Raw genomic sequence first — 576,716 nt, 5'->3', positions numbered from 1 at the left:
ATCCTGCAAGCCCCCTGCCATTACTGGCTGCCACACCCAGCATCAGATAAAAACCTGGGCGCCCTTGGATGGCAGACCCTGAGGTGGGGATGGCGAGTGCAGGAGCGGGCACTCCTGATCAACAAAGATCCTAGGAGGTCAAGTGTGAGTGCCTCCTTTGCGCACACAAAATGGCAGCTCCATAGTTGTGTGGGGGCTGCGGAGCTTGCCTGTGTCGGGCAGCCATTGCACAGCAGGATCAACTGTGGCACCCTCGATGGTACTTTCAGTGGGGAGGATTCTCTCCCCTGCATCCCAGTGATTGACCTGGTGGGGGGGCCTGGACCACTCCTTGCGACCCCCCCGACTCTACGAGTGGGACCCCATCTGCAGCTTTAATTTGGCGGTGGCCACCAGGAACATAGGAGAGCCACCACGCCATCTGGGCCGTGCAGCGCCCACCAGGCTGCAAAATGAGGAGTGTGGCAGTTGCTGTGGTGGCCTCCCTAGCCCAAGATTTCCTGGACTGCTGGATGAAGGGCTGGCGAGGGCCCTGGGGACATAGGTCTTCGAGTCTTGTGACTGATCTGCTCCCTCTTGCTGCTGGCTTCTGGGAGTCTGGGTGGGTAAACTTGGGGACCCCACTGCTGCACATGTCCCCCCAATGCTGTTGGTCCCTTGGAGAACCGATATCCCTTAAGAATACTATCCACTGCGAGGGGTACCCTGCAACCTGCCTTGCATTGACTGGTACTGCTTTGGACAGGCCTGGGTGTTGGTGGTCCATATCCTCCCACTGCTTTGGCCATTGAATGTTTCTGTCAGACCACCGCGACCCTTTCCTTGAGCATGCAGTGAGACCTTGCAGAGACGATATGTAACCACTCCACTGCCCCTTACCTCCTACTCGTAATAGATATACCTAGATCAGAAGGAAGGTTGGAAGGCGGGGAAGAAGGTCCTGTAATGTCAAAAGAAAGGGAACATCTGTCGTGATGTGCGGGAGATAACCTAGAGGGGGAAAAAAGACCAATATCAGTGACCTAGGATATCCACGTGACACTCCCACCCACCCACCCTAGGTATTGTTAAGTATCTGAGGTTGGTACCACAATAATAAAATGGGTATCCTCTATGTGAAGTGGTAAGAAAAAGAAGGCTGTACCCCTCTGTGTTACGCCTGCTAAAAATAGAGAGATAAAAAACAGGATCACCAGGAAATACTATTGAGTATGTAAATATTCACACGACATTCAACCCAATGATAGAATAGTTTGATAAGGGTATTAACCTTGCTGCTTGAGATGGGGTCTAGAAGGTCACTCACCAAACTCAGTTGACCTCACTGAGTAGTTTCCTCAACACTGGGAATGCAAAGGAACTTCCAGAAATGATGTGACTTCAGGAACCATCCAAACGAAATGAACTAGTGAGCACTGCAGTGCAAATAGATAAACAAATGTTCCATCAGTGCTCCAGCGCAGAAGAAAAGAAAATGCCAGCAAGTGCTCCAGCGCAAAAGAACAGAACATGCCCAGTAAGTGCTCCAGAGCAACAGAACAGAAAATACAGAGTAAGTGCTTCAGTGCAAAAGAACAGAAAGTACCCAGGAAGTGTTCCAGCATGTAATAAATAGAGCCCAAAGTGCACTCCAGCACAAAAGAACAGAAAATTCCCAGGAAGCGGCTTCCTGCATCAAGGACGCAAGACAAAGCAGCGCTGGGCTCTCCAATCTGGGTTCAAATACTTGATGTGGAAACCTGACCTGCCGTGCCTCTGCGTAATGCTGAAGACAGAATGATGAGACTGCTTGTCGTAGATGCAGTCAACTCTTTCCCAATCAGCTGTTCACTTAGAAATAGAAAGTTAGTAGAAGTTAAAACCCTTCTTCTACATTCGCACTACATACTTTCAGCACTTGCACTTAGATTTTATCAAATTAACAGCTTCACAAGGACGTCGGGGCTGGGGTCCATGACAGTTTCTGCTACACCCTGGTTGGAGCTGGGGGGGCCTAGTTGGCTGGGGATAGGCCTGGTTGCCCATGGAGGTCTTGTTGTGTGTAGATTTAGATTCCGTAAATAGGTTTCCCGATTTATGCCCTTATATAGGTACAGTTCATATTGCCCTTATTTAGGCATAGAAAGTCCAGCCCTTATTTAGGCATTGTCCATGCTAACCAAATACAGGCATGGTCTCCTACATCCGTCAATCCACATCACAACGAGTTCTTGGAAAACCAGACTCTTAAGCCTTTAAGGAATTTCCTTGCTTGGATATTGATTTCCCCAAGAACTCATTTATTATGCATGAACATCTATTCCTTAGGGGTTCATTCATGACGTTCCGATTCCCGACTTTTATGTCAATACAGGCATTCCTAAACACCTTCAAGGTATAAATATACCTACACTTGCCTTGGCAAACCACGGTTCCGGTACGGTTCAGTTCGACTGCCTACTTGCGGTTCGCCACGACAAGTTCGGAAGGAGATCGAGTTCCTGCCTGATGCACTGACCAGACGCTGTCATCCTCCTCGCAGAGACTCCAGCCCCAGTGTTTCTGACTCCCCTTGTGGGGTGTTAAATTTCGAGTCCCGGAAAGAGATTCCAACCTCACACATTCTAAGGTATGGAGCAGACTAGAACTTAGAGAAACTTTTGGCAACTCTTAGCAAAACTAAAACTATAGCTAGCTATACTTTAGAAAACAGCACCTACTTCTTACTTCGTACTACACTTAAGTTAGGTACACTGGGGTAGAACTATTTAGAAGCATCAGATGAGTTTTCACATTTTAGTCTGTGTTATTTATGTATGTATTTTTATGAATATATGTCATAGCTACAAACCATGCTATTGCAGCATTATTTTATCTTACTGCTAACCCTGTACGTATTGTACTTCGCATCCTGTCTTACGATTGTAGCAGTTCATATCTCTTGCATGAGAAATAAGACTGTTCAATGAACCCTTTTTATTGAAACGCCCATCTCTCTATTTCTGTGCAACTCTGTAGAAACTAAGCATGCACGATTGACTGAGTGAAACTGTTATCTATTGTTTCCACGGTTCTGAGAGTGTTCCGACTCAATAAGGGAAACAAAGTTGTCATGTTTATGCGGTTGTCAGAAACTAATCCCTTCTTGTATATTCGAGAAGTTTCTAGTGACCTCTGAGTTAGCTGGCACACACAAGTAATTAGGTTTAATGTACTCGATAGAGACATACTGACCTCAGTCCTATGTCAAAACTATAGTGTATATTATTCCAATGCGCAGAGCCTATCAGGGATATAGGAACTACACTACATGGTGCCCAACGGTTTTGTAAGGCACTAATTTAACGCTAGATACTGAAGTAACTCAGTCGTGCTTTTCTCAGAGACCCCTACTCCTAATACTCCATAAGACGTCTGGAGTGGGTAAGGATGATATCCACCATAGCTGAGTAGGACAAAAATCCTATGTATTAGCTATTTGGTTTTGTTCAACGTTGAAGGATACAATGTTCCAAAATATTGTGCACCTTATCTTTGTTCCCTTGAAACTTGCTCTGCAAATTTTCAAACAAATGTCCGACAACGAGGTTGTAGACAACGGTAGAGCCATGGCTGACCTTACAGGTTTAAATGAAACCGATGAGGGTGTTATACACATTCCACCAAATTTAAGAAGAGCCATCCCTCTAAAACTTATAAAACATGGCCTAACACCAAGAGGTGGTAGAGCAGTTTTTGTGATAGAGGCACATGAATCTCACCAGACAAAGGTATTCTATTCATGGATAGTATTCCCAGAATCAAATCCAGTAAGTAAAACGTTTCACTTCTACAAAGAAGATGAACCACCTGAGGAATATATTCCTTTCGAGGATATTGAAAATCCACTCACATACCAGGAGCATGATCTCTGGTTTAAAGGCGCCCTAAAACATCACAATCACATTACCAGGCTCGGTCCACTAGGTAGACCAGGAGCAACATGGCCGATTTTAGCCGGCTACACACCTCATCCTGACATTGAAGAAATGTCAAACGATAAATTGCTTTCTCAACTAAAAGAGTTAATACAAATCTACAGACAATTAGTTCAATATGTCATGTGGACTTTCACAGTCCAACCACCATTAACCATTCAAAATCCAACCCCTCATCAGAGGAATACACAAAAAATTACTCCACAGATGTTACACGCAGTCATGGGTAAAATGCCCACAAAATGTGAACAAATTCCATTCTGGATAGCGCAAAAAATGACTCAAATTAAAGCAGTTTTTCCTTATACTAGCCCTTATGAGAAACACAGAATTCTAACAATGTGTTTACCAATGGAGATCACACCACATCTGGAAGACTGCACCACTTGGGGAACAGTCTTTGCTGCAATCTACACAAAAACACATGGTGTTCAGTCTATGGCGTTAATACCTGATGTCCTGAAACAGATTCAAAACGAATACGGGGCAGAACCTGCTCTGAATTTAGATACGAAGTTACTTAAAAATTTCGACCAGGTCTCAACAATAATATTATCTAATATTAAAGGAGAAGCAGCATCAGTGGCAATCCGCCTGAAATTAAGGGAATTTGATGTAACAGAACAACCACAAGAACTAGCCAGAATAATTGAAAAATCCTACGAAGAATTAGGCCGAGACAGTTTGGGAGGGAAACCAGTTAAACCACAACTGTCTGAAAGTCCTGATAAGGTCTTTCCTTAAAAACACTCCTACCTCTTCTAAAAAGAAGTGGGAAAATAACAAACAACATTCAAAAGAGAAAGATTCTCAATCCCGAGGTAGGTCTCCTCAAAAGGAGCCATCTGAAAGGAGGTATAACCTCAGGAATAGGGATAATTTGAGAAAACCTGACAGGTATCAAGATACTGATACACGTTCCTCTCGTACCTTTCAGATATCGTCACAAACATCCGAAAGAAGAGGACGGTCAGATCAAAAACAAGAACATGTGAAGTCCAAAGACGATCAACACGTTCAGAAAAACAAACCCAAACCTCAATTCTCCAAAAAGAAAGTAGCAGTTCTGAAGATCAGACATGTCGAGGATTCTGAGAACACAACTCAAGAATGGAGAATGGGCTCAGACAATGGTGGACAGCGCAACAGAAGTTATAGTAGCTCGCCAGAACCTGAAGGGGCTTCTGGAGACAGTGGACTTGAATGAGGACATTCAAGTTGAAACTGCAGATACTAGGGTTAGTTCTCCGCATAGGTTATATGAAATAACACTCCGGATGGAGGGCGACATACCAAGAAAAGTGAAAGCACTCTTTTAGGAGCGACTTTCAAAGTGTTATGATATATTTCTAGCAGAACAAAACTGGCAAACAGAATTTGTCAGGGAGTGCCCACATGGCGAAGACATCATTATGCCAGCCTTCTCAAATGATGTTCCAGTACATTTCAAATATACTTATGCCAGGAAATGGGCAGTGGCCCTGGCCCCAGCATTATATAAGAATCATGTAGGATGGGATGCGTACTCACCTCACCACAAAATCCAGTTAAAAAATCAACCTACTGCACAAAGGCAGTATCCAATTAAGCAAGAAGCTAAAAAACAGGTCAGGGAGAACTTAGATTAACTTGAATACCATGGGGTGATTGAAACATGCACCTCATCAATGAACAATCCTTTGTTTCCTGTCTCCAAACCAGACAATACATATCGTCTAGTTTTGGATTACAGACACCTAAACTCTTGTTGTAAAACATTTGCAGTGCAAAATGCACACAGTACAGCATTAATGAATAACATTGTGCGTAAAAGGTACAAAACTACATTAGACATTTCAAATGGTTTCTTTTGTCAAAATATTGCACCTGAAAGTAGATATTTGACCGCTTTCTCAATAATAGGGACGCACAATCAATTTTATCGACTCCCACAGGGTTCATAAATAGCCCGGGGTTATTCTCAGCAAGAGTAACAGAGTTACTACAAATTTATGATGACAAGGCATTGTCATATGTCGATGATATATATCTGACCTGGACAAGCACTTGAACAGGGTGAACACCATTATATTGGGCTTCGCCTCTGAGGGTTACAAATTCAACTTTAAAAAGTCCAGAATTGCCCATTTCAACGTCCTTTTCCTAGGACAGGATATGAACTTTCAAGTGAAGGCAAAAGCCTGGCAGCCAACTTTTTAGAAAAGTGTGCGCTGCTCCAACCTCCAAAAAAGATGAAAAACCCTACAGTTGATTCTAGGTTTCCTGAATTTTGGAAGAACATACATACTAAACTACGTAGAGAGGGGTAAACCTCTCTACGAATTAATCAAACCTGATTTGAAAGCCACAACTTGGACACAAGAACTCACAGAAATTCTGCGTTCACTTCAAACAGACATGTCAGCAACTAAACACTTGCAAACACGCGTAAATATACGCAACTTAGTGATCCGAATCATTCCGGGTCAATGCGGATTCACCTACTTAACTTTTAACGAAGGTGAAAAAGTACCAATTGCATACAAATCACACTTGTATACACAAGCAGAAATGAAATTCACTTTTACAGAAAAGATTCTGACAGCAGTTCAAACCGCTGTAGCAAAAGAAAGAGCTCTAGCACAGGGGAAATGCATTATGGTCGTGACTCCTGTACTGGCCTTAGAGGCAGTTACAAAAGCGAGTATTCCGAATGCAAAAGCTTTACATCCAAGATGGATACAATGGGTTAATTCTCTTGCTGCAACTGATGTTGAATATGTTTTTGATCCTTATTTAAAAACACAAGCATTCCTGAAATACGAACACAAATGTCCTCTGCCTACTGAAATTCTCCCTCTTGATCAGTACGAATTTATAATTTATACTGACGGATCTGCAGAACCCGCCACGGGAAGTAAACAAGCTTACAGTGCAGCATGCGCGATCGTTAAAGGTCTTATGCGCGATGGCAAATTCAGACCAATGCACAAAAACGCAATCTCTAGGAGATTGTACAGCTCAGTGAGCTGAACTACAAGCATTCAAGATGGCACTTGAAAATACGGATCGCGAATTCCCCACACTCATAGTGTGCGATTCTTTTTACTGTGTTCAATCTTACAATGAATATTTACAGAATTGGCTTCAAAATGGTTTCAAAGATGCAAAAGGTGGCACAATCAAGCATAAAATGCTTTGGGAACAAGTAGTTCAGTTGAGAAACGGACTACAAAACACTCACGTGATACACACGCTGAGTCATCAACGTGATGGCGTTCACGTTGAAGGGAATTCATTGGCTGATGAAGCTGCGAAAGGGGATGTGCAAACGGCTTCCGTAGCTGCAATCACTCGTTCAAGAACAAAAATAGACAGTGAAATAATGCTGGCTGTCAATGCTTCAATCAAAGGCAGCGGTGCAGCGTTACCTAAAAAATTTCCACTCATATATAATTGATGCAAACAATGTTCCATTTGCTCGAATCCCTGGAGTGGGGGATAGGATGATACCAAACATGGAACATAGATTAGGACTAATCCTAGCAGCACATGAAGGGATCGCCTCTGCCCATTCAGGTGTTTTTGCCACAGTATTGTTATTAAAACAGAGATACTGGTGGCCAGGCATTAGGAAACAGACCAGGTTTTGGAATGTGAAATATGCCAGAAGATGAATGTCTCTACTGTGAAACGTCCTGCGCAGACGCCCCTGTTAATTTCACATAAGCCATCAGCATGTGTTTACCTGGACCACTGCGGTCCCTTACAAAGGGATGGTAACTATAAATATATCATGGTCTCAGTGGATTCGTGTTCTAGGTTCCTATGGATGTGGCCTCAGTGCTCGGCTGACGCTTGAACTGTTATAAAAGATTTGCGAGTCTTTATCGGCACATACGCAATTGGCACACTACATTCTGACCAGGGCCCTGCGTTTAGCTCTCGAGCTTACAAAGAAGCCATGGCCAGTTTGGGCATAGCATTGCGGTATTCTTCTCCATTTCCATCCTGAGGGAAATTCTGTTGTGGAAAGACAAAACCGGGACTTAAAGCAGTCTATAACAGCTAGGGTATTAGGTTCGGGTGATGGGTGGGTCAAACACCTTTATGGGGTCCAGCGCGCTCTTAACTTGACAAGAAGTTCTCTAGGGGGTGTCACTCCATATGAAGTTCTATTTGGAACTAGAATGTTGGTACCGGACTTTGATATGGAAGGCACAGTGATGGAAAATAAGAAATTTTATATCAAAGATCGTTTGGCTCTTTTACAGGACTTAAATGAACTAAGAACAAAACAAAGCAACGTGCTCCTGAAGCCAACCATCACTGGGGAAAAACCAGCCGTCCCAGCAAGGCCTGTCTGGATCCCAAAGCTTGGTGATCTAGTCAGAGAAAAGATCGTGGATAAGAAGGAATTTGGGCCTTTTTACAGACAACCAGTACCTGTCCTAGCAATCCACGGATCAAGAACAGTACTTTTGCCGCCCCTTGCTGATAAAAAGGAGAAAAGATTTGTGCCCATCGACCTGATCAAACCACACTATGTGGCCGATACTAAGCAGTAGGCCAAGTGGACTCCGACAATGTAGCAGAGGCACTCAGCTGGATACAATCCAAGAGGTTCAAACTGATAGACTCATCACCTTTGAAGATTCTGCAGTGAGAAATAAAGGACTAGGGGGCGTGGCCGAGCCGAGCCGCAAGATGGCCGCCGTTTAACGGGGCTCTGCCGGCCGAACACATTATCCGTCGGCCCATCCGAGTTTGCCTCATTGTCCGGGCAGACAGAGAGGTGGAAAGTGGTGTCGAAGACCCGGTGACCTGAGGGCAGTTTCCGTGGAGAAAATCGGTGGAGTATTGCAGGCGCGCTGGCCCTGCGCTGTGCTGCCGGATAACCCGCGAGCCGCGAGTCGGCTATCGCCGCTACGCGAGTCCCCGGCTGGGGCCCTTGCTCAGACACGTGGGGCGGCCCGGCGGAGAGGACCTGCGGCGCTGCTGGGATCGGGGCCCGTGGGGCCGGAACGCTGCATCGTGGACCTGTGGCGATAACGTGCGGACTACTCCTGGGAGAATTTCGCGACCCGAGGATACCACGGAGACTCCGGTGAGGCCTGAGCGCTGCGGAGCCGCCTGATAGTGCTGCCGCGGCTGGTGCTGCAGCCGCGGTGTGGACTGCGATCGGGGGAGCCTGAGAGGTCGGCGCTGGTCTGGCTGCTGGGGGCTGTCACCTGCCCTTCGCTCTAACGGCCCTGAGTGAGATTGAGGCTGTTGACTGCTGCTGCCGGAGGGACTACCGGGACAGGCCTGGTGGCGCCGCAGTCGGAGATCGGTGCACCACCAAGGGCGGCGATTCCTTGCACCTCACGCCCAATTGAAACTTGCTGACACTACTGGGCAGGGAACCTTGTATACTCGGCTGAAGACGCTGGGCGAGGGTGATGGGCCGCTCCCTCCATCTCATGCCTTGAGTCGCCACATCTGCATGTCCACGCAGCGGCCTGGAGCCGCGGTATCCGAGTGGAGAGGCTGACATAGCCCTTCTCTGTCAGCGCGGTGGGCTGGTCGACGCGGCAGCTGTGCTGGGAATTGCGTGGAGAGACTGGTGGCGGAGTTCCTAGGGCGCCCGTGGGACCTCCCGAGGGAGCGGTGCCTGACTGCGAGGAGCGCTTGGCGGTGATCACCCCCCACCTTGATCCCACTGGCAGGTCTCCCCTGCATGATCATGGGCAAGCCGGACAATAAACAGCTGCGGCTCCAGTTCGAACGGAAATCCGCCCGTAATGTGGAAGTGGGGCCGGCTTCGCAGACGGTGGTCCCTGAGACGCAGATGGAACCCTCACAAGACGAAGACATAAAGGGTATGTTTCGTGAACTAAAGGGTTGCCTGAGGGAGATTGACTCCAAGCTTGACACAATGGCACAGCGCATGGAGGGCCTGGCGCGCACAGTAGATCAACATGGGGAAAGGCTTGCGGCGGCTGAGGCGCGAATTGCGGACTGCGAGGAAGGCCTAGGGGACACCCGGGAACGATTACTGCGCATGGACAAAGTCTTGGATGTAATACGAGGGCGCAATGAGGATTTGGAAGCCCGCTCTCGCAGAAACAACGTGCGCATTATCGGAATTGCGGAGTCCACAAATATCGGCAACATGGAGCAATTTGTGGAAGACATGTTCCGCGATTTATTTGGGACAGAACTGTCGGCAATGTTCTTGATAGAGCGTGCACATCGAACGCTTGGACCTCGCCCGGTGCCTGGGGCACCACCGAGACCGATCCTGGCTCGCGTTCTCAATTACCGTGACCGGGACACCATACTACGGTTATCCCGGGAAAAGGGTGACCTCACTTTTCAGAACATGGCCATTTCCCTATATCCAGACTTCACACAGGCTGTGCAATCGGCGCGGCGCAAATTCATACCTGCCACAAAAATCTTTCAAAAAGTGGGGACCAGATATGCCATGTTGTACCCCGCAAAGTTAAAAATTCACCACAAAGGGAAGCCGCTGATATTCACGGAGGCGAAGGAGGCGCTGAAATTTGCCAGGAAAGCAGAGCGCACGAATGGGGAGCAGCGCGCAAGCCGTGCGGCCTCCCCGGTGGACAAGCTGAGTGATGTGGAATGATCTGACGGACGTTTCTGTGACCCCTGTTATACTTTTGTGCAGCATGGCGTCCTGTCACTCTGCGGATGAGTACCCATAACTTTCTTGAATGTTTATGTCTTGCTGCCTGTGGTGGGTGGGAGATGTAGAACAAGCTCACTGCATCTGGGATCCCACAGACTCCTGTTTGTACATGGTCTCTACGGGTGACACCGTTAATGCTGAGGGTGATGCATAAGTCGTTGCCTGTTGTGTATGTTCTGCTTGGGGCTTTGGTAGGCAGAATGTTCGGCCACCCTATTGTTCACCGATGGGGGAGTGTGCAGGTAATCCCACGCCCTCGAAGGGATGATTCCCGTGCAACTGACTTATTTTTGGGTTAAAATTGGGAGGGGTACAGCATCTCAACCTAATTGGGGGGTTGGAGTGGGAGGTTGGGAGGGGGGGACTGTTTTGTTTGATGTTATTGACCTGCAGAAATGTCATACACTTTTGAAAGACGACACGGTATTGCCTCTACACATCCACACTTTCATGCTAGGTGCTGGGGCTGTTACACTGGATATCTTGCTGCTCGCCCTGCCCCTAACCCCGCGGATTGGCACACTGCTGCGTAGGGCATATTACCCACTGCTTCATTGACCGAGTTACGCTGTCTGACTTGGAACATACGAGGTCTTAATGACCATCGCAAGATTAGGTTGACACACGCGCACTTGGCCAGACACCACATCGACATATGTCTTCTACAGGAGACCCACCTGTTACAGAAAGCGGGAGAACGATTGCGAAATGCTAGGTGGGGTGAGGTACACACGTCTGGATGCTCCAGCTACTCTCGGGGGGTGGCCATCTTAATACGCAAAGGATTACCCTGGCAAACATTTAAAGTAAATGCCGACTCGGAGGGCAGATATTTAATAATACTGGGGAAACTGTTCCATAAACAGATAATCCTAATTAACACTTACGGTCCCAGCGAGAGGGCACATGCTTCACCCCACACAGAAAGGCATGGTCTAGATTAGATTTTTGGCTAATAACCCCACATATTCAAGCCTGGACGTCGGAAGTGCAGCACAGAGCGCGCACTCTATCGGACCACTGTCCGGTTGAACTGGTGCTAAGGGTCCCCAAACCATACATCGTCCCATTCACGTGGCAGCTGCCTGCGCAGGCCCTGCTGGATCCGGTGTTCCGCGAGGAGGTACACCAACATATACTCGATTACTTTGAACTCAACACTAACTCAGTGGCGTCGGTGGGCACCCTCTGGGATGCATTCAAGGTGGTCATCCGGGGCCATTGCATTGCGGGACAGGCTAGAGTGCTGAAGAACATTAGAAATACACTCCAGAGACTGGAGGACCGCTTACATAATCTAGAGGTACAATATAGCTCAGACCCCTCAACGACCACTCTAGCGGAAACACGCGCCGCCCTAACGGAATACCAAGCAGAGGCAGACAGGGAGCTTAAATTTTTACATAAACACGCAACGGCGCGCAGATACGGCGAGGGGGATCGCCCGGGCAGAACACTGGCCCGGCTGCTGCGCTCACAGAGGGGCTCCTCTTACATTCCTTCTATAGAAACGACGCAGGGCGACACCGTGTACTCCCCTCCAGAGATACTGGATACGTTTAGGTCCTTCTATAAAAAGCTATACCGCTCCCGGGGTGGGCCTGCCGTGGCAGACGTTTCTGATTACCTAGACACGGTTCAGTTAATCTGGTTTAATGCGCACCAAAAAGGTTATTTCGATCGCCCCTTTGAAATTGACGATGTGAAGGAGGCGTTGGGGTCCTTGGCCCCTGGCAAGGAGCCTGGGCCGGACGGTCTCCCGGCACAGTTTTACAAGGAATACGCTGACATCCTCGCCCCCCGGCTGCTGACTGTATACGCTGAGGCGGTTGAATCTGGGGTACTCCCCGCGTCGATGAGAGAGGCCCTCATTATTGCTCTCTTAAAACCTGAGAAGGCTGCCCAGAGCTGTGACTCGTATCGACCGCTGTCCCTAATAAATACAGACGCAAAGATATTCGCGAAAATGCTCGCTTTGCGGTTACAACCGGTGTTGCCACTAATGATCCGCCCAGATCAATCGGGGTTCGTGCCGGGCCGCTCCACGACCCACAACTTACGGACCCTGTTTGGACTGCTACACTACTTGGCCCCTCACGTCAAGGCCGCAGTGGTGCTATTGGACGCCACGAAAGCGTTCGATTCCCTGGAATGGGCTTTTCTGTTCCCACTGCTGCAGCGAATGGGAGTAAGCGAAGCGTTTATCCGATATATTCGCCTGCTCTATACCAACATAACTGCCCGTGTGAGGGTGAACGGGCTTGTCTCCGAGCCCTTTGATATCGGAAGAGGCACGAGACAAGGTTGCCCCCTGTCACCCCTACTATTCGCGATTGCCACCGAGCCCTTGGCAGCCCGGATCAGGCAACATCATGCGAACAGGGGCATTGGATTTTCATCCCGTGCGTTGACCATTTCACTGTACGCGGATGATATTACCCTTTATGTGACTGACCCACAAGATAACCTCTCCCCTATGACGAGTGAACTGATACGGTATGGTCTGCTTTCAGGAGTGACTATTAATTGGGAGAAGTCGGTCCTTCTGCCTTTAACGGAGGCGACACCCCGCTTCACGCCTGATTGCCCGCTGAAGTGGGCGACCGGGCCGGTGCGATACCTGGGGGTATGGGTTAGCACAGACATGCAGGCATTGTGGACGGAGAATTACGGGAGGGCCGTGCAGTGGATAGAGGAAAGGGTAGGCCGGTGGAAACACCTGCCCCTGTCCCTGGCGGGCAAGATAGCTGTGATCAAAATGATCATACTGCCCATGCTCCTCTACCTCTTTGTTAATATCCCTCTCCCCTTGCCTAAACACTTCTTGAATAAGATACGATCGCTCATGATCGAACTGGCGTGGGGGGTAGACAGCCGAGGGTAGCCTGGGATACGCTCACTTTCCCACAAAGACAGGGAGGTATGGCGGCACCAGACTTTGCGCTATATGCGTATTGTGCGCAGGCGCAGTTCCTGCACTACTGGGTACACCCCACGCCTTATCAGCCGCATGTGGCGATAGAGGCGGACATGGTTAGCCCGCTACCGCTCCGCACTGCCCTATATGCGCCACACAAGAGCAGGCGGAATGAAATCGATACGGTGCGTGCGCTTAAGTGGGCCTGGGACGGACTGCGCCGCCGGGCCAAGCTGGATCTCCTTTATACGTCGGCAATCCCTCTGCGCAGGAACCCAATGTGGCCCCCGATACAGAGCATGAAAACGGGAGAACGCGCAGCGTCACGGGGTCTCCATACGGCGGGAGACGTCTTTCCTGATGGTGTCTTCATCACGTTGCCACAGATGTGCGCTGCGGAGACCCCGACGGCGCTTGACACCCTGCTTCATCACCAGCTTCGCCACACATGTCGGGCACTGTTTCCTACATTCCCGGAGCCGCCGCCGAGTCTGATGGCTCTGGAGAATGTCCTGAAGGTGGAATCGGGGCGCAAGCTAATTTCCCGTCTATATGGGCGCATGCAAAGCGATCATCCAGTGGTGACCCCGGTGGCGCGCGATTTGTGGAGCGCTGCATTGGGAATTGACATTATCGACGCCCACTGGGACCTATGCTGCAGAATGCTTGAGACACTATCCCCTAACTACAGACTCCGGCTTATCCATTTCAAGTACATACATATGATATATCGCACCCCACGCAGACTTCGTCGTATAGGCTTAAGAGACACGGACAATTGTTGGAAATGCACTGCACGTGGCGCTGACTTCCTGCATATGGCGTGGGAGTGTCCCATGATCGCCTCCTTTTGGGCAGAGGTGCTGCGTCTAGTGTGCATCATTACGGAGCTTCCGATCCCATGTACCCCTCAGGCTGCGCTGCTGGGGATCCTACATATGGTCAAGCCTAAACATCGCCGACTGCCGGCCATGCTCCTCCTACTTGCTAAGCGCCAGGTTGCGATACACTGGGGGGATACCACAACGCCTACTATTAGGGAGTGGCGTAAGAGTGTAGTATACTGTCAGACGCAGCTCACCCTATTCTGGGAGCTCCTGCCACCACGCACGCGCCCACGGGACATATGGGACCCTTTCTCACAGTGGTTAACTCACACACCGCTCAATCCGTTGTAGTGCACTGACCCTCATGCCGGATGACTGGGGGGAGACAGATGTTGAGATTGATGGTGGGTTGCAGTGGCTGACACTGAAGATGTGGGCGATGTTGGGGGTGTATTGGGGGCTGGGACGAGGGGAGACTCTGCTCTTGATTCTTGCTCTGGCACTATTGTGTGGATACCTATCGGCAATATGGACATCATTGTATATGGAGGTAACTGTCTCGTCTATACTGGATCCTATACATTCTGCAGTGTATTATGTTTGTACTGTTGTTGAAATGCAAATAAAAAGAAATTTAAAAAAAGAAATAAAGGACTAAGCAACAAAGCTATGGAACTTGCTCCTCTTGAGACCCCAATAACAGTTCGTCCTGATACACCTGACTACAGCGAAGTACCAAGTGATCAACTGGTTCCAGCTAATTCAACAACTCCTGATGCAATTCCAACCATTGACAGAACTGCCTCTGGCTATTTCATGAACTTTTATAACGTTTTCTGAGTTTCCCAGCGAACCTGAAACAACGCCAGCACAAAGAACTTTCAAAGAACAAGCAACAGACTTTTTTCATCTCCTGAAAAAGACTTATCTGGTTTCACCATGAATTGAAATATGGATTGTTTTGGGAATATTCTTCTTTCTACTTTGGTTAGATCTGGTAATGACTCTGGGTATGCTGATAAGTGGAAGATATATTCAAATGGACACAGCAAGTAAAAGAGTAAACTTACTTCTCCAGCCACACAAATCATCCCATCGTGAAGCAAGAGACTTGTCAGCAGTGAACATCACAGCCGTTCCTATACATGATGGTATAGTTTGGGACCAAACTGATTATGACATTTTTGGCCCGTCTGAGCTTTTGAAAATTCCACATTTATCTTAGATTTTGTTGAGCGACTTTATTACCTCTAGTACCTTTTCTGATGATTGGGACTTTGATACTGTTAATAACATGATGTCTGATCTAGAGATGTCTACAGTATTCACAAATCATAAATATTTAGAGGGTTCATCAGACTATGAACAAATGTATTGTTATAACCACTATGGTCATCATTTCTTGCATAAAACTGCATCACCTAGAAATGTATTTATGTATAACCAATGGGAACATTGTCCTACACCTCCAAAGGGTAGTTCAAAAACTTTTGCAATTAAATTTCCATATTTTTCAGGCTACAATTTGTCTAATGCAGAAACATTTTACTTTAAAAATGTGAACAAGACAGGAACAAAACATATGTTAACCAATACAAAACAGATTTATTCTACAGCTTTTATTGCCCAACTGTCTAGACAGGGTTTCGACTTTTGGAAAGACAACATTGAGACAAAATCTGTCTGAGGTACAAAAGGTTGGCAAGTGCAGGGGATAGGATCTTTGTTTAGAGCCTGTATCATCCCTGAGCAAATTATGTTTTTGAATGACACTGTCCAGCAATCGTCTTGCCTTGGGTTAGCCAAGATCAAAGACATGAACACACCGACCATACCTATACCTGCAAGAAGTAGCCCCACACGGGGGAAGGTTGACGTACATAATATTTTGCATCACAACAGATCAGAGCTGCTGTGGCATGTTGCCAGGTATTCCATATCTAGTTACGGTTACATCCAGGTTCACTTGCTGTATGCAAGTCTTGTTTCCACAAATCGACACAGTCAGGGAGTCTGCTTAATGGCCTTCACTGAACATCTCTTCTATACGAATTGATACTCTAAGCAGAATGAAAGCCATTCTTTTACAACAAACTGTGCCACTGACCTCGGCCAAAGAAACCTATGATCTACAAGTCGCAAGGACTACTGCCGAGATACATACCCTTTTGTATACAAACTGCCCTGTACATTTCTCAGAAATGTTAGGTCGTATCTTAAACATGCCTGATGCAAGCGGTATTATACAAGTATTTAAGAACGTATGTGCAGGACTGGTAGCACCTTTTCAAGCAGTCCTCGGTATATTTCCAAACTTCGTGCACTCTGTGTTTGGCGGACTGCCGCTCCTTTTAGCACTCGTTGCAGGGATCCTATTTTTGCTCATACTGCTACGATATGGCAAGGCAAATCACCAGCGACACCCAATTCACCATGGAGAGAGCTCTATTGAAGATGAAGTGTCGTGAGCGCATCGTCCAAATTTTGCTTTTACCTTGTCTACGAGAATTAAATACCACATGGTTTCTGTCATTCAGACCAATCTGGCAAGATTGCATCTTACCTGCTCTACCCTGCCTGCTCTGCGGTGAAGAATGCGTGCTAGACATCTGTCTAACGCTCCCATCAGTCATGCCTACGGATATCGATACTCTGCTGTACCCGGTAACGGCCCATGCTCTGTGATGTCCCCAGCGGCTACTAATCCTGATGACGGCATTCATTGAGATCTCACAGATGCAAATTGCTACTGCTGAGGTATGAGAAGAAACATCAGGCACGCGGGTAGCATTCGATTCAAACTTTGCTGATGCAACCAATGTTGAGGGCGATAGTTCACATCTATGTGCAGTTAATCTTCTAAACGAGGTATTCCAACTTTCACCTACAACGGAAGACGACTTTTTGTCTACGGGATTAAAAGATTTCATGTTTTTTTTGTTGTTTTTTTTAATTGGTATTTTATTCAGCGATAACAAACATTTCCAGGTTATATTTTCAGCACAATTACATACGTGTAGGCACAACAATATAACACATAGCAAGAGCTGATATGTACATCACATAGGCATCATATGTACTTGTGGCATTAGTCTCTGAAGCAGTTCGTCTTAAGGAACTAGAAAGTTCATCAGAGGGCCTGCTCCCAATCATGGTTTGCATCAATCAAGCGAAATGTTGCCCTACCCTGGAGAGAACATGAACAACAAAGCCATGGGAAACAGTCCAGTTGTATAATGGGTTGGCATACTATTAATCTCTAGAGCAGTAGAATTTATGTTACATGTGCTAGTACAGTTACCTTATGGAGGTGCTGATGCGGTGTCCACCTGTAACGCTGATGGGTGCTCCAGTAGGTACATAGTGAGTGGGGCCCATATATTTCGTGGTCTGGAGGACACGGGAATCAATTCAGCATATGTATTCAACTGTTCTTGCCACAGGATTAGGTCACCCAGCCAGTCCTTAAATTTGGGAGCCCTTACCCTACTCCATCAGCAGGCCACCCTGCGTCTGGCCAACGAAATGCTCAAATCAACGAACTTGCGTTGGGCAGTGGGGATCGACTGAGTATATCCCAGCAGAGCCAACACTGGGGACATCTGTAATTTCAGCAGAGTCATATGCGTCAGGGCTTCAAATATCTGCTGCCAGAACGATCGAGACCAGGCCAAATGCAGGAAAACCGCATTATCTGTGTTGCATCTATCACATCGTGCGTGGTCTCGTAGGCCATACCGGTGCTACCTAGCAGGAGTATAATATGTGCGATGCAGGTATTTATAATGTATGATGTGGAGAGATTTCATGTTTTCTCCAGGCCCACACACTGACTTTTGATTCAGGCACACAGTGTTCCGATGAGACTCTGAATTTGGCCTTCGTTCTTTTCAGACAAGGGACTAACTTTGGAACTTTTTTCCCATGATTAATTTGTTTTTTTCCAAATTTGTATTTCTTTCATTTTTTGGCACAGTAACCTGCTTATAATAGAACTATTCATAGAGAACAGAATTCTTTGAAAATCTTCCAGGGACATTATGCCACCTTGTCACATCAACAATTGATTTGTGTTAACCTGATAGGAAATGGTTTCGTCCCCTTTTCTTCTGTATTAACGAGCCATTTCATTATGTGTATATATTTCTGGTTCATTTTTTGTAGCATTTCCAATGCACACATATGCTTAGAATGAAATATTGCTTTTAATATGTACAGCACCTTATGCATAGCAATGGTTTTGTAATGCATTTTTTGACATATGTTTTATTATGTTTTAGCTAATCATGCGATACTCTTTTAGATATGTTTAGTATGTTTGGGATTTAGTAATGTCGTTCATACGAAACTGGAGTGGGTGGTGTGTGTAGATTTAGATTCCGTATATAGGTTTCCCGTTTTATGCCCTTATATAGGTGCAGTTCATATTGCCCTTATTTAGGCATAGAAAATCCAGCCCTTATTTAGGCATTGTCCATGCTAACCAAATACAGGCATGGTCTCCTACATCCGTCAATACACGTCACAACGAGTTCTTGGAAAACCATACTCTTAAGCCTTTAAGGAATTTCCCTTGCTTGGATATTGATTTCTCCAAGAACTCATTTATTATGCATGAACATCTATTCCTTAGGGGTTCATTCATGACGTTCCGATGCCTGACTTTTACGTGAATTCCTAAACACCTTCAAGGTATAAATATACCTACACTTGCCCTGGCAAACTACGGTTCCGGTACAATCCAGTTCGACTGCCTACTTGCGGTTCGCTTCAACAAGTGGATCGAGTTCCCGCCTGATGCACTGACCAGACGCTGTCATCCTCGTCGCAGAGAATCCAGCTCCAGTGTTTCTGACTCCCCTTGTGGGGTGTTAGATATCGAGTCCCGGAAAGAGATTCCAACCTCACACATTCTAAGGTATGGAGCAGACTAGAACTTAGAGAAACTTTTGGCAACTCTTGGCAAAACTAAAACTATAGCTAGCTATACTTTAGAAAACAGCACCTACTTCTTACCTCGCACTACACTTAGGTTAGGTACACTGGGGTAGAACTATTTAGAAGCATCATATGAGTATTCACATTTTAGCCTGTGTTATTTATGTATGTATTTTTATGAATATATGTCATAGCTACAAACCATGCTATTGCAGTATTATTTTATCTTACTGCTAACCCTGTACTTATTGTACTTCACATCCTGTCTTACGATTGTAGCAGTTCATATCTCTTGCATGAGAAATAAGACTGTTCAATAAACCCTCTTTATCGAAACGCCCGTCTCTCTATTTCTGTGCAACTCTGTAGAAACGAAGCGTGCACGATTGACTGAGTGAAACTGTTATCTATTGTTTCCACGGTTCGGAGATTGTTCCGACTCTAAGGGAATCAAAGTTGTCATGTTTATGCGGTTGTCAGAAGCTAATCCCTTCTTGTATTTTTGAGAAGTTTCTATTGACCTCTGAGTTAGCTAGCACACACAAGTAATTAAGTTTAATGTACTCGATAGAGACATACTGACCTCAGTCCTATGTCAAAACTATAGTGTATATTATTCCAATGCGCAGAGCCTATCAGGGATATAGGAACTACACTACAGTCTTTCATCACTGCCGTATCATTTGTGTAGTGGTGGGGCACTTGGTTTCCCCCCTATTTTCCTGCTGAGAGTGGCCTTGGTTCCTTCTGCCTGCATTGCACTCCCACAACGCTACCACCATGGTTATGGCAGAGTTGCGTACGCTGGCATTACTGCTGCTGACTTTGCATACTGAACTTGGGGGAGCCTCACTTTCCCATTACCTGCCATGGGCATGGGTCACACTCAGAGATCCAAGGATGATGCCTCAATGAGGGCCCCCAGGAGGGGATCAAGCAGGGTGCTGGTGGCGGGGACACCACCCACATGGACAACAAACACAATAAGCTACTGGCTGCGATCAATGCTACCAGGGAGCGCCTGCAGGGCAATATTGGCTCTATTGCGATTGAGCTAGGTCTCATTCGTGGGGACTCTAAGAATGAAGCGGGGAGGGTGTCTGCCCTGGAGGCGTCAGTATAAGCCTTAGTGCCCAAGGCCCAAACCACAGAATGCCAGCTCACGGAGTTAGAGGTGCATACTCAGCGACTAACTGCCAGGCTGGACGACAAGGAAGGAAGGGCCCACCATAACAACATCAGGGTTGTTGGGCTACTACCTGAGAGAGTGGAGGGCGACTCCATGCTTAGCGTTTTTGAGGACTCGCTCCAAGAAGTTGTGGCCTCGGAGGGTCTAAGTTCTATGCCCTGGACCAGGCGTACAGAGTTCCTGCTTTCCCTCTTAAGCCAGAGGCCCACCCGGTGGTATCTGGTCTCTTTCATTTCTGCAATAGGGACTTTCTCCTTCAGCAGGCCCACAACCATGGACCCTTCGCGGTCGAGAATGCTAAGGTCTCACTCTATCCTGACTTTGCCCTCCAGGTTCAAACTCAGCACACTTCGTTCATTGCAATTAAAAGGAGGCTTCATGTGTTGAGGTTGCCTTATTCCTTGCTTTAGCTAGCCCACCTGAGAGTGGAGGTGGAGAACAAGTCTCACTTTTCCTGGATTCTGCTGCGGGATGGGACTAGTTGGAAAGCTATGACAAGGAGATTTTGCACCAGAGTCTGCAGCTCCTCATCGGCCAGCAAGCAAGAGCCACAGTTGCTCTCGACGGCAGGGAGTTAATCAGCCTACCAAACAGCAGGTGGCCGATGAACGGACGAGGGCAGTGGAGACGGTGGCCTCCCTAAGATCTGGTGGGAGCTCACCACACCTGAGGACACATTCTCACAGGGGGCCCACTTTCAGTTCGGTGAGCTCCATGGTACCAGGACTCAGTAGCGGCCTGTCCCCTGGCAAAGTGGGGGGGGGTGGGCCGGGCTGGAGGAGGGAAGTTGAAGGTGGGGAGGATTCAGGGATTAAAAAAAAAAAACTTACCTTCACGCCACCGCCGTATTCCAGGTCAGCTCTTTCTGCTTCTGGCTCTGCCAGCCTGCCCTGCGGCAAATCCTGAAGCTGCTCTTGCCTAAGAACACCTTCAGGATTGGCCCGAGTGCCGGCAACGTGTGCTCCCAGGCAGACTGGGAGCCTGTGCCTGCTCTCTCCAGCCCCAGCAAAGCAGCTGGGGCTGGAGAGAGCTTCACTGCACATGAGGTGTTTGTCCGGCCTGAGACGGCCGGTCAAACACCTCATGCACAGTGAAGGGAGTGCCCACCAGCAGTATCATCTCGTGGACCCGCCCACAAGACTCGTGAGAGTCCTGGGGGCAGATCCAGGGGATTTAGATAGAGCAGGTTTAAAGCTTGTTTTATTTGCTGGTGGTGGCCGGGGGGGCTCCCCCGCCCTAATGGAGCGACCGCCACTACTAGGACTAGAGGAGAAACTATGGACACGGCCTGTCCTTGATCACTTTGTTGATCGATTTATAGCTGTGGATGAGTCTTTAGTCCTGTTCAAGGGCCGATTTGGTTTTAGGCAGTACATTCCAAGCAAGAGGGCATGTTATGGAATTAAGATGTAAATGCTTTCTGAGAGTAGGACTGAATTTGTCTATAATTTCCGGGTCTACACTCATAGGGATTCCAGCATTGACCCCCTCGTGGTCCGTCCACTTTCGGAGTTACAGAGAAAATTGTGTGGGAACTGCGTAGAGGACTTTTTAACAAAGGTTACCATTTATATGTAGATAACTTTTACACTGGTGTGACATTGTTCAAGGAATTGATCACTGTTGCTTGTGGCACAATCCTCTATAACTGTAAAGGTTACCCAAAAGAGCTGGTTTGTAAAAAAAACTTGTGAAGGGACAGTGCAGTGCCTTGCGTAGTGATGAGCTTCTCGCTCTGAAATTTCTGACAGGAGAGATGTCTATATGCTGCCATCTATGATGAAAGTACTTCACCTGTGACTGTTTGGGGTCAGGTTGCTGAAGCGCGCAAACCTGTGTGCATTTTAGACTACAATAAGCACATGGGTGGTGTAGATCAAGTAGATCTGAGGTTGGAACTTTACACTGCTGTTCGTAAGGTGTACATTTGGTATAAGAAGTTTGCTATCCATTTATTCCATTTAGCAAGCTACAATGCCTTTGTTGTATTTAAGGATTGCTCTCCAGAGTCAAAGATGGCATTTGCTCAGTTTCAGCAGTCTTTGATAGGAAGCCTTGTTTTAGTGGAACAGGCAAGAGTTCCTAGAGAAGCAATGGTGGAGGATGTGGCTAGATTGAAAGATCACCACTTTCCGGATCACCTTCCTCCCACAGCCAAAAAAGGCATTCCCGCAAAAAAATGTAGAGTCTGTGTCCATAGAGGTGTGCGGAAGGAGAGCCGTATGTACTGCCCCTATTTTCCTTTTAATCCTGGGCTGTGTGTGCCCACATGTTTTAAATTGTACTACACACACACCGTACTTTTTGGTTGCAACGTGAGCATAAAAGTAAACTGACTGGTCTGTATTGTTTTATATTTTTTGTTCGGATTTCATGGTTAACATAAGTGTGATGTATTTAGTTAGAGCTGCTGTGCTTGTAGTTATAGTTTTGTATCTATTGCCGATTGATTTGTGTTTATTTTGTTGCATAAAATATGTGATGGCGGACTGTGTGGACTGGCACTTGGCTGGTGGTGGCGTGTGGACTAGCGCTTCGCTGGCAGTGTGTGTGGACTGGAGCTTGGCTGGTGGTGTGCGTGGAGTGGTGTTTGGATGGCGCTGTGTGTGGACTAGCACTTGGCTGGTGGTGTGCGTGGACTGGCGCTTGGCTGGTGGTGTGCGTGGAGTGGTGTTTGGATGGCGCTGTGTGTGGACTGGTGCTTGGCTGGCGGTGTGCGTGGCCCTGCGCTTAGCTGGTGGTGTGGGTGGACTGGTGCTTGGCTAATGGTGTGCGTGGACTGGCACTTGGCTGGTGGTGTGTGTGGACTGGCTCTTGGCTGGTGGTGTGTGAGTAGTGACTTGCTGCTGGTCACTACACACACACACAGCTAGACAAACGCCAGTCCGTAAACTCCATCTGCCAGTGTGGTTGCTGTGTCAGGCATGTGGGCGTATGAAAGTGATGGGCCCTTGAATGTCGCTGCCTGAAGATGCGAGTGTTGTAATCTGCTGGGCCCTCTGGCATTGTAATCGGTCTTGTGTGTGTCACGAATGAAAGGTGTGTGAATGGCCTGTAAAGAGGTTGTTGCCTTGTCGTGGCTTTACAGCTCACAAGCTGTGAGGAATTGGTTCAGGTTTTTTAACGTTTTAACTATTAACAGTGCATTTCCTTTTTGTGAAATCTCTTCTTAATAAAATTTTACATACTGGACCATCACTCACCCTCATGCCAAATCCAACCAGTATGTGTGTGTACTTAATGAATAGTTGGTTGTGAAGTAGTAATTGCATTTTCTAGCTTTCTCTGCCAGGGTGTACATTGTCTCTACAATGTCTGTTGATGTGAGTGTTGTAATGTGCTGTGCCCGCAGCTGGCAGTGTGAATGGTCTTGTATGCATCACGTATGAAAGGTGTGTGAATGGACTTTAAAGAGGTTGGTGCCTTGCCGTAGCTTTACAGCTCACAAGCTGTGAGTCATTGGTTCAGGTTTTTAACCTTTAAACTATTAACAGTGTATTTCCTTTTTGTGAAATCTCTTGTTATTAAAATGTTATATACTGAACCATCACGCACCCTCGTACCAAATAAAACCAGTATGTGTGTGTACTTAATGAATAGTTGGTTCTGAAGTATTATTTGCATTTTTTGGCTTTCTCTGCCAGGGTATATATTGTTTCTAGGGAAAATCTACCAATTCTCAATATTTTCATTGTATTACTGTGTCATATTCTTCCAGAATCAGAAAGAATACCCAAATTTCCTACCGCCCAGCATTCCCCTAGGCCTCCTAATAAAAATGGCACCTCACTTGTGAGGGTGGGCCAAGTGTTCGCCACCGGGAAGGGCCCAAAACGTATTGTGGAGGCATAAAAAATGAGCAATGACAAAACGACCTCGGTTTGCAAGGGGGTCTACTGCGTTTTTGGAACGGGCTTGGCGGCCATAAAGGGAAAACTACCAAACCCAGGCATTTCTATAAACTAGACACCCAGGGGAGTCCAAGGATGTGTGGCTTGCGTGGATTACCCAATGTTTTCCTACCCAGAATCCCCAGTAAACCTCAAATTTGTCTATAAAAAAAAATGTTTCTCACATTTGTGTGTGGGAGAGTTGTGGAATCTTGGGGCCAGCACAACTTTCCTACCACCCAGCCTTCCCCAAAGTCTCCCGATAAAAATAGTACCTCACTTGTTTAGGTAGGCCTAGTGCCCGTGACAGGAAATGGCCCAAAATGTATTGTGGAGGTATCAAAAAAGATCAATCACAAAACGACCTGCTTTTGGAAGGTGGTCACCTCAAGTTATTGGCCCCGGGCTCGGCGGCCATGAAGGGAAACCTACCAAACTATGACATTACTGAAAAACAGACACCCGGGGGAGTCCAAGGATGTGTGGCTTGCGTGGATTCCCCAACGTTTTAATACCCAGAATAGCCAGCAAACCTCAAATTTGGCAAAACAAAAATCAAATTTTTCTCACATTTGTGTGTGGGAGAGTTGTGGAATCATCGGGTCAGCACAAATTTCCTACCACCCAGCATTCCCCCAAGTCTCCAGTTAAAAATGATACCTCACTTGTGTGGGTAGGCCTAGTGCCCATGACAGGAAATGGCCCAAAATTTACTGTGGAGGCATCAAAAATAATCAATCACAAAACGACCTGGTTTTTCAAGGGGGTCACCTGCATTTTTGGTCCCGGGCTCGGCGGCCATAAAGGTAAACCTACCAAGCCCAGACTCAGGCCCAAAGATTCAACAACACTCCCATACACAAATGTGAGAAAAATGTGATTTTGTAGCCAAATTTGTGGTCTACTGGAGGTTCTGGGGAGGAAAACATCGGGGAATCCATGCAAGCCACGCATCCTTGGACTCCCCTGGGAGTCTAGTTTTCAGAAATGTCTGCGTTTGGTAGGTTTCCCTTTATGGCCGCCGAGCCCGGGGCCAAAAACGCAGGTGACCCCTTTGCAAAACCACGCTGTTTTGCGACTGATCATTTACAATATGTTTTGGGTCATTTCCTGTCGCATGCATTAGGCGTACCCACACAAGTGAGGTCCGCTGCGTGACTGCGCAGCGGTCGCCATTAAGTAGGGGAGCTGGGAAGAAGGAGAGGCCGGGCGGCAGGAGCGGGGGAATTCCAGGGGGGGAATTCCCAGGGGGAGGGGCAGCAGTGGCAGTAGCGGCGGCGAAAGGAACAGGCAGGCACGAGAAAACAAAAACAGTGGTGGAATTAGAGAAAGACACAGATGGGCACAATAACAGTAGCACAACAGGGAAAAATTAAGACAAAAAAATAGCTGAGAAAGGTTACGGTGGTTGCAGGCAGTCTGGTCCCAGTTGGAGCGGGCAGCAGGAGCGGACAGCAGCCTCGAACCTCCCAAGGAGGAGGTTGGGCTCTGGAGGCAAGAGATGGCACAGCAGAGCTGCGAGGAGAGAGTGGACCTAGACCGAGGGTCGGAGGTCTTACTCTGCCACTTCTTTGAAGATGGCATGCAGCATACCAAACATTCACAGTGCCAAACTGTGTATACACACTTACAGACTGAAAAGCAATGCCTCCTTGTGAATCATCGGGCACAGTTGCACAGTCATCTCATGCAAGGATGAGGATGCATTCCATGTCACCTGATAGTCATCAGCAACCCCACTTACATGTTTCCTCTCCTATCAGTATCCTGTGCAATCCGCAGGCATGTGCTGTGGTGACAGTACCCATAGATCTAGGGGCATATTGACAAGGAAGTGGCGGTGACAGGCGTTAGCCACCTTGGCTTAACGCCTCTCACCGCGAATTTGGAAACGCAAGTCTGCACCATATTACCAAGGATGTGGTGCAGACTTGCGTTACCCCTGACGATGGTTGCAAGTCTCACAACTTAGCGGCTAGGCAGGCACACATGCACCAGAGTGCAAGGGTGTGTGTGTGTGCAGGGAAGGTATTTTTCCTGTACACGAAGGTGCCCCTTCATGGCTATAACCAATGCTAATATACCATGTTGTAACTTTCATGTGTGCCGAGTCGTGCAGCAGACAGGAAAGATACAATTTTGCTTATTGTAAAGTTTTTCTGTATGGACAGGAAGGGCCACTGTCCTGTACATATACGAACCATGTATTTTGCTAATTCAATGTGTGCTGCACAAGGCAGCTCACATGTAAAAAGAAAATATGATGCGAAAAAAAGATTCCTCTTCATTTAGCCAGATTATGACCAGGATGTCAGTGTTGTTAAATTGTGCGCCGCTATCTGTCAACGCTGCACTTGTACATATGTGGCAGTGTCCAATGCAATGGCTGTTGCTGTTAAACGCCAACCGCAACACCCACTGCACGCCACTTTCACGCTAAACACAGCGTGAAAGGGTGCCTTATTACAAATGAGCGTTAATACACGTGAAGTGGATTAACACTGGCCCGCTCATGATGCTAGGCCCCTATTGCATACTACAACGTTGGTCATTTGGCCCAGACATCCATGACACCACGCGCACTATGCCAATATATTTGGTCCCAACTCACCAGTGGCGTGTGGGCCCTTGAAGCTGTCAATGTCCCCCTGTGTGATTGGTGGCTGACCATCTGCGAGACAAGAAAAAATATATGTGTTGGTATCAGATGGTAAATCATATGTGTCATATTCCTCATAACAATCATCACCATAACAGAAAATGCTACGTAACTGTAGTGTTGCGTTTCATGTTGGATAAATGATATTGTCCACTTTGACTGCCATTCACAACAGAACAGTTAATACTGAATCGGGACAAACCAGACTGTAAGGCTATCTAACATGCACATGCTAGTGGTGTGAGACATCAACAAGGCAGCATTACTACATGCATCATGATGTTATACATGCTCTTTGTACAATTGCATTGCTGCCGATCGCACAAGGCACTTTCACAGAGCTTGTTGATGTATGACAATCTGGACATGTCCAATTTCCTTTGACCATTTGTCCCTATTAAATACATTATCAAACATCAACTATGTTCACAGGGTAGTGTAGGTAACATAACACAATTCATAAGGAAAGTATTTTAACACTACCTTTTGTCCAACACACTGCTCACATGATGAACAGTTCCTTGGATAGTGCATGTACAGTCACCCCTGCCGTACACAAGCAATATTCTGCATGCACGCAATTTTTGTGCAGGTGTGTCAGCTATGGCACAACAGTGCTAAGTGTTGCTCCTGCCCAGTGGTTAACACATACTAGCACCCTATGCTGGTCAATATGATGCAGCGCTGAGTCTCAGATGTGTCATTGTTATGCGTGAGTGCATTACATCAAGAACCCGAGGCACCCAGAGCCAATAACTGAGCTGAATCTTGCAATGGTTTTTTATTGTGTACCGGGTATATAGCAATTAATTTGGTAAAATATAAAGAGTGAAAATTAGGTACCAAGGAAACCTATATATTTCTGAAATGAGAACAAAATATACAGTTTAGAAACAGTGGTTATTTGCACATCTCCAAAATTGTGGGTACCCATACAAGCATGTGAATTCAAGGACATTTTTCAAAATTACTTCATTTTACAAATTGTCTTACATTTGGAAGGCAGACATGCAAAGAAAGTCAATTGGTAATAACACTTGTCCTACTATTCTGTGTTCCCCTAAAACTTACTTGTTTGGGTAGGCCTTGTGCCTGCGACAGGAAACAGCCCAACACGCAACGTGGACACATCACTTTTTTCCACTGAAAACTGACCCTTTTTTCGCAATGTGCCTAGCTGTGGATTTTGAACCCTAGCTCAACCGGCACCTAGGGAAACCTAGCAAACCTATACATTTTTGACAACTAGACACCCAGAGGAATCCAGGATGGGGTGATTTTTGTGGCTCTCACCAGGTTCTGTTACCCAGATCCCTTGCAAACCTCAAACTTTGTAAAACAAAACCACATAATTTTCCTCACATTTCTGTGATGGAAAGTTCTAGTATCTGCGGCGCAACCGGCGTGCCACAGGCAAACCCGTCTGTGCCCGTCTGCGACCCGACCGCGGCCAGCGCCATGAACGCTGGACCTCCCACAACCCATCATTACGACACCACCACCCTTCTCGCACTCAACCCTGGAAGACTTAGAGAATGCCAACAGGCCTCACAGAACACAACCCACGGCCAGTTCTCCTGCCACCACTGACGCCAGACCCTCACCGCCACCCCGACCTCCAACACCGCCGACGCCAGCACTGGCAACACCCTAAAATGCATCCTCCTCAACGTACGATCCATACACAAACACGCCATGGAAATCTGGAACCTACTCGACTCTCTATCGCCCAACATCGCCTTCTTCACAGAGACCTGGACCAACGTATCCTCCGCCCCCAACATCAGCACCGCCATCCCAGATGGATACAAGATCCAGAGGAAAGATTGCCCCAACCACCCAGGAGGGGGCCTCGCCATCACCCACAAGAGCACCCTCCACCTCACCACCTCCAGCAAAACCTACCCCTCCGCCGAACACCTGCACTTCCAGATCCAGACCACCCCTAAAGCCACACTCCAAGGAGCCCTCGTCTACAGACCCCCCCGGCCCAAAGACCCTTTGCCACCACCATCACCAACTTCATCGCACCCCACTGCCTCAACAAACTACATACTCATTGGAGACCTGAACTTCTACCTCGACAACCCTAGCGACCCCAACTCCACTATCCTTCGTGACAAACTCGCCAGCATCAGACTTAAACAACTCGTCAACACACCGACCCACAGAGCAGGACACACCTTCAACCCCATCTTCGCAGCAAGAAACAGAATCCACTTCAGCCACACAATGCAGCCACCATGGACCGACCACCACTGCGTACACTTCACCATCAACAAACCCAAGGCACCCAAACCAGCCCACGCCCACCACAAAGGAACTGGAGCAAGGTTACCGATGAGCAGCTTAACTCCACCCTCACCAGAGACAACCACACCTGGGCACCCGACGCAAACGACGCAGACAGAGAACTCCACACCTGGATCTCCAACTGCGCAGACGAGCTTGCCCCTGCTACGCAACCCCGACAGACAATGCCCCAGGAAAGCCGCCTGATTCACCACCGCTCTCTAGAAGCCAGACGCACCTGCAGAAGCCTGGAGAAGAACTGGAGAAACACCAAGACAACCGAAAACCACACCACCTACAAGGAAGTCATGACAGACTACCACAACCAGATCAGAGCCACCAAGAGGAACTTCATCCACAACAAAATCCTGGCCAACTCCAAGGAACTTTTCAGTGTCATTCAAGAATTCACCAACCCACGCAGCGAAGCCACAGACATCACTCCATCCCAAGACCTCTGCGACAAGCTTGGAACCTATTTCCACCTCAAGATCAAAAACCTCTATGACAACTTCATTGTGAATCCACCAGGCGCCACAGACGGCCCCCTGCCCCCCAGAAACACCAGCCAGCCCACCATCTCCAACTGGACACCAATCATGGCCAAAGACACATCCTTGACCATGAAAAGCATCCACTCAGGGGCCCCCACTGACCCCTGCCCCCCCTCACATCTACCACAGAGCCGCGGCTGCCATTGCACCCGAACTACAACGCACCATCAACACCACCTTCAAAACAGGCACCTTCCCAGATGACTGGAAGCACACAGAAGTCAGACCTCTACTCAAGAAGCCCACAGCTGACCCCACCGACCTCAAGAACTATCTGCCCATCTCGCTCCTCCCCTTCGCATCCAAAGTTGCAGAGAAAACAGTCAACAGGAAACTGACACGATTCATTCAAGAGAACGCCGTCCTCGACCCGTCCAAATCCGGATTCCGAAGCAACCACAGCACAGAGACCTCCCTACTCGCCGCAACAGAAGACATCCGTACCCTCCTGGACCAATGCCACTCCGCCGTCCTCATCCTACTCGACCTATCAGCTGCCTTCGACAATGTCTCCCACCGCACAATAGTCGCCAGACTACACGAAGCAGGCATACAAGGAACAGCCCTGGACTGGATCCGATCATTCCTCACCGGAAGAAGCCAAAGGATTAGACTCCCACCCTTCCTCTCCGACCCCACGAAAATCACCTGTGGAGTCCCACAGGGTTCATCCCTGAGCCCCACCTTCTTCAACATCTACATGGCCCTCCTCACAGCCATCGTGCGACAACAAGGCCTCAACATCGTATCCTGCGCCGACGACACCCAGCTCATCCTCTCCCTCACCAAAGACCCCACCACTGCCAAACTTAACTTCCAGAAAGGAACGCAAGACGTCGCAGTCTGGATGACCAACAGCTGCCTGAAGCTCAATGCCGAGAAGACAGAAGTCCTCGGCGCCACCCCCTTCTGCATGGGACAGCACCTGGTGGCCGACTGCCCTCGGAACCCCACCTACCCCCTCAGACCACGCCAAGAACCTTAGCATCGTACTCGACTCATCACTCACCATGAACCGACAGGTAAACGCCGTTACCTCCAGCTGCTTCAACACTCTCCGAATCCTCCGCAAGACCTTCAAGTGGATCACCCCTGAGTCAAGGAAGACAGTCACCCACGCACTCATCACCAGCAGACTGGAATATGGAAACGCACTCTATGCCGGCATCAACAAGTCCCTACTTTGCAAACTCCAGACAGTACAGAACACCGCCACCAGACTCGTCCTCGGCATCCCCCGACACAAACACATCAGTCAACACCTACGAAGTCTCCACTGGCTCCCCGTGGAGAAAAAAGTCACTTTCAAAACCCTCACTCACTTCAAATGCCTACACAACAACGGACCCAAATACCTCAACGACAGAATCAACTTCCACGTATGCAACAGAAACCTCCGATCTTCCCACCTCGCACTGGCCGAAACCCCGCGCATCCACAGAGCCAGAGCAGGTGGAAGATCCTTCTCTCACATTGCAGCCAAGACCTGGAATGAGCTACTAGCAGACATCAGACGCGCCCCCTCCCTGAACACCTTCAGGAAGACCCTCAAGACCTGGCTCTTCGGCTAAACAGATGTCCGGACCCTACCCCAGCGCCTTGAGACCCTCACGGGTGAGTAGCGTGCCTATAATTTCCTGATTGATTGAGTGTGTATCTTTGAGCCAAGCATATCAATGGCACATTCCCCACACACACAGCAAAAGTGGGCCGATGAATCTCATTGGCATGTTTGCCCCCTGCAATGGTGTCGACAAGCTGTCTCCTTGAGGCCATTCCCTGATTGACTCTGGACCAGGTGTGGGAACTCCTCTGTCCTAAGTGTTGTCATTACTGTGCATGCATTTCCCATGCATGGTTTGACTCTGACTCCATTGTTGTGCTATTTATTTTACAATGCAGGGCTTTCAAACCCTGTATGTGAGAAAGCATTACCCCTAATAACACTATGAGCATCATGACTGAAGGGTGCCGCTACAATGGGGAATGCATTGTGACTTTTTGTGTTGTAAAGGCATGCTTATATTGATTCACAACAGAGTGGGCTTAGCGGATTCAAGACATGCATGAGTTATTGAGAATTTGGAGGAAAAGATGTTTCCCCCTCTCTGCGGCAAAACTTCACATATTGTGTAGCAGTGTTGGAGAGCGGGACAGCGCATCATGTATAACTCAGCGTTCATCCATACAACGTGTTTACATGTGTGCTGCATGATGCAGCATAGTTGAACGTGTGAGTAGGACTGTCCCCGGATAGCTCCAGAGCAGGTTGGGTAAACTTCCTAAACATTTACCAGGTCCCCAGCACACAGACACCGATGCACTTTTATGCAAGCGTGCCTGTGTTGGCACTAACTAGATGAACTGCACACACTTGCTGGGGGACACACAAGCCTGCACATGGGCATTGCACATATCATGCAGCACTGTGTCACAGGAGAGGATGAGGGTGGTGCTACACACAGAGGGATAATGCCTCCCTCCTCCGATTGCTTGTACATGTCACCCTCAGTCCGGGTATGTCATGGCACCATTGTTTGACACCGTCAGTCCCATTTGGTTGTGACAGTACATGTACCATGCCATGCACGGTCATGCCAGTCTCCCCAGCAAGTAGTCACTCATCCATGCTTCCAAATTTCCTTGTCCAGGTCACTCTCTGACTTCACATAGTTACGCTGGAGTGTAGGCTGCCATGTTTAAGTGATTTTGTATTACAAATGTTATTGTAGAACTTTGACATAGTCTAAAAGACTCAAAATTTCCATTGTTGATATTTTACAGACGACATTATGCCAGCGGAACAACATGCCTTCCAGGTGAGGAAGGACCGCTTCAAGCACGTAAAGAAGGTGGCAAAGGGTTACCGCAACATGGCCAAGAGGCACCAGGAGGAACACAAGAAAGGGACATGGAAGGCGGTGCCTGAGCTGTCGACAACTGGCACACAGCCCATCCCAGGCCCCTCTGGTGTCAGTGGTGGGTCCCAGCCTGGACAGGTGTCACATCCCCCTACGGCCACACCCCCCCAAGGGACAGTCCCACCAGCACCTGGGGATCAGGTGGTGCCATTTACAGTTAGGGACAGAAGGGTGATTCATGACAACAATGTGTTCCTGCCAGAGATGCGGCAGGAAATGACTGATATGAACAGACATTTAACGGACCTTAAAAAACATTTTGGACTGCCATGATGCCTGGAGATGTTGGCCCCAATCCCCCTCTTCTCTCTTTCCCCATTGTTTCAAGATCTGTTATTAGGTAGTGTTAGGTTAGTTAATTGTTAGGTAGTGTAGTTTTAGCGTATGTTATAGTTAGTGTTAGCTTTTAAGGTAGATTTGAGATATTTATTATTATGCCTTATTTGGGGCTAAGTTTCCTTTTCCTTTGGGTGGGGTGTTAATGTATTTTTTGAAAAATAAAATACAAAAAAATACACATTTGTGTAGGTTACATGTGTAGTTAGTTTCTGTATAGCTTAGATGTCTTTGTCCTGTCTCGTGGTGTGCCTGAAGGGTGGGAGGGGGGTTGATGTCTAAGATATGTTGTTGTGTGTTTAGGATTAGTTAGGGTAGATAGTTTAGGTGAGTAAGATTTTTCTAGTTAGTTTAGATTATAGTAGTAGTTCTAGTGTTCAGTGTTAATTTAGGATCGTTCATTTTTTTTACTGTTCAAATGAAAGTGTAAACATTTGTATTTCTGCCTGCACTTCTGTCAGGGATGATGTTGGGGAGTGTGGCTTATTGGCTTGTATGCAACTCATACCATCACTGGACAATCCATGGAATGTGTAAGTCTGGTCATGACATGTTACTTAGCATGATGTGTTGTGTCAGGATACCTTTGATGTGAGCAAAGTGAACTTGCGTGGATGGCAGGGTGGCAAGTAGTATTTATGGCCTAGTCTAGGGACTGTTGTTTGTCACGTTCTACATCTTAAGTGTGACTCACATAGTTGTACAGCACATTGTTGCACATTTACAACACAACCTAGGGGCATGGCACTGAGAGCATATATATTTTGCTAATGTTATCCATCATTGAGATGGATGTATGCGCAGGGTAACACAGATTCCGTCACACACCTCCATATCAGATGCTCCTGGCGCTGTCCATTTACATTGCACTGACCTTTGCACACTTTCTGCGTATTGCCAGTGTGTCAGCTTCCTCTGAATTATATGTTCCTGTCCATGGACGCTCAAACTCAGGCACATGTATGATTTAGTAAATTTGTGTGTCCATTGTGTACGGCACATGGCACAATAGTCATCCTGATTCAGATAAGTTATCTGAGAGTAAGTAATGAGTTTACATTTTACGTTATTCACAAATGGCATTTATGAGAAGTACAGTTAGGTATACTGACTTCATTTCTCATCAATGCCTTTCGTGACTTACTTAATTTTTCAAAATGTGATTTTTTCACAGGTAACGTTTTGTTGCGTGCACACTGTTCTGCTGCACACAAGGGGGTAAATGTTGCATTGCTCCCTGTAGTGACAGTATCATGGCTACTTGTCCCAGCTGTTCCTCTGGCATCGTCTCATAGTGATAACCCCCTTGAAAAGTTGGCCTTGCATCTGACTATATGCAAAGTGCAGTGCACCACATATCCCTAGACACTTTGCCCAATACGCTCACAGTGATCACAGCATGAGAGGGGTAAAAGTTGCTGTGCATTGTTTGTCCACAGGAAGGGGCTGACTGACGCCTTGCACTTTCCTATTGGCAACTCAACTTCACTGAGGCAGACATTGTGGTTCCATATGTGTATGGTAGACATGTGCCCTTTTGTCTCTTCATCAATGTGAATATGGTGTGCACCATCTTGGGATGTGACATGCAATGCGCACCATCACAACATGCTTTCTCCACCACGTAGAGTATGAGTAGATATGCCAAGAGAAAATGGTTTGCAATTGTTAAGGGGGACACTACTTGTGGACTGCTACAAACTTTGACATTTTAGCACACATGCCAATTACCGTATTGGATGTGGGTATAGGTTGTGATATAGCTAGATTGTATATCTTTTGCAATGAGGGCACAGATAGTTGATACATACACGGGCATCTCACTGCCTATCTGTGTCAGGTAAAACATGTCCATTGCTCGTATTTCCCTTGGGGTACCTTCTGGTGGATTCATTGGCCATTTCACTTTTTACAGATGTCTATACTTGATTGGTCATAGACAACACACAACAGTGTGAGTTCTAGACTTTAATGTACATTAACAGAAAGAAGACTGAACCAGTGCTTGGCCATACAACCACACATTGCATGGATGCCTGTTAGAGGGCCAGACAGAGTCCTTTGTTGGTAACAGGTCCAAGGGAAGAGGCACAGATCAGTCCGCAGGCTGATTGCAGTGTGTGTCATTGGTAAGAAAAATATGATTTGGCAGTCCATGTGGAGGTCTAAGGTGAGTTTCGGGGGACAATGGAAGATGATCTTGCGTGGCATGATACTAAGCCCAGAACCAAGAAGAAACAGGCCTTATGGCGTCAGTGCATTTTTGCAAAGGAGAACGCGATAGCATACATTATCATCCTCATCTACGTCCTCTGAACTGTCATGTGCCTCACATGTGGGTGGTGGTATAGTGGGTGCAGCACTGTGAGGCACTGATACATCAGGGAGCGGAGCTGAGGATGTAGAAGCAGCAGCAGCATTAATTGACACCAGAGCTTGGGGCAGCAATGCTGTGATGAGCAGCTGCAGGGCATGATAGATTCCAGCAACATCTCGCTGGTGTTCAGCCCTGGCAGCCAATTGTTGTGCCTGCATCCGCTCCATGCTCTCCATTATCTTACGGATGTTGGACAAATCCTGGCTGAAATTGCTGGAGCCACTCTGACCAGACAGTTGATGTTGTCTCAGAATCAAGACTCCATCAATGTCAGCCATGGACCATCGGAGAGCATCGAGCGGACTGTGGGTGTCTGTGAGCTTCTGTATGTGGTCCCGGATGGGACTCAATCAATCAATCATAGGCATTTGTATAGCGCACTGCTCACCCGGAGGGTCTCAAGGCGCTGGGGGGGGGGGGGTGGAACGCTACTGCTAAAACAGCCAGGTCCTGAGTTGCTTCCTGAAGGCGAGATGGTCTTGCGTTGTCCGGAGGTGGATGGGGAGGGAGTTCCATGTCTTGGCTGCCAGGTAGGAGAAGGATCTTCCTCCGGTGGTGGCTCTGCGGATGCGGGGGACGGTGGCGAGAGCGAGGCTGGCGGAGCGGAGCTGGCGGGTGGGCTTGTGGAAGGTCAGGCGGCTGTTGAGGAACTTGGGGCCCAGGTCGTGGAGGGCCTTGTGTGCGTGGGTGAGGAGTCGGAACGTGATTCTTTTGTTGACGGGGAGCCAGTGCAGGTCTCTCAGGTGTGCGGAGATGTGGCTGTGTCGGGGGATGTCCAGGATGAGTCGTGCTGAGGCGTTCTGGATCCGTTGGAGTTTCTTCTGGAGTTTGGCGGCGGTGCCGACGTAGAGGGCGTTCCCGTAGTCCAGCCGACTGGTGACGAGGGCCTGGGTGACCGTCTTCCTGGTCTCGGTGGGGATCCACCGGAAGATCTTTCGAAGCATGCGCAGGGTGTTGAAGCATGAAGATGAGACGGCGTTGACTTGTCTGGTCATCGAGAGGGAGGAGTCCAGGATGAAGCCTAGGTTGCGTGCGTGGTCCATTGGCTTGGGGGTGGCTCCCAGGGCGGGGGGCCACCAGGAGTCGTCCCAGGCGGAGGGTGAGGATCCCAGGATGAGGACCTCCGTCTTGTCTGAGTTCAGTTTCAGGCGGCTGTTCTTCATCCATTCGGCGACGTCTTTCATCCCTTCGTGTAGGCTGGCGGCGTCCGGGTCGCTGGTGAGGGAGAGGATCAGCTGGGTGTCGTCGGCGTAGGTGATGATCTTGAGGTTGTGTTGACGTGCGATGGTTGCGAGGGGGCTCATGTAGACGTTGAAGAGGGTGGGGCTGAGCGATGACCCTTGTGGAACGCCGCAGATGACTTCGGTGGCCGCTGACCAGAACGGGGGGAGGCGGACTCTCTGGGTTCTTCCGGCGAGGAATGAGGTGATCCACTCCAGGGCCTTCTCCTGGATGCCGGTGTTGTTCAGGCGCTGTACCAGGGTGCGGTGGCAGACAGTGTCGAACCCTGCGGAGAGGTCCAGGAGGATGAGGGCCGTAGTTTCCCCGTTGTCCATTAGGGATCTGATGTCGTCTGTGGCTGCGATGAGGGCGGTCTCCGTGCTGTGGTTGGCTCGGAAGCTGGATTGCGAGTGGTCGAGGGATCCATTGGTCTCGAGGAAGGCGGTTAGCTGTCTGTTGACGGTCTTCTCGATGACTTTGTCAGGAAACGGGAGGAGCGAGATGGGGCGGTAGTTCTTGAGGTCGGAGGGGTCTGCAGTTGGTTTCTTCAGCAGGGCACTGATCTCGGCGTGTTTCCAGCACTCCGGGAAGGTGGCGGTGTTGAAGGAGGCGTTGATGATGTCGCGGAGGTGGGGTGCGATGATGTGGTCGGCCGTGTTGAAAAAGGGGTGTGGGCAGGGGTCCGTAGGGGATCCGGAGTGGATGGTGTTCATTGTGCGTGTTGTGTCTTCGGTGCTGACTGGGGTCCAGGTGCGGAGGGTGGCGGTGGGGGGCATCGGTTCGGTGGTGGGGTTCGTGGTTGGTGGGCCGAAGCTGTTGTGAATGTTGGCGATCTTGTCGTGGAAGAAGGCTGCGAGGGAGTCGCAGAGGTCTTGCAAGGGAGTGATGTCATTGTTTCCGGCGTCAGGGTTGGAGAGCTCTTTGACGATGTTGAAGAGTTCCTTGCTGTTGTGGGTGTTGTTGTCCAGTCGTTCCTTGAAGGCTGTCTTCTTTGTGGCACGGATCAGTTGGTGGTGTTTGCGGGTGGCGTGTTTGAGGGCCGTCATGTTGTCTGTGGTCTGGTTGGTGCGCCAGGTGTTCTCCAGGGAGCGGCAGTTCTTCTTGGAGGTGATGAGCTCGTCGGTGAACCAGGAGGCTTTCTTGCTGCCGCGTCTGCTGGGGGGGTTCTTCTTCAGTGGTGCGAGGGCGTCTGCGCAGTTGGTGATCCACTGTGTGAGGTTGTTGGCGGCTTCGTTGGGGTCCGTTGAGCTGGTGGGGGGGTTCTGGCTGAGGAAGGTGGTGAGCTGGTCGCCGGTGATCTTGTTCCAGCTCCTGCGGGGGGCTTGTTGAGGGTGGTGGTGGGTCGTCATTTTACTGAAGCTGAAGTGGACGCAGCTGTGGTCAGTCCACTGGAGATTGGTGGAGTGGCTGAAGGTGACGTATTTGCTGGATGAGAAGACTGGGTCAAGCGTGTGGCCGGCGTAGTGGGTGGGGGTGGTTACCAGTTGCTTGAGTCCGAGGTTGGCCAGGTTGTCCAGCAGAGCAGTGGTGTTGCGGTCCTTGTTGTCCTCCAGGTGGAAGTTGAGGTCCCCCAGGAGGATGTAGTCGGTGGAATTGATGGCGTGCGGGCTGACGAAGTCTGTGATGTCTTCGCTGAACTGTGTGCGTGGTCCCGGTGGTCTGTAGACGAGGGTGCCTCTGAGAGTGGTCTTGGGGTCGGTGTGTATCTGGAAGTGGAGGTGTTCGGCGGAGGTGAAGGTGTCATCGGAGTTGGTCGTGATGCGGATGGTGTTCTTGTGGATGATGGCGATGCCTCCTCCTGTCTGGTTGACGCGGTCCTTCCTGGTGATTTTGTAGCCTTCTGGGACGGCGAGGGCGACGTCGGGCGCTGAGGAGGCGTTCATCCAGGTTTCCGTCAGGAAGGCGATGTCTGGTGCTGTCGAGTCGAGGAGGTTCCAGAGTTAGACGGCATGCCTGTGAACGGAGCGGGTGTTGAGCAGGATGCACATCAGGTGTTTGTTGCTGGGGCTCGGTTTAGCAGGTGCGGTGTTGGGTCGGAGGCCGGTGAAGCGGCAGGTCAGGCAGGTGAAGGGTCCGTGGGTGCGTCTCGGGGTGGCTCGGTAGCAGGCGGTGTTTCGGCCGGCGTTGAGTGCATGGAGGGTTTTGGCGTCGTAGATGTGCAGGGTGTGCTGGTGAGGGCAAGGACCAGGGGGTCTGGCGCTGGGCGCGGTCCAGGCGCGGACGGGCGCAGACGGGCTTACCTTTGGCGCACCTTCGGCGCTCAATCGGCGCTCCCGCTGCGCCCGTCCGCTGCGCGGTCGCTCTGGGGGCATCATAAGTAAGGAGCCGGGAGGGAGGAGCAGCTGGGTGGCGGGAGCGGGGCGGCGAATGGAATCACAGGGGGGCGGGGCCGCAGGGAGGCAGCGGCGTGAAATTCCAAGAAGCAGCGGGCAGCGGGAAATTCCCAGGAGCAGCGGGAAATTCCCAGGAGCAGCGGGCAGCGAGCGAAGGAATCTGCAGGCAGGAGGCGGCAAAGGCAGGCAGGAGCGGCAGCAGTGAGTGGGGCGACCAAGCCCTGTGGAGGGCTGAGCGGTCACACTCTGTGGTCCCCTACAGTCCCCTTAAGTAAGGAGCCGGGAGGGAGGAGCAGTTGGGTGGCGGGAGCGGGGCGGCAAATGGAATCACAGGGGGGCGGGGCCGCAGGGAGGCAGCGGCGGGAAATTCCAAGAAGCAGCGGGCAGCGGGAAATTCCCAGGAGCAGCGGGAAATTCCCAGGAGCAGCGGGCAGCGAGCGAAGGAATCTGCAGGCAGGAGGCGGCAAAGGCAGGCAGGAGCGGCAGCAGTGAGTGGGGCGACCAAGCCCTGTGGAGGGCTGAGTGGTCACACTCTGTGGTCCCCTACGGTCCCCTTAAGTAAGGAGCCGGGAGGGAGGAGCAGCTGGGTGGCGGGAGCGGGGCGGCGAATGGAATCACAGGGGGGCGGGCCGCAGGGAGGCAGTGGCGGGAAATTCTAAGAAGCAGCGGGCAGCGGGAAATTCCCAGGAGCAGCGGGAAATTCCCAGGAGCAGTGGGCAGCGAGCGAAGGAATCTGCAGGCAGGAGGCGGCAAAGGCAGGCAGGAGCGGCAGCAGTGAGTGGGGCGACCACGCCCTGTGGAGGGCTGAGCGGTCACACTCTGTGGTCCCCTACAGTCCCCTTAAGTAAGGAGCCGGGAGGGAGGAGCAGCTGGGTGGCGGGAGCGGGGCGGCGAATGGAATCACAGGGGGCCGGGGCCGCAGGGAGGCAGCGGCGGGAAATTCCAAGAAGCAGCAGGCAGCGGGAAATTCCCAGGAGCAGCGGGAAATTCCCAGAAGCAGCGGGCAGCGAGCGAAGGAATCTGCAGGCAGGAGGCGGCAAAGGCAGGCAGGAGCGGCAGCAGTGAGTGGGGCGACCAAGCCCTGAGAAGGGCTGAGCGGTCACACTCTGTGGTCCCCTACGGTCCCCTTAAGTAATGAGCCGGGAGGGAGGAGCAGCTGGGTGGCGGGAGCGGGGCGGCGAATGGAATCACAGGGGGGCGGGCCGCAGGGAGGCAGCGGCGGGAAATTCTAAGAAGCAGCGGGCAGCGGGAAATTCCCAGGAGCAGCGGGAAATTCCCAGGAGCAGCGGGCAGCGAGCGAAGGAATCTGCAGGCAGGAGACGGCAAAGGCAGGCAGGAGCGGCAGCAGTGAGTGGGGCGACCAAGCCCTGTGGAGGGCTGCGTGGTCACACTCTGTGGTCCCCTACAGACCCCTTAAGTAAGGAGCCGGGAGGGAGGAGCAGCTGGGTGGCGGGAGCGGGGCGGTGAATGGAATCACAGGGGGGCGGGGCCGCAGGGAGGCAGCGGCGGGAAATTCCAAGAAGCAGCGGGAAATTCCCAGGAGCAGCGGGAAATTCCCAGGAGCAGCGGGCAGCGAGCGAAGGAATCTGCAGGCAGGAGGCGGCAAAGGCAGGCAGGAGCGGCAGCAGTAAGTGGGGCGACCAAGCCCTGTGGAGGGCTGAGCGGTCACACTCTGTGAACCCCTACGGTCCCCTTAAGTAAGGAGCCGGGAGGGAGGAGCAGCTGGGTGGCGGGAGCGGGGCGGCAAATGGAATCACAGGGGGGCGTGGCCGCAGGGAGGCAGCGGCGGGAAATTCCAAGAAGCAGCGGGCAGCGGGAAATTCCCAGGAGCTGCAGGAAATTCCCAGGAGCAGCGGGCAGCGAGCGAAGGAATCTGCAGGCAGGAGGCGGCAAAGGCAGGCAGGAGCGGCAGCAGTGAGTGGGGCGACCAAGCCCTGTGGAGGGCTGAGCGGTCACACTCTGTGGTCCCCTACGGTCCCCTTAAGTAAGGAGCCGGGAGGGAGGAGCAGCTGGGTGGCGGGAGCGGGGCGGCGAATGGAATCACAGGGGGGCGGGGCCGCAGGGAGGCAGCGGCAGGAAATTCCAAGAAGCAGCGGGCAGCGGGAAATTCCCAGGAGCAGCGGGAAATTCCCAGGAGCAGCGGGCAGCGAGCGAAGGAATCTGCAGGCAGGAGGCGGCAAAGGCAGGCAGGAGCGGCAGCAGTGAGTGGGGCGACCAAGCCCTGTGGAGGGCTGAGCGGTCACACTCTGTGGTCCCCTACGGTCCCCTTAAGTAAGGAGCCGGGAGGGAGGAGCAGCTGGGTGGCGGGAGCGGGGCGGCGAATGGAATCACAGGGGGGCAGGGCCGCAGGGAGGCAGCGGCGGGAAATTCCAAGAAGCAGCGGGCAGCGGGAAATTCCCAGGAGCAGCGGGAAATTCCCAGGAGCAGCGGGCAGCGAGCGAAGGAATCTGCAGGCAGGAGGCGGCAAAGGCAGGCAGGAGCGGCAGCAGTGAGTGGGGCGACCAAGCCCTGTGGAGGGCTGAGCGGTCACACTCTGTGGTCCCCTACGGTCCCCTTAAGTAAGGAGCCGGGAGGGAGGAGCAGCTGGGTGGCAGGAGCGGGGCGGCGAATGGAATCACAGGGGGGCGGGGCCGCAGGGAGGCAGCGGCGGGAAATTCCAAGAAGCAGCGGGCAGCGGGAAATTCCCAGGAGCAGCGGGAAATTCCCAGGAGCAGCGGGCAGCGAGCGAAGGAATCTGCAGGCAGGAGGCGGCAAAGGCAGGCAGGAGCGGCAGCAGTGAGTGGGGCGACCAAGCCCTGTGGAGGGCTGAGCGGTCACACTCTGTGGTCCCCTACGGTCCCCTTAAGTAAGGAGCTGGGAGGGAGGAGCAGCTGGGTGGCGGGAGCGGCGCGGCGAATGGAATCACAGGGGGGCGGGGCCGCAGGGAGGCAGCGGCAGAAAATTCCAAGAAGCAGCGGGCAGCGGGAAATTCCCAGGAGCAGCGGGAAATTCCCAGGAGCAGCGGGCAGTGAGCGAAGGAATCTGCAGGCAGGAGGCGGCAAAGGCAGTCAGGAGCGGCAGCAGTGAGTGGGGCGACCAAGCCCTGTGGAGGGCTGAGAGAGGGACTCAGACACCCATGTATGGCATCAAGTTTGGCCGCCTACATCTCAAACCCCACCCGCACCTGATCAACCATCTCCCGCTGGACCTCTACCACATGGCGTTGGAAGGCCAGATGTGGGTCCTCGAGGTCCTGGGGGCCAGATGTGGTGGGAGGTGCTTGCTGCTGGTTGGTTTGTGCATGGTGTGGGGTTGCCACAATGCGTCCGGGTTGCCCTGATCCTGGAGGTGGCTTGCTGAGTGAATTGAGCAGAATTTGCAGTTCATCCTGATTAATGGTGGTGTAATCGTCCTCGTCATCAGTGAAGGTTGGGCCAGTCTGCTGTCCGGGAGGTGGTGTCTCTCCCTCTGCAATGTGATAGGGGAGATAAATATTAAGTGTGTTTCATGTATGATCAGGCATTGTATGAGTATACAAGCAGGCTGCAGGACAGAGTACATTCTGACTGTTTATTGGGAGATGCCTATTTGTTGCTGGACAGTGAGTATTTTGAGGACATAACCGATGTGATGTTGTTGTTGTACATTGTCATCTCACAGTTTACAGCTATGACAAAGGATGCTTGTCGTATTTGTACGCACAAACGGCACATGTTGTGTCCTATATTCATTTGTGTGAGTGATGCAGTTTGTTCCACATATTAGTCAATGTTGATGAGCTAAGAGTTGTATGTGTGTGCACTACATTGTGTTATTGTGAGACCCGCAGCTTTAGTTTTACTGCCTGTTATACCTTTTCAGGCAGTGATCCTTTCACTTCTGTGCATTTACAATGCTGGGATGTCGCAAGCTGGGTGGAATATGACTTTTGCTCAGAGTTTGGAGACTTGTGCATTGTTTTTCATCAAATATATTGTTTACGTCAGGAGTTGTATTTACACAAGGATGTGCCAGAGTGTGACCTGCTCCTTTAAGGATGTGGTCCAGACTCAGCCACCTCAGTGAGGTGACTGGCACCATGTTAAGATGTTGTGTCTGCAGGCATGCTATTCATCATGTACTGTCACTTGCCTTGTCAGCGTGGCTCATGGACACGCAGCTTTGCAGGGTAATGCACATGTGCATGTGTTTTGTGCAAGATGAGTTATGTTTGAGGAGGGCCCCCTTTGTGCACATTAGCAATGAGACCCTACTTGGTGTTTCAATGTGTGCAGCACTATGTAGTACACATGTGCATCCAGGTAGCTTTGTCTATTGTCATTGTTCTTGTGTACATGTCGTCCATCATTTTTTATACTGCATGCATTGATTACTGCCCTCCTGTTGGCTTACCCGTTGTGAATATGGTCTATAGTGAGTTTCTATTGTTGTTGTTGCTTTCTAAACTGACAGTGTCAACACCCATTACCCTCAAAGGTTGACGCCACGTGTGGTGTGTAAGTGGTCTGTGATTTGATGTATGTGCATTTCATGATGCCTATTTATGGTGCTCAGGCCTGGTCACCGCCACCCTCAGAAGAGATGCAAATGGCAGGGTGATGTGTGTTTATGTATGTGCCACGCAGCTGCTGACATGGATGATACATGCTGTCATGGTTCTGGTTATCAATGGCTGGCTTAGCGTGTGGGTTATAACTACCTGACTGCAAAATAGTTCACTAACACAGTTGATTTACCAAACAGATAAGTTTAATTGCACAGGATAGTGTCATGGGCAACTCACATCAAGACTAATGTGGAATGCTGGTTTCTGTATGGCAGATGTGTAGACTTGGGGGGGAGGAGTGCAATTTGACCTAAGGGTTGAGGGTGACATTTCTGACTTTCTATTTAATTGTTGCGACTTTGCTATCCTTTCTTGTTGTCATACTTTAGTTGTCATACTGCTTTACAGGCACATTGAGGTTCTGTAAGTATGTCACACATACAAGGCATGCAGTACATAATTGTGTGACACATTCCTAATCTGCACTGTGGTGTTGTATGCATACCCCCCCTGCAAATTGTATTCCATCGCACTTTAAGTCAAGTCTGCTGTTTGTGTGCATTTTTTGGTGGGCATCTTTTAGCCAGCAGCCTACATTTGTCGCTTTGTTGTGACATTGCTTGTGTGTCTGGTATGCAGACTCAATAGATACTTCCCCACTTGGTGTACACAGGACTGCATCTCATGTACAGGCAATGTGCAGATGCGTGAGGATGTCATGATTTACCCCTTGCCTCATCAGCACACATATACCAATCGTCTGCAAAAGGACACAGCTCTCTCTGACGCCAAAATGATGATGCACTGTGCAGGTGACTGATCATGTGCACGAATATAAATGCCACCACCAATGTCAGCACATCTGCAACATTTTGCACGTGTGTCTGAGTTGTGTGCAAGGTTGTGTATGTCCAGTAAAGTCCACCTATTTGCACATGCACATTCCTGCACACAACTCAGACACACGTGCACAATGTTGTAGATGTGCTGACATTGGTGGTGGCATGCCTACTCGTGCACATGATCAGTCAAACTCACAGTGCATCATCAATTTTGCATCAGAGAGATGCATGCTTGTGCAGGCAATTTGTATATACGTGGTGAGGGGACCATTTTTCCACCCTTCTGCATCTCAAGTTAATGCGCCACTTTGCCATTTCTTGTGGCAATTATTTTGTGGTCTGAGGGTGATCTTGGACTATATTGTGCTTAGTTTTATGTGCACATTTCAAAGTCTGTGTGCCAGCCAATATGTTTATTGCAATGTATTGTTTGAGTAGGGTGATATGTGTCTGTGCCACCATGTCAAACGGTATCCAGGACATGATCCACAGTAATTATGTGTATACAATGCAAGATATTTAATTGTGCACGAGTGCCATTGGCCCCAAACGCCCCGTCCCCTCAAGTCCCTGGCTCTTACTCATCCTGTTGTTGTTCTGTTTGGTCACGGTCAGCAGTGTCCTGGCCCGCATCTCCAACTACCGTTTCCTCCCTGATGACTCGGGAAACGTGCTCCTCCAACTCATCCAGTTCCTCCTGTGGCGCTGGACTCCCACCTCCAGTCTGCATTGCTGCTTTCAGGTTGGCTGCTAGTTTCTCCTTGGTCTTGCACTTAGTATCATGCCATCGCTTCTTGCAGTCGTCCACTGTCATCCTTCTCTCTCTGACGGCATCCACCTTGCCCACAATGTCCTGCCAAATTATTTCTTGTCAATGTCACTGTGGAGGTGACAAACAGTTCTTGTAGGTGTTAGTCACCTCCGCAATCAGGACCTGGTTTTCCTGCGAGCTAAACTTGGGGTTCCTCTTGGCCTTCACATGGGGCTCTGGCTGGTCCTCCTGTGTATTTCGTGGGGTTGTTGGTGGCCTCTGCACTGGTCGCAGCTTCATCCCTCTGCTATTTTCCATTTTTTTTTTCCCTGCTCGGAGGGCCTTTTGTAGTGCATGTTCACGCCGAACGTGAGAAATGCAGGCCTGGTGCCAATTAGCGATCAGATTTCGTCGCTAATTGGCACATCAGCACTTTTTTTTACGTTAGCGTCAGGCTCATTATCGCCGTCACGCAAAATCTATCGCCGTCCACTTCTGCCGGAAAGGGAAGCTATTGCCTGTTAGCGCCGTGTTGCTAATACAGCGATAGATTCCGGTTTTTGACGGCGATAAAAAATATTGCACTAAACGCATTTAGCGATAAATATCACCATTTGTTGCTAATATCCCCCACTGTCTTCTGCAGCACATTGTTCCCATTTTTGCTCCCAATTTTTTTTTTGCTGTATTTTGACTAATTCCTCGGTGCACTCAAGGAGAATCCACAAAGCCTGGATACCTTTAGAATCCTCAAGATGTTGGAAGAAAAGGACACAGATTTGGTGAGGATAACTTATGTGGACAAAAAGTTATGGGGGCATAAGCCCGAACTACCCCAAATAGCCAAAAAAAGGCATGGCACGGGGGGACGGGAAGGCCTGGCAGCGAAGGGGTTAAAACACAAAGATAATTAACAAGCATTGGCCATGCTAATTGGTCTCGCCATATTGTTTTGTTATTTAAAAATAATACTAATAATACAGTATGGCTAGCGCGCAACCAAGATGGCCGCGTAGGCTTACGGCTCTCGAGGGCCTCCGCAACCTCCCATGTCTATCCTGACTAAATCCTGGTTAATTTGACGGGCTTTTGCTGATGAATTTGCGCTGAGGTGCCACCCGTTTTCCAAATTCAGATCGGACGCCGGGAACCCGAATGGTTGCCCTCCGAAGTTTGCGGCCTGCTATTGCCTTGGTCCCGATCTCGAGTTGGTGAGGTGCCCGGGTACGAAGTGAACAACAGCGGCATGCTGGGCTTGACCTGCCACGTACCCCGCACTTTCACTTTCGTTTTCAAGTTTGTTTTCTGAGACCGGCTGAGGGACCTTGGTGTTTCAGAGGAGAGTGTCTGGCCTGACTTTCGGACTATACACAGGCTTCCTGTCTGCGACTGCTGTGTTCCATTGAATTAGCTACCTGGTCCTTGTCCCTGGTGCTGGCGGGTGCCAACCTTGGTGGCCTCCGGACGATGGCGGCGAGACTAGACGGAGACAAGTCGAAACCCAAGTCAACCCGGAGGGGAGCCTATACTCAGGTCAACAACATGGATCGTTATGCGCAGACAAAGGGATCCCCTAGTGGCTCGCATAAATCGCCTGAGAGGTCCAAAGAGGTCTCGGGCCCATCGTCAGAATTGACCCTGCAGGACGTCATGGGCGCCATTGAGGAGATGAAGGCTACTGTGGGTCAGCGGTTTGATACCCTGGCTCATAAATTGGACGCGGTCCTGATCGATGTGAATTTGGTCAGGGCAGACCTGTCCAAAACCAACGAGCGGGTCGACTCCTTGACTCGAGCGGCGTCGAGCCTAACTGTGGATGTGGCCGCCCTGCAGACGGAGGTCCGTAGGTTGCGGCTAGCCAGTGACCTGACGGATCGTCGACTTGAGGACTCTGAAAGCAGGGCCAGACGGAACAATGTTCGTATCATTGGAGTGCCGGAAAGATCGGAGGAATCTGCTGCTGATCTTTTTGTGGAGGATCTGGTGATCAATCGTCTCGCGCCCAAGGGATTGAGCAAGTTCTTTGCGGTGGAGCGGGCCCACAGGATTCCGGGTGGTGCGCCCAAAGTGGGCGCTCCCCCGCGGCCTATAATCGCCCGACTCTTTAACTTTCGGGATAGGGATGCTATCCTTCAGGCGTCGAGGGTGGCCGGGCCGCTGAAGTTTGAGAACTCTAATGTCAGCTTTTACCCGGACTTCACGCAAGCGGTCCAAAAACAACGGCTGGGATTTTTGGGCGTCAAACGGCGCTTGAGGGACATGGAGCTGAAATACGCAATGTTATTCCCGGCTAAGCTGCGGGTTGAGATCCGGGGTCGCTCACACTTCTTCGACCGGCCGGAGGCGGTTGGAGACTGGTTGGATGCCCTGCCTCGGGGACAGGATCGAGACACTCGGATGGCGGAGAGCGTAGAGGATTTGGTGGAGCAGGACTAGAACTTGGTTCCTGGTGATGGACTAGACTGGTGACGTTTGGTACCTTGGCTCAACTGGACACTAGTTTGACACAATATGCCCTTCAAATGCCTGGAGGTTGTGAGGAGCTTATTGGGGCCCTTTCCTCCTTCTGGGGTTCTTTTTGTGGTATATGTTAGGGCGACAGGCACACTGCGAGTTGGGGGGGGGCTGTTTGGGCTCAAGCAGGGGTACAGGGAGGGGGGAGTTGTGGTTTGGGGATTGTGGGGGAGGGGGGTTGTTGGGGACTGTTTGTTTGTTTCGCAAGGCAATGTGAAGTTCTCTGCTGACTTGTCCGGGTTGTGCTTTCCGGGATGTGGGTATCATGCACGGGAGTGGGGTGGGGGGTAGGGGATTGAGAATCCTTTCGTAGAATGTGAATGGATTGGGGGACAGGATCAAGCGCGGGGTGGTGCTGCAGTTTTTGAAACGGATTTCGCCCGACATTGTTTTCCTGCAGGAGACACATTTGATTGGGAACTCCTTCCATGCCCTAAATAGGAGGGGCTATCGCCTCGCCGCTCACTCTGGTTTCACTTCTGGCTCAAGGGGAGTGGGCATTTTGGTTAGGGCCTCTCTCCCACTGGAGGTGGACGAGGTGCTTCACGATGATAGGGGGCGCTATGTGGCACTGGTGGGGAGGTGGGAGGGTAGGACTGTTTCGCTCGTTGCTGTTTATGTGCCTCCGGGGTTGCAGACGGCTACATTTGCTGATTTGAGGCGTCTGGTCCTGGGACTCCCTGGGGGGGTTCTGGTGTTGGGGGGTGACTTTAACGCTGTTGTATCCGGGTTGGAGGACCGTCGCCCCCCCGGGGATCTCCCGAGGGCCCAGGCCTGGTTGGGTGGCTTTCTGGACACTTTGGGGCTTGTAGATTGCTGGAGATTGATGCACCCGGGACAGGCGCAGTACACCTTTCACTCGGGGGCCCATGGGAGTCTTTCGAGACTCGATTACATGCTTATGCCGGCGATCCAAGCTGGGATGATTGGGGAGGTGCGTCATTTGGCCCGAGGTATTTCTGACCATTCCCCTATATGGTTGCAACTGAAGGTTGTCCCTGAGGCAGAGGGGAGAGTAGTGCCCATTAACCCCTGGTATTTACGTAACCCTAAGATCCGCGCGGAGATGGTCAAGTCCACCGATCACTACTTCAACGATAATGTGGGGTCGGTGTCGTCGGCTGTCTCCCTATGGGAGGGTTATAAAGTGGTGGTCAGGGGGCAGGCCTTGTCACTTATCTCCCATGTTAAGAGGTGCGGGAGAGCAGAGGTGGTTCGCCTGGAAACTGAAATAGCTGAAATGGAGGAGGACTTGGCGCGGGGGGTCACTGACGAGAAATTGCACGTTCTCAGCCTCAAACAATCAGATTATAGAGCGTTAGTCACTGAGGCCGCTAAAGGGATGAGTAGAGAGCAGCAAGGACGACTGTATGATGTGGGGGATAAGGCCGGAAAGTTGATTGCTTGGTTGGATAAGAAGGAGAGAGCGAGCAGGGTGGTGCCCGTGGTGGAGAGAATGGATGGAGTGCGTGTGACGGACCCTGTGGAGATTGTTGACTGCTTCGCGGATTATTTCCGCGGGGTATACTCTCCGGTTTCTGTGCGTTCGGAGGAGGATTCTCATCTGTTGCTTAGAGACATCGCACTGCCAACCCTATCGGAGGCTGATGCAAAACTGATGGAGGCGAAGTTGTCGTCAGATGAGATCGCTTTGGCCACTCGCTCGATCGCGTCTGGTAAGGCTGTGGGTCCTAATGGTCTTCCCATTGAACTGTATAAGTTGCGTCCCGATAAGATAGCGCCGTATCTTCGGGACATGTTATTCGTGGCACGTGCGGCGGGATTCCTTCCCCCTGACCAACGTCTCGCCACCATAGTTGTGATACACAAAGAGGGGAAGCCGCGAGATCGCTGCGCCTCCTATAGGCCCATTTCGCTGTTGAACGCAGAACCAAAAATCCTGGCTAAGGTATTGGCTAATCAGCTGGTTTCGGGTCGTGGGTGACCTGATTCATCAGGATCAGTCCGGTTTTATACCCCATCGGAATACTGCCCTGAATTTGAGGCGGTTGCACGGCGTGCTTGCTAGAGCGGAGTTTATACGTGAGCCGGCCATCTTGGCATCTTTAGATGCTACTATGGCGTTCAACACTTTGGAGTGGCCGTATATTTGGCGAAATTCGGGTTCGGCCCTGAGTTCATTGGTTGGGTAAAATTACTGTATGCTGACCCATTGGCTCAGGTTGTGGTGAATGGTAGGGTGTCGGCTCCCTTCGCACTGGGGAGAGGTACGCGGCAGGGTTGTCCGTTATCACCCCTTCTTTTTGCACTTTCTTTGGAGCCTCTCGCCGCTTGGTTGCGTTGGGAGCCGTCGCTGCGGGGTATTAGATGGACGCCGGAGTTCGAGGACCGTGTCTCCCTTTACGCGGATGACATCCTTCTGTATCTTACCTCTCCCCGACAGTCGCTAATTGTATTGGTGGATGTATTGAATTCCTTTGGTCGCAACTCTGGCCTGGTTATTAACTGGGCCAAGTCATGTGTTTACGTCCTCTCGGGCGAGGCCCCCCTCCTACCGCGGGATTGTCCTGTCCAGATTGCTACACTGGGGTTCAAATATTTGGGAATCTTTATCTCTCTGGATCCCGCGGTCCGCTATGAGCGAAACCTTCTCCCTCTCCTCCAGCGATTGAAGGCCGACGTCGCGAGGTGGCGACGACTTCCGCTCTCGCCGCTTGGACGGGCGGCATTGTTTAAAATGATGTCGCTACCTCGCTTCTTGTACGCTTTGCAAAACACTCTAGATGTCGTGCCAGCCCGTTATTTTCGTGAGGTGGAGGGTCTTCAGCGCCAACTGTTTTGGTGCGGGCGGCCGCGGATCGCTCTTGCCAAGTTGACGCTCCCTTGGTACGATGGGGGGGTCGCCCTCCCCGATATTAAAAGATACTATTGGGCGTCTCAATTGGCGGCGGTGAACCACGGGATATATGGTCCTGCCTTAAATCCGGCCTTCGAGATGGATAAATTACTGCTTCCGGGTGGGGATTATAACAGGGTGCTGTATTCGGTGACCCCAGATGCGCGGTTGACGGGACCCACGCGGGTCGCGGTACGTGTGTGGCATGCGGCGAGTGCTGCGATGGGGTGGAGGGATCGCTTGACTCGGGCGACGCCGTTGTATGCCTCCGGGCGGCTGGGTTGTTTGTGGAAAACGAAAGGCTTTGAGAAATGGGATATGATTGGTATATGTAAGGTGGGTGATCTTTGGGCAAAGGGGTCTTTCAAAACGTTTGAAATGCTTAAAACCGAATACAAATTAAATGATAGAGAGTACTTCCGGTATGCACAAGTCTACCATGCGCTGTGTTCCGTCTTCCCGGACGCTGCTGCTATCCCCGAATATTCCCCGCTGGAGGATAGAGTGTTGGATGGCTATGTGCCTGACAGCACTATCTCTCTGATCTACAAAAAAATTATTAATGATCGCGCGGACTTGCTGATCCGTCTCCGGGAGGCATGGACGGACGACGGCTTGGAACTGGACGATGAGGACTGGGTATCGGCGGTGGCCTCCCCGAAAGAGGTGGCGATCCCGGCCCGCTTACGATTTGTACAGCTGAAGATCCTCCATAGAGTGTATGTCACGGGGCCCGGTTTGCTACGTATGGGTTACTCGAAGGATGGAATGTGTAAGCGTGGATGTGGCCTGTCGGGCACCTTTCTTCATATCCTATGGGAATGTTCGGAGGTTGTGCGATTTTGGAACGGTATCCACGCCGTAATGGAGGAGGTCACGCATGTCGCTCTGTCGCCAGAGGCTAGGAGGTGTTTGTTGAATGTCTGGGAACCGAATGACTATAATGTGGCACAGACGCAGTGGGTGACTCTGGGGTACATGGTGGCTAAGCGTAACATAGCACAGCTGTGGGGTTTCCCGAGGCCGCCCACGATCGTGGTATGGAAGGAGAATATGGACTGGTGTATGTTTAGGGAAAAGACGGTGTATGTGGCGAGAGGCAAGCCTGGGAAGTGGACGAAGGTATGGGGTCCATGGAATTCATATTGTGGACATATCTGCACCCCGCCTCTGCCGTTAGAGGTCGATATTGCTTTGTCCCCCTAGCCACGCATTCTGCGGGATTGTGTGAAGTGCGTTCTATGTTTTGTCTTCCTGTTGCCCCCCGCTGCCACTTCCTGTCAAGAACTGCTTTGGATACTGTACGTTGTCCCCCGCCCTGGGAAGCGCACGCTGCTATTTCGGACTCTCATTGCCTTGAGTGTGTTTTGCATTTAATAGAAAATGAAACAGTTTTTTCCGATTGCTCTTGGCCTATGGCCACGGCCGGTTGCATGTGCTCACGAACTGCCGGGAGCTTCGCTTCTGGTTCATTTTAATGTGTGGCGTTGCATTGCGGGCCCTCGGGCTCTGTAGCGGCCGGCCTTGGTGGTTGTAGGCCCTTGTATGTATTTTATTGTGTAATAAAGGTTTCTTTATAAAAAATAAAAATAAAAATAATACAGTATGTTTTATATTTTTTGTAATAAATGACTGATATCGATTTTGTCTAGAAATGTTTTTTTCATTTTCACTGCAATTGTTTTTCAGTGGTTTGTAAAGTATTGAAACTTTTTTGTATTAAATTTTTTTCCAACAGTAATTTTGTACAAAATAGTAAATATTTCAAAATATGCAAAGATACTTAATGAAAGAAATGTTTTGCAACATTTGTAAACAGTGTTAGAGACAGGGAAGTTGTATTTTAACAAGGAGCATTGCAGTTAGGTAGTAATGTAAATAGTTAAGGCAATAAAAGCTGTAAACATTTCTCAATAAACAAATGAGTTATGAATATTTGTAAACAGTTTTTATGTTACAAAACATATGGAAAGAAGTAGCAATGCATTCTGCTAGTAATGTTTTACATTTAAACTTAATATGTTTTGTAGCATATAGTTGTTTGTACAGGCAGTATTTGCTAAATAGCTAAGGATAAAAAAATCTGTAAACATACTTGAATAAACAAATGCTGTTTCTAAACAGTTTTTTGCTTTTAAAACTTGTAATGCAACAAAGAGCATTGTTTTTTGGAAGTAATGTTTTACAGAAAAACGTAATATATTATGTAGCATACATTTGTTTTGTACAGGCAATATTTTCCAAATAGTTAAAGCTAAAAAATATGTAAACATACTTGAATTAACAGGTTTGCACTTTGTTTTGCAATATTACAATAGTAGTTGAATGCTGTTTAATCATTTGGTAGTTCTTTTAGTAGTTTTTTTAATAAAACCATTACTGTATATAACTTCACACGTTGCTGGCAAATGCTCCATCATTTCATCTGATAATTCTTCTGTCATTGGAGTAATGACGAACCAATCCATTAAGATGTCATTGTTAATATTCATTGATTGTAAATCCTCTGTATCTATTACTTATGCAGTTAATGTTGTTATTTCCTGTGTCATTTTTTCTATTCCATAAATTTTTAAAGTTATGGTTTCTGGTGGTGCTTCTGTAGGCTGTGAAAAAAAGTAGCAAAACATTAGTTTTATAGTAGTATTCTAGATTTTACATAAATACTGTTTTTGAACTATGCTTATATATTTTAGTGGTTTTGAATATGTACTTACTTTTAATATACTGTGTCTGGTGGTATTCAAAATCTTCTCATTATTGGATTCATGTACAGTGACATGTGTTATTTTGATATATTCGCCGATTGTAATTTTGAAATCAGTCGCCTCTCTCCATAAAGTAATTTTTACGATGCCAGTACTGTCCTTTATAGTGATCGATCTTAGTTTTGTTTCTTGTCCTGCGATAAATGTAATTTTGACTACTTCTCCCTGTAAAAGATAAATTTTGTTATTGTTTTAAAAAGAGACATTTAATAATAATATCATTTGTTTATTGCGGGCATTAAGGTTATTGCTGTTGTTTTTATTAGTGATGTATAAATTGTGTTTAACTTACTTCTATTACTGTTCCACAGACTGTCATCATTGTTTTTAGTTTAGCTTCCTTGACAGCTTTTATTGGTGAAGATGGTGGAGCTGGTGGTTGTAAGATATATTTAGCTTCTTGTTCTATTGTATCCAGTATTGTTAATCTTGGAATTTTAGTAATTTTGGTCTGTTTTGTGATTAGGATTGAATAATTCTTTACTAAAAAAGTCTGTATGATAATCCTGTTAGTTTCTTTCGTTCATTGAAAGTTGTCTTCATTATGGCAAGTAGCCTTTATGCTGCCAGTTGGATCTGCTAATGCCATGTGATAAAGTACTTTTCTTCATTGTTTGCTGTTTTATAATAAGTTTTGCTTGGGCAAGTAACGATATTTGCTTTGATAAATATTTGATATGTTTTTTTTTCTTCTGTTGATTTTCCTTTTATTTCTTGAATGGAAATCATCTGAAATGAGAATGGTTAAAAAAAGTTTTATTCATTGTTAAATTGCTATCCATAAAGCATTGTGATTACTGTGATAAGAATCTATTGTCCCATAACAACCAATCTTTTCATTTGTGTATATATGATTGAATATTGTTTGGTAATTAGTTGTATATGTTTGTATTAATTGTTTGCATTGGAAGTGTGTTAGTAAGTATTCTTGTAGTAATATAGTTTGGTGTTGTTTGTTGATATCTATGTTAAAATCTCCCATAATTATATATTTATAATTTGGGTAAAGTGTAAGTGTTTGTGTTAATGTTTGCAATAATCGTTCAATAGTAACATATGGTGGTTTGTATATTATTATTACAATTACATAATTTGTGTTGTGTTTATGTAGTGTGAAATATAATATATCTATTTGTTGCAGTATTTTATAAATAGGTTGGATTTGTATAGTGGTTTTATAATAAATTGCAATTCCATGGTTTGTTTGTTCATTGTGGTATTTATCAAATATTTTATGATGATATCCGGGTAATAATATAGCATTGTCAGTGATCTTGTGAGTTGTGTTTATTTCTGTTAAACAAATAATATTTGCATTCATCAAGTTGTTATCAATAGTGATTGATGTGAAATGTTTTTGAATAGAATGTATATTTTGTACAATGATATTACATTTTTGTGGGTAAATACTTAATTGTGGTACTGAAATCTCTAGTGGCATTTATGTTTGTAAGGGCTGCATTTCTTCTTTTACTTTTTCATGCACAATTATTTTTGTTTCCTCAAAGTTTTTAATGTATGTTTGCTAATGATTTTGCTCTGCTTAAGGCGACATAATGTAAATGATGTATTTTGCTATTGTTAAAATGTATATAAAGTGGTTCTATAGTTTTACCTTGTGTTCTATGTATTGTACGTGCTGATGCTTGTCATAATGGGAATTGTTTGCGTACAATAGTTATAAATTATTTTGTGAATTGGAATTGTCTTGAATGTTGAAGTATTGGTGTCTATTGTTGTAAAATGTGATGTTTATACAAATGTTTGTTTTCTGTTCTTGTGGTTTTACCTATTTTTTCATTATCAAAAGCTATCCAAACTATCATTGGTATGTTGTTTATATTTACAACTAATTGCACTATTCCAGTAGCTCCATTAGTTAATGCATCATTAACAGATATATTACAAGTTAGATCATAGCGTAGCTGTAATGCTATATGTAAAGTATGTGCTAAACCCATAGTTTTAGTTGGATCTGTTGGTAATTGTTTTAATATGGCATCTTTTACCTGATCTGTAATATCAGAACAAACTGTATCTTTAGCTGTAGCTATATAAACAGGGTATTGTTGCATATGTTGTATTAACACTTCATTATTTAAGCTATTTACTTCTTTGTTGACATAATATATGGTATGGTTTTTATAATGCTTTGATCTGGTTCTATTTCTCGCTGTTTAATATTTAAGATGTCTCTTTGTGTGTGATTTCCTTGTCTTAGTCTGTTCAATAGTTCTGCAAATGGCAAATCATCTAATTGCCTCATGATTTTTGTTATTTCATATAACTTAAAATGTATTGTCCATAAATTTGTACTTAATGGTCCATATTAGTGTTTTGAATTATCAAATATGTATGTGTCAAAGACTGGTTTTAATTGAAAAAAATCTCCTATTGCAAATATTGATATGCCTCCAAATGGCATATTAGATGCTTTTATTTCTTGTAGCCTATTATGTATAAAATTGAACATATTATTTCCAACCATTGAAATTTCATTAATTATTAACACTTTTATATGCATTAGTTGATTTTGGAGTATTGTTCTGTTTTCACGAGTTAAATGTTTGTGAGTAAAAGTTTGTGATACCGGTATTTTAAATGTACTATGTAGTGTTCTCCCATTGATATTATGTGCTGCTTTTCCGGTTGGAGCTGTAAGTAATACATAAGTATTATCTGGATTTTCGCTAGGCTTTGTATTATAATAGCTTATTATTGTTTGTTATAAAGCAGTTATTAAAAAACTTTTCCCAACTCCAGCACCACCAGTGCAAAATGTATAGCAAAGTTCCAGTTTAGTCTTAATCCAATTTAAATGATGGTAAATACAATTTAATTGCTCCTTTGTTAAATTATGCATTAGGTTATAATAATTTTCAACTGTTAACATACAATTAGTTATTCTTTCTTCTTCATTATTTCCTCTTATACCTTAATATAATGATAAGTCAAATTCAAATTTAAAATTCAAAATGAGCTTTATTTGATTTTAGTTATTTAAAATCACAAAAGTATACATATTCAAAAAAGTAGATAAAAAACATTTGGTAAAATACATTAATAATAATCCACATTTGTAAAGCGCAAACAATCACCCGTAAGGGTCTCTAGGCGCTGGGGGCCGTCGGGCAGATTAAGCAAGCTATTGCCCAGAGTCACATGTTGACCTGCCTCCGGTGCCAGGGATCGAATCGTGATCCCCAGATTCCGGAGTCAGTCGCCCTGGCCGCTAAGCCACACCTCTTCCCCAAACATTAGTTAAAATACATTATCTGTCATAAAGTGCAAAAAGTGCTTTCAAGTATAGGTGAGTTAACCTGCAAGGTAATGCATTCCAGGCTTTGATCATAGTAAACATTGTGCATTTACACTTTTTCTGGCTCTCAGTGTATTTTGCAGAAAACCAGACATGGCATATACAGTTAATACACTGTCTATAAATTGTAAATATAAAAATGCTGGTCTACATTGTCTCCAACCTGCCTATTTTAGCAAAGGGAGGATCCATCTTGTTCTTTCTCTTGCATAAAATTTGCAAAACAGTGTCACATGGATAGTAGATTGTGGTGACACGTTATCACAGGGGCAAGGAGAAAGTTCTCTGGACCAATCGTTTATTCCTGGATAACTAACCAGACGATGAAAAGTGTTAACCTTAAAACGAATTAAAAGATATCTATCATATCCCTCAGAGCAACAAACGAGATACGGTTGGATATCATGCGTAGTCAAAGTCATATGGTGTTGTACTACAGTCCCCTTGTTCATCTCCTGGGCGGTTCTGAGTGACTCTAAATGGAACAAACAGGATAATTTGAGCTCCTTCCTGGAGATAGAATTCATTTTCTCTGGGGTAAAATAATAATCTGGCTGCCCTATGTCACTCAATTTTTTTTTAATATAGTTCAGCCACGTGACCTTATTAGTGTGGTCCAGATTCAAAGAATCTTTGATTATCTCTCTCTTTAGACCTGTGCTGCTAGTGGTCCATGCGCGATGCCACAACAGGACAGGTTGCATTTTTATAATATCCGAGACAGAAGGGATACCTAGCTCGCTGTGGCAATTAAAAACCGGGGAACTTACTGGTACAGCTAAAATGAACCGTAAAAAGGTATTTTCTACACGTTGGATCATAGAAACATCATAAAAGCCCCACACTCCCGCCCCATATATCGCAATACTTATGCATTTGGCTTGAAAAATGTTAAGAAGAATGCCAGGGGGCATTTTTCCCATTTTCTTGGAGAAATTAATGAGAGCAGCAGTTGACTTCATAAATAGTAGACTCCTACTTCTCACCGCTGGGCCCCAGGAGCCTGTATTTGCAAATGAAACACCCAGATAAGTAAAAGTGTTAGTGGAGTCTACCCTTTTATCCCCAAGTGGAGGCTGTTACATTTATTTCTCCCTCTCCCACAGGTCATTATAAAAAACTTTTTAGCATTTAATTTCAGTCCTAGCTTATCCATAAAACATGAATATGTATTAAGTGCTTTCTGCAAACCTAGTTGCGTGCGGGCCATAAGTACTGTATCATCAACGTAGAGGATGGAAACTATTGGCCTTTCGTTGACATACGGGGGGTCCTGCACCGTTCCTTCAAGCTCATGCTCCAAAGCGTTAGTATATAGAGTAAAGAGGAACGGTGCAAGCACACAGCCTTGTCGCACCCTCCTATCCACCGTGAATGGCGCGGTACATTCTCCTTTAGAGCCATAGCGCACCTTGGCAGTAGCCCCGGAAAATAATTGTTTTAAAAACTGTATCAAAACCAGGTCGACCTTCAGATTAGATAATATACTCCACAATTTATTATGTTTCCTGCAATCGAATGCGGCAGTTAAATCTACAAACGCCACAGAGTTTCCCGCCCTTTGCCTGTGTGTCCTTTCCAATTAAAATGTTTAGGTTCAACACTTGCTCGTTTGTGCCCAGCCCTTGTCTAAAGCCATATTGCAAATCGCTTATTATGTTATTTTCATCAGCCCAAGATTGTAATTTATTCAAAACCACCCTTCCCATAACCTTCATTAATGAATCGAGAAGGGATATTGGGCGGTAACATGCGGGGTTTTCACGTTCTCCTTTTTCAAAAATTGGAACGATTACTGACTCCGACCATGTTTTCATGAAGCCCTTTGCGCAACTGGCTTGAAAAACCCTAGTTATCAAAGGTGACCAGATTAATGGGGTGGATTTAAATAAATCAATGGGAAGCCCATCAGGTCCAGGGGCCTTGCCACCTCTGCTCGCGTTTATTGCCTCAGTCACCTCATCAAGGGAAATTTGCAATTCAATGGGAATAAAAGTAGTGGGATTTTCGACCAAAGGGGCTAAAGAATCAGAAGTGATTTCCTCATGTCCTTGAATGCTATAGACCTTTGAGAAGAAATCTATCGATGTCTTTTCGTCTATTGCGACCGCAATTGTCGCAACATCCGTAGTTTTAAAAAATGGCGTATTTACTGCCCGCCAAAACAAGGAACAATCTTTACTCAAAGAAGCATCGTGAAGTGCCGTCCAAACTTGATTTTTTAATTCTTCCGAGTTTTTCGCGAGTTATAGGAGTTTCTACACTCCCTGATCTCGTCTTGGTCTCTCACTGTCCTGTGTAGGGCCTCTTTTAGATGGGAGTATGACTTTGTACAATTTGTATTAAACCACCCATTTTTACGATCTTGATTACTTTTATTTTTTTTAACTTTGAGCATATTTTGGACAATTGAAGTAATCTGTAAGAAAGCATTCAAGGTGGTGTCATGGGAGGAATCTTCCTGCAGGCAAGCTAAAATTAAATCATAGGCCTTAAGGATAATTTGCTTTACAGCTCTCCCAACGCAAAGTATATCCATTTTGGGTAGAGAGATGAACGCCCTGTGACCAGACCAATTTATTATTTAATCGCTGGGTTGATACATCTGGCAATACTAGATCAATGCTTAGGGGCAGGTGATCACTCATAACGTTTAAGTGTTTTTTAAAATTTGCTATTCAATTTACATAGCAATTTGGAACAATAATAAAATCTATTATAGATTGGCAGCCTCTACCTATAAAAGTGTAATCGAAATCCACTCTAGGGGTACACAATCGGTTTGCAAAACCGAAGTCATGGGAAAACAGAAGATCATTAAACTTTTCTCCCCGCTCCGTGTGTTCGAAATGTGTTATTGGATCATCCTCTTCAGTCGTTAAACCACAGGTGCCTGATCCTGATTTAGAGCATAAATTGACTCTCTTCCCCAGGCAGTGGATAGCCTTATTTCTCAATGTAATCCATGTTTCAGGTTCTCCTGGCTTAAGAACATGAACGTTAGCCAGGATTACTGAAAAGGGGGCTGCTGCCGGCGGCAGATCGAGGCTGTGTACCTGGCGTGAACTTTTGTGGGGTATAAGAGTGACTAAGCTTGATCTAGTTTGCAAATCGTTCGCTATTCTGCCCCCCTGTCGTCTCTCTAATGTTCTCTTCCCTGGTGTACGTAAATCTCCTGCATCTCTTGTAGCGCTATTATGGGTACCTACTGCGATTTTCTTTTGTACACCATCCCTATCCACTGGTTTACTGGCCTTTTCTGGGGGTTTGTTAGTCGGGTTTAGGCTTTGACAACCAGTTATAGTGGCTGACTTACTAGTGATGCCCAGTCTTTGCGGACTCTTGTTCAATGTAATTGAATTCTGATTTCCCTGATTTTCTCTAGGCCTTTTTCAATTCGATCTAATCTATCTTCCAGGGTACCTATGTATAATTTAACATAACTTGTTAGCTCTATAAGTACATTTTCCATTTTATTGCTATCAGTTAAAGGTTGTTTGCTACTTTATTTTTTGAGCGTAAAGTACAATCTTTTCCCTTTTGTTTCTGAAAGTTGCATTTTTTCCCCTGTTTTTTGGTCAAATTACTTTTGGGGAGGCCGTTGTCCGGGGTAACCTGATGGAGTTCTGCCTGGATATTGTCGGTAGCCTTTGGCAGCTTTGAATTACACTGCCTTTTTGAGGGGGGTAAAGTTTTGATGTCCTTGTCACTAACTGAAGCTTCAGCTATAACATTATTTACCGCTTGGATGCAACCATTTCTACTCAGCCCTATACTCGGGGTTTCTAATGGGCGTTTCTCCGCAGCCCCTTTACATGATGTACTTTTTTCCTGGATTTTTTCTTGGTTATTCCCTGTTAGCCCCTGCACTTCCACACTTAATGACTCCTCTACTGAGGAGATCTGCTTTTCTATAACACCCACTGCACCCGTAAGATAATTTAACAGGGTCATTTTCGCATCTTTAGGGTTGCTAGACTGTTTATCAGACTTGGTGCAGGATAATTTTCTTTTCCCCATTTTCGACATCCAGACTATACTTTACCACAAAGTTGTATTAAAATAATAACGCCTTCACTTATGGTATGTCCGTGTCTTCTGGGTGCAAGTAAAAACCTTGGTGTAATCATGAACAGTAACACAGTACCTTATATAGTTATAGTCAGTTACGCCACACAGTTCCAGGGATAGATGAAAGGGAGGTGGCCCAGCCGAGCCCAGCCGAGCCCAGCCTCTCCTGGTCTTGGAGGGGCGCAGACAGGCCCGCCCCTGGCCTGGGCTTTGCCCGGGCAGTGCCTGGGCACGCCCGCACATGTCCAATGCTGCGAGAGGGCCGCGCGTCCTGTGCTGCGGGAGGGCCGTGCTGTATTTACAGGGCCTACTGGCGCCCTATGATGACACCGTCAACAGGCGCCTCACAAGTCCTGCTGGGACCTGTTGTTCTGCCTTGGCTGTTCCCCTCACGGCGGTACCAGGGAAGCAGAATGGCGAGGAGGCAGATCGATGCGCCGTTTCCCTCCTGGCTATGGGCAGAAGAGGTGAGTAGTAACAGCCGTTCCCCTCACGGCGTAGCTGCTTGTGGTTTGCGAGTCATATATTAATTGTTGTTCCTGCTGGTTACATTTGTTAGCATTCAATGTTGTATTAAATGGTATTGTATCTATTGTAGACACGACATGTTCTATGAAGTTGTTTTCATTATCTATTTGTGTGACGATTTCTTTAATTTTATTATATCTTTTGTGATGTTCATTTATAGTGTCTTTTACTTCTAGATATCTTTCATAGTATGTTTTGCTATTTAACAGGATTTTATTTTCCTCTCTCCATGGATAATATAGCATTAATAATTCCCTATGTTAATTTTCTGAATAATTTTCTTCGTTAAATCTGCAGTATCTAATTATTTTTAGTTTTTTTCGTTGTTTCACTGAATAGTTTGTAGCTATATGTATATTGGCTTCTTCTACCTGTAAGTCATTTATGTCAATTTCTTCCTCATCTGAACTGTAAAAATTTGTTTCAGCTAGCAAATTTTCATTGTCATTTAGAGTTTGGGTTTGTTTTTTGGGGGGGTTATGATTATACATGGATGCATAATCTGCTTATGTACATTGTTCTAATGTTGGTGGTCGGTTGCTGTATTTTATTATTATAGTGTCAAATTGTAGGTTAGTTGATGTTTCTGGTAAGGAATTTATAGTCTCTATGTTTCTCATTAAATAGGTTCTTTTTTCTGGATTGTTTGTATTTATGTATACGAAAGAGCGAAAACTTTTGCGCAATGGCATTTGTAGTATTAGGTAAGCAGCTTCTTGTGCATTTATTTCTGTACAATTGAGGAGTTTGTTGCCTATATGTTTAAGTTGTTCTTTAATATTACTATTGTAATATACTTCTTTTGCTATAATTTTGCTCATTCCTCTTTGGGATTTACTTATATATGAAATTATGTAGACAGCACAAGCATAAGCATCTAATATAAATTGTATATCCATGTTTGCTCTCCAAGCTTGTAAAATAATTGGATTATAGTTGTTAATGAAGCATTCTGCCTGTGTCCTTTCTAAACAAATAGTATTTTTCTCAATTGATCGTATACATATAATATAATCTTCCTTTGTAAAATGCATTTTAGCTAAAAAAATTGTGAAATCTATTGTATAAAATTCTGTCATATTCATAGTTGCATGAATATTTTGTATTTGTTGTTGCAATATTTTGTCTGATTTATCATTGTTTACCGGTTGTACGATTACAGTTTCTTGCATTGGGTATTTTGGATACTGATATTTGCAAGTTCTTTTATTTTTTTGTCGACAATTTTTAGTGTGGGCATGTTTTTGTGGTTGTATCAAAGGTTGTATGTTTTCTTCCTGAGATTTTTTACATGAGAGATATTTATTAATAAATTCTGTTACTTCTTTTACGCCAGATTTTTCATATTGTGGAGCATTATGAATCCATAATAAAGCATGTATGTGTGGTGAACCTCTTTGCTGAAATTCTACTCTATAGAAATAGTCAACTAATTTTCCAATAGGATTACTTTCATGCATTATAATACAATTAAATAGTTTCCGCACTTGAAAGTCAAAATGTCGAGCACATGTAATGGGGTCTTGTATTAATTTGCATTTTGTTTCCCAAGGCATATTTTCAAATTCTTCTATTGTGCATTAATTATATTTTTGCACTCGTAATAATATAGCCATTTTTTCCTGCGGCAGATTGTGTTCTAAAAAAAGTGGGAACGCCAAGTTGTCTTATCATAGCAAAAATATCTTTTTTGCAATGTTTCTTATATGGGGGAGAACTACGAATAGTTTTTAATATTTTGTATCCTTCATTGTATTAAAATATACTTTCTAAATTACATTGTATATCTTTTGCTGTGATACATTTCCCATTGGTATAATATTTACGTAATGATATGTTAATTTTACCTTGAATTTGTTTGATATGCAACTTCTTCAATTTAAAGAAAATATTAGTGATGGGTTTTGCTACTCTTCTGTCACTCAATCAATCAGTGACACTTATAAAGCGCGCTACATACCCGTAGGGTCTCAAGGCGCTGGGGGGATGGGGGGGGGGGGGTGCCGCTACTGCTCGAACAGCCAGGTCTTCAGCTTCTTCCTGAAGGAGAGGTGGTCTTGGGTCAGGCGCAGGTCGGTCGGGAGGGAGTTCCAGGTCTTGGCGGCCATGTGGGAGAAGGACCTTCCTCCTGTAGTCGCTCTTCGGATGCGGGGGACGGCGGCGAGGGCGTCGTTGGCTGATCGGAGGTGGCGTTTGGGAGCGTAGAAGTTGACTCGGCTGTTGAGGTAGCTCGGGCCTTGGTCGTGTAGGGCCTTGTGTGCGTGGGTGAGGAGGCGGAAGGTGATTCTTTTGTTGACGGGGAGCCAGTGAAGGTCTCTCAGATGTCCGGAGATGTGGCTGGTTCGTGGGATGTCGAGGATGAGTCTGGCTGAGGCGTTCTGGATCCGCTGGAGTCTCTTCTGGAGCTTGGCGGTGGTACCGGCGTAGAGGGCGTTGCCGTAGTCCAGTCGGCTGGTGACGAGGGCCTGGGTGACGGTCTTCCTGGTCTCGGTGGGGATCCACCAGAAGATCTTCCGTAGCATGCGTAGGATGTTGAAGCACGCCGAGGAGACGTTATTGACTTGCCTGGTCATGGAGAGGGAGGAGTCCAGGATGAAGCCCAGGTTTCGTGCATGGTCTGTCGGTTTGGGTGCGGTGCCCAGGGCAGGAGGCCACCAGGAGTCGTCCCAGGCGGAGGGTGAGGAGCCCAGGATGAGGACCTCCGTCTTGTCCGAGTTCAGTTTCAGGCGGCTGGTTGTCATCCACTCGGCTACCTCTTTCATCCCTTCGTGCAGGTTGGCTCTGGCGGCGGCGGGGTCGTTGGTCAGGGAGAGGATCAGCTGGGTGTCGTCGGCGTAGGAGATTATGCTGAGGTTGTGTTTGCGTACGATGGACGCGAGGGGGCTCATGTAGACGTTGAAGAGGGTGGGGCTCAGAGATGATCCTTGGGGGACGCCGCAGATGACTTCGGAGGCCTCTGACTTGTACGGTGGAAGGCGGACTCTCTGTGTTCTTCCGTCGAGGAAGGAGATGATCCATTCCAGCGCCTTGTCCTGGATGCAGAGGTTGCTGAGGCGCCGTACTAGGGTGCGGTGGCAGACCGTGTCGAATGCCGCGGAGAGGTCTAGGAGGATGAGGGCCGCTGTTTCTCCCTTGTCCATCAGGGCTCGGATGTCATCTGTGGCGGCGATGAGGGCGGTCTCGGTGCTGTGGTTGGCTCGGAAGCCGGACTGTGAGGGGTCGAGGGATCCGTTTGTCTCGAGGAAGGCGGCCATCTGCTTGTTGACGGTCTTCTCGATGACTTTGGCATATTGTACTATAATGTACATTTACATGTCTCTCTTTATTAGTAGGTCTTCGTTCTCCACCAAATATTGTTGGAAATGCTTAAAATTCTGAATCTTTGTCCTCATATAATCCTCTAGGTGAGTTGTGTTCTGCTGGTGCTAAATTTAATATATTTAGTGTTTCAGTAGTAATAGTTTAATTAGTTAATAGAGTATCTAAATTACCTGCTTCTATGTTGTCTGTAGTATCTGATGAATTATTTGTTTCTGATGTTTCACTTGTATAGTTAATTTCTAGGGGTGTATATTTCCAATCAGAATTAACAGTTATCCCATATTCTCTAAACAAATTACTATTTATTGCTAAACATAAAGCTGTTTTTTTAACTTTATTTGGTCTAACATTTTCAAAATGTGTATATGATTTGTAAGCTAACTTTCTTTTTAATTTAATAGGAATTGTCATGTCATCACTAATTTGCCTTGGTATTATTGTACCTGTTGTCATTATATTTGCTTTTACATTAACAACAGCACCTGTTAATGACTTTTGAAAGCCACGTGGTAAGGTTTTAATTTGTAAGAAAGGTATTCTTGGAGAAACTAATCTTTCTTCTAAATTATGCAAATGCAATTCACTTGGTATATGTGGGAACTTCATTCCGTTAATAAATACACATGGTGGTATTTTATCATTAAAAATATGTTGATAACAGGTGTGGCATATATAATTAGTTGTGTTTTGACTTATATTACATTGACTAAATCTTGGTTTCATGCTTATATTGTTGGTATGTTTTAATGACTGCATGTGCCATAATTGATTACATATGGTACAAATGTATTCAGGGACATAAAGTTTTTTTTTTTTAAAGTCGCTAATCATAATATTAGTTATTTGTGTATTTGGTTGTATGTTAGAATTAAGAGTATATATTGCGGTTTCTTGTGTTGTGTATATGCTCTTTTGGCACTAGTTTGTTCCTGTACTATTATAGTGTTACTTCTTCTCTTAAGTAGTGCATTTGATGATGTATTAGTCGTTATGTATTTGCTTATGATTGATATATTAGTTTGAAAATTACTAATTGGTGTTAATGGGCAAGTTAAGCCTTGTTCCATTTCCCTGTTAATATTTTCATGTGTTAGTACTATATTTTGATTGTTAGCTATATTTGTCACACTAACTGATGTAGTTTCTGTTTTTGTTTGATGTATTTATAGTGTTTTTACCATATGAGTTAGTTTTTTTTTTTAATTATTACTAGTTATTGCAGCTTTTAGAGATTTTTTGAGATGATATTTATATCTATAGGAGTTAGTTCAAATGCTACGTGATTTTCATTTTGTGTTTTAATATTGGTAGCAAGGTTTAAAATATATTGTAATAATGTTTCAAATGTTTGAAACTGCAAAGTAATACATGTACCATTAGGATGAGGCACTCCTTTATTGTCTCTGCTATGAGAGTCAAATGCAAAATATGTAACTGTGTTTGTAAATATTACTATTACATATGCATTCATCCAAAGTAATATACCTGTATGTAAATGTATACTGTAATTTAATGCTGCTTTTATATCTGGATATAACGGATCAATACTAGTGAATACATTTCCAAAATATGGATTTACTAATTTAATGGAATAAATGTCTTTATTATGTTCCATATAATTTGGTAATTCATCTGGATGCATAAATGTTTGGCTATTTATAGAATTCATTTCTAGATATAAAGCATCACCTAAATCCATAATGTTATGTAAATCATCTGAGTTCCATGTATAGGCAGGCTTGTAATGTTGCAGTATAGCAAAAGTGCTATTTGGGAGGCATTGTTTACCTCTTGGTTTGCTATCAAATTTGTCATGCCCTTGATTATACGCTGCTTTCAATATTGTAGTCATGCTATTTATATGTATGTTTTCCTAAACTTGTAAAGTGTTTTTGGAACTATTTTGCTAAGGTAAATGTAGTGGTGTATTGTTTTGTATATAAATTCGTAAAATAGTCAATGTAGCTTACCTTTTTACATTTTGTAGTTGTTTACAATAAGGTAACCTGTGTGGGGAAAAAACATTGCATATTGTTTAGTAATTTAATGGTGAAAAACATATGTCATTTGTTTGTAAAACAATAGACTTTATAGCTATGCAAGTTCAAAATAAAGCTTGATTCAGGATGCTTAGTTGTGCAACATGTAATATTGAGACAAATATAATAGAATAATAAAAGTAACTTTAGTTACTTGGTTGCAAAATATTTGTAATTAAACAAACAATTGTAGTAACCAATTAAATAAGCAACTATTGTTATGGAAGCATATATGTATTTTTGTTTTTAAACAATATATTTGTGATATTTAAAACTGCTTTTTAAATATATCTCTTAATGCAGTTGCTTTTCTACTTTTAAACCTGTGCCCCTTCTCTTAAAAAATGCTACTAATTTGGCTCCTTTTAGAAGTTTTTTACAATTATACGATTATATTAGTAATGTTTGGATATGTATTGACTAATTTAAAGTGGAGCTATATTTGAACATGACAGTGAAATTGTTTTACTGTTTAAAAAAGGTAACTCAAAAAATAATTTTTAAACCTACTATTCAGGCTTTATTAATGTGGAAGCATACCTACAGTATTATTATTATTAATGGGGGTGTGGGTGTAGAGGAATATTTGGAGATTGTTCTTTAGTGACACCTTTTCTGAATAGTGCTTTACTATTATAATTTTTTTCTGTGCTTTAAAGCAAAGCATTGTTGTGAGCTTAATGCTTATTTTGGCTCCAGCTTGGCACTTTTTTGGGGGTTACTTAAGGCACCTTTAGGGACGCCTGTCCACTAGTTCTAAGACTTCTGCCCAAATGTATTTCTGCAAAGAAAACATCATTGATTTGTACATTTTGAATCGTAACACTGTAAATGATATACTTGTGTGTTATATACAGCCTTATATTATTTTTTTAATGTAGGAAAAGTTTAGGTTAATATTAAGAAAGCAATACTAACAGTTAATTTTACAGTTATTAAATTGTTTGCATGCATTTTGTATTAGTACGTACCTTAGATGTAAAAAAACTTTTTTTTTGTAATCCTGTAGATTAGATTTGCTTGTATAACTATTATGTAGAGTATTATTTCTTTTATCAATAGCTACTGTGCACAAGCAGTCCCTTTAAGAAAATAGAAAAAACAAATTGTTTAGTACGTACTTGGTGTTTGTAGGTTTGTAACATTTTTGCATTTTGTTGTTTTAAATACACAGTAAGCTAGGTATTATTAAATGAGAAAGTCCTATTTTTAAAATATTATGTATAGGTAAAAAAATATAAAGTAATGTAATGCATTTTATAAAACATATTAGTATTTATATATTTAGATACAACTCAAAATAGATTTAATTCTGTCATTATGTACATTTTTAGTATTGATATGCACCTTTGATTTCGAATCCACAATTGTTGTCGACACCTTCCTTTAAACTGCATGTATATTCAAAGGCTAAAGTGTTCTATATTGTTGATATAGCTTCTTTTTGATGCAGGATCTGCAAATTAAAATATAATAACACAATGCATTATTTTTTGGTTTAATGTTTAATTGTTTCTGAGTATAAAGATACATTTTATGTATTAATATGTTGTTTACATAAAGTAGTATATTTTTGCTACAAAATATGAAATAGACTGAATTGTTTGCATGCAGTTTGTACAAGTACGTACCTTAGATGTAAAATCCTTTTTATTTGTATCCAGTAGATTAGATTTGCTTGTATAGATATTATGTGTAGTCTTATTTCTTGTATGAAATGATACTGTGTAGAAGTAGTCACTTTAAGAAAGTAGAAAAAACAAATTGTTTAGTACATACATGGTGTTTTGTAGGATTGTAACATTTTAGCATTTAACTGTATTTAATAAACAGTTGGCTAGGTATTAGTAAATGAGAAAGTCCTATTTTTAAAATATTATGTATACGTAAAACAAATTCTAATGTTACGTAATGCATATTATAAAACTCATTGATATTTATATATCTGTAAAAGGCTAAAATACATATAATTATGTAATTATGTGCATTTTTAGTATTGTTATGTACCTTAGATTTTGAATCCACGATTCTTGTCGACACCTTTATTTAAACTGCATGTAATTGAAACGATAAATTGTTGTAATTTTTTTATATAGCTTCTTTGTGATGCAGGATCTGCAAAATACAATATAATAACACAATACATTATTGTTTGGTTAAATGTGTAATTGTCTCAGAGTATAAATATATTCTTTTTGTAATGTTATGTGAGCTGATAATGCAGCAATAATTAAAAAGTGTGCAATGCATTAACCTAAATGTAGCACTTGCTACTAATGGCGGTGCAGCTGTAAAGATTACTGCAGGTCCTGTCACTTAGTGTGTATGTTGTGTTCGGTTCAGCTGAAAACATAATAAGGCTAGTATAAGTACGAAAGTAAGTAAAGCAAGTAATTATGTACTACCAAAAATGTGTCAAACTCTATTTGTTAAACTTAACATTGCTTTGTAAAATATTTCACACCTCAAATTTGCAAACTGTATAAGCAGGACACTTCACAGTAACTACTAGTATAATAACTTTAGCATTATGATATTACTATTATGCTTTATCCCAAAACATTATAACATGCTATAAGGCATAAATTACATTATGCCCAAAGCTTATTAGCATAAACACATTATGCAGTAGTTTGTATCAGCATGAACCTAGTATATCTAAACATTCTAGACATAAACACATCTTTATAGGCATTACAAGCATAAGTCAAATTAGACATAACTCTCAATGCATATAGCATATTATAGATACACCATCAGCATAAATAACATGGTCAATATATCACATTAGGGCTTTGGGCCCTACCAATTATAAACTGCCCCATTGGCCAAGTGGCCTTTTCTTGGGCTTTTAATTTTATATGTATAGCAAACTTAAGGCTGAGCTGTTAATGGAGCAATAATGAAAAAGTGTGCAATGCACTAACCTAAATGTGGCACTTGCTACTAATGGTGGTGCAGCTATAAAGATCACTGCAGGTCCTGTCACTTTGTGTGCCTGATCTGTTCTGCTGAGCTGAAAACGGAATAAGGCTACTACGAGTACAAAAGTAAGTAAAGCAATTAATTATGTACGACTGCAAATTTGGCAAACTCTTTTAATTAAACTTAACATTGCTTTGTAAAATATTTCACACCCCAAATTTGCAAAATGTATAAGCATGACACTTCACTACTAACTACTAGTATAGTAATAACTTCAGCATTATGATATTAGTATTATGCTTTATTCTAAAACATTATAAACAGCTATAAGGCATAAATGACATTATGATCAAAGCTTATTAGCATAAACATTACGCAGTAGCTTGAATCAGCATGAACCCAGTATATCTAAACATCATAGACATAAATACATTATGTCATAGGCATTAGAAGCAGAAGTTAAATTAGACCTAACTCACAACGCATATAGCATATTATACATATACCATCAGCATAAATAACTTGGTCAATATATCATATTAGGGCTTTGGGCCCTACCAATTATAAACTGCCCTCTTGGCCAAGTGGTCTTTTCTTGGACTTTTAATTTTATATGTATAGCAAACTTAAGGTTGAGCTGTTAATGCAGCAATAATGAAAAAGTGTGCAATGCACTAACCTTAATTTAGCACTTGCTACTAATGGCGGTGCAGCTGTAAAGATCATTGCAGGTCCTATCACTTAGTGTGCCTGTTCTGTTCTGCTGAGCTGTAAACAGAATAAGGCTAATATGAGTACAAAAGTAAGTAAAGCAGTTAAGTATGTACTACTGAATATTTGGCAAACTCTTCTGTTAAACTTAACATTGCTTTGTAAAATATTTCACACCCCAAATTTGCAAAATGTATAAGCATGACACTTCAACAGTAACCAGTAGTATAGTAATAACTTTAGTATTATGATATTAGTATCAAGCTTTATCCTAAAACATTATAACATGCTATAAGGCATAAATTACATTATGCTCAAAGCTTATTAGCATAAACACATTATGCAGTATTTCGTATCAGCATGAACCCAGTATATCTAAACATTTTAGACATAAACACATTATGTCATAGGCATTACAAGCATAAGTCAAATTAGACATAACTCACAATGCATATAGCATATTATACATACGCCATCAGCATAAATAAAATGGTCAATATATCACATTAGGGCTTTGAGTCCTACTAATTATAAACTGCCCCCTTGGCTAAGTGGCCTTTTCTTGGGCTTTTAATTTTATATGAATAGCAAACTTAAGGCTGAGCTGTTAATGCAGCAATAATGAAAAAGGGTGCAATGCACTAACCTAAATGCAGCACTTGCTACTAATGGAGGTGCAGCTGTAAAGATTACTGCAGGTCCTGTCACTTAGTGTGCTTGTTCTGTTCTGCTGAGCTGAAAACAGAATAAGGCTAATATGGGTACAAAAGTAAGTAAAGCATAAATTACATTATGCCCAAAGCGTATTAGCATAAACAAATTATGCACTAGGTCGTATCAGCATGAAACCAGTATATTTAAACATTGTAGACATAAATAGATTACGCTATAGGCATTACAAGCATAAGTCCAATTAGACATAACTCACAATGCAAATAGCATATTATACATACACCATCAGCATAAATGAAACGGGCAATATATCACATTAGGGCTTTGGGTCCTACTAATTATAAACTGACCCCTTGGCCAAGTGCCCTTTTCTACGGCTTTATTTCATATGTATAGCAAACGTAATGCTGAGCTGTTATTGCAGCAATAATGAAAAAGTGTGCAATGCACTAACCTAAATGTAGCAGTTGCTACTAATGGCGGTGCAGCTGCTAATATTAATGCAGGCTCTGGAACTTTGTGTGCCTGTTCTGTTCTACTTAGCTGAAAACATAACAATGCTAATATGAGTATAAAAGCAAGTAAAGCAATAAATGATGTACTACCCAAAATTTGTGAAACTCTTTTTGTTCAATTTAACATTGCTTCGTAAAATAATTCACACTTAAAATTTGCGAAATGTATAAGTATGACACTTCACCAGTGACTTCTAGTGTAATAACTTTAGCATTAGGACATTAGCATTAGACTTTATTGTAAAACAATACAAAATGCTATAAGGTATAAATTACATTGTGCCCGAAGTGTATTAGCATAAACACATTATGAACTCAGTATATTTAAACATTCTAGACATAAACACATTATGGCATAGGCATTATAAGCATAAGTTAAATTAGACATAACTTACAGTGCATATAGCATATTATACATACACCAGCAGCATAAATAAAATGGGCAATATATCACATTAGGGCTTTGGGCCCTAATAATTAGAAACTGACCCCTTAGGCAAGTGGCCTTTTTTGGGACTTTTAATTTTAATATGTATAGCAAACTTAAGGCTGAGCTGTTAATGCAGCAATAATGAAAAAGTGCGCAATGTACTAACCTAAATGTAGCACTTGCTATTAATGGTGGTGCAACTGTAAAGATCACTGCAGTCCCTGGCACTTAGTATGCCTGTTTTGTTCTGCTAAGCTGAAAACATAATAAGGCTAATATGAGTACAAAAGTAAGTAAAACTTAAATTACATTATGCCTAAAGCGTATTAGCATAAACACATGAAGCACTATGGTGTATCAGCATGAAACCAGTATATTTAAACATTTTAGACATAAATAGATTATGTTACAGGCATTACAAGATTTAGTTAGTAATTAGACATAAGTTATAGTGTATATAGCATATTATACATAGATAGAGCAGCCCTGCGGCCCCGCCTGTAGATTTACCGTGATTTAAATTATAATGATTAGACTGCATATAAACCAGGTTGACTGACTTAGAAAGGATGATGAGACAGAGCAGCCATGCTTGCAGATGCTAACTGCGATTATGAGAATGGACAGGGGGTCTCTGAGGAATGACAGTATATCCTCCTTCTTCAGCCTCCTCCCACGCCTGGCCCAAGTGCAGAGAGCAGAGAGAGCCCTGCCTGGTAAAAATGTCACGCGGTGACTTGTGAAGATAAACTTACTACAGTGATGCCCTAAAATAAGACTGAGACAGGGCAGCCCTGCGACCCCGGCTGTATTTACTGTGATAAATTATAATGATTAGACTGCAGATAAACAAGGAGTCTGACTGGCTCAGGAAGGATGGTAAGACATAGCAGCCCTGCAGATGTTATTGTATGTGAAATTATATGGACAGAGCAGTTCTGCAGATGCTATAATGTATTAAATTATATTTTTCAGAGATGACTGATGTAGTAGTATAAAACATTTACTTGAACTAATACTAGACAAGTTCAGAGACTTTTCCTGGTCCGTGACTGTTTGGTGGCTGCGGGCCACACAGGGACCTGCTGCGGCTGCACAGCTGAGCTGCAGCACTGTGACTGCACTGCAAAATGCATTGGGCCCCAGTCTTGCGGGGGTAACTATTGCTGCGCTGCGCACCGCATACGTAGGCAGACGGTTATTAAAAGCTCAGCTATGTGGCATTTTATTAACATTACGCACTTGGCTGGAAAACAACATTGTTGTTTTTTCCTTCTCACATTAAAATATGCGTATGTATAAGACAAGAAAACAAATATTGTCCATATAAGCAACAGTGTGCGTGTTAGAATAGTTGTGGTATTTTGAGTGATAGCACTGCTATATTAATCCTTGCACATCACTTGTGGTATACTGTGTGCAGCAGCACAAATAGGGAAATGAGAGGCCCATAGATCATTTGCAGTAGCCGGCACTCTTGATTTTAAAATTAGATCTTAGATTGTGCATATGTAACCCTGACCTTAAGGATGAAAAGACAGAGCAGGCTTGCGACCACGGAGCAACAATTATGAGGCAGTGAGGAAGAAGGATAAAACACCGGCGACTGGCAGGGACAAGTACAGGCTCCATGGAACAATACGCATAGAAACCCGGAGGTGCTGCAGCAAAGTGTTCGTGAGCGGGGAAGCAGCGGCTTACACCAACAAGTTTTAAACAGTGCTTACTAGCTTTTACTTTTTAGGAATCCCGCAGTGTAACATTTCCAATAGCTTAATTGCGTTAGTTAGGTGGAGAATTGTGAAGGTAGGAACGACAAACACCCTGCGGCCATAGGTAAATCTGTTAGCGTGGAGCAGTGGTGAGAAGGTTAAGGACAAAGATAGAATGCTGGCAACTGGCATACACGAGTAGAGGTTTCAGGAGACAATAACAGTAGTAAACAGGAGCCGCTGCTGCAGTCTCCGTGAAGTGATCAGGGAGGATGCACACACAGCAGCCACTAGTAAATCTTTTACCACGGAGTAAGTCAGGTAAAAGGCTAAAATGTCGTCGACTGGCAGACACAAGTAGAAACAGGAGAAATGCTTTGCCATCAGAGACGAAAGAAAGCCTAGCGCTTTAGAAAACACATGCTACGGAAAATGCACTGCTATCGGAGACAAAACAAAGCCTTAAAAAAAAGTCCAACAACACTACCGTATCTCTTCAGACCACGAAGTCATACGTGTAAAAGGGCCAATAGCTGTAGGCGTACACAATCTCCAAAAGGAAGTACTTTAAGTACTTTAAGACTGCTTGCACCAACCACAACTCAAACAGAACTCGGGGGTTTAAGTGACAGACCAGCAAATGAATCAAAAGTCAGAAGAAAAAAGAGGCGGTTACCAACATCACATAGTGTAGACCGCATCTCTCGTCGAGACAGCGCATGCGCTGCCTAGGCGAGACCTAAGAAACGATATTATATGTGTATATTGACGAATAAAAACTATTTTTAAAAAAACAAAACGATATTATTGTAAATGATATTAACAACAATAATATTCTTTAAAACGATATTACCTACCTTAAAAAACAAATAAACAATATTTTTGTCAACAATATTCTGGTATTACTGTGACATGATATTAAAAATTCGAAATTAGTGTCACACAATATTTATGACTCAATTTTGTCTAAATACCACCCCCTCTCTATGCCTAACAGGGATTATAAAATCCTCAGCAAGATACTGGTGAACAGGATTTTCTCACATGTGGGCAATCTGATTCATTCTGATCAGACAGGTTTGATACCTGCCCGTAGTACCCTGCCTAATACTCGCCAGTTGATTGGCATGCAGGACACTGTCCCACCTGATGCCCTGGCATTGTCTGTTGATATTCGGAAAGCCTTTGATTCCCTATGTTGGGAGTTTTTTGTATGCTACCTTACTCTGTATGGGGTTTGGATTAGCATTTTTTAACTAGACTAGGCAATTGCATTCTCATCAAATGGCAAGAGTCAGGACTGGGTTGTGATATCAGAGGCATGCGCAGTGGAGCTGGGTTGCCCCTTGTTCACTCTGTTTTTTGCGCTGGCTTTAGAGTCATTTGCACTGTTGGTGTGGTAAGGTGAACAACACTATCGGGGTTGCAGGTAACAGCTGACTGTTTATATATCTCACTGTATGCAGATGACATGCTGCTGTACATGCAAAGTGGGCCTTCTGACCTGAAAGGAGCATTAGCAGCCTTGTCAGCCTTTGGCACCTGTCTGACCTGGAAGTTAACTGGCATAAGTCCGGAGCCTACTCACTATGACTTGGCTTCGAGGAGTCGGCGTTGAGCTGGGAACGTGCCTCCATTCATTACCTGGAAGTTAATATTTATAGATCTCTGGGGTTGCTCTTTGAGGGTGACTTTGCCTGGGCCATCTGCTCTCTGGTGGCCAGTTGTGTTTTGGAGTAACCTGCCTTTATCAGTCAGTGGTCGGATAGCCATTTCTAAGATGGTAATTCTTCTGTGGCTCCTTTATTTATTTGCAGCTTTGCCGGTCGATCTCCTGAGGGCATATTTTTAGAAATTGTATAGCATCCCTATAATGTTATATTGGGTGTCTACGTGATGCAGGGTGGCCCTGCAGAAATTTTGTTTGCCGGTGGACGAAGGTGGAATGGCTGCCCTGGATTTTGAGCTTTACTACTTAGCTGCTCTGTTGCAGTGGGTGGCCTAATGTCAGTCGTTACTTTGGGACACTGTGGGTCACTGGGAGCATTGGACACCTTCCAGAGCTTTTTTGAATTGGAAACTTGTTCGGCCTACCCCTGCCTCAATGGTGCATGGTGAGAATGTCCTACTTTGAATGGCCCAACGTGTGTAGGCATGAGCATTACAGAGAACACGTACTAGGGTCCCTTATACCTGCAAGCTCCCCTAATTATATCTTGGTATTGGCAGCACCCAGGAGAATGGGCAGGTCAGTGCCTGTGGCCCGAAGCAGGCTCACCATACTGGGTGACCTATTTATGGGGGGGGTGAAGCTCGCCCTTTCCTGGACTTGAGGGAGACATATGACATTCTGGCGGGGCATTTCCAGTTACATGGTACTGATGAGTAGGATCTGTGTGTAGTGGAGGGTGGGTTCTGCAGAGCCTCTGAAGCATGAGTGCCTCCTTTGCCTGTCCCTCATCATGGTGACATCAAGAGTGGTCACGCTGCTCTACAGGGCCCTGTTGAAAGGGGCTCAGATGGACCTGTCACAACTGCACCAACATTGATCGATGGACATAGGAACAGCACACAGTGACTCTGCTTAGAAGAAAATCCTCGCGTCCACCCACAAGGTGTCCCGAAATGCTAGATTTAAATGTATTCCATTTTACTTCTTGCACTGGGCATACCTCACCACTCAACATCTCTACGCCATGTTTCCTGGGGCTTCATCGGCGCTTTCTTGTGTTGTGTATATGCTCTTTTGGCACTAGTTTGTTCCTGTACTATTATAGTGTTACTTCTTCTCTTAAGTAGTGCATTTGATGATGTATTAGTCGTTATGTATTTGCTTATGATTGATATATTAGTTTGAAAATTACTAATTGGTGTTAATGGGCAAGTTAAGCCTTGTTCCATTTCCCTGTTAATATTTTCATGTGTTAGTACTATATTTTGATTGTTAGCTATATTTGTCACACTAACTGATGTAGTTTCTGTTTTTGTTTGATGTCACACAACTGAGGTGGTGTTCTAAAATATGGTATATACTTGCCCGGTGTTGCTTTCATACTGGGCTACCATACTACAAGTTATTTGTCAGGACACAAATAGACACTTTGACTGCTCCCTGCAGCAATATTTTATTGGGCCCCCATACTCGAAGTACAGCCTAGAAGGCGGCAGACAGGTTTACAGATTTGGTACTTGTGCTTGCCTGACGGCAAGTGACGATGAACTAGAAATCTGCCAATGGTCCTGGCCTGGGTGGATGGGGAAAGGAGTTGCCTAGATGGGTGGATTGTGAGAGGGAGACGCTTTGGACGGAGGAAGCCTGGGGAGTATGTAGGGTTCCGATTCTACCGGCTTGGGATGGTAATACTAGTAGCATGCCCCAGGCTAGATGCCATGGGGCAGATTTTGCTGGATGAGGAGGTCTCGGTGATGCCATCTCCAGAATCAGGTGTAATGACGCTATCCTCTACCTCTGCTGCTGATGTTCAAATTGGTGAGGCCCCAGCTGAGTGAGTGGTGGTTGCCCATTTTCTGGATGTCTGTGCTTTGGGTGTGGTGGGGGACTGCAATGTCCCTACCCGAGGCCATGACACCAGTAAGACGTCTCCATTGTGAGCTGCTGCGTCAGCCTTAACCATATGTTTTGACTTTGTACTTCCTGAATCCATTTTGGCATGGTTTTTCACCTATATCTGTCAATTAAGTCAGCAATTATTATCCTGACCTCACACATCTGCTTTTTTCTTGTTTGTTTAGGTTGCACTGTTTACTTGAAGCTGTAATAAAAAAAATATTTTTTAAACTAAGTTGTAACACAGGAGAAAACAAGATTTTTACTATTTACCACTTCTTCTGCAATTTAGGCCATGGCGCTGCAAAAAACGATTTATAGGTCCCTTTCAATGCTATGAAGATGCATTTAATGTTTATAAAAATGACATTGTATTGCCTGAATATCAGATATACATAGAAATGATCAATGAAGAAATAGCAGAAGAAAACAATATTAATGCAGAAATTCAATGTAATACTCAATTTACTAATAATACTTCTACTTCCAGGACTGCTGACCTACATGAGGAACCAGTTATTGATACTTAAGCTGTAGTTGCCATGGACAATGCTCAAAATACAGTGGGCCAAATCAAAAAGGGCATACATAATGTAGATAACTTAGTATCTGAATTAAATAGCTACTAGAAATTTACAAATAGATAAAATAAATCAGTAGATAATTGTAGTAACCAAGTCCACACAGGTTGATGAAGTTCAAGATGAGTTATTGAAGATATGTAGATAAGATAGATAGGTCCAGTATAGGTCCTGAACTAGCCCCACCAGGAGCAGCCAGCATGCTGCTCAGCCCATTCTCAACTGTGGCTTTTCTTCACAGACTACCAACATTCCGTAATACATCATCATTCTGACATTCCACTGGCTGAGCATGTGGTGGAAAATGGCATACATAAACATGAACAGGAAACTAGGATACTACATATTCCCCTTTCTTATATAACAAAAATAAATAAGATAGAAACCAGAAAGGGAGACCCATAAATGAGAAAAGACAGAGACTTAGAGAAACATAAAACGAAAGAACTACAAGGAAAGAACAGAAAGATAATGGGGAGTAGGAGAAAACGACAGTAGAAAAAACAGAAAAATATAACCCATCCTACCTTCTGTATAAAAAAAACAGAAAAGAAAAGAAAGACACAGTGAAATAAGACAAAGAGAAAAAGAATAGATGTGCGAGCACCAATCACTACCCCCAAACATTTGGTAATATATCATCACTGTGACATTCCACTGGCTGAGCATGTGGTGGAAAATGACATACATAAACATGAACAGGAAACTAGGATACTACAATCATGTACTTCATGGTAATGAAAAATGTGAACGTACAACTTATGAACCTATAATACAATATGCAAGTGGACAAACTTCCTTATTAAAGTAATTACTGCATATGTGCATTAAGTTACTAGGTCTAATTTATCTTGTGTAGTTTCTGCTCCTACATGTTTGGCTTAGCACATAACATCAAAGGAATTACCTTACATCGTTCACTCTTACTACCTGTGGAGCATGATATCAAAGTGGAATACTTGGAATTAAATACAGATACATGCCAAGAACTTGGTAGAGTCCTTAAAAAATTAAAAGTTAAAGATGACTACTACTATATGATCATCTTGAACTGCAAATGTTTTAAATGATGACATAATAGTGTAACTGAAATGAAATGATAGTCGTAGCTGGAAGAAGGCCACCAAAGAACACTTCACCACCTTCCTCAGCACTACCACACAGCAGACATCAACAGACGCCAACACCTCAGCACGAACCTTCACGGATGAATCTCCAACTGTGCGGACACTCTGGCACCCCTCAAGAAGGCACCAGCTGGTTCACTCCTTCCCTTCATGAGTCCAGAAGCACCTGCAAATGACTTGAGACAAGATGGAGGAACAACAAAACCCTAGAAACCCACGCAACCTTCCAAACCGCTGTCAATGCACACCCCCTCCTCCTCAAAACCACAAAGAAAACAGCCCTCCAAGACAGAATCAACACCAACGCATACAACAGCAAAGAACTCTTTGCCATTGTCAAGGAGTTTACCAGGCCCAACAGCGAGACCACAGATGTCCCACCCTCCAAAGACCTCTACAACAAACTCGGCAGCTTCTTCCACCACAAGAGAAGGCAAATCTACAGCAGCTCAGACACTCAAGACGCTGCCACAACCAATGTTCCCTCTAATTTTTTTCTTCTGTGTGCGGCAGTGTAGGGTCTCTGTGCGCTGCAGCCATGGCTATGTGCGCCAGGAACCAGACCGCGCTTGTGCGGAGCGCCAAATATCACTCTAAACTTTTGCTTAAAAAAACTGAAAAGGGTCGTGGCCAACTAACATGGCCGATCGGATGTGAATCCGATCGGCTCCCTCCCAGGCCCAACGAAATTGAAAGTAACGAGGCACCTTACTGACTTGGTGGGGGACGCTCCGAGATGCCGGAGTAGTGCTGCACCAGGAGGCATAGCCTGCGACGTCCGGGGACATGGAGGGCGTTTGATTGTAGCCCAAGAAGAGGCAGGCAGCACACAAGCGACGGTGAAAATGGCGGCCGCCCGAACGCGAAGGCGGTACTCTGCTCCCGAAAAGCCTTACCGCAAGTGCTAGGGAGGGGATCGCTTTTGCGGTCCTTGGACTCCTGGGAGCCCCCAGTGAGCATATACAGAGGGGCGGACCTGCCCCGGACCTGCCACGGAGCAGTGCACAAAATGGCGGACAGCGCCGACCCACAAAGCGTATTTGCCATGTTATGGCGCCTGCAGTTGCTGCCGCCCTGTCCCCAACAGTGAAGCACATCCTGCACCATCGGCTCCAGACTGCCGGACAGAGCTGAGGCCTGCTGCCGTGCCCGACGCACCACGTACTGCGTGAGTTATTTAACCCCTGGGGTGATTGGGGGTGAATGGTGGTGCCCCAGGGGTGCTCTTCAAGCAGCTGCAAGCTCCTATCTAACTGGAGCTGCATCTCCACTGGGCTAGAGTGAGTCAAGGATGCTCTATGAGGGGGACAGATGTTCCCAGTGGGGGATGCACATGAGTGGAGGGCCTGAACCCGATGTGGCGGACGGAAGGTCCTCTCTCGCTGAAGTGTGATTTCTGGTTGGTGCAAGGCGGCGACAAGGAAAATCGTCTAGGTGGCAGGGCTGACGGAGCATGCAGATGTGGTGACTGGGTGCTTTACACGCTTGAGCATTCTGTCTCTTGTGAGATGCTGAGAGGGGCGCTGTGAAGACGGACTCTTCTTGGCCCTGAAGGGGTGGAGCAGTGAGCCTCCGAGAGCGGCGAGGGAATCCCTACTAGAGATTATTGGGAAGGTGCAGTTTCTACTTACCTGAGAGGCGGCCGAGAGCTGACCGAGTGGAGGGCCCCTTATGCCACCCAAGAAGAACCCCAATAATAAGGTCACCAACTACTTCACTTTGGTTGGAAGGGGGTCAATAGAAGAGGGAGCTACCATGGCGTTGACACATGAAGACCTCCTGGCCTCCCTACGCGACTTTAAACAAGAACTACGCACCGAGTTAGGGGCAGATATCAAAGCAGACATGGAAGCCTCCTTCGAAACCTTCCACGCGGAGTTGCGCGAGAAATTAGTGACTGTCCAAGCAGATATAAATTCCCTGGGCACTCGCACGCCCGACTTGGAAGCGCAACATCAGGAAGTGGTGGGCAAGATCTCAACCCTGGAAGAAAGCACGGACGACCTCCACACGTAACTTCGCGACTCCTTACTCAAGTGCGAAGATTTGGAAAATCGCTCTTGTCACGATAACATAAGAGTCCGGGGCCTGGAGGAGGGTTGCGAAGGATCAGATAAAGAGGCGTTCATGGTGGGCCTCTTCTCCTCTACCCTCGGAGAGGATGGTCCGGAGGTTCGACTGGAGAGGGTCCATAGAGTAGGCCCACGCCTTTCGGGGGAGAACTGCTGCCCAAGAGATGTTCTGACCAAGTTCAGCTCTTTTAAGATAAAAGAACTAGTCCTACAAAAGGCTAGGGCCTCTGAGTCCTTCTCTTTTCAGAACACAACGTGCACCCGCTATCAAGATGTAGCCCAAGCCACTCTCCAGCATCGACAGCAGTTCCGACCGGTCACGGAGCACCTAAGGGAAAAGAACGTCAGGTACCGCTGGACATATCCTTTTGGGATAGCCTTCCTATGGCAAAATAAACAGCAACACTGTGTGGATCTTTCGGAGGGGGTAACCTTGCTGGGTTTGGAGCTTTCCAATACCTTGTCGGTGCAGGAAGGAGGTGGCCGATCGGATCGTCGTAATGGCGGGCAATGGCGCAGAGTGGGAAGAAGAAACGCAAAAGCTCCAGAATGAGTCCAATGATTGAGAGAGCAGAGTGATCCCCAGTTCCTTGTATGGCTGGTCTGATGACTGAATGGGCACCCTTTTGAAGGGAATCCTGGCCATCTTGAGACGGTTGTACCCACTCACCTCTTTCCTGCCCCCACAGAAGGGGTCAGGCGGGGAATCCTGGGGACTTGGATGGAGCGGGGGACTTGCATCTTCCGTATGTGGCCGGGTTCTGAGTGCCCCGAGGGCGCCGGGGTCCTTACTTCTGATGCCTGACATGGTCAATACGGGAGCACAATGACATGTTGAAGTCAGGTCAGAAGATGACTTCTATACACAAGGAGGGGTGGTCTCGAGGGGAAGGATCTAGGGTACCGGGACCTGCTCAAATCGTGAGATGGAGCTGTTCTCTAGAGACAGTGTTGTGTTTATTCACTGCTCAGTTAAAAATGTCTTAGTACAAGAGTACTCAGTTTGGGAGGGGGGGCTTGTTTCACTATGCAGGATTGCCTTGTTTTTTTTGCTTTGATAAGGGTTGGGGGACGGGAATTGGTAATGTCCCTAGAGTGTAGTTTAGGTTTGGGATTTCCCTCTAGGAGGAGGTCACCACACACTCATTTTACAAGTTTGTTGCAATTTTTAAATTTTAGATGTCTTGGTGCTTTTTAAATAAATTTGCTTAGGGGGGGAGGGGGGTCCACATGGGGTTGAGGTGGGGGGAGATACCGTTTCTAGGGCAACTGTCTTCCTCATGTCCTCATGGCAGTTAGAGTAGTTTCATGGAACGCTAGGGGGAAAAATTCCCCAAACATGCGCCAGCGATTCTGGAAATACATGCTTGATCACGATGTTCAAATTATAGCTCTTCAAGAAACACACCTAAAACAATATGAAGATCAGAGATTGCGCCATTAGGCTTACCCCCACATATTTAGGTCCTCGCACTCTTCGAAACAAAACGGGGTGGCACTGGTGTTTCATGGTGGGGTTCCTTTTCGGGCTCAGGACACTAAAACGGGCAGACAAGAGAGAAACATCATGGTTAGGGGAGATCTTCGAGGTCGCCCATGTACCTTTGCAGCGCTCTATACACCTAACACGGGTCAACAAGATTTTATTCTTTCCTTCCTTATGACTCTAGAAACCTTTGCCCGGGGGGATATACTGCTCTTGGGGGACTTCAATTTAGTCTGGGATTTGGACAGAGATACATCACATTCACACAGGGCTCCAGGGGGGGCATTTGGATCGGCGCTGTGCTCACAACTTCAACGCTTGGGGTTTGGTAGATGTTTGGAGGGATGTCAATCCCACGACGAGAGACTTCTCTTTCTTTTCGCATTCCCACAGAACGTACTCCCGTATTGATTACATCTTCCTGAGCCAGTCCCTGCTACCATCTGTTTTACAATCACAATTTCACCCAATTTGCCTCTCGGACCATGCCCCCTTAGAGATGACGATCACATGGCCAAACCCACGCCCTAAGCATGCCCGATGGTACTTTCCCAACTTTTTATGCAGAGACAGACTCCTCAGAGATGAACTTAGGAAGACTATTAAGGAGTACCTCCAGATAAACGACCCTGAGGACACCTCTCACTCTAACACTTGGGATGCACTTAAGGCAGTAATTCGGGGCAAGTGCATTGAAATGGCCACTAGCTTGCGCTCCCAACAATGTGAAAACTTAAGTCCGCTGAACAGGTACATAAGACCCAACCCTTAAGTCTGACTCTTCAGAAGGTTACCTCGATAAAGGGGGAAACTACAGGCCATTAACACTAATAGAGCCAAAAAATCTATTTTACGGTTGCAAGCCAGGGATTATGAGAGTGGGAATAAGGTGGGCACCTTATTGGCGCGCCAATTACGGGCACAACAGGAATGTGAGTACATCAAACACATAATAGATGGCGATGGCATCTCTCACAGATCGGAGGAGGGTAAGGCTGGAGCCTTTGAAGATTTTTATAGAGCCCTGTATACCTCGGAGGCCTCTGGGTCGAATGACCCCTCGGGCTACTTAGATGCACTAGACCTCCCTCAGGTAGGGGTGCGAACCAATGAAGAGCTGTTGCAGCCTATCTCTGTTGAAGAAGTGCAAAAGGCGATAGATTCCCTTAAACTCCAAAAAGCTCTAGGACCGGGTGGTTTTTCAACCCACTTCTATCGTACCTTCGCACCGGAGCTTGTCCCCTTCCTAACTACTCTATTTAATTCCATCGCTTCTACTCACAAGGTTACTCCTTCCATGGGTGAGGCGACAGTGGTTGTAATTCCTAAACCTGGTAAAGATCCAGCACACTGCTCCTCCTATCGGCCGATCGCTTTGTTGAACTTTGATGCCAAAATGTATTCCAAAATCCTGGCTACACGTTTGGATTCTACCTTACCTGCGCTCGTGGATCCGGATCAATCTGGATTTATTAAGGGGAGGCAAACTTGAGGCGCATTATTCATATCATCGAAAAGGCCAACAAGAAAAATATTCCCGCAGCGCTTCTCTCGCTAAATGCAGAGAAAGCTTTCAACCGCGTGGAATGGCCCTTCTTATTTAATGTACTTCAGCGCTTTGGCTTCAGCGACACCTTCATTGGGATGATTCGCGCTAACTGTCACTCTCCTCATTCTCGGGTCCTTGTCAACGGAGTTGCGTCCTACCCATTCCCCCTGACACGTGGGACGAGGCAGGGATGTCCCCTTCCCCCCGCCTCTTTACCTTGAGCATTAAACCTCTGGTGAATAGGATCAGGGGTAATGAGGAGATTCGAGGGTTGACTTTTGGCGCATATGCCCATAAGATATCGTTATTTGCCGACGACGTGCTCCTTCCGTTGACGGATCCCCAGGTTTCTCTCCCGGCCCTCCAATCTGAGCTGAAAGCGTTTGAAGAGGTGGCAGGCTTTAAGGTTAACCTAACAAAATCCTTTCTACTGAACCTAACAATTCCCAAGGATGAATGGCGGTGGATCGAAGGGTTGTCACCTTTTCGCTGTACCTCGAAGGAAATTACCGCAAGGAGGGCGGCCTCGCGCTACCGGACTTTCAATCAAATTACAGAGCAGCACAAATGCGGGTAGTCACGTAGTGGTCTTTGAGGGAATCGGAGAAGCACTGGCTTCACATAGATCGACAGATAACTGCGCACACTATCTGGGATCTCCTCTGAAAACCTAAACAAGATAGGCCACTCAATGCTTATATTAGCACTCCTACCTCCCACACACTGAAGGTTTGGGACACTCTCACCTCTACACTTCAACTGACGACCTTTCCATCCCTCCACATGCCTATACATTTTAATGCTGCGTTCCTCCCTGCTCTTAAGGATGGCCCCTTTGACGCGTGGCGGGAGGGGGGATGCCTCAAGATCTCCCACTTGTTTGATAAGGGGGGGAACTCCTCACGTTCCAGGAATGCAAGGCACAGTTCGCATTAACTAACAAGGAAGAATACCATTACTTGTAGCTGAAACATTGGGTGCAACAACCCCTGGTGCGGCAGGCCGCAACCAGGGAGTTGCTCCCTATTGAGAGGTTTGCGCAGTCTGGGTCCTCTTCCATGGGGTGTATCTCCTTCTTGTATGCTCTTATCCAAGCGCTGAGCCACAGAGCAACGCCACGCTTCAAACAGTTTTGGAATGATATGTTAGAGGCCCCTATGGAAGACAAGCAGTGGGAACACTTGGGTTGGGATATAGTGAAATTCAATCGTTCCATGTATCTCAGGGAGGCACACTACAAAATCATGTATGATTGGTACCTGTACCCTCAAAAGCTACATACGATATTTCCGGGAACCTCTGATAGGTGTTGGAGGGGGTGTGGACTCTTAGGCAATTTCAGACACATTTGGTGGGACTGCCCTGTCATCAAGCCTTTTTGGAAGGAGATCCTGTCACAAAAATAAAACTTATCTTGGGCTACCCCATTCCCGACTCTGTGGAACATGTCTTACTGGGGGCTCGAGATTCACTTCTGAAAAGACAGAAACAGAGTGACAAATTCGTCCTATGGCTCTGCTTGGGGGCCGCGAAAATGGTAGTAGCTGCGGCTTGGAAGAAGCCGGAGGCCCCGTCCCTAACCCAGTGGCATGCACGACTGTGGCGGGCTCTGGCTCTGGAGCGAATGACTGATATTGTTGAGGACGCCAGAAAGGGTTTTGATTACATTTGGTCTCCACTGGTCAGATACCTCTCAGAGGGGCTCCCGTTGACAGCTTGCAACCCACGGCTTCGAGCTCTCCATCTATTCCTAATCTAGATACCCACCATCACAAAGCGCCAGGTCTGATGCGCTGATCATCGGGGCATGAACTTCGCATCCATCTCTTTTTTTCTTTTCATTGGCACCAAGACATCTTAGTTCTTAGGTATACTTAAGTTTCCTTTTCATGTTACTCTCAAGGTCAAATCTATTCAAGTCAAATAATCTTTATTCGGATAAAAATATCCATAAAAGCACAGTTCATCACTACCAATGGCAAATACAATACAAATTTTGAAACATATAAATATACAATATCATCCAATACGAATGCAAAATTACAGTAATAAAATCACAATAAAAAGGTTGGACGAACCTGCAAAATCTGGCAGCATTAATGACAAAGTATGAGGTATAGACCAATGTGCAAAGTCGGCAGTATGTTACAAATAAAGTGCGATAACGTGCAATAGGTCAGACAATGATAGGCATCAAGGCACAGATATAATTTAACTAAAACCCCATTTCCAATTCTACCAATACTAGCAGCATTATCAAAATATTTAGTTACGGGCAATATAAATGACCATTATAAGAGCAACGGTAAAAGGTGGATTTCACTAGGCAGTGTTACAAAATTTGTGGCACATTAGAATTCGTTCATGGAAGCACGTGAGCGTACCGCAGCTTGTAAGAACGTGCTTACTCGGAAAATCAAATCATCACTTCCTAGCCGTAAAATTTCAAAATGTGCTAATTTAAAATCAAAAATAGCCCATGCCTTAAAATAGGGAGTTAAATACTGTTTTGTATATCTAGCATAAATTTTACATAAAAGTAAAAAATTTAACAATGTTTGTTTACTACCAATACCGCATGGGCAGCACAACTGCTCAAGGTTGCTATTAAATCCTATCGGGAAGCAGAGTGAATATTTTATACTACCATCCCTAAGGCGGAAAATTAAGCTCCTTTTCCATCTCGCTATATTCTTCCTGAGATATTTCTGTGGCATATGATGTTGAATGCTCGGTACCTCCAGAAGGGGCATATACCTAACAATCGATGATTTATGGTGCTCGATGTTCTGTCTTTCTTTATGATACAAGTCGTACAGCGCCCCCCTGAGTGATTTTGTACTTATGCCTTCCAGTGCTAGTGGACATAAAAAAATGTGCTCCAACTTCACACTGGCTAAACTGTTTTTAACTGCAGCAAGCCAGGGTATACTACCACCCTTATTGCACTTAAGGCAATCTATAATTATCTCTCTTGTTAAAATCGCAGCGGGGTTCTGCCATATTTTTAGCCAGAATATAGCTGGACAAGACCTGATAAAGTCCTCCACATAATATAGGTTCAATTCCTTATGGCATATGTAAGTTGGAGATGAAATTTGAGCCCAAGAAGTTTTCTACAAAATCTATTCTCTTCAATTTGGATCCCGCTACAATTTGCATACTTCAGCACCATAGGTGGCCGTTGATACACATTGCGATTTATATATCTGGATTAAAGGTAACACCACCTCTGCTTGTTTTGGCTGCCGAAGGCTAATTATACTCAAGGGAGGGTAGATAGTTATAAGCTTATACTATCGGGTTTGCGACTTGTCCTGATGAAACTGTGTCATATATTAAACTTCATCCATTTAGAAGTAAGGGGTAAACTCTAGCTCTTATGTTTATTTGTATACCTGGGCGGATGATGCTTTTGAAATTGGGCGCATTTGTAATGCTTTTTAGATGAACTCCCTGAGTAAAATATTTTGAAATAAAAAAACTGAAAAGACTGTGCATTTCCGCACATACAACCTACTTTAAGGGGCATAAGGCAGATTTTCAATTTGAATATACACAACATGAATTGGTTACACAGGCACACACGCTCCCAAGTTATTAATCCATAGGATTCAGAAAACAAAAGGGCACCTTCAAATTCTAAAATACTCATTAAAAAAATCCAAAAGGAGTAATTGGAATAGCAAATGGCCAAACGGAGTTTCGAACGAACAATCAGAACTTGAAATCGGTAACTGAAATTCTAAGTGATCATTGATTGGTGTAAATGATTTATCAGCCTTTTGAATGCCCAATCAGAATTCTGCATGTGGAGCTGGAATTCCAAAATTAGAATTACTGATTATATAGACAATTACGAATTCAATCCATTTGAATTTCAACAATTGGAATTTACCAAGGCCGTATAAAAATAAAGGGTGCAAGTCCACATTTCCCAGTGAAAATACGTTGGAAATTATGTTTTATGAAAACATTTGAAAGTGAGGGTAACTGTATCTTTGTGTGTGCCACGATGCATGTATGTGCATGTGTTTCATAGCAGTTGCCTGATCTTACTGCACAACCTGCACTGATTTTAAACTGACAGGTAAGACAAAGTATGTCGTACTCGTGAACTGCTTTCCTTAATTCACAGAAATTAGACCACTCCCTTAATTGGCCAAATCCACTCAATAGGGAGCGTAAAAGAGGAGTTGCTCTGATTACTTTCTGGTCAGTTAATTAGTCTCACAGCCAGGAAATCTCTTAAAATATCAAACTATCAAGTGCCTTATTTTTTAATTGGGCAGGCCAGCTGTCAACCGGTTGGGGCAGCGAGAGCGCCCTCTGCCGGTTCAGCGGCAGTCAGCCCATGTGATCCAGAGCTCCCTGTCTGGATGGGTGGGGGTATATTTGACTGATGATTTTACAGACATGGTGGGAGAAAGTTTGCAAAAATAAGATGAATGACTAGCCTGCTAATGCTACGGTGGTACGGCGGAACAATCAGCAATTATGTTTTTCATAGACAACCCCCCTCTGCCATTCTCCCCCTTCCCCCCAAACACACACACAACTGCCCCAGAGCGGCAGGTTGTCTTTGGAAAACAAAAATGTAATATCCCTGAAACGCTGGAAATTTTCCTCCAGCCTATGGGGGACTTTTGTGACCATGTGGTAGAAGAAAACATTGCTACCAATGACGTCAGGCAAGGTTACACAATAGTAAACATAGCGGCTGCCCCTCCTCTAAACAAGACAAGGAAACCAAAGGCTGGGCGGCTGGGGCTTTTGCTGATTTTTGGTAAATACCTTGTCACACCCAATACTAAATGAAGCCTCCCGTCCCCCCGAGCCCACACTTTTATTGCCCCTGCTCCATTAGAATTGTTTTACATGCAAGATAGACAGCAATTGTGGGCTTTTGCAAGTATTCATGTTAATCACATCCCCTTCACGAGCTGTGATTAACAGGAATACTTAAACAAAAACCCACAATTACTCTCGCAGCCACGCTTTACTAACAAAAGAGTAGAGCAAGTTCATAGCTGCCAAGGTTTCAGATTGCTAAGTGTGACATTTTAATGCATTAATTGTAATTATGAGTGACATTTCAACGACTATTAGTGACACTCACGAGCAAAATCAAGCAATGAAGATCAGTTTACCTTGACTGAATAAATGCTATAGATAAATAACGAATGGTTAACTGTATACAATCCCGGTGTGGAGCTCATTCCCATACAATAATCTCTCCCTCTGCGTTAGCTTCTACTGTGCACAACATGAAAATAGCCTTGCGTTTAGAGTTTGTGTCTCTGCCTCATGCCTGCACTCAGCAATTCTAAAAAGTGTGCTGTGTATGAGGCTGTGTGTGTGTCTGCACGCAGCACAGGGCATGAATAGTGAAGTAAAGGTCGCAGTGTGCACGTCTGGCTATCCTAGGTAAGTAATAAGGCACATAGTGTAAATGTCTGTGCTCTCTTCCTCCTCCCTGGCAACCAATCAAGTATCATCAGTCTACTCCAGTGCTTTTCTGTCCCACGTGCACCCGGGCCGAGATTCCTAAGGTGTGAAAGGCCCAATCTTGTCAGCTGCTTAGAAATGAAAAAATCAACAAGACTCAGCTGACTCAAGTCGCCAGAGTCCCCGCAGACTGGCATTTGGCATGTCTCAAGACAGGGAGGTTGAAGCACGGTACATGTATAGTTAGCTCGAAACAAAATTAAATAGAAAGAGTGGTGGGACTGGTTCTCATTGTGCGTTATCATTTTGAGTAATAAAAGCTGCACGTGGCTTTGCAGAAACAGTGAATGCGCTGGCTCTGTTTGTTATACACTGCTACCTCACACCAGGGCTCCTAATCCTTAATCTTCAATAATTCATGCGCCTAAATAATAGGCACTGCTGGCAGGCAGAGGCTCTAAATTATGGCAAGCATAATATTTGGAACTGTAAATGAATGAGCTACTTCGAACGAATTATTAAATGCGTCCTAGGCTTGCCTTGCACACACTTACTTTATGCAGCGTTTAAAAACCCAGTGTGTACCTTCTGAGAGTACACGCTATCTTTTTAAACTTGCTCTACTCTCTTGTTAGTAAAGCACGGTTAGGGGCAGATTGTGGGCTTCTGTTTAAGTATTCCTGTTAATCACAGCTCGTAAAGGGGCTGTGATTAACATGAATACTTAAACAAAAGCCCACAGTCTTCCCCGCACCGCGCTTTACTAACAAAAGAGTAGAGCAAGTTTTAAAACACAGCGCTGTGTATTTATACTTGCTCTACTCTTTTGTTAGTAAAGCGCGGTGCGGCGAAGACTGTGGGCTTTTGTATAAGTATTCATGTTAATCACAGCCCCTTTACGAGCTGTGATTAACAGGAATACTTAAACAGAAGCCCACAATCTTCCCCGCGCTGTGCAAAAAAAACACAGCAAGTGCCCCAAGTCCCACTTACCTGCACTCCTGAGTCACGCACGCAAAACTGCATCAAGGAAGTGCCTGTTTTTCACGCCGCCGCGTTAAAAAGCGAGCGGTGCTAACTCTCTCGTGGGATGTCCTGTATGTGCGCGCTCCACACACGGGAGTGCGCGCACACGGGAAGAGAGGTGCACGCACACCTTATTGGGAACAGTGGCCACAACCCCTGTCACCATCGTGTGCAACCACGCCGCATCCCAACAGATCTTGCTCAACTGGACTCCACTTATGACACACAACACACTCAAGACTATGAAGAGCATCCGCTCCGGAGCTCCATAGGATCCTTTGCAAGTATAACATCTTCCATAGAGCAGCCACTTCCATCGCCCCAGAACTTTGCTGCACCATCAACTGCTCTATCAAAGAGCACAACCTTCACATTTGAAGATATTAGTCTGAATAGGGATAAGGGATATACTCTTCCTGTCAATGGAAAGTTGTTTTACAAAGTCAAAAGTACAGTGGTACTATCTTGATACGATTGCGGTACATGTATAGTTTACAAACGCAACCTACACTTACAATGCTAACAACACATATACCATTAAAACACAAAACTAGCCATCAATTAAAATATGAATCTTTGGTGTAAATATAATTTCAACATTTCAAGGAGGTTCTGCAGTACTACCATGGAAATGCTATTGAAAGCAAACCGAGCACAAAAATGACTGATGTTCAAAATGAACTTTAACCTATCTCAAAAGTACTGCAGTACCAAAAGAAAAATCTAAACTAAATGATAGCATAATACACAACATTATATGATTAGAAACAAATTTAAAAAGATACAAATTCAATGAAAAAAACATAGGTTTAAGATTATTTATAGTTAGGAAAACTTAATGTATTATTTCTATACAAAACCAACTTAGATTACACAAACCTTAGGACAGACTCAATTAACTAACTCACACCTTCCCATACACTGCTTCTACCCCTTCATATTACATCACTTAAAGGATGTTAAATCATACCATTCATAAAAACACTCATGGCATATCAAATGACGTAATTTATGAGAAGACTGTACATGGTAGAGGGCCGAGTTACAGTTAATAAGTCTATCTAGCAAGTTCACAACACTGTGTACGGAGGTGTGCGAGTTACAGTAAGTTGTGGATGAGGAGCAAATTATAACTTTGTTATAACTATAACTTTTGAATTTCTAAATTTGTGTAGTTTAGGTTGGTTTTGTATAGAAATAATAAATTAATTGCTGCCCCTACTCCTCCCTCTTGCCCTTCATCGTCCATTCCGCTGCCCTTGCCCCTCCCACCTACCCTATGTGGTTGGCTTGCTGCCCCTCTCTCTGCTTCCTTATGCTGTCCCTGCACTTTCCACCAGCTCTGTGCTCAGCTTGCTGCCCCTCCCTTCTGTCCCCTGTTGCCTATCGTGCTTTCCAAACCCCTCCCATCAGTAGATAGTTTCATGCTCCTGCCTTCTGCCCTTAGTGCTCTTCCTGATGCCCGTGCTTCTCCCACCTGCCCTCTGTAGCCCAGTGTGCTGCCCTGACTTCCGCCCTTAGCTGTCCCCTGCTCCTGCCCCCCTCACCAGCCCTCTGTGGTCATCTTGCTGCCCCTGCCTCTCCTTCATACCCCCAATGGCCATTTCTGCTGCCACTCCCCTTAATTCTCCATCTACCCACCATGGTCCACTTGCGCCTGCCTCCTGCCGTCCGTTCGGCTGCCTTTGCCCCTCCCTACTAAACACAGTAGTCTGTTGTGCTCCCCTTGACCAACATTTTCAGCATGCTGTCCCTCCCCTTCCCGCCTGCCCTCAATAGGCAACTTGCTACCCCTGCCCTCTGTTCATTGTGCTGCCTCTGCATCTCCCATCTGCCCTCCGTGGTCTGCTTTTTGCCCCTCTCACCTGCCCTCTGTGGTCTGTTGTGCTGCCCCTGCCGCTCCCATCCACCCTCATTGGTCATCTTGCTGCCCCCTTATGCCCTCTGTGTTCCACTGTATTGCCCCTCCCTCCAGCCCTCCATGGTCAGCTTCCTGCCTCTGTCTCTACCCCTCCCTTCTGCCCGCTGTTCCGCTACCTCTTCCAACTGCCCTCTGTGATCTGCTTGCTGCCCTTGCTTCTACATGCTAACCTGCCCTCCATTTTGCTGCCTCTGCACCTCCCGCATGCCCTCTGTGATCGGTTACTGCTCCTGCTCCTCTCGCCTGCCCTCTGATGTAAGCTTGCTGCCCCACTTTTCTGCCCTCTCATGAGCTGCCCCTACACGTCTCACCTGCACTCCATGGTCAGCTTGCTGCCCCTGCTCCTCCCTCCTGCCCCACATTGTCTGGTGTGTGGCTTCTCCTGCCTGCCCTCTGTGGTGGGCTTGCTTCCCCTCCCTCTTGCCCTCTGTGGGCCATTGTGCTACTACTGCCCTTCCCACCTGTCCACCATGACCAGCGTGCTGCCCTGCCCTTCCCTACTGTCCTCCCTGGTCTGCTGTGCTACTCCTGCCCCTCCTCTCCACTGTCCATAGGCTGCCCCTCCAATTTGTCATCAGTGGTCCATTTGCTGCTTCTGCGCCACTTTCTGCCCCTCTCATCTGCCCTTTGCCAGCTTGTTGCCCCTGCCGCTCCCTTCTGTCCTCTGTGTGGCAATATACTGTCCCTCCCCCCACCCTCCATTTTCCATTAGCTGCCCTGACCCTCCCACATGCCCTCCTTTGCGAACTAACAGCCTCTGCCCTCCGTCTTGCCTTCGTGGTCCATTCAGCTGAGCTTGGTACCCATACCTGCCTTACTCCTGCTCTCTGTGGTCTGATGAACTGCGTCCATGGTCCACTTGCTGCTCCTCCATTCTGCCTTTTGTGGTTTGTTCTGCTGCTCCTGACTCCCCCGCCTGTCCTCCTTAGTCAGGTTGCTGCCCTTGCTTCCTGCCCTCCATAGTCTGTAGTGCTGCCCTGCCCCTCCTGCCTGACCCCTGTGGTCAGCTTGCTGCCCCGACCCCTCCCTCCTGCCCTCTGTGGTCCATTGTGCTGCACCTTCTCTCCCTGCCTGCCCTGTGGTCCATTTTGCTGCCCCAGACTCTCTATCCTTCCCTCTGTTGTTTGTTGTGCTGCCCCTGCTCCTCCTGCCTGCTCTCCATTGTCAGCTGCCCCTATCCATCCCATCTGGCCTTCATCCTCAGCTTCTGCCACTGCCCCTCCTACCTTTCCTCTGTGGTATGTTCTGCCCTCTGCCGTCCATGGTGCTGCCCCTGCCTCAGTGGTCATCTTGCTGCTCCTAATCTGTCCTCCGTGGTCTATTGTGTGCCCCTCCCCCGCCTCCTGCCTTCCATGGTCTATTGTGGTGCCTCTGCTCCTCCCACTTGTCTTCTGTGGTCAGCTTGCTCCATAGCCAGCGTGCTGCTGTGGCCCCCTTTTGCCGGTCTTGCATTGTTCACATGCTCCTCCACATCTCGCCAGTGCAGTTAAGTTTTAATGATTTCTTTGGTAGGGTGGTACTGGGAAAAAAAAATCTTTATTGATTTTGTCTGTACTACAGTACTAAAATAAATCATCAAATGAAGTACAGTGCTCGGTACCTCTGTGCAATTGCCCTGATTTTTCTTTCTTTTAAACTAAGGGTTGATCCATTTAGAGCCGATCAATATCCTCTCCTGCCATGTTTCTTGTTCACCTACAGAGAAATTCGATTGAAGTGAGAAAGGTTTTGTCTTTCACATGTTTGGGCACCCAGTATGTGGCCCACTCACCTTAAAGATAGATAGGAAAAAGCTTCTGAGTCACCTTAATACGATGTAATGGACTATGAGATAGGCCTCAGGAAGTTGATGGTACAATACGATTCACTGGAAGAAAATCCTTCAGACAAGAAAAGAGCTGATGAAGGAATTTTATGATCAAAGAGCAGTGCCAACTGGATACCAAGAGGGTCAGGAAGTGTTGGTGCTGAAGTCCAGTTGCCCAAGAGCTTTGGTGGACAAGTGGTGTGGGCCATCCAAGTTATTGCAGAAGATTTCCAAAGTTAACCACTTTGTTAACACAGGTGCCACAAGGGAGCTCAAGAGGGTGATCCCTGTGAATTCGCTTGCTATCATACCTTCGGAGAGACTATACAGTAAACATCATAGCTCTGGCAGAGGAGGCTGAGGAAGACAATGAGTCTTTTACTGACCTACTCGATACATGACGGAACCCCGCATACATTCCCATGCATGCCTTCACTCTGGAGTCACTACCCCGACTGCGACATTACCATGCGTTCCTTTACTACACAAAGTCGTAGGGGAGCGGCACTGGACTTTGGAATAGTATAAATTACTATTCCAACTCAGTCAGTGTGAGAAAGTGGCTCTGTATATAATGTTCCTTAATAGGTACAGGGTGTACAGAGTCCACAGTCCCCAAGGGTTTGGCAGAGGCTAAAGTTAGATATAACCTTACTCTCTAAAGTGGTAGCTTGGTCGAGCAGTAAGGCAACATCAGAGGACAGTGTAAAGCATTTGTTGTACACACTCAGTCAGCAAATAGTCTCACACACTTGATAACTGACCTCTAGGCCAAAGATGTATATATAAAAAATATATGCTTGTTTTATTTTAGAACCAACAATAGGTATTAAAATATACTTTCTCAGAATGAGATGCTGTGTATAAATACTTTTGCAATAGGCAATTGACTTTTGTAAACAGTTACATGTGGTTGCAATAGGCAACACTATTTTAAACACAATAATGCATTGAATTCAATGGAAGTTTCAAATTATTTGCAACAGATTACTTTTAGGATTACTTTTGGAATTCCAGGACTGGATCCTAGATTCAGTCCTGGGTCAGTACTTAGAATCAAGTGATGAAAGTCGACTTAATTGCTGTGATGATTTTTAAACAATATTTAGCTATTTTAAAAGTTGACACTTTCAGAGAAAACAGTCAATAATTCCCTATGGAAGAAATTCAAGTTGCAGGTACAGTATGTTCTCGTTACTTTTGTAATCCAGTACTGGGTACCTAGACTCAGTACTGGGACCTTTATCCAAAACAGGTAAGTAATTACGTTTTCAGATATTATACGATTTTTAAGGAATATTTAAAGATTGCCGAAATTGACACTTAGGTGAAATTTCACAGAAAACAGTCAATGGATTCCTATGGGAGAAAATTAGGTTACTGGTAAGTACAGTTGTAAGTATTTTTCAGAGTCAGCACTGGGCACCAAGATCCAGCACTGGGAGCTCACCTAAGAGCAGGTGAGTATTTTCGTTTTCGTTACTCGGCTGATTTTTGGTGAATATTTTAAGATTTGAAAAGTCCACACTTAGAAGAAATTTCAGGAAAAAGCCAGTCAATGTTACCCTACGACGAAAATAGAGTTATCGGTTTAAAGGTAAGTACTCGACTGGCAGAGTTGAGGTTCTGGGCATAGACTCAGGGGTCCCCCAGGGTCAGGTAGGTACAGTTAGTTCACTCTCAGCGACACTAGGGCGGCCGGGTGCAGAGGGAGTTAGGCCCAATGTTATCCTATGAGGGATGGGGGTGCCTTGGTTGGTGGCTGCTGACTAGCAAGCCACGCGGCTGTGGGAGCTGGGCTCCTGGTCACTTACTCAGGGCAAGTGGGGAAGTAGATAGGTGTAGAGGTTGCACTGCCAGGGCCACTCGGGCGGCTGGGTGCAGGGTGCTTTTGAGCCTTCGGGCTCTCAATTGATTTCAATGGGAAATCTCCGGTTTAGAAAAATACTGCAAGCTCGGGGACGAGGATTCTTCAGGTGCCACCACCACTTCGAGAGGTAAGTTGGGTAGTTGGAGGATAGGTAGGTACCCCGGGAGTGGGCACAGGGGGCCGCGGGGCACTACGTGCAGGGGTGCCTTTTGGTGTCGGGAAATCTTACCCTCTGTTGATCGCGGTAGGGGGGGCACCTTGTTCTGAGGCTGCAAGCTTCTTCAGGAGGGTCGAGGGAGGTCCTTGGGTGCCGGACTCGGGGTCACAGTCGCCGTGGGGTCGTCCTCGTGGTCTTTGTTCACTCCGGCACTGGCCAGGCTTGGCTGGTGCAGAGTGTGCTGGGTTCGCGGTTCCGGGCTGCTGCCAGGGATTAGAAATAGGTTTTGAGTAGAGCCTCTACTCATGGGAGTCCCAGGGGTTTCCGGCCAAAGCTTCCCACCAGAGTGGGGGGTTGCAGGGGCCTGAGGAAGCTCACAGAGGCGGCATGCCTTTGAAGCTTCCCCCTGCCCATCCTGGGGGTGGAGATTTAGCACCTCGCCCAGGATGTGTATTGTTGCAGGCCCAGGAGAGCAGGGGCTCTCCTACCCAGGGGTCCAGCAACATGTCTGATGGGTGGCAGCCTAGGCAGCCTCAGAGCAGACGTGGATTGTAGGTTAGGTTTAAGGGGGCATTTCTAAGATGCCCTCTGGGGTCCTTGGTACATTAAATCCCACACTGGCATCAGTGTGGGTTTAATGTGCTGAGAAGTTTGATACCAAACTTCTCAGTCTTCAGTGTTGCCATTATGGTGCTGTGGAGCTCGTGTTTGATGAGCTCTCCGCACCATGTACTCTTAAATGGCAGCACTGCACTTACAGTGCTCAGGAATGGACCTGGGTACTGTGGGGACACAGGGCTCCTGCTCCTGTGCCCACACCATTGGCATAAGGCATCCAGCTAGAGGGGTGGCTGATGTATACCATGGCAGTGTAGGTGATGGGCATGGCACACAGGGCTGTGTGTCATGTCGACTTTGTTTTTGTCTTGCACCCAAACACTCAGCCTGCAAAGGCAGTGTGTGTGTGTAAGGGTACAGGGCCTCTAAGGGTGGCACAATGAGTGCTGCAGCCCTTAGAGGCCTTCCCTGGTCACAAGGCCCTCGGTACCTAGGGTACCATTTACCAGGGGCTGACATGTGGCCAGGGTTTGCCAATTTGGGTTTTGTTTGTTTTAGGGAAGGAACATAGGCCCTGGGCACCTGATTGGCAGGAGTCCAGGGCACACTCAGTCAAAGTACATTCAGCAATTCAGCAAAAAGTGGGGGCATACAATGCAAGAAAGATGGCACTTTCTCACACAACCCCCCCCCCCCCCCCAACGAAAGGTGATGAGACTAACCTTGCCCTATGGAGTCTTCATTTTCTAAGTGGAAGAACCTGGAAAGTCCATCTGCATTGGCATGGGCAGTCCCTGGTCTGTGTTCCACTTCAAAGTCCATTCCCTGTAGGGGGATGGACCACCTTAGTAGTTTTGGATTTTACACTTTCATCTGCATTAGCCATCTGAGAGGTCTGTGGTCAGTTTGAACCAGGAAGTGAGTACCAAACAAGTATGGCCTCAACTTCTTCAGGGACCAAACCACAGCAGAGGCCTCCCTCTCAATGGCACTCCAACACTGCTCTCTGGGGAGTAGCCTCCTGCTTATAAAAGCAACAGGTTGGTTTTGGCCTTCATCATTGGTCTGGGATAGAACCGCTCCTATCCCTAGCTCAGAGGCATCAGTCTGCACTATGAACTGCTTGGCATAATCTGGAGCTTTTAGAATTGGTGCTGAGCAAATTGCTTCTTTTAGGGTGTCAAAAGCCTTTTGGCAACTAACTGTCCAGTTAACCTTCTTGGGCATTTTCTTGGAGGTGAGTTCTGTGAGGGGGTCACAATGGACCCATATCCCTTCACAAACCTCCTGTAGTACCCAGTCAAGCCAAGGAATGCCCTGACTTGGGTCTGGGTTGTTGGAGCTATCCAGTCCATGATGGCCTGGATCTTGGGTTGTAAGGGTTGTACCTGGCCTCCACCTACAAGGTGGCCCAAGTACACCACCGTGCCCTGCCCTATCTGGCATTTGGATGCTTTGATAGTGAGACCTGCATTTTGCAGAGCCTCTAAAACTTTCCCAAGGTGGATCAGGTGATCCTGCCAGGTGGAGCTAAAGACAGCAATATCATCTAGATAAGCTGCACTAAAGGACTCAAGCCCAGCCAGGACATGGTTCACCAACCCCTGGAAAGTGGCAGGGGCATTCTTTAACCCAAAGGGCATCACAGTAAACTGATAATGCCCATCAGGGGTGGAGAATGCTGTCTTTTCTTTTGCTCCTGGGGCCATGCCAATCTGCCAGTACCCTGCAGTTAAGTCAAAGGTACTGAGGAATTTGGCAACCCCTAACTTATCTATCAGCTCATCTGCTCTTGGGAAAGGGTGAGCATCTGTCTTGGTGACAGAGTTGAGCCCTCTATAGTCCACACAGAACCTCATCTCTCTCTTTTCACCTTGTTGATGAGGTTTGGGGACCAGAACCACTGGGCTAGCCCAGGGGCTCTCAGAGGGTTCAATGACCCCTAACTCCAGCATCTTGCTGACCTCAGCTTTGATGCTTTCCTTAACTTGGTCTGACTGTCGATAGATTTTGTTTTTGACAGGGGCACTGTCACCAGTGTCCACATCATGGGTACACCAGTTTGTCAGACCAGGGGTCAGGGAAAAGAGGCTTGCATACTGTTGCAAGACTTGCTTGCAATCAGTCTGCTGTTGGGCAGAGAGGGTATCTGAGAAGATCACACCATCTACTGACCCATCTTGTGGGCTGTAGGAGAGGAGGTCAGGGAGAGGTTCACTCTCTGCTTCCTGTTCCTCATCAGTCACCATCAACATGGTGATGTCAGCCCTGTCATTGTAGAGCTTACGGCGGTTCACATGGATGACCCTTTTGGGTGTCCTGCTAGTGCCCAGGTCAACTAAATAGGTGACCTCACTCTTTCTTTCTAGGATAGGGTAAGGGCCACTCCATTTATCTTGGAGAACCCTTAGTGCCACTGGCTCCAAAACCCACACCTGTTGCCCAGGTTGAAATTCAACCAGTGCAGCTTTTTGGTCATACCAGTGCTTCTGGAGCTCCTGGCTGGCCTCAAGGTTCTTGGATGCTTTTTCCATGTACTCAGCCATTCTGGACCTTAGGCCAAACACATAGTCCACTATGTTTTGTTTGGGCTCTTGAAGAGGCCTCTCCCAGCCCTCTTTTACAAGACAAAGTGGTCCCCTTACAGGATGACCAAACAGAAGTTCAAAGGGTGAGAAACCAACTCCCTTCTGTGGTACTTCCCTGCAAGCGAAAAGCAGGCATGGTAACAGGACATCCCATCTCCTTTTGAGTTTTTCAGGGAGACCCATGACCATACCTTTCAATGTCTTGTTGAATCTCTCAACAAGGCCATTGGTTTGTGGGTGGTAGGGTGTAGTAAACTTGTACTGCACCCCACACTCCTTCCACATGTGTGTTAGGTAAGCAGACATGAAGTTAGAACCTCTGTCTGAAACCACCTCCTTAGGAAACCCTACCCTGGTGAAGACACCTAGGAGGGCCTTGGCTACTGCAGGAGCTGTAGTAGTACTAAGTGGAATTGCTTCAGGGTACCTAGTAGCATGATCCACTACTACTAGAATAAATTTGTTCCCTGAGGCTGTGGGAGGTTCAAGTGGACCCACAATGTCCACTCCTACCCTTTCAAAGGGGACCCCCACCACTGGTAGTGGGATGAGGGGGGCCTTTGGGTGGCCACCTATCTTGCCACTGGCTTGACAGGTAACACAGGAGCTGACAAACTCCTTCACCTTTTGGTGCATCTGGGGCCAGTAAAAGTGACTCATTAGCCTTTCCCAAGTTTTGGATTGCCCCAGAAGTCCAGCTAGGGGGATGTCATGAGCCAAAGTTAGGAGGAACTCCCTGTACTTCGGTGGCACTACCACCCTCCTGGTGGCTCCAAGAGTGGGGTTTCTTGCCTCAGCATACAGTAATCCCTCTTCCCAATAAGCTCTGTGGGTACCACTGACATCTCCCCTTGCTTCTGAAACAGCTTGCTGCCTCAGGCTTTCAAGAGTGGGACAGTCTTGCTGACCCTGGCATAGCTCTTCCCTAGAGGGTCCCCCTGGGCCCAAGAGTTCAACCTGGTAAGGGTCAATCTCCATGGGCTCAGTTCCCTCAGGGGTGTCCAAATCCTCTCCCTGGGGAGAGGGGTCCTGAATGTGTTGCTGTGTAGAAGCTGGTTCCCCAGTCTTCTTACCTTTTCTCTTGGTTGGTTGGGCCATTATTTCAGGCTCCAGACCTACATTTTCACCCTTCCTCTTGCTCTGTGCTCTGGTTTGCACACACACCAATTCAGGGATGCCCAGCATGGCTGCGTGGGCCTTTAGCTCACAACCGCAGACCAGGCTGAGGTTTCCAGATCATTTCCAAGCAGGCAGGCAGCTGGCAACTTTGGAGAGACCACTACCTGTTACAGGCCAGTAACCCCCCCCCCCCCAGCCTAATGTCACCATGGCCATGGGATGACTAGTGGTGACACTGTCAGCGTTGGTGACTGGGTAAGACTTCCCAATCAAGTATTGCTCAGGGGAAACCAGTGTGTCTTTCACTATAGTGACACTGGCACCTGTATCCCTCAGAGCTTCTACCCTAGTTCCATTCACCCAGGGGTACTGTAAGTATTTCTTTAAGTTGCGGGGCCACACAGCTACAGTGGCAAACTCCACTTCTCCCAGGGAGACTAGACTTGCTTCAGTGTGTTCCCAGATTTGCTCAGGGTACACCTCTGATCCCATTTGTATACTTGCTGCCCCAGGAGTAGCTGTACTGGGTGCCTTAGTGTCACGACACCACCGACTAGTCGAAAATTACAATGCAGAAGGTGTTAAAAGACGGTGCCTTTCGAAGTACCCGCGTTGGCGAAGATTAACCCCAACTTGGAAGATGTCTTTGAGATCCATTCTATGTGGATTGAGAGTTTCTTCCACTCTCCAATAGACTCAGTAGTACACTTCCTGGAAGAGTTCTCGGTCTAGTTGTTATAGACACGAGACTCGGCTCAAGACTTAATGCGCATGCGCAAGGTTTGCGCGGCGCACTTCAACTGTTTTCTGTCACGAAAACGGTCGCTTTTTCCACAGAGCGTCCGTTTATTCTGGAGTCTATTTTTTGAGAAAGTCAATTAGTGGGGGCCCAATACCACATTCTTAGGGAAGTATTCTTGATACTTCCAAGTATTTTGTGAGGAGATTTTCTGACGTGTTTTGATTTTTGCAGTGGCTTCTCAGACAGTAAAAACCTTCTTGACTAGAAACTTTCTGTGGAAATCCTGTGGGTGAGACAGCGGATGCAGTCACTTCGGAGAAGTTGTTCAGTGAAGAGAACACTTCTCCATTTCCAAGTAAGAGTACTCATTTCTTCATTTATGGATCTACAAGCAGAATTTAGAGAATAGCAAGGCAACGGAGGCATTCTTGTTCAGCTGAATTATCGAGCATTTTGAGTTCAGGAGATAAGGCATCTGATATTACCAGAACTGTGAGAATTATCGAAAGACTGAGTTTTTGGCAACTTCATGTACTGAATGTCAGCGCCGAGGCAATAAACAAAAACTGAGCAACAATCCAAAGACTGATCAAATAAAACAATAGTCAAACAAATATAGAGGGAGGCAATGATCTCTGGTATCATAGGTAATAGATAGGTTAAATAAAGAAATCCATATCAGCCAGTACTAAAGGCAGGAAAGATTTAATAAGTGTGCTTGTGTTTACAGGTTCCTTCACAACAAAGAAAAAAGCTGAAGAAGAACCAAGGTCCAGAGGCAGTCTCTCTTTTGTTTGTCTTCCACTTCCCCTTTCCCCCTTGACTAAATACAGAGGCAGTTGTTCTTCACCTGTCACTGGCTTTGGTGAGAGGGATTTGAGGACCTGTTCATCTGCTCCTGGGGAGATCGTATCCTTGATCTGACAGATTGAAGTGCCACCCTCTTATTGAGGAGTTAGATCCCCCCTGAGCAGAATGGCGGAAGGAATAGATTTAAAAACCCTAACTTCAATTTTAGATGGTATGCAGAAGCAACTAAACTGTGCCTTAGATGAGAATAAGTCTTTGAGAGAGGAAGTTAGGAGATCGAGTCAGGAGTCAATTCAGACAAGGCAAAAATTAGACGAGTTAGTGGCATCAGGTTCTGGTTTTAAGGGTTCACAAGGTTTACCTGGCAATTTATCTCCCTCTGATATTTCTACTCAAGTGATTCATGCCGTTTCACCAATTATTCCATTGGCACCCCCTGAAAGATTTGGTTGGGATCCTCAAAGAGCGCAAATATTTTTAACACAGTGTTCTTTGCATTTTCTGTGTCGCCCAGTCATTTTTGCTGAGGATCAATCAAAGGTGGCTTTCATACTGTCGTATTTGAATGGTGATGCCGCAGCCTGGTCGATGTCGCTGGTCACACAGAATGATCCTATGTTATACAACTTTGACAACTTCAAGATAGAATTTCTACGAATTTTTGATCGACGATCAGCCTCACAAGCCACAGACAACGAGTTATTGGAGCTTAAACAGGGTAATCGGGATTTAGTGGCTTATCTTGCCCAATATAACAAGTTGATTGTCGAATCAAAGTGGCCTGAAGCCAAGAGAGCAGCAATTTTTTACAGAGGGTTAAGAGAAGATTTAAAGGATGCTTTGGCACAGATTCCAAGGAGACCCACTGAAATATCCGAATTAATCGATCTAGTTTTGCAGATAGATCATCGCTTGAGTGAGCGTCGAAATGAAAAAAGGAGAGATGTACGCCCACTCCCACCTCGTTTTGATCGAATGAAGACAGAAGGTCACAAGCCTTTAGAAAATTCCTCTTCAGAAGAACCCATGCAGATAGGATCTATACGAGGGCCTCTGTCCAAAGAAGAAAAGGAAAGACGAAGATCTGGTCACCTGTGTCTTTATTGTGGTCTCTCTGGCCATTTCGTAAAAGATTGCCCAAAAAAGCCAAAATCATCGCTGCCGGGAAAAGAGCGGCTTCACCTGTAGAGAGAGTTGCACAGGTGGAAGCGAATTCAAAGTCAACTCCTAATTTGCAGCAAGTTGTAAATACCTTACAATCCTCTGCACCTCATGTGGTGGTCTCCTTTACAGCACGGTTCCGAGAACTGGAAATCAGCGAAGTTTCTGTGATGATAGATTCAGGGGCAACTGGCAACTTTTGTGACATCAAATATGCCCGTCGAATGGGAATAAAATTTGTTGAGAAGCAGGTTTTGGAAGCTGTCAGAGCAGTAGATGGAACAAACTTATCATCTGGACCGATCACTCATGAAACTGAAAAAATTCAATTAACCGGATTGAATGGTCATTCGGAATTGTTGACATTCAACTTGATCGATGCCCCTCAATTTCAATTGATTCTGGGTCTTCCCTGGTTAACTGAACACAATCCACACATTGACTGGGAGAAGAGAACAATCACCATGAATTCCACCTTTTGCAAGGAAAATTGTTTTGGAGAACAGCCCAAGTTATTTGAAGAGTCTCCAGCCCGGAAGTTAGCGGGTCATCCTGCTTTAATTTGTTCTTTAGAAACCAAAGAAATTCCTGAAGAATACAAGGATTTGTCATCTGTGTTTGATATAAGAGAGGCGGAGAGACTTCCCCCCCATCGTCCCTACGACTGCAAGATTGACATCGAACCAGGGGCAGTTTTGCCTTGCAGTAGAATATATGCATTAACGGAAACTGAAAATCAATATCTTAAAGACTATTTGGATAAACATCTGGAAATGGGGTTTATACGTCCTTCAAAATCGCCAGTCTCATCTCCCTTATTTTTCATTCCGAAGAAAGATGGAGATCTTCGAACTTGCATTGACTATAGAGCCCTGAATCAAGTGACGATTAAGAATCGATACCCGCTCCCGCTAATTTCAGTCTTGCTGGATCAAGTGAAGAACGCTAAGGTCTACACTAAATTGGATTTACGCGGAGCTTACCATCTGATTCGCATTGCTTCTGGAGACGAGTGGAAAACAGCCTTTCGAACCCGTCATGGTCTATTTGAATACTTGGTGATGCCATACGGGTTATGCAACGCTCCAGCGGCGTTTCAACACTTTGTGAATGACGTCCTCAGAGAGTTCTTATATAGAATCGCCGTCGTTTATATTGACGACATTTTGATTTTCTCTGACACTATGGAAGAGCATGTCTCACATGTTAGGTTGATTTTAACTAGATTGCTTGAAAATCATCTATATGTGAAATTGGAGAAGTGTGCCTTTCATGTGGAAAAAGTGGAATTTCTTGGGTTTGTGTTATCCCCAGATGGAGTAAGCATGGATAAGACCAAGGTGAAGGCAGTACAAGACTGGCCATCTCCCAAGTGTGTGAAAGAGATCCAAAGTTTCATTGGTTTTTCAAATTTTTACAGGAGATTCATTTCAAATTTTTCTCACAAGGTCAGCCCCATCACGCGACTGTTAAGGAAAGGAGTAAAATTCGTCTGGGATGATGAAGCCGAAGAAGCTTTTCAATTTCTGAAGAAATCTTTTACTCAAGCCCCCATCCTGTTGCATCCAAGAACTGAAGAACCATTCTATGTTGAAGCTGACGCCTCGGATGTAGCCATTGGAGGAATTCTGTCACAGCGTCACAAGGATACTGGCCAATTGCATCCAGTGGCCTACTACTCCCGAAAGTTAACTCCTCCGGAATGCAATTATTCGATTGCAGACAAAGAATTGTTGGCGGTCAAGAGTGCCTTTTTGGAATGGAGACATTATTTGTTAGGGGCTGTGCATAAGGTCACCGTGTACTCTGATCATCGCAATCTCCAATTCCTCAAGTCAGCCCGGACACTAACAGCCAGACAACTGCGTTGGTCGCTATTTTTTGCAGACTATAATTTTGTAATTACCTTCAGGCCAGGTACAAGTAATGTAAAAGCAGATGCTCTCTCTAGAATACATTCTGATCATTCAGAAATTGATCAAAAGAAACAGAATATAATTCCGGAAGAGAAAATCATCGTAGCCACACTCAATACAGACTTTTCTAATGAAATTCGAAAGGCAATGCCTTATGAAGAAATGACTCATTGGGCAAAGGAGGAATGGGAGAGAGAAATCAGGGATGGACTTCCATATGTAAAAAATTGTCTCTATCTTCCGACTAAGAGGCTGCAAGAGAGAGCGTTGAAACAATGTCATGATGATCCACTTGCTGGTCATAAAGGAGTTCAAAAGACTTTAGAATTGGCAGAAAGAAATTTTTGGTGGCCTAGGATGAAACCACAAATACGGCAGTATGTTTCCACCTGCGAGAGATGTTTGCAGGGAAAACCTGATCGAAGAGCTCCTCATGGGCTTTTAATGCCGATGCCAACCCCACCTCATCCTTGGCATACGGTATCGATGGATCTGATTGTAGATCTCCCTCCTAGTCAGGGTTTTAACACAATTTTGGTTATGGTGGACACATTTACTAAGATGGCACATTTTGTCCCTTTGAAAGAGATTCCTAGGGCACCTCAATTGGCACAATTGTTTACTCAACATATAGTAAGATTGCATGGGATTCCAAAAGTTCTAATTTCTGACCGAGGTTCACAATTTGTTTCCCACTTTTGGAAGGCCTTTACTAAGAAGCTAGGCATTGATGCTCGCTATTCCACCAGTTTCCATCCCGAAACTGATGGTCAAACTGAAAGAGTCAATCAAGAGTTAGAACAGTAACTCAGGTTATATTTGATGGATCAGAAAGTTGGGTGGGCAGATTTAGTGTGGTCAGCTGAGTTTGCCTATAACAATGCTAAACATTCTTCGACAGGTTACACTCCCTTCTATTTAAATTATGGCAGGCACCCAAGTGTAATTCTTGAAAAAGATGAAGGATCAGTACCAGCAGTGGAAGATTTTATAGATAAGGTCCAAAGGTCATTAATTCAGGCAGGAGAGAATATTGAAAAGGCCAAAGGTTCATATAAATTGCAGGCAGACAAGAAAAGAAGAGGGAATCCAGTTTTTAAACCAGGAGACAAGATTTGGTTGTCCACCAAAAATCTAAAACTAAAAGAAAATCGTAAGTTCCAACCAAGATTCATAGGCCCGTTTAGGGTTAACAAGATGATAAATCCAGTGGCGGTTAAGATTAAGTTGCCATCCTACCTCAAAATACACCCAGTGTTCCATGTTTCATTGCTAAAGAAAAGTCCCCCAAATCTAAGATTCCGTACTCCCCCAAAACCTACAGTGATAGATTCAGTGGAAGAGTTTGAGGTACATAAGATTCTAGATTCAACCTATAGAAGAGGTAAATTGTATTATTTGATCAGTTGGAAGGGTTTCGGTCCAGAAGAGAGATTCTGGGAGCCGCACTCTAACGTCCACGCTCCAAAGTTCATTCAAGACTTTCACCAAAAACATCCAACCAAGCCAAGATTGAAGGGACGCTTTTTGGTGGGGGGTACTGTCACGACACCACCGACTAGTCTAAATTACAATGCAGAAGGTGTTAAAAGACGGTGCCTTTCGAAGTACCCGCGTTGGCGAAGATTAACCCCAACTTGGAAGATGTCTTTGAGATCCATTCTATGTGGATTGAGAGTTTCTTCCACTCTCCAATAGACTCAGTAGTACACTTCCTGGAAGAGTTCTCGGTCTAGTTGTTATAGACACGAGACTCGTCTCAAGACTTAATGCGCATGCGCAAGGTTTGCGCGGCGCACTTCAACTGTTTTCTGTCACGAAAACGGTCGCTTTTTCCACAGAGCGTCCGTTTATTCTGGAGTCTATTTTTTGAGAAAGTCAATTAGTGGGGGCCCAATACCACATTCTTAGGGAAGTATTCTTGATACTTCCAAGTATTTTGTGAGGAGATTTTCTGACGTGTTTTGATTTTTGCAGTGGCTTCTCAGACAGTAAAAACCTTCTTGACTAGAAACTTTCTGTGAAAATCCTGTGGGTGAGACAGCGGATGCAGTCACTTCGGAGAAGTTGTTCAGTGAAGAGAACACTTCTCCATTTCCAAGTAAGAGTACTCATTTCTTCATTTATGGATCTACAAGCAGAATTTAGAGAATAGCAAGGCAACGGAGGCATTCTTGTTCAGCTGAATTATCGAGCATTTTGAGTTCAGGAGATAAGGCATCTGATATTACCAGAACTGTGAGAATTATCGAAAGACTGAGTTTTTGGCAACTTCATGTACTGAATGTCAGCGCCGAGGCAATAAACAAAAACTGAGCAACAATCCAAAGACTGATCAAATAAAACAATAGTGAAACAAATATAGAGGGAGGCAATGATCTCTGGTATCATAGGTAATAGATAGGTTAAATAAAGAAATCCATATCAGCCAGTACTAGAGGCAGGAAAGATTTAATAAGTGTGCTTGTGTTTACAGGTTCCTTCACAAGAAAGAAAAAAGCTGAAGAAGATCCAAGGTCCAGAGGCAGTCTCTCTTTTGTTTGTCTTCCACTTCCCCTTTCCCCCTTGACTAAATACAGAGGCAGTTGTTCTTCACCTGTCACTGGCTTTGGTGAGAGGGATTTGAGGACCTGTTCATCTGCTCCTGGGGAGATCGTATCCTTGATCTGACACTTAGGGGGCTTTGTTGTGAGGGCAAAATACAGTTAGGTGTCCTGACTTCTTACAGTTATTACACCAGGCCTTTAAGGGTTCATAGTTCTTCCCCCTATAGGGTTGAGGCACATAGGGAGTAGTTTGGGTCCCACCCAACTGAACAGGTTTTTGGGGCCCTTTGGAAGACTCAGACTTTTTATCTTGGGGATTCTCACCACCTTTCCCCTGGGGAGGTTTTGTGACCACTTTCTTTTGGTCACCCCCAGTGGCTGTCCTTGTCACCCTAGTCTTGACCCAGTGGTCTGCCTTCTTTCCCAATTTTTGGGGAGAATTTAGACCTAGATCTACCAAATGCTGATGCAACTTTTTATTTGTGCAGTTACTTAATATATGTTCCTTCATGAATAAATTGTACAATCCAGTAAAATCCTGCACACCATGTCCAGCTAACCAACCATCCAGTGTCTTCACTGAGAAGTCTACAAAATCAATCCAGGACTGGGTCTGGGTTTTGTGAGCCCCCCTGAATCTAATTCGATACTCCTCAGTGGTGAATCTAAATCCCTCAATCAGAGCTTTCTTCATGAGGTCATAGGATCCTGCTTCTGGCCCAGAAAGAGTCAGAAGCCTGTCTCTGCAGTTACCAGAGAACAGTTCCCACAGGAGTGCCCCCCAGAGAGGTTTCTTTACTTTTCTGATATCACAAGCCCTCTCAAAGGCTGTGAACCATTTGGTGATATCATCACCTTCCTCAAATTTAGGGACAATCCCTTTGGGTATTTTAAGGTCAGAAGTTTCCTCCCTATCCTTGTTTTTTATTATTGCTGCCACCATTGATGGGTGCTAAACCCATCTCTCTCCTTTCTTTTTCTAGAGCCAGGAGCCTGGACTCTAGCTCTAGTCTTCTGGCCAGCCTCACAAGGCTGTCCTCTTCACTGGTGGGTCCCCAAGTGTTCTCTCTGGTACCAGAGTCACCTGTGTGATCTCTAGGTGCCCAGATGCTAATTCTTGGGTTTGAGGGTATGGCTGCCCTCTCTTCCCTAGGGGGATAGTCTGGGGAGGTCTTTATCCACCTCCTCTTCTTCCCCTTCCTCATCTGACTGGCCATCACCATACTCAGATGGGTGGTCCTTAGCATACTCAGCCAAGAGCTCCTGGAGTCCTAGTTTGGTTGGATGCAGGCCCATTGGTATATTTTTAAGTTTGCATAGGGATCTCAATTCCTTGAAAGACAAGTGTAAGTAAGGTGTGAGGTCGAGCTCCTCCACCAGGTCCATGTTATTATTTTCACTAATAGCTGGGTTTGTTGGAGTCATTCTAACCTGACAGTTCTAATCCTCTACCCTGACTATAGTGACTTATTTTTCTAAAATTCTAATGGGACTTAAGCAAGGCCCTAGCAAGACTTTTAGTAATTTTGGAAAAGACCAATCAAAATTCTAAAGGCAATTTTAAGAGTTCTGTCGTGTGATCAGATGGTAACCAAGTAGTCCAACAAATGCAAGGTTATATCCCACCGCTGACACCAATGTGAGAAAGTGGCTCTGTATATACTGTTCCTTAATAGGTACAGGCTGTACAGAGTCCACAGTCCCCAAGGGTTTGGCAGAGGCTAAAGTTAGATATAACCTTACTCTCTAAAGTGGTAGCTTGGTCGAGCAGTAAGGCAACATCAGAGGACAGTGTAAAGCATTTGTTGTACACACTCAGTCAGCAAATAGTCTCACACACTCAATAACTGAACTCTAGGCCAAAGATGTATATATAAAAAATATATGCTTGTTTTATTTTGGAAACCAACAATAGGTATTAAAATATACTTTCTCAGAATGAGATGCTTTGTATAAATACTTTTGCAATAGGCAATTGACTTTTGTAAACAGTTACATGTGGTTGCAATAGGCAACACTATTTTAAACACAATAATGCATTGAATTCAATGGAAGTTTCAAATTATTTGCAACAGATTACTTTTAGGATTACTTTTGGAATTCCAGGACTGGATCCTAGATACGGCTGTGGGAGCTGGGCTCCTGGTAACTTACTCAGGGCAAGTGGGGAAGTAGATAGGTGTAGAGGTTGCACTGCAAGGGCCACTTGGGCGTCTGGGTGCAGGGTGCTTTTGAGCCTTCGGGCGCTCAATTGATTTCAATGGGAAATCTCTGGTTTAGAAAAAGACTGCAAGCTCGGGGACGAGGATTCTTCAGGTGCCACCACCACTTCGAGAGGTAAGTTGGGTAGTTGGAGGATAGGTAGGTACCCCGGGAGTGGGCACAGGGGGCCGCGGGGTGCCGTGTGCGGGGGTGTCTTTTGGTGTCGGGAAATCTTACCCTCTGTTGATCGCGGTAGGGGGGGGCACCTTGTTCTGAGGCTGCAAGCTTCTTCAGGAGGGTCGAGGGAGGTCCTTGGGTGCCGGACTCGGGGTCACAGTCGCCGTGGGGTCGTCCTCGTGGTCTTTGTTCACTCCGGCACTGGCCAGGCTTGGCTGGTGCAGAGTGTGCTGGGTTCGCGGTTCCGGGCAGCCTGCAAAGGCAGTGTGTGTGTGTAAGGGTACAGGGCCTCTAAGGGTGGCACAATGAGTGCTGCAGCCCTTAGAGGCCTTCCCTGGTCACAAGGCCCTGGGTACCTAGGGTACCATTTACCAGGGGCTGACATGTGGCCAGGGTTTGCCAATTTGGGTTTTGTTTGTTTTAGGGAAGGAAAATAGGCCCTGGGCACCTGATTGGCAGGAGTCCAGGGCACACTCAGTCAAAGTACATTCAGCAATTCAGCAAAAAGTGGGAGCATACCATGCAAGAAAGATGGCACTTTCTCACAGTCAGTGTATCAGTAGGGAAAGTATTGGACTTAAAAATCCAACACCAGTCCAAAACATACCCTTAAAGCAAGTTGTTGTAACGACTTGTGTGGTAAAAGAACGCATGGTAACATCACAGTCGGGGTAGCGACTGCAGAGTAAAGCCAGGTCGTGGTTCTGCCTGCGGAGTAAAAAATGTTTCCCTGACTTATTGCATGGTCACGTGAAGGATACTTCTATGAATAGGTTACAACTTGTCCTGAGCAGTAAAAAGAGTGTAGAGAGGTACTGGGATGATATTTCCATCTCTTTTCGATGGCTTCCGGTTTAACAGCTGTCTATGTCCATGACACAGATACAGAGAATAGCTTACCACTAAAACACAAGACTCATCAAATGTCTGATGCTAGTCCAAGAATGCATGATGGTAGAGGTTGCCAAGATGTTGCACTTGTGGTGACTAAGTGTTCCCGTAGGTATTTGGCCAGCCCATTGTGTTGTTTATCAAGCAAGGATCCACAGACTTGCACTTTTGTGTGGATTAAAGGGCCCTCAATGAGGTCACCCTGAGGGATTCACACCATTTTTAGGGATGAGTAGCTCATGGACTGTCTGGGTGCTACTCGCCAACTTGGGGATCAGATGAGCAATGGTTACATCAGTCTTTTGGATCCTAAGTTCCAGTTTGAGTAGGATGTCCCCACCAGGCAGATCCAAGTGAGAGGTTTTGTTTTTAGGAGTGGGTAGCTACTAGTGAAACTTAGTAAATAACCTGTTGGACCATAGCTGCACCACCGATATCGCAAACATTTAAGAAACAGTCCCAAATGGTAATATGGACTGTGGAGTGTCAAAAACATTTAAAGACGTTCAGGGGCATGTTTACAAGCCCCTATTGCCACAGGAATGTCACTTTTAGTGACGTTCCTGTCGCGATATGTGCTTCGCCTTATTTACAAGACAGCGTTAAGCCACTTAAGGTGGGTTAACGCTGCCTTGCCAATGAGGCCCCCTTTCACGCAATACTTAGTGTGAAAGGGGTGGGCAATGGGTGTTACGGTGGGCGTTCCACCGCAACACCGATTGATTTTGACGCTGCCCCATATTTATAAGGGTGGTGTAAACACGGGGCAGCCCAAAATTAAGATCAGGAAAAACCTGGTCTTAAACAGGCGCAACGAGGAGAAATGTTTAATTTCTCCTAGTTTTTGCTGTCTCCATGTGTGCTGCGTTGTGCAGCACACATAGAAACAGCAAAAGGCCATTGAATATTTATGTGCAGGAATAGACAACTTGCCGGACATAAACAATCTTCCCCTCAATGCAGACACCCCATCCTTGCACCATGGTGCAAGGGTGCCTGTGTTGGTGCTAGGCTGCTAAATGTAGCGCCAGCACAGGGGTAAACACAGGGCGGCACCATATTGTTGTAAATATGGTGCAGCCGTACGTATCAGAAGTGGCTGAGCGTGGAGTTAAGGCAAGGAGGCTAACACCACCATGCTCCCCCACTTCTCTAATAAATATGCCCCTCAGAGAGCATAAAGCAATGCAACTTTATTGAAGGCACTGGACTACAGTCAGCCCTTCCTTGTTTAGACATAAACCACATATAAAGAAGTTAGAGCAGTTATCATCTGGATAATAAAGTTAGAGTGCCCCTGTGGCATTTATCTGTAGCATTATACTACCTGGATAACCGAATGAGGTTGCCGTTGAGAAAGAATGCTTTGCCGATGTGTGAGCTCTGCAAGGTTCCAAACTTACCAGTTAGGTACCAAATTTGTAATCCAGACAGATCACAAGCCATTCAAGTGGGCGAGAATCACTATTGCTGACATGGTCTATCTCATTAAAAAGGCCTCGATTTCACAGAGTAGCTAAGAACAAGAGTGAACTATGGAAATGCAGATAGATTTTGTCAGCAGTTTTGCTGCTCTGACGACCAGACATCTTGAATGGAGTAAGGATCAGGGTAGTCAGATCTGGAGGGTTAACTGATGGGACAGTAAAATCCTGTGCTTGGTGTACCGATGTGATTTCCTGACCTTTTGGCCATAGCGTCACACTAATCTAAGTGTGTGTGTAGATGCCTAGACCAGTCACTGACTTTTTGAGATCCTGAACCCTTCCTGTGACTTGGAGGGACACTCCAAGCACCTCCAGTGTGGGCCGTGGAGAACTGTCCCTGTCCTCTTTATAACACAGAAAGTTGTGGTGACCTCACACCATATTTGTTTTAGCAGAGATCAGTAGTATGGCCAGATGTCCTGTGTCACTGGGAGAGGGGCTCACTTGAGTATAGATCCACTATTATGTGTATGCCCATAATCTAGCGCTCATATCCCATGCATGTGTAGTGGTGACAAGTTGTGTGCATGACTAAGTCTGAGAAATGAAGACCAATGAGATCTATTTTGGATACCACTGGCTCAGCATAGCACAAGATGGATGGTCAGGACTGTACACTCACAGAGTGGAAGTGTATTGCATGCATTCCTACAGCTGGTGAGAGGAAATCTAGACACAAATGTGAGGAGGGTGAACACAGGCCTACGCTTAGAAATGCCACAAAGTCCATTGGCAGGATTAGTCTTCCTGCGCATTGCCATTTTGTGGACAGAGGGGTGGCGGGCAAGACAGCAGTCTCTGTTATGAGAGGTAATGTAATATCCAGGTGAGGCCTGTCCCTTTTTCCTGTGTCCAATTTCTTCTTCAGGTTGGCTGTGACCGACAGGTGCAAAAACCTCAGAATTCTAACTGCTTCTGCTGTGGGTGTTCAGGTTGAAGATGACCGCAGTGCTACCAGCTGTGAAATTAATCACGCTACACAAAAGCTAATGGGGAGCAATCTAAGGAGTACACTTGAAAGAAGAACCACCCAAACCAGTACTGAAATTTGAGAAAATGGGTCCACTTACCATGTCTAGAAGTTGTGCTTAAAACAGGCTCTGCTCCAGGATTTTTGATCCAGGAGGAGGCATGTGTGGACCATGAAGATTAATTGCAGCAGATAACGTTTTGGTCATCTGACACTTTAGGTGCTCATATTTGTCAATTTTTAAACACAATTACCACCACACAACGAGCAACATACTTTGCGATCCCTGGTGCAAGAAATCCTTCACTAGGGCATTAGTGAAGGGGAGAGAACTTTAGGATTTAGAAGTAGTAATGCATGCTCATGATCATTGTTATATTCAACAGTAGAAACATTCCTACTGCCATACAGGACCCCTTTTCCTGCTTTTGTTTTTTACATTTAAACAAAAATACTTTGGCAGCTTAGCATTTTGCAAAGGCCTGAAGTAAATGTAATGCTCTAAACACTAACTATTTTGCGCACCCCTATCTAAAACCATAATACACAGCCTGATATTGTTCATCTGTTTTTCCACGCAAATGTTCACTGTAAAAAATATTGAAATTCACCAGTTATGGTTAGTAACACACACACATTCCATAACTTGCATCACTCACCATGCTCAAAAATACCAATACCAAAAGAACAAAGAAAAGAGCTATTAGAACAATACATAGGACAGCACAATTTATGCGGGTTGTGGTTTTGTTAACTATAACTGGTGAATATCCGGGAGTTCTTACATTTCATCCTGAAATATACCTCGGTGCCTTTTTCACTGAATATAGGGGGCTTTAAACTCCATTTCAGGCTTCCCTTTTTGAACTATCTGAATAAAGTTTTTCTTTTTTTGTCATTTAAACAATTGGTAACTTTTCATGACACCGCTGCAAAAGGAAATATGGAGTCTACAAGATGTGCATATTACAGTTATGACCAAATACGTGACTAATGCATGCAAAATGGCTTAATAATCCACCTGAGCTGGGAACCCTTTTTGTGCTTTAAGTACTTATCGCCTTGCTTGTGTTTAGGTTTGGGTTTGTGTTTATTTAAAACGGAACCTTTTTGATTCTCCTATCAGTGAAATGTGGACGCTCGCATGTGTTGTGTTTCTAAAGCTGCCGTACCTCCGGGTTGTCGGCTGAATAGCTGTGTCCCTGACTTCAAAGAATAAAGGTTTTTAAAAAAAAAATAATCCACCTGAATGCTTAGAAGCAATTTAATCTACATAATATTTGTTACAGGGTAGGTTTTGAGTCCTTGTAATGAGTAATCACTTTGCTAGTGACTCAATGGTACATTGCTACCTGTTCTCCTTGACTTGCTGTCCTCACTTAACCAAGTCCATTATGTTCCTCACAGGTCCTCCAAGTTTTTCATAAATGTCTTAAAACAGCCCCTCCAGTTACAATCCAACCTGTCTCCTGCCATTCACCAGTCCATTTTGCGGGTCCATTCCTCAGTGGCTGGTGGTAATGGGCTGCCTCATCATAGTGATATATCTCCCCTTAGTAGGGGATCCCCAGTGTTGCCGACAGCTTCCTACCAACTTACACCCAGTATTTCTCTATGAAGGAGAAACTCCACAATGTGTGGATAAAAGTACCCTCTTGGCCACAGCCTCAAACACACATAGAGAATTTTCAATTAGACCAAGCAGCACCCATATCTTGCTGATAACTCTCGGGTGTATGCACGATTCCTACGATAACTCATTTCGATTGGGCATATGTCTTTTCCATCTGGCTTTGATGCCATCCAGTTATTTTTGTGTGGACCATTAAGGTAGAATATTTCAGCAATACTGTTGTTTTTTGGCCATTCTAGCTTCTAATAGCCATACTTCTTGAGGTGACACATTTAGCTTTCTCATTAGCCCCTAAATGCAAGAAGTAACAGAATGCTTGAGCTGCTAATATTTAGATGGAAGGGTGGTTTGTAACCTGAATATGGTTTGCAACTGAACTCAGCATAAAAGAAGCTCGATTCATTCAACAAAACAATGAAACATTACTGTGCACTCCATGGCTCTGCTTAGCCACTCATGTAAAATACAGATTTCAACAGTAAATAAGGGTACAATGGGTGCACACTATGAGTTGCTAAACATATATCATAACTGTGCTGAAATACATCAGTTACGATACTTCTGAAAGAATACTGCTATCCAAAATCTAACTGTGAATGATTATTACTATTACAGTATACACCTTCCAACATAATTTAGGAACGGTTAAGGCATTTTGTATAGTGTCATAATGTATTTGTGTTTTTTTTTTTTTAACTCAACTGATGTCTTTAGCAGTTTTTAGATTAATGTGTTGTGGCCTGCTGCATAATTCTCAACTTGAACTCGTTTTTTTAAATGTTAAAATAATTATATAATCACTTGTTTTTAGGTCTCGCCTGAGACAGAGCATACGCAAGCACATTATTGCTTGCAAGATATTTCCTGTACTAAATGGGGTTTGAAGCCAGCCAATTTCTTACCATTTGGCTTCATTGTCACTCTTATTTGCTTCCTTCCAATTGGCAGGCACATGCTTATTTCACGTCCTTTTTTTCCGTTTGGTCCATAGACCAAGTACTTCTTCCCCCGCGTTGCATCTTCCTGTGATGATTCTTCCTACCCTCCTGTTGTCCATGTTGCTTCTTCCCTCCCACCCTTATGTTGTCTGTTGCATCTTCCTTCCCATCTATTTTCTTTTCTTTAGCCTTGTTGCTTCTCTCTTCTTCCCCGATGCTTCTTCGCTCCCACCTCCCATTGCTAGTGCTGCTTCTTACGTATTGTAGTTGTCCATGTTGCTTGTTCCCCATGACCCTATTGGCCCCCTCCCAGGCTGCACAGTGTTTACTTGCACTATTACCTGATTCCTGCCATAAGGTTCCTCCAAACAACTACAACTGGCAGAAATTGCTATTTGTTTTGGTAGTCTCAGGTGAGAGGCAAAGAGTTGGATGGGTTTCTGTCTGAATGACTCTAACCACGTGATTTAGTTTATTATGCAAAAATGAGGGTACTGCAAGGATTTACCTGCAGTAGAAAACTGTCTTTTTGTATAGGGCAGAGCAAGACCCGAATGATTGTCGCTTAGACGATAAGTGTAGCTATCCAATTCAACCTAACTAGGATGAACATCTGCCTGACTGGTATTAGAGCTTGAGAATTGGTGCAGGTTACACAAGGATTTCTGCAGCAGGCACTTAACCAAATAGGCTATTTTACCCATCAATAGAGCATCTGGGCTCTACTTGTCCGAGTCAAATCGAGTAGTCTGAAGAGCAGGGTATACAAAACCTCTCCCTTAAACACCTCTTCAGACTGACCCTTATAACCGTGCAAAAGTTAGTTAATGTGCCTACTTCCTACATCTAGTTAATCTTTAGTCTACATCTACGACTCTCAACTGGGCCAACTAAAACTATCATCCTTGTGAAGTCGATTACAAAAATAAGTATTGCTTAAATATACCCATTTAAGGATCATATAGAAACCTTTTATATGACTGGGCACCTGGAAATCCCATTGGTGAGAATCCAGAAGCGGACAGGCCAAGTAGGAAATTCCATCTTGAAAGACCGGCAGGCAGTCAACGGACACTGCCCAAGCCAGCACTACCCTTCAGAGGACTGAAGGCCAGTCACCTCCACACCCGGTGACATTCCTGCTCCAGTCTACAATGTTAACGCTTCAAAGAAGAGTCAAGCTCCCCGCCATGCGGCCCTGTGACTGTTTACTACAACATGGGCATTTTCTCGTTTTCCACCACAGGCCCCCTGAAAAACAAAATTACAGCAACAAGCATTGACAAAGCCAATAAGTCTCATCTTGCCTTTGACAATGTCTTTTAGCCAGATTTTATAGCAGCGTGGCTAAAAGTTAAGAAATAAAACTCAATGATGCTACAACGTTTAGGAATGCTGCACAGCTATGCTGCTCAAAGCTTTTTTTCTAAAATTTAGCCATGCTGCACAGCCATGCTGCTGTACATGACATAGGCGACACCTATTGATTTAGCCAATGCTTGTTTAATGTAGAACCTGTCGCATGCTTTCCCATTTCATAGCACTGCAAGCAACAAGTGTTCCTATTAGTTGACCAAGTGACACCAATTTGATCTGTCTCAGAATGATGAAATCCTGAGATGAGCCTGCTCAGAATCAAATAGGGTTAAACATAGGTCCAGCCACACAGCAGTATTCTATCACTGCTAGTGCTGCAATTTAGGAATATCCTCAAACGGGAAATTCGAGGACAAGCAAACTCATTCGCAGAGCATTCTGTCATAGCGCTGATTTTAACTCCTAATAACCTCGGAGTGGGAAATGCAGCCTCTTTTGTTATAGTGGAAGTGTTCAGGAATCATTTGTGCATGATAGCAGTTCCCATCTCTACTGACTTCGAACTTGTCTGAAAAGCTGTCCCCAGACCTCAAAGCAGCTCAAGTTAATGGTGCTATTAAGTAAAATTAAACTATTAGGCATAGCCTGTGGAGCTGCAGGGCCCTGTGAAACATAAGGAACAATGGCTCATCTTAAAGTCCATAGGTGGGCCAGGGCTTTTCCTTTGGGTAGGCCTGGCACACCCCTCTAGAACCTAGCCTGGAATAAAACAGGGACCCAAACCAGCCCACTTTGGTTCTGTTTCAAGTCTTTTGTGACCAGCTGTGATGACAAATTGAGAAGCCCATATCGACCTGGAAGAAGCAACTGCCAAAAGATGCCATCACAAGGGATTTGCCTGGAGGCTGCAACTGCAAACCAAGAATGCCAGGAAGGCTGTTGCTGCTGAAAATTGACACTGCCATGCAGGACCACCACAATCACCTCTGCAATGATTGTCCCAACCAAGCCTGCTGGCAAGCTCTACACTGCTGTAGTGAGGAGCTGGAGCCAATCCTCTCCCGCCAGAGGCGTAGCTAGAGTCCGTGGCGCCCAGGGCCATCCCACAGACTGCCGCCCATGGCATCCGCAGCCCCGTGACCGTGCGAGGCCAAGTCTCGACTCGAATTTCGAATCTCACCCCACTGTCAAACCTCGGGCACAAATATTTCTCACATGTATCACCGGAATACCAGCTCCACACCAGTCCACCAACCAGTGCAAGCAAGTGTCAACCATCTAAACACGCAGCCGCAGAGGGCCGCGCACAGCACCCCGGGGCCACTAGCCCAACCATAGCGGTGTGATTCTTCCAAATACCTCCAAACATATCCATCAGCCTGCCTGACTGTAATCTGAACGAGCGTCCCACTGGCTCTCCCGAGGTCCGCCCATCAACCATGCCATCACGCACATGCTCATCGCAGCCGTCGGAGTCGGCGAGTCAGCTCACTTCAATGAATCTACGGTATAGGCCTGAGGCAATCGAGATCCGTGCCAGGGACTCCCACACCCCGCCACAGTCTGGGCCCATCTCTCAACGCCCCGACCCATGTGCCGAACGGCCTGTGTCCCACTCCGCCACCAGCAGAGAACAATTCCACAGGTGGGCGCAGCCACCCTCAAATCCTGCTCACCACAGCATTCAACACACCCAATGCAATGTGTCCCCCTTCCCACACATCGGTCCGAGTCTCAACTGCCCCCCTATCCCAGCAAGTGTGTCACTGCGTGGCAGCCACGTCCGTCCACTGGCTCCAATTCACCCAGTCACACAAATCCAAACATGTACATCATGGAACTGTTGTGAAGCATGGGCTATTATGCAGCTGTGACATAGGGTTGTTTCTGAAAGGTGTTTAGCAGGTGGTACAATACTCTCAAATGTTTCTTGGCCTTGAAGGTTAGTAATACATATTATATAAGGCATAGCTGCCAAGGTTTGAGATTGCTTATGTGTGGCGTTTTCATAGTTTCAGTGTGACTATGAGTGACATATAAATGGCCAAATGTGTGACACTTAGGAGTGGAACTGTCTTGCGAGTAAAATAAAGTAATGCAGTCCACAGAGAAAGATAAATATCAGAAGTTACACCCATATGAGCAACGAGAAACTAAGGTCTTGAAACTATTGCAAAGCGTCTGAAATAGAAGGGTACTAACCTCTCTCTTTCATGTGTTCCAATTTTTTTAATGAGCTCCTCATACCAGTGTAGGGTGTCAGAGCACTTTACATCATACATACATTATGCAGAGACAACGAATTGTATGTGTGTAAATCAGTTTACGGGAAATGATCCATATGACAGAGAGGATTACAAGTTGTAGGAATCTCATGCCATCCATACAAGTAGGCAGTATATTTTTAAAGTGTTTGATCCGGGTAGGCTCAGGATTTAAAATGCCCCTTAGTGGCTGGCTGTACTATAAAAAAAAAAAATTATTTCCACCCCAAAAAACCCTTTAACAACATTAGGATAATTGAAGACTGGAGGGAAAAATAAAGTTTTAACATACTATGCAGTTTGAATGCAGCTCCTTGATTGGAGTTCCTATGTAATTGTGCTATTAGGATTGTAACTTATAAACTGCAAGTAACCCAAGGAGCTCTGTGACTTAGGGCCTCATGTAGGTAAATAAATTTTACCGGTTCATAAATACCGAGCCGTACCGAATCGGTAAATTAGAACCGGTAAGTTATATGTAGGTAAAAATTCGGTAACAGTTACCGATTCGGTAACATTCGGTAAATACGAATCGGAATTCACCGAATCGGTAAATACCGAGGTGGTATCCACCGAATCGGTAAATACCGAGGTGGTATCCACCGAATCGGTAAATACCGAGGTGGTATTTAGCGAATCGGAAAATACCGAGGATACTACCACCTTCCCTTAACTAAGTAGCCAATATCACAATCATGTCATTATAGAAGGTCTCTCAGGCTTGAATTGGGGACCCCATACCTCAAAGATCAGCTTAGTGAAATCACATCACAGGAGCATCAGGAGTCTCCTCGCAGGAAGGCTCGTCTTCGGTCTGAATAATAAACATGATGTCTGCAATATTAAAAGCACCAACTTTCAGGTATGTGCAGCTGCGCGTGTGCCATGGCTAAATCGTGGGTCGAACAACCTAGAGTGGAAAACATGCATTGTGTAAAATTCCAGACTGTGTGTCACAGCATGTACAGACCAAGGTCGCTGCGCAGAGCTTGGGAGGGGAACAACAGAATGCACTCGTCTGAAGGAAGTCTCGAGTCAGCAGTTTATTCAAGAAAGAACATGTAAACGCAGTGTCGTGTGCAAAGACACAAATATGGCTACATAACATTCAACGTGGTTATGCCAACTGAACAATGCATGTACGTATTCAGGGAGAACTCACTACACGCCCCCTTGAGCGAAGCAATATGTAATAGGCAAGAAAAGAGAGAACGCAGAGTTCAGTTTCGTCAGAGCAGGACAGGGCGTAACCAATGCAGCGCCAAAGTCCTACAGTCCAATTAATTGCAGCATACAATTGCAAAAAACACAATGCAAGTATAGTAAAAAACTCAAGCAGACCATCAGGAAGAGAAAAACGAGAAATAAAAGAAATAAATGTTGCGCCAGGGTGCTGTCCAGTAGCACAGGCGCAATGGACGACTATCCAGTTAATCCATGAATGTATAGGCAGCATATGTGGCCACGGCTTCCAACAAGCAATCGTTTTCAGGGCCACTAAAAGTCTCAGCCATCCAATTGAGTAAAGAAAAGGAACATACGTGTTCTCCAACCAACGGAGCCTCTAGCACAATCAGAGGGCACCCGGAATGTTCCTCCAAATAGCTCATGGACAAGAAGTCGTAGGCTGCCGCTGAGATGTCCCAATTACCCAGGATACCATGCGCCGCTCCACACGCCATGATCCGGACACCAGAACAGGACAACTCGTGAGACACTAAGGGCCGCATCAGTCGATCGAAATCCGGCACCGGAGACACCATGTTGGTCAAGCACAAATCCAGAGGCCATTCAAAGGGACAATCCAGGCAGTGTAATACAGGTTGTACGCAGGTGAAGTAGGAATACCTGAAGGATAATCCATAAGCCAGGCTCAAAGTCGCCAATGGCAAAGTACCATAGAAGTCAAGCATCCTATCACGAAGAAGATGCAGACGGGACAGGTGCTCGTGTGGCACAGAAGGAGCAGCCATTCCGTAGTATAAAAAGTAAAAGCAGCACACCTGCCACCAGCGCCAGAAGCAGCGGAACACCTCCAAAGATGCTCGAGAACAGTGAATGAACAAATGCCGGAATTACACCAAAAATAGTTTGGAAAGAGGTCACGAGACCCGAGCCCCACATGTTCAAAATTATTGAGCCAGGCCGGTCGTGGACGAGGCATTGATAATACTTTGGATCAAAGAGCCGAAATGCAGGGGGAGGTCAGTATTCAGAAGCGCCTGTTCCTCAGTGCGTGTAGTAGCAACGTGAAGGACAAATATTTCACGAGGGAAGTCAAAGGCACCTCTTTGTGGGACAATGGCGCTCTATTCTGCTCAACTTGTTGGACTCTGCTTTCAAGGTTGGAATCGAAGGCCAGATGGAAACATCCCGCCGCCCATGCGGGGGTGGAATAAGAACAGTATTGCAGCAGACAACTTCATGCGAGACAGTTATGTACGGGATTACCACTCACATTCCGCAGCAAACTTCATTAATCATAATTAAATGAATACCGTTTGCAAGCACAGTGAAAGAAGGTGTAATCACAGGCACTGGGATACCTCGTAGGACGCACGCCAAAATCGGGGCTTGTACATTGCATGCGCCGTGTACTTGCATGTGCCTATTGTCTCATGTATGAATCCTAGAAGTGAGAGTGCTAGAGCTAATATCTATAACGGCTTAGGCCTTCTCCATGTTTGCTTGGTCAATAGCTCTCAGTCTGGAAGCCGCCTCACTGTGCGACAACTTGCAGACCTCGTTGTAAATAGCATACGCGCACCTTTTGGTTCTGCCACCCACGGGACCATTCACAATATCATTCCATTCGGTATGCACATTGATGGAGTGGGTGGACTTCCTGATCCTGTAGATGTGCTCTGTGTCAGCTGGTGGACAGAGTGGGATGTGTGTCCCATCAATGCAGCCAATGTAATGGGGGAAGAAATTCCTGAAGGAACGGGACAGGCAACTCTGGGATACACCACCCACCGCAGCTGTCACCACCTGGGAAATGCCGGATGCCAGCAGATGTGGCCTGCAGAGCACCTGCACATGTGGGGGTATGGCGTGCGCCCTTCTTATTGGCTGGTCCAGGAGTGGGTGCGGGTCCCTGATTGAGTCCATGATGGTTTCGGGGTGTAGCCTGTACCTCTCATGTATCTCTGCATCAGTCAGCTGGAATAGTGTGATGCGCTGTCTGTGGATGCGTTCCTTCCGTCGCCAAACCCTCAGTCCTGCTGCCTGTAGACGTAGGCGCATTGCAATGACGTACATAGCTGCCAGGGTGTCCACGCTGTTGCATTTTGGGATTGCTAAGCTGCACTGTTGTTGGTTACCACCTGCTTTCAATCCGTGTTAATTACCGACTCTTATTTACCGATTTTCCTTGATTTCTTAATTACCGAGTGCTCCTACATGTCATTTTAATTTTTACCACTTCATATTTACCACTTCATGTTTACCGAATCGTTAATTATGTATTCGGTAAATCTGATTCGGTATTTTGGAATTCGGTAAATATGAATCGGTATTTACCGCCTCATATTTACCGAAAAGTGGTTTTTGGACTCCTACATCTCACTTGTCTGAATACCGGTCGGTAACGGCATATTTACCGAAAATCGGCCGTTACCGACCGGTATTTCGCTACCTACATGAGGCCCCTAATGCAGCAACTCAGTCAGATAGACACATAAAATGCAGTTTAGTGAACTGCATGGTACACGTTCTTTGCAGCAGGCACATTAACCCTATGCGCTACTTCATGATCAGCGATATCTGCAAGTAGACAATATGAGGATCTTCCTTCAGCAGGAACAATTTTTACTTGTGTTATCATGACATTTTTACCATTTCCTGAAAACATCTGGACACACAAGGAAGCTTAACATCAGCGCGGCTGGTGAATCAAAACTGCCAGTAGAGAAAACTTGGCCCTGTCAGCAGGAACATCATCAGCAAGTTATTTGGCTTACCTGTGCCCCTCAGAATCTTACAACTCTGTGCTGCAGCAGCCTGCTACCTTAAGTGTCCATGAGCCACACTGACTGCAGACAGTTGCTGTGGTCCTGTAATCACGATTAGGTCTATGGCGAGATGCTCGGAGTGGTGGCACCAGTCTTAATTTTAGAGATCTGCAGTGTATGCGCCTTTTAAAGACACTCAGCAGCTCTGCTCTCAGCATCACCAGACACCTCCATTCAAACGATAGGGCAGCAGGAAGCAGCATGTATGTTGAGGTCAGGGAGAACAGCCAAACTAAGGTGGGCGGCAGCAATTCCAGGGGGCCCACAGGTCCACTATAGCATTCGCTTAATTTCCACTTCCAGTCTTCCACAGTTGAATCGATCCTCCCACGCGCGTCAAGAAGTGAAAGTCCCTCGAGGGCCCTGCCCAGACCACAGCCGGGCCAATCAAAAAAGCAAAAATCTACTACCGAGCCTGCCCCTCCTGACCACGTTGGACCAGTAGTCACTCCGGGGGTGGGACAGCAGGATGAAGCAGGGCCGTCACGCTACCAATGATTGACGGCCCTGTCAAATTTACTGCATAAGCTACGCAGCGTGCTTTCACCTCATTCAGCCAGCCAATCCCCGCTGCCTGTGTGCCACTTAGTAATGATTGTCTGCGCCTGCCCAGCCTTAAATTTGCGCACAATGGGACAAATATCTGCCCAAAATATAGCCTCCCGCCAAGTATGGGTTTTTCCCGCACAAATGGGAAAAATGACACCCATTTGTGCAGGAAATAGCCCAATCTGGCAACACTGGCCGCCGCCCCCAAAATCGAGCAGCCAGAGGTGGACCGCCCCCACTGCCCCCCCCCCAGCTATGCCACTGGAACAGGATAAGCAACGTATACCCGCTTTTGGTGTTCTGCTAATTTCTACAAGTTTGGTCTGAAATCGTGGAGTCATGTGTGACACAGATTTCTCCTTCACCACACAGGTCAACAATATGACCTAGAGTGGGTTCTTTCACCTCTCTTGCCTGCATGGAAACGGTTCACTCATCAGTATTGTCCTCATGATGGCCTTTTAAAGCATTGATTAAATTAATGATTTATGAATGAACGGGCATTTGTAAAGCGCACTGTTACTTCAAGGAGTGTCCTGGAGCTCTGCACCATTTGGCGGTCTGTCTTGACATATGGTGAGAAAATCTCAAAGACCTGAAAACTTTGCTGTCTGGCCGTTTTTGGAAGCATGTCTCGCTTGTAGGATTGATCCAGCGCAAAAGCCCCAGCAACGGGGAAACAACCCGTACCGGTATCCTCCCTGCGTCACAGACCCGATATCACACTAATTCATTCACACATGCAGTCATTGGTGGGGCCCATAACACCAACATTCACACGTTACTTCCACACCGGTCTGCAAGCACAGGAGGGATGAGTGATTCAAGCGCCGGACATGTGAGGGGAACACCTTATAACCTGTAGGGAAGGAAAAGTCATTTACAAAATATACATTAACGCCCTTTCGCCTACAGATCCTTAATCCTAAAACATCAAGGCACTCCTCCCACTTCGGTCAATGGACCAAATTAGTTGGATTGGTCGATGGAGATTTAGAACCAGCTAAAACACATTTTAAGACTTCAGAATCTATCTTTTAAATGAAACTCATGAATTCTTGTTAATCAATAATTTTATCTAATATTTCATAATAATTTGAATTCGTATTTGTCTCGTCAAAGTTTAGAAAGTTTATATCAAATTTTGAGTAAATTTCAGATCATATTTACCTAATCTGGCTATTTGGAGTCCTCTAATTCATTGGCTCTGCATAATTTTGTCGTAAATCGTCCGAAAGCAAGCCAAAGCTCAAAGTTCTTAGCTCGGCACGTTACAGTCCCAAAGATCGGCAAAGGACCAGATATGTGCAAGCATCTATCATTGCCCGTAGATTTAGGAAAAGTTTGCAGTCATCAGAGGATCGGGCAGCATCCGGACCTTCAAGAATTCATGAGAACGCCCAAAACGAAGCAATGCAACGTAAGTGACATGACCCAAAAGTAAGAGGGAAGCGAACGCACCCTCTCTATTCTACTTCTTTTATAATAAAATTAAATCAAGAAGATACAATATAATATTTTAGGACAGTCGTGATTGGCTGGTTGAGATCGTCCGATGTCAGTTTTAAGTTTTCAGTTCGTGGGGTGAGGTCATGAGTATGTCCAAAAGTCGGCTTGTTCCAGTTTTATTGTAAGGTTGATTGTTCTCTGGTCTTGGCTGATGTCCCACTCTGTCCTTGTTCGGGTACATGGTGAACAAAGGTCGTGATGAGGTTTAGGAGATTTCTCGCGCCTGCGCAGTTCACTCCGCGCCTCGTGGGACTGTGGCCACTTCGTCGTGTGGTGTCAGCGGCCATCTTGGATTTAGGCCCAAATGCTAATTTAAGCGAAACAAACACAAAAGAGTAATTAATATATAGAAATAATGAATCTAATGTTAACCCCTTACTAATCCCTCCATGTGCTTGTATTTATCTAGCGTATAGCAACATTTAAAGCCATTATATTCACCTTTTCGGTCCTCCTCTTGGGCAACATTACAAAAGCAACATATATCATGCAGTATTCTAATTACCACATATACTACTGTTAATATGCGTACAGATTTTAGTCATACAGGTTATTTAAGCCATGCAAATGCAAATCCCACGTGTAATTCGAATGTTAATAATGTTGGGTAATAAACATGCAAACTCGTTTAATAATAGTATAGTTAATAGATTATTTAATCAGTAGTTTCATGCAGAATAGAGGAGGTATACAAAATTTTGCATTACCCGCTCCATCAATACCCCCTTTGGTGATTTTATCACCACACCATTAAAATTTTGTATCAATTTGTCATAAAAAGCTAAATGAATTCTTTAGGTTCATTCACATTTCGGTTTCCCCAATTTCTTCTCTTCTTGCTGTTTTATACATATTATCTTTCATCTCTTCTAATTCTATTTCTTCAAATTCCCTCTCTTGTCTCTTAGTCTGTCTTCTTTCCAAATGATTTCTTTTTAACTTTTTCTGTATTTTCATTCTTTTATAACATAAACATCCTAGTCTTAAAATTAATACTAGAAAAATCACACATGTTAATGGAAATAGGATCCTACCTATAAATGTACCACCTAAGTTTAATAAGAAATCTTTAATGGAAGAAAGTTTCTTTCCAATCTTTTCCCAAACACTTTCAACCTCCAGTGGTGCAATTTCCTCATGCAATTCAGTTATATTTTTAATGTATATCTTTAGATCTTTACTTTCGTCCGGAACGTAAGTACAACAATGTTGAACTTTCAGCATTCCACAGACTCCACCCTCTTTTGCCAATATTATATCAAGGGCAAGTCGATTTTGCATTACCATGGCACGCATGGCAATCATTTCAGTATTTACCAATAAGAATCCTCCAGCGGTGCTTGTTGACAAGCGATCCACTACTGTTGACAGCTTTCTAATTTTGTGTGCATTCTGAGATATTCCCACTGCTGGTATCAATACTCCAAAAATGTCTCCTACAATTTCTGACCAAGATTCTCTTTTTCTGTGTGTTAATAGACTATCTAACTTATTTACACCATCTTCTACTCTTCCCATGTGGAATATCTTTCGGAAAACCAGACCAACATAACATGTGCCATACCAATGATCTGGCAACCGATAATATGCCCTGTTCCCGCAGATAAAATATAACCCTGGAAAAACTGGATAAATCCCCATCCACCCATGATTCGGTGTGTATCATGGCATTCATTGTTACCCACAAAGTAATTATCATATGCAGTTTGATTCCTTCTAATACACAACTTTCCTTTCTGAGGCCAATCTAAAGCCATAGTTGGACTAGCTTCTCCCTTCAAGGGTTTTTCCATTTCAACATCCCAGACTGTCTTTTCCTCTCTTCCCTCAGATGCTTTCTTTTGCATTTTCAATCTCCTTTCTTCAACCATATCTAAAAAAGTCTTATCCTCTTTCTTTAAACTGCAAGTCAAATTATTTCTAAATATATATTCCAATGTTAGTTCTTTAGTTTCTAAGAAAAATTCACCTAACGCCTTTGCAGGATTTACTTTATTCAATTTGTTAACTGCAGGTACTTGTGAGAATATGTTATCTACATCTGAAAAATAATGTTCTAATTTCCCTATTTTGTAAAACAAACTAGCTATTACACTACATGTTATTCCGTAAGTTACTGGTAGGTCACTCCCTCCGATACAGATGCAGGTAACTGCATACAGACGTAACAATCCCTCACATCCATTGTCTTTACATATTCATACAGTAGTTTTGAAAATACATTGTTAGAGAAATCATTTATAGACCTGTCTTTATGAATATCATTTCTATCTATTTTAGTCGGATATACTTTCTGAATCTTCTCTATATAAGTTTTATTTTCACTATGTCCTTCTATTGTTTCTAGCATAACTTTAAATGATATCATCAAAGCTTATACACTCCACAGAAGCATTAGTAATCCTGTACAACAACAACACATTTTAAACCACCTTCTAAGAAACGTACATTTAGCTTTTCTACTTTCTGTGTTAGCCATTTTCGTAAAAATGATCAGTGTCTTTTGACTTAGCCTCTTCTACTTCACAACTAGTTTTGTCTAACCCAAGGCTCTAAGCACCTACTTGGTTCTATCAGTTATGTTTTTCCCCGTAATTTATTGTCTTTCCATTAGCAGCACTTTTGTCTTATTCAGTTTGGCATTTGATCGTCTTTCACTTTTCCCTCGTAATCTTGATAGAGAACTTCCTGAACATCCGTTTCTTCTCCAATATCGGACAAGATAACTCAGGATTTCCGATTCTTTGTCTTCCTCAACCACTTCTGGTACAGTCACCTATGGATTTTCTTGGCTATCTGCTTCTTCTTTTATTTCAGGCAGGGCCACATACGTCCATTCCGGCGACTTATACTTCTGGTTAGGCTTTCTCGTTCTTTTGTTTTCCTCTACTGTAGTTATTTTCTCATTTTTTGATATTGAATTGATTTGAATTGAAGAAGCATTTATAGAGCGCCTGGTTACCCGTAGGCATCCCCGCGCTAATGGACATTCTATTCCTCAAAGTGCTTCAGGGGAAAAGTAGTGTTTTTAGTTGTTTGCGAAAAATGGAATGATTGTTTTGTGATCGGATATGGATGGGGACAGAGATCCACAGCTTTGCACCACAGTAGGAAAACCTACGACCTCCACATCTGGTGCGGTTTATTCTAGGAACTGTCAGCAAATATTTACCCTCTGATCTCAGTGTTCTCTGAGGGAGATGAAGGTGTATCATGTCCTCTATGAGAGTAGAGCCTTTTCCAGTCAAAGATTTCCGTATAATATACATAACTTTGAATTTTATCCTCGCCTGAATGGGACGCCAGTGTAATGAGGAGAGTGCCGGCCTAGCAGATAGACGCTTGGGGATATTTAATAGAAGTCGAGTTGCACAGTTTTGTACAATCTGTAGAACTTTAGTGGTGGATAATGGGGCCCCAGATAGATGGCATTTGAGTAGTCCAACCTGGACAAAATAAGTGCCTGCACCAGTATACTACTAGCCATAAATGGGAGCAGAGGGAGAATCCTCCTGATCATTTGCAAAAGTCCATAACAGGTACCTGCAACCTTACGTGCTTGTTACTTAAAATCAAGCTTGGTGTCAAGCACGATCCCCAAGCTTTTTATGTTTTTTTTTGGGGATGGGCGAGGGTCCAAGGCTGATTGGCCACCAGGGTTCGACGGATAAGGATGTAGCGTTTCCAAGAAGCATAACCTCTGTTTTAGCCCCATTGAGCTTGAGGTAAGATGCCTCCATCCAGTTAGCCACTCTCTTCAAGCAAGCCGTAAGTGCCCCTCCTGAGTTGTTATCATTGTTCAAGGAGACGACTAGCTGAGTGTCATCTGCATAGGTGACAATATGCACCCCAAACGGGGTGACAATACTTGCCAGCGAACTCAGATAGACGTTGAACAACGTAGGGCTTATTGCAGAGCTTTGAGGTACTCCGCATGAGAGCGGTACTGGATCAGAGACGCAGTCATCCACGAATACGGAGAAAACTCCGTCCTCCAAAAAAGAACTGATCCATTTCACTACCGTTCCCCTTATCCCGATATCTTGGAGTTGTTTAATAAGAAGTGAGTGGTTCACGGTGTCGAAGGCTGCGCTGAGATCTAATAGAATAATTTCAGCGCAGCCTCCGCAGTCTAGGATCTTCCTGGCTTCTTCCACTACTGACAGAAGCGCAGTCTCGGTGCCATGTTTTGCCCTAAAGCCAGTCTGCGAAAAATGCAATAAAGCATTATTTTCAAGAAAATTCGATAGCATCGAGTTAACATATTTCTCGGCAATTTTACAGACACCAGGGAGTAAAGATATGGGACGATAGTTTGACCAGTCTTCCATATCTAGGTTGGGCTTTTTCAACAAAGCCCTAACCATTGCCTTTTTCCATAAAGGAGGAACAATCCCTGTTTGAAACGACGCGTTGATTAGTCCAACCAGCGCTGATAAGATTGTCTTTTTAATCTTAAGGAGAGCAGTAGGAGGGGCAGGGTCAGACGGGGAGCCAGATTTAAGATGGGTAAGAATACCCTCTATCTCCAGTTCATTTACCAGCGGAATTTCTACCAAGAGAGGTTGTTCTATCTCTGCCTCTGATTGATCTGACAAATCAGCGTCTTCCTGCACGAGGAACAATTTATAAATAGTTTGAATTTTGTCAGCAAAAATTTTTGCCATTTGGTTGCACCAGGATTGAACATTCTCCCGGATGGAGCAGGGAGATGGAGGTGTCAGCAGAGATTTAGCGATCCAAAAGATTTCCTTCGGAGAGTTAGCTGCAGATGTTATTTTTTCCTGAAAAAAGGAACTTTGTGCAGATTTAATCTCGCTTTTATACGCTCTAATGGCGTTTCTATATGAAGTTCCATCATTCAGTGAATAACCTTTCCTCCATTTCCTTTCACATCTTTTACATTCTTGTTTAAGTTTTCTAAGTTCTGGGAAGTACCATGGGTTTTTCTTGGGATCTGGTTTCACCGGAGTCCTTTTTTTGGGCAAAATTTTGTCTGATGAGACCTCAAGCCAGTTATTAAAAATATCATTAGCCATTATGGCATTAGGGTGTAATGGGCGGGCGGGTGATTTCCAAATCGCTTTCCCACTCATCCCAGGAGAGGGTTGTCCAAGATCGGATGGATTTCGTTATGTTTGATAATATCACTTTGGCTTCCTGCCTGATCCATATAAAAGGGATAGATACTTAATTCACTTGTTCTGCTCTTGGTGAATTCACTCGTGTCAATCGGTATCTCAATCTCCTTATTTTATTTGGCCAAATTTCATCTCTTGCTGGTCTTTTCGATTTACTTCCTTTATCATTCTTCTCAGCTCTCCATGCTCTCTTTCTCAGGACTCGACCTTCTGGTATTTCTTCATCACTATCCTCTGATTCTGTTTCAACTTGCTTTTTGCTTTCAGCTATTTTCTTTCCAACACTTCTTTTATTTCCCCTACTTCTGTCCCTCCTTGTGGTTCTTGCACACAATCTTCCTGCTGACTAACTAACCCTTCTTCTAACTGAATGCTCAAATTCCCTACAACTCCTCGGGGGTCTTCCGCAACAATCTTTCCCTCACTTTCTGAATCTGGCACCTGTTCATCTATTTTTATTATTTCAGGTGGAATTTCTCTCAGCTTTCCATCAGGAACTTCCTTATCAACAATTTCTTTGATGATTTCTTCACTGCTTTTCTCTTTTCTCCGATGTACCTGTTATTGTTCAGTCTCTGAGTCTGAGCTGGTATCAGAAATCTGTAGTTTTCTTCTCAATGGGAATATTTTCTGGATTTTCTCTTGTTCTTGTTTCTTCAGCATCTGATTCAGAACTAGTCTCTGATTCTCCAAAATATTCTCCTTCCTTATTATCCACTGGATTTGGAATTCTCAATGTGTGACTAGCATGAATCCAGTTCTTTATTCCAGCACACTTCACAGCTGTTGTTGTGGTCAAAATCACTTGTAGTGGTTTTCCCCAACGTGGGACCAGACAGTTCCTTCTTCTGTGTACTTTAATTCTCACCCAGTCTCCTGGGCTCAGATCATAAACTTGCTTTTTTTCAAGGGTGGTGGCATCCGATCCAACCTGATGAAACACAGAATGAACTGCGTCAGCCAGCCCCTTACAGTAATCCAACACCAAGTCATCAGTTATAGGCAACAGCTTGTTGACTGGTATAAAAACATGTCGCATTGCTCTTCCCATGACAATTTTATGGGGACTCAGACCTGTGTTACTATCTGGAATAGATCTAATAGTCATGAGTACTAGAGGCAAGACATCAGGCCATTTCAAACCTGTGGCTAAACACATTTTCCCCAATCGGTTTTTAATGGTGTCATTCATTTGTTCCACCACACCAGAAGCCTCTGGGCGATAGGCACAATGTAGTTTCTGTTGTACATTCAATGCTTCACAAATTAACTTCATGATCTCATTATGGAAATGCTTTCCTCTATCTGACTCAATTGTGACTGGGAACCCGAATCCAGGTATGAATTCCCTCAAAAGCAATTTTGCTACTGTGATTCCATCACTTCTTCTTGTGGGATATGCCTCTACCCATCTAGAAAACAAACAGACCATCACTAGTACATACCTCAACCTGTTACAGGGAGGCATTTCAATGAAATCAATCTGCATTCTGGTGAAAGGCCCTCCTTATCGACCTATTGTTCCTAGACTTACCACTGTTTTCCTTCCAGGATTGAACTGCAGCTAGAAGTCTGAATTTTGCATTGTACCATGTTTGCTTAAATGACCTAACCATGGCATCTCTCCCTATGTGTCCTTGTCCATGATACATCCGTGCCATGGCAGACACCATGCTATCAGGCATGACTGGTCTTCCATCTCGATAGACCCACACATGATCTGTTTCTCTTGCTGTACATCCTGCTTTTACCCATTGTCTCATTTCCTCATCTCCTGCTTCTTCCTGCAATTGCCTCACTTCTTCCCAGGGTCTCACAATTTTAGTAAACAATAGGGGGCAAGAATTAATTTCCCTTTCTTTCGCCCTGTTGATCGAATTCTGATTACGAGCACAATATTGAGCCATATTATTGGCGTACTTATTACCAACTGGGACATGGTCTCCCGTCTGAGCGTGGGCAGCACACTTCACAACGGCAAATTGCTTAGGCAGCTGTATCGCCTCAAGCAACTTCCCAACCACTTCAACATTCTTTATAGGAGTTCCACTTGAAGTCAGAAATCCTCTCTGCAGCCATATCTGACCGAAATCATGCACAACACTGAAGCCATACTGACCATCAGTTATCACAGTCACTCTTACATTCTTTCCCAACTTGCATGCTCTAGTTAAGGCTATAAGTTCAGCAACCTGAGCTGATTTTACTCCCTTCAGGTAAGATGCTTCCATTACCGCTGCAACTGTGCATACTGCATATGCTGCACTTAGAATTCCTTCGTCTGTTCTCAAGCATGACCCGTCGACAAACATCACAAAGTCACTTTCTGACAATGATACATCCTTTATATCAGGGCGTGGTTTGGTACAGAAATAGAGTATATCCAAACAATCATGATCCACTTCGTCTCCGACTTCTACATTCTCAGCATCTGGCAATAGCGTTGAAGGATTCACATTTAAGCATCTCACAAGGCTCACACTCGTTGCACCTAATATGACCTTCTCATACTTAGTCAGCCGACTATGTGTCATGAACTGAGTGCGACTCCTTGTTAAAAGGATTGCCACATCATGAGGTACAAACACTCGCACAGGATATCCCATCACAATTCCTTCACTCTGTTCCAGACTCTTACAAGTAGCAGCTACTGCTTTCAAACAACCTGGCAGCGCTACAGTTACGGGGTCTAGCATAGCTGAAAAATATGCAATTGGTCTTCTCAATTTTCCATGTTTCTGTATTAGTACAGAGAGTGCACATCCATTCTTCTCACTGCAGTACAATTCAAACTCTTTATCGTAGTCAGGCATTCCTAATGCTGGCGCTTCGCACAAACTGTCTCTCAATTGTTTAAAAGCTGCTAGTTCTTCCCTATTTAAGTCAATAGGGTCTTTCACATTACTTCTCCTCAGGCGTACCAAAGGTTTTGCAGTAAGTTACTTATCCACTGTCGACAATATCCAACCATTCCAAGAAACATTCTAACTTCTCTTTGCGTTATTGGAGCACTCATTCCTTTTATTTTCTTAATTCTGTCTGTAGTTATTTTCCTCAGTCCTTTTTCAATTTTGTGGCCTAAATATTGTACTTCTTTCTGACAAAATTGCAATTTCAATGGGGATACTTTAAGTCCTTAATCTGCCAAATGGTTTAGCAATGCTATGGTGTCCATTACACAAGCTTCTTGAGTCTTTGACACCACAAGTAGGTCGTCAATATATTGAACTAGCACTGAATTCTCTGGCATTTCTGGGTCTTCTAAGGACTTTTCCAATATCTGATTAAGTATCGAGGGGCTTTCTGTATACCCCTGTGGGATTCGGCACCATGCCAAAATACGTTCGCCAAAACGGAACGCAAAAAATTGCTGGCTATCATCATGCAACGGGATGGAAAATAAAGCATGACACAGATCAATCACTGTGTACCATTCTGCATCATGTGGAATCTGATACAAAATCACAGATGGATTTGGTACAATAGGACAACATGATACAACAATTTTGTTTATCTTTCTCAAATCTTCCACTATTCTGAACTTTCCATTAGGCTTTTTCAGTCACATAATTGGTGAATTACATGGACTACTAATTATTTCCCTTCAAAATACCCTGTTTAACCATTTTCTCAATTATAGGAGTAACTCCTTCAATTATCTCGGGTGTCAATTTATTATGTGGAACATTTGGGTAGCTTATTCCTTCTTTCACTGTTATTTTGACGGGATCCACATTTTTCATTAATCCTACATCTTCTCCTGTGAAATCCCAGACTTCTGCTTTTACTGTCTGTTTCAATTCTTTTGGTAGTTCGTCAGGGTTAAATACAGCAAAGGCTTCAGTAATCTCAGTTTCCATATTAGCCATAGTCATTTTATACAGTACGTCTTCATCAGGGGTCTCAAACGCTATACCATCAGGAGTACAAAATATGGTGCAATTCATCTTGCACAGTAAGTCTCTTCCTAACAAATTTACAGGACTTGAATCGCATACGACAAAGCGGTGCATTTCAGAAAATTTCCCTATATTGACTTTTACTGGTTCTGTGAGGTACGTTTTAATTTGTCTGTTGGATACTCCAACCACTTGGATTGTTTCGTCCGAGAGAGGAAGATTCTTTTTTTTTGTCAAATCTGTTTTTATTTTGCGAAAATCAAAGAAACAAACAGCTTGGTCACTTCACTTACCACCCTTTCCCTGTATCTGTTGTTACAAGTGCCCGCTTATAGGCCAGTATACTTTAATTAGTACATTGAAGCAGTGTCTCGTTAGTCCCTGGTGTCTGTGCCGGGCCGGCGGGCCTGCGGTGGCTCACAGATGTGACCTCTGAATGCATTCCATTTTGCCCACACTTCCCCCCATTTCCGAGGGCACCCCCGCACTGTGTACACAGTCTTCTCTTGCAGCATACACCAGTCCATGTCTCTTTGCCAATCGGCTAATTTAGGAGGAGCCGGTGCCCCCCAAAGGCGTGCGATATTTCTCTTTGCCACCATTTGCCCAAGTGCGACCCATAGTTTCCCCCTTGCAGGTAAGTCCGTGGGGTCCCAAATGTTCAGAAGGCAACGCTTGGCCTCCGGGCGTATTTCCACCTCCCACACCTCCTGCATACAGGACACCACTCGCCTCCAGTATCTCTGCACCCCCGGGCATTGCCACAGTATGTGAAAGAACGAACCAATATCCCCGCAGCCCCTCCGGCAGAGCCCCTCCCCCGCCCCCGTCCCATCGCCTGCAGTCTAGTGCATGATATATAAACTCTATGTAGTATTTTGAGTTGTATGAGTCGGAGTCTCGCCGATATCGCCACCTCCCTCGGGGATGTCAGCGCTTCCACCCATTCCTCAGTATCTATTTCTAGACCATCCGCTAACCATTTCTCCCTGAGGGACTCGAGGGGGTCCGGAGGATTGTTGATCAATTTCTTATATGTAAGTGAAATGGCATGTTCCGGCATGTAGCCTGCAAGCAGTCTATCTTTGAGAGGGGATGCCTGTGGAGGCTTGGTTCCCGGTGGTATGTTAGCCTGGAGGGAGTGTCTAATCTGCAAATATCTAAAATATTCGGTGTTCGCCAACTCGTACGTGTCTTGCAGGTATGCAAAGGGTCTAACCCCCACTGGCCCCCACAGGTCCTTGACCTGCGAGATACCGATAAGGTCCCATTCCCGGAAACCCTTCGTACGTCCCAGGCTGCCCAGTCTTTCAGAGGCCCATAGTGGAGTTGCCATTGTCAGGGTAGTAGCCCAGCCGAGCCTGCGGTGTGCCGCGTGCCATATCTGCACTGAGTGTTTCATCGGCCCCGTAAGCCTATATTTTCCGGGTTTGGAATAGAGTGCGACCTCGTAATTCCCACCGGGGAGCAGCCACCGATCCATCCCGTAAGCGGGGTCGTTGCCGTCCCTATACGTTCCTTGGTTAATCGCCGACAAGTGGGCTGCCCAATAGTACTTGCGGATGTCCGGTAGGGCTATTCCCCCGTCGTACCATCCAAGTGAGAGCTTGTTCAGCGCAATCCTAGGTGTGCCTGCCCATAGGAGGGACCGCTGCGCCGCCTCTATCGCTATGAAATAGGAGTGCGGCACTAGATCTGGATAGTTTTGGAGGGCATAAATAAACCTTGGGAGCGCAAACATTTTGAAGAGGGCCGCGCGGCCCAATAGGGATAATGGGAGTTTCTGCCATGCATTGGAGTCCCTTTGAAGCCGTCGCAGTGGTGGCAGTAAGTTCCTCTCGTATGTGAGCGTTTTGTCGAGTGAAATAAAAACTCCCAGGTACCGGAACCCGTCCTCCGCAATAGTAAGCGGGCAGTCCACGGGAAGCCTGGGAGGGCCGCCATAAAGGACATAAACTTGGGATTTGCCCCAATTGACGCGAAACCCCGAATTTCTCCCGAAGCTCTTAATTATGTCCATGGCTACAATGATGGACTTCCACAGCTGGGTTAAGTAGAGGAGGATATCATCAGCATATAATGAGACTTTGTCCTCCCAGCCGTCTGCCCACCGCATCCCCACAAGGGAGACGTCCTGCCTGATCCATGCCGCGAGAGGCTCGAGGGCGAGCGCAAACAGGAGGGGCAAAAGTGGGCAGCCCTGCCTGGTCCCTCTCTCTAGTTCGAAGACCTCCGAGACCTTGTTGTTAATCACAACCTGTGCCAAGGGTTCAGAGTAGAGCAGACGCACCCACGCTATAAAGAGGGGGCCAAAGCCCAATTTACGGAGCACCGCCATCATGTATGGCCACTCGAGGGTGTCGAACGCCATGGTGGCGTCAAGTGACACCACCACCGCGTCCTCTCGTATGGTGTGGCACCTCCCCAGTACCCCATTCAGGCGTCGGATGTTGAGAGCCGTATTTCGGTGGGGCATAAAGCCCGACTGATCCGGATGGATCAGCGCAGGGAGAACCGCATGCAGCCTGTTGGCAAGGGTTTTGGCTAGTATTTTGGGTTCCGCGTTGAGTAGCGAGATCGGTCGATACGAGGAGCATAGCTCCCTCGGCTTTCCCTCTTTCGGGATAGCCACAATAGTTGCTATACGCTGGTCTCGCGGCAGCACTCCCTTGGCTTTGCTTTCCTCAAACATTTGTTGGAGGTGCACACCAAGGGCGTCGGGTTTTAGCTTGTAAAGCTCAATCGGGAGTCCGTTAGGCCAGAGGGCTTTACCAGGGCGTAGGTCGGTTATTGCGCACTCTAGTTCAGCTGCGGGTAGCGGGGCCTCAAGTGTATCTCTTTCAACCTCCGACAGGCAGGGCATTTGAATATCCCACAGGAGGGCCACAGAGTCCTCCTCGGAGTGATCCGTCCCCCTACTGTATACCTGTTGGAAATGTCTCGCAAACTCCGCGGTGACCTCGCGGGGCTCCGTAACCATGGTCCCCGCCGCCGTTGCAATTTCTGGTACCACTTTGGAGGCCCTTTGTTTTTTTTCCAGCCAGGCTATGAGGAGAGGAAGATTCTTAACATCAGCTGATCTAACAGTTGACCGAGTAGCACCAGTATCTACTAGGAAAGTAATATTTTCATTATTTACCTTTCCGTCCACAAAAGGGCCTGTCGGGTCTACTTCTAGAGTTGTGCCAAGTACGCACTCTTCTTCCTCCCTTCGGCACAGTCAATAACCTTCTTCTGACTCACTCATCCCGTTGTAGCCAATACTGCGAAACAGCTTAGTTACCTGTTCTTCGTTGTAGAATCCTGTCTCATTACTGTATTTCTGTGAATTTACGCTCTGTGGAAAAGGCGGTTTTGGCGCCTGATTCTGTTGGGTAACAACCTGCTGCTGTCGCTGCGGTTGACAATTCACCTCTTTCTGCACCTGCGGATTCAATGATGCATTATCACTGTTAGTATTCGGGGGAAATTTACACTCCGATTTCCATTGCCCTATTCTTCCGCAATTGTGACATGGCCATTTCTTTTTGGCTTCTTCTATATTGAATTGTCCCTTTCCTTTTCCAGCATTAAATATAGGTTTTGGTCCTGCACCATTTGCTTGTTCAATTAGCTGAGCTTCCTGTCTTTCTGCCACCTTTACCTGTGCCCACATAGCCTTTTCTTGTAATTTACGCTGCTTAGCTTCAATTTCATCACTAAAATATTTTGCATGTCTTAGTACTTCATCTATTTTTTTATTTAGCCAATCCACTGTATGCTGTTTAATCATTTCACTAATTTCTGGATGTAGACCATCTACAAATCTGTATACAAAATGACTTAAATCTTTCTCACTTAAATTTTCTTCACCACTAAACTGCTTAAAGGAAAGGATTAACCTCTCATAGTATGCATGTACTGACTCTTTAGTCTCCTGATGAGTTCGGTCTATTTTTACCCAATCAGTTTCTTTAGGGGGGTACCTTGTTTTTCAGGAAAACAATTACTTGTTCATATTTTTTCATGACGTCAGGGGCTCCTGTTTTTGGATCCGTAGGGTATTCTTGTGTAGGCCAATTTATCATCTATTTACACTCTGTCCATAGATCTGCTGGTACCATTATGTCAAATAGACTATTTAGATCAATCCACAAAACTTTTGATAATTTTACAAACCTATCCACTTACCTATACCACTCGACTGGCTTTTCGCGTAGTCGAGGGAAATCATTGGTAAATGACAAAATATCTTGCCTAGTCCAAGGAACATGTACATATCCTCCTCCTGGAATTTCTCTCATAGGACATTCTGTCACCACCTTTTCTTTTTCTCTTACGGGGAAAGCTGCAAATGTTTTATCTGAAGCATCATCTTGTTTTCTAAACCATCTACTTTTCCATTTATCTAAATCTCCCCATTTTCTCAACAAAATGATTATGTCTTTAATCTGGGTATTCTTCCTGTGGTGTTCAGATTTTCAATATCTTTTTCAGAAAAATCTACTCTGTAGGGTTTTTGTAAAGCTTTTACCCTTTCCATGTCTATACCCATTTCATTTGCCACTTCTTCTAGTTTCTCATGTAGATTCTTTGCTCTCCATGTTATGCTTTCGCATAAAAATAGTAATTCTTCATCCGGATAACTTTTTAGCTTTTCTGTGGGGATAGTCCCTACTATTAATTCTTCCAAAACCATCCTTAGCTTGGCCACATCTATAGATTGGGATTCGCTGTAAACTTCTTAACCATTCGCTTAATTCTTCTGAAGTAGGACCTACTGGTTTCTCCTCAATTCCTCGTTCTGGGTCTCTGGGACTTCCTGATACAGATTCTGTAGTCATTATCAGTCTTTCCACTAAACCTGAATTTGCTGTCAAATTTTTAGGCGTACTCTGTTCTGATGTACTTACTGTTTGTCTCCATGTGTTCTCATCTGAACTTTTTCTTGGCTTCTCAATCTGTTTATTACTGTTATAAGGGACCATTAGACAATGCTCATTATCTTTCTGTTTATCAAATATAGGCATTACAGGACCTATAGTTACGGGAACAGTCACGGCTTCTAAGTTTTTAGTCAATTCCCTCATCTTCTCAGTTAGCTCTAAAGTGGTTTTCGCTAGTTCTGCTGAATTTCCATTACTCATTTTACCATCCTGTTTTCTCTCTATTTCTCTGAAAGAATTATTTCTCCCTATCTCTTGGGGTACTGATTCAACTTTTATGTTTCGCAAAGTCTCTCTCATTGGGGCACTTGGTGTAAACATGTCAGAATCTGGTTGATACAGGGGTGGATTTTTATAAAACATGTCGTCAAGAACATCATCCTCCGATTCATGCACTCCATACCCTCTCGATTCTATATTATGTCTCTTTTCTGTACATTTCTTTCCACTAACTTCTTCAGCATGTCTCACAGGAAACAAACCATCAGTCATATTTGCACTTCGTCATCTCCTCATTCTGTCATCATGATTCTCCTGTCCATGTGATCTACCAAACATGTATCTATACCTTCCGCCACTCCTCTGTCGTTCCCTGTCATGCATCTCATCTTCCCATTCAGTCAATGCTTCGAACTGTGTTGGTCTAGGTCTCGGTTCTAGATTCATCATTCTTTCTCTCAAATTCCTCAAGACCGCTAAATTAAATGAACCATGTTCTGGAAATGCCAAAACTCCATCATCTTTTGTACACTTTACCCAATTGTCCAACCAAATACAAGTATGATATCCGTATTTCGCAACCATAAAGGATGCGGGCGATTTTGGTGGAGGTAGCAACTGTCCCTCTCTAGTCTTAATCGGTTTGTCCTTTTTAAATAAACTCTTGATTTTTCCAAACCAGGACTTTTTCTCTTTTTCTGGTGAATCGTAATACATCATTTTGTCTTCCGTGTATCGCTAGATTTTCCCTACGACTATTCTGTTGTTTTAACCAATCGTAGCGCGACTCACACTAACGCACTAATCCGGAGCGTCTACGTCACTTCTGCAATTCTCCAATCCCAGCGCGACTCACACTAACGCACCAATCTGGAGCGTCTACGTCACCCTGTAATTCTCCACTCCTAGCGCGGCGTACACCAACGCACCAATCCGGAACATCTATGTTTCTTACTGACTAACCAATCCTAGCGCAGTCTTTCTGACGTCAGCTTTTCCCGTTACTCCTGCTTCTGCTGACCCCTCCTTTACAAAAAATTTCTCGGTAAGCTCCTTACGTTCTTTTAACTTACAAATCTGTCAGTATCGACATACAAACGCCACCATTATCTGTTTCGCTAACAAAGTAATAGTTAATGACCTTTTTCACAAGAATTCCGTCTTTCCTGAGAGCAGCGCTTACCTCTGCCCTACTACGGAATCATTACTTCCGTTGATAAAGTACCACATCCCTCTACCTTACCCTTCTAACAAGCATTAGCTAACCATTTCTCCAGAATTAAGACACCTAGTTGGAGACCCAATGCTCCTGAGAAATAAAACTAGAGTTTCACAATTAACCTGAATGCTATTTCATTCACGCACTTTCATACGGAAAATGTAGTTCATTCACACAGAATTCGGTCTTTCCCGAGAGCAGCAAACAGTCTGCCCTACTACAGAATTATTACACTTGTTAACAATGTAGCACTTCCCTCTACTTTATCCTTCTAGCAAGCTTAGGGAACACCTATTACCTTTCCAGTGATAAGCGTAATCAGAGTGCCTTTTGGACTCTTGGTACCTAAGACCAAAATTTCACAGGTGATCTTCGCTACCATACATTTCTCTCATACAGAAAATGTCCCTAATGGCAACACATGACGATGTTATCGAATCGAACCCAGACAATGCGTCGTGCAACTCCAATCGCCACACATTTTCCCTGTGTACTTACAGGGCAACAACATTCAGTCTTTCCCGAGAGCAGCGAACAGTCTGCCCTACTACGGACGCGTTACAAACTTCCGACTTCCTACATCCCAGAAGCCGTCAAACAACATAGAACTCGACACGACTCAACATAGAGTGTTAATACATAAACCAATACTTTCCCACAATCAATAATCAATTTTCAAGCAATAATCACCAAACCAAAACAATAAAAACCATCATCTTGCTACCAGAAAAACTGATCCAGCGCAAAAGCCCTAGCAACTGGGAAACAACCCGTACCGGTATCTTCTCTGCGTCACAGACCCGACGTCACACTAACTCATTCACACATGCAGTCATTGGTGGGGCCCACAACACCAACATTCACACGTTACTTCCACACCGGTCTGCAATCACAGGAGGGATGAGTGATTCAAGCGCCAGACATGTGAGGGGAACACCTTATAACCTATAGGAAAGGAAAAGTCATTTACAAAACATACATTAACGCCCTTTCGCCTACAGATCCTTAATCCCAAAACATCAAGGCACTCCTCCCACTTCGGTCAATGGACCAAATTAGTTGGATTGGTTGATTGTGATTTAGAACCAGCTAAAACACATTTTAAGACTTCAGAATCTATCTTTTAAATGAAACTCATGACTCATAAATTCTCGTTAATCAATAATTTTATCTCATATTTCATAATGATTTGAATTCGTATTTGTTTCGTCAAAGTTTAGAAAGTTTATATCAAATTTTGAGTAAATTTCAGATCATATTTACCTAATCTGGCTATTTGGAGTCCTCTAATTCATTGGCTCTGCATAATTTTGTCGTAAATCGTCCGAAAGCAAGCCAAAGCTCAAAGTTCTCAGCTCGGCACGTTACAGTCCCAAAGATCGGCAAAGGACCAGATACGTGCAAGCATCTATCATTGCCCGTAGATTTAGGAAAAGTTTGCAGTCATCAGAGGATCGGGCAGCATCCGGACCTTCAAGAATTCAGGAGAACGTGCAAAACTAAGCAATGCAACGTAAGCGACGTGGCCCAAAAGTAAGAGCGAAGTGAACGCACCCTCTCTATTCTACTACTTCTATTATAAAAAAAAAAAAAAATCAAGAAGATACAATATAATATTTTAGGACAGTCGTGATTGGCTGGTTGAGATCGTCCGATGTCAGTTTTAAGTTTTCAGTTCAGTTCAAGGGGTGAGGTCATGAGTGTGTCCAAAAGTCGGCTTGTTCCGGTTTTATTGTAAGGTTGATTGTTCTCTGGTCTTGGCTGATGTCCCACTCTGTCCTTGTTCGGGTACATGGTGAACAAAGGTCGTGATGAGGTGTAGGAGATTTCTCGCGCCTCGTGGGACTGTGGCCACTTCGTCGTGTGGTGTCAGCGGCCATCTTGGATTTAGGCCCAAATGCTAATTTAAGTTAAACAAACACAAAAGAGTAATTAATATATAGAAATAATTAATCTAATGTTAACCCCTTACTAATTCCTCTATGTGCTTGTATTTATCTAGCATATAGCAACATTTAAAGCCATTATATTCACCTTTTCGGTCCTCCTCTTGGGCAACATTACAAAAGCAACATATATCTTGCAGTATTCTAATTACCACATATACTACTGTTAATATGCGTACAGATTTTAGTTATACGGGTTATTTCAGCCATGCAAATGCAAATCCCACGTGTAATGCGAATGTTAATAATGTTGGTTAATAAACATGCAAACTCGTTTAATAATATTATAGTTAATAGATTATTTAATTAGTATTTTCATGCAGAATAGAGGAGGTATACAAAATTTTGCATTACCCGCTCCATCAGGATCAAAGTGTTGCCTGCGTTGATACCACTTAACTGGTTGCCAGTCGAATGAAGGACTGGATTAAAAACGCTCTGTCTGGTTCATAGGTAATAACATAAGAATTAGCCTGACAACCTTTCTACACTATGCTTCCCTTACAATCCAACCAGAGGCCTAACATTGTCCTGCCAACGACCTTTGCCACTGATACAAACAGCTGTTAGAAAGTCCCCCATTTTGTATACACCACCTGGAGAACCTATTGTCCAAGCTCCTACGTGTGGGGTTAGCTTCAGGATATTGTGCAAACATCGGACAACCCACCTATTCCACCAAACCCTGACACTTCAATTAGCCAAAGTTCTCTTTCTATTGTTTCTTCTATTTTTACTCCGCAGTCTCCACGAGCACTTTGAAGCATGTTGTGGGTGTATCTGCACTTTACAAAACGTATGCGTAAATGAATTAATTATATTCTACCAAATCAACAAAAACTAGTTAAATAATACATTGATTCTACCTCTCTCAATGTTGCCTACGTTTCATTATTTGGCCAAGTACTCTTGTCAATTTAGCGATATGCTAGAAATCCTGTTCACGAGTTTACCTTGCTCCCTTCCCCATCACACATCCTCTGCGATGATGCATGGTGTTGCAACATGCAGTGCTCGCTTAAACAACTGCGCTGCGCATACAGGAGAATTAAAGCTGAGAGGCAAATGGCGCGATGGCAGGAACCAGCGTTAGAAGAAAACAAAGTGAATCCCTCACATTGACGTATTGTTAGAGCAGGTGATGGCGGGTGTAAGGTCTCATTCCCTGAACAAATGCATGATTACATGCGATGAACAATAGCAGAACGGATGTACGTCGCCACCCGTCATGCTGAGGGCAATATTTCTACGACTGAATATCCCCCTCATCCTTTACTCCACAGGGCGTCGCAGGCCCGCCGCACAGCGTCAACCATGCATGCTTCTCGAGGCAGACGTGGAGCGGAGGGCACGCGCCGTTTCCTCCAGGTTAGGGATGAGGCAATTTGTGATGCACCGTTAGGTGCGAAATGGGTTTGCCGCGTTTCTATAAATCTCTGCCACATGGGCAGATTTCGGAAATGATACTCGTGCAAAAGTACAAATCTTTTTTTGCAGGAAATAGCCCAATCTGGCAACACTGGCCGCCACCCACAAAATAGTGCCGCCTGGGGCGGACCGCCCCCCACCGCCCCCCCCCCCCCCCCCCCCCCAGCTACGCCACTGTCTCCTGTTGAACTGCTGCAGAAGCGAACAGGTAAAATGTAAGACTGAATCTGCCCCACTGACTGCAAACTAAACATGCACACCAAGGCTTTGTGCCAAGAAGAGGATACATACATTCAACTGAAATTATAAAATCTACCTGTTAAGAGACATTACGCCGTCTGCACCATTGCCTACTTTCTTATCTAAAATCTGTAATGTGTTGCAACTATAGATATGTGGCCTCAATCACAGCGGGTGGAAGGCAATCTAGCACCTTGATAGCTAACACAATGTTGTTTTCAACCTATATATATCATGTACATTAAATGTGTAGTATTTAGTTCTGTTATGTGATTAAAGTAGTTTGTACATAAAAGGTGAGCAGTGGGCTGGATATTATTATTGGGTCTGACATTGAGTTCTAAGCTCTTGCCCCCAACACTACCTCCTTGAGAATCCGGAGCCTACTTGCCCTACCCAACCTTGATAGTTCAGAGCATTAAAGATGGTTCTTGGCACATTTTGCAGAGCCATAGTAGGGCAGACCCGAGGACACCAAGCAAATGACCCCAGCTAATATAATGGGGCCTAGTAGCCCCATCTGCCATCTGAAGAGCCAAGCCTTCCAGCACACCAGTCTCGCTCGTCCCAGATCAACGTAAGTTTAATATGATTCATCAAATGACTCCACAACTTTCAGCTTAGGCAGAACTCTAAATTCACTTACAAAGGTAGTCTGAAGCCTTATGAACTAGTCATACTTGTAGATTTCACAGCCCTCTAATTCATTCCATCGGTGCCCTTCCTGATCCAACAGTCTAGCAGAAATGATGCTTCCCTGTGACAGTGGTGCATATCACGTAAACTGCCATGTAGCGTGTCTTTTTCACTTTTTTGTCAGGAATGGCTGCTTGTGTCTCTAAGTAGGGGGATATTACTCTCCTACTTAATCGATGTTGCTGAATCCCTCTGGTTCCAACAGCAAGAACATGTATACAATGTCTCTTAATGCCCCCATAACATCTTGGTGGGTGCAGGCGTTAGTCCATATATCTCATAGTGCCACCCAAGGTGCCTACTATTACCATTTCCTACTGGCCTTTGAAACTACTGCTATTGGGAAACAAAGAATGAGACATCTGGTGGCATGGCTGGAAAATCAACCTCATTGGCACTTAATTGCAGGCAGTAGCGGCTTGCAGGGAATGAGGGTGGAGGAGCGGGGGTGAGAGGGGCGGGGACATAATAAAAACTCTCTTCGCTTCCACGGCAAGTGCGGGAACCAGGAAGCACCCAGGCTCCCCATAGCCAATACAACGCTGCAATGCAGCGTTGTGATTGTTCTGAGCGCCATGAATCGGTGCTCACATGGGAACTGGGGGCCTGGACATGTTCTCCACCAGGCTGTATAAAGGGAACATGATAAGTGCGCATGACTGTTTGGCCGGTCCCAGACGGCTGGCCAAGCAGTCATGTGCACTTAGTGCGCACAAACCACTCCTCCCACTGTGCCTCCAGCCCCGCCACACCCTAAACCAGCCCCGATCCTTTGAAAAATAAAATTATAATAACTAGTTATTTTATTTTTCCTACTCAAAGAGCCTTAGCAGAGGAGCTGCCCCGAATTGCAGGCCACACCTTTTCAAAGACCCAGTCATATAGTGTAGGCGCTCATATAGGTGACCCAGCACCATCTTGCCTTTGTTTATTTGTACATGTTGTTGCCTCCGCACGTCCTCCACTCAGGGCCACCCAGTACGAGCACTTCCACACACAATGCCAGGCAGGATCCCATGTGCAATTAGATCCTTCCCTGATGGCAAGAATTACCAGAAGTCCTCAAGCAGAACTTCAAATAGGAAGAATGAAATGAAAAAAAGATCGACATTCTACTTAATGTCGGTCCTGCCTTTACCCCTCTGCTGATGACTGTAGTCTGTTAGTTGTTTGTAAGCAGACTACGCCAGTGAAAGATCTTTAAAACAGATGAAAGGATCACGCAGGAGGCAGGTTGAAGTGTAGAAGTACAAGTTTATTCTAGAGTAAGAAGAAACCCATCCAGGTCCCATCCAGTACAGGTAACCACTCCAGTCATTTGAACCAATACAACTCTATCACCTGGGATACCAGGACTCAACATGGAACCTCTAGTAACCATGGCACCATGACATCAGCAGAAGGGCCTGCTTCAGCATGCCGCATTGTTTTAAATATTTAAGTGGTGATGGAGCAAGGACTTGTATAAAAGGAGACTTGCTCGGAAGCAACTCCCTCAAATAACTCATAACTCCGTAATAATTGTGTTTGTAAGTACTGATCTGCACCAAAGTTTGTACATTTGAATCTAAGGGAAGCTTGCCTATGTGTTTTACTAACAAGTAATCCGTGTGTCACTAAAGATGGCCACTAAACGCGGGATTCTGCATTGCGCATGCGTCTACTGCATCTACGTAGTATGACGTGCTGTCGCTTGGAGGGAAATCTTTGCAGCTGCGTAGTTGCTCCTAAAATGGCCACTTGAAACCCACATGATAATGTGCATGCTTTGCTGAAACTAAACCATGTAAGTTTACTAAAATGCTAATGCAAAAGATTATTATAAGTAAATGGAAGCAGAATAGAGATAGGTGGTATACAGTGAAACCATTTATTTTTGATTTTAATATTCTTTTCTTTTGACCTCTCTATTAGTTCGTACTTGGGCCTCCAAGAGGGACTGAAGTTCGTGTACCATGTGACTAGTTCACATGTGCAGTATCGACAAACCAGGAACCTCAATGCAAAGCCTTGAATGCCATCCAGAAGAAAACAGAACCATGTCCTGGCAACAAGCATGATGTCCTGGGAACAGGAACCAAATTGCATACAATGTATTGATTAAGATGTGAATACGGGTGGGAAATTAAGCTTGGGAAAGTAAATTAAGGGGTGGGAACATTAAACAATAAGCTTTAGAAAATATTAAAACTTAATATGGTGTGATGATCATCTCCCCTTGCTTGTCCAATCAGAATTAAGTGTTTCATGAACTGCAAACATTCAGGGGTGGTGGTTACCATTAGAAGAGCATAATGGAGGTAGTTTAGTTAGACACCGCTCATGCTGCAGAGATGCTGAGAGACCGAGATGCTGTCCCAGAATTGAGCAGATCCTAAAGAAGAACCGAACTACAGAACTTAGAACCAAAGCTAAATTAGAAGAACATCGCAGAAGAATCGAGGAGGGAAGTAGGTAAAGAGCTAGAAGAAGATTGCGGAAGAATCGAGGAGGGAGAGAGTATCAGAGAGGGGTGCCACGCAGGCGTCGGATCTGGAAGAGGTTACCTATCCTGTCCTGAATCCGGTCCTGAATCCTTTCGTCTCCTGACTTGTCCCAGGGGACCCAGTCCTGCTCCTAGGCCAAGGGGTTGGTTTCCACACCATTCTAGGTAAATAATTCTCTGTGTAGTATGTCATTGTACTGCTCCCTCCGTTTTTCTCCTTTTCAGGTACTGTCATTATTATAACTTAGTCTGAAATCTCTGACTTAATTTGATTTTCCTTCCTTAAAGAACACGGTGTTCGAGCTGCACTTTGTATTCTTTGGTTCACATGAAATTTACTATATAAACATTTTAAACTCCCTTGAGTCAATGGTTATTTAAAGTATATATTATGATGGTATTACACCTATACTGCTAACAACTAGGTCCATTGATCAGAGGAAATTATATACGGACTAAGGGTTGGTTAGAATTGGTGAGGTAAATTCCCCTCGCAGGTATCATAACACTAAATTGATCCAAGCGGAGCTTACAAGCATTTGTATGAATGTTTATGGGCCCAGGTGAGTATGTGAATTGTGTGTATCTCTAGCTGGTAACCGCTTTGCTCCATCAGTTTTTCTGGTAGCAGAGAGGATGGTTAGTTTTAGTTAGGTTAGGTGTAAATATTGAGATCTGAATTTAATGTATTAACACACCTGGTTTTAGGTCTCGCTGAGTCAGCGCATTCGCTGCTCTGCGAGACATTTAGACAGTGGCTTTTGTAAATGCTTACAAAGGCTGTCGACGGCCACCAGCTTTCGGTTACGGGCACAAGCGCGTGCGCCTCGCTCCGCCTCTGCTATCAACGCTGCTGTGCGCGCATCCCTCGCGTGCTGAGCACAGAGCGCGTCATCGCGATGACTTTCGCTTTCACAGCCGCGCGGCCAATGCTTGTTACATTTGACACAATAATTAATTGATAGCTGCACCACTAATAATAGCTTTGTTCTGTGTCAGTTAGGTAGAGATCTTTTGCATTAGAATGTAATTGAGTGTGAGTCAGCAGTGGTACCACAAAGACCTAACTATAATTTTATGTTTGGCATTGTTATTTTTGATGTGATTTGTTTCTCTTGCCAAATTGTTAATGATGTATGTTATGTTTTCCAGCTGTCTCCCTGCTATGCTTCTTTTCCCTCCCCCACCACATTCAGTATTGCCCTCTCTAGTCCATGTGCTTTTCGCTCACACCCTCTGTGATTGCCCTCGTGTGCTTCTCCCCCTGTATTGCCTTTTCGCCCGTAGCGTCTTCCCTCCCTGCCAACTCCAGGTTTCTCTCTCTCACCCATTGCTTTTCTGTGCCCCCACCCTCGCCTTTGTGTTGCTTCCGTCTCTCACTTAAAACAATGTTTTGCATGTTTTTTTTTTCTTTTTTACTGGTCAATTCCGATCGGTAAATAAAAAATGTAAAAAGTGCCCTCGTCATTTTGTAGACATATGCACACGTCTACAAAGTGACATGGGCGGCTGTGGCGTAGGCTTTTTTCAAATTCATATTTTTACTAAGCTGTGCAGCATTGGAGATGCTGTACAGCATTGCTAAAATCCACTGGGAAATCCAATAGGTCTCAAAGCCGAGGCCTGTTAGATTTTACAGTGCCTGTTTATTCCGCTACTACTTCTTTGAATCATTCACTATGTCAGTCTGTCATATTTAATTTGTTTGATGATCAGATTTATGCTTTAATTCAATTCCTGCTGCCCCTTTTTCATACTGAGTTTAAACATTGTGTTAATGAATATCAATGTTATTTACTTATTGCCTGATATTGCATTGTTTTTTTGTGTGCAGCTCTTCATCTTCTACCATGCTTTTCCCCCATCTAAATACTATGCCCATCACTCTTAATCTGAATTAATATTACAGTTTGAGTCTGTACTGGTACTGAATTTCTCAATTTATAAACGCTTTCTTGTATTTTGAACAAAGTGCAAGAGTTGTGTAGTTCTTCTTACAGTATGTCCATAAATAACATTCTCCAAAATGATGTCCCCGGCATCAGTTAGTCAGATCCATGTTTTACTGCTTTTGAATATCATGGGCGTCATTGGATAACATGTACACCACAAAATGCCACGTTAGTTCTGTTATTCAGTAATTGCTTGCAACCCGTCTTGACATTGCTTATAGCTAGCTAGGACACTTTAATTACGAGCCATGACTAATCACTATACCACTAGTGGATTTTAAAACGGAATGTAATGAGAGCAGAACCAGAACAGTGGGTACGAATGGGAAGTCCTCATGGTAGCACAGAAACTCACTGCATGTGTAGTGGACAGTGGCAATTATTTTGCCCATGGGCTCTCCTACCTCATACATCCAAAGTGAAACAAGCATGGGCATAGCCAATGTGTCTCGCCTTTTGGACCTTATAAGTGTTAAGCCATGTAACAATTAATGTTGTTGCACCAAGGATATTGTGCTGCATAACTAAATACTTATAAGGTCCCAAAAGCGAGACCTATTGGCTATGCCAATGCTTGCTGTATCTTGTTATATGTTACCTGGAAATTCCCGGGAATAGTGAATAGCGGGTGGTAACTGGAAGCCACACTGCAGTGAGGTTACTCGTTTGTTTAAGGTAGCACTGAAAAGCTATGCAGGGCTGACAGTGTTGAGTTAGGGATTAATTTGTATAAAAGTGAGAGTGATTGACAGCAAAGTGTTCGCTGGTGAAACTTTGGTCTTATATCACATAGAAAGGGTAATTCCGAAGGAGTAGCAGGTTCATCAATGCTTGAGTGAAGAGTAGGAGGGAGATTTTACTCGTAGTGTGTGAAGAGTAAGCGGAATAGTTTTACTTGCAGTAAATGTGAATCGATTTTCTGATTTTTTAGCAGAAGCGAACAGAGTAGCGAATGTTTTATTTTGTCATTTAATGAATTTTGCATTAAAATCATAAGAAAATAAGTCATTTGTGTTACCTTGTAAAGGAGGGATCAGTTGCGAGTACTGCACTGACGTCAGAGAGGGCCGCGTTGGGATTGGTTGGAACAGCGGGCGTGCAACTGACACGAAATTTGTAAAGGAGGGGTGTAGGACTTGGCCCTTTTTCCCTCAGTTGTTTTCATTTTTCGTGTTGCTACAGATTCAGGGAGCCATTTTAGCTACCCCTGAAACTTCTGTCTGAGGGCCTGAAGCACAAAATGGTGGCCTCCTATGACATCACCAGCATCCACTGGAACCTACCAGCACCTTCCAGAACCTTCCAGGAGATTCCAGAACTGTGTGACAGTTGGAAACCGTTTAGAATGTTGGGAGGATAAGAGAGGCAGTTGGCAGTTGGAGCTGGCAGTTGGCACCTGACTGGTGAAGAGAGAGGAGCACAACAGTGAAGGAGGAAGGAGTGAAGCAGCAGGGGTGGAAACTTGTGCCTGGAGTGGGGTCCATAAACCCACCCTTGATACTTGTCCCAGCTGATGGATCCCAGCCTATAGCCCTGTGTGGGAAGAAGTCAGAAGAAAACCATCCTAAGGACCTGGACAGCAGGAACAGGCCTTAGAACCAAGAAAGCAGCAGATTCTGACCTGAGAACTGGTTTCCCTGGAGCCTGGCGTCGAGTAGCCGAAGACCTGGAGCCCGTGGTGGAGAAGCGGCGCTGACTGAGGTAGCAGACGTCGTACCCGGAGCCGCCTGAGGTCATAAGAGGGCGCCGGCGGAGGTCGAGAGGAATACCAAGGGTCGAGAAGGAGGTGAAACCGAGGTCGAGCGAGCGGCGTCATCGGAGGAGTAAAGTCCGCCCTCCGGAGTCGTCGGAGACCGAGGTAGAGGAACACCGGAGGTCGGGGGTGAGGATCGCACTCCGGAGTCGCCCGGAACCTGTGAGGAGGAACACCGGAGGTCGGGGGTGAGGATCGCACCCCGGAGTCGCCGGAAGTCGACAGCGAGGCCAGGCCGGCCGACGTCATCGGAGCCGAGTGCGCCATCGGACCGGAGCCGCCGAAGTCGACATCGTGAAGAGACTGCCCGACGCCGTCGAATCGAAGGTAGAGGTCGAACCGAGGCCACCGACATCGGACCGGAACCGCCTACCGGCGTCGTCAAAGAACTGACACTGTGCCGAGGCCGCCGAGACCGAACCGGAACCGCCTCACGGCGTCGACACGACTCCAGCGGCGTCGGAACATCAGAAAAGGGCAGTAAGTGGAGTAGAGGGCGCCTAAGGCCCTGTGGAGACCTGAGAGACTACTCTAAGGGGCTAGGGAGGTGCTGAAACCAACCTGACTGTGCCTGGGGTGAACTGGGACTAACCTAGAGAGGTTGTGTGGAGAAGGGAAGCCAGGGCATTGGTATTCCCCCCCCCCTTTTTGATCTACCTCAGTTTAGGCCTCAGCCTTTGCCTCAGCCAGGGAGTAGTACCCCTCAAGCCTTCCACACCCTACAAGCTGTGCCTGGGCCAAATCAGCCCTTAAGAATTGAAGTGTCATCTGATTCATGAGTGTTACTGTATACTTCTAATTATTTATTGGGGATACTGTATTTATTAAGTTCTTATCTATTTATTGCTGCACTGTATTTATAGGTCCACAGGACTTGTTGGTGTACAGTATTTATTGGTACAGTATTTATTGGTACAGTATTTATTACCTCAAAATATTTAATTGTCTGTATATATTGCACTTGTAATTATGCCCTGTTATTTATGATCACCCCTATTTATTTCAGCAAACAGCCAATATTTATTTGACCTGCTCTATTTAAGAATTTGTATATTGTGATTGTTATTTATTTTCCCAATCAGCAACTAAGAGAAAAAAGATAAAGAAAGCATATTTTCATAATTTTTACGGTGTAGAGTCGTTTTTGGAACGGATGCACGCATGGTTATTGTATGGGTATATTGTATGCTTAGCACTGTGCCTGTTTCCTGACCACTCGAGCCAAGCTACCCCATTGTGTCGGGAAGGTCCACCACCACCCTGCGGAGTGGGAGTGGGCTGTTTCCAACATAAATTGGTGTTCAGTGGTGGGATAGAGCTGTGCCTACATATACTCAACAATAACTGTGGGTAGTCCATAGGCCTACACCGGGAGTTTTCTCACAACGGCCTTCCTAATTGTGGGTTTTTGTTTTTTCCAAATTTACTCTGGTGGTGGGAGGAGGTATTATTAAAGGTACCCCCCTGCGTTGTTACTGCACAAAACCTGTCCTCTAACCTGAGTGGGCAAGATGGAGTTTGTACTAGAAAATCTAAAAACGTACACTGTGGCCCAAGTCAGGAAGTTAACAGACCGGAGGGAGAAAAGACAGCTCGCATGGGACTTAGCAAGGCTGGAGAAAGAGATGGAGGAGAAAAGGAGGGCGCACGAGCTTTGGATGAAGGAGATGAAGCTGCGTGCCCTCCAGATGAGTGTGTCCAGCGAGGACACTGGTGGCAGCATACCAGAAGCTCCACAGGAGCTAGAAGTTTATTTACCCCAGGAAGACATCACCAGGGTGTCTGAGGAGGCATTGGGGTGTGAACCTGAAGGGGGTAGTGCAGGGATCTCCCAACCCAGCGAGGTGGGAGAAGTGGCAGATAGCCCAGCTAGGTCCCAGGGAGAGAGGGTTGTAGGGCCTCACGACCTATCTGTAGGAAGGCGTGAGACGGGGAGGTGTCCCGAGGTGCCCCAACCGAAGTCTCAGGGCCTGGAGAGTTCCGCAAGGGAGCCCCAGGTTGGGAGCCTAGGCTGTCCCGATGTGCCCTCCAGTGCAGGGGAGCCCCTAGTGTCAGGAGGACCCAGGGCGACTGTAACCAGCGCGCCTGAGGTTCTGGGGTTAGCCCAGTTTCAGGGTTTAGGTCCTGGGCTGGGATGCCAGGCTCAGGGGTTGCCTGACCTTGCGGGTGGGGCCTCTGTTAACAGGGTCCCCCCAGAATTGACTTCCAGGGGTACTTTTCCCGTTAGGAGGGTGCTGAAATCTGGAAGGGGGTGCAGAGGGAGGATGGTCTCGCCTCGGGCACCGACTCAGCCTAAGGGTTTAGACCCTAGGTTGAAGGATCAGTTGAGGGGTCAAGGCCCTAGACTGAGGAGGAAGTGTTGGTCTGAGGGTGCCTTGCAGGGTAGGGTGAGGAACCCCAGAAGGAGAGTTAGGGGGAGGAGAGCCTCGCCCCTGAAGGCTGGTCAGCCTAAGGGTGTGAACCCCAGGAGGAAGGACCAGAGGCAGTTTAGGACTGCAAGGAGGAGGACCGGAGTGGTCAACGGGCACTACAGGCCTGGGGCTACTGCCCCCCACTCCGCGAGATCACCCGGGCCAGAGACATCTGGATGGCCCAGGGGCCGGTCCTGGCCACAACTAGCTAGGGAGCCCCCGTGGGGTGGTTTTGTTGGTCCAGGGAGGTTTGTTAGGGAACCATTGGGTTCCAGAGCGGAGGAGAACTTGCGGGTGCTCCTGCCGTTGCGGGCCTGCGTCCACCTTTTCTCGCCCCAAGCAGGGAAGACCATCAAGGCATTGATCGGTCTACCCTGGCTTTTGGCTGGAAGGGGGTTGTGTAGGACTTGGCCCTTTTTCCCTCAGTTGTTTTCATTTTTCGTGTTGCTACAGATTCAGGGAGCCATTTTAGCTACCCCTGAAACTTCTGTCTGAGGGCCTGAAGCACAAAATGGTGGCCTCCTATGACATCACCAGCATCCACTGGAACCTACCAGCACCTTCCAGAACCTTCCAGGAGATTCCAGAACTGTGTGACAGTTGGAAACCGTTTAGAATGTTGGGAGGATAAGAGAGGCAGTTGGCAGTTGGAGCTGGCAGTTGGCACCTGACTGGTGAAGAGAGAGGAGCACAACAGTGAAGGAGGAAGGAGTGAAGCAGCAGGGGTGGAAACTTGTGCCTGGAGTGGGGTCCATAAACCCACCCTTGATACTTGTCCCAGCTGATGGATCCCAGCCTATAGCCCTGTGTGGGAAGAAGTCAGAAGAAAACCATCCTAAGGACCTGGACAGCAGGAACAGGCCTTAGAACCAAGAAAGCAGCAGATTCTGACCTGAGAACTGGTTTCCCTGGAGCCTGGCGTCGAGTAGCCGAAGACCTGGAGCCCGTGGTGGAGAAGCGGCGCTGACTGAGGTAGCAGACGTCGTACCCGGAGCCGCCTGAGGTCATAAGAGGGCGCCGGCGGAGGTCGAGAGGAATACCAAGGGTCGAGAAGGAGGTGAAACCGAGGTCGAGCGAGCGGCGTCATCGGAGGAGTAAAGTCCGCCCTCCGGAGTCGTCGGAGACCGAGGTAGAGGAACACCGGAGGTCGGGGGTGAGGATCGCACTCCGGAGTCGCCCGGAACCTGTGAGGAGGAACACCGGAGGTCGGGGGTGAGGATCGCACCCCGGAGTCGCCGGAAGTCGACAGCGAGGCCAGGCCGGCCGACGTCATCGGAGCCGAGTGCGCCATCGGACCGGAGCCGCCGAAGTCGACATCGTGAAGAGACTGCCCGACGCCGTCGAATCGAAGGTAGAGGTCGAACCGAGGCCACCGACATCGGACCGGAACCGCCTACCGGCGTCGTCAAAGAACTGACACTGTGCCGAGGCCGCCGAGACCGAACCGGAACCGCCTCACGGCGTCGACACGACTCCAGCGGCGTCGGAACATCAGAAAAGGGCAGTAAGTGGAGTAGAGGGCGCCTAAGGCCCTGTGGAGACCTGAGAGACTACTCTAAGGGGCTAGGGAGGTGCTGAAACCAACCTGACTGTGCCTGGGGTGAACTGGGACTAACCTAGAGAGGTTGTGTGGAGAAGGGAAGCCAGGGCATTGGTATTCCCCCCCCCTTTTTGATCTACCTCAGTTTAGGCCTCAGCCTTTGCCTCAGCCAGGGAGTAGTACCCCTCAAGCCTTCCACACCCTACAAGCTGTGCCTGGGCCAAATCAGCCCTTAAGAATTGAAGTGTCATCTGATTCATGAGTGTTACTGTATACTTCTAATTATTTATTGGGGATACTGTATTTATTAAGTTCTTATCTATTTATTGCTGCACTGTATTTATAGGTCCACAGGACTTGTTGGTGTACAGTATTTATTGGTACAGTATTTATTGGTACAGTATTTATTACCTCAAAATATTTAATTGTCTGTATATATTGCACTTGTATTTATGCCCTGTTATTTATGATCACCCCTATTTATTTCAGCAAACAGCCAATATTTATTTGACCTGCTCTATTTAAGAATTTGTATATTGTGATTGTTATTTATTTTCCCAATCAGCAACTAAGAGAAAAAAGATAAAGAAAGCATATTTTCATAATTTTTACGGTGTAGAGTCGTTTTTGGAACGGATGCACGCATGGTTATTGTATGGGTATATTGTATGCTTAGCACTGTGCCTGTTTCCTGACCACTCGAGCCAAGCTACCCCATTGTGTCGGGAAGGTCCACCACCACCCTGCGGAGTGGGAGTGGGCTGTTTCCAACAAGGGGTCAGTAGTAAGGAGTAATACTGATGTCACAGAAAAGGTGCGCTAGGATTGGCTAACCGCATAGCGTGAGGCGAAACTTAATTGGTCAGAGGAATAGAAGCGCGCTGGTATTGGTCAATTATTAAAGTAAAAGCGATCATTTGATTAGTTTGAAAATAGGATCTATAATAATAATTGATAGTGGGTTTTGCATGTGGAGACAATCAATCAATCAAGCATTTATATAGCGCACCACTCACCCGGAGGGTCTCAAGGCGCATGGGGAGGGGGGGGGGTCCGCTACTGCTCGAACAGCCAGGTCTTGAGCTGCTTCCTGAAGGCGAGATGGTCCTGGGTCAGGCGGAGGTGGGTCGGACACAATCGAACTTTAATAGGGAATCGCCCAGACAGAAGGTATTTAGGATTTGCTAGAGGCCAATATATAAAAGGATCGACAACAAAAATGTACGGAGAAAAGAGGACGATGACATATATGCAGAAAATTAAAAATTATTTTAAAAAAAGTATAAACCCCTTAAGACTAGGGAGGAAATTCTTATTTCTCCCCCGAAAACGCCCGCATCATACATGATGATGGAAAGAGGCTATCATACCTGTGTATGGTTAGAAAATTGGATAGAGTATGCGAAAAGTGATGGAGTGCTAGCTTTCCCAGACCATGGCACGTTTAATGGGCAAATTTTACATAATCTGAGATTGAGAATGAATGAATTAGAGCCCGGACCTAGATCAACTCAGTTTGAGGCATTAGAAGATTGGGAAACTGAAGCATTTGAGCGCGATAGATCCAGAAGTAGCAGAAACCTCAATGGATTTTATCTCAGACTAAAGCGTGAAACTCGAGATAGTCAGATGAAACAATGGAGACAAGCGATGGTAGCTGAAGGATGATATCCTGTACTGATGACAGAGGAACAGTCAGGAGGCAAGTGCACAGAGAAAACAAAACATTTAACAATGACAGGTAGTGGAGAATCAGAAGATGATTTTATGGAGGATATTTTAATGAAAAACCCTCCGCCATATCACGATGAAGCCAGTAGAAGTATCCCTAGTGCCCCAGGTTTTGGAATACCATTGGTTCCACAAGATATACATGATCCAACGAATGGAAGGGCACTTCAGGAAAAGGAAAGAGGCAATGAATAAGAACAGAGAAGAATTAATACAGAAAATAACCCAATTGAATACCCATCCCGAAGCATTAACCATTCCAGTGACTATAAGTCCGGTTGTTCCACTGTATGGGGATAAAGTGATCGGCCCCAAACCTCCAGTAATGTCCACACCCGTAATTGAACAAAGAAAGGAGAAAATAATAGTTGATGACCAAGGCAGTGAATGCAAGTCAGTGATATCATTAATGGATTTACCAATAAGAGGACAGATACATGAAACTCCAAGAAGCATTACACCTAGTTGTTCAAAAGAAGTACAAATAGAAACAGCCACAGGAGCTAAGAGTGCCACAATAGTATCCCCAGAAGAAATAGAAAGATGGGCACAGGGAATAGACAAGCCAAAACAGCCAATGAAAATCCTAGGTATCTACAAATTGAAAGTGGAATTGGAAGAAATGATAGCTGGAAATGTGGGACTAGACCGACTAAATACTTACAGTGAAGAAGAATTACTCTTCATTTGCAAGAGTATCACCAGAAATAAAAAAGTATTCCATGAGAAATTAACAGATTTAGCCTATGAAATGGGAATCGAAATAGGGAAATCCAAGGTATTACAGAAACCATACAGAGCAGAATTCAGTGATAAAGACTTAGAAAATATGAATGTGTCCGAAAGAAAATTACAGGTTAAAGAATTAATGAACATCCTGCAAATGTGGGGTGGTCTAGACAAGTGGAAAGCTAGATGGATGAGGAAAAAGGAAGAAGCACAGGCAAATAGAACAACCTCTGAATATCTGTTGAAAGAAACAGGAAAGGTTGAAAGACTATGTCCCATGAGAGAGGTACCGGGGGGAGGATATGTACATGTTCCGTGGACAAGACAGGATATTTTGTCATTTACTAATGATTTCCCGAAGCTAAGAGAAAAACATGTTGAATGGTACAGGCAAGTTGAGAGATTTGTCAAGGTTTCAAAGGTTTTGCTAAAAGATTTGGATGTTCTGTTTGACATAGTAGTACCTGCAGATTTGTGGACAGAATTTAAAATTACCATTGATTGGCCTAGTGATGAATACCCAAGAGATGAGAAACCAGGAGCTCCTTCAGAAGAGGTAATGAAGAAATATCACCAGGTGATCACTTTCTTGAAAGGGAAAATTCCTCCAAAAGAAACAGATTGGGTAAAAAATAGATAGAACAACCCAGAATAGAAATGAGTCGGTACATACTTATTATGAACGACTGCTGCAAGTGTTTAAACAATATAGCAGATTTGAGAGTATCGGAGATAAAGATATGGGACATTTTGTATATCGATTTGTGACAGGATTAAAACCAGAAATTGGAGGCATGATTCGCCAACACATGTGTTGGTAAGCAAGGCCAATAGATGATATACTCAAGTACGCAAAGTACGGCGAAGATGAAATTGACAATAAATGGAAAACGTTAGAAGAAAAAGTGATGTGGGTCCAAGTAAAACTAACAGAACAGCAGGAACTCCAATTAAATAGACAGGTAATCAAGGAAATGGGCAAGGTCAAGGTGAAAATAAGGGGGGAAAACCAAACGCAAGAATGAGTAGAGGGGAGGCAAAGAAAAACATTCCCTGTCATGGGCGCGGAAAATTGGGGCACTGGAAAAACAAGTGTAAGAATATACAGAATAATAATGGCTCAAATCAAAATTTAAATCCACAGACGCAGTATGAGGTGATAATGAGCCAACCGCAGCAGGTTGTTAATCTACAGAGCCAGTTGCCACCTGCCCCTATGCCAAATTTTGTGAACCAAGCCAAGTACAGTACGGACATCGGATCTCAAGGAGGAAGTGGTAAGAAAAAAATCTGTAACATCACAATTTCTTTAACAGGTTAATTATTTCAGTGATATCGATCAATGACGGTGCCTGACAGGGGAGGAAGAGGAGTGCGTACTTGGTGCATCCTTACCGGTAGACCAGTCAGGTCCATATATTGATGGTAAAGTAGAAGGAAAAGATATTACCTTTTTGTTGGACACTGGTGCTAACCGTTCTACAGTGAGAACAGCAGACATTCCAAACCTACCCCTCTCGGGAGATTCAATCCAAGTAGTGGGCGTTTCCAATAAACCGATTAGAACCCCTATTATAGAACCCATGGAGGTACGCATTGGCATTTTCAGGGAAATGCACATATTCGTAGTGTGTGACTCCAGTCCTGTAAACTTATTTGGAAGAGATCTACTATGCAAAAATAATTGCACAATATTTTGCACACCGGAAGGTGTTGCAATCCAAACCCCAGATGAAGACGGTGTCTACAAAATCATGTTAGCTAAACAAGGCACAGAGGTAGACGAGATGTATTCTTTGATGACAAAAGATGATTTGCCAGATGAGGTCAAATTGACAGTCAATCCAGATGTGTGGGATTTTACAGGAAAAGACGTAGGACTAATGGCAAATGTAGATCCAGTAAAAGTAACCGTGAAGGAAGGTGCAGTCTATCCTAACACTCGACAATATACAATGAGTCCCGAAGTTAAAGTTGGTGTAGCAGCAGAAATTGATCGAATGGTGTAACAAGGCATTCTAAAAGTAATGATGAGCGGTCCATGCAATTCACCTATAATTGGCATTAAGAAACCCAATGGGAAATATAGGGTGGTTCAAGATCTACGAAAAATCAACAAGATTGTTGTACCATGCTGCCATTTAGTGCCTAACCCAGCAGTGATTCTGCACCAAATTCCATGGACGGCAGGATGGTTTACTGTAATTGATTTATGTCACGCTTTCTTTTCTATTCCATTGCATCCTGATAGCCAATATTTGTTTTCTTTTAAATTTGAGGATCGTATTTTCATTTGGAAACGTGTTCCTCAAGGATATACTGAAAGTCCTTCAATTTTCAATCAGATACTGAAAAAGTGCCTAGAAACCTTAGTGTTGCCCAGAGAGTCAGTATTGGTGGAGTATATGGACTACTTACTAGTTGCATCTAAAACAAGAGATGACTGTGTTGCTGATTTGATTGCCTTGTTGAACCATTTGGCTGAAGGTGGACATAAAGTGTCCCCAGAAAAATTACAGTTTTGCCGAACCGGAGTCAAATATCCTGGCCACCAAATAGAACGTGGAGTGAGGAGAGTGACTCCTGAGAGAATAGAAATATTAAGACAGATGAAATTGCCTGAAACCCAGAGAAAAATAAGAATGTTCCTTGGAGTTGTGGGATATTGTAGGCAGTGGATTGTAGGGTTTTCCTTGTTAGCCAAATCTCTAATACAAATGACCAAGAAACGAGCAAAAGATCCAATAGAATGGGATGATGAAAGTATGGAAACATTTGTAAAATTAAGAAAATGTCTATGTGAAGCTCCTGCCTTAGGTATGCCAGATTACTCGAAAGAATTTGCACTATTTTGTTGTGAAAGGAATAGTTGTGCACTTTCAGTTTTAACTCAGAGACATGGCTTAATGCGATGACCAGTGGCATATTTTTCTGCTACTTTGAACCCTGTAGCCTCAGCTTTACCTGATTGTTTAAAAGCAGTAGCTGCAACCTGTACAAGTCTAGAGCAAAGTGAGTCAATTGTGATGGGACATCCGGTAAAGGTGCATGTTCCACATTCAGTTGAGATTCTTTTGACAAGAACACGTACTCAATATCTTACCCCTAGTCAGATGACTAAGTATGAAAGAATCATATTAGGTGCTGAGAATGTCACAATAGTCAGGTGTACCATTCTAAACCCAGCTACATTGTTGCCAGATGTATATGGAGAAGTGAGAGATGAGGTTGAGCACGACTGTCTGGAAGTGACTGAACTTTGCACCAAACCCCGTCCAGACATACAAGAAGAACCCCTGAAGAATGCTGAACATGACCTGTTTGTAGACGGCTCGTGTATGCGCCATGAGGAGGGAGGACTAAGTGCTGCTTACGCTGTGTGTACATTGGCTGGAATAGTCCAAGCATCCTATTTACCAGGAGTCAAATCTGCACAAGTAGCCGAATTGGTGGCTTAGATTAAAGCATGTAAAATTGGGAAAAATTGGAAAGTAACCATTTTTACTGATAGCCAGTATGGTTACGGGGTTGTGCATGATTTTGGCCAGCATGGGATGCTGAGGGATTTCTTGACTTCCTCAGGATCCCCAATCAAAAATGGTAAATTTGTAAAAGAACTGCAGGAAGCAATACAATTGCCAAAAGAAGTGGCAGTGGTCAAGTGTGCCGCACATCAGTCAGGAAATGACTATGTGACAGCTGGTAACAGATATGCTGACCAGGTTGCCCAACATTATGCCAAATATAAAATGGCAGTGAACAAGAAAATTGAAACAAGTGGAATCAGCTGCCATCTTATGCTACTCTCAGGATTAGAAACATGGGAAGAAGTAAGACAACTACAAGAGGAAGTAGAATTGAAAGAAAATGAAGAATGGGTGAAAGAAGGATGCAAAAAAAGGTCACAAGACAATGTGTGGGTCTACCTAGATGGCAGGCCAGTAATGCCAAACTGTACGCTTTCACTATTTGCTAGAATGTACCACGGTGACACCCACGTAGGCAGGGATGCCATGATCAGACTCTTCAAACAAGATTGGTATAACCCAAGGTTTAGGAGTAAAGCAGAGAGTCTATGCCAGAGATGTTTAATTTGTCAACAAATGAATCCAGGTCAAAAGACAGTGGTCAGTACAGGAAAAATTGGAAAAGCTGAAGGTCCATTTATAAGGTTACAATTAGATTTTATCCAATTACCACCTTGCAGAGGTTTGAAGTATATACTTGTCATAGTTTGTTCATTCTCACGGTGGGTGGAGGCATACCCTACTAGAAGAGATGACAGTATAACAGTTGCCAAATTATTGAGTGAACTGATGCCACGGTTCAGTTTTCCAGTGACCTTGGAATCAGATAGAGGGTCTCATTTTAATAATGAAGTAATTCGACTAATCTGTGAAGCATTTAAAATTGAACAAAAACTGCACTGTGCATACCACCCAGTGGCTTCTGGAGTGGTAGAACAACTGAATGGCACTATAAAAGCAAGACTGGGAAAGGTATGTGCATCCACCCCACTGGACTGGCCTGATGCCTTACCTCTTGTTCTGATGGGGCTCAGAAGCATTCCTGATAGAACTGGCTCACCTAGTGCGTTCTATCTCTCACCAGGTTGGAGAAGACGCAGTTGCCAGGCAGCCGAATCAAGCACATGATCTGAATCCTGGTGATTGGATGGTGGTGAAGGAGCACACTCGAGAGTCGTGTCTAGCACCCAGGTGGGGAAAACCACATCAAGTTATATTGGTTACAACCACAGCAGTGAAATGTGCAGGCTTGCCTAATTGGATTCATGCAAGCCATACCAATAGAGTACCAGCACCTGTCACTGAAGGTTCCCAACTGACACAAGCAGTTGAAGCTGCAGAAGGTTGTACAGCTGAAGGATCTAGAATAACAGATCCTGAAATAGCTGGTCAAGAACAACCGAGCACAAGTCAGGATGACCAGTGGTTGACATACCTGAAGTAATTGTGAGAACAAGAAGCCAAACAAAGTTAGAAAGGCAAGAGAAAAATGAGGACCAGATAGGTATAGAAGAACAAGCTCAGGAAGGAGAAAATACAATTATTGGAGAACCTGAGCAGGACCAGATAAGGAAAGAACAATCTACTCAGACGAAGTGGATGAAACAGTTCATGAGTCTGATGAGGGACAGATAGTTTTAGAAGAACACATTCAGGCTGCAGAAAACCAAAGTGCAATAAGACCTGAGCAGGACCAGACAGGAAAAGAAGAACAAGTTCAGGTAGAAGAAGAGAAAACTGAAATAAAACCTGAACAGGGTCAGGTCAGGGAAGAAGAACACATCCAGGCAGAAAAAGACATTGCAAAAACAAGCCCTGGACAGGGTCAGACAGAAAGGGTTTCTGAAACCGAAAATGATCAATTTGTGCCACAACTTAATGAAAATAAAAGAACACTTAAAGACAGTGACAGTGCAGTACAAGCAAAAAGGGTCAGAAGGGGTGATAAGTGGCCAAGTGTTGTGAAAAGGTTAAAGTATCATTTCAAAACAGTTAATCAAGAACCTGACCAAGTAAACAAAATTTCTAGTCAGTCTGGGACATCTGCTGAACAGCCCAGACGACAAAGTCAAAGATTAAGAATATTGAACAATAAGTTCAAAGGTCCTGAATGGACCTATGTAATTCTTGAAGATTTGAAGAATTTAGATTTAAATGAAGAAAGTGATGAAGAAGTAAGTGCAGAACAGAGTGCCGAAGAAGTGAGACCAACTTGAAAATTTCCCAAGACATTATATTTCAAACCTTAATCGGAATTAAAGAAGAGAAATCTTCTTATCCCAAGATGTCTGATGATAGGGCTGCTGGAAAACCGAAAGAAATTGTGTACAAAAATGTTGTAAAATATGTATATGTAGTATATTTTTAGTGCTCATAATTTGGTTATTACTGACAGTAGCCATTCCTTATTTGATTGTTACAAAAGAAAAGAATAACACAAGTATGCATGAAAGGGTAGATAACATTAAAGGACATAGGGTAAAATTAGAAGCACCGAATGAGTCCAAGTCTGAAAGAGAGAGAGTAGATTTAGGAGCACCAGATGAGTTAGATGTACACCACACTGTTACAAGTAATGACACTGCTTTAAATGTTTTCACAAATCTATTAGTGCAATATGTAGACACTATGGAAATGAGAGATTGTTATGTATGTATGAAATTACCAGCATCAGTAGCAGAAGGTGTAACAAACCATCATATTCCCTTGACCTATGGTATTTCTTGTAGCGTGTTAGCAAGTTTGTTTTATAGAACAAGAAAGTTACAATATTATTATTATAATGTAGATGTGATTTTTTCTGAGGTTCCTATGCGAAAGAGCATGAACCCAGTTCTTAGTACAAGGGATACACAGTTTATGGGAGAATATTTTCTAACTATGAAAACAATAGATCTAGCTGAAGCACAACTTAACATGTAAATTAAGAGAAGAAGAAAATATATTTTTGAATTTATTTCAGCAAAGAAGACAGGACTTCTAAAGTAAGGCTTCTGAACCGAAACCTCAGATACCTCAATGGGAGGAGAAAGAAAATATGTACACAACTGGCAAGACTCATGCTGCTATGCCCCTAGACTTTGAAAAGAAAGGGAAGATCTGCCTCCATAGATTAAAGACTGAATAGAACAATGTATTTATTGGTTCCAGTGAATGTGAACATAATTTCCTGGTCATTGGAGGATGGGGACTAAAAGGTGGAACAGATCCAGTATTTCCTGGAATTTATTATGTTTGTGGAGACAAAGCATATTTTAGGCTGACTGATCATTGGTACGGGAGTTGCTATTTTGGAATAGTATTCCCAAAAGTGTACCATGTGAAAAGAATCACTGGAAGCAATGAAAACGCAAAGGAACTAACACGTACAAAGAGAGCTAGTTTCTCAGAAATAGTAGGTGATCTATTCAGTGCATTGATACCTTCAGTGAGACTAATTCTAAACTCACGTATGATTTGTCAATTATCTACAGTGGCTGATCGTCTATCGACTGATACTGCTGGAGGATTCTTAATGATTAATACAGAATTGGTTGCTATTAGATCTATAGTTTTGCAAAATCGACATGCTCTTGATATATTATTATATTTAAATAACAACAAGAGCACCCATATAAGGTCGACCAGGGACCCTGGGAATTGCGTATTTATAAACAACAAAAAGTCCCTAGGAAGGAATGAATGGAAAAAATAATTAATAAGGACCCAATCAGTGCTTATTTTTAAGGACTTATCCAGCCGGACAGCGGTCATAGATTTTACTGATATAGTAATGAAGCAAAATATCGAAAAAATACACAAAGTGGGACACAAGCCTGTGTCCCGTACAAATAACAAGGAGAAGAACAGAAAAAACAAAGGTTCATGCAAAAAACGTTTGTTGCAAATGGCAGGAATAGGAAATGAACCAACAAACATTACATGGGACACCCTTATGTATCATACTTAGTATTGCTAAGACCATATAGGGTGTTTACAAGTGTCGACGGCGTTTCGATCCTATAAACAAAATATTAGGATCTTCATCAGGACAACATTGATTATGCCTGTACAGTTTAACCTGAATAGCCTTAAAAAGGAAAGAGGGAAGAAGAGAGAAAAAGGAGATAACAATTAGAAAGTAATAATTCAAAAACACATGATTAGAAGGGGGGTTTTAAAAAAAAGTCTGATCAAACACAGTACTGTACGTCATCTCATATCAAGGAGCAAGGAGTGATGAAAAAAGGCAGAAGCAGATATACTCAAAAAATGGAAATTGTACAGGGTGTCAATATAGGTGCTAAGTATCTTCCGCAGTGTGTTTGGGATGAGTGTCCAACATATACATGCCAACCAGTGAGAATGTAGTTCCTGACAGCTAAGTGCAGAATTAAGTGGCGTTAGGAAGAAGAAGGTATCCAATGGACCTTATTCAGGGTACGTAACGGTAATATGCGTAGTAACAACCTAGTAATTCAACCGTCGCTGCAGACAATATTTGTACCAAAACAAAGGGCTAACCCTTAAGTATACGTGCCAAGGAGACGGAGTGCTGAAGACTAAGCTTCAGAGTAACCTTGTGACAGAGAAGCTGTGATCAAGCAATTATGAGGACGTGCGGCGGAGAAAGAGTGAATATCCTGATTTGTGAAGTGACCAGATCAAGGTACGAAGAAACAGAGGTATAATATGCGTAGTAACAACCTGGTAATTCAACCATCGATGTAGATAATATTTGTACCAAAACAAAATTAAGTATACATGCCAAGGAGACGGAGTACTAAATACTGAGGTCAAGAGTAACCTCGTGACATAGAGGTTGTGATCAAGCAATTATGGGGGCGTGCGGTGGAAAAAGGAATGAATATCCTGATTTGTGATGTGACCGGAGGGATAGCTGGCGAGTAAGTACGTATTACGAGCAGGTGATAGCAGGTGAGACTAACCGCGGGAAGCGGTGTCACTGGGGAGTGCTCTATATACAGTAAGAATATGAAGAGTAAGTGTGGTCCGAGCAAGGGGGGGAAAAGGGAAGAGTAGAATGACAGCGGAGAGCAAACTCACGTTACCATAAGTGTGGATGTGTACGTAACGGTACTTAGAGTTGTTAGGAGCCGTTAATAGAAGGGATCGTCGGGAAGAGTTCCCATAAGGGTACGCTGTGAAGAGAGAAAGGGATTAAGGACCAAGCCAGGGAGAGGTGCCAGCAGAGTAGGGAGAAGGAACGGGAGGGCTCACCAGAGTAGTAGAGAATTTGCACGAGTCCGTCAATGCGGGGTGCGCGATCCGAAATTACGGCAATGGCCGCGAGGGGAAACCAGGATTGTGAATGTAGTCTGATTACCAGATCGTCAATAAGGCTGGTAGTAGTCCGCGGAGTAGCGCTATAAGGAAAATAGGAGGATTAAGGCCAGTGGCAAGGGGTGGTGCCATCAGGGAAGGGTCGGGAGGGCGGGAAGGCTTACCAGTAGGATCAAAGATACGAAACTATCCGTCAATGCGGGGAGCGAGGTCCGGTGATACGGCTGCTGCCGTGGGGAGAAACCAGGACTGTTTTAAGGGCAGAGAAGGCCGGTGATTGGTCGGCCCGGGCGGGGGCGTAAAAGGGAGAAGGGACAAAATAGGACGATGGTTGCCATCTTGCAAAGGGCAGAAAAAAGGGAAGAAAGTGTGGTAATAGAGAGAATTGGGGAAGGAGAGAGGAGTTGTAGATATTGAAGTGAAGAGATAAAAATAGGAAAATAGGAGAAGGAGATGATGACAAGGTGGCAAAAAGGTGCCAGTTATGATTCCAAAGGAATTAGAGAAAGGAAAAACGAAATATTTACAGTTAGTTGCAAAAGATCAAAAGGCAGTCGAAATCCATACAAGGAATCAATTGGACAGACTGGGGTTACAAGGAAAACAAGTGAATACTCATTGAATTGTACAATTAACTGCTTAATCGGTGGAGAGAGCAGAGTTGCAGATCAGATAATAGTAGACCAATCCTCATGTCTGTTCAATCCCGAGTTGAAGCTATCGGTCTTCAAAATCCATTTTAGTTCCTCTCTGTTCAGTGTTTTCACGATATCACCTCCTCTTGGAGGCAACTTAACAGCAGAAATGACAGTCCACCGAATTTCATCCTCGGAGTGTTTCTTTTCCAGGAAATGTTCAACCAATGGTGCTGTGAGGATTTTACATCAAGTTCTACTGCGATGTTGAGAAATTCGTAGGCGGATCTTTTGTGTCGTCTGGCCAATGTAAATCTTATTACAAGGACAGAAGATCGCATATATGACATTAATAGAATTACAATTGGTGAACATTTTTTTTTTTTTTTTTTGGAAAACCTTTATTTCAAAAAGCAGAACACAGCTATTCAGCCGACAGCCCGAAGGTTCGGCAGCATGGAAAGTCAGATACAATGATGTGTCCCCATTACAGTGCAGAGATTAGTGCAAAGGTCCAATTTTAAATAAACACAAGAAACTCACAGCAAACCCCAGCAAGGCAGAGACATTGAAAGCCCATGGTGAAAGCCCCCAGGGGAGGCCGGACCCCACTCATCTACTAATTACAAGACAGTGTACGGAGGAAGAAGGGGGACAGCAGAGGTCCAAAACGGTAGCTAAAACCAAACTATGCTGGAAAGAGGGTCAGGGGGAAAGCTGTTCCTCGGGAGGTTCCAGATCAGGGGCAAGACATATTCCCCCCCTGTATTGGTTCCACCGCCCCCAGATGGCGTGCCATTTCCGGGGGCGACCTCTGGAGCAATAGACCGTCTTCTCCCTGAACATGCTCCAGTCCATGTTCTCTTTCCACGCGGTCAGTGTAGGGGGCCCCGAGGAGCCCCACAGACGCGCAATATCCCTTTTAGCGACCATGTTACCCAGGGTCACCCATTGGGTCTGCGCCTCATCAAGGTCGGTGGGCCCCCAGACGTTCAGGAGGCAACACCGCGCCTCCAGCTGCACAGCAAGGCCCGTCACCTCCCCCATAACTGCATGGACTCTCCTCCAGAACTCCACAATGACACCACATTCCCAAATGATGTGAAGGAAAGTACCCACCATACCACATCCCCTCCTGCACAGGCCGTCCTCTGAGAATCCCATGTGGACCAGCCGTGGCCCCGTCACATAGACCCGGTGCAGTATTTTAAGCTGCACCAGCCGCAAACGCGACGGGATCACAACTTCCTTAGGAGAAGAAACCGCTGACTGCCAGTCCTCATTGTCCAACTCAAGGCCATCCCTAGTCCACTGTTCTCTCAGCCCCAAAAGCATGTCTGCCCGGACGTTAATCAATTTCTTGTATATGAGCGAGATCGTGCTCTCGGGCATATGGCCATCAAGGACCCGGTCCTCAAGGGGAGAGGACTCCGGCACCTTCTCACCTTCCACGAGGACTGATCGGAGGGCGTGGCGCAGCTGGATATACCTGAAATACTCGGAGGGCCCCAGCTCATACTCAGTCTGCAACTCCTCGAAGGACTTCACCCTCCCCTTATGCAACACATCTCCCACTTTGGATATACCTATCAGGTCCCACTTGTCAAATCCCTTCGTGTGCCAGAGCCTTCCCAACCGCTCCGATTCAAACAATGGGGTAGCGAGGGTGAGCCTGTCCTTCCAGCCCAACGAGTCAGTCGCCATCTACCACACACGCACCGCCACCCCCGTGGGCCCCGTGAGGGACGAGTCCAGGGACCGCGAATACAACGCCCTGTAGTAGTTGCCACCACGTAGCAACCACCTGTCCATGGCATATCCAGGGCTGAGGGCGGGGCCATAAAACCCATGGTTGAGCGCGCTCAGCTGCGTGGCCCAGTAGTATCGTCGGATGTCTGGGAGCGCAATGCCCCATCATACCACGGGAGCGTCAACTTTGCAATAGCTATTCGCGGCCGCCCATCCCACAGCAACGTCCGTTGGAGGCCTTCGACCTCCCGAAAGTATTTGGCCGGTACCCAGTCCAAGGTGTTCTGGAGGGCGTAGAGGAAGCGGGGAAGAGACATCATTTTGAACAGGGCCGCACGCCCAACAAGGGAGAGCGGCAGCCTCTTCCAACCTTCAACATCGCGCCTCAAGCGTGCCAGGGGGGGGAGCAGATTCCTCTCATAGCGCACTGCAGGGTCCATGGATATAAAGATCCCCAAGTACACGAAACCCTGCTGGGCGACCTGTATCGCACACGTTCTAGGGATCGGTGGGACCTCGCCACTGAGAACGTACAAGTACGATTTGCCCCAATTGATTACGAGCCCCGAATTCCTTCCGAATGATGCAAGTACGTCACAGACCACAATAAGCGACTTCTTAGGTGAGGCAAGATACAACAGGATATCATCGGCGTAGAGCGAGATACGGTCCTCGTGATCAGGCGACCACCGGAGGCCCCGTATTTCCGGGTGCCAACGTATCCACGCAGCCAACGGTTCCAGGGCGAGGGCGAACAACAGAGGCGACAGGGGGCAACCCTGCCGAGTACCCCTACCAAGCTGGAACGGAGTAGATGCCCGACCATTCACCACCACATTCGCTAGCGGCCCCTCGTACAGCAACCTCACCCAATTCACAAAACCGCGACCAAAACCAAACTTAGCCAGCACGGCCCATAAGTATGCCCATTCCACCGTGTCGAAGGCCATCGTGGCATCAAGAGACGCCACAATGGCCGGTTCCTGCAGCGTGTCCGCCCTGGCGATGACGCCATGAAGACGCCTTAGATTTAGTGCCGTGTTTCGGTGCGGGATGAAGCCGGATTGATCCGGGTGGACCAAGTCGCCAAGTACCCTAATCAAACGGGTCGCCAGGAGTTTAGCCAGAATTTTCGGCTCAGCGTTGCGGAGTGAAATGGGCCGATAGGAGGCGCACCTATCTCGAGGCTTACCCTCTTTATGTATGACCACGATCGACGCCAGCCGCTGATCCAACAGAAGGATCCCATCCCCCCGCGCCTCCAAAAACATGGCGCGCAGGTGAGGGGCGACCCTGTCCGGGAACAGCTTATACAGATCTATCGGCAATCCGTTCGGTCCAGAGGCCTTACCCGAGTGTAACGCACGAATAGCCCCCGCCACCTCGTCGACCGTTATATCACCATCCAAATCGTCCCTATCTATGGCCGAGAGGCAGGGCAACTCGATATCACGGAGGAGATCAGCCGAGTCCTCGGGCGGCCTGTCCGATACAGAGGAATAAACCCACGGAAGTACTCCGCGAAACACTTCACAATCCCCTCAGGTTCCACAATCGCCTCCCCCTTCTCACCCATCAACTCCGGCACCACTCTATTGACCCGTTCTTTCCTGTCCAACCACGCCAGGAGTTTCCCTGCCTTATCACCAACGTCATACAGGCGGCCCTGTTGTTCTCTACTGAGGGTCTTAGCGGCGTCCGTCACAAGGTCCCTATACTCCGTCTGCTTCAGGCAAAGCTCATGCAGCGAGGACTCTGTAACCCCCTCCTCCATAGCCCCTTCAAGGGCCGCGATCTCCTCCTCTACCTGCCGTACCTCGCCATCCCTCCGACTCTTGGCAGCCACCACCAGGGAGAGGGCTTCCCCCCGAAGCACGGTCTTAAAAGCTTCCCACAGCGACACCGCCGAGTCCACGGTACCCAGATTCTCTTTGAAGTAACTATCTACCTTCTTTACCAGGGCGCTGCGCATCTTGGGGTCTCGGAAATACCAGGGGTTAATGGGGGCCACCCTCCCTCCTCCCTCCCGACCTAGATCCAGCCGGATCCACACTGGCGAGTGGTCAGAGATACCGCGTGCCATGTGCCTCGCCTCGGACACCAACGAGGCATGTGCGGCCAGAGTGAGTAGGTAGTCAATCCTGGATAGGCTACCATGCGCACCGGAGTGAAATGTGTATTGACTCTGTGTGGGGTGCCGGAGCCTCCAGCAGTCTATAAGACCAAGCGTGTCCAGGAAATCTGGAAGCCATCTCTGAGCCCCCCCTGTATCCCTGGGCGGGTATCTATCCAACAGTCCGGAGCCCACAGCGTTGAAATCCCCTCCCACTACCAGCATACCCCCCGGGAGAGTCAGCAAGGCCCTGCCCAGATCAGCAAATGTGGAGGCCTGCAGGGCCGGCGGGACATAAACCGAAACCAAAACCAAAGTTCTTCCTTCCCACCGCCCCGCCACCGCCACAAACCTCCCCCTATCGTCAATAATGGTGGAGTCCACCTCAAAGGGCAACGACGCTCTAACCAGGATGCCCACACCCCTGGACCCAGAGGAGAATCCCGAGTGCGCAATGAATTTATACCCCTTCCTATTCAAGGCATAGCACGTGTTACCTATGAGATGCGTCTCCTGCAGCAGGGCAACATCAGGCATTGAGCGTTTCAAAAATTGCAAAACAATCCCCCTCTTGATGCGATCCCCCAAACCATTAACATTCCAGCTTACAACACTTAAGCCTCTACCCCCCATCCTCAAACGGAAAGAGGCCCACCCCACACCCGAGGAGCCACCATGGAACAGCCCTGAGGATAATCATCATGCCTTGCAGAAATAAACCCCCCAACAACAAACTCCAAAGCCCCGCAACTCCCCCCACCCTGCACCCCTGCTGCAGCTTACAAAGCCCCCCCAACTTGCAGTGTGCCTGTCGCCCCACAAAACCAAAAAATCTACAAAAAGTACCCTAAGGGAGGAAAAGAGCACCCCTCGTCCTCCCGCAACCCTCCACAGTTACTGCACTCATTTCAAGGTCCCAAGTGTAGCCAAAACAAGTCAGGTCGGCACTGAGATATCAGCCCTGTCCATCCCGGCCACTGTCTCCATGCTCGGCCGTGTCGTCGCCCTTCCGTCGCCGGGGCAAAGCGTCCAGCCATTCGTCGGCCATAACAGGAGAGTCAAAGAAGAATGTCCGATCTTCGTGCACCACCCGTAGTCTGGCAGGAAAAAGCATGGCATACTTCAGATCCAGTTCCCGAAGCCTCCGCTTCACCCCCAGGAAGCTCTGTCTCTGTCTCTGGACCTGCTGGGTGAAGTCCGGATAAAAATTAACCGACGCATTCTGGAAGGGAACCGGGCCCGTCACCCTCGATGCTTGCAGGATAGCGTCCCGATCTCGGAAGTGGAAGAGCCGGGCGACAATCGGCCGTGGCGGGGCACCCGCCTTGGGCCGCCCACCCGGCACCCTATGGGCCCTTTCAACGGCAAAAAACTTTCCAAGGCCCCTCGGCTTTAGATGATTAAGGACCAAATCCTCAACAAGCAGGTCCGCCGAAGCCTCATCCGAGGACTCCGGGACCCCGGTGACGCGCACGTTGTTGCGCCTGGCCCGGCTCTCGAAATCCTCCAGCCGGCGGGCGACGAGGTCACTCTCGGTCCTTAGCTTACGGACCTCGGTCTGCAGCTCCGCAACATCGTCAGTGAGGCCCGTGGTCTTAAGGTCCAGGCTCTTAACGCGCTCGTTCGTCTTGCCCAGGTCCGAGCGGATCAGGTTGACATCCACCAGGATGGCATCCACCTTATGCGCCAGGGCCTCGAACTGTCTCCCCATCGAGGTCTGCATCCCGTCAAGCGCGCCCATGACATCCTGAAGGGAGAGCTCCGGTGCCACAGGCGAGTCCTCCTTCTGGGCCTCCGGCGCCTGGCTCGATCCACTCGGTGATGCTTTCTGGAGAGCGTAGCGGTCCATGATGTTGGCCTGGGTATACGTTCCCCGCCTGGTCGACTTAGTCTTCAGCCGATCCCCTTCTGCCTTGCCCGACATAATGGGTTTCGGGCAGTCCCGTGCAGTTAAGACTGATCCCTCTCAGAGAGAGGAGGAAGGAGTGTGCAGTTCTGCCTTATGCTGCCAGAGTAGCCCGCCGAGCGGCCTTGGGGTAATAAAGCCACCCAGAGCTCTCCAGTGTCAGGGCAGACAAAGGAAACGAAACCGAAAGTGAAAGAGCGGGGACCTCCGTCCGACCATTCACGCCTCGCCTGGCCGTTGTTGATCAACTAGGAGCCGGGCTTCCTGCCAACTCTGGCCCCTGGCATCCCCGGGAGACAGGCCGCAATCTTCCGCCAGGTGTAAGTCCGGTTCCCGATGGGCGATCCGACCACGGGTGGCATCAATCGCCTCCCTGCCAACTCAGCAACACGATGCCATGCATACCATCAGGATTAGAGACAGGATAGTCGACGGAGGGCGCGAGGGTCTCGGGAGCTCTAAGCTCACGCGGCCATCTTGGTCAAGCGCTAGGCTCCTCCATTGGTGAACATTTTTAATTCCTTTCTGATGTTGCCAAAGACAAACATTTTACACTCAATGGTCAATGCATATACTACACAGTTACCACATTTAGCATGGCCTTTCAGTGGTGGAAGCGACCAGATATCATTTAGGGTGTTGATGGTTGTCCTTTTGGTTGTAGTAGGTAAGGCTGCACGAACCAGGTGGTCCTTAATGTTTTTATTTTTCTTGAATGCGAACAAGGGACGCTCTAAGCAGAGATTACCAGCATTCAGAATTGGCCAATTATTGAGGATGCTTTTGCGTATGGAGTTGGACACTGTAGAGAAAGTAGTAACGCAAACCAATCTGTTGGTATCAGATTTTTGTTTAGGTTCAAGGAGTGCTTCACGGGGACAGTACCAAGCACGTTTCATGGAGTTGCGTACTAATCTCTTAGGATAGCCCCTTTTGGATAGTTTGGTGTAAAGTATCTTAGCTTCATGAAAGTAATCCTCCTTTAAACAGCAATTTCTGCGAATCCTCAGAAACTGCGAAAAAGGAAGGGAATCTCTCAAGGCACGTGGGTGACTGCTGTTGTAATTTAACAAGGTATTCCTTTCCGTGGGTTTATGAAAAAGACCAGTGACAAGATAGCCATCCATGTGCTTAATGGGGAGGTCAAGGAAGGGAATAGAGTCTCTTTGATGAGTCAAAGTAAATTTAAGACCCCCACAATTGTTATTAAGCCAATGGAGGAAGGGGGCGAGTAGATTTTCATTGGCCTGCCATATCATAAAAATATCATCAATGTATCTTTTCCACTTATAGATACAGGATGAAAAAGGATTAGTAGTGGTGAGGATACAGTTCATTTCTAGTGCATCCATGTGTAGAATAGCCAAATTTGGGGCAAAAATTGCGCCCATGGATGTACCTTTGACTTGTTGGTAAAAAAGGTCTTCAAACATGAAAAAGTTCCTGGTAAGACAGACTTCTAATAGTTGCAGTATGAAGTTTGTAGGGACTGTATGGGGTCGGGGTCTTTGATCAAGGACGGTTTCCATCACAAGTAACGAATCCCTTTGTGGTATATTAGTATAAAGGGATTCGACATCCAAAGTGCAAAGAATGTTAAGCGTGGGGTCATAGGGATGGTTCTCAATTAGGTTAATCATAGACATACTGTCACAAATGTAACAGTCTTGTCAGGGGAACAAAGTCCTTAATAAAATGATTAACATAATGGCCTAACGGCTCAAGAATGGAGCCACATCCAGAGACAATAGGTCGTCCAGGGGGTTTCTCAAGGTTTTTATGAATCATAGGGAGCGTATAGATTACTGGCATTCTAGGACTTTTGACATTGAGAAATTGATATTCAAGTTTAGAGAGGATACCTTGTTGTAGGCCTTCATCGGTGATCTGTCTAATGAGGTTCTGAAGTTCCTTAGTAGGATTGGTATTTAATTTACAATAATGGTCAGTATTTGCCAATTGGCGATTAACCTCATCTCTATAGTCCTTTAACTCTTGTAGCACAATACCACTACCCTTGTCAGCAGGTTTGATTATTAAGTTGGGATTTTCACGAAGGGAAGAAATAGCTGTTTTTTCTTCTCTGGTAATGTTATAAGGGATGTAGTGGTGTGCAGCAGAAATGTTCGTAAGTTCTTTAAGTACAAGTTTTTCGAATGTAATAATCTCACTTGGGATCATATTGTGGTGTGGTGAGAAAGTGGAAGGTGGTCTCAAAGGAGTATTAGATTGTTTGGGTGTCATTGGGTTCTGTAGAAAGTAGCTATGGAGCCTAATTTTACGAAAAAACCTTAGAAGTTCCGTCTGGAGATCAAGGAAATTGGGGTATGTCGTTGGGACAAATGAAAGCCCTTTACTAAGTAATGATATCTCATGACTAGAGAGTACATGTGTAGAGAGATTGAACAAAGGAGTAGTTAAACTAGGGTCAGACATGTTGTAGGATCGAAACGCCGTCGACACTTGTAAACACCCTATATGGTCTTAGCAATACTAAGTATGATACATAAGGGTGTCCCATGTAATGTTTGTTGGTTCATTTCCTATTCCTGCCATTTGCAACAAACGTTTTTTGCCTGAACCTTTGTTTTTTCTGTTCTTCTCCGTGTTATTTGTACGGGACACAGGCTTGTGTCCCACTTTGTGTATTTTTTCGATATTTTGCTTCATTACTATATACCCACACACACACACACACACACACACACACACACACACACACACACACACGAGTCCCCATTCCAAAATGGCCGTCACATTTCCGATCTGTGTTAACACACCCTTCTTCACTTTCAATTATTTATAACCGTGGGAGTAGCGATGGCCGCTACTGAGCTTTGTCCAACCACGGGAGCTGGTAGGACTTACACCTGTTTAACACGAAGGTATGAGCATGTGCATTAATATTGGACCGACTTGCGATAGCGGTCACACCGGGCTTACAATATGTGGTTGTCGGATCGATTTTTCGGCAGCTGCATGATTTTTCTTTAAGCATGCTTTTACTTCCGATTCACCATTTGTTTTTGACACATGTACCAACTCCTTCATTAACTCGGCGACACGCATTTCACCCTGGTGTTACTGTTTGGTTTTGGTCATCTATTCGTCTTTTATTTAGAAACGGTTCTTTTTCGTTGAAGTGCATTTACTGCCATCTAAATAACCGGGCACATTGGGCATTACTTTGTTACATTCCTTCACATCTTAACATCGTTAGGTTATTTTTCAGTGCGGTACGATAATATCGGTTGGGGCCATTGACTGGTGGTTAATTACTTCACTTTTTCTCATCTTTACCGTTTTCACAACTTTAACGCACAGGAGCGACGTTTTCGCCGACAAAGCACATGCATGAGCTAACATCAGCTTTTCTAAGCAGGCCGCTTGAATCTCTCCTATCTTCATGCTTTCAGGAACTATCTCCTTGACGAAGGGTAGCCATTTTACCCAAAATGCATTGGAGTTTATCCTTCAGATACATGCAAGATTGTTGAACTTTTGATTTTGGATTAATTCATGAATACAATGAGTCTATCACATTGGCGAATTACCAGGAATAAAATTTTGGTTGGAAATCACCTTGAATTTTGATCTACTTTTATACTTTGAATTGCGAAGAATTCGCACACTTCAGGCTCTGCTTAAGGTGGGACACTATCCACACAGTACAGTGCAACTACATTGATTATTATAACTTAGTCTGAAATCTCTGACTTAATTTGATTTTCCTTCCTTAAACAAAACGGTGTTCGAGCTGCACTTTGTATTCTTTGGTTCACATGAAATTTACTATATAAACATTTAAAACTCTCGAGTCAATGGTTATTTAAAGTATATATTATGATGGTATTACACCTATGCTGCTAACAACTAGGTCCATTGATCAGAGGAAATTATATACGGACGAAGGGTTGGTAAGAATTGGTGCTGTAAATTCACCTTGCAGGTATCACACTAAATTGATCCGAGCGGAGCTTACAAGCATTTGTATGAATGTTTAAGGGCCCAGGTTAGTATGTGAATTGTGTGCATCTCTAACTGGTGACCGCTCTACTCCATCAGTGGTATTCAAAGATTGATATATAATTGATTTTGTATGATCTCATTGGTTTTGGTATGTATTATCTAATTTTATCTGAGATCTGCTGTATATGGTTGCAAAATGATTATTTTGGCTGGTACATATTTGGGTACAAGCTTATCAAGACAGAACGAAATTCTCCATCTAACAAAACTGTCTACAAAACCATTTTCATGAATAACTTCTAGTGGTGCCCATTCCAGATCATATACATGGAAACACGGTTTTCCAAGCACATCAACTCTAGCTTCAAATTAACAAAAAAGAAAATAAATGATGAGATCAAAGGCTAAATAATGTCTTGGTCCTTTGAGAACGTCTCCTTATGGGGGTCCCAGGATCCATTAGGATACTTTCACTGATTATTCTACCACCCTGTTTAGATTCCCACTCACTATTCCAACATCCTTCTTTCGAGAAGTCGATTGAGCACTAAGCTGTTTCTTAAGGAAAGACAGACCACTGAAAATCTCAAGTCAGAAACTCCAATTACCAAAAACCATTAAAGGTGTACATTTCTCAGCCGAAGCATTTCTGTGACTTTTACCTCCAAAATGCCATCTAGACAGCTTCCTGGATTATTTATGGCACATCATGTAAAAACATAATTCCATACAAATATTTTCAACATCCTTAAACAAGAAAGCAGATTCCATATTCAATATTTTAAGACAATGGTGGCTGCCTCGAAATAGGGGTGGTAGGGCGGGCAGGGGGGTGGAAATGGATTAAAAATAATAATAAGAAGAATAAAAATAAACGTACCTTTTCCTTCGCCGTCCCTCCTCCATCCTCTTCAGGTCTGCTACAGCACCGGAAGAACTCAGGCTTCCGTGCTTTCCCAGCCTATCACAACGCTGCAGAAGCAGCGTCCTGATTGGTCAAAGCGTCCTGTTTGGATGCACAGGCAGTGCCTGGGGAGGCTGTGCATGTTCTCCACTGCTGTGCAACACAGCCCAATGGAGAGCATCCCAAGTGCGCATGACGATTTGGCCGGCCAAACTGTCATGTGCACTTAGAGGAGTGCAAACCACTCCTCACTCTGCTTGGCGTCACGGAGCACAGCCCCGCCCCCACCTGGCTCCGACTGATGCATAGAAAAATCAAATGAGTATTACGTCCTGTTATGGTCATGTTATTTTTCCGCCTTAGCGGAGGAGCCGCCACTGTTTTAAGATCACCAAAAAATAATCAATAAGTACCATAGATAACAAGTATCTGAAACCGAATGGCTAAACAAATCTTTTTGATACACAGCAATCTTTAGACTACTACTTTGCATCCATTCTGGAACGCTTGACTGGAGAGTGGCATATACTTTGTAAATCAGTTATATGTAAACCATTCTATCATCCAATTTAAAACCATCCAAGAATGTGTCAGAGAGAATCAGGATGAATACATTATATCACATACAGTATCCTCTAGACAATGAGCACACTCCAATTTAAAGAAGAACCCCCCACTTCAAAATCTTCTACTAAGCAGCCACATTAAACCAAGATGGCTACCATCCATAAGTACATAATAAGTAATAATAATGCTCCACCTTCCTCTAACCTGCTAGAGTCCAAAACTCACACATCTCTTCCTGTCAGAACAAGCCCGAAGCTAAATTGGAGAAGAGCTAGCAGCTTCTCCAATTTAGCTTCGATTAAATAATCAATCGTATTAATTTCTTCACAAAGCCCTGTGATCCTCCCAGCAAACTCTTTAAAACTGGTCTCTCAAACAAAGAGTCCTGCTGGTGTTGTTTATAAGGGAATGCCAATATCCAACACATGATCTTCAGCCCAGAACCCTCCAACTCCTGGAATAAGATCTCAAGCAATATCATTTCCATCATCCTGCCAAACAGCAATCTTCCTCTCATAGATCTTTGCTTCCTAACCCTGAAATCGGAACCTCTGGCTACGAGTAAAATTAAACTGCATAGTCTATCGAAGTTGCAGCACAAAATTACCCCAATCTAGAAGAATCCTGAACTTCAACCAAGACAGGAGAAAATTCTGTACCATATGCCAATACCACCCGACGCCGTTACAGCGGGAAGAATCAGCGCCTCTACCACAGGATTTGACTTCTCCCACACGTAGGCCAGTCAACGGGAACCTCCATCCAGAAATAAATGATTTGGAAGCTAACACCCCTCTCATACCCCACTCAACAACATTACAAATGACATCTATGACCTTACGAAACTCATATCCTCCTAGCGTAGGATCAAGATCTCAGGACATAGGGAGCACATCCCACTCCACAAATAGAGTAGGCACAAACACCCAAACTAATGACAAAAATAGGAACACTGAAGAAATCGAAGTTCTAAAGCACCAGGACACAAACAAAACCCGAAATAGATGCGTACTCCTAATATATCACCTCAGACTCAGAGAGAAATCGAAGCTCTTCAAACACAAGTGGGCAATATGTCACAGGACATTTTAAACGCACTACAAACTATGGAAAAAATACTAGAAATCACGGTAAGCACCCACTCCAAAGTCGAGCACATCGAAAAATGAGTGCATAATATTCAAGAAAAGAGTAGAGACACAGCCATGCCATTATGAAATAGGCATAATCGACCAGACAGAAATCTTAAATGCTTATCAGACGATGAAACCTTAACTATACCAAGGTCGCATGAGCCAAAAGCTAGCAGCAGAGGTGAGGAAATTGAATCAGTCCCGATCGATGTAAATAGTACTCCTGGCCTAAGAATAGTAAACCCAACCTTAACAACCTACAACAAGTCCAGCTAACCGCCAATACTCAAGAGATGAACTCTAGTAGCTCAGGGAAAACACTACTATGCCTACTGCTCAACTGCCGCTCTGCAGTAAAATATTCCTCAGACATCGCTGCCCTCATCGTTAGCCAGGAAGTAGAAGTGACAATCCTAACAGAAACATGGCTTACGGAATCCTCTTCCCCTTTCATGGATCTACTGGTGCCCCCTCGTTAGAATATTGTGAGATTAGACAGACTAAAAAAAGACAGGTGGTGGTATAGCCTGCATACACCGATCGGATATAGAGGTCAACCAAATACAATCCGACCCTCTCGAATCCTGTGAATACCTATGTCTCAATATAAGAACGGCAGACAATCAAAGGTGCAACCTGCATGCGCTTTACCACCCACCAGGCAATAATGCTACTTTCATAGACCAGTTAATGGAGATCATCACGGCTAACTCCAACAGTCACACTAATAACATATTCCTAGGTGACTTCAATTTACACTGGGACGACAATAATGAAAAACAGGTCAATGCACTCAAAGACTTTGTAGGAGATCTAAACCTTACTCAAGCCTGCACACAGCCAGCTCATTCGAAAGGGGCAACCTTAGACTGGGTAATTTCGAGAAGTAAAGATATTACAGTCCACTCAATTGTTCCTTGCGATTGGTCAGATCACCATGCCATAACCTTCCTGATACCCACCATAAAAAAAGAGCAAGACCGCGCAGACTGTTAAACTTAAAAAGTGGACTCGGGACACCAAAGACCCTAATATTGCGCTACTAGTAGCAAGATGTGAGAAGGATCTAAATCCGTCTAACAACTTGCTGAACATTAACGAACTCACTGAGCACTACACTAAGTCAATGACAAATAGAGTAAACTCCACCATGCCACTAAAACTGAAAAGAATATCAGAGAAAGACAAAAATCCATGGTTTAATGAGACACTGAATGAAGATAGGCAGAAACTGAGACTTGCAGAAAGAAAATGGAGACAGCACCCATCACCCCCCCAGCTTAAAACTCAGAAAAATCAGAAACGAGTACAACAAAAGGGTACTCAACTCCAAAAAGGAATTTTTTAGATTGGAACTGGACAACACCAAAAACTATTCAAGATGTTAAAGCACCAATCCAATAAGTTGGCCAAATCTGCCCAAGAAACTACTAAAACAGCTGAGCTGCGAAGAATTCTCAACATTCTTCACTGACAAGGCCAACACGCTAGAAAGAGAGCTCAGGATGGCAGCCGACAACCTCTCCAGCCAACTACCCCCACAGAACAATGATACTACAACAAACGATCATGATAGATTGAAAAACAATGCACAATGGGCAACCTTCAAGATATATGAGCAGAATACCATTGACAAAACTCTCTCGGATATCAAACCGAATAATCATTACAATGACTCCCTCCCCTCTAAATGCCTAAAAAGAATCAATCATATCGTCGTCCCAATATGGACAAAAATAATAATGCCTCACTATCTCAGAGTGCCTAAAAACAGGTCAAGTCCTCCCCATCATCATAAAACCTACAGCGGACCCGGCAGAGCCAAATAACTTTCCCCCAGTAACCAATATTCCATTACTTGACAAACTAATTGAGAAATGTGTGCAAATCAACTGAGCAATCACATCGCCAATTTCAAGCTGCTGGGTGAATGCCAATCCGGATTCAGACCAGGCCACAGTACGAAAACAGCAATCTTACATATAGTGGATGATGCGTTCCAGGCCCTAGATCACAATCAAACATGCCTACTAGTCCTTCTTGACCTGTTGTCTGCTTTTGACACAGTAAATCATGAAAAATTGCTAGCCAGGCTTCAAGACAGGATGGGACTATCTGGAAATGTTCTGAAATGGTTTGAATCCTTCCTTCAGAACAGAACACAAAGATTCCTGGTCAACCAGACGCTATCCCCATCATGCCCAAATTCGATTGGAGTCCCTCAAGGATCAACACTATCTCCGTCACTATTCAACCTTGATGTCGAACCCCGTACAGAAATTCTCCGAGACACAAACATATCTTATCACATGTACGCAGATGACACTCAGATCTACATCAAGATCGCATCACTGGAAGACAAAGAATGAATGAGGCCTTAAAAATGTCATTACACTGGTTAACTAGCAATCATCTGAAACTAGATGCACAAAAAACAGAATTCCTATTAATATCACCACCTAAGAACCCCACAGAAGTGAAGGAATGGACCAAACTGATCACAGCGCTAAACTGCACCCCTACTCTAGTTGAATCTACTAAATCACTGGGAATCACGCTTGATAAGAACCTAGACATGAAAGCCCACATCAAATCAAAGGCAAAAAGTTCCCGGTTTAACCTGAACTATATTAGAAAAGTGAAAACACTCATTTCTACGGTGGACCTCAAACTGGCAGTCCAGTCGTTAGTTATTTCAAGGATTGGATATGGATGTACAACTCTAGCAGGTCTATCAAAAATTTCCACAGCACCACTAAAAGTATGTCTAAATGCAGCCGCAAGACTCATTACTGGATCTAGAAAATACGACCACATCTCCCCTCACCTGAAAGCATTAAACTGGTTACCATACGAAGCCAGAATTCAACTTAAACTGGCATGTACTACCCACAAAGCGCTCCACTACAAAACACCAAGGTACTTAGCTCAGAAAATTGAGCTTTCAGGGGGAAGCAGACCAGCTAGGAGTGCCAGAGAGCTGTTGCTGAAACCACCCATCTTTCGGAAAAAGAAAACATATGACAGAGCTTTCTCTGGAGCAGCCCCCAGAATATGGAACTCACTCCCTCCAACCATTAGAAAAATTCCAAACACAGCAACATTCAAGAGGGAAGTGAAGAACTCCCTAATGAGCAAGTTCCTTCCTTAGGCTAGACTGATCATCATCAGCATTGTGATTAATACCCAAACATCGATCGGGAATGGTTTCTGATGTAGAACTCACGGAAAGCACATCGGAACCATTTGTATAGAAATACTGGTACACCTCGTTCTTTAATCAGTTCCTAAAAAAACAGTTTTTGCTGAAACTGCTGAGAAAGACATGTACCGGAATAATATATATATTAACCCCTTGAGTGCCCCGCCCTGTGCCGGCCCTTTCATTAGTGGGCGGGGTTCATGACGAGATAGTCTCGTCATGGGCACAGCGCAACCGCGGCCCATGACGAGACCATCTCGTCATGGGCACTCAAGAGGTTAATGCAGCTATACCCGCTGTATTCGAAATGTACCTCATGTAACTGTGAAGCGCTCTGATACCCAAGAGTCACGTTCGCGCTAGATAAAACTCTATAAATAAATAGATAAAAATAAATAAATGTATATTGTAAAAGAGGAACTCAATCTGTCAGATTCACAGACTTGTAAACAAACTTGCTGAAAATGATCTGCAACATGCACCTCTGAAATCAACATTGTCCCCATTCTGTAACTTCCTAAACAAGACTCTTCTAACAAAAGTGAGAAACAATACGCCACATCTTACTGAAGAAACTCAAAAGAAGTCATCTGATATCCAATGCACACTTGTCAATTTAGACTACCCTGATTCCAGTTTCAAGATGTTTACCCTGACCTATGTTTATCCTATTTGTCTCTTTCATTTTGCAGTTTTATACACCTAACTGTGTCCTAGTCCCGCCACGCAATTCAATTATCTCTGGATATTTCTCTATGCACATGAGATGCCCACTATTCTGTTGATTCTCTTTGTATATTTTAATAATTTAATGGTAACAGAAACTATTTCATTTGACCAGCGGTTCCATTAGGGGGGAGGAGGGCTGCCCCTTTCTGCCGCCACCAACCGTAAATAAAACTGGTTTCTAACCCATTTTATTATTGTTTTATTTGAATCCCCCTGGACCCACCCCCAGGACTCTGACAAGTCTTGGGGGCGGGTCCAGGGAATGACACTGTGGTGGGGAAGTGCACTCCCTTGTCCCTTGCCTGCGCATGAAGTGTTTGGCCGGCCGTTCAGTCCGGCTAAACATCTCATGCATAGTGAAGCTTTCTCCAGCCCAAGCTGCGTTGTTGGGGCTGGAGAAAGCAGGCTGCCTGGGAGCGCAAAATCATAGCGCTCAATCCAAACCTGACGCTGCTTTCCTGCAGCATCAGGATTGGCCGCAGTGCAGTCTGGGAACCTGTCCCAGAAGCAGGAAGAGCGCAATGCAGCGGACGGCGGCGGCGATCAGATAAGTTTATTTTTGTGCATCTCCCCCCCCCAAAAAAAACTCCCTCCTACTGCCCACCTCGCAGGGAATGGGCCGCGACTGCATTTGGCGCAAACAAGAAACAAAACATGAAAACTCAAATTTGGGAAAGTGAACCTGCCATTACAGACTGAAATATAGCAATATATTGGTGGCATACAGGATTTATAGGAGTCCAGTTGAATTAGGAAGCCTTCATTTCACTGAAGAGTTCCTCAGTGCCACCTCTGCTTCTTGTACCTTTATGCACCAACATTCCAAACCCCCTCAAAAAAATCACTGTGAACCCTTAGAATTTTCAAAGCAAACATTTGAATTAGAAATATATAAATAATGGCTTCCAAGTATTATAATTAATATACATAGTGCAAAAGTTAATGCTAATTAAACAGTTACAAGACACTCAAATGCGTAACTATTACTATATGACATCCCTCCAAGAAATGGAACTAAAAAAGGACGCATTTGATGTAGATCTCTCCACTCCAATTAAGTAAACTGAATAACTGTTTAAAAGGAACAAATGAAAAATAACATATAAAGAAAAATAGCCGCCTCTAGTCTCAAAATCATGACTCCTATTGATGAAAGCAGAAGGAGTCTAACACTTCTTACAAAGATGCAGTGGGCATTATAATAAATTCTACAAGCTCCATACGTTTTATTTAATGTTTAATCTATTCTTATCTTAAGAAGTTATTGTATCAATAAGGTACCGTCTGGTCATTATTTTTACCTGTGCTAGCAGAAGACAGATGCATCTGCTGCTGGCAAAATGACCGAGAAATTCCACACTTGCATTCTGTCACAGTGCTAACCTCGCACGTTGTAATCTGTTAAAGGGGAATCTATTAAAAAAGAATGTGGTCTAACACAACTGAAGTAAGGGTGTTTTATTATTAGTGAAACCAATTATAATTTTCCAATAAAGTACTGAAAGCATACTATTGGAAACAACATGATGGCTACATGGTTAATGCAGCAGCAAAGCATGCTGTTGATGTCTCCTGTATGGGGGTTACTATTCTAGGTTAAATGTTTACCCTCTACTAGGACAGCACATTATCATACCGTATCCCTGTTAGAGACTTTTAAAGTAACAGCCATCATGCCAATTCAGACCGAGAAGATCAAGATAGCAGATTCAGATTAACTAAGGTGTGGCAACCCTATATTAAATAAGGAAAGACATTAAAACGGACTGATGTCTTTTTAATCTATTTATATACTCTGCATATTATGGACCACAGCATACATTTTTAACAAAATTTTGTCTCACAGCACCTCTAGCAATCTAACTGATAAAATCAACAATTTGAAATTTAAGTAGCATCACTGCTAAGAGATTTACACAAATAGTAAATGCAAACAAGACTTTTTGGAATGTATTACAAAACAAGGAATATTCCAGGAGATTAACTGTTTGGAGTGGAAAGTACAAAAATGTTACTCTTTACCGGTTAAAGCCTTATTTAAATGTATCGGATTTTCCCTAGAGTCCATGCAATGAAATAAAAGTCTGTGTGTCATCTTTCCAGGTGATATTCATCTTAAGTAGAGAGGACTGTCCTGATACCAGGTTACAACTACCAATCCAGCAATCTCTTAGAAGAATGTAGAAGGCCAATAATGCTAGATTCCTCAGGCAACGTATACCAATTCTAATGTAAAAACAAAAATATGTTTATTCACTTGTAATATAGTAAAACAATGGCACTTTTTTCGACCTGTTGAAATTCTATATGTTAAAAAGGTTTCAGCCACATAGCCTAAAAGAACTAGCAACTTTTCTAGAATGATCCACTAAGCAAATACATACACTAAACAATGCAACTTTACTAGGGTGATTTCTTGCTTTTACTTCACACGGAAAACTTCCTTGATGCTTTTTTGTGCTTGCATAATGGTAATTTCTTCCCAGCCAGCTGGAAGATTAGCTGGGAGAGCAGAGTAGAAGTTAGCAAACATTTTGTTGAACCTCTTAAAAATGAATTTCCAGTAATCAGAGGCTTCAATACTAGCATCAGGCTGAATGCGCCAATCTGGAAAATACACCTGGTAGTCCTTGTAGGGATGCCACTGAAATAGTGTGGCTAGATTTCTGAATGACGAGTTAGAAACCACATCAGAGGAGCCTAGGGAAAACAAAAGCTCACGTGTGGACTCATACTGGACACCACCTAGCCCCTGTGGGCGGTGCACTGAGGCAAAGTGCTCCTTGTGTTCCTTCCCTCCTGCTTCACAAGGGGCTTTACAAAATGGGCACTGCTTGGCACATCCAAATATTTTTCGGAACAGTTCATCCTGAGGCTTGTAAGGTAGATGGTCAAGTTTTTCACTAATGTCTGATTTTTTTCGTTCAATCAGGATATGCTGTTCGAGCTCAGTAAGGAAAAAACAAATGTCCTCAGAAAACTGATCGATGTTCGCAGAGTTTTGGAATATAATCACTTCCAAGCTGCCCTTTGGGATTACAAGTTCCTTCTGCAATGTTCTGCAAAACACTTCTAAAAATTCTGAGACAGTTTCATGCCGTTTCTCTCTCACAGACTGAATTACTTCTCGAACCCGTTTTGTTATAGTAGAAAGGATACCTGTTTCTAGCATGTTCAAACTGCCCATTTTACCGCAGTGATTTCGGATGTTTTCACATATATTTTGTTTAACAAACCCTTCATAATCACAAATGTATTCTTGGTATCTTTCAAATGAATTGTTTTCCAAAAGATTGTAGAGAAGGTCAAACTGAAAAAATGTCCGGCTGCTGTATTTAAATGAGTGTCCATGATGGAGAATATCTTCTACAATCTCCAAGCCAAGTCTTCTTTCAATGTAGTTATTTAAGAGCTGGTTTCAAGCACTGTTCACAAAAATCCTTAGCCCTCTTCCGACATTCATCCTTTCTCAGATAAAGATCTTTAAAAGTTGAAAAATACTGTGATTTAAAATTCTCCAGACAGGACTGAGGATCATTTTCTCTGACAAAATCTTTGTGCATCTTCTGAAAGACTTTGGCAGCATTCCCCAAAATGTGAAGCTTCAGATCTACTTCAAAATGAGGGGTGGTGGAAAGACTTTGAAAATCGTCACTATGTAGACAGAGGTTGATCATATGCAACAGCTCCCTACAATAAGTTCCATCATAGTCCACCTTAGAAATCACTTTACCTTCAACATAACTACTACATTTGTTAATCAAAGCTTTAGAAATGTCATCGGCTCTGCGTGAGCATTCAAGAGTGAACATTTCTTTCAAACCTCTAACATGGTACCACGGTAAGTCAAAATACTCTGGTTTCATTTTAAAATTAATTTTTGCATAACTGGACAAATGTTGGGCATTCTGGAATACCCGATTGCCCAAACTACCCAGACTGCTCAAGTCCTTCATCAGATGACAATGCATGTCTTGAGAAATCTGGCGTTGCTCCATTTTATTGAGTTGTAAGTCAGTTATTGTTTGTGTCCACATGCTTCCAAATTCACTTTCTAACTCCTCATTACTTAACTCACAATTTCGCTCTCGACAGTGTTCTAAAAGGCTGACAACTTTGCCTTCAATCACTTTAATATATTTGGCTTGTAAAGTCTCAATCTTGTACTTACTTTTTTGAATGTGAATTGCCTCTTCCAGTTTGCTAATCAAGTAACCTTCAAGTTCATTTTTTAAAGATTTAGAACTCCGGATAAAATCCTCTCTGTATTTTTCTATTAGATGGATATTCTGTACCCCACTATCAAAATATTTCTGCACATAAGACACCAATTTCTGTTCTCCGCTCTCCAATTCCTGGAAGGCCTCTCTTTTCAATTTGTTGTAGGTATTTATGTCAAGTTCACTTGATGCTTGATTGTAAATAACTGTTTCTGTCTTGGACACCCAGAGATGCATTTCTTTGCGGAAGGCCCATTCCCACTCGCTGTACTTAATAGACAGCTGGTTGTAAGCTTCAGCCACAAGGCTGTTTCTGAAGCTAAAGATAAAGTTCTCACGTTTAACTGCATTCCACAAGCTCTTCAGCCATTCCATGAAAGCTGTGATATCTTTGTAATTTCTATTGGCTGAACGGGTTTGTATAAATTTAAACAGGTACTTCTTCAACTCAAGAATATTTTCACTATACCCTCGGTTCACGGGGGCCATTGGTGGAACACCATGCCATAAACCAGGGATATACCAATTGTGTTTCTCCGGATCATACTCCATGATATCAGAGAATGCTATCTCCCTGCTCTGTTTCTCCATCTTTGCAGCTACTTTAGTCATTTCGTTCAGCTGTTCCAACAGATGTTTCCTGTCTCTCATGTTTTGCTCATAAGCAGACACATCACTGACGTTCTGGTGCACAAACTGACAATTCGGATTTTGACCAATTTCCTCCATCCTAAGAAAAGCATGGACAACAATTTGCAAGATATCTTTCATTTCAGTGGCATTTTCCATGGCTACATTAACAATTGTAATATCGCTTAGCCCAATGACGATTGTTGCCAGTTCATTGTCATGTGCATAGCTGTCCTCTAGTGTAGCCAGCTCTGGGGCTTTCAAGCCTTCGGTGTCAATGACCAGAATAAAATCACAGCCAAGTGTCTTCTTTAGATTGTCTTTCACTTTAATAAGCAGCATGAAGGCCCCTCGTGTGCATCTACCACTGCTCACAGAAAACTGGAGGCCAAACATTGTGTTCAGAAGCGTGGATTTGCCCGTACTCTGCACTCCCAGCACAGTTACAACAATCATTCGACACTGTCCCTTCACTCTGGTGTTCAGCTCGGTCAGGACATCTGTTATCCACTTTAAGGGAATGTTTGAGGCATCTCCGTCAATCAGCTCAAGGGGAAACCCTTCCAGCAGGAGATCAGCAGCAATGCTTGGTAGATGAATGAACTGCCTGTTTCTGCGCCTCAAATGTTTTACAATGGAACATTCTGCCTCATAATACTGCCCCAACTCGCGCATAAAGTGCTCCAGCCCGAGTGAGCTGGCAGATATTTTTCTATCTAGTTCTGCTAACTGGGAAGGGTCATTTAGAGAACTGGACAACTCCTTATACTCTGTTCTCAGTCGAGAAAGGTTTTTTCTAGCAATGTGGTCCAGATTTAGTTTCATCCACTTCAGGAAATAGTGTTTCTCGATTTTTGAAAGCTGTCCTATTGCAGAAATGAATTTAATCATGCCATCAGTGAGAGCACATTTATTCTGCTGCCTCCGTAGCTCTAATATCTCTTTCCTTAGCTGAGACTTGTAAATTTCCGGCGGGGTGTCCCCTTGACTCCTCAGTCTGCAGCACTCTTTCTCTGCTTTTGCCAGTCTCTTGCAGAGATCCCCCTGTAATCTCATCATTTCCTTCTTGTACTCAACCACATCATTGATCTCTGCTGTAATTTCTTTGGCATGCTTACTTGCATTCTGGCATTCCACACGGTACTCATCTACACAGATTCCCATCTGCTGAGCGATGACGGCCATGCTCTCAATAGTCACAGGGTAGGGTGGGTCTACGACACTTCCAAGCATGATTGACTGTAGTTTCTTTACAAACTCAGCATCGTTCGTGGCTTTGCCTTTCATTAGCAGGCTGCATTTGCTAAGCTTCAGTGCAGGGGCCAGTTTATTGAGGACTATTAAGGTGTCATTAGGTCCATCTGTCAAGGGATGTAGGATGAAGTAGTATTTTGGGTTTGATTTCTTAAGAGAGAACAATAATGCTTGTTGTTTCTCACTTATCTGCTCGACAAATATAAATACAGCACATGAAATCTCACATAAGAAGCTGAACTGCAACCAGTGAGATTCAATGTCTCCGCGTAGATTTGTAACAGCTACAGGTTCTGGAAAGAGATCAGAGTTCTCCCTTCCTCCAGGAAAGTACCATGCTATCTCCACAAGCCCACTTGATATTCTCCTTGCAACATTCCCAGATTCCATGTCTTTGTGGATGAAGTAGTCATGGTGCTGCTGCCTGGGGCTGAGCAACTCATTCAGAATTTTGGATTTTGATAGGCTGCAGCTCCCTAGACGCACAAATGACACAGTGGGCATAGGGGTGAGCACCAGGCTCTCTTCCATAAATCCTTTAATGTCTCTCAGTGAGTGGGGCCTCCATTTTCTCACAATATCCCTCATGGCCCACAGCATGAATGTGCACTGGGTTCCATCACAGGGTGGCAGCAATAGGGGAAGAGCAAACTGGCACATAGACATTTTTAGCATAAGTTCCTGCTGCAAAAAGCTGTCTGAGCACAAAAAGAGGACACAGAGGGCATCCAAGGGGTTGATGGAACGTTTGGTGTCTTCAGTGTTAAAACAAAATATTTCTTCATCTGCACTCTGTCCAATGTTCTGCACACAGGCTACTTCATCACTGGTTGTAGGCTTGTAAAGACTTGTGTTTCTTGCTGTAACATTCAAAGCCATGATCCCTCTCAGTACATGCCAGGGTACATCTTCTAAAGTCTCTAGATGTGTGGTATTTAAGCTTTCCTGTCCAATTTCAAGGACATCCCTAAGCGAGAGATTGGCTGTTCTGTAGGCGTCCATTTTCATAAGAGACAGAGTCTCCTCAAACGCTTTTCTTCTCCCTGTGAAATACATACAAAATAATATCAGATTATGCTTTAAAAAAATAATCAAGCATGCATAGCAAACCGTTTACAGTAGACTGAGACTGTCAATAATTTCCAGTTTTGCCTTTGTAATTATCCTGAAGAGAAAAACTGATGCAATAAATTAAACACTATTTAGAGACGCTTAGGCAAAGCCAATCGATCTATTTTATAAGTCAAAATGATTCTTCAATCAGCTGCGAGTTTATGTGATTGTGTGGATGGCTGAGAGGGCGGCTGCGATAGTGAATCTACAGTCGGATGGGAGTGTGTACATGGATGGATGGATGAAGAACTAGAAACCGAGCATATGGATAAGTATAGGGATAGTGGGGCCCTATATGAATGAAATGCTGAATGAGCGAGTGATTTGATAGATTGCTGTATGAACTGGCGAGTGCATGAATTGATGCAGGTAACACCAGTCTAACAGGCCTTGGCCTGGGACAGAAATAGCAACAGTATTAAAGAAATAATCAAGCATTATGCCAAAAGAGTACAACTATTTCAAAAGTTGCTACAATATGTCAAGAATTACCAACATTATGCCATCAAAAACACTGTGCAAAGGTGGGCACTACTGTGATAAGAATGCCCACAATAAATCCAGAATTCCAATTAATATACATGTTATGAATGTTCAGAATGGCACCGGCATCCATTAATGCATGTACGGATTTGCGCCATAAACTTATTAATCCTAACTGCATTTAGGTCCTGGGAAGGTGCCTCATGTCATTTACATAAACATGAACTTGTGCACGCTTTCCAGTATATGCATGTGCATGAAAAAACTCAAGCATGCATGCATACCTTCGTTTTACCCAAGATGATGTGACAAACTTGCGCTTCTTCAAGTGTATAATTTTCATACCATTGCGCATAAATCTAAGATATCCTTTGTTTTTTTCTTCATTGTCATTTGCTTATAACACTAGCTTTGTGTCATTTTCATTCTTTTCTCATTGTTGGGTATTCCAGATAATGTTGTCCCATGAGTCCAGTTCAAATCAATGTTTCATATCGATTTCTAAGACAGCCTAATCTAGCCAGCCATTTCTTCCATGATGCCGCTCACCTGTCTGACCCAACTAACCGCCAAATCATATAGCATACCAACATTGTTTATTTTTTCAGAAATAGGTAAATTAAAACTCACACTGCAAAAAAAAAAAAAAAAAATACAAACTAATAAGGTGCGAATAGCATTTATTTTTAGCTGTGATCATATTTCAACGCCTTAACTAAAGCGAATGGCAATAACTAAGAGCTACTGCATTCAAGAAAGTTTTGGAAAAAAAGATATTTACTACAAAAATAACGTCTCAAACGTATATGAACTTACATTACAAACTAAGGTGCACATGCATCAAAATTTGAGTTTGAGATTCCTTAATAGCGAAAATTAAGGATTCGCTAATAAGGAATCGCAAATGCTTGTGCATGTAGGAATCGCTAAAAAATAGCGATTCCTACAAATTCGTTAATTGCGACTCGCAAATTGCGAGTCACAATCTAAGGAATTGATTCCCATTCCTTCCTATGGGCCCAGATGCCCATAGAAATGAATGGGAATAGCACGTGCAAATTGCGAGTACCCAATAGGTACTCGCAAACTGCGCATGCAATTTTCAAGGGTGCAAGGGTCCCAAAAGGATACCCTGTTGCACCCCTGAAATTAGATTTGTACCACATGTTGCGCACACATATGCCCCATGGGCATGTGCTTGTGTGTGTAAAATGGAACTTTGAAAAATGCACTTTAGTGCATTTTTCAAAGTTTTCGCAAATTGCCATCAACATGAAATTTACAGTAATTTGCGACCCCTAATTGCGAAATCGAATTTTTTTGGGGGATATTGCATTCAATGTCTTCATCGGGCACGAACAAGAGTAATGTCCATTAAGAGAGAAACAACCCTCATACAAAAAGACAGAGCACGTACGCATGATTATTATTTGGAGTTTTGTATCGCGCACGGTTACCCTTGGGCATCCCAGCGCTTGCATTGGGAACCCGTCCTGGTTTTTCCCTGTGAGATAACCCATACTGGGCATCCCCAAGGTGAAAGCCAGGCATCCCGCCGCGGGGGGGCCGTTGTGGAGATTAAGCAAGCTAGTTGCCCAGAGCTGCCTAGTGTGAACTTGTGCTTAGAGTAGGCACCGAAGCGAGAATTATCGAGTCCGTGGACAATTGGGCTCCAGACCCTGCCGCGTCGGGAATCGAACCCTGGTCCCGGGTCTGACCTCTGCTTCAGGGTATGCCTGCTCTAACCAGTGAGCTACACTTCCCCACCTTTCGTGACTACTTAGAGTGCACAACAAGACAAGATTTTTAGAATACTGAGCAAACATTGGAATTTGCTCAGGGGAGTACCGGGATTGATGGGATGTATTGGGATGTATTGGGATTGATGGGATGTATTGGAGATAAACCGGTGGCAACCCATAAAAGATGTCAAACCATAGGGAATTTAATAACTAGGAATTGTGTAGAACCATTAAAAACAGATGGGGGAAACTGGTTACCACAGCAACCAAAAGGTTTCTATGTATGTGGAACATGCAACATCTGCAGTCTGGGCATCAATAAAAAGAATGTTTTTTTAATATGTTTTATCAACAGTGTGGTACTTCGCTTGAGTTTGTCTATTTACTTTTTATGTAGAATGGATTTTTATTGTGTTTTCTTCTAACAGCCCTGATGATGTCCCATGGGGGAATGAAACGCGTAGGCTGGCTGTTTAGAAATTTCTGATTGATCTGTATTTTGAAGATATTGGAACAAGTGTCAACTGAGATGAATAAGTGTCAATAAAGACAAGTGAACAAGGAAGCTTGAGTTGGAACTTGGATTATTTATGGACTACGATAACTATTTGTGGGAAAAATTATAAGAACTGTATACTACTTCTGTATACTTTTTATAAGATATCAGTCAATCAGTCAGTCATGATTACTGAATGACAGATAGGGCCATAACGTGTGCCAAGTTTGGTACAATTGTAACAGACAATATTCTCACATTTGCAAAATAAACCACATTATACTTCAACTCCAGAATAATGTACCATCATTTGGTCTTCGAGAGCTTATATGATCAAGAACATAGACGTACAGAGATGGGCATTGGATTATGCTTCTTCTGAAATTGAAGGTCGACACTCGATTGGTCAACAGTTGTGTAACTTTGCAATCTTTGCTGTCAGCCTATCACATTTAGATAAGCCCACAGAGCAGTCATTCATAACTGGAGTCCAAAAGGCAAGACAAAGAGAGAGAGTGTCTCCTTGTGCCACTCCTGCCAAACAATGGAGGCTGGAAGAGGCTGCTATGGGAGAAGCACTCACTGGGAAAACGCTTGACAGACTAGCTCTGCAAATTATTATTTTTTGTGTGTTTAACAGGAAACCTCAAAATTGACTTGGTGCATTTTTTTGCAGCCACAAACATTGTGTGACAAAGAAAATCAAAAGTGTGCAGTCAACCCGGTAGGGTGTAATGCAATGAAACATTTCAGTACTCTAGAATGCACAATACAGCATGAAATTAGTCAGGGGCATTTATTGCTTGAATCTGAAAATGAAACTACTTACAGATGGCTAAAGTGGTGTGTACGTAATTGGGCTATTTGTTGAGAGGGTTAAGTACCCGCCTCAAGATATAATCACAATCTTGGTCAGGGTGAACCACTAAAGTTATTAATTAAACCTGAGCTCAACACCCTGGTAGCTATGGGACACAGCAGACAAGCTCAACTTAGAAAACAATGTGTACAGAGTTTATGCAGTTCTAAAATAGCATTAAAGTTGAAATGTAATGCACAAAGTGACACCAATATGACAACAATCCAATAATGGGAACCAAAGATATGAATTTTTAATGTTATAAGTACAAAAAACCCTCAGAAGCAGAAAGTACAAAAATGAATAAAGGCCACATTAGCCTAGGATCTAGGGGCAATTTGATGTTCGTCCCTATGGAGCGTTGGTCGCATACACCAACTAGGACCATCCTGGTCAAAATGTTTGCCTTCTGTGTTTAGTCCTTCCAGTCCCAGTCCTGCACAGGAGTACACTTCTGAAGCTCCCCAGGATCCCCCAGAGAGGCATTTTGCCACCCTGTTACTCTCTGACAGTGTCCATACCAGGTACAGTTGCCATTGATCAGCTGGGCAGTTGCAGGAAAGACCTCTTGTAGCTTATTGTATCCCTGCAGCTTAAACAGGAGGTCAGACTTATGACCCTTGGAGTACACATCTTTGTCATGGATATAAGAGGAAGAGCAGATCCAGTCCCTTAGGGCTCATCTTAGGAGTTTTTCAGATGGGTGCCTGGAAATGCAACATTTATGACTCTCACAAGCTAGTTGGTGGGGGTGATTCCTGCGGACAGCCTGACCAATGGGGCAAAGGCTCCCAGGGCTAACCCATTGTTGCATTTTGAAGGCGACTGAAGCCTTCAGCCAACTACACTTGATCCTTGATAGGGTGGTGAGTGTACTATGTAAATCTTTATGTTCTCCCACATCTAAGACTAAAATGCAGTTTTAGCCAGTCCCTGTGCCCCCAACAAACCCAGACTAGTCTGGTAGAACATATCTGAACATTCCGCAACCATACAGTGGTTACACAAGTTTTTTTACCATACTGTTTTCCTCCTTTTAAGTACACTCTCTGAGAAACTTGGGTATTGATTGACTGGGGTAGGATTTCTGGTCAAGCAGCAACCACAATTCTTGTCAGGGTGAAGCGCAAGCCAAGCATAAATTAACCTGTGCTCAACCCTGTGGTAGCTTGGCACATAGCAGTCAAGTCTAACTTAGAGGCAATGTGTAAAGTATTTGTGCTACACTTCAAACAGTAATAAAGTGAAAACACCTCACAAAATAAATCCCATACCAAGTTAGAAAAGCATAGCTTTCTTCAATAAAGAAAACAAGACCAATACAACAAAAATCCAATCCGTAGAACTGGGAGATTTAAAATTTTAAAGATTTTAGTGAAAATAGCACCAAAAAAGCATAATGCGCCAACCGTGGCTATCTGGGCTTGCCGGACCGGGACAAAGTAACAAGTTCAGGCTAACCGCAATGGAGCGTGGGCTGACTACAGGGAGCCCAGTGAGACCCACTAAATGAAGCACCTTAAATCCTGGTTTGCGGACCTGTTGCGAGGGACTGCGCCAAAAATGTGTTGCACAGTCGAAGCGAAGCATCAGTTTTAAGGTGCAGCGTGGCTGCGATGCGAGGGCCTGTGTCGTCATCGAGGATCCTGTTGTTGGGGGCTTGCGATGCGAAGTCCGGCGTAGAGACTGCGGCATGCAGTCGAGGTGATGCGTTGGTTCTGAAGAGCTACGAGGCTGCGCAGAGGATGCGGTGCGCAGTCAGGGCGATGTGCTGGAACCAAAGAGTTGCGAGGCTGCGATGCAGAGTACGGTGTCGCAGTTGAGGCTAACATCAACAAGGGATGTGAGGGCCTGCGCCGAGGAGGCGTGGAACAGTGGCAGTTCCTATTGGCCTGCGATGCAAGTCTTTGAGACTGGTCCAATCCTTGTAGCAGCGACGATGCGTCGATTCTGCATGGCCCTGCGTCATGCAGCAGAGGAGATGCGTCGGTTCCATTGGATCCACAGAGGCTGGCAGAGTGTCTTAAGCCCACTTCAGTGCAGGGGTGGCACTACTTGGCAGGGCACAGACGGCAGAGTCCAGGTGCAAGGTTGTTGGAAGGCTTTGTCCCGGAGGCTTCAAATCAGGCGGCCAGTCAACTTGCCCTTGGAATCACTCTGGGTTCTGGATCAAGAGGTGCAGGTCCAGTCTTTTACACATAAGCAAGAGGGCAGCAGGTCATCACAGCAGGGAAGCAGTCCTTCTGAGCAGCAGTCCTTTCAGCAGCAGAACAGTCCTTCTTCCTGGCAGGGTATCCACAGGTCAAGAAGTGTACTGAAGTGGTTGTGTCTGAGGTCCAGTATATATATCACGTTCTTCCTTTGGAGTGGGGAGAAGCTTATAGAGGCATGCCAATGAAGTGCACAGGTGCCCTGCATATCTGGCCCTGGCACCAGACTAACTATAGGGGTATGCTGCCCTTTGTATGGAGACAGGACACAGCCTATTCAAGTGTAAGTAGGGCAGGGCCCAGCTCGCCCCTCCCATCCTGCCAGTGATGGCCCATCCAGTCATTTCTCAGCCCTCCATTATGTGTGGCTGTCTAGGAGTAATCCACAAAGGCCAGCTCTCAACTACACACAGTCATATGACCCAGAGACAGAGTCCATGGACCAAATAGCTGAGACAAGGAAATGCCAACTTCCTAAAAGTGGCATTTTAAAAACTGTAATTTAAAATCCAACCTCACCATGAGTTAGGATTTTGCATTACAATTCTAGAGACACCAAACATCAACTGGTTACCTTACACATAACATGTAATAAGGTAACTCCAATGTTATTCTACGGGAGAGGTAGGCCTTGCAAAAGTGAAAAACAAATGTAAGAGTTTTTCCACTACCAGGACATGTAACCCTCAAAAGTGGAGGTCCAAATTTTTAAATATACTGCACCCTACCCCTTGGGCTGTCCAGGGCCTACCTTAGGAGTTACGTCTTTGTATTACAAAAGGACGTTTTGGCCTGGAAAAAGGTTTCTATTTTATTTGCCAGGTCAAAATGGCAGTTTAAAACAGTACACACACAGGCTGCAATAGCAGGCCTGAGACAAGTATAAAGAGCTATTTAAGTAAATGGCACAATCAGTGCTGCAGGCTCACTAGTAGCACTTAATTTACAGGCCGTAGGTACAGGTAGTGGCACTTTACTATGGTCTTACAAGTAAATTAAATATGCCAATTGGGTATAAGCCAATCTAACATGTTTTAAAGAGATCACACAAGCACTTTAGCACTGGCTAGCAGTGGTGAAGTGTGCAGACTCCTATGGCAAGCAAACATGAACTCAGCAACAACAGGAGGTCTGAAGGCAAAAGGTTAGGGGGAAAACCATGCCAAGGTTGCCAGTTCTAACACACCCCAAATGTTATATGTAAACCCAGCGGACCTGTTAAAGGCTGTGACACTATAATGTAAAAAAAGAGGCCCACAGTGACTGGGTCTCGACTGGCTGGGGGACAAAAGTGTCCGTTAACATTTGTCTGTAACCAGGGAAGGTTCTATGAAGTGTGCTTCAAGTGTCATAGAAAAACCCCAGCAGACCTGTAAAGCAAGTCTTGACTTTCCAGCAGGATCTGACACTGTGCGGTCAACCAAAGGTCCCAACGTGATGTAGGCCCGTCTAGCTAGTGGTACCTAACAAGGATTCAGGCCTGAGTGTTTGCTACATCTGCTTGTGACAGGGTAGGCCTCTTTGAATGCAATCAAGTCCTTAGGCCTAGCCCACAGGCCATCCTCTCAAGGGCCCACAACCACCTCCACACACCCAAGGCCTTTTATCCCTGTTCTGAAAGGAAGTTCTTACCTCATGCATGCCCTACTTAATTGCCAATTACTGACTGGCAAAAGGGAGAACAAAATGCAGATTTCGCTTCCTGGGGCTTCAGGCAGGGAAGGGGTAACATTCTAAAAGTCATATTTCCAAAATATTTATTACAAATCTTAAACTTCACCAGTGAATTAGGCTTGTAATAAATATTTCGAAAAGTGAAACTATAAAATTTGTAGCTGCTTCCAAGGTAGAGATCACATGTACTAAACCGGATACTCAGTCCCAATGCTTTCAAATAGAACAGCCAACCCTGCACAGTGAAAATAGCTTTTAGGGTGTTTTCACGGTAAGGGCACGTTTAACATTAAACATTTGCATATCCAACTTTTAAATGCCTCACACCCTGCCTGATGGACAATAAGTCATACTTTAGGGATGAATAATTATTATTTAAAATGAAGACAAACTGTTACTGCGAGTTGAACTGCAATAACCATCTTGCACAGGGCCCCAGGAGGCAGTACCTGTGATCTCCCGCACCTGCACTGGGGTTACTGGGCCACAGATCTCCCGCACCTGCACTGGGGTTACTGGGCCACAGTTGCTATTAAGTGCATTGCTGCGTCCCGCAGTGCGGGATGGCTAACACTGTTACTGCGAGTAGGACTGCATTAACCACCCTGCATAGGGCCCCAGGCGTTGGTCCCTGTGAGCTCCCGCACCTACGTTACTAAGCCACAAGCACTATAATGTGCAGCGCAGGAAGGCGGACACTGTTACTGCGAGTGGGACTGCAATAACCACCCTGCACACGGCTACAGGAGGCGGTACCTGTGATCTCCCATACGTGCACCAGCGTTACTGGACCACAAGCGCTATAAAGAGCATGGTTTCATCCTGCGCCAGGAGGCGGCATGGCAGCCCCCTCCACAGCACCATTCCCGGGACATCCCTTGGTTGGTAAGAGGCCAATGACAATCGACTACAACAGGAGCTTTTTGCTCGTCTTCCCTACTCTCTACTGGCCACGTTGAAAGCCCAAGTTTGAAATTGCTGTAAGTACTGAAGTCCCTGAGGGGATCATCCTGGCTAAAGAGGTACATCTCTACCACTTCATGTGTCTAGTTAGACAAAAGCCCATCAACAGCAGCTTTTTGACTGAGCTTGTGGGAGGTGATGTATGTTTTTATATAGTCCGCAGCATTTGAGTCTTCGTATTTGCGGCAGTCTCTGCACCTCTACTTCTTAGCGGAAGGCCCTGGGCATTAGAAGCCGTCAAATGTTGTACTTTGAGCCGGGAGGAGATGGCGCTATTCTGCTAAGCAGGTCCCCCTGAGTTTATGAGGGCTGAGCACTGGTGAATAATTTGTACCTTTTAGCGTTGACGTTTTATCTATAACCTTATTGGACATCCAAGTCATTGTTGGATTCATTATGCTACTTGTCTTTGTGATATGAGGGGACTTTTTGTGATAAATGTATTGAACCCCAGGATTCTGTGGGCATCTTTCTTCTATTAAGATGTGTGTAGGTGAGTAACTTGGCGATTTTGTTGCTTACAGCCCTTTGGCCTGCCACGTTAAATACCCCCTTCCTAACATTTATCGCATTATCTGAACAGCTTCTGTACTCTTCATCATGCATTCCCGTTTAGTGCCGCTATAGTTTATTACCATTACAAAAATGGGGTGACCCAGTAAAGGACCTGGGTGTAATCTTGATACAAAAAACAATGGTCCTAAACCAATTATTGACACACCAGAGCAAAAGGCTCTCACTTAGTTATATCATTCACTCAGTAACGAGCTAAATAGGAAAAGGTTTTTTTGATAGCTCACAGTATTAAATATAACATTCCAACATAAAGAAGACAACATCCAAAATCTAAATCACCATACATTTATTTTCATTTAAGGCAATTTAAGTTTCTGTAATATGTAACACAAGGTTGCTCCAGAGGGAACGTGCATGAAGCAAGGGTGCTGAAGGGTGAATAAGTAAGTGAGGGAGAAAGTTGTAGAACGTAGTGACAAAAAGATTTTTTACATTCACAAGGGGATCGGTTGTAAATCACCGTCCAAGAAGAGCCTGGTCACGTTCACAAATTATAAAGATACATTTATGTATTTAGAACACAGAAACCAATTAATGGTATAGCACGTAAGAAAGTTGCGTGTCCCAGGCGATTGAAGGGGGCGTCGACGTTTCGACCCGTCTAGATGGCCTTAAGGGTAGTTTGAGCCTTGGCCGTGCGGGTCTTCATCAGGACCAGAGGGGCAACCTGAGTGACTCCTAGACTTAATCGTATGCCCGATGCGAATCAGGGGCAAATTCCTTATGGAAGCGCATAGGGGTTAGGTACTAGATTCCTGTCGCCCTTCATGATGTACAGATTAGGATATCTGAGGTTATGGCACAGAAACCGTAGGAAAACGTATTTGTGTCTCTTCAACCGTACTAATCGGTCTTCCTGTTAGCGTCTCTGTGAGCTGGTAGCTGTGTGCGCGCTCACCGTGAGGACGTTACATGCTATAGTTTATTACAGCACATACTTGCATTGAACAAAGCATAGCACAGGTCTTTGTCTAAAAGTATACTGAGATCTACTTTAATTTGTTTAACGACCATGCCTAAAACATGGGGAAGAGAAAGGCGGGTGCTGCCACTCACAGGACACCACAGAACACCGCAAAAGTTAACACTAGCGAGGGTTTTTTGTCCCCAGCAGCCTCTGTAGTATTGAAGGAGAGTGAAAAGGCAGAGAGAAGGCTCTGCTTGCTAAGAGGACCTTCCCCCAATTGATTCCCATGCCCTTAGTCCAACAGAGGACTCTATCCTAGCCATAGCTACCAGGTCTTTACCTATGCTGGTAGGTAGAGCCGCTCATAATGAGGTTCAGAGGGCTCCATACCCCCCCCCCCCCCCCCCCCCCCCACTATTGAAGGGTGATATTCAGGAGGGAGGATCCAGGATGGCAAGTAATCATTTGCATCCCACTGCCAGCCCCAGCAGTAAGCAGAGGCAATGGGGGGGGGGGGGGGGGGGGGGGGGGGTTACAGACAGAGCCTTTACCTTACTATCCAATGCACATCCTCTTTCAGTGACCAAAATTTGGGGATGTGAACATGTGAACTCTTTGTTGATTATCTCAACATTAGATCAAATTGAAGAACGCATTGTGCAATTAATGGTGCAGATAAATAGTATAGCCACACTACAGAAGGACAAACACCCTACAGTCGGTACGGGGCTCAACACCACCACTATTAATTCTAACATTAACACTAATAAGAATTCATTCTAGACTCAGTGCACCAGCATATTTTCCTGAGATAGTCTATTCGCCCTGCATGCACTATAATATCCCTTATTCAGTTGGACGTCTTATGCCCCAAGTAGGTCCCTACAGTGCCACAGCCCATTGCCACTTGGGCAAGTAAGGTGAACCCAGTTTGTGATAGTTCTAGGGATTGTACTGCCAAATAACAATTCTACAGCCGAAACATTTGTGTAACTAAAGAAGTTCATTGATTTAAGTCAAATTCTATTATTGGCACGGAAATCTACAATTCAATAATCATGGTACGGAAGGTCGACTGGCTTGGCCCAGACACAAAGAGGTGGTCAGGGGATTGCGTTATAGTCAATTTTATTACTGCTGCATGTCTCCTGACCACTCTGGGCCCAACCAACCTAACCAGATTAACTGGTATCTAGGCATATCCACTGGGGTACTTCTATAGACCAGAGATCGTGTCACCCCCTATGGATCCCGGTACGTGGTAGATCGACCAGTAGCACCCACCCCCGATGGCTTCATCGGCATATCTACTGTTGCCTTTGGGAAACAGGTGCGCACCTTTGAGTGACCCATCAAGAAGATCCCATAATTTTGACAGCTTCCCAGTGGATTACCTTTTCCAAGCCCTACAAAGAGACAAGGACATGCAATTTAAGCACTGAGCTGGAATATTGCAGGTTTACAATCCAAAATGCTCCTCTTGGACTGGCAATTCCTAATACGTGGCTATGACATCATTATGCTGCAGAAAACCTGGGTGACTGACTCTATAATGCTTGATGGGTACTCCTGCTTAAACACACCGGCTATTCTGTCTGGTTCAGGTCGTGACTCGTGGGTTCTAATCACTTGGATAAATCTTTCCTTAGGTGGGAACACCGAAGCCTCAGACACTACATGAAGTAATTACCAGGTTGTGCTTTACAAGGGGAACCCCTCCTTGTATTTCCTACATTTTTACAACAATGATTTTTTATACAGTCCAAGTTGCAGGGTCTAAGAATTGTTTAATGTCATTGACTCAATTGTGGGGTCTGTGACAGAAGAGGGCTAACCAGTTTGTGTCTAGCAGGGGACTTTGATGCTAAACTGGCAAACCCTGATCAAAGCAACCAGCGGTTACTTGCCGATGGGCCTGACCAGAGGGGTAAAGAATTAGAACACTTTCTGGCATCCCTGCATCTACACAATGTACTCGAGGTGGTGGGAGTGAGAAGTTGGTTTGCCAACCTTTAGAGGTAGGAACTGCCACGCTGTAATTGATTATATCTTTGCATCTGCCAATTTAGTGGATCGGTCAATGTCACAGTCTATTGTCCGAACGGAATCTCGTGATCACAATCCTATTGAAATTGCTTTGATTATGACACCCAGAGTGGATCCTAAAAGCCAGGAAGAACTTTGTAATTTGCAGGTATCTACGGTTAATTTAAAAGTTTGATGGAAACTTCCTAACCCTACACAAACACTGTCTGAAATCACTCAGAAAAATGTAGATCTACTTTTAGGCTGTCTATCTGACGCTGGCCGCATTGGGAAAGAGAATATTGTAAGTTAATTTGTAGCTCTCTGTTCAGGCATTAAAAACAACCCCTCTAAGTCGATAACGGTATTAAAAAACGCTCATCAAACCCCAAGGTGGTTCAATCACAGGTGCTCAGTGCCCAACCAAGCCCTACGGAATTCCCTAACTGCTCACCCCCCTGGGGTTCCAGAGTGTTGATTAGCCTGCGCAAAAGGTACTAAACAGTAACCAAATGATGGAAGGTTGTGTTGATCACCCAGCAGTGGGATAGTCTAGCACATTCAACAATTACTAAGAATAGTAAGTCCTTTTGGGATTCTGTTTCAGCCCTGAGATCAGCCAACAGAACAGGAATGCCAATTACTTGCCATATTAGCTGTGATGCACATTTTTCAAAAATGAACTCAGCAGGGAATTTGGTAACAGGTGCAAACAAGACAAAAGAGTTAAATCTTGCTGTAGACGTGAACTTACATGAAGTTTTAGTTACAATACAGCAGAGCACAGGGGGGAAAGCACCTGGGTCAAATGGTATACCCATCGATCTGATAAAATTTAACATCAGTCTATGCGCCACTCTGCTGACTAACATCTACAATAATTTAAACTATGCATCCTTACCAGACTCATGGGCTTCTTCTACAATTGTACCAATTTTTCAAAAGGGCGATTGATCTTCACCCACTTATCGTCCAATCTTCCTCATAGATATCCCATCCAAATATTTGGAAGTGTTCTATATAACAAACTCATTGAGTGGGATAACAAGATTTGGAACCCTTCCAACAGGGTTTCCGCAAACACATCGGAATGCAGGAGTAGTGCCGGAACCTCAGCCTAATTCTGGGTAAATACACTGTGGCAAACGTGCCCCCGTGTATTTAGTGTCCATGGATCTTAGCATGACATTTGACTGTATCAATTAGTCAAGGCTATGGCAAATACTATTGAAAATGGAGAACCAACTTGTACATCTCCTGGAATCCATTCACATTCGGCCAAAGTGGAGCACTTACAAGGAAGTTCCACACTGGGTGTGGAGTGCGAGAGGGATGAGTGCTTCCACTTTTGCTGTTCATCTTGTAGATAAATAAACTGGGCACCCATTTCACAACATGTACAGCAGACGTTCCCATGGTGCTTGGAACCACATGTCCAGTTTTGCTATATGTAGATGATGCAGTACTATTGGCATGCACGCCCAGAGCTCTGCGATTGTTGGTCCACTTATTTGTGGAATTCATGGGCACCCTCGACTTGGTTACGAATTTGTCCAAATCCTTCGTCATGGCTTGCGGCCTTAAAGAGTACCCCATTAACAAGCATTTCATTGGGAACAAACTGCATCTTAAACACAAACACATTTTCCTATCTAGGGGGGTGGACTTTAGTTTAGTGTGTCATAGACACCTAACATAGTTGAACAGCGAACCAAGATATCTAGCTAAGTTAAGTTACATTTTTATTTTTACCAGAAATATTCTAAAATGTTTTAAATGCCTTTAACTAAGTCTAGAAAACTGACACATTGCACTCAGTCATTGCTTTTCTAAAAACAAACTTCATGATGATGAAACATGTTTTTCTGTAACTTTGTTTTTACATGCTGCTGTACGTTCGAGACATTCAAAGTACCTTGAGTAAGCTGTTTTTCAACTCTATGGACGTAGCCCAGAATTATGTACTGTAGTTGTGCTTTAGATGCACATAGCATTTTAGGCAGGATCTTTTTTATCTTTGATCTTTAAATTTTATATGAATACTGTAATTAATCGTGCATTAGAAAATTTTATGACGGAATCTTGGCCGATATGTGTGCCATGGATAACCTTGTACTTTTATTGTTATACAGCCGAATAAAGCTTTGACTAATGGTCTAAAAAGGAAGGTTTAGGCCTGCCAAAAAACTACTTTGACAAGTTGAATTTACCGTTTTAAAACAGCAGAGCCATGAACCTGGTGGCAGGCCTGCAGTCACTGTTACATTGTCACCGAAGTTGATGGCACAATGGGTGCAGCAGTCCACTTGTGACATTTAACTTACAAACCCTGGGTTTACCTTTGTACCACATACTAGGGACTTATAGGTAAGTTAAACCTGTCAATCAGGTGTATAACAATGTTACCATGTTGAAAGGAGGAGCACAAACACTTTACCACTGGATACCATGGGTGCAATTCACAAAGTTCCTCCAGCTCTGCAACCAGAGAATTTTATCACTGACAATGGCAGACAACCTCTAAAAGACATTTTACCTGATGGGTGTAGCACAAGGATAAAGGAAAAGGTTTTCTTTTCAATCCATACAAACTTTACCAGGTATCCTGAATTAAATCTCATTGTAATTGGGTGAAGACCATTGCCATCCTAGAGATTTGCAGTGTTCCCAACAGGACAAAGTTGGCTAGGTAACCAAATCCTTCCGGGCTATGAAGACGGAATATCTGGTATCGTCAGGTTTACAATTAGAGTAGTTTTGTCTGGTGCCATTTTAACCCCTTAACCGCAGAGGCGTATCCCCCTCCCACCCCCTGAACCCATGTTGACCCTTTTTGATGTTAGGGGAACCCAACAAGTAAGCCTTAACTTCTTTCCACAAAAAGTATCCACGCCAAGTTTGCTTGCTTTTCCCCATATGTTGGGCAATCTAGAGGTATTGATAGTTTGTGGATTCTAAAATAATCAAATTTATGTTTTTGAAAAGTGGGGAAAAAAGGCACTGCTAGAAAGTTTTTTTGGGCATCAACAAATGGTTTATTTTGCTAAGATCACTCTCTTTGCAGCTTTTAGTAACAGGCAGAGTTGTGAAAAAAGAAAAAAGGTAGCTGGCGCCAAATTGAGTAGAGAATTTAATAATGGGGTGGGTACTAGGTGGAGTCTTGATCTCTCAATTAAGAGATCATTGCTCACTTTTACAGCATTAGTCTGTTGAACTGGTTTGAACCCTGAAGAGGACTTTACTATGAGAAAGCACTGGCGAATGTGCTAAAGTAACAGATTGCAGTGCTATTTATTTTTAGATTACCAGTGTTTTTTTCTGAATATTACATTATCTGTCATCCTCAGTTACCAAATGCTCTCCAATTCCTTCTGTTCTCTCCTGCGTTTCAGCTTTTTCTACAAGGCCTTCGCTTTGCATTCTTTTTTTTTTTACTGAATCCAAGTTTTATTTCTGCACTCATTCAGGGGCATCTATCCATTTCAAGATGGCTACCAGCTGAATGCTCTATTTCGTGTGAAGCACTTTAACCATTTCAAGATGGCTGCCATTCCGGTCAGCTCATCACACCTATAATCGATGGCCTTGTCCCCGGTCTTGCGACTTCCCATCCAGAAGGCTTTCAACACGCCGGCTCGCAGTTTCACTGTCCATTGTTTTAATTGATAACCTTCTCTCTACTCTGGCTATTTGGCCCTTGCCCTCCCTTGGCATTAAACCCCATTGTTTATTTGCCTCTGGGCCCTCACTCCGGTGATATCCTTTGAGCCTCCTCACGGTACTGGCTCAGATACAGACCCAGCAATTATAAGATACTCAATTTCTTATTTGATCTATTTATTAATTACAGTCCCCTTTTTGTGGTTCTGATAGGTCCCAGTAGCTTGTGGAGACCAGTCCAGCATTTTGAGGTATGACCTTTTCTGTTTGCATATAACCCCTTCTCCTCTCTACTTGGGGGCAGTGGGGGATCGCATCTATTTAAGATTACTTCCCTTATACCCCAAAGGTATTATTCCTACTGCCCTGGGTGTCTCCAGCAGCTTTTCCATTCATCCAGTTAATCCTTGCTGGTTCTGTCTCTGGTGAGCATGCTTACTTTATAGGCTTTGCTCTTCTGAACTTGTATGCTGTTTCTTTGGGCCTATGTAAATAGTGTAAATTGTGCAGAGTTTTTTGTTTGCCCACTAAAAAGAGCAAGTAGGTTCCTTTCACTGGCAACCGTCATATATTATGTATTTTTTTAATTGATTGAAGAATACAGTTAGTGTACACTGTCCTGTTATATTTAGGGACCAATGTGTTCATAAAATATAAGAGGGATCTGAGGTATACTCCCTCGCCGAATGCCATTCATGCGACACTAACTAGAAGAAAGGTTTTTCTTCTCTTCATTGTAGCAGTGAAACTAGTTATTTAATGTGACAAATCCAGGTTTGGCACAGGTTCTGTGTTGTTTGTTTGCAGGTTGTCCCTCCACCAGTCTTCCTCCTCCCAGTGTCTCAAGGCGCAATACTACTGTTCAAATCTTAAGTAAAGGGACATATTTTCAGTCATTGCCTTTAGTGTGTTTTTAGGCTAAACACCGGACTCTCAACGGCGTGGTCATGTCTGCGTCCTTGACCATTTCTAATTAGAGTCTGTTTTATGCTCATTCGCCATCCATGAACAGGCTGGTAATTATGCTGTTATTATGATCCAAGTGCAGATTTGTATTAAAGGGATACATTTCACTTCCTTTTTACCATCTATCAAAATAGAAAGCTTATCAATGTGGGTGAAGTTTGAGAGCAATGCACCAAAAGGTGAGCTTTAGATATGCAAAAAAGTAATTGATCTAACATTGTTCACGGCTAACTCTCCATAGACTCAATGCTGTTTATTACTTGTACTGATCGCTTTGCAGGTTTTGCGGTAAAAACTATAAATATCCCGCAAATATATTGCTGGTGCAATATTTCAATGAGTGCCCTAAAGGGAACCAGAGCAAGAAAACAGCCAAAATATAGTAACAGTTTTTATTTGGGGAGAGGGGGGTGTTGGTTGTTTGTATACGGAGCACCAATTTCCAATGAATCTGGAACAAGCTTAGTTGTAACAAAAAGGAAAAGGTTACTTACCCTGTACGCATCTGTTTGCGGCATGTAAGGCTTTAGATTAACATGTTCTGCATACTTCTGCCATCTAGTGTTGGGCTCTGATGTGTACAACTTGTTTTGTTCGACAAAAAAAAAGTCTAGTCACAAGGTGTTGTGATTCCTCCCTTAGCTGGCAATGCACATGTGCTTCGACTATCTAGTTCGATTGTTTCCCACACGGCAGGTGAGGATGGAGAATGAGCATGAGAATGCATAAAGATGTCCATGTAACAGAAAAGATGAAGTAAATTTAAAGGGGAAAGAGATATATGCAAACATCAAAGTCTTCCAGGGAGGATGGTGGCACATATGATTCTAAAGTACTACATGCCATTAACAGATGCTTACAGGGTATCATTTTCTGTTTGTGGCATGCGTAACTCTAGATACACATGCTCTGCATAGAATGTAAAGCAGTTCCTCCATAAGGCAGCGCCTAGCCAGAGGATGTTGCAAAACATTGAAATAGTGTATGCAGGACAGCTTGGCCCACTTGGGCTTGCAGTCTTGTTAGGACATCCACACAATAATGTTTGGTGAATATGTGCTGCGTGGACCAGGTAGCAGCTTTACAAATATCAGCCAATGGAATGTTGCCTAAGAAATTCACTGAGGCTGTTTCTTTAATGTGTGAAATGCAGCCTTAATGGAGTAGGGAGCTGCCTTTTGGCTTTGGCATAACGGGTTTGAATACACTTGACTAGCCAGTGAGCTATCCCTGCTTTTGGAATGGCGCAGCATTTGTGTGGTTTTGAAAAGGCTACAAATAACTGTTGCGTTTCACGAAATGGTTTTCTCCTATCAATGTAGTGCATGAGGGCACTCATGTTTATTGTGTGAAGTGCTCTTTCTGCTACTGAGTTTGGATGTCGGAAAACACTGGTAGTTCAAACGTTTGTTTAAGGTGGAAAGAAGAGATCACCTTGGGTAGAAATATTGGATTCATTCTACGGACTAATCTGCCAGGGTGTACCTTAAAAAAAGGTTCCTCTAACGGGAGCACTTAAATCCTGCTTACATGTCTAAGGGACTTCATGGCAACGAAGAAGACCACCTTTCAGGATAACAATTGTAGAAAGCTAGAATGAAATATTCAAAGGGGGGGGCATGAGCCTGGTAAGGACTACAATGAGATTCCAGGATGGTACTGGGGATATCCTGAAAGGGATAACCCTCCTGAGCCTTTCCATGAAAGCTTTAATAAGAGGAATTGTGAACACAGAGGAGTGATCCAGGTTTTGTAAATAGCCACTGCAGCTAAACGCAAATGAATGGATGTGTAAGCCAATCTTGAGATTTGCAAGTGGACCAGGTAGAAAACACTGTCATGCACTGCTGGTTTCAGTGGGTCAAGGTGTTTGAGTATACAGTAGTGGACAAAACTCCTTCACTTTGTGGCACAGTAGGCCCTAGAAGTGGGGTGACTGGCCTCCCTGAGGATGACATTTCACTCATAGTGCAAATTTAGGTAACGAAACTCTAGGACCTCAGGAACCAGATTGCTAGATTAAGCTGCTGGGAGTTGGGATGTCTGAGGGAACCCTAATACTGTGTGAGTAGGTCCGGGCTACTGGGGAGTTTCTTGTGAGGGACTACTGACAAATTGAAGAGGGTTGTGAACCATGGTTGTCTGACCCAGGTGGGAGCCACTAGTATTAAGGTGAGGGAGATTTGCCAAAGCTTTCGAATCATGTACCAAAGTAGTGGGAGAGGGGGAAATGCATAGGCAAACATCCTTGACCAATTCATCCAAAGTGTATTGCCCATGAACTGTTGGTGTAGAGACCTGGAGGCAAAACTTGGGCATTTAGCATTTGTGGCAGTTGTGAACAGATCTATGTTGGGAAACCCGCAATGCTGAAAATAAGGGACCAGGTATTCTAGGTAGAGTTCCCACTAGTAGACTTGTTTCTACATCCTGCTGAGGAGATCTGAAAAGTCGTTGTCGCTCCCGGAACGCACTCTGCTAGGAGGTGAACCTTATGGTGTACGCTGATCACCAAATATCCTGCACCAACACCAACAGCTGTGCGAAGTGCATGCCCTCCTCTTTCCATAGGTGGTACATGGCAGTCACGTTGTCTGATTTGATCATGAATGATTTGTGGTGAACGTGGCAGAAGAAAGCTTTGACAGTCAATTGGACTGCCAACAACTTCAGAAAGTTTATGTGAAAGATTTGTTGGGAGAGGAGTCCACAAATCCTGAACAGTTTATGCCCTGTAGATGCGCCCTGATAGAGATCAGGGTATCAAAAATATGCCCACTACCACGGATAGAGTAATCTCACAGTTACACGCACATACATTCATCATACGCTAGGGCCCATTTCACTAACATACGCTCAAATACTCTACCAGCAATAAACCTGTGGGAAGAAAACTCCTAAACCACCCTGCATCTATATCTAGGCGATAGGACCTGATTATAGTGATTGTCCTTAAACATACTCTATACAATCTATACAATAATGATCAAAAATATACACAATAATTGACAAGAAAGAATATTCAACACCATGTTTAAAAGTTATATTGCTTTATCTAAAATTAGTCAAAGTAAATCAGAATAAATCATTTCTCATAGTTACCTATTGTAACTAAGTGTCAGAACGGGTCAGGACCAGTCTCCCGGTAAAGTCTCTCAAGACAAAGTCCTCAGCATCGATCCTCAGCAACGCAAGTTCACGCGGCAAAGGTAAAATGGCAAGTGGCAAAACCCTCCCTAAGCTAACAATTCTTATAATGAAAAATACAATAGAAACACACATAAAGTTGGCAGGATAAACTGTATCACTGAGCAGAACGAGAAGGAAGGGATGTAACATTGCAACATCTGAAAATCTTCGCTCAGGAAAAGTCACAAGACGTGAACTACGGAACAGGAACCAAGAAACTATCAAAGTATCCAACTCGTTCAACTTCCCTCGGCATCCGAGCCACAGTACATTGTCTGTTTCTGAAGCTCCTTTGTTTGCCAAGGACGTTCCATTTCTTTTGGAGATCCTCCAAACTGCTGATGTCCTCATGGAAAAATACAACAAGGACCACGGTCAGTTGTCTTCGACCTTTTTCCAGCAGGGGTCTCCCTTGCCACATCACAGAATATGCCACAGCCAGGCTTCGAAATACAGTCAGCTCGGTTAAGGCCTTCATAGGCCACAATAGACCATCTTTAATTAAAGAGACAAAATAAACGTTACTACAGCATAATGATTAAACAGTGTAAACCCCACTAATACCCTTATGTGTATGCATTTATCTAGCTTTGCGACATAAAAAGCATTAATTCAGACAGCGTTTTGTGCTCAAAATAAATAGCACACAGCAACGTTTAAACATGAAAACTTGCACGTTATTATTAAGACAGAAACAGCATAAGCTAACCCTCGTGTAACTTTTCTCTTATGTTAAAACAAACAGGTTGATTAGTAAAAACACACTTGCACAAAGACAAATAATTAATTGTTAATTATTAATAAATTAATAAAACGCATAGACATGCCAGAGCTTCAAAAGCCCTAGAATTTTCTAAAAGAAAACTCTGCTCCAGCAATCCCCCCTTTGGTGATTTTATCACCAAATAAACCCCAAAAAAAAAATAGTGAAAATTTAGTCCCATTTTAGGAGAAATCAGAAATGTCTTTTCCCCTTACACAAATTACACACCAGTCACTCTTTCATCATCTCTCTTTGTCTCTAAATAAACACTCTCCCTCAATTCTTCTAATTCAATCTCTTCTGGTTCTCTTTTCGAAATCTTCGAATTCTTATTTTTCTTTTCATTTTTCAATTTCTCTTTCCCTCTCCTGTTTTTACAACACACACACACTAATCTTAGTATCAGTAAAGCAACAATTATACAAGACAAAGGAAACAATATCCTACCTATAATAGTACTACCTATTTTTGCAATAAAATCCTTAACAGCTATCATCTTATTAGCTATTTTAGTCCATAAACTCCCAGTTTCAAGTGGTACTAATTCTTCATGCAAATCAGTAATATTTTTGATATAGACCTTCAGGTCTTTACTTTCGTCAGGAATGTAAGTGCAACAATGTTGAACTTTCAAAATTCCACAGACTCCACCCTCCTTGGCCAATAGAATATCAAGGGCAAGTCGATTTTGCATAGACATGGCACGTACGGCACTTAACTCCGTATTCACCAAAAGAAACCCTCCTGCGGTATTCGTCGATAAACGATCAACCACTGTGGACAGTTTCCGAATTCCATAAGCATTCAAAGAAATTCCCACTGCTGGAATCAAAACCCCAAAAATATCACCCACAATTTCAGACCAAGTTTCTCTCTTAAAACGTGTTAATAAGTTAATATCTTCTACATCTCTTATTTTATCTGTATGAAAAATCTTAGGGAAAACCAGGCCCACATAACATGTGCCATACCAATGGTCAGGCAACTTGTAATAAGCCTTGTTCCCACACACATAGTACACTCCTGGAAAAATTGTATCTTCTCCACCTCTGAAACCCCAACCTGTCGCAACGAAGTATGTATCATGGCACTCACTAGTCCCCACGAAATATGTATCATATTGGGATTTCCTTCTGGTAATGCATAGTTTACCCTTCTGCGGTGCATCTAGAGCTAAAGTTGGACTAGCCCCATTTCTCAACTCTTTTCCCATCTCAATGTCCCAAATTGTCTCACTCACTTCATATTTTCCCGCTTTCTCATGCATGTTCACTCTCCTTTCCTCTACCATATCCAGGAAAGCTTTCTCCTCTTCTTTCAGACTGCAAGTTAAATTATTCTTAAAAATGTAATCTAATGTTAGTCCTTTTTCTTCAATAAAAATTTCACCAAAAGTGTTAGCTTCTTTAGCTGGATTCAGCTCTTTGTTCATTGGCAAGTGCCCAAAAATACTATCTCTGTTAGACATCTTATAATCTATTTTCCCTAACAAATAAAAAACACTACTTAAAATACTACAAGAAATACCATATGTAGCTGGCAAATGGTGATAAGTAACACCCTCTGAAACGGATGCAGGTAACTGCATACAGACATAGCAATCCCTCACTTCCATTGTCTTCACATATTCATATAACAGTTTAGAAAAAACATTACTAGAAAAATTATTAATTGACCTATCTTTGTGTATGTAACTACTTCTTCTAATTGGAACTACTTTTTGTGAATTCTTCTCTATATTAGTCATGTTTTCTGTGTCCATCCCAAATTCAACCTTAAAAGTAACTAATAAAACTAAAACACCCCATAGAAGCATTAATAATCCAGTACAGCAGCAGCACATCCTACACCAATTTTTAAAGAAGGCACATCTATTTTGATTATTCTCTATGTTAGCCATTTTACTATTTTGCTTTTGCTTTAACCTCTACTACTCCACTACTGAAATTAGAACTTTTCAAATTTTCAACGTTTGTTCCAAACTCTTCAGCTTCTTCAAAAGATCTTTCCGTTCACTCAGTCCAAGTGAATCTTTCTTTTACTCAGTTTGGATACTCATCATTTTTCACTCCAATTTCTTCAACATCAAATTGTATCAGATCTCCAACATTCAAATCCTCAGTATCTGACTCTTCTCCAATGTCAGTCAAGAGTACTTTCAGGATTTCGCCAGTATCTTCCTCAACCACTCCTCGTACGGTCTCCTCTGTATTTCCTTGACTTTCCACCTCTTCACCTTCAGGCAGTGTCACATACATCCATTCCGGCGACCTATACTTTTGGTTAGGTTTTCTCACTCCTTTGACTTCTGGTTCTTTCGATTCTTTTGAATCTTTCCCTTCAGCCTTTGAACTTTGACTTGATATTTCATTCACTTGTTCAGCTTTTGATGAATTTGCTCTTATTACTCTGTATCTCACCCTTTTAACTCGGTTGTTAGGCCAACGATCTCCTTTCACAACCTTTTTCGGTCTTAGTTCTTTAATACTCCTTTCTCCAATCGAAGTTCTCTTTCTCAGAACTCGACCCTCTGTTTGTTCATTTTCATCATCCGATTCTGTTTCAATTGCCTTCTGCTTTCGTTTCTTAGCAGTTTTCTTTTCTTCCACAGATTCTTTCACCACTATTTGAGACTTCCCTACTTCTGTCCCTCCTCAGGTCTCCGACATGCAATCTTCTTGCTGTCTACTTGTCCCTTCACCTAGCTCCTCATCAATGTTCCCTACACCTCCTCGGGGGTCTTCCGCAATCTGTCCCTCTCTATCTTCTTCTGACCCTGTTTCTTCAAGAATAATCTCAAGTGGTTCTTCAATCTCCTCCTCTTCTGATTCAGGAGTAGTCTCTGTGTGATTTCTCTTTTCTTTTCTTTTTCCTCCACTGCTACTTGAAACTTCAGGCTCTTTAACAGAATCTGATCTTTTCTCTGATACTCACAGTGATTCTCTTGAAGCTCTCTCTGCTTCTCTTCTCACTGATTCCGTATCTTCAGGATCTTCACCATCACTGGAATCTGACTCGTCAAAATACTCTTCACCAGTTCCCTCTCTCGGGCTTGGAACTCTCAGAGTATGACTTGCATGTACCCAGTGCCTCACTCCAGCACACTTTACTGCAGTCGTTGTAGTCAGAATAACTTGTCTCGGCCTTCCCCACCTTGGAATCAAGCAATTTCTTCTTCTGTGCACCTTAATCCTCACCCAGTCTCCTGGACTCAGATCATGGGCTTGCTTCTTCTCAAGTGTGGTAGCTTCTTCTCCAACCTGATGAAACACAGAATGAACTGCGTCAGCCAGGCCTTTACAGTAATCCAAAATCATGTCATCAGTTATTGTCACCAATTTATTCACAGGCACGAATGCATGGCGCATTGCACGTCCCATGATTATCTCATGCGGGCTCAAACCTGTAGTTCTATCTGGAATAGATCTCATAGTCATCAGGACTAGAGGTAAAACGTCTGGCCATTTCATGCCAGTGGCTAAACACATCTTTCCAATCCTATTCTTGACTGTGCCATTAATCTGTTCAACCACACCAGAAGCCTCTGGTCGGTATGCACAATGTAGCTTCTGCTGTATTTTCAATGCTTCACAAATCAAACCTATGAGCTCATTTTGGAAGTGTCTACCTCTGTCAGACTCAACTGTAACTGGAAACCCATACCTAGGAATCAACTCCCTCAACAGTAATTTTGCCACTGTCAATCCATCATTTCTTCTAGTCGGGTAAGCTTCCACCCACCTTAAAAACAAACAGACTACCACTAGAACATACCTCAGTCTGTTCACTTGGGGCATTTCAATGAAATCAATTTGCATTCTTGTAAAAGGACCTCCTTCTCTGCCAATTGTCCCTAGACTCACCACTGTCTTTTTCCCAGTGTTAAATTGCTGACAAATTAAACACCTTTGACAGATGCTCTCTGCAATTGTCCTGAATTTTGCATTGTACCAGGTCTGCTTGAACGACCTGACCATCGCGTCCCTCCCCAAATGTCCCTGGCCATGATACATCTTTGCCATTGACGACAAAATTGAGTTTGGCATTACTGGTCTGCCATCTCTGTAGACCCAAACATGGTCTGTTTCTCTTGGAGCACATCCTGCCTTAACCCAATCTTGTTTCTCTTCCTCTCCTGCCTCATCTTGTAACTGCTTCACTTCATCCCACGTTTCTAGGACATTAGTAAACATCACAGAAAGAAAAGACATTTCCTCCATTCTATCCTGATTAATTGATTGATTTGTTTTAGCACAATATTGTGCAACATCGTTGGCGTACCTGTTACCAACAGTAATAAAATCATCCCCTGGACCATGGGCAGCACATTTTACAACCGCTAACTCCTTAGGCAGCTGTATCGCCTCAAGCAATTTTCCAATCAGCTCAGCATTCTTTATCGGAGTTCCACCCGATGTCAAGAAACCTCTTTGTAGCCACAGTTGGCCAAAGTCATGCACCACTCCAAATCCATACTGACTATCAGTCAACACAGTTGTTCTCAAATCTTTCCCAATCTCACAAGCTTTTGTCAATGCCACTAATTCAGCAACTTGCGCAGATTTCACTCCTTTCAATGGTGATGCTTCCATGACCTCTGAAACTTTGCACACTGCATATGCTGCACATAGCACACCATTATCATTCCTCAGGCATGATCCATCCACAAACAACACATGGTCATTCTCAGGTAAGGGAAGATCCCTTATGTCTGGTCTCGGTTTTGTACAATACTCAAGCACATCCAAACAATCATGATCATCTTCCATCTTTATACCCACATTTTCAATATCCGGCAAGAGTGTTGCTGGATTCACATTCACACATCTCTCAAGAGTCACATTTGATGCTCCCAGAATCACTTTTTGGTACTTAGTCAGCCGACTATGTGACATATGCTGAGTTCTGCTTCTTGTCAAAAGAATTGCCACATTGTGAGGTACGAATACCCTTACAGGATACCCCATAATGATTCCCTCACTCTGTTCCAGGCTTCTGCATGTTGCAGCCACAGATTTTAGACAACCTGGTAAACCCACAGCTACAGTGTCAAGTGTCGATGAGAAGTACGCAATAGGCCTTCTCAATTGCCCATGTTTCTGGATTAACACTGAAAGTGCACATCCATTTCTCTCACTGCAGTACAGTTCGAACTCTTTTTCGTAGTCAGGCATACCCAAAGCTGGAGCTTCACACATTTTACTTTTTAGCTCTTCAAATGCTGCCAATTGTTCTGCATCCAGATCCAATGGATCTGTCATTTCACTTTTTGTCAATTTAATCAATGGCTTTGCTATCAGGGAAAAATTAATTATCCACTGATGACAATATCCCACCATACCCAGGAACATTCTCACTTCTCTCTGAGTTTTTGGAGCTTTCATTTCTCTGATTATTCTGATCCTGTCAGTAGTCACTTTTCTCAGACCTTTTTCAATATTGTGTCCAAGATAATGCACCTCTTTCTTGCAAAATTGCAAGTTGGCTGGAGATACCTTTAACCCTCCATCTGCCAGATGATTCAGTAAAGCTATGGTATCCACTTCACAAGCTTCACGTGTCTTTGATGCCACAAGTAGGTCATCAATATATTGTACTAGCACCGAACTCTCAGGCATGATCAAACTTTCCAACGATCTTTTCAATAACTGATTGAATATCGAAGGACTCTCCGTATACCCCTGTGGGATACGACACCATGCTAAAATACGCTGGCCAAACCTAAATGCAAAAATTGGCTGGCTGTCATGATGCAATGGAATTGAAAAGAACGCATGACACAAATCAATCACTGTATACCATTCAGCATCATGTGGAATTTGATACAGAATCACTGATGGATTTGGCACAATGGGACAACATGCCACCACAATTTGATTAACTTTTCTCAAGTCTTGCACAATTCTGAATTTGCCATTGGGCTTTTTCAGTCCCATTATCGGTGAATTACACGGACTACTCAATAGTTCTCTTAGGACTCCTTGCTGAATCATTTTCTCAATTATAGGAGTTATCCCTTCAATTATTTCTGGTGTCATTTTGTACTGAGGAATGTTAGGATATGTAATTCCCTCTTTCACTGCAATTTTCACTGGATCTACATTATTCATCAATCCCACATCCTCTCCTGTAAAATCCCAAACTGCTCTTTTCACTGTGTCTCTCAGCACTTGAGGCAAATCCTCCGGATTAAACACTGGAAATGCACCAATTAACTCACTTTCTCTATTTTCTAGAGTCATTCGGTACAAAACATCATCATCTGGTGTCTCAAAAGCTATTCCATCTGGTGTACAAAAAATTGTACAATTCATCTTACACAATAGGTCCCTACCTAACAGGTTCACTGGACTCGTGTCACAGACAATAAATCTGTGCATGTCTGAAAATTTCCCTATCTGTACTCTTACTGGTTCAGTAAGACGTGTTCTGATTTGTGTATTGGCTACACCAACTACTTGGATTGCTTCATCCGAGAGAGGAAGATTTCTAACATCTGTTGACCTGACAGTTGATCTTGTCGCACCTGTGTCTACCAAAAAAGTAACACTCTCCTCATTTATTTTCCCATCTACAAATGGTCCTGCCTGGTCTATTTCTAGAGTTGCACCAAGTATGCACTCTTCCTCCTCTCTTCGGCACCGTCAATAATCACCCTCAGACTCACTCCCTTCACTCTTTAACAAGTACTGTTGTACTTTGTTAGAACGTCTTGGTTTGTTTACCTGCTCATCATTGAAGAATCCCGAGTCCTGATTGTACTTTTGTACCCCTCTATTCTGCGGCAAGGGCGGTTTTGGCTCTTGACTCTGCTGTCTCACAACTTTCTGCTGTTTTTGCTGCTGGTTATTCCCTTCATTCTGCACCTGTTGATTTAAGGATTTACCCTCATTTAATGGTGGATTAGGACATTCAGATCTCCAATGTCCCAGTTGGCCACAGTTGTGACATGGGAACTTCTTTTTGGCTTCCTCAAGACTTCCCTTTCCTTTTCCTGCAAATCTCGGTCTATTCCCCGCATTATTTCCTGGATTATTTGCCTGTTCCACCAACTGTGCTTCCTGTCTTTCTGCAACTTTCACTTGTGCCCACATCGCTTTCTCTTTCAGCTTTCTTAGTTTTGCCTCAATTTCATCACTGAAGTATTTTGCATGTCTCAAAATCTCATCTACTTTCTTACTCTGCCAATCCACTGTGTGCTCACGAATTCTCTCACCAATTTCAGGTCTTAGACCATATACAAATCTGTATACAAAATGACTCAAATCCTTGTCACCCAGGTGTTCATCTCCACTGAATTGTTTAAAAGCCAGTATCAGCCTTTCGTAAAAAGCATGAACTGATTCTTTTGCTTCCTGTTGTGTTCGATCTATCTTAACCCAGTCTGTCTCTTTTGGAGGAACTTTACTCTTCAGGTATACCATCACCTGATCATACTTCCTCATTACTTCTGGATCTGGTGCCCCTGTTCTTGGATCTCTTGGATATTCCTCAGTAGGCCAACTCACAACTATTTTACACTCAGTCCACAAGTCTGCTGGAACAATTATATCAAACAAACTATTCAGGTCAACCCACGGCACTTTTGACAATTTCACAAACCTGTCTACCTGCCTATACCACTCGACGGGCTTTTCTCTCAATCGAGGGAAATCATTCGTAAATGATAAAATATCCTGTCTGGTCCATGGAACATGTACATATCCTCCTCCAGGTATTTCTCTCATGGGATAATGCTCCACTGGTTTCTCTTTTTCTCTTACTGGAAATGCTGAATACGTTGTTCTATCTTCAGATTCCTCTCTTTTCTTATACCACCTATCCTTCCACTTTTCTACATCACCCCATCTTCGCAATAATGTCACCATTTCTTTAATCTGTCCTGTTCTACCAGAAGTATTCAAATTTTCTATGTCTTTCTCTGTGAAATCCATCCTGTATGTCTTCTGCAAAGCCTTTACTCTATCAATGTCAACTCCTTGCTCATTTGCTATTGCTCTTAGTCTATCATGTGTATTTCTTGCTCTCCATGTTATGCTCTTGCACATGAACATTAATTCACCATCATGATGACTCTTCAGGATTTCTGTTGGAACTGTTCCTGTCACAAGCTCTTCTAATTCTATACGTAACTTAACCACATCAATAACTTGTGAATCCTTATCCTTTTTCTGAAGAACCTTCATCCAATCATTCAAATCATCAACTGTTATTTCAGCAGTTTTTCTCACTGGAACCACTTTTTTCTGCGGTTCTAAAATTGGCATCCCTGAACAACTAGGTTCACTAACATCCAATAACATCCAATAGTTCACTACATGTGTCATGTCTGGTTTGTCTCAGGTCACTTCTCCCTGTTCTTTTATCTGAATCTCCTGAAGAACCAACTGAATTTGTCGAATCATTTGCAATATATGGAACTACCAGTCCAGGAATAACCGGACCTATAGTTACAGGCACCGTAACAGCTTCCAGATTCTTCGTTAACTCTCTAATTTTCTCAGTCAGTTCTGTTGTCGTCTTTGCTAATTGTCTGGCATTTTCCTCACTACCTCGATTCTCTCTCTCCCTGAAAGAACTACTACCTCTTGATTCAGGTGTCATTTTTTCTTTCTAAACTGTATCTCTTATCGGAGAAACAACTGGTGTACTCTCATCTGGTTCTGGTCTATATGGAGGTGGTCTCTTGTAAATCATGTCATTTAAGACCTCATCCTCATACTCTGCATATCTTCTCATATCTGACTCAGAAACCTTTTCTGCTGAAGGAGCAGAAACTTCAACTGTTCTCATAGGATATAATCCCTCTGACATACTAGCATCTCGCCATCTTTTCATTCGATCATGATGTGTCTCACGATCAGGTCTCCTCCCAAACATGTACCTATAATACCCTCCAGATCTTTGCTTTTCTCGGTCATGAACTTCCTCTTCCCATTCCACTAAAGCCTCAAACTGTGTAGATCTTGGCTTCGGGTCTAAGCATAAAATTTTTTCCCGTAAATTTCTCAACACGGCCAAATTAAATGAACCATGTTCTGGGAATGCTAGAACACCATCTTCTTTAGTATACCTAACCCAATTCTGCAACCATATACAGGTATGTAATCCATATTTCGCAGCCATGAAGGATGCAGGTGTTTTCGCTGGAGGTAGCAACTCACCCTCTCTCGTCTTAACCTCTTTATCCTTGCTAAACCACTTTTTAACCTTTCCAAAGAAGGTTTTCTTCTTTTTCTCTTCTTGGTAATACATTTTAGCGCTTACCAAAACTCTCTACTCTTTCCGTATGGAGCGTCTACGTCACCAAACAGTCCTTCCAATCCCTGCGCGACTCACACTAACGCACCAATCCTAGCGCGAACCCTATTCTGATTCACTATCCAATCAGTGCGCGGACCTTCTGACGTCAACAGCCGCTGCAGTCTCTGTCTCCTGTCTCTGTCACTCGTCTACCCCTCCTTTACAAAAATCTCTCAGTAGACTTCGTGTCAAAATTTCTACAAAATCTATTAGTTACAACATAAAAACATCTCCATTGTCTGCTTCGCTAACCACAGGATAGTAAAAAGAGTCTATTTCTCAAGAGTCAACAAACTTTCATACATCTCATAACTGTTTCCTCTAGGACTTATCCAAAGAGTCTTACAATCAATAAATGTATATGCATTCACGCACATTCATACAAGAAAAATATAGTACATGCACACAGAATCCTGCTTCCCGAGAACAGCGCACAATCTGTCCCTGTACAGAATTATAACTCACAACAACTAAGCAGCTTACCTCTGCCCAGTTCCTCAAACAAGCTCAGAGAATACCTATTACTCCTCCCGCAATAAGCTTTAACGGCAATCCTTACGGATCCCTGGGACTTAGGACCAGAGTTTCACAGATAACCTTCACTATGATACACACTCCTTATATACCAGAAATATTCTAATAGTAACGTACAATAATGTCACTGATTCCGAACCCAGACAATGTGAACGCGCAACTTCAATTGTCACACGTAATTCCTTACAATGCCGTCTTTCCCGAGAGCAGCATATACACCTTCCTCTGCTCTACTACGGAACTGCTACCAGCTTCCAAATTCCAGAAGCACTACATATAACTCAACATGATGACTCCAACATATAGTATTAGTACATATACCAATAACATCAAAAATAAATCAATAATCAATAAGCTAATATACAAGCAATCTTATCTTATCAGATCAAGACAACCATCTATAACCATCCTCTGCTACCAGAAAAATTGATAGAGATCAGGGTATCAAAAATATGCCCACTACCACGGATAGAGTAATCTCACAGTTACACGCACATACATTCATCATACGCTAGGGCCCATTTCACTAACATACGCTCAAATACTCTACCAGCAATAAACCTGTGGGAAGAAAACTCCTAAACCACCCTGCATCTATATCTAGGCGATAGGACCTGATTATAGTGATTGTCCTTAAACATACTCTATACAATCTATACAATAATGATCAAAAATATACACAATAATTGACAAGAAAGAATATTCAACACCATGTTTAAAAGTTATATTGCTTTATCTAAAATTAGTCAAAGTAAATCAGAATAAATCATTTCTCATAGTTACCTATTGTAACTAAGTGTCAGAACGGGTCAGGACCAGTCTCCCGGTAAAGTCTCTCAAGACAAAGTCCTCAGCATCGATCCTCAGCAACGCAAGTTCACGCGGCAAAGGTAAAATGGCAAGTGGCAAAACCCTCCCTAAGCTAACAATTCTTATAATGAAAAATACAATAGAAACACACATAAAGTTGGCAGGATAAACTGTATCACTGAGCAGAACGAGAAGGAAGGGATGTAACATTGCAACATCTGAAAATCTTCGCTCAGGAAAAGTCACAAGACGTGAACTACGGAACAGGAACCAAGAAACTATCAAAGTATCCAACTCGTTCAACTTCCCTCGGCATCCGAGCCACAGTACATTGTCTGTTTCTGAAGCTCCTTTGTTTGCCAAGGACGTTCCATTTCTTTTGGAGATCCTCCAAACTGCTGATGTCCTCATGGAAAAATACAACAAGGACCACGGTCAGTTGTCTTCGACCTTTTTCCAGCAGGGGTCTCCCTTGCCACATCACAGAATATGCCACAGCCAGGCTTCGAAATACAGTCAGCTCGGTTAAGGCCTTCATAGGCCACAATAGACCATCTTTAATTAAAGAGACAAAATAAACGTTACTACAGCATAATGATTAAACAGTGTAAACCCCACTAATACCCTTATGTGTATGCATTTATCTAGCTTTGCGACATAAAAAGCATTAATTCAGACAGCGTTTTGTGCTCAAAATAAATAGCACACAGCAACGTTTAAACATGAAAACTTGCACGTTATTATTAAGACAGAAACAGCATAAGCTAACCCTCGTGTAACTTTTCTCTTATGTTAAAACAAACAGGTTGATTAGTAAAAACACACTTGCACAAAGACAAATAATTAATTGTTAATTATTAATAAATTAATAAAACGCATAGACATGCCAGAGCTTCAAAAGCCCTAGAATTTTCTAAAAGAAAACTCTGCTCCAGCAATCCCCCCTTTGGTGATTTTATCACCAAATAAACCCCAAAAAAAAAATAGTGAAAATTTAGTCCCATTTTAGGAGAAATCAGAAATGTCTTTTCCCCTTACACAAATTACACACCAGTCACTCTTTCATCATCTCTCTTTGTCTCTAAATAAACACTCTCCCTCAATTCTTCTAATTCAATCTCTTCTGGTTCTCTTTTCGAAATCTTCGAATTCTTATTTTTCTTTTCATTTTTCAATTTCTCTTTCCCTCTCCTGTTTTTACAACACACACACACTAATCTTAGTATCAGTAAAGCAACAATTATACAAGACAAAGGAAACAATATCCTACCTATAATAGTACTACCTATTTTTGCAATAAAATCCTTAACAGCTATCATCTTATTAGCTATTTTAGTCCATAAACTCCCAGTTTCAAGTGGTACTAATTCTTCATGCAAATCAGTAATATTTTTGATATAGACCTTCAGGTCTTTACTTTCGTCAGGAATGTAAGTGCAACAATGTTGAACTTTCAAAATTCCACAGACTCCACCCTCCTTGGCCAATAGAATATCAAGGGCAAGTCGATTTTGCATAGACATGGCACGTACGGCACTTAACTCCGTATTCACCAAAAGAAACCCTCCTGCGGTATTCGTCGATAAACGATCAACCACTGTGGACAGTTTCCGAATTCCATAAGCATTCAAAGAAATTCCCACTGCTGGAATCAAAACCCCAAAAATATCACCCACAATTTCAGACCAAGTTTCTCTCTTAAAACGTGTTAATAAGTTAATATCTTCTACATCTCTTATTTTATCTGTATGAAAAATCTTAGGGAAAACCAGGCCCACATAACATGTGCCATACCAATGGTCAGGCAACTTGTAATAAGCCTTGTTCCCACACACATAGTACACTCCTGGAAAAATTGTATCTTCTCCACCTCTGAAACCCCAACCTGTCGCAACGAAGTATGTATCATGGCACTCACTAGTCCCCACGAAATATGTATCATATTGGGATTTCCTTCTGGTAATGCATAGTTTACCCTTCTGCGGTGCATCTAGAGCTAAAGTTGGACTAGCCCCATTTCTCAACTCTTTTCCCATCTCAATGTCCCAAATTGTCTCACTCACTTCATATTTTCCCGCTTTCTCATGCATGTTCACTCTCCTTTCCTCTACCATATCCAGGAAAGCTTTCTCCTCTTCTTTCAGACTGCAAGTTAAATTATTCTTAAAAATGTAATCTAATGTTAGTCCTTTTTCTTCAATAAAAATTTCACCAAAAGTGTTAGCTTCTTTAGCTGGATTCAGCTCTTTGTTCATTGGCAAGTGCCCAAAAATACTATCTCTGTTAGACATCTTATAATCTATTTTCCCTAACAAATAAAAAACACTACTTAAAATACTACAAGAAATACCATATGTAGCTGGCAAATGGTGATAAGTAACACCCTCTGAAACGGATGCAGGTAACTGCATACAGACATAGCAATCCCTCACTTCCATTGTCTTCACATATTCATATAACAGTTTAGAAAAAACATTACTAGAAAAATTATTAATTGACCTATCTTTGTGTATGTAACTACTTCTTCTAATTGGAACTACTTTTTGTGAATTCTTCTCTATATTAGTCATGTTTTCTGTGTCCATCCCAAATTCAACCTTAAAAGTAACTAATAAAACTAAAACACCCCATAGAAGCATTAATAATCCAGTACAGCAGCAGCACATCCTACACCAATTTTTAAAGAAGGCACATCTATTTTGATTATTCTCTATGTTAGCCATTTTACTATTTTGCTTTTGCTTTAACCTCTACTACTCCACTACTGAAATTAGAACTTTTCAAATTTTCAACGTTTGTTCCAAACTCTTCAGCTTCTTCAAAAGATCTTTCCGTTCACTCAGTCCAAGTGAATCTTTCTTTTACTCAGTTTGGATACTCATCATTTTTCACTCCAATTTCTTCAACATCAAATTGTATCAGATCTCCAACATTCAAATCCTCAGTATCTGACTCTTCTCCAATGTCAGTCAAGAGTACTTTCAGGATTTCGCCAGTATCTTCCTCAACCACTCCTCGTACGGTCTCCTCTGTATTTCCTTGACTTTCCACCTCTTCACCTTCAGGCAGTGTCACATACATCCATTCCGGCGACCTATACTTTTGGTTAGGTTTTCTCACTCCTTTGACTTCTGGTTCTTTCGATTCTTTTGAATCTTTCCCTTCAGCCTTTGAACTTTGACTTGATATTTCATTCACTTGTTCAGCTTTTGATGAATTTGCTCTTATTACTCTGTATCTCACCCTTTTAACTCGGTTGTTAGGCCAACGATCTCCTTTCACAACCTTTTTCGGTCTTAGTTCTTTAATACTCCTTTCTCCAATCGAAGTTCTCTTTCTCAGAACTCGACCCTCTGTTTGTTCATTTTCATCATCCGATTCTGTTTCAATTGCCTTCTGCTTTCGTTTCTTAGCAGTTTTCTTTTCTTCCACAGATTCTTTCACCACTATTTGAGACTTCCCTACTTCTGTCCCTCCTCAGGTCTCCGACATGCAATCTTCTTGCTGTCTACTTGTCCCTTCACCTAGCTCCTCATCAATGTTCCCTACACCTCCTCGGGGGTCTTCCGCAATCTGTCCCTCTCTATCTTCTTCTGACCCTGTTTCTTCAAGAATAATCTCAAGTGGTTCTTCAATCTCCTCCTCTTCTGATTCAGGAGTAGTCTCTGTGTGATTTCTCTTTTCTTTTCTTTTTCCTCCACTGCTACTTGAAACTTCAGGCTCTTTAACAGAATCTGATCTTTTCTCTGATACTCACAGTGATTCTCTTGAAGCTCTCTCTGCTTCTCTTCTCACTGATTCCGTATCTTCAGGATCTTCACCATCACTGGAATCTGACTCGTCAAAATACTCTTCACCAGTTCCCTCTCTCGGGCTTGGAACTCTCAGAGTATGACTTGCATGTACCCAGTGCCTCACTCCAGCACACTTTACTGCAGTCGTTGTAGTCAGAATAACTTGTCTCGGCCTTCCCCACCTTGGAATCAAGCAATTTCTTCTTCTGTGCACCTTAATCCTCACCCAGTCTCCTGGACTCAGATCATGGGCTTGCTTCTTCTCAAGTGTGGTAGCTTCTTCTCCAACCTGATGAAACACAGAATGAACTGCGTCAGCCAGGCCTTTACAGTAATCCAAAATCATGTCATCAGTTATTGTCACCAATTTATTCACAGGCACGAATGCATGGCGCATTGCACGTCCCATGATTATCTCATGCGGGCTCAAACCTGTAGTTCTATCTGGAATAGATCTCATAGTCATCAGGACTAGAGGTAAAACGTCTGGCCATTTCATGCCAGTGGCTAAACACATCTTTCCAATCCTATTCTTGACTGTGCCATTAATCTGTTCAACCACACCAGAAGCCTCTGGTCGGTATGCACAATGTAGCTTCTGCTGTATTTTCAATGCTTCACAAATCAAACCTATGAGCTCATTTTGGAAGTGTCTACCTCTGTCAGACTCAACTGTAACTGGAAACCCATACCTAGGAATCAACTCCCTCAACAGTAATTTTGCCACTGTCAATCCATCATTTCTTCTAGTCGGGTAAGCTTCCACCCACCTTAAAAACAAACAGACTACCACTAGAACATACCTCAGTCTGTTCACTTGGGGCATTTCAATGAAATCAATTTGCATTCTTGTAAAAGGACCTCCTTCTCTGCCAATTGTCCCTAGACTCACCACTGTCTTTTTCCCAGTGTTAAATTGCTGACAAATTAAACACCTTTGACAGATGCTCTCTGCAATTGTCCTGAATTTTGCATTGTACCAGGTCTGCTTGAACGACCTGACCATCGCGTCCCTCCCCAAATGTCCCTGGCCATGATACATCTTTGCCATTGACGACAAAATTGAGTTTGGCATTACTGGTCTGCCATCTCTGTAGACCCAAACATGGTCTGTTTCTCTTGGAGCACATCCTGCCTTAACCCAATCTTGTTTCTCTTCCTCTCCTGCCTCATCTTGTAACTGCTTCACTTCATCCCACGTTTCTAGGACATTAGTAAACATCACAGAAAGAAAAGACATTTCCTCCATTCTATCCTGATTAATTGATTGATTTGTTTTAGCACAATATTGTGCAACATCGTTGGCGTACCTGTTACCAACAGTAATAAAATCATCCCCTGGACCATGGGCAGCACATTTTACAACCGCTAACTCCTTAGGCAGCTGTATCGCCTCAAGCAATTTTCCAATCAGCTCAGCATTCTTTATCGGAGTTCCACCCGATGTCAAGAAACCTCTTTGTAGCCACAGTTGGCCAAAGTCATGCACCACTCCAAATCCATACTGACTATCAGTCAACACAGTTGTTCTCAAATCTTTCCCAATCTCACAAGCTTTTGTCAATGCCACTAATTCAGCAACTTGCGCAGATTTCACTCCTTTCAATGGTGATGCTTCCATGACCTCTGAAACTTTGCACACTGCATATGCTGCACATAGCACACCATTATCATTCCTCAGGCATGATCCATCCACAAACAACACATGGTCATTCTCAGGTAAGGGAAGATCCCTTATGTCTGGTCTCGGTTTTGTACAATACTCAAGCACATCCAAACAATCATGATCATCTTCCATCTTTATACCCACATTTTCAATATCCGGCAAGAGTGTTGCTGGATTCACATTCACACATCTCTCAAGAGTCACATTTGATGCTCCCAGAATCACTTTTTGGTACTTAGTCAGCCGACTATGTGACATATGCTGAGTTCTGCTTCTTGTCAAAAGAATTGCCACATTGTGAGGTACGAATACCCTTACAGGATACCCCATAATGATTCCCTCACTCTGTTCCAGGCTTCTGCATGTTGCAGCCACAGATTTTAGACAACCTGGTAAACCCACAGCTACAGTGTCAAGTGTCGATGAGAAGTACGCAATAGGCCTTCTCAATTGCCCATGTTTCTGGATTAACACTGAAAGTGCACATCCATTTCTCTCACTGCAGTACAGTTCGAACTCTTTTTCGTAGTCAGGCATACCCAAAGCTGGAGCTTCACACATTTTACTTTTTAGCTCTTCAAATGCTGCCAATTGTTCTGCATCCAGATCCAATGGATCTGTCATTTCACTTTTTGTCAATTTAATCAATGGCTTTGCTATCAGGGAAAAATTAATTATCCACTGATGACAATATCCCACCATACCCAGGAACATTCTCACTTCTCTCTGAGTTTTTGGAGCTTTCATTTCTCTGATTATTCTGATCCTGTCAGTAGTCACTTTTCTCAGACCTTTTTCAATATTGTGTCCAAGATAATGCACCTCTTTCTTGCAAAATTGCAAGTTGGCTGGAGATACCTTTAACCCTCCATCTGCCAGATGATTCAGTAAAGCTATGGTATCCACTTCACAAGCTTCACGTGTCTTTGATGCCACAAGTAGGTCATCAATATATTGTACTAGCACCGAACTCTCAGGCATGATCAAACTTTCCAACGATCTTTTCAATAACTGATTGAATATCGAAGGACTCTCCGTATACCCCTGTGGGATACGACACCATGCTAAAATACGCTGGCCAAACCTAAATGCAAAAATTGGCTGGCTGTCATGATGCAATGGAATTGAAAAGAACGCATGACACAAATCAATCACTGTATACCATTCAGCATCATGTGGAATTTGATACAGAATCACTGATGGATTTGGCACAATGGGACAACATGCCACCACAATTTGATTAACTTTTCTCAAGTCTTGCACAATTCTGAATTTGCCATTGGGCTTTTTCAGTCCCATTATCGGTGAATTACACGGACTACTCAATAGTTCTCTTAGGACTCCTTGCTGAATCATTTTCTCAATTATAGGAGTTATCCCTTCAATTATTTCTGGTGTCATTTTGTACTGAGGAATGTTAGGATATGTAATTCCCTCTTTCACTGCAATTTTCACTGGATCTACATTATTCATCAATCCCACATCCTCTCCTGTAAAATCCCAAACTGCTCTTTTCACTGTGTCTCTCAGCACTTGAGGCAAATCCTCCGGATTAAACACTGGAAATGCACCAATTAACTCACTTTCTCTATTTTCTAGAGTCATTCGGTACAAAACATCATCATCTGGTGTCTCAAAAGCTATTCCATCTGGTGTACAAAAAATTGTACAATTCATCTTACACAATAGGTCCCTACCTAACAGGTTCACTGGACTCGTGTCACAGACAATAAATCTGTGCATGTCTGAAAATTTCCCTATCTGTACTCTTACTGGTTCAGTAAGACGTGTTCTGATTTGTGTATTGGCTACACCAACTACTTGGATTGCTTCATCCGAGAGAGGAAGATTTCTAACATCTGTTGACCTGACAGTTGATCTTGTCGCACCTGTGTCTACCAAAAAAGTAACACTCTCCTCATTTATTTTCCCATCTACAAATGGTCCTGCCTGGTCTATTTCTAGAGTTGCACCAAGTATGCACTCTTCCTCCTCTCTTCGGCACCGTCAATAATCACCCTCAGACTCACTCCCTTCACTCTTTAACAAGTACTGTTGTACTTTGTTAGAACGTCTTGGTTTGTTTACCTGCTCATCATTGAAGAATCCCGAGTCCTGATTGTACTTTTGTACCCCTCTATTCTGCGGCAAGGGCGGTTTTGGCTCTTGACTCTGCTGTCTCACAACTTTCTGCTGTTTTTGCTGCTGGTTATTCCCTTCATTCTGCACCTGTTGATTTAAGGATTTACCCTCATTTAATGGTGGATTAGGACATTCAGATCTCCAATGTCCCAGTTGGCCACAGTTGTGACATGGGAACTTCTTTTTGGCTTCCTCAAGACTTCCCTTTCCTTTTCCTGCAAATCTCGGTCTATTCCCCGCATTATTTCCTGGATTATTTGCCTGTTCCACCAACTGTGCTTCCTGTCTTTCTGCAACTTTCACTTGTGCCCACATCGCTTTCTCTTTCAGCTTTCTTAGTTTTGCCTCAATTTCATCACTGAAGTATTTTGCATGTCTCAAAATCTCATCTACTTTCTTACTCTGCCAATCCACTGTGTGCTCACGAATTCTCTCACCAATTTCAGGTCTTAGACCATATACAAATCTGTATACAAAATGACTCAAATCCTTGTCACCCAGGTGTTCATCTCCACTGAATTGTTTAAAAGCCAGTATCAGCCTTTCGTAAAAAGCATGAACTGATTCTTTTGCTTCCTGTTGTGTTCGATCTATCTTAACCCAGTCTGTCTCTTTTGGAGGAACTTTACTCTTCAGGTATACCATCACCTGATCATACTTCCTCATTACTTCTGGATCTGGTGCCCCTGTTCTTGGATCTCTTGGATATTCCTCAGTAGGCCAACTCACAACTATTTTACACTCAGTCCACAAGTCTGCTGGAACAATTATATCAAACAAACTATTCAGGTCAACCCACGGCACTTTTGACAATTTCACAAACCTGTCTACCTGCCTATACCACTCGACGGGCTTTTCTCTCAATCGAGGGAAATCATTCGTAAATGATAAAATATCCTGTCTGGTCCATGGAACATGTACATATCCTCCTCCAGGTATTTCTCTCATGGGATAATGCTCCACTGGTTTCTCTTTTTCTCTTACTGGAAATGCTGAATACGTTGTTCTATCTTCAGATTCCTCTCTTTTCTTATACCACCTATCCTTCCACTTTTCTACATCACCCCATCTTCGCAATAATGTCACCATTTCTTTAATCTGTCCTGTTCTACCAGAAGTATTCAAATTTTCTATGTCTTTCTCTGTGAAATCCATCCTGTATGTCTTCTGCAAAGCCTTTACTCTATCAATGTCAACTCCTTGCTCATTTGCTATTGCTCTTAGTCTATCATGTGTATTTCTTGCTCTCCATGTTATGCTCTTGCACATGAACATTAATTCACCATCATGATGACTCTTCAGGATTTCTGTTGGAACTGTTCCTGTCACAAGCTCTTCTAATTCTATACGTAACTTAACCACATCAATAACTTGTGAATCCTTATCCTTTTTCTGAAGAACCTTCATCCAATCATTCAAATCATCAACTGTTATTTCAGCAGTTTTTCTCACTGGAACCACTTTTTTCTGCGGTTCTAAAATTGGCATCCCTGAACAACTAGGTTCACTAACATCCAATAACATCCAATAGTTCACTACATGTGTCATGTCTGGTTTGTCTCAGGTCACTTCTCCCTGTTCTTTTATCTGAATCTCCTGAAGAACCAACTGAATTTGTCGAATCATTTGCAATATATGGAACTACCAGTCCAGGAATAACCGGACCTATAGTTACAGGCACCGTAACAGCTTCCAGATTCTTCGTTAACTCTCTAATTTTCTCAGTCAGTTCTGTTGTCGTCTTTGCTAATTGTCTGGCATTTTCCTCACTACCTCGATTCTCTCTCTCCCTGAAAGAACTACTACCTCTTGATTCAGGTGTCATTTTTTCTTTCTAAACTGTATCTCTTATCGGAGAAACAACTGGTGTACTCTCATCTGGTTCTGGTCTATATGGAGGTGGTCTCTTGTAAATCATGTCATTTAAGACCTCATCCTCATACTCTGCATATCTTCTCATATCTGACTCAGAAACCTTTTCTGCTGAAGGAGCAGAAACTTCAACTGTTCTCATAGGATATAATCCCTCTGACATACTAGCATCTCGCCATCTTTTCATTCGATCATGATGTGTCTCACGATCAGGTCTCCTCCCAAACATGTACCTATAATACCCTCCAGATCTTTGCTTTTCTCGGTCATGAACTTCCTCTTCCCATTCCACTAAAGCCTCAAACTGTGTAGATCTTGGCTTCGGGTCTAAGCATAAAATTTTTTCCCGTAAATTTCTCAACACGGCCAAATTAAATGAACCATGTTCTGGGAATGCTAGAACACCATCTTCTTTAGTATACCTAACCCAATTCTGCAACCATATACAGGTATGTAATCCATATTTCGCAGCCATGAAGGATGCAGGTGTTTTCGCTGGAGGTAGCAACTCACCCTCTCTCGTCTTAACCTCTTTATCCTTGCTAAACCACTTTTTAACCTTTCCAAAGAAGGTTTTCTTCTTTTTCTCTTCTTGGTAATACATTTTAGCGCTTACCAAAACTCTCTACTCTTTCCGTATGGAGCGTCTACGTCACCAAACAGTCCTTCCAATCCCTGCGCGACTCACACTAACGCACCAATCCTAGCGCGAACCCTATTCTGATTCACTATCCAATCAGTGCGCGGACCTTCTGACGTCAACAGCCGCTGCAGTCTCTGTCTCCTGTCTCTGTCACTCGTCTACCCCTCCTTTACAAAAATCTCTCAGTAGACTTCGTGTCAAAATTTCTACAAAATCTATTAGTTACAACATAAAAACATCTCCATTGTCTGCTTCGCTAACCACAGGATAGTAAAAAGAGTCTATTTCTCAAGAGTCAACAAACTTTCATACATCTCATAACTGTTTCCTCTAGGACTTATCCAAAGAGTCTTACAATCAATAAATGTATATGCATTCACGCACATTCATACAAGAAAAATATAGTACATGCACACAGAATCCTGCTTCCCGAGAACAGCGCACAATCTGTCCCTGTACAGAATTATAACTCACAACAACTAAGCAGCTTACCTCTGCCCAGTTCCTCAAACAAGCTCAGAGAATACCTATTACTCCTCCCGCAATAAGCTTTAACGGCAATCCTTACGGATCCCTGGGACTTAGGACCAGAGTTTCACAGATAACCTTCACTATGATACACACTCCTTATATACCAGAAATATTCTAATAGTAACGTACAATAATGTCACTGATTCCGAACCCAGACAATGTGAACGCGCAACTTCAATTGTCACACGTAATTCCTTACAATGCCGTCTTTCCCGAGAGCAGCATATACACCTTCCTCTGCTCTACTACGGAACTGCTACCAGCTTCCAAATTCCAGAAGCACTACATATAACTCAACATGATGACTCCAACATATAGTATTAGTACATATACCAATAACATCAAAAATAAATCAATAATCAATAAGCTAATATACAAGCAATCTTATCTTATCAGATCAAGACAACCATCTATAACCATCCTCTGCTACCAGAAAAATTGATAGAGATCAGGGTATCAAAAATATGCCCACTACCACGGATAGAGTAATCTCACAGTTACACGCACATACATTCATCATACGCTAGGGCCCATTTCACTAACATACGCTCAAATACTCTACCAGCAATAAACCTGTGGGAAGAAAACTCCTAAACCACCCTGCATCTATATCTAGGCGATAGGACCTGATTATAGTGATTGTCCTTAAACATACTCTATACAATCTATACAATAATGATCAAAAATATACACAATAATTGACAAGAAAGAATATTCAACACCATGTTTAAAAGTTATATTGCTTTATCTAAAATTAGTCAAAGTAAATCAGAATAAATCATTTCTCATAGTTACCTATTGTAACTAAGTGTCAGAACGGGTCAGGACCAGTCTCCCGGTAAAGTCTCTCAAGACAAAGTCCTCAGCATCGATCCTCAGCAACGCAAGTTCACGCGGCAAAGGTAAAATGGCAAGTGGCAAAACCCTCCCTAAGCTAACAATTCTTATAATGAAAAATACAATAGAAACACACATAAAGTTGGCAGGATAAACTGTATCACTGAGCAGAACGAGAAGGAAGGGATGTAACATTGCAACATCTGAAAATCTTCGCTCAGGAAAAGTCACAAGACGTGAACTACGGAACAGGAACCAAGAAACTATCAAAGTATCCAACTCGTTCAACTTCCCTCGGCATCCGAGCCACAGTACATTGTCTGTTTCTGAAGCTCCTTTGTTTGCCAAGGACGTTCCATTTCTTTTGGAGATCCTCCAAACTGCTGATGTCCTCATGGAAAAATACAACAAGGACCACGGTCAGTTGTCTTCGACCTTTTTCCAGCAGGGGTCTCCCTTGCCACATCACAGAATATGCCACAGCCAGGCTTCGAAATACAGTCAGCTCGGTTAAGGCCTTCATAGGCCACAATAGACCATCTTTAATTAAAGAGACAAAATAAACGTTACTACAGCATAATGATTAAACAGTGTAAACCCCACTAATACCCTTATGTGTATGCATTTATCTAGCTTTGCGACATAAACAGCATTAATTCAGACAGCGTTTTGTGCTCAAAATAAATAGCACACAGCAACGTTTAAACATGAAAACTTGCACGTTATTATTAAGACAGAAACAGCATAAGCTAACCCTTGTGTAACTTTTCTCTTATGTTAAAAAAACAGGTTGATTAGTAAAAACACACTTGCACAAAGACAAATAATTAATTGTTAATTATTAATAAATTAATAAAACGCATAGACATGCCAGAGCTTCAAAAGCCCTAGAATTTTCTAAAAGAAAACTCTGCTCCAGCAGCCCCATAGCCCACTAGAGGAGCGTCTGTGGTGAAGAGGAGAAACTGGTTCTATGGCTGCCTTGAGTAAAGGACATCCACCTCCTTTTGGATTTGCTGTTGGTGTTGAGGGGAAAGGGAGTGTTTGTGTGGTGGGATGTTCGGTGGTGTGGCAGTGAGCTCCATGCAGTAACCGTGCTCTACAAAGGCCAGGACTGGATGCAGGGGTCTATTTTAGCTTTGAGTTTGTTTTCAACGTCAATCAGTGTTTTGGCTCTAAGGAGTCATTCAGAGTCCGCGTCGATCCACCAGAGGGTACCAAGGAAGCTGTTGCGTCAAGGCAGGCCATGACTCCGGTGCCAGAATTCGATACGAAGCCTTGGATCAGTGCCGGCCATGGCTGGAAGGCAGAGGCAGCTCAGTAGGTGATGCCCCCAAAAAGCAGGCTGAGTGTAGTGTGATAATCACTGCAGTCATCATCTGATGTTGAGCTGCGGTCGGCTGCGGATCTGGGTTCTTGCAGTACAACGAGAAATCAGGCTCCGGGCTGGTGATCTCGAATGGTCTTTTTTGACTGGATCGCGGTGTAGGCGTAACAGGATGCCTCATTATGGTCCAGGTACAGACAAAGTTTGTAGACAGCATACTTGTCTGTCCAAGAGTATTTCGAATAGCACTGTGGACAGTATCAGAAAGGGTTCTTTTCCATTATGCTTTTAACATTCTCGAGTGCAAGACTCGATGAAAGCAGCCTGAGAGGGGCGATGTCCCATGCGGGTGTCGACAATACTGTCAATGCGACTCGAAGGAGGAACTACGATGGTGAGAAGAAATGTAGGTGCACTGAACGATTGTTTGAGGGCTTTCAGGAGCGAAGAACTCGAGAGGCGCAGATAAAGATCGCCACGCTTTGTCAACTCAAAGCCCGTCAAAGCATGTCCGACCCAGTTGGCAGAAGAAAACAATCTGACTATGGAACAGATGCTACACCCATGCACATCGCCATCTAAGGGAGGAGTCACTACACCTCATGATTTGGAAGACTTCTTTGAAACAAAACAGGTTGTACACGTCAGAGCCCACCACTAGATGGCAGGAGTATGCAATCTACACAGGTCATGAACACACATTTTTACCAGTTTTTGCTTTTTTTTATTAAGAGGTAGCCCATTTTTCCTAATTTTTGTGGTTTCAGCCAGCTTGCAATTTGTGATGGAAACAAGCGTGAAACCCATGGCTGATCCTGAAAAGCTACACATACATTTCTATAAAGTTGATAACAATGTACATTCTTGAAGGGGTAAATTGTGTAATCTCCCAAGGTTTTCGCCAAGAAACTAATGGTAGGAATAACAAAAAATATAATGAAAATGATTAGGAAAAAACTGCCATTTGTGACAACATTTTCATATGTAGCTTCTTGTCACAATACCCGATTTACAAAAGCAATACACCGTTGGGTGTGACTGCCCATTCGGGTAGTGGCAATTTATAGAGTTTGTAGGGTCTCCAGAGACACACGATACCCAGATCCAACAACTGAGCTGCACCTTACAATGATTCTTCATTGCGTATCAACTATACAGCAATTTATAAGGCAAAATGAAAAGAATGAAAAATGTGTATCAAGGAAACCTGTACATTTAGGAAATGTACACAAGACACTGAGTTTAGGAACAGTGGTTATTTGTGAAACTCTTAATTTATGGTTACACATTCTATCATTATTTGGAGGACATTTTTCAAAAAATCTCATCTTTCTTGCACACTTGTTTACATTTGGAAGATACAAATGCAGAGTGATCCAAATGGCATTAACAAATATTCAACTATTCTTTGTTTCCACCTAGCTTCTGATAAAAACGGTACTTTACTTGTGTAGTTGGGGCTACGACAAAAATATCTCAAACAAACGACACTTGAAGACATAGTTCACCCAGCAGAATCCACACTTTTTTACAATGTGGGTAGCAGTGGATTTTGTCTCTTAGTTCTGCCATCACCATGGGGAAACCTACGATACCCATACATTTCTGAAAACTAGACACCCGGTGGTGTGGCTTGAATTAATGAATGAATGAAATCACTTCTAGAGCACACAGCTACTCAAGAGTTTCCGGTCGCTAAACACAGCAGATACGGAGAAGCTTCACTCGCTAAATAAGTGAGTTTTTAACAGTTTCCTGAAGGCAGTCTCATTCGTAGGGTTTCATAATTGTAAGGGGAGCCGATTTCAAATTGAGGTTACTTGAAAAGAGAAACCGCTCCTTGCCTCTTTTTCTTAAGGGGCGGAACAGCGAGAATATGTTGTTCTCACAACGAGAATATGTTGTTCTCACAAGGTTTTCCTACACAGAAGCCTTGCAAGCTTCAAACATTGGCTAAATACACACCTTTTCCTCACACTTCCGTGAAGGGAAGTTTTTGAATCTGCGGGGAACCACAAATTTCCTACCACCCAGCATTGTTGCACGAGTCCCTCTAAAAATAGTACCTCACTTGTGTGGGTTAGCCTAAGGTCTATGACAGAAAAAAGCCCAATACCTAACATGGACAGATTTTTTTTCCCACTCGAACCAACCTTTTTTTTTTTTGCAATTTGGGTAGCTGTGGACATTGGGCAATAGCTCAGCTGACATTCAGAGAAACCTATCAGACCTGCACATTTTTTAAAACTAGACACCTGGTGGAGTCCACGGTGGCATGATTTGTGTGGATCTATTCAAGGGTTTCTTACCCAAAACCTTCAGAGTTTGGCTAAAAACATACATTTTGCCTCACATTTATATCAGGGAATGTTCTAGATTATGATGGAAGACACACATTTCCTACCACCCCCATCAAAACAGCACCTCACTTATGTGGGTGGGCCTAGCATCCACAACAGTAAAGGGCCCACAACACAATCTGGCGACATCAACATTGCCTATAAAAAAAAAAGAAATGGTCTGATTTGTCAATGGGGGTAGCGGAGTATTTGAGTCCAGGCTCAGCAGACTCCAGGGTGGTGTGCCTTGTCTGGATCCCATGACACTTTTCTACCCACAATACCCTGCAAACCTCACACTGCCAAATATGTTGCATTTTCCTTGCATCTCTGTGTCGTAAACTTCTAGAATCAACAGGTATCCACAAACGTCCTACTAACTAGCGTTCCCCCACCTGTCCAGGGATTTTTTTTTCTGGTGTCTAATGGACTTTTGCCCCCCTTTCTACGGGTTGGGTGTGTGGGGGGGGGGGTAGTGGTAAAGACCTCCTATATGCACCCTCGGAGAGCAGAAAGACTTATGAAGGGGGCAAAGGGGATAGCACTGTCCCACTACTAGGGGGGGCGCTCCCCTCTACAAAATAACTTCCTGGGGTCTAGTGGGCTTCCTGTCCTCCAGGGTAGACTGGATGCAATGACTGACTATCTGTGCCCCACACCTCCCCTTAGAGCAGGCAGAAAGACTGTTGGGGACATTTTGAAGGGACGGGCAGTCCCACCCCTTTTAAAATAATAATTGTAACTCCCTGGGGGTCTAGGGGGCCAGGTAAAATCTGCCAGAAACAGAGGCATTCACTACCCTTGGTACTTGGGCACTACCTCAATGTCCACACCGGCATTTGAGAACACTCTGGATGTCACATTCATAGCACCCATCCTAAGCATCCTCTTTGTGTTCCTAGTTCATTGTGTAACTGTTTTGTGGTTCCTCTCAATCATGGTAAGCATGTACATTATGCTGCAGTTGCCCACCACACTAGAGACATGGGCACCCCAGCGCATTGAACCTCCACATGAGTTAGTACATTTGCTTTATTACATGGGGATGGTAGGCCACCTAGTTAAATAGCTGTACACCGGTCTAAGGGGGCAAGCATCTATCACACTCACTGACCTCCGAGCAAAGTGGGCAGAAGCCATGGACACGGATATAACTGACAAAGCCTGGGCGAGTATCCTAGAACATCCCAAACAGGTATCCCGTAACGCCAGACTTAAATTTATCCAAACTATGGTGTTACATAGGCCCTATTTAACCCCAAAGAGAATGCAGCGTATGTTCCCTGAGGCCCAGCACTGTTGCCCCCGATGCAGGACAGAGGAAGCGGGCTTTATCCATATGTTAAGGGCTTGCCCCCGCCTCGGTGCTTACTGGGGAGGGGATTGAAGAGCGCTCGAAGAGACCACACATTTAACAATTCATGACAACCCCTTGGAATGCCTGCTGGGTCCCCGCAAACGTACCAGCGCCCTGAGGGTCCAGTTGCGCTTCCTCGACCTAGCTCTTATCTAAGCCATAAGAGAGATTACCATTAGATGAAATGTCCTAGATGCCCTCCATTAACAGGGCACAGGGTCAAGACTGATTTGCATATGGCTGGGTTCAAACTGGAATGGCATGGTGAGCAAAAAAACGATGGATTTAGGCCCAGATCTCTGTACTGGGGTGAATGTATGACATTGTTCTGCATTCTGTCCATCAATTGTTATATTTGCTCCATTAACAATGTGGCAGGAAGATACGATCCAATGGTGTGGGGCCGAGACAGCGGCAATTAGACGCGAGGAGGCGAGAGGACTTCAGAAACACCCCATCTCCCTAGAATGGGACCGCCTGCTAGAGTATTTTACAACGTTAGACCTTACACATGGGCCCGTCACACCTGCTCCATAATGTATCCACATTACTACATTACACGCGACACAGACTTGTTAGGGCCATATCTGAACCCAGGCAGCACACCACCAACTGGTAACAAAAGTGATCCAGGCAGATGTATGGTACTAGGCTAAATGTCACAACAACTAAAAAGGCAGACCACGGTGAAGGGAGGGAAAGGGAAGTTCTAGTTAACGTAATTGTTCAAGCTGCATTTTCAAATGCAATTGTTCCATGAGATAACTTTGTACCTTATAAGCACGCGTTACTGGTCATACAATTATACAGAATATATCATGATGTATTGTTATCCACACCCAGTCATATTAATCTACAAATCAGAAGTTATTCGACTAAGATGGCACAACAAAAAACGAAAATGCCGTAATGTACCAAGTAATAACATTGTAATCACTTTCTGGTGCTCAATAAAGTTTGTTAAAAAATATGGTAAGCATGTACATTAGCTTTGTGGGTGGATCAGGCTCTTGATTTGTTGAGGGTCACAAGATAGACACTTCACTACTCAGTTTTTTCAGGTCTGGTTTTCCATTCATAATAGATAGCTTGTTGAAAAGTCCAATGACCTATATTATCAGCTGTTCTACAGTTCATGAAATAGTACTACAGAGCATGCCTTCCGAACCTTTTTAGGCCTGTCTCGCAACACTATTGCTTTAAATAATAAAAAAAATAATTAACATATACATGGGGCTTTTTGTCATCTGTCTTCAGCCACTGTTGCATTCAACTGTCTTTCACTCTTTGCTGCCACCCACCACAGCATACCCTTCCTACCTTGAGTGACACCTTTCTGCCCTTGTGCAATATGAACATTTAGTAGGCAAGTATTGTACTTCAGGTTCACTTCTGCCAGCTGGTGTTGGTGTCAGACCATGCCCCTCACCTTCTTGTTATTTGGTTGCAATGCACCTGAAGCAATTAAGCATCATCCAGTAAAGAAGGGAACTACTTTGTGTGCCAATATGCTGCCTGTGAAAGGGCAGATTGCTGTAACTCACAGTGAAATTACCCACTGGCTGAAGATGGCTGACTCTGTCCCATGTTGTATACTGTGGGAGGAAATTGTGAATGACACAAAAACAGACCAATGGATGAAGAAGGCTGGCTGAAAGCTCCTATAAATATATTACACATAGAATTTTAACAAAATTATATGGTCTTGGCAAACAGTAGACATTAAAGAAAAACTGCACCCTTACCAAGGGCAACCCTATTGGCTCTCCCAATGCTGGTTGTTAGACCTGTGAGCCGTAGGGTGGGTTTACCCCAAACGTTTAGCCTTCACCCTCCTATTTTGGCTGAATTAGTTTTTGTTGGCTTTAGGACACTGTGCACTTTATCACTGCTAACTAGGGCAAAAATGCTTGTGCTCATTCCCTAAAACATGGGAAAATTGGCTTAAACTTGATTGGCATATATAATTTACTCGCACATCCCTAATAAAGTTGTATATCATATACAGAGGGCTTGTAAATTAAATGCTACTAGTGGGATTGCAGCACTTAGTGTGCCACCCACTTAAGTAGCTTCTTAAAGCATGTACCAGGCTTGCCAGCCAATGCAGCCTGTATGCAGCTTTAAACTGCCAATTCGGTTTGGCAATACAACCCTCTTGACAAGCCTTAAACTCCTCTTTTATTGCATATGAGTCACTCTTACAGTAGGTCATAGGCCAGGAAAAACTGTAATTAAAAGTCTGGGCATGTACTTTTAAGTTTTACATGCCATGGTAGTGAAAAACTCCTAAATTCATGTTTTACAGCTGTGAGGCCTACCTCTTCTATAGGCTCACACTGGGCTTCCTTATTAAATTAAAGTGCTAACTTTCAATTGGGAGTAGGTAAAGATATCATGCTTGATGTCTGAGAAATTGTAATTTAAAATCCTCTATAATGGTAAGGTCGGACTTTCAGTTACAATTTTGAAAATAGCACTTTTAGGAAGCTGGCATTTTTTCGGCCCAATTGGTGCCTGCAGCTTGTTCCTGGGTCACATGACTGGCTGTAGTTGGCGGTTAGTGTTTGTATATTCCTCCCGGTCAGCCATACAATAGAGGGATTAGTTGTGCCTGGATGGGCCATCACTCGCAAGATGGGGGTGGGGGGGCTGGGAACAGTCCCACTTGCAAATCAATAGGCTGTGCCCTGCCTTCACACAAAAGACTTGACACTAGAGCATTGTGCCTGCAGCCCGGCTGGATTCAGGGCAGGGGAGGCAGGCAATTCAAAACACTTCAAGGAAAACTCTCTAGAAACTTTTACTTCAAAGAAGGTACCAGATATAAAACCAAGACCCTCAGACCCACACTATAGTTCACTTTCTGGACCTGAGGAAGGACGCTCAGAGGACTGCCTCCTGCTATGGCTTGCTGTGTACTTCAGAAGACTGCTTTGCTTCATCTGAGAGGGCTGCTCTGCTGCCTCCTTGGTACCCACAGTGGCCTGCCCTGCTACTTGAGACCTGCTCCATCTCTTGAACCCAGGGCCACCAGAGAAACTTCAATGGCTAGTTGGCGGTCTTCCGGATCAGAGCCTCGTGGACAGATGAGACTCCCTCCACCTTGAACCCGCACCTGAGCCCAGCCTATGTGAGTCCTAAACTGCTTTGGGAACTGAGATGAGACTGGGACCAACCTGCTCGTCTATCCACCTAAGTTGCACCGCCATACACCTTGACTTCACGGCAGCTCCCGCAATGTCCTCCTCTGCAGCAGAAAATCCTATTCCGTGGCCTTTCACAGAAGCGGTATCCGGCCTCATGGAGCCCGCGTGGGCTACATACTCTAGCCTTGTTCCGCTGGAGATTTGACTTCCAAAAAAAGAGACTACACCTGAAAATGGAAATCTTCACCGCAACTTCGTCTAGCGGTTCCCCGATGAAGACGCTTCCTTTCCGGACACCACCTGCAGCCATGCCCCACTGAACTTTAACTTCTTAAGATATTTTTGCTGAACTTTCTTTTGAGTCTGATGGTAAGCGTGGGCCAGGCCCAATCCACTTCTTGTATCCGACTTGCACTCGGCCACATTTATCTACTTCGACCCAGTCTCGCACAACTTGATGTCCACGTTTGGCGCTTTGATCTTTTAGGCAACAGTTATTATCTTAAACTTTGAAAATTCATAAACTCTGGTTCAATTAATTGCATTTTTGTAATTTTGGTGTCAAATTTACTTTTAAAAATTGGTGTGGGATTTTTTCGTGTTGTGTTTTCACTTTATTATGGTTTGTGTGCTGCATAAATACTTAACATATTGCCTCCAAGTGGAGCCTAACTGCTTTGTGCCAAGCTACCAGAAGGTTAAACATAGGTTAATTTAGAGACCTTTGTGGATCACCCGGACAGGGACTGTGGCTTTTGTTTGAGTTGGTTTAACACCACACCAACCAACAACCCAATTTCTCTCATCGTTTTTAAAGATGTCCAAGATTCTAAGTTTACAAATAGTGGTTATCTGTACAATCATGAATTTGGGTTTACCCATTCTACCAAGAAATTCTTTGGACATTTTGCAAAATGTGTTCTTTCTTTCACAGTGGGAAGCCAATGTTCTACTACTGAATCTTTGCACTTCCCCCTACTGGTGTGACTTGGACCTATCACCAGCGACACAAACGGTCCCAAAACACAATGTGGAGACATAAAATGTTTGCCTTGTAAATTGACCAATTCTGCTGATGTGGATAGTCACAGTATCTGCACCATCGTTCAGCTGTCAGCAACTGAAATCAACCAAACCCAGACATTTTTTTTAAACTAGATAGCCAAGGTAGGCTAGGGTGGTGTGACGTGTGTGCATAACACTATGTTTTCTTACGCACAATGCCATTGAAATGTCAAACTTTGGCTAAATATCATCCAGTTTCCTCACATTTCTGTCACGTAAAGTTCTGAAGTCTGTAAGAATCCTGTGAGATGTGTTCGGTCCACCGAAACATGTGAGGCAGTATTTCAACAGGGAGAAGTGTTGTAACACACAGTGTTAAGATTTTGGCTAGTGGCTGGACATGCCAGAGGTTTTGGTCACATAAATATGACAACAAATAGCCTTTTATTGAATTCAACTCAGACTCAGTATCGTATGAGCACACCACCTAGCTAGACAAATTATCCCCCTAAACATTGACCGCCTGACGAACGAACTGTATAACCTCCACGTGCCACTGCTGACTCCTGTACTTCCATCTTCAGGCTGAGACCAACCTTTCAAAAGACTAAATTTCCTCCTCTAGGAAGGAGCCAAATTGTCTTTTTGTTTCAGGAGGATTCCCCATGTATCGTACTGTCAGGTCATATTTTATAATGCTTCTGTGGACATGATCTGGCTGAATAGTTGAGAATTTCTAGGCTATTGCATCTGTCTAAGCACACCTGCCCCTATCCAGGGTCAGGGTGGTGGGTCGTTTTTCCAGGAGAGCCACTCTCCTGTCCTCATCCCACGCCCTTCGTAGTCGGTCAAAAGCGTCTTTTGAATTAACCACCAGAGGGAGGTACACCTGAGAAATCTTGTGACTAGCCAATTCCTCTAGGAATATATTCGCCTCTACAGGGTGTATTGTGGTAGTACAGTCAGGGACGCTACGTAAAGCATAAGTTTGTGTCAAAGCTGTAAATACCTAAATAATGTCTCCCAATAATGTCCCAAGTCTTGAAGCCCCGTAGAGCTACCACCTGTTGCAGTATGGACGCAAAAATAGCCTTTTAGGAACCATACTTTGAGGTTTATGGGGCATTCTACTTACAAAAATGTATGGAGATCCAATTATGCCGCACCCCCTGGATCTGAAATGCCCAGAGTTGGTAGGTTTCCCTGGGTGGCAGCAAGCCGATCCCGAGCCCAAATAGTGCAGCCATTCACTATAGCAAGTGAGAGGAAATTGTGATTTACCCCCTCTCTGTTGGCATACATTTCAAAGTGATCCCAAACAGAAAACACATTTTGTCTTGCTTACCTTGGTGATTGGGATGCTCCAACCCCAGAGAGACTGAAGGACTGCTGGGCCTAATATAATCTTGGCAAATCCAGTGGACATTCTACCCCCTGGGGGGGTATGATTTAGGGCAAATCCTCCAGTGTCCCTCACAGGGGGATCCCAGGATGGGCATCCTCTAGCCCCCACCTCCCCCCCCCCTTTTTTATCCATGGCCTGTAGTGGGCTTTGTGCCCCTACCTAGGGGGCAGATTGGGAGTAAGCACCCCAATCTGTCCCCAAGGAGGCAGAAGACTGTTGGGATCATTGGAAGGTAGAGGCAGGCTCCAATGCCTGGAAATATTCTATTGCTTTAGTGGTCTTACCTTCCTGCAATGACCCTGTACTGGTGCAGTGCTGGGTTGATTCTATTATCAAGGGAACAGCAAATGGACATGGAAATTACAATGGTAACAGCACTGGAAGACTAGATGGGGACCGAAGACAGCACAAATCATCCCTCTATCCTCTCCCATAGCAAGGTGGATATCAGGCACCCCAATCTAGGGTAAGCCATTCAAATATCAAGCTATTAATGACAAGATCTTTCCTAGAGCTTTTGCACATGGCACACACTCATCAAGTTGTAATGCCATTAATGCATCCTCCAGATTGACAAATACATTTAACGCATAGAGATCACTGCCAAGAAGGCAGGGATTGATAATATGGCAGATGGTTCTCTGCAAGGGTCTCTAACAGACATCTCTAAATAGGGACATGTTTGAATCCATTCAGGGGACACAGGACAAGAAGTGGTTAATGAGTCACAACCCTGCGGTTAGGAGCCTTTTACCACCAATATCCTGGTGCCCGACAATGGTAGCACAAACTGGGCCCCATGTGCACTCTTTCCGTACTTGACTTTCGAAGTGGCAAAGATGAGCAGTCACAGGCTTCTCAAGGAGAGTGAGTGAGTGAGTGAGTGAGTGAGTGAGTGAGTGAGTGAGTGAGTGTGTGTGTGTGTGTGTGTGTGTGTGTGTGTGTGCGTGTGTGTGTGTGTCTGTGTGTGTGTGTGCGTGTGTGTGTGTGTGTGTGTGTGTGTGTGTGTGTGTATATATATATGTATGTGGACAGCAGTCACTTAGAACTGAAACAGTCAATACCAGATACAAAAAATACTTCCCAGGCCAAGTGCTTTTCTTTGTTTAAGAAAATGAAAACTACTTTAATCACATACCAAAACAGAATTGTTATTTGCTACACAGTTCTAAGACGGGTACTACAACTTTCTAAACAAAGAAATGTCCAACTATAAATCTGGAACAGGTGCAAAGTTACAGTAATCTGGTGCAAGCAGCCTTTCTGATTCCATGATCCATAGGCCAGTCCTTTACGTCTCACTACTCCTGTTATTAAAGGTGCTCCATGTCCCATTGCTTAAATATCATACCTGAGTTTTAGTACAGGTAGAATAAGTCAATGTTCAAGTTCATGCAGCTCAGGTTCCGTGGTGGATAGGGTGCTTGGAACATGCAAGCGTGTGCAGTAGTTAATAACCAGAGCATGGGCGAGCAGGCATACGTACAGTACCCAATAGTGTGGGCTAGCGGCCTGCCTCCTTTGACACTGAAAGTTGATACTTGAGTAGGTTGGCTCTTGGTTGAAGCATTGCAGGTTTGGCAGAACCCCAAGGTCTCTATCGAGAAGGAATACTCCCGCCATGGCGGGCTTTGGTGTTTGATACAAATTCTTGATCTTGTGGCAAAGTCAGCACCAGTTCTCTGGCATCTAGCAGATGAGAGGTGGTCACACTGGCCGATACATCCTGGGTTTTTAATTGCATTTTGGGAATTATTTGGCTCACTAGACTTGTTGTGGAATCTGGTAGGTAAGGCTGGAAGACCCATCCAGACTCTGGCTGGCTCCAGTTACACTCCCCAGTGCAGCCTGCTTTTTCTAAGCTGCCCCACTCTCCGGATACAGGCTGGGGCTCTCTTCCTTGGGCAGTCCCTTCCTTCATCCCTTCATAGCAGGCCCGGCCACATGCACATACTGTTCTGCAGCAAGAAGCGTAGACTTTAGGTGATGTTCCCTCACCTCTATGAAAGTGGCTATCAAAGATATGAGCCTTGGATCTTAGCAGTTCCCTGTTTAGAAAGCTTTGAACTGGAATCAAGAGTGACTGTTTGGTTACAACTTTTGTAAAACATTTCCAGACAGGGGATGTTAATCCACTATCAATGCCCAAGAACTAGTTTTTGGTTTTTTTACCCTTAGGAGGAAAATTAGTGAAAAAGGGGATCCCGGATGCTCTTTTAGGGTTAATTTCTGCCTTACATTCAGCAACGTGGTGTAGAGTCCAGATGGGGGGGGGGGGCGTTTAAGGATTTAACCCATAAGATCCCCACTTCAAATGGCCTGAAGCAGGGCTGCTTGTTAGCCCTTCTATTGTTCTTATTCTTAAGTGTACTACAGGAGTGCTTTCTATCAATAAACAATGTCCCCCCTAAAATAGTTACATGTATGTCGACAATGTAGTCATTTTTGACTCATCACCGATTGGCTTACAACGTAACTTAACTCTTCAGATTAGAACAAGTTGAAGTGGTTCCTTTCATAATATATATTTCCTTCTGTAAGGACATTACATTCAAGGGGAACTTTACAAGTCTGGCGCCCCTGGCACCACGCTCATCCCTAATCAGAAAAAAGGTCTGATCAATACCATAATCAGAAAAATGGTGAACAGCCACCATTGATCAATGCATATGAACCATGATAAAAAGTCTAGGTTACAGCATGTACGCATGACTGTCTCGGTCAAAATAACAGGATACCAGGCAACCTACAGTTGGGATCACTGAGGGTATGGGTGAAAGCCTATCATACAATGCAGGGGATATTTGTGTCCAAACAGGCCCTATGATACTAAACTTTGTCTTGTGATTCAGATACAATCATTGTTTCTAGTACATATTCATAAGCTGACAACATCAACAGTGGCAAGTAAAAATCTGGTTGTCAGTATGTACCGTGCAATTTACGTAAATCTATTGCGTCACACATACTTGAATAATTGATCATGTATCAGAGATGTAAGCTGTATAACAAAGTATTAAAAAATATATGAACAGGCTGAATCAATATCTGCAATATTTTTTCCTCGGAGTGGAAATCCAGCGTTGAGCACTTTCAGCAGAAAATAAAGGGGGGCCAGGGTAGGCTATTCAACAAACCCAGTGATTGCCAATGATGTAGTTTAGTTTGTAATACAGTAAGTGTTATGAATGTAGGGTGTTCATCCAGACACTGTTAACAATCAGAATCAGATAGTGGTCTAATAGTCACAGATAATCTCCAGTGTTCATAATTGCAATACGTCTTCCTTTTTCTGTCTCTTAAATGGTGAAGTCTGAGTTTTGTTTAAAATGCTGCAACGCCTATGTTTCATGCCTGGTCAAGTTTTAGTCATGAGTTTGCCTTTTTTAGTGTCAGTATTGTAAAGATATTCCAACTCAATGTTAAGTTCTTTTTGAACAAGATCACTTGGGTTGCCCACAAGAGGATTGGTATATGTTTCATTTGGAGCATAGTTTGCTTTGAAGAGAATAGATCTATGCCCATGTCAGATGAGAGATTTTGTAGAAAGGGAGATAGTCCATAGGTTCCACATCTGATAGTAAAGGCAGGACATATTTTCTCAAATTTTGACCAGTTAGATCAGTCAAAAAGCCCTTTTTGGTACACAATGGTTTTTTTCATTTGTTCCAAAAGAATGCCAATGCTCCGAGAAGTCTAGCCACCTAAAAAGGCCAACTGTAGTTTGAGTTGAGTCTCAATTGGCAGTTGATCAAAAGAGTGCACATTATTCAGAAGCTGTTCTTCAGTTGCCAATTAAAATTAATCGCCATCAATTTCGTCAGGGCATGATTTTGTTGCCCTTTGAGCTTGTTATCACTCTTGCTGAAGTATCCACCCCTCTTCTGCTAGTAATAGCTAGGCTTTGATTCTGTGGATTTTGTGTGCTTCTCTTGTACTTATGATGGGAGTGATATATTGCCTAATCAATATCTTTCTACTTCTACTTCTACTAAAAGAAACACACTTTATTTGATGTGGGTGGAATATCACTATCCGCTGACAGAGTCCATGGAACCCTATTTAGAGTTGGCAGACAAAGAACACCACTACAAATGTGGAAGTGTACCTAAACCGTTTAACCTGCGGCATGCCCATACTGCTTACTCAGGCGTACCACATTTCCTCCAACTGAGACCTTACTTGAAGAAACCTTTGACCTCTGTAATCAAGAGGATGGAGTTGAAAGTTTTTCTAATGGGCACACTTCTCTTCCTAACTAATCAATTTATATACTCAAAGAGCGAGAATTAACTTTGGTTCCTCATTACTGCTTAACAAAGTAGGTCTATTAATTTTTAAAGGACTTTCACTCACTAGGGTTACCACTGGCATGCTTCACCAATATCTGAGTGGGCTCAACTTTGGTACTCAAGGGAGCTCTTAGTGTCTTCTTGTGGAAGGATCTAAATATAAAATTGCCTAAAGGTATCCCTAAGCTGCAAGAGTTTTTTTACAGGAAGCTTTTGTCAAGGTTAAAACTAAGGGGTGATGTTGTAGAGCATGCAATGTACTCCAACACACAGCGACTACAAGTTTCAGCCATGTAAGTAAGAAAGTATGTTTTATTAAGCATGAAATGACCCAATAGTGTCTTAGTGCTAGCGATTTAACGACAGCAGTCAGTAAGGAAGAATGGAATCTAATAAGCTTACCTAATTTTCAGTGAAAAGCCATGTTTTTAACTGTTTTCGAAACTGCAGCACATTGTACTGGGATCTCAAAGTTAAGTGCAAGGAGTTCCAGCATTTACTTGCGCCGAAGTAGAAGGTTCTCCCACCCCATCTGGCTTTATTTTTTCTGGGAACCATTTTCAGTCTAGCTGAACTGGATCTAAGGGTCCGATGAAGGAGTGCCATAGGGAGATGTTTTGAAAATATTCTGGCTCCGTCCGATGCATGGCCTTATGGACCAGACAGTACCTTAAATTTGATCCTATTCCTCACTGGAAGCCAGTTTAACCCCTGCAGGGCTTGAACTTTAGGGGCGAACTTGGGGACCTTCAAGATCAGTCTGGCGGCTGCATTTTACAGGGACTGGAGATTGTTCAACAGTTGTTTTTGAGTGCCAAGGTACAGTGCATTGCAGCAGCCTATCCTTGAGATGACATGTGCCAGTGTCACTATTTTTTGTAGCTCTGCTGGAATAAACGAGAAGATATTTTTTAGCGTTCTAAGTAGGAAAAAGCAAGACAATGTTATTGGGTTGATTTGTTCAGAGAAAGCACAATTTGGTGTCAAAAATGACACCAACGTTTCTGGCATTTTAAACAGAAAGGGGGTCCAGATCAGATGGCCACCATTATGTGTTTCAGAAGGAGGTGAGATTCCCACAGAGCAAAACCTCAGTTTTATCAGAGTTTAGCTTCAGGCAATTTTCCTGCATCCACTTGGCTGTGTGAGACATGCAGTGGCAGAAATTTAAGGCATCCTTTTTCACATCGGATGATATGGACAGCACAGTTTGCATGTCATCGGCGTAGGAAAAGACGGAATAGTCGTGGCTGCGAATGAGCTTTATCAAGGAATGAAACAGACATTGAGGAGCATGGGACTGAGGGAGGACCCCTGATGCACCCCACAAGGGAGAGAGAAAAGACCCGAGATGAAGTATCCCAGCTCCACGGTCTGTTGTCTGTCACTTAAGGAGCTCAGCATGGCTGTGCTGACTTGTCAAAGCCAACCATCTGAAGCAGATTAAGAAGGAGTGAGTGGTGGACCGTATCAAAGGCGGCAGAGAGATCTAGCAAACTCGATGCCGCATTTCCACCCTTATCCACTACCATTCTCAATTCATCTGTGGCAGCTACCAGGGCCGATTCTGCGCACCAGTTCGCTCTGAAGCCATACTGTGAGGCATCAAGGAGCTGGTTTGCTTTTAAAAATGATTCAATTTCGACGTTCATGGCTTTTTATAGTATTTGTGCTGGAAAAGGAAGCCAAGATATAGGTCTATCATTTTTCACATCATTCGGGTCCAATTACGTTTTTTTCATCAGAGGTACAATTGGGGCTTTTTTTCTAGATAGCCGGGAACTGGCCCATGTACAGTGTGTAATTTAGAAACTCGGTAAGCTGCCCTTCTACTAAACTAGAGATCAGGGGCCTCATGTAGGTAGCATACCAGTTACCACTTCTAAAATACCGAACGATACCGAATCGGTATTTTAGAAGTGGTAACTGGTATGTAGGTAATGAGTCGGTATTTTTTACCGATTCGTTACTATTCGGTAATTACCGAATCGGTATTTACCGATTCGGTAATGAGGCATACCTTCCCATTGATGGGAAGGTATGCCTCATTACCGAATCGGTAAATACCGATTCGGTAATGGGGGGAACACATACAAGGGTGGCAGGGTGTCACATTGACACCCTGTTGCACCCCTGATTCGGCCATGTGTGCACATGTGGCACACATACATGCCCTAAGGGCATGTATGTATGCCACATTGCACACAGCTACGCGCGTAAAAATGCATTTACACATACATTCATTATTTACCACCAACTATAAGTTGGTGGTAAATACCGACTCTAAAACACACACACACACTCCCCCTACATCTCGATTTTGCTTTCGGAATTTACCGAATCGGTAAAATTACCGATTCGGAAAAGTTACCGATTCGGTAACATTACCGAATCGGTATTTTTACCGAATCGGTAATTTTACCGATTCGGTAAATTCCGAAAGCAAAATTTGTCCCCCTACATACCAATGGCCAAAATACCGGTCGGTAACGGTAAAATTACCGAAAATCGGCCGTTACCGACCGGTATTTGGCTACCTACATGAGGCCCCATATGTAGGACACGCGGGGGGTGGGCAAAGGTTAAGGGGGCCCCGGATTTGGTGGAAATAATTAATGTGATCATGTTTTCTTTTGAGAGTGGGCAACATTTTTCAACGTTTATATCATCTGGGCTTTTGAAGGATGTTTGGGAGTCTGGTCCATCTGTACTGGCTGTGGCATCTCCTGCACAGGGGGTACTCTGATCTTGCTTGAAATCCTGGAAGATGGTGTTGACTTTGGTTTGGAAGAAACATGCTGCCATTACTAAAGTTGGACAAGGTCTTCACTGTTTTAAATAGTTCTCTAGTGGTACCTTTAGCTACATTTGTCATTTCAGTGAAGTATTTAGACTCAGCTGCAGTAATGAAAGCTTTGTAATCAGTTAGGATTTTTTTATACTTAATCTTTGCTTCTGGTAAGTCGTTCATCCGTCTGCGCTCTTGGAGTCTACATTTCTTTTTTGAGGTTTTTAACTCGTGTGAATACCAGGGGGGTGGTGGGCTTTTTCTGTGGTACTTGATCAGCTTTTCTGGCACCAATCTAAAGGCTGCTGATTTTAACCGTTGAGTGCAATACTCTACAGTAATTTCTACACAGTTGTCTAAGACTGGCTTTGTGTTGGGGCCTGGTGGGCCTCACAATCTAGATGGGTGACAGCTTAGAAGGTAGCTTTGATGGTTTTACGGTAAACTATTGCAATCCCCTCCCCCCTCTTTTATCTGTACGGTCAACTCTTTCAATGTTGAAACCCTCCGAACTGGCCGTTTTAAAATCTGGGCCCGAGGATTCATCAGCACAAGTCTCTGTGAGAAATGCAATATCAGGCCTGAGCTGCGCCATAATATTGGGAAATTCGTACCAATTTTTCATTAAGGACCTAGTACTAAGTAGTACACAGTGATTAGTGATAACTGTGGTCACTGCTGGTCCGAAGCCTCTTTATTAAATGCAAAGTTACATTGTTGACATTTAGATTTGTCTGAATCTATGTTCACATCGTGAATGTGGCAGGAAGCAGGCTTACCTGAAGTACGCAGCTTCAATAGTGCTTCTCATGAATAGTTACGTTGTGTTCATTGACCAGGGGGCTTGCCGCGTCCAGGCACAGACGGGCTTGTCTTTGGCTGTCATCTTGTTTTATCTGTAGAGGTGCGGTGCACTAGTCCGCTAACCTCCGTGATGGCGGCAGGAAATGCCCCGATTACTTACCGGTAATCTTCATTACTCCGAGTTAGTCTTCCTCGCCACATGACTAACGAAGTGAGCTTCAGCTCCACCACAGAACCCAACAAAACAAAAGTTAGCCTCCCATGCCTCCCATCCCTTCCCAATATGGCCGACCCCAACCCCCATGGACACTACAAGAGGCGGGCCGGCCCACCCCCAAAGCCTGAAACTACCAAGCCAAACATGAAGCCGATAGCCAGACAGGGAGGGAGGGACGGGAACTCATGTGGTGAGGAAGACTAACTCGGAGTAATGAAGATTACCGGTAAGTAATCGGGGCATTACCTCCTCGTTAGTCATCCTCGCCACATGACTAACGAAGTGAGCACATACACAAGCCAAACGGCTTCATGGTATACAACAAAACACCACCAAGGCAATAAAAGGTTAACAAAACAACTTTATTCCAACGTGTAATGAAAACCACAGAAGAAACAGCCCAAGAAGGACATTCAAGGGGCGGCAGAACCAGCACTCAGAACAGCCCCGCAAAATCCCCAGGAAGAGAGCCCCCCAGGACCACCCGGTAGTGTTCCATGAACATGTGGGGAGAGGACCACGTAGCCGCCCGGCAAATCTCCTCAGTGGACACACCCTTAAACGAGGCCCAAGACACAGAGACACCCCGGGTGGAACGCCCCTGGACAGACCCCGGGAGGTCAGACCCCTGGGCGCTGTAAGCCAGCAGGATCGCCTGTTTCAGCCAGCGACTGGAAACGGAAGGCTTGTGCCCCGACCGCACCGGGCCAAAGGTCACAAACAAGCTATCACACTGACAAAAGGAGGCGGTGCGATCCAAGTAAATTTCCACCGCACGACGGACATCCAACAAGGACAGGGGAACACCCACCGAGGGGGAAAAGGAAGGCAAGGAAACCTCACGAGAGCGGTTAGCCAAGGAGGGAATCTTAGGCAGAAACCGGGGATCATGGCGCAGGACCAGCCGGTCCGGCAGGACCCTCAAGAAGGGAGGAGACCGAAGAAAAGACCCCAGTTCGCCCATGCGGCCGGCCGAGACAATGGCGACCAAGAAAACCACCTTGAAGGTGAGGAACTTCGGATCGACTGACTGAAGGGGTTCAAAGGGGGGACCCTGCAGAGCCCGCAGGACCAAGGGAAGGTCCAAAGGAGGAGAGAGGCAAACAGCCCTAGGCCGCCTCAGAGAAAAGCTGCGCAGCAAGCGGGCCACCAAGGAATCCAGGAGGTCCAGGTCCGGACTGCGGAAGACCCGCAGGGCAGCCCACTGAGCCCTAAGAGTGGAGGTAGCCAACCCCAGGGAAAAACTCTCCGCCAAGAAATCCAGAACCCTCATGGGATCCACCGATACCGGGTCAGAACCCAGCAGGCCGCACCAACGGGAAAAAGAGGACCAGTGACGAGAATAGGACATCAAGGTCGAAGACCACCGGGACCCCTGCAATAAAGCAACCACCCCCGGGGAACACCCCTGGGCCAACAAGGTCACCCTCTCAACAGCCAAGCCTGCAGATGGAGCCGGCGCAACACTGCCCCGGGCAGAGGAGGGCCACGCAAGGGGAATGGGTGATCCGGAATCAGCCAGCAAGACCGAATCGCCAGCTCGCCCAGGAGCGGCGCACCCAACCGGGAACCACCAAGAGCACCAGGGCCCGGTCCAAACGGATCTTGCAAAGGACCCGAGGAATCGAGGGAAGGCATAAAGGAGACCCCGAGGCCACGGGAAGGACAGAGCATCCACCCTCCTCCAGACCCCCGGACACGGATGGAGAGCGCAGAAGCAGGGCAGAAGGGCATTGTCCGACTCTGCGAACAAGTCCACCAGGGGAAGGTCAAACAGGCCCACCAGAAGCTGAAAAACCGTAGGCGACAGGGAGAGGGCACTCGATGGAGTGAACACCCGACTGAGACGGTCCGCCACCACATTCTCCAACCCCGGAAGATAGACAGCTCTGAGAGACAAGACTGCACCATCCGCCCAGGACAACAGCTCCTAGAACAGCAACCACAGGGAGCGCACCCGACAACCCCCCTGGTGGTTGATGTAACACCTCACCACCTGGTTGTCCGTCCGAACCAGAACATGATGACCCCGGAGAGAGGGAGCAAAGTCCCGGCAAGCCAGCAGGACCGCCATCGATTCGCGGTAGTTGGAGGAGCAGCGGGACAGAAGAGGACCCCATTGACCCTGAACCGACCAGGACCCCAAGGTCGCCCCCCAGCCCAAGCGACTGGCATCGGTCGTGACCACCCGTGAAGGGGAGACCAGAAAGGGAAGACCCTCCGAGAGATGGGATGCCACAAGCCACCAGCCCAGGTCGGACCTGATCTGGGGGGAAACCGGAACCGGGACCTCGTAATCCTCCGAGCGGGGGTCCCAGAGAGACAGTAGGTGATTGACCAAGGGGTACAGATGAAGGCGAGCCCAGGGGAGAACATTGATGGTGACAGACATTAACCCCTGAACCCTCAACCACAGACTCACAGGAGCAGACTCCCGCCCCAGAAGAGCCCCCAGATCCCGCCACAAGACATTGCGGCAATCGAGGGGCAAGAACACCTTCCCCTGAATCATGTCCAAACGGCCCCCAATGAAGAGCAAGTCCTGGGAGGGAACGAGGTGGGACTTCCGCAGGTTGATCAGGTATCCGTGGGCAGAAAGGACCTCGCAGACCCTCCGGACGTGAAGCCTCCCCTTCGAAAAAGAAGAAGCAGAGATTAACCAGTCATCCAGGTAGGGAAAGACCCTGATACCCTCCCGGTGAAGAACGCCCACCAATGGCGCCAGGACCTTGGTGAATACCCTCGGGGCAGAAGACAAACCAAAAGGGAGTACCTGGAATTGGAAGTGGCAGGAACCCACGCAGAACCGGAGGAAGGGCTGAGAAGACAGGTGAACCGGCACATGGAGGTAGGCATCCAACAGATCCAGGGAAGCCGCCACCTCCCCCTGGACCAGCAGCGGCAGAATCTCCTGCAGAGAAAGCATTTTGAATTTAGCACGAGGAATTAACGAATTCACCCGTTTCAAGTCCAAAACAGGCCGAAAATCCCCAGACACCTTCCTTACCAAGAACAGAATGGAGTAAACGCCGAGGCCCCGCTGAGATGGGGGAACAGGCCGGATGGCCCCCTTCACAAGCAGGTCCTGGATGCCAGCGAGCAAGGCCGCCCGTTTGTCCGGAGAGGAAGGCAGCGGGGTAGCGCGGAAGGCGCCTGGAGGAGGAGAACTGAAGGAGATGGTGAGACCCTCCCTCACGATCCGAAGAACCCAAAGGTCCGTGACAGAGGACTCCCAAGCTGGAAGGAAGTGGCGGAGACGGCCGCCCACCGGGAGCCCACCCGGCGGGGCCAGAAGATAGTCAGGACTTGGGGGCGGGGGTGGAAGCAGCAGGCTGAGACAGGGATTTTGAGAAGAAGGGAGCGCCCCGGCCACGACCCCTACCTCGAAAGGGCGCACTCCCCCTGGGCGCGGAAGAGGTGGAAAACGCCCTCTTGGGACCCGGAAAGTGGGCCCTGGACGAACGAAGGGGGGGCCAGCAGTTTCCGGTCCTTAGCCGACTTTTTGATCATGTCCTCCAGGGAAGACCCGAAAAGCTTCGGTTCGGAAAAGGGAATCCTCATCAGCAAGGCTTTCTGGGCTGCCTCAGCCTTCCAGTTGCGCAACCAAATCTGGCGCCTGGCCTGAATAGCAGCGCCCCCAGCAGCAGCAGAAGCCCCCAAGGTGTCGAAAGAAATGTCAGACAGGAGACGAGTCTGCTGTTCCATAAGCGCCAGGGTAGGCACCACATCCGCCCCCTGGTCCATCAGTTCCGCCAAGGACTGGAAATCCTTCAACAAGGACTGCACCGTGTAAGACAGGTAGGCAGAGGGACGAATGGAAAAATTGGCGTCACCGAATAAGCCAGCTTGGCCGCGGCCTCCACCCGCCTGTCAACAGGGTCCGAGGGCGAGGCATCCTCGGAAATGATGGAACCCTGCGAGGAAAGCCCCGCCATCAGAGAGTCCACCTTGACAGAGGAAGGGTACTCCTTGGCAAAGTCCTGGATGGCATAGCGCTTCGCCAGGTACCTCGGGAAGGCCTGCTTGTCAACCTCCAACCATTCCCCCTCCAACACCTTTCTCACGGAGGAATGAAGAGGCAGAGACTCCGGCTCCTTACGCTGATACTGTAAGAAAAAATCCTCCGAAAGGTCCGAAGCCGCCAGAGCCGGAAAGGCCAAGTTCTGCTTAATGTGAAGAAGAACATCACGCAACTCCTGACCCTGCACATGGCGCCCCCGGAGATCTTCCTCCTCCCCCTCAGCATCTGAAACAGAAGAGGGATCCAAGCGAGGACGTTTTGGAGAGGAGGGACCTTGCCCCGAGCGCTGCACAAAAGCAGCCGCCACCACAGCCTGAATCATCCCCTGAATAGATTGCATGGTGATTGCCTCAGGAGGAACCTGGGGGGGGGGTCCTCCCCAACCGGGACATCACTATGTTCCATGACAAAACACAAGCAAGAACGCTAGAACAGCCAGGACACCAGAACTGCAAAACGAAAATGAAAAACTCCCGCTCCTAAATAGCAGAGAAGAAGGCGGGAGAAAACACCTGAGAGAACCAGCGCGGGACCAGCCAAACTGGGCCCCGGGCAGGAAATTGACGATCGGAAGCCACGCCTAACAGACACGGCACGGGAAGACCCAAGCAGGAAGGACCAGGGCAGAGACTTCGCCGAGACCAACTCCATCGTGCCCCTCAAACCGGAGGAAAAACACCCGGAAGGCAGGTAAGCCAGGCCCCCCAGCCACCACGGCACCCGGACGGGAAGGCGGGCGGCGGCAGCACATAGACACGGAAGCCGCGTTCACGGGCCGAAACCCCGCAGAGTCGCCACCCGCCCCCGCGCCGAAGCGGGAGGCGCAATGTCCGAAATCAGCATGCAAAGCCCCCGCCCGAGTCAGAGTACGGCGGGAGAAAAAACATACGGACATCGCCGCACAGCCGCCGCCTGCACCTGCAAGGAAAGGCGGCGGCGGAGACAACGGGAACGGAACCCGCATGCAAGGACATCGGGACCCGTGAAAACGCCTCAAGAAGGGCGGAGCACACAGCGAGCCCCCACACTCGAGAAGAGACATATAAAAAGTCCGCCCCCCCCTGACAAACCCACGGCCCGCTAAAGCAGAGCCTACCCGGCTCGAAGGTGAAATAAACAAAAACGCCCCAAACATACCGGGGGCCAAAAGCAGGGGGAAACAAACCGAGTCCAAGCCCTAGGGTCTGCTAGAGCAGGACCTCCAACCCGAGACCCACGTACCTGCTACAGCAGGCACCACTTACCTGACACGCTCTGGAGAGACGTGTGCAGAACAAAAAAAACAGGTTTAGGGGGTGGGCCGGCCCGCCTCTTGTAGTGTCCATGGGGGTAGGGGTCGGCCATATTGGGAAGGGATGGGAGGCATGGGAGGCTAACTTTTGCTTTGGAGGGTTCTGTGGTGGAGCTGAAGCTCACTTCGTTAGCCATGTGGCGAGGATGACTAACGAGGAGGTAATGGCTGGGAGGACATGAAAATATCCCCCTGTTGACTTTCTCCGCACTAACGGAAAGCCCGCGGCGGACCTGAAAGTCTAGCGGTCATAGAGGTAAGTGGCACAGTTAAAACATCAGTTTAAGACCCTGAAGAATTCGTAAGTAAGTTCACTTTAAACCAGCAATCAAGCCAAGCTGTAGAGCCTGACTTACTGCACTCTGTCACCACTGTGCCCCGGGTCGTCATCTCGTTTTATCTGTAGAGGCATGGTGCACTAGTCCCCTAACCTCAGTGATGGCGGCCAGAAATGGCAGGGAGGAAGTGAAAATATGCCTCAGTTGGCTTTCTCCGCACAAACAAGAAACCCACGGCGGACTAGAAAGTCAAGCTGTCATGGGGTAATCAAGCAAAGTAGTAGAGCCTGCCTTACTGCACTCTGCCTTGCTGGCCAAATAGATTTTTTCAGGACCAGATCTAAAATCCCTAATATGATCAGTCTGGGTCGCTTCATTTGAGATTGCGGACTATTTTAAGCTCACTTCATTTCACTAATTCAGTCACTTATTGTAGCATGCCATTGATACAAACCGTTCTGAGAAATTTCCTCAGTCACATATCTGTAGGTTAGAGAGGAAACATTAATAAGCAAAGCTGTTATGGCATACGCCTTTAGTAGTGACAGTGCACCTTAAGCATTGCACACGTATACATTTGGTGTGAGCACACAACTGCACATGCAACTCCCTTCCCTTCTTATCAGACTATACGGATAGTATCTAGAGGCTATTGTGATGTAGCATGGACTTATATTCCTATTGATATCATCATGCATGTAGCATCTCCCAAAAACATATGATACATGCTCATCCCATAATTTTATCCGGTCAAATTTCTACTGACAGAGCTATTGTGGCATCTTGTGACAACTGTAATGTCTATCTGTGCCAAGTTCATCATGCATACAGTCTCGTCACATATCTCATACATACTCATTACATGGATTTTTAAGGCCTCATAGGGCATTAGAGATGGGTGGACTTTGTAGTCACACTCCAAAAATCAAGAATTTATAGACGATTAAGACGTAGCTATGCTTTAGTCGGGTAAAATAGAAAAGTTCTACAAAACCCGAGAACTTCTTCAAAGGCTCGCGAAGAATCTAATCGGCTTCCCTATGCTCTGCATCCTGTTCACATTTGCCAGCAAGATGATATTTCTGTGCTGCTCCTTTCACGTGGTAGGCATCCGCATGTGGCATGTCACAGTCAATCAATCAATCAATCATAGGCATTTGTATAGCGCACTGCTCACCCGGAGGGTCTCAAGGCGCTGGGGGGGTGGGCGGAGGGGGGGGGGGGAACGCTACTGCTCGAACAGCCAGGTCTTGAGTTGCTTCCTGAAGGCGAGATGGTCTTGCGTTGTCCGGAGGTGGATGGGGAGGGAGTTCCATGTCTTGGCTGCCAGGTAGGAGAAGGATCTTCCTCTGGCGGTGGCTCTGCGGATGCGGGGGACGGTGGCGAGAGCGAGGCTGGCGGAGCGGAGCTGGCGGGTGGGCTTGTGGAAGGTCAGGCGGCTGTTGAGGAACTTGGGGCCCAGGTCGTGGAGGGCCTTGTGTGCGTGGGTTTAGGAGTCGGAACGTGATTCTTTTGTTGACGGGGAGCCAGTGCAGGTCTCTCAGGTGTCCGGAGATGTGGCTGTGTCGCGGGATGTCCAGGATGGGTCGTGTTGAGGCGTTCTGGATCCGTTGGAGTTTCTTCTGGAGTTTGGCGGCGGTGCCGGCGTAGAGGGCGTTCCCGTAGTCCAGCCGACTGGTGACGAGGGCCTGGGTGACCGTCTTCCTGGTCTCGGTGGGGATCCACCGGAAGATCTTTCGAAGCATGCGCAGGGTGTTGAAGCATGAAGACGAGACGACGTTGACTTGTCTGGTCATCGAGAGGGAGGAGTCCAGGATGAAGCCTAGGTTGCGTGCGTGGTCCGTTGGCTTGGGGGTGGCTCCCAGGGCGGGGGGCCACCAGGAGTCGTCCCAGGCGGAGGGTGATGATCCCAGGATGAGGACCTCCGTCTTGTCTGAGTTCAGTTTCAGGCGGCTGTTCTTCATCCATTCGACGACGTCTTTCATCCCTTCGTGTAGGCTGGCTCTGGCGGTGTCCGGGTCGCTGGTGAGGGAGAGGATCAGCTGGGTGTCGTCGGCGTAGGTGATGATCTTGAGGTTGTGTTGACGTGCGATGGTTGCGAGGGGGCTCATGTAGACATTGAAGAGGGTGGGGCTGAGCGATGACCCTTGTGGAACGCCGCAGATGACTTCGGTGGCCGCTGACCGGAACGGGGGGAGGCGGACTCTCTGGGTTCTTCCGGCGAGGAATTAGGTGATCCACTCCAGGGCCTTCTCCTGGATGCCGGTGTTGTTCAGGCGCTGTACCAGGGTGTGGTGGCAGACAGTGTTGAACGCTGCGGAGAGGTCCAGGAGGATGAGGGCCGCAGTTTCCCCGTTGTCCATTAGGGATATGATGTCGTCTGTGGCTGCGAGGAGGGCGGTCTCCGTGCTGTGGTTGGCTCGGAAGCCGGATTGCGAGTGGTCGAGGGATCCGTTGGTCTCGAGGAAGGCGGCTAGCTGTCTGTTGACGGTCTTCTCGATGACTTTGGCAGGAAACGGGAGGAGCGAGATGGGGCGGTAGTTCTTGAGGTCAGAGGGGTTTGCAGTTGGTTTCTTCAGCAGGGCACTGATCTCGGCATGTTTCCAGCACTCCGGGAAGGTGGCGGTGTTGAAGGAGACGTTGATGATGTCGCGGAGGTGGGGTGCGATGATGTGGTCGGCCGTGTTGAAGATGTGGTGTGGGCAGGGGTCCGTAGGGGATCCGGAGTGGATGGTGTTCATTGTGCGTGTTGTGTCTTCGGTGCTGACTGGGGTCCAGGTGCGGAGGGTGGCGGTGGGGGGCATCGGATCGGTGGTGGGGTTCGTGGTTGGTGGGCCGAAGCTGTTGTGAATGTTGGCGATCTTGTCGTGGAAGAAGGCTGCGAGGGAGTCGCAGAGGTCTTGCGAGGGAGTGATGTCATTGTTTCCGGCGTCGGGGTTGGAGAGCTCTTTGACGATGCTGAAGAATTCCTTGCTGTTGTGGGTGTTGTTGTCCAGTCGTTCCTTGAAGGCTGTCTTCTTTGTGGCGCGGATCAGTTGGTGGTGTTTGCGGGTGGCGTGTTTGAGGGCCGTCATGTTGTCTGTGGTCTGGTTGGTGCGCCAGGTATTCTCCAGGGAGCGGCAGTTCTTCTTCAGTGGTGCGAGGGCGTCTGCGCAGTTGGTGATCCACTGTGTGAGGTTGTTGGCGGCTTCGTTGGGGTCCGTTGAGCTGGTGGGGGGGTCCTGGCTGAGGAAGGTGGTGGGCTGGTCGCCGGTGATCTTGTTCCAGCTCCTGCGGGGGGCTTGTTGAGGGTGGTGGTGGGTCGTCGTTTTACTGAAGCTGAAGTGGACGCAGCTGTGGTCAGTCCACTGGAGATTAGTGGAGTGGCTGAAGGTGACGTATTTGCTGGATGAGAAGACTGGGTCAAGCGTGTGGCCGGCGTAGTGGGTGGGGGTGGTTACCAGTTGCTTGAGTCCGAGGTTGGCCAGGTTGTCCAGCAGAGCAGTGGTGTTGCGGTCCTTGTTGTCCTCCAGGTGGAAGTTGAGGTCCCCCAGGAGGATGTAGTCGGTGGAATTGATGGCGTGCGGGCTGACGAAGTCTGTGATGTCTTCGCTGAACTGTGTGCGTGGTCCCGGTGGTCTGTAGACGAGGGTGCCTCTGAGCGTGGTCTTGGGGTCGGTGTGTATCTGGAAGTGGAGGTGTTCGGCGGAGGTGAAGGTGTCATCGGAGTTGGTCGTGATGCGGATGGTGTTCTTGTGGATGATGGCGATGCCTCCTCCTGTCTGGTTGACGCGGTCCTTCCTGGTGATTTTGTAGCCTTCTGGGACGGCGATGGCGACGTCGGGCGCTGAGGAGGCGTTCATCCAGGTTTCCGTCAGGAAGGCGATGTCTGGTGCTGTCGAGTTGAGGAGGTTCCAGAGTTCGACGGCATGCCTGTGAACGGAGCGGGTGTTGAGCAGGATGCACATCAGGTGTTTGTTGCTGGGGCTCGGTTTAGCAGGTGCGGTGTTGGGTCGGAGGCCGGTGAAGCGGCAGGTCAGGCAGGTGAAGGGTCCGTGGGTGCGTCTCGGGGTGGCTCGGTAGCAGGCGGTGTTTCGGCCGGCGTTAAGTGCGTGGAGGGTTTTGGCGTCGTAGATGTGCAGGGTGTGCTGGCGAGGTCGAGGACCAGGGGGTCTGGCGCTGGGCGCGGTCCAGGCGCGGACGGGCGCAGACGGGCTTACCTTTGGCTCACCTTCGGCGCTCAATCGGCGCTCCCGCTGCGCGCGTCTGCTGCGCGGTCGCTCTGGGGGCGTCATAAGTAAGGAGCCGAGAGGGAGGAGCAGCTGGGTGGCGGGAGCAGGGCGGCGAATGGAATCACAGGGGGGCGGGGCCGCAGGGAGGCAGCGGCGGGAAATTCCAAGAAGCAGCAGGCAGCGAGCGAAGGAATCTGCAGGCAGGAGGCGGCAAAGGCAGGCAGGAGTGGCAGCAGTGAGTGGGGCGACCAAGCCCTGTGGAGGACTGAGCGGTCACACAGGACCATGCATCATACCACGTGAAGACATGGATGGCATTTGTCATCATTAAAGAAAATGGCCTGATTACGCAAGCACCAATCAAGTTGTTGCTGTATAGTAGTTGGTAATTAAAAGGTCTTGTTTAGAAAATGTTGTCTCGAAAGCTATTTTGTTTTAAAGGTCAAAAGATTGGAGAATAGCAGGGGTGGACAGTGTTCCTTGTTTACTCGTGAAGAGTAACTAAAATCATTGGAATAATGGTGATTACTATGACCACGTTGCTACTTCAGAAAGTAACCAATACTCGTTTATCTGGAAGCTAATAAAGCATCACGATCCTTGTAGTAATTCGGTTGTTTAGAATAGTCTCTCGGAGGTGTGTAATGCCTAATGTTGTTCTCTTTAATCTTACATGTCCTCAAGAGATCTAATTATATGTGATGTGTAGTACTGGGACAATAACTCATCCATTATTTAATGAAGGCGGAAAGGAGGACTGCACCATACATAATGTGTTCATTATCTATTCAAGAACACCCACAGGATGTCATCATTCATTCTTTCTATATCGGCAGCTTGTAGATCTAGTGTTGTTCTTTTTCAAAGAGTATTGATTCAGGATGCCTAATGGTGTTGTCAAGCTGTTTAATAATCCACCATTTTATATCATTTGTTGCATGACCCTTAGTGATGTAATGGTTGGACATTACTGTGCTCTCTAATTTGGGTCTTTACTTTCCTACAGGTCATCCCTATGTAACTAAGAGAGCAAAGACAATTTATCATGTACATAACATTCAATGGATTGCCACTTGTGTGCTTATGTAGCCTACAGGAATAACTACAGGATCATGATGCTTTGCTTGACACACTACATACAGACGACTACTATGTGACAGGAACAGCACAGAATTAGAATCTTGCCGGCAGATGTCAGCAAGATCAGAGGGGAGGGATGGGTGGGATGGGGAGATGAAGCATTTGATCAAATTTCACTCTTTTGCCCGCAAAAAAACAGTTATTGCCTAATAGCCTACACCTTCTTGATTTTCAGACTGTGACTACAAGCTCTACACACATCTAATGCCCTATGGGGGTCATCAAAAAACATGAAATGAATATTAATGATTTACGTGTCGAAACTGAATGCATGACAAATTCAAGCACGGATAGACATTATAGTGAAGTCACAAGGATCCACAATAGTGCTCTGTCAGGAGAAATTTATTGAATGAGCTTTTGGAGTATTTGCATGACTTTATCAATGCTGATATGAGACAATGGTAACTCAAAATGCCTCTAAATACTGTCCATCAGTCTGATAAGAAGGGAAGCATGTACTGTTGTGTGCCAATACCAAAATGCTATGCCTGCAGTGCTCAATGTCACTTCTACCAACACATGCCATAACAGCTTTATTTAAGTTTCTTTTCTGACCTACAGATATTCGACAGAGGCAATTCCTCACTACGGTTTGTATGAATGATATGCTGCAATGAGTGGGACTAATGAGTGGGACTACAAAGGCTGGAGGATGAGAAAATTGCATGGCAGTGGGAAATTTTGCCCGTCTTTCAACCAAATAGGGTGTAGAGCTAAAGTGAGCTCCCTCTCTTTGAGGATGATAAGCCTTTGATCAAAAGTACAACTGGCATTGGGCTGTATGTCACAGCTCATCATATCACCCACTCCTCTTAGGGTGCTATTCCAACTGATTTTTTCAGGTTTGTGACTGCAAGAGAACGCCCTGCGACAGCAAACAAGAATACAAATAAATGACCTGGGTACACTGAGAAAAAACTACCAGTGTGTCAGAGAACACTTCTTCAGTAGTATTTATCAGTAACAAAAAACCTTTGCTGTGTGGAAGCCTTGAACAAGGTGCACACCCATAAAAGCTTCAGGGCCTTTCGAGAAAAACCCATATTAGTTGTTCCTCTGAAGACACAGAGATCTGTACCTGGATATAGTTTGCCCAAGCAGAGAAGTACAACCCTGCACCGCCCTTGCACAACAGGGATGAAGAACTAGTTGGATCAAAAATGACTGACTGCTTTTTGTCTTGGACCTTGTAAAAATTCTAATTTTACTTGTGAATTATTTAGCAGATAAGATCTGAATTTCAATTTGTTTTGGTTCATCAGTTTTCCATCAAATTCAGATATTAATTGCTTGACTATCGTATTTGTTCTTGGAGATTCAACGCCTTTATGTTCTACTGCTCCTGTGAGGAGATCGACCTCTGGGTCAGTTCTTCCAAGTTGCTTTCTACTGAAGCAATTGATTTTTATTATTAATATTTTAAGCTGTGATGAGATTTTCTGCCATCTGGTAATTCTTCCTTGAGAAGTGGTGTCTAATGAGAGAAATACAAGACTGTTGTCTCATTGGAATGTGGTGTACTTCACGTTATTAAGTTTCACTGCCTCCCAGCATTTAGAAATCTCTTTTTCTTTTTTAGAGAGATTTTCTAGAGCTTTGAAGCTATATTAATGAGGTGAGACTAGGCATAAACTCAGTTGTTGCAGGAGTGATGTGGACTGCTCTATCAACCTTGTGCTCTATCTGTCATAAATTCTCCCACCGATACTGGGTACAAAACTCCAATATCTGAAATTAAGGTTATGACAAAGCAATCTGTCCCGAAATGCTAGCTGCGGTGCATTCCTGTTTCACTGCAATTTGCTACAAAAGTATTAGTTCTAGACTTTCAGTTGCCACCATGGATGTCCCACATACCTGGACAATTAGAAACCAAGAGAAAGTGTTGGAAGTAGAGCATCTGACTGATTCTTGGAACAGATGCCCTCTATTTTAAGAAAAGGTCTTGGTTGAAGAGTTCATTTCTAAGGTTGGTTTATTCTTCAACAATATCATATTTGATGAAGAAATAGAAAAAACCTGGTTCATAGGCGGCACCCGTTTAGCTCGTAAGTTTACAAAATTTTATTCAATCATGCAAGCTCACAGACCGTGCAGAATGGCACTTGGGCTATTTGTTGAATCTTTTTTCACAAAGGATGTAACCAAACAATATAATGGTTTGACTCTTTTTGCATATTAGCACAAGTATGCCAGTCCATATCAATGGTTTTATGGTATGTTCGAGTATTGAGCTTGAACAATACAGTTAACGCCTAAATGAAATTGCATGCTGGATTTTTTTCATATACTTACCATTTAGTTCCTATTTAATGCAGGGGGTTTGCAAAAGAGCCCATTCTCCTGCAGATTTGTCTGGAAGCGGTATCTGGACTATGGGAGAGAAAACCTCAACAAACTTCCTCCATAGCTCAGACATCTTTGCGAGGACGTTGTCACAGGTCTTTGATAAGTATGTGAAATCGGTCTTAATTTAATGTAATAGATCATCCTCTACTTGGAGAACCATTTTATGGACTGAATACTGTTATCAAGAACTGGACAGGAGATAGGGTAGCTAGGGACTTACAGGAGATGGAAGATCAAGTAGCATGCTACAACATGAAAAGGAAAATAAATACATAAATATGCGGAATACTAAATAGTAGTGAAAATGTGCAGCTGCTGTTGACTTGAGATTACCAGTGCAGAGGGCTTGGTTAGCAGCACACACGACAGACGTCTATTGTTGAGGTTCCCATGCGTGCACCATATTATTCGTCATCATCCTGCCATTCTTCATGCCCCTAAGAGTAACAAGATGCCTGGAACAAACCAAAAATGATTGGTCTTTTGACTAACACGATGATAGGCCGAAAGGGACCATCAGAAAGACAGGTCTGATGGGATATGAGAAAGCTGCTTGAAACATACCAGAGCAGTCTAACAATGGGAAAGTACATTGAGGTGAGGGAGAGCGTAAAAGACAAAACCAGTCCTACAGAATCACTCCTCCATTTTGGGGTGAGGAGAGAACCACAGTGAGCTGGCTAGACCCAGAGGTCATGAGTGCTGTATACGCCACTTATAGGTTTACTAGAAAAAGTGGTTCTGCGTCCCCACTGGCGTTGGAGAGGTAGCCATTGCCACTTGAGACCCATTGGCGCCTAGCTGGGCACGCTTCCAGAGGAAAAAACAAAGAAGCCAGCACCTAAAATTGGAGGAACTGTGTGTCGCCCTGGGGCGATGGCCTTGAGCAGTGCGATTCCCCATGAACAATGAACGAGAGGCTGTGCAGCCATGTTGAGACTAGAGGAACAGCAACAGACACCATTGGCACAGCGGGGACGCACAAGCAAAGAATAATGTGATGCCCCACATGGTTGGCTCTAAAGATCGACACCTAGCCCTTTGTTGGTGTGGCCTAGCTGATCATAAGCTGTGAATTGGATTTGGCAGTGGCGGCGGAGGTGCCTTTTCCCTAGGATAAACAGCCTGATATGAATCAGCATGCCTGGTACTCTTCCACATTACAAACTGAATCTGGTGGGCTAGAGTATAGTGTACAGCTCAGAGAAAGGCAGCCTGCAGGCCCAGTGGCTAGTCAGTCAGTTAGGGTGGTGGCCACACCCGAAGGTTGTTAAGGCTGGGAACATAGATGGGCTTGCAGCCTGCAGTGGCGACTCCCAATAACATGGTGCTGCATTGTCTCTGCAATCTGCCATCTTCAACCAAAATAGATGTGTCCCTAAAAAAGGCATGAATGCGAGTGCTGTAGCTTGTGGGTCTCTCTGATCTTTCAGTTCTTGAATTAGTAGAGTTCAAATAGATGAATATTTATTTCTCAGAATCCAAAGGAGACACTACTGTGACTGCTTTGTGTCTGGGGAAGCCAATATTCTACCAAACGCTACACCCACTCCAGGTTGGGCTTACAATCAGCCTCTACAATATTGGTCTGGTGGCGACTTGCTTGGCTGCCCAATTTTGTATGCCTCCTGTAGGAAAGGGGACTGGCAGGTTGGTGCAGTTCACTGAGGTTGAAGCAAAAAACTCGAGTATTATTAAGGGGTCTACTATGTGCTATGAATTTACCTCAATCCAACACCAAGACATCTACCCGCATGTTTGCAAATGAAGGGCACTACACGAGCCACAACTCACTTGTGACTAAAAATTAACTGAGGAAGGTCCTAAACCAAGAGAAGATGGCCAAGTATACTGAAGTGCTTGTTCCCAAGACTGAAATACCAGAAAGTGCAATGATAAACCCTAGCCACCGAGCTCGAAACAGGTGCCTCTGTCTCAACAAAATGAATCCCTCAAGCTATCTAGGTCTTAAGACAGGCACTTGTGGCCAAAAGAGGTGAAAGTGGGATGGACTTAACTCTCCTGCATCATGACCTTTGCCATGCAGTAGACTGAGTGTCTGAGGTGAAGGTTTGCATCACAGAACTAGAGCTTAGAGTCAAGGTTTGTAGACTCGAGACAGCCTCTACCAAAATGGCCACATGAGTGGAGGGCACTTAGTGATGCTCACCCCCACAACAATTTAAGATTTGTAGGCGCGCCGGAGTTGCGCCTGAGTTAAGCCCGTCTGCGCCCGTCCGCGGCAGGCCGGGGCATGGGGCATGTCACTCTGCTCCCTTACTCATCTACACTCGCTCCTTTCTAGTCTCTGCTCATGATCCTGCCCTCCCCCCCCCCTCTCCGTACCGAAACTGCTTCTTCATAATCTGTTTACGACTAGAACCTCGTTCCCGGAAATTTCCCCTATCTCTTCCGATAATGGCGTCCATTCTTCAAATCCCGCGTCCCGGGCCCAGTCACTCCCTCGCTCTACTTCCTCCCCATTGTCTGTGATGTATCTTAACACCCGGTCCCTGGTCTGTCATCAATCAGAAATATTTTACCTCCTGGACTCGGAACAGCCTGATGTCCTGTTCTTGACCGAGACCTGGCTCACTGACGATTCATCTCCTGACGTTCTGGCGGCCATTCCCCCAGGCTACTACATCCTGCAGACCAACCGCCCTGCTGATAAAGCGGGCGGCGGCGTTGCAGCCATCATCAGACACCCCATTAGGTTCTCCCCAGTGTCCTTTCCTAGTATCGCCTCGACAGACTGTCTCGTATTAAGACTGGAGCAGCCTGGGTCTTCACTCATCTGTGTGCTGACCTATCGCCCCCCTCAATCTATGCCTGACTTTTCTATCCTGTTCGGTAACATGATCACCCAGCTTACCATCAGCAATTCCAACGTGTTGATCATGGGCGACTTTAATTACTGGCCATCAGACACTCATGAAACTGCTGATTCGCGTGCTTTTTCTGACCTAATGTCGAGCCTTAACTGCACTCAACATATACATGCACCCACACATGTTAAAGGCCACATTTTAGACCAAGTCTGGACCACCTCTCTTGCCATCTCTGCTCCCCTCATCGCCCCTTGTCTCTGGTCTGACCATCACCTCATCACTTTCTCCTTATTCCTGTCTTCCCCTATCACCGCTGCCCACCAATCCAATTTCCTGGCGCGCAATTGGAATAAAGCCGACCTTAACAAACTTACGGCTCTCCTGAGTTCTTCACCCCCACTCATGACTGGACCCAACATCTCTACCGACCTTCAGTCCAAAACCCTCACACACTGGCTTACCGCTGCGGCCGACTCTGTGGCACCACTAAAACCGGTTAAGACAAGGCGCAGGCACGATGCCCAAAAGTGGTTTACCGCTGAGCTCCGCGCACACAAACTTACTCTCCGCCAGGCAGAGAGACGCTGGCGCCGGGATTACTCCCCCGAATCGAAAATGATCTTCTCGTCTCGGCTGAAGGAGTACAAGAACGCTATTACTGTGGCTAAATCATGCTACTTCTCAGGCAAAATTTTAAACTCATCCAATAAATCTAAAGATATTTTTTCTATAGTGGATGAATTATCCAACCCGGAAAGAGTCATCTTAGCCCCTCTCCCTTCTCAATCCTTGTGCGACTCCCTTAATCAATTCTTTGTGGAGAAAATCACCAAAATTAAAACTAGCATTTCCACCTCCCCACCTGCCCCTACATCCTTCTGTGTCCCCAGTTATTCTCCCACACACACCTTTACTCACTTCCCTCCTATTTCCAAGGATAACTTTCTCTCACTCCTACACAACGTCTCTTCTGGCTCTCCCAGCGATTGTTGCCCCCCCTCGGTCCTTCGAGAAGTTTTTACCGCCTGTCCTGACCCCCCCCTTGCTCTCTTGAACAACTCTCTAGCCATAGGGGAGGTTCCGGGACCCTTCAAACAGGCCGAGGTGGTTGCCATCCTCAAAAAACCTTCGGCAGACCCTTCCATCATGAGCAACTTTCGCCCTATCTCTCTTCTTCCCTATCTTAGCAAAGTTCTAGAGTCGCACGTCACTCACGCTCTCAGCTCCTTTGTGGAAGAATCTGGTGTACTGGACCCCCAGCAGGCTGGATTCAGACCTGCGCACTCAACAGAAGCCGTCATCCTTTCTGTTATGGAGGAACTGCGCAGGGGCGCGGACGCGAACATCTGCCAGGCCTTGGTCCTCCTGGACTTGTCGGCCGCCTTTGACACGGTCGACCATCAAACTTTGGTCGATCGTGTCAGGGAGGCTGGCATCCAGGGCACCGCTCTGGCCTGGGTCCGATCCTTTCTGACCCAACGCCATCAAGCTGTCAGACTATCCCAGTTTACTGCCTCCCAGGTCAAACTGTCCTGTGGTGTCCCACAAGGCTCTTCCCTCTCCCCCCTCCTTTTTAATTTGTATCTTTCCCCACTTATCCGTGCCCTCCGTCAGTTCAATGTCACAGCATTCAACTATGCTGATGACATACAACTAATTTTCAACATCAACTCCTCTGCTGACTCTATTGCCACCTTTCAAAATACCCTGTGCTTTATCAGCAACTGGATGAGCTCAAACCATCTGAAGCTCAACCCCGACAAGACCGAACTCGTTCTTGTCGGGGGTCCCCTCAACCCTTGGGATTCTTCTTTTTGGCCTCTCAGCCTTGGCAGTCCACCTAGCCCCGCCAACTGTGTTAAAAGTCTGGGAGTCGTCATCAGTAGTAATCTCTCCATGACGCCCCAGATTAGCGCGGTAGTCTCCTCCAGCCATCTCCAATTAAGGAAAATTAAGAAAATCTCCCGGCTACTTACTTCCGAGGCTCTTACCTTGGCCCTGATGGCGCTTGTAATATCGAGGTTAGACTACGCCAACGCGCTCTATGTAGGCATCCCAGCCTACCAACTCAGGCGGCTTCAGCTGATCCAGAATCAGGCTGCCCGCCTGATCCACTTCCTCCCTAGAGATCATCATGTCCGTCCCCTCCTGAAGAGCCTTCATTGGCTCCCTGTAGCCGCCCGCTGTAAGTTCAAGCTGGGTTGTATCATTTACAAATCTCTAGCCGGCCAGGGCCCCCTCTTTATTTCTTCCCTTCTTCAATCCTACGTCCCTTCCCGCACTCTCCGGTCTTCCCAAATGGTCTTGCTTTCCATCCCTAGATATAAGAGGAAGAAACACGGCGGGCTCAAGTTCTCCTTCCTGGCCCCCACTTTTTGGAACTCCCTCCCCTTGTCCCTGAGATTGACCACTTCGTACCCCAGCTTCAGATCTGCCCTTAAAACGTTTCTTTTCACAGAATCTTATCAATAAACGGCCTTTGCGCTATCTTCTGCTCTCTTTACTTTGGCGCCAAGAAACCTAATGGTGTTAGTTGCGCCCTTATAAATTTATATAACATAACATAACAGGCTTTCCAGGGGGAGTAGAGGGCTCAAACCCAGAGGTATCTCGAGACAAGGCTCATGAGTTTTTTTTTGTACTAGACAACAGGCTCATCTCTGCTTCCTAGAAGAGATGGCACACTGTTTTCTTAAACCAAGGGCTCCTGCGGATCTCTGATCACCTGATTTCTGCAGTACAGAGACTTGATCCCGAGAACCAAGAGAAAAGAGTGAGGTAAATTCTGAAGTGCAAAATATTATGATATTCTAGATCAGAGATACAAAAATTAAAAGATAAAGAAGGACTGAATGGATGTGATCTTGCTGCAAGAAATGCTTGCTTCAACATCAGTGAAATAAACATTAAAATAAGATCCTTCAGACCATGAAACAGGCCCAAAAATTGGCCCTCACATTGACCTGTCAGACCAGTCCATCGGGCATTACCCGACTGCCATACAGGCCAGTCAGACCCTGGCAACACCATACCCAACACAGCATGGGGGTGAGACATACTGCTCAACCTAAATTCATCAGAATCATTACTTGGAATGTAAATGGTTTACTACACAGAATCAGGTGGAGGTGGTCCTTAATAAGGCAAATAGATAAAATGATGACATGGGGCACTTTATGGAGACACACTTGATGGCCAACAATTGTCTCTTTTTTGCATGGCATGGCGTTCTCTGGAATAGTACATGTGGGATTTGCGAGTGTGTCATGACGTGGGGAACCTCCTGCAGATAATTTCCCCTTTTCTATTCAATGAACTTGGTGGGGTACTCAGGAGGAGTGACAAGTCTCACTAACTTTCTCTCTGGTCAACATGAGGAATAATTTCCACCCTAACTGAAGAGAGTTTACCTTCTACTTAAATGCACATCTGTCTTGGTCTATTCTAGATCACTTTCGGATGCCAGACGGCAAATTTACTATTGTCAGGCAAGTGCAGATCTTGGATAGGGGCTACTTGGACCACTCCCTGGTAGAATTAGTGCTTAACTGGGTGAGCGAATGTGCAAGGGGGAATAGCTGCTCAGTGACTGAAGATAAATAGATACAGGTCTTAACAAGCACTGGCATAGCCAATAGGTCTTGCTTTTGGGACCTTGTAAGTATTTAGTTATGCAGCACAATATCCTTAGTGCAATAACATCAACTGTTGCATGGCTAAAAACTTATAAGGTCCCAAAGGCGAGATCTATTGGCTATGCCAATGCTTGTTTTTAGAGGCCTAGCATGCAGTTTTAAATGTAGGCTGGTATGAAAGGTGCCAACCCGAGGTGCAAGTTCTAGAGAGAAATAAGATAGGAAGAGAGGTGAGTTATAATGAGATAGCACAAATAGAAAGGTGAAGCACAGAATGACAGGTCAGGTAAACAATGTAGCGAGGCAGAGAGGCAGGTAGAGCCGGCGGGATGAAAAATAGAAAGATATGAGAAGTAGAGAGTAAAGAGGTGCAGATGAGGTAGAGAGTTAAGGCTAATACAGAGGAAGGGCGAGGGGGAAGTAGAGAATGGTGAAATAGGGAGAGAGACAGAGGTAAGACAGGTATATTAAACGAGCGAGACATTGGAAGCAGAGAGAGTGAACAGAAACAATGAAGGAGATAGAAAGAGATGGAAGCAAAGGGAGGGATAGATGGGAGTGGAAGAGGTAGAGAGCATTGTAGAGAGAAAGAAAGAAAATAATGGGAAAGGGGAGTGAAAGAGGACATCAATAAAAAGAGAGACATAGAAGGCCAATAGGTGAGGTAAATTGGGAGTCTAGATAGTGTATGAGGCAGTGAGTTGTGAGGCAGAGAGAGAAATGAGAGGCATGCGAGAGGTAGAGAAAGGTAAGGTATAGATGGCAAAAATGATAGAAAGGGTAAGATAAAGAGATGAAATTAGGAGGGAGGTGAATCAAATTTAAGAGAAATGAAGGGGGATGAGATGCAAACAGCAGCAAGATGGAGAAAGGAGAAAGGAGAGAGAGAGAGGAGAGAGAGAGAGAGAGAGAGAGAGAGAGAGAGAGAGAGAGAGAGAGAGAGAGAAAGAGCTAGAGATAGGATCGGAGAGAGGTGGCAAGATGAGGTCATGAACGGTAAGTGCTGTGGGGCACTGAGGTTTATAGAAGGAGAGGTTTGACGTACAAAGAGAGTTTAAAGGTAGAGCAATTGTGTGATAGGTACGTAACCATGTATAAATAGACTGGTAAAAAGGGAGTGTTTAGGTAAAGGAATTAGACATCGGACAGAAAGGTGCGACAGAGAAAGAAATGTATTGGGTGGTATAAAGAAGTGACAGCTATTCACAGAGTGTGGTATGTAGAGACATACTTTACATCACACTGTACGGTCTGATGCCTGAGAAGAATTGAAGACAGATTGCAAACATACTGTTTTTGACTCTTAGTCTTAGATTCTGGATTTCCCAAACATGTGCGCAACTTGCTACCCATCTACCGGGATCACTTCCCTTTTGTGATATCTTCCCCAGGTGTGAATATTTTCGCATTCAGCAAGGGCATATTTATTTTTCAGATTTTCCAAAAAAGTGAGTGCCATTCTGCAATATTGTATGGTTCATGATGTCTTTAGAGATGCTTCCCTTCAGATCTGCCCCCCACACACACATTGCACAGGAGATGGCTTAAGGAGCTTAAAGGTCGAAAAAAGGGATAGAAATGCTAACGGTCTGCCATTATCAGGGTGGTGCGTATTTCATGTGTTGCCCATATTGCCTCCAGAACTCCTTTAAGGGCAATCCTCTGGATGCTACAGACCTCTGTAGTACAGGAGGCCTCTTGTCTCCAGCAGGCCTTCATCCCTGCACCATCTGAATGAGAGTAGCCAAAGAGTATGTCTGACTTTGGCATATTCCCACGAACTGAGATGTGCAAAGATGCACACAATAGCAGTGTCCCAGAAAAATGCAAGCCATTCTATTGAATTATGGGCTTGCACATTTGTTGAAGCTGGTGCAAAGTTTCAGAACATATCATTATGCATCACTTCTTTGCACAAGGGTTAAAGTAGCTGAATAAGCATCTGTTATTCAGCGCCAAGATGCCTACAGCTGAACGTGCGGTGGCACACACTGCTGAATCTAATTACAACCTGAATATGGGGGTGCTCATTACTGGACTAGAGCGCTCCATCTGCTTCTGTAATAACCTCCCCCTATCTACTATGGGGTGGATGGCCCTGAATAAGATAGTATTGCTCCTGCATTGCCTGTATGCCTTCCAGAATTCCTTCTGTTGTATCCCTCGTGCCACTTTCACCACCCTGAATAGTTTGCTGATATATCTGATGTGGGCTGGTAAGCAGAGCAGGGTGAAACTAGAGGTGTTGAAACTGGATACGGACACTGGTGTCACGCAGTTTACTGTCAAACCACATTTTGATGTAAAAGAGACATTTTGGGACCATTTTGGGGAATTCACAAAAATTCATTAAAAAAATAATTTCTCAAACCCTTATATTTTCGGCATTAAACTCTGATGCTTCTATGAATTGGCCCCACAGAGTTTTACAGGCTGAGATACAAAAGTAATAGACAGACAGATGTTACAATGCAGAAAATGGAAAGAAATGCAAACAGTGGACGAGAGACACAGAGAGAGAAAGGAGAGTTAGTAAGAAGAGATAGAAGGAGGCAGAGAGAAAATGATATGAAAGTACGCGGAAGCATGAACAGTGCGGTAAAAAGACAAGCCTAGAGAAAAGTAGAGACAGACAGAGGCTCAGATAGAGATTGATCGGGCGGTGGGAGGAAAGTTAGGGCTGGGAGAGCAGGCAGAGATAGGCGAAGACTGCGCTACATGAAGTGATAGAAATATAAAGAGTGAAGCTCAGCCAAGGGCAGGGGAGGGCAGAAGAGGTAACGAGCGATGACATGAAAGGGTGCCCGGAGAGATGCGCTTTAATTACCCATGACACCAAAGGAAAGGCAGATGGCGGCTGCGCGCGTACACACTCACGTGCACTCAAGCTTATGGCCAGCAAAAAGACACTTTGAAAATCCAGTAACTAAATGTCTCGCCAGAGCAGCTGCGCAGCCTAGCGAGACCTAAAAATGATATACTGAAAAAGCTAACCTGTGTTTTGTGTTAAAGAACAAGTTACTTACCTTCGGTAACGATAGATCTGTAAGAAACAGTTAGTGATAGATTCCTTACCTTAGAATTACCCCCAGGCGTCAGACTGGATCTGAAAAGCTTTAGTCAGCAGTACCCCTGCGCGTTGGTAGGCATCATCGTGCAGCTCCGCATACGTCGTTGGCGTCATAGTCGTCGAGATGATGTCGCTGGAGCTAATTAGACGCGCCCACGCGCACTGACGTCAGTTCTGTACACGACTTTACGCGCCAGGAACGCAGAGCCATGGAAGATACTGACCACTGGTGCATTTAAACTAGTGCCCTGAACCCTTAGAAATCAGTTTGCAGAACGGGGAGGATGGGTGGGGCGGTAAGGAATCTATCACTAACTAATGTTTCTTACAGCTATATTGTTACCGAAGGTAAGTAACTTGTTCATCTGAAAGAAACAAGTTAGTGATAGATTCCTTACCTTACAATAGATACCCCAGCAAAACCAACCCCGGTGGTGGGTCTGCGGACCAAGATCACACCAGAAAGTCACGGAGAACAGAACGGCCAAAGAAGCTGTCTCCCCGGACTTGACTGTCAACACAATAATGCCTAGTAAAAGTGTGCAGCAAGGCACATGTGGCTGCATGACAGATGTCTTTCAGGGGGACACTACGTCCCAATGCAGTAGTAGCTGACTTCACCCTGGTAGAATGGGCGCGCGACCCCACCGGAGGATTCTTGTTAGCCAGAGAATAACAGGCCTTGATACACAAGACAACCCAGCGGGAGATAGTCCTCTTGTGTACAGCCCGGCCTTTCTTGGCGCCTACGTAGCAAGTCAAATGGAATCAACTGTCGCCGCTCAATCTCCACACATGTAGGTGGAGGCTGGACATGTTCGTGTGGAGGACAGTCTCCTGCTGCTGTGACAGAAGATCCTCCCGAAGAGGCAGTCGGATCGGGGGATCCATGCTCATACTGAATAGCTTAGGATACCAAACTCTTCGAGCCCAGTCCGGGGCCATAAGAATGACTTTTTGCCGGTCGCACCTGATCTTCTTCAGCACTCTGGTTACAAGTGGTATAGGCGGAAAAGCATTCAATAGACCGCAGCTCCACTCGTGACGAAAAGCGTCGCCGAGCGAGTGCCGCCTTGGAAATTCCTATGCGCAGAAGAGATGACATTGCACGTTCTCTTCGGTGGAAAATAGATCTAACCAAGGCTCTCCCCACTGTTGTACGAGACCTTGTGCCACCTCCGAGTGAAGAGGCCATTCGGGATCCATCATGCACCTGCGGCTGAGTTTGTCCGCCCTGGCTTTCAAAGAACCTGCCAAGTGTTGAACTGTCAAGGAAATGCCTTGATGGTCCAGCCATGTCCAGAGACGCAGAGCCTCCTGACAGAGTCCACAACCCCACCCCGCTTTGCTTGTTGCAATACCACAGGCCTCTGATCTCCGCCTCTCCCATATGGCCGCCCCATCCCAGGAGGGACACATCCATCACCACTGTGTGCTCCGGTTGGGGAAGGGAGAGGGATCTGCCGCTGACAATGTTGGTTCGTGAGCCACCACTGCAACTGCTGTGCAGTGCCCTCCGAGATCTGGACGTGCTCGGACAGGTCCCCTTGATGCTGCGCCCACTGGAACTTCAGGTCTCACTGCAGAGCCCGCTTATGCCATCTGGCATGATTTGTTATCAGGATGCAGGAGGCCATGAGGCTCAAAGCCTCAAGGTCCTCCTGACCGAAACCCAGGACAAGGGAAAGATGGGAATCATAGCCAGAATGTCCCGGACTCGCTGCTCGGGAGGATAAACCCCAAAACTGCGCCGTGTCCAGAACCGCTCCGATAGAGAGGAGCTTCTGAGAGGGAATCAGGTGCGACTTCGGCACGTTGATGGTGAACCCCAGCAAATGCAGGAGGTCGGCCGTAGTCTGGAGGTGGGAGACGACTGCCTGGGGCGAGCCAAAGACAAACCCCTGATCTGCGCAGTTGAGCTGCAACCACCGCCATCACTTTCGTGAACACCCGAGGGGCGCTGGTAAGGCCAAAAGGGAGCACGGGAACTGAAAGCGCCCGTGGCCTACCGTGAACCGCAGGTAACGCCACTGGGCCGGCAGGGTGGGGATATGAATATAAGCGACCTGCAAGTCCAATGCTACCATCCAGTCTTGCGGGTCTGGGGCAGACAAGACCTCAGGAAGTGTGAGCATTTTGAACTTCTCCTTCTGGAGGAAGCGGTTGACGTTCCGAAGGTCTAAGATAGGACACAGGCCCTTGTCCTTCTTTGGAACCAGGGAGTTGTGGGAGTAACAACCACAACCTACTTCTGGCATCGTAACGCACTTGATGGTCCCCTTGGCCAAGAGGGCTGCAACTTCTTGCTGAAGAAGAGCCAAGTGATCCCCAGACATGCGGTGGTACTGAGGTGGCATGGATGGAGAGGTAGTCTCAAAGGGGAGGGAGTAGCCCCTTCGGACTATCTGTAAAACCCACCTGTCCAAAGTGATGGTGCGCCAGTGGGGGAGGTGATGGCGAATCCTACCACCCACTGGCATTTGGTGGGCCTGAAACACCGGACTAGGAAGGTTTGGAGGCAGTGGCGGCAGGGGAGGTGGTGGACTGACCCGCCCGCTGGACCCGTGACCCACCTCTGCGGGTCCCACGTCCACGGCTGCACGGAGACTGTTGCTGCGCAGGCCTGTGGCTCTGAAACAAACATGTTTGGCCGTCCCTTCCTTGGCCACAAAAGGAGCGAAAAGCAGAAGCGGAAGGAGTGCGCATGGCCAAAAGGCCTAAGGACTTGGCCGTAGCCTGCGAGTCCTTAAAACACTGCAACGCACTATCCGCCTTCTCGCCAAAAAGGCGAGTGCCATCAAAGGGCATGTCCATCAGTGTTCTGGACATCCCCGGAAAAGCCAGTTGTCCTCAGCCAGGAGTGGCGGGGTAGCGCCACGGTCGTGGAAATCGCCCTGCCCAGCAAGCCGGCGGTGACGGCCACAACGAATTGTGAACTTGGCTGTGTCTCTCCCCTCAGCAATAGCTTGGGAGAGCACCGTCCGCAACTGTGTCCCACACAGAATGGGAATAACGGCCCAAGAGGCATGCAGTGTTCACAGACCGCAGCCTTGACCTGGCGGAATTAAACATTTTCTTCCCAAACTGTTCCAGTTTCTTGGGTTCCCTGTCCGGTGGTGCGGAAGGGAATGCGCATGGGGACGCAGAGGCCTGGACAACCAAGCTCTCAGGGGTAGGGTGTTGGGAGAGGAAAATGGGGGCACCCGGGGCCAGGCGATGGCGTCGGGCCACGTTCCTATCCACAGGCGTCCATGTGTTGGGCCTGGACTAGGTGCCCAAAGAAGGTCTGAAAGTGCGTCATTAAATGGCAACAGCGGCTCCGTAGAGTAAGACGGTGGCCGAAGCACTTCTTTCAGGAGGATAGTCCTGATGACCACCGTAGGGAGGTGGAGTGCCTCGGCTGCCCTACGCAACACCACAGAATATGTACCCCAGGGTAGAGGGAGAGAGTGTTCCAGGTTCTGGAGTAAAATCCAGGTCACCTGCATCCTCCAAATCGTCATCCCAGTCCGGGTCTAACTCGCACTGGGCTGCGACAGGGTCCTCAGACCCCTCCCAGTCCTCCACAACCTGCCGGGTAGGCGGAAAAGAAGGTGGACGGAGAAAGGGATATAAATCCCCCATCGGCGTCGGAATTGGCATCGATCGACACCGGCACGGTCTCCACGTCGGGATGGAAGCCGGGGACAGCGTTGGCCAGTGAGCCAGTCAATGCTGGCGGCAGTGCCATCAATGTCGGCGGAGGTCGTACGAGGTCAACCGACATCAGCTGGGATCCATGCATGGATCCATGGGGGTCTCTCAGTGTCGAGACCGGAGTCGTCGGGCCGGAGCCGATGACGAAAAAGAGCGAGGACCCCCAGTCGGACCCGGGGGGCCCAAAGGCGTGCTGGCGGGGTCTGACGGCCCAAAGCCATGTGCCATGGCTGACAGGAATTCCTGCAGCTGGGCCGGAGTTGCCGATAAACCCAGAAAAGGCGGGTAGGCCATCGGCAACTGCGTACGCTCTGCTGGAGCCACGGGGGTGGGTGGCACCACCCGCAACCTCAGCAGTGTTGCGCGACAGGCCAGGCGAAGAGCGACGGCACTTCTTCGACCTCCTGTGCTTTGCCTTACCTGACTCAGAGTGCGAAGACTTTGTTGAACAGTGGTGGTGATGGCTCCGCAACCGGTCCTTCGACCTCCCACGGGACTGGGACCTCAAACGGCGCGGAGCCAACTCCCGGGCCTCCAACCACTTCCGGGACTGCTCCCGCAAAGTTTTCGGAGCCATGGCCCGGCACTCGGGGCATGGCTCGGAGTCGTGGTCGTGTCCCAGGCAGTAGAGACACTCACTGTGCGGATCCGTCACCGACATCATGCGGGGACAAGCCACGCAAGACTTAAAACCGGGCATCCCTATACACCAGGAGTCAAAGACTCAAGAACAGAGACAAAAAGTCCCAAAAACTCAGTCAAAAAGTTGACTGGGGGTACCGCTCTCTCCGGATCTGCTCTTGCTAGTGCGGAAAAAGAAATAACGGACGTCAGCGCGCGTGGGCGCGTCTAAGTAGCGCCAGCGATGTCATCTCGGCCACTAGGTCGCCAACAATGTACGCGGAGCCGTACGACGATGCCTACCGACGCGCAGGGGTACTGTTGACGAAAGCTTTCCGGATCCAGTCTGACGCCTGGGGTAATTCTAAGGTAAGGAATCTATCACTAATGTGTTTCTTTCAGATCATGGACTCAGTGAACTCCCGTCTAACCCTTTGGAAGGCCTTTGAGGCGGGTCCAGCCTTGTAGCACTCCTACTAAGTCTAGAAGCAGAATATGCCATCAGACCATACCCTGAGACACTTAGAAATATTACCTTTCACAAATTCAATAAATCCCAAATAACATTCGGAGAAGCGAGGCTTGCCTCACAAGGCCATGTCCAAAAATGGGAGAATAAGGCCAGAAAGAAGCTGCACTGATTATACTAGCAGTGAGACTCCAGTAGGCATATCAGCCAAGTCAGACAGCCATTGGGGCACTTTGTTACCAGTATTAAATTATGTTTTTACCAGCCACAGTATAGCAGTGTAGACATTACAGAACTCGTAGCACTCCAAGAGTTTCTACAAGACTTCCTCATACACTGCATCAATTACAAGGAAAATAATTATTAGAGGATACTGAAGGAGTTAATTCTGTAAATTCACAATGCAAGGGGCTATGCTACCTTTGAAGGAAATGGTAGATGAAGTACTGGGACAAGAAGAATTACCTGAAGACATGTGCATGGCCGTGATAATGAATATGCTACTTACCAGTATGCATCTGTTCTTGGCATGTAGGGCTGCTGACATTCATATCTGTGCATAGATCGCCGCCTAGTGTTGGATCCGGATGTTTGCACGTTGTTGTCCTGGAATCCTGGAAGAGTCTTCGAAGTATCCTGGGATAGGTGACTCCTCCCCTGGACTACAGTGCGCATGGGCATCCTCTCCATCCTCAGATTGTTTTTCGCCATTGTGGCAGTGATGGAGTAGATACAGAAAGTGATGACCATGCTTTACAGTAATTCTGAGAGCTGCAGCTGCTACAGGCGCCGGGGAGGAGGGAGGGCGATATGAATGTCAGTAGCCCTACATGCCAAGAACAGATGCATACTGGTAAGTAGCATATTCAGTTCGAGGCATGTGGGCTGCTGAATTCATATCTGTGCATAGAATATATAGCAGTGCCCTCTTATTAGCGGCGGCTACCAGTGCCAGCTGCAGCGGTCTGAAAAAGAGTTTTGAGAACAGCCTGTCCTACAGCTGCCTGCTGTTTTGATTGCACATCTACACAATAGTGTTTGGTAAATGTGTTTGTAGTGGACCAGGTGGCTGCTCTACATATGTCATGCAAAGGAATGTTTCCCAGGAAAGCCATGGAGGCCCCTAACTTACGTGTTGAGTGGGCTCGTGGGGGAATCGTTAAAGTGCGTTTAGCCTTTTGATAGCAAATTTGAATACATTTAACGATCCATCTGGCTATACCTGCTTTGGAGATAGCGTTACCTTTGTGGTGTGGGGCAAAGGCAACGAAAAGTTGATTTGTTTTCCTAAAGGGTTTGGTCCTGTCGATATAATACATGAGGGCCCTTTTTACATCTAGTGTATGGAGTGCTCTTTCTGCGACAGTTTGTGGGTTTTGAAAGAAAACAGGCAGTTCAATAGTTTGATTCATGTGGAACTGCGATACCACCTGGGGCATGAATTTGGGGTTGGTACGTAGTACGACCCAGTTGGCGTGAACCTGTATAAATGGCTCTTGGACGGTTAGTGCCTGGAGTTCACTAACTCTTCGTAAAGAAGTTATCGCTACTAGGAAAGCGACTTTCCAGGTAAGGAATTGAATCTCGCATGAGTGTAGAGGTTCAAAGGGTGGACCCATCAGGCGTGTGAGGACCAAGTTGAGGTTCCACATTGGGGCTGGTGGGTGGCTAGGTGGAATGACTCATGTGAGTCCTTCCAAGAATGCTTTGATGGCAGGCACTCTGAATAGAGAGAGGTGCTGCCTGGTTTGTAGATAGGCTGATATTGCGATCAAATGGACACGTATAGAGGTGTACGCCAGATTGCATCGGTATAGGTGTAATAGGTAACAAATAATGTTTTGGATGGATGCGTCTAGCGGGTTAATGCCATTATTATTGCAATAAATGACAAACCTCTTCCATTTGGCTGCATAGCAAGCTCTGGTAGTGGGTCGCCTGGCCTCCTTAATGATATCCATACAGTCAGGTGGCAGGTTGAGGTAGCCAAACTCTAGGACTTCAGGAGCCAGATTGCCAGGTTCAGCTGTTGCGGATCTGGGTGCTGAATCTCTCCATGGTTCTGCGTTAAACGCTCGGGTTTGATCCGCAGCCTTTGATGCGGCACCACGGAAAGTTCGAGAAAGGTGGTGTACCACGGCTGGCGTGCCCACGTTGGAGCAACCAGGACGAGCGTCAGGGAGTGTTGTCTGAGTTTGCGTGCCACCAGCGGTATCAGTGGTGCTGGGGGAAAAGCGTACGCAAATCTGCCGGACCAGTTCATCCATATCGCATTGCCCTGCGACTGCGGATGTGGGAACCTGGCAGCAAAGCTTTGGCATTTTGCGTTTTCGCTTGTGGCGAATAGGTCTATCTCTGGATGACCCCACTGCTGGAAGTACGGTTGGAGTACTGATGGGTGTAACTCCCACTCGTGCATCTGGTGGCTGTGTCTGCTGAGCAGATCCGCCATCTGGTTGTCCTTGCCGGGGAGGTGTTCTGCCATGAGGAAAATGTTCCTCTGAATGGCCCACTTCCACATGCTCTGAGCCAGATGAGACAACTGTGGAGAGTGTGTTCCTCCCTGCTTCTGTATGTAGTACATGGCAGTCATGTTGTCCGTCCGAATCAACACGACTTTGTTGCACAAGTGTACTTTGAATGCTTTCATAGCGAGGAAGACTGCCATCAGCTCTAGAAAGTTGATGTGCATCTTCTTTTGTTGTTGCGTCCATAGTCCCTGCACTGTGTAATGGAGTACATGAGCTACCCATCCCTGGAGAGACGCGTCCGCCGTCAGTATTATCTGTGGGACAGGCTCTTGGAACGGTCGGCCCTTGCAAAGGTTTTGTGGATTCCACCAATGCAGAGAGTTGTATGCCCGACCGCTCACCAACACTAGGTCTTTCAACTGTCCTTGAGCCTGATTCCACTGATGTGCTAAGCACTCCTGAAGCGGGCGCATATGTAGTCTCGCGTGTGGGACCATGAAGATGCAGGAGGCCATCATGCCTATCAACTGCATGAACACTCGCGCGGGAAGGGAGTGTTGTGGTTTAAACTTGGAAATCAGCATTTGCATGCTGTTGATTCTCACTAAATTTGGCTGAGCTGTGGCTGCCAGAGTGTCTATAGTCGCACCTAGGTACTGTTGTACATGTGCGGGCTGGAGATGGGATTTGGGGTAATTTAGTGAGAACCCTAGACTGTGAAGGAGGTGAATGGTGCGGGACATGTGGCTGGCACATTGCTGGGCTGACTTCGCTTGAACGAGCCAGTCGTCCAGGTAAGGGTAGACGTGTATGTGCTGCCTTCGTAGATGTGCCGCCACAGTAGCTAGGCACTTTGTGAACACCCTGGGTGCTGTTGTCACGCCGAAGGGGAGGACTTTGAATTGGTAGTGCTGCCCTTGAACAGTGAACCTGAGGTATTTTTTGTGTGAGGGGTGAATGGGTATGTGGAAATACGCATCCTTGAGGTCCAGTGTGGCCAGAAAGTCTCCCTGTTTGAGCAGCGGGAGGACTTGCTGTAGAGTGAGCATGTGAAAATGCTCGGAAAGAATGTATTGGTTCAGGGGTCTCAGGTCTAATATAGGTCTGAGTGACCCGTCCTTTTTTGTATTAAAAGGTACAGGGAGTACACCCCCGTACCCTGCTCGTGGACGGGTACGACCTCTATTGCGCCTTTTAGAAGCATACTTTGCACCTCCTGCTGTAAGAGCGTTAAGTGCTCTGAGGACATAGGACGGTTTTTTGGAGGTATTGTGGGTGGAGTGGAGGTTAGTTCTAGACAGTAACCGTATTTGACAATATCTTTGACCCACCTGTCCGTGGTGATGGAGTTCCACATGGACAGGAACCTTTGTAGCCTTCCCCCGACAGGTGTTATGTGGTCGGGAGGAAGGGAGAGGGCGTCACTGCTTGTTCTTGGGGGAGGACCTGGTATTGCCGTAGCCTCGTCCTCTGCCCTTTGTGCTGGAGCCACGATATCCACCCCGGGTGTTTTTATCGTAGGTGTTTTGCGTGTTGCCCTTGTTGTATGTTTGCTGTGACCCCTGTCCTCTACCTGCTCCTCTATTTCCGGGGCGACGAAAGGAGCTGCTCCGAAAGGACTGCGTTTGTAGGGCCCCCATGGACTTTGCAGTGTCTGTGTCCTTTTTTATTTTCTCTAGGGTGGTGTCAACCTCCGGCCCGAATAAGTAGTCGGGGTTGACAGGTTGGTTGAGAATGTTATTTTGTACCTCCGGTTTGAATCCGGAGATGCTTAACCAGGCGTGTCGTCGCAGCATGACGCTAGTGTTTATGGCTCTAGCAGCTGTATCTGCGGCATCCAGTGCACATTTAATGGATGCATTTGTGAGCAGTTGTCCCTCCCTGATGAGGATCTCTGCACCTTCTTTGTATTGGTCAGGGAGATGTTGGAGTAGTTGCTCTAACGTGTCATAGTGCGCTCGATCGTAGCGAGCGAGGAGCGCTTGAGTATTGGCAATGCGCCATATGTTAGCTGCCTGTGCGGCAACCCGTTTGCCGGAGGTCTCTAGCACCTTGGACTCTTTGTCCGGGGGAGGAGCGTCACCTGTTGTTTGCGAGTGTGCTCTCTTGCGAGCATTCGCAACGACAATGGAATCCAGAGGTAACTGGCCTCTAATGTAAGTAGGGTCCCCAGGCGCTGATCTGTATTTCTTGTCGATCCTGGGGTTTATCACTCTTGCCCTGGTGGGTTCCTTGAAGATGTCCTTTGCTGGTTTGAGGACCCCCTTTAACATGGGCAAAGTCTTTATATTTCTTTCTGAGGATGCGAAAGTATCCATAAGAAAGTCGTCCTCGATGGTGTCAGAGTGAAGTTGCACCCCTTGATTGGCCGCAGCACGTTCAATTAGAGCGTTGAACACGGCAGTGTCCTCTGTGGGAGATGTTTTTGCTCCATAGAGTTGTGGGTCCTGTGCATCCATAGGTGCACCTGGGTCTACAGGGTCATCCCAAGCTTGATCAGGGTCCTGTTGGCCTTCAGGGTCCATCTCTCCGGGGTAGGGGACTTGCTCACCCATGTAGTCCTCCAACACATCAGTGTCAGAGTGTGTGGGAGAGAAGGATTGTGGATCCTGGTAGGGTGAATGGAAAGGTTCGTAAAGAACTGGTTCCGAAGCCACTGGCAGTTTTCTCTTAAGTGGGATCCGGAAGGAGTCCAAAGCTGGCTCAGAAGTTATTCTCCTTTTGTGGATAATCATCCTGCCGGTGTCGGCGTCGATGAGATGCGATGGAGACGTCTCCGTAGAGCGTTCGGCAGGCGTGATCGTGGTGTGGGTGACCCGTGTCCTGATTTGGAACAGTTTCGGGGCCGTGGATGGTGGCAGGCCAAAAGTAATGTTGGCTGGTGCCGAAGAGGCTGTTGGAGCTCTTATTGGCTCGGAGCCCGACGTGTCCTGGAGGACCGTTTTGTTTTTGGTGCGTTGCGCAGCAACGGGTTGCACCTGGAGCGCCCTCGATCCCTTCGCGCCGACCGGTTCTGTGGAGGCGGACGTGGACTTTTTCGGCGCCGGTGAGTCATCGAGTCGAGGGACGGGAATGGCCGTCGACGTCTTCGATGAGTGTGGCTTTGGTGGTGCCGTCGAAGCGGTGGGAGACGCAGCAGGCAGTTTGACCTTTGGGGTCGGAGCCGATTGCGTCGGTGCCGGGAGCCGAGTAGGTTTGTTGGCACCGAAGGTCTTCTTCCGTACGTCGACTGCGACGTCGGCCGCTTCAAGCTCGGCACCGAAGTCTCGTTTTTTGCGCTCGGTGCCGACGTGTTTCGCTGGCGTCGAAGGTGTGGAGGGCCTCGATCCAACCAGCGCCACTTTCGGTTTCGGTTTCAATTGAACCAATACAGCTTTCGGTTTCGAAGAAGGGAAACCAGCCGGTTTGGGCATTAATGGCTGCCGCTGAATGTCTGAGGCCGGGCCCGAGGGCGGGGTCGAAGAACTGCGGGATAGGTCTTGGGTAAGGCCCGAAGGCGATCCCTCGACCGGAGCCATAGACTGTTGTACTGGGCTTTCTTCAGTCTGTACGGGTAGGCCTTGCTCGTCACCGGAGCTACTCTCTTCGGCCCCTAAGGCCTCATTGTAGTCTCCTACCTCGGTGTCGTCTTCATCTCTGCGAAAGAGTGTTTCGTCTACGTCTTCCGATCCGGAGTTATGTTCGGAAGCGGGACTGGAGGGTAGGTTCTCCACTTCTTCGACATCTTCGGTCTCGGCGCTGAAGATGTCGGCCGGGGCCGGTGCCGCTTGCTGCGCCTCGAGTCTTGCCGCTCGTCGATTCCGGAGAGTCTTCTTGGATCGAAATCGGGCACAGGCCATGCATGTAGATTCGTCGTGATCCGGTGAGAGGCATTTGTTGCACACCGGATGGACGTCGATGTGGGGATATTTCGCATTGCATACCGGACACCGCTTGAATAGTGTCCTCGATTCCATCGTCGATGTCGGGTCGATGGTCGGGCAAGATGCGAAAAAGTTGGTTCTGGAAGTTAGTAAACTAACAAAGATACTATCGATACCGATCGGGAACAGTACCGACGCGAACTAAAGGCCTTTTGGCCTTGTAAAAGTTTTTCCTAACTTGAGTCAAGATAAGCACATCCGAACCCAATGGCGGAAAAAAACAATCTGAGGATGGAGAGGATGCCCATGCGCACTGTAGTCCAGGGGAGGAGTCACCTATCCCAGGATACTTCGAAGACTCTTCCAGGACAACAACGTGCAAACATCCGGACCCAACACTAGGCGGCGATCTATGCACAGATATGAATTCAGAAGCCCACATGCCTCGAACTTGTAATATTAGAACCCGATAAACCTCCTGATAGTTGTAACCCAATTTCCCTCAACACTGAAATGGCAGCTCAAGTCCTGGCCACATGTTTGACAAAGGTAATTAAATCAGATGTACACGAGGACTAGTGAACCTTTACCCCATGGATGGCCCATTGGAACTGCTGATGGTGAAATTTGAAAACACTTTTGATTCTGTGGGTTGGAATTGTAGAAAGGATGAACCTTGGCCCAAATTTCTTGGGTATATTTGCTTGCTCTACATAAATTTAACAGCTAGAGTACAAGTTGGAGGAACAGTGCCACAGGCTTTTCCAGTTCTAAGAGGTACCCGAAATGGTTGCCCTCTGTCACCCTTATCATTTGCATTAGCAAATTAACTACTACCAGAATGAGTTAGAAGAGATGCCTTGTTGATTGGATTTGAATGGAAGCCCACGCTTTCTTATAGGCTATTCTTATATGCAGATGACTTACTTCTCTACCTTCAGGAATCTGAGTGATCCAGCCCTCTAGCATTGGTAGGTCTTCACATATATGGCACATATTCTAAATTAAAGATGAACATAGGCAAGTCCGCATCATACCCATTAAGAGCCTCCAGCTATTTCAGTAGGACTCTGGCTTGAGAATAACTAATGAGGGATTACGATATTCGGGGGCCTCTATTGCAAAAAAGAAAAAAAAGGCCAAAGCCTGGGAGCGTAATCTAATATTGGTCTGCACTTACCCTTTTACTACTGGGCAGATCAGCCATTTAAAAAAAGATTTTCCCGCCACCCATTTTATACCAACTCCAAAATTACCCCTTTGAGATTCCACAGGAATTTTGTCTCCATTCTGGTCTTGAGGATTTAGGGGTTTTCTACAGAGTGAGAGAATCCACAAGTTGCTATGGCAAAATGCTATAAATCTTACTATGAGGGTGGGATGGGAGCGGTAGGCATAGCCTATTTGACATCCCACCTCATTATAACTAGTGAATGGCTGAATGGCACACTCTCTTGGCCCGCATATGCGATTGCGAAATGGATAATGGGAACACATCCACTACACTACCAACAAAAAAGGGCAGTAAGGCTATCAGACAATCGCACAAGTATATTATCAGTATTGTCTAACACCATAAAGAAACGCTCAACTGTTTATGGTCCTACTGCCCATGAAACACTACACACAAAGTCTTTTTTTTGTACAAAGATAAAACTGGAGCGTTTATCTAAACATATATTATCCTTAATCATCAAGAGAGATACTATTCCATTGTCATCTCGTCAATTTCTTGTACAATGTTTCCATCATCAACAACATCAGCAATACGTGCATTCCATCCAACCCGATTCTATAGGATTAACTGTTAGTAATACACAGGAGTCACATGGTCTCGGAGAAAAATCTCTCAATTTATTTCTATTATTTTGTAGATACAGACAAATAATCAGCCCAGCCAACGAGTTACGTCCTAGCCGGCTACTTCAGGGTTGCAATTTATTACCAAAGCCCTGGTATATGTTCAATAGAGCTGCCCTGCACTTCATATAGGCATATCCCAGACGGTAGTATCAAAATATATCTTTATCGCCATTAGTGCGTATGTAGCTCCCGTATGCATAATTCTAGTCATCCTTCATCAAAAGGAATATAGTCTCCTCACATGGATTTTTGTTTTCCATAGTGCGAGTCAAACGGTAACCTCCAACTTCAAGAGTACACAGTATGCAGTCTGCTGAGAAAGTCTTATGTCGAGGAGGAGGCTTAGTCCTTCCTATCTTGTGACGACTACTTTTATGAGGCAATGGGTGCTTCTATTCATAGATCAGTGGCAGATGCAATGGGCAAGCTTGAGCAACGCCTGCATAGGCAGGTCTTTGAGGATTATGTTTAGATGGTTCCACCTCAGATCATTTCAGAACCTGTGCCTTCTCACCCTAAGCGGAAGCTTACAGCGGTAGATCAGGACGCTAAAAGGTTCTAAAGCAGGCCTTTCGGGCCCACACCAAGCCTCCTGCCGGTGCTCTGGGGCTGGATGACGATCTGCTGTGAATGTTGAGGACGTGGACTACTCCCGTGGGCCCCTCTCGACCGTGGCCTCCTCTTACTGCCAATGGCAACCCTGACCAATCCTCAGCTGACATCCTAGACCCTGATGATCTAATCCATCTGCGTTCAGCAGAATGGACTCCAGCGACTAAGTGGCACAGTACATCACAGGTCGGCTGTGTAAACCTCTTGAGAAGGAGGCATGCAGTCATCAGCGCATGGAATGTCCCAGACCTTCTTTGGAGGGGGAGGTAGCCCTTAAGCCTGAAATTGAAGCATGGATGGCCACATTTCTAGCCAAATTTGTCAAAGACCCTAAGAAAGGGATTGATTGTTCCTGGTACGCGACCTATTGGTCTCGACGTGCAAAACCCAGTTATGCCACTAAATTATTTTATTTAGGGATGACCCTGAACCTTGCCTCCTCAGATTCAAGGAAGAAAGAAGGAGGACTGAAGGACACCAACTGCTTTGGCTCCAGCCCTACTGGCCTGCCCCAAATCCAACCTGTCCACGGTGAAACCCCGGCGTGGCCAGCAGCCCCTCAGAAACTGGAGGACCTGCCCTGCCTTCAGCTCAGAAACTCTGTCTCCCGGTAGCACCGGATTTGCTCAATCCAAGACTCCAACACAGAGCCCGGATCGAGGCACATCTGCACCCAACGCCCATGACCAGATTATGAATGGCCCAACACCACGAGGAAGTCTCCCAGCAATCCTGACCTGGGATCTGGTGATCTGGCCTACCTCAAGCTTTAGATCGACGCCTGCAGCCTCAACCTGAGTGGTCTCCCCGACCGCAACCCAATCTGGTAAGAAGATCCTAAGCCTAAAGACACCCATGCACCAGAAAACCCCACGGCCTTGGAGCGTGGCCCAACCAACGGTGTCCAGGCAACCCCCAAGAACCCAACTTACCTCTCCTGCCAGTGGTCGCCTTCAGGAAACCTCCTTGCCTGAGGCTGCAGCTTTTTCTTCAAGCCAGATATCGCCACTGAAAACCAAAGGGCTCCCGACATCTTCTTGGCACCCTGTATCCGGACGCCTCCGTGCCGCAGGTGGTGCTGCTCCTGTGCGTATTGTTGGCCCCTGCAGTGTTCATCTTATCCTCAGGAGCTTTTCTCCCACAACAGAGTGGCCAGCTCGTAAGAAGCCTTTGACCGAAGGTCCCCTAGCCCCACTGGCTAACATTGGGCCCCTACACTCTGCACTACCCGCTCTAGTCACGCTGCAGGTGGTGCGATTGTAGTGCCCAACTACACCTTGAGGAACCTTTAATGTACTGTTGAATGGATTCTTATGGCATGGCGGGGCGGTGAGGGTCGCCCTGGCGACGTGTGTGCAATCCGCTTACTGCGGGGGAATAGCAGTGGCGGACGTTCAGGCGTATTACAGGGCCGCGCATCTCCTGGTCATAAACGAATGGTGGTACGCCTCCCCCACGGATCCAGCCTATGCGTTGGACCGGGCCGCGTTGGCAGGGACGCCCCTGTTACATCTCCTCTACAGCGGTTCATCGTTGGGGCGGTTGCCCCCGGCGAGTGCCACGGTGGTCCGGATCTGGCGGCAATCGGTTAACTCCATCGGATGGCGAGGCAGGCTTACACGGGCCACCCCACTGTGGCAGGGTACCCTGCTCAAGGAGACGGCACAATTGGAGGGTTTTCGCTATTGGGACACAATTGGGATCTCCACGCTGGGGGACGTCATGAAGGGGTTGTCGCTCAAATCCTTCCAGATGTTGCAGGCTGAATTTGAGCTGCATAAATCCCAGTTCCACAGATCCCTACAATTGAGACATGCTCTGACACCTAGCAACCAACACCTGGACACTCTGCTGTTCCATCCGCTGGAAGGCAAACTCTTGATGGGGGACCTTGGGGATCACAAAATCTGTAAAATTTATCAGACATTGACAACATACATGAAAACCACTCTAGATAATACCAAGGAGGCGTGGCAGAAAGATATCCGACTGGGCGGAGGCTATTGCGGGTCCGCGATATGCGGCGGTGGCCACAAAATACCGTTTTGTACAATTCAAGTACCTACACAGGGCGTATTACACTCGGCACCGCCTCTGGCGCATGAATTTAATTGAGTCCCCCACATGTCTCAGATGCGGCAATGGCACCTTCATACACACGGTGTGGGATTGTGGTCGGTTGCGCCCGTTCTGGGCTGCGGTCCTGTCGTGCTTGGGGGGGTGCTGGGTTGGGAGCTACCCCTCGATCCCCGGTTAACACTCTTACACTGTACTGAGGAGATAGGGGGCAATATCTATAAGCGACACCTCCTGTTTCTGGGTCTGACGCTGGCTAAGTGAGATATTGCCCAACACTGGAAGTCATCTACCCCGCCCCCAGTTCAGGCCTGGAAGAAGGCATTGGATCGCTGTATGTCCGCGGAAGAGGCAGTCTTCTTGGCAAGGGGCTGTCCGAACAAGCATAGTAAAGTCTGGAAGAGATGGGCCCGCTATCGGGGCATCGTCTTATCCTTGCGTGCGGGCGCAGAGACATTGGACCCCATAGAAAGACTGATCAGAGCCCCGGTAGTCACCCATCCGAGGCCCCAAGAACTTTGAGCTGCAGGAGGGTAGCCGGAATATGGAACAGGAACTGATGGGAAATGTTAAATGTGCATGCTGGGCAGTGGGTTGGTGTGATGTGCGGGAGGGGGGGAGGGGTTGTGGGTCTGATGTTCCGCAGACCAGGGGGGGGGCTGAACAGGGATACCAATTCTCACTCTTCCGATATCCGTTTTGGTACAATGTATGGGGACGAGTTCCCCGGTGTCCTTAAAATGCCAATAAAGTCTGTTGTCAAAAAAAAAAAAAAACCTTGAGGAACCTTGGTTCTAAACCTCAAAAGTGATTTTTGCAGGTCGCTTACTTACGCAAACCGATAACCTTCTTTTCTCCCATAGGAACCAATGTTATGACTTTTGTTCCAAAAATGTTCTGTGTTGAACTGACTTTTGTATTGAAAACAAAACTGTCGTACCTACCTGCATTTTGTAAGGCCCATTGTGTGATATCTAGGCATATCACCCCAAATAGTCAAAGTAACTGAAAAGTAATCTAAAAGTAATCAAAAGTAATTTATATGTATTCTAAACTGTTTTGAAAGCAAACACACCTGTAACGATTCCAATTCAAAATACAAAAATGTATTCCTGTGTACAGCCTTGCATTTGAAAGCACATTTTACCTACCTGTGGCAAGTTCTGCTAGGTTCTAGAAATAAAACATAAGTATACCTTTTTATACTTAGCTAATTTGTCTGGATTCTGTCTGAGTGGGCGCTGTCAGTCTTGATTGAGTGAATACAATAAATAATTAACACACCCTCCTGATAAGCCTAACTGCTCGACCACACTACCACAAATAGAGCGGTTAGTGGTTGTCTAATTTGGCTTCTGTTACACCTCTGAGGATTCACTGGACTCAGCACACTATACCTTACTTTGGTCGGACATAGACACAGAGACAGACAGAGACAGACAGACTCTCCTACAACAAGCCTCCAACTCTTCCAGTAACGATAAGTGTTCACCCTTCTTCACTTCTGAGGTTAGGGGACCACCTGGTTCAATTTCTCCACAGGTGGGAGTCTCACTTCGGTTGCATAGGTCCTTCAGACAGTTCAAGGTTTCCAAATAGAGTTCTATGGACCTCCAAGACAGGAAACGCTCCTGAGTCCGATAAGCTTCGCCATGTCAGAGAGTGCTCTCATAGACGCTGAAGTGAAGGCTATTCTCAACAAAGGGGCCATATGCCATAATACTCCTCATCCTTCTGGCTTCATAGGCAACATCTTCTTGAAGATGCTTTTTCTCTTTTTCCTGTGTGATGTAACCTTCCCTGATTACAAATCCCAGATCGTAAACCATTCAGTGTTTTTTGCACACAAACCAGACATTTGGCTTGAGCCTAAATTTGGCTGATGTACTTTTCAGTTGCATCTCAAAACAAGAGGTTGCAAAACTAATAGCTATAATGTGGAAGATATTTTGCAACCTCAAGCGAATGCCTATGAATGCAGGGGTGGAGGCCTGCAAGGCACAGCAGCTTTTCATCTCCCCATTTGCATTCAGTTATTGGAAAAAATCTCCTAAAAGCAGCATTAAACATTTTTTTGCATCCAGTTAATGACATCAGGAGAGTTTGGGAGAAGGAGGGCATGCACAGGTCCTCTGCACCACACTCTGCTCCCCTACATACAGACCACCCTTCCCCCACACTTCACTGCCCACACCAATGCTGCTTACTACAATTCCGAAGGTGGAAGGTATCCCACCATTGGTATAGAGCAATCCGAATCGCAAATAGGAGGGGGACACCCTTGTCAGGAACCATTCTATCTGTGATTTTGACTGTGAGTCAAACACTTTTTTGACTAACAAAGTACCTATGATACATTGCGACACACTATTGTGGTTGCAAACCTGTGCATTTTTACTCGCTTTGCAACCACAAAAGGGTGTCATACTCAGCCCCTTAGTTTTTATATCACTCTAGAAAAGACAGAGATTGGCGAAATGCTATTAAAATCAAACTGCTGCACACTTAAGTGCTGAAAGGAAGAAGATAACACGACTGTGACAAAAGCACAGGCATTATGTATAAAATTTGACAAATAAATGATCAGGCAAAGGCATTAATGGAATCCACAAAAAAGGTATACAGATGTACAAATCAAGGAAAAACTGTAACAAAACAAAAATTAAATTGAATTTTCTTAACTACAGATGTCCATAAACCAAAACACTTGTTGGCAATGGTGAAGACTGTAATACCATTAAGAAGTTCTCCAGTTTCATCAATACCCATTTCCACACTTTCCTCAACAATAGAACCTGCAAAGAAAAGATAGAAGAAAAACTTCAATAATTAGTATTTCATTATCTGCCATGCTAATAATTACTCCAAATATGTTTTTCTTCTTTCCTATATGATGTAAACTTGTCTATTTGAAGACCATGCGGCAAATCAATAAGCTTTTAACTCAACTGGTTTGTGACCGGTCTCTCATTTAGCAGTGTGACTGATAAAGTACTTATTCACATTTCAAAATTTACAAATGGAGTAGGTAACAAAACAAATACGTAAGGCAAGTGTTATTCTGCAACCCCCAGCAAATGCTAATATATGAAGGGATGGAGGCTAGAAAGGGACAAGAGACCTCCAACCCTGCTGTTTGTATTCTCTGTACAGACCGGACTGAGTACCAGTTTTTGTAGGTCAATTTTTGTATTGCAATTTCGAGGATAGTCAACACTGTTCTGTACCAAAAAGGTTTGCCATTGGAGTAAACTAGAAATATACCTAGGAACAGCAGCATAGAACTTTTTAGACTGCACAGTCCACCTTAATAAACAGAAATAAATGAGCTCAGAGTAATCAGAGTAAGAGTAATGTTTATTATTTAGTTAATTAAAACCATAACAATTTAGAACAAGCAGCAAAAGCACAAAATTACAATGAGCAGTTAAAAGCAAAAATTTAAAAATATAAAATCATTTTGTTTCTTAAAAGTTCAATGCAGAAAGTTAGACATCATTTGCCCAGCTTCCGACCCTTTTAGCAATGCTTTTTAAAGGCTTTAAGAAATGTAACCAGTCTTCTATGCAATGGGGGGTCTGAGGGGCTTAAGCACGCCATTATAGCGGCTCTGCAGGATCTAATACCTCTTTCGTTGAAACTTGTCTTTAAGAGGATTGCACGTTCAACCCGCAGTTTTTTACATGTGCAAATTATATGAATGAAGTCTTCTTTGTGATGATTGCACAGCCCGCACGTTTTAGGGCCTGTATGCAGCCAAACTGGCCGCTCAGCCTGAGATGGTAGTGTTCCAAAACGCAGTGCCATAAGTTGTTTTTCTATGTTAATTGAATAAGTTTCGCATAAATAAGCCGCCGGTACGAGGCTCTTTTAGTGGTTTATCACCATCCATGCGTGCGACCAGGATCTTAGAATATTTTTATCCAGTAGCAGTGAATGAATTTTTGATGCTTTATTTACAACTTGTTTAAACGATTGGTATGGCAAGTTTTTGTTCCATATTTCCGTCGTACATGTGGCCGAAATGGATTTACAAAGGTATTGATTAAAAGGAGAAGATTTGTCTTGATTTAGTTCAGTCCAGATGGCCTCGGTGATTTTTGAGGTAGCAGCATTTAGCTTAAAGCGGTACCAGGTTTTCACCGTCGCATACATTCTGCCAACTTCTTCATTTGTAAGGCCGAATTCCAGCCGAACCTGGGCTGGAGAAGCTGACCTTGGAATCTGGAATACTTTTTTGTAGATGGAAGCTATTAGTTGGTTTAGGAGCTCTCCATGGAAGGCCTCGCTGGCATATGTTAGAGTTGGCAGGATTTTTGCCTTCATTACGGCGAGCAAAGGTTTATAAGAGGGGCCCTTCAGCTTTTTAGCTAATAGGCTGAGAGCAAATGTTAGTGCACTTGATCTCTGAGACATATATTTTTTGTGCTCCTTGAGATTTCTTGAGTTGTCGATATAGAGGCCTAAGTATTTGTATTTTTTTACCTCCTCGAGTTGGATTCCGTTAAGCCAGATTGTCTGTTTTCTTAACTGTTTTTCCCAATCACCATATTTTTGGTTTTAGATGTATTTAATTCAAGTTTGTTTTCAGAAATGTAAACTGATATTTCATTCAGGCATCTTTGCAGGCCGATCTTTGTTTGACTCATTAGTACCACGTCATCCGCGTATGAGAGATGCGAAAGTCTCAATTCGCCAAGCTTTGGTGGATGGGAATTGGTACAGTCCAGCCTTGGAGAGAGGTCAGATAGGAACAAATTAAAAAGGTGGGGGGCCAGAACACACCCTTGTTTCAAGCATCTGGTGGTTGTCAGCTTCCTTGAGAGTCTGGACCCGCCACCTATCTTAATCCTTAGCCAGGTGTTTGAATAGAATAACAGGATGCCTTTTAAAAGCCTTTCAGGGATACCCCAGGCTCGCAGCTTTTTCCACAGGAGATGGCGGTCAACACTGTCAAAGGCAGCTTTTAGGTCTATGAAGCAGAGGTAAAGTTGCAATTTCCTCTGCTTACACTGGTTTGTAATTAGCGAGAGACCTAAAATGTTCGTCGTCGTACCAAGGCCTTGTCTAAAGCCCGTCTGGCTTTCCGGAATTAGGTTACGGTCGTCAGACCATGCCTTAAGCTCTTCAAGTACCAGGGAGGCATAATATTTGGCCTCTACGTCCAGCAGGGCTATCAATCTGTAGTTGGCCGGATTAGCTCGGTCTCCGCCTTTAAATAAAGGTGTCAAAATCGAACCTTGCCAGTTTACTGGTATGATGTTTAGTTTCTCTATTTCTTGATATAAATTGGAAAGGTGTTTGCCCCAAAACGGAATATCATATTTGAAAATTGCTTGAGGGATTCCGTTGGGGCCTGGTGCGCCGTCGTTTCTGCCTTTCTTAATTGTGCGTTTAACTCCTTCAATCAACGAGGACGAGTAACTTATGGCTGTACTCGGGGAGACATTTTACTCCATTGGATATATAACCACGTTCAATTGCTCCTTCTGTTTTGAAGTTGCGGCGCCTTCTGGGCTGGTGCTTTCCAAGAACCCAGTGGGCTTTACATGAACTGCCCCTTGATCATGGGTGTTTCCCACGATTAATTCTGGCAAGGGAGCTTCCCAAAACCTCCTAGATAGAAATTCCACCCACTCAGGTTCTTGTACGTTTGAGGATAACACTGTAACCGGTCGATTCAGGTTGTTTATAATGGTCCAAAACTGTTTTGAGTTGGATTTCTTTGAACTACAGCGGAGTTCGGCCCAGAATTTATCGTTGCTCTTTCTTTTTTCTTCCCAGAGATCTTTTTTATAACATTTCCTGAGCTGTCTTACTCTGTCCCATGCAGCTGAGTCAGGAGTTGTTCTTTTTAGCATCCTTATGCATTTTTTGAGTTTACGTTTCAGGGTTCGCAGACCTAACGTTGTTTTTTTCCAGGCGTTGGGCTGCTTTTGTCCTGACGGCATTAGTGTTTTTAGCTCAGCTGTGAAGCTTTCCCATGCTTGTATTTTGTCCTGGGCTCCAGTTTTGCTAATAATTAACAAGTTTTTATTTTTAACTGCAATGTTTCAATTGTATCGTTTGACCATTTTAGACGTTTTAGGTCCACTGTGTATATGTTACCATCAGTAGTTGGATTTACCTGATGTTTGGGAATTTTTGACCTAAAATGTATCAGCTGATATGAATGGTCACACCTGGTTGTAAACTCTATCGAAAAGTGTGATAGGAATGGTATCAGCGATACTGAGATTGCTGTGTAATCCAGTCTTGACCTTGTCTTCCCCCCAGGGAATGTAAAATTAGGGGGGGAGGGAGTCATCTGGAGTTCTACCGTTCAATACTCTTAGCCCAAGAAACTCTAAGGCATTAACCAACTCTTGCCCTATGCGGTCCACTTTTGGCCTCAGTGGCTGGAATTGGTGTGGAACGGACCAATATATATTGTCTGCTGTTGTAGAATCGTCCTCTTCCGGAGTATAAATCAGGTTTGAGTTAAAGTCTCCTGTGAGTATCAAGTCCCACAAGGGAAAAGTGCTCCGGATGTTAGTAATAATTCTGACTAGTTGTTTATTATGGGCCAGTTTTTTCCTGGCCGAAGGATGTGTGTATGTGTTTATCAAGAGGACGATTTTTGATCTATTAGCAGGCCCTAATGTCAATTTGATCAATTGAATGTTTGGTCCTTCTGAATCCATTTGTTTACTTTCAATCTTTAACTCTGAAGAGATATAGACTGCCAAGCCCCCTTTTGGGCGACCAAAGGTTTTGGTTGCTGGAACTGTATAGTGAATGTAATTTGCCAATGGGAGAGCTTCTAGAGCCCAAGTTTCCTGCAAGGTTATTATGTCGTAATTTGCCCATTTTTTTGGGAGTTCTCCGTTTTCCAACCATTTTTTTGCCCCCGCGATGTTCCACTAGAGCATCTGTATGTTGCTTGTGTCTTGAGTTGATAAATTGTTTTCCGTTGGTCAGAGGCTTGTTTTCGAAGTTAGTACTACTGGCAGCCATCCCCAGTTGTCCTTAGACCTGTCCATTCAATTTACCTGGTCATTAGGTGCTCCCTCTTTCCATGTTGTAGAGAGGTTGCTGCCAATTGCCCCTTTGAGTAATGTTTGAATGTTAGATGTGTTATCATTTCGCCTTTGAGCTTTTCCTTTACTACGGTTGAGAATATTGTTTAAGGGGCCGGGATAACGGGGGGGGGGGGGTCGCTGGTTTTATCAATTTAATTCCCCAAGCTTCAAATTGCACCTTAGAATCCATGATGTGCTGTGCGTCTTCTTCAGTCAGCCAGGTGGTCAGAGTTTGCTCCTTACTCTTTTGGTGTTCCATTCCTATGAATTCTACTGCCAGTAGATTAACTGATGTTAAGTATTTTAATGCCGGAATGTTTGATGTTAATTGCAAGATGTTCCCTCTATTCAATATATCATGGAGCCCTTTTGAATCGTATTCTGGGATTAGCAATAATTGCCGTTCTGTTGGTGCATTGCAATGGCCTGCCTGGGGCGTTTGGTGTTCTTCCTTATTACCGAGTGTAATTTGCTTTGAGTCGCCTGTAATTTCGACTTTTATGTTAACCCGGTGAGACTTGAGATCCATCGCAGACTGATCGACCATTAGGTCATCCACCCGGCGTCCAGCGCTCGAGATTGTTTCTGCTTCCCGTGCCGTACTCCTTAAGATTGAGTCGGCTTCTTGTTTTGGTTGAGGTCTCTTTTGGTTTCCCACCAATCTGTTGGTTCCCCCCAGACTAAGCATTTGGAACTTTGGGATGTCCATTTTCTGGGCAACTTTCATGCAATCACCGTACTTTTGGTGCCCCATGTTTGGAGTTTCTTGACTATCAGGGAGTTTCCATGTTTCTGTTTGTCCGTCTACACAATCTCTATTAGTGTCATGGACCATTTCTGATTTGTGTTGTCCTGGATTGTTTGCAACTTTGTTTCCACGGCATTTTTCTTCAGGGCAATTTTGAGCGGTCAGGTTACTAATCGTAACTCGTTGTTCGCCGTGACTTCTTGCGTCTACGATGATGGTTTCCATTCCTTTCCCTTTTTTTTTGTTTTTAGAGCACTTGTTTTTTGTTATTTGTTGCGTTCCAATAAAGTCTCCAACTAGGGTCACCTCTTTATTTGGGCCTTGTTTATTATCTCCCTTTCCTTCTGCTAGTTTTTCCGTTGCTGCCGGATCTAAGCAGGCTTGGGTCACCTCTTTATTTATGCCTTGTATATTATCACCCTTTCCTTCTGCTTGATTTTCAATTGCTGCCGGGTCTAAGCAAATCACACTATCGGTGAGATCATCTGTAGAGCTAACCGAGGCTGCTGTTGTATGACCAATCTCTGGTAGGCGAAACATTGGATAGATCTTTGTTGTATGCTGCTCTAAAGGCAGAGACAATTTATTCCGTACTTTCCTGTCGCGTTTTTTTTGTTTACGTGATAATTTTCGATCTTTGTGGTCTACTTTTATTTCATTATGATGCTCTGGGCTTGAAAGAGCTTGATCGTTTTCTGTTTTAATCATTGTCAATTCCTTTTCTTTTGTTATGCCCTTCAGGCCCAAGGAGGATTGATTGAATTGAATTATCTGATCTAGGAGTGTTGGCAACAAGCTTAGTTTATCTATTATTGGGCTGCATGCGGACTGGACGGAGTATTTTGCCTGGGATCTGGAGAGAAGATTGTTCATACTCTCCAGTTTGGTATTGATCCCTGCTATCTGTGCTGCTATAATGTTCATCAGGTCTATTTGAATGTCCATCTTATCGTTTTGCATATTAAACGCTGTTATTGTTGTCTGTAGTGTATCCAATAAAGATTTAGATGTCTCCGAAAAAAAACTGTAGTTACTGGCTGATTCTCCTTGTTGAAATTGTGATTTTGAATTTTTGGTCTCCTTTGGGACTTGTTCCTGGTTAAGCTGATGGGTATGGTCGTCAATCACCCTACTGAAACTATTGTTGGTATACCTTTGATTGCTTTTTTTTCCCAGGGTGGATTCTTATGGCATTGTATTATTTTGGGAATTAGCATGATGCTTTCCGCCCACTTGAGCAGGCATTTCGGACATGGCTATTTGCATGATGTCTTTGTTTGATGGTGACATTCTTGCAATTTGACGGACGTTATCAATACATTCTTGATCATCTTGGTCCGGCTGGTGTACCTGAGCAGCTATGTAAAGTATTGTTGGTCTAGCGTTGTTTATTACAGGCTTCGGGGTGGACGATGACATGTCCCCTCGGGGTGTTTTGAGTATTGATGTTGGCGAGTAGGATTTTTCTCTGAGACTTAACGCCCTTTGGTCGACGGTTGTTAAGCCTACCGTCTGATTCAGGCCGACCGTGGGGTTAGTTAGTTCTGTGTTGTATTCAGTGATATTGAGTATAGTGCCCTTGTTATTTGTCCTGTATGCCTGTGCTATGTCAGAGCTCCGGCTTAAGACCTCTTTAAATGCCGTTCCTATGCTGGTGTCGTTCATCAACTCCTCCCTTTCTGATGATGACAAAACAATCTTTTCCTCTTCCAGGCTTGGTTTTCGTATAAGCCACTGTTTGATGGTACGGGCTGAGTTTTGTCCCCCTTCCTTTTGTGGCTTATTTTTTCCATTCCAAGGCAAAGAAAGTGTCTGAGGAGCTAGAGGCGCCATAAGGCCTGGGATCTCCGCTGAAGTTGAGTATATGGCTGCACCAGGATCTTTCAGCAATAGCAGTCTGGCGCCATCCTTTGTGTTACTAAACATAGTTGCAATCGGTGATATTAGAGGGCTTTTTTGCTTGGTGCCACAGCTTTCTGCTTCGATTTTAGAGCCTTGATTTTTCTTTTTCTTATTCTGCCTGCCGCTCTTGGTTTTCTGAGTGGGGGTCTGTCTGACTCTCCCCGATCTCATCTCCCGGAGTTGTCTGCCCTCATCGGTCTTTCTACTAGCCACCAGGTTGAGCGGGCTTCCTTTGTCTTCTTACCTTATACCCCCTTACAACACCCTTTTGCCCTTTCCTTTGCCCACAACTATGCCTTTCCCGGCCTGTGGAGGAAGACCTAGTTGAACTGCCTGACGGTCAACCCCCAGGTTCTTACTTCACGGCCGCCTCTGTCGGCAGCCGTGCTCGCGTCTCTTCCCCCCCCGCCTTGCGTCGTGCTCTGGTGCTGGTAACGAACCCAGTACCGAATTACCGGGACTCGCAGCCTTTCACCTTCCTTTCACCAGGGCGATGGGCAGGCGGTGCAGAGTGTTCGAACCAGGTTGTAGGGGCCCTGAAGGGGCCCTGGATCGCTGGAAGGGGATCCCGCAGAATCCTCTGCCTTCACTTTGCCTCTCCTCGCCCCACCTTCAACACGTGACTGGGACGTGACTGGGACGATAGAGGAAATGGAGGCTAGGGTATGCCTTGCTTTCCTTTGCTTTACTCACGAGTCTCTCCACTCCCACCGCTGTGTCCTGTGCCTTTCTTCAGCGGCGGCCGCAGTGCAGGCGGCAACACCGGCGACGGCGTGGGCCCCCAGCAGCTAACCACAAGCAGCACAGGCGGATGGGGGCGGCTCTCCACTCACCGCGCTCTCCCCGCTTTCACGAATCCAAAAGCCGGCGTCCCCTGTAGGCTGTTCTGGCCCCGTGACCACAGCAACCAGACACAGCCGCAGAGGACGACACCCAACGGCAACAGCAATTCACCTCACGGGAAAGCTTCAATGGCAGCAGCGCAGCGGGGGCCGCTTCAGGCTCACGGCACACAGCTCGCGGCGGTGGCGACGGCTCTCTGTACAGGTTCTTGCTCTCCGCAGCACAACAGCGGCACAAATGAGCTCAGTTTGTCTTAAGGAAAATTATATAAGAATGATTTGAACTACTTTCAGGCCTCGAGCCCTAATGTAAACTGTACTTACTAAATGAGTTACCTACAAGACGTAATTTTTGGGACATTGACAAAGAGTAAAAAGTCAGGTTGATAAATAATCTATATACACCCCTGAACAAACAATGGTCCTGGTCACAAGGGAGGAGGGTGCCATGCCATGTATTAGAATTCAAAGTAAATATGCATGATGGAGAACTTCAGTTACACTCAAGTTAAATGTTTCCTTCTCCATCATCTTCTGATCTAGTTAAACAAGATAATAGAATGCCAATCTTTTATGTTTGTGGCATTTCAGTAGTGCAAAAATAGATAAAAGGAAGAAGAGAGCTGTAAAAGATCAAAGACAAATATAAGGTTAATGAGTGATTGGAGATGCAGCTGGTTTTGTACATGGTTAATGCATTGTGATGTAGTGTTCAGGTGCATGTTCCACTCTTTCCTAGATTGGAGCAGAGTTGGGACCTTCCTGGTGGATAGTGGCATAGCAAGAGGAGTGCGGGCCACTGGGGGCGGCACGAGTTTTGAGGGTGGCAGCCTCCCCCAGCTCTTACCTGCTGCCGTTGCGGGGGAATAGGCAGCACCCCCATTACATAGGCCTAGCTATGCCACTTCTGGTGGATAAAAGGATGTTGTTCCAAATCCTAAATTCCTCCTACCTCGTTTTTCCTTTTTTTACACTTCTTATTCTGATGGTCTACGAAAACAACCTTCGATGGTGAGCGTGTCTGGAGGAGAAGCAGGTTGTCTGCAAGTTAAGTGAGTTCTGGTCGTTATGGCTTTATAAATGTTACCACTGGTTTTGAAGGTGGTGTGGGCTGGCAAGCGGAGCCAATGAGATGGAGATTAGCATATTTCTTCAGGCCCTGGATGAGACGAGCTACGGCATGAGGGATGCCATTAAGGGATGCCAGTGTGGAGTCTAGGATGCCGTGAAGCAAGGTGTTACCTTTATCTAAATGCGATACTACGAAACTTTACATACAATTCTTAAGGTGTTTTTCAGAAGAAATTGTTTCACTTTCTTTAAAAGAGAGCTGGTACCAGGCAGTCTGTTTTTTGCCATTTGGTCCTTGAGGGTGAGGCTGGTGTCCACAGTGAATCCAGGTGATCAGTTGAAAGTTGGGGCTCGAAGCTGTTAAGGTTCAGGTCACTGAGCCAGGTTTATACTGTTTCTTGTTAATTGCTCTTAGCAAATAACGGACATTCTGTATTGTTTGGGTCTACCTTCAGGTAGGCACTGGACATCCTGGTGTGGGTGATGCACAGGCAGTGTTTGAGGCATTGGATTTGAGGCATTGGATTTATGAGGAGACCGTCAAGTAGAGTTGAGTATTGGTGAATCTTAAGGCTGTTATCTATGAGTACAGCACCAAGCAACTCCAAGTAGCGGATGATGAAGGCAGGGGAGACCCTGGAGGTGATAAGATATCACCTGCGGATGTACAACAATGAAGAGAGACACCTTTTGAAAAGATGCTTGGCAATAAAGCCTACCCCATCACAGCATCAGCTCTAAAATTCAGATACCATGCAAAACCATGAACTGTTTTTGAACTGGAATCCTAGTAAATTTCTCTAATAGAAAATGTCCACTTCCGCTAACGGAATGAGGTCAGTGCTTAACAGAAAGTGTATTTTTAGCTTTTTGGTAACATGCTAAAGTGCAAGAGATGCCCTATTGGACAATGGTCAGTTGCAGTGATGGAAGTCTATTCATGCATCTCCATGGATAACCAGGAACGGCTACACAGTAATGGCGGAGGAGCGTCGTCCCACAGCACGCGCCAGCAGACAGTAAATAAATTGACAACAACACTGTTATTGTCATTTTATTTATGCTGTCTGTCCGAGCCCCGCAATGACAATAGGGCGGGGCGAGACCAGGCATGTCAGGAAGGAGTTGAGTGCTCATGTGTGCTTGGCCGGCCGTCCTAACAGGCCAAGCACACATGCTCACTTATGTTTCTCCAACCAGACTGTGTCACACATCAGGGTTGGGGAAAAAGCACAGGCTCCAATGCACAGTCTGAGCGGCAAACAAAGCCACTCAGACCAATCCTGGCACCAAATGGATTGGGTGTGGAGCCTGTGCACTGAGGGCTCATCCCGTTTCGGTCCGACGGCAATGAGAGGAGCAGTGAGGCAGATGTCAGCGGAGTGGCAGGTACGTCTTTTATTTTTTATTATTTTAACCCTCTCCCCAAACTCCTGCCCTCCTCCCGCAGCCGCCTGAAAACGTAAGATAGGCGTCGGCCGCCTCTGCGGTTAACACAACAATTGTCTTTTGGTTTTAAGTATTAATTCAAACCCCTTTTAACATCCAACATTCTAAAGGTCTTACTGCTAGAGAGGAAGCATTTAGGTTAAAAGCCAAGAAGGGATATTATCAGACTCATATGGAACTCAAACTACCTTGGACATGAAAAATAGAAATACTCCAAAGGTTTGTCACGTGTGGATAGGCCCGGTTAGAAACAACACCATTTTCTGAAGTTGCCTTCTCTTTTAAACATGGTGACTTTTGACATACATTAGCATGCGTAACTATGCAGGATAACATTCTCTGAATCTGCATTACTTACAGTACCCCTTCACAGGTACACGATAACAAAACCATGAACATTTAGTACAAGTTCACTGTGCAAGTTTCATTATTTTTATTATCGGGTAGGCAATGAAGCTATTGAACTAGAATAAAAAATTTCAGCCTAACTGGGATTTCGACATGGCTAGATACAGAATCACTTCCTTGTTTAGGCCAGAGGAGCACTCCTCTGACACTGCGAGGTCTCTGCATGCTGGAATTCCCGCTCAGCTGATTCCTCTTTACCTTCACAAGGGATGTCCAGCTCTACACCAAGAGAGGCAGCCTGATGACACTTACCCTACAGGTAATGGAGAGTTAGACTGCCCGACAGGGATTTGTCAAATCACCCACTCAAGGCAAACCTAGGTTAGGGAGCACTAGGTAAGCGTACACTATACACATTGCAGCACAAGTATTTTACTCAAGAATCACAATGCTTCAATACATATTGAAACTGCAGGTTGTGCATTTCTTTGGATATGCATGAAAGTCCAAATGAAAGGGTTCTGTTACCACAATTTCCTTGGGGAGTCAGGGTTGCCATGTGCCGAGGTTGCATAATCTATCTGATACCTATTGAGCTCTGGGGTACAGATAGTGCACTGTGAGCTAGCAAGACTACAGGCCAAAGTATCCCGAGGGTTTGCATATAAACATTCTTGCACAATTCTGATGTTTATGGTGTCCAACAAACACAGTTTTTACTAGGAAGTATAAAGCCGTACGACATGGCACCACCAACATTCTAACTTAGGTTCTTATTTAATGGATCGCCTGCATAGTTTTCCTTTGTATACTCAACGACCCCTACTCACCGATTAACCAGAGACGTCCGAGGTGCTAGGGAAAAATCCTCCCCAGCTGAATAGGTATCCCCTATGGATTTGCTGCAAGTTGTCCAAGCTTGAACCCTTCAAAAGATCACGCCATAGTGGTACCCTGTCTGAATTCCACATATTCTTATGGCTAACCAAGCAGCAAGTAACATACCTGAGAACTGTAAAGATGCGGTTACTCAGAAGCTGTAACAGGATCTCACACTTATGGGTGGGGAAGTTACCTATGTAATTGAGGCTCATGAAGCATTTAGGACAGAGGTATCCTATTCATAGGTTACATTTCCAGCAGCCGACTACCAAACAAAGCTGTTTAAGACTTACACTGCAGCTGACATTCTAAATAACTATACAGCTTATGAAGCAATTGAAAAACCATTAACTTACCAAGAACACAGAAATTGGATTGAAGGCACCCTGCCACACACTACAGATGTTAAACTAGGTCCCCTTAGCAATGAGGAAACAAAATTGGCAGTCTTAGCCAGTTTCACTCCACACCCAAACATACCTAATATGTCAGCAGCACAATTACGAAGAATATATGCGAGTCTGGTTGGCATATAGAGTTGCAGACCCAGTTCATCATGCAAACAATGGCAGTCAATCCTGTGAGGGCTCCTCAAGCTGTACAACCATAATTGGCTACACCAGGCATTAGTCACAGACTATCAATGCTGCTATGAGTAAAATTCTCACCAGACGTTCTGTATTGCACACAAAACAAGTCAGCTTGAAGCAATGTTTCCCCATACGGGACCCTAAGAAAAACAAAATTCTTACAATATGCATACCACTTGGGATGGCTCCCCCTGTGAAAGAGTATGCCACTTTGGCAACAGTGCTTGCTGCATATATACCAAAATTCATGGTACCCCTCATTAGCCGTTTTGCCAGAGGTGCATAAAAAAATCCCAAACTAGTTTGGGACAGCCCCTGCCCTGAATTTGGGGATGGAAATGATGGGCAATTGTGCAGCAGTATCCGCCACTATGTTAAGTAACATTAAAGGGGAGGCAGCAGTTTTGGCTATATGCCAGTAACTCAAATTTGGCTCCGGGACAGCAGGAGCACAAATGACCGAACATTATCAAAAAAACATACGCAAAAGTGGGTAGAGATAATTTGGGAGCCAGACCTAGTAAACCACAAATTAAGAGTAATTCTGAAAAGGATAACTCAAAACAAACACTGATTCTTCTACGAAGAAGAAGTGGAATTATAAGAAAAATCAAGAAAAGACTAAATGAAGGGATGGGCCTCCTAAACAGGAAGCCACTGAAAAGCGATATATTTTGCACATTTGTGGAAATATTAAAATTCATGACCGGTATTAGTAGTCCAAAACAACGCTGATCTCGTTCCTTTCAGGAGTCATCCGAAAAACAATCTGAGAGAGGTAGACAGTCAGAGAGCATATCAGAGGAGCATGTGAAATCGAAGGAGGACTTGCAACGCTCATCTGACAACATAGTATAGAAGATAAACCTAAACAGTCAAAAGCTCAATTCAAAAAGAAAAAAATAGCTGGACTCAAAGCATGCTGTGCATATTGAGGATGTTGCTTCTGAGGGGAAAGCGGGCTCTGACCATGTTGGACAGCGCGGCAGGTGTCACAATAGTTTACCAGAGCCTGATGGATTGTCTGCCGACTGTAGCATTGAGTGACTGTATCCAGGTGGAAACTAAGGATACGAGAGTAAGTGTCCCGCATCCTTTAGACGAGATGGAACTCCAGATAGAAAGGGATATACAATGCCTAATTAATGGTCTCTATTGGGAGAACTTGTCATTCGGCTAAGACATTCTCTTGGCCGTAAAGGATTGGCCACCACAGTTTGTTATGGACTGGCTAAAGGGAGAAACTGCAATTTGACATGCTTTTTCCGACCTCGTTCCAGAATCAGTAAAACATTTATATGTCAAGGAGTGGAATTTAGCGCTAGTTCCTGCGTTATAGTGCAACCATGTAGGGTGGGATGACGGTTCCCCTTATCATGTAATATCAGTGACGTCAGCCCCACAACCTCAAAGACAATACCCCATTAACAATGATGCTAAAATTCAAGTTAGAGTGATTCTCTCAACTTGAATACCAAGGCGTAATAGAAAGTTGCCCCTCTCCTATGAATGATCCCTTGTTTCCAGTGATATAACCATACCACACATCGTCTAGTATAAGAACAGACATCAAAACACAGCTACATATACATTTGCAGAACAAATCGTGCACAGTGCAGCACAAATGAACATATAATGTGTACAACATCCAAAACACTATTTATCCCAAGTGGATTTTTTTGACAAAATATAGCACCTGAAGAAGGTACTTGACCACATTTACAACACTGGGTTTTCAAAAAGAGTTCTATCATTAGCCCCAGTGGTATAAGAACAGGCCAGGGTTGTTTTCTGCCCGGGTTACAGAACTTTTACAACATTTAGATGGTCAGGCATTGTCCTATATTGAAGACATTTACCTAACAGATGATGACCCTTCTACGCCCTTGACGGGAGTGGATCATATGGTTTTGTGATTCGCTCACGAGCTACAGATTTATTTTACAAAAAATCTAAAATTGCCCACCACAATGGCTTGTTTTTAGGATACGATCTGTCAAGCTACAGTAAAAGCCTTGCGACACATTTCTTCAAGAAATTAGCGCTCTTACAACTACTAACACATTGAAGAGACTTCAATCCATATTTGGTTTCCTAAATTTTGGCAGATCTTAAATTCCACATTATGCAGATCAGGTTAAACCGTTCTACAACTTGATACGTCCAGATTGTTCAAGTACACATTAGACAGCTGAACACACACACATTTTACATTCAGAAAAATCTGCCATGCTAGCTTCAAAACACTTACATACATGTATAAACACAACAAACCTGAACGGAATCAGTCTGGAACAATCGTGACATTTATGTTGTCCAATAAAGCCCATAGGATTTACTAGGAAGTATAAAGCATACAACAGGAAATGAATATGCTACTTACCAGTATGCATCTGTTCTTGGCATGTAGGGCTGCTGACATTCATATCTGTGCATAGATCGCCGCCTAGTGTTGGGTCCGGATGTTTGCACGTTGTTGTCCTGGAAGAGTCTTCGAAGTATCCTGAGATAGGTGACTCCTCCCCTGGACCACAGTGCGCATGGGCATCCTCTCCATCCTCAGATTGTTTTTCGCCATTGTGGCAGTGATGGAGTAGATACAGAAAGTGATGACCATGCTTACAGTAATTCTGAGAGCTGCAGCTGCTACAGGCGCCGGGGAGGAGGGTGGGCGATATGAATGTCAGCAGCCCTACATGCCAAGAACAGATGCATACTGGTAAGTAGCATATTCAGTTCGAGGCATGTGGGCTGCTGAATTCATATCTGTGCATAGAATATATAGCAGTACCCTCTATTAGCGACGGCTACCAGTGCCAGCTGCAGCGGTCTGAAAAAGAGTTTTGAGAACAGCCTGTCCTACAGCTGCCTGCTGTTTTGATTGCATATCTACACAATAGTGTTTGGTAAATGTATGTGTAGTGGACCAGGTGGCTGCTCTACATATATCATTCAAAGGAATGTTTCCCAGGAAAGCCATGGAGGCCCCTAACTTACGTGTTGAGTGGGCTCGTGGGGGAATCGTTAATGTGCGTTTAGCTTTTTGATAGCAAATTTGAATACATTTAACGATCCATCTGGCTATACCTGCTTTGGAGATGGCGTTACCTTTGTGGTGTGGGGCAAAGGCAACGAAAAGTTGTTTTGTTTTCCTAAAGACTTTAGTCCTGTCTATATAGTACATGAGGGCTCTCTTTACATCCAGTGTATGGAGTGCTCTTTCTGCGACAGTTTGTGGGTTTTGAAAGAAAACAGGCAGTTCAATAGTTTGATTTATGTGGAACTGCGATATCACCTTGGGCATGAATTTGGGGTTGGTACGTAGTACGACCCTGTTGGCGTGAACCTGTATGAATGGCTCTGGAACGGTTAGTGCCTGGAGTTCACTAACTCTCCTCAACGAAGTGATCGCTACTAGAAATGCTACTTTCCAGGTGAGGAATTGAATCTCGCATGAGTGTAGAGGTTCGAAGGGTGGACCCATCAGGCGTGTGAGGACCAAGTTGAGGTTCCACATTGGAGCTGGTGGGTGGCTTGGAGGAATTACTCGTTTGAGTCCTTCCAAGAATGCTTTGATGGCAGGCACTCTGAATAAAGAGAGGTGCTGCCTGTTCTGGAGATAGGCTGATATTGCGGTCAAATGGACACGTATTGAGGTGTATGCCAGATTGCATCGGTATAGGTGTAAGAGGTAACAAATTATGTTTTGGATGGATGCGTCTAGCGGGTTAATGTCATTGTTATTGCAATAAATTACGAACCTTTTCCATTTGGCTGCATAGCAAGCTCTGGTAGTGGGTCTTCTAGCTTCCTTAATGATGTCCATACAGTCAGGTGGCAGGTTTAGGTAGCCAAACTCTAGGACTTCAGGAGCCAGATTGCCAGGTTCAGCTGTTGCGGATCTGGGTGCTGAATCTCTCCATGGTTCTGCGTCAAATGCGCGGGTTTGATCCGCAGCCTTTGATGCGCACCACGGAAAGTTCGAGAAGGGTGGTGTACCATGGTTGGCGTGCCCATGTTGGAGCAACCAGGACGAGTGTTAGTGAGTGTTGTCTGAGTTTGCGTGCCACCAGCGGTATCAATGGTGCTGGGGGAAAAGCGTACGCAAATCTGCCGGACCAGTTCATCCATATCGCATTGCCCTGCGACTGCGGATGTGGGAACCTGGCGGCAAAGCTTTGGCATTTTGCGTTTTCGTTTGTGGCGAATAGGTCTATCTTTGGATGACCCCACTGTTGGAAGTACGGTTGGAGTACTGACGGGTGTAGCTCCCACTCGTGCATCTGGTGGCTGTGTCTGCTGAGCAGATCCGCCATCTGGTTGTCCTTGCCGGGGAGGTGTTCCGCCATGAGGAATATGTTCCTCTGAATGGCCCACTTCCACATGCTCTGAACCAGATGAGACAACTGTGGAGAGTGTGTTCCTCCCTGCTTCTGTATGTAGTACATGGCAGTCATGTTGTCCGTCCGGATCAACACGACTTTGTTGCACAAGTGTACCTTGAATGCTTTCATTGCCAGGAAGATTGCCATCAGTTCTAGAAGGTTGATGTGCATCTTCTTTTGTTGTATTGTCCATAGTCCCTGCACTGTGTAGTTGAGTACATGAGCTCCCCATCCCTGGAGAGACGCGTCCGCCGTCAGTATTATTTGTGGAACAGGCTCTTGGAACGGTCGGCCCTTGCAAAGGTTTTGTGGATTCCACCAATGCAGAGAGTTGTATGCCCGACCGCTCACCAACACTAGGTCGTTTAGTTGCCCGTGAGCCTGATTCCATTGACGTGCTAAGCACTCCTGAAGCGGGCGCATATGTAGTCTCGCGTGTGAACCTATGAAAATGCAGGAGGCCATCATGCCTATCAACTGCATGAACACTCGCGCAGGAAGGGAGTGTTGGGGTGTGAACTTTGAAATCAGCATTTGCATGCTGTTGATCCTCACTAAATTTGGCTGAGCTGTGGCTGCCAGAGTGTCTATGGTTGCACCGAGGTACTGTTGTACGTGTGCTGGTTGGAGATGTGATTTTGGGTAATTTAGTGAGAATCCCAGATTGTGAAGGAGGTGAATGGTGCGGGATATGTGGCCGGCACATTGCTGGGCTGACTGTGCCTGAACAAGCCAGTCGTCCAGGTAAGGGTAGACGTGAATATGTTGCCTCCGTAGATGTGCAGCCACTGTAGCTAGGCACTTTGTGAAAACTCTGGGTGCTGTTGTCACGCCGAAGGAAAGAACCTTGAATTGGTAGTGCTGCCCTTGAATAGTGAACCTGAGATATTTTCTGTGTGAGGGGTGAATGGGTATGTGGAAATACGCATCTTTGAGGTCTAGCGTGGCTAGGAAGTCTCCCTGTTTGAGCAGCGGGAGGACTTGTTGTAGGGTGAGCATGTGGAAATGCTCTGAGAGAATGTAGCGGTTGAGGGGTCTCAGGTCTAGTATAGGTCTGAGTGACCCGTCCTTTTTTGGTATTCAGAAGTACAGGGAGTACACCCCCGTACCTTGCTCGTGGACGGGTACGACCTCTATTGCGCCTTTTTTCAGCATACTTAGCACTTCCTGCTGTAATAGCGCTAAGTGCTCTGAGGACATAGGACGGTGTTTTGGCGGTATTGTGGGTGGAGTGGAGGTTAATTCTAGGCAGTAACCGTGTTTGATAATATCTTTGACCCACCTGTCCGTGGTGATGGTGTTCCACGTGGACAGGAACCTTTGTAGCCTTCCCCCGACAGGTGTTATGTGGTCGGGAGGAAGGGAGAGGGTGTCACTGTTTTTTCTTGGGGGAGGACCTGGTATTGCCGTATCCGCGTCACACCACCAGATGGCGATCTATGCAAAAGTGTGAATTCTGCAGCTCATATGCCTCGAACATACAGTTTTTACTAGGAAGTATAAAGCCGTAAGACATGGGTTCTTATTTAATGGATCGCCTGCGTAGTTTTCTTTTGTATACTCAAAGACGAACTCTACTCACCGATTAACCAGAGACGTCCGAGGTGTTGGGGAAAAATCCCCCTCAGCTGAATAGGTATCCCCTATGTATTGGCTGTAAGTTGTTCAAGCTTGAACCCTGCAAAAGATCACCCCATAGTGGTACCCTCTCTGAATCCCACATATTCTTATGGCTAACCCAGCATTAAGTTACATACCTGAGAACTGTAGAGATGCGGTTACTCAGAAGCTGTAACAGATCTTGCACTTATGGGTGGGCATGTTACCTAGGTCATTGAGGCTCAAGAAGAATTTAGGACAGGAGGTATTCTATTCATGGGTTACATTTCCAGCAGTAGACGACCGAACAAAGCTTTTTTCAGACTTACACTGCAGCTGACGTTCCAAATAACTATACAGCTTACACACTACAGAAGATGTTAGACTAGGTCCCATTAGCAACGAGAGAGCAACATGGCCAGTCTTAGCCGGTTACACACCACACCCAAACATACCTAATATGTCAGCAGCACCATTACGACTACATGCAGGTCTAGTTGTCATATAGAGTTGCCAACCCAATTCATCATACAAACAATGTCAGTCAATCCTGTGAGGGCTACTCAAGCTGTACAACCACAATTGGCTACACCAGGCATTAGTCCACAGACTATCAATGCAGTTATGAGTAAAATTCTCACCAGACGTTCTGTATTGCACACAAAACAAGTCAGCTTAAAGCAGTGTTTTCCACATACGGGTCCCCAGGAAAAACAAAATTCTTACAATATGCATGCCACTTGGGATGGCTCCCCCTGTGAAAGACTATGCCACTTGGCCAACAGTCTTTGCAGCAGTATATACCAGAACTCATGGTACCCCCTCTTTAGCTGTTTTGCCAGAGGTGCTTAAAAAAATCCAAAATGAGTTCGAGGCAGCCCCTGCCCTGAATTTAGGGATGAAAATGATGGGCAATTTTGCAGCAGTATCCACCATGTTGTTAAGTAACATTAAAATGGAGGCAGCAGTGTTGGCTATAAGCCGGCAACTCAGAAATTTGACTCCGGGACAGGAGGAGCACGAATGACCGAACATTATCAAAAAAACGTACACAACAGTGGGTAGAGATAATTTAGGGGCCAGACCTAGTAAACCACAAATTAGGAGTAATTCTGAAAAGGATAACTCGAAGCAAGCGCCGACTCTTCTGCGAAGAAGTGGGATAATAAGAAAAATCAAGAAAAGACTAAATCACGGGGTGGGTCTCCTCAACAGGAAGCCACTGAAAAGTGATATATTCTGCAAATTTGTTGAAATGTTAAAATACCCGACAGGTAAAAGGATTACGATACACGCTGATCTCGTTCCTTTCAGGAGTAATCCGAAAAACGATCAGAGAAAGGTAGACAGTCTGAGTGCATATCAGAGGAGCCCGTGAAACGGTAGGACTTGCAACGCTCATCTCACTATATAATTAAAAAGGAAGATACATCTAAACAGTCAAAAGCTCAATTCAAAAAGAAAAAGGTAGCTGGACTCAAAGTCAAGCATGCCATGCATATTGAGGATGTTGCTTCTGAAGGGAGAATGGGCTCTGACGATGCTGAAGAGCGCGGCAGACGTCACAATAGTTTACCAGAGCCTGATGGTTTGTCTGCTGGCAGTAGCATTGAGTGACTGTATCCAGGAGAAAACGAAGGATACGAGTGTGTGTGTGTACTGCATCGTTTATACGAGATGGAACTCTAGATAGTTGGTGATATACAACGTCTAATTAATGTTCTCTTTTGGGAGAACTTGTCATTTGGGTACAACATTGTCTTGTCCGAAAAGGATTAGATATTACAGTTTGTTATGGACTGGCTAAAGGGAGAAACAGCAATTTTACATGCTTTTACCGACCTGGTTTCAGAATCGGTAAAACATTTGTATGTCATTTGGCTACAACATTGTCTTGGCCAAAAAGGATTAGATATTACAGTTTGTTATAGACTGGCTAAAGGGAGAAACGGCAATTTTACATGCTTTTACCGACCTGGTTTCAGAATCGGTAAAACATTTGTATGTCAAGGAGTGGGCATCAGCACTAGTTCCTGTGTTATAGTGCAACCATATGGGGCGGAATGACAGTTCCCCTTATCATGTAATATCAGTGACATCAGTCCCACAACCTCAAAAGACAGTACCCCATTAACAATGAGGCTAAAATACAAGTTAGAGAGATTCTCTCAACTTGAATACCAAGGTGTAATAGAAAGTTGCACCTCTCCTATGAATAATTAGTTGTTTCCAGTGATGAAACCAGACCACTCATATCGTCTAGTAGAAGAACAGACATCTAAACACAGCTATATATACATTTGCAGTACAACTCGTGCACAGTGCAGCACTAATGAACAATATAGTGCGGACAAAACACTAGATATCCCAAGTGGATTTTCCTGCCAAAATATCGCGCCTGAAAGCAGGAACTTGAGCACATTTATCATGCTGGGTTTTCAAAAAGAGTTCTGTCATTTGCCCCAGTGGTGTAAGAACAGCTCAGGGTTTTCTGCCACGGTTACAGAACTTTTACAAACTTTTGATGACCAGGCATCGTCCTATATTGATGACATTTACCTAACCCTTTCTACGGCCTTAAGGAGAGTGGATCATATGGTTTTGTGATTTGCTCACATGAGCTACATACAGATTTGATTTCCAAAAATCTAAAATTGCCCACCTGAACGGCTTGTTTTCAGGATACCAGCCGTCAAACTACAGTAAAAGTCTTGCAACATTGTTCTTAAAGAAATGTGCGCTGTTACAACCACTGAACACATTGAAGAAACTTCACTCCATATTGGTTTTCCTAAATTTTGGCAGATCTTACATTCCCGATAATGCATAACATGTTAAACCGCTCTACGACTTGATTCATCCAGATTGTTCAAGTGCACATTGGACAGCTGAACACACAAATTTTACATTCAGAACAAGCTGACATACTAGCTTCAAAACACTTACACACCGTGTAAACACAACAAACCTGAATGGAATCAGTTTGGCATAATCGTGACATTTATGTTGTCCAATAAAGCCCATAGAATTTACTAGGAAGTATAAAGCATACAACAGGAACACCTTACCAAGAAAAATCATTTGAGGCCCCGAGCACATAGAGTTTAAAGCTCACATGTGATTCTAGCTGACGTATCTGCCACAAAGAAGGCAACTTTCCTAGTGATATGTTGGCGATCCATTTTTTGCACCGGCACAAAAGGTTGTCCTAAACGATCAAGCCCTATAGTCTCAGATCTCATCAACCATTCTTTGTTGATCAGAGATAAGCTAGCATGAATTGAGTAAGCCCTGGATTGCTCTCTCACTGAAGAATCCATCCATGAAAGTGTTATATTTGGATATCACTTTACTGGTGGTGCACCTTTCCTTGTAGTAACTACCTGTCGTGCAAAATAACTAAGGAATATGCTACTTACCAGTATGCATCTGTTCTTGGCATGTAGAGCTGCAGATCTACACACTTTTGCATAGATCGCCATCTGGTGTTGGGCCCGGATGTTTGCAGTTTGTTTTTCCTCTTGGAAAGTCTTTGGAAGTCACGAGGTCGGTGACTCCTCCTTTAGATCGTATTGCGCATGGGCTTCGGCTCCATCCTCAGATTGTTTTTCGCCAGCAGGGAAAGATGGAGCGTAGTAATAACAGTGAAGAAACCCATGTGTGTTGTATCTAAATAAGATAGACTGGAACAGATACAGGTAGCCGGGGAGGCGGGTGGGCGTGTGTAGATCTGCAGCTCTACATGCCAAGAACAGATGCATACTGGTAAGTAGCATATTCCGTTCGAGGTATATGAGCTGCTGATTACACACTTTTGCATAGACTATATAGCAGTTCCCAACCTTAGCGGCGACCACCGGTATCTGTAGCAGTTGTTTGAAATAGTGTTTTTAGTACAGCCTGGCCCACACTAGCTTGTTGCTTGGTTTGCAGATCTACACAGTAGTGTTTAGTGAAAGTGTGCGGTGTTGACCATGTAGCTGCTTTGCAGATATCATCTAATGGGATGTTCCCTAGAAAAGCCATAGAAGCCCCTATCTTTCATGTAGAATGGGCTTTAGGGGAAACGGATAGCGTTCGTTTTCCTTTGTGGTAGCAAATCTGGATGCATTTTACAATCCACCTAGCTATCCCTGATTTTGAGATGGGGTTGCCCTTGTGTGGCGGAGAGAAAGAGACAAACAGTTGTTTGGTCTTTCTGAAAGGTTTTGTTCTTTGGATATAGTAAAGTAAGGCTCGTTTGACATCTAGCGTGTGTAGAGCCCTTTCTGCAACAGTTTGAGTATGCGAGAAAAAGACCGGTAATTCTACGGATTGGTTTAGGTGAAAAGGGGAAATGACTTTAGGTAGGAATTTTGGGTTGGTACGGAGAACAACCTTGTTCTGGTGCATTTGAAGAAAAGGTTCTAGTATGGTAAGTGCTTGTATCTCACTGACTCTTCTAAGGGAAGTGATGGCTACAAGAAAAGCTGTTTTCCATGTGATAAATTGCAGTTCGCATAGATGTAGCTTATGTGCTGGGATGGGTATTGCAAGATGTCCTGATTTGGCTGGGGGGTGGATTATGGGAGACGGGGATTGATTGCATTTTGTTCAATGAACTAATAAAATTTGTTTAAAAAAAAAAAAAAATTGCAGTTCGCATTTATGCAAAGGTGCGAAGGGCGGCCCCATTAGCCTTGTCAGAACGACATTCAAGTTCCACACAGGTGAGGGTGGTACTCTGGGGGGAATTATTCTTTTTAGGCCTTCCATGAAGGCTTTAATGGCAGGTACTCTGAAAAGTGATATGTGCTGCCTGTTTTGTAGGTAAGCTGCAATTGCTGCGAGGTGTAGCCAAATGGAGGTATATGCTAGAATACACTTTTATAGGTGGAGTAAGTAGCATATGATGTGTTGTATAGACACGTCTAGAGGACTGATTGTGTTATGGCAATAAACAACAAATCTTTTCCACTTTGCAGCGTAGCAGGCTCTAGGGGTAGGGCGTCTAGCTTCTCTGATGACGTTCATACAGTCAGGGGGAAGGTTTAGGTATCCGAATTCTAAGATTTCAGGAGCCAGATCGCAAGGTTGAGCTGAGCTGGGTCCAGGTGCCTGATCTCTCCATGGTTCTGGGTTAGGAGGCAAGGTGAGAGGTGTAGCTTTTGGTGTGGTACTACCGAGAGTTCCAGCAGCGTGGTGTACCACGATTGTCTGGCCCATGTTGGAGCTACTAGGATCAGCCTGAGGGAATGATGTTGTAGCTTTCGCACCACTAATGGAATTAGTGGGAGAGGTGGAAAAGCGTACGCAAATTTGCCTGACCAGTTCATCCATATCGCATTTCCTTTGGACAATGGGTGTGGGTATCTGGCGGCGAAGCTTGGGCATTTTTTGTTTCGTGGGTGGCAAATAGGTCTATTTGTGGATGCCCCCACGTTTGAAAGAACGGGTGAAGAACCTGCGGGTGAATCTGCTGTGTCTGTCTGCTGAGCAGATCTGCCATGGTGTTCTGGACTCCTGGGACATGTTGGGCTTGGAGAAAGATTTTGTTTGGAATTGCCCATCTCCATATGCTCTGTGCTAGTTGAGAGAGCTGTGGAGAGTGTGTGCCGCCTTGTTTCTGAATGGAATACATGGCCGTCATGTTGTCTGTGCGAATGAGGACTGCCTTGCCTAAGATTTGTGCCTGAAAGGATTTTAGGGCTAGAGAGATTGCTAGTAACTCCAGATGGTTGATATGGAGTAACTTTTGTTGCGGCGTCCATGTGCCCTGCACTGTGAGGTGTAATAGATGAGCTCCCCAGCCGGAGAGCGATGCGTCTGTTAGTATTATTTGTGGAACCGGGTCTAGGACCGGTCGACCTTTTGAAAGGTTTGAGGTGTTCCACCACTGCAGAGAGCGATGGGTGCGACCGTCTACCAACACCAGATCGGTCAGTTGCCCGTGGGCCTGGTTCCATTGGCGTGCTAAGCACTCCTGGTGTGGACGCATCTGGAGTCTTGCGTGGGGTACTATGAAAATGCAAGAGGCCATCATCCCGATCAGTTGCATAAACAGTCTTGCTGGAAGGGAGTGTTGAAGTATGAATCTTTGTCGCAAAACCTGAATGCTTGCAATCCTGGCCGGATTGGGGTAGGCTATGGCTTTTGAGGTGTCTATGGTGGCACAGAGGTATTGTTTTATGTGGGATGGTGTTAGTTGGGACTTTTGATGGTTCACCGTGAAGCCTAGTTGATGAAGTAGTTGGATTGTAGTGGCGGTGTGGTGTACACATTGGTTGTAGGACGTGGCTTTTATCAGCCAGTCGTCCAAGTATGGGAAGACGTGAATGTGCTGTCTTCGGAGGTGTGCCGCTACTACCGCCAGGCACTTGGTGAATACCCGTGGTGCTGTTGTGACCCCAAATGGGTGCACCTTGAACTGGTAGTTTTGCCCGTCCAATACAAATCTGAGGTACTTTCTGTGAGCCTGGTGTACTGGAATGTGAAAGTATGCGTCTTTCAAGTCCAGTGTGGTGAGGAAGTCGTTCTGGGAGAGAAGCGGAAGCATCTGCTGAAGCGTTACCATGTGAAAATGGTCTGAATGTATGCATGTGTTTAGGGGCCGGAGATCTAGAATAGGTCGTAGAGTCTCGTTTCTTTTTGGTATTAGAAAATATAGGGAGTAGACCCCTAAATTTTGCTGATTGACGGGAACTTGTTCTATTGCATGTTTTTGTAGGAGGGAGATTACCTCCTGTTTTAGTAATGTGGAATGTTCTTGTGACATTGGGCATTGCCTGGGTGGAATGTTTGGGGGGGGTAGATGTTAATTCCAGGCAGTATCCGGACCGAATAATTTGGGTCACCCATTTGTCTGAGGTGATGGTCTCCCAGACATGAAGGAAATTTTGTAGTCTGTCCCCGACCGGAGTGGGATGGTCTGGAGGGAGCCGGGGGGTCATTGGGTAGGCGGTGTGGCAGAGCGGGCGGTATTTGTTTTGCCTCTGCCTTTATATTATTTACCCTATAGCCGCCTCTTTGATAACCCCTTGTGAAGGTGGACTGAGTGGGGGATTTTTAGGAAGTGGACGTGCTATCTGATTTACAACGATGGTTGCGTTGCACAGCACAAACTGCATCCACCGATTTCTCACCGAAGCATATAAGTTTCTTACACTTCAAGCAGTGTTGCTCGAGAAAGGCGAATTCTCGCCTAATGTCCATTGCAGGTGTTCCTGAGGACGCTCCAGATGTACTTGCCACAGCAGGTGAGGGGTTCAAAGCAGCTCGCCTCATTTCCTCCCGAGCAAGATTGAGAGGATGTGTGGTCTGGAGCTGCTTGTACATAGAAGCAGTGCCACAAGAGTATTTTTTTTCACTGCGTCTTGACAGGACTCGGTCCCAAATTTTGCACGTCACCTTTCTCGCATTTACTTTCTTCTCTCCAGGTGGAAAAGTGAAGAATTTCCAGACGACAGATTCCGGCCTCTGTGGACTTGGTGCCTCCTGCAAGAATTCGTCTTCAGAAGACACTTCTTCCTGCTGCTGCTGCTGTCCAGATGCCATTTTGTTTGATATTTTTTGAAAAACACCACAAAAAAAACAAGCAAAAAGGGTTCTTGTAGGAAAGGAGATGTCTCTCTAAAGATGCTCCAACAAGAATGATTAAAATTGGTGGGATCCTTCAATAGTTACAGTGGGAAATGTTATGAACCAATGAAATCTTTTTTTTGAGGTCACATGGGATCCGCGCACTCTGCACTCACGAAGCATGCACCCGACGCGACTTTGCGAAAATATATTTAAAAATAATATACGTTTATTATAAGTACAAATATATTATTTTTATGACTATCTTAGATAGTCTCTTGCCCTAATATGTATATTAAACACACATACATATCATTTTAAAACATAAAAAAAATTTGCGGGAGTCGCGCACCCAAGCATGTATATGACGGCATACGGGACCCGCCATCATGCAAGCGTTGCGTACCGTTGTTTGGGTGACTGAGTGTATTTATTTGTGTGTTGGTAAGCGAATATATGTTTTAGTTGTACATCTTCAACAAAGTAAAAAAATAAAAGGCCTTGTATGTGAGAGTTGCTGTATATAAATAAGTATATATAAGAGTCAGTAATTGTGAGAGTAACTATATGAATGAGTGTTTAATTGTAATGGTGATTTTTTAACATATTAACTATGAGTTACTATGTGTTTGATTAAATGAGGTGTTGTTGGATAATTGTGTGAGTAAATGTAAGTGTGATTAATTGTTTTCATGAGTGAGTAGGATGACTGCATAACCGACTAAGATGACTGCTGATGTGTCAATGTCTATATATGTGTATAAGAGCATTTGATAGTGTTCTATTAATTAGTGACTGCATGTATAAGTGATTCTGTTGTTGAATGGGTAGTTGTGTGTGTAGACTTAGGAATCAGTGAGTGGGTACGTAGTAACTGGTATTGGTGTGTCAATGGTTTCAAATATGGTACTCTGTATTTTACAGTGAGTGATGAAAGGTATACTAGTGTATGATGAGGTGTATCAGATTGTCACGTGGATGATGTCATCAGTGATGTCACTGACCATGTCATGAATGATGTAATATGTGACATCAGCAGTGCATTGCGGGCGCGCGAGTTATGGTTAGCAGAACTAACTATAACAGAGGAATTTCTATGGTTTTGTACGAGTGAAATGTCCAGCTAACTATAACACCCCTGAAACCTATGTTTTTTTCTGTAAATATATATCTTGTGATTCAGCTTCTTCATATAATGATTGCGTGTTCTCATATTCGTGTGTATCGTTCTAGAGAAACAGCTGTTCTCTTGTCAACATTGGCAAAGACATTAAAGACAGTGAAGCACATAGGGCTCAAATTTGTATCAACATCTGATTTTCAGGCCTAGAGTGCTTTTATATGTTTCTTATTATGTTGATTGTGCACTTTATTGTAGAAAAAGTTGAGACTGTTTCCCTGCCGAAGGCATAACGCCAAAACGTGCGTCGTGTCCTCATCGACCGCCAGCCTTTGAAATCATTTGTCAACACAGGAACTTTCTTCTCCTAGTTTTATAATTGTTTTTCTTTGTATAGCACTGTCATGTATTGTCTGTGAAAAATATATTTTTTGTACGTGTTATGTACATATGTGGTTGTGAAATGTAAATAGTGGACTATATGTATGCAAAAATAAATCACTAAAAATATCAAAATAGTAATAATAAAAAAAAATAATAATTGAATAAATATCAACAAATATATACAGTGAACAATAATAAGAATAAAATATAACTTTGTATCAAAAGGAACTGATCCCAGTCATATGTACATATTTATCTAATATACACTGTTTTACACAAAATTAGGCCTGATATTTTTGTAATGATTAAATATTATAGATCTTGCATTTAGCGTGTTTCTTTACCCACTTGACAGCACTGCTTGTGCTATGGCGCATTGAACACATTGTAAACTGCTTTGGCACACCTCGGCTTCAAGAACTAAATGAGCACTGGTTCTTGTCTTTCAGGTCTGTTTGGCTTCACTGCGTACAACCTGTATTCCACTGCCTGCTTTGCAGCCACAAATGCATATTGGATCTATGCCTTGGATCATAATCGGTTGCACCATAGGACATTGGTATTGATGGACCCATAAAAGGCCCATGGGGATTGTTGTCCCCAGCGTATTCCTTTGTTGCTGAATGTATTCTTCGAGTCACCTGGGATACTAATGCTCCTAGTGAAATGGAAACCGGCTCTACGATATGCTTACAGGATGCAGTCCCTCCCTCAGCGGCTGCAGTGGGAACTGGATGGAATCACCTTTGCTCTATACACCAGCTTCGAGGTGCGCCTCTGGGGACATCGTCTACGGTCGCTAGCAACATCATTGTTGTGTCTACCACTCAGAACACCAACAATTGGCTATACATGTGCTTAAGAGTGTAGGTGTAGAGCCAAGAATCTCCCCCAAGTACGATCTAACCCCATTACCTGGTGGGAGAGAATGAAGGACCCAGTTTTGGTCACAAACTGAACACCCATCATGAGAGGTCAGACCGCTGCATGGTGAAGTCTCAGCATGCAGGGACCCTCGGTGTCAGCTGTAGTGTCTCCTTTTCTAATCTATCGGGATGCTCATTATTTATTCTAGGAAGCAGCCTTTCGATGTACGTTGCGGATTATCGAGGTTATGGATATGTAGAATGCTCCGTCGCCCATGGATGAAGACAGAACGACATTTGCACATAGTGCACAAAGAGGCCTTGTACATGATGCTCGAGGCATCGTGATAATGTTGTGCAAAGCTAGATGTGTAAATGAAGTGGTTTCAGAGAAACTAACCCAACATTGTCGTGCATGCAAATATGTGCAAAAGTTCACAGCAGAAATGTTACTGAGAAAAAGAGGACAATGTAAGAAATGAGCTGTTTTGCGGCATGGGCCCAACCAGGGAACATAACACCTTTGCAAGCTCCTCAAGAGTTAACCACCTTGACCCCGATTAACCCAGTGAGCTACACACATCAGAAGAAACATTCTAGGCTATCCCGCTCAGGTGCTCAAGGCATTGGTAGTTCCACTATCGCCTATAGGCATTCTCTGGTTGATAGGGCCAAAATTATGATCAACTTACCTCCTGAGATGGGGGGGCGCTAGAGAGCCCGGAGCAAGATGGCCGCATTTTAGTGCAGCTCTGCTGGCCGAGACTCCAATCCGCCTAATATCCTCTTTAATTTAGTGCCATCCACGACTCCACTGCCCGGATCTGCCTCCTTACCGCCTCAACATCATTTTGGTGTCCTTCTGCAGTATATAGCTGCCCCGCTGCTCCGTCTTTGCCTGCATCCGTATCCAGTGTGTAATGGCGGCAGCACTCCACCCCCTCTGGTGGCCTGCTGTCTGAGCGGCTGTTGCCCCAGTGCAGAGGGCCACTCTCTGCTGGCTGCGGAGCGAGGTGTCTCCTGAGGCATTGTGGGGCTGGACCTGGGTTGCTCCGGTGGCGATCGCTCTGCAGAGCGGCGTGTCCCGGGTGCCTGCGGCCCGGTAGCACGGTGCGGGCTCCCAGCCTGGCGCCCGTCCGGCCTTGAGCGCCGTGATCCCAGGCTGTGTACGAACCTGCTGTGGCGGTGCTCGGAGGCCCTGCCCTGCTGTACCTGGCAGCTGCTGCGTGGTGTTGGCGGCTGTACTGCCCCCCCCGCTGAACACGGCGGATGCCCCTGCCTGCCTGAGCGTTGAGGTTGCTGGTCCTCTCTGGCCCGCTGGGCCTGCTCCGCTGCCGCCGGGGGTGGCTGTGTATCGCAGCGCGGCTCAACGCGCCCCTAGGCCGCCTGCGGTGTAGCCCGCGGATTGCCAACATCACGCCCCTACATTTTGTGATCGGTGCTCTTCTGTGCCCTGTTGCTGCCTGCCCAAACATCATTGCGGGATCCACGGGGTGGCAGGCTCTTGGGGCTTACTGTGTGGGGCAATCATCCCTGGTGCTGAGCGCATATACTGCCTGTCTTTGCGGCTGAGCGCTGTGGCTGCTGGCGGCGGGAAGGCCTAAGAGGTGCGTCTCTTCTTCGCTTTGTGCGCCCTCCTGTGCCTGTACTGCTCCACGGACAGTTGTGAATAGGTGGGCCCCTGCAGCTTTATGTGCCTTCTTTGCGGCTCCTGGTGGCTTGACTGCGCGGCCTACATCCTGGGACTTCTGGTGCTGGTGCCATAACGCTGCCTGCCGCCTCCCGCGGCCCTGCCATTGTCTACCGCCGCTATTCCCTTTCACGCACATCTAGTGATTTGCTTGGTTAGATATGAGGCGCACTGACAAGCAGCAAAGCAAGCTTACATTTGAAGCCAAAAAGCACCCCAAGCCTCTCACCCCTGTTGGACGCAGAACCTGATCATGAACAGGGATCTGGGGCTAAACTGAAGTGCATGATGATATTCAAGCAGCAGAGCCTACACACTATTGACGCCAAAATTGACTATCTGAATATGCGCATGGACACAATGGCGTCTAAGCTGGCCAAACACGGCGCACAGCTGGCTGAGGCCAAGCAGCGCATCTCTACAACTGAGGATCGGATGGAGGCAGTTAGTACTTCATGTGCGGGCATGGAAAAGCTCTTGGAGGTCATTAGGGCTAAGAATGAGAACATTGAGGCCCGGTCTAGAAGGAACAATTTGTGAGTTACTGGAATTGCGGAGTCGACCAACACTGGGCCTATGGAACTGTATGTGGAAACGCTACTTACCCCTCGGTTTGGGGTAGAGCACTTTTCGAAAGTTCTCATTGTTGAAAGAGCCCACCGTTCCTTGGCTGCCAGGCCTATCCCAGGGGCACCACCCCGTCCCATTATAGCCCGCTTGTTAAATTACCGCGATCGGGACACTGCGCTACGTCTGGCCCGGGAGAAGGGCAGCCTGAATTATCAGGGAATGAAGGTGGAGCTATTTCCTGATTTCACGGTGGCGGTACAGCAGACGCGCAGGGAATTCCATGCCGTAAAGAAAAAACTGCAATCGCTCAGCATCCCATATGCAATGCTCTACCCGGCGCGCCTACGCATTCAACATAATGGGAAGTCCCGCATCTTCCTTACACCTAAGGAGGCACTTCAATACCTTCGGCAGCTGGAGCGTCGCTCGCCGCAGTGATCGCCGCAACATGGGAAGATGGGAGACTCTGACTCTGACGGTTAAGTGGCGGGGCTTGGCTTCCTTTTTGTATTGTTTGCCACATCCCTGCCTTGCACATTGGTGGCTCGGATGTCCCCATAAGTCAGATTTGGTTGCCCCTAATATCTCAAAGCGCCAGTTAAGATGTTTCATTAGGTCTTATTGGGTTTACTTGGATGTTTTGCTCTACGCTGTCTTTGCTGATTGGACTGCAATGATTGTATTAATGCATGCTGGTGGTGGGAGGGTCTTTATTGTCATGGTACTAAGTGTGGCCGCTCGGCAACGCTTGTGACCAGTTCTGGATGGCTCAATCCTTTCTTTCTCGGCCCACCCTGTACTTCAGGGGGTGCCAGGGGCCTCTGGTGCTTCTCTGAATGGGAAATCCCCACAAAGTTGTACATTTTGTTTTGGCACATTTCTGTGTCTTGGTCGCATTGCTTCCTGATTGGAGATTCTACCTGTATGCTTTGCCCATTATGCGACATATTCTGGGGTTCCTTTTTATTTGCTTTTTTCTGGGGTGTCACAGCAGGTTTACGCTGCTGGAGTGGGTGGGATGGGATGTTGGGGTTTGCAATGTTCTGACTTGTACATTGGCAGTGCACTGCGGTTGTGGTGGGGTAATGTTGGGGGCTGTTTATGAGCATTGGGCTGGAATGTTGCCTTTTATTGCCGGGACATAACTGACTCTGCCGATAAGACGATATCGTAACTTAGTTGGAATGTAAGGGGACTCAATAATTCGCGTAAAGTGCGCCAGGTGCTTTCCTATCTTGACCGTCACCGTATTCTAATTGCTCTCCTACAGGAGATGCATCTTACCAAGCAGGCGGTATCTACTGTTGCTACCAGATGGGCTGGGGTGCGGCTTGCTGCCTCCTACTCCTCTTATGCCCGGGGGTTATGATTCTGGTTAAAAGAGGCACCCCCTTTATACCGCTTGCTGTAGATGAGGATGATGGTGGGAGAGACCTCATTGTGCAAGGTACACTGTATGGTCGGTTGCTAGCGATAGTTAATGTATATGGTCCAAACATTGACAATCCTACCTTTTATGATGACCTGTGGGGGAAACTCTATAAAACTGCCCCCTTGCGCTGTTATATGTGGGGGTGACTTTAATGTGGCCTTGGACCCTGATATGGACAGAGTATCTACTGCGGACCGGCCTCCCAAGAAGGCGGCCATTGCTCTACAGGATGGTATGTCGATGCTAGGGCTTGTGGATATCTGGCGTCTGCGTCACCCTTGCGTCAGGGAGGGTACCGGTGACTCATACGCTCGTCCCGCCTGGTCCCGTATAGATCTATGGTTGCTGACCCGGGACGCCAATGACTGGATAGTGCATGTTGAACACTTACCTCGGACACTCTCGGATCATTCCCCCATGCACATCCGTATGGCTTTGCCGGCTTACACTCCTCCCCCCCTTCCAGTGGCGGCTTCAACCTTCCGCCTTGTTAGACGCGGTATTCTGTGAGGGCGTTCGGGAGGCCATTACTGACTATTTCGCGCATAATACCGGGTCGGTTGACGCGGTGGGAACACTATGGGAAGTCTTCAAGGTGACCATACGTGGGGTCTGCATTGGTCTCCAAGCGGGAGTTCTTCGGTCACTCAGGGGCACAATGTCTATGCTGGAACGTGAGTTGCTGGGGTTGGAGCAGAGGTATGAGAGCGCACCTGACCCTTCTGTGCTTGCACTCATTAAAGTGAAAGTTGCAGAATATAAAGCTGTTGCAAACCAAGACATCCGTCACTTGTCCCGAAAAAGCAGGGCCAGATACTATGGGGAGGGTCGCAGGCCGGGCAAAGCGCTAGCGGCCCTTATTCTGGAACCCCGGGGTGGCACGTACACGGTTAGTTCGCTCACAGTTGATGGGGTCGCCTATCATGACACCCCCAATATTTTGCAAGCCTTTGCCGATTTTTATCAGGACATGTACGTTCACCGCCCGGCTGCAAATGAAGCTGCGTTACAGCAATATCAGGACGACATCACGTTAGTGTGGCTCTCTCGGGGGCAGCAGGAATTTTTAATGCACCCGCTCACCCTTGGTGAAATACGGGATGCCATAGCTGCTCTCCCTACTGGTAAATCCGCTGGTGGTCTGCCAGCGGAGTTTTATAAAACCTATGTTGACATTCTTGCCCCATGCTTGCTCCAGGTTTATGAGTAGGCTTATGAAACAAAATGCCTGCCCCCAACGCTACGTGAAGCACTGGTGGTAGCCCTTCTCAAGTCGGGCAAGCGGTCTGACAGATGTGACTCCTATCGGCCACGGTCTTTAATCAACACAGATGTTAAAATTTTAGCTAAAGTCCTGGCAACCAGATTGCAGCTGATTCTACCGGTTATGGTCCTGCCGGACCAATCTGGTTTCGTGCCTGCCCGTTCCACCTCCCACAATCTTAGAACGCTCTTTGCTGTTATGCATGTCTTGAAACGTACATTGCCTGCGGTGGCGGTGCTTCTCGACGCCGCTAAGGCCTTCGATTCCGTCTCCTGGTCCTACATGCTTGCGATTTTACATCGTATGGGGGTGCCCTTTGCCTTCACTAATTGGATCAAATTGCTCTACACTTGCCCTACAGCCCGAGTGAGGATTAATGGTCATGTATCTCATCAGATTCCTATTCATCGCGGCACGCGTCAGGGCTGCCCGCTCTCTCCACTACTGTTTACGCTCATACTTGAACCTCTGGCCTGTATCTTGAGGCAGCGTTAATCCCGGGCGGCGTTGCGGTTTCTTCAACGTCCTCTGGCAGTCTCCATGTAGGCAGATTACATGGTGCTATATGTGCGTGAGCCAACCCTTCATTTGCCCCCCATCCTCGGAGTATGTTCGCTTTGAGAGGTTTTCAGGGCTCGGTATAAACTGGTCCAAGTCCATGATATTGCCCCTTACGGATTGTACGTCTCCAATTGATTTTGAATTTCTTCTGGTGTGGTGTACTGATGCAGTGAAGTATCTGGGTGTGTGGTTACACCGCGATCCCCAGGAGGTGGTGCGAGCCAACAATGGAGTGGCTGTCACCCGTTTTGAGGAGCAGGTTGACCGCTGGATTAAGCTGCCCCTTTCTTTCGCTGACCGCTCGGCTTTAATAAAAATGGTAATCCTCCCTCGCTTTTTGTATCTATTTTTAAATATACCGATACATCTGTCACGTAATTTTTTCAACTCCCTTCGATCACTTTTAATTACATTGGCGTGGGGGGGTGAAAAACCTCGTCTCAAGTGGGAAACACTTATGCTCCCTTACGAGCTGGGTGGCTTTGCGGCACCTGTTTCAGTTATACTACCTGTGCGCGCAAGCCCACTTTGCTTATTATTGGCAACATGACCCTGCTTATATTCCCCATGTGGCGGTTGAGGCTGGGGCAGTGCATCCCATACCACTCAAGGCCATGATTGGTAATACTCACACAGTGTTTGAAAAGGGGGAGTTTGACACAGTTCAGACCACGGTTAAGGCATGGCAGGAGCTGGGTAGACAGGCACAGAAGCTGCCACTTTATGCGCCCGGTATGCCTCTGCTTCATCATACCTGTCTCTCGGTTACCACTGAGGTGGGTGCTCTGCAGATCCTCAGAGGCATGAACTTGGTGACCATGAAAGATGTGTACCCCGGGGGCCGGTTCATTGCCTCAGCATCCTTGGCTGCTGACGGCCCTCTCACCGCTATGCAACACTTCACCTACACCAGATTGCAGTCAGCCATGCGCGAGCTGTATTCGCAATTTCCTGCGGAGCCACCTGCGCTGGAGGCACTGCAATTCTTATACATTAATCCCTCTAGGGTGAAACTGGTCACTAGTCTATATTGGATATCACCGAGGGAAGCAGCTACTTCTGCTGTGGTGGGTGGGCTGCTGCCGCCTAACTGGGCAATTGACATCGAACGGGAATCTGCGAATGGTTCACTATAAATATATACATCAGCTATATTATACGCCTGCCCAATTGCATCGATATGGTCTGCGTGACTCTGCCGCCTGTAAACGCTGCGGAGCCCCTGACGCTGATTTTTATCATTTGGCATGGGTTTGTCCCAAGGTGTTTGCATATTGGGGTGATGCTGTAAAGATTATGCGCCTAATGGTTGAGCTTCCTCTTGACTGCACTCCTCAATTCTGTCTCCTTGTCCTTGTTGCTGATGTTAAGGCCTCCTGTAGAAGATTTGTGACCATTGCGTTGCTGGTGGCCAAATGGAGGGTTTCCATGTGTTGGGAGAGTAGGCTGGCCCCCACCACCAAATTGTGGCTGCAGGACTTGACCTACTGTCAAGATCAATTGGTCTGTTATGCTGAGGAGCTGCCTGCACCATCCCGGCCCCGGGATATTTGGTCACCTCTCACGACCTACTTACTGTCTGTGCCCACTATCTAATCTCCTGTTCTTTCGGAGAATGCGATGGACATGTTACTATATTACTGTGCTGCACTTTACCCCCTTATCCATGCCTCTCTCCCTTGTGTTCCGACTGGACTGCTCATTTATGATTGCATGCATGCTCTTGACTTGCTCTCAATGGATTCTGCGTTATTGTGCAATGTATTGATCCCTACCTTTGCACTGTGTAATGTACTTCATTGTGATGTTTTTCCAATTGAAAAATAAGGTGACCAATTGGTTGGGGAAGCATTGTGCTATGGGGCTAGTTTTTCTCAAAACATGAACATGGTTAGAAGGGTAGGTTGGATTGAGAAAATTGAAGAAAAAAAAAACGATTGCTGGTGATACATTTTAATAGATTTGGCATGGCTAGTTGCTTATTGGCTTTGATGTCCTCGCATAAAGCTAACAGTGTCCTCCAACATGATGTTACCCATAGCTTTTTTCTTACAGATTGCCAATAATTCCCAGCTTCCGCCTTATTTTGACCCCAAAGCCAGACAAGTTCCTTTTGATTTTTGTTTAAAGACCTTCACTAGGGTTGAGCTTCCGAACCGTCTGCAGAGTTGCGATTGACTTAAATCGAATCTAAACAACAATTTGTCAGAGCAGTGACAGATCATATGTACACCTAATAGGACCTCTACTTCTGATTTCTATGATTTAGTAATTATTATTTGGAATGTGGCAGGAATTGCTGGCAGGTGCACGGATGGGATATGGTAAGATTATATTAAGCAATTTGGGGAGATTTGCCTGCAAGAAACATGGGACATGTTAAATTGTTTCCACTCAGATGGATATTTCTTGCAACGTGCATTCAGCTCTGGAAGAGCTCAAGGGAGCCTGACCATCTTGGTTTCCTTATTTCTCAAAGGTAAGCTGCAGTAGCTAGATGTGGGTATCCAATAAAACTTTCCAGAGTGTTAATTATTGCTGAAATTTTATATTGCCACCCCAACACCGTGTAACTTCGGAAACTTTCAAGCCTCGAGTTGTTTTCTGAAAGGTATCAAGGAGAAGAGTTTTAGTGTGTTGCTAGTTGGCGATGTTAACATCCATTTGTATGAGGACTCTAAACCAAATCCTAGCTGTACATTTATATGGAACACACCGGGCAAGGGGTTTTCCTTAATACTATGCTTAATCTAGTTTCTCCCTTTAATAAACTAGCCTTTTTTGTTTCTCCCTCCATAGCCCCTGCCTTCTCAGGACGAGTGTGTGCTTTTATAATTAATTTAGTCTTTGTTTCTGTCCCCCATTTTAGCAATATAAATGATATTAGGATTCCGGTAAGTACCTTTAGTGACCATAACCCAATTTGTCTGTGCTTGGGGTAGCCAAAGTCAGGTTTAAGGCGCATACAAGGTATAAACAGGACATGGGTCACATCTAGCCAAGGAAGAAGATTAAGATGGTAACAAGTGATTATTTTAACAAGAAGTTCTTCTCTGGGTGTGTTCCCGAACACGCCATTGATTTACATCACGAGTCCCAGCACAACCATATCTGAGGCAGCTATGTATTTTGTTGGGAGAAGGGAACCTCAAGGCGGTCAGTACAGATTCAGAAAAGATTGAAAACAGTTTTCTTAAATCAAATTATAATTGCTCTCATGATATGCACATCCTGTGGGAGATTAAAGCCCAGAAAGAGCTATTCCATGCAGCAGAGAGAAGTGAATTTTCTTTACTGCCCTAGCAACCATATATGCTATAATATATATATGGCATTGGTTTCACTATTGCATTATTTTAAAGGCAAAGCATTTTCATGACTGCTTGTGCAAGGGGTCATGGAGCTAAGGCTGGCCCTTGGTTCAGCTCTCCCTGTAACATTTATATCAGTCACATTTACAACAAATATGACCAATGGAGGATGTTTTTTTTCTTCAATGAGATACATTTTAAGTAAAGTGTCAAGCCCTATGCTAATTTCTCCCATAATTTCTTTGAATATCATCAGCAATGTTTAAATGTTTAGCCATGTTGTACAGTAGTGTGGTTTAGAAGGAGGATTGGCAAAGCAAATCCATCCTGTCTACGAGAGCCAATGGCTTTCTCTATGTTTTTAGCCATGTTAAAAGAAACTCGCATGGCACAACCATCGCTAGCAACGTCATAGCATTTTGTGGTTTTTTAGGTCTCGCTGACTAGAGAGACTTTAAGAGGTGAGTTTTCAGGAGGTGAGTTTTCAAAGTGCTGCTGGCTGGCGACAAGCTAGCGTTCATGCGAGAGTGCACGCGCGAACCGCCAGCCTTCAGCGCCATCTGTCTTTCCTCTTGCTTGCTCCCTGCCTCCGCCCCTCCCCCGCCTTCGCGCTTACAAGCATGCCATGCTTCCCCGTATGAGAACAGCCATGTCATATGCGTAGCCCTTAATGGCGGCAGCTGCCCTGTTTCGAACGGTCTAATTTCACCATGTAACCAACTGAAGCACAAGGAAAGCGTGATTTGCTCAGGATCCCACAGTCAGTCAGGCGCAAAAGCTAAACTTGTACTGCGAAAGAGCCGCCAAACCGATAAAATAGCAGAAATGTACAAATTAGTTGCTGGTAACCTAACTGGGCTACTAATTTTACAGGCATTACATAGGCAAGTGATGGAGCAGGATTTTTGATATCTGCTCATTTTCGTATGTTATAATTAAAAGCACTACTGATTAATTATTAATCATTAAACGTTAAGTCTTGACTAATCAACCTTATTAACAAAGAATTACAAGTGGGAATGCTATTGCATGGCTAAAATAACAAGTGAACTAAGTTGGTGAGCAAACTGACAGAAATAGACGTTGCTTATGTGATGTTATTGTGATTTGCGCTTATAATTAATATGCATTAATGGCTTTGGAAACCAGTGGAGCATTATCCCATGAGAGAAATACCTGGAGGAGGATATGTACATGTTCCATGGACCAGACAGGATATTTTATCATTTACGAATGATTTCCCTCGATTGAGAGAAAAGCCCGTCGAGTGGTATAGGCAGGTAGACAGGTTTGTGAAATTGTCAAAAGTGCTGTGGGTTGACCTGAATAGTCTGTTTGATATAATTGTTCCAGCAGACTTGTGGACTGAGTGTAAAATAGTTGTGAGTTGGCCTACTGAGGAGTATCCAAGAGATCCAAGAAAAGGGGCACCAGATCCAGAAGTAATGAGGAAGTATGATCAGGTGATGGTATACCTGAAGAGTAAAGTTCCTCCAAAAGAGACAGACTGGGTTAAAATAGATCGAACACAACAGGAAGCAAAAGAATCAGTTCATGCTTTTTACGAAAGGCTGATACTGGCTTTTAAACAATTCAGTGGAGATGAACACCTGGGTGACAAGGATTTGAGTCATTTTGTATACAGATTTGTATATGGTCTAAGACCTGAAATTGGTGAGAGAATTCGTGAACACACAGTGGATTGGCAGAGTAAGAAAGTAGATGAGATTCTGAGACATGCAAAATATTTCAGTGATGAAATTGAAGCAAAACAAAGAAAGCTGAAAGAGAAAGCGATGTGGGCACAAGTGAAAGTTGCAGAAAGACAGGAAGCACAGTTGGTGGAACAGGCAAATAATCCAGGAAATAATGCAGGGAATAGACCGAGATTTGTAGGAAAAGGAAAGGGAAGTCTTGAGGAAGCCAAAAAGAAGTTCCCATGTCACAGCTGTGGCCAACTGGGACATTGGAGATCGGAATGTCCTAATCCACCATTAAATGAGGGTAAATCCTTAAATCAACAGGTGCAGAATGAAGGGAATAACCAGCAGCAACAACAGCAGAAAGTTGTGAGACAGCAGAGTCAAGAGCCAAAACCGCCCTTGCCGCAGAATAGAGGGGTACAAAAGTACAATCAGGACTCAGGATTCTTCAATGATGAGCAGGTAAACAAACCAAGACGTTCTAACAAAGTACAACAGTACTTGTTAAAGAGTGAAGGGAGTGAGTCTGAAGGTGATTATTGACGGTGCCGAAGAGAGGAGGAAGAGTGCATACTTGGTGCAACTCTAGAAATAGACCAGGCAGGACCATTTGTGGATGGGAAAATAAATGAGGAGAGTGTTACTTTTTTGGTAGACACAGGTGCGACAAGATCAACTGTCAGGTCAACAGATGTTAGAAATCTTCCTCTCTCGGATGAAGCAATCCAAGTAGTTGGTGTAGCCAATACACAAATTAGAACACGTCTTACTGAACCAGTAAGAGTACAGATAGGGAAATTTTCAGACATGCACAGATTTATTGTCTGTGACACGAGTCCAGTGAACCTGTTAGGTAGGGATCTATTGTGTAAGATGAATTGCACAATTTTCTGTACACCAGATGGAATAGCTTTTGAGACACCAGATGATGATGTTTTGTACCGAATGACTCTAGAAAATAGAGAAAGTGAGTTAATTGGTGCATTTGCTGTGTTCAATCCGGAGGATTTGCCTCAAGTGCTGAGAGACACAGTGAAAAGAGCAGTTTGGGATTTTACAGGAGAGGATGTGGGATTAATGAATAATGTAGATCCAGTGAAAATTGCAGTGAAAGATGGAATTACATATCCTAACATTCCTCAGTACAAAATGACACCAGAAATAATTGAAGGGATAACTCCTATAATTGAGAAAATGATTCAGCAAGGAGTGCTAAGAGAACTACTGAGTAGTCCGTGTAATTCACCGATAATGGGACTGAAAAAGCCCAATGGCAAATTCAGAATCGTGCAAGACCTGAGAAAAGTTAATCAAATTGTGGTGGCATGTTGTCCCATTGTGCCAAATCCATCAGTGATTCTGTATCAAATTCCACATGATGCTGAGTGGTATACAGTGATTGATTTGTGTCATGCGTTCTTTTCAATTCCATTGCATCATGACAGCCAGCCAATTTTTGCATTTAGGTTTGGCCAGCGTATTTTAGCATGGTGTCGTATCCCACAGGGATATACGGAGAGTCCTTCGATATTCAATCAGTTATTGAAAAGATCGTTGGAAAGTCTGATCATGCCTGAAAGCTCAGTGCTAGTACAATATATTGATGACCTACTTGTGGCATCAAAGACACGTGAGGCTTGTGAAGTGGATACCATAGCTTTACTGAATCATCTGGCAGATGGAGGGTTAAAGGTATCTCCAGCTAAATTGCAATTTTGCAAGAAAGAGGTGCATTATCTTGGACATAATATTGAGAAAGGTCTGAGAAAAGTGACTACTGACAGGATCAGAATAATCAGAGAAATGAAAGCTCCAAAAACCCAGAGAGAAGTGAGAATGTTCCTGGGTATGGTGGGATATTGTCGTCAGTGGATAATTAATTTTTCCCTGATAGCAAAGCCATTGATTAAATTGACAAAAAGTGAAATGACAGATCCATTGGATCTGGATGCAGAACAATTGGCAGCATTTGAAGAGCTAAAAAGTAAAATGTGTGAAGCTCCAGCTTTGGGTATGCCTGACTACGAAAAAGAGTTCGAACTGTACTGCAGTGAGAGAAATGGATGTGCACTTTCAGTGTTAATCCAGAAACATGGGCAATTGAGAAGGCCTATTGCGTACTTCTCATCGACACTTGACCCTGTAGCTGTGGGTTTACCAGGTTGTCTAAAATCTGTGGCTGCAACATGCAGAAGCCTGGAACAAAGTGAGGGAATCATAATGGGGATCCTGTAAGGGTATTCGTACCTCACAATGTGGCGATTCTTTTGACAAGAAGCAGAACTCAGCATATGTCACATAGTCGGCTGACTAAGTACGAAAAAGTGATTCTAGGAGCTTCAAATGTGACTCTTGAGAGATGTGTGAATGTGAATCCAGCAACACTCTTGCCGGATATTGAAAATGTGGGTATAAAGATGGAAGATGATCATGATTGTTTGGATGTGCTTGAGTACTGTACAACACCGAGACCAGACATAAGGGATCTTCCCTTACCTGAGAATGACCATGTGTTGTTTGTGGATGGATCATGCCTGAGGAATGATAATGGTGTGCTATGTGCAGCATATGCAGTGTGCAAAGTTTCAGAGGTCATGGAAGCGTCACCATTGAAAGGAGTGAAATCTGCGCAAGTTGCTGAATTGGTGGCATTGACAAAAGCTTGTGAGATTGGGAAAGATTTGAGAACAACTGTGTTGACTGATAGTCAGTATGGATTTGGAGTGGTGCATGATTTTGGCCAACTGTGGCTACAAAGAGGTTTCTTGACATCGGGTGGAACTCCGATAAAGAATGCTGAGTTGATTGGAAAATTACTTGAGGCGATACAGCTGCCTAAGGAGTTAGCGGTTGTAAAATGTGCTGCCCATGGTCCAGGGGATGATTTTAGAACGGTTGGTAACCGTTACGCCAATGATGTGGCGCAATATTGCGCCAAAACAAATCAATCGATTAATAGGGAAAGAGAAGGAGAAATGTCTTTCCTTTCTGTGATGTTTACTAATGTCCTAGAAACATGGGATGAAGTGAAGCAGTTACAAGATGAGGCAGGAGAAGAAGAGAAACAAGATTGGGTTAAGGCAGGATGTGCTCCAAGAGAAACAGACCATGTTTGGGTCTACAGAGATGGCAGACCAGTAATGCCAAACTCAATTTTGTCGTCAATGGCAAGGATGTATCATGGCCAGGGACATCTGGGGAGGGACGCGATGGTTAGGTCGTTCAAGCAGACCTGGTACAATGCAAAGTTCAGGACAATTGCAGAGAGCATCTGTCAAAGGTGTTTAATTTGTCAGCAATTTAACACTGGGAAAAAGACAGTGGTGAGTCTAGGGACAATTGGCAGAGAAGGAGGTCCTTTTACAAGAATGCAAATTGATTTCATTGAAATGCCCCAAGTGAACAGACTGAGGTATGTTCTAGTGGTAGTCTGTTTGTTTTCAAGGTGGGTGGAAGTTTACCCGACTAGAAGAAATGATGGATTAACAGTGGCAAAATTACTGTTGAGGGAGTTGATTCCTAGGTACGGGTTTCCAGTTACAGTTGAGTCTGACAGAGGTAGACATTTCCAAAATGAACTCATTGGTTTGATTTGTGAAGCATTGAAAATACAGCAGAAGCTACATTGTGCATACCGACCAGAGGCTTCTGGTGTGGTTGAGCAGATCAATGGCACAATCAAGAATAGAATTGGAAAGATGTGTTTAGCCACTGGCATGAAATGGCCAGACGTTTTACCTCTAGTTCTGATGACTATGAGATCTACTCCAGATAGAACTACAGGTTTGAGTCCGCATGAGATAATTATGGGACGTGCAATGCGCCATGCATTCGTGCCTGTAAATAAATTGGTGACAATAACTGATGACATGATTTTGGATTACTGTAAAGGCCTGGCTGACGCAGTTCATTCTGTGTTTCACCAGGTTGGAGAAGAAGCTACCACACTTGAGAAGAAGCAAGCCCATGATCTGAGTCCAGGAGACTGGGTGAGGATTAAGGTGCACAGAAGAAGAAATTGCTTGATTCCAAGGTGGGGAAGGCCGAGACAAGTTATTCTGACTACGACGACTGCAGTAAAGTGTGCTGGAGTGAAGCACTGGGTACATGCAAGTCATACTCTGAGAGTTCCAAATCCAAAAGAAGGAACTGGTAAAGAGTATTTTGAAGAGTCAGATTCCAGTGATGGTGAAGATCCTGAAGATACAGAATCAGTGAGAAAAGAAGCAGAGAGAGCTTCAAGAGAATCACTGCGAGTATCAGAGAGAAGATCAGATTCTGTTAAAGAGCCTGAAGTTTCAAGTAGCAGTGGAGGAAAAAGAAAAGAAAAGAGAAATCACATAGAGACTACTCCTGAATCAGAAGAGGAGGAGATTGAAGAACCACTTGAGATTATTCTTGAGGAAACAGGGTCAGAAGAAGATAGAGAGGGACAGATTGCGGAAGACCCCCGAGGAGGTGTAGGGAACATTGATGAGGAGCTAGGTGAAGGGACAAGTAGACAGCAAGAAGATTGCGTGTCGGAGACCCGAGGAGGGACAGAAGTAGGGAAGTCTCAAATAGTGGTGAAAGAATCTGTGGAAGAAAAGAAAACTGCTAAGAAACGAAAGCAGAAGGCAATTGAAACAGAATCGGATGATGAAAATGAACAAACAGAGGGTCGAGTTCTGAGAAAGAGAACTTGGATTGAAGAAAAGAATGAGAAAGAAGTGAAACCGAAAAAGGTTGTGAAAGGAGATCGTTGGCCTAACAACCGAGTTAAAAGGGTGAGATACAGAGTAATAAGAGCAAATTCATCAAAAGCTGAACAAGTGAATGAAATATCGAGTCAAAGTTCAAAGGCTGAAGGGAAAGAATCAAAAGAATCGAAAGAACCAGAAGAAGTCAAAAGAGTGAGAAAACCTAACCAAAAGTATAGGTCGCCGGAATGGATGTATGTGACACTGCCTGAAGGTGAAGAGGTGGAAAGTCAAGGAAATCCAGAGGAGACCGTACGAGGAGTGGTTGAGGAAGATACTGGTGAAATCCTGAAAGTACTCTTGACTGACATTGGAGAAGAGTCAGATACTGAGGATTTGGATTTGAGTGTTGGAGATCTGATACAATTTGATGTTGAAGAAATTGGAGTGAAAAGTGACGAGTATCCAAACTGAAAAAGAGAAAGATTCACTTGGACTGAGTGAACGAAAAGATCTTTTGAAGAAGCTGAAGAGTTTGGAACAGACGTTGAAAATTTGAAAAGTTCTAATTTCAGTAGTGGAGTAGTAGAGGTTAAAGCAGAAAATGGCTAACATAGAAGATAATCAAAATAGATGTGCCTTCTTTAAAAGGTGGTGTAGGATGTGCTGCTGCTGTACTGGATTATTAATGCTTCTATGGGGTGTTTTAGTTTTATTAGTTACTTTTAAGGTTGAATTTGGGATGAACACAGAAAATATGACTAATATAGAGAAGAATTCACAATAAGTCGTTCCAATTAGAAGTAGTGGTTACATACACAAAGATAGGTCAATTAATAATTTTTCTAGTAATGTTTTTTCTAAACTGTTGTATGAATATGTGAAGACAATGGAAGTAAGGGATTGCTATGTCTGTATGCAGTTACCTGCATCCGTTTCAGAGGGTGTTACTTATCACCATTTACCAGCTACATATGGCATTTCTTGTAGTATTTTAAGTAGTGTTTTTTATTTGTTAGGGAAAATAGATTATAAGATGTCTAACAGAGATAGTATTTTTGGGCACTTGCCAATGAACAAAGAGCTGAATCCAGCTAAAGAAGCTAACACTTTTGGTGAGATTTTTATTGAAGAAAAAGGACTAACATTAGATTACATTTTTAAGAATAATTTAACTTGCAGTCTAAAAGAAGAGGAGAAAGCTTTCCTGGATATGGTAGAGGAAAGGAGAGTGAACATGCATGAGAAAGCGGGAAAATATGAAGTGAGTGAGACAATTTGGGACATTGAAATGGGAAAAGAGTTGAGAAATGGGGCTAGTCCAACTTTAGCTCTAGATGCACCGCAGAAGGGTAAACTATGCATTACTAGAAGGAAATCCCAATATGATACATATTTTGTGGGGACTAGTGAGTGCCATGATACATACTTCGTTGCGACAGGTTGGGGTTTCAGAGGAGGAGAAGATACAATTTTTCCAGGAGTGTACTATGTGTGTGGGAACAAGGCTTACTACAAGTTGCCTGACCATTGGTATGGCACATGTTATGTGGGCTTGGTTTTTCCTAAGATTTTTCATACAGATAAAATAAGAGATGTAGAAGATATTAACTTATTAACACGTTTTAAGAGAGAAACTTGGTCAGAAATTGTGGGTGATATTTTTGGGGTTTTGATTCCAGCAGTGGGAATTTCTTTAAATGCTTATGGAATTCGGAAACTGTCCACAGTGGTTGATCGCTTATCGACAAATACCGCAGGAGGGTTTCTTTTGGTGAATACGGAATTAAGTGCCGTACGTGCCATGTCTATGCAAAATCGACTTGCCCTTGATATTCTTTTGGCCAAGGAGGGTGGAGTCTGTGGAATTTTGAAAGTTCAACATTGTTGCACTTACATTCCTGACGAAAGTAAAGACCTGAAGGTCTATATCAAAAATATTACTGATTTGCATGAAGAATTAGTACCACTTGAAACTGGGAGTTTATGGACTAAAATAGCTAATAAGATGATAGCTGTTAACGATTTTATTGCAAAAATAGGTAGTACTATTATAGGTAGAATATTGTTTCCTTTGTCTTGTATAATTGTTGCTTTACTGATACTAAGATTAGTGTGTGTGTATTGTAAAAACAGGAGAGGGAAAGAGAAATTGAAAAATGAAAAGAAAAACAAGAATTCGAAAATTTCGAAAAGAGAACCACAAGAGATTGAATTAGAAGAATTGAGGGAGAGTGTTTATTTAGAGACAAAGAGAGATGATGAAAGAGTGACTGGTGTGTAATTTGTGTAAGGGGAAAAGACATTTCTGATTTCTCCTAAAATGGGACTAAATTTTCACTATTTTTTTTTTTTTTGGGTTTATTTGGTGATAAAATCACCAAAGGGGGGATTGCTGGAGCAGAGTTTTCTTTTAGAAAATTCTAGGGCTTTTGAAGCTCTGGCATGTCTATGCGTTTTATTAATTTATTAATAATTAACAATTAATTATTTGTCCTTGTGCAAGTGTGTTTTTATTAATCAACCCGTTTGTCCTAACATAAGAGAAAGTTACATGAGGGTTAGCTTATTTGTGCTGTTTCTGTCCTAATAATAACGTGCAAGTTTTCATGTTTAAACGTTGCTGTGTGCTATTTATTTTAAGCACAAAACGCTGTCTGAATTAATGCTTTTTATGTCGCAAAGCTAGATAAATGCATACACATAAGGGTATTAGTGGGGTTTACACTGTTTAATCATTATGCTGTAGTAACGTTTATTTTGTCTCTTTAATTAAGATGGTCTATTGTGGCCTATGAAGGCCTTAACCAAGCTGACTGTATTTCGAAGCCTGGCTGTGGCATATTCTGTGATGTGACAAGGGAGACCCCTGCTGGAAAAAGGTCGAAGACAACTGACCATGGTCCTTGTTGTATATTTCCATGAGGACATCAGCAGTTTGGAGGATCTCCAAAAAGAAATGGAACGTCCTTGGCAAACAAAGGAGCTTCAGAAACAGACAATGTACTGTGGCTCAGCTGCCGAGGGAAGTTGAACAAGTTGGATACTTTGATAGTTTCTTGGTTCCTGTTCCGTAGTTCACGTCTTGTGACTTTTCCTGAGCGAAGATTTTCAGATGTAGCAATGTTACATCCCTTCCTTCTCGCTCTGCTCAGTGATACAGTTTATCCTGCCAACTTTATGTGTGTTTCCATTGTAATTTTCATTATAAAAATTGTTAGCTTAGGGAGGGCTTTGCCACTTGCCATTTTACCTTTGCCGCGTGAACTTGCGTTGCTGAGGATCGATGCTGAGGACTCCGTCTTGAGAGACTTTACCGAGAGACTTGTCCTGACCCGTTCTGACACTTAGTTAGAATAGGTAACTATGAGAAATGATTTATACTGATTTTACTTTGACTAATTTTAGATAAAGCAATATAACTTTTAAACATGGTGTTGAATTTCCTTTCTTGTCAATTATTGTGTACATTTTGATCATTGTTGTATAGATTGTATAGAGTATGTTTAAGGACAACCACTATAATCAGGTCCTATCGTCCTAGATATAGATGCAGGGTGGTTTGGAGTTTTCTTCCCACAGGTCTATTGCTGGTAGAGTATTTGAGCGTATGTTAGTGAAATGGGCCCTAGCGTATGATGAATGTATGTGCGTGTAACTGTGAGATTACTCTATCCGTGGAAGTGGGTTTATTTTAGGTACCCTGATCTCTATCAGTTGCAAATGGCTAGATAAGTACATACACATAAAGGGTATTAGTGGGGAAATAACACTGTATAATCATTTCCGTGCAGTAATTGTGTTTTGTGTTTCTTTTACTTAAGTTGACTATTGTGGCCTGTTTAAAAATGGCCACCAACCGCAGCCTGCACTCGAGTAGATGACAAAATGGAGATTTTGCAAGAAGGCTTCGTGTTGCCTGTGACCTTGCCCTCTTGTCGAACTGAAAAGCCATGATCATGATGACAAACCAGGAGAGCTGCCAAGTGCCCCTGAACACAACGAACTGTTACAAAACTGTGGAAAACTGACCTGATGAACTTATTAGTCTTATGGACAAGATACATTTTATCCTAAGAGAACATCCGTGGAAGTAACAAATTAGTAATTAACTCTTTATTTTTCTCTATTCATTATTTGGGACGACCTATGTGTGAGAAAGTCTTGCACTGTAACACAAATGTACCAAGATGACATTATTTCCGCCAACCATCCGTTTTACCTTATAACCAATACTTTTTGGAATGTAATTTTTGTATAAATAATAGTAGACTAGAGAGGTCTAGCGCCACTTCTTCCCGAGCTGATGATCAGAGGTCCCGACGCTGACGGAGAGGACAGAGACTCTACATGACGGCTAGAACTTTAAATTTTTCTTGCTGAGGACCAGTTCTGACTTAGGATCTGACATTTAGCCAGAATAGGTAAATATGAAAGAAATGGTTTTGCATTTAATTGGCTTTTCATGCAATTTTAGATAAACAAATATTTTGTTTGAATAACTGTGTCGGGTGATTATTCAGTGTCATGTTATTGAATTTATTTGTATATGGACAGATGTTTCTCCAGATCTTCAGCAACTAAGCGGATACCATCGACCTCAGGATATATGCAGATTGGTTAGGTAGAGGAAAGTGTTTCCCCGTTACCAGTAATGGATAGGGTGATAGGTTTGAATGTTGGTGTAATGGGCCCCACCAGCGTGTGATGTGTGTGTGTGCGTGTGACTGTGAGATCACTCCGTCCGTGGAAGTAGAGGGGATTCGGAAGCTCCGATCTGCACCACAAGCACATGCCCACCTCACTTATCGCCCTCGCATCACTGTACCTCGTACTGCCCTCGCCTGATTGTGCAGACACGTCACACTGCGCCCCGCATCCTGTGGCAGCAGCAGAGGTGTGCGAACCAACTAACAGGGAGAGCCAAGCCAGAGCCGAGCTGAGAGTCGGCTCTGGCTTGAAGTGCCCATGCACGAGCCGAGGTTTGAGCAGATTTAGCATACAAATCATGTAATGAGCGTCATATTAGAATATATAAGGTGTTTTACAAATTCAAAAAAGTGTATTTCCTTAACAGGTGGGGCGTTTCACCTTAGTACATCAGATTACAGGACTTCGTTGAGAGGCATGTTTTATATTAAGTGGTTGTTTTTAAGCATGCACTGAGAAACATTCCTGCACATGCCTTGATGACAATCGTGTTGGTAAACTAAGTGGTAACGCATTGTCACGTGTACCCTACATGCAGGGGATTTATGCGGCAGGAGAGGGTCTAATTACGCCGTAGGAAAATGTCAATTAAGGGGCGCATTGTAGCACATTTTGCGGCAGTATTATGCCCGAATGTTCAACTTCATTAGTAACAGCTTAACTCTCAAATGGAAAAGCAGCCAACTGAAAAGTGAACAGTATATTTTTGCAAGGGGGCTTTCACTGCACAATATATCCGTCGCTCGCCGCCTTTTTATTAACTGTAATGTTTGAGCGCGAAACATTTTTAGGGAATAAAATCTGCTAATTACATAGGAGGTGATGGATTTTGTAACAAATCCATACTTATATACCAAACGCCATAGCCGTGGAATTGAAGGATTCCAGTGGTTTTATGTGAACGTGGCCTAGATTCCTGTTCTACATGAGCAACACTATAGCATTATCGGCAGTTAAAAATGAGTTTTTTTATTTTAATTTTTTTATTTTTTAGTGCACGTTCTGAACTCTTGTATTTGAAGGTGTTCACCTGTTTATAATGAACAGAAATAAGGCTCAGTGAAATAGTTCATTTGCATAGGATCCTACACTTTGGCGAAGCAGGGGACATCAAAGGTTAATACTTTGTCTATAATTCTTGCAGGATGAGGTAAAGGAGGGTTGGTGTGAATTGCAGAATTTACTTTTTTGGCAGTGTTGCTACATACACAAACCTTGCCCTAGAACATAACATAACATCACTTTCACCCCAGACACGCACTGCATTACACCTTTGTTTTCGGCTCAGAGAGATTTGCTGGGATTCGTATCTGGTTCCCTTTGTATGGTCGGCATCTGTATTTACTAGGCCACATCGCCTCATGCCCGGTTCTTTTTTGGGCTCGGGGACCCCGGAGTGAGCCAGGCTCAAGCGTTCAGTGGCTGGCTCATCCCACCTCTAGGAGACACCTGCATTTCTGAATGAGGACTGGTGGAAGCACACCTTAGTTATTGATTCTTTCTAGTTACTGCCAAATTTTTTTTTGCTCATTTTATTGGACGCTGTTTTAGAACACTTTATCATTAAAAAGTCGTAAATGTGCTTCAATTATATTGTATGTTCAGCAATCTGCTATATGCACGTGTACCACTGTTACACTACCTGAACAAATCACCAATACAAAAATCAAGCAAGTACAGATTATTAGCGGAACGACCCCCGGTCCATTGTGTCGTTTTTCGTGTTAGATGCACTTCAGATGTGAACGTCACCACTCTGATCTCTGTATCTGTGGAGTAATTAATAAAACACATTGATTAAAATTGTATCTGTTGAGTTGATAACGGTGGTTTGTTTTGTAGCCATATGAAATATTTTGTTACCCTTCGATTTTGTCTGTGCCTCTACATGGTTCTCTCTCCGCCTCACTGTCTCCCTCACAGTTATTACTTCCGTTTTGTAAATTTCTGTTGTTCTGTCGATCATTCTCTGTCTCTGAGTCACTTTTCTCTTTCACTTGACTGTATCCCCCCCTTTTCTCATTGCATCCTTTTCTTTATCATCTTCGTTTCTACAGTTTTTCTGTCTCTATCTTCCACTCATCCCCCTTCGTCCTTCCCTTCTCTATCTCCCTCTCTTGGCCCCTATAATTTATCTCCACGTTTCTCAAACAAACTATTTCTCAATTTTCTCTCTCGCTGTCTGTCTCTCCTTCTCTTTATGCCTCTCTTGCTCGCTTCCTCATTCTCTCCCATGCCCCTCTCTCTTCGTCCCTATCATGTCTCAATGCCCCTCATTTTCTTGCTCGTTGTGTTCTCTTCGCCCCTTCCTAATTTGTCTCCCATCTCCCGCCCTCTGGTTCTCTCTCACGCAAACACACACAATCATTCCGGTTCCCCCTCTCTTAGCCTCGCTCTCTCGCGTAGCCTATCTTAGTCCCTCCCCTCTGACTAAAGCAAACACATAGCATCTGTATGAGGGCGGGGTAGCCTTCTAACACACTTTTCACGTCTTCAATTGCTATAAAGTGTGTATCTTCCGATCTAATGGTCAATAAGCACGTGTCGCGTTGTTCTGCCCACGTTTGAAGTGTGGGTTGCACGCCCAAAAATTAAGAGGCGAGCTGAGTTTGACTGGGCTCAATGAGACCATGCACGAGCCAAGCCCTGAAAATGTTTGGCACGTAAATTGTGCAACAAACACCGTATTAAATATAATAAATACTCTTTAATAAAAAAAAAAGTTTCTTTAACACATAGAAGCTTTTAAACCTAGTAAATCAGATCATTGAGAGGCACTTATTAAAAGTGGCAGATTTTAGGTCTCGCTGAGTCAGCGCGCATGCGCTGCTCGGAGATACTTTAGTAGGTGAGTTTTCAAAGTGCTGCTGGCTGGCGACAAACTTGCGTTCACCCGAGCGTGCACGTGCGAACCGCCAGCCTTCAGCTCCATCTGTCTTTCCTCTTGCTTGCTCCCTGCCTCCGCCCCTCCCCCCACCTTCGCGCTTACAAGCGTAAGCAAATTAACATGATGCAGCATAACATAATGGCTACTGATATACACCATTTTTATTCTGCTAAAATTTCAGAAAGCCAACAATAATTCAAATCCACGTGCAAATACAACATACTGGGTGAATGCCATTCTCATGCCTGGATGCTTGCATTTTCAACAGCACCACTGCCCCCAGAGGACAGAAAACGAACAAGCAACTCAAAATAACAATACGAGTTATGTTCTGTTTCTTTGTAAGGACATTTACGAGCAGCAGACTTGAATACTGCTTAGCCCTCCACAGAATACAAGAAAGAGAGGTTTCTTCTGCAAGCCAATAGGTAAACAGCATCTCTGAATCTTACTAACTCTTTGTCGAAATCATCAATAAAATCGGGCTACAGCGCAGAAAAATCTAAAAACTCTCCTTTAGAAGTGTAAGCTGCTCCATCGCCATTACACTTTTTTTCCCCTTCTGGATAATTGTATGTGGGTGGTGACATGAGAAACGCAAAGTATTTCATCTGCAGGATGCAATACACAAATACATCAACATTTCTACACAATATATATATCGAAATCGAACCGAAATAATCTCCGTAAGTTAAATGATCACTGCTGATATCTGCACTGTTCTGCAAGTCAAATGCTCAAATCCCTGCAAAACAGACAGCCTTTCGAGGTCGGCAATTTGATCACCATTAATCTGGTATAGTACCACTGCGTATTTGCAGGGCTTACAAATGGGAATACAACACATACACACCCAACCACACACACAACCAACCACAACTATACACACACTACTACACACACACACACACCCAACCCCACACACAACTACACATACTACACACACACACAACACATACACAACACACAACCACACACACACAACCAACCACAACCACACAACCACACACACCACACACACACACAACCACAACCACACACACACTACACACACCCACACACACACCCACAACCACACACACAACCACACACTGAACCAACCACACCCAACCAACCAGAACCACACACAACCAACCACCACCACACACAACCAACCACAACCACACACACACACTAAACCAACCACAACCACACACACACAACCACAACCAACCACACACAACCAACCACAACCACACACCCAACACATACACACACAGCACACACACAATCAACCACAACCACCACACACCCGATCAACCACAACCACCACACACCCAACCACACACAACCAACCACCACCAACACACACCCAACCACACACCCAACCACACACACACACAACCACACACACACAACCAACCACAATCATACACACACACACACACACACACAAAACCACACACAAAGGGAAGAGACAACTGCAGCAGGACCTTCGGTTCGATCATCACAGTAAAACCACCAGAAAAGGAGCCCCTCGGCACGACCTGGGCAGCAAGACGTTGTCACTAGAGACATCGTGATCCTATGAACAATAGTGTCATCAATGATCTAATACAAACTGTAAACTGTGACAAATAACATCCCTATATATTGCAGTACCACAAAAACAGCAACAAGTATTGGCATAGCCAATAGGTCTCGCCTTTGGGACTTTATAAGTGTTTTGCCATGCAACAGTTGTTGTTGCACCAAGGATATTATGCTGCATAACTAAATACTTATAAAGGTGCCAAAAGCGAGACCTATTGGCTATGCCAATGCTTGTTTTTTTTTTTTTTTTTTTTTTTTTTTACTTTTGTCAATATTTTTATACCTGCTGTAGAGCAGTATGGTTGCTGTGCAACTTGACTGATAATAAAGACAAAAAACGATATGACTCTGCCAGCATTGGCCTCGTCATAGTGATGTTATTTCTCTCTTTTTTTTTTTTTCAATCTGCGCGGACGTATAACATGGTTAAAAACACTGACAAAGCCAATGGATCTCGTAGGTGGGGCCGATTTGCTTTACCATTTGTTTTCCCCCTAAAAGCCAGGCTGCTGTACCACAAGACTAAACGCTGACAAAGTCAATAGCTTTTGGCTCGTAGGCAAGAGCTATTGGCTTTGCCATAGCTTGTTTCTTTAGTTATTGCATTGAGTTTGGTGATGCATGTAGTCTTTCACTGCCATTCTCTCAACCATTACTAAAAAGATGTAAAGAACTGTGGTGTGGGCTTTATGGCCTCATTAATGCTGTGGCCTCCATACATCTCGCAAGCTCAATTTTGAATATTTTCAAGCAAACGTCCTAATCGCCTTACCTTTCTGATGGCAATGGGGTTTCCAATTCTGTCCAATATCGCAATGATGCATCAAATAGCTACTAACTCTGCAGGAGCTGGCTGTGTAGAACGCCAATAACACACAATGCCCTACAGCGACAGCATTCCATGCATACAAGTGTCCATCGGTCAGTACCAACCCACTCTGGGAGGGTGTCGTCATTTAGCCACTCGACTCCGACAGTGCTAATCTCTTGCTGTTCCTGCACCCACCAATTAAGCGGTCTCTCCATCATTCCCTGACACCAGTGGTCAAAGTGAATTTTAAAAAAAGTATGGGAACTGTGATGGTGCATGCAAATGGGGGTTGGGTGACTGAGCGAGGGTGCGGGGGTCAAAGGCGCTGTTAAAAGAAAGACAAATATTCAGTAACTGTGTACGGTCTTTTACTTACAGGTAATTACATAGAAAATAAGGCGCAACTGCAAGTTAAGTTATTCAGTGGAAAATGCACTATTGTACATAATGAAACATCTATTAGTTCATTATTTTAAACTTGCATTACACACAGTAAAAGATAGGCTGCTATATAACGCTCAAAAATGTTTAGGATAAAAAAGGGCTTCCCAAATATAGATTTTAGTAATACCCAGATTGTGCTAATGCAATTATTTTTATAAAGGTTTCATAAATGCACACACTTCACAGCTCAGCTGGAACTCCCTTGCAATACCACTCAAAATACTTGCAATAATGTATAATCAGGAAGCTTCAAGTGATTGTGTCAATTAAAGCAAATACCGGCTTCCAAGCACCCTTTCCAAGCAGATTACGGAGTAACGCACATTTACATTTCTTTCAGGCAAGCAGACACCCTGGTAAGAAGGCTTGTTTAGCGGTCTGTCCCTACCACGGTTTCACAGCACTGGAGACTTCTTGCCTTACGCTTCAGTTGATGCATTTTCACTCTCTGAATTAACTGTCCCAGGACAGTTGTCCGGTCATAAAAAGTAGGGGGAACAGTTTTTCTTAAATTAAAAAATTATCCGCACGTCGTACCCCTCAGATTCCGCCCACTTAAACCACTGCCTGACACACACTATTTTTATTCATATGCAGAAAATAATTAAGATCATAATTATTGTTTTCAAACCTATATGAACACACATATTTCCAGTGCCTTCTTTGTTGGGGAATATCAAACGGTATCAATATTAAACGGTAAACAATGGTAGTAAATGTTGCTGCTTAAGCCTGGTATTTTCGCTTGAAAGCGGTTTTATTTTATTCTACTAATACTTCCAATAAAGATATTACATTTATATTACAGTCCTTGTTTATTGATAATGCTGGTAGTAGCCGGCAATAGGTTGCTTTCAACCGGGGCATATTTTGCACTTTTTATTTTTTAAATCGCACTGAAGATTCCCTTGGCGGTGGCATTTCAATTGAAAGCACAAGGGGCAAGCAGCAGCGTGGGAGGTGGTGGGGGGGGGGGGGGGGGGGGCACTGCAAGAAAAGAACAAGGACGGCCTGCAAACACATGCACTCCTGCAACTAAAAGAACAAGCATTGGTAATGCATCGGTTACGCTTATGTAATGAATAAAGAGCTGTTTTCATCAATCATCGTCGAGGAGAAGGAATGAGCTCCCGGACAGATAACACAGGAGTGGAGAGGATGTGGCACAGTGGCCAGGGCTGTTGACTCGAGAACTGGGAATCCCGGTTTGAGTCTCGGTCGCACCGCACAAGATCCTGTTAATCACTTACTCACTACGGGTGATAAATTGTTATATATGCTGCAATTGTAAAAAGCTAAACTTTATAAAAACATAGTTCCACATATGCGGATGTTAACAGTATTTCGGCGGCGGGAAGCTGATAAGAGAAACAGACGAGGAACAAGCACTGGTAAATGCAGGAAAATATGCTACAGCCAATAAAAATGGAGGAGAGGTAAGTGGCACACACAGAAACCAATGAGAATCCAGTAAAGAAAAGAGTGGGGGGGGGATTTAAGTTTATATTAAAGACAAAAGATTTCTCAAGCACAGGAAAAACCTAAAAAGCATCTCTGAAGTCCAACTAGCAGTGAAAGGACACACACTGGGCAAGAAAGCAGTACTTGGGCCCCGCACATGGGGAGGGGACAACACACACAAAGAGTAAATGAAGCCCGCACACACTGACCGAGGAGAAGCAAGAAAATAATGAAGTCAACGAATGGTAAGCAATGGGCGGTCCCCAAGTCCCATATAAGTAAACAATAAATTGTGCAAGCCGAGCAGGTGCCCCTATTGGAGTCTATGGTGGCATATTGATTGTCAGGAAGTGCTGGAACTGGCACTTTCTGGTTGGCTAGGGAAATACCCCTGCCAGGCAGAACCTACCACTTCCGTCAGGAGCAGGTGATTACACACACTCTATAACCTGCGCTCACCCTTGGGTAGCTCAGCACTGAGCAGTCAGGCTTACCACAGAGGTAATGTGTAAAGCATTGGCACTGCACTCACGCACGATAAATAAACTGGAGTATCCTAAAGAGACGTAATGTATGTAAATTGTTGTATTCAACACACACAATAATCAAAATAACATGAACATCAGGTATTTCTGTACATAAATCGCACTTGGAATTATTACTAGCAGTACTAGGCCCAACCGTGTTAAAATGACATCAGTAATATGCGCACTTGGAAAAAGTACCTAATCTACAACCCTCCAGTACCCTTACGCGCTACAACGGATATCAGGCAGGTCCGTAAGGAACGCACTTGCACACATACACACTCAACACCCTCACCCTAATACGGTGAATTGATACCCAGCAGGTCACTTGATAACACACTGCAGACCCCGTAACCCCAAGCCTCCCTCCAACTCACCCAACTACCCTGACCCACAGTTAGAGATAATCTGTTCTCCCCACGGACACCAGCCGGAATAATTAGGAGGTGTTCGCCAAATGGGGTTTGGCCACCACTCGGGAAGGTCACCCACAGGATGCAGAGCAGAAGCGGATTGAGGGCAATAGTCGGTCACATCCAAGGGCTCCACAAGGGCCTTCTGGAACCAGACCAGCTCTGCGAAGCACAGGGCGTGTCACACAGTCTTTCGACCAGCTTCCGATCGTTCTCGGAAGCGTTCCTCCAGCCCAGTCAATCCCTCTCACCACCCAGGTCAGAGCCAGCAATACTACCTGGCAACACGAGGTCGTTGATGGGGGAGTGGGAGGGAGGGGGGCGGGGGGGCCCAGTTGGTCTGCTGCTGAGGGCCAAAGTGGGAAAAATCTATGAATGAAGCAGGGGAGCCTCTCGGAAGGAGGAGGCACCACGTCAGGCACACATCGATCAGAGTCACACCCGGGCACAACATCTAGTGTGCGATCATACAGGTTACACCAGACCGTTCAGGTCACATACAATGAAGAGTTGCAAATTCCGTACCTCCCGGGAAATGAGGCCCATCATCTGGTGCGCATTGATATGGTTCGCACCAGACAATTCTGGAGACTCACAGGTGCAAGTTCAGCAATGCCTCACGAGGCAGAATAAGGCGGTGAATGGCGGCTTAGTTGCCTTAGTCCCGCCGTTGTTGGCTGATAAGCGGTAGATGTGACCCTTTGATGTTTTGATGTTGCAGCCAGAATATCTGCACACCGGAATCGAGGTGCGGATGACTGAGGACGTCTTTTGATCAAAGAATCACCCCGGAGTGCTCAATACTGGCTATCTATTGCAGTCTTCATGCGCCCTTCCGCAATTGAAGACCACTGTACCTGGGCTCCCAAGATGGCGGCCGACAACATTGCTTCAAGCATTCCCGGTTCCCCACCGACAGGTGTGGCCACCAAAATACAGGTCCTTGCTGTATGACCCACTGGTACCAGGACTTGCCACGTTTTACTCCAGAGCGCAGTTTTGCTGCATGAATCACCAGGTTGCCTGACCCCATCATGGCAGTAGCCACAAGCCTTCTGGCATTCTCTATCGTCCCCGTCTCCTGCTGATGGCAAATGAGAACTCAATAACAGATTCTTGATTCAAGAAGATAATCTCTCACCTTTGTCAAGAAGGTTACTTGCAGAGGGCTGATATACTATTAGTTTATCACTCTGCCTGACACTAAGATGGCCACCACCCACGAGGCATAACTTCACAATTAAAAACCTTCTCTGACCAAATTCAACACTCCAGTTAAGGGAAGAGATACATAACATCTAAGGGCCCTCTCACTTCCCCTTAGCAGACAAGGTCACCGCAGTTGTCCATAACCACAGCATTCCTCTGGTATTTCTGTTTCTCGTAATTCTGGGCAACCTGCGCCATTGGTATTTCAACTGACAATATCCAGCACCAGGTGCCTGTGTTCCCCAGGGAGAAGAACTGCTCTCTATGCAGAACCACATCCAAAAAAGTACACACTGGCGTACATCCAACCTCGGCTCGCCTCAGGAAAAATCAATGGCAGAGAGAGAAAAACCCAATCAGGGACTAAAAAAGTACCAAACTGGAACCCCCAATACCTGATTCCCCAATTAGGAATAAGAGCGAGGGGGCCAAGACAATGGACAAGATACTCAACAAACTGGTGATGGTCCATGGCCTGGTGAAATCTACCAAACTCCACAGATGTCATGTAACTGGATCTATGCTCCATCAAATCCGAAATTGGCTCCATCAATAACAGAATATCAGAGGTGGAGGGCCGCGTCAGTACATTGGAGGACAAATCTAATGTTTCAATAAGAGATATCCAAAAACGACTAATCCCTACAGATGCGCTGAAGGAGGTTCCCGAATTGGAGGATCGTAACCAGAAGGGAAACCTATGCATCTTTGGTCTACCAGAAGGTTCGGAGGAAGCATCTACCTTGTGCTTGGACTTCCTAGAAAAATGTCTTCCCAAATAACAGGCCTCTCCTTTAAAAAAGACTTTGAACTCCAAAGGGAACACCGAGTTCCTTCCTTCAGACTTACGAGCAGAAATGTCACCAGACAGATCATATGCCGCCCTCTGAGATTCAAACATGCAGAATTGTTTCTCAACTACGTGAGCAAAAACAATCGCATCCTTTGGCAAGGCCAAAAAATCTACGTATCCCAGGACTACTCCAGACCCACCCTGGAAACAAGGAAGGGCTTCCTAGCTCTCAGATCCTGTCTCAAGACGTTAAACCTTCAGTCCTCATTCATCAGTCCAGCGAAATTTAAAGTAATTGATAACAGGAAAAATCACATCTTCACCAACCCATCTACCCGGCTGGACAAGGGACCTGCTCCTGCTTCCTTCGCTAAGCCATGACTCAATCTACACCTGGGTGCTATGCTTTATATCCTTTAACTCCCCGTGAGTAATCAAAATGGTTCCTAATTTAATGTACCTCTTACAGCCTGCAGATTCTGTATTCCTTTATGAATATATTCCTGTGTCAATATATTGATGCAACTTACGATAAGCTGACAATATATGAAGCCTCTCCCCAACAAAAGTTCATTAACAACTAATGCCTGAATCCCAGAGTCACAAACAGAACATTAGGTGCATGTCACATTATATCATACCTTAGCATATATCATAATTCATATCACATCGCATCATATCACATCACATCACAATACTGCATAACAATCACATCACAATACTGCATAACCCTACAGCCCAGTTGGCTTGCACCCCTATACTATTCGTAGATGTCCAACATTTGATGTCTCTGTTTCATGAACAACAGCATTGTTATTGATGCGAGTTTTTGGGCTTATTGCAAAATACCGTTGTAGCCGACTAGGCTTGCTCTCATTTTACGTTTCCAAGTTCTCATGTTCTAGTTATTCGATTGCTGCTTGTCGGTGCCAGTGATGGTGATTCTCACCCACTGTCGTCTCCCTCTTTCACAAGGTTTGGGATGGGAGGGTGAGGGTGTTTGGGTCTCCTTGCATCCTGTTTTTTCCATTTTCATTTCTTCTTCTTTCCGCTGAACGTATACTGATAATGCAGGTGTATACTCACACTCCATTGTTGCTTTTGGAAAGCATCAACTTCCTCAACTGGCTCTGACCACTTCCATTGTCTTTAGGTCACAGTTCTCCAGATCATACTCACAACTCGCTCCGTTTTCCAGTGGCTCTTTCCCAACTCGAGCCATAGATTATTCTCGCATCCATATAGCCACATTCGCCCACCTTCGCAATGAATAATTACCCACTGGATAGAAACTTTAAAAATGTATCTCTAAATGTGAAGTGTCTCAATCACCCAATCAAATGGAAAAAAATAGAAAACTACCTTTAAATTGAAACCAGACATAATCCTGTTAAAAAGGAACAACAAGCATTTGCAATGCAATAGGTCTCGCATTTACGCAAGTTTGAGCTACTGGCATTGTAAATGACAATGCCTTTATTTATGTTTTGGTTTTTAAAACATAAATATAAGACAATTGTCATTTACAATGCAGTAGCTTACACTCGGGTAAATGCAAGACCTATTGCGTTGCAACTGCTTGTTAATTCTGTACTTGAGGTATGATCATGACGTTTGCGATAGATAATTTGAATATGGAGTGAATCAGGTAATTGGCTCAAGGCAAAGACTTGGATTCACCCTCCTTATTCCCTGAATGATGATCCAGAGTGACGAGTATGATAGAAATAAGATAACAAACAGTAAATATTCTCTTTAGTTTTAAGTTATTAAGGACTAGTTACCCACCGCCTGGGTGCATGCTGATGCTATGCTTTAAGTCTCATTAAAGCTCCCTAATTTATAAAGCTCACCGATTAGCTATGTTAATCTAAGAAACCAGCTGCTCTCCAATAATCTAACTCAATCGCAGAACAAAGGTCGGACACGATCAATTGATGGTTTTCTTATCCTTCAACACAGGACACTCCGAGTACAACAAAAAAAGCTGTGGAAATTGTGGTTGGCGCTGCGCTGATAGTTTGAATGTTCATAGTGTCACGGGAGGGAGCTGCAGGCGCCATTGTTGACTGTGCCTCCATGCTATTAATTTAAAAGGGTGCATTTTCGTAAGTCTGCCCGTAATTTAAATTTTTTAAAAAATGTTTGTGTGCCGATTGCACAATCATGTGCGCCTGTGCTATTAATCTTAAAGGGTGCTTTGGTTGGCCCCATTGTAAAAGTGAAAGCGCGCACAGCGCGCTGCAAATAAATAAAAATACAAAAAGCAGCCACCATTACTAAAGCTGGCGTCCCACCAGTGCGCTTTAGATAAACTGAGCAAAGTTCTCAAAAGGGATAATGTAAGCTAAACAGTAAAGACATGGTAAAAGGTCCAGTCCTGATGGGAGATTACAAATGCAGACAAGGCGTTACTAAGGAGGGACTAACAAGCCTGTTAATGAATCAAAAGCAACTATTTACTAACAACAGCAACAGGAGCCAATTGAAAAGATGGGAGGTGGAGCTTCAAGTCCATACCCAAGTATCCCATGCCTCGTAGCAGCCACATGCATTGCCCAGGCTCGACTTAGAAAGGATCCAGGGAGGGTTCCAAGAGCTTTGGAAAGATCTGGATCACTGACATCATTAGCTCGTCCAATGAAAGAAAGAAAGGAGGGATTGCCACTTTAATTTCTAAGAATTCAGGCTTATCCACCGAATTATACTTGACTGATAAGAATGAAAGGGGGACCCTATCTAAATTCATGAAAAAATGCAGGGCACTTCCATGCCCTTAATGTATACAGCCCGAATACGGACGACCCTGACTCCTGTGACTCATTATCCCTGCCCCCGATTAAAATCACTAGCAATGACCTAGTTATCCTGGATGGTGACTTTAACCTCCCCATGGATGTAACCATTAACAGGCAGTTCAAGTCCATTCTCAATCCATCTAGAGCAAACGGATCACCACACAAACTATGCACTAGATTTGGCTTACACGACTCTTGGAGGCTCCAGCACCCAGACACCAGAGATTACACCTACTTCTCCAACTCCCATAAATCCTATTCCAGAATAGACTATATAATGATATTCAAACTCCATATCCACCTAATCGATCAAACAGACATACTAACGAGATTAGTCTCGGATCGCTCAGCTATACCCCTCTCCCTCACCGGCACTAATGCAAATACCCCAAAAAAGTTCCAGAGATTCAATGAAAAATCAATTGATAGACGCTGCCTCAAAAGAGAGGATTGAAAAAAAAACATTCTAAACTACCTGGAAGACAACATAATCCCTGATACCTCCCCCTTTAACCAATGGGATGCTATGAAAGCCACGGTAAGGGGTACCCTAATTAATATCCAAACTAAAATTAATAACGAACACAACAGGGCTCTTCTAAACCTAGAGCACGACATTAAATCACTGGAGGCTGCCCACATGCCACCTGACTTCAATCCTCAAACCTCGCCAATATGAATACAACAGAATCCTAAGTGAAAGAGCGGGAATATGGGTCAACAAATAGAGAAGCTTAAAACTGTGTGACGAAAACAGTGCAGGAAATATTCTGGCCGCTTATCTAAAACACAAGCAAAACCACAAGGGAATGGATCCCCTCACGGACAAAGCTAACATCACCCATACCAGACTCAGAAAATACTGGAAATAGTAAAAGATTTTTATCAATCTTTATACACAGATGACTCAGGGATCTCTTCATCCTCTTGTGCAAAATATCTCAAGAGATATTCCACTACAGTCCATCTCGGATCAAGAAAAAGCTGTTCTAAGTTTGCAAATTCCCATAGGGTATGAACATATCGGTCCATAAAACAGGGAACACTAGCAGTATAGAGGGAAAGGCTGATGTTTCACCACTTAAAGTCAACTTTGTTCGAATTTCTATTAGGAGATTCCCATAGGTAAGGCATTTAGATTCTGACTGAAGAAGGAAGTTTGAATAACCACACGTTCCAGAGTTTAGAGAAATTGGAGATTACTAGAAGCAGGCTATCCGTCTATGGACTGCTTGACCTGGAAAGGGATATCTCATATAGCTGAGCAGGTTTCAAGAGGGCCTCATTGTATGAAAGCAAATATTCTGCTAATGAGGGAAGATGCAAGATCTCAGTTGCAATGTTAAACTTCACCTCAACAACGGGCAAGGTAAACTCCAAAGCCTCAGCTCTTGTAAGAAAGGAAAATGCTACTTACCAGTATGCATCTGTTCTTGGCATGTAGACCTGCAGAGATTCATACTTGTGCATAGATCGCCATCTGGTGTTGAGATCGGATGCACCTTGTTGTTGTCTTGGAAGAAGTCTTTTGTAGTCACGAGACAGGTGACTCCTCCCTTGGAGGATGGTGCGCATGGGCATCAACTCCATACTAAGATTGGTTTTTCCGCCTTCCGGTTCGGATGTAACTTCAGCGCTCCGGTTCAGTACCGTGTTTTCCTAACCTTTGACGCGCAAACCATCGCAAACTCAACTGTATTGTTTTCGTTTGCGTGCCTGTCGATGCGCTAACTCTAATTCAATTCGTCATTGCGGGCCGCTGGGCCTATTGACACCATTCGGCCCTACGGCTAATGGAAAGGACTCCATTCAAAAAATGCCCCCAGCGTGGAGCTAAATTCCCACACAGTGACCAACACAAGGTCTACAACCTTTGTCTCTCGCCTGAACACGAAGAAAAGGATTGCCAAGCCTTCGCCTCCTTCCGTTCCAAGAAAACCATCCGTGATCGTCGGGCTCGACGACACGTTATGGTGCAACAGGCTGCACCGGTGCCCGAAGACATCTTCGATGAAGGCCCCGATGTCCCAGAGGCAGAAGATTCGGAGAAACTCAACATTGTATCCGAAGCAGATGACTCCGACTCCGACGACCACATCACTCCAGGTCAACGAGTCAGTACAACTGCCCCTGCCCCAACCCCACCCCACCCGACAAAACAAAGGCTCCGTCCAGCCAAGACTTCGCCTTAAGGCCTTAGTCGTCACCAAAAGAGAACGTCAGTAGCCCCGCCTCCGGGCCCGGCTCTGAAGACATAGGAAAAGCCTTCCGGCGGCTCAGGACCGAGCAAGCAGCACGTCGGTGCCCCAAAAACACAGTTGATGCCGAAAGCGGGAACACATCCTACTCCTGCTGTCACCAAAAAGGCCATGGCACCGAGCACTCCGGCACCGAATGAACAGTAGGCCTCGGTTCCAAAGAAACATCGACAAACTTCGGATCCGAAAAAGATTTCGGGCTCGACATCGAAGTTGAAGGACTCGAAAACCCCTTCTAAGGCTCCAGAACCAAAACCGTGTTCGGAACTAAAAAGGTCGGCGCCGCAGTGAGATGCTGAAGAGGAAGAACTGTTTCGCCCGGATCCTATTGATCCGAAACAAAAAACATTGCATGTGGACCCTAAAACAGGCCAGGATTGACAGGCCGAGGAATCGGTTTAGATCCCACATACCACATGCACAAGTCACAAAGGTCGGACAAGTTCATCTTTTGTTTGGCACATATGTTATGTTATTTAGGAACTTATGTAAGCGCACATTCACCAACAGGTCTCTTGGCGCTAGTAGGTTTAAGCAGAATAAAAATGAGAGCATAGGGAGGAACAACTAATTATAAGCTAGGGAGAATAGGCAGGTTTTCAAAGCCTTCCTGAACCGCATGTAGTCAGTCTCCAGTCCGATAGGATTAGGCAATGAGTTCCAAAGCTTCAGACCCAGATAAGAGAACCGGGTCCCACCTATTCGTTTCTGTTTGATTCTAGGCACCTCCAAGAGGTTCAAGTGCATCGATCTCAAATTGCACTCAGGCCGGTGCTTTCTAATGCATGAAATAATAATACTAGGGCCAGTTTGAGTGGCTTTAAAAAGAATGCAGCCAGTTTTGAACAACACTCGCTGCTCGACTGGAAGCCAGTGGAGATCTTTAAGTAGCGGGGTGATTTGACATATCCTATCCTTAAGATAGATTATTCTAGCTGCCTGGTTTTGAATCATCTGAAGCCGATGTCTCAGTTATAGTGGTATGCCAAGATAAAGGGCATTTCCATAATCTAACTTAGAAAGGATAAGGGCAATCACAATTTGAATGCTAGCCTCTCTGCTAAAAAAAAAGTCTGATCTTGCGCAATTTACGGAGTTGAACAAAGCAAGCAGAAGTTACTGCATTGATTTGGGTGCTCATAGATAGTCCGGAGTCTATAAAGAGCCCCAAACTCTTAACCGATGGTTTTGGGGTAGGGGCCGCACCTAGCTCGGACGACCAATACTATGGTGTCCAATGAGTGATTTTATTGCTCGGGATAATTATTTCAGTTTTTTCCGAATTCAATTTAAGTTGGTTCTTATCCATCCAAGTTTTTACATACATCATAGAATTCCTTAGTTTGGGCCCAGCAATAAGCAAATCAATCATGACCCTACTCCAATGGAAACAGTCCAGGCTTAACTGCATGGCCAGGTTCTCCCTGACCTGAAACAAGCATCCTAGGACTGGTTTTGTGACGTTTAGGGCTCCTCAGCCAAGTATATCTTGGTTCCAGTGGCACAGTGAGCCCCGGACCCACTTTCATACCCGTCACACTTAGGTCATCAACTGCAACGCGCAGATGTTGGTCCCATGCCCACTATGCCACTGGAACCAAACAACACCCTATTGAAGAGCCCCAAACAGGGCAAAACCGGTCTTGGGTTGCTTGTGTTCTGGTTAAGGGAGGACCTGGCCTGACAGATTGGGCTTCAGGACTGACTTGCATATGGCTGGATCCAACAGTGGTAGCATAGTGGGCAAACAATGATGGACTGGAGTACAGTCCAGATGACTGCCAGTGGCTGAGTTTACTTCAAGCATTGAATCAATCACCTTGTAGTTGCTGAAGCTGCATGGTGCCACATGGCAGCAGAGGAAAGAGATTGATACAGAAAAGTTATCCAGAGAAGTGTGAAGCCAGGGTGCTGCTTAGGGAGAGAAATTTTTGGAAAGATGTGTCAATCAGAACACCCAAGCCAGATAACTTTGGGGCAGAATTACATAAAACCTATGCTGCCATGCTTGGTCCCAAGTTGCTGAGGGTGTTTAAAGACTCCTTTGAACAATACTCACTGTGATCCATGCTTCAGGAGGCACTATTCTCCCTAAGCTGCGGAGAGACCCCAAATTGTGATCATCCAACCACTCAATAGCTTTCTCTACAATGGCACCAAAACCTTGGCTGCAGTTCTCCCTAATTTCTGTCCTGTGTACTGCCCACAGGATCGTTATCCAGATAGGTTTTTGGAAGGATGGCTGACCACAACTTTTCAGTAAGCTTTTCAGTGCAAATACTGAATACAGTGTGGAGGGTGACTGTCTAGTTGACATAATGAATTCAAAGAAAGTATTTCACTCTCTCTCTTCTGAATCTTTTTAGGAGAGCTCATAAGTCGATTTGGCTTTGGCACTAGGGTGGGTATAAGGGTAGGGCAGTCCACATTCCAATTCTTTGCTCTGTAGGTGTAGAACCTCTGTTTATGAAGTATAGGCAGCAAATGGTGGGTTAAGAAATTGTAGCATTATGGGCGGAGTAACAAACCTTACAATGTCACTGCACAGAGGTCTGGACATTCTTGCTCAATTTGGGGACGAGTCACATTTGTAAGGTAATTGAAATAAATCAGAGGTATGCTTTAATATGCCACTCATCCTCAAGGCTATACTCCACTGCTGTGTGTGGCAAAGGTTCTGCAGTAGTGTACAAAATACTGACTGGTCATTGGGCTGCTGGATGGGCTAGGTTCGGACCCTATAAATTATAATATACTTCTTGGCAGTCCATTTACAGCACATTATGTATTTGTTTGATGACGATTGTACAACGCCACATATTAAAGGAAAGACATCTATTTAGGGAGATAATATACGTTGTATGTTTCCACTCTCATCAACCATTAAGTCCTGGTAAGTCTCCAAAGTTAAGCTCTTTTAGCATGTGTTGGAGGCGATGCAATGTTTTAAAATCACTGCTTCTGTCAGCCCTGCAACTAGTGAATCTCTTATGGTGCCATTTCATTCGGAAATAATCAGAATGTGGTACATGAAAAAATCATAAGCACAGCAGTAAGATTTACTTTCGGTTTTCCAATTTTCAGTCATGTAGCTAAAATTAGATTAGAGTTTAGTCTATTAAAAGTGGGATATACTCTAAAGATGCAGCTAATTAATTGCGGTTACCGTTTGCTGTCTACCCAAAAAGGATCCTTAAAATCTATAATATGGAAAAATATCAGCAAACAAGCTCCAACCAATCTTTCGTAGCAATTCAACAATCTCAACAGAATCGTATTTAACATAGAAATTACAACAGACAATCCTTCAGTATATAATTTAATTTAAAAACAAGAGCAAGAAAAAAAACACAAACTTGAGTGACTTACAAATATGAAGAGGTAATGATTTGATGACTACTTTCTCTAGTTTGAAACCCCAGCCCCATCACTCAAATCATCCAACACTAAGCAAACAAAATATATGCGGTTTTGTTTCAACTTCTCCCAAAAGAAGAAGTATCGGCTGAAGGGGAAAACCCTAAGATATGCATCTAAATGCATTTAGTTTGTACCTGCACTAAATTAATCAAAAGAACCATTTTGTGTGTCAATGCAATCAAGCGGGTTTGTAGGTGGAGATGATCTGCAACAACTGGTGTGATGATTGGTTAAGCCATTTATTTGGTAACCTAATAACTTATTGTAGTCAAATAGGTATCACCTTACTGCAGAAGAGTAATGGGGTTTACTATTATTTATCTGTGTAGTTCAATTAATTAATTCGTAAGTTATGATAAATCATGTTTTGCAGTTTAACAAATTTAATGTAATTTGTGCATATTGCTTTTTAATTAAGTTTAAATAAAAAGATTTATTTGATTTTAGTAGATATCCTGTGGAGTAATTGGATACAGCAGTGTGGTAAAACTGAGCTGCTAAAGCGCAAGCAAAATTTAAGATAAGACTCCCTTCTAAGAATCAGAAAAATCTTGACTCATCTCTCCATCATGCGATTACCATCATAATAGTCTATGTTTGAACAAAAGTCTGAGTGAATGCCTTATGGGGCAGTATTCCTTTAAAACTTCAATGTATCCACTCCTCCAACTGTTGCCTGCATATGTTGCTGTCCGATACCAGATGGTACATATTTTTCCACCTTTTGAGAATCAGGAGCCTGCTTCTGTATTTGGATTGAGAGTATACCACCTCAAAAAGAAGTGATATTTGAGAGCACCTTAGGACTGCCTCGAATAAATGCTTCAAAGTGATACAATATATGTCCCTTACCGCGAGCCACCTCATTGCGCCATTGCAAATACATTTCAGCCACAAATTGCTCATTTTTGTACAAGATTTAGAGAACCGAATGCAGACTTATCCCACAGTACGGGCTTTTCCGCATTAGATCCATGTTGATCCAAGGTGTTGAGTGACATAACAAATCATTTGTGTCCAGGTTACCAGAGTCAAAGTGCTAATTTTGGGACTACTTTTGTAAAGATTTAGGGCCGGATTCAGATCTGACTCGGAAAGCCCTACGGCAGACACTGTCCCATAGAGCTTTCTGACCGACTCGTGCTCCGGGGCTTCGAGCACCCAAGTACGATGCAAGTATGCGCTGATGGACTCGGGTCACTCGGAGCCCAATTGAAGTCAACAGGAGCCTGTTGAATGTTGCGTACATAGGCTTCCATTGTGAAAAAAGGACATTGCGGAAAAGGGAGGCCCCTGTCATGGGGATGTGTCGTGCCCCCTGCACCGTACATGCATGTGTAGAGGGGACCCTTGGGTCCCCACAGTGACAGAGTCGTAGGGCTACAGGTGAAGGGGGCCCGCTACAGCCCCCCGAAGGCCGCTTCCAGGAGCTTTTTCGCGGAGGTTCCGAGTTGATCCGGCTGCTCGATGCGCACATCGTACTTGGTCACTCGGAAAACGGACCTGTTGCACTGCACGTGTCGGCCATGTTGTAGTCGTCCGAAGGGGTTCGCTGACGGGTACGAGCCAGTCAGAGCGCGAGGCGAAATTCACTTCGTACTTGCTCGCTCGTACGGTGAGACGAGCCGGTCGGAATTCGCACACATGACTCCGATTCGCACCTGACGGATGCCGTTAGGAGCCATTCCGAGCGAGATCGGATCAGGCCCTTAGTAAGATAAATGTGCTTCACAGTATTTGCACACTTACTGGACAAGCAACGCATCACCCAGTAATTGATATATAGGTTTCCTCAGAGTAACCCCTCTAACGTTTTAGGATTTAGCTCATTGTGATGATCAGGATAAATGCTTCTGTGGTCTACAGCATCAAATGCAATGACTCACGGACATTTTGTAAGACTACTCTAGTTACTGGGCACCAAAAGAAACAGCTTCAGACATTTCTTGAGATAATAATATGGTTGCTTCATTATGCAGGAGGTTGAATTTGCCTCTGGAAGAAGGAAAGACTATAGTACTTGTAGTATGTTAATACATCTTGCGAGACTAAGGCCCTCATGTATCAACTCAATGCAGAATAGGTAAATGCTTTTGTCACAAGAGACTGCAGGCAGATGCAACTCTCTAAATAAAGGCCTCCGCCAGGGAAGTGGAGGCTAGAGTCTCCACTCACTGAGTCGGCTGGATGAACGCTCTGTGAATTTTAAACGATGGCTTTAGAAGTCACCAACATCCCTCCTCTGGAGTACTATCAGGGAACTACTTTTTTTGTCATAGGAGTGCATATGTTTTCTTGCAGTCTCTCTCCTTCTCCCCTAAGTTTTGCTTCTCCATTCTCATTCATATCACCCTTTGCTGTTCCCCTTGCTTTCCCACCTGCAGCTCGTCCTCCACACTACCGCTTGAGGGCCTGTCAGCAGCAATTTGCTATGGTGCTGTTCCAAGACAGACAGCTGCCATCTTGGAAGAGTAACTTATAAGAATGAAATAGCTGCTGTGTCACAACGTATGTATGTAAGTCAAAAATATTTGGGATTAATTTGACAGTATGGGTACGTACCACAAACAAAAAGTGGCCATCCAAGGAAGAGGAACCCTACTGGCTGTCACGCTAAAAAACATCAAGCACAAAATAACTGGCCCCAACCTTATCCCTCTATTAGAAGTACTTCGAGCAAAGCTTCTACCAACAATCACGTATGGCAGCGAATCAATCAGAGGGAAAGATGAAATAATTTTGGATAAGGTGGTTTCCAAAGCTGCTAGAATAATATTCAATCTCCCACAACACACCTCTCCAGCACAAATAAGGCTGGAGCTTGGCCTACAAAAGCAGCAAACACGGAAGGGCGTCTACGCAAAATGCTGGTATAAAATAAAGAGTGCCAAGTCTGGTTCATTAAACTCATACTTGTGGAAAGAGAGGACAAGGAAGAACGACTGCCCCGCTATGGTTTATCTTCAGTCGGGAATAAGGCTGCTCGCTTTACAGGATTTGTGGAAATCCGGTCTTACTTATAACAGTTTTAATGCCTTGATAAACAAATCAGTAAATATTGTTTCCCTCGAAGAAGATAAAACAGACCTAAATAGGAGGGCTCACAGCTGGTTTGTGATTCAGAGCTACTCGAGATGCACACCACAGCCATATTTAGGTACAAGCTTCACGAAAAGTATGAAGGAAAGCCTTTTGGTAATGAGGCTGGGAATTTTACCTGTAAAACCGCACTTACAGCCATGGAAACGCACACATCCAACTATACACTGCAGATTATGCGGCAATCACAAAGAGGCCGTTTTACATCTACTGTGAGTTTGTAAGAGTTTAGATCTGGAACGAAGACAGCTTCTAAAGCGGCTCCTGAATGAAATTCAGCTACGAACATGCAGACAGGCGGTGAAGGCTTGCTTCGAGGGAGGAGACGTCCGGTTAGCCTGTAGCTTTGTTAGTTTCATTAACGTAATAAAAACAAAATGAATCTTGGCAGCCTCCCAACAAACTGGCTAGCAATCCAGGCTGCTGTTGATTTACTGGATTTACTCACTGGGAATGATCAATTTTAGACTTGCCACTAATCTAGTAAGGATTTTACACCTAATTTCATAGACATCTGAACTGAGGCAAACCCCAAGGAGGATGGTCTCCCAGCAGACATTGCGGCCTAACATAATACATATAATAATAATAATTTGATCTTGCATACTATATGAAAGATTTTATATTTCTGTATTTTAAGAAATCACTGTAACTTTAATGGAACAAGTGCTGTACTTACTTACGACGCATGTATGCACATACATCTTCAAGCTGGTATCAAGTTTAGACTTTTTTTGTCAATGTAATTCAGTAGCAGCAACAAGAATTGGCAAAGCCAGAAGGTAAGCTAACATCTTTCAAAAGCCAAGTCCTATTGTCTATGCAAATTTTTATAAAAAACACTGTCATGATCACAAACTTTTCAGTCTGCATTTATGGGTTAAAAAGAAAATTATTAATCACACTATTGTTTTATCAAAGGAGTCACATCCCAAAACCACTACAAACCCAGCACCTCACTTCTAATTTATTAAAAATATATATAATTATTATACAATGTCCATGATTAATCAAATAAATAATGAATACATGAATTATTGTTACTTAACTCCCCACCCTCTACGTCTCCAAACTCAGCAGCACGCACCTAATATAATAACTTAAAAATATAGTTATTACAGAATTACTAATCAAATAAGTTAACTATACAAACAATAATAACTCATACAATTAATATATGAGCTAAAACATCAAGATAATTGAAAAATATTATATTTTAAAACCACATTATTGAAAACTACATTAACAATATTTTTGATGATATTACTTGGGTGGGGGTATACAACAATATTTTGCATCACAATATTTTTGTATCTTTTCACAGATACTTCTGTGTCCTGTTATTTAATACTTGATATTTTGTCAAAATACCTAATATAATAATGTGAATCTATACTATGACAGGACTGGCCAGTTGGGCACTCTACTATTTGCCCGATGGGCTACAAGGTTGGGAGCTACTTTCAGGGCAAAATGGGCTGCCACAAGTCAGCATGAAAGCATGAAAGTTCTCAGCTAATATACAATTTAAAAATCGTGCTTCAACTTTTTACAATTTGGACACATTATTGTAAGAAACTAATTCCATGAGGAAGACCGCACACTTAACACACAACTTAAATAGACAGACTTGCTGGCTACTGTCACTCCTAATAAGCATTCTGGGGCGGTTTGAACATTTCGCCTGGCCCCGATGCATACAAAAGTAATACCTACCCAATATTACCAAAAAACGCAAAAAATGAGGTCTGCAATTATAAGTGGGTCTTTTAGAGCTAAATCTGGGACAAAATTTGATAAGCACTCAAATAAGATCCGTACATCTTTACAGCAATACGAGGACAGACAAGGACTTCGCCGTCAACCAAACCAAATATCTTGGCAGGAAAGAACACTTTTCGTGAGACCTATGGAAAATGTTGTAGCCAAGAGATAGTAAATGCATGTGGGACAGTAATTTCACTCTTACTGCCATATAAAACATCTTGGAAAGAGGACACTGCAGAGAGCATCCAGGGAGTTTAATGTGCACGTGGCCACAATAACCCATATCAAGAAACAATTGTTCATATCTGAAGAGTTGAATTTTAATTTCTGTGAATGTTATAAAAAGGAGGCCCTAAACACCTCCGGTTGCCACAAATGTCATATTAGAATACACGCTAAAAGTTTTCTTTAAGTAGAAGTTGTGTTCCACTGATGTGGAGAGTATTACCCATCCTATGGGTTTGTATGCATTTCCCTTAAACAACGAGCAGTAAAGACTTTTTGGGGCAGGGGTGATAAATCACACTACAGCTAAGCCAAATATATGAATACAAAAACAACAGGAGGATTTAAACACAAAACACTACTTAAACAATCCCACTAAAGATCTGTAAGCTTCAACAAAGCACTGTAGAACGTTTCATCTTGGCTGTGGTTTGGAAAAAGTGCCTTGTCAGCTGCTTCACAGAAATGTTGTGAGGTTCCAGAGCAAGGTCACCCAACGAAACTACACTGTATGGTTCACCCACTGTCCCCAGAAGTAGTAAGAAATAATATGCCACTTCTGAGGAGCAGGCCTTTAAAAGAGGTAACGCAAATGTATCCACATAATCTTATTAAGAATGGCAGATCTGCACTGCTGCCTCATTACTTTCAAGTTTATTGTTGAATGGTTGTTCTAGAAAAGATCTTTCCTATGTTAGCGCAAATTTATAGATTCTTGGTCAGAATTTGGAGATCACTCACAGGCCTCTCCAAATAGTTACCTTCAATTACTCTGCTCTTTTATTTCATACACTGATATAATAGAAAGGCATGAAATTTTTTTGCAAAAAATGCCGCTGCACCACCTGTACTTTTGATCCAATAAAAGAGAGGGTTACGGCAGAAGGGGATTCCATTGTCTAAATGTTTTCCTTCTACTGCACAAAACAATGAACCACTACTCATGTTATTAATTGGCCAGAAAATGTAATTATGTGATGTGACCCCCACTGAAGAAATAAGCAAGGGGCAGCAAGGAGAAAAGAACCGTGGTTGGGTTTTGGGGAGAGGAGAATATGTCAAATGAAAATAACGATATATAGATGTGAAGCAAATTTTGGCGAAATGTGGGTCGGGTGATGCTTTTATGAACATTAAACAGTAAAGTACCTTCAACCTCTTCCGCCTTTATTTCCAATTGAGTCTCTTCTACAGTCCCATCAGCTTCTGATCCTATAAAAGGTACAAGAGGTACGTGTTAATATTAACATAGAAGTGGCCAAAACTGTAAGAACTATCTGTTTTTACTGCTGCTTCAGTTCCATAATTTCCAAGATTTTGGAGTCTTTGGAAAAAAACTGAACAGCAGCATTAAGCCCAATTTTAAAGAAAAGAAAACAAGCAGTCATCAAATAAATAAGGTAATCATTCCGAGAGAGAGGAGAAAAGGAATGTAGCAAGAAAGAGGTGGGATTAAAAAGAGTGAATGGAAAAACAGTCGGGGATAGGAGAAGCGAGAAAGGAGGGAGAGGGTATAGGAGAAGATAAGGGTGTGCCAGTGCAACGCCTCTCACCTACTTATCAGAAGAAATTATGGGGTACTCAAGAAATTAATGTAAAATGGCCACCGTAAACACTCCAATTATTGCAGTTCAGTAGAGTCCAAAGGTGTCTCAAAGAACTGCGTTACGTGTAGTGCAGGCAGGTCTGCTCAGGAAAGGTCACTGCTTGCCCCGGTCAATAGATTGATCTGAACGTTTCCCCTCACCCTGGGGCAACACCTAGTAGCGTCACCATTATCCAAGAACCTGGACATTTTTGTTTGAGCACCATCTCTTACTCTCACCACAACAAGAAGCAGCCCACGGCTGACAGATGGCTAAAATGTGCCAGTCAGGATTAAAAGGTAGGAGCGGGAGGCCAACAAAATGCAACAATTGCCCTCGCAGCAGTCTCAACCCCTGCTCAAAACATTGATCAGTTCAAGTTGGACAAGGACAATGGATTTGAAGAAGGGTGGAGAGCATACATAGTAGCTTTCTTTTGTTGGTTCTGTGCCTAAAGTCCAACCAGTATTATATGTTCTGCATTATTTCTTCTCTCTCTAATGTCATTCTTTCTTCATGTAAACCGTGTGAGGTTTACAGCTGTGTTACGGGTTTCTGGAAGCTGGCTGACAAAGGTGAGGCAATAACACACAATGCATTTTATCTGAATTGAAGTATTGTTTCAGAGATGATGTTTAATCATACTTTCTGATGGGTTTCATCTGACCGGGGGTCTATGTTGTTTTTCTGTATGAATGTAGTGTGGATATGCAGGGAAGGCTTTAGAGTCAGTCAGAGGGTCTTTGATATCACATAATGTTTGGCTAGTGCTGACTGAAAAATGTGTTTAACAGGATGCATATTAAGACTGAAGGAGAGGTCTCCTGAAGACAGTTCATGTACATAACACCAAGGGTAGGCTGTTTAAAAATCTACCCAGTGCCTCTCTTACGCTTATTGAGAGGCTCATTTGTTTCTAAAATAGTGACTTGTTCCAACCCATTACTCTACTGTGAAATATAATTTAAAGTGCAAGTTAAAGCGGAGTACCTTAGTAACGGTCAGGCAGGAGTGACTTGAGAAGCACTAGCTAAAATCTTGCCCTAGTGGAGCATTACTGATGTAAGGAAAAATGCATTAATTCTGATGTGTGACAACTAGCTGTAAAATGTTATGACGCTTTCAAAATGTCAACAAGCTGTAGCCATTTTGGATTTCAAAACCGTACAGCAAACATACATTCAAGAAGTTTCTGAATTGCCTTTCACAAAAATAGAAATATGGTATTCTTGCTAGAGCACCCAACTATTACAAACTGTGACGTGAATGATTACCTCTTCTTTAGATTCACCTATATTATATATGACTTGGGGAAGGAGGTATAATGGTTATATGTCAAAATACAGAAAAACACCAAGATTGACCTGTCATAGTTTCAGCAATTAAACAGTTTACAAGATTAAACAATTAAATAATGATGAATTAAAAAACATTGTCATTTATTACTTCGCTTCCCACATTATACCCCCACAATCCTAGCAGCTTACACTTACAATATTAACTAAAATAAATAAGTATAACACGATTTACATAATTGATCATTAACAATTAAAAATTATTTGTAAATTACTTAACGTCCCACCCTTTACAAACCTCTACAAACCTAGCAACCCGCAACTAAAATAAATCAATATTACATCATTATAATTTAATTATTAAATAATTCTTCATTAATTACTTAACTAACTTCCTGCCCTATATCCCTACAAACTCAGCAGCCCAAACCCAATATAGAACCTAAAACATAGTTTTTACACAATTTACATTATAATCAATTAACTAATTAATACAAATAATTTCCCATGCTATATCCCTACAAACCTTGCAACCCGCTATAACACTAATATTCACATTAGCAATTAAATTAAAAATGATGAACCACGTACAATTACAAATTATATTTAAAAATATTGTACAAACAATAATAACGCATAGAATTGATATAAGATCTAAAACACAAAGAATTAGAAAAGATTTGTTACAACTATATTATTGAAAACGATATTTAGAACAACAATATTCTTGACAATAATATTATTTACGTGGAAAAAAACAACATCGATATTCTTGACAACATTTCTTTTTTTTTTTTTTTTTTTTTTTTTTTTTTTAGTTTTTGAAAACCTTTATTTGAAACAATACGGTACACAGCAGAGAGCCTACAACCCAGCGGGCCGGCCGCGAAACACACATTTGGATGCATATCTGATCACACAGCCCATGCCGTCAACCCGGAGGTACGGCGGCGTTAAGGAGAGCACACGTATCGTGAGGTAGAGAAGAATGTTACTTGTCTCAGCTTTGAGCAAACCATCACGAGGCCAGGTTGCCCAGGAGGCATAAAGTGCCGGAACTTCCAACTCCCCCCCCTCCCCCTCCCGAAACATCGGTCAGCACTACGTTTTATGTGTACCTTTAGCAGCCAGCACCCTCCCCCCCCCCCTCTCGGCTCCCCGAGTCGCTAAGACCGGGTCTAATCATCTCCGGGGTCATCTTGTACAATGGAAGGAGGTTCGCAGATTCCCCCCCTAAAATCATTCCACTTGGACCACACCTCAACCCACTTACGCGGGCACCCTCTAGCCACATATACTATCTTTTCCTGCAGCATGCACCAGTCCATGTCACTGGTCCAGTCTGAGAGTTTCGGTGGAACAGCGCTGCCCCAGAGCCTGGCAATGTTCCTTTTTGCTACCATTTGCCCGAGTGTCACCCAGATCCTCCCTTTAGGCGGCAGGTCAGTTGGTTCCCATATGTTGAGGAGGCATCTCTTGGCTTCTGGGCGAATCTCCACCTCCCAGACCTCTTCCATCTCCCGCACCACCCTCCTCCAGTACCTCTGAACCTTCGGGCAGTCCCACAGCACATGGAAAAAGGTTCCATCACCTCCGCATCCCCTCCTACATAGCGTCGTGTCAGCCCTACCCATCATATGTAATCTGGTGCAAGATATATAAACTCTGTGTAGGATCTTCAATTGGATGAGCCGCAATCTGGCCGATATCGCGACCTCACGTGGAGAAGCCAAAGCGAGCAGCCACTCCTCGTCATCTATTTCCAGCCCTTCGGCGACCCACTTGTCTCTGAGGGGAAGGAGCAAGTCTGGGGGGTTGTTAGCTAGTTTTTTGTAGGTCAGGGATATGGCATGTTCCGCGAGGAGTCCGTCAAGCAGTCTATCCTCGAGCGGGGAGGCTGGCGGCAACTTGACCCCCGGCGGGATGTTAGCCTGCAAGGAGTGGCGCACCTGCAAGTATCTGTAATATTCGGCATCTGCCAGTTCGTAGGCTTCCTGCATTTGGGCAAATGAGCGGACCCCAGTCGGTCCCCACATATCTTTGATTTGAGAGATGCCGATGAGATCCCAATTGCGGAATCCTTTGGTGCGGCGCAGATTGCCCAACGCCTCTGAGGCCCATAGTGGCGTGGCCATCGTGAGGAGTCCGGACCATCCAAGCTTTTTCTGTGCGATGTGCCACAGCTGTACCGAATGCAGTGTCGGGCCGGTGAGTTTGCGCGCCCCCCGTCTAGAGTAGAGTGCTATCTCGTAGTTCCCTCCGGGTAGCAGCCATCTATCCATGCCGTAAGCCGGGTCGTTCCCGTCCCCGTATGTCCCTTGGTTGATTGCGGAGAGGTGGGCCGCCCAGTAGTACTTGCGAATATCGGGAAGAGCGATTCCCCCATCATACCACCCCAGTGTTAGTTTGGCCAGTGAGATTCGGGGCTGCCCGGCCCAGAGGAGGTCGCGCAGCGCAGCTTCGATTGCTAGGAAGTAGCTGTTTGGGACCAGGTGTGGGTAATTTTGAAGTGCGTAGAGAAACCGCGGGAGCGAGAGCATCTTAAATAGGGCCGCCCTGCCCAACAATGACAGAGGCAGACGCTGCCAGGATTTCGCCTCCCGTTGAAGCCGAAGGAGCGGCGGCTTGAGATTTTGTTCGTAAAGCAGAGCCTTATCAATAGTGATATACACTCCGAGATATTTAAATCCGTCCTCTGCCACCCGGATAGGGCAGGAATCGGGGAGCCTGGGAGGGTCCCCCCGGAGGACGTATAGATGCGATTTGGCCCAGTTGACCCTAAAGCCAGAATTGCGACCGAAACTGTCCAGTATATTCAGCGCCGCGATTAGCGACCCACGCGGCTTCGAGAGGTAGAGTAGTATGTCGTCGGCGTATAAAGATATCTTATCCTCCCATCCCTCCGCCCATGTTATGCCCTGCACGGTGGCCACCTGTCTTATACAGGCCGCGAGCGGTTCGAGGGAGAGGGCGAATAGGAGGGGGGACAGGGGACAGCCCTGTCGAGTTCCTCTGGCCAGCGTGAATACCTCAGACACCTTATTATTTACCAGCACCTGCGCCAGGGGTTCCGTGTATAGTAATCGCACCCAAGCGATAAACTGGGGACCAAAGCCCAGCTTGCGCAGGACTGCGAACATGTAGGGCCACTCTAGGGTGTCGAAGGCCATGGTGGCATCCAACGAGACTACCACCGCGTCCTCTTGGAGATTGTGGCACTGCCCTAGCACCCCATGCAATCTCCTGATATTGAGGGCCGTGTTGCGGTGGGGCATAAATCCCGATTGGTCAGGGTGGATTAGCGACGAGAGCACCGGCTTAAGCCGATTGGCCAGCGTCTTGGCAAGTATTTTCGGTTCCGCGTTTAGAAGCGAGATGGGTCTGTATGATGTGCAAGCGTCTTTGGGTTTACCTTCTTTCGGAATTGCCACTATAGTCGCCAACCGCTGGTCCCGGGGCAGCCGCCCTAGTGTTTTACTGCACTCGAACATCAGTTTGAGGTGCTTACTGGTGACGTCTGGCCGGAGTTTGTAGATCTCTATGGGTATGCCGTTTGGACCAAGCGCTTTGCCAGGACGGAGGGCCCCTATCGCCTGCTGGAGCTCAGTCTCGGTAAGCGGGCTGTCAAGAGCCTCCCGATCTGTGTCCGAGAGAGTAGGCAGTCGTATGTCTGCGAGGAGGTCCATGGAGTCCTCCTCCGGCCTGTCCGACTCTCGCCTGTAAACCTGCCGGTAATAGTCGGCGAACTGTTGCACTATTTCCCGGGGTTCCGTGAGCACTCTCCCCGATTCAGCGCGCAACTCCGGCACCACCCTGCTGGCCTGTTGTTTCCGCTCAAGCCAGGCGATAAGTTTCCCGGCTTTGTCCCCTTGATCATATATCCTGCCAATTCTATGCCGAGCCACCGTCTGGGCCTCCTGGGACACCAGCGCTCTGTACTCCGCCGCCTTAAGCTGCATCGCGTGCCTGAGCTCCCGATCGCCGCTTGTCGGTGCCTCCCTTTCTAGTTCCCCAAGTTGCTCCTCTAGCGCCACGGTCTGTTGGTTGCGTTCCCGTCGCCGAGCCGCGATAGCCGATAGAGCCTCGCCTCGTACCACCGTCTTAAACGCCTCCCACAGGGTGGCAGGGGAGGCGACCGACCCATCGTTCTCTGTGAAATAGCGCGCGATTGAAGTGGATACGTGTTTTCTAGTGACCTCGTGTTTCAAGTGCCAGGGATTAATTGGCGCAGTGCAGCCCTCCCGCCTGCTTCCGAATATAATCTGTGCAAGGAGCGGTGAATGGTCGGAGATACCCCTGGGGAGGAATTCGGCCTCCAGTACCGCCATGTCTTGCTGGAGCAGGGTGAGGATGTAGTCCAGCCGTGAGAAGGAGTGGTGTGCCCCTGAGAAGAAGCTAAAGCTACTGTCAGTGGGGTGGAGTAGGCGCCAAACGTCCGTCAGCCCGAAGGACTCGAGGAAGTCCGGCAGCCACCGTTGCCCCTGGGGCAGGTCTCTAGATGGTAATCTGTCTTGGGCTCCCGACGCCACAGCGTTCAAGTCCCCTCCCAGAACAAGCCGACCCTCGGGTAGCGATAGTAGGAGTGAGCCCAGGTCCTCGAAGGCCCGGGCCTGTAGGCCTGGGGGGATATAGACCGAAAGAAGATTGAGCGCCTGGCCCTCCCAGCGCCCCGACACAGCCGTGAAGCGGCCCTGTGGGTCAGTCTTTGTGGTGTCTACATGAAGGGGCAGCGAGCGGCGCAGGAGTATACCTACACCTCTCGATCCAGTGGTGAAACCTGAGTGCGCTGCTAGAGTGTACCCGTATCTATTTAGAGCGTAACAGACATTGCCCAATAAGTGCGTTTCCTGCAGTAGCACCACATCTGGCTGGTGCCGTTTGAGGAACTGCAACACTATAGTACGCTTGAGTCTGTCCCCTAGACCGTTGACGTTCCAGCTGAGAATCTTAAGGCTTTTTTCCCACCTTTTAGCCATGGCTGTGTCGTAAGAGGGTGTCTTGTCCCACCACCCGGGCCTCAGTTGTGTGAGAATAATGTGCGTGACCGTAAAGGATCCCCAACTCCCACCCCTCCCTTAGTCCCACCCCAGACAGGTAAATCATACAAACAACAACAACAGTCCCAAAAGGCCGGACGTACAACTCCCTCCCTCCCGGAGCTGGCCCTGACCTCCCGGCCCCCCCATCCCCAAACAACTCCCCCCACCCTGCCCCCTGCTCCGTGGGTCTAGAACTGCCCACCACCCCAATTAGCAGAGCGCCTGTCGCCCCACCCCCCCCCGGTGAACCCACCGAGAAACTCAGTTTGGGAAGTCCGTGGGCTAGCCCCCTGTGGCCGCCCGCCCGTGGTGTCCCAGTTCGTTCATCCCCCTGGTTACGAAGTCACCCATAGGGGGAACCCACCCATGGAGGCAGTGAGGCGACCAGGGTACCCCAGAGTTTACAAATCTCAAAATAGAGGCCCGTGAGGTATACGTTACAGTCTGATGTCTTCCAGTGCTATTGCTCGTGGTCTCAGCGTGGCGTCCCTTCTCTGGACGAGCCCCAGCGGGGACTGTTGGACCTGGAACGCCAGGACCGCTGACTCGGCGCACCACCCGCTGGGCGGCCGGACGCCGACTCCGCGGCGGGCAGGCCCGTATCTTGCCGCTGTACGTCTCCACTCCGGGAGTCCTGCGTCGCCTCTCCCCCGTCCAGCCACTCCTGCACCGCTTCTGGCGTGGTGAAGAAGAGGGATCGCCCACCGACGATGATCTTCAATTTGGCGGGAAAGAACATCATGTATTTGAGCCCACGCTCGCGGAGCGCCGCCTTGACCCCTTGGAAGGAGCGCCTTTCCCGTTGGACCTGGAGCGTGAAATCGGGAAAGAACCGGATTGTGGCCCCCTCGTGTCGCAGGTCACCATGCTGTCTCGCCGCTTGAAGAATTGCGTCCCGGTCCCGGAAGTTCAGAATTTTGGCTATAATCGTCCGTGGCATGGCTCCAGGCTTGGGTCGTGGGATAGGGGCCCTGTGCGCCCGCTCAATGGTGAAGAGCTTCGAGAGACGCTTGGGTTTGAGGTGTCGTAGGATCAGATCCTCCAGGAAAAGCTCCACACTGTCTCCTTCAAGTCCTTCCGCCACCCCCACAACGCGGATATTACTTCTCCGAGCCCTTCCTTCTTGATCATCGAGCCGCAGGGCCATGAGGCGGTGCTGGTGTACTAGCTCGTTCACCCTGCCCTCAAGCCGCTTCTCCGAGTCCTGTAGGGCCTTAATATCAACTTCATTAGTCTTGGATCGGTCAGTGGTTTTTCCTAGGTCAGCTCGGAGAAGGGCCACTTCAATAGTGATCTTGTCCATCTTGGTTTCCAAGTTCGTGCCCAGGGTTTGAATCGCAGCCATGATGGACTTCAGGGAAGGGTCCGCGGGGTCCGCATCATCCTTTGGAGCCCTGTCCGCCGGAGGTGGCGCCTTGGCTACTGTGTACTGGTCAAGCTTGTTGGCCTGCGTAGCGGCTCCTGTCTTGGGTCGCATGGCGGTCCGGGCACCCTGCGGGCCGCAGGCGGCACCGCCCTACGCAGAACCGAGGCGTCCTGTGGTCCGACCAGCTGTCACTGATGTAGCCCTTGGCCCACCGCTCTCGCCCAAGGATCAACAGGGGAGGAAGACCTCCGGCGCCACAAGAGAGGCCCAGAATACGTTAGAGTACACCGTCTCACTCTCAGTCAGCCAGGCGGTACGCAGTGTCCAGTCGCGGTCGTGGGCCTCAGCGGGTGAGTGGGCCGGTTGCTCCCACGCGACAGGCCACCTTCCGCTCGCCTGTGGCCACAAGTTGGCGTCCCCTGCTATGCCCAGGAATCACTCCGCCGCAGCCCCAGTCACGAGCGTGCACCCAGGACGACTGGTGGTTCCTCGCGCATCGCCCAGGTGCCCCTTGATCCGGGCTGGGGTCAATGGACGGAGGCTGAAGCCCAGAGCACTCTGCCAGGGAGCGAGAGGGGGAAGAGGGTCTCCGCCGCCAGCAGCTGGGTCCGAGAAAGAGCAGCGCGTTCCGTCTCACCGCCGGGCAGCCAGGTGGTCCGCAGTCCCAGGCGCGCTCTGAAGACCCACCGGAGGGTATGGCAGGGCGTCTCTCAGCGGCAGGCCCCCTTCCGCTCCGCCGCGGCCGCAAAATGGCGTCCTCCTCTCTGCCAGGGAGGCAGTCCGTCGCGGCCCCAGTCGCAGTCCCGCTCCCGCTCCGATGAGTCCGCTGATCTACAGCTCCGATCCGCGATATCGCCGCTTTCTCCTATGACGGCGTCACTCTGTGCGCGTCAGCGGGCAGGCCCATGCCGGGGCCTCAGGTAGTGTCGGGAGCCGCAACCCAGTTCCGGAGCCGGGCCGTCCGGCTGCCGCCAACCACCGCGGCCACCCTCCCGGGCCGCGCGAGCGTCGCCTGGGGTCACCGAGCCGCCCTCTTGGGCACTAGGTCAGGGGGAGCTGGGGGAGCTCCAAGGGCACTCCCCGCAGCTCGGATTAGGTCCGGATTTCGGTGGAACACCAACGGTCCCGGCGGAGCTCCGGGATCAGGCGGCCATTCACCTCGGCGCTTCTTGACAACATTTCTGCATCACAATACTTTTTTCTTACAATTTTTTTTCAAATATTTCTGTGACCCGCTTTTTAAAACTTGATAGTTTGTCCAGGTACCCACTCTAATAATGTAAATCAACACTATGGCTGGACTGGCCAAGTCGGCATTTTAGAATTTGCCCGATGGGATAAAAGGTTGGGAGCGGATTTTAGGGCAAACGGGGCTCCCACAAGCCAGAACTGAGAGTTTTCAGCTCATATATGTTTTTTTGGAATGTTCTTTTAGTTTTTACAGTTTGGACATATTTTGTGTTTTTTTAAATCCTTTAGGATGATCGCTCTCAACACACAACTCAGACAGGTTTGCTTGCTACTGTCACTCTTAATAAGCATTGTGGGGCGATTTAAACATTTTGCCTGGCCCTGATGCGGCAGGGTGATAAAACCAACTATAGCTAAGCCAAATGTATGAATATAAAAAAGGAGGATTTACTCACAAATTACTACTTAAACAATCCTACCGAAGGGCTGTGAACTTCAACAGAGCCCTGTGGAAGGATTCTTCTTGGCTGTGCCTTGGAAAAACTGTCTGTTCACATGATTCACAGAAACGTTGTGAGGTTCCAGTGCAAGGTCACTCAACGAAACCACACTGTACTTGTCACCCACTGTCCCCAGTAGTATTAAGAAATAGCATGCTACTTCTGAGGAGCAGGTCCTCAAAAGAGGTAACTCAAATGTGTCCAGGTCACATAATCTTATTTTTTGTTGATTGGTAGTTCTAGAAAAGATCTTTCCCACGCTAGCGCAAATTTATAGATTCTAACATCGTGGTCAGCATTTGGAGATCGCTCACAGGCCTCCCCAACTAGTTGCCTTCAAATACTCTGATATTTTGTTTCATACACTGATATAATAGAAAAGGCACTGAATAATTTGCACAACATGCAGCTGTACCACCTGTACTTTGATCCTTTGAAATATAGGGTTATGACAGAAGGGGATTCCATTGTTTCTAAATGCTTTCCTTCTACCGTACATAACAGTGAACACTCACTCCCGTTATTTATTGGCCAGAAAAAATAAATTATCTGATTTGACTCCCACTGAAGAAATAAGCAAGGGGCATCAAGGAGAAAAGGAGGCTGGTGGGGGGGGGGGGGGGTTGGGTGAGGGGGTTAAGAGAAAAGAATATATAAAATTATAAAAACAACAATATATAGACATGCAGCCAAATTGTGGCAAAATGGGTGGGATAAGATGCTGTTATGAACATTAAACCATAAATTACCTTCAACTTCTTCTGTCTTTATTTCCATTTGTGTCTCGTCTACATTCCCATCCGCTTCTGATCCTTTAAATGGTACAAGAGAAACTTGGTAATATAAACAGCTGAGTGGCCACAATTGTATGATCGTCTGCAACTTTCTTGCATTGCTGCTGCTTTATATTTTCCAAAACTTTCGAGTCTTTAGAAAAAAAAAAAGAACAGTAGCATGCAGCCCAATTATAATTGAAAAAACAACAAGAGGAGGCAAATGAGAAGGTGATAATGCAGAGTGAAGGAAAGGAGAAAAGCAATGTAGCAAGAAAGATGTGGGATTAAAAAGAGTAAAATGAAAAAACAGTCGGGATAGGAGAAGGGCGGAAAAGGAGGGAGAGGGTTTCGAAGTACTTTGTCGGTGCAATGCCTCGGACACCCACATATCAAAAGAAATTATGGAGTACTCCAAGAAATTAGTGTAAAATGGCCACCTTAGTTATTGCAGTGGAGCAGAAGCAGTTCAGTGGAGTCCAAAAGTGTTTCAAAGAATGACACTATGTGCAGTGCAGGAAGGGTGGGGACTTTAGACACGGCCACTGCTTTTGGTTGGTTAGGTGGCCTGCTTTTTAAAAATCTTTTCTCTGGTTCGTTAATCATACGCTTATTATAAGAGGCTCAGGAGTCCTAAAATAGTGACTTGTTCCAGAGGTACCAACCCATAACTCCAGTGTGGCATATGATTTAAAGTGTCAGTTAAAGCTGAGCACCTTAGTGTTAGACAGGATTAACTTGAGTAGCACTTGCTAGAACCTTGCCCTGGGGGAGCATCACTGATGTAAGGAGAAATTCATGCATTCGGATTTGTGACAACAACTAGCTGTAAAATACTAAGGCTCTTTCAAAATGTCAACAGAAGGTAGCCATTTTGGATTTGAAAAACTGTGCAGAAAACACATTTCTGAATTGCCTCTTTCATAAAGATAGCAATATAGTATTCTTGCTAGATCACCTACCTATTACAGCTTATAACATAAATGATTACCTATATATAAGACTTGGGGGAAGAAGGCATAATGGTTATATGTCAAAATACTGAACATATCTTGATTGACATGCAATAGTATCAGCTTCAAGATACCTACATACAGTGTTGTTCAAGGTAAGCATACAAAGGGGAATATAGATTTACTATTCCAACTCATCTATATCTTGGCAATATTGTGTAAGTTGAGATCTTGTAGTGAACATTGTTGCAAGTTAACATTTAAGTTGATACTGTGGTACCACAAGGTCCTAATACCTACAGTCTTCTCAGACCTTACTAATTACCTCAGACTGAAAAGACCTTTTAGAGGCGTAGTCAGACTGAAATCTTAGGTGGCATGTATGAAAAAGTGCAGATAGTTATGTTTGAATATTTCATTCAAATCAGGCCTGATTGTATGCTAACATGGTTACTGTTTCAGCATGTAAAATGCGGATATTTACGGTGCTAGCGAAGGCTCTAGAGAGCAGGGTAATTTGTTTGAATGCAGCAAATAATAAGCATGCACTAGATCGCCATGTTTCTCTCAGGCTTCACATTTTGTTTTCTTAAATGCATGCTAACAAGAAAGAGAAAGGGAATTTTTCACTCATTGGAGCAAGCACTGTACATAAACACAGTGACTGAAGTGCAGCAACAAGGAAAGATTACCTTGCAGGGTTCTGTCTGGAAGAAAGAAGGAAACAGTTGCATTGCCTTTCAGTATAAACTTTTTGTATTTCAAACAATAAGTATTGTTTGCTGTTTCTTGTAGCAAAGTAAATGCTAGTCATGAGCTGACCCCTCCTCGCTCTATAGTACCACACGGATAAGATATACGAGGTGCCATGTGTAGGGGTGGGATTAGACACTTGGACTGGCTGCTGGCGAGAATGCTGAAATACAGAGTGCAGACTTCAGGCATGATGACACAATAACACACGCAGGGAGGCTTTACATGGCTTGGGGCATTGTTACAAATTCATACAGCCATTCTGTTAGACCAGTGGTTCCCAACCTGTGGTTCGGGGACACATAGGAGGTCTGAAAAACCTTCTCAGGGGGTCCGCGACTACGAAGGAAATTAAATAATATTAACAGATTAATAAGGGTATATAAATAACAAAGCTAAATACAGAATTGATTAATTTTCAACGTGCTGTAAATGTGAAAAAAATAAAAATTGGAGACTAAAAATGTAATTACTATCCTCAGATTGATTCATGGGAGTAGTGCAAATGTATCAAACAGAATATAGTATGGACGATGAGTGGCCTCAATTGAATTTAGAAAAGTTCCAACTTTTCTATTTAAATCAATTTAGATATTTTTAATTTATATGGGTTTGCGAATTAAATAAAATGTGTCCTCATTTGTTTATTTGTTTGATAAATGTTTTTTCTGAATTTTTGGGGTAATATCTTGCGGTTCAAATCATCGACAATGCTTTCTTAATTGACAGCACCTGCGCAACCGTAACCTACAGTGCGTGGGAATAGAGGTCCAATAGGCATGCGGTGTTCACAGACCGCAGCATCGGGCTGGCGGAAGAAAACATCCCGTTTCCAAGATTGTCCACCATCTTGGACTCCCTGTACGGGGAGCGACAGGGAATTTGCCAGGATTTACATGGGCAATTGAGGCTTGGACTCAGGTGTAGGGTGAGGAAATTTGAGTCCCCTGAAGCGGGGTGGTGGTGGTGGATAATCGTCCTATTCACAGGAGCCCGGGTTGGGCTTGGACCAAGTCCCAAGCAAGACGTCAGAAAGTGCCTCATTGAAAGAGAAGCAGTTCTGATGGACACTCCCAGCTGAAGCACTTCCGTCAAGACATTAGTTTTGACTGCCACCGAGGGCAAGCTAAGGTCCATGACCTATGCTGCCCTCCACGCCACCATTAAGAAGAATGCTCCCTCCTCTGTAGCCACAGTAGGGGGAGAAAGAGGCCAGTATCTGGAGAAGTGTCCAGTTCACTGGCCGTCACCCAGATCCTTACACCGGTCCATCTGTTCCTCATAAGGCTGGCATTCCTCAGGGTCCAGCAACCCCTCCCATTCCTCCCAGAGTTCTAGGCCATACGGATAGAGCTCAGGCACCGTCCTAGAGTCAGCACGGGAGCCGGAAGACACCCCTCCAGCTCGGTGATTAAGGGATGGGGATGGCGGTGGGTGCCGGGAGCGTTGGCATCGGGATCAGGGTCAGGAAAGGTCAAGGCAGTATGACCAACGCCGATATGGATCCATCTGTGCATCAATGGGGCCCAACTGGCAACGGAGACACCGACGTGGATCCAGTAGGGGCCCCTAAAGAACCTGCGGGTCCTGAAGGCATGCCAAAGGAAAGGGGCCACACAAAGTTGAGGTGCATGGCCTCATAAAACTCCATCAATTGGGCAGGGGTTGACCAGGCTCCCTGAAAATAGGGGAGGTGCAAAGCCAACACAAGCGCTGGCTCAACCACAGAGACAGGCCTCGAGTGCTGACACTCCCTCATCTCGTTGGCCAATGGACAAGGTGAAGTCAAAGCACGATTCTACTTCTTTTTCTTTTTGTGAGACTTGGACGTACCTGAATGGCCTGACGACTTGAAGTGCAACGACAACCTCAGGCTCCGCAACCGCTCCTGGGACCTTCCTCTCAAACGGGACCCCGATCGTTGCGGCGTCGCACATCAAGCTGCCATAAGCTTGAAGGATTGCTCCCTCAAGGCCTTCAGGCACATAACATGGCAGTTGGGACAGGCCTTCGGGTCTTGATCCTGCTCGAGGCACCAGAGGCATACATGGTGCGGGTCTGTTACTGACATCTGTCGGTGACAGGCGCTGCAGGGCTTGAAGCCTGTCTTCTTGGATGATATCACTACCACATAGATAAACCTCAAAAAAGGCTTCAACAAAGGTAAAAAAAACCTAGTCAAAAAATGACTGAGGGGTAGCTCTTCCCAGATCTGCGCTGGCTGGTGCAGAAAGAAAAGAAGAGACATCAGCGTGCCTGGATGGCGCCTATATAGGCACCACAAACGTCACTTCCGGTGTGGATAACGCCAACGACACCATGCGGAGCTGAACAACGCCACCTACCCGCGCATTGGGGTACTGCTCACAAAAAATTTCTGGATCCAGTTTGACGCCTGGGGAAAACTTTAAAATAAGGAATATGCGGCCAAAAGGGTCTATTAGATATAATTCTTCACCGCTGTTATGCCATCTCTCACACTAACTCTGGGTGGTCTTATTACACCTAACTAGTGCTAACTTCAGTATGGGACCAGATACAGAGACACGGTTTACATTCAAATGAATTGCAATTTAAAATCTTCGGATCTTAAGCTACTATTCTGAAAATACCACTTTTAGAAAGTTGACACTTTTCTGCTTCAAACAAATGTACCTTTCTGCCAGCGTCTAGGGTAACATGACTCTGAATGGCCTTGATGATCTTGTTCTGGGTATTCCTTCCAGACATAGTAACAAAATGTCCTTGGGTATGGAGCAGGGTGTTGCTTTCCTAAGCAGGATGTCTCGAGGGGGTTGTGCTTAGCCTTCATGAGCTTCAAATGGGTAGCCTAAGGGCTTGCCACCCCCTTCCCCGACTTCTTAGGCCTGCCTCCCCTTTGTTACCCTAGACAGTTTGGAGCCAAACCAAGGAAAGGAGTGAATGTTAGACAAAAAGCTATACTAACCCACAAGCAGGCAATGAGGATAAAAGTGGCACCATCAAAATCTCTCAACAGAACACTCCTGGATCTGTGGAAGGTTCAGAAGAAGGACTGCCTTGTTTCCTGAAAAGGTGAGATTGGACCCACTTGTTTTGAACCCAGGATACCCAGAAGTGACTCCAAGAGTCAGTTGACTGGCCTCCTGTGTGGGCTACAGAGAAAAAACAAGCGTTCATGCAAACAACAAGCTTCCAAAGATTTTCCTGCAGCTGACCAGCACCAACTGGACCTGCCTGAGCCCTGCTGCTTGCCTCTGCTGGAGTGAGCCCAGATCCCCAAGGGGTGCCCCCCACGTCCTGGACACTGGGCTGGCACCAGGATGAACTCATCCTTAAGAAAAGTTGAAGATACAGAGGTTTTGGGCTCCTCACGAGTGTAAAGTGACCTCTTTGTGCCAAAAATCAACTGCCAGAAATGAATGTCAACACAAAGCTCCAGCGGGACCTTCTCTTCCCACTGACCGCGGCCAGCTTCGGCGAAGTACAACGCAAGACTTGCACTTCAAAGCGACAGCCTGCTATGATTTCCAAGGTGAAGCTCCAACAACGACCGGCTGTTCGTGCTAAAGCAACAACTGTCTACAACGCTTGACATGCTCCTTTGCCTACAACTACCTCCTGGCAACTCCTTGTGCAGACTTGAGAAGGTAAACACTTCAGAAGGCAAATTTGTCCGTGTATCCGACTTTCGTTTAATTGCGGTCAGCCCGAACTTATCAGTTCACCTGAGTTCAGCACGACTAGATAACCGCAAGTGGCGCTTTGATGCTTTTTTCCCTGAAGACTTTAAACACTCATACCTCCGGTTCAAATGATTCTATTTTTATCAATTTGGTGTCATTTTAATGATATTTTACTCTACTCTAAATTAGTTTGCGAGTTTCCTTGTGCTGTTCTTTCACTTTATTACTGATTGAGTGCTGCATACATACTTTACACATTGCCTCTAAATGAAGACTGGCTCCTTTATGCCAAGCTACCAGAGGGTTCAGCACAGGTTTATTTTGTGACTTGTGGTTCACCCCGACAAGGATTGTGCTTATTTTCGGAGTCGGACTTCCACCCCATTCAACTAATAACCCAATTTCTTATAACCGATCTGAGGCTCTGATAAAACATCTGTGACAACCTTGCAAACTTCTTCCAAGGCAAGATCAGCAACATCAAGAGAAACCCCAGCCCAAGACCACTGACTTCTTCAAGCAACACATCGACCCCGCTACCACCACAGACATCCAACTAACCAAATGGAGCTAGCTCGCCCCACAGGACACAGCCTCCTTTATGAACTCTGTCCACTAGGGGGCCCCAACTGACCAATGCCCTTACCACAACTTCAACCTAGGTAAAGCCAGAATTAGAAACATACGCGCCCCCTTGTTCAACACCTCAACTGGCACGGCCACCTTCCCAGAGGATTGAAAACATGCAGAAACCAATGCCCTACTAAAGAAACCATCAGCAGACTCCAGCAAATTCAACAAATACCTATCAATCTCCCTGCTCTTCTTCCCAGCCAAAGTATTAGAAACAGCCGTCAACCAACAACACTCCTCATATTTGGAACGGAACCTCCTACTCAACTCGTCACATTTTCGGATTCCGCAGCAATCACAGCATTGAGACAGCCCTAATCTCTGTTACCGACAACATCCGAGCCCCAACTCAACCGAGGACAGACTACAGCTCTGATCCTCGTAGACCTCTCAGCATGCTTTGATACAGTCTCCCACGACACACTCATCACAAGGCTGCACAACATAGGCATTCAAGGAGCCACTCTCCAATGGATCGGCCCTTTCATCACCGGAAGAATGCAAAAAGTGTGCCTCCCCCCACCCCCCCTTTCACCTTCGAACCCAAGAAAATCATCTGTGGAGTACCACAAGGAACCTCGCTCAGCCCAATCTTCTTCAACACTTGACACCACTAGCCAGCTTCTCCAAAACCCACAGACTCAACATCATATCCTATGCAGACAACACACAACTCATCCTCTCCCTCTCTGGAGACACCACCAACACAAACACCAAAATCAACTTCAATGAGAGCATGATAGACCTCACCAAATTGATGATGGACAACTGCCTGAAGCTCAACAGTCCGAAGAACTGATTTTCGGAAACAAAAGCTCTCCATGGGACATATCCTGGTGACCCTCAGAAATTGGACGTACTCCTATCCCCAATGAGCACGCAAAGAACCTAGGCATCATTCTCGACTAAAAGCTAACCAGGATGACTCGGGTCAACTCCATCTCCTACTCTTGCTTTTTCATCCTTCACATGCTTTGTAAGATATTCAAATGGCTAACCCAAACCTCAAGACGTGGAGAAGTGTGGCTCAATGAGTGGAGAAGTGTGGCTCAATGATTAGAGCAGCAGACCCTGATGCAGAGGTCTAGCCCGGGACCAGGGTTCAATTCCCCGCCTCGGCGGGTCTTGGGCTCAAAAATACCACGGACCGGATAATTCTTGCCTCGGTGCCATTCCAATCATGGAGTCCCACTCTGCAACTCTGGGCAATAGCTTGCTTAATCTCCACAACGGCCCCCACAACGCTAAGGATGCCTGGCCTCCACCTTGGGGGTGCCCAGGAGTGGACGCCTCACAGGGAAAGCCAGGATGGGTTCCACAGCGGTATTCGTACAAGCGCCTTGAGACCCTTGCGGGTGAGTAGTGCGCTATACAAGTATCAATTTACATCATCAGCCAGGACCTCATCTCCAGCCGACTAGACTACGGTAACTCTCTATATGAAGGTATCACTGCTCACCTCCTCAGATGACTACAGACCGCACAGAACGACGCAGCCTGATTCGTCCTGATCTCCCTAGACTAACCCACATCACCCCCACCTAGGGACCAACACTCATTACCCGTACAGAAAAGATGCCACTTCAAGCTCCTGGCCCATGCATACAAGGTCCTACACAACTGCGGACCAGCCTTCTTGAACCCCCGCCTGAACTGCCATTAGCCCACCAAACACCTCTGCTCCGCGTCCCTTTATATAACCCTCACCCCCCCCCCATCCAGTGTAGCAGACACAGAGGTTGCAATAAAGGAGCAATAAAGAAATGGAATGAGCTACCCTTTTATCTGTGGACCTCCCAATCTCTTCCAGAGTTCCGCAAGTCCCTGAAGACCTGGCTGATCAAGTGGACCCCGCCAGAGCCCAGATACCCTCATGGGTGACAAAAAGGGCTCTACAAATCTACTGATTGATAGGTCTGTCTGCTACAATCAATGAGTCAGCGAGTGACTACTCTTGCAATTGTTCACCTGGCCTGAATGTCTACATATGACACCTCATCGTAATTCTTAATAGAGTCTCTAAGTCTCTAATTTCCTGAAAGCAAACTCTTCTCATTACTCTTTATCTGATTAAGGTTCATAATATTAACATTTTAACATCTGCATTTCCAATTTAGGACTTTCACAGTGAAACCTGTATTATACCTAGCAACTATCTCAATGATTTTCTCAATACTGGTATGTTTGACATCCGTACCTCTATTTCTCAAACTTATAATTAATTGTTTCGCCCGCCTTCATTAGTAGCCTCACACACAATTTCCCAGCCCATTCTCAACTCTCACAGCATGGTCTTACCCTCAATAAAATTCAGGTGCAGCTTAGAGTTATTAATGATTAAAATCAAATTGGACTTTAATACATGTAAGAAACTGATTCATGATTCGTCCAAATAATATTCAACTCCATTTAGTTCCTTTCATGTTCTTTTGTTTTCTCACTTTGTTTTTTTAACTTTTGGCTGAGGCACAATTATGTGTTTTTGTAGTTTACGAATGTTTTACATGGATCAGATTTAATTTAATGGCAGACACTCCAATATGTAAGCCAAAGAACACCATACAAGCTCTCAACAAAGTTTCAATCAAACATTATTTCAACAGAACGATTCACACGCCTTGGTTTATGGCAGGCAACATGATGAGAAGCCACTGTACATGCAATCCCAACCTCAATGGCCCTAATCTACTACGGAAAATGTATCATGGGCAGGAAAGTAATATCTACTCTTCTAATCTACAGGACGTATACTTCTCCACATAGTCTCGGCACGACCAGACTTTGGAACTCACTTCCGCTGCGGCTTAAGGAAGAAACTCGCTTTTTGGCTTTCAGAAGTCGTTAAAGACGTGGCTTTTTAATCTCTGAAGATGTCCGTTATGTCCTGTGCTTAGCTAGCGCCTTGACACCCTTGGGTGAATGTTTCGTGCCTAATAAGGAATATGCTACTTACCAGTATGCATCTGTTCTTGGCATGTAGAGCTGCAGATCTACACACTTTTGCATAGATCGCCATCTGGTGTTGGGCCCGGATGTTTGCAGTTTGTTTTTCCTCTTGGAAAGTCTTTGGAAGTCACGAGGTCGGCGACTCCTCCCTTGGATCGTATTGCGCATGGGCTTCGGCTCCATCCTCAGATTGTTTTTCGCCAACAGGGAAAAATGGAGCGTAGTAATAACAGTGAAGAAACCCATGTGTGTTGTATCTAAATAAGATAGACTGGAACAGATACAGGTAGCCGGGGAGGCAGGTGGGCGTGTGTAGATCTGCAGCCCTACATGCCAAGAACAGATGCATACTGGTAAGTAGCATATTCCGTTCGAGGCATATGAGCTGCAGATTACACACTTTTGCATAGACTACATAGCAGTTCCCAACGTTAGCGGTGACCACCGGTATCTGTTGCAGTGGTTTGAAATCGTGTTTTTAGTACAGCCTGGCCCACACTAGCTTGTTGCTTGGTTTGCACATCTACACAGTAATGTTTAGTGAAAGTGTACGGTGTTGACCATGTAGCTGCTTTGCAGATAACATCTAATGGGAGGTTTCCTAGAAAAGTCATAGAAGCCCCTATTTTTCGTGTAGAATGGGCTTTAGGGGGAACGGATAGCGTTCGTTTTGCTTTGTGGTAGCAAATCTGGATGCATTTTACAATCCACCTAGCTATCCCTGATTTTGAGATGGGGTTGCCCTTGTGAGGTGGAGAGAAAGAGACAAACAGTTGTTTGGTCTTTCTGAAAGGTTGTTTTCTTTGGATATAGTAAAGTAAGGCTCGTTTGACATCTAGCGTGTGTAGAGCCCTTTCTGCAACAGTTTGAGGTTGCGAGAAAAATACCGGTAATTCTACCGATTGGTTTAGATGAAAAGGGGAAATTACTTTAGGTAGGAATTTTGGGTTGGTACGGAGAACAACCTTGTTCTGGTGCATTTCGAGAAAAGGTTCTTGTATGGTAAGTGCTTGTATCTCACTGACCCTTCTAAGGGAAGCGATGGCTACAAGAAAAGCTGTTTTCCATGTGAGAAATTGCAGTTCGTATTTATGCAAAGGTTCGAAGGGCGGCCCCATTAGCCTTGTGAGAACTATATTTAAGTTCCACACAGGTGAGGGTGGTACTCTGGGGGGAATTATTCGTTTTAGGCCTTCCATGAAGGCTTTAATGGCAGGTAATCTGAAAAGTGATAGGTGCTGCCTGTTTTGTAGGTAAGCGGCAATTGCTGCGAGGTGTAGCCGAATGGAGGTATATGCTAGGTTACACCTTTGTAGATGGAGTAAGTACCATATGATGTGTTGTATAGACACGTCTAGAGGATTGATTGTGTTGTTATGGAAATAAACAACAAATCTTTTCCACTTTGCAGCGTAGCAGGCACTAGTGGTAGGGCGTCTAGCTTCTCTGATGACGTTCATACAGTCAGCGGGAAGGTTTAGGTATCCGAATTCTGGGATTTCAGGAGCCAGATCACAAGGTTGAGCTGAGCTGGGTCCGGGTGCCTGATCTCTCCATGGTTCTGGGTTAGGAGGCATGGTGAGAGGTGTAGCTTTTGGTGTGGTACTACCGAGAGTTCCAGCAGCGAGGTGTATCACGGTTGTCTGGCCCATGTTGGAGCTACTAGGATTAGTGTGAGGGAATACTGTTGTAGCTTTCGCACCACTAATGGAATTAGTGGGAGAGGTGGAAAAGCGTACGCAAATTTGTCTGACCAGTTCATCCATATCGCATTACCTTTGGACAATGGGTGTGGGTATCTGGCGGCGAAGCTTGGGCATTTTTTGTTTTCGTGGGTGGCGAAGAGGTCTATCTGCGGATGCCCCCACATTTGAAAGAACGGGTGAAGAACCTGCGGGTGAAGTTCCCACTCGTGGATCTGCTGCATCTGTCTGCTGAGCAGATCTGCCATGTTGTTTTGGACTCCTGGTACATGCTGGGCTAGGAGAAAGATTTTGTGTGGAATTGCCAATCTCCATATGCTCTGTGCTAGTTGAGAGAGCTGTGGAGAGTGTGTGCCGCCTTGTTTTTGAATGTAATACATGGCCGTCATGTTGTCTGTGCGAATGAGGACTGCCTTGCCTGAAATCTGTGTTTGAAAAGATTTTAGAGCTAAAAATATGGCTAGTAACTCCAGATGGTTGATGTGGAGTAACTTTTGGTGAGGTGTCCACCTGCCCTGCATGGTGTGATGTAGTAGGGGAGCTCCCCAGCCGGAGAGCGATGCATCTGTTGTCAGTACTATCTGAGGAACAGGGTCTAGGAACGGTCGCCCTTTGGAAAGGTTTTTGGTGGTCCACCACTGCAGAGAGCGGTGGGTACGACCGTCTACCAACACCAGATCTGTCAATTGACCCTGGGCCTGGTTCCATTGGCGTGCTAAGCACTCTTGGAGAGGACGCATCTGGAGTCTTGCGTGAGGTACTATGAATATGCAAGAGGCCATCATTCCTATCAGTTGCATGAACACTCGAGCTGGAAGAGAGTGTTCTGGCTGAAATTTGGCGCATAGAGCCTGAATGCTTGCTATCCTAGCAGGACTGGGGTATGCTAGCGCTCTTGAGGTGTCTATGGTGGCACCGAGGTGTTGTTTTACGAGGGACGGTTGCAAATGGGACTTTGCATGGTTTACTGTGAAGCCCAGTTCGTGAAGTAGTTGGATAGTGGCGTGCGTGTGTTGTACACACTGGTTGTATGAACTGGCTTTTATTAGCCAGTCGTCTAGGTATGGGAAGACAGGGTTGTGTTGTCTTCGCAGGTGTGCTGCCACTACTGCTAAGCACTTGGTAAATACTCGTGGTGCTGTGGTGACTCCAAATGGGAGCACTTTGAATTGATAGAGTTGGCCGTCCACTACAAATCTGAGGAACTTCCTGTGAGCGTTGTGAACAGGAATGTGGAAGTAGGCGTCTTTGAGATCTAAATTGGTCAGGAAATCGTTGTGGGAGAGCAGTGGAAGTATCTGCTGGAGTGTTACCATGTGAAAATGCTCTGAGTGTATGTATCTGTTTAGGGGCCTGAGGTCTAGGATGGGCCGTGGAGTGCGTCCAAGAGTTTTCAATCTTTGTCAGGTGGTGGTGCTTCGCCTGACGCTTGGGAGTTTGCCCTTTTTCGTGCTGTAGACACTACTAGGGAATCTAGTGGTGCTAGCCCTCTGATGTAGGCGGGATCTGTAGGGGCGGCTTTATATTTTTTGTCTATGCGCGGGTTAATGACCCTGGCTCTGACCGGGTCTTTAATGACCTCCGGCGCGTGTTTGATAACTCCTTTGAGCATGGTCAGTATGGAGGTGGCCCTATGCATGGTGTCGAAAGTATCGAGAAGGAAGTCTTCCTCCACGGGGTCGGTATGGAGATCCACACCGTGATAGTGTGCAACCCTTTTGAGTAAGTGGTTGAACCCCAATGAGTCCTCTGGTGGGGATGGTCTCGAAGGGTAGAGATCATCTTGCGGGACGTTAGGGATGTTATAGTCGTCCCATGGGTCTGGGGAGCCTGTGGGAGTGGGGTCCCCTGTAGGTAGGTCATGGGGTTGGTCCCCTATGTCATCATAGACCTAGTCATTATCATCCGGAGAGGGTGTGGGGGAATGATGAGGTGGGGGGAGAAGGTGGAGGAGGGGAAGGTGGAGGAGGGGAAGGTGGAGGGGGTGGCGAAGGTGGTGAAGGTATTCTGAAAGGGGAGGTAGCAGAGTCCTTCCTCTTTGGAGGTGGAGCTGGGGCAGGCTTTTCCAGCTGTCTCTTTTTGATGCCGAGCATCAAATGTCCAGTTTTGGGGTCCTTGATCAATGTATTTTGCAATGGATCAGGTGTAAAAAGTTCTTCCGAGGGTGGCTTGTCCGTGGGCGCCGAAGGCATCGGGCCGTTGGTTTTCTTGTTTTAGAGTCTGCAGTAGTCCGCTGTTTGGAACTATGCGGCCTGGAAAGGGCTGTCTGTTTACTCGGGTCCGAGATGGTTTTCGGGTTTTGAGATATCGGTGTCGGTGGCCTTGTGTTTCTTGCTCGGTTCCGAGGATGGTGTGGGAACCGAGGAGCTGGAGCTGGTTTTCAGCGCCGAGTGTTTCGGTATGAAGCCCGGTGCCGAAGAGGAGGCCATTTTCTTTTTCGGCATCAGTGCGGAGGAGTGTTGCTCGGTACCGACGGTGGGCTGGCTCGAGCCCGAGCCACCGGAAGGCTTAATAGGCTTCTTTACCGGTCCCGAAGGTGCGGTGTGGGAAGCAGTGTTTTTGGTCGTGCCTAGGCCTGGAGGCGAAGGTGTGACCGAAGCCTTTTTCGGTGCCGTCGAGGGTGTGGGGGGGGGGGGGGGGATTTCGGTACTCCCGACCCTCTGTGCCGGAGTGATGTCCTCCACATTTGAATCGTCGGCTTCGGAGGTGCTGACGAGGCCCTCGTCAGTGTGTTGTCCTTCTGGAGCGTCGACGCCTTCTCCGAAGATGTCGTCTGGAATCGCCGTCGACGAGTGTGCCATAGTTCTTTGTGCCCTTCGGTCTCGAATGGTTTTCTTGGACCGGATGGACTTCCACGCCGGACAGTCTCGAGCCTCGTGTTCAGGGGAGAGGCAGAGGTTACATACTTCGTGAAGGTCGGTGTGGGGGAATTTGGACCCACATCGAGGGCACTTCTTGAAGGGAGTGCTTTCCATTAGCCAGGACCGGAGCTTGGGTAGGCCCGAAGGCCGTCGTCGACGTCTGGAATCGAAGGTCTTGATCGATGGGAGCTGCGCAGAGTGTGGAGATCGCGATCGAAAACAATACCGCGAATTGGGGTGAGGATTGCGCATCGATAGAAGAACTAAAACTGTTCGGAACTGGAGCGCGAAGATCACATCCGAGCCAGATGGCGGAAAAAGAACAATCTGAGGATGGAGCCGAAGCCCATGCGCAATACGATCCAAAGGAGGAGTCACCGACCTCGTGACTTCCAAAGACTTTCCAAGAGGAAAAACAACTGCAAACATCCGGGCTTAACACCAGATGGCGATCTATGCACAGTGTGTAATCTGCAGCTCATATGCCTCAAACATAAAATTTCCTACTCGCACACCTTCAACATCAACTCCACAATACCTTAAAAATACACCATACCACCTGCAAACATATTTTGTAAGTCTGACAATGTTTACAAGTTAACCTTTAAAAATCTCTTTTGTTAATAACTGTGAGTTCACTAATAGAAAGGTCTGTTCATGATTCTCAAATGCCATTTAACTACTGCCCTATTTCAGTCCTCAACCTCCATAAAAAGTATGGAAAAGCCCATTACAAAATGTGAAATCATCTTTCCTTTAGAGAATCAAGTTGGTACTTGTGTCCGATCACTCAAGAACTAGACTGGAGATGATTATCCTCAGGGCTGTTCCATGGTGGCTCCTCGGGTGTGGGGTGGGCCTCTTTCCGTTTGAGGATGGGGGGTAGAGGCTTAAGTGTTATAAGCTGGAATGTTAATGGTTTGGGGGATCGCATCAAGAGGGGGATTGTTTTGCAATTTTTGAAACGCTCAATGCCAGATGTTGCCCTGCTGCAGGAGACGCATCTCATAGGTAATACGTGCTATGCCCTGAATAGGAAGGGGTATAAATTCATTGCACACTCGGGATTCTCTTCTGGGTCCAGGGGTGTGGGCATCCTAGTTAGAGCATCGTTGCCTCTTGAGGTGGACTCCACCATTGTTGACGATAGGGGGAGGTTTGTGGCGGTGGCGGGGCGGTGGGAAGGAAGGACTTTGGTTTTGGTTTCGGTTTATGTCCCGCCGGCCCTGCAGGCCTCCACATTTGCTGATCTGGGCAGGGCTTTGCTGACTCTCCCGGGGGGTATGCTGGTAGTGGGAGGGGATTTCAACGCTGTGGGCTCCGGACTGTTGGATAGATACCCGCCCAGGGACACAGGGGGGGCTCAGAAATGGCTTCCAGATTTCCTAGACACGCTTGGTCTGATAGACTGCTGGAGGCTCCGGCACCCCACACAGAGTCAATACACGTTCCACTCCGGGGCGCATGGTAGCCTCTCCAGGATTGATTACCTGCTCACTCTGGCCGCACATGCCTCATTGGTATCCGAGGCGAGGCACATGGCACGCGGTATCTCTGACTACTCGCCAGTGTGGATCCGGCTGGATCTAGGTCGGGAGGGAGGAGGGAGGGTGGCCCCCATCAACCCATGGTATTTCCGAGACCCCAAGATGCGCAGCGCCCTGGTAAAGAAGGTAGATAATTACTTCAAGGACAATCTGGGAACCGTGGACTCGGCGGTGTCGCTGTGGGAAGCTTTTAAGACCGTGCTTCGGGGGGAAGCCCTCTCCCTGGTGGTGGCTGCCAAGAGTCGGAGGGATGGCGAGGTACGGCAGGTAGAGGAGGAGATCGCGGCCCTTGAGGGGGCTATGGAGGAGGGGGTTACAGAGTCCTCACTGCATGAGCTTTGCTTGAAGCAGACGGAGTATAGGGACCTGGTGACGAACGCCGCTAAGACCCTCAGTAGGGAACAACAGGGCCGCCTGTATGATGTTGGTGATAAGGCAGGGAAACTCCTGGCGTGGTTGGACAGGAAAGAACGGGTCAATAGAGTGGTGCCAGAGTTGACGGGAGAGAGGGGAGAGGCGATTGTGGAACCTGAGGGGATTGTGAAGTGTTTCGCGGAGTATTTTCGTAGGGTTTATTCCTCTGTGTCGGACAGGCCGCCCGAGGACTCGTCTGATCTCCTCCGTGATATCGAGTTGCCCTGCCTCTCTGACATAGATAGGGACGATTTGGATGGTGACATAACGGTCGACGAGGTGGCGGGGGCTATTCGCGCGTTAAACTCGGGTAAGGCCTCTGGACCGAACGGATTGCCGATCGATCTGTACAAGCTGTTCCCGGATAAGGTCGCCCCTCACCTGCGCGCCATGTTTTTGGAGGCGCGGGGGGATGGGATCCTTCCGTTGGATCAGCGGCTGGCGTCGATCGTGGTCATACATAAAGAGGGTAAACCCCGAGATAGGTGCGCCTCCTATCGGCCCATTTCACTCCTCAACGCTGAGCCGAAAATTCTGGCTAAACTCCTGGCGACCCGTTTGATTAGGGTACTTGGCGACTTGGTCCACCCGGATCAATCCGGCTTCATCCCGCACCGAAACACAGCATTAAACCTTAGGCGTCTTCATGGCGTCATCGCCAGGGCGGGCACGCTGCGTGAACCGGCTATTGTGGCGTCTCTTGATGCCACGATGGCCTTTGACACGGTGGAGTGGGCATACTTATGGGCAGTGCTGGCCAAGTTTGGTTTTGGTCGCGGTTTTGTGAGTTGGGTTAGGTTGCTGTACGAGGGGCCGCTAGCGAATGTTGTGGTGAATGGTCGGGCATCTACTCCGTTTCAGCTTGGTAGGGGTACTCGGCAGGGTTGCCCCCTGTCGCCTCTGTTGTTCGCCCTCGCCCTTGAGCCGTTGGCTGCGTGGATACGTTGGCACCCGGATATACGGGGCCTTCGGTGGTCGCCTGATCACGAGGACCGTATCTCGCTTTATGCCGATGATATCCTGTTGTATCTTGCCTCACCTAAGAAGTCACTTATAGTGGTCTGTGACGTACTCGCATCGTTCGGTAGGAACTCGGGGCTCGTTATTAATTGGGGCAAATCGTACTTGTACGTTCTTAGTGGCGAGGTCCCACCGATCCCTAGAACATGTTCGATACAGGTTGCCCAGCAGGGTTTCGTGTATTTGGGGATCTTTATATCCATGGACCCTGCTGTGCGCTACGAGAAGAATCTGCTCCCCCCCCTGGCACGCTTGAGGCGAGATGTTGAAGGTTGGCGGAGGCTGCCGCTCTCCCTTGTTGGGCGTGCGGCCCTGTTCAAAATGATGTCTCTTCCCCGCTTCCTCTACGCCCTCCAGAACACTTTGGACTGGGTACCGGCCAAATACTTTCGGGAGGTCGAAGGCCTCCAACGGACGTTGCTGTGGGATGGGCGGCCGCGAATAGCTATTGCAAAGTTGACGCTCCCATGGTACGATGGGGGCATTGCGCTCCCAGACATCCGACGGTACTATTGGGCCACGCAGCTGAGTGCGATCAACCATGGGTTTTATGGCCCCGCCCTCAGCCCTGGGTATGCCATGGACAGGTGGTTGCTGCGTGGTGGCAACTACTACAGGGCGTTGTATTCGCGGTCCCTAGACTCGTCCCTCACGGGGCCCACAGGTGTGGCGGTGCGTGTGTGGAAGATGGCGACTGACTCGCTGGGCTGGAAGGATAGGCTCACCCTCGCTACACCATTGTTTGAATCGGAGAGATTGGGAAGGCTCTGGCATACGAAGGGCTTTGATAAGTGGGACCTGATAGGTATATCCAAGGTGGGAGATGTGCTGCATAAGGGGAGGGTGAAGTCCTTCGAGGAGTTGCAGACTGAGTATGAGCTGGGGCCCTCCGAGTATTTCAGGTATATCCAGCTGCGCCACGCCCTCCGATCAGTCCTCGTGGAGGGTGAGAAGGTGCCGGAGTCCTCTCCCCTTGAGGACCGGGTCCTTGATGGTCATATGCCCGAGAGCACGATCTCGCTCATATATAAGAAATTGATTAACGTCCGGGCAGACATGCTTTTGGGGCTGAGAGAACAGTGGACTAGGGATGGCCTTGAGTTGGATAATGAGGACTGGCAGTCAGCGGTTTCTTCTCCTAAGGAGGTTGCGATCCCGTCGCGTCTGAGGCTGGTGCAGCTTAAAATACTGCACCAGGTGTATGTGACGGGGCCAAGGCTGGTCCACATGGGATTCTCGGAGGACGGCCTGTGCAGGAGGGGATGTGGTATGGTGGGTACTTTCCTGCACATCATTTGGGAATGTGGTGTCATTGTGGAGTTCTGGAGGAGAGTCCATGCAGTTATGGGGTGGTGACGGGCATTGCTGTGCAGCTGGAGGCGCGGTGTTGCCTCCTGAACGTCTGGGGGCCCACTGACCTCGAGGAGGCGCAGACCCAATGGGTGACTCTGGGTAACATGGTCGCTAAAAGGGATATCGCGCGATTGTGGGGCTCCTCGGGACCCCCTACACTGACCGCGTGGAAAGAGAACATGGACTGGAGCATGTTTAGGGAGAAGACGGTCTATTGCTCCAGAGGTCGCCCCCGGAAGTGGCATGCCATCTGGGGGCGGTGGAACCAATACAGGGGGGGAATATGTCTTGCCCCGGATCTGGAACCTCCCGAGGAACAGCTTTCCCCCTGACCTTCTTTCCATTACAGTTTGGTTTTAGGAACCGTTTTGGGCCTCTGCTGTCCCCCTTCTTCCTCCGTACACTGTCTTGTAACTAGTAGATGAGTGGGGTCCGGCCTCCCCTGGGGGCTTTCACCATGGGCTTTCAATGTTCTTGCCTTGCTGGGGTTTGTTGTGAGTTTTTTCTGTGTTTACTTAAAATTGGACCTTTGCACTACTCTTTGTACTGTACTGGGGACACATCACTGTATCTAACTCTCAATGCTGCCGAACCTTCGGGCTGTCGGCTGAATAGCTGTGTCCTGATTTTTGAAATAAAGGTTTTCCAAAAAAAAAAAAAAAAAAAAAAAAAAAGAACTAGACTGGATTTTGGTTAAGGTCACCAGCTTAGTCCTTTTGGACATCTTAGCATTCGTTTACACAGAGGACCACTAGATACGGTTGATGAGACTACAGAATATAGAAACTGAAGGAGTAAGTCATGAATGGATAGCCTCCTTTCTGACAGCACAGTTGCAAGCTGTTTTAATGCATTCCTTCAATTGGCACTCCCAAAACTCTACAAAGTCTCAAGGGCTCCCCCTCTGCTCCAGTACCTTTTACCATGTAAGTCGTCATTAGTTCACTCAGAAGTCTTTACCTTTAAACCTCTGCTAATCCCAAAAACTGCGGAATGATTTTAAATATACACTGCTAGCCATACAATTCCATTTATAGAGTTATTTCTTAACAATGGTAATTGAATGGCAAACCACTCAGTAAAACTTAATGAGCTTAATAAGACAGGCTTCCTGATTGTATATCACCATCCTAATTAATTAATTCCTTGTTTCTGGACTTTCATAATGTGTTCTATCTGTCCAACGGCTTGTAAAGGTTAACTAAGGATTACTATGCTTAGTAAATTGTGCATTAACAAATGTATGCAACTCCCAGTCTGGCTCAAGGATGTTCGGGAATGGACATTAGCAGAGGAGGCACACATGAAGCTCACTCGGAGATGAAAAATTACAATCAGATCTGACGGAATGGCGGGAACTGTGCAATACTGGGCTAACAATGGGGAGTGAGTCCGAACACAATGCATCAGAAAGTGGGGAGGGCATGACAGATGAGGAAGACCGACGAGGAAGCGAAGGCCAAGGAGAATAAAATCTCTAATTGTTTGTCCTATGCTTATGTGGCATTATGGATGCTCCGTTCCATAATGTACCATATGTGAGAATGATTCTGTACTCCTGCTGTTCTAGTTTGACCTTCAATGCCACAATCTAAGCCAATAAAGGAAGATGATACACTGTACTCATGATGTTTTGTCTTCATTGTAACACGCAAAATAAAGTTACTAAAAAATAATTAATGCAACTATACCTCATTACAAATGGGTCAACGTGATTAAAATAAAACAAGAAAAATTGGTTTACAAATATGTTCTCTCTGTTCAAATAGTACACTACCTTGCTTTCCATTTGATTGCAATTTGTCTAACTCTGTAGTGTGTACTGAGAGTCTGCATTCCAACTATGCTTATATCATGCCCCTCTTACTGAGGCACAGTAGGAGTTTAGCTGCGAACAAACGCGTAAAGTCTCATTCAACCACAAACACAAGATATTGCATTTTAAATTTCTGTGGCGAGCATATGTGTTACCAGCTAAGGTCCACTCACATGCACTAGATGTAACACCCCGGTGGCCGATTTTGCGCATATGGCTTGGAACTGTGCCAAGGTAGCACGATTCTGGTCTCAGGAGTTTAGTGAATTGTCGAAAATGACTGGGCTGGGCCTATTGCCATCGCCTGTGTTGGCTCCATAGGGGTGTATACAAGAGATCGCTAAGCCATATAAACGTTTTGTTGCAATTGCATTATTGTTAGCAAAACGCGAGGTGGCGATTCATTGGGGAAGTGAATTCTCACCAACACTGAAAAGATGGTAGTTCAGTATGTCATATTGTAATACTACCAGTGATATATATTCTCAGTTACAACACCCGGTGTCGAGACCCCTTGATATTTGGCAGCCTTACAGGGCCTACCTGCTGGAACACACATCTGTTGGCTCGCAAACCGAGCAAGATGCTAGCGTACAAAGCGATATGAGTAACTGAGAGACCTTCTTGTAAAGGGGTACGAAATGTGGGGAATAAGTTACTGTTTTATCAAGCATTGAACGTGAAATTGTGTATGCAGGATTACTATGTACTATATGAATCACTGAGTTAGACATGAGCATGTATTATTGTATTGCAAACTGTACTTTACGAAGCTTATAAAGTTTTTTTTTTTTAAACTATGCTTATATCACAGCTGATTGGGGCAATGAAAAGCAGAACGTGTATGGTGTAGGATGATCTGGCTGTGAGGGAACTAAGGAAAGTTCGACAGACTCACCACAAATCTGCAAAAAAGGACATCCTATGCCAGGATGGCTCCTTTTGTGTTAACTTTTGCACGTAGACGGTCTACGACAAACTTGGGCAAGATGCCCCTCCAATTTCCCATGGCTAGTTTATGAAGCCTTTGGACATGATGGAACGTGCAAAACAGGATGAATATTCTGCTGGTAGTCTCGTGTACTAAGGGCCTTGTCATGACAGTACATCACTGGATGCATAACAAGACTCAAGCGAAAAACACTGTAAGAACTACCTTGTGCCACATGTAACAGGCTTGTGAACAGAGTGCAACTCCACCCTCTGATGCTGCCTCTTGAGGGAAGCCGATGATTTCCATCATGTGAGATGTTGGACATCAATCCATATAAACTGGGCAGCAAGCCATGTTTTCCCCCCAAACAGAACTTTTGCCTTCCTGATGACTTCACCACAAAGAAAACATTGTATGAAAGGCTATGCAGCACTGGTTGCACGTCAAGACAAGTGATACCACATATTCTGATTATTGCCTTGGACAGAACTTAAGGGCGCAGGGCCCGGGGGGGGGGGGGTCCACATGGAAGGGGTCCACACCCAGTGTAGCTGGGGACCGATAATGTTGCTCATTTGATGATTGAAATAGAACTGTCCCCTCTGTCCACTATTGCCAGACTCCGCTGTATAACTGTGGTGTTTGTAATGTTGTAAAGATTATTGTCTGGACCGTAATGGGATAGGTTTGTGCATACTGAGCACTTCCGCCTTCTGATTCTGCCTTGTCACAACAGATCATCTAAGGATTTCCTGTAAAGAAAATATGCAGAATACTACTCATACACAAGAGGACTGATGCCTATGACAGGTGGGGCTCTGGACAGTACTAGTGATGGGCTGTGGATTGGTACACAGTGGACTACATTTCCATCAGTGAGGAGGGCTTTGTGATCATCTTCAAGCTTATTTCATCTCAGAACTTTTCATTTTACATCGACTTTAGCAAGCCCTATTTATTTCACTTAAAAGAGAGGTTTTTAAATATCTCTCTCATGAGGCAGATGCAGAACTTGCAGTGAAAAGCTCTCCAATGGAACTGCAGCCTGCTTCAGGAAGAGGAAGTGACTGCGGCCTTTTTCCCTCAAGAGCCTGATTAATTATACCCTGGTAATTGGACTCGCCAACAAGGTAGGGAGTGGTATACAGCAATTTCTTTAATTGTTTAAATAAAAATTTGCATTGGTACAAGGTGGTAAAATTCTCTGAAACGGAGGTAAAAATAAAGGATCAACATCAGGATTCCCCACACAGGAGCAGGCCTGGAAAAAACACCTTCAGGTCTAAGTGTAAATGCAAGCCTGCAGTAAACGCCCTCTTTAAATAAAATGTTTCGCGGTTTAGAGTTAAATAGCTGGTGCACTCATCTGCAGTATTGTAAACATCTGCAGAAAACGTTTAACTAGTATAGCCAGGATAAAAAATACAAAAACACACAACATGCAGTAAAGAATCTTAAGATGGCTCCTGCAAAGGGAGACAACTGCTTTAAACCTCATGGGTCAAAGACCCACACAATTAAGTAGATATGCTTCAAAGAAAAATGTATTATATGTTTGCCTTGAATACTGCTTTGTTAATGATACTGACATTTCTAAAGTTGACTACAGAAAATAACAAGCATTGTCAAAGTCAACAGCTCCCGCCTTCTGGACCAAGTAACTTTGCTTACGCTGTTTGTTGATTAAATTAGAAGCAGTTTAAATACAAAAGCATGGCCCGTCCCAGCTCAGATGCATTTCGGAAAACTACGACTTGCCTGAAACTAGCAAATTCCTGGAGATGAGACTGTGTAGAGCTTTGAAAATGCAACCGCCTTCGAAAGAAGAATTGTGGCTGGGTCAAACCTGGTTTCTGTTTCAGATGGTTTCATCTTCCATGTGCTGCTCTATGGTGTTACTGTTTTTTTACAATGCCATCACTCACCTTTTCCAGAACCCTCTAGCAGTTGAACGAGGCATGGGAAGGTTCTGCCCATGGTTTTTAAGCTCTCCAAAAATGTATGACACGCTGCCTCGCCTTTCTGCAGCACGGAGTTCAGCACTGCTCGAACTCTTTTCTCTGGATCAGATATTTCCTGCAGTCTGAAATATTCTTCCTGGGTGATGAGCAGCAGGCAGTCGAGCTCGTCTAGGACTACGTCAGTGTCACTCTTCAAGATTTCAGTGAGCTTTCGGCGCAACCTTCGAATAACTTCTGAGCGCATTCCAGTAGACGCCATTGAGGACCTATTGTTGAAGAAATCTAACAATTAGAATATTTTGGGGTTCACCTAAAAGTATGACAAAGTCAGTTACAGAAACAGCAGACATCATTCATTCACTTGTATAGGTATTGTTTGTGTGCTCTCTCCTCAACAGGTAACCAGTGATTGATAACACGTATGTTCTAAGCATGAGGTAAACAACAACAGTCAAGAGAACGACACAACTTTGTGCACAAACACATTAAGAGATATCAAGAAATACAGTTGTAACACACCCTTAGTAGTCACAATAAATTAAATTCAAACATATATCCTGTGTAAGAATATGTCAATACAATATGTATCAAAGTCTCAGAGTCCAAAGGCGAATATATCCTATTCAAATCACACATAGGTTTTCAAGGACCTTACACAAAGTGAATGAAAAAGATCTCCTTTATTAATGTACGAAAAATTCCCAGCAGTCATTGAAGCCAACACGTGTTTCGTCTGTACACACCAGTATTCAGACTTTTTAAAGGAAGACTAGAAAACCGAGTCGGGGTTCCACGACGCAACGAGTCCTTCTTGTTGGTGGTGTCCAAATATACACTGCCAAATAGTCATATGATTCTTGGAATAGTTGGCGAGTCCACCCCTACATCCAATTCCTGTTCAAATGAAATACTGGTGATTATTGTGAAGGGAACATTCACACAACTGGTGGTCCAAACTCAAGACTGTTCTGTCCCACTTGGTGATTAGAAACACTGTCACTCAAGCGGTGAAGCGGAGATAGCAACTTGCCGACAGCACCATGTGGTAGCTGGTGCTCTCAGTTATTTCAGCACCCCAACTGCTTACATTGTTGAACAAATATTCACCCTTTTATTTAATTACAACTATACTGCTGCTTTTTCTTCTGGAGGTGCGGTTTATCCCTTTTGAGATTGCTACTACCAATTATATATTTTTTTTACATTTAGAGATAAGTGCATCAATTGAATCACCTTATGTGAGTGGAACTGAAAATCAGCCCCAGTCTTTCTGGTTCTCACCTTTAAAGTTCTACGTCTCAAAAAGTGGCACATGTCAGTCTAGGAGATCCCTCCGGTAAACACCACTTAACTAGAGTTTCAAACTATGAACTCCACAATTTGTTATACCCTAACTCTGCCATTTTCGTCGTATTCGTAGTAACTATATTCAGATCTTGGGTAGGGTGCCTGGTGCCGGAATGTTGAGCATGAGCAGTTCTTTCGTAATCCATACTAGTGTTCAATCAAGGATAAGATAGAATGTACTTGGGGTCCAACCTACTATGGATTCTGACCAACCGGGCCAAGTACCCCTTCTGCACTTGGCTCTCAGTGGTAGCTGTGGAAAGCAGTCAAAGGCTCGCTCAGGATGAAGGTGGAGATTGATACAGGTTAGTGAACACAACTCAAAGCTCAAAATGTTGACAGCAGTATCAAATGTCCTGTCAAATGCTTATTTACATAGTAAAAAAATAAGTATTTAATTTCGAACTGTACACGTTCAAAGACAAGTTCCGACATTTATAGACAACACATTTCCCCTTTGAGGTCGGGGCTTTAATGTTTCACTGAAAAATCCCAGTCCCACCCGCTCCTCGCAATGTGGCTGGGGTTATTCCCCATTCACTGATGGCAGCATCCAGGGAATGCTCACTAGTAGGTCTTAACTCAAGAGTCCCATCAGACTATTAGGAAATAGTCAAGTGTCTAGGCGCTGCAGCACTCTTAGCAGAGCGTCCCCCAGGGCCTGGTAGGCCCATTACCTGTCTTACCCGCACCAGCAGAGCGAAAGCCTGCATTGTCTTGGCAGGTGCTCCCTCTGCAAGCATTCGAAAGGCTGTGGTCCTGCTCAGTGATTAGACTACATGAGGGAGGCACAGCAGAACTCAGCAAGCGCAAGCTCTCCTCCGAGCCAAAAAGGTCATCTCATCTTCGTCAGCGATCGGAGTTGCTACTCCTGCATGGTAAGTTCTGCACTCCCAAAGTAGGGGTGGGGGGTTTGATTCCGATGCTCCTGATCTGGGTCCCAGTGATGTGGCTATGCGTCCACGTGGTAAGGTCAGGTGCAGTTCTGGATGCTCCTAATGACCTACAGGTCATCACAACTTCACAGTTCTAAGGTTTTGGCTCGATCCCCAAAGCACAATACTTTCTGGCACCTCAGCCTGGCATATGGAGTTGCCGGACCACTACCACCCTAGGTGCTGGCCCTCACCGCAGGGCAGAATGTACCACAACTGTCCCTCCTGGCATACATGGTCAGCGTTAAGATCCCACACAGGCTTCTGTCTTGGTTATCAGGCAGTAACTTCCACGGGGACACCTTCAGGCATACATGGGACACCACCATGGTGCCGCACCGGCTTTGCTCTCACTGCACAGCACACTTTAGATAGCTACCTTCACAGCGGCCCCTCCTGACATACGGGGTCTCCGCTAAGATCTTGCGAGGGAATTGCAGGAGGTGGCCCTTGCCATGGCACGCTGTAGGGCTCAGGACCTGGACATTATTCCAGTAGAGTATTACCCAATGTTTTCTGGACTGTTGCTGCCCCACCTCGTGGGGACTCTTCAAGAGTTCAGGCACATCAGGTTGCTACTGCACTCTATGCTGAAGGCCCAGATTGTCATGCTCCCAAAACCTGGTAAGAAGCAGCAGACTCCAGTTCAGATTAGTCCCTGTCAATGCTGGGAGTCGACACTAAGGTCCTGACAAAGCCCTGGCAATGAGATTAGGTAGGATGATGTCCCATTTGGTGCATGAGGACCAGTGCAGTTTTATGCCTGGTAGAGGAACGTAGATGAACCTGCGAAGGCTTTTGTCATGTGGTACACTTGGTGGCAGACAAGGATCTGAAGGCTGTGGTGATGGCGTTAGATATTGAAAAAGCCTTTAATAGTTTCAGCTAGTAATATCTTTGGTAGGTACTGCGAAGGATGGGGCTGGGTCCAGTATTTCTGTTATGGTTGCTCTATACCAAACCTGTGGCACATGTCCGGACCAGGAATGTGGTATCAGAGTGTTTGTTTATTGAACGTATTAAAAGAAATGGGTGTCCCCTATTGCGGTTACTCTTCGCCTTGGCAATGGAAACCCTTGGCGGTTTGGTTGCGCCGTGAAATGGCTTGAAGGGGTGTTGTAGTGGAAGGGCGCACCCACGTTGTTTCCCTCTACGCAGATGGTGTTGATTTATGTTCTTCACCCGGAGCGATCGGTGAGTGCGTTGTTAGAGATCATTGGTCAACTGTCAGAAGTCGTTCTTTTCCTTCATGCCGGGCTGGTAGGATTGGACAGTGCTGTTCTCCCAGTGACTGGGCTTCAGTGGGAGTGCGATCATTTCCGGTACCTGGGCATATAGGTGGCCCATAACTCGGAGGCCAATTACGGCCTAAACATGGGTAGGGTTCTTGAGAACCTGGAAGCATCCATCAGTTTTTAGAACCGCCTGCCTTTGTCTGTGATGGGTAGAGTAGTCCTGAGCAAGATGGTATTGATACCGCACTGCCTGTATGTCCTACAGAACTCTCTACAGTATATGACGAGAACCACCTTCACCAGGCTAAACAGCCTTCTGGTGTGGGCCAGTAAAAGGAGTAGATTTAAGTTGGAAGTGCTAAAGTTGGACACTGATCTCAGGGGACTGGGTCTGCCAGATCTGCGGATGTATTATTTTGCTGGACTATTACAATACGCAGCGCAGTGGTGCACTGAAGACCAGAATAGGGAAGAGGTGCTGCTGGCAGTCAGGGGTACCAGGGTGGGCCTCCCTGGGTGCCGGAATCGAGGGGCAAGAGCTCCAGAAGATTGCCCTTTTGTTGTCGGACAGGCGGTGGTGTCTGGGAACAGGCAGTCACACACTTGCTATGTAGAGCCCCATATGCCAGGTTATTGCCCCTTAAGAGGTTGACATGCTTCTAACAGATAGAGTCCGTGAGAACCTTATGCAGTGGTACGACAGGGGCTGCACCACAGCTGGTGGTCTGTACCTCAACTGTGCCTTCATCACACTGGGGGAGGTGCAGGGATTCTTTCAAATGCGACCGGGCCTAGTTTCTTCAGTACACCAAGGTGTCTTGCACCGCACGCGAGATTTGGATTGATTTCCCTGCAGAGCCAATGGATTAGCAGACGAGGAGGCTGTTGCTGGACCTGCGTTCCGCCAAGAGCCTGATTTCCCATGTCTGTAAGGCCCTTAAGATTGACTGCAGGATTGAAATGGTGGGAGTCCATGACAGGTGGCTGGATGACTTGCATGCACCCGGGTCAGAGAGGTGGCCAGCAACGCATGGTTCCATTTTATTATTTGCACCTATTTGACACCTCAGCGCTTGCATAGGTTTAATGCAGCTCAGTCTGCTGCCTGTCCTAGATGTGGGGTAGAGCCGGCGACCTTCCTGCACATGACATGGGAGTGCGATTGACTGAGAAATTATTGGGAAGAGGTATTACATGAGCTGTGGGACCTCCACCCAGACACATGTCTGGGTGGAGGCATCGATCGAACATTGCCTGTTGGGAATGCTACCGGCCCCAAAGCGCAGGACTAGGATGAAACACAGGTTCGCACTGTTGGGTTTGGCTAAACAACGCCTCGCCATCCACTGGACGTGACCTAGGCCACCTGTGACACACAGGTGGTTGACGGATCTACGTGAGTGAGGGGTGGGCAGAGGAAATGAGTTTACGATTGGTTCGCACAGACGAGAATGCAGAGAGAGACCTGGAAATGTGGGGCGATATGTTGGAACAATTGGTGGCTAAGGGGCTGGCGCCGCAAGCCTCTCCTGAGAACACACCGGGGACGGGCTCAATGGAGCCCGCAGTAGAAACATAGGAATAGTCACCCAGAGTCCTGGACTGTGTCCTGGACTGTGTGTCTGCACATGTGTATGCTCTGGGCGGATTGAGGAGTGCGCAAGGCGGTTTGGGCACCTTGCATTTCTTGCGTCAGTCTTCTCCCCCTCCTTCTTTCACGATTGTGCTTATCTCCCTTTTTGTTCCCCCTCCTCCCTCTAGGAGACAGTTTGAGGGTCCTGAGCGTGGGTACCACTATGGGTGTATGCTGCTGTTGTTTTAGTAATGTTGAATTTTTTTTTTTATAATTGTGATCAGGTGGAAAATGCAGGCCTGATCTAGCTTGTTCCTAAGCTGATATAGACTAGGAAATGTACAGTTATGTGTCCGGCCTGATGAGGTTACTGTGCTGGGTGCTCAGTCCTAACTAAGGAAGATTGCTTCAAATTGTTCATTTTGAATGGGGGCGTGGCTGGACTGAGATGTATTACTGTTTATGACACCGACATGTGTACAGCAATGTCATGATGTGATATACCACAATAAAAACAAGTAAAAAAAAAATAATAATTAGATCTCACCCAGACTACCATGCTGGCCCCTGCTGGCATATGGGATCGCTGCAACAGTGCCACAACGGCTTTGCTATCACCACATGGCACACCTGCCATAGTTATCTTTACGGCAGACCTCTCCTGGCATACGGGGGTCGCTAACTGGAATCTGCATATGGCCAACGACCCAATTGGTGCAGGAGCGGTTTCCTCACACCTCGCATTAGCAGTCCACTCAACAGGGCTACCCACTGGACCTCACGCCCTTGAAAGCGATCCTCTTCCTCGCAGGGCACACAGGTCTTGGTAAGCAGGTAGGCTTACATTGCCTTGCGTGACGCAACAGCGACACAAGCCCTTAGTATAGCTGGGTCCAAGTCTACAACTCACAGAATTCACTATTCTGTTAAAAATGCCCGTTGTTGCTGTGAGAAGGGGGGGGGGGGACTTCAAACCTCAACATTCCTTGCTGGAGTGCCGCCAACGTGACCTACAGCCCGCGACCGGAGGCGCTCAAAAGGGGTCAGGGCCTCCCGCAGCGCTAGAGCCCGTTGCTGTTGGCGTGAGAAGGGGGGGGGGGGTGCACTTCAAACCCCAGCATTCCGTCCACGGCGGTCTGAGCCAGGAAGAGGCTGGCCCTGTAACCTTTGTGCCCAGAGGACTTAATGGTGGGAGGGACCCCTTTGGACGCCATCCTGCAGAGCCCTTCATTGAACGATTGGTGGAAGACTATGGGTAAGAGAAAGCAAACTATGCCTGGGTCAGGTGGAGGGGCTGTCGTAACGACTCTTGACACATTTCTGGCCAGGCAAGCAAATGTCTTGTCGAATGAAATCGCCTTGACGGAAAGGAGATTTTCATTGGAATTAATTAATCTTCCACAGAGCACAGAATCCCTTAGTGGTACCTTGCCAACAGATGACCAAAGCGAGATTGCGCCTATTCTGACAGTAGCTACCAATTTGTCAGAGGGTCCGGGGGTCAACCAAGTGGATGGTACCTTTATGCTGGAACCTCCAGTTAAAAAGAAAAGAGGTGGGGGGAAGCCACGAAGGCGGAATCAGTCGTCCGGGATCTAGACAATGCGGCCCTGAGCCAGACTCGGATTCAACTTTTCCAAAAAAAGGAAGATATGCTAAAGTTACATGTAGCCCCAATTATCGCACAGTTGAGAAAGATGGAAGCCTTGTTTTGTCAGTCGAATGAGTTTCACTCCTGCCCGATAACCAGGGGACAGAGCATGTGGGGATGAAGGAAGGGCTGGGACAGAGCATGTGGGGATGAAGGAAGGGCTGGGACATACCCAGCAGGGTGCATTAGGACCTGCAGTTCACGCAACCAGCAATGGTCCGCTAGTCAGTAGTGGCCAGCAATTAGCACATAGGGGAAGGGGGGGGATTTACAGTCAGACTCCGGGCATAAAAAGCAACCCTATGGTAGTACAGGTCCACGAGGGAGTCTAGGATCTTCAAGAAATAACAGGGAGGAGAGAGATGGCCTAGGTGCAGCCTCGCAAAGGCCATAAGTGGCCGACCAAACAGACCCCCGGGAAAACCAGGAGACTGATTTGCAGGGTATAAAATCCTCTAACCTCCTTCTACAGTTGGAAGAGAGAACTGATGTTTTAAATCTACCCTCTGAGTCAGCCCCTTTAGTGGCTGTTTTGGTGGCTGTGCCACCAGTTAAGCGGGCCTCTAAGGAGACAACAGACCTGGTACACAAGGTGACCCATTGGTTGGACAGATCGCTGGTAAATGGGCGTGTCATAGCCCATCATGGCCAGAAGAGTGGGATGGGTAGGGCAAGCCACAAAAAAAAGATGGGGGGGGTGATTGTATTGTGGTTAATTTGACTCAACCATCGCACACAAGAGCTATGATCTGTAGTCAGCTTAGGCAACATGCAAATACAGGAATTTAGGTAATCCCGCTCTCCTTTTTCTATCCCAAAGGGGTCCAACACCAAAGATTACGAGGTAATGCTTCTAGTCTGAGTCAGGGAAAGTGGTTACAAGGCCCAAAAACGTGTCCAAATATGAATACGACTATTTCCCTCACAAACAGATTTGCCTCACTGAGGCACATAGATAGTATTGACTGACTATTAGCCCCAAGTGGCGTCATGGCCAACACAGGGTGCCCTCTGTCATCTACTATTGCAAATAAGACTGTGTAAGGAGGCAAGATGGCGGCCGTGGCGTGGGCTGTGTAAGCAGCTCTTCACTCTGGCTCCGTACCCGGTGGAAACGAAGAGCGTTATTTCGGAGCTTTCCTACCTAAGACGCTGCCATGTGGACGGGATGAGTCGGGGAGACTGATTTGCGCCGCTGGGGGGCAGAGGAGCCAGCCGTTTGAGCCCCGTATGGTGCTGTGGAGATTTCGCAGGGAAGGATTGCGGTCTCGAGGCGGGAATCGGACTACGGCTTGAGCACGAACGTTGATTCGGAGGCGGACGCTTCGGGAGACGCCGCCGTTTGGGGTGAGGCTGCGGAGCTGCTCTTTCTTTCGGAGAGAGGCGTGAGTGAGCTGAAACTGTTTGACTGTGTAGGCGGCCCAGCGCGACCTGAGCTCCTCTCTGTTTTGAGATTGAAGTGGACGGCGTATGTGGGAGCCTCCGGTTCCGCTTTTTGAAAATCGTAGATAAGAATATTGGTACCAACTGCACTGAGACCCTGTGAGTAACAAACTGTGCTTTATTATAAGGAGAGACCCTGTGAGTAACAAACTGTGCTTTATTATTTATCCGGAGCAGCGTCGGATAAGGCTGTGGGACTTTGCAGGCTTATACCTTGGTAAACTGGTCATTTGATTCCTGGTGACACCTAGGCATAGTCAAAGCTGAAAATCAACTCCGTTTAATCTACTACAATGTCAGGCACAAAGAAAGACAAGGTGGTTACGGGGGCAGGCTCCATGAACAATTTCCTTGTCAAAATGGTGAATAAAATCAATGATGACAGAAGGGCTTCTTTGGGCAAAGTAGCTTCTCTAGACTATGACTATGACCTCCCTCCAGAAAGAGCAACTACGCCGGAGGCACCTCTAGAGGGCGAAAATATCACTGACCGTGTGTTAGGAGAACAAAACGCATGTAATCCAGCTAGCATAGTAGTAGCTTCGATCCACCAGGCCCCTGATACTATTACGCTTGATTCTATAAGGCTTGATAAATTATCTTCTGACTCCGAGGAAGAGGTAGACGTAACGGAAGGAAGTAAAAGAGAGAGACCTGTTAGAACCTGTAGAAAGCAGCAAAGTAAGAGGGGGGGTAAGATCACCCACAGGAGAAGAGGGGACACTCACTTGCCTGATAGTCACATCTCCCCTAAAGCCAAATCGAACGCAGAGAGTAAAAAGGAAACTAGCATCACCCTGAGCCCTGAGCAGTTTGGTTTGCTAATCAAAACCATAGAGGCCACTTTTGACCTAAAACTTAAGGATTCCATTGACTGCCTTGCAGCCAAATTGGACACCGCGAATGCGGAGTTAAAAAGACTAGGAGGTTTATTGGACCAACAGTTGGCCAATCTATCTAAGGCTAACCCCCCACTCCGTTCAACTAGTTCAGTGAGCTCTGAGGTTGTAGGGAAAAATGCTACAAAAGCCCCCAATCCACCTCCTTTGATCCCTCAGGTCAATTGCACGGTTAACAACCTTACTGTCCCCCCAGCCACCTGTCCCCCACCAGTAGACTCGGATGTAGACCCGGCTAGGAGCCATCAGAGATCAGGTCTCTTATATAACACGAATGCCATACAAAGTAGGCGCAATAATTTTATTAATCTTCCCCCGGATTGCGCCCCCTATGTCGTCGTGTTAGCCAATGTTCCAGTGCATACCCCAGGCTCTTCCGAGCCACAAGAGGAAGTGCATGATTCCCTCAAAAACAAAGTGGTGGCTTGGCTGAGTGCTAAATGTGGTTTCCCTACTAAATTTGCTGGAGACATTATCACGACTAGGAGAGTGAATTGGATTGGTCCCTCGAGGAAAACATGTAGAGGGGATTGTGTGGTCGTGAACTTTAAATACCCACAACATGTGGCCACAGTCCTCCTACGGGCAGCATCTCTGATGGAGGACAGCAATGGTATTCAAGTGCGCACGTTAGGGTATTTCTACAATCATGTCAACTTAGCCTCCCTGCCCAGACAAAGACTAAGTCCATTTACCCCGGTGGGGCCCAGATCGGCTCCTCAAAGTTTGTTTCAGGGACGCGATAACCTCTTTACCTTTAGTCCCCCTATTACAACTCACAACAGATTCGATGCTCTCTCAGGTCTCGATCTTTGCGATTGACGGGGTGACGGAGAGGGTACAGTGGACGATGTCATAGTGGATTCAACACTAACGGTTCATGTACCTTCTTCTGATGTGGATGATAACAGTTTACCAGAGATCACAATTGATAAAGGGGACACGGTCAGACTGTTATCCTGGAACATTGCTGGTTTGCGGTCTAAGAAGGGAGACCCAAACTGGGAAAATTTTGTAAAGCGCCACGATATCATTGCCATTCAAGAGACTTGGGATATGGAGTGTGATTACTGGTTGGACAGTTTTACATCTTATTTTGTACCTGCTTTGCCTTCCCCCGCAGGCCGGAACAAAGGAGGTCTTTTGACGCTGGTATCGGTGAACATCAAGGGCAAAATCACCCCGATAGACTGTGCCTCTCATAGTTTCCTCGTATTGGAGATAATATTAGAGGATGGTTGTAAATTGCTTCTTGTTAACTGCTATAATGCACCGAACGGTCACCCAGAAACTGTGCATTTTACATGGTTATCAGACTTTTTAAGTCTTTACAGAGACAAACAATCCACTTTGTGTCGATTTATTTTAATGGGCGATTTTAATGTTCATTTGTGCTCACATTGTGCCCTAGTGGATGAAGATGGGCCAGATAGCGTGTCCCCCCCTCACCTAGAACATACACAGAAGGGTTTGGTGCTCGAAAATGTATTACGGGAAAATGAGCTGTATGAACCAGAATTCTACGATAAAAGTACACGGGTTGCCACTTATACGGAAAGGGCTAGTGATTCGATAATTGATTTTATTTTTGTTTCAAGAGGTTTTCTGAATTATGTGATTTCATATAATGCAATTGCTATGCCTATGAGTGACCATAATCCTGTGGGGTTGGAGCTAGTGAATAGCTCCTTCTTGTTAAAATCAGCTGTCTTCCATCGGTCTATATTGCCTGTAAAGGATAAGGATCAGGGGAGAAGAATTAAATGGGAGATGGTTGTACCGGACAACTTTTTCTTAACTCTATCCTCCTCAGTTTCTGAAGAGCTAAATGTGTGTGCCAACCCGTTAACTGGGAGCAAGGAGGTTATATCTTCCTTTGAAGGTATTTGCCGGTTTGTGTCCATTTGCCTCACAGCTAAAGGTCAGGGGGGCAAACATAAATCGGTGAAAGGCTGGTTTGACAAAAATTGTAGCAAAGCACACAACCGCCTTAAGAAAGCCCTCAATACTCGCCCAAGAGACAAAGCGTTAGTGGCGCGACTAAGAAAGGATTTTACCACGGCCACTAATTTGCGTAAAAATGAACTAAAGAGTAAAGCCTGGGAAGATTTAATGGATAAAGCCACCCTAAAAAACAGCGCTAAGTTTTGGTCAATTATTAACACCCCCTTACTTTCAGGCGACCAAAACTCAGTGCTGGAACTAAACATATCAGAGGAGGACTGGCTTCGGCATTTTGAAAAAATTTATGATAGTAATAGGGAGCTGGAACCTTTCACAATCCCTACTATTGAGATCCCCTGGAGCCTGTGAGATTTGATACAATTGAGGTACTTAGAGCTATAGAGGAGACAGCAGGACGCAAGGCCCCGGGCCCCGATGGAGTGCCAGCGGATATGTTCAGGGCAAATCCGCTGTTTTGGGCCAATATTTTAACAAACGTTTTTAATGCCTCTGCCGCAGTGGGATTCCCTCAGGCCTGGTCTTTAGCTACAATTGTGCCAATATTTAAAAAAGGGCAGAGAGGAGACCCAAAATGCTACAGACCAATATCGTTGCTGGACTCCTCGGTAAAAATCCTAGGAAAGGTTGTCCTAGCGAGAATATCCGCGTGGGCCAAGGGGAACAACATCCTGTCCGAGGCACAATTCGGATTTAGGTCAGGGAGGAGTACAGAGGATCAATGCCTCAATCTCCACCTCATAATTTCTAAATATACCAGAGCAAAAGGGGGAAGTATATTCCTTGGCTTCATGGACTTGTCCACAGACTTCCTTTGATCTTGTTAATAGATCTAAGCTGTGGGCAATGCTCCTGAAGATGGGCCTCGATAGTTCCTTGGTACACTTTCTGGCGGAGCTCCATAAAGACCTGAGGGCCCGCATCAGAATGACCACTGACGGAAAGTGTACCGAGAGTTTTAGATCAACTAGAGGGGTCCGTCAGGGATGTATACTGGCGCCAATGTTGTTCACGCTATACGTGAACTCTTTGGAGGATGACCTAACGGATGCCTCAAAGGATATCCCGAGCATGGGGGGTGCACCAATTCCGGTGCTCCTCTATGCCGATGATGCAGTGCTAATAGCCAGGACCCCAGTTGCCCTGCAAAAGTTACTCGACTCCTTCGGCAACTTTATGTCCAGTCTTGACCTGGTGGTTAACAAGAACAAATCACACACTATGTCAGTAGGATGTGGTAAACTTAAAGAAAAAACCTTTTTTTGCGATGGAGAGGTGATTACAAGTGTGAAAGTTTTTACATACTTGGGAGTGATCTTTGACCAAAGGGGAACTTGGACACCGCAGTTAACATCTAAAGCGAATGCGGTGAGAAGCTCATATTCTGCAATCCTGGGGTTTACTAAGAGATTGGGGGGGAAACCAATCGAGGCTGTCCTGGCCGTTTACAAAGCCAAGACAGCCGCGATCGCTAGATACGGGGCTGCAGTCTGGGGTTATGTTAATTCTAAATGCATTCAGACAGAGGAAAACAAATTTCTTCGTTCTCTGTTGGGACTACCCCAGTCAACTGCCACTCACTCTTTACATCTTGAGCTGGGTTTGGGTTACATTCTAGATATAATCAATCTAGCTCCACTCTTGATGTGGATCAAGCTCTGGCTTAACCCGAACCTTAGCCTTAATCACAGGATAATCAAAGACTGTCTTATATTAGATCACAGGAGGGATATTCAGTGGTTGTCATATATTGAATCTATGGCCGCACATTTGGGACGCCCTGAAATCTTTAATAGTCCAGAATCCCTGTGCAAAGCTGATTTGCTGTGGGTGAAGACCAATTTCATCAGATTACGTATGGCCGAGCGTGAAGCGGATGAGTTATGTAAACCCTCTGTGAGGGCTCATGTATTGATAACCCCATCTTTTGAGTTGGCTCCTTATTTGTCAGTGGTCACTAATTCTTTTCATAGGTGGCTACTGTCCAAATTCCGTTTTAACCAAATTTATATGGTTCTGCGGGATGAGAAAGACTGGTGTAAGCTCGAGGAATCGTCCCCATGCAAATGCGATGGTTTCTCCACTCAGGATAATGCCCATTTTCTGTTCTTCTGTTCTTTTTATCACGAACCTCGTACCCGATATTTAAAATCAATTCTGAAGGAGCTGGGTTTTACGCAGTACAAGCCTGCGTTGTTATATTTTCAGATGATGCATTCCCCTGTAATTATGTATTGCACTGCTAGCTTTTTGGCTGCATCTGTTAGACGTAAGAGATCAAGGTTAAGATTGGAATCACAGATGAGGACAGATACTTGAATTCATGTTTATTGTAGTGTTGAGTGCAAACTGTAATGAATTTTGTGTAAATAATGCCTTTTTAACTTGCTTTTAAAATCCACCTACTGTTTAATACTGTTTTAACCTGTTTCTTAAGATATATGAATGTATGATATTTGTTGTAGAATACTTTTATGATTTTAATTAATCGAATAAAGTGGACTTTGACTGACTGGCAAATAAGACTCTGCCACATTCTGTTCCGCTGAGGTAGGTACCTCCATCTGTAAATTCTTGTCCTGGAATATCGCAGGGCCGAGGGCAAAAAAGGATGACGAGCAGTGGTTAGAAATAAAAATCCGGCCATGTTGTCTCACTGCAAGAAATCTGGGACACGTCAGATTCTTTTGTTCTGGATGGCTTTGCTGCTTTTTCTAAAGCTGCATCGCCTTCGGTTACAGGACGAGCAAAGGGAGTTCGGCTTATTTTAATATCGCTGTAACTGTCTTGCACTATTAGGAGTGTGTTTAGCCCAGCCCCTCATCTGTTAGCAGTTGAACTAACTTTCCCAAGAGCTCCACTGTGGTGGTCATTAATTTTTATAACTCCTTTTGCAGGATTGTCGATTGTGAGCACTTGAAAACTTGTTAGAGCGCGTAGTGTTATGATATCATACCGTTTCACCTACATTAGTTCCCCTACACTACACTATAACAAACCTTTTAAGGGCTGAACATTTTACCTAGTTTTATCATGGGTGCAGAAGGAGGGTTTTTACCAAACAATAGAGTACTATAACTTCACCAGTAGACTCATATCAGTATGAATGAATATTCATAAGGTTCTTGGAAAGCAGGCAGGGGCTAGACCACCTTCCCCCCATATCTACGTACATGGTTCATCTCATACGTCATCCTCATACCCAACAATGACTAATTCACGAGACAAGGGACAAAGGAGCCCTAAGATACTTTCTGTATAAATATAGCACCTCTTGCTAGCTTTAGGCAGAGGGAACGGAGACTTCCAGGCTGACACACTGACCAGAGACGCTGAGGCTCCTGCATGCAGACACTCTAGCTGACAGTGGTCTGAACATCCCTTGCGGGGTGTCCAACTCGATACCAAGAAGGGCTCCTACATTCACATTTCAGGTAATGGGGTTCGACTAAATTCTAGAGGGATTCTTGGCTTCACACCTACTCACAATGCTAGGTACACTTGGGTACATCTAGATAGGCATCGTAGGAGTATAGGCACTTTTATCCTGCATTTTATATTCATGTATCTATTCATGCTTATTGCAAGATGATAGAACTGTATTACAAGAGAATAACTGTTCAATAAATACTTATTGAAAAGCTCAGCCTGTTTATTCTGTGTATCTCTGAGAACTAATCAGTAACCACGAGTGACTGAGTGAAAAGTAGTACACTGTTTCCGCGATCTTGAGGGATCAGGGTTGTCATGTTCTGAGGTTCCCAAAAACTATTTTCTCCCTGATAGGAGGAGACAGTAGTGGCACTGTGAGCTAGCTATATTTGCAAATAGGCTAACATACGCGGTGGGGGTGCTCAGAGTTAGTCTGCCACCGATCCCGCAGAGTATGTTATCCAAATGCTCAGGTCCTGCATTGGTACTATAGGAACTACACGACATAGCGCCACCAATGTTGGCTAGGCACTAATTTAAAAGTAGAATCTGAGTAGTTCAGTCTTGCAAAATCTCAGAAACCCCAACTCACATATTCTGGAGACGTTTGGAGTGAGAAGGTACAAACTCTGCCACCGATGAGTGGGCTAAAAAACCTAATTATTAGCGGTTGGTTAATCAAGCTTGAAGGACATTTTGTTCCTGAAATTGTGCAAAATATCTTTGAATTCCATATAATAAACTTCTCTTCAAAAAATGACTGATGTTGAAGATAACCCAGTAGTGGCTCGACGTCTCATAGTAGAAGACGACGAAGAGGTGGATGCGATTCTCATCCCACCTAAACTCAGACTAAAAATCACCATAAGATTACTAGAACATGGTTTAACACCTAAGGGTTGTTTAGTATGTTTCGTGATTGAGGCACATGAATCTAACAAAAACTGAGGTATTCTATTCATGGGTTATATTCCCAGAAGCAGATGCTAGAACACAGACATTTCACTCTTACACAGAGGGAGATGCACCATTGGACTAGGTTCCGTTCGAGGACATAGTGGAATTTCTAACTTACCAGGAACACCTACACTGGTTTAAAGGCACCCTACCCCACTTAAGAAACAGAGCAAGATTAGGCCTGCTTGGAGGAGACGGTGCAACATGGCCAATATTAGCGACTTACACACCGCATCCTGCCATTGAAAGAATGTCACAGCCAGACTTACTCATACATCACAAAGAATTAATAAGAATTTACAGAAACATGACAATACGTCATGAGGACTCTTACAGTCCAACCAACACCACTTGCAATAAATGGAACCCAAACTCAGGGTACAGCAACAAAAATTACTCAACAAACATTACACGCAGTAATGGGCAAAATGCCCACGAAACGTGAACAAATGCCATTCTGGGTAGCTCCAAATACTACATCAATGGAAAAGCACAGAATGCTAATAATCTGCTTGCCCATGGGGATAACACCACAAATAGAGGATTGTACCTCTTGTGGTACAGTCTTTGATGCCATATACACCAGAACTCATGGTGTTCCTTCATTAGCAGTAATACCAGATGTATTAAGACAAATACAAAATGAATACGGAGCAGAACCTGCCCTAAACTTAGGGATGAAGTTACTAAATAACTACAATCAAGTATCAGCCATAATACTAGCTAATATTAAAGGGGAAGCAGCATCAGTGGCAATCTGCCAACGCCTAAGGGAGTTCAGTCCGTTAGAACAACACCATGAACTACCCAGAGTAATTGAAACTGCGTATGCAGAATTAGGCAGAGACAGTTTGGGTGGGAAAGCTTTAACCACAACGGATGGGCAGTCCTGAAAAGGACACTAATCAGACACCTTCTTCTTCCAAAAAGAAGTGGGACAATAAAAGACAACAAAACTTTACAAAAAACATCTAAATCTCGAGGTAGATCTCCTCCAAAAGGAGCCCTCTGAAAGGAGGCATATTCTCAGGAATAGGGATAATATTAGGAAACCTGACAGGTATCAGGATACTGATACACGGTCCTCTCTTTCCTTTCAGGGTTCAACGAAAAACTCCGAGAGAGAAGGACGGTCAGAACACAAAGAAGAGCGTACGAAGTCCAAAGACAAGCAGCACGCTCAAGACTACACTTCAAAAAAAGAAGACAAGCCAAAATCTAAACCTTAATTTAAGAAAAAGAAAGTTGCAGGCCTGAAGATCAGACATGTCCAGAATACTGAGGACGCAACTTCTGAACAGGGAATGGGCTCTGACGATGCTAGACAGTGCGGCAGAAGTAACAATAGCTCACCAGAACCTGAAGGAATTTTCGGTGACAGCGGACTTGAATGATTACATCCCAGTAGAAAGACCAGATACAAGGGTTAGCGTCCCACATAAGTTACACGAGAACACTCCAAATGGAGCGGGACAAGCCCAGGAAAATTAAGGGTCTCTTTTGGGAAAATCTGTAATTTGGTTATGACATCCTATTAGCAGAACAAGATAGGTCGCCAGCATTTGTCATGGAGTGCCCTAGGGGGGAAACGATAATTTTTCCTATCTTGTTCCCATACATCTTAAACATGCATATGCACAGGAGTGGGCAGTAGCCCTAGCTCCAGCATTGTACAAAAATCATGCCGGATGGGATGAGAATTCTACCCACCACGTGAGCCCGTTAAAAGTTTCACCAACTGCACAAAGGCAATATCCTATAAAGCAAGAAGCTAAAAAACCGGTCCGGGAGATCTTACATCAACTTGAAAACCAAGGGGTGATTGAAAATTGCACCTCACCAATGAACAATTCCTTTGTTTCCGGTCATGAAACCAGACAATACATATCGTCTAGTTTTAGATTACAGACATTTAAACACTTGCACAAAGACATTCGCTGTCCAAAATGCACACAGTACCGCATTAATGAATAACATTGAGCGCAAAAAATGCAAGACAACTCTTGATATCTCAAATGGATTTTTCTGCCAAAATATAGTGCATGAAAGGAGGTATTTAAGCACTTTCTCAGCACTAGGGTCCCAGCGGCAATTTTGTCAACTCCCCCAGGGGTACAAGAACAGCCCAGGGGTATTCTCAGCAAGAGTAACTGAGTTTTGATGAGGAAGCATTGTCCTATGTGGGTGATATTTATCCAACGGACGACGACTTAATGAGGCACTTGACCAGGGTGAGCACCATTATTATGGGATTTGCCTCGGAGGGCTACAAATTTAACTTTAAAAAAAATCAAAAATGGCCCATCTCAGTGTCCTGTTTTTAGGATACGAGTTGTCAAGTGAAGGGAAAAGCCTGGCAGCTGGCTTTTTTTGAAAAGTGTGCGCTGCACCAGCCTCCAAAAACGTTTAAAAATCTACAATCGGGGGAGGAGCCTAGCGCGCAACCAAGATGGCCGCGTAGGTGCGAGGCTCCCGAGGACCTCCGCGACCTCCTGAATTAATCCTGGCGATATCCTGTCCTTGTTGAGGGGACTGTGTCGGTGAACCCGAGCTGAGGCGCCACCCGTTTTTCGGGCTCGAATCGGACCCCGGACACCGGTGGGAGCACCGATCGAAGGTTGCGGCCTTCTCCGCGCCGGCCCCCCGGATTGGAGTAGTGGGGCGATCCGGGGACAAAGTGAACAACAGCGGCGGGCAAGGCTGGGCGACTCGCGTACCCCGCGCTTTCACTTTCGCTTTTGCGCCCTCCTTGCCCTCAAGCGAGGTAGGGTTGCGGAGCGGGGTGCGGTGGTGTGGTCTTGTCCAAGTGCCCGGCTGACCCGCCGGCTGTGGGTTGTCCTGCGGTTCGGTGGTCGCCCTCCCCCCCCCGGAACCCGTGAACTGGTTTAGCGGCCCGTTCGAGGAGATTGGCACGACGGTGGGAGAGCAAGCATGTCCACCAAACAAGATGGCGACCGGGCGAAGGTGAAGACGACCCGCCGTGGCCCGGCGCACCAATCTAACAGTATGGACCGCTACACTCTCCAGAAGGGTTCTCCGGAGACATCGCGCACATCCCCGGCGGGCCCGACGGAGGCCTCTGCTCAGCCGGTGGATCTGACCCTCCGGGACGTCATGGGCGCCATCGCAGAGATGAAGGCCTCGGTGGACCAGCGCTTCGACACCCTAGCGCAAAAAATAGACTCGGTCCTTGTGGATGTGAGCCTTGTGAGGGCTGACTTGTCCAAAACGAACGACCGGGTCGATTCCCTGGCCCACACCGCAACGAGCCTCACGACGGATGTGGTGGCCCTCCAAAAGGAGGTGCGCCGGCTTGGCCAGGCGAGCGCCCTGATGGACCGGCGACTGGAGGATTCCGAGGGTCGGGCCCGGAGGAATAATGTTCGTATTGTGGGGGTGCCGGAGGGACGAGAGGCGGAGGCGGCAGATCTTTTTGTGGAAGAATTGATCCTTACCCATCTCCAGCCCCGGGGGCTGAGTAAGCTTTTTGCGGTGGAGCGTGCTCACCGGGTCCCTGGGGGCAGACCTAAGGCCGGTGCCCCGCCGCGGCCTCTCATTGCCCGGATTTTTAACTTTCGGGACAGAGACGCTATCCTCCAGACCTCCAGGCAACAGGGACCGGTCAAGCTTGATAACATGGATGTGCATTTCTACCCAGACTTTACTCCGGCGGTCCAAAAGCAGAGACTGAGTTTTCTTGGTGTTAAACGTCGCCTACGGGACCTGAACCTTAAGTACTCAATGCTTTTTCCAGCTAAGCTGAGGGTGGAGGTGGATGGTCGCACGCACTTCTTTGACCGGCCCGAGGCGGCTGGGGACTGGTTGGACACTCTGCCTGGAGATCGGGGCCGGGGGGGTGGGGGGGGTGCGGTTAGCGGGGAGGGCCCGCCGGATCAGAATTGAGGGGTGAATAAATAGGCCTTGCTCTGGACAACATTCCTTCACCATTTATTGATTGTATATGTTCCCCTCCTATGGAGGTCGTGCGGGGTCTGTTGGGGGCTTCCCTCCTCCTCTGGGGGACTAGTTAGTTTTCATCTATGGGGCGACAGGCACACTGCACTTTGGGGGGGCTGTCTGGGCTCATGCAGGGGTGCAGGGAGGGGGGAGTTCTGTTGGGATGGGGGGCTGGGGGGGGTGTGTTGTTTGTTTGCACCGCAAGGCAAACCCGCTACTGTATTGTTGCTTTTAAGATGCTCTGTGGGGGACGACTGATTGTTTCTACGTACGATGGGGGGTAGGGATTTGACTGTGTTGTCATGGAATGTTAACGGCCTGGGGGATAGGATTAAGCGTGGTGTGGTCCTGCAGTACTTGAAACGTATTTCACCAGATGTTGTCTTCCTGCAGGAGACACACCTTATAGGTAACTCCTTTCATGCAATGAATCGGCGGGGCTATCGTTTGGTGGCCCATTCGGGCTTCACTTCGGGCTCGCGGGGGGTGGGCATTATGATCAAGAACTCGCTCCCGTTGGAGATTGATGAGGTGCGCCATGATGAGAGGGGACGCTACACTGTCCTGGTGGGTAGAATGGAGGGTAGAGTGTTTATTTTTATATCAGTGTACGTCCCGCCTGGGTTACAAGCCACCACATTTGCGGACCTGGGGCACCTCCTCCTGGACCTTCCGGGTGGCCTGCTGGTGGTTGGAGGGGACTTTAATGCGGTAGCCTCTGGGTCTATGAATCGTCATCCCCCTAGGGACCTCCCCCGGGCACAGGCGTGGCTGTCCGGCCTTTTAGACACGCTGGGCCTGGTGGATTGCTGGCGACTAAAGCATCCCGCACAGCTGCAATACACCTTCCACTCGGGTGCCCATGGTAGCCTCTCGCGGCTTGATTACATCCTTGTCCCGGCGGCCCATGCTGGGAGGGTGGGGGAGGTGTGCCATCTGGCGCGGGGTATTTCAGACCACTCCCCATTGCTGTTACATTTCGATGTCTTCCCGAGGGGGGAGGGCAGGGTGGCTCCAATCAATGCATGGTATTTGCGCGACCCCACCATTCGTGCCGACTTAATCAAATCCTTACAGCGATATTTCGACGAGAATGTGGGGTCGGTCCCTTCGGCCATCTCCCTGTGGGAGGCTTTTAAGGTAGTTCTCAGAGGGGAGGCCCTCTCCTTTATCTCCCATGCCCGGCGGCGCGAGCGGGAGGAGGTGACCCGGGTGGAGGCCGAGATTGCGGAACTGGAGGGTGACCTGGGGAGCGGGGTAACGGATGCCAAGCTGCATGTTCTACACCTCAAGCAGGCGGCCTATAGGGCCCTCGTCACGGAGGCGGCCAGGGGCCTCGGTAGAGAGCAGCAGGGGCGATTGTATGATGTGGGTGATAAGGCTGGCAAATTGATTTCGTGGTTGGATAAGAGGGAGAGAGCGAGTCGTGTGGTCCCTTTGATTGAGAGTATGGATGGTGCGTGTGTCACCGAGCCGGAAGCCATTGTCTCCTGCTTTGCGGATTATTTCCGCGAGGTCTACTCCCCGGTTTCCCCCTGCTCGGAGGAAGATTCCCATGCCCTGCTTCGGGACATCGCACTGCCCTCCCTTACGGTGGAGGACAGGGATTCGCTGGACGCTCCTCCCACCTCGGACAAAATTGCCCTGGCTATTCGCTCGGTTGCATCCGGCAAGGCCATGGGCCCCAATGGTATCCCCATCGAGCTATACAAGCTACGCCCGGATGTACTGGCGCCCCACCTGCGCGCGATGTTCCTGGCGGCCCACTCGCAGGGTTCCCTCCCGCCGGACCAGCGTCTGGCCACAATCGTGGTGATCCACAAGGAGGGGAGACCCCGTGAGCGGGTCACATCCTATAGGCCGATCTCGCTCTTGAACACGGAGCCCAAAATCCTCGCCAAGGTGTTGGCCAACCGGTTGGTCGGCGTGGTGGGCGATTTGGTCCACCAAGACCAATCTGGCTTTATACCACACCGCAACACGGCGCTCAATCTGCGACGCTTGCACGGGGTGCTCGCGCGTATCCCATTTGTGCGGGAGCCGGCCATCTTGGCGTCCTTGGACGCCACCATGGCGTTTGACACGCTTGAATGGCCATACATCTGGGCGATGCTGGCGAAATTTGGATTTGGACCGGGATTCATTAGCTGGGTCAAATTGTTGTATTCGGGCCCATTGGCGCAGGTGGTGGTGAATGGGCGAGTCTCGGGCCCATTCGCGCTGGGGCGGGGCACGCGACAGGGTTGCCCCCTGTCGCCTCTCCTGTTTGCACTGGCCCTGGAGCCCCTGGCGGAGTGGCTGCGGTGGCACCCTTCCATCCGTGGTCTCCGCTGGACCCCCGAGCATGAGGACCGCGTGTCCCTCTACGCTGACGATATCCTTCTGTATCTCGCCTCCCCGCGTAAATCACTGATCGTCCTGGTTGATGTTTTGCGCTCATTCGGTCGCAACTCAGGCCTTGTCATCAACTGGGCGAAATCCTGTGTATATGTGCTTTCCGGGGAGGCTCCGGTCCTGCCACGGGACTGTCCGATCCAGATTGCCTCCCAGGGGTTTCGGTACCTGGGTATATATATTACTCTGGACCCGGAGGCCCGCTACGAGCGGAATTTGCTACCCCCCCTCCAGCGCTTGAAGGAGGACGTTGTGCGCTGGCGGCGTCTGCCGCTTTCGCCGCTCGGCCGAGCGGCCTTGTTTAAAATGATGTCCTTGCCGCGCTTTCTGTACGCCCTCCAGAATACTATGGACTTGGTTCCGGCACGCTACTTCCGTGAGGTGGAGGGCCTCCAGCGGCGCCTGTTCTGGGACGGGAGGCCGCGCATTGCTCTGGCTAAATTGACGCTCCCGTGGTACGATGGGGGGGTCGCCCTCCCGGACATTAAACGGTATTACTGGGCCTCCCAACTAGCTGCAATTAACCATGGCCTTTACGGGCCCGCCTTGAACCCGGCATTTGAGATGGACAAGATGCTCCTGCCCGGTGGCGATTACAATCGAGCGCTCTACTCTGGCGCGCCCGACTCCCGTCTGACGGGACCGACGCGTGTCATGGTGCGTGTCTGGCACGCGGCTAATGCAGCTATGGGGTGGAAGGACCGTTTGACCCGGGCGTCACCGCTATATGCGTCTGAGAGGTTGGGCTCCCTGTGGACGTCGAAGGGCTTCGAGAAGTGGGACACGATCGGAATCAGCACGGTGGGAGATCTCTGGACGAGGGGGGGATTCAAAACTTTTGAGACGCTGCAGACGGAGTTCCAGCTGCAAGGCAGTGAGTACTTTCGGTACCTACAAGTCCGCCATGCGCTGGGCTCCGTCTTCCCGGATGTCGCGTCCATTCCGGAGTCTTCCCCCCTGGAGGACAGAGTGCTGGATGGCTATGTCCCTGACAGCACGATCTCCCTCATATATAAAAAACTGATCAACGACAGATCGTGCCTGCTGACTAGTCTCCGCGAGGCCTGGGTTGCCGACGGGCTGTAGCTGGACGACGAGGATTGGATTTCCGCGGTGGCCTCTCCGAAGGAGGTGGCCATCCCGGCTCGCCTTCGCTTCGTCCAGCTTAAGATCCTTCACCGGGTTTACGTGACGGGGCCAAGGCTTCTACGTATGTGCTTTGCTGGTGATGGATTGTGTAAGCGTGGCTGTGGTGCTTTGGCAACTTTCATGCATATACTGTGGGAGTGCCCTAAGGTAGAGCGATTCTGGCGTGGTGTGCATGAGGTCCTGCGTGTGGTTACGCGTGTCGCGCTGTTGCCGGAAGCGAGGAGATGCTTGCTGAATGTGTGGGAGCCAAATGACTATTCGGTCCCGCAGACGCGGTGGGTGACTCTGGGATACATGATAGCTAAGCGTGACATTGCTCAATTGTGGGGATCCCAGAGGCCCCCGGCGGTGTTGGCCTGGAAAGAACATATGGATTGGTGTATGTTTCGTGAAAAGGTGGTGTATGTGGCGAGGGGTAAGCCTGGGGCGTGGGTGAAAATCTGGGGCCCCTAGAACGCCTACCGCGGGGGTATTTGTGAGCCGCCACTGCTACCGGCTGCCTCGCCAGCTCCGTCTCCCTAGATGGCCCCCCTCCCTCAGCCGTGGGCACGCGGTTCCCCAGTCCCTGATCTACTCCCATTCCCCTCTTCAGAGTTTTGCTGCTGGTTGGGATCCCCCACTTATGGAGCACGTGCTGTCACTTTGGATCGCGGGTTGCCTTGCGGGTGTGGTTCTGTGTGTTGTTTTGTTTTGATAAAAGGAAACCGTATTGTGGGCATGGAGTTATGCGGCCTGCGCTATTGATGTCTCCTGCTTTACCAATCTGCACCGCCAAGAGACTCTTACTGTATGTATGTCATATACTTTTGTCACTCTAGCGGCCGGCCGGGTGGTTGTAGGCCCATACCTGTAACTTTTTCAAACTGCAATAAACGGTTTCAAAAAAAAAAAAAAAAATCTACAATCGATACTGGGATTTCGAAATTTTGGATTACGCAGAAAGAATAAAACCTTTCTACGACTTAATAAAACCTGATTTTTCAGTTAGACATTGGGCTCAGGAACACTCAAACAGACTGAGTTTACTACAAGAAGATATGATTGCTTACAGACACGCGTAAACGTATGCAACTTAGTAATCGGTGTTATAGCGGGTCAATGCAGGGACACTTACTTAACCTTCAATGAAGGCGAAACAGTACCAATCGCATACAAATCACACCTGTACACAAACGCAGGAATGCGTTTCACATCAACTGAAAAAATCCTGACAGCAGTTCAGATCGCTGAAGCAAGAGAAAGAGCACTGGCTCAGGGAAAACGCATAATTGTCGTAACTCCTATACCGGCTTTAGAAGCTGTTACAAAGGCAAGCATTCCGAGTGCAAAAGCCTAACATCCAAGATGGATACAATGGGCAATAATTCTCTTACTGCTACGGATGTTAAATATAGAACATACATACATACATACATATGTATATATATATATATATATACCTTTAAAAGACACAATTTGGAAATCATCTGCAATATAAACAAGAATATCCTCTACCAAATTAAATCTTGCCTCTAGATCAGTATGAATATATTATTTATACTGACGGATCTGCTCAACCGGCCATAGGAAGTAAGCAACAATGCAGCGCAGCATGTGCCATCGTTAAAGGTCGCATGTAGGATGGAAAGTTCATTCCAAGTTGCACAAAAACACAATCTCTAGGAGCCTGCACGGCACAGTTGGCAGAGTTAAAAGCATTAATACTGGATCTAGTGAATACGGATCAAGAATTCCCCACACTAATCGTGTGTGTTTTTTTACTGTGTACAGTCCTACAATGAATATTTACATCATTGGGAATAAAACAGGTTTAAAGATGCAAAAGCTGGCACAATTAAGCATAACATGCTATGGGAACAGGTGGTGGAGTTGAAAAACGAACTACCAAGGGCTCACGTGATCCATACACTGAGTCATCAGCATGATGGCGTTCACGTTGAAGGGAATTCATTGGCCGATGAAGCCGCAAAGGGGGCTGTATGCACGGCTTCCATAGCTGCAATCACTCGTTCCTAAACAAGAATGTACGGTGAGATAATGGTGGCTATCGTTGCTTCACGCAAAGATAGCTCAGCATTACCAAAGAAATGTCTACTCAAGTACTCCTACAAGTTAGATGCACACAACATTCCATATGCTCAGATTCCTCTAGTGGGCGATCAAGTAATACCAAATATGGATCGTAGGCTAGGTTTAATTTCAGCAGCCAACGAGGGTGGTGGTTCTGCACACACAGGCGTCACAGCGACTATTTCCTTGTTGAAACAGCGCTACTGGTGGCCAGGTCTAACCAAACAAACTAAAGAATATGTCTTGAAATGTGACATCTGCCAGCAGATGGAAGGCTCCACTGTAACACGCCCGGCACAGACACCATTATTAAAATCAGACAAACCTCTCGCTTGTGTATATCTGGACCACTGCGGCCCCTTACAAACATACAAGTATATCGTGGTTGCAGTGGATTCATGATCCAGATTCCTCTGGGTTTGGCCTCAGCGTTGAGCTGACGCTCGAACTGTTATCAAAGATTTGCGAGTCTTTATTGGTACATACGCAATTAGCACGTTACATTCTGACTGTGGCCCTGCGTTTAGCTCTCTGGCCTAAAAAGAGGCCATGGAAGGTCTGGGCGTAGCATTGCGGTACTCCTCTCCATACAATCCTGGGGGCAATTGGTTGTGGAGAGGAAAAACCGAGACTTAAAGCAATCTTTAACAGCTAGGGTATTAGGCAAGGGCGATAGTTGGGTCGATCACCTATATGGGGTTCAGAGGGCAAAACCAGCCAAGACGTTCTCTAGGGGGTGTCACTCCATAGGAGGTCCTATTTGGGACAAGAATGTGGGTACCTGACCTTGATTGTGAAGGCACAGTGGCGGATGAGAAACCATTTGATATCCATGATCGTTTGGCTGTTTTACAGGATCTAAATGAATCCAGGACACAACAAAGCAATGTCCACCTAAAACAGAACGCCACTGGGGAATTCAAGGCAGAAACGGCAAGCCCTGTCCGGATCCCAAATGTCGGGGATCTGGTCAGAGAGAAAATAGCGGACAAAAAAGAATTTGGACCATCATAAAGAACAACTGTACCAGTCTTAGCAGTACAAGGAACAAGAACTGTACTTCTGCCGCCTCTTGCCAAGAAAAAGGAGAAAAGATTTGTCTCAATTGATCAAACCACACTATGTGGCCAATACTAAACAGTAGGCCGCGTGGACTCCACAGTAGCAGACGCCCTCCTCTAGCTACAATCCAAGAAGTTCAAACAGAAAGACTCATCAAATTTAAAGAGCCGTCTGTACGGAATGAAAGACTATGAAACAATACAATGGAACTCGTTCCTCTTGAACCCGAAGTTCAACTTCAACATCAAATTCAAAACAACACTCAAGTTGCAATAAGACCAAATACTGATGTATACGTCAACATGCCTCGATGAGAGCAAACTGCGCTTTCAACAAATCCCGATGCAATTCCTACAATTGATCGAACTGCTTCTGGCTACGTCATGAAATTTGATACGTTTTCTTTGGATGCAAGTGAACCTGAAATTATTCCAGCCCAAATAAATAAATAAATAAATAATAATCACACAAACCGCAAGTAAAAGACTTTTTGAACTTTTTAAAAAAGACTTACCAGGTATCACCACGAATAGAACTGTGAATAATTACGGGGGTACTTTTCTTTCTTTTCAGAATAGGATTAGTAATAACTTTTCGAATGCTTATTAATGGACGATACCTTCAACAAAGCTTTACAGCCCATAATGTTTATTTGCTTTTAAAACCACATCAATCATCTCATCGTGAACAAAGACACTTGTCATCAGTGAACACAACAGCAGTTCCTATACCGGACGGTATAGTTTGGGTCAAGGTTGATTTCCATTCATTTGGCCCTACAGAACGTTTAAAACTTAATCATGTATTTAAAATTTCACAAAGTAATATCATTACTTCCAGTACATTTTCTGATGATTGGGACTCTGAAACTGTAAAGAACATGTTGTCTGATTTAGAAAAAACTGCAGCATTTTCGAACACTGAAATGTTAGAAGGTAATTCAGACTATGACACATTGTACTGTTATCAACATTATGGTCATCATTTCTTACACAAATGCATTTCACCTACCAATCTTATGAGTACCACCAGTCGGAACAATGCCCTACACCACCTAAAGGTAGTTCGCAAACGTTTGCACAAACATTTCCATACTTTTCAGGGTTTAACACTAGTGACCCGACCTCATATTATTATAAGGTTACACCAACATCTGCACTGAAAATTATGCTTACAAACACCAAACAGATTTACTCTTCCTTTATTGCCCAACTGTCTGAACAGGGTTTTGCCCTATGGAAGGACACAATAGACGTAAAATCAGTCTGGACTTCAAGGGACTGGCAGGTCCAGGGAACAGTAGCACTATTTAGAGCATGCCTCATTCCACAGCAGATGATATTTCTAAATAACACTATGCAACAAACATCCTGTCTTGGCCTTGCCAGAAACAAGGAACTAAACACACCTCGATTTCCAATACCATCACAAATGTAGGCGGGCAAGATTCCACAATACAAGGGGTAGGAATAGATCACATTTTACAGTACAATAGATCAGACCCTAATTGGAAGGAATAGTTGGTTTTGCCCTTAGACACAAACAGATGTCAGCTAAGATTCTGGGGTACCACCGAAGGGTTCGGTATCCATAGGCCAGATCCATGTTACGTACAAAGAGAACTCGCAGGGGCAGTGACATCCTACAATGTTGGGAAGTTGTGCCTTGATTGGCTAGAAACCTCAACACTCACAGAAGTAAAACATCACTTATCCTTGCTCACACAGGACATGGATCTTAGGGATTTTTTATTAGGCCCCAGGAAACCACGTCCAAAACGTTATATATATATATATATATATATATATATATATATAGGCATTTACACTGCCTACAATGAAAGCTGGAAAATATCTCAAATGGAAACCGCTGAGAGAATTCGAGAAATAGATCGTATGAACTTAGAAAAGGCATTTGAGGTAGTGGATAATGGGTTAACAACTTTGACCTCCGGGATATATTCATTAGGCAATATTGTATCTTCTGTTATAGACATACTGGAACAAGATTTAGCCTTATTACAACACGGGCAATCTCAGTTACGTTCTATTATGTTGTTAGGCTGGACACTGCAATCTTTGCGTGCAGGCTATGTGCCTTGGGGTTTTATAGACAGTACGTCTCTGTTTTCAGAATACAATCTAACAGATAGAAATGGCACAGAGGGGAGCAAAATATACAATGCTGCGTATTGAGAAACTGGATAGATTACCATTTACGGTAGCAGAATCACCATCTACAGAATGGCTCATCCATGAGCACATAACTCTACCAGTCACTACCTTTCAGTTTCAATATTGCCTAGAGCAAAGACAGGCCGGTAAATATGAAAAAATGGGTAGGGAATACATTAAGGAATCCTGGGAATTACCATATAGATTTCGATGCCGGAGTGGGGATCAAGAAGATTTTCTAAGTGGTACCAACTGCAAGAACGCTTTAAGTGGTTCTCTCATGTGCCAGGACATTTCACTGCACGGAGCATGTAATGGTTCGGCAGCGAACCTGTCTTGCCACATGAAAGGGACTCCAGCTGCCGTGATTACACCAGTGTTCGAGCTGCTCTCGAATGGGAGTTACTTGATGATGAACGATCAAGATTGCTGTGGTATGCCTCTGGGCATCGCCTATCTGTTCACTGTGAACTCCAGGGTTACTTGCTGTATGAAAGTGTTGTTTCCCCAGACAACTACAGTCAGGGAGGTGCCATTATGGCCCATGTTAAATGTTTCTTTTATACAGCTTGATGCTCTCAGCAGACTGAAAGCCATGCTTTTAGAGCAATCTGTAACTCTAACTTCCGCTCGAGAGACCTTTGATCTTCAAGTCGCAAGGACCTCGACTGAGATACAGGCACTTATACTTACAAACTGCCCCATTCATTTTGCAGAAATGGTGGGTCGTATCTTCAATATGTTTGATACGAGTGGTATTGTACACCTATTTAAGACCCTAGGGTCAGGGTTTCTAAGCGCATTTCAGACCATCCTCGGAGTTATTCCAAACTTTATACACTCTGTATTTGGAAGCATTTTTGGAGGCCTACCTCTGATCCTGCCGGCAATAGCGGGAATCCCGATTGTCATTATTTGCTACGCAATGGATGGCCCTATCACTAACGAAATGGCGAAAACACTCCTGGAGCGTAAATATTGTGATGGTATGATACAACATTTAGGCACACCTTGCTTACGGGAACTGAGCGCCTCTTTGTTCCGGCCTTTCAGACCAGTTTGGATGGACTGCATCTTACCTGTACTTCGATGCCTGTTTTGCGGTCACAAATGCGTGTCAGACCTCTGTCTGACATTTGAGATGGACACACCTGCAGATTTGAATACCAGGCTGGAACCCTTGCGGTCCCATGTTCGGGTGTGTATCCAGCGTATTCCTATACTGCCGATTGCATTTCTCGAGAACCCGTAGGTGCCCGTTTCAAGTGGGTTGAGCATTAGCTCCTCCACTAGCACCACTAGTACCCAGGTATCGACTACAGCACAGACTGACGCGACACCCGTAATTGGCAGTACTGAATATCATCTGTGCTCCATCAACGTCCTCTGCGAGGTGTTACATGGACTGTCCCCTGCAGCAGCAAGCAGCGAGGATGCTGCGTCTCTCAGCCAGGACATTTAATCTATAATTGTCTCGTGTACTGGGAGGGAATTTGGAGTTCTTTTTCTAAACTTAACTAAAATTGGAACTTGTCCTACAAATTGACACCTTTTCGCTGAAAAGCATGGCCTTTTTTTACGCTTGTTGAAATTCAACTTAGATAAAACGAACTCAATTAGGACGTAAGATTTTAAAGTGAAAATTCCTAACAAACTGACTCTCGTAGTGTAAGCTACTTCTCCTTTTTAACTGTTTTTAGACTATTTTTAAAGAAATTATTTTATAAACAAAATTTTACATAGCTCATTGATGAATGTTTTTATGCAATACCATTTAGTCACGAAAATAATTCACTGGCATTTTTATCATTATTGACTATTCGGAAGAGGAGTGGGTGTTATGTTTCATATAGGTACCCAACTATAGGCCCTGGTGACATCATACCCTTTCACCTACATTAGTTCCCCTACACTACACTATAACTAACATTTTAAGGGCTGAACCTTTTACCTAGTTTTATCATGGGTGCAGAAGGAGGGTTTTTCCCAAACAATAGAGTACTATAACTTCACCAGTAGACTCATATCAGTGTGAATGAATATTCATAAGGTTCTTGGAAACCAGGCAGGGGCTAGACCACCTTCCCCCCCCATATCTACGTACATGGTTCATCTCATACGTCATCCTCATACCCAACAATGACTAATTCACGAGACAAGGGACAAAGGAGCCCTAAGATACTTTCTGTATAAATATAGCACCTCTTGCTAACTTTAGGCAGAGGGAACCGAGACTTCCAGGCCGACACACTGAGGCTCCTGCATGCTGACGCTCCAGCTGACAGTGGTCAGAACAACCCTTGTGGGGTGTCCAACTAGATACCAAGAAGGGCTCCTACATTCACACTTCAGGTAATGGGGTCCGACTAAATTCTAGAGGGGTTCTTGGCTTCACACCTACTCACAATGCTAGGTACACTTAGGTACCTCTAGATAGGCATCGTTGGAGTATGCACACTTTTATCCTGCATTTTATACTCATGTATCTATTCAGGCTTATTACAAGATGATAGAACTATATTATCCTTTTATATTCATAATACTGAAGATCATATATCGCTTATACTGTCTAGTGTTTATTACAGCTCATATATTCTACACAAGAATAATAACTGTTCAATAAATACTTATTGAAACACCCAGACTGTTTATTCTGTGTATCTCTGAGAACTAATCAGTAAGCACGAGTGACTGAGCGAAAAGTAGTACACTGTTTGCGCGATCTTGAGGGATCAGGGTTGTCCTGAGGTTGCCAAAAACTAATCGCTCCCCGATAAGAGGACACAGTAGTGGCACTGTGAGCTAGCTATATTTGCAAACAGGCTAACATACACGGTGGGGTTGCTCAGAGTTAGTCTGCCACCAATCCCGCAGTGTATGTTATCCAAACGCACAGGTCCTGCAAGGGTACTATAGAAACTACACGACAGTTGCACAGGATAGTCACACTCATTGTGAAAATATTCTAATGGGGGACTTTAATGACCATTGTTGCTCTTTTAACTGTATACTGGGCAGGGGGGCACTGATTAGTTCGGCTCCCCTGGTTCACTTTGAACATTCAGCCCAAGGTATTTTTCTAGCGAGCCTATTTGCAGCCAATAACTTACATTGTTTAGAACACACGAATAAATCAGAGCCGGTACCTTCCTTTACAGGGAGGGGGTGCAGTAGAACTATAGATTATATTGTGGTATCCGCACCTTTGCTTCTAAATATAATGAAAGTGAGCTCATTGTGGACCGGTTACAGTGACCATAACCCAATTATTGTTGAATCTAAGGTACTGATGGTATTCCGGGGAGCTGAGCCAAAAAGCCTTGCAAATAAGGAATTTTACCCAACAGATCAGGCTTGTGAAGTCAGGTGGGGGGAAAGATCATTCTGAAGGATTTTTTAAACCAGTTGTATTTGGAGGGCAAAGACAACATTAACAAGTGCCTTGATACTCACACTGATCCCGATGTGGTAATAGAAGCTTTCGATAAGCTTTCAAAGCGGATTGCAATAAATCTCACAGGGCTAGGAAGATCAGGCACCATTAAGGGGGAAAATGGTTTAATGCAGATTTCTCCAAAACCCATAAAGCGCTCATAGTTGCACTAAAAAAAATAAATCGAGGGATCAAGAATTGATTAAAGCTTGTAGGAAAGCATATAATTTGGCCTTAAAATCAAGGAAAGATCATAAGGGAACAGGCATGGGAGGATCTAAATCAGGTCAGTGTCTTGGCAAATAGCTCAAAATTCTGGAAGATTGTAAATAGCCCCTTTTTAGGTCGAGCCTAGGACAGCGCGCTTGCACTGCCCTAGGAAATCGGCTTCTTGGAATCACTTCAGCTCTTGCATATGGTGCTCACACGCTATTGGCCTTTGCATCTGGCTTTAGCACGCAATTAGTTAAAGACGTGTGGATGTCCCAGCTTTTTGGGAAATGTTTACTCCCAGAGCGTTTTGCTCTCTGGAGCCAGCAGCGGCGAGCAGGGGCCATCTGTTTTGGCTCAGGTTTCCTTGCCACTTTTATTAGAAGGCGCGTCCCCACATTTCTGTTTGCATCGGCTCTCGCTCAGCAGATGGCTTTTTCGAACACCCACCACATTTCTTTTTTTCCTGGTTTTACGAAGCTGAGCATTCTTTTTCTGCCTAGAGTGGATGGAACTGTGAAGTGGGTACCTAACTACTTGTTTACGTTCCTTGATAAAATTCAATAAAAATACTGAAACATTTGGGCACATTCCTACACAAGATCTGGCACTGTCCGGAGACTTACATTATTGGGGGGCGGTTATGCGAACACTTTCACAGGTCACTGGAGTCACGGCTCAACCAGAACCAAAGAGATGCCTTCTTAACATCTGGGAGTCCACAGATCTCAACCAAGTGGCTCAGGACTGGGTGACATTGGGTAGGACATTGGCAAAGCAGAATATAGCTCAACGCTGGGGGTCTCGACAGATCTCTACCCTTCCCCAGTGGTGCCGGGACATGGACAATGCAATGGTGGCGAAGAAATCAGTCTATGTCCAAAAAATGGACGCGGGGAAAGTGGAATAATTACTGTGGGAATATATGTGAACCCTCACACGAAGAGACACTGTCAGATGTCAGTGAATGAAGAGACCTAGACAGAGATAACTTGATGAAAGATGTCATGACTCTTTATTGCTATCTAGGTGGACACAGTATAGAATACTTCTTGGTGAGAAGATCGCCTGTACAACTAATGTACATTATATCAGAACATTATGTATGTGTCATCGAATCTGATTGTATTGTACCATGGTTTTGCTATTTACAAAATGCCAATAAAGATAATTAAAAAAAATACTGAAACATGAAATCAAATGACCAGAAAAATAACATTAAAAACAAAAAAAAACAGGAGAGTTTCATTTCGAGTGGTAATAATTTCCCCTGACAAATCTAGTCAGCAAAAAACTTGTGATTAATTTTGCAACCTACAAAAATGCAAGATCACCTTTTAAAATACTGAGTTTATTGAAATTTATGAACATTACATGCCAAACGTATGAGGAAAGTAACAGAGAGCACTCGTCTGTTTAGGCACTTCGAGGTGCAACGGCTAGCAACACTAATAAAGAGACCTCCTGGAAAAAGCCAACCTCTCTTTGACCCCAAACGACTGTCCTTATCTAGTCTTGAGAAACCCTTTACTTTCTGGGGGAGAGGCCTCACACACATTCTCTCAAGACCCATAAAACACACCAGGCGGCACTGCTCCCAGAGCAAGCAGTGAAATCCAGGTAGCCTTTCCATGAACTTCCTCCTGTGCATGTTTTACTTCCAGTGCACCCAGCATGGAAACAATGCATCACCCGCGCGGGTCCTCAGAGCCACGCTAATTTACGTTTATTGCACAGAGGCACAGCCTGGCTTTTGCCAATTAATGAGGAAGGTGTGGGCAGTGATATCACTAAATAAAAGACAAAAAGGTAAAATACAAACGATATGGACAGTTCCAGCCAATACCTTCACACACGTAAGATTATTGTCTTTGGGAAGGCGTGGTCTTGTGTCTGACTTTGAAATCTACAAACTGCCTTTCTAAATACAGATTCACGTCACCAAAATAACCCTATCATTTGGGGTAAAACACTATGCTATCAGGGAAAACACACAAATATCCGATTATAAAAAATACCTTATTGCAAGCATTTTTTTGCAGTTTTATATAGCGCGAACTCGACCCGAAGGTATTGGAGCGCGTTACATCTCACTAGGACAATTTTTTATTTTTTTAGGCACAAACCTTCAATACATCACAGTGGTGCTGTCATATGTCTAAGACCTCCGACCTTGATTTTCCTGTGTGGGTACATTATTTCCCTCCCTCTGTTTATGCTATTTCAGGTTTGACAGGAAAAAGTGCTCTTCTTCAGAGAAACCAAAATTGCCACTTAAATATTTTACCAGGCCCTTCTTTCGACGCTCTGGGCTTCAGGCCAAACACGTCAAGGTCAGTGATGTCGATTGTGGGGCACAAAGTGAAACCCTAGGAGTACAATCTGTTTCTGCATGAATTTCACTCTGTGCCTATTGCAGAGAGAGTGGAGCAAGTGCTCATTCTGAGGTTTGAGCTTGCAGTTTTTGTCCAGGTCGTACCATAGAACCTTCTATTCACCATATCTATGTCCCTGTGTTTTCATTCATCATAGTCATGTGGTTAGGTTTGGCTTATCTGAAAATATAAATTAATAGATCAAGAAGTGAACAGTTTTTCCTGTAAAGCATCATGTACGCATATCTATCAAATTACCATCATTTATGATGTGAAATTTAGAATAATGTTTAGTAAGAAACATATACCATCAGCGGCGGATCCACCGCTATGGTGGAGGAGCGTTACCCTCCACCCCTGCCAGCAGCATAAAAAAAACCAGGGTTTATCTTCATATTATTTTGTTTCCCCAGAGTCTTGGCGGGTAGGGCCGGGGGGGATAACACGCACCCTTCGGTAAGTGGCATGCACTGTTATCAGTGTGTATGAAAGTTTGGCCGGGTGTCTCAGGCTGGCCAAACCGTCATGCGCACTGAAGGTGTCTCTAACCCAGCCTGCGGGGTTGGAGACAGGAAGCACAGCTTCCCAGTCTCACCTGGAAGGACAAATCATCGTTGCTCAGGCTAATCTTGAAGCTGCTCTCATGTATGCTTCATGCTGAGCATACAGATTGGCCGCAGTTGAGTCTGGGCCTGTTCCTGCAGTGGAGCCACAAAAGGAGCAGATGATCGGCAATACGGTGGGCTACAGGTGACAATTACTTTTTTTGTTTTACCTGTTTCTCGTGGTTGTCTCACCCCTACCTCCTCCCCTCACCTCCCTGCTACGCCACTCTCCTCTGACACCGGCCGCTACTGGTAACCATTATAGATAGATAGATATATATATATATATATATTAAAGCCATGAATTTCTGGATCCGCATAATCTAACTGAAGAATTGAAATGAGATGCTTTGTGGGTTCAAACTGTGGGCACGTTGAACTCGCATTTAGGTCTGCCATGACAGCCCTGACATCTGCAAGACATAGTGTTACTATTCTTTAGCATATACTTAGGGGCCCATTAGGATGTAGGGCGGATCGCCACCGCCCACATGGCGGAGGCGATCCGCCCTACATCTTTCCCCGCCCACCACCCATTTACCCCCCACCATATTAGTATGGTATATTAGTATGGTGGGGGGTACCGCAGCAGACGGGAAGACCGTCTGCCGCTTTTCTGCCCGGTCGACAAGTCAAACGGGCGGAAATGGGTTTAATATGGTGTCGGTGTCTGCTAGACAACGCCATCCATATCAGCAAGGGGGCGGAAACATCCCTTTCCGTGGCGGCAACGAGGCATGCAGAATTCTCTTTCGGGGGCCTGTTGCGGGGCCCCAGGGTATTGGGGGGTGCACATAGGGGGTACATATGGTACCCCCCCTGCATTGTCATGGACATGGTGGCAGGCACCTCGTGGTGTCTGTCACCTTGTGCATGACAATGCACGCAGTGCATTCCCAGCATTGTGGTGGGCAGTGCTGTGAGCACCGCCCACCACAATGCTGGGAATGGAGGATGCCACCGCGGCGGTGGCATCCTAATCGCCGGTGCGGGACCACCGCACCACTGGCGGCCGGTCCCAGCACCGCAGAGGTGGCGGGTGGACGGATGTCCGCCCGCCATCCTAATGGACCTCAGGGTGGCATTGGCTCCACCCAGAGTACTATTACCCTCTCACCAAATGCTATTAACTGTTGTGTGCATCATTCCCCCTTCTATTAAGTGTTTTCATTGCAATACAGCAACACACTAGCGACTGGTGTATTGATGTTCTGTGTAGTGGTGAAAATAAAATAAAAATTATTTTATAAACAAAAATAGTCTTTATGTACACTGTATTGCTGCTAGTGGTTTACAATAAACACTGAAAAGCTTTAATGACAGTAATGATTGCATTTAAACAATGTGACTGATTCCGTGTGGTTATTTGTCTTTTAATCTTGTGACCCCTTGGCAGAGCCAATAGGCTGGTCATATATATCGATTTTTTTTTTTAACAAAGTTTGAGGTTTATAGGCCTCTACAAACACATGCTGTGTAAGGTTTCGTATTAAGATACATACAAAAGGGTTAGCAATGTTACTATCATGAAGTACACAATCATATGAAGTATTCTGTGCATGGTATTGATCCTCCCTCCCGCCACCCAAAACAAGAACAAGCATTGGCATAGCCAATAGGTTTTGCCTTTGGGACCTTGTAAGTGTTTAGCCATGCAACGGTTGATGCTGTTGCACTAAGGATATTGTGCTGCATAGCTAAATACTTATAAGGTCCCAAAAGCAAGACCTATTGGCTATGCCAATGCTTGTTTAAGAATAGTAATCTGTCTAAAATAGTGTGTGTTATTCCCACGGACAGATGGGTCAGCCATTTTGAGCAGTTATACACTGAGGTGGTTACAGTACAAACTTACACACCCTGGAAACCCAGACAAGTCGCTCTCGCTATGTTTTAGGGAGGACGAAGTCCAGAAAGCGATTGTGAATGCCTCAGCCCAGAAAGTTCCAGTGCCCAATGGAGTACCTGCGGATCTTTATACGTTGGACCCTGGGACTTGGGCTAAGATTCCAACAAGGGTTTTTAATGCTGCTACAAGGGTTGGCCCACCTCACTCTTGGTCCGTGGCGGTGATTTAACCTATTTACAAAAAGGGTGCCAGGGACGATCTTGCATGCTACCGTCCGATCTCGCTATTGGACTCGTCAGCCAAAATAATGGGAAAGGTAATTTTAGACCGCCTAAGCAATTAGTTAGAAGCAAGCAATGTGTTGCCGGATTTGCAATTTGTTTTTTAGAAAAGGCATAGGAACAGTGGACCAATGCATGAATTTACTTATGATGATCAGCAGGTACACTCTTGTCAAAAAAGGTCATTTGTTTCAGGCATTCAAGGACCTAATGTCCGCTTTCGATAGAGTAAACAGGTCCAAACTATGGCCTTTATTGTTAGAAATAAGCATGGATGCTGACTTGGTGGCCTTCCTGCATTGGTGTCACCTTAAATTAACTGCCTCCGCAAGATATAATGAAAATGGCTCTTTAACTAAATCATGGAAGGTCAAGAGGAGAGTGAGTCAGGGGTGTATTTTGGCTCCAGTTTTATTCACACTCTATATTAATAATCTGGGGGCTATCCTATCCAACGCCTGCAAGGATACTCCTAGAATAGACGCAAAATCCATCCCTGCCCTCTTAAATGCCGACAATGCAGTTTTACTTGCCAGGATACCAATAGGACTGAAACGTCTTGTAAATACTTTTATTGATTTAATGGTCACTCTCGACCTTTCTATCAATTTTTCAAAATCCCATATAATGTCATCTGGTAACATACAGCGTGAAAAAGGATCACTTATACGTAAAGGTGGAGATTTGACTAATGTTGCAACCTTTCCATTCTTGGGTGTTCTTTTTGACGAAAAGGGATCTTGGGTGGCAAATACCCTAGCAAGTGCAGCAGGAGCAGAACTGGATTTTGGCAGGAGACGAGGGAGCAAACCCTTAGTACCATTATTGAAGGTTTACAACGAGAAATGCGTCCCTATGACAACGTATGCTAGTGAGGTCTGGGGATACAAGGAGGTCAAAGAATTTCTAGGGGCTGAAAATAAAGATCTACGGAAACTCCTAGCTGTCCCTCCGAGCATCCCTGCCTTTATGGTGCATGAAGAATTAAGGCAGCATGACATCTCAGGTTGCATAGCAGTGGCCCCCATAATATGGTGGCTAAAAATATGGTCTAGACCCATACCCTGCCTAAATCAAATTATATTAGAAGACTGTGATGGAGCAGGTAAAACAAAATTTTGTATACCTACTCTATTTTCCATGAAAATATTAATAATTTAACCGACTAATATAATAACTTGAATTAACCGCGCGCTGTGTTATACTAATCAACTTTTTGCAATTTTTGTAAACACCACTTACACGTGGGACTTCTTGCTATTTGCATGGCAAAATAACTCGTATAACTAAATTTGTACGCATATTAATAGGAGTACATGTGGTAATAGAATATCGCATTATTTATGTTGCTTTTGTGATGTTTGCATTCTCGTTCTGGACCGAAGGGTGAGTTTTATTGCTTTAAATATTGCTAAAAGCTAGGAAAACACGAATACATAAAGGGATTAGTGAGGGTATAACATTAGAATCTTTATTTCTGTGTATTAATTACTCTTTTGTGTTTATTTCGCTTAAGTTGACATTTGGGTCTACCAAAACATGCCGTCCAAAATGGAGTTCGGAAGTGGCCACCGTCTCGTGAGCGCGAGGTCTACTGCGCAGACGCGGATGGCTCCGTAGACCTCCAGGCAACCTCCAGGCTGTGCACAGTGTTCCTGGTCAAGGATAGGAACTTGGAGGACTGCCAAATTTCAGTCAGTAAAATCTGGTCTAAATGAACAATTGGGACATACAGCTAAACTATACAATGTTGCATAAGGGCAACATGGACAGAGGAAGTGAACTAGCAAAATCCATTAAAACCTGGACTAACGTAAAATCGGATGACATTACAAAACTCATCAAATCAGCCAATCATCTGCCTTCTTAGCCTAAGAATGTTTCATGTTATCCCGAATGTAATTTTTAAAAGGGTAGTAGAATAGGCAGGGGTGAGATGTAGATGAGATGATGCTGCCTTCTTACTCGATGACCGCAAAGGCGATGACAGATGCTTGCACGATTTCTGGTCCTTTGGAGATCTTTGGGACTGTAACGTGCTGAGCAAAGAACTTTCGGACTTTGAGCTTTGGCCTGCTTATTTGGACAATTTAACGGCTAAATTCGGTTATGCAGAGCCAAATGAATTAGAGAAAAATCCAGATAGCAAGAATAGGTAAATATATATGACATGCAATTTGCGCTGAATTGAACAAAATTCTAAACTTTGATTGACCTAAATGCTAATATTAATTGCACAACAAAATTTAGATAAACAAATAATTGATTAACCAAATTTATGAGTTTGTGGTTTGTCGATCAAGTGAATATAGGTTTCTGAAGCTTAAATGTGTTTTAGCTGCTTCTAGATCACCATCAACCAGTTCAACTAATTGGTCTGTCGACCAAGTGGTGGAGTGTCTTGATGTTAAGGTTAGGATCCTATAGGTGGTGATGCAAATGTATATTCTGTAAATAACTTTTCTTCCCTATAGGTAATAAGGTACTCCCCCACATGTCCAGCGCTTAGTTTTTCATCCCTCCTGTGTACAGACTTGTGAAGTGTGACGTATGAGTGTTGGTGTTATGGGCCCCACCAATGAATGTGTGTGTGAATGAGCTGGTGTGACGTCGGGTCTGCGACGCAGGGAGGATAGTTGTAAATTTGCTCTCTTTTCCCGGCTTTGCACTGGATCAGTTTTTCTGGTAGCAGAATGATGGTTATTATTGGCTAGTTTGGTGATTAATGCTTATTGATTTTTTGACTTCTGATTATTGATTATTGATTGTGGATGAGTATTGATTTATGTACTAACATTCTATGTTGAGTCGCGTTGAGTTCTATGTTGTTTTGAAGACTTCTGGGATGTAAGAAGTCGGACGGCCTGTGGCAAGTGAAGACACATGGTGAATTGTTTGTTGCCCTGTAGGTACATGGGGGAAACGTGTGACGATTGAAGTTGCACTACGCATTGTCTGGGTTTGATTTGGTGACATCGCCGTGAGTTACCGTTAGGGATATTTCTGTGTGAAAGAGGTGTACGGGTAGCGAAGGCCACCTGTGGAATTTTGGTATTAAGTAACAGGAGTCCACGTGAACTCTTGATTACGCTTATCACTAGAAAGGTAATAGGTGTTCCCTAAGCTTGATAGAAGGGTAAAGTAGATGCTACTTTATTAACAAGTGTAATAATTCTGTAGTAGAGCAGAGGTAAGCGCTGCTCTCGGGAAAGACAGGAATCTGTGTGAATGAACTACATTTTCCGTATGAATGTGTGTAAATGAAATAGCATTCGACTTAATTGTGAAACTCTGGTCTTAATTCTCAGGAGCAGTGCGTCTCCAACAGGTGTCTCATCTCCAGAGAAACGGTTAGTTAATGCTTGCTAGAAGGGTAAGGTAGAGGGAAGTGCTACTTTATTGGCGAATGTAATAATTCCGTAGTAGAGCAGAGGTAAGCGCTGTTCTCGGGAAAGAAGGGATTCTTGTGAAAAAGGTCAATACTAATTTCTTTGGTTAGCAAAACAGATAATGGTAGCGTTTTATTGTCGTTACTAACAAGATTTGAGTAAAAAGAGAACGTAAGAAAAGTTTGCCGATAAATTTTGTAAAGGAGGCGTCAGCAGAAGCAGGGGTAGCGAGAAGAGCTGACGTCAGAAAGACCGCGCTGGGATTGGCCAGCTGTAGAGGGACGTAGACGCACAGGATTGGTGAGTTAGTGTACGCCGCGCTAGGAGTGGAGAATTGCAAAAGTGCCATAAACACACAGGATTGGTGCGTTAGTGTAAGTCGCGCTACGACTGGATAAGACAACAGAATAGTCGTAAGAGAAATCTAGCGATACACAGAATAGAGAAAATGATGTATTACGATCCACTAGCGAAAGAGAAAAAGTCCTGGTTTGGAGAAATCAAGAGCTTGTTCAAAAGGGACAAACCGATTGTGACTCGAGAGGGACAGTTGCTTCCTCCACCGAGATCACCCGCATCCTTTATGGTTGGAAATATGGATATCATGCATGTATTTGGCTAGACAATTGGGTAAAGTATACAAAAGATGAGGAGTCTTAGCATTTCCAGAGCATGGTTCATTCAATTTAGCGGTATTGAGAAAAAATGATGAGATTGGAACCGAGACCTAGACCTACTCAGCTTGAAGCATTGACAGAATGGGATGATGAGATGTATGAAAGGGAACGACAGCGGAGTGGCGGAAGGTATAAATACATGTTTGGTAGACCGTGTGGACAGGAAAATCATGATGACAGAATGAGGAGATGGCGAAGTGCAAATATGACTGATGGGATGTTCCCTATGAGAAATGTTGAAGAAACCAGAGGTAGAAAATGCGCCGAAAAGAAAAATAATACAGGATCAGAAGGTTACAAGTATGGTGTGCATGAGTCGGAGGATGATGTACTTGAGGACATGTTTTATAAAAATCCACCCCCATATCAACCCAATTCCACGTTATTGACACCAAGGGCCCCAATAAAAGAGACCCCGCAAAATATAAAATTTGAGTAAATGCCACCTGATGTAGGGAGGAATAATCCTTTTAGAGAATCAGAGAATATACAACCTGGTAAAATGACAAATGAAAATTCAGCGGAATTAGCCAGAACCACTTTAGAATTAACTGAAAAGATTAGAGAATTGACTAAAAATATGGAAGCAGTAACTGTTCCTGTAACAATAGGACCAGTAATGCCTATTTTTGATAAACAGAAGGATAGTGAACATTGTCTAACAATTCCTTATAATAGTAATAAGCAAGCTGAATCAGGAAAAAGAGACTCAGGAGAGAATCCAGGGAGACCTGTGACAGGAACATTTCAGGATGAAGAGTTATTGTTTCTATGTAAAAGTATAACCTTGAGAGCAAGAAATGTGCATGAAAGACTGGAAGAAGTGGCAAGTGAGATGGGTATCGAATTTGAAAAAATAAAATCATTGCAAAAGCCATACAGAGTAGATTTTGCTGAGAAAGACATTGAGAATTCGAATACAGCAGGAAGAATAACTCAAATTAAAGATTTAATTGTTTTGCTGAGAAAATGGAGCGAATTAGACAAATTGAAAAGTAGGTGGTTTCGTAAACGAGACGATGCAACAGACAAAACATTTGCAGCTTTCCCAGTAAGAGAAAAAGAAAAGGTGGTAACTGAATGTCCCATGAGGGAGATTCCAGGCGGAGGCTATGTGCATGTCCCCTGGACTAGACAAGACATTTTATCATTCACCAACGACTTTCCTCGCTTGCGCGAGAAGCCGGTTGAGTGGTACAGGAAGGTAGACAGGTTTGTAAAATTATCAAAAGTACTATGGATTGATTTGAATAGTTTTATTTGATATAATTGTGCCAGCAGATCTATGGGCAGAATGTAAAATTACAATAGGTTGGCCTACTCAAGAATACCCTAGAGATCCAAAAACAGGTGCTCCTGATCCAGAAGTGACGAGAAAATATGAACAGGTAGTGACTTTTCTGAAAAATAAAGTACCCCCAAAAGAAACAGATTGGGTAAAAATAGATATAACTCACCAAGAAGTAAAAGAGTCTGTACATGCCTACTATGAGAGATTATTGTTAGCTTTTAAACAATACAGTGGTGATGAAAATTTGAGCGAAAAAGATTTGAGTCATTTTGTAGAACGATTTGTGTATGGGTTGCTTCCTGAAGCAAGTGAAATGATTAAGCAGCATACAGTATATTGGCAAAATAAAAAGATAGATGAAGTACTGAGACATGCAAAATATTTTAGTGACGAGATCGAAGCCAAGCCGCGTAAATTAAAAGAAAAAGCCATGTGGGCTCAAGTAAAAGTGGCATAAAGGCAAGAGGCCCAACTGATTGAACAAGCAAATGGTACAAATATGAAACAAAGACCTGATATTGGGAAAGGGAAAGGACGGATTAGTATAGAAGAAGCCAAAAAGAAGTGGCCATGTCATAATAGCGGAAGAATAGGGCATTGGAGAACAGAGTGTAAATTTTCCCCAAGTGCTAATGGCGATAATGCATCATTGAATCCACAAATGCAGAATGAGGCGAGTTGTCAATCGCAGCGACAGCAGCAGGATGTTGCCCAACAGTGTCAGGTGCCAAAACCGCCTTTTCCACAAAGTGTAAATCCTCAGAAATACAGTAATGAGACAGAATTCTACAACGAAGAACAGGTAACTAAGCTGCCGCGCGCTAGTGATGTTTCGCAGTATTGTCTACAACGCGATGAGAGTCACAAGAAAGCTATTGATGGTGCCGAGGGGAGGAAGAAGAGTGCGTACTTGGCGCAACTCTAGAAGTAGACCAGACAGGCCCTTTCGTGGATGGAAAGATAAATGATGAAAATATTACTTTCCTAGTAGATACTGGTGCTACTCGTTCAACCGTTAGGTCAGCTGATGTCAAAAATCTTCCTCTCTCGGATGAAACAATCCAAGTAGTTGGAGTGTCCAACAGACAGATAAAAACGTATCTTACTGAACCAGTTAAAGTTAAAATAGGGAAATTTTCTGAAATGCACAGTTTTGTCGTGTGCGAGTCAAGCCCTGTAAATTTGTTAGGGAGAGATTTACTGTGTAAAATGAACTGCACAATTTTCTGTACTCCTGATGGAATAGCATTTGAGACTCCTGATGAGGATGTACTGTACAAAATGACTATAGCTAATATGGAACCTGAAATCGCTGAGGCATTTGCTGTATTTGATCCTGAGGGATTGCATCAAGAATTGAAGAAAACAGTGAAAACAGAGGTATGGGATTTCACAGGAGAAGATGTGGGATTAATGAAAGATGTAGATCCCGTAAAAATTTCTGTAAAGGAAGGAGTAAGTTATCCAAATATTCCACAATATAAATTGACACCCGAGATAATTGCAGGAGTCACTCTTATAATAGACAGGATGATTGAACAAGGTATTTTGAGGGAAATAATGAGTAGTCCATGTAATTCACCAATTATGGGACTGAAAAAGCCTAACGGAACTTTCAGGATAGTACAAGACCTGAGAAAGGTAAATAAAATCGTTGTATCATGTTGTCCCATTGTACCAAATCATTCTGTGATTTTATATCAGATTCCTCATGATGCAGAATGGTACACGGTGATTGATTTGTGTCATGCTTTCTTTTCCATTCCTTTGCACCCTGACAGCCAACAGATTTTTGCGTTCCAGTTTGGCGAACGTACCTTGGCATGGTGCAGAATCCCACAGGGGTATACAGAGAGCCCCTCGATATTTAATCAGATCCTGAAAAGGTCTCTAGAAGATTTAAAAATGCCCGAAAGTTCAGTACTAGTCCAATATATCGATGACCTGCTTGTGGCATCGAGAACTCGAGAAGCTTGTGTAGTGGATACTGTTGCATTGCTGAATCATTTGGCAGATGGAGGACTTAAAGTATCCCCATCAAAATTACAATTATGTCAGAAAGGAGTACAATATTTAGGCAATAAAATTGAAAAAGGACTAAGAAAGGTAACTGCTGAAAGAATCAGAATAATAAAAGGAATGAGAGCACCAATGACTCAGAGAGAAGTGAGGATGTTTCTTGGAATGGTCGCCAGTGGATTAGTAACTTCTCATTGATTGCAAAACCTTTAGTGCGCTTAACAAAAAGTGATGTAAAAGACCCCATTGAATTAAATAAAGAAGAGTTGAAGGCTTTTAAACAATTGAGATATGGTTTGTGTGAAGCCCCAGCTAATGGCATGCCTGACTATGAGTGTGAGACCGGCCTCGTGGCGTGGGCCCTCCCGACCAGCAAGTTACACTACAACCACGCCGAACCTCGTGGACACGGCCATCCGGCTTCCGTGGACCAACATTCCGAGGGCCGACCAGATCCCTAACACGCATGCCTGACCGAGGGAGAGCGAAACCCCCCAACCCAGACCAGACCGAGAGGCGCCGACCCTGTCACACCTCTGGTCTCTTCCCCGAGGGAGATTTCGATAGACCAACAGGCCCCCGGTGAGCAGGCGCCTCGCCTGCTGGGCGTCTGGAGTCCCTCCCGGACACACCTGAACAGATCAAGGGGCCGAGCGACAGGAAAACCCCATCACACCGCCCCCAGGCACCAGACCCCTCTCCGCGAGGACCCCGGACTTCAAAGAGGAGGGGGAGTATAACAAGGGGTGCTGAAGGGACGAGAGGCAGAGAAGACCTGGACTGACGAGAGCCTGCGGACTTGGTCGCGGCTCGATCGCTCCCCGAACAGAAGAACGCTACCCGAACTCTGAACCATCTGAGCCCTGCTGACGCTGTCACGGCTCCACGAACTCTGAACCATCTGAGCCCTGCTGACGCTGTCGCGGCTCCCCGATCGCTGATCCATCTGAGCCCTGCTGACGCCGTCGCGGCTCCCTGAACTAAGACCCTCCGGTGCCTGCTGAGTGACTCACGGCCCGCTCCACCAAGAGAATCGGCAGAGATCGCCGAGAGAAGCAACATCCCCTCAGCTCGAGGATTGAGAGCTGGGCGCCGGATACCTCGCAGAGACACTGAGTGAAAGACTGTCCCGCTACCCCTTTTCCCTCCATCCCAAGATCGCTGCCGCTTGTGGCATTTATTCTGCACCTGCCTGCCGGATCATAAAGATCCCTGATAACCACCGATAAAAGCATATTATCTTACAACGAATTACTGTGTGGTGTCCCTCTATCCAAAGAAGAGAGTAAGCGTAGCGTGTGCGATCCTAGGTACGAGACCCTTCCAGGAAGGGCCTCCCTGCTCTTGCTCGGCCTAACTCTGGGAAAGGTGGGCCTCAGGGTGGACCGGAACACATTCCGCAGCCTCCCCGGGGAACGCCTTCCAACATTTGGTGGCAGGCGACGGGATCCGAGCCAACACCTAGAGATCGTACAGTAGACGACGTACGCACTACTAAGAAGAATGGAAGGAGAAACTTCCCTAGGTGCCGCAGGCACCAACCCGAGCACGGCATTCCAAAAAGACCAGTTAGAATCTTATACACACCGAGAACTGAAACAATTTTGTAAAGACTTTGGAATCGCTACCACCGGACTTAGCACGAAAGAGGACTTCCAGGGGGCATTAAAAACCTGGGTCGAGGCAGAAACTCCCCGGACACAAACAGAAAGAGAGCCTCCCAACGAACCACGAAGCAACCCGGGGAGGAACGGCGCCCCCGAGAGGGGCCTATCCCCAGAGGAACTAGCGGACCGAGAAAGAGATCGCAACCACGAACTAGAACTAGCAAAATTAAAAATCGAAGGAGAGCTAAAGCTGGCTGAGAAAAAACTGGCGGTGGAACAGTTACGCCTACAAGGAGAACTAGAGGAAAAGAAACGACAGAGAGAACACGACGAGAAAAAACTCCAACTAGAGCACGAACGTAGCCTAAAAGAAATCGAGCTCAAGGCTAAGAAGGCGGAGGCCCGGCCCTCGGAAACCCAACCCATCTCCTCCACCGTGGAACCAAAGGTCCACATCCCCAAAGATGTGGTGAAAGAATACTATAAGAACGATGACATTCAGCAATGGTTCAAGGCCTACGAAGTCGCCATGACCTCCCACCGAGTTCCGCAGAAGGACTGGGGGGCTGGGCTGTGGGGCCGGTTCCTGAGCGAGGGGAGAGATACCCTGCTGGACCTGCCCTCCACCGTGATGAACTCCTACAGTCACATGAAAGAGGCTCTAGTAGCCAGATATGGGCTCACCCCAGAAATGTACCGGCAACGGTTTAGAGACTGCAAAAAGATACCCGGTACCACCTGGGTGGAGTACGTGAACTTCTACAGCCGGGCCTTGGACGGATGGATCAAGGGCAGCAAGGTCTCCACCTTCGAGGAGCTGTTCGACCTAATCGCATGGGAACACTTGTCAGCAAATTGCTTCGTAGAGCTGCGCCAGCACCTCCTGGACAGCAAACTCACAGACCCTCGAAAACTGGCCGTCGAGGCTGACCGATGGGTGAACACCCGGGCCTCCCGGGGCCCCGTGGGAGACTACGGTCGCCACAGTCAGGGACCCCCCCGCCAGAGGGGCGGAGGGAATCAAGGCCGGCCACGGGAGCTCCCGGGGGGACCCCCGCTCAGCCCTCCCAGAGGACCATCTCCGCCCTTTCCAGCTCCACCTCCGGCCAGCACCGGGCCACCAGGGAGGCCGGGGCCCCGAGTGAGGATCAACTGTTTCCGCTGCCAGCAGACCGGACACTATGCCAGCGACCCCCAGTGTCCCCTGTACCAGCGGTCCACCACAACAACCCCGCCGGCTCGACAGATGGCCTCCGTAGCCTTGGGGGAAGAGATAGAAGACTCCGAAGAATGGGAACCAGCCGCCATGGCCTTGGTCTCCCTAGGGGACCGGGAGATGGTCCCCGGAACGTCCCTGCCCGCCAACATGAAGAAGTACCGACAGCAGGTGACGGTCAACGGTCACCGCATCGAGGGCCTCCGGGACACGGGGGCGAGTGTCACGGCGGTTCATTGTCACCTGATCTCCGAGGATCAGATCCTGCCTGGCGCCTTTTGCCCCGTCATATCCTCTGACAATTCCGAGAGCCTCTGCCGGATGGCCCTAGTCCCCTTCGGATGGGGGGCAGTCACCGGTAAGTTAAAGGTAGCGGTCCGAGCCTCCCAGCCCGTGGACTGCCTCCTGGGCAACGACCTTGAGAACTCCCCGTGGGGACAAGTGGAGCGAAGAGCCCACCTCGAGATGATGGGCCTACCCGAGTGGGTGTGCGCCACCACGCGCTCAATGACTCTCAGGGCGCCTCCCTCCGAGGGGGAAGAGGCCAGGCCGCTAGACACCGCCACCACCCCCGAGTGCCAGAATACACCACCAGAGGCCAACGACCCCCTTCGGGACGAGCCGACCGCTCCCGACGAAGGGTCAGTGCCTTCCGACCCCGAAACCCTGACCCACCTCGAGGACCTGCCAGAACTGGCCCAGTGGCCCTGCGAAGGGGGCCCCTCCCGTGAAGAGTTCTGCCAAGAACAATCCACCTGCCCGTCCCTCATCGGACCCAGACAACAGGCCGAGGCCCAAGCAGCAGGCGACCAGACTGGCACCCACTGGGTATACTGGGAGGACGGCCTCCTGTACAGCGAACAGAAATCGGCCGAGTTGGGATCGGCCCGGGTACTAGTGGTACCCCTACGCTTCCGAAGTCTCCTCCTGGGCCTGGCCCATGATGTACCCCTGGCCGGACACTTAGGCCAAGATAAGACCTACCAACGGCTCGTCACCCACTTCTATTGGCGAAAGATGCGAGCAAATGTGGAGGCCCACTGCAAGTCCTGCCCCACGTGCCAGGCCAGCGGAAAGAGTGGGGGCAAGCGCAAGGCTCCGCTACAGCCCTTCCCCGTCGTCAGTACCCCTTTTGAGCGGGTAGGAATCGACATTGTGGGGCCGCTGGACCCCAAGACCGCCCAGGGCCACCGGTTCATCCTCGTCCTAGTGGATCATGCCACCCGTTACCCCGAAGCCATCCCTCTCCGCACCGTGACGGCCCCCGTGGTGGGCCGGGCCTTGATGGGGATCTTCTCCCGCATGGGGTTCCCCCGCGAAGTCGTGAGTGACCGGGGTACGAACTTTATCTCCCGTTATATGAAGTCCCTCTGGCAGCAGTGCGGAGTATCGTACAAATTCACCACCCCGGACCACCCCCAAGGAAACGGACTAGTCGAGCGCTTTAACAAAACGCTGAAAGGAATGATCATGGGCCTCGAGGAACCCCTACGCCGGAGGTGGGACGTCCTCCTCCCATGCCTCCTGTTCGCCTACCGGGAGGTTCCCCAAAAATCCCTGGGATTCAGCCCATTCGAACTATTATATGGACACCCCGTCCGAGGACCCCTGAGCCTGGTCAAGGAGGGTGGGAAACAACCCCCCGGGGGGCCCCTCCGGACGTGTTCCGATACATCTTGGCGCTCCGCAACCAGACCCGAAAATTCAGGGAACTCGCAGAAGCAAACCTCGAGGCCAGTCAAAAGGAAATTAAGCGCTGGTATGACCAGAATGCTACGCTGGTCGAGTTTCAGCCGGGCCAACAAGTCTGGGTCATGGCCCCGGTGAGACCCTGCGCTCTCCAAGATAAATGGACTGGGCCCTTCAAGGTGGTCGAGCGGAAGAGCCAAGTCACATATCTCATCGATGTGCAGTCCCCGCGGAACCCCCTCCGGGTTCTCCACGTGAACCGCCTCAAGCCCCACTTTGTACGGACCGAATTAAGTTTACTCCTGGCCACCGACAATGGGGCCGAAGAAGACACCGAGCCCCTCCCAGACCCCCTGGGGGCGAAAGAAACCGATGGATCCGTGGAGGGAGTGAAACTGTCAACCGCCCTCACAACCCAACAGACCGACGACTGCCGCCAGCTACTAGGGCAGTTCGCGGATCTCTTCTCCCTGACCCCCGGGGTCACCAGCTGGTGTGTCCACGACGTGGACACCGGAGACAGCCCGCCAGTGAGACATCGGGCCTACCGGGTCCCTGATCGGGTCCGGACCTGCATCCAGACCGAGGTGGCAAAGATGTTAGACCTCGGGGTGATTGAACCCTCCGACAGCCCCTGGGCCAGCCCGGTAGTCCTGGTTCCGAAAGCGACTGCCCCGGGTGTTGCCCCCGAGCTGAGGTTTTGCGTGGACTACCGAGGCCTCAATGCGGTCACCCGAGCGGACGCTCACCCTATCCCCCGTGACGACTAACTCATTGACCGCCTTGGGGCCGCTCGCTACCTCAGCACCTTCGACCTGACCAGTGGGTACTGGCAGATTGCCCTCACCGAGGGAGCCAAGGAGCGCTCCGCCTTCTCCACCCCGGATGGGCACTACCGCTTTAGGGTGATGCCGTTCGGAATGAAAAATGCCCCGGCCACCTTCCAGCGGCTGGTGAACAGAGTCCTGTCCGGACTAGAGGGGTTCAGCGCAGCATACCTCGACGACATAGCGGTCTTCAGCTCCCAATGGACCGAGCACCTCCAGCACCTCCGTCAAGTCCTGCTGGCTCTGCGCCGAGCCGGCCTCACCGTCAAGGCTGGCAAATGTCAAATTGGGCACGGCTCCGTAACCTATCTGGGGCACCAGGTGGGAAGTGGGCAGGTCGCCCCCCTCCAGCCGAAGATCGACGCCATCTTGTCCTGGGAACCCCCTGCAACCCAAACGGAAGTCCGAGCCTTCCTGGGCCTCACCGGCTACTACCGAAGGTTTATTAAGAACTATGGCAGCATCGCAGGCCCTCTCACAGAACTAACCTCCAAAAAACACCCCAAGAAAGTACACTGGACTCCCTCCTGCCAGAAGGCGTTCGACACCCTAAAGGCCGCTATGTGCACGGCTCCAGTGCTCAAAAGCACCCGACTACGCCCAGGAGTTTGTGGTCCAGACGGACGCCTCGGAACACGGCATCGGGGCAGTCCTCTCCCAATTCGACGACAAGGGCATAGATCGGCCCATAGCCTTCATCAGCCGAAGGTTACTGCCCCGGGAACAGCGGTGGAGCACAATTGAACGAGAGACGTTCGCAGTAGTCTGGGCCCTCAAAAAGCTACGGCCCTACCTGTTCGGAACACACTTCCGAGTGCAAACAGATCATCGACCCCTGCGGTGGTTGATGCAGATGCGAGGGGAAAACCCCAAGCTGCTACGCTGGTCCATCTCTCTCCAGGGGATGGATTTCACTGTGGAACATCGCCCCAGGACTGACCACGCCAACGCGGACGGCCTGTCCCGATTCTTCCGCTTCAGCGAGGAGAACTCCCGAGTTGATGGGTAGTTCTCCCCGCCTTTCAGCTGGGGGGGGGGGCACGTGTGAGACCGGCCTCGTGGCGTGGGCCCTCCCGACCAGCAAGTTACACTACAACCACGCCGATCCTCGTGGACACGGCCTTCCGGCTTCCATGGACCAACATTCCGAGGGCCGACCAGATCCCTAACACGCATGCCTGACCGAGGGAGAGCGAAACCCCCCAACCCAGACCAGACCGAGAGGCGCCGACCCTGTCACACCTCTGGTCTCTTCCCCGAGGGAGGTTTCGATCGACCAACAGGCCCCCGGTGAGCGGGCGCCTCGCCTGCTGGGCGTCTGGAGTCCCTCCCGGACACACCTGAACAGATCAAGGGGCCGAGCGACAGGAAAACCCCATCACACCGCCCCCAGGCACCAGACCCCTCTCCGCGAGGACCCCGGACTTCAAAGAGGAGGGGGAGTATAACAAGGGGTGCTGAAGGGACGAGAGGCAGAGAAGACCTGGACTGACAAGAGCCTGCGGACTTGGTCGCGGCTCGATCGCTCCCCGAACAGAAGAACGCTACCCAAACTCTGAACCGTCTGAGCCCTGCTGACGCTGTCGCGGCTCCCCGAACTCTGAACCATCTGAGCCCTGCTGACGCTGTCGCGACTCCCCGAACGCTGATCCATCTGAGCCCTGCTGACGCCGTCGCGGCTCCCCGAATTCTGAACCATCTGAGCCCTGCTGACGCCGTCGCGGCTCCCTGAACTAAGACCCTCCGGTGCCTGCTGAGTGACTCGCGGCCCGCTCCACCAAGAGAATGGGCAGAGATCGCCGAGAGAAGCAACATCCCCTCAGCTCGAGGATTTGAGCTGGGCGCCGGATACCTCGCAGAGACACTGAGTGAAAGACTGTCCCGCTACCCCTTTTCCCTCCATCTCAAGATCGCTGCCGCTTGTGGCATTTATTCTGCACCTGCCTGCCGGATCATAAAGATCCCTGATAACCACCGATAAAAGCATATTATCTTACAACGAATTACTGTGTGGTGTCCCTCTATCCAAAGAAGAGAGTAAGCGTAGCGTGTGCGATCCTAGGTACGAGACCCTTCCAGGAAGGGGCTATCTGCTCTTGCTCGGCCTAACTCTGGGAAAGGTGGGCCTCAGGGTGGACCGGAACACATTCCGCAGCCTCCCCGGGGAACGCCTTCCAACAATGAGAAAGAGTTTTAACTCAATTGCAGCGAAAGAAATGGATGTGCACTTTCTGTACTAATACAGAAGCATGGAAAACTGAGAAGAGCAATTGCATATTTTTCAGCTATGTTAGACCCTGTAGCTATAGCATTTCCTGGTTGTCTGAAAGCTGTAGCAGCAACATGTAAGAGTCTGGAACAGAGCGAAGGAATTGTGATAGGATATCCTTTGAGAGTGTTTGTACCTCATGATGTGGCGATCCTCTTAACTAGGAGCCGCACACAGTTTATGACACACAGTCATCCAAGTAGATATGAGAAAGTCATATTAGGTGCAACAAATGTGAGCCTTGCGAGATGTCTGAATGTGAACCCTTCAACACTGTTGCCTGATGCTCAGAATGTGGAAGTCAGAGATGATGTGGATCATGACTGTTTGGAAGTGCTTGATTTTTGTACCAAGCCACGTCCTGATATAAAAGATGTACCATTGACAGAAAGTGATTATGTGATGTTTGTGGATGGATCATGCCTGAGAACGGACGAGGGAAATTTGAGTGCAGCATATGCAGTATGCACAGTAGCAGCTGTACTGGAAGCATCTTGTCTGAAAGGAGTAAGATCGGCCCAGGTTGCTGAACTATTTGCATTAAAACGAGCATGCAAGTTGGGAAAGAGTCTGAGAGTGACTGATCACCGATAGCCAGTATGGCTTTGGTGTTGTGCATGACTTTGGGCAAATATGGTCCCAAAGAGGGTTTTTGACATCGAGTGGAACTCCTGTAAGGAATGCGGAAGTGGTTGGAATGTTTCTTGAGGCGATACAGCTGCCTAAGCAATTGGCGGTAGTAAAATGTGCTGCACACTCGAAGTCTGCTGATTATATATCAGCGGGGAACTAGTTTGCCAATGATATGACACAGTATTGTGCACGAAATCAGAACTCTGTGAATCGAGGAAGGGAAAAAGAAATGAATTCATGTCCCTTGCTGTTTACTAAAACTGTAAATACATAGGAAGAAGTAAGGCAGTTACAGGAAGAAGCAGGAGATGAGGAAAGAAGAGAGTGGGGAAAAGCAGGATATGCACCACGGGAGACAGATCATGTGTGGGTTTATCGGAATGGAAGACCAGTCATGCCTGATAGCATGGTTTCTACCATGGCACGAATGTATCATGGACAAGCACATGTAGGGAAGAGATGCTATGATCAGACTTTTCAAACTGAGAGAACCAAGTTCAGTGGTAGCACCAGAGAATCTACCATTAAGAAGGAAATTGCAATTTTCTGACACTAGCTCAGAGTCAGACACTGAACCAGTACGAGAACATAAGAGCATAAACAAAAACTGTGAAGAGACTATCAAAGAAATTCTTGATAAAGAAGCTCCGCATGGGAAAATAAGAGAAATTCCACCTGAAATAACAGAAGTAGATGGTGAGGTGCAAGATACAGAGAGAGAGGGAAAGATTGTTGCGGAAGACACCCGAGGAGGAGTAGGGAAACCATGCATCCAGGTAGAAGAAGGGACAGTTAGTCAGCAGGAAGATTGTGTGGAAGAACCACAAGGAGGGACAGAAGTAGATAAGAAGAAGGAAGTGGTGGAAAGAAAGCTTATCGAAAGTAAAAAAGTCAAGTTGGAACTGAATCTGAGGACAGTGACGAAGAAATACCAGAAGGTTGAGTCCTAAGGAAAAGAGCATGGAGAACTGAGAGAAATTAAAAGGGAAATAAGTTGAAAAGGCCAGCAAAGGATGAAGTTTGGCCAAACAAGATAAAGAGATTGAGATACAGATTGACACGAGTAAATTCATCCAGAGCTGAACAAGTGAATGAGGTGGCTAGCCAAGAGAAATCAAAAGACGTGAAACAGACACCCTTAGAGGAAAGCAAACCAACGAGAAAACCCAACCAGAAGTTTAATAGAATGGTCGTATGTGGCACTTCCTGAAGTACAAGAAGAGGCAGACAGCCAAGGAGATCCAGAGGTGACTATACCAGAAGTGGTTGAGGACGACGAAGAATCGGAAATCCTGAGAGTTATCTTGTCCGACATCGGGGAAGAGACGGATGTTCAGGAAATTCTGAATCAAGATTGGGAGAAAAGAGTGAAAGACGATCAAATGCCAAACTGAAGCGACAAAAAGTGCTCCAGTAGAGAAAATTGAAAATTACCGAATAAAAGACATAACCGAAAAGAACCAAGTAGGTGCTTAAAGCCTTGGGTTTGGAGAAAACTAGTTGTGAAGTAGAAGAGGCTAACTCAAAAGACAGTAATCATTTTCCGAAATGGCAAACACAGAAAATAGAAAATCGAAATGTGTGTTCCTGCAAAGATGGTGCAAATGTGTTGTTGTTGTACAGGATTACTAATGCTTCTGTGGAGTGTGTTAGCCTTAATGGTTTCATTTAAGGTTACATTAGAGACAATAGAAGGTCATAGTGAGAATAAGACTGATGTAGAAAAGATTCAGAAGATTTATCCGACTAAAATAGATAGAAATTATTTACATAAAGATAGGTCCATAACTGATTTTTCTAACAATGTTTTTTCAAAATTATTATACAAATATGTAAAAACAATGGCTGTGAGGGATTGCTACGTATGCATGCAGTTACCTGCATCAGTGTCCGATGGAGTGACGTACCATCACCTTCCAGTGACATATGGAATAACGTGTAGTGTATTAGCAAGTTTATTCTACAAAACAGGGAAACTAGAATATTATTTTTCAGATGTAGACAACATATTTTCACAAGTACCTGTAGTCCATAAATTGAATAAGGTAAAACCTGGTAAAGTGTTCGGTGAATTTTTCTTAGAAACTAAAGAACTAACATTAGAATCAGTATTCAAAAATAATCTAACTTGTAGTCTGAAAAGAGAAGAAAAGACTCTTAGATATGGTAAAAGAGAGAAGAATAAAAATGCAAAAGAAGGTACTTGAGGGAAAAGAAGAAAAGACATTTGAAAGGAGAAACTAGTCCAGCAATGGCTTTAGATTGGCCTCAGAAAGGAAAATTGTGTATTAGAAGAAACCAAACTGTGTAGAACTATTTCATAGGTGCAAGTGATTGCCATGATACTTATAGAATCATGGGTGGATGGGGATTTAAAGGAGGAAATGATCCGGTATTCCCTGGATTATATTTTATCTGCGGGAACAAAGCTTATTATCGATTACCCGACCATTGGGATGGTACATGTTATCTAGGCCTGGTTTTCCCAAACATATTTCATGTGGGAAGAGAAAAAGATGGTGCACATGAGATAGGTAGACAACTAACATGTAGGAGAAGAGAATCCTGGGCGGAAATTGTAGGAGACATTTTTGGAGCACTGATACCAGCAGTTGGAATATCTCTGAATGCACATAAAATTAGAAAATTATCAACAGTAGTGGATCGCTTGTCAACAAGCACTGCTGGAGGATTTTTATTGGTAAACACAGAAATGGTTGCCATGCTAGCGATGGTGATGCAAAATCGACTTGCCCTTGACATAATTTTAGAAAAAAAGGGTGGAGTCTGTGGAATGCTGAAAGTTCAACATTGTTGTACTTGTATTCCTGACGAAAGTCAAGCTTTGAAGAAATACATTAAAAATATAACTGATTTGCATGAGGAGATTGTTCCACTGGAGGTCGAAGGTATTTGGGAAAAGATTGGGAAAAGTTTTGTTCCACTGGAGGTCGAAGGTATTTGGGAAAAGATTGGGAACAAGTTTGCTACTATTAAGGACTTTCTACTAAAATTCAGTAGTACCATTATTGGTAAAAAAAAGTTTAATTCCAGTAATGTGTGTGATATTTTTAGTATTAATTCTGAGACTAGGATGCTTATGTAGCAAGAAAAGAAAATTACAAAAACACAGAAAAAGAGAAACTGTAAAGAGCGAAGGAAAAGAAAGAGAAATGGAAGAGATAGAATTAGAAAAATGGAAAGACAATATGTATAAGAAAACAAGAGAAGAAGAAACAGGGGAAACAATTATGTGATCTAACAAAACTTAAGATAACTGAATTCATTTCTATTACACATTTTATCAAAATTTGAGGGTGTTGTGGTGATATTAAAAATCACCAGAGGGGGGATTGATGGAGCAGGTAAAACAAAATTTTGTATACCTCCTCTATTTTGCATGAAAATATTAATCATTTAACCGACTAATCTAATAACTTGAATTAACCGCATGCTGTGTTATACTAATCAACGTTTTGCAATTTTTGTAAACACCAATTACACGTGGGACTTATTGCTATTTGCATGGCAAAATAACTAAATTATGTACGCATATTAATAGGAGTACATGTGGTAGTAGAATATCGCATGATTTATGTTGCTTTTGTGATGTTTGCATTCTCGTTCTGGACCGAAGGGTGAGTTTTATTGCTTTAAATATTGCTAAAAGCTAGGAAAACACGAATACATAAAGGGATTAGGGAGGGCATAACATTAGAATCTTTATTTCTGTGTATTAATTACTCTTTTGTGTTTGTTTCGCTTAAGTTGACATTTGGGCCTACCAAAACATGGCGTCCAAAATGGAGTTCGGAAGTGGCCACCGTCTCGTGAGCGCGAGGTCTACTGCGCAGACGCGGATGGCTCCGTAGACCTCCAGGCAACCTCCAGCCTTTGCACAGTGTTCCCGGACAAGGAAAGGAACATGGAGGACTGCCAAACTTCAGTCAGTAAAATCTGGTCTAAATGAACAATTGGGACATACAAGTAACCTATACAATGTTGCATAAGGGCAACATGGACAGAGAAAGTGAACGAGCAAAATCCATGAGAACCTGGACTAACGTAAAATCGGATGACATTACAAAACTCATCAAATCAGCCAATCGTCTGCCTTCTTAGCCTAAGAATGTTTCATGTTATACCGAATTTCATTATAACAAGCATTTACAATGCAATGGTCTCGGCATTGTTTAAGTTAGAGCTATTGGCATTGCCACCTACAAAAAGCCACCCACACAGAGCCACCCACACAGAGCCACCAACACACACACACAGCCACACACACACAGAGCCACACAAATACACAGAGCCACATACACACAGCCACACACACACAGACATTAGGGGGTGAGGGAAACACCGTTTCTGTATTATAGGCGACAAACAGTCAATAACTAACACAGCATTCAAAATAGAGCTACCAACACCGACTGCAAAAATATGGCAACAAATAGTACAACCAAAAAAAACCTTGCGACTCCCTATGATGAAGGTGGTACGCAATTAACAAAAATGCACAGTTCGAATGCAAAAATCCCAGAGTGTGGGGGGAGGGGTTGCGTGATTATTTTGTTGCCGATCGTGATGCATTTTGGTGAAGACAGATCACGCAAGCTTTACAGACCATATGCTCAGATTTGTTTGTTTGAAGTTCTTCCAACCCTCTTAGCCAGCGGAGGGACAATGTAAAGGGCTGTTATTTACTAAACAGAGATTTCTAAAATACGTTTAAAGGGTAGAGGGACACCCCGGTTCAGCCTTTAAAACATCCTGTAATCCGAGTCTTTTTGGTTAAATGACACCAGCGGCGGATCCCGGTACTCACCCCCAAATCCTAGTCGGCCGCATTCTCCCTTCCGTGGTCCGTCCAGGCGCAAGATTCCGGGACCCGAAACTTTCTCCAAACTTCCCAAAAAACAAGCCTGGCCACCGTCAAATCCTCCTGTTGTCGTTTTCCCTCTCGGAACACGGCAGAAATCCTGGAATCACTGCAGCCAGCCAGAGCGCAAGGGGTGTGATGGGAGTAACAGCGCATGGCCAGAGGAGCATGGCCTGTCGTGGCAACTAGACCCACCTCCTGCGAAAGAAGCCCCAAACAAGCCCGCTGTGGAGTGCACCCTGGTGCCACTGAACCTGCTGCACTATAGATAGCTATGTCGGGTTGCAGCAAAGTTCTAAAGGACATAAATATAAGCGTTGACCATGCAAGAACGACTGCTGTAGACAGAAGTTCGCACTATAAGAGAAAACCCTTAAGAATGCCCATTTCAAGATGGCTGCCTGCCTCAGGCGGCAGCTGCCGGGATAGATAACCGAAGTGACCTGCTTGGACCTCCGTGTCCTACCACCCATCTTAGAATGGGAAAGGGTCATGTAAACAACAGCGAGAAGGCGTGGATTTTGCCTCGAACGGAGCCACAACGTAAGACTGAAACAGAAACCTAAGCTCACACGCCACTGTTTACCAAATAAATAGTCTAAATAACTAAAAAATGCTAGTGATTAAAAAGCGTCTATTTGCTAAACAGGTATTTTTGTTTAACTGACGCATTAGTACACAGAATTACGTTTCTTTTCAAAATAATACAAATAACGAGCACTCGAAAACCTTTGTCTTGTTACTGAATTTTCGCAGTATTTCCGGGGACACAGCTCCGTTCCAAGATGGCGGCGGCGCCTCCCTCCGCGCGCTAAGTGACGTTTCATCCAGGCTGTCAGTGCTGTAGCAGCTCCTTCTCCCATCAGTGGACACTGCATCCAGTGCACGGTGTCAGCTTTTATCTCCACATCCCGGAGCAGCCATGGAGGAGCAAGAAATGCAGCTTAAAGTCAAGAGAGGTGAGGGGGCAAGAAGCAGGAACAAATAAAGACACGTAGGAGGCGGGCACTAAACACAGGCAGGGCGGGTAGCAAACTCGTTAGAAAACATAGAGGGGCAGTAGACCAGTATGCTTGAATGAGTGTAGTGCAGTTTTACATCATTAGTGCATGTTTATATATAGAGCAGGGGGAGAGGACGAGCACACCACCGCCTTTCTCCGAGGCGAAGCAGAAATGCCTCGGAGAAACGCAGCGGCGTTTTCCGACTCGGGCGTGTTTCTTTTTCTCTCCTCTTGCCATTGGCTGGAGGAGAGAAAAACACGCCCAGTGAAATGCAACGAAAAAACACGCTTCCGAATCCGAAAAGGACGGGGCCTGTTTTGCGAGACAAGCCTCTTCTCCAATGGCTGACCAGCATTCAAGAGGCCAGCCAATGGAGAAGAGGGGCGGGTTCAAGCCCCTCTTCTCCAAGTCCTTAAATCTCGCAAGCGAGACTGCGCAAGCGCAGCCTTCGCTAGCCGAGACCTAAAAAGGGTAGTAGAATAGGGAGGGGCGAGATGTAGATGAGATGATGCTGCCTTCTTACTCGATGACCGCAAAGGCGATGACAGATGCTTGCACCATTTCTGGTCCTTTGGAGATCTTTGGGACTGTAACGTGCTGAGCAAAGAACTTTCGGACTTTGAGCTTTGGCCTGCTTATTTGGACAATTAAACGGCTAAATTTGGTTATGCAGAGCCAAATGAATTAGAGAAAAATCCAGATAGCAAGAATAGGTAAATATAAATGACATGCGATTTGTGCTGAATTGAACAAAATTCTAAACTTTGATTGACCGAAATGCTAATATTAATTGCAAAACAAAATTTAGATAAACAAATAATTGATTAACCGAATTTATGAGTTTGTGGTTGGTCGATCAAGTGACTATAGGTTTCTGAAGCTTAAATGTGTTTTAGCTGGTTCTAGATCACCATCAACCAGTCCAACTAATTGGTCCGTCGACCAAGGGGTGGAGTGTCTTGATGTTAAGGTTAGGATCCTATAGGTGGTGATGCAAATGTATATTCTGTAAATAACTTTTCTTCCCTATTGGGAATAAGGTACTCCCCCACATGCCCAGCGCTTAGTTTTTCATCCCTCCTGTGTACAGACTCGTGAAGTGTGACGTATGAGTGTTGGTGTTATGGGCCCCACCAATGAATGCGTGTGTGAATGAGCTGGTGTGACTTCGGGTCTGCGACGCAGGGAGGATAGTTGTAAATTTGCTCTCTTTTCCCGGCTTTGCGCTGGATCAACTGTATGAGATTAGACAGGGCTGCAGACATTCCCTGGTTAGGTTACGTTTCACAACAGGTCACGGAATTAGGGTGCCCTGAGCTTTTTAAATCACCCTAGACAGCTGCACCTTCGAGAGGTGAAAGACATTAAAAGCCAATTTTTAACCAAGAGAAGGCCGGAAAGGGAAAATAGTGAAGTTATCAAACCCACAGTTAGACATTATATGATAAAAGCCCCTTGGATTTTAGATCAACCCTTTTGGTTTTTTATTAATAATTTGCATCATCGCTTTCTTTTAAATCAGATTTAGGTTTAATTGTATTCATTGGTGTCTCTCAGTTCCCAAGTGTTTCTCTAAGTCAGGGACCCTAAAGCCTTGCTCCTGTGATGATTTTTCGGACCAAAATTTGTTGCACTTTAAGTTTTTCTGTGGTTTTTATAGTGATTTACGGTCAAAATATATCTTACCTCTTAAAAAATAGCTATTTTGCACCAGTAAGACCTGCCCCGATATATCTGCAAATGCTGTCATCACCGCTGATATGCGATGGGGTTGCGGGTTTTCTAGCAGAGGCTGTACGCAGAAGGAAAAACTTAGATGAGCCATAGAAATGGGCTGGGTTTTGCAGTCCTGAAGGAAGAAACGCTTCTAAACTAGTATGATGAACTTTTCATAACCTAGTATTGATTTTGTATAATATTCACTTTTATCAAGGTATTTGCCGATACTATAGGTTTTATAATGATGCACCAAATATACATTAGGGCTAAGTAACCGTTTTAAAACAACTGTATATGTAAAGTAGCCCTGCTCTATTTATTACTATGTACTCGTACTGTATTTCTGGGTGACTCTTAGTGTAAATGCACTTTTGAGGCCATAATGCGGCCGAACAAAGGGGCATATTATCAAGCCAGGCGATAACATTATCGCCGCTTTAGCGGCAGAAAACTGCCGCTAAAACGGCGATAATGGGCTTGATAATATGCTCTATGGAATTCCAATTGAAGCCCATGTTAAATGTGAAGGACGTCTAACATGGGCTTCAATTGGAATTCCATAGAGCATATTATCAAGCCCATTATCGCCGTTTTAGCGGCAGTTTTCTGCCGCTAAAGCGGCGATAATGTTATCGCCTGGCTTGATAATATGCCCCATAGTTTTATTGATGAAGATGTTCAAAATGAAATCTAGAAGTATAATATGTGGTCTTTCGCGTCACACAGCTTCTAGTATCTCAACAATTTCACTTCCATTTGATAAAAAAATGCTTTCTGCTCCTTAGTCTTTTTGCGCTCACTTTTATTAAACATAATTACAACACGGGAAGTATGGATGAGCCATAACAGCAGGATTGTGGAAAGTTACAAATATTTAGGAATTATAAAACTGCCACATACACCCCCGGGAAATTAATATGTTTTAACTAAAAAGAAACGAGTAAATTGTTCACATTATTATGCAGCAATAAGAGACTGACTATTAAATTATTTCGAAACAAAATATTTGTAATGGGAACCGGCCTGCGTGGGGACTCGTCCTGCATAATGTACCCAATCCGCGGCGGCCTTAAATTGCTTCCGTCGAATCAACTGGACTCACGGGCCTGATAATGATTTGTAAAGACAGGATATATCGAAGACCGATCTACATGGAGCGAATCTGGCAAATCTAGACATAAACCCTCCTCCACTAGAGCCGAATGAAGGAGTCGGCCCTTTGTGAATAAATCCCGCAATCATAAATTCGGTTTAAAAATGAACCAGCCGCGAAAATGCTCTAAACCATAACCGTGGAAGTTTCGAGAAGGTATTTAGCCAATTAAGAAGGCCACGCGGATCCGAAAGGATCTGCAGCTGCTCGCCCATTCCCTGGAGTGAAGATCTGACGGAGTCACCAGGCCACCCGGTCTCACTATGTAATTTACATTAAAAAACACACTGGCGCACCACGGGGAAGCACCACCTACCGTGTCACCGCTCCGAGCGGGCCTGCAGCAAGTTCGGTTTGAAGCGCGGCCGCGGGGCGCGGGAGCCTGGCAGTGGCGGATGTGAAAGTAAAACAGAATGACCGAAGAAGAGCATCCCCCGGCGGCGCCCGAGGGTACAGCCTATGAGGAGGAGGGGGGAGGACAGATCAACAACTGCCCCACCCAACTCGAGGTACATCTTTTCCAGGCACACCACCGATAATTCTAATTTGAAAAAAAATACAAAGGTTGAACTCCCTCCAACCACGTTCTCCCTTATCCTGTCCGCCTTAATCCTCAATTCAGCCACCTCGTGGGAGAGTAATGCAAGATTTTTTCATATTTCCAATGACCCCTCTGTAGTGTTGGGCCACAGGCCTAGAAATAATGGGGGCCACAACACACGTGTCTCCAACTGGTGGCTAGAACACTGCTTGCCACGCCCGGTGTCCCGGGCTCTTTATTTGCTTATACCACGTGTCCTCTCCCTGGACGTCAGGCACGTCCACAGGAGGCACGCTCGCAGGGGGAACATGCTTTCACTTTGGCCAGGGACCCCCACGACAGTGGAAGGGTCCACCTGGCAACACTACATTCCTCCTTTACCCACGAATAGAAAAACTTAAGAAACAACAATAAACATAGCGACCATGGCCACACATTTCTTTAGAGTCTCTAAACACAGTCTCTGCCGGTTTCTAGACACAACATCAACACAGAACAGTCTTACTTGGTCTAGGCGCAGCTCACTTCGGCTTCTGGAGATGACAGCGGGCCACAAAGTCTCGGTACCTCTGGGATGGCTGCGGGCATGGGCGTAGGTGGTACCTGCTTTGGCTGCGCCCATCGGGAGGGGTGAGACGCATATCCTCCGAACAGTCTGCGCCTGCTCTGTGGGGGCGGTTCTGTGTCTCTTGCGACTCCTGACCTCCTTGGGCTGAGGCGGTCGGGGCGCTCACCTCTTCTTCGGCGCTGCGGGGAGTCCTTCCTGCTGCCGCTGGTTCTTGTTCCGTGGCCTTCCTGGGGCTCGTGTGTGCCATTGGCCCGTCATCTTCCTGCTCAGGACCCTCTTCCTCTCCACCGTCCGGGACCTTCTTGAAGAACGATACGTTTCTCGTGACTTCTTCACCATTCCTGGCCGCCGTGACCAGGGTTCCACAGACTCGCGTGACAGTCCAAGGGTCCAACTCGAAAGGCAGTCGGAACTTTCCCCCGGGGTGGCGGTCTTTCACTAGCACCCGGTCCCCCACTTGGATGGGGCTGTCGGCCGCTCTCCTTCTCCGTGATGCTTCGCAATTAGTTTTTGTCCTTTGTTCCATGGACCGGTTGGGTGGGGTTGGTGCTGACGCCCACCGGGGATGGTGTGGAATAGTGTCGGTGACTGTTCGGCCAAAACAGAGGCGGCTCGGAGAAACCCCCGTGGTGCAGTGGGGCGTCACTCGGTACTCCCGTAGAAATTGATAGAGGGCTAGTTCTATGCTCTGGCCATCTGCCAGTGCGATTTGAATTGTCTTGTTTAAAGTCCTCATTAGTCTCTCGACTTCTCCATTGGCTTGCGGCCACCTTGGGGTTATGCGTCGGTGTTTGATGCTGTGTGACTGCAGGTACTCTGCCAGCTCGGTGCCATTGAACGGGGGCCCATTGTCCGTGCGCAGCTCCCCGATGAGGCCGTGGGTGGCAAGTATCTTTTCCAACTTGGGGACCACTTCCGCAGCGGCTGTTGAGGACAGGAGCTCCACCTCGGGGTATCGCGAGAAATCGTCCACTACTACCAGCATGTACTTCCCTCCGGGGAGGCTGCCGAAGTCTGCGCTGGCTCGCTCCCATGGAGCCGCTGGGCCTTCCTCAGTGATTACAGGTGCTGGAGGGTTGGGTAGGCTGGTCGCTAGGCACACGGGACACCGCTGGACGATTGTTTCCACCACCCTGTCGAGGCCGGGGAACCAGAGCTTGCTCCGGAGGCGGTTCTTCGATTTCACGATGCCTTGGTGCGCACCGTGCGCCAGAAGGGCTGCCTGTTGGGTGAGGCAGCTAGGTAGTACCAGACGGGGCCCTCTCAGGAGGCATCCTTCCGGGGATACGGACAGTTCGTTCCGGACTTGATGTAGGGCTTTAAGGGTTGCTTGGGCGTCCGACGTGCGGAACGACGCTGGGCTTTGGAGGTCCTTCCAGTTGCCAGACATGGCGGCTTGGATGGCAATCTGGAGACAGTCATCATCTTTGGTGGCTCGCGCCACTTCCTCTAGAGAGATCGGTAGTGGCCGTGACCTTTCGACGATCATCCTGACAAACTCCTCCGTGGCTGCGGCTTCAGCTGCCTCTGAGTCCGTGACAGGACGTGCGTGCCTCGACAGAAAGTCAGCAGGGTTCCGGGTGCCTGGTCGATACTCCACCGTGAACTGGAATTCCTGGAGTTGGAGCACCCATTTCTCGATGCGTGGCGGGGGGCGAGTGGAGGATACCTGGAACAGTGGGACCAGAGGTTTGTGGTCCGTGATGACCACAAAAGGGTGCCCATACAGGTAGATGTGGAAATGCCGGCATCCCCATAGGATGGCGATGGCCTCGCGTTCAATTTGCGAGTACCGCTGCTCCGTTGGTGTGAGGGTCCTGCTCGCGTATGCAATGGGGGCCCACTCCCCGCATGCTTGTCGTTGGGTCAGCACGGCCCCTAGGCCTGTCGGGCTGGCGTCCACCACGAGTTGTGACTCATTACGGGGGTCAAAGTAGGCCAGGGTGGTGTCGGCCGAGAGCGCCGCCTTGGTCTTCTGAAACGCCTCTTGCTGTGCCGGGCCCCACTCCCAGGTGGCAGCCGCCTTGGTGAGGTCCCGGAGGGGGCCGGTGAGGTCGGACAGGTCCTTGATGAACCTCCCGCAGTAGGTGACCATCCCCAGAAAACTGCGGACCGCGGTCACCGACGTGGGGGCTGGAGCAGCGTGAATGTCCTTGACCTTTTCTGGATCCGGCCCAATTCCGTGGTCTGAGAACCGGTAGCCGAAGAAGCTGATGTCCTTGCGTAGGAAGTCGCATTTTTCTCGGTGGAGGGTCAGCCCTTGCTCTTGGAGTCGGGTGAACACGGCCTGGAGGCGTTGGATGTGCTCGTCCAAAGTCGGTGTGTGGACCAAAATGTCGTCACTGACATTCAGAACTCCCTCGAGTCCCTGTAGTACGTTCTGGATGATGTTTTGGAACACCTCCGCGGCACTCGAGATTCCAAAGTTGAGCCGGGTGTAGCGCCAGAGGCCTGCATGCGTTGAGAAGGTGGTGATTGAACGCGAATCCGGGTGCAGGGGAATCTGGTGGTATCCTGACCTCAAGTCCATCTAGGAGAACAACTTTGAGCCGGACAGCTCTCCAACTATCTCATCAATAGTTGGCGTCAGGTGGCGTTCGCGTTTGATGGCGAGGTTGGGGATGCGCATGTCCACGCATATTCGCACCGCGTCCGGCTGCTTCGGTTTCTTTGCCACCACGATTGGCGACACCCACGGGGTGGGCCCGCTTACCCTCTCAATGATGCCAGCCCGCTCAAGTACTCTCAGTTCTGCTTCCACCTTGGGTCGCAGGTGGAATGCAATGCGTCGGTGCCGGAGGGCCACCGGGGCGACCGACTTGTCTATGTGGAGGTGAATAGCAGGTCCTTTCAGGCAGCCTATCCCTTCGAATAGAGATGTGTGGTTCCGAACTAGGTGGTCGAGGCTGCTGGCTTGGACGGTGAGTGCGAAGTGGATCAACCCGAGGTCTTTGGCTGTTCGACAACCAAGCAGGAATCCTGATCCCTCTTGCGACACATAGATCTTGGTTTGTAGTCGAATGGCATCATGGGACAGGTCCGTCCGGAACATCCCGCACAGGCGGAGTGGGCGGCTGGTGCCGTAGGCGTACACCTGTACCCTCGTGGGATGGAGCGCCGGGGCATTCTCTAGCGTCCGGTATACGCTGGCAGCCATCAGGTTGATTGATGGCCTGTGTCGATCAGGGCCGCCACAGCTTGGTCCCGTACGTTGACCGTGCACATGGGTTCTGTGGATGGAGAGGTCGCCAGGGTGTGTAGAACTCTCACGACATGGATAGAGGCTACGTCCGCTTCATCGTCATCCATGTCGCTGCTGGTGGATGTGCTCGGTAGCGGCTCTACCTGCCTAACCCTCCTGGGCGGGCCACTCTGTTTCTTCCGGGGTGCCGACAGACACACGCTCGCAAAGTGGTTGGCCTTTCCGCATGCGCTGCATACTTTTCCGTGTGCTGTCGCTCCTCTGCACCACGCGCACGCGCGGCCGGGGGGTGCTTGCGCCGGTCTTGGGTTCCTCCGCCGAGGCTGCTTTGAGTTGTTCTCGCCAGCGTCAGTCTTGAGGGCGCACACTGGCTCTGTCTTGATCGCGACTGTCGGCTTTGGCCCCATGTGGGCGGCACGTGCTTTAGACAACTCCTTTGACCGCCGAGCGCAAGGATGTCCCGCATGGGCATGTTGTCCGTTTCTAACACCCTCTCGCGCAACTTCGATGACGCGCAATCTTGTATGAATTGGGCGCGGATCTCGTCGTCCACGTCGGGGAGTGTGCATGTGCTGGCTAGCTTCTTTAGTCTAGCGTGAAAAACATCCACCGACTCCTCCGGGAGTTGGCGGGCTTGGCGCAGTAAGAATCGCTCATAGTCGGCACTCGCAAATGGCTCAAAGTATCCAGTGATAGCGTCGCGCAGCGTGGCATACGTCCTGGGCGGGCCAGCCTCCGTCACGTCCTTCGATATGTCGTGGATCGCCTCACCTCCTAAGTGTAACAGTATGGCGCGCTGTCGCTCTGCCGCGATTTCCGCCGCCACGAAGTAGTTCTTGAGTCGTTCCACCCACTTCCTCCACTGTGCCGCCTGCGACGGGGGTGTGCCAGTGACTGCAAACGGCTCCAGGGGGGGCACGGTGGCCATGGTTGTCGTGGGCGGGCGCAGCAGCGGGGGTAGGCTCACCTTCACCCTTTCGGGGCCGGCTCACTCGTCTTCCGGGCGTCGTGTACTGACCCTCTGGGGCCTTCCCGGCATCCAGGGGCGTCCTGGGAGGCAGGAGGGGCAAGTCCAGGCAGCAGAACTGCCAAAAACGGGTCTCACGCGAGATGCGTGAGAAACGGCAGGGCTGGATCACCCGGTGCACGCGAGATGCGTGGGAAACGGCAGGCGGGTCCGATGTTCCGCGCGTGCAGGCTCCGCGGGCTCAGAAGCTTCTCGGGCAGCCCGGAGGCAGGCGCTGGAGGCCGAGGGGGCAGCGGAGGGCCCTGCCAGGCGGAGGAGGTTCGCAGCACGGCTGGGCACAAGGTAGGTGGTGCGAGGGCAGCTGGGGGCCACGCTGGGGGCACCACTCCTCACGAGGTGAGGAAAGCAAAGTCGCTCCTTGGGCAAGAGCGCAGCGAGGCGGTGCACGCGATGGGGTGGCGAGACCACCTCGTCGCCAGTGTAGTGTTGGGCCACAGGCCTAGAAATAATGGGGGCCACAACACACGTGTCTCCAACTGGTGGCTAGAACACTGCTTGCCACGCCCGGTGTCCCGGGCTCTTTATTTGCTTATACCACATGTCCTCTCCCTGGACGTTAGGCACGTCCACAGGAGGCACGCTGGCAGGGGGAACATGCTTTCACTTTGGCCAGGGACCCCCACGACACTGGAAGGGTCCACCTGGCAACACTACACCCTCTACTGGAAGCTTTGACTCTCGTTTCGCACACGTGCACGACTTACACCGCATCGCAATGTTTTTAAGCTCGTTTAATGCGCTGAAATGGAACGTTAGTCTTTTGTGCGGTTGTGTCCATGGGGGAGTGTGGAGAGGCAGCAATGGACGCAAATGCTTGACTACTACATAGTTACTAATTAAGATTCTGTGCCCCAAAAAAGTGCTAGGTTGTTTTAAAATCTAAACCTACTAATTAGCATATTGATAACTGCCACACCCTGTTCAGCCTGACACGGGCAGTCAGGGCCACAACTGGTGTCGAGTCTACCCTGCCAAGTTTCTGAGGTCCATACATGATGTGCACGCTCCAATACAAGTTTTTCCTATGAATCCTGAGACTTGTAGTCTTGATTATTCCATTATGAAACAGAACTAGAAGTCCCTTAATTCAAAGTAAAAACTTGACCTGGAGCAGCACATCATATATGGACCTGGGAAACTTGACAGCTATGCTGGGTGAGGTTGTTTATCCACAGACAATAATTTTACGTGCAGCCCAGTGCTTGCTTTTTGTAGAAACGGATAACACTACAAAACGAATTACTACACAATGCAATTAGGTTAACTAATATAGCGTGGCATCCCTGGTTGCGTTTTCAGTGCTCTACACCCTCACTCTCTCTCCTTGCCCAGGTGAACCCGACAATTACAGTACCTCGTATTCTGTGGCAGAAGCAGCATGAATTAGGCAGCGGTGCAGATAACGTTCTACTATACATCAGTTCAATACATTGAAAAAACAAGGCTGTCATTTACAGATGTATAGTGTTTGGCCAATAATAAATATGTGTGGACGGTTATCTGTCTTTACTTTCTGTGGGGTCATAGTGGGGCAGGAGCGGATTTTCCATTAGGGCTCTGGGGCTGCACCCCCCCTTAAATTCCTTCACATTCCTGTACAAATATAAAATAGATCAATTTATTTAGAGATACGATTGTATCTATAAACAAATAGATATATTTAAGTCTGGGCTGTCTATCACAGGCTGCCTGCCCCTCCTCGCTCTGAAGCAGGAGACGGAAGCCAGGCAGTAAATCAACTTTCTGAGCTGTGACGCGCGACGCAGGGCTTACTGTTCTAATAAAGCCCTTCATAATGAGTCAATGCCACTGTAGTCTATGGCAGTATCCAATAGTATAGGCCAGTGACTCTGTCAGCGTCATGCTTTGTGGCATGGGAGTCTCGCTCCCTGCGTGAGAGTAGCAATCTGTCATTCCCAGGCATAGATCCCACCCTTTCCCATTCGTCACACGTAGGAGTGGACGCATGCACTGTGAAGCACATGTGTTTTTCTGTTTTGTCCTTGGTAATGGTAATTGTTGAATGTTAAGCTTCGGTTATGTACGTTGTTCTGAGAGCCCTCGCCACCCTAACCCCCCCCCCCACCACTCTGACACCCCAGGCCCTGGCTGCACTTCGCTAGCCCTGTTTGAAGTGGAGCTGCAGCGTTTCTTCCACCGCGAAATGGATCCAAAAGACGAGCCGGCCATAGTGACCACACCGTCATCCGCTTCATTCAACACGCATGCACAGACGTCACCCAAGGATTACACTGACAATTTCATTGTGGGTGAAGAACTGCTACAGGTTTATTTCATACAACATAAGTATGACGATAAATGGGTTATCTTACGGGCGATCCAGGGCAAGCAGCCCCTCGCTGCTCCGCCCGCCTGGTGAGCCGGCACGCACGGTGGGTCGATGCCCGGCAGTGCGGCACATATTTATTTTCAGATCATCCACTGGGTCACGTGATCTGTTTCCTACTCCCGCCCCTTCTGACAGGGGCGGAGCGTGTTGTGGCACACCCCCGGTTGGTCAGGCCCCCCAACCGCCCGAAGGACTAACGGGGCGCCGTCGCGGTCTTCCCAGAACCCCCTTCGGCTCGTGGACCTTGGCTCGGGCACCCTTACTGTGCCGGACAGGGGTACCCTTACTGTACCGCCTGTCGCAGAGGTACCCTTACTGTACCCGTCTGCCTCCAGATCGCCCTGTAACTCCGCCACAGCTCTGGGGAGGCTACCGTCGCTGCCAGAGCCCCCCCTTCCTCCCTTTGCTGTTATATGTGCCGAGTTCCTAGCTTTCTTAGCGATGCCACTGCAGATCTTCCTAACGTAATTATGGGAAGATCTAGCACCTACATATGGAGCCAGAACTGAACCATAGCTGAATTCGTCAATCCCTCGATTCCCTTCATATACTAGCACAAAGGTGTTAATTTCCACTTTGTCTACAAAGGTGATGTATAGATAGCGTCATGGTTCCTGAATTGCTGCTGCTGCTGCGGGGATTGCATGATTTCTTAGCAGGACACAACATTTTAACGTAACTGCTAAATGGACGTATTCTTTTTTCATGACTCCGGATAAAGCCAATATGACTGACTGAGCTGCCGAAGAATACATTGCTCAGCTCGAGGACCCAAATTTGTGAACGTTTCACACCTCCCTGGCTCCAAGGAAAGGCTGGGCGAGAAGAGCAACACCTAAATCTGATTCTCAGGCTGGAAAATATGGCATCGGCAACAAGGCATTGGTGAAATAGGCGCTTATGGACCTGCAATCCTATTAAGATTTTTCAATTGCCCAAATTAGGTGCCTTCCTGGCTTGGAATTGTGTTCCCAACAGCTTCAGCACAATAAGCAGGGTGAAGGTAACGTGTGAGTTAACCACTTCACCTACGTATATAAACACAAGCTGACATCAGGGTTACCTAAATTTGCTTCCTTTCACCTCGTATTAGTCTATTGTTTACTACAAACTGCCCATATCTTAGCAACATCTCCTCATTTTAGCCTCTCTTATTTGCAACTTAAGTTACCTTAAATTGGACGATAGAGTCTTATACTAGTCCCGCTGTTTATCCCAATCTTTTCTTACTCTCCACTGGGACAGCGTATCCAATTTCCTTGCTTGTTGAATAGAAGCTAGCTTTGGACTTTATTGCTGCTGAAAGGAGTTAATAGGTTTGCCTACAGTCCTTGTTATACCGGTGTTGCTGTGCTATAGGTAAGTCGTGGCGCCGACATCGTGGCTTGAAAAGGAAACTTCTTATTTTTATCCAATAATTTGTTGTGAGCCCCAGTTATGATTTCGTTCATATCCTCATAGTTGGCAGTGTCTCTATCTTGCCAATACCTGGGTCACGTCCGCCTTAAATCATGACAATACATCTGGCTTTTCCGCCAGCCTTGCCCATTAACCTGTCAAATGTCAGTGGAGAGCAGCACATCTCTGGTCATGCTTATTACAGAAGGTGTTAAGCCCTTTCCATTACTAGAAAGTTTAAGTGCAAAATTCAAGAGGTATGGTCGCTCTCTGCTCTCTCAATTATTACCATGTAGATGAGGGCAGGCCATTCCCGGGTGTCTGGTTGAAGTATGCACAGGTAATTGACACTCATTCTGGGGTGTCTGGTTGAAGTATGCACAGGGCCTTGCCACTCTCCCACGTGCAGTGCTGTGAAACGTTTGAAGTAGTTCATCAAATTCAGCCAGCCACCCCCTATGTGGAGGCTTGCACTCCCAAACTTCTGCTAGTGTAAAACCCGGCTACACCTCCAGTTCAGTGAAATTTAGTAATTCACGACACTGACAACCCCAGGGGCCAAATACTGGGCTGTGTAAATGCGGCCCAATATCACCATGAACAATTAGCTTGGAGTGGATGGGTGTTAACCTAGGCTGGCTGAAGGCAAAAAACTTTGACAATCACTCCTGGCAAAATGTGCCAACGCGGGTAGAATAAAGCGTTATCCAGCCCGCCTTACTTCCTTTCCCAGTTCGACACAGGTCGAAGAAGAATGCCCCTTCCAGAAAGGTCATGGCCTTATCCCTGAAGCCTATCCATACAGCATTCTACCGGAACTCTACAGCATTGCTTTGTAAAGCTTTTCTGGTTCCACAATGAATTGTGGTCGATATGCTCTCCCTCAGTTTGAACACAATCTTAGCTAATCGTACGCCTGCCTAATTCCCAGGGCTGTCTGGCTTAATGCTTTACGCCTGGAATTGCCCCACCAAATGTAGCCTTGCACTGAAACTTAACTGGGTTGTCTCAACTTTCCATTTAGAGCTAGAAACGCCCCCCGTGCTCCTTGTGTTTACTAAATGGACCCGCTCCTTAGTTTCCTGCACACAATGCACCTAAAAGTCATCTGGCCCTGATGCCTATCAAACAACAGTGACAGCCTCTGTCACCTTCATACAATGCATAAACAAACCTCACAAGGTCGCAGAAGCGGCAAGCCAGGCTAAGTCTCGGTAAACCATGTCACTGCTTTCCCTGGCCTCCCAGTGGAACCGGGAGAATAACCTCAAAGATGTTAAGTATGATAGACAAACCCAGGCCTTCCGCCTGTCTCAAAACAGCTCATGCTGCTGCCTTTCCTGTATAGACTAAGCTGCCACTTATGACTGAGTTGCAGAAAATATCACACCAGCTGTTTCCGAATAGCAAGGCTAAAAATGAAAGGCAGCCGCATCTCTTGACTTAAGCGTGGAACTCACAAAATACCTTCAAGATGTTATGTCTGACACACAAACCCAGGCCTGCAACTTGCCTCAACACAGCACAGGCTGCTGACTTTTCTATATACACTAAGCTGCCACTATGACTAATTTGAGAGAAACCTTACCCCAGCTGTTTTCTAATAGCAAGGCAAAGATGAGAGACAGCAGCATCTCTTGACTCAAGCGCTGAACGTACAATAATAACATTGGTAGATCAATTTCCGTGTTACCTTTCTACAAGCTGACCATTGCCTTAAGGTGGAGACTGGGTTTTAGGCTGAACCTTTGACATTTGTACTCCTGCTACCAAGATAACATATATATATATATATATATATATATATATATATATATATATCCTTATCCTGTTGCACCACTCGGGACACATAACTTCATCACTTCGTGAGAATAACCTTCCGGATGGTATGTATGACACACAAACCCAGGCCTTCCGCTTGTCTCAAAACAGCTCAGGCTGCTGGCTTCCTGTATAGACTAAGCTGCCACTATGACTGTGAGTTGAAGAAAACATTACACCAGCTGTTTCCGAATAGCAAGGTTAAAGATGAAAGGCAGCAGCATCTCTTGACCTAAGCGTGGAACTCACAATAATAAATCAGTATTCCGAATCCAAACATTTAACCAATATTTGATCCACGTGACTATCTTAATCACCAACAGCCAGGCCTACTTCCTTATTAAAATCGCAAGTGGCTGGCAAAGGGTACGTTAGAGATATCCAAGCCATGCATGTTCAACATGAAGCCAGGAATCGAAGGAAAGCTGGGGGGCGATAGTGTGAATAGTGATGGTGGCATCTGGCTCACGGCTTTCAGGACTGAAACAACCTTCAAGTTAAATTTTCAGTTTATGGTAGTGCTGCACGACCAGAAAGGGATCGGGTGTTTGCGCGCTTTACCTGCGCACCGAATTACGCTACACCAAGGACACACTCCTTTCTTATTAGGCACGGGGATAGTAAGTGATTCTCCCAGAATCACTGCATATTGATAAGGCGCCGAGACTTCGGGCCTGGTTCTCTCCAGCATGTCGTAATGGGCCATGCACTGGTAGTTGGGCATGGAAAGCATAAGTCTCAGTAGCTAAAGTTAAAAAAATCTCCAGCCCACGAAATCTGTTATTATTTGCCAGATAAACCAGTTTCATTGGGTAACACTAGACAATTATACTTAGTTGCCGGAAATAATTTGGTTTGAATCCTGCGCTATGCTGGTTATGATAAATGTAATACGGCACGCCCGAAAAGTGTTGTAGAACTCACGCACTCTCGCGGTCCCCGGCGATGCCGGCCTTGGCGGCGCCCTGTGCCCAATGCCGCCTCCCCCACAGATTCTCTCACTAGCCCCCTTTAACAGTTGACCAAGTTTCCACACCACACTCTCTGATGCATTGAATTAAACCCGCCTAGCCAATCAATCATATGCATGTGAATCTGTGTATAGGAAATGTTACCTGAGCCAAAGGACTCAGAGTGTCGGAGACTCATGTCATCCCAGCCGGCAGGCAGTATAGTTTAAGGCTGCTTGGTATGGAGCAGCCCAAGCTCAGTCGATTTCTAGCCAAATTAACCCTCTTAGCAACATTAATCAATGTTCTAATAATGTATGCTCAGCGGTGTGTATGCAGCTCTCGGATGAGCGTTCGTAGCTCACTGTTGACTATTCGGGCTGTAAGATATACATTGCAAGTAACAAAAGGATGCCTCTTTTGAATACAGTAACCTGCCGACCTATCTACATCATACGCACTCTGCAATCTACTTGGCACACGTTCTTTGCAGCAGGCCTATTACCCTCTGCACTAACTACACCGAAGTCAAAACCTCCACTATACCAATTCCTGATCTCTCACCAGGAAGATAATGAATCACACGAGTTAGTGGTGCACCATGTACACATTGCAAGTAGTGTACAAGGCTTGTGCATTTTTCAAGAAAGTAGTGCACGGGTTGCACGAAAGTGGTGCATGGGTCTTGCCCATATTACAATAAACTGGTCCACGGGTCCTGTGCATATCATAAGAAAATGGTGCACTGGTCTGGTGCGCATTGTCCAACAGTGCTCTTGAGTTATTGTACACACATTGTCCAACAGTGCTCTTGAGTTATTGTACACAATCTGTGTGAACAGAAAATAGGCTTCAAGCCCCACAACATCTAGGTGCTGTCTCCCGAGCCTTTTCTGTAATCCGTAGCTTAAGCGGCACAGTAAAGTGCCTCGAGGCCACGACGGGGCCATTCCAAGTGTTCCTCAGAGAACACGTTTTTAAAGTGCCTGGGTTTGTGTAAATCAACTGTTCATCGTGGCCGGAGTCGGAGAAGTGTGTACCCCGAGGGCAGCCGCATTCATAACGGCCTGTATTTGTCAACAGTGGAATGTGCGACCTCATGAGACCCGTGGAATGTGCGGCATCTGTCCCTCGAGTGACTTACGGGAAACGCTGAGCCTCGGGCCCTCGCGAGACACACGTGAAATGCGGAGCCTCGGTGCTCCCTGAGCCATCACGGTGCTGGGCCCTAGCAGTCAGGGGGGAGGGGGGTTAGTGCGTGATGGTGTGGTCTGTCTCCTACCTGATGTAGGCTATGTCCGCCCAGCCTTTCAGGATTCTCAGGTCGATAAAATGAGAGCTGCGGGGGTCGGTAAAGGTAGCCTGTGACACGCACATACTGTGCCCAAGGACGTCGGCGACCCGCTACAGCATCTGGGCACAGCCTGGCACGACGGGTTCCCGTGCATGCTGAAGGCGTGCACTTTAGTGTTTGCTGTCCAACAATTATCGCCTCCTCTGCTCAGAGGATGGGGTGTTTGAGGAAGGCAGGGAGCGCCCATTAAGAAGCCTTTATAGGCTGTTAACGCAGCTTTGGAGGTGGGGAACCAGATTGGAGCCTCGACGTCGGTTCAGCACCACGTGATTCAGGGCAATTGACGCACCCTCCCCATGCCTACCAAAATGAATGAAATGATTTGGTGCTTTTACTTACGCCCCCTACGAGCCGTTTTCCCTCGCACCACAAGGGGCCCCCAGTAGTCGACTAAGTCCATAACTACGTCCGACAGATGAACGGGTCCACATCTCAACCATCAAGCCAAGCAAGCAGGAATCTGGAGATGACGAGAGCCGAACCCGGGGCCGGAACCCGATTATTAGCTAAATAATGCACTACTGCAAACGGGTGCTGTTAGTTGGATGTTGTATGTGCGCGCCCATGCCCAAGTTCCTGGCAGACAGAAGGCGCGCGCATAAGGGGCCTGGCGGGCCTCCGGGAACTGTAGGAATATTTTCAGGTGGTGTGCAGAGAGACTGAAATCCTCACCTTATTCGAGCCACACCCGGTACTGGAGCGCTCGCAATCGGTCGCATGGGAGGATGCAACAGGAGAGCGCTGTGTGCTGCTCCCGCCTGACGGCACCGGGGATTGTTGCGAAATCGCGCTCGCGTTGTGCTCGTGGGTCGGGCAGCGATAGATATGTACCTTTCCGCGTTACCTGTCCCGTTCTCGAACCCGTGGCCCTGCGAGATCCGTTTGCTCGCCTGCTACCTCCCGCCGCGTCGTTTGACCCACAATTCTGCCACACTCCCCCAGTGAGCCGCCCGCTCCCAACATTCGCTTAAATCGCAATTTAGTATACCGGGTGCGCACTACATTAACTGTAATTTAGTAATGCTTTCGGAGAATGAAATTTCACCTATGTTGCGGGGGCGTCGACCCGGCCACGTCTGGGCGCCAGCCGCGTCGCACACGGCGACTTAAACTCTGCTCCTGTAAGTTGGGCAAATTGCTGAGGCCGGAAGACTCACAGTGCCACGGCGCCACGAATACGGCCCATTCCGCTAACACCCCACGCTAGTCTTGGGCCGGTCTGGTAGCGCTGCCGCAATTACAAAGCCGGTAATGCCAGCCCATCCCTCCTTCTTGGCCACCCTGCGACCTGGCAGCGTTCGAAATCGCGCCGCGATACTATATTGCTTCCCGCCATATTGTCCCTCAGAGGCGCGGTGCCCCACTTGCGCACCCCCCCCCCACCCGTGGCCATCCGAGCCACAGGGCCCCGTCAACCTGGTCATGCCCAGGGACAGGGCCGGGGTGGGAGGGAGGGAGGAAGCAAGACTCACCGTTGCTTGGTGGTACGACACGCACGACGACACCGGGGCCCCGATCGCAAGGACGAAATCCACACGCAACCGCGTGGCAAGGACGAAATACGCGTGTCCGGGCAGGAGCGGCGCGCAGGAAGCAGAGGAGGAACTGGGCGAGAGGGACGCCTATGTAGGGGGGGGCTAGCCTCGCCCCCCTAACGGCCCACCTCCACCTACACTCATTGGGAGATCTCCTCCCTGGGCGTAGCCTCGCGCGCGAGGCAGAAGAAGGGGGAGGGGGGAAGGCTGCGACGGGCGGCCACTAGAGAGCTGCCCTGCTGATGTCCCACTGCGTGGGACGCGGGCAGCGGCAGTCTGTGTTTAGCAAACCTTACAGGTCTGCTGCTTGGCACCGTGCTGCAAATCTCCTTTTCTGTCCGTTGCCTGAAAGCGTCTGGCCTAGAGAATCACTAGTTCAATTCAAACAAGCAGTGCCAACCCAGCAGAAAATGTCTGTCTGATTCCCAAAAATGTTTTACGCGTGTGCAGAAAGGACCTACGTTTAAAGGGGCCTCCCAGTGAATGATGCCTCCATACATTTCAATACCCCACCAGATGTCATCAAACAGAGCAACATACTGTAGTGACTATTGTTGGTGATTGCTACACATGCTAGGCTGGAAAACAGCACTGTGCTTTTTTTTATCTACACTGCACGGCCCCTTCTCGAGTGCATGCATATAGCTTACAAAGGGCCTAATGTATTGACAATGTTTTTAGTTTTTCACCCTCGCAAATCCTGCTTTGGCCAAAGCTCCACGCTTTGAAGGAATTAAAAAACAAAACACATGGTTCCAAAATAGCATCGCCAGTGGTGCATTTCATTGCAACACACAATCTCAACATTACGATTTTGTGTGAGCTGCAAGGAAAAGGGGCAGCAAATGGTTCCCCCTTTTTCTTCAAACATCAAAGGAAATTTATCAATGGTCTGCTGTGACTCCTGTGGTCAGAAAGGACTGGTCATTTACTGACTGGCCTAATCAGTTAGTTAGCAACAATGAGGGTTCTTGTTCCCTCGTGAAGTTGATCCAAATATCTGAGTCAAGCGCAAGCAAGAGATATGTGCTTACAGTAGACGTTGTCTGCTGTTCGACATAAAAATTGGCCCTATCTTCATGCCCGTAACAACATTAATGCCTAAAACATGGATTGATTCACGAACAATGTGTTAAAAAACGTTAAGGCAATGCATGTCAGTGATGTTCCTCTCTTATTTTCAAGTTTTGCCTAATCTTTCCTTACTCACAAGTTAGCTATTTAATCTTGTTTCTTTCTGTATTTTTTTTCCGTGCATACTTTGTGCCATGCCAGGTGTTTCTGATCAACTTTGAATGAGAGCTCTGATGCTGACCCTGAAGCCAACGCAAAGTGACTGTCAGTGGGTTAGCCTCATTGCAGAGCACACAGAACAATGGTCATGTATTTCCGTTGTAATTGCAATTTTGTGAACATGTGTGTTAAGGTGCTGCAAAGATGGCAAAATATTTCCAGGGCAAAAGTAAATACATTGCTTAAATGTGAGTGAGTGCAATGTATGTTTGGAAGTAATGAAGTGAGGGAGATTCAAGGAAGTGCATTCGGGGAAGAGTGAACAGGGGGTGCTAAAGAAGAAAGAGAGGTGGTTAAAGATGTGCAGAGAATAAGGACATAAATATTTAACATAAAGCGTACATAAGTAGGAGGCCAAAACTCCTTCCGCAGGCCTCAAAACTACTGAAATTTCAGAATTGAAACATTTTGAAGGTTAATTATTTATAACAAATCCTTGTTGTTACTCATTTATGTTAAACAGCTAACAACCATTGACAAAGCCAATCATCGTTTTAGGTGTAGGTCAGTTGTTGTGTCATATATCTGGATGCAATTACATCTCAGAGAGAAACCAAAATATCGGTCGGGTAGCAGCACACTATGGGAATCACAGAAATTTATTTTACTTGTTCCCTTTTAGAGAGTCCCCACATTTTTGATCCCACTTCAAGGCCTGTCTTCGTATCAGCAGCTGTGGGTCCTTCTCAAAGCCTGGTTAGAGCATTTTCTTCCAAAGTTGATGCCACATGCAGTGCAAGACACTGGGCAAGCACACACTTTAAAAGGCTGAAGTTATGTTGTACAATTTGCACATTACAGTAACTGTTGAACATATTAATGCAGTAAAATATAGGGCAGTTTCTAATGTGTTTAATATTTCAAAACTATATGTTCCCACTGCTTTATAAGCCTTGCTTTATCACTAAATTAATTTGCTTTAAAATGCACCATTTGCCAATCTTTAAAAAAAAGAAATTTTTGGGAGGAGGATGCAGCCTGGACTCCACGTTTGTCCATTAAGCTTGTCCGCGTTGCTCACTACATAAAAGTCATACCAAACGTTTACGCCCCACTATTTCAAATGTCACCAGCTGCCATTGAAAGATAGTAAAGCATATATAGTCCTCAAGCCCACGTTGATCTAGTCTATAATCCATGTTGATTCAATTCAATAATTTATTACAATTACATACCGTTTATTCATAAAGGATTGAATACTTATTCTACACATAAATATAGCGCAATCTACCTACAGATCATAGATGCATAAACCCATTAAAAACTATTTAATACAAAGCAATCTGTATATAGGGTCATTAATCCAATAAAGAGCATTATTTTATAGGTTTACGTGTAATTTAAGACTTCTTTTAGTCAATGTAACAAAACTGCAATAATTAGTTCATTGGGATTAAACAACGTAAAATTCTTAACAACCACAATTATTATGTTTGAGCCTTGCAGCACCTGAAGGATGCGTTGACTTACCAGATGATAACATGCAAGACATTGCCACAAAAAACATGATCTAGCGTTTCCTGGGCTCCATTTGCTCGTTTTAACTGGAAACCACAACAGATCCACCTTCATTTTCTCCACTTTCCTACTGAAAAGGATGCTAACATATACAAATATACATCCACTCTCTAGATCTGAGGGAATATTTTTCTAGTTTTATTATCATGAAAGACTATTACTAACTAGTAAGAAAGACTGTTATAAAGCATTCAGTGTATAAATACAATATGCATTACAGCAATTAAATCAGAGGTGTCCAAAGGAAAGTGACAAATATATGTAGGAATCATTTATAGAGTCCAAGGTTATCCTGAAAGTCAGGCATAGCTTCAGTCATTATGGACAACGGTTGGACAACACAGTTTGGTGTCCTGAGTGGGGGGGAGAAGACCAGACAATAGTACTTTTTTGGCATCACAGGGAACTTTACCATGAACTCCTTGGTGCCATGAACAACCTGTGCTACGGATTTATTTGGCAAAATTAAATTTGGGAAACATAACTGTCACATAGTGGAGGATCCGTCCAATCCAGGGGCTGTGCTGATGAACTTGGTTATCTGCAGCTGTGGACAAAAATGGTGAACCTTACAAATTTTGCAAGTAGAAAGTGGAAAAAGGATGAAAATGCCCCAATTTGTAGATTTCTAGCCATATTGAAACAGGGCGTCTTTCTTATGTGTACAGAATAGTGCTGAAACCACAATGAAAGCTTCAAAAACTAAATACAGCCCTAAAAGGGGAAACTCTATTTTAACAAGCATTTACGCGACACCTATTGCACTGCAAAGGGGAGTGCGGGTGGGGGGTGTTAGGGGTGTGCAAAGGCACAAACAACGGGAGTGGGGGGTGGGAGAGAAGGCACAGACAGCAGGAGGGGGGGCACGGAAGAGAAAATAGTGCTCATGAAACACGAAGTAAAGGGGCCAGTAGCTGTGGAAGGATACAAATGACGACATGGCCATAATAAGGAGGGACTAGCAGCCTATAAACCAATCGGAAGGCAGTATTTAGAAAGGACAAAGACACAAGCCAATGAAAAAGTGGGAGGGGCAGTGGGCACGGCTTCCCTCACTTAGTCAACTACCACAGATGAACCTAAAATACTTATTTAGAATTGCCTAATATAGGATGGCTGCTCGATTTACTTTCAGCTTTTCCTCACAATTTCGCATGACCCATCCTATGGAATAACTGGAGTGGGGGTAAAGTGTCTCCTTCTTCTGTCCCTTGTACAATTACCCTCATAAAACATGATGACCGGTGATGAGAATAAGGGATCTTGCCTTTGTGCTCTGAAGAGAACTGCGTTGCGTTACTGTGGTGCATTGCAGGTGGCCCTTGTCTGATGCTTGTAGCAGAACAAATGTAGCTGAAAGCATGGATGAAAACAATGCGCCTACAACCAATTCTTCTGCAAGCATAAAACAAAGCAGTTCATTCAACAGCTTTATGAAGCGCTCATGCATGAAAGGGCTTTAATGCGCTTTAGAGATAACTCAGTTGATCAAATTACTCAAAAACAGGGAACATTTTAAATAGTAGGATATCCAACAGAAGAAATATAGATTTTTTTTAAAGAACATTAATGTTCAGATGGACATTTTGGTGTATCAGTGGGGAGTTGTAGGAGAGGAGTATTAGATGAAGAAAACCTGGAAACTATGTGTTGTAAGGATTTTCTGAAAGTGAGAAGTGTGGGTTTTATTTGAATGTCAAAAGGGAAAGCATTCCAGGCGGACATTATGACTCCACTGTTGTGGTACAGTATAATTAGAAAAATGCGCATGAAACCTGGCCCTGGCTGTAGCTGTGAACAAAGAGGTCACTTTGTACACAAGAAGCGTTGATTTCCCCACAGTGCTTGCTGGAATCTCTTGGCTAGGCCAGGAGTCACTTAAACTGAGCTCAGTATGGAGACCCAAGACCACAGACCCCCCACTTCCAGATTCCTGTTGAAGTGCTCCGCTTTGTTGTCTAACAGGTATAGCAGACAACTGCATCAATAATTACATTGTAATAATTATAGCTGCTTCATTTGTGTTTATAAAAACCCACAGGGGAATATTTACAAGCCCCTTGCCCAACCGGTGCGTCACTTTTTGTGACGCACTGGCGGCGCGATTTGCTGCTCCATATTTTCAAGGACACATAAAGCGACTCTGCGTGGCTTTTCGTTTACTTGTAAATACGTACCCTTCTCACGTAGCACTTTGCGTGTAAGGGGTGTTCCAAAGGGTGTTGCTCTGGGTGTTCCCACGCAACACCCATGGATTCTGCAGCATTTCCAGATTTACGAGAAATCGTAAACCTGGACAAGCGTCAAAATGCTACGCCTTCCCAGGGGAGGCATAGGGAGGTGGATCAAGGAGAGCTATTTTAATTTCTTCTTGTTTTTTCCTCTTTCTATGCGTGCTACCTTCTACAGCACATATAGAAAGAGGAAAACACCTCTTGTAATTGTTTGTGTGCAGAAAGGTATCCCTTCCTGCACAAAAACAATCATCCCCGCAACACAGGCGCCCTTGCACCATGGTGCATGGCAGCCAATTGTGCACCAGCACTGGGGAGAGCGAAGGGATCCGTCATATCGTTGTAGATATGACGAATCCCTTTGCTTCCAAAGTAATGCGCAGTCAAATGGCTTGTGGCATCGCATTACGTTAGTTTGTTGTAGATAAGGCCCAGAGTCTTTAGAGCTTGAGTGTCCTCAGAGTAACGGACTCATGAGAAGGAAGCACGTTCATTGGATCAGCTATCCGCCAAACAGAAGATCTTTCCAGCCATCTGCTTCAGCTTAGGGTTCCCCCAGATCAAGACAAAGGACTGTGAGGGGGAGAAAGAAAAAATGACAAAGTAACAGAAAATGATCCAGTAACTTAAAGAAGAGATTCTTGTAAGAAGGTATGAAACCACTGCCAGGAAGAAGATGAGGTAGATGAAGAAGAGTGAGATGACCGTGGTGGCCACCCTGAAATGTGCCTGTAGGTCGGGTTGACTGAAACCTGCAGCATTTGCTTCATCCTCCACACACGGTTACCAAGGGATATCAAGATGAATGCGATGGATAGGAGTACGAGGAGAAGTGGCAGACAACACCCGAGAATTCCAGTGGCAGCAGCGTGGGAAGATGTCCACTTGATTGTGCTCTTTGCAGTAGTGGAGTTTGATGTCTGATTGGTAGGTGCAATCAGCAGGACATCTCTGTACGTATTCCAGTATGAGAGTACACTGAGGAAACACGATCCCAATGCAGACCCCAGGATCAGCCACACTACCATTTTCGAAATCTTGGTCTTTAGCCGGAGAAACAATGGATAATTCAGTGTTATTGTCTTCACACAGTAGAAGAAACACAGCCAGGCCGTCAGCCAGAAATTGAAGAGGACCATGTATATTACAAAAATGTTCATGATAATATTGATGCTATTTGAGTAGTAAATATCAGTCCATATACGTGAAAAGCTGCTAGTAAGAAACTCAACACATTGAAGATAAATGTTTGAAAGTCCAAGAGTGAGCAGGAAAGGATCCGAGGACTTCAAGGGTGCTCCCTTCATCCAGTCTGAGCCATACATGGCCACAATCAATCCATTGGTGGGGATTCCAAGAAGAGTTTCAGCTGAGGCAACAATTAGGAAAACTTTATTAAGGGAAGTCACCATTGTATGCCCTTAATTTACCTTTTGATGAATTAAAATAGTAGAACTGTTTTTTTTAGCAGATCTTGTGGCTTAAAGAAAGGAAAACAAAAATGCTCAACTGCTGGTCCATAAATGGTTCACACTCAAATAGGAGGGTGGCTTCCATTTTGAAAACACTTTGGTGTATTTTGTTGTTTTTCTGTTGTCACCATGGTAATAACAGATAACAAGTTATGAGTTTTTTTCTTGTCTCTGGTATCTGAGAGATCCCTATGACCGACGTCTGTGGAGTTACTTCCCTTATATTCCATCTGGCTGGTCCAGTGACCTGCAGAAGTCACTTAGCTTTGGTTAGATGCAAATCGTAGAAGTTTCTTGTTACTCGAGAGTAGGAAAAGCTTCAAGCAAATCACCTGCTTGCAGGGAAAAGAGCAGCAGGCTTGGAAGTATAAACAGTAATGCATAATTAATTATCTCATCATTGTAGCGAGTTCATTTCTATTTACTTTCTAATCATCTGCAGTTTTCAAAATGTGAAACATTAATAACAATGCCAGAGAGCACACATCTTAGATTAACATACTACCCACGAAAATGGGGTCCTTTGATTTATATATGGCTCTTTCAATTATACTGATACAATGTACAGAAATAGTTGAGGGATTTGGCCACATTTTGATTTTCTAGGATAAAGTAAGCAGGTATTCTCTAAGTACATCTCTACAGTTTTTTGTACAAGGAGTGCTCATTTTTTTTAAAGTTTAAAATACACCTTATTCGTCACATTATTTCAATACGAGTACTGTGGGGATGGGTTGGTAGTGGCTGACAGGGGCAGGACATCAAGTCCCAGGATTCTCCTTGTTCTGGAGGCGGAGCCACAATCTGCTAAGTGCCAGTTGGGTGCATAAATTCACCTTTTCTTCACCATGGCGGCGACGCGGGACACGGTGGTAGAGGCTGACAGAAGCAGAACTTCAAGCTCCAGGATTCACCATGTTCTGGAGGCGGAGCCACGATCTGCTAAGCGCCAGTCGGGTGCATAAATTCACCTTTCGTTCACTGCAGTGGGAGATGCATTGGTAGTGGCTGACAGAGGCAGGACTTCAAGCCCTAGGATGCCAGCCCTGCCGAGTACCACGCATTAGGCGATAGACTTCGGGATTTCAGTGTGGTGATCCGCATCACCGCACTTGAAATGCATTTTCATGCATCCATAGCATTTCAGCTGTTCACAGGAACGCTGCTATTTAGTACCTTCACTGACTGCCAAAGCTCTTAGCTTGCGGGCTGTCTCAGCTCGCAGCAGGATAAAATGTTTGACCTGACACAGCGTCAATCACTGTCACCAGGTCACGAGTCTGGCCCATGATTTAATTAGCCCAGTCATCATAGGCGCCGTGGGTGGCCGCGGCTGCGCGGCATAGTTTCAGTTCTTTCACAGCCTGAGCACTTGTAGCCCGCTGCAGCAGCCGGCGTAATGATTCGGCCGTGGCTGGAGAGCGGTGGTGGTGCATGACCGCCTCAGCAGTCGCCCTGCAGTCCAGGGCAGCCAATGCAGAGTGTCCGATGAGCTGGACTGCGATCACGGCACTGCCTGGGACTGTACCAGTGCAGTCGTCAGCTGGCCCATACCGTCAATGGAGTTCACAGCTGTAACAGAGTAAGTGAAGTGTCACTCACTGTTTCTTCTTTGACTCCTTGGCTTCCAACAGGATCTCCGTGAACGAACTTTGTAGGCACCGCGGTAGGCCCAGCAGTTAGGGGCATATTAACAAGCCAGGCGATAAAATGATCGCCGCTTTAGCGGCAGAAAACTGCCGCTAAAACGGCGATAATGGGCTTGATAATATGCTCTATGGAATTCCAATTGAAGCCCATGTTAGATGCCCTTCACATCTAACATGGGCTTCAATTGGAATTCCATAGAGCATATTATCAAGCCCATTATCGCCGTTTTAGCGGCAGTTTTCTGCCGCTAAAGCGGCGATAATTTTATCGCCTGGCTTGTTATTATGCCCCTTAATGCTTGATTTTCACACACATCAAGCCGAGCGACTCTCTGAGTGAGTGTACCTTTAAGGTCTTCTAACAGTACAGGCGTTCCCATAGCTGCCACGGTTTCAGATTTCTAATGTGTGACATTTTCATAATTTCAGTGTAATTATGAGTGATATTTAGCGAATAGAAGAAACTCTGAGAAGATCTTAAAAAGGCTGCAAAGCACCAGAAATGGAAGGGCACTAGGATGTGAGAAAGGCCCCAGCGCGGAGCATGAGCCAGCCTCACTGATGCTGAACTCAACTTTGCGCAGACCGCTGACAGTGACTGCAATGCAGAGCGCAGCTCAGGCATTGTAACACCTGATGCGTGGTACTTGGCAGGGCTGGTTTTACTCAGACCTTGCAATTCTGAAATTAAATAGCAAGACAATGGTAGTCAGTGGAATCAAAGTGACCAGGAGTCTCCCTAGAGATATTTCTGCTCTTTGAGGATTAGAAATCACCGCCCTTCATCACTCTGCATTGAGTGTGGCAGTGAGTGTGGCTGCGAGAGACTGAGACGCTGCATGAAGCCACCAATGAATTGTATTGAAATTATCTAGTAGTGACCAGATGTTACTGTTGCAAGTGTCAGAATACTGTGAGTGCAAGTAGGAGTACAGGGGTGAATGCTAGTACTAGAGCAGAGGTCAGTGCTGCTGTGAGACAGATTAATGATGTCAGTGCATATGAGAGTTAAAGTGCCAGTACAAGTGCTGGTACAAGTGACAGTAAAGGTGTGAGTGAGGTGAGCGTGAGCTTACTGGTGGAAGTTCCAGTTGTGTGAGTGAGGTGCAAATGAGAATACTTTGCAACTTCCATTGCAGGTGCGAGGAAGGTTACTGGTGCATGTTGCAGTGAGGTATGAATGAGGTTGCTGGCGTAAGTACACTAGTGGTTTTATGAGTGAAGGAGCGAGTAAGTTAAATACACTTACTTATATCCTCATGCACTCACTAACTTGTCTTTAAGTATCCATTCTCTCATCTACTTGCTCACTAATTTGCCCATCCATGCATTCTCATTATCTTATTCACCCATTAAATTGCTCATGCGTAGGTAATACTCTGTGCATTTGCCCGTTCCATGATCCATGCATTCTTCTATTCATCCACTAATCTATCCAAGTAGCACTTATTTAAATTCACTCACTTATCCATGCACTCAGCCAGTGATTTGTTGATTAAAAAGACAGACTTATGGCCTTTGCTGGTGCATGCATTATTTTAATTGTCATTTTGTAAATTATCTCTATACCCCTTCTTGAGGCTTGTTTTCTGTTTAAAACGTTTTATTGAGACAAAACAAACCATGGGGGAGGGGGACAGGGGGCAGGATACATGGAATACAATCAAAAAAAGAAGGGATGCATCTCCAGAGGGTTAGCAGTAAGTGAAGCGTTGGCGCAGAGGGAAGAGCACAGTAAATGAACGCAAGAGTTACAAGCTGTGGAATCCCACGCGCGTATCCGACACCCAGAAGCGGAGCAATAGAAACCCCCCCCAATCAGCACCTCATCAGAACACGATCCCCCCCCTCCCGTCCCCCACCCTCCCAAAAACAAAAACAACAACACTCCCCCCTCCCCCCGTCCTATGGCCCCGCAGCAGAGTGGCCCTAACCAGGAAGCCCCGCACCCCCCCCCCCCCCCGGAGGGGTCCCCATCTCACATGTAAGCTAGTCCGCCGGGGTCACCGGCGGCCGCAGCCTGAGAAGCCGAAGATACCTCGGGCAGGTGAGCTCCCGGAATTCAGTGGACAGCAGCGCTAGAAAGGGTTGCCATAGCTCCTCAAATTGGCCTACCTCCCCCGCAACCGTAAGCGACAGCTTCTCCATCCCCAGCACATGCCAGAGTCTGTGCAACCAACCGGTGATGGAGGGGACGGTGGATGTGCGCCAGTGGATCAGAATGTTCTGAACCGCAGACCCCAGCGCTATCGCAATCTGCCTACCCCTACGGGATTTCAGTGGGTACATGAGGTCATTGGGGAGGCCCAGCAAGACATACGCCGGGAGGCGCGGCAGCTCTATCCCGAAGTGCTCATCCACCTCGTCCAGGACTTCCTTCCAGTAAGCGGTCAGCACTGGGCAATCCCATAGGATGTGTGTAAGGGTACCCTCCTGCCCGCAGCTCCGCCAGCACCCCTTGTCAGTGTGTCTATGCATCTCATACAGTCTCTCCGGGGTGTAATACCAGTATGTGGACACTTTAGTGAAGGTCTCCGTAAGGCCCGTGTGGTATGCCGAGTGCCGCGCCCGATACGCAATCTTGTCCCATTCCTTGTGGCTGAGTGTCCTACCCAATTCCCTATGCCAACGCTCCCTCCCCGGATTGTAGTAGTGAGACGGCGGGGGTTGTAGGTGTTTGTACAGATCAGTAATCAGTTTAGCGTCGGAGGTCCGAGTAGCCAGCCACCGCTCATACGGTGTAATTGGACGGGCCGCGGCAGCACGCACCTGAGGCTGGAGGGCCCAATGCCGAACTTGCATGTAACGTAATCTGTCCAGCTCCGTCAGGCCGAACTCCTGGCGGAGTTGCTGAAAAGGAACCACTCCTTCCGGGCCATAGATCTGGAAGAGTGCCCTGCAGCCAGCCTGCACCCAGTGGGAGAAAACCCCCGGCTCCATCCCAGGGGAGAAGTCCGGGTTGCCCGCAATGGGGGTGAACGGCGAAGGGAAGGTGGTGAAGCCCCTGGCCTCACAGACCGCGTCCCACACACGCAGGGGGACCCGCGTAACAAAGGAAGCGTAGAGATTAGCGGGGCGGTGCACGCGGCGCAGGAATGGAACCTCCTGTAAGGTGCGGCCCGCCACTGCCTGGTCCTGGAAGAGCCAATGTTTGTCGGACTCCCACCTGCTCCACTCCACCAGATAGCGTAGCTGTGCCGCCTGGAAGTACTTACGGAGGTCGGGAATGCCAAGACCCCCCGCCTCCGGAGCAAGCGTGGAGAGGACCCTCTTCATGCGTGGCCTGCGGCCCTGCCAGACAAAGCGTGAGATGTCAGCCTGCATTTGCCGTAGCCAACCCGCCGGGGGTTGGAGCGGAAGGGCTCGGAAAAGATATAGTATCTGGGGCAGCACCGTCATTTTGATCGCCGCGATTCGTCCCAGCCAGGACAGCAGGCCCTTGTTCCAGCGGCCAAGCTCGTCCCTGATCTTCCTGCTGAGGGAGGCATAATTGGCCGTAACCATCTCCGACAATGTAGGCGCCAGCAGAATCCCCAGATACGGCACCGTGGACGAAGACCACTGCATGGGGAAGAGCCGTTGAAGGTCCCTCCTGGTGTCCGAAGCCAGGGACACGTCCAGCGCCATCGACTTGCTCATGTTCATTTTGAAGCCGGCCACCCCCGCGAAGGCGTCCAACTCCCGGAGGCAAGCAGGCAGTGACCTCCTAGGGTCGTCCAAGGTCAGCAGGACATCGTCCGCGTAGAGACTGACTGTGTGGGCGTACTGGCCCATCCGGACCCCGACGGCATCCGGATTATCACGAATCCTCTGAGCAAACGGCTCCATGTAGAGGGCAAACAGAAGCGGCGAGAGAGGGCAGCCCTGCCGCGTGCCGCGCTCGATGGCAAAGCCGCCAGAGCTACACCCGTTTACCCGCACCGACGCTGAGGGATGCTTATAGCAATTAAATACCATGGTGCGGAACTTATCGCCGATTCCCAGTTTCCCGAGGACCCGCTCGAGATACGGCCAGTGCACCCTGTCGAAGGCCTTCTCTGCATCAACGGATAACAACATCCGCTCCCCCGAGATCCTTGAGGCCTTCTCCAGAACATGTGTCACCCTCTTGGTGTTGTCAACCGTCTGTCTACCGGGCACAAAACCAGCCTGGTCCGCCTCCACCAGGTCGGGGAGGTGTGGACCCAGCCTGGCTGCGAGAATCCCCGTGTACAACTTGAGGTCGACATTTAGGAGCGAGATGGGCCGGTATGAGCCGCAAAGGGCCCGGTCCTTCCCAGGCTTCGGGATTACCGCGACCGTCGCCCTCAGAAGATCCGGAGGGATGGCTCCCGGCTCGGAGAAAGAGTTGAACAGCCGCGTAAGGACAGGGGCCACGGCCGTGCAGAAAGTCTTATAGAATAGCGACGTGTACCCGTCCGGGCCTGGGGCCTTGCCATGTTTCAGCCGCGCAATAGCCGAAATCACTTCCTCTACATGGATGTCCCGCTCCAGGTGGTTAGCCTGAGCCGGATCCAGTGCCGGGAGGGTCACCGACTCCAAATAGCTATCGGCCTCCCGTGGCGGGGAGGGCTCCTCAGCATACAGCGCTTCATAGAAGCCGCGGAAAGACTCCGCTACCTCCGCGTCCCCGGAGACAACCCTCCCGTCCGCGCCCACCAATTCTTTCACGACGTTGCGCTGTTGCGCGACCCGGAGCCGATGTGCCAGGAGCTTGCCACATCTGTCCCCCCCAGTGTAATAGGCATGTTTCAGACGTAAGGCGGCGTACTCCGCCCTATCAAGATCCAGAGCCGAGAGGAGCTTCCGCGCTGCCTTCAGCTGTCTCCAGACCCTCGGCGCTCCCGTACGGCGGTGGACCTGCTCGAGCTCCCGAACTTGAGCCGTCAACTCATCCCTCTTCAGTTGTCTCTCCTTATTCTCGGCCGCAGAGATAGAGATGAATTCCCCCCGTAGGACGGCCTTCAATGCCGCCCATTGTGTCGCCTGCGAGGTGTCAGCGTTGCTATTGTGGGTGAGATAGTCCTGCATGACCTCCCCGATGCGTTGCACCACCGATTTTTTGTGCGTTGCACCACCGATTTTTTGTGTTGAGGCTTGTTTTGAAGTGCTTATTGTTCAGTCGAAGATGTGTTGCTCCATCTCGCATGTCCTGTTTTGGAAGGGGCGAGCAAGCAAAATATGCAGCACTCCTCGTGGTAATTATGTACCAAACTGTTTGCTGGCTTGAAGGGCACAGAAAGGAGAGCAGTGTGACAGATTGAAGAAAGCTACAGGGACTCCTGCTTACTATAGCAAGCTGGGGAACAGGAGCAGCATATTTGTTATGAGTCCAGCAAAGCAGCTCTAACATTTAAATGAGATGCAATGGAAGTGTCAGTGAGCGCACATTACAGGTATCTTACCTCATCACAAAGTAGCTCTGCAACAACACCTTCCGGTGGAGTTTGGCTATCTATAAAATTGCTCAAGACGTAATGGGCCAACCAACACTGCACAGCAGGATATTAACCCGAGGCCAGACAAACAAGCATTTACAATGCAATGGTCTCGGCATTGTTAAAGTTAGAGCTATTGGCATTGCTCATGACATTGTTTTTGTTTTTAAAACATTTAAAGAAACGGCATTGTTATTTACAATGTCAATAGCTTAATCTCTCTCAAATGCGGGACCTATTGCATTTGCACCCACACACAGAGCCACACACACAAAGCCACCCACACACACAGAGCCAGCCACACACACACAGAGCCACCCACACACACAGAGCCACCCACACACACAGAGCCACCTACACAGAGCTATTCACATAGAGCAACCTACACACAAATAGAGCCACCCACGCATAGAGCCACCTACAAAAAAAAGCCAGCCACACACATACACACACACACATAGAGCCTCACACACACATAGAGCCACCCACAGAGCCGCAATGTGTGGCGCAAGCTGCCCTGGCACTTATATGTTTTTTACTTCTATATATATATTTTTTCATAAATTAAGCACTGCAGTAACCACAAACTGTTCTGAGCATCAGTATGACGGTTCTTCTTAAATTCCTGAGTCTGGCCACAGATAAAAGGATCGTGACTTCAAAGGGAGGTGCTCAGAGTTCAACCCCGCAGCTAGGAAGAGTGGACAGCAACTGGTAATTGAGGGTAATAGCCCGCGCAGGCAGCCTCGCTCTGAAAGGGAGACCGGCTCTTACATGGCTGGTCAGCGGTCAGGACTGACATTCCGAAATGGCTGCCGAAGTTGCACTACCGGACAACCACTGCGGATAGTCATTCCTTTGTGTTTTGGAAGCTGAGAGCGGGCGCAGTGACAGTAAGTGGGCAGAGAGGGGAGGGCAGCCAGGGAGCTGCACACAGTCACGGCGGAGGAGGCAGCGTCTAAGTGCAGGTGTGTGTTCCCTCACCCACAGCACCTGCAGCCCCTCGGGGGCGCCTCCTGCCCCAAGCCACCTTCTCCTTGCAGAATATTCTCCAGGAGGAACCATGGAGACCTCAAGAAATCTACACAGAAAGTTCTGGACCCGAAGAAGGACGTCTTGACCCGCCTGAAGCACCTGCGAGCCGTGCTGGGTAAGAGAGAAGGGGGGGGGGTGAGAGGAGACACACACTCGGAAAGAGGGTGCAAGGTAGGCTCTGTTGTCACTCCTGGCAAAGCACATCACCATTGTTAGTATTCCAACCTGAAAATGCACTTTAGCAAGACTAACCTCCCCAGACTTTTCACGGCAGTTCAACACCGCTGTAGAAAAGATGTAGGATTGCTGTATTTGTACGCGAAGCTTCACACAGAAACAACAAGTTAGTTAAATCGGCTCCGGTAAGAAGTTGTGCAATTAAAAAGTACAGTAGACTTCCTGAAAAGCGCGTGCACAATGTAATCAAAACAACGAGTAGCTGCAACACTACTGGAAAACATAGTATGTATGGTCCTTTGAGGTCCATGACTTCCGGGGTCTGTCATGGCTAACCTCCATTGACCGACACAAGGCGGTCTTCCCGGCAGATGGCATACTTCTAGACAAGGCTCGCTCGCTACATAGCGTTTCCCGTTCCTATGTCATACCTTTACGCATAGGAGGTACCTACCAGTTATTATAGAGCCCATCCTCTAACACATCGAAGTATAAATCGTCGGTAACGGGCCAGTAAAAATAAAAAGGATTGCAATCACATTAAGCTGCAATGTGCAACTGCCTCTGGTTTTTCCCAGCCGTCCACATGTTAGTCTTTCAGGTAATCTGTAACAAGCAATAATGTTAACTCATACCGTCAGCTCAGAGCTCACACGTGCGGGTAGCGACCACCTCCAATTTCCAAGGCGTCTAGCGTCACAAACATGGTCATAGCAATAGAAGAAAGACTGTAGCGGCTAATTGTAAGATCAAGCATGGAGGCGGAGGCAAGAGGTGCCCCGTTCTCTTCTCGTTCATTGAACTGCAGTGAGCCTAACTACCGCGCGCCATGGTAAAGAAAGTTGCAAGCAGGTAGAACTTACAAGATGGTACGTTCCACAGCGGCTTTTTCCCCACCCCTTTAAGGGGGGCTCGCGCTCCGCTCGTTGGTGCGTACCAATGCACGAGCCAGCTGGAGGGGCAGGGGCGAGGAATGAGGAGATTACTTCTTCAGTCTTTTGTCTCCGTGCCGAGTAGCTGATTGGCTATGTAAGCGGTCGAATCCAAGAGAGCCGAGGAGTACCGGCTCGACGCTCCGAAAGTAAAAGAGATAGCGTGTGTGCGCGGGAGCAACGCCGGGGCACCACCGCCTTTCTCCGAGGCACAGCAGAAAATGCCTCGGAGAAAGGGAGTGTCCTTTTCGGATTGGGGGGCGTGTTTTGCTGTTGTCTCCTCCCTGAGACTTCTCGCAAAAAACACGCCCCCCGATCCGAAAAGGACGGGGCCTAATCGGAGTGACTGGACCTCTTCTCCAGTGGCTGGCCAGCATTTACGAGGCCAGCCAATGGAGAACAGGAGAGAAGAGGGGCGGGTGCAAGCCCCTCTTCTCAAAGTCACTCCAACTCATTAAATCTCGGAGCGAGACTGCGCAAGCGCAGCCTTTCGCAGCCGAGACCTAATAAAGGCACCACCCCCATGCGAAACTAACACGGGGAGCTCCGACCAACGGAATTCACCCTGTTCTGGAGGAGGCGCAACAATCTGCTAAGTGCCAGTCGGGCGCATAAATTCGTCTTTTCTTCACCGCGGCGTGAGATACGCTGAAAGAGACAGGACGTTAAGCCCCCAGAATTCACCCTGTTGTGAAGGAGGAGACACGATCTGCAAAGTGCCTGTTGGGCACATACATTGACCTTTCCTTTACCGCAGCGCGAGATGCAAGCCTCATAGTGCCAATATCGGCAACACTCAGTCCTCATACAGCAACATAAATAAACAAGCATTGGCATAGCCAATAGATCTCGCCTTTGGGACCGTATAAGTGTTTAGCCATGCAACAGTTGATGTTGTTGCACCAAGGATATTATGCTCCATAACTAAATACTTATAAGGTCCCAAAGGCGAGACCTATTGCCTATGCCAATGCTTGTTTTATCTGTGACCGAGGCTACATGCCTTGCTAAGGCTCCACTGTCAACTCTAAATAAACTGCACGTTTGATGGTGCAGTTAACCCCACTGCCGATATGTGGCGCTTCTCTTGTACAAATAAACCCTCCATGAGGTCCTTTATTGTTTTCGGTATGAACTGTGGTAAGAGGTGGCACCAAAGTATCCTTCACTTCTTTAACTCAAATAACCTAGACAGAGGATATTTACAAAAAGTGTTGCTTTAAAAAATGCACCATCTTTTTTGCTGCTGGTATATCCTTTATAAAATCTATGGAGTGAATTAGTAGCCAGGGCACGGTAAGCCTTTTCATCTTGTAGTGGTGGAAAGCTTTTAAAATGCCAGGGCAGTGAGTGCAGCTGCTAAAACCAACAAAGACATTAGACAATTAAAAAGACATCCGTGGATATGCAGTGCACTTAAAAACATTTTGACATACGTAAGTGCACCTTATGGTATGGCTGAAATAGAACATACGCTTCCTTGGAGTGATTCAAGAGTAGGGTTAGACTGAGCTAATTGGAAGAAAAATTTGAGTAATGGGTGTCAGAAGCAATAAGGATTATTACTTTCAAAATACAGCAACCCTGAGGTTCAAGCCAGTATATCTCGCACTGAAAACGCTGCACCTGAAACATTGGTCCATACAAAATAATCCATTACAGCTAAGCTAACATATATCGATGATGAAACCTTGATGACGTTTGCCAATTGAAAGCAAGAAGGAACAAGCGTTGGCTGCATGCGAGCGGCCGGAGATGCAAAATGTGGTGGGGGAGGGGGAGAAGCGGGAGTTGTGTGTGCGCGTGCGTCATCACGATCGCTCTGAATGCGAAAGTGATCGCGATGACGCACACGAGTTTTCAAAGTGCTGCTGGCGGCCGGCTGCACGCGTGCACGATCGCGTGAACGCAAGCGTTAGGCCAGCCAGCAGCACTTTGAAAATCCCACTTACAAAATGTCTCTTCGAGCCAGCGCAAGCGCTGGGGTTCAGCGAGACCTAATAAACCACACGACACCTTGTCAGTGGAGAAAATTGCTGCAGGTTTATTTGCATAACAAATATGCCAACATGGTGGGTTATCTTACGGGCGATCTCAGGGCAGGCCAGCCCTTATGCCGCCTTCCCGCCTGATGAGCCAAATTACACCGTGGCTGTCGCCAATCGGTGGTAACCAGTTTTGGGAGGGGCCACCCCTCCCATCAGTGGACCGCCAGTCCAAGCACTTACTCACGCCCCACAGAAGGGGGGGGGCGGAGCGATCCAGGCCGCCCCGGTTGCTCAGGCCCACAACCGTCCGTAGGACTAACGGGGCACCGTCGTACTTCCAGGGGACAAGCTAAGACATCCCTGGGTATCCTTGGCTTAGCACCCTTAATGTGCTGCTGCATGTAGTACCCTTCTGTACCTTGCAGACTCTGGATCGCCCTGTAACTCCTCCTGCAACACAAAACAATGAGTTAGATTCTTTCCCTCCCATTACCACCCTCTGGCCGTCTACAGGGTAAGCGGTAGGGCGGGAAACAGCTAGACGGGCAGCAGACAAGAGGCTGCACTGTGGGCGGGGGAAGGTATTTGTACCCTTGACCTCCCCCCCCCCCCCCACGGCCGGAAGTGATGCGGCCGACTGACCCCCTGGTCACTAGACCGGGGGCACTAGTGTGCTGACTAGTGTGCCTTCCTGTGGCACTAAGGCGGCCGCCCTGTTGGAGGGTCCCCTACGTGGCCCCCTGGCAGCCTTTGCATAGTGCCAATATCAGCAACACTCAGTTCTCATACAGCAACATACATAAATAAACCACACGGCACCTTGTTAGTGGAGAAAATTGCTGCAGGTTTATTTGCATAACAAATATGCCAACATGGTGGGTTATCTTACGGGCGATCTTAGGGCAGGCCAGCCCCTATGCCGCCTGCCCGCCTGATGAGCCAAATTACACCGTGGCTGTCGCCAATCGGTGGTTACTAGTTTTGGGAGGGGCCACCCCTCCCATCAGTGGACCGCCAGTCCACGCACTTACTCACGCCCCACAGAAGGGTGGGCGGAGCGTTCCAGGCCGCCCCCGGTTGCTCAGGCCCACAACCGTCCGTAGGACTAACGGGGCGCCGTCGTACTTCCAGGGGACAAGCTAAGACATCCCTGGGTATCCTTGGCTTAGCACCCTTAATGTGCTGCTGCATGTAGTACCCTTCTGTACCTTGCAGACTCTGGATCGCCCTGTAACTCCTCCACAGCTCTGGGGGTGGCCACCGTCACAACCAGGGCCCCCCACCAAGGTAGGCATCTTACCTACATCCTGCTGATTCCCGGGCCTCTCCCAGGACCAGCCAAAACCAGTCTGATTTGATTTGATTTGATTTGGGCTTTATAGAGCGCGTAGCTACCCTCGGGCGTCCCAGCGCTATAGTGTCGGCCTGAAAGAACTCCTGGTAAAGGATTATTGGGGGAAGAGCCAAGTTTTCAGTAATCTGCAAAATGAAAGCAGATTGTTTTCTGTGCGAATGCTGAGGGGGAGGCTGTTCCAGAGCTTGGGGGCGTTGTATGCAAAGCGGCCCCCGCCCGTGCGTGCTCTTCTTATTCTGGGGACGCTAGCAAGAGAAAGGGAGTCCGACCTGAGCTGTCTGGTAGATTTATGGGGTTTGATGAGTGGTTTTAGTATAGGTGGGCCTTTACCTTGTAAGATTTTATGAGAGATACATAAGGTTTTAAAGGCGATGCGCTCCTGGATGGGGAGCCAGTGGAGAGCCTTGAGAGAGGGTTTAGCCGAGCACCTTGATTTCGTCCCCGTGAGCAGTCTTGCTGCGGCATTCTGGGCGTGCTGAAGTTTTTAATGACAGCTACTGGAGCGCCCAGGTACAGGGCGTTTCCATAGTCCAGTCTAGATAAAATAAGGCCCTGGACAAGAATTTTTCTAGACTGGGAAGGAATAAGAGGGAGGATCTTCCGGGCTGCTCGCATGAGCCCAAAGCATGTGCCGGCTGTCTTTCTCGCTTGGGCTCTGAAGCTGAGGTCCTGGTCGAGCCAAAAGCCTAGGCTCTTGATTTCGTTTTTTGGTGTGGGTGGGGGGGGGTACCCATGCTGGGTGGCCAGGCAAGGGTTTTGGGGAGTTTGTTTGGGTCGGCTAGGAGCATAATCTCAGATTTTTCGCCGTTAAGCTTTAATCTGGAGTCACCCATCCATTTGGATATGTTATGCAGGCAGGTGGCTAGATTCTCCATGGATTGATCAGCCTGGTTGATGGAGACGACTAGTTGGGTGTCGTCGGCGTATATGACCACCTTTATGCCGAATGGTGAGGCTATATCGTATAAGGGGGCCATGTAAACGTTAAAAAGGGTGGGGCTCAGGGAGGATCCCTGGGGAACCCCACAGTTAAGAGGAAGAGCTTTGGAGTGACCGTAACTGTCGGCCACTTGGAAGGTCCTGTGTTCCAGGAATGATTTTAACCAGGCCAGGGCAGTCCCTGTGATGCCAATTTTTTGGAGGCGGTGGAGGAGGATGGTGTGGTCCACCGTGTCTAAGGCGGCACTCAGGTCCAGGAGGATCACTGCCACTGATCCCCCTGCGTCCAAGATGGATCTTGTCTCCTCTGTAACGGCCAGGAGGGCGGTGTCAGTCCCCTGTCCTGGTCTGAACCCTGTCTGAGAATGGCGAAGGAGGTTGTTCGTCTCTAGAAATATTGAGAGCTGTTCGTTGAACGATTTTTTCTGCAACTTTGCTGATGCCTGGGAAGAGGGAGATGGGTCTGAAGTTTGAGGGATCCAAGGGGTCTAGGTGGGGTTTTTTGATGAGTGCCCGTACTATCGCACTTTTCCAGTTGGCGGGGACTATCCCCCAGGAGAAGGAGGCATTTATCAGCCTGGTGAGGAGGGGGGATATTCAGTTTACTCATGGGAGCTGGGTCGTCCGGGGATCCGCTCTTCACAAGATTGAGGGTGGCCACCAACCTCTCGGTGGAGATGGGGAGGAAGGCATTCAGGAGGGGGGCGTCTTTGTCGATAGGCCAATCTGGAGGGTCTGTTTAGGATCTTGAGGATTTTGGAAGAGAAGAACTCGGCGAGTTGGGTGCATCTGGCTCCGGTGGGATCAGCAAGCCTATACTGGACAGGAGGCCAGCATGCCACTATTAGACAGGTGCCCCCATCCTTTCTCAACTCCCTGTGGACTTAAGACTGACAAAACCAACCCCCCCCCCCTGCAAACTTACACCAGGGGGAATTCAATTCTGGCAGCAGGACCCTCCTATCCTGGAAAGTCAACTCATTGCATCCCAGCTGTCAGACCCCGGTAATGAGAGGGGAGACACCCCCCCCCTGCCCGGGCTGCTGCTTCTACAGAAGCTGTTCCAGTGCCTGCACACTTCACCACCCCTCACAGGGTGGCTTCCAGCTGGCTGTCCCCTTAAACGCCTTGGGTTTCCCATCGCCCCAGTTGTAAGCATGTCCTGCTGAGTTTGCAACTCGAAGGGGGGACCCAGAATCCGTGGTAACTGCCTCGCCCAGACCTTCATGTATATGCGCCCAGGATGACCTAAAACAACTGGTATGGTGTTGGTTCACTGTTAACCTTACCTGACTGACTGAAGAGCAATAGCTTTGACAAGCCACTCCTGACAAGATGTGCCAATGTGGGTGGAAGTAAAAGTTAACAAGCCTGCCTTTATTCCTCTCACTCAGTTATTTGTGTATAGCACTTGTCGGAGTATGTCCATCACATTCTGCCAGTCACCACCCCAGGTGACGCCTTGCCCTCCCAAACTTCTGTTAGTATACCAGGGATCAGACAGGCAGTGTGGACCGGAGGGGAACCAAATGTATAGATACCTGCCCTTTCTTGAGTACTGGAAATGCCAAGTGTCCTTCACTATTTAGTAGCCTATTTGTGCTTAACCCAGGGGAATTCCCCAAAATTTAGCCCATAGCACACTCGTTGGATGACAACTTCCACAGCCTGCATTGCTGCCAGCCAAGGCTAGCGGGCGGGAGAATTTGCCCATGTCATTGTTACTCAACTCAATGGTACTCGTTTCATCGACCTCAGAAGGACGAGATACTAGGTGGACCTACCAGGATCTGAACCTGTAACCAGAGGTCGAACCCAAGCCTCTTTCAGTTCTGCCGCTCCACATGCCTGAGAACATGTATCCCAGGGCAGACTTCAGGCACCTTAACCCATACTTGGACATGCCTGAGCTAAAAACCCATCTAAAAGGCCTGACAACCAGCTAACCACCAACATTGCAGTCCGAATGTTCGCTGACTACTCCCAAGGAAAATTCGCTTAACTGAAGCAACTGGTAACATGCCATCAATTAATCAATTTAACCTTAACTCTAACTGCAAAATGTGCTCTGGTGCTTGTCCGTATTAGTGCTCCCTCCCATCCCTATCAGCCCTAACCAGGCACCGTGCACCCTCTTGGGACTGGCACACTCACGCCCCCGCTGACAGAAAGTGCCTATTTGTGTTTAGCCCATAACCTCATGTTTATCACTGACGGTATACCAGGGTATGTGAAGCTCAGCTAGCTCCACGCTGAGTGCGCGTTATACCCTCACAGGTATGTTTTTGCCTATCTCGTTTCTGGCTGCAAAGTTGATGACATTGCCAGCTCCAATACCGGGCGAAATAGCAGGAAGCCATACTGCTACCCATGTGAGCCGCTGCTGGTGCTAATGATGGTACCAATATCACCGGTAAACTAGACGCTGTACTATAGCCTGAGAGGGCCATTGCAGCACCTTCTTAAAGTCCATGGCTAACCTACTCACAGTATGGCCGAGGCAAGAGAGGCTATCAATTTAAAGCCCATTAGATGATCGTTAGATAGACCCAACAGGGAGTGAACCTGTGAAAAGAGGTGGGGACCACCACCACCACACCCCGCCTGTGAATCAGTCCAGGTTTACTTTGCCATGTGCGGTAGTGCAGCCAAAGTTCGCCGGCATCTAACCTGTGCAGTGTCATGTTCTGTGCAGTCCCCCTCATGCTTCCACTGGGCACCTCTGCCTGATGTGTGTGACCTAGGTACATGGTCCCCTTACATTTTTTTTTTTTTTTTTTTTTTTTTAAACCGTTTATTGCAATCTCAAATATATACAGGTATGGGCCTACAACCTTCCGGCCGGCCGCTAGAGTGACAGAAGCAAATGACATACATACAATGAGGCACTTGGCTGTGCAGAGACGCTAAAGCAGGAGGTATCAACAACGTGGGCCACATGACTCTGAGCCCACAATACGGTTTCGATTTATACAACACAACAACATAAAACCACACCCGCAAGGCAACCCGCAATCGAAAGTAACAACACGTGCTCCTCAAGTGGGGGACCCCAACCATCCACAGAAATCCAGAGAGGGGAAGGGGAACAGATCCGGGACTGGGAGAACACTGTGCCCGGGGCTGAGGGAGGGGGTGAACTAGGGGGATGGAGCTGGTGAAGCGGGAGGCAACAATGGCGGCTCGCAAATACCCCCGCGGTAGGCGTTCCAGGGGCCCCATACCTTCACCCATGCCCCAGGCTTACCCCGCGCCACATACACCACCTTTTCTCGGAACATGCACCAATCCAGGCCGACACCGCCGGGGGCCTCTGGGATCCCCACAGTTGGGCGATGTCACGTTTAGCTATCATATATCCCAGAGTCACCCATCGCGTCTGCGGAACCGAGTAATCGGTCGGTTCCCACACATTCAGCAAGCATCTCCTCGCTTCAGGCAACAGCGCGACATGCGTAACCGCTCGCAGGACCTCATGCACACCACGCCAGAATCGCTCCACCCTCGGACATTCCCACAGAATATGCAAAAAAGTCGCCAAAGCACCACACCCACGCTTACACAATCCATCCTCGGCATAGCCCATACGCAGAAGCCTTGGCCCCGTCATGTACACCCGGTGGAGTATCTTAAGCTGGACGAAGCGAAGGCGAGCCGGGATGGCCACCTCCTTCGGAGAGGCCACCGCGGAAATCCAGTCCTCGTCGTCCAACTCCAGCCCATCGGCAACCCAAGCCTCGCGGAGGCCAGTCAGTAAGCCCGAGCGGTCATTAATCAATTTCTTGTAAATGAGGGAGATCGTGCTGTCCGGAACGTGGCCATCTAGCACTCTATCCTCCAGGGGGGAGGACTCCGGGATGGAGGCCACGTCTGGGAAGACGGAACCCAGTGCGTGACGGACCTGCAGGTACCGAAAGTATTCACTGCCCTGCAACTGAAACTCCGCCTGCAGCGTCTCGAATGTTTTGAATCCTCCCCTCGTCCAGAGATCCCCCACTGTACTGATGCCTATCGTGTCCCACCTCTCGAAGCCCTTCGAGGTCCACAGGGAGCCCAACCTCTCAGACGCATACAACGGTGACGCCCGGGTCAAACGGTCCTTCCATCCCATAGCTGCATTAGCCGCGTGCCATACTCGCACCATGACACGCGTGGGTCCCGTAAAGCGGGAATCGGGCACGCTAGTGTAGAGCGCTCGATTGTAGTCGCCACCGGGCAGGAGCATCTTGTCCATTTCAAATGCCGGGTTTAAGGCGGGCCCATAGAGGCCGTGATTAATTGCAGCTAACTGGGAGGCCCAGTAATACCGCTTAATATCCGGGAGGACAATCCCTCCGTCGTACCACGGGAGCGTCAACTTTGCCAGGGCTATACGCGGCCTCCCGTCCCAGAACAGGCGGCGCTGTAAACTTTCCACCTCACGGAAGTAGCGCGCCGGGACCAAGTCCATAGTGTTCTGGAGAGCGTACAGAAAGCGCGGCAATGACATCATCTTGAACAATGCCGCCCGGCCGAGCGGCGAAAGCGGCAAGCGCCGCCAGCGCGCAACGTCCTCCTTCAAGCGCTGGAGGGGGGGAAGCAAATTCCGCTCGTAGCGGGCCACCGGGTCCAGCGTAATATAGACACCCAGGTATCGAAACCCCTGCGAGGCAATCTGGATCGGACAGCCCCGCGGGAGGACAGGAGCCTCCCCGGAAAGCACATAAACACAGGATTTAGCCCAGTTGATGACAAGGCCTGAGTTACGGCCAAAGGAGCGCAGAACATCGACCAGGACAATCAGTGATTTGCGCGGGGAGGCTAAGTACAAAAGGATATCGTCAGCATAGAGGGACACGCGGTCCTCATACTCGGGGGTCCAACGGAGACCACGGATAGAAGGGTGCCACCGCAGCCACTCCGCCAGGGGTTCCAAGGCCAGTGCAAACAGGAGCGGCGACAGGGGGCAACCCTGTCGCGTGCCCCGTCCCAGCACGAATGGGGCCGAGACTCGACCATTCACCACCACCTGCGCCAATGGGTCCGAGTACAACAATTTGACCCAGCTGATGAATCCCGGTCCAAATCCAAATTTCGCCAGCATCGCCCAGATGTAGGGCCATTCGAGCGTGTCGAACGCCATGGTGGCGTCCAAGGACGCCAAGATGGCCGGCTCCCGCACGAACGGAACACGCGCGAGCACCCCGTGCAAGCGTCGCAGATTAAGGGCCGTGTTGCGATGGGGAATAAAGCCGGACTGGTCTTGGTGGACCAGATCGCCCACCACGCCGACCAGCCGGTTGGCGAGGATTTTAGGCTCCGCATTCAAGAGCGAGATAGGCCGATAGGATGTAACCCGGTCTCGCGGTCTCCCCTCCTTGTGGATAACCACGATGGTAGCCAGACGCTGGTCCGGCGGGAGGGAGCCCCGCGAGTGGGCCGCAAGGAATGGTCCCCTTACATGATGACAAGATGAAGCATGCAAACCTGCCCCCAAACTCAGCGGAACACCCACATGTGCTAATAACAGGTCTAACAAGTCAATCAGGCATCCTCTGTTTACTTTAGGCATGTTGGTTTGAGGGGACACAGTGAAATATTGAAGATATCTCCCTTGGCATGCCATCCTTTTAGCACCATATTTACAGCTTTTATACACGTTGCTTAAATCGTTGCCATAATGTGTTCAAGGCTAATTAGTTTGAGTTCTGCTCTTGTCAACATCCCCTCTAACCAATAGAATTGAGTAACCACTCACGTTTGTTTCTTGTACAAGTCGTCCCCGGTAGCCTGGCACTATTATACCAAATGAAACTTTTAACAAACTTCCTATACAAAAGTATATCATGTTGTGCAACTTGGGACACTAATACCTCATCCCTACGTACGTTCAGGCCTGGAAATACTGCCAAAGGTAGCCTCACCTTAGTACCTGTTTAACCATTAAATAAATACTGTATAAGGGAACAAAATATTACCAGTGCACCTCGCCATAGGCCTTCCATCCTGTCGTTATATATAGGCTGTTGCCTGTTTGAGCTGCAACCTCTATGACTATTGCATTTCACTGCAACTTGTCTGGAGATGACGGATTAGTAGCAGGTCCATGGGAATAGGCCATGAGGCGTGGCATTGCATAGTACCAGTGACTTGGCTGTGAGGAGCTGCCTTACCACTGTTGTTGGCACCTGTAGTGCGAGGTTCGGCTGCCTCCCCAATATAATCAATAGGCACAAAGTAAAGACCCTCATGTGTACATGTGCAAAGCTGCTAGGTTGGCAGTGGGCAAAATGTCAACATTCAATTAATGTCATTACGGATCCACAATTGACTGTCCTACCCATTACTAAAGAACTCTTAGGAGACAGACCTTACAACAATGTGCTCCTGGGTTTCTCGCTGTGCATCAATGAATAAACCTAATTGTGCCAAAAGACGGCAGAAGGTTCAGTGCCGTAAAGTATGATAGGTGGCCATGGTCCATGATAGTTCCCGGAAAGTGCGATGCTCGCAAACCATACATGGGGCAACCAGTTGCACGTTGCCAGCTACTATAGAGCGGGGTCTGAGTTTGTAGAGCCTCCCCAACCCAGCAGCTCACATTGTGACTGGAGTGTGCCTTTAGTAACCTCCGAGTAAACATCTACAAGTGGGTCAATGTGGCAGGAACCACTCTAATCGAGCACAACCTGCCGGGGCTGCAGTTGAGATTGCATTTAAATTTAGTTTGCAGAGATTTTGGTCCCTAACCACCCGAAACTGCAGTGTGATAGATGTAAGAGTGTTTGCTGAGATTTAGGCCCCAACAATGCAAGACTGTCACTGGCCCTCAAAGGAAATTCCCAAAACATCTGTGGACCTGCCTGCCACCTCTTTAGGCTCACACGCAGCGCCAGCTGAGACATCTCCCTCCTGGCCTCGAAAACAGCTCTGGCAACGCAGGCCCCCTGATTACTTGGGGCCCTGGTTACTGAGATTACTAATACATATTTGGGTCTCTCATTCGGGATTTTCTTCGCTACACACCTATGTACGGACATCCAACGCAAGCTAAGCTCTGGGTTTTGGACAACCCCACAAGTTGACCAACAATCTATCCTCGATTGACCCAATGGTGAACATGTTATAAAGAATTCTTTATCGTTGGCTGCCCAAAGGAGCATCCTACGCTGGGGATATGTAGGCATCGCATGATTTCTTTTCAGTATCTGTATTGTTCCTAATATCCTTATTTGTGCTATTCTACCTCATGTCAGACTGCCTGCGAATATGAAAGCTGGGCTGGCATCCCCACACCAGCAAACAGCCAATTCTACACAACACCCGGGGGAGCCCTTAATAAAAGGCGAGGATGGTGGAAATGCACAAGATATACAGCGGCCTCCTCAGAAGGAAGGCCCCCCAGCTCTTCCCTTTCCGTTATAGGCAAACCCCCAGCACCGCCGAATCCTCACTCTCAACGCCAATTAACGATATAATGCCATAATCATCGTAACCTGTTGGGCTTTTACCTTAACATCCTACTCTTAACAACATAATGCCTATGTGTGGTAAATTGCGGCCTCTGTCACTGCCTCAAGCTACGTACTACAAAAGGTCACTACACCCACAAGCCAAACTTATTGGGAGAAAGTTGCCTCAGTAAATAAGCAACAACTGTGGCTCTGTTGTACATGTAATGGTTCTGGAATGATGAGGCTGTGTAAATCATAATCAGTCACTTTGAAGTTACATTCCCATTACAACTGTCTACAAGACTACACTTTATCACCGCATTGCTCCAATGCGCACCCAAACGCGAGCCACCGTCGACACACCTAGCTGACAGCCAAAATGTGACAAAGCACACAACTTAAAGGAATCACCCTGGGAAACCGAGTAACTTGGAACGTAAAATTCTGAATCTTTGCTTGCTTGTGGACAACATGTGCATCGGCTCCAAAACACACGTGATGCCAAAGCCCCCCCAGCCTGTGTCGTCCCACAGTGCCCCCCATCCAGGTAAATGCCATGACACATCACTCATCTTCCCTAGATCCTTCGTTGCTCGAGTCACCTGGCCACGTGGACCTGAGTGAAACATGTAACCAAACATCCCAATGAAGGCCTCCCCCCCCCCCACAGCAGTACCACTGCCCCAAACTCAGGCCCTTACCGCAAGAGTGAGCGCCCACCAAATCGAGAATAAAGAAATGACAACTCGGGTGAAAAAGGGGGGGGGGACAACAACAGCGTGGCGGTGCCATCTGGTGGCACAGTCACCCGATGGCCCCCTGTCAATGCATAATTTGCAAAGGAGTAAGTGCCTGAGCCCTTGTGATGAGGCCACCGCAATTTGCACCCCACATTGCCACCGTCAGCGCTGCCCATGTCAGAGGGTACCCCTCTACTAACCATCACACTGCTACCAGTGTAACAATTCAGACTGGTCGATCCCCCCCAAGCTCTTAAGAACTGTCTGGGTGGCAGGTATTAGTTGTTTTGCACATGTGTTGAAATATCAAACAACTGATTTCTACTCATTTTAAATGTGCAGCTGTCCTAAGTGCCGGTGTCCGCTTGTAAGTGTTGGTGCCGAGCCCCGGAAAGCACCTGCTCAAATTAAGAACTGCCCCCTATTGGGTTTAAAATTACTGAACTCCGTGCATAACTGGAGCGTGCAAAGCGCCATCGCCCACAAATTATTTCTCCCAACGCCATCGGGCAGACGCCACGTGGCAATGTATTACCCTGTTCAAAAGTTAGTGAAACTACCGCCACCTTCGCTGAAGAGCCCCCGGGGGAAGGGGGGATTGCACAATGACCACCATGCTTACATTACAGGTGAAGTCAGGGCACGCCGAGTGAGTCGTCCCGAGAGCGCATGACCATGTACTACCCTTCGCTCCAGAGTAAGTCTGCCCATGCCCCGAATTGCCCAGTGAGCGTGGCACCGATGTCTTCTATCCGTTTTTTTTGCATGTTTAAATAGCGCGAACTCGTCTGAAAGTATGGAGCACTTTATGAGCACCGTTTTTACATTACACCTTCAGGCACGGGAGAGTAAGTGATTTGCCCAGAATCACTAGATATGAACGCGACCTCAAGGCACGAACCCTGGTTCCCGTACCAAAGTCGGCAGCATGAACTAGACCCGAAAGTATGGGGCGCATTTTTGAGCACAGTTTTTTTATTTTTTATTAACACATTCAGGCATGGGAGCGTAAGTAATTTGCCCAGAATCATTGGATGTGAACGCAACTCTGAGGCTCGCACCCTGGTTCCAGCACCAGAGTCGGCAGGGCGAACTCGACCCAAAAGTATGGAGCGCTTTCATGAGCACGGTATACATTACACATTCAGGCAAGGGGAGATTAAGTGATTAGGCCAGAATCACCGTATGTGAACATGACCTCGAGGCTCGAACCCTGGTTCCAGCACCAAAGTCGGCAGCGCAAACTCGGCCCAAAAGTATGGAGTGCTTTCAGGAGCAGTTTTTTCATTACACATTCAAGGCACATGCGAGTTAAGTGATTTGCCCAGAATCACCGTACGTGAACGCAACCCCGAGGCTAGAACCCTGGTTTCAGTACCAAGGTCGGCGGCACAAACTCGGCCCAAAAGTATGGAGCGCTCTCATGAGCAGTTTTTTCATTACACATTCAAGGCACGTGTGAGTTAAGTGATTTGCCCAGAATCACCGTATGAGAGCGCGACCCCTGGGCTCGAACCCTGGTTCCAGCACCAAAGTCAGCAGCGCGAACTCGACCCAAAAGTATGGAGCTCTTACATAAGCACAGTTTATACATTACACTTTCAGGCATGTGAGAATTAAGTGATTTTCACAGAATCACCGTATGTGAACGCGACCCGAGGCTGGAACCCTGGTTCCAGCACCAAAGTGAGCCATCTAGCCAAAGGACCACATCCTCTCTGGCCATGCCGGAAGATCTAACCCTCGAGGGGGGGCGCGAACGTGCAGTAGAACGTCGCTGCTACACCTCTCCCCCAGGTGAGCCTCCGAGGAGAGCATGCTGCACGCGGGGCCGGGGTGAAGATCTGGCCCTAACCCGGGCGAGACCGGTAAGGCGCGGGAAAAAAGCTGGAGCCCCACAGGCCCGACCGTGCATCCCAGAAAAGTGCCCCGGGTGAAACCTAGTGACTGGAGGAGTCATAGCTGGCTGCACGTGCTGCCCAATGGAAGCTGTCCCATTCGTCACCACCCCGCAGTAGGTCATGAGGCCAACAAGCGGGTAGGGTGGGGTATAGCTCCTCAAAGTAGAGACAGGAGCTTTGATCCTCAGGCCATGTGTTCCGTGTATGAGCAGCGTGGGACACGTGTGGTGCACCCGCTCTGCTCCTTCTACGATGCGGACCACATAGGCAGTGTGGCCAGGAGGAAATGCCGGCGCGTAGAGACGGCGAAGACCTGTAAGGCCTTACATGACCGCCGAGGCCGACCCCGTGGGGGTTCCGCACGAAGCGATCGGGCCACCCGCGGGACCCGAAAGTCACACCCTCTACCTCCCGGGAGCAGTTAGGGAGTGAATACCCCCAAGCACCAACCGGCCCCGCAGCGGGGCTCGGCACTCGTTCTGCCATGCATTGGCAGCGGAGGGTGCCCCACGCCTCCTTCCCGCATCGGCAGACCCCGACAGGTCAGCAACGAAGGGGGGGGTACCCAGGCTGCCCCCCCTCCAAAGCAACAATGGCCGCCATGGGCCGAGGCCCCGTATAGGCTGCAGTCAGTCATCCAAAGCACACCACAGGGAGAGGGAGGGACGCGTCGCAGGATGAAAAAGCTGCCATGTGCACCCCCGGGAGCTGCTACCCCCGGCCCCCTGGCGGATCGCATCATCGGCACTGGCCGGGCTACGGAGTCTTGCCTCCACCGCCAAGGGAAGTGGAGGGGAGGGGGGTCGATGACTCACCGCATTGCAGCTCCTGGGGAATCTTAAAGCACCTCTAACCAGCGAGACGGGCAGCAGACAAGAGGCTGAACTGTGGGCAGGGGATGGTATTTGTACCCTTGACCTCCCCCCAACGGTCGGAAGTGATGCGGCCGACTGACCCCCTGGTCACTAGACCGGGGGCACTAGTGTGCTGGCTAGTGTGCCTTCCTGTGGCACTAAGGCAGCCGCCCTGTTGGAGGGTCCCCTACGTGGCCCCCCGGGCAGCCTTGGCAGGATTCACTCTCTTTTGGGGGCGGAGTCGCATAAATTCAACTTTCCTTTAGGCTCAGGACACGTGCAGATGTGTGCCCAGGCTGTCTGCGCCTGTTCGAACCCTGAAGGGGCTGGGCTGGGCCACTACTCTTGGTCCTTGGATTCATCTCTTCTAAGAAGGAAGAATAATTGGTGTACATCAACTATGTGCAAGAGAAAAGCTAGTAATGCTAAGGGAGGATCCACTCTTGTGGCTCAAACCACCCCCTTTATTACCAACTACCTTTCGTCAGTCATGAGGGCAATCAACACTGAAGTTGGTTTGGCGGAGGAACGGATAGACTTAGTACAATGCCAATCCAAGGCTCTGCACCGGCCATACCAGTTACTGCAACTGCTGAAGAATGTAGTTCCCCTAACAATGGAGTCACCCCTTCTACGAGGAGATTTTGGTACTTGCAGAACCCATGTGTCACAAACAATTCCTTGCTGGAAATTATTGAGCCTATTATAGTTAATTCTAAACCCTCCCCCTCCCTTCCCAAGAGGATAAGAAAGGAGGCTCATATTAAAACTTCCAAGAAATCTGGCGGGTCCCTAGAGGAGGAGAAAAACTCTAAGTACAAATCAACTGGCGAGGGTCCTTATCTTCAGTAATGGGTGGAGAAGGCACCTCAAAGGAAACGGGTTCATCCGCTTCTTATGCCTCTCTTGATGATCATTGAACCTTTTTTCTAAATAAGTTGGAAACCACAAGGATCACCTACCAGGACCATGAATGGAGGCTGCCACACAGCGGATGTGCGCAGCGGTTGTGCCACCATCACACCGCCGGTTGGACAATAACCAGCGCCAGGACACCTGTTCCCCACCACCACCTGACTGTACACTGCCAAGGAACTCCTGGACCCCAGATGCTGAAATAGCTGCGTCTTGTTCTCTCCATGTTCCACCAAAGGACCCTTCACCTGCCGACACTGCCACTTCTTCTGTGACACAGCCTACAAAAGATCCTGCACCTCTCCTGCCCACAAGACGAAGAACACCCTGCAACCGTTCCATTGTATCCTGCTCAATGTCCGCTTACTATGCAAACACGCCACAGAAATATAAGACGCCATCACCACCCTCTCCACGGACGTTGCCTTAATCACGAAATGTTGCTCAATCGCTCCTCGAAAACCGACATCACAACTGCCACTGCGAAGTCTTCAAGATGATACACCGAGACTGTGCCAACAAACAAGGGGGAGGCATCGCCATCATCTTCAAGGAAACGATCAGATGCACCATCACCAACGATGAACCCACGCATCTCATGGAACACCTCAACTTCCTACTACAAACTGAGGCAAAGACCACAATTTGAGGCACCCTCACCTACAGACCCTCGGGAGCCCTGATCCATCGGAATGCCAGGATAAACTTTTCGCACATCAATGTATCACTTACAATGGGCCCATATACACATTTAGATTTCCTGCCTTTCGCTGGGGGTCAAGTTTTATTTTCTTTAATCGAAATTAGTCTATGCCTAGCTAATCTTCACAGATCAACACTCTTCCTTTGGTCAATGGACCATCAGTCGAGTAGTTGATGGTGATATTAACAAATTCATTAATTATCTTATAACTTTGCAGTACAAATAATCACAGACTTCAGTTAAGATTCAATAGATTTATCTAATAATTCAACCAAAATGAACGCTCATGTGTACAGATTCACAGTGCAGACTCCATCAACTTTCATGGGAGAGAAAAATGCATTTACATTTAACATACACAAATGCATTCAACAATTCCCAATGCATTAGGAGCAACAGATGAAGAGATAAAAGGACATAATATCTCATACGTTGCAATGAAAATGTAAATTCACAACAGAATTCTATTTACCTAGTAGTGGAATGGGAAACCCAAACTCCTGGCCAGAAGGGTTAGTTGAGGTCACCTGATAAAGTCAGGAGACAAAGACTGAAGGACAGGTGCAGGATAAGTTTATACTTACTACACTTCTCTAGATCCCGACGCACCGGAGCACATCCCTCTCTTACACTCTCTTCCTCCTTGATATTCTTCCGCAAATCTTCAATCTAATCTGGCTGACTTTCAGCATTGAATCTTACCAGTCTATTCTTCTCAGTAGCAGTTCTCGCCTACTCCTCACTCAGCCACAACGATTCTTCTTAGCAGCAGCATCTCTCTCTCTCAGTAACCCCAGTCTCACTATATCTCTCAAGTCACTCAAGTTATATCCTTTAATTTTGCATATCCCACTCTCAAATGTTGCATATGTCTGTGAATCATGAACTGTGATTGGGCTGGGGTATGGGAGTTGTCATCGCCTCATGCTGTCATCGCACAATTCGTAACTAATTCTTTGTTTAATAAATCCTTCCCACTTAATTTATTCATTTCTCATGACACTTCCTTTTCACATGCATTCATGAAATAGATAGATACAAATTTTATATAATTTCTTCAGTTGAGGATCTTTTCCCAAGCACACGTCCTTGAGTCTTGGCAGCCGATCAATGTCCCGGTCGGCTGGTCATTCCGTGATTTCAGTGCGCAGACTCAACTTACGTCACGTTTCACCCGCCATCTTTTCTTTCGGCTTAGCATATCGGGCCCAAACGCACACTATTAATAAAGGAATCATAAACAAATGTTAATTTCTCAAATATGTTATTATCACTGTTCACCACCCACTTCTACTCTATCCCGTGTTATTTTCTTCTTTGTTAAGCAAAAGCATTAGCAGCGACAGCTCCTTCTAGGTTCAGGCAAGCATATGCCAGGCACGTGGTGGCTCGAGACCTTCAGTTAGTGAGTCCTTGCGCATGCGTAAGAGTTTTCCTCTCACATGGGTTAATCACGTGGTTACTTACGCAAGACGGTTCGCACATGTGCAAAGCGATTTTCGGGTTTAAGCGGGATTTCAGTTACGTGGCACATTATTGTTTGTTAATTAAGCAAACGGAAAGCCTTCTCCCCATGTATGAATGTCGTGTGTATGTTAATTTTTCGTTTATCTATAGCAGGGGTCTCCAACCTTCAAGGAAAGTCCTGTTGAGCTATTAGCAAATTTTATCACTGTAAAATATTGACAGCACATGTAAACATTACACTATAACCACCCTAAGCAGGATTCATAGTGCCACCCAAGTATTCCAGGTGATAGTACCAGAAGAAATGCTAGGGAAACATTTATCAATATTAAATGCCCCCACCTGACTGATAAAGTAACATTCAAATCTTCACATGCCTTGTGGCACAAAGGACATAACCACAGCAATAAGTCTCCTCAATTCAGCTTGACATATCTTTCAAGTATCAACTTTAAATGTGTTTTGGAATTGCAACCTTTTGTCTTCATCAGCATATCAATTTCTGAAAACATACAGATTTTTCTATCACCACTTTCCATTTTGGGCAAACAAACTAAATTTTCCTGAAGAAAACCCTTGTTTGAAAAAAATGCCTTTAAAATACACGTTTTCATTTTTAGGAAATACATAGTCCCCAAACATCAGCTAGTCATTTTAATAGGGCACTCACCTGTACAAATGCCTCATATGGACAGACTGCTTCAAATGCTCAGGTATTTTAGTCATAATCCATGGCACCATAGCACCGAGGACGACTGTATAATGCCAATAATGCCCACCAGTATAAATTGTGCCAAGTCTGGACAACATAAGGACCAGGATGGCCACCATATTATTAGTCATAGTCATTATTATGCAAGGGGCAGTCACAATTATATCAGGGACACCTAAATGTAGTGCAGTCATGCTCTTAATATGTCACTGATGGCTGCCAGTGTACCATAACTAGACTACGAATACCCAAAATAGAAAAGGATGGCCATAATTATGTCATTGGCACTATTATGCCATGAACTGACACAATTGTGCCAGAGACAAAACACATATGATGGGGGCTAGCATACCCATTTGGTAGTCCTTGACACCAGGTGTAGCTTACAGGAAGCAACAGTGTTTATAATGGACGCAAAAATAAATGAATGCAGATGAGGCTCTTCATTTTCTCTGCTGAGGATCATAGCTTTCCTCAGCCCTTGGCTGCTCATGCACCCAACTGAAACATTTTCACTCTGACTCCTGCAGTCCCACACTTTAGTAGGTCAGCCCTGATTACTGCTCAGGCTACCACTGCCACTCTTCATTTATGGCCCACTGTTCACACACATGGTGAAATTGATAAAGCAGGGGACTACCACATGGCTAATCACCTTGTGACTTAGTCCGAGATTGGATAAAGGTGACCATGTGGCAGTCTCAATAGGCCGACACAGTGCGTGTTTGATTGTTAATATTAGTCCTTGCCATAGGCTGGTTGGCTAAAGATCTTCAGATGAGAAGTGCTGCCTTTTTTAATATGCTTAGAGTCTCTGCATAGACTCTCTGAATGAGATACTGGAATTGGCTTCACCTCTGAGAGCTACTTTGAGGGTACTGGCGAGCTACCAGTAGCTCCCGAGCTACTCGTTGGAGACCCCTGATCTATAGTTTCTATTTGTTAGTATCAGTTAACGAGCGGTTGATCCAAGCAAGTTTTATTTTTTTTTTATCCTTACTCCATCACCCCGAGCAACATTCTGCAGCACATTTCCAACCTTATCGCCCCCCTAGCAATTGGCTTTTACCATTACGTCCTACTCGGGAACCTCAACTTCCACATCAACGACCCCAATGACGCCAACTCCATCGTCCCCCTGGAGAACCAAATTCAGCCACACCACAGAACTCACCTGGATCATACACTTGCCCATCACCAATGCCCAGCACACCATAACCAGGCGTCAGATCTCCTCCCGCCACAGCTTGAGCAGGGTCACCAAAACTCAGTGGTCACAGGTCCTCATCACCTCCCAACCCAAGGCCTCAACAGACCTTGACCAGGCCATCCAGAACTTTGCCGCCTGGGTCACTAACAGCGCTGACAGTCACCCCACTAGAACCTACAAAATCCAACAAGACCTCCAAACATGCCAGCTGGTCCACCCCAGAACTCAGGACCACCAAGCGCAACTGCCACCAACTGGAGAAATGATGGTGCACCACAAGGAACCCCAATGAAAGAGCAGCTCACAAAACAGCCCTCAGCAACTATCACCGGCACATCAAAGAAGCCAAGAAATCAGTCATCTCCACCTGCATAGACTTCATGGCCAACCACAAAAAGGAACTCTCCAAAATAATCAAAGAATTTTCCAACCCAACAGTCATAAAGAACCCCATCCACCCTTCCAAGAACTCTGAGACACCTGCCACCCTCAAAACCAACGACCGTAACCAACAAGCGAACCTCAACCAAACCATTACCATCTGGTCCTCGCTCACCGCCCGACCACCTCAGCCATTATGTCTTCCATCCACTCTGGGGCACCCACTGACCCCTGCCCCACCACCTCTACAACCTTGCAACTAGTCCAATCCTAATGCAACTCACCAGCCTCCTCAACAACTCCATCTCCAAAGCAACCTTCCTGCACAGATGGAAACACACAGACGTCAGACCCGTCCTAAAGAAAGCCTCTGCCAACCTCCAGCAATCTAAAAAGTTATTGTCTGATCTCCCTGCTCCCCAACCCGGCCAAAGTACTCAAGAAAGTCAGCAGCTCATCAAATTCCTGGAACAAAACCACCTACTGGATGCTTCACAGTCAGGATTCCGTGCCAACCACAGCACTGAGACTGCGCTGATCGCCGCCACAGACATCAGAATACTCCTCAACTATTAAAAAACTGTGGCCCTGATCTTCCTCAACCTCTCCGTGTCATTGGACACACTCTCCCACAACACCCTCATCAACAGACTCTACAACATGAGCATACAGCAAGAGGTCCCCAAGTGGATCGCCTCCTTTCTTACAGAAAGCACTCAGAGCATCTGTCTGCCTCCCTTCACCTCTTCACCCAAAGACATTATATGCGGGTACCACAAGGATCCTCCCTCAGTCCCACCCTGTTAAACATCTACATGGCCCCCCTCGCAGACGTCATCAGATCCCTTGGACTCAACTTAATCTCCTATGCAGATGACACTGAACGGATCCTCTCACTCACTGAGGACCCATCCAATGCCTAAACCAACTTCTGCGATGCCATGACCAACGTAGCCAAATGGATGAGAGACAACTGCCTCCAACTGAACTCCGACAAACTGAACTACTGATCTTAAAGAAGAATACGTCTGCATGGGGCCACAGCTGGTGCTTGCAGAACTCAGACCTACACCGACTGACCATGCACGCAACTTCGTCATCTTCCTCCACAGCCAACTGACCATGAAACAACAGGTCAACGCAGTTGCATCCTCCTGCTTTCACACACTTCGCATGCTCCGCAGAATCTTCAGCTGGATGCCACCTAACACCCGAAAGACCGTCACTCAGGCCCTCATCACCAGCCGTCTCAACTATGGCAATGCCCTCTACACCCGCATCTCCTCCCAGCTCCTCAGAAGACTCCAGATCATACAGAATGCGGCAGCCAGACTCATCCTGGACTTCCCCCAAACGAACCCACGTCGCCCCCCACCTAAGAGACCTCCACTGGCTCCCCCATCCAGAAGAGATGCAAATTCATGGTCCTCATGCACGCCTACAAAGCCCTCCATCACCCAGGACCTGCCTACATCAACCATCAACTCAACTTCCACCAACCCTCTAGACACCTGCGCTCCTCTTCACTTGCCCTCACAGACACACCCCACATCCACCACAGTGGTGGCCACTGGTTCTCCTGCATTGCTGCGAAGACCTGGAAGACCTTCACCTCCAGCTCTCTAGAGCCCCCTCGCTGGCAGACTTGACTCAAGACCTGGCTCTCAGACAGAGATACAGCACCCAGATACTCCTAGGGGTGTCAGTGTTGCGCTTTACAAATGCTGTTTGATTGATTGTTCCTATCTTATGTTCATATGTGCACCGACTGTGATGTCTACAATACTTCATGAAAGTATCAGGTTTCTTCACTCTTCTGTGTGTGAGTGTTTTATTAGCTAGTCCCCTGTTTACGGTAAGGTAGAGTATCTTTTTCGCTGTGCTGGCTCCCATGGAAAGCACCTGAGAGCGATATGAATTATTTTGCATTTTGTTTTCACGAATAGATTTTGCGTTTCCAGGCCTAGAGTAGTTTAAAGCAACAGCGCTAGTTGGCTGTTTGTTTTGTAGCCCTTAAACAAAATACGCTTATTTGTTTAGAGCACGTGTAGTGTTTTTGGCTTAACCATTTGCACATCCATCTTTAAAAAAGCGTGCAATTAGTTTCCCAAAAATTAGCTGCTACATACCTTACCATCTCACAACACCTTTCCAGTTGCAGAAACTTTAACTCTCACATTTTGGCAGTGAACATCATACTTAGGCAACACAAACACTCGGTAAAATAATAATTGTCTTAAAACATCAGCTTGTGGGCCAAAGTCCTCAAATTCCGCACCTTGGGTTCAGGGAGGGGGCAGCAACTTGGATTTTGAGATGACAGAAGTTAGACCACAGTAACCCTAGCAGTCATTTCCTGGGCTGCCTGGAAAAGAGCAGGGTATGAGAGGCAGTTTCCGGGTACCATCAAGCAGATGGTACTATGAAGGAGGAGAGAAGCGAGACTCATTTATGATATAACTCAGAGTGTTAGATGCACCAGACAGGGGTAAGGTGCAGTGGGCTATTTTTTATAGTGCGAGACGACCTTTCTAATTTAATTTTACCAATACTGCCAAAGTTCAACGATCCTGGTTAAGTCACTGTATAACTTGGTTGCCTAATTTTCCCTGTTTGGATAAAGAAAACTGGGAAAACACAACCTCAGTGTCAGTATTGTGTGATATTTCGGCAACCACTCGTGTACAGGAACTTGCATGCAAAGGCATTAGTGGAAAAGGAGGTCATGTATATGGAGTGATGGATGCTGAAGGTGTTATTGTAGCAGTGCAGCAGGATGAGTTAAAGGATTTGATTGTATTGTTGCATTTATCTAACACTTTACACATTTGTAGAGGTTCTCAAGCACTATTGCTGGTGGGTAGTGACATGGATGAAAGAGTGTGTGTCTGCCATTTGGCCTAGACAGATAGTTTTATAATGGTGTAAGGACCAGTTTTACCATTATCTTGTTTTGTCACTTTGCCTTTGTGTGTCTGTAAATGGAAAGAAGTGCAGATTGGACGCTTAAGCTGTCGATGCCCGTGTATGGATGGATAACCTTCGGGTCTGGCCAGTGCTATATAAAACTCTTAAATGTGTGACCATCACTAATGGAAATTTCACAATTTCATATTAATAAAAGCATTCCGCATTGAGCACATATGATTCATTCAGTACATAATGTTGAATGCTTTTATTAGCATGGAATTGTGAGATATAGTTTTCTAATAAATCGTCTGAAATATAAAATGATGATTGTCATTAGTATATCCACTTAAAAAGACATATTGACGGAAACTATTGCTTCCCATGAATACGAATGTTTTATCTTGAAAAAATAGTAGGTTTACTAACTAAGTGGGTGGTAGTAGGCGCTGGGTCACTGTCATCTGATACCCCCTTACAAAGAGGATGTTTGATGATTGATCTGTCATAAATGTGATCACTGAGCCCAAGAATGTTGTGTATGTGGACCAACTGACATAATTATGTGTTCTACTCTGCGTACAATATTTTCTCTGGTATTTCTTTTTGAAGTTTATGCGCTTTCATATTTTTATGCCTACCCATGTATCATAATTTGATATATATTTTTTTCTCTACAAAAGATTTTTTTTGTCATGTAATATTAGAATTTTACAAAAGTGAGTATCAAGGAACATAAATAAAGAAAATGTTAAACTTTAGAATACTGCCAATAGTTATTGGCATGCTGAAACATCAGCCTTCACAGAAAGATTGATCCGTCTGGAAACGTAATATTTGTTCATTGATTAAAAAACAAACCTTGAATAATGCGGCATGTGCTTCACTCCATTTTCTTTGAGGCTATACGTTCTCTTTCAGTTGTTATGTGTAAGTGTCTTATATTAAAAGCCCTTAATGGGGGAGTTTTTAGTATGGTGTCCATTTGTTGTTTAAAATGACAATGTACCGAATGATGTTTGGTGTTCCATTTGTGCACAAAAGTACATTTCTGCTCTCCTTTTAAAGATAAAATGTGCAACAGCGGGTATGGAACCGATCAGAAATGCCTTGCACAATCAGGAACGGCACAGGTGGATTCTTCCTCTCCAACAAATGTGTATGGCTCGTTTTAGTAGCTCCTACAAAGGACAGTGTAACAAACACTGTTGAGGTGGGTTCTGGGAAGCAAGGAGTAAGAGACATTAGGGGTCTTTTTCGTGGTTTTGGGTTTAAGGTATCAAGATATGCATTAAATATTAATCTGAATTGAAGTGCAATACTGAGCTCGCTTGGTATTTTCTTGGTAGTTTTATCAATCAGAGATTAGACAAGATAGATTATGGTAATGGTCATCAAAGGGACTAGGACTAGGCCTCTAGTCTGTTATTGTGCTGTCCCTATGCAGCGTTTCTTTTCAGCAGTATCTCCTAAACTTACTGTGACATCATTGGGATTCGGACTCATGGTGAGACCGGTCCCTGTGAAGTCTTCCTTTCCATGCTTAATGGGGTGAGGGGCAGCGGATCTTCTTGACAACTTTGTGGGGAGGCCCCACTGCAGATGTTGCCATTGGTGGAAGTGCCACTATCATCTGTGGCTGCAGCTGGTGAGAATCTAACAGATCACCAATGTCAATGTCTTAACAGACCTCCAACTGGGCTCTTGATGAAGAAAAGCAGGACGCCTAATTGCAATTCAGCCATTTCTCTGAGGGGTACCACATAATATCAGCGTGTGTTAAACCAAGTGCTAAGATAGGCTAAACTACTAGGGCTCTTTTGCCTTGGTGCAGTCTTGAATAAGCCTGTTCCTTTCTCTTCCCAATAAGGTGGGCCCTAGCCCTCAGGCTAGCTCTGTCTTGCTCATCTTCTAGACAACCTCTCCTGATGTATGTCAGAATCCTCACTGGTAAAGAACAGGTAGCAGCAGGCAAGCTCCCCTAGAATGCAGTGTTGAACGATGCAGACAGGTCTAATAATACCACCATGGCAGATGAGCCTCTGTCTAGTGTTTCTCTTACAGGCTCCAGTTCTTTCAGTAGAGCAGTTTTGGTGCTGTATCCTGCCAAAAAGCCTGATTGAGTGTTGTAGAGAAGACTGTTAGCCTCTGTAAAGGAGGAAAGCTGGAGATTCAACAGCTTCTCCAAAATATATGCCTGAAATTACTGAGCACACTAGAGTATGCAATGGGTCTTTTTAGAAGGGGAAAAAGGAACACCCTATTCCAGGTAGCAAGGAAGATGCAGACTTCAAGGATGCGTTCCAGCTTTTGTTAAGAAAAGGATTAACAAAATGTGCGATCATTCTGAAGATCTGGTGAGGGCAAGGGTCCTCAGGTGAGCCCGATTTGCATTTCACCAGTTCATGGAATGAGTCACCTTCAGATATTGAACAGAACTCAGAAACAGATGGCTAATGGCTAAAGGTAGGAGTCTGCAAGGTTAAAAAATTTGATAGTTTGGTGCAGAGTTCAGGAGAGCGATAAACAGCACTTTATACCGCATCAGGGGCGAGAAAGGAATTCACTATATTAAATACTTACCTGGAGGTGTTGGAAGCAGCCTCGGTGCACAACAATAAGTGCTTTCTAATGGTTTTCCGTGTAACTTTGAAGTTTTTACTGAGAGCCACCTTATATAGCCGCTTTGCCTCGGGGTCATAAGACCTTCTCCAGCTACGCTCTAGCTTTTCACACAAGCTTTTCTCTGCTCTTAAGGCAGGCGAAGACTGGGAGTATAGGGCTTGGATCTTTCCGCTCTATACATTTTAAGAGGAGCTACAAGATCTTGGGGCTTAGTGATCCAATGGTTGAACAGAGCCACATCAGAATCTGGTTTGCCTGGGGGGGCGTGGCTAGCGCCCGAAGAAGATGGCAGTTGGTCCGTAGCTCTCCCGGGTTGACGGGAACGGAGACGGCCCGAACGCGGCAATTTTCTCATGCACAGATGTAAATGCGGAGGATTATGCATCCGAAGCTCTGAGGAACCAAAAGAACTGCTTTCCGCATCGATTGCAGAAACTTTATTTCAATCGTGAGTTGCGGTGCAGCTCTGCTGGGCTTGCGACTGCCATTTTGTGTACTATCGCTGACGGAGCTGTAACTCCAATGCGCTACTTACACTGCTAAAGTCTTTGAATGGCGAACGCCGGACATCATTATATAAGCGCCTTACCTATTCACTCAATGTAGCATTTAAACCAGTGACTCTTGCTAACCCGCATAATAGGATGCAGCTCGTGAATTTAACGACCGCCATTTTGAAATATTTTGCAGACAAACTTACTTCAGCGCGCCTTGTTTTTTTTTTTGTTTCCATGTTGGGAGGATGCCCTTGCTGCGCTCACATTTCTTTTCTATTGTATCATCTGTGGTTTGCTTCCTCACGCTCACAACACATATCTCACTTTGGCATGAAGCATTTCAAAACAAACAAGCAAGTTACTTATAGTGCATCTGAAACCCTGTGACATCGAAGGAATTGTTTTCCACACTATCTACAAAGCTGCAGACAAACTCAATTCACTTCATTCGTGTATGGAGCTGAAGCTTTGCTGAGCTTGCGACTGCCATTTCTGTGTATTCCAGCTGACAGAGTTTTCTCTCCAAAGCGCTGCTTTTACTGCTAGATTCTCTCAGCAACGGGCTTTAGACAGTACTACATGAGCACCTTATTTATTCTCTCAGCGTGTCATTTAAACTAATGACTTTTAATAACCCAAATGCTATGGTACAACCCGCGCATTTAATGGCCGCCATTTTGTGATATTTTGCAAGCAAACTTGCCTCAACGCGCTGACTACTTTATCACCTGCGCCTTGCTTTATTCATCGAGTCACTCATGGAGGCCTATTTATATCACAACTATTTTACCTAGTTGCACATGACCTTCTGCATCTTTTTACGTTTCTATTTATTCATACTACACTAAAGAGCTAATTATTGAGATATTTTAAGTTGAGAATCCAGTGCTACTGATCTTCCAAATCAAATTCCCTCACTTATGGGAAGATTACCTAAAGGTTTTACTCAACCCAAATCTTTGTCTTGCAGATTCTTAATCCACACCAGTTCACGCTACAGCTGTCTATCCATGGATGACTCAGCCAACGCTTCACCTAAGGGTGCGTCGACATCTACTACCACTCTAGCCTCTGGTGTTACCAAAGTTCCGTCTAAAAGGCTGAAGAAAGATTCTCCTTCTCCTCCTAAACAACCTACTTCAGTCACAATAGACTTACTGCTAGAAGAAATTAGGGCCCTACGCCCATTTGTTGAAGAAACTAACTCTAAGTTACAGATGCTCCCTGACAGATGGTCAAATATGGAAGAACGTATTACTACACTGGAACAAAATGTGGACTCTTTATGCTCCCAGATGTCAATGCTTCACAAGCAATTTGAAAACTTGGGAAATAGAAATAGGAGAAATAATCTTCGTATCTATGATCTACCTGAAGGAACAGAAGGTTCAGATCCAATCGCCTTTTTTAAATCCTTTCTCCCGAAGATACTCAAGCTACCGGAAGGTACTCTTCTTAATATCCAGAGAGCTCATCCATTGGGCCCGACATTACCTTTGATGTCCTCTTCCTCAGCAAGAAAACCAAGGGGAGTGATCTTATACCTTCTCGAATACACTGACTTGCTAAAAATTTTATCTACGGCCAAGGCAATGAATCGAATTACTTGGTCAGGAAATTCCTTATGTTTTCTCAAGATTATGCTAAACCAACTGCAGACCGATGTAAGGAGTTCCTAGCATTAAGACCACAACTACGCTCAATAGGTGCACGATATGGCCTCTTCCACCCCTGCCTATTTAAAGTGACCATCAATAACAAAACTAGCACCTATGAAGATCCTATAAAACTAAACAGCTTCCTATACTCTTACCACGCTGACTCAATGGATACTACTTCTTCATCAAGCTCCAAATAGACATTTTTTTTTTTTTTTTTTTTTTTAAAAACCTTTATTCGTGCATCTTAAAAGAACAAATACGGGCCTACAACCGTCAGGCCGGCCACGATACGGTTAAGCACTGATACAAACATTACATCCCCTGTGCTTCAACGGTCAAGATTAGCAACGAGTTATGAGTTATACACTGGAGAGATCCTTGACACCAGGGGAAGGAGAAGTGAAGGTTAATTTTAAAGTTTTCAAGATAATTTTATCAGGGAAAAAGTCAGTGAAGAATAAGAACAAAGGAGATTTGAGTCCGCAAGATAGCTTCACCACACGGGAGAGCAGCAGCATCATTAAAACGACAATGGAAGTAAAATCTCAGGCAGTGAGGCGGTGCAGTTATATAACAGGATAGTCACATGAGCAATTACGCACCCCTCCAGAGCCGCCCCCACTCAATCCACCCCACACCCGGACCCCGAATCGAAGCAAGTATAGCGCAGAAACATAAAAGAAAAAGGCCCATAGAACTAAGTAAGAACAGAGAATTACCCCCCCACCCTACACCAATGCGGAGGCTACGGCCTGCCCCCCCCCCCCAGCATAGTGCCTGTCGCCCAATGAACCCGAAATATAGACAAGAGAGAGAGTAGGAATAGAGTGAAGAAAAATAAGAAAACAGAGAAGAAGGTGGGGAGGAGCCCACGGAACATTAGAGCGCCCCAAACCATCAGCCAGCTATGGCCTCCACACACTGAGAACCCACTACGCCAAAAACTGCGTGCGAAAATAGCGTGTCACAACAATTTAAGCGAAGGAAGACAAATCGCGACGAGTGCGCACAACATATACATACAGTTCCAGTCCCAGACCAGCCCATCCGTGAAACCATGGCGATATAAATCAGTCTAGCCCTGGCCCGATCGCGGGCTTGGGATTAAACCAGCCCCTACATGAAGGCCCCGCATCCCGTGCAGACAAAAACAATATGGCCGCTTGGGAGAAGATGGTGAAGTAGAATCACGAAACGGCCGCCGACCATCTATCGAGGTCCCTCTTTGCACCACATAAAATCCAGACCTGGCAAGTAAAGTACCGGAGTTCCACAGAAAAGAAGCAGTAGGCCACCGTGAACGATTCCTCGAGGATGTTATGTGTCGCTAATCAGGATACTCTTGCGGACGCGGTGAGGCAGGCAACAATGAAGCAGGCAGCAATGAACGGGGAAACAAAGTATCCGCAGTTGAGCTGGAGAGCGGTTGATCCTGGGTGCCGGGAACGCCAGATGCAGGCACCAGTGTAGCACGATCATACACAGCCGTTGCGTCCCCGCAAGAGGACAAAAGCACTGGCAGACCCACGCCTTGTTGATGACAAACAGAGCGCTCACGACCCGCAGCCGACAGTATGGAGTCAAACCGCTCACTCAGCGCCTGCAAGCCAGCACACATTTGTAGACGAAAGTCCCGCAGGACAGCCAGAACGGAGCCGCATGTCAGCGGAAGCTGCGCCCACACATCGGCGCCAATCCGGGACGGCACTGTGGAGCTGGTGTCCGGTAGAGGGAGGGCGAAGTGGGCAGCGGGCGAGACCGGAGTATCACCCCCCAGGCGCGAGCAGGCAACCAACGCCATGTTTTACCGCTGTACGGTGCAATGGCCAGGGGGGAGGGTCGTGGCAAGGAGTCAATTCCCCTCAGGTCTGCGCCGCAACAGGGAAAGCCAACAGTCGCTTCTCTTCCCGCGGGTTCTCTTTGCCGCCGGCTAGGCAATAGAAGAAGGGGGTCAGCAGCCTCCCACAGCGCGGTCCACAGAGCGGGGCAGGAGACCCGCCGCACCGGGGCCCACCCCACAGCTCCAGCCCATCAGGCGCAGGGTGCAGAAGGTGTCCGGCCGTCCCCCCCCCCCCGGCTCATCTGGCGAGAGTCCGTGGTGTGAGGTGAGATCGGGACCGCGGGGCTCGGGTGTGCGCTAGCGGGTCCGGTGACTGCGGAGCTTCCAGGGGGCCGGCAAAGGCCACAATGGGGCAGGGGTCCAGTGCAGAGAACAAAAGCACCCAGAACTCCGGCATCCGGGCAGGCTGAGACTCCGGGAAAGCGGCGGCGCGGTCAGCGCGTCATCGCACACGTTGCACCTCGAGAATCGGCGAGGATAGGAATCAGGATAATAGTCCGAGGCCAAGGGCCGACGGAGCCGGGCGCTCAGGCGTCTGCTCCGGTCGCCATCTTGGCTCCTCCTCCCAAATAGACATTTTTGATTCCTGATATGCTTTTACTCTTGTTACAAGCTTTAATTCTGTTATTGGTTTGCTTGTGAGCTGATAATTGGTAAACAAAGTAAATCTATGCAAACGTTGTTTCAACTATATATTTAACCTCTTTTTTTCTCGCCACACGTTATTTTTGCGTGTCATCCTTCCCCCTATGTTTCAGCGTTCATTGGTTATGTTCTCCTTTCCGCCTTCCCGTATGGGTCTTGGACACGTAATTGTTCCGTGTGGCCTCACACCCCTCCACCCTTCGTATGTCCTGGATTATATATAAGTCTTTCATCTCACCTAATTTCTTTATCTCTTGTACTATTTTCTTTTTCTTCTATTTTTTTCTTACCCCGAATGTCTTGTCTAGATCTCTTTTCACCTTACTATTTTTCTCTATCCTGCAATACTCTTTTACATTTCAAATGTTGTCTATTCACTGTACTCATCTTTCCTTTCTCTTCACTTCTACATTGCAGTTGATTCATTTTACATTCAGTTGGTTTATTATTCGGCATAGCTTAACTTGTTCAAGGTCTTGTTTTAGTCGTAATTTACTATATACTTACAGTCTTTTTTTTATTTTATTTATTTTTTTATTTATTTTTTTGTCCTCATTTTCCTAACCCACAATGATGGACAGGCCGACCACCCCACTCGACACAGATTAATGTAGTGGTGGCCTACCAACTCCAACATCCGAGGGGCTTTCACCAACTCCAACTAGGCATGTTACAGCCTGCAGGACCATTAGTGGACCAAGACAAACAAAAGCCCGGTCCAAGGAGTGTTCAAGGCATAATCATAGGACCCGGGGAAAAAAAACAAAAAAAAAAAAACACCCCGGACACTATCGCCATTCGATCGGCAAGTTCCAAAAAATTAGATTGTGTTTACTGCATGATCTATTAAGGTCCGCTCTAGATGTTTCGTATAGAGATGAAAGCCACCCTGAATGTAAAGGGGCTGTTTTCTCCGTCCAGTGAATACAGATTTGTCTTCTGGCCAATAGCATTGCATAGAAGAGAAAGGACCGTGCCTTGCCAATGATGTTGTCATCCAAACCAAAGATGACAAGTGGTAAGGTTATTGACAAGGATGCGTTCAATATGGAATTTAGGGTGTTCTTCACTTCTTCCCAAAAGCCGGCGATGACCGGGCAGTCCAAGAACATATGTACATCGCAGGCCTCGCTGTAATTACATTTGTTGCACTTTTTATCTGGGAGAAATTTGGAGAGTCTCAGCGGGGTTATATATGCGCGATGTACTGAAAATAAATGATTTCGTTTTAGCCATGATGGTTTTACAATTTTATGAAGTAAATCAAAGGATTTTAGCCAGAGCTCTTCACAATGTAGGCCAGACACCCCCCCCCCCATAGCTGGTCTGGGAGAAGGAACTCTCCGTCACTTTCCTCCATCAACTGCCAATACCATTTGGCTACTTCTTTCCCTCCCAATGGAAATTCCACTAGTTGTTGTTCTAGGATGCTTACCTTCCCTAGGTGAGGGTCTGTACGCTTTTGGGATCTAGCCCAACTTTCCAATTGAATAAATTTGAATCTGGAAAGTCCGGGCCCTACACATTCATATAGTTGGGGCCAAGCTATTAGAGCCCCTTCCTTAAATAGCTGACCCCATCTCCTGATACCAGCTTGTTGTATTATGGAAGACAGACTATCCTTTAGACATAGAGGGAGGCCCGGCGAGTCCCAGATTGGGGAAAAATCCGAATAGTAAGACAGCCCTAGTCTCTTCCTAATGCTGAACCATGTTTTAGCCCATGAGTGTAGAATTTTTAGCTTGATTTTTTTGAAGAATTTCTGGCTCCCAAATTTGAACAAAAACCCCTCTGCCGACAAATTCGCCCCCATTAACATTGCTTTGTATATCGACCCAGGTTGAAGGTTAGATGGCATTTTTAAAAGCATCCTGGAATGTGCCAACATGAATGCCCAGGCGTAATACAGTAGATCTGGCATGGCGAGCCCACCCTTCTCCCTTCTTCTCCTCAACTTCTTCCAAGCTATTCTGGTTGATTTATAGTTCCATATGAAGGAGTTTATTTCTTGTTGACATTTTTCAATTAATTTGGGATCAAATGCCAGAGGGATCGCATTAAAAATAAACGTAAACTTAGGGAGAATGGACATTTTTACCAGGTTCACCCTACCCGTTATAGAAAGTGGCAGATGAGACCAAGATTTTAAAAGTTTTTTAGTCTCGATATATATTCTATTTAAATTGGTTTGTCCTATACTGTCCATTTCTTGAGTAATTCTTATGCCAAGATATCGCATAGATGTGGAAATATTTACCCCCAGCTGTATATCCGGTACGTTCCAGACCATTATTTCGCTCTTATTGGAGTTTATGTCGTAACCGGGGATAAGACCAAACTCTTCTGCCCGTTTGATGACTACGGGAAATGCCTTTACTGGATCTGAAGTAAAGATCAAAATGTCATCCGCATAGAGAGCCACCCGTCTTTCCCACTCTCCAAAGCTAAAGGATGGAATATTAGCCTCCTCACGCAAAAGCTGGGCAAATGGTTCTATGTATAGATTGAATAGGAGAGGGGAAAGCGGGCAGCCCTGCCTCGTACCTCTGGTTATATTAAAGGAGTCTGTCAAAACCCCATTGATCAATAGTCTGGCCGAAGGAGTGTTATAGAGCTGCTTTATAGTTCTACAAAAACCTTCCCCACAATTAAATTTTTTGAGTACGTCTATGAGGTAGAGCCAGTTGACTCTGTCAAATGCTTTAGTTGCATCCAGAGTTAAAGTGGCCATAGGTAGGGAGAAGGCAGTAGCGATATCTATAGCTCCTATTAGTTGGTGTGTTAAATCGACTAATTGTCTACCTTTGATGAACCCTTTTTGATCCTGATGGACTATAGTACCAATAACACTCGCCAATCTAGCTGACATGATTGTTGCAAAGATTTTATAGTCGTTATTTAGTAGTGATATTGGTCTATATGACCCGCACTCGAGGGGAGATTTCCCCGGCTTCGGGATAAGTATAATTGTAGCCTCCCCCCAAGATTTGGGCGGCGACTCCCCATCTATTAAGATACCATTAAATAAGGACATCAATACGGGGGCTAAGACATTCTCCAGGGATCTATATATCTCCCCTGGCAGCCCATCTGGGCCAGCCGCTTTCCCTTTTTTTTGTTGATGGATGGCTTTAATTACCTCCGCCTCTGTGATATCGGACTCCAAGGCCTTACTTTGAATTATCGAGAGAGATGGGAGGGTAATGGCTTCCAGCCAGCTGTCTCTTGCTTGCTGGTCATTGGGGAGAACCTCCTTGTATATTTCTTCGAAAAATTCAAAGAAGGCTCTCCCTATTTCTAATTGGGTGGATCTTGTCACTACCTCGCCTTCTATCCTAATTTCTTTGATGAATTTAATAGCTTGGTCTGCTTTTATTTTCCAAGCTAATACTTTTCCTGCGGCTTCACCAAATTCAAATTGGGAGGTTTTAAATACTTCCCATCTTTTATTTACTCTCTCCTGTAAGATGTTATTAAGTTGTGAATTTAAATCGGCCAATTTATCTTGATCCTGTATTGTTCCTAGGGGAGAGTCAATCCTTAACACTAGATGTTTCATCTCTTGTTCAAGGCTGGAGACCTGCTCTCTATATGTCTTCTGCCTAAAAGACGCTCTGTTGGTAATCTGACCTCTTAAAAAGGCCTTAAATGTTTCCCATACAGCGGTAGAGCCGGCCGAGTCCCTATTGATATCAAAGAAAATTAAGGACTCGGTTGTTAAAAATTTAACCTCTTCATCTTCAAGCAAGAGAGTCCGGTCAAAGGACCAGGATGAGTGTTTTGTAGAGTTTCCCCGTTTTAAAGAAAATACCAGTGCAGAGTGGTCTGAGAGGTGCGAGGGGAGATAATCTATCGTAACAAGAGTGTCCTTTAGGCAATAGCTGAAAAGTGCGTAGTCAATTCTTGACTTATGTTTAAAACGGCTATTCCGAAGGGACACCCCTAATTTATTACCCGCCCTCTCTCTCCATACGTCCGCCAACCCAAGTTGTGTCATAATTGATAGGATGGAGCACCTGGATTTAACAGAACTACAAAATCTAGATTTCACCGATTTGTCCAACCTAGGATTGAGAACAAAATTAAAGTCCCCCATCCAAATTACTGGATCATGAACTAATGTTAGGTGGTTCCTGATCACATCCAGATATGATGGGTCATCAGAGTTGGGGCCATAATAGCCAACTAAGGTAAAAATCTGAGCATCCAACGCAACTCTCACTAATAGCCATCTCCCTGAGTGATCTTCTCTACATTCCAAAATTTGGGCTTTGGCAGATTTTTTAAAAATAAATATGACCCCCCTAATATTGGCATTATGATCTGTTGAGCAAAATTTGTCAATTCTGTTATTGGTTTGCTTGTGAGCTGATAATTGGTAAACAAAGTAAATCTATGCAAACGTTGTTTCAACTATATATTTAACCTCTTTTTTTCTCGCCACACGTTATTTTTGCGTGTCATCCTTCCCCCTATGTTTCAGCGTTCATTGGTTATGTTCTCCTTTCCGCCTTCCCGTATGGGTCTTGGACACGTAATTGTTCCGTGTGGCCTCACACCCCTCCACCCTTCGTATGTCCTGGATTATGTATAAGTCTTTCATCTCACCTAATTTCTTTATCTCTTGTACTATTTTCTTTTTCTTCTATTTTTTTCTTACCCCGAATGTCTTGTCTAGATCTCTTTTCACCTTACTATTTTTCTCTATCCTGCAATACTCTTTTACATTTCAAATGTTGTCTATTCACTGTACTCATCTTTCCTTTCTCTTCTCTTCTACATTGCAGTTGATTCATTTTACATTCAGTTGGTTTATTATTCGGCATAGCTTAACTTGTTCAAGGTCTTGTTTTAGTCGTAATTTACTATATACTTACAGTCTTAGTTAATACCTTTAAAATTTGTCTCATGGAATGTCAGAGGTTTACATTCACCTTTTAAACGACAGAGTGTTTTAACTCACTTAGCTAAATTGGGAACAGATATTGCATGCTTACAGGAATCTCATTTGACGGCTGAAGAATCTGCAAAACTAAAGAGAGGATGGGTGGGGGAGGTCCTCTTTTCCCCGGGTGATGGTAAACGTAATCGAGTTCTTATTCTTTTTCGTAAATCCCTTCCTGTTAAAGTTTTATCGCAATGTGCAGATAAAGAAGGCAGATGGATATTTGTTAAATTTATGGTGGATAATGCTCCAATCTCTTTATTGAATGTTTATGCACCCACAGTTGGGGATTTCTCCTTCTGAACTTCTCTGGCCAAACATATCACACAATGTTTTGATGATAATTTTATCCTTGCAGGTGACTGCAATAAAGTTCTCGACCCTTATCGGAACTCGTCAACTCTCTTTGTTCCTCATAAATCTCATACATTTTTTACACAAACAATTAAACAACACAAGCTTATAGATGCTTGGAGACTTTGCAATCCCACGTTGAGGGAGTACTCCTATTACTCCACGACACATCACACCCAATCACGGTTAGATTATTTCTTTATTTCCCATAACATTTCTCAATCACTAGTGTCGGCAGATTTTGGATCTATCTTAATATCTTGTATTGTATTGTATTGTATTGTATTGTATAGACTTTTATATAGCGCAGCTATCACCCAACGGGTATCCTGGCGCTTAGAGACCATGATGACATGCAGCGAGCAGAACGACTGAACCACTGATCAGGAATGTTGCTACCTATTCCTGGCAAATAGCCAGGCCTTAAGGTTCCTCCTAAAGTCCAACAAAGGATCAGCTTGTCTAAGGTTTTGGGGGATCTCATTCCAGAGACGTGCTGCTGCCGTGCCAAAAGCCCTACCTCCCATCCTTGCCAGTTTTACTCTAGCGATGGACACCGGGCTTTGGCTGGTGGACCGGAGGAGTCTTTTGGGCTCGTACCAGGAGAATCGCTCTCGTATAGGTAGCGGGCCTATATTGTGTAGTGCTTTATAGACCATACACAGAGACTTGAAACTAATTCTGTCTTTGATAGACAGCCAATGTAAGTCCCTCAGTGCAAGCGTTGCGGAGGAGCCGCGCTGTCTCTTAAGAGCCAATTTAGCTGCCATAGACTGGACTCTTTGCAACCCCTGCAGGATGTATTGGGGAGCACCCAAATACAAGGAGTTGCAATAGTCCAGTCTACTCAGAATTATGCTTCAGACCACTAAGGGTCTAGCCTCGCTTGGTAGTAGAGGAAGAATTTGACGAAGAGCTCTTATCAGGGCAAAACAGGTGCCGATTGTTTTGTTGGCCTGGGTTTGCATCTGAAGGTCCTCATCCACCATGACCCCCAAGTTACGAACGTTTTTGCTGCCACTATGGGGCCATCCTCTGGCCTAAACCTAAATTCGCCTATTAGGTGTTAAGATATTTTTGCTGCAGAGCAATACAGCAGCTCTGTTTTCCCGGCGTTGAGCTGTAGGGAGTTAGCCTTCAGCCAGTCTGAGACCCGCCCCATACATGCCTGAAAGGAGCTCATAGGCAATGCATGCTTTCCTTCAATGGAGAATAACAGTTGGATATCATCGGCATAATTGACCACGTCGATCCCATAAGATTTTATAATAGTGATCAGGGGGCCTAAGTAAACGTTAAAAAGAATCGGGCTGATTGCCGAGCCCTGGGGTACTCCATAGCAGACCGGGGACCAGGGGGAAGCAAATGGCGTAATTCAGGGATTGGCAGCATATTTGCCGCAAACCCGGAAATAAGTCAGGGTCATACTCCTTCCAGATCTTATGAGGAAGGGGATCAAGGGGCGATCCAGATGATATCTCCCCGGCTATGCTATTAAAGAGATCCTCAGTGAGGGGTTGAAAGTATTCAAGAGATATATCAGTTCTGACTTCCTCATCGGTTAACAATGTTCCAATGGTACCCTTGTAAAACCCTCCCACAATTTTGGCAACCTTGTCAACGAAGAAAGTAGCAACTTCGTCGCAAAGATTTTGTGATGCCTGAACTCTATTAGCCTTGCACCCAGGATTACTAAGGTCCCTCACGATATTAAAGAAGGCCTTTGTGCCATTGGGCGCCTGTAGGATGGAGCTAGAGTAAAATTGTGACTTAGCCCCCCTAATGGCCTGCTTGTATTGAGCTTGTGCTGATTTTGAAGCTTTTTTGTCTGTTTCTGAATACGACCTGCGCCATCTTCTCTCGGCCTGTCGGCGAGCCGAGCGTAACAATCTCAGCTCCTCGCTAAACCAGGGGGCCGAAGGCGTTCTCCTAACCTTAAGCTTTTTCCTGGGGATGCATCCATCAAGAACATTGTTGAGAAAATTACTATATCTATTATAGTTCTCCTCTACTGCCTCATCTGGATTAAACAGAGTCTGTTTAGGAAAGAGAGGGACTGGGCCTTCTTTTGAAAGTTTCGCCCAGTCTCTCCCCCACTGGAAGGTAGTTTGGTCTTACCCAACCAATGTAGCTCTAGGTATAGTTATCCTAAACTGTATCAAAAAATGATCGGTCCAGCTTAGCGGTGATATATTAAGCACCTCTGACTCAGACTGTTTAACAAAGACTAAATCGACCATGTGCCCTCCCTGGTGGGTTGGCTCTTGAATAAGGTGGTGTGGGCCACAATTCTCACAGGTTTGGCTCAGGGCTTGCAGATGGTTCCCCAGGCTCCCAGTATCCCAAAGATTGAAGTCTTCTAAAAGTAGCAATCTGGAGTGTGTCAGTGCTAAGGCGACAATGGTATCAAGTAATGCCTGATGTTGGGCCCGGGGGTCTAGAGCAAACCAGGCCTGTCAGCACTCTCCCTTTAGGCTCCTGCAGAGTAAAGCCCAAATATCAGAGTAAAGCCCAATATCTGACCATGCTCCTGTCACTATTAACTTGGATGTTTTGCAGAAGCCTAATTTGTCTCGAAAATGGCGTTTTAATAATGCTCTGCTTCTAGATCCTGTTTTCACGTCTTCATTTATCTCCTTTTTCAATAAATACTTCCTTTTCAATCAAACAGACACTATACCTTTTCATGTGGTCTGGGACGCCTTTAACCCCTTCGGTGCCCGCCCCTTTCCCCGCCCTGTGCCGGCCGTTACATTAGCGGGTGGGGTTTGTGACGAGCTGGACTCGTCATGGGCACAGCGCCACCGCGGCCCATGACGAGTCCAGCTCGTCACGGGCACCGAAGAGGTTAAGGCATCAGCTAGAGATTTTGTTATTAGATTTGTCTCTAACAAACGTAGAAAGGCACAGCCAGTAACCAGCGCCCTTTTAACCAAAATAAAGAGATTGGAGCACTCTTATTATTCTTCCAAATCAAAAGCATGTTTATCTGAACTTATAAAGGCTAAATTTCAGTTCAAACAAGATACAACCAATAATGCTTCTAACTATTTATTGAAGTCTAGTGCAAAATTCTATGGCGGCCAGACTAAGGCTGGGAAACTATTGGCTAATTATTTAAAGGTTAAGCAAACAAAAACTTAATATAGAATCTATCCTAAATGAATTTCTCCAGTTTTAGAAAACACTGTACACATCTGAAACTCTCGCATCTGATTACTCCATCTCTCAATTTTTGTCCAACATCCAATGCACCCCTAACACACGCCCAGATTTCTCACTTTTAGAATCTGACCTTACGCAGCAAGAGCTTCTTGCTGCCTTAAAAACACTCAAAAAAGATGACGCTCCTGGCCCGGATGGCTTCACTGTGGAATTCTTTACTCACTTTGCACATTTACTTATTCCTAACTTACATACCCTCATAAATACTTTCTTACAATCGGGTGAGTCCTCTGGCTCTTTTTCAGATGCCCTTATTTGCCTTATACCTAAGGATGGTAAGGACCCACAACATTGCAAAAATTATCGACCCATTTGTCTGGTCAACATAGATTATAAAATCTTTTCAAAGGCTCTAGTATCACATTTGGAATCCCAGTTGCCTGATTTGCTAGGAGCAGAACAATCTGGTTTCGTGAAGGGGCGGCTCATTACAGACAACACTCGCTAATTTTTTTATGTCCTTTCCAAAGCCTCACATATTCCTGACTCCTTAGCAGCAATAGCTCTGAATGCAGAAAAAGCATTCGACAGAGTCGAATGGCCTTAACTTTTTCGTACACTTAAGTGGTTTGGCTTTGGTCCAAAAATGATTGCTCTAATATCTATTTTGTATTCCAATCCGAGAGCGGCTGTATGCGCGAATGGTGGTATGTCTTCTTATTTTCAGCTCGGTCGAGGTGTCCGACAGGGCTGTCCACTTTTGCCGTTTCTTTTTAATCTTGCTTTAGAACCATTTTTGTTAAGAATTCGTCAAAATATCAATATTCATGGTTTTACTTTTAAGGAGACTAATATTAAAATGGCAGCATATGCTGATGATGTCCTTCTATTTCTCTCACAACCTCAATTCTCTCTCCCTGCCTTTTTAGAAGAAGTTGATTCCTTTGCATACGTCTCTGGTTATAAATTAAACAAAGATAAATGCGAAATTCTACCTTTAACAAAATATACTTTTAAGGCTGACTTTGTCGCTTCAGGTTTCACATGGAGTCTCCAATACATTAAGTACTTAGGTTTACATTTCACTTCTTCCATTTCAGGAACAATATTGCGTTGTATGGATAACTGTATACAAAGATTATCCTCTTTAACAACGAAATGGCATCCCCTGTACTTATCCTGGTGGGGTCACCTAGATACCATAAAGATGATGCTTACTCCTACAGTTTTATATACAATTTCTAACATTCCGCTGTCTATCCCCTTAAAATATTTTTAAACATGTAATTCTATCTTATCCTCCTTTTTATGGAATAATAAGAAATCATGTATGTCTATATCAAAATTGATTCGTCCAAAATCGGAGGGTGGGACAAATTTCCCTGACTTTTCGTTTACCATAAGTCTTTCCTATTACATCAGGCTTCGAGGTGGCTCTCTGAATCTTTTGTAAACTGTCCTCTTTGGGTCACGCTTGAACAATCCTTCATTTCCCCATTTTCATTCTAAGAATATTTGTCTTTTACACGTAAACCACAGTCAATTTCCACTCCTATAATTAAACATATTTCTAAGATTATACCGGCTGTCTCCTCTTCGAACTCCAGTGATTGGGTCTCACTTTTAAACTCTACTATATGGCATAACATTAATATTTTAATAAATAACAGATCTATATTTTGGAAATCTTGGAGACAACAAGGCCAGATTTGGGTGCGTCAATTGAATGACCAAGATGAGATTATGTCTTTTGCACATGCCAGCAGCTCTTTTGACCTACCTCCAACTTTTTACTCTAAATACTCCCTCTTAACACAAGCTATTCGAACTGCCTGCACACAATGCACAACTCCTCAGTACCCTACTCCTCCTGAACACGTCCCTGCAGATAAATTACGGGTTCTCCTACTTAACAACTCTAGGGCTTCCGCCATATATAAACGTTTACATACCTCATTTACTCAGAGAGAAAAAACTAAGGTCGAGATATCTTGGGAAGGAGATTAAGGAACCTCTTGGTCTGTGGAGTTATGGGATAAAATTTGGCTTAAACCTAGGAAGTCCTCTAGAGCTGCAAATACCACTCAGACACTCTTTTTTATATACAATAGGCTCCTACTTTCTCCACTCGCCCTTAATGCAAGACATACTGAACTCCCAGACGCATGCTGGACATGTTCTTCACCACATGCTGATTTATTTCACTTCTTCTTTACATGCAATTCTGTTCATAGTTTTTGGGAAAAGGTATGGCATCAAATCAATTTAATTTTTGACTCTGGTTATCCTTTCTCTGTTTCACATATTTTTTTAGGTAGCTTATCCCCTATTTGGGAACATTGTGATTCTAATGTAAAGATAATAGACTTGTTGTTAGCAGTTGCCTTTCAACAAATAACCAAGAATTGGAAGGACTTTACTAAGGTGTCATATCAAGCATGGTGGTATGCTGTCTGCTACAATCATAGACTGGATACAACATTTGTATACCTGATGCATATGGCACCAAAACGTTTAGATTTATGGGCGCCTGTTACGCTGTTTATAGATACAAGTGCCCAACGTTCTCTGTCTCTCACTCCTCTCCAACAAGAACTGACTAAACCTCCATGACTTCCTCCATTTTGATATTATATAGTTTAATTATACTCCACTTTGTAATATGTATATTAGAATAAAATGTAAACTCCTTTTCTTTACCGATTTATTTCATACGACTTTGTTATTCCTGTACACATGATATGTTTGATTGACTTTTATCTGAATCCTTTGTACTCATCAAAACTGAATGACTTTATTGTATGTAATTCTTTTATTTTTCTTGTTATTGTATTTTCTGCATTAATATATTCCTTTACCTCAATAAACTTACTTTGAACTTAGAATCTGGATTGCCTGATAATGAATGAGGTGAGGAGCGGAGCGGAGCGAGAGCACAAGAGGCTTCTCTGTAACAATCTGCCATCTTCTCTTCATCTCAGGAGGTAACTTTGTCTTCAAAAGGTGGCCGATTCTGTAGAAAGTAAAGAGAATAAGGAGATGGTCGGTCCAGACCAAACGCTCAGGGACACTGACCTGAAAACAAGAGATGTTGGGAAAAAAATCAGGTCCAACATGTGACCTGCTTTGTGTGTGGGTGCAGCGACATGTTGTGCCATGTTCAGGCCCGCCAAACTCTGGAATCAGCTCACAGGTGTAATCTAAGGAGGCCATGTCAGAGGGAAGAGAAGGTGTTGGGACATGGCAAGGGCCGCAGTTTAAAAGACAGCAGTGTCTCCCTTGAATAGAAGCTAATCTGTAGGGAGTGGGGGGAGGGTAATGAGCAGAATGGCTTGCCCTCGACATGGTCCGGACGTTCACAGGCACAGACTAGCTGTGCAAGTCTCCTTAAGTAGCCAAGTGTGGAGCCGGTCAAATGAACACTAGATTGCTCATACACAAAATGGTGTCCCAAAATGGCCCCAGAAGTAGGAGGAAAAATGGCGCTGCGCTCCTCAATTACAACCATAAGAAATGGCCCCAAATTCAATATCAGTTGTACACTTCAAATGCCTCCAAATAAAGTGAAACAAGTGCAAGGTTCCCGCAAGAATAGCAGCAGTCCCCCTCAAGCGGCACTGGTTCAGTGTCAGAGCATGGATTCCCCCATTACATTTTGAAAACACACACTTAAAAAAAAAAAACACAGATTAAACCAATTTTAAAACAGACAGCAATAGTAAGACCGGCAATTCTCAGAGCCCGCTGGACGTTCGTGGCATGGGTCACCTTAAGTAGTCGAGTGTGGAGACGGTCTATTGAATTTAGACCGCTCACACACAAATTGGCATCCCAAAATTGCCCTGGGAAACGGAGGAAAAATGGCACTCTGCTCCCCAATTACAACCGTAAGAAATGCCTCCGAATTCAATATTAGTTGTGCACTTTAAATGCCCCTGAGTAAACTGCAACATGCTTAAGTGCAAGGTTCCCTCAAGAATAGCAGCAATTCCACTCAAGCAAAATAGTAAGACATGGCAGGTCTCAGAGCCCATCTGTTCCCAAAGACTGACTTTAATAGAAAGAAATCTCAAATGCTTTTTGAATATTTCCTGATCCCTGTATTAGAAGAACTTCAATGTTGTGACACTTTATGAATTCATGTGTTGTCACTTTACCAAACTGGTAAGGGGAACTTATTTCTGAACTGTAATGCTGTTCAGATGTTGCTGTACATGTATCCCATCTGCTTTTTTGTCGAGGAATGCCTTGCTGCTTGTTCCAAAATTCCTAGGATAAACTCTGGATTCCTCCCATAATCAGGCTTTCACTTTAAGGCACTTCACTGTTTGACACTTAGACTATGTGGGTGGCAGCCTTAGTTTTGGTCAACAATCTAGTTTACTACATTGTGTAATAAATTTAGATAGGAAGTCTACCCGAATTTACTAAAGGTTAAAAGTTTGAACCATACTGCATTGTGTGACTACTCAACAGTTTTTTTTCTATTGTTCTAGTGGAAATCATAATAATGTGTATATTGTTCAATTAATATTTCTTTAACAAAGGACATTCAGGGCCTTATTACTAGTACGGTGGTCCTTGGACCACCGTACTTGCGGTGGCGATCCTACCACCTCCACCACGCGGGTCCACCCGTTGTATTTTGAGTGTGGCCATAGGACAACCACAAGAATGCCACGTCCACTGGGATCCAGGATCGCATTGCAGTGGAGCAGTGGAAAGGGGCAGGAATATGCTGGCGGTGCCTCTGCGGCAACTTCGAGCATATTCCGAGTTGAATTTCCACCGCCCATTTAATGGTGGTGAGCCCGCAATCAAAAGGGTGGCAGAGATACAGCTAAGGGGGCCCTAATAGGGCCCACTTCCACCTCTGGGCTTGGGGGTGCATGCCGGGTGGCACATGTGCACCCCTGGAATTGCACCCCCATTCCTGCAGGGTGTGGCATGCACAACATGGTGCATTCCACACCTTGCAGGAATGTGCTGCAGGATCTGTCACGTTGGCAGCCTGCTGTTAAGGCTATCCTATAAGCCTAACACAGCTGCCACTGTGAGACCACCGCAGCAGCGCCCACCTGCCCTGGATTCAACTCAGAATCCGGCGGGTGGGAGCACCACAGGCTTGACGGTCTTCCAGCCAGCGCAGCAGTGGCGGTGCTGCAGGAGGATTGCCAAACTCGTAATAAGGCCCTTAGCGTTGATCTGGCACACAAGATCATTCTGAACAAATTACGGAGTTCCCTATACATGTCACTTTAAAAAAGCATAAATGTATAATTAACATTCACTAGCCTATCACTAGGTGGAATGTAATAAGACATGAATTGAACGCAAAATAACAACTACCATCTGCATCATATCTTAGAGGCCATCTAGACAGGCAACCTGCTAGAACATTTCCACCTGAAATATATTTTAACTGGAAATTACACTCTTGAACTCCAGATACCAGTCTCACCAATCTAGATGATGCCTTTCCATAACCATCCATCATGAACCAAAGAGGTTTATAGTAAGTAAATCGAAACTCAAACCGACCAAATGTCTCGAGTTTGTCAACTGCCCACGCACATGCAAGAGCCTCTCTTTTGACCACTGGCTTAAAATCGCACCTAACCTAAGGAAACCAGTGTCAAATGTAGCAGTACATCTGGATGTGCTATCAAAGGGGTTAAGTACAAGGGCCAAAATGATCATCTCCTTCACAGAAATGAAAGAATCATGCTGTTCTTTTTGCCAAATAAACTTTCCTCTTCTCCTAAATAATTTCTTCAAAGGATCCACTATAACCCTACACTAGCCTGAAATAATATTCACTTGAACCTTGAACAATTCAAGTGTGTCTTTGTCTTTAGGTTTTGGTAAATTGGTAATGGCTTTAATCAAATCAGGCTTAAGTACAATCCCTTTGCTAGTAATGGTATGCTCACCAAGTTTCTCATGAACCTACATTTTTCCTGACAGTCATATCACGATCACTTAAAATGAGTAATATTTTATCAGGGATTTCATTGTGTCCTTGCAGAGTCTCAGCATAAATCAGGATATCATCCTGAAAAGCCTGCACCTTGTTTACCCCACACCCTTAAATTGTATATCCATAAACTTCTGAACACCACTGGTGGCAAACGCCAGGCCAAACTGAAGTCTTCTATATCTATAGGTTTCAAAGGGGGTTCCAAAGATTATTAAATCATGGGACCCTCTGATAGCCAAACCTGAAGTTATGCTGAGCTCAGGCCAATAATAGAGAAAAAAACGTGAATCACCTAAAGCTGCAAACATTTTATGTATCTTAGGGAGCAGATAACAGTCTTATGATTATCTTTTCATTTAGAGTACATAAGTCTGCACAGAGATGGATGCCTGCTGCTTTTTTACATGCTAATACAATAACAGATGCCCATTCAGCTCTATCAGTGAGCTATATGATGGCATCAGCACATCAGACAGCTTTTAGTGGTCTTCCCTGAGACTTAAAGGCATAGGTCTGACAATATGCATTATGGGAATGCTCCATCTTTCAACTTGACTTTGTGCTCAAACCCCTTGACACAGCCAACTCTGGATGCAAAAGCTTCATTTGTCTCAGGTGAAAGAAATGATATAGGCATCTGTACCAGGTTGGAGAACAATTCCTGATTACTCTGATCCAGCCAACCCTTTATGTCATGTCTCTTCTCAGCAATACAGATTTTATTTTCTAGGTGTTTGGACAAAATATAGGATTAGAAACATCGGGAGACAGAAATGTCATTGACAAGAATATAGTTTTTTAGGTAGGTAATAATATTTTTATAATATTGATGTTTTTAATATTTTTTTCAATAATATAGTGGTAAAATATTGTTTGTTAATTATTTAAATGTGACTTAGTATTGAAACCTGAGCCTTTCCTACAATATAGGGGCAGTTCCAACCCTAATGGTGGATCCATCTGGCCAAGGCGTAGAGACAGGATGTAGCCTCAATTTAGCCAGAGACCTGATAGTGCCGGAAAAGCCCAAATATCTCCATAATCCTATTGACTGAAACCTCTGGGTCTGCCTAATACAGGGGGATATCGTCCGCATGAAGCAACACCACATCCACCCAACTCTAGTCCCATCATAATCTTCAAATCAGAGCATCTTTCCTAATCTAGCTACCCACTGTTTCAATCGCTATGGTACAGGGGACCTCCCTGTCTAGTCTCTCTCTCTCCAGGAGGTATTCGCAAAGAACGCCACATTGACTTGCACATGGGCCCTAGAGTTGGTTTAAAGCAATTTCAACCATGCCCAGAAAGATGGGGTGAAACCCATCCGCTCCAATACTGCCTGTAGGTTCGACGGAGTTGAATGCCTTTTATGCGTCCAAGGCCACGAGTGCAGCTGGCTCTCCTAGTCCCTCCTACCTTGCTAGACATCCGAAAAGGCGCCGAAGATTGTGCCTGGTGGACCTATATTGCATAAAGCCCGATTGGTCCTGTGCCACCTTCTTGTGTATAACCCGCATCAAGTGCTTCGTTAACAGCTTCGCCAGTAGTTTTACCTCCACATTCAGGGGCAAACTCAGACAGCAACAGGAACACTGGGAGGGAGGGGGCACCTCTTCTTATGGTTAAGGACCACTGTTGCTTGTCACAGATTCCTAGGCAGTTCCCCTTTACATTTGGAATAACAGAGCATAGCCTGTATTGGCTTCAAGTGGCTCCTAATACATTTAAATAATTCAGCGGGAACCCATTAGGCCTGGGATTTTTCCCATTATTCATTTGAGACAAAGCCTCTGCTATCTCATTCCCCCAGAGTTTCTCCTCAAGAAGCCTTACTGCCTCCTCTGCCAGAACAGGCATGGGGATATCCATCAAAAATCCCCTCAAGTTGCATGTTGCAGTGGTGTCCAGATGTGGTGTATATAGGTGTTGCAGGAAGTCTGCAAATGCTTGTGCTATTTCTGCTACTAATTTTACTTCTTGTCAAGCAGGTGTGGTAACCTTATGTACCCACCTCTGCCCCTCTTCCCATCGCTCAAGCCATGTTAGCAACTTCCGTACCTTATTTTCCACTTCATACAATTTGTATTGTTTGGATCTAAAGATCTCCCTAGCCTCTTGATGCATGAGGCATCGCTATTCCCCCCGTTCTGCCTCAATAGCGTTCGCTAGTCGTGGACTGGGATGGGCCATGTATTGGGATTCTCACTCCACCAATTGCTCCTCTGTCTCGCGTCCCTCTCTCTCCAGCTCCTGCCTTTGCCCTGCTATGTGCGCTGTCATCTGGCCCCTTACCACTACCTTAAAGGCTTACCAAACAGTAACAGTGGAAGACACAGAGTCCTTATTCTCAGCAAAGTGCAATTTTGTTGCGCCTTGTAGTAAAGGTTTAGTCACCCAATCAGTCAGAACCCAGGGATCAAGTGACCAGCCCTAGACTATACAATGGTGGGATTAGGTTAGTTGCATAGCAAGTGGAGAATGGTCCGAAATGCCTCTTGCCAGGTAACTTGTGTCACAGCACGAAGTCAGGTGTCCCAATGTGACCAGAAAGTAATCCAGTCAGGCAAGAGATGCCATTCTGTTCATTGAGAATAAGTGCTGCGGTTCATATGGGTATGTAGACTGCCAAAATTCAGCCAGTGCCAGAGCCTCCACAAATGCCCCCAACCCAGTATTCGCCTTTTAGTGCGCCTCACCTCTGACCACCCTTCCAGATCTCCCTTAAGTGTGAGATGGAAATTCCTGCCTATCACAACAAGGACATTCGGTGTTTGCAAGATCAAATCCCCAAAAAGACAACTGTAGCTCTGGCAGGAGATACCATGAGGCCGTCCACACCCCCTCCCCCGTCAGGTGCCGTGGACTGCCACCCAGCATCCCTGAGGGTCTCCCCATGTACCCAACACCTGAAAGGTCAACGATTTGCGAATCATTAAACACGCACCATGGGCACCCATAGGAAAGCCTGCGTTCGCAATCACTGGAAACTTTCCACTTCCTAAAAAGCCACAGCTATTGCCCAGCAGGTGGGTTTCCTGTAAGAGGATGACGTCTGGGGCATGTTGACACAAATTTCCAAGCTACTACTCTCTTCACTTTATTGCCGAACCCATTCACATTCCACGACAGAAAGGTCAGTGGGGTGTAGTTTTTTCTATGTCAGTGTGTGAGGAGAGCATGAATAGTGCTCCGGTCTGCTTGATATATGTGTCCGTCCCATAATTGTGTCTTGCCCTAAACTCTCCCAACCAACATCCTACCCGTCCAACCTGTCATCTCATGCCTGCAAGTTTCTAACTGCCCACCTCTCCAACGCTAGAGATAACTGTCGTCCCCCATAACCATGGTACACAACACATCAAATTTGAAAGAGTACTTGTTTGGTGGGAGGGTGGTCGCTCTCCCGCTGGCCAATGATGCAGTCTCTTGGAGGCGGCACAGCCCTGCCGACCTTGTACCATGTACCCTAACGCTGCTCCAGTTAGTCCTCACCCCAGCAGTTAGAGTAGATTGTCTGCAGTTGCTGGAGCGGGTAGTACAAAATTTTGTATACCCCCCATTTCTGCATGTTTATATTAATCCAAATAATCTATTAATTATAATATTATTAATCTGTTTGGAGTGATAACTCACCAATTATTTTAACGAAAGAAATACACGTGGGATTTGCATTTGCATGGCTAAACTGTATACTAATATATGTACGCATACTAATGGTAGAAAATTAGAATATTGCATGATATATGTTGCTTTTGTGACGTAATTGTAAGTTGCACCAGATGACATCGTTGGGTGAATATAAACGCTTTAAATGTTGCTATCATGCTAGATAATTACTTACACATAGGGGAATTAGTGAGGGTTTAACATTTTATTAGCCATTTCAATGTTTTAATTACGTTTTGTGTTTGATTTGCTTAAGTTGACCATTTGGGCCTAAGAAAAGATGGCTGACCGAGAGACACGACGCGACTACTACCATTTCACGAGGTTTTGGGTGAAGTGCGCCTGCGCCACCGCCAGCAACAAGTGGCCTCGTCCTGACCCCTGACAAGATGTACCCATCAAGGTCACACTGGGAGAATCGCCAAAATCACGAAACAAAGGACTGTCTTTAAAACCGGAACCAGCAAGTGTGATGACTTAACCTAACGGACTATGTGAGAACTTTACCGAATGACCCCAAACCAGCCAATCAGGACTGCCTAAAACTGATTTTTGTTACATTTTGAAGTTAGTTTCATTATAAAAGAAGGTAGAATAGGGAGTTAAAGAGTTCCTTTTCCTTTTTCCTGACGTTATGCTGACGAAGCGGACGGTGACACTGCTGGACAGCTGTTTTCCTGAATCTTTGACAGACTGAATTGCTGCCTGACTTTGATGAATTAAAGACTTTTCTACGACTTGATTGACTTAGAGTACGACTAATAGCCAGATTAGGTAAATATGATGTTCCGTGGTTTGGTTTATGATTTATTAAATTTGCAATTGATTAGATAAACAAAATTATTATTTTAACAAACAAATGTGTTGGGTGATTTATTTGAAGAGACTAGAATCAGATTAAATGTAGATTAAAGAATTGAGTCACCAAATATCCAAAATCAACTAACTGATCTATCGGCTAAATGAGGGGAATATCTCGAGGTTCTGAGTTTAATAAAGGAACTTAATGTATGTTCAGGTAAATTAGGTTCTTTAGTTGAAAAGATATTCCTTTCATGTCAGCGTTTGGACAATTTATCTCTCCCGTGAGAACGGATCAATGAAATGTGAGTGTTGGTGTTATGGGCCCCACCAATGAATGTATTGAGTGAATGTGTTAGTGTGATATTTGATCTGTGACGAAGGGAGGATTTAAAATTCCACGCTGCATCAGCTTTTCTGGTAGCAGTATGAATGTTGTTATTGTTTTGGTTTGGTGATTACAGCTTGTAAATTGCTTATTGATTATTGGTTATTGATTGATATTGGTTTATGTATTAACACTCTATGTTGAGTCGCGTCGAGTTCTATGTTGTTTGCACGGCTTCTGGGATGTAGGAAGTCGGAAGTTTATAACGGTTCCTTAGTAGAGCAGAGGTAAGCGCTGTTCTCGGAAAAGACGGAATTGTTGTTGCCCTGTAGGTACACAGCAAAAAACGTGTAACGATTGAAGTTGCACAACGCATTGTCTGGATTCCATCCGGTGACATCGTCGTGTGTTGCCATTAGAAATAACTCCTGTATGAAAGAAGTGTATGGTAGCGGAGGTCACCTGTGAAGTTTTGGTCTTAAGTACCAGGAGTCCAAATGGCACTCCGATTACGCTTATCACTAGAAAGGTAATAGGTGCTCCCTAAGCTTGTTAGAAGGATAAAGTAGAGGGAAGTGCTTCTTTATCAATGTATGTCATAATTCTGTAGTAGGACAGACTGTTCGCTGTTCTCGGGAAAGACAGGATTCTGTGTGAATGTACTACATTTTCTCGTGTGAAAGTGCGTGAATGTGAAGGCATTCGGGTTAATTGTGAAACGCTAGTTTTATTTCTCAGGAGCATTGGGTCTCCAACCAAGTGTCTTAAATCTGGAGAAACGGTTAGCTAATGCTTGTTAGAAGGGTAAGGTAGAGGGATGTGCTACTTTATCAACGGAAGTAACGATTCTGTAGTAGGGCAGAGGTAAGCGCTGCTCTCGGGAAAGACGGAATTCTCGTGAGAAAGGTCTATTGCTATTCTTTGGTTAGCGAAGCGGACAATGGTGGTGTTTTTGTGTTGTTACTAACAGAATTGTAAATTTGAAACAAAACTTACCGAGTGAATTTTGTAAAGGAGTGGTAGACAGGAGCAGGAGTTGCAGCAGCGGATGCCGACGTCAGAACAACCGCGCTGGGATTGGCCAGTCAATCGGAAACGTAGAATGCTCCGGATTGGTGCGTTAGTGTGAGTCGCGCTGGGATTGAAAAATTACGGAGTGACGTAGACGTTCCGGAATGGTGCGTTAGTGTGAGTCGCGCTACAATTGGACAGAAAAGCGGTACGGTTAAGAGGAGAATCTAGAGATACACGAAAAGGCAGAAAAGATGTATTACGACCCCCCAGAAAAGGAGAAGAAGTCCTGGTTAGGTAGAATTAAAAAGTGGTTTAAAAAGGACAAACCGATTGTAACTAGGGAAGGACAATTACTTCCTCCACCGAAAGCCCCCGCATCCTTTATGGTTGCGAAATATGGATATCACACCTGTATTTGGTTAGACAATTGGGTCAAGTATACTGAGAATGACGGAGTTTTGGCTTTTCCAGAACATGGTTCATTTAATTTGGCAGTTTTGAGAAATTGAAGAGAGAAAATGATGCATTTAGAACCAAGACCTAGACCAACACAATTTGAAGCATTGACAGAATGGGAAGATGAGATGCATGACCGAGAAAGACAGAGAAGTGGCGGAAGGTATAGGTACATGTTTGATAGGTCATACGGACATGAGAATCATGATGATCGAATGAGAAGGTGGCGGAATGCGGGTATGACTGAGGGTTTGTTTCCCGTAAGAACTGCAGGAGAAAATTATGGAAGAAAATGCACAGAAAAGAGACATAATGTGGAATCAAGAGGGTATGGAGTGAATGAATCAGAGGATGATGTTCTTGATGACATGTTCTATAAAAATCCACCCCCATATCGACCAGAACCAGAAATATTAACAACAAGTGCCCCAATGAAAGAAACTTTACGAATCATAAAATCGGAACCAGAGTTCCAAGATTTGGGGAAAAACAATTCTATTAGAGAGGTAGAAAGGAAGTCCGGAAGTAAATTAAATGGTGAAAATTCAGCGGAACTAGCAAAGACAACCTTAGAATTTACAGAGAAAATAAGAGAATTAACAAAAATCTGGAAGCTGTAACAGTCCCAGTAACAATAGGTCCAGTAATGCCTATTTTCGATAAACAAAAAGATGGCGAACATTGTTTGACGGTCCCTTATAAAAGCAATAAACAGGTTGAACAGCCAACATTGAGTCAAAATGACAATCCATGGAGACAGACAATAAGTATGATTGAACCAAATGTTTCAAATAATCCGTTTGTAGGCCAGAATTGTGCAGAAAGACGTATAACAACAGTGGAGTCAATATTAGAAACACAAAAGGATTCTGGACAAGGTAATGTAGAGAAGTCAGTAGGACCATCTACAGAGGAATTAAGTGAATGGTTGAGAAGCTTGCAGAAGAAAGACAAAGAATCTCAGTCAATAGATGTGGCCAAACTACTAATGGTACTGGAAGAATTAATAGTAGGAACTATCCCTACAGAGAAGTTAAAAACCTACCAGGATGAGGAGTTGTTATTTCTGTGTAAAAGCATAACTTGGAGAGCAAAAAATCTCCATGAAAGATTAGAAGAAGTGGCCAATGAAATGGGTATAGATATTGAAAAGGTAAAAGCCCTACAGAAACCATATTGAGTAGATTTCCCTGAAAAGGACATTGAAAATATGAATACCACAGGACGAATGAGTCAGATTAAGGAAATAATTATTTTGTTGAGAAAATGGGGAGATGTGGACAAATGGAAAAGTAGATGGTATCGAAAACGAGATGATGCTTCAGATAAAACCTTTTCAGCTTTCCCTGTTAGAGAAAAAGAGAAGGCAGTAACAGAATGCCATATGAGAGAAATTCCAGGAGGAGGATATGTACATGTCCCATGGACTAGGCAAGATATTTTGTCATTCATAAATGACTTCCCTCGACTACGTGAAAAACCCGTCGAGTGGCATAGACAGGTAGACAGATTTGTGAAATTGTCCAAAGTATTATGGATTGATCTAAACAGTCTGTTTGACATAATAGTACCAGCAGACCTATGGACAGAGTGTAAAATAATGATAGATTGGCCAACACAGGAATACCCAAGAGATCCAAAAACAGGGGCTCCAGACCCCGAGGTAATGAAGAAATACGAACACGTTATTGCCTTTCTGAAGAATAAGGTTCCACCTAAAGAGACAGATTGGGTAAAAATTGACAGAACACATCAGGAAAGCAAAGAGTCAGTACATGCATATTATGAGAGGCTGATTTTGGCCTTTAAACAGTTTAGTGGAGATGAAAATCTGAGTGAAAAGGATCTAAGTCATTTTGTATACAGGTTCGTATATGGTCTTCGTCCAGAAATTAATGAGATGATAATACAGCATACTGTAGACTGGCAGAATAAGAAAATAGACGAAGTATTGAGACATGCTAAATATTTCAGTGATGAAATTGAAGCTAAACAGAGAAAATTGAAAGAAAAGGCTATGTGGGCACAAGTGAAGGTAGCAGAGAGACAGGAAGCACAATTAGCAGAACAAGCGAATAATACAGGATCAAGACAAAAATGCAGTCCTGTGAAAGGTAAAGGAAATATAGAGGAAGCTAAGAAGAAATTTCCGTGTCATAATTGCGGTAGGATAGGGCATTGGAAATCCGAGTGTAAATTTCCCCCAAGTACTAACGATGAAAATGCATCATTGAATCCACAGGTGCAGAATGAGGCTAGTGGTCAACCGCAGCGACAGCAGCAGGTTGTTACCCAACAGAATCAGGTGCCAAAACCGCCTTTTCCACAGAGCAAAAATTCCCAGAGGTATAGTAATGAAACGGGATTCTACAACGGAGAACAGGTAAATAAACCGCTGTGCGCTAGTGCTGCTTCGCAGTATTGGCTGCAACGTGATGAGAGTGATTCAGAAGAAAGTTATTGACGGTGCCGAAGGGAGGAAGAAGAGTGCGTACTTGGCGCAACTCTAGAAGTAGACCAGTCAGGCCCATTTGTAGATGGAAAGATTAATGATGAAAGCATTACTTTCCTAGTTGATACTGGTGCTACTCGATCAACTGTCAGATCAGCTGATGTTAAGAATCTTCCTCTCTCGGATGAAACGATCCAAGTAGTTGGTGTATCCAACATGCAGATTAAAACTTACCGTACAGATCCAGTGAAAGTTAGCATAGGGAAGTTTTCTGAAATGCACCGTTTTGTCATGTGCGATACCAGTCCTGTGAATTTGTTAGGTAGAGACTTGTTGTGCAAAATGAACTGCACTATATTTTGTACCCCGGATGGGATAGCATTTGAAACCCCGGATGAAGATGTGCTGTATAAAATGACAATGACAAACAGGGAAAATAAGGTTATTGAAACCTTTGCTGTATTTAACCCTGATGAATTACCTAAAGAATTAAAACAATCTGTTAAGGCAGAAGTTGGGGATTTCACAGGAGAAGACGTGGGATTAATGAGAAATGTAGATGCAGTAAAAATAACAGTGAAAAAAGGAGTAAGTTTTCCAAATGGCCCTCAATATAAATTAACACCTGAAGTAATTGAAGGAGTGACTCCTGTGATTGAAAAGATGATAAAACAAGGTTTTTTGAGAGAAATAATGAGTAGTCCATATAATTCACCAATAATTGGACTGAAAAAGCCTAGTGGGAAGTTCAGGAAAGTACAAGATCTGAGAAAGATAAACAAAATTGTTGTGTCATGTTGTTCTATTGTACCAAATCCATCTATGATTCCATATCAGATCCCCCATGACGCAGAATGGTATACAGTAATTGATCTATGCCATGCTTTCTTTTCCATCCCATTGCACCATGACAGTCAGCAAATTTTTGCATTTCGTTTCGGCGAGCGTATTTTGGCTAGGTGCCGAATTCCACAGGGGTATACAGAAAGCCCCTCAATATTTAATCAGCTATTGAAGAAGTCTTTGGAAAGTCTAGAAATACCCAAAAATTCAGTATTAGTCCAGTACATCGACAACCTTTTTGTGGCGTCAAAAACCCGTGAGGCTTGTGAACTTGACACAATTGCATTGCTGAATCATTTGGCAGATGGAGGACTTAAAGTGTCAAAATTACAATTTTGCAAGAAAGAAGTACAATATTTAGGACATCACATTGAAAAAGGACTGAGAAAAATAACGATAGATAGGATCAAGATCATAAAAAGAATGAGTGACCCAAATAGAGGTGAGAATGTTTCTGGGAATGGTTGGATATTGTCGTCAATGGATTAGCAATTTTTCGTTGATAGCAAAACCTTTGGTACGACTGACAAGAAGTGATGTGAAAGATCCCATTGATTTGAACAAAGAAGAATTGGCAGCATTTAAAAGTTTGAGAGATGGGCTGTGTGAAGCACCTGCATTAGGTATGCCTGGCTATGAAAAGGAGTTTGAGTTGTATTGCAGTGAGACAAATGGATGTGCGCTCTCTGTGCTAATACAGAAGCATGGAAAAGTGAGGAGACCAATTGCATATTTTTCATCAATTTTGGACCCAGTAGCTGTAGCCTTACCTGGGGTTTTGAAAGCAGTAGCTGCTACATGCCGAAGTTTGGAACAGAGTGAGGGAATTGTGATGGGATATCCTGTGAAAGTGTTCGTACCTCATGATGTGGCAATCCTTTTAACAAGGAGTCGCACTCAGTATATGACACATAGTCGGCTGACTAAGTATGGGAAAGTTATACTAGGTGCCACGAATGTAAGTCTTGTGAGATGTTTGAATGTGAATCCTTCAACATTACTGACTGATGCTGAGAATGTGGAAGTCAGAGATGAAGCAGATCATGACTGTCTGGATGTACTTGATTTCTGTACAAAACCTCGACCTGACATAAAAGATGTACCCTTACCAGAAAGTGATTTTGTTCTGTTTGAGGATGGGTCTTGTTTGAGAACAGATGATGGAGTGTTAAGTGCAGCCTATGCGGTATGTACTGTTGCAGTAGTGATGGAAGCATCATATCTGAAAGGAGTAAAATCGGCACAAGTGGCTGAACTTGTCGCTTTGACTAGAGCATGTAAGATTGGAAAGAGTATGAGAATAACTGTGATGACTGACAGCCTGTATGGATTCGGAGTCGTACAGGGCTTCGGTCAAATATGGCTGCAGAGAGGCTTTTTGACATCAAGTGGAACTCACATTAAGAATGCTGAAGTGGTTGGAAAATTGCTTGAGGCGATACAGTTGCCTAAGCAATTGGCTGTTGTGAAGTGTGCTGCCCATAGTCAAAGTGGTGATTATATCGCCACTGGCAACAAATATGCAAATGACATGGCACAATACTGTGCCCGAAATCAGAATTCCATTAATCGGGCTAAGGAAAGAGAGGTGATTTCTTGCTCTTTGATGTTTACTAACATTGTGGGAACATGGGAAGAAGTGAGACAATTATAGGAAGAAGCAGGAGAAGAGGAAATGAAGCAGTGGGTAAAAGCAGGATGTGAACCAAGAGAGAAAGATCAGGTGTGGGTCTATCGAGATGGAAGACCAGTTATGCCTGATAGCATGATGTCTGCCATGGCACGGATGGCACGGATGTATCATGGTCAGGGACACATAGGTGAGATGCTATGGTCAGGTCATTTAAACAAACCTGGTATAATGCAAAATTCAGACTTGTAGCAGAAAGACTTCGTCAGAGATGCCTAATACAATCCAGGAAGAAAGACAGTAGTGAGTCTAGGAACCATAGGTCGAGAAGGAAGGCCTTTTACCAGAATGCAAGTGGATTTCATTGAGATGCCTCCCTGTAACAGACTGAGGTATGTTTTGGTTATGGTCTGTCTGTTTTCCAGATGGGTAGAGGCATTCCCAACAAGAAGAAATGATGGGATGACAGTGGCAAAATTACTTTTGAGGGAATTCATCCCTAGATTTGGGTTCCCAGTGACAATTGAATCAGACCGAGGAGGACATTTTCATAATGAGATCATAAAACTGATTTGTGAAGCATTGAATGTACTACAAAAACTACATTGTGCCTACCGACCAGAGGCTTCTGGTGTGGTGGAACAGATGAATGGTACTATTAAAAAAAGGATAGGGAAAATGTGTTTAGCCACAGGTATGAAATGGCCTGATGTCTTGCCTCTGGTACTCATGACTATTAGATCAATTCCAGATAGAACTACAGGGTTAAGCTCCCATGAAATCATCATGGGACGAGCCATGCGGCACGTGTTTATACCAGTCAACAAGCTGATGACTATAACTGATGACATGGTGTTGGAAAACTGTAAAAGCCTGGCTGACGCGGTACATTCTGTGTTTCATCAGGTTGGAGCGGATGCCACCACCCTTGAAAAGAAGCCAGCCCATGATCTAAGCCCAGGGGACTGGGTGAGAATAAAAGTACACCGAAGAAGAAACTGTTTGGTCCCAAGGTGGGGAAAACCAAGACAAGTCATCTTGACCACAACAACAGCTGTAAAGTGTGCTGGATTGAAAAAATGGATCCATGAAAGCCATACATTGAGAATTTCAAATCCAGTAGACGGCAAGGAGAAGGAGTATTTTGATGAATCAGAATCCAGTACTGAGTCAGTTGACGAAGAGCCAAGAACAAAAGAAAACCCTGAAAGGGGGGAAGCAGAACAAAGTCTAACACATGTTCCAAGAAGTATTTCCCTGAGAAGAAGGTTACAGATTTCTGATATCAGTTCAGACTCAGAGACTGAACAAGGAGCGAAGTGTTCAAAGGAAAAACGAGAGAAAACCAAAGAAAAAGACAGTGAAGAGACAATAAAAGAGATTCATGAGAAGGAAGTGCCAGATGAAAGATTGAGAGAAATCCCACCTGAAACAACATGTTTAGATGGACAGGTGCCAGATAAAGAGAGAGAGGGAAAGATTATTGCGGAAGACCCCCGAGGAGGTGTAGGGAACTCCAACATCCAGTTAGAAACAGGGACAAGTAGTCAGCAGGAAGATTGCGTGACGGAGATCCGAGGAGGGACAGAAGTAGGGAAAACTAAAGAAGTGCTGGAAAAAGAAACTGTTGAGAGTAAAAAGCAAGTTGAAACGGAGTCAGAAGAAAGCGAAGATGAAATACCTGAAGGTCGAGTTCTAAGAAAGAGAGCTTGGAGAACTGAAAAGAATGATGAAGGAAGTAGATTGAAAAGAGCAGCAAAAGATGATGTTTGGCCGCATAAAATAAAAAGGTTGAGATACCGACTGACACGAGTAAGTTCACCAAGAGCTGAACAGGTGAATGAAGTGACAAGTCAGGTGAAATCAACAGACGAAGAAACAACTGAAATCAAAGAGTGCAAAAGAACCAGAAAACCCAACCAGAAGTATAAATCACCAGAATGGACATATGTGGCCCTGCCTGAAGTAAAAGAAGAGGCGGATAGCCAAGGAAATCCAGAGGTGGTTGTACCAGAAGTGGTTGAGGAAGACGAAGAATCGGAAATCCTGAGAGTTATCTTGTCCGATATTGGAGAAGAAGCGGATGTTCAGGACATTCTGTATACCGATCACGAAGGAAAAGTGAAGAATGATGAAATGCCAAACTGAATGAGACAAGAAAACAACTGATAGAAAGACAATAAAATACTGAAACAGACAAAAACTGGTAGAACCAAGTAGGTGCTTAGAGCCTTGGGTTAGAAAACTAGTTGTGAAGTAGAAGAGGCTAAGTCAAAAGACACAGTCTATTTTAGCAAAGATGGCAAACATAGATGGTAGAAAAGATAGATGTAAATTTTGGAAGAGATGGTGTAAAATGTGTTGTTGTTGTACAGGATTATTAATGCTTCTATGGGGTGTACTTTCTCTCCTGATCTCATTTAAAGTTACTATAGATACATTAGAAGGACATTGTGAAAACATAACTAATATAGGGAAGATTCAAAAAGTAGTTCCGACTAGAATAGATAAAAACTATTTACATAAAGACAGGTATATAACTAATTTTTCTAATAATGTATTTTCGAAATTGTTGTATGAATATGTAAAAACAATGGATGTAAGGGACTGCTATGTCTGTATGCAGTTACCTGCTTCTGTATCGGAGGGAGTGACTTATCACCACCTTCCAGTGACTTATGGAATAACATGTAGTGTAATAGCTAGTTTATTTTATCAGACAGGAAAATTAGAATATTATTTTTCAAATGTAGACACTATATTTTCACAAGTACCGTCAATTAACAAGTTAAATAAGGTAAAACCTGCAAAGGTGTTAGGTGAATTTTTCCTAGAGACTAAAGAACTAACATTAGAATACATATTTAAAAACAATTTGACTTGCAGTTTAAAGAAAGAGGAAAAGACATTTTTAGATATGGTTGAAGAAAGGAGACTAAAAATGCAAAGAAAGGCTTCAGAAGAAAAGGTGGAGAAAACAGTATGGGATGTAGAAATGGAAAAACACTTGAAAGGGGAAACGAGTCCAACTATGGCTTTAGATTGGCCTCAGAAAGGAAAATTGTGTATTAGAAGGAATCAAACTGCATATGATAATTATTTTGTAGGGAATAGTGAGTGCCATGGTACATACCGAATCATGGGTGGATGGGGATTTAAAGGTGGAAAAGATCCAGTTTTTCCTGGACTATATTTCATTTGTGGGAACAGGGCATATTATCGTTTGCCAGACCATTGGTATGGCACATGTTACGTAGGCCTGGTTTTTCCAAAGATTTTTCACATGGATAGAGGAGAAGATGGTGTACATAACTTGGGTAGTAATTTAGTACGTAGTAAGAGAGAATCTTGGGCAGAAATTGTAGGTGATATTTTTGGAGCATTGATACCGGCAGTGGGAATATCTCTGAATGCAAACAAAATTAGAAGACTTTCAACAGTAGGGGATCGCTTGTCAACAAGCACGCTGGAGGATTTTTATTGGTAAACACTGAAATGGTTGCCATGCGTGCTATGGTAATGCAAAATAGACTTGCCCTTGATATATTATTGGCAAAAGAGGGTGGAATCTGTGGAATGCTGAAAGTTCAACATTGTTGTACTCACATTCCTGACGAAAGTAAAGATTTGAAAATTTATATTAAAAATATTACAGAATTGCATGACGAAATTGTACCACTGGAGGTTGAAGGTGTATGGGAAAAGATTGGAAAGAAGATATCAGCTATTAAAAATTTCTTAGTAAATTTAGGAAGTACCTTTTTAGGTAAGATATTATTTCCATTAACATGTGTGATTTTTATAGTATTAATGATAAGATTAGGGTGTATCTGTTGTAAAAAGAATAAGAACCAGAAAAAGTCAAAAAGAGAAAATTTAAGGAGAAAAGACGTAAAACAAGAGAGAGAATTTGATGAGATAGAATTGGAGGAAATGAAGGAGAGTATGTATAAATCAGCAAAAAGAGAAGAGACAGGGGAAACTGAATTATGAATAAAAACAAGAAATCACTTTGAAATTCCGTAAAAGGGATACAAAATTGTGATGGTGTGGTGATATAATCACCAAAGGGGGGATCGCTGGAGCGGGTAGTACAAAATTTTGTATATCCCCCCCATTTCTGAATGTTTATATTAATCCGAATAATCTATTAATTATAATATTAATAATCTGTTTGAAGTGATAACTCACCAATTATTTTAACGAAAGAATTACACGTGGGATTTGCATTTGCATGGCTAAACTAACTGTATACTAATATATGTACGCATACTAATGGTAGAAAATTAGAATATTGCATGATATATGTTGCTTATGTGACGTAATTATAAATTGCACCAGATGACATCGTTGGGTGAATATAAACGCTTTAAATGTCGCTACCATGCTAGATAATTATTTACACATAGTGGAATTAGTGAGGGTTTAACATTTTATTAGCCATTTCAAAGTTTTAATTACGTTTTGTGTTTGATTTGCTTAAGTTGACCATTTGGGCCTAAGAAAAGATGGCTGACCGAGAGACACGACGAGACTACTACCGTTTCACGAGGTTTTGGGTGAAGTGCGCCTGCGCCACCGCCAGCAACAAGTGGCCTCGTCCTGACCCCAGACAAGATGTACCCATCAAGGTCACACTGGGAGAATCGCCAAAATCACGAAACAAAGGACTGTCTTTAAAACCGTAACCAGCAAGTGTGATGACTTAACCTAACGAACTATGTGAGAACTTTACCGAATGACCCCAAACCAGCCAATCAGGACTGCCTAAAACTGATTTTTGTTACATTTTGACGTTAGTTTCATTATAAAAGAAGGTAGAATAGGGAGTTAAAGAGTTCATTTTCCTTTTTCCTGACGTTATGCTGACGAAGAGGACGGTGACACTGCTGGACAGCTGTTTTCCAGAATCTTTGACAGACTGAATTGCTGCCTGACTTTGATGAATTAAAGACTTTTCTACGACTTGATTGACTTAGAGGACGACTAATAGCCAGATTAGGTAAATATGATGTTCCGTGGTTTGGTTTATGATTTATTAAATTTGCAATTGATTATACAAACAAAATTATTATTTTAACAAACAAATGTGTTGGGTGATTTATTTGAAGAGACTAGAATCAGATTAAATGTAGATTAAAGAATTGAGTCACCAAATATCCAAAATCAACTAACTGATCTATCGGCTAAATGAGGGGAATATCTCGAGGTTCTGAGTTTAATAAAGGAACTTAATGTATGTTCAGGTAAATTAGGTTATTTAGTTGAAAAGATATACCTTTCATGTCAGCGTTTGGACAATTTATCTTTCCCGTGAGAACAGATCAATGAAATGTGAGTGTTGGTGTTATGGGCCCCACCAATGAATGTATTGAGGGAATGTGTTAGTGTGATATTTGATCTGTACCGAAGGGAGGATTTAAAATTCCACGCTGCATCACAGTCATCGGTGTGACCACTGGTGGGCCCACTCCAGTGGCCCCAGAGCTATCACTGGATTCAGAGGATCCTCATCAGAGTACCGCCCACTTATTATCTGATGCCAATGTGCTCTCGTCCTGGACGGCTCATACTACCCGGGGTCTCTCCTCACAAACCTGAACCTTCATTGGAATCATGGTCCCTCTCCGGTGCCCCCCGTGTGAGGATCTTCAGGGACGTCTCTCGGCTGGGGTGCTTTGCCTCGAATGCAGGTAGTGGATGCCCTTTTGCCTCTAACCAGAACCAGGATTTCTCAGTTGTGGAGATGTGGAGCTTTGCCGGGAAAAGTAGTGCATATGTAAGACCCAGGGCATGGAGGTGGTGCTTCACCTATAAAACAATTTCTGTTGCTGCTGGACTAGGTTAGTATAGTCTGGGTAAATGTTCACTGAGCCACGCTCTATTGACCATGGGCTATGCGTGAGTGCCACCTGCAAAATCTGGTCTCTGTCTCTGAAATTCAACAGTCTAGCTATGATTGGGTGTAGGGAGGGATCCTGGAGCTGGGGGGGGGGGGGTGGGGCAGGACTCTGTGAGCATGTTCCACCGTGTAGAGTTTGGAATCCTGGCTTCCCAACACCGTATTCATGAGCCAGTTATCAACAAAGAGATCGGCACTCAGGCCCTCAGTCTTCTCAGGAACCCCAATAATGTGCACATTATTACACCTTGAGGGCACCTCTGTATCATCCTGGCTGTCCATGAGAGTCTTGACCTCTGTTTGGAGCTTATACAGCCAGAGCCGCATTGTCTTTGACAACTAGTCTGGTCTGGACCAGCACCCTCTCCGTCACTTTCCCGGCCAACTTCTTGTGGTCGGTACAAAATAGGCCCAAATCCAGTGCCGCTGTTTCAATCTTCTACTCCAGAGCCACTTTGGTGTCCTCAATCGCTGTCAAGATATGTTCAGTGTGGGCCTCATACTGCCCCTCCCTAGCTGGCTGTGACCCGGGATCAGTCCTCTACCCAATCTTGCTTTGTTTGGGCCACACCATCACTTCATTACTCTCAGGGAGCACGGCGTCCACCAGGTGGCCCGCCCCCTCTGTTCCGTTCACTAGGCCCTAGCGGTCCACCTGATCGAATTACCCCATCAAAATAGGGTGATCTGTATGCCAGAGGGATGGGGGAGGAGGTGCAACTCCTGTCGTCTCCCCCAAGAAAGCTCTCTGCTGTCTCTCCAAACTCCTCTGCTGTGCCCCCCTCTCTTAGGCCTCACCTACTTTGTTCACTCCCCTCGGGTCACCACTATTCTGCCCACAGTATATGGGCCATGCTGCTTTAGGGTGCAGGAGGGGGCTCATCCAGGCTATCCAAAGTGTTAGTGGCATCCCAGTGTTCCACCAGTCCGGGTAGAGTGTCTTCGATTTTAAGCTCAGCGTCTTGCTCTTCCCACGGGGCCACCTATGGCACACCTGCCGTGTCCCCCCTTTTTCTTAGCCTCTGCTTGACGGATCACCCCAAAACATTACATGCACAAACTAGACAAAAGAGATGTTTTTGGGAAGTTGTGAGGAGATTCGTCAAATTGCACCAAAGTTATTACCAAAACAAAAAAGCCATTTCCTATAGAACTGCTGACTTGACTATAACTACCCAGTGGTGCCTGCTACTGGGTAATATTATAAACAGCCACAGCAGAGGCCCCAAGGTCCCTTTACGACTGCCTTTCACTGGTGGTGGGACAGCCATGAAAAGGCTATGGGAAATGGACATCGTAATCCCTACAGCAGTGACTGCGCAAGCACTTATCCCATTATAGTGATTAAGGTCCGACTGCTACCCTGACGGGCTCCTTGAGTCTGTCAGAGGCGGCGGTCGTTCTCTGCGCTCCGACCGCCGGCATTGTAATCCGGCAGTCGGACTTCTGCCCAAGATGTCAGGCAGACCGCCACCGACGGCCTGTCAGTGGTGGTTTGCCCTACATCGTAATGAGGGCCATTGTTCTGTGAAATCTGCGAAGCTCACAGTGCAGAGTACCCTCTTGTGGAAATGATTTTTATTTCTCTTTCTTTTTCTACTTTCTTTCTCTACTAACCTTCCTTGGCTACTTCTCTTTTCTTTCAACACTTTTTTCTATTTCAATTTAGTTTTAAATACCCTTTTTCTTGCCTTCCCCCTTTCTCCTTCTTTCTGCCTTGCCTTTATTTTTTTATTTATATAGTTTTATATAGCGCGAACGTGACCCTTGGGTATCAGAGCGCTTCACAATTACATGAGGTAAGTTGAATACGAATACAATATGAATAGCAGGACGATTTACAGCGCTATGAGGTAGCTTAGGTATGCAACTATACAGTATTTAACAAGTAAACATACAATGACAAGATTAGGTTACCGTGTGTTGTGAGAAATCACATTTATATTGTTATTTCCCTGATATGATTAACTTCAATTTTCCAATTCAAGCTATTGGAACTGCTTATTGTACAAGGTGTACTGGGATTTCCCGATACACATGATCCGAAGCGTCTTTTTCTGAGCATTCTACATCTGTGCGCCTCGATAAGAATAGAATCGTAGACGGTTATGTGATTATCTGTACAAATTCCGGAGGACTGTTGTGAAAGCATCTATATCACGGTGCTGTGTTGAGCCGGCTTATTTACAAAAGAAACTTACTCATCAGGAAGATCTTCGCTTCCCTCTTGAATGTTGCTGTGTTAGGAATTTTCCTAATGTTTGGAGGGAGTGAGTTCCAAATTCTGGGGGCTGCTCCGGAGAAAGCTCTGTCATATGTTTTCTTCTTCCGGAAGATGGGTGGTCTCAGCAGCAGCTCCTTAGCACTCCTGGCAGGTCTGTTTCCCCCCGATAGTTCAATTTTCTTGGCCAAATATTTTGGTGTTCCGTAGTGGAGAGCTTTGTGTGTAATACATGCCATTTTAAGTTGAATTCTGGCTTCGTAAGGTAACCAGTTGAATGCTTTCCGGTGTGGGGAAATGTGGTCAAATTTCCTCGAACCGGTTATAAGTCTTGCGGCTGCATTAAGACATGCTTTTAGTGGTGCTGTGGACGTTTTAGGTAGACCTGCTAGGGTTGTACATCCATATTCGATCCTTGAAATAACTAAAGATTGGACTGCCAATTTGAGGTCTTTCTTTTTCTTTCTTCCCGTCACTACTTTCTTTCTTGCTGTTTTTCTTTTTTCGTTCTTCTTTGTTCCTTCACATTTCTTTTTTCTTTCTTATTTCAGTCTTTCTACTTTTGTTCCCTTTTTCTTGCTCATTCCTCCTTTTTTTATATTTTTTCTTTTCTTCTTTCTAGCCTTTTCTTCACTCCAATTTGTGTTTTCTTAATTCCACTCCTTTCTTTTTTCTGTTTCTCGTTTTGTCTTTATTTCTTTTGTTTCTTTCTCCATTTTTTTTACTTTGTTTTCTTTCTTCCTTTTATTTTTCTGCTTTATTTTTCTTTCCTCCTTCCTATTTTCTGCTACTTTCCTTACTTTCTTTTTTGCTCTCATCTCCCCTTCTTTCTTAAATCACTTCTTTTTTTTCTTTTTTCGCCATCTCCCTTTTTCCTTCCTTTACCTCTTTCGTCCTTTCTCTTCATACTTTTCTTGTTGACTTTCATTCTTTTCGCCATCTCCCTTTCTTTTGATGTGCTTAGCTTTTATAGAGATATCTGTTCGTGCATTAAATTGTGCGGTATGCATGCCCAACAGGTTTACAATGACTGCAGTGATATGCTTACTTGTAGAGAGCTATGAATTCTGCATGGGCCTGTCAAAATGGATTTTAGTGGTCCTAATTAAGGATGCAATCTATATGTTAAAAAAATTATGTTTTCATTTGCTTATCTGTGGACATCAGCCAATGGACCTCAGGACCACTAGCCAGATAGTTAAAGTCACAATGAGAGCAGGGTGATCATATGTATCGCATGAAAAGAAGACCACAAACCCCAAAGGTACCCTCACTTCTCAGAGGCGATTCATAAAAGTATTTGTAAATGGGCAAACAGATAGATCATTTAGGACCGCAAAGGTAACGTTTGTGTGATACAGCTATTACAACAATGCTGTATGCTCACTAGAACACAACTGGGGATGCTCAAGCAGTGATGTTTACGTTGTGTACCCTTTTGGAATACTTATGTTGGGTAGCAGCTCAAAAACGTTTTCAATGATAAGAAATAGACCCCTGCCTTAAACTGAATCTAGGACTGAACACGCTTAACATCCCAGAAGGCTGCAGTGAGCTAAATTACGAGTCTTCTGTTATGAGAGGGCCATTCAATCGATTCAGCAATTCTGTTTTGATATTTTTTTTCAAAGAAGCAAAACAATTATGTACTAAGTGACCCATTCTGTAGCTGGCTGCGTTTATGTCACGAATGATGGAGCTCTGGTTGGTGTGTACAGCAATTGACTATTCTTTACACGAATCAAAGAAAGGAAATCGTTGTGTAATAAAAGATTTGGAACAACTTAACTGAATTTATTTTTGCAGTTATGTAGTTGAATCCGGAAATAAATTGGTTTTTAATGAAGTGTATGTGATAGACTTCACGGGTATGGTCCATTTCGAAAAAAGGTTAAGAATTGCATTATGTTGACTAATTAAACGTATAAAATCTTCCAGCTGCAAATGAGGATACATTAGCGTAGTGTTGGCATTCAATTTATTTCTGTTTAATGCCGTTGTTTGCGATTTGAATCTAAGTGTTTGGAATTGGCCCTAGCGGATTTTTGCAGAGGAACAAAAACAGTTCGCAGCTGGGCACAAGTCCCAAACAAGCATCGAAAATGCAATAGGGGGGGAGGAGCCAAGATGGCGATCGGAGCAGACGCTTGAGCGCCCGGCTCCGTCGGTCCTTGGCCTCGGACTATCATCCTGATTCCTATCCTCGCCGATTCTCGAGGTGAAACGTGTGCGACGACGCGCTGTCCACGCCGCCGCTTCCCCGAAGTCTCAGCCCGCCCGGATGCCGGAGTTCTTGGTGCTTTTGTTCTCCGTGAAAAACAATGGGAGAGAAAGGGTTTTTTTGGGGGGGTACTCCTATTCCCCTTGGACAAATATTTGGCAAACAAAAGAAGGAGCGCGCCCTCTGAGGTCAAATGATACCTCCAAGTTAAAGAGAGGTGTACTGAAAGGGACAATCCTTTAGTTTGGTTAAAGACCCCTCACTCACCAACCTAGTTGGTGACATGCTTCATCATCGGGGTCCCACCCAGAGGCCGAGTGCCATCTGGGTGTGCTGCGACACCTGATTACAGTGGAGCTGGTGTTATTTGTGTGTGCAAGTGATTGTAGTGTTTTAAAATTTGGTCAAGTTTTTAACTCTGTAAAAAATTATTTAATCATAGAGCACTTGATCAATGTTAAAAGAGTAAATGGGGATACCCTATAGGGTTAAATTGGCCCGTGGTATCTAGCAATAAAGTGTAAAGTGAGTGAAAAAAATATATATATGTAGTTGGTCATATATATAAAAAGGTCTACATGTTTCAACCCTGGTGGAAAAAGTCTCCAGGTTTTCTTCAGGACCGGAGGTGATGGTGCTAACCAGGGTGGTATACACGCGCTAAGGTGTACCCTGCCCTTGGTTAGGAGTAAAAAATTCCTACTGAAAATCCAGTGGGAATTAGCCTGTGGAGGAAAACAGAAAAGAAATATACATTGTATTTATATTCCGTAAAGCATTATAAATTTCAGGTACCTCTCAATCACTAAAAAGTGATGCTAAGCCGTGGTTGTAAGTTTAATCGGCTAATCCAGTCATCCAAATTATGGTGAAATAGTGTGTATGTGCTCCATTTGTGGAATACAGCTTGCATCCATCAAAAGTGCGCTACAACTTACTCCAATCATACACTGTTGATCCAACAGGTGAGAGAGTGCAATCACACGGTAGCTTACCGGGGTGCACGTGAATGGCGGTGTGATGATCAGGTGACTAACATCAATCGTTCGTGTTGTCACTCCGTGTATCCACCATTGATCGTACTGGTGATTCTGTGCACTCACATGATAATTTGCGTGGTGCACGTAACTAGCGACGAGTGATCAAGTGACAATCACAAATGCCAATCGTCACCAGTGAAAACACACCATGCCAGTATTATATTTATACCGACTACTGGTTCAAAAAGCTACAACTAACTCGCATACTCTACATAACAACACTCCTGAAACAACCGTGCAGAGGGCGAGAAACATGAAAATGTAACACCAAGGTTGGTCTTACTGGTAATGCGGGGAGAAAGTGCCTCGAGAATGCCGAGAGCACGGACAGAAAATTCACCTTCAATCTGCCGGGAAAAACGTAGAACATAAGTGGACCGAATGACCGATCCTAAACGATGCGTGGTGCCCACCCACGAGAAGTACTTGTCTACTTACATGGTGAATAGGTAGATCAGCTATTTCGCCTACAACCGTGTCCCGCCACCGCGTCCCGAGAAATGCCCGGGATGCGGAGAGGAACCGGAGGGGCGTGTCAAATACTTCCTGGTTGCACGCGATTGGTTGGAATTCCACCAATAGCAACATTTGTTTACATGTAAGGCCCAATGGATGAAGGCATAGGTGACAGCCCAAGTTGGAACAAGAATAGAATTGTAGGAAGAGCGTTATAGGCTCAAAACGGGGGGTGTGTATTGGCGAAATAGACTATGTGAAAAAACACGCATTAAGCGGTAAGCCTCAGAAGAGGCAAAGTGTTAACATCTGGTGTTTAATTAACGGAAAACCTAGCGTCAATATTTAGCTGAGGAACGAATGGAAGGTAGTCCTCTCACGGGGGACCAGGAGATTACAGGTTAAAGGACAGAAAGGTAATAGTAGGTGTGAATACCAGGCATACTTTTCCTGATATAACCCACACAAAATCAAACATATCTATCATACATATATCAGTAGATCCAGTATTTTTGAAGGAGACAGAACTGATTTTCAGATAGAATAGGTGTTAAGTCTGTGCCAAAGGGAAAGTCATCTACTTGGGAAGAACTGAATTCCATGGGATATTATCGTTCAGCCCTTTCTTATGAGTGGAAAGTCTGTACACCCAACGTTGTTCTTTTTCAAAAAGTCTTTCCTGTAATTTTTCTCCTGCTGTAATCTGTTCAATGACAGTCCATTTTAGATCGTTGGTTGTATGACCATTTACTAGGAAATGTTCCGTTAGTTTTGTCATTGATTTCTTGCATCTGATTGTGCTGCGGTGCTCGCAGATTCTTTGTTTGCTTTTCTGGTTGTCATACCCACGTATTGTAGTTTACATGGGCACATGATTAAGTATACTACATTCGTGCTATTGCAGTTTGTGTGAGCTCTCAAGGTCCATATTTTTCCTGGTTCCAAGTCTAGAGTTTTTGTGTTCTCAGTAAGATGACAGACACTGCAATTGCCACATTTGTAATGTCCAATGATACCAGGTAGACCCCATGCATTCAGAACAGTAGGTTGTTTTAGCTGATCCGTCATTCTTGGGCGTGTATTCACCAGAGTGTCTTTTAGACTCCTGGCTTTCTTGTAAGAAAACAAGGGTTTTTCCCAATTGAAGATCCCAGTATTGAGGATTTTCCAATGTTTATTGACCGATTTTGTTACTAGGTTTGAAACACTATTGTATGTGGTTACACAAGTTAGAGGTGTGGTACCTTCTTTTGGAGGTCTGTTGTCCAAAAGTGCCGCTCTAGGTTGATTGCGTGCCCTTTTCTGGCATTTATCGAGGATCTTCTCCGGATAGCCTTTTGATTCAAGTTTCTTGGTCAAGTCAAGGGCTTGTTTCTTAAAATCGTTGATTTTACTGCAATTTCGTCGTAGTCTTAAATACTGGCCATACGGGAGATTCTCCCTCAGAGGCCTAGGATGAAAACTTTCAAATCTCAATAGATTATTTTTTGCTGTAGGTTTATAGTGGGTTATTGTCTCTAGGCGATCTTTTTCTTTCGTGATCTCAACATCCAGAAAGACCATGGTGTTTCTATCTGTGGTGTGGGTGAATCTCAGGTTCTGGTCACAGGTGTTGATCCACTGACAGAACTCCACTAGGATGTTTTCTGGTCCTTGCCAAATCGCAAGGACATCGTCAATGTAACGTTTCCAAAAAGAGATGTATTTGAGGAAAGGATTCTGCTCAGTGAATATGAATTTTCTCTCGAAATTGAACACATAGAGGCCCGCTACGCTCGGCGCAAATGTACTTCCCATAGAAGTACCCCCTATCTGCAAATAGAGAGTACCCTCAAATTCGAAGAAGTTTTTCTTTAGTGCCAAACTAGCACATTCCAAAATAAAGTTCTTAGGTGTTCGGTATGTCCAATTTGTAGTGTCAAGGGTATTCCTGAGTACTTCAATGGTATCATCCTGAGGAATACTTGTGTATAAGCTCTCGATGTCAAAGCTTACTAGAATTGTTGCATCGTTGACTCTGATTTCTTCCAGAAGTCGAAGTAGACTCTTAGTGTCTTGAAGATATGTCGATGTGTCTTGCACAATAGGTTTCAGAAAAACATCACAAAACTGGGATAGAGGCTCAAGGAGAGAACCTATACCCGAGACAATAGGTCTACCAGGGGGTGGGAGCTTATTTTTATGCATTTTCGGCAACGTGTAGAAATATGGAATTTTTCCTTCACTGCCAGTAAGGAACATGGCCTCTTGTTTAGAGATGTCGCCATGGGTTTCTGCTTGTTCGATTAGAATTGCTATTTCTTGTCTTAGAGTCCCGGAAGGGTCATTGATGATCTTTTTGTAGTTCCTTTCATCCGACAGTAGTCTTAGACATTCATTGCAATAGGCTTCTTTATCTTGAATCACTATCCCCCCTCCTTTGTCCGCTGGTTTTATGACGATGGTATTACAATTCTTGAGGCTTTCAAGTGCTGAATGTTCTGCCTTACTGATGTTTTGAAAAGGTTGTTGTGGTTTTAGGTTTTCAATGTCATTAAACACTGCTTGTTCAAAAGTCGAGACTTCGACTGGGACTGTATGGGGGGGAGGAGTGAATGTGGACCTGGGTCGTAGGCCTGTTTCATTAGGATCTGGTTCTTGTGATCTTTCCCCTTGTTTTTCAAAGTAAGCTTTTAATTTTAACTTGCGGAAAAAACTAGCAAGTTCACAATGAAGTTGGAACTTATCTAGTCTCGCAGTGGGGACAAAGCCAAGACCTTTGTTCAAAACACTTTCTTCCATAGTTGTGAGTGGTCTACTTGCTAGGTTAGTTACTAGGCTCGGCTGTTGCTTGGCCCTGCTTTCGCTTCCAGAGTTCTGCTCCGTGTGTTGGGGCCTGTTGGGTCCTCGTCTTCCCAATGGACTTGATTCGTCCCTCTTCTTCGGCCTCTTCCCCTCCTGCCCCTGCCTAAAAAAGGAGGTCTGTACGGGTTTGGAGGGAACATGGGCTGTTGGAAGGGTGGTTGCCAACCAAACATGGGATAGTGTTGTTGTGGGTTAAACGGGTTTTGAAAACCAGGCAACATTTGAGTATTGAAGGCAGGCCAGTTAGTTTGAGCTCTGTTCCTTCCTCTTTGTTTTTGGCGATAACTGCTAGTGCTTGAGTTACTACTAGCTGTGGAATCATTACTGGAAACATCTGAGTCCTTATCTGCTCTGGTAGGGGGAGTGTACTCAGGATCAGAATATGGGTAGGTTTTTACATATGAAAATCTTTTCAGATCCTTTTGAAATTTTTGTACTTTCTGCTGAGTCAGATTGTCTTTGTACTCATTCATCTCTTTATTAATTTCATCTAATCTCTTTTTGTAACCAGATATAGTAGTTTTTAGGTGGCTCTCGGTAAGTTGTATTTCAATCAAGATCGTTTCTGAGAGTCTCAGTGCAGTTTTGATGATCAACACGATCCAATCACGTGTGCAATGCCACGCAATTTGTGCCCAATCTCTTCTAAAGGTCGGGTCATCTAGAAAAATGCGAGGCGCATTAGTGACTAGTAGCCCTTTCGGTGCCATGTTGTTTCTTAGGTATTCCTTAAGGATTGTTCCATGGAGTATAGTTCTTATTTTGTTACGTTTCATTTCTGTGAGTTTTTCCCAGTCTGTTGTCTGTGAGATGGTTTGTGCTATGCTGGCATCGGCAAATAATGAAGGATCTGTCAGAATTGCATCCACTTCTTCAGTGGTGTATGAGAGGCCTTGATTTTCGCCCATGGTTGCAGGAGTTTCACGAGTGTAAAGTATGGAGAGCGATACAAAAAGTTGTGTCTCTCACAGCTGTGCGCTGCCTAGACTATGAAAAACAATGGGAGAGAAAGGGTTTTTTTTGGGGGGTACTCCTATTCCCCTTGGACAAATATTTGGCAAACAAAAGAAGGAGCGCGCCCTCTGAGGTCAAATGATACCTCCAAGTTAAAGAGAGGTGTACTGAAAGGGACAATCCTTTAGTTTGGTTAAAGACCCCTCACTCACCAACCTAGTTGGTGACATGCTTCATCATCGGGGTCCCACCCAGAGGCCGAGTGCCATCTGGGTGTGCTGCGACACCTGATTACAGTGGAGCTGGTGTTATTTGTGTGTGCAAGTGATTGTAGTGTTTTAAAATTTGGTCAAGTTTTTAACTCTGTAAAAAATTATTTAATCATAGAGCACTTGATCAATGTTAAAAGAGTAAATGGGGATACCCTATAGGGTTAAATTGGCCCGTGGTATCTAGCAATAAAGTGTAAAGTGAGTGAAAAAAATATATATATGTAGTTGGTCATATATATAAAAAGGTCTACATGTTTCAACCCTGGTGGAAAAAGTCTCCAGGTTTTCTTCAGGACCGGAGGTGATGGTGCTAACCAGGGTGGTATACACGCGCTAAGGTGTACCCTGCCCTTGGTTAGGAGTAAAAAATTCCTACTGAAAATCCAGTGGGAATTAGCCTGTGGAGGAAAACAGAAAGGAAATATACATTGTATTTATATTCCGTAAAGCATTATAAATTTCAGGTACCTCTCAATCACTAAAAAGTGATGCTAAGCCGTGGTTGTAAGTTTAATCGGCTAATCCAGTCATCCAAATTATGGTGAAATAGTGTGTATGTGCTCCATTTGTGGAATACAGCTTGCATCCATCAAAAGTGCGCTACAACTTACTCCAATCATACACTGTTGATCCAACAGGTGAGAGAGTGCATTCACACGGTAGCTTACCGGGGTGCACGTGAATGGCGGTGTGATGATCAGGTGACTAACATCAATCGTTCGTGTTGTCACTCCGTGTATCCACCATTGATCGTACTGGTGATTCTGTGCACTCACATGATAATTTGCGTGGTGCACGTAACTAGCGACGAGTGATCAAGTGACAATCACAAATGCCAATCGTCACCAGTGAAAACACACCATGCCAGTATTATATTTATACCGACTACTGGTTCAAAAAGCTACAACTAACTCGCATACTCTACATAACAACACTCCTGAAACAACCGTGCAGAGGGCGAGAAACATGAAAATGTAACACCAAGGTTGGTCTTACTGGTAATGCGGGGAGAAAGTGCCTCGAGAATGCCGAGAGCACGGACAGAAAATTCACCTTCAATCTGCCGGGAAAAACGTAGAACATAAGTGGACCGAATGACCGATCCTAAACGATGCGTGGTGCCCACCCACGAGAAGTACTTGTCTACTTACATGGTGAATAGGTAGATCAGCTATTTCGCCTACAACCGTGTCCCGCCACCGCGTCCCGAGAAATGCCCGGGATGCGGAGAGGAACCGGAGGGGCGTGTCAAATACTTCCTGGTTGCACGCGATTGGTTGGAATTCCACCAATAGCAACATTTGTTTACATGTAAGGCCCAATGGATGAAGGCATAGGTGACAGCCCAAGTTGGAACAAGAATAGAATTGTAGGAAGAGCGTTATAGGCTCAAAACGGGGGGTGTGTATTGGCGAAATAGACTATGTGAAAAAACACGCATTAAGCGGTAAGCCTCAGAAGAGGCAAAGTGTTAACATCTGGTGTTTAATTAACGGAAAACCTAGCGTCAATATTTAGCTGAGGAACGAATGGAAGGTAGTCCTCTCACGGGGGACCAGGAGATTACAGGTTAAAGGACAGAAAGGTAATAGTAGGTGTGAATACCAGGCATACTTTTCCTGATATAACCCACACAAAATCAAACATATCTATCATACATATATCAGTAGATCCAGTATTTTTGAAGGAGACAGAACTGATTTTCAGATAGAATAGGTGTTAAGTCTGTGCCAAAGGGAAAGTCATCTACTTGGGAAGAACTGAATTCCATGGGATATTATCGTTCAGCCCTTTCTTATGAGTGGAAAGTCTGTACACCCAACGTTGTTCTTTTTCAAAAAGTCTTTCCTGTAATTTTTCTCCTGCTGTAATCTGTTCAATGACAGTCCATTTTAGATCGTTGGTTGTATGACCATTTACTAGGAAATGTTCCGTTAGTTTTGTCATTGATTTCTTGCATCTGATTGTGCTGCGGTGCTCGCAGATTCTTTGTTTGATTTTTCTGGTTGTCATACCCACGTATTGTAGTTTACATGGGCACATGATTAAGTATACTACATTTGTGCTATTGCAGTTTGTGTGAGCTCTCAAGGTCCATATTTTTCCTGGTTCCAAGTCTAGAGTTTTTGTGTTCTCAGTAAGATGACAGACACTGCAATTGCCACATTTGTAATGTCCAATGATACCAGGTAGACCCCATGCATTCAGAACAGTAGGTTGTTTTAGCTGATCCGTCATTCTTGGGCGTGTATTCACCAGAGTGTCTTTTAGACTCCTGGCTTTCTTGTAAGAAAACAAGGGTTTTTCCCAATTGAAGATCCCAGTATTGAGGATTTTCCAATGTTTATTGACCGATTTTGTTACTAGGTTTGAAACACTATTGTATGTGGTTACACAAGTTAGAGGTGTGGTACCTTCTTTTGGAGGTCTGTTGTCCAAAAGTGCCGCTCTAGGTTGATTGCGTGCCCTTTTCTGGCATTTATCGAGGATCTTCTCCGGATAGCCTTTTGATTCAAGTTTCTTGGTCAAGTCAAGGGCTTGTTTCTTAAAATCGTTGATTTTACTGCAATTTCGTCGTAGTCTTAAATACTGGCCATACGGGAGATTCTCCCTCAGAGGCCTAGGATGAAAACTTTCAAATCTCAATAGATTATTTTTTGCTGTAGGTTTATAGTGGGTTATTGTCTCTAGGCGATCTTTTTCTTTCGTGATCTCAACATCCAGAAAGACCATGGTGTTTCTATCTGTGGTGTGGGTGAATCTCAGGTTCTGGTCACAGGTGTTGATCCACTGACAGAACTCCACTAGGATGTTTTCTGGTCCTTGCCAAATCGCAAGGACATCGTCAATGTAACGTTTCCAAAAAGAGATGTATTTGAGGAAAGGATTCTGCTCAGTGAATATGAATTTTCTCTCGAAATTGAACACATAGAGGCCCGCTACGCTCGGCGCAAATGTACTTCCCATAGAAGTACCCCCTATCTGCAAATAGAGAGTACCCTCAAATTCGAAGAAGTTTTTCTTTAGTGCCAAACTAGCACATTCCAAAATAAAGTTCTTAGGTGTTCGGTATGTCCAATTTGTAGTGTCAAGGGTATTCCTGAGTACTTCAATGGTATCATCCTGAGGAATACTTGTGTATAAGCTCTCGATGTCAAAGCTTACTAGAATTGTTGCATCGTTGACTCTGATTTCTTCCAGAAGTCGAAGTAGACTCTTAGTGTCTTGAAGATATGTCGATGTGTCTTGCACAATAGGTTTCAGAAAAACATCACAAAACTGGGATAGAGGCTCAAGGAGAGAACCTATACCCGAGACAATAGGTCTACCAGGGGGTGGGAGCTTATTTTTATGCATTTTCGGCAACGTGTAGCAATATGGAATTTTTCCTTCACTGCCAGTAAGGAACATGGCCTCTTGTTTAGAGATGTCGCCATGGGTTTCTGCTTGTTCGATTAGAATTGCTATTTCTTGTCTTAGAGTCCCGGAAGGGTCATTGATGATCTTTTTGTAGTTCCTTTCATCCGACAGTAGTCTTAGACATTCATTGCAATAGGCTTCTTTATCTTGAATCACTATCCCCCCTCCTTTGTCCGCTGGTTTTATGACGATGGTATTACAATTCTTGAGGCTTTCAAGTGCTGAATGTTCTGCCTTACTGATGTTTTGAAAAGGTTGTTGTGGTTTTAGGTTTTCAATGTCATTAAACACTGCTTGTTCAAAAGTCGAGACTTCGACTGGGACTGTATGGGGGGGAGGAGTGAATGTGGACCTGGGTCGTAGGCCTGTTTCATTAGGATCTGGTTCTTGTGATCTTTCCCCTTGTTTTTCAAAGTAAGCTTTTAATTTTAACTTGCGGAAAAAACTAGCAAGTTCACAATGAAGTTGGAACTTATCTAGTCTCGCAGTGGGGACAAAGCCAAGACCTTTGTTCAAAACACTTTCTTCCATAGTTGTGAGTGGTCTACTTGCTAGGTTAGTTACTAGGCTCGGCTGTTGCTTGGCCCTGCTTTCGCTTCCAGAGTTCTGCTCCGTGTGTTGGGGCCTGTTGGGTCCTCGTCTTCCCAATGGACTTGATTCGTCCCTCTTCTTCGGCCTCTTCCCCTCCTGCCCCTGCCTAAAAAAGGAGGTCTGTACGGGTTTGGAGGGAACATGGGCTGTTGGAAGGGTGGTTGCCAACCAAACATGGGATAGTGTTGTTGTGGGTTAAACGGGTTTTGAAAACCAGGCAACATTTGAGTATTGAAGGCAGGCCAGTTAGTTTGAGCTCTGTTCCTTCCTCTTTGTTTTTGGCGATAACTGCTAGTGCTTGAGTTACTACTAGCTGTGGAATCATTACTGGAAACATCTGAGTCCTTATCTGCTCTGGTAGGGGGAGTGTACTCAGGATCAGAATATGGGTAGGTTTTTACATATGAAAATCTTTTCAGATCCTTTTGAAATTTTTGTACTTTCTGCTGAGTCAGATTGTCTTTGTACTCATTCATCTCTTTATTAATTTCATCTAATCTCTTTTTGTAACCAGATATAGTAGTTTTTAGGTGGCTCTCGGTAAGTTGTATTTCAATCAAGATCGTTTCTGAGAGTCTCAGTGCAGTTTTGATGATCAACACGATCCAATCACGTGTGCAATGCCACGCAATTTGTGCCCAATCTCTTCTAAAGGTCGGGTCATCTAGAAAAATGCGAGGCGCATTAGTGACTAGTAGCCCTTTCGGTGCCATGTTGTTTCTTAGGTATTCCTTAAGGATTGTTCCATGGAGTATAGTTCTTATTTTGTTTCGTTTCATTTCTGTGAGTTTTTCCCAGTCTGTTGTCTGTGAGATGGTTTGTGCTATGCTGGCATCGGCAAATAATGAAGGATCTGTCAGAATTGCATCCACTTCTTCAGTGGTGTATGAGAGGCCTTGATTTTCGCCCATGGTTGCAGGAGTTTCACGAGTGTAAAGTATGGAGAGCGATACAAAAAGTTGTGTCTCTCACAGCTGTGCGCTGCCTAGACTATGAAAAACAATGGGAGAGAAAGGGTTTTTTTTGGGGGGTACTCCTATTCCCCTTGGACAAATATTTGGCAAACAAAAGAAGGAGCGCGCCCTCTGAGGTCAAATGATACCTCCAAGTTAAAGAGAGGTGTACTGAAAGGGACAATCCTTTAGTTTGGTTAAAGACCCCTCACTCACCAACCTAGTTGGTGACATGCTTCATCATCGGGGTCCCACCCAGAGGCCGAGTGCCATCTGGGTGTGCTGCGACACCTGATTACAGTGGAGCTGGTGTTATTTGTGTGTGCAAGTGATTGTAGTGTTTTAAAATTTGGTCAAGTTTTTAACTCTGTAAAAAATTATTTAATCATAGAGCACTTGATCAATGTTAAAAGAGTAAATGGGGATACCCTATAGGGTTAAATTGGCCCGTGGTATCTAGCAATAAAGTGTAAAGTGAGTGAAAAAAATATATATATGTAGTTGGTCATATATATAAAAAGGTCTACATGTTTCAACCCTGGTGGAAAAAGTCTCCAGGTTTTCTTCAGGACCGGAGGTGATGGTGCTAACCAGGGTGGTATACACGCGCTAAGGTGTACCCTGCCCTTGGTTAGGAGTAAAAAATTCCTACTGAAAATCCAGTGGGAATTAGCCTGTGGAGGAAAACAGAAAAGAAATATACATTGTATTTATATTCCGTAAAGCATTATAAATTTCAGGTACCTCTCAATCACTAAAAAGTGATGCTAAGCCGTGGTTGTAAGTTTAATCGGCTAATCCAGTCATCCAAATTATGGTGAAATAGTGTGTATGTGCTCCATTTGTGGAATACAGCTTGCATCCATCAAAAGTGCGCTACAACTTACTCCAATCATACACTGTTGATCCAACAGGTGAGAGAGTGCATTCACACGGTAGCTTACCGGGGTGCACGTGAATGGCGGTGTGATGATCAGGTGACTAACATCAATCGTTCGTGTTGTCACTCCGTGTATCCACCATTGATCGTACTGGTGATTCTGTGCACTCACATGATAATTTGCGTGGTGCACGTAACTAGCGACGAGTGATCAAGTGACAATCACAAATGCCAATCGTCACCAGTGAAAACACACCATGCCAGTATTATATTTATACCGACTACTGGTTCAAAAAGCTACAACTAACTCGCATACTCTACATAACAACACTCCTGAAACAACCGTGCAGAGGGCGAGAAACATGAAAATGTAACACCAAGGTTGGTCTTACTGGTAATGCGGGGAGAAAGTGCCTCGAGAATGCCGAGAGCACGGACAGAAAATTCACCTTCAATCTGCCGGGAAAAACGTAGAACATAAGTGGACCAAATGACCGATCCTAAACGATGCGTGGTGCCCACCCACGAGAAGTACTTGTCTACTTACATGGTGAATAGGTAGATCAGCTATTTCGCCTACAACCGTGTCCCGCCACCGCGTCCCGAGAAATGCCCGGGATGCGGAGAGGAACCGGAGGGGCGTGTCAAATACTTCCTGGTTGCACGCGATTGGTTGGAATTCCACCAATAGCAACATTTGTTTACATGTAAGGCCCAATGGATGAAGGCATAGGTGACAGCCCAAGTTGGAACAAGAATAGAATTGTAGGAAGAGCGTTATAGGCTCAAAACGGGGGGTGTGTATTGGCGAAATAGACTATGTGAAAAAACACGCATTAAGCGGTAAGCCTCAGAAGAGGCAAAGTGTTAACATCTGGTGTTTAATTAACGGAAAACCTAGCGTCAATATTTAGCTGAGGAACGAATGGAAGGTAGTCCTCTCACGGGGGACCAGGAGATTACAGGTTAAAGGACAGAAAGGTAATAGTAGGTGTGAATACCAGGCATACTTTTCCTGATATAACCCACACAAAATCAAACATATCTATCATACATATATCAGTAGATCCAGTATTTTTGAAGGAGACAGAACTGATTTTCAGATAGAATAGGTGTTAAGTCTGTGCCAAAGGGAAAGTCATCTACTTGGGAAGAACTGAATTCCATGGGATATTATCGTTCAGCCCTTTCTTATGAGTGGAAAGTCTGTACACCCAACGTTGTTCTTTTTCAAAAAGTCTTTCCTGTAATTTTTCTCCTGCTGTAATCTGTTCAATGACAGTCCATTTTAGATCGTTGGTTGTATGACCATTTACTAGGAAATGTTCCGTTAGTTTTGTCATTGATTTCTTGCATCTGATTGTGCTGCGGTGCTCGCAGATTCTTTGTTTGATTTTTCTGGTTGTCATACCCACGTATTGTAGTTTACATGGGCACATGATTAAGTATACTACATTCGTGCTATTGCAGTTTGTGTGAGCTCTCAAGGTCCATATTTTTCCTGGTTCCAAGTCTAGAGTTTTTGTGTTCTCAGTAAGATGACAGACACTGCAATTGCCACATTTGTAATGACCAATGATACCAGGTAGACCCCATGCATTCAGAACAGTAGGTTGTTTTAGCTGATCCGTCATTCTTGGGCGTGTATTCACCAGAGTGTCTTTTAGACTCCTGGCTTTCTTGTAAGAAAACAAGGGTTTTTCCCAATTGAAGATCCCAGTATTGAGGATTTTCCAATGTTTATTGACCGATTTTGTTACTAGGTTTGAAACACTATTGTATGTGGTTACACAAGTTAGAGGTGTGGTACCTTCTTTTGGAGGTCTGTTGTCCAAAAGTGCCGCTCTAGGTTGATTGCGTGCCCTTTTCTGGCATTTATCGAGGATCTTCTCCGGATAGCCTTTTGATTCAAGTTTCTTGGTCAAGTCAAGGGCTTGTTTCTTAAAATCGTTGATTTTACTGCAATTTCGTCGTAGTCTTAAATACTGGCCATACGGGAGATTCTCCCTCAGAGGCCTAGGATGAAAACTTTCAAATCTCAATAGATTATTTTTTGCTGTAGGTTTATAGTGGGTTATTGTCTCTAGGCGATCTTTTTCTTTCGTGATCTCAACGTGATCTCCGCCCTGGACCCCTGCTCCATTGTGGCCTTTGCCGGCCCCCTGGAAGCTCCGCAGTCACCGGACCCGCTAGCGCAAACCCGAGCCCCGCGGTCCCGACCTCACCTCACACCACGGACTGTCGCCAGATGAGCCTGGGGAGGGACGGCCAGACACCTCCTGCTCCCTGCGCCTGAAGGGCTGGGGCTGTAAGGTAAGCCCCGGTGCGGCGGGTCTCCTGCCCCGATCTGTGGACCGCGCTGTGGGAGGCTGCCGACCCCCTTCTTCTATTGCCTAGTCGGCTGCAAAGAGAACCCGAGGGAGGGGAGGCGACTGTTGGCTTTCCCTGTTGCGGTGCAGACCTGAGGGGAACTGATTCCTTGCTGCGCCCCCCTCCCCCCCCCTGGCCGTTGTACCGTCCGGCGGTGGAACATGGAGTTGTTTGCCTGCTCGCGGCTGGGGGGTGATACTCCGGTCTTGCCCGCTGCCCGCCTCGCCCTCCCTCCACCAGACACCAGCTCCGCAGTGCCGTCCCGGATTGCTGCCGATGTGGGGGCGCAGCTTCCGCTGACATGCGGCTCCGTTCTGGCTGTCCTGCGGGACTTTTGTCTACAAATGTGTGCTCGCTTGCAGGCGCTGAGTGAGCAGTTTGACCCCATGCTGTCGGCTGCGGGTCGTGAGCGCTCCGTTTGTCATCAACACGGCGTGGGTCTGCCAGTGCTTTTGTCCTCTTGCGGGGACGCAACGGCTGTGTGTGATCGTGCTACACTGGTGCCTGCATCTGGCTTTCCCGGCACCCAGGATCAATTGCTCTTCAGCTCAACAGCGGATACTTTGTTTCCCCGTTCATTGCTGCCTGCTTCATTGTTGCCTGCCTCACCGCGTCTGCAAGAGTATCCAGCTGAGCAACACCTAACATCCTCGAGGAATCGTTCGCGGTGGCCTACTGCTTCTTTTTTGTGGAACTCCTGTACTTTACATGCCATGTCTGGACTTTATGTGGTGCACAAAGGGACCTCTACAGATGGTCGGCGGCCACTTTGTGATTCTACTTCACCATCTACTCCCAAGCGGCCATATTGTCTTTGTCTGCGCGGGATGCGGGGACTTCACGTAGGGGCTGGCTTAATCTCAAGCCCGCGATCGGGCCAGGGCTAGACTGATTTATTTCGCCATGGTTTCACGGATGGGCTGGACTGGGACTGGAACTGTATGTATATGTTGTGCGCACTCGTCGCGATCTGTCTTCCTTCATTTAAATTGTTGTGACAATTCATTTTCACACGACCGCTTTTGGCGTAGTGGGTTCTCAGTGTGTGGAGGCCATAGATGGCCGATGGTTTAGGGCGCTCTGATGATACGTAGGCTCCTCCCCACTTTCTTCTTTTTGGGAGTTTAGATTGGAATAGTTCTATTCTTTTCTCACCCCCTTTATCATAGGTGTACTGTTTTCTTATCTTTCTTTACTCTATTCTTACTCTCTTTCTTGTCTATATTTCGGGTTTATTGGGCGACAGGCACTATGCTGGGGGGGGGCAGGCCGTAGCCTCCGCATTGGTGTAGGGTGGGGGGGTAATTTACTGTTTCTAATTAGTTCTATGGGCCTTCTTTCTTTTTCTGTTTCTGCGCTATACTTGTTTCGATTCTGGGTCCGGGTGTGGGGTTGACTGAGTGGGGGCGGCACTGGAGGGGTGCGTAATTGCTCATGCGACTACCCTGTTATATAACTGCATTGCCTCACTGCCTGAGATTTTACTTCCATTGCTGTTTTAATGATGCTGCTGCTCTCCCGTGTGGTGAGGATATCGTGCGGACTCGAATCTCCTTGGTTCTTAATCCTTACTGACTTTTTCCTTGATAAAATTATTTTGAAAAACTTTAAAATTAACCTTCACTTCTCCTCCCCCTGGTGTCAAGGATCTCTCCAGTGTATAATTCATAAATCGTTGCTAATCTTGACCGTTGAAGCACAGGGGCCGTAATGTTTGTATCAGTGCTTAACCGTATCGTGGCCGGCCTGAAGGTTGTAGGCCCGTATTTGTTCTTTTCATATGCACGAATAAAGGTTTTCAAAAAAGAAAAAAAGAAAAAAAAAAAGAAAATGCAATAGGTCTCGCCTTTGATTAAGTTAAAGCCATTTGCTTTGCCAATAGTATTGTATAGCAAAGCAAATGGCTTTAACTTAATAAAAGGCGAGACCTATTGCATTTTCAATGCTTGTTTTAATTCTGTCCCTACGGCTGACCCGTTAGTCCTATTGAAGATGCACTTCCTTATTCATAGTACAAAATTCTTTATTTCGATTCATTTAGAACCATAAAAGATGCATATAAAATTACATTCCATAATTCAAATAAATGTGTTAAAATATAAATACTATACAATACATACATCGCAATAAGGGGCTTTGGGACGAATTTATGGAGTGCATCCTGCCCCTACCACAGCCAATAAAACTATATAATACAATAAATATCTAAAAGCAGGCATTTATAATCATAAAATCAGTTTAGGCCAATTCAGTAACATTTCTATACAGAATGTGCTTCCTCACAGGATCCCTTTGTAATTTCATAATACCACAGGTAACATCAATGTGGATCTCACTTCATAATTCCAATATTCCATCATTCTATCATGGGTATAAATATTTCAGCTTCCTAGTACAACATAAAAAGGAATATAAAATACTTTATGCAAAATTATAACATAGGCACAGTTTTCCTCTGGTTCTTCTATTATTTACCAAAGTATCAATTTTTAAAGCTTTAATCCTACTTTGGCTCTTATAAGATTTACATTAAATAAGTACCTACTTATGCCAAAGACAATTACTTGCAATGTGTCAGTTTTCAAAATTCTCTCTGCCTCTTTACAAACCCTAATATTCAAATTTTTTCAAATGGGTATAATCCATTTCTTCCTTGGTTCCTTATTCGAATTCCGGAGCCCTCTCTTGCCATCATTGCGGCATACAATGGAAGGGCCGCTGAAAGATGCTGTCTCATGCTGTGCAATCTTCGGCATGAACATATTTGCTTCAAATAAAAGTTGAGCTCACCGCGCCTATGGGTCGTGCAGCTGCACCCTGTATTCTGCGATGCAACTGATGTACTAACATATCCCACTGAAAATGCATGTTCGGGAGAGACTGCAAAACCTCCTGCTTCATTAATATTCATGAAGCAGGAGGCATTTTGAAAACCCTTACACCTGGCTGCCAGCATATGTATGGAAACCTGTGAGAGGCAGCTAGCCTCCACCACATTTCTTGTAAAAAAATAAAAAATAAAAAATAAACAAAAAACAATGCTCCGTAAAAAGATAGTCGCTGCTTTAAGATAAATAGGGGTGGTGGGCATGCAGTTGCCCTTGGACCTCTGTCTGCTCCCCCATGTCACGAGGTCGCCGCCGTAATGATGAGAAGGGAAGCTGTCCAGAGCGCATCCCTTACCACCCTGAGGGGCATATTATCAAGGTCCGGCGTTAAAATTATCGCCGCTTTAGCGGCAGGAAACTGCCGCTAAAGCAGCGATAATGAGCTTCATAATATGCCGCAGAGAATTCCCATAGAAGTCCATGTTCTGGTGTCAACATGGGCTTCTATTGGAATTCTCAAGGGCATATTATCAAGCCCATTATCGCCTCATTAGCGGCAGTTTTCTGCCGCTAAAGCGGCGATCATTTTAACGCCGTTTCTTGATAATATGCCCCCAAGTACGATATCTGCGACGGATCTATTCGCCATCAGATTTGCCATCATAAACCATTGATAGGTTGATTTCTGAATCACAAGTGGACGTGAGAAGTCCCTTTCACCCCCTTCCCTAATGCAATTCATATGGGTAACAAAGGTGGATGTACAAGTAGAAAGTCCCTGTGTCTCAGTGTCTTTTAGTACACCGCAACACAGCTTTTTGAGGTTGGAACGTTTGATTTTGTGAAAGCATTTTGGGCACAAAAAGCATGTATACATCAGACCCAAAGTCATTAAAAGCTGCTGTGTGCAGGGTGCAATGGCACACAAGACACTTTACAAATGGTGAATGCTCCTGCTCAGCTGTAGTAAGCCATTTCAAAAGGTAACAATTTGGCTCAGATCACATAACAATTGGATGGAAAACCTTTAACTATTTCAATTGAATTAGGAATGCAAATGGAAACGACAGTAAACATGTTTTGCTGCTCTTGTGTACATCGCAGGCAATTTCCTTAAAGCAGGAGTAATTTTAAGACTTCACTCAGGGTTCAGAATAATGCCAACCGTGTTGCATCTTCTTCTTAAGGTCTGGTGTTTTAAACCACACAGAGCCTGCTAGCGAGGTACATAAATCATAAATATGTAATTTTCTATACTGTTACGTAGAGCTGTTTCTTTATGGAAAGAAATGCTTTCAGGCAACCAGTAATACGAACATAGGAAAAACCCAACCCAACACAGATGAAAAGTTTAAAAACCGAAGTGGCACTCATTAAAAGAGGTACAGATTTCACTGCAGTAACTGAATACAAGCAGGCTTGTTTTCTGCTGAGGGAAATCTTATACAGTGCTTTAAAGAAACTATTTTACTCATGAAGGCAGAAAGGATAGGGTTAACAAAATGTCACTCTATTTCCATGCAGGACAAAATCATGAATTGCTGGTGTATAACATTTCAAATAGGATGGGCTTAGATGTGTATACATTTCTTTCATTTCTTCATAAATGCTTTTTATAACGTGATCCATTGCGTAGTAATGCATATCAAAACTGCTAGAAAATGATGACATAAAACGTCACACAATTTAGGCCAACGCCCAGAGCCCCCCTCTCCATCCCCGGGAATGGAGAGCGGGTATGAACCATTGTGCACAGCAGGAGGAACCTATCTTATTGCATGGGGGGGGCCCAAAGAAACGTTCCAGCTGTGGGGAAAATGGTGGTCCTATCATGGACTCGAAGGGGGTTGTAAGTAAGAGGAGAGGTATGGGACCAGAGGTCTAAAGAGACTGGCACGGCACTTTGTTGCAGGTTCCCTGCGCGGACCTTCAAAAGGTGTGCTTTGTTTATGTTTGTGATGAAAATCTAATAAAAATGTTCTTATTAAAAAAGTCACATAATTTGCCTTTAATGGCATTCCTTACCTGAGCATCTAGCTTTCTTACTTTGGCTGTGTGGGTGAGTCAAAATAGAAGCATAATCCCAGCACAATCCCAGCTCACCCACCCATC

The 576,716-nt window shown here is 45.7% G+C and overlaps 1 pseudogene across 1 annotated transcript; it reads right to left on the bottom strand.

The window, feature by feature from the left end:
- Nucleotides 1–185,418: 185,418 nt before the first annotated feature.
- On the bottom strand, nucleotides 185,419–461,173 carry LOC146811647 (interferon-induced very large GTPase 1-like; annotated as a pseudogene). Its single transcript, XR_014966764.1, has 6 exons — nucleotides 461,066–461,173; nucleotides 399,346–399,647; nucleotides 376,799–376,861; nucleotides 366,222–366,284; nucleotides 293,400–293,459; nucleotides 185,419–190,766 (listed from the first exon to the last, which is right to left on the bottom strand). The product of XR_014966764.1 is annotated as an interferon-induced very large GTPase 1-like (transcript).
- Nucleotides 461,174–576,716: the final 115,543 nt, after the last annotated feature.

Source organism: Triturus cristatus, chromosome 7 (genome assembly GCF_964204655.1).
Source record: "Triturus cristatus chromosome 7, aTriCri1.1, whole genome shotgun sequence".
In the NCBI taxonomy this organism is placed as follows: Eukaryota; Metazoa; Chordata; class Amphibia; order Caudata; family Salamandridae; genus Triturus; species Triturus cristatus.
Note: the sequence above shows the minus strand (reverse complement) of the source record. Positions and strands in the feature narration are given on the sequence as shown.